At 40.7% G+C, this 487,587-nt stretch overlaps 2 protein-coding genes across 3 annotated transcripts; one reads left to right on the top strand and one right to left on the bottom strand.

Annotated features, from left to right (window-relative positions):
- Positions 1–1,782: 1,782 nt before the first annotated feature.
- SMAP1 (small ArfGAP 1) lies at positions 1,783–152,425 on the top strand. Of its 2 annotated transcripts, XM_072142171.1 has the most exons (11): positions 1,783–2,160; positions 45,160–45,293; positions 56,648–56,733; positions 69,080–69,155; positions 87,581–87,658; positions 89,620–89,700; positions 118,811–118,892; positions 138,447–138,574; positions 143,105–143,273; positions 143,589–143,917; positions 150,347–152,425. In XM_072142171.1, exons 1-11 carry the CDS (start codon positions 2,043–2,045, stop codon positions 150,482–150,484), a joined length of 1,419 nt encoding a protein of 472 aa, XP_071998272.1. In that variant the 5' UTR covers positions 1,783–2,042; the 3' UTR covers positions 150,485–152,425. The 2 variants fall into 2 exon arrangements, with proteins under 2 accessions (XP_071998272.1, XP_071998273.1); XM_072142172.1 differs by lacking the exon at positions 87,581–87,658.
- Positions 149,947–270,050, bottom strand: B3GAT2 (beta-1,3-glucuronyltransferase 2). Its single transcript, XM_072142173.1, has 4 exons — positions 268,600–270,050; positions 201,887–202,031; positions 152,437–152,585; positions 149,947–151,743 (listed from the first exon to the last, which is right to left on the bottom strand). The coding sequence occupies exons 1-4, from the start codon at positions 269,263–269,265 to the stop codon at positions 151,657–151,659; spliced, it is 1,047 nt and encodes a 348-aa protein (XP_071998274.1). The 5' UTR covers positions 269,266–270,050; the 3' UTR covers positions 149,947–151,656.
- Positions 270,051–487,587: the final 217,537 nt, after the last annotated feature.

Here is a 487,587-nt window from a genome sequence, read left to right as displayed (position 1 = left end):
ATTTATTGAGACATTGACATTTTTGTGGGTGATATACCTACCACGGTTATTGGCTTTTTGTTTCACTAGATGAGGAAATCACCATTACATGCTTCCACTTAATAGGAACCCGTCATCAGTGAACAAGGCGACACTTGCTAGGAGGATTCACGTACAAGGATTCTGTGCACCGCCCCATGACGCACCCTTGTGTGTGCCAGACAGCTAGCCTTTTACTTTGTTTGTTTTCATAAACAGAGAAGGCGGTTTTTTTAACCCCTTCACGCTCCGTGGCGGATATATCTGCCACGGAGCTGTGAAGGGTGTATGAAGAGGGCTCACGGGCTGAGCCCTCTTCATACAGAGATGGGCTTTGCTGCATATCGCAACAAAGACCCATTGCTAACACCCGCGGTAGGTGCTTGCACAGATCGCGGGTGTTAACCTTTACTTTGCCGCCTGCAATGACGCCGGCGGCATGGGCGCCGCCATCTAACCTACGATCGCCTCTCCCCCAAACGTCATCAGGGGGCGGCGATCGGTTGCCGTGGTAGCCTCGGGTCTTCGTTTGACCCGGGGCTGAATGGCTTCTGCATATCCATTACAATGAGCCTGTGGCTCATTATAATGTATAGTGTGCAGAAATGCCATATCAGACCATCTAGGGTTAATGTACCCTAGATGGTCTAAGAAATAGTGAAAAAAAAAAAGTTTAAAAATGCCAAAAAATAATATACGCCACGCCCCAAAATGCCCGATGTATCAAAATATAAAACCGGTTATTCACGGTGACCTCCAGAACTGCAAATGGCGCCCAAATGTCCGAAATGCGACTTTTACACCTTTTTACATGACATAAAAAATGTAATAAATATTTATCAAAATGTCGCACCGTCCTCAAAATGATAGCAATGAAAACATCGGCTCATTTCACAAAAAAATGACACCTCACACAGCTCCATGCGCCAAAGTATGAAAAAGTTATTAGCGTCAGAAGATGGCAAAAAATTTTTTTCCTTTTCTGTACACATTCGTTTAATTTTTGAAAATGTATTAAAACGCAATAAAACCTTTATAAATTTGGTATCACCGCGATCATACCGAACCAAAGAATAAAGTAGAGGTGTTATTTGGAGCGCAGAGTGAAAGTTGTAAAAACTGAGCCCACAAGAACGTGATGCACACATGTTTTTTTTCAATTTTTCCACATTTGGAATTTTTTTTTACGGCTTCCCACTACATGGCAGGGAATAATAATCACGGGAAAGCAAAATTTGTTACGCACAAAATAAGCCCTCACACAGCTCTGTACATGGAAAAATTAAAAAGTTATGGATTTTTGAAGATGGAGATCGAGAAATTAGCGAAAATACCCTGCGTCCTTAAGGGGTTAAAGAAAAGAATAGCTGCCAGGTTTTTCTATGTGGTACATACTAATGGAACCTGTCATAAATCAGAGCCTGATGACAGGCTCCCTTTATGTACTTTCATGCTGTCGCACACTTTCAGTAATGAGATTTCATGCGGCCCAGGATCTGTGTGACTTGCGTGTGCTGGGGACGGCATACAATCCACAGATATCACACACTTGGTGCCAATTGGATTGGTCCTTATTCCATTCTCCAGTACATTTCTTGTGATCTTCGGAATGCCTGACACGTCACACAGGTGATTCCCGGGACACGCCCCTACACACCTGTTCTTCTCCCGCTCTAGCGCTAGCTGTAAAGAAGCCGGCGGCTGGAGGGGCGGGGTCTTCTCCGGATGGGGCGGGGTTATGCTAGAATTGACTGACGTCAGCACGCCGGACGAGCTTTGATTCGCTGAGTGACGTCAATGTTGACGTGACGGTCTAAGGTTCCCGGAAGTGTCGTGTATGACAGTGAGACAGGAGTGAGCGGAGCCGCCGGACTTCCCTCCTCTCCCTCCACTTCATAGCGCTGCGTACCGGGAGCGGCCGCTTCTGCTGTGCTTTGCGGTGCCGGACTGTGTGCACCGTCACCTGACGTCCCCTGCCGCCCGCCACAGCTGTCACCAGTGTCCCCCATCTGCCGCCCGCAGACATGACCACTCGCTCTGAGAGAGAGAAGGCCCAGAAGCTGAACGAGCAGCACCAGGCTATACTGTCCCGCATGCTGCGGGAGGAGGACAACAAGTACTGCGCTGACTGCGAGGCCAAGGGTAAGGGAGCCTGCCCTGGTTATGTGTGTGTGGGGGGAGCCTGCCCTGGCCACACTACTACCCCTTGTATGTATGTATGTATGAAGGTTGCCCTGGTCACACTACCCTTTATATGTATGTATGTATGGAGGGAGCCTGTCTGCCATGGGATAATCTATGAGATACTGAGCCTGCCCCTTCTATGTGGAGAGGGTATCTACCAGCTGGTGCCCACTGCCAGTTCCTGTGTATAGTGGTTATACTGCCATCCCAGCTCCCATGTAAGGGGAGAAGGTACCTACCAGCTGGAGCCCACTACCAGCTGCTATGTATAGTGGTTATACTGCTATTTCAGCTCAATCTATATATGGGGAGAAGGTACCTACCAACTGGTGCCCACTACCAGATCCTGTGTATAGTGGTTATACTGCTATCCCAGCTCCTTCTATGGATGGATGGAGGGCGGGCATTCACCAGCTGGTGCCCACTACCGGCCTAATGTGTATAGTGGTTTTGCTTCCATCCCAGCTCCATCTATGTATGGGGAGAAGGTACCTACCAGCTGGTGCCCACTGCCAGCTTAGGAGTAAGGGAGCCTACCCTTGTGTATAGTGATACCCTCCATACACATGTAAGGAGCAGCGTATCCTACTGCTGATCCTGAGCTCTATGTAGTTACTCACACGCTGTCATAGATCTGTGATTTCATGCAGCCAAAGAATGTGACATTTTATTAGGAAGTGACTTATAATTACAGGTTCTGATCACATGACTCAGTGCTGATACTTGTACTGCTCACATGATGGCAGATAGAATGACCTTAGGTGACTGGAAACTACAAGTACCTGGCCCAGGTTCTTATGAGGTTCCAGCATTGGTCAGGCCATGGCCTTGCTAATCAAAATACTAATTGTCTGTCTTGCCTGTAAAATTCATGGAAACCGTTCTGTATAGTCTCATCACTACGTGCTGTACTGTTCCTCTGTTATTCATATTAAAGGATATGTAATGAATTGACAGTGAGGTGTTACTATTCCTCCTGTCAAAGAGCTGTGTCCTCCAATTCCCAATCTGGTCACATACATTTACTCCTACATTTCTAGGAGGAATAATGGAGGGACTTGACAATGTAGAGTTAGGAGAAAAAAAGCTCCAATGTTATTATTGTGACTTTATTCTCTTTATGGCCGTTCATGTAGTTTCTGACTTTGGTTGTGGTTACAGAATTTTGTAATGTACCTACAATAGGCATAATGCAAATATTTCCTAAATATGTTTTGTCCATCATGATCGAACTGCTAGGAGAGATTTTAATGGTTGCTAATTGTTAGATCAGTCCCAATGTGAGAGACCTCCTATACAATCATGCTTTGTGGTGCTTTCTGGTACAGGCACATCATAATGAAGCTGTCACTATAGTATCTGTGATGAGGTAATGGCTATACATTATATTTGATGGTCAGGTTGTGTTGTAGATGGTCATGTGGGCTTTGTGCTTATTAAAACAAATGGGTGACTATCCAGCACCTAGTCTCCTGTGTGGGATCATTGTTATCCCCTATCCACCTGACTTGTAAATGTTGTCCTAATAGTTTTGTCTCTCTTAATGCAATATTCCCCTTTACTGTCCCCTTGCTGCTTTCCTCTGCAATGTTAACTTGTGTGTTAATATGTATTTTTTGTTAGCATAACATTTTCCATTTCGTCACCATGACGGCCCCACTGGAGGTTGCTTCCCCTTCCTCTGTAGGGACAGGAAATTGAGAGCATTAAATAGCCTCTCCCTCAACCTCCCACCAGTGTTTTTCCTGCCCCTACAGGGAAAGGTTGAGAGTAAACCTCTCTCTCCTCTCGGGGGGGGGGGGGGGCAGTACCGGCAGCTTTTTACGGCCCTCTCGGGGGTCCGCGGCTGCCGGCACATAAGCGCATGTTCTAGCGCATGTTCTGGCGCATGGTCACTTCCGGGTTACGGAGCACGAACCGGAAGTGACGTCAGAGACCTCAGCGTCTCGGCCTAGGAGACAGGCCATTAAAGATGACGTCAGACGCCGGAAGGTAAGCAAGGAGAAGCTTCTACCAAGTCTGCAGGTCTGCTGAGGTCTATGTGGAGCAGCGAATATCCAGCATGGATGAGGCTGAATTCTGTTCCTTAACCCTGGGCTCTGTAAGTAGAACATTAGCTGAACGCCAATAGGTTTTGGCACTATATGCTGTGGGGAGTCGGCTTCTACTAAGCAATACTCCTTTTTCTTTTTCTAAAAACAACAGGAGAAGGATATCCCTGTAAAAGAAAAAAACCAAAGTGTGTGATAAAGAAAAACCTAAGAAGGCACCATCCAAACGTTGCCACATTTGTAATACAAAATTGGATATTAATTATAAGAAAAGTTTATGCAAAGATTGTTTGGATAAAGTGTTAAAAGAGGAAAAGTCATCATTTTTGGACGAATTGCGTGTTGTTATGCGTGAAGAAATTAGGGCATCAAAGAGCCCACCACATAAAAAAGTCAGGCAGAACCCTGTATGTTTGGATTCAGATGATGAACAGCCCTCTTGTTCTTATGAGCTAGACATGGAAGAACAGGATATGGTGACGCATCAATCAATACCAAATGACCCCAAATATTTATTTCCTAATGAGGATTTGGATGGGCTAATAAAAGCATTAACCCCTTAAGGACGCAGCCATTTTACAGCTTAAGGCTCAGCCCGATTTTTTTGGATTCTGACTTGCTTCGCTTTATATGGTTATAACTTTTGAACACTGTTACTTGTCAAAACGATTCTGAGATTGTTTTTTCCCCACATGTTGTACTTCATTTTAGTGGTAAATTTTGGCTGATAAGTTTTGCGTTTATTTACAAAAAAAAGAAAATATGATAAATTTTTTGAAAAATTTGCCATTTTCGAAATTCTAAATCATTGCGTTTTCAGGCAGATAGATTTACCACCTAAATAAGTTGCTGAATAACATTTCCCATTTGTCTACTTTACATTTTCATAATTTCTGAAATGTCTGGATAATTTATTTTGATGTCACGCGGCTTACAAATAGAATATGGCTTTTCCGGATTTTCAGAATTGACTATTTTGGGGATAAATACAGTTTTGAATGAAATTTTACATATTTAGCATCAAAACCCCCTATATAATCTACCCATTTTCAAATCTGCACCCCTCAAGCTATCAGAAACAGCTTTTACGAAGATTGTTAACCCCTTGAGATCTTCATAGTAATTGAATCAAAATGGAGGTGAAATTTAGAATGGTCATACTGTTCCCTTATACGTTCATTTAGCACTAAAATTTACACATTTCCAAAATATAAAAAGAGAAAACCCACCATACAATTTGTTCTGCAATTTCTCCTGAGTACAAAGACCCCCCACATGTGGCTGTGACTTGTTTTATGGGCGCACAGCGAGACGCAGAAGGGAAGGAGAGCCCTGCAGCTGCCAGGATTTTAGTTTCCTCATTGGCCCCTTTTGAAGGCTATAAAATTTTCGCTTTTTCGTTATTGGGGCCATGTGACGGCATTTTTTTTGCGGGATGAGATGCTTTTTCCATTGTTACCATTTTGGGGTTGGTATCACCTATTGTTGAAAATTTAGGAACTTTTTTTGAGGGCAGGAGTAGAAAAGCATCAATTCTGTACTGGATTTTTGACTTTTTTTTTTTTTGGTGTTCACCGTATAGACTAATAATCATGTTAGCTTTATTCTATGGGTTGATACGATTACGGGGATACCAGACATGAATATATTTTCTTACGTTTTACTAAATTTGTCAAACAAAACCCTAATGTGGGGAAAAATCTATAATTTTTGTATTGCCATCTTCCAAGTGGCATAACTTTGTTACGTTTTTGGCTACGGAGCTGGTTGATGGCTTGTTTTTTGCGGGACATGTTGTACTTTGCACCAGTATCATGTCTGAGTACATATGGTTTTTTGGTCGCATTTTATAGCATTTTTTGTGGGATTGAAAAGGTAAAAATCATAATTTTTGGAGGGTTTATAACAGTTTTTTTTTATGGCGTTTATCGTGGGGGTTCAATAATGATTTACTTTTATTCTACGGGTTGTTACGGACGCGGTGATACTATATATGTGGGGTTTGTGTTATGATTTAGACTTTTTTTTTGAGTTATATGTCTCTTTATATGTTTTGGGGGTTTGGGGCATTTTTAGTGATTTATGACTTTCTTTTTTTATTGAATAACTTTTTTTTTTTACTTTTTTACTTTTATACCATGGGATATGAACAAGCAATCCTCTGATTGCTTGTTCATGATAATATTCTGCAATACTCATGTATTGCAGAGTATTATCAGTGTCAGCCTATGCACTTGCATAGGCTGGCACTTTGCCAGTAAGATGACGTCACAGACGCCATCTTACTGGCAATTCTTGCTAGTAACTCTGGGGTCCAGATCGGACCCCAGAGTTACTATAGCAACGATCGGCGCCCCCCGAAAACGGTTCGGGGGGGCCGATCGTGGGGGAAAGACACCCCAGATGCTTGTTAGATGCCGCGGTCGCGCTGACCGCGGCATCTAAAGGGTTAAGCACCCGCGATCGGAGACAACTCCGATCGCGGGTGTTACACTGGGGTGCCGGCTATTAGTTACAGCCGGCACCCCGTGTTTCCCGATGCCGGTTCGGCTCTGATCCAGAGCCGAGCCGGCATAAGCGCCGTGGCGGATATATCCGCCACTGAGCGCTAAGTCACTGCGCTCCGTGGCGGATATATCCGCCGCGGAGCGTGAAGGGGTTAAGGGATACCTTAAATATTGAAGACACCATAGAAGAAAGGTCGGTAGTAGATGAATTATTTGGTGGATTAAGAAGAAAGAAAGCTAGAGTCTTTCCCATTATTGAAAACTTGAAGGATCTTATCCAGGATGAATGGAAAGAACCGGAGAAGCGTATAACAATGCCTAAGGAATTTAAAAACCGTATGTTATTTGATCCAGAAGAAACAAAAGTCTGGGATAGTGTTCCTAAAGTCGACATCCCTATAGCTATAGTAGTTAAAAAAACCGATCTACCCTTTGAAGATTCCACCCAACTAAAAGATGCCATGGACCGTAAATCAGATTGTTTGCTCAAAAAAGCTTGGGAAGCTTCCATGGCAATCCTAAAAACAAATATTACCACTACCTCCGTATCACGTACTCTGTTTTTTTGGCTAGGACAGCTGGAGGATCATCTTAGAGAAGGCACGTTCAGAGAAGAAATGTTTGACTCCATTCCGTTATTAAGATGAGCAGCAGCCTTTCTGGCAGATGCCTCAGCAGAAACCATCCGGTTTTCAGCAAGAGAAGCTGCATTATCTAATGCGACCAGAAGAGCCCTTTGGTTAAGGCAATGGTCTGGAGACGTGCGCTCAAAAGCAAAACTGTGTAGCCTGCCTTTTTCGGGTGATTTTTTATTTGGACCAGAATTGGATGAAATCCTAGCTAAAGCAGCGGATAAAAAGAAGGGGTTTCCAGAGGCCAAACAACAACCCAAGAAGCAATTTTTTCGGAGCTTTCGCCCCACTAAAGAACAGCCAAGATTCAGGAGCAAGCAGACCTGGAAACAGGGGTACTGGAATACAGCCAAAGGAGGAAAGAACAAATCCTTTCTTTTTGGTGCCCCAAGTAAACAAGAGAAGAAACAATGACGCCAGAGTGGGGGGAAGATTGAAAGATTTTCTCCCCCATTGGAAAAATATAACATCCAACAGGTGGGTACTCTCTATAATAGAAGATGGCTATTTTATAGATTTTGTGTCACCTCCTCCTCACCGGTTTATCCTATCCAGGCAACCATCGAACAGACTAACATGTCACCTTTGGAAGGAAGTTTCCGACCTGCTAAAATTGAATGTCATCTGCCCAGTCCATCCAGAAGAAAGAGGTACGGGTCATTACTCACCTTTGTTTTTGATAAAGAAACCAAATGGGACTTTCAGATTAATTACAAACGTGAAATATTTGAACAAATGGGTAACCTATGTCAAATTCAAAATGGAATTAATCAAATCCACTACGCCTTTGATACCTTACAAAGCTTGTTTATGTACCTTGGATCTCAAGGATGCCTATTATCACGTACCTATCCATACGAAATCACAAAAATACTTACGATTTGCCGTATTATCTCCCTCTGGGGAAGAATTTCATTTTCAATTTACTGCATTACCCTTTGGTCTCTCCTCAGCCCCCCGGGTTTTTACCAAGGTCATGGCAGAAGCAGTAAAATATCTCCGAACGGAAGAAATCAGCGAGATTCCATACTTAGACGACTTCCTAATAATAGGAGATTCAGTAAGTCATTTAGAAAGCCAAAAGGATACAACAATAGAAGTTTTACAATCTCTGGGATGGATCATAAATTTAGACAAATCAGACTTAATTCCGAGTCACATAAAAGAATTTTTAGGAGTGTCTTTAAATTCTCTAACCCAGACCTCGTATGTTCCACAGGAAAAGAGGAAAAATCTTCTTGGGAAAATCAAGAAATTCGAGAAGAGGAAGTCTCAGTAAGGACAGCTATGAGTCTTCTGGGGACCATGACATCATGCATCCAGAGTGTGGCCTGGTGCCAAAATCACTCAAGAACACTACAGTCGAGGATTCTTACAAAATGGGACAAAAATCATCATCATCTTCATTTACCATTGATAATCCCCTCAAAAGTGAAGGAATCACTAAGATGGTGGAAGAATCCCGGGAATCTACGGAAAGGCGTAAATTGGGTCCAATGGCCATTGACCCAGATCCAAACAGACGCCAGCAGCTCCGGATGGGGGGCTCTCCTTCCGGGCAAATATATCCAGGGTTGCTGGGCCCAGGAAATAGCACATACCTCTTCGAATGAGAGAGAGCTAAAAGCGGTCCTGAACACTCTAAAATCCTGTACCAGCGAGCTGAAGGGTCACCATGTGAAAATTATGTCGGACAACACTACCACGGTTGCCTATCTAAGAAGACAAGGAGGTACCAGATCAAAAAGGCTACTGAAAATATCACAACAAATATTTTCCTGGGCAGAAGAAAATATCCAGTCGGCCATCCATCTGAGGGGCTCAGAAAATGTAGTAGCAGATTACCTCAGCCGGTCCCAAATCCTTCCCCACGAATGGAGCTTGAACGAGGAAGTCTTCCAAGAGATTGTTCTAAGATGGGGACTGCCGGACATCGACTTGTTTGCCTCCAGGAAGAATTCCAAAGTGAAAAAGTTCTTCTCCTTGAACCCAAAAGAAGTCCCCTGGGGACTAGACGCTTTTTCACAGACCTGGAACCAGGACCTAGTGTATGCTTTCCCTCCGATTCCATTGATAAGCAAGGTGTTGCAAAAGCTACTAGTCAGTCCAACCAAGCTCATCTTAGTAGCACCCTTTTGGCCAAAGAAAAATTGGTTCCCAAGTCTACAAAAGTTGGCGATGGACCTTCCGTTTATCCTACCCAGGAGGCCGGACCTTCTACATCGGGGACCAGTCCTTCATCAGAACCCAGGGTTCCTAAACCTAGCAGCCTGGATCCTGAAAGCACCTTCTTAAGATCAAAAGTTTTATCATATAAGGTAATAAAAAACTTAAAGAATAGTAGAAAACCTGTAACCCATGCCATATACTTAAAAATATGGAAAAAGTTTTGTTCCTGGTCAAAAGATATGCCTAACCAGGGTTCCCCAAATATCTGTCAGATTCTTGATTTTCTGCAGGAGAGGTTCGAGAAGGGACTACGACCTAGCACCCTGAGAGTCCAGGTCTCAGCCTTGAGCGCCTACTTCGATACAGCGCTGACAGAGCACAGGTGGGTAAAGAGGTTCTTTCAAGCCTGCTCACGCTTACGTCCTACTGTTAAAGATTCATCCCCTCAGTGGGATCTATCTCTAGTTCTAGATGCTTTAACTATGGGGCCCTTCGAGCCGATCGACCCTAGTCATATGCGTTTTTTGACACAAAAAACTGCCTTTTTAATCGCCATTACATCTGCTAGAAGACTGGGCGAGTTACAGGCCTTGTCCATTTGTGAACCCTATTTATCTGTGTCAGAAGATAGGATCACGCTCAGACTTGACAGAAATTTTTTACCAAAAATTGTCTCAAATTTCCATAGGAACCAGGAAATAATCTTACCTACGTTTTGCCATCATCCAAAAAATCCTGTGGAAGAGAAATGGCATCTACTGGATGTAAGACGTACTGTTCTTAAATATCTCGAAGCATCCAATCCTTGAAGAAAAGATTTAAATTTATTTGTTCAATTTGCAGGAAGAAATAAAGGCAAGAAAGCTTCAAAAGCCACTATTGGACGCTGGATTACAGATACCATCAAAGAATGTTATAAAATCAAAGGTGTTCCAATAATACCACCACTTTTTCCAATAACACTACGGATAGGCAATGGAACATAAAAGCATTTATTAATTGCAATACTAAATTCGTAGTGTATTTGGCAGCATGAACAAAGTGTAATCTTCATTATGTGGGTAGCACAATACGCCCTCTAAAAAAACGCATTGCAGAACATATAGCGGATGGTTCTAAAACACGGTTGCCAGATAAAAATATATCTAGTTTGTCCAAACATTTTTTGGACAGACATGATGGAGATCTTACCAATCTTAAGATCACCGGCATAGAAAGGGTTACTGCCCCAAACAGAGGCGGGAATCGTACACATAAACTCCGTAACCGGGAGATGCTATGGATCCTTCAACTAGATACTCGTATACCTAGAGGTCTGAACAGTAAAACTGATACAATGTACCTGTATTAATATTAGTATGTATACCTGTAACCTACTGTTGCAATTTATGTAACATTGTTTCTGTTAGTAAACTATCTGTTTCTATGTTTACACAACAATATGTTTAGCTGCTCTAGTATGGGCATGCGGTAATCAGTATAATCCGATACACCTGTTGTATGCTTTTTTAACATGGGTCTTTGCCAGTAGTCTCCAGACCATGAGTAAGAACTAATACTAATGTTCGAAACGCGTAGGTCTAATGGACTATGCACTATGTTCACCTGTACTGATTTTATGGATTTTTGAATAAAGAAGAAAGTCTTTTAAACTAGCCTGGAGTGCCGATCTCTACCCTTTCCTGTTCTACTAAAGGTGTTCCACTACCTCTCTCCGTCAAAGCCCATTCCACTAGGGCCATGTCTACATCTTGGGCTGAGAGAGGAGGTGCATCCATTGAAGAAATCTGCAAAGCCGCTACGTGGAGTACAAATGTCACATTTGCAAAGCACTATAGGCTAAATGTCTTAGCTGCCAAAGATCTGGCATTTGGCCGAAAAGTGCTTCAGGCTGTAGTCCCTCCCTAAACTGGGCATAAATTTGGTATGTCTCCAGTGGGGCCGTCATGGTGACGAAATGGAAAAAAGGAATTAGTCCTTATGGTTAATTCAATTTCCATAAGTCCACCAAGTATTTTCCTTTTTTGGATCTTTGCCTATGTATGTGAAATTTAACATACTAAATAAAATTATGTTGCAACCTATACTGGTGTAGTTATTTGATAAACACTGGTGGGAGGCTGAGGGAGGGGCTATTTAATGCTCTCAATTTCCTGTCCCTACAGAGGAAGGGGAAGCAACCTCCAGTGGGGCCGTCATGGTGGACTTATGGAAATTGAATTACCGGTAAGGACTAATTCCTTTTATCATAGCATTTTGTAAATGCAAATGTTAACAGTATAATTGGAAAAATCTCCTCTCCTCAGCTGTTGCATTGCGTAAACTCAATGTAAACGCCATGTGTGAACGCAGCCTCAACTTGCTGTGTGAGTGTGACATGCTGAGTTCAGTTCAGCAGTTCCAAGTTTGGTCCGTTAAATCCCACACAACGGCAAACCGTGGCTTTCTGATGACAGAAAGTCACATAATGTCGTGCGGGGGAATACTCGACACTTGCAGTAGGAGCAGTAACCAACAGAATTATAATTATCATCTACTGCAAGGCAGTGTAAGGCCAAATTTATAAAGGAAATCTACCATTAAAATCCATCATGAACACTTGCTTATAGATCCAGGCATCCTGAGGGTTTTACTAGAACACCTCTGTGCTGCGGATTCACAAGCTGTTGCAGCTATTATGTCACGGGTCATGAAAGGGTTAAATAGTTGTAATGAAGTTCCAAAGCTACTCCAGTCCCGTCCTAGCTCTAGCTCATGAGGCTTTTTTTTCCTTCTGTTTTTGCTTTTTAAAGCGGTTGTCCAGTGGGGGGGGACACGTCATAGAGGGACCGAGGAGGTGAGTACATGTGTTTTTTTTTGTTTTTGTTTTTTTTTTATTCATGCAGGCCTCCCTGCCACCTCCACAATTTTTTATTTTTTAGCCTCGGACAACTCCTTTAACCCCTTAAGGACGGAGGGTTTTCCGGCTCATTTCTCGCTCTCCAACTTCAAAAATCCATAACTTTTTCATTTTTACGTGTACAGACCTGTGTGAGGGCTTATTTTGTGCGTAACAAATTTTACTTTCCCGTAATGTTATTTATTTTAACATGCCGTGTACTGCGAAGCTGAAAAAAAATTCCAAATGTGGAAAAATTGAAAAAAAACTGCACGTGCGTCACGTTCTTGTGGGCTCAGTTTTTACGACTTTCACTCTTCGCTCCAAATAACATGCCTACTTTATTCTTTGGTTCGGTGCGATCGCGGTGATACCAAATTTATATAGGTTTTATTGTGTTTTAATACATTTTCAAAAATTAAACGAATGTGTACAAAAAAGAAAAAAAAATTTTTGCCATCTTCTGACGCTAATAACTTTTTCATACTTTGGCGCACGGAAATGTGTGAGGGATCATTTTTTGCGAAATGAGGCGATGTTTTCATTGCTACCATTTTGAGGTCTGTGCGACATTTTGATCATTTTTTATTTCATTTTTTATGTTATGTAAAAAGGTGTAAAAGTCGCATTTCGGACATTTGGGCGCCATTTCCCGCCTCGGAGGTCACCGCCGGCCGTAACCGTTTTTATATTTTGATAGATCGGGCATTTTGGGACGCGGCGATACCTAATATGTCTGTGATTTTTACTGTTTGTTATGTTTTATATCCGTTCTAGGGAAAGGGGGGTGATTTGAACTTTTAATATTTTATTAATTTTTTTTATTTTTTAAACTTTTTTTTTTCTTTTTTTTTTCACTATTTTTTAGACCATCTAGGGTACAATAACCCTAGATGATCAGATCGCTCCTACCATATACTGCAATACTACAGTATTGCAATATATGGCGTTTTTGCAGGTCTTACATTACAATGAGCCACTGGCTCATTGTAACGAACCTGCATAAACCATGTAGCCTCGTGTCAAGAGAAGACCCGAGGCTACCATGGTAACCGATCGCCGCCCCCCGATGACGTTCGGGGGCGTGGCGATCGAAAAAAAGAAGGCGGCGCCCGCGCGCCGCCGTCTTTTAAACGCCGCCCGCGACTTTGCGGGCGGCGTTTAGAGGGTTAATAGCCGCGATCGGTGCAAGCACCGACCGCGGTTATTAGCGGTGGGGGTTTTGTGCAAAATGCAAAAACCCCCACCTCTGTATGAAGAGGACTCAGCCCGTGAGCCCTCTTCATACATCCCTTATACCTCTGCGCCGTAGAGCTACGGCGCAGAGCGTTAAGGGGTTAAAAAGGCATCTACTACCAGGATGAAAGATCCTGGATGTATGCAAATGAGCCTAAGGGGCTCCAGGCTCCATTAATACCTAAGGAGCCTAAAGCCCCTCCTCATTTGCATACAGTCCTTCATCCTGGTGGTAGATGCCATTTGTCACAAAAAATAGCAGAGCAGAATAGCACTGCTGACAGATGTTTTAAAGGGCCAAAGCCACTTCAATACATCTCATGTGCATCGGAGGACAGTCAAAGAAATGTCAAATTGCTTCATGATATTGCCTAATTGATGATAAATGTCCACCATTTAGCAAGTTTTTTGGCCAAAATCGGGGGAAAAAAAGGCACGCTTTGAGTCATATGTATCACTGCAGTTATGTCAGTTTTTTTTTACACAAAATGCCTTGCTGTTGTTGCATTTGCCAATTTGTGACTTTTTGCCAAACCACTATACTTTAGCCAGCTTACTTCAGATCAGTTTTTCTTGAGTATGGCAATACCCCACATGTGGATGTTTATGGGCTCATAACAGCGCAGAAGGGAAGGAGCACCATCATGCTGTTGGAGGGCAAATTTTGCTGTAACGTATTTCAGGTGCTATGTGACGTTTGCTTTGTGACTGAGCATATAACATACCAGAACAAGAGAAACCCCTTATAAAGCGATCCCATTTGAAAACCTAATTCCTCAAGGAGTATAGTAACACTATTTTGGTTGTGGCTATACCTCTTTGATTACATTTTATTACCTTGTTTTTGCATTCTCCACAAAAAATCTATTATGATACTGTCTGATAACAGACAGGAGGAGATCATAGAATGAATTAATAAAGAGAGTTGACATTTCATGCAGTTAGCGTGTGATAGGCTTGCCTAAAGAGATGGGTTTTAAGAGCATGTTGTAAACTTTGGCGGTTGGGTATTAGTCTGATAGTCCGGGGAAGGTCATTCCAGAGAATTGGTGCAGCTCAGGAGAACTCCTGGAGACTCGAGTGAGAGGTTTTAATTAAAGTAGGAACTAATCTAAGATCACTGACAGACTGAAATGAAAGATGAGAGATCGGGAGTTCCTGTATTATGCAGAGCTTTGTGGGTGAGGGTTATTATTTTAAACTGTATTCGGAATGAGATGGATAACCAGTGAAGGAGGCAACCGCGTAGCATCTGCTCTGAAAGTCTAGCCTGTCTGCTGCTTGTAGAATAGATTGGAGAGGAGAGAGTTTAGTGAGTGGAAGACCGATTAGTAGGCAGTTACAGTAGTCTGTTGGAGAATGAATCTGAGCAACATTTGGCATTTGAAAGGTTTCAATTGTAAGAAATACAGGTGGTCCCCTACTTAAGAACACTCGACTTACATACGACCCCTAGTTACAAACGGACATCTGGATATTGTTAATTTATTGTGCTTTAGTCCTAGGCTACAATGATCATGTGTAACAGATATCACAGGTGTCTGTAATGAAGCTTTAGTGTTAATATTGATTCTTATGACAACCCAACATTTTTAAAATCCAATTGTCACAGAGAACGAAAACATTCTGGCTGGGATTACAATGATAAAATATACAGTTCCGACTTGCATACAAACTCAACTTAAGAACAAATCTACAGACCCTATCTTGTATGTAACCTGTATGTAGATGGATTCTGGAAATGTTTTTGAGATGAATGTGGCAAGAGCGGGTAAGAGCTTGAATATGGAGAGTTTGGAGTCCAGCACAACCCAAAGTTAGTGAGCCTTGGGATTACGGTGATCTCAAAGACAGAGATGGAGAGGTCAGTTTTGGGTCTTTTAGTAGACGGTAGTAAGACAAGAAGTTTAGTCTTTAGATTAAATTTCAAAAAGAGAGAACATACTGTTATACAGCAGAGAGACGATCACTAGTGTTGTGCAGTAAGGCAGGGGTGACTTTACGTGCAGAACTACAGTCATGGCCATAAGCTTTGAGAATGATACAAATGTTAATTTTTACAAAGTCTACTGCATCAGGTCTTACAATGGCAATTTGCATATACTCCAGAATGTTATATAGAGTGATCAGCTTAACAGCAATTAATTGCAATGTCAATATTTGCCTAGAAAATGAACTTTTTCCCCCAAAACACATGCAGGCCTGCCTTAAAAGGAGCAACTAACATGGTTTCATAGATTGCTCTATTAACACAGGTGTGGGTCTTGATGAGGACAGGGCTGGAGATCAATCTGTCATGATTAAGTAAGAATCACACCACTGAACACTTTAAAAGGAGGCTGGTGCTTGGCATCATTGTTTCTCTTCTGTTAACCATGGTTATCTCTAAAGAAACACGTGCAGTCATGATTGCACAGCACAAAACTGTCCTAACAGGGAAGAGTATCGCAGCTAGAAAGATTGCACCTCAGTCAATAATCTATCGCATCATCAAGTAAAGAGGTTCCATTGTTGCCAAAATGCTCCAGGGCGCCCAACAAGGACCAGCAGGACCGTCTCTTAAAAGTGTTTCAGCTTCGGGATGGGGCTCCCAGCAGTGCAGAGCTTGCTCAGGAATAGCAGCAGGCAGGTGTGAGTGCATCTGCAGGCACTGTGAGGCGGAGACTCTTGGAGCAAGGCCTTGTGTCAAGGAGGGCAGCAAAGAAGCCACTTCTCTCCAGAAAAACCATCAGGGACAGACTGATATTCTGCAAAAGGTACAGGGAGTGGACTGCTGAGGACTGGGGTAAAGTCATTTTCTCTGATGAATCCCCTTTCCGATTGTTTGGAACATCTGGAAAACAGCTTGTTTGGAGAAGACAAGGTGAGCGATACCACCAGTCTTGTCTCATGCCAACTGTAAAGCATCCTGCAACCATTCATGTGTGGGCGGCTTCTCAGCCAAGGGAATCGCCTCTCTCACAGTCTTGCCTAAAAACACATCCATGAATAAAGAATGGTACCAGAATGTCCTCCAAGAGCAACTTCTCCCAACCGTCCAAGAGCAGTTTGGTGATCAACAATGCCTTTTCCAGCATGATGGAGCACCTTGCGATAAAGCAAAGGTGATAACTAAATGACTCAGGGAACAAAACATAGAGATTTTGGGTCCATGGTCTGGAAACTCCCCAGGTCTTCAGCCCATTGGGAACTTGTGATCAATCATCCAGAGACGGGTGGACAGAGGTCACACTAACTTTTTTTTGGCAGAGTAAAAATACTCCTCTTGGCATTTCTGAGGAGTATTTTTAGTCAAGGAAGAGTATGGAATTTGTAGTAATATGGGGAGTGCACTGGACTCCTATTATAACAGCGGCGTTGCTGTTTGGCTGGCAGACAGGCAGTCCTAGCATCATATTTCTCTGATGCAAGGACTACTGTCCAGTGCACTTTGCTCGTTCTATCCACCTTGCTGCCACTGGAAGTCGCTGTAGATTAGACAATTACTATGCGGCTATTCAGCGGTCAAGCTACCCCATGTGTCTCCTGACCTAGAGCTGCTTTTACATGGGGTGGTAATTTAACGCGAAACACCGGCGGCTCGTTGCCGATCGCAAGCGTTTCCATAGAAACGCCGATGTAATGGGGCCGAGGCCCGCCCCGGTGGGCGCCACTTTGTTTGCGTTTGCAAGCGCAGACAAAGCGCCACGTGTGGCGCCGGCCTTAGGATCCCAGACAGTGAGAGAAGAGAAAGTTCCAGAAAATAAGACTCTGAATCTTTAGGTACTATGGGTCAGTATGACTAATTTTGCAGAATAAAAAAAAGTCTGTAGAGTAACATTTTTTTACATTGCCCTTTTCTAAAGAGGCTTATCATTGTGTTTTTGTTGATTGATCTGTATTAGTTGTTGAGTTGTGTCCAAATTCTTGCCATGTATTTGGCGTGGGTTGTTAGACATGGCCATACCTTATATGTGGGGGTTGTGTTGTGGTGGTTGAGTTTTTATTTTGGCCATACTAGTGTTTTGGATGCATTTAAAATGTGACTAACGCCATGCAGGAAACCGCCTGGTGAACATGTGAACATGTGATGGAGGGTCTGTAGGTCTTTCAGTATTTTTTTTCATCATATTTATTTAATGCTGAGCCTTTCAATAAGCCAATGGCAAATTCCTTTAAAGGGAACCTGTCCCCCATTTTTGCACTCCCCCAGTCCCTACAGCGCATAGTACATGGTACACTGCCAAAGAGCTTTTTTTTTATGAAAAATAGCTTTTACAGAAAAAAAGATGTTGCACCTTTCAATGCCATGGGCTCTATGACTAGGCACTTGTCCCCTGGGAGTGGCTATAGAGGAGCAGTTTCATCCCCATCCTTGGGAGACCGCACCCTTGTGTCCTTATCATATATATGAAAACGCCCATCACTCATCATAGCTACGCCCCCTGCTTCACTATAGCCACTCCCAGGGGACAAGTGCCTAGTCACAAAGCACATGGCATTGAAAGGTACTATATAACATCTTTTTTTTTTTTTTTTTCTGTAAACCTACCGTATTTTTTTTTTTTTTACAAAAACTCTTTGGAAGCATATGAACTAGGCTCTGTGTGGTCTCCTGTTGACAGGTTCCCTTTAAGCTTTATGTACATACATTTCATTGACTGTTCCTGGTCTGTAATATAAACTTCATGTGAAAGGACTGTGTGGGAAGCTTTTTACATTCACATGTTGTTATGCAATGAAGCATTATTATATTACCTGCTATATTATTGCTTCATTTCCTAGGTCATTTTTGCAGGGACCATAGGCCTTCTGGCTTTGTGTATGTGGAAGTGTCTGTTTGCAGGGAGTGGATAATATTCCTAGTCATTGGCAGCTGTAGTCTATTTGTGTCTTGTCTTACTCCTGGAGATGGTTCTGGGATGTAAAAATAGTACTGCAGCTGAACTGCCTGGAAATTAAGGAAATGATATGATGTAACAATGGCCATTGCAGGTTTTCGGTCTGCTTTCCTTTGCCATATGGCTGCAGCTATTGCGTGCATTTCTATGGATGTTATGTTATGTCTGTAGTGGTTAACCTACTCATGCTGCCCAGTACCAAGTGATAGGAGGTCTCCAAGCAACTGGGATTTAACCCATAAAGTTCTTATCTCCATGCAAGCTCTACTAAGGGACCATATCCACCCTCGAAAGGTTACTCCTTTCTAATGCTCCTCTATAACAACTGTCCACAAAGACCCATACGCTGTCTCAAGCCACATCATGTTGCATTTCCAGCAGGCACGTTCATGGAGTGGTGCATGCAGCATTCCTCACTGCAAATGGCCACTTTTTCAGAAGGGTAAGCCCATATCGGCCTGGTCACATACAGCTTTCTGCCCACATGCACACACAATTATGTGAACAAGGTCTAATAAAGTAACTGGATAACCGCTGTATAGCCAGGAAATGATAGCACAGCTGCAGCATCTTTCCACGCCTTCTTTCAACTCCTGATCTGTCCAGACTTTCTGGAATGAGCAGGGAGAAGTAGCCAACACTTATTCTGCAACTCTCTCCCTTTTTCCTAAATTGCTTGTGTTTAGAGCTGTGGGGTAGGTAAATGTTGTGTCCTCAGTTATACTATGCATAAAAGTGTATTTAATTTTTGAATGGGAAATTACTAACCTCTCTTGCTGCACATGTGGTGTTTTGAACATCCATTAGTTGTTGGGTAGCCTGGTTACTAGAAGTCTGCTGAACTGGTTTGTCAAGGTGTCGTCAATACAAAGTAATGGAGAGAGATTTTAGATGCCTGTTGTTAGGTGATGTAGTCATTTGACCACAGTTTCGGTGCTGCCACACGATGCGTTTGTGGACTGTTTTAACCCCTAGGCGCACCAGGATGTTATAGTACGTCTCAGTGGCTAGATGCTTAGCACACCAGGATGCACTATAACGTCCTGCTTCTGGCACCGGCTCACGAATTGAGCCAGCACCAGAAGCAGTGGCTGTCAGCTGTCAATCACAGCTGACACCGAGCTGTAAGACCCTCGATCGTAGCTGACTCCGATCGCGGGTGTTAACCCCTTACACGCTGCGGTCAAGCATGACCGCGGCGTGTAAGGGTGTTTCTGCTATGCATCGGATCCCCTGTGCCGGTTACCGGGGGATCCGATCCACTTCTGGGCAGCCCCGAAGACTGCCTAGTGCTCCGGGGCTGCCCGATCTTCTGAGCAGTCAGACCCCTTCCAGGTCTGACTGTAAAGTGTCTGATCATGCGCATGCAGTTTACTCTGCTATACAATGAAAAAGTATTGTAGAGCAGTGTATTGAACTTGAACCAGCGATCAGGGCATCGCTATTTCAAGTTCAAGTATGGAAAAGTTAAAACATGTAAAAACACTACACATTATAATAAATAAATACCTTATATACTCGATTATAAGCCTAGTTTTTCAGAACAAAAATATGTGCTGAAAACCCAAACTCGGCTTATACTCGAGTAAACAAAATGAAGGTTTTACCAGGTTTTTGTGGTAAAATTAGGGGCCTCGGCTTATACTTGGGGCGGCTTATACTCGAGTATATACGGTACATAAAAATATAAGCCCCTAAAATGTCACTTTCCCATAAAAACACTTAAAAACCCCCACATATTTGGTATTGCCACGTCCGTAACAATCTCTGTAATGAAACAGGTTCGTTACTGGACCCGCACGGTAAACGCCGGAGAGAAAAAAAATGCAAAAAAACTTTCAGATAAAGATAATTTTTAATTATCTTTTAAAAATGCTCTAAAAAGTGATAGTTCAGCACTCTAAAATAAGCCCACTAAAAAGAACTACTCTTCTCGCAAAAAATAAGCCCCTAACCAGATTTGTCAGCCGAAAAATAAAAAAGTTATGCAAATGAAAGATGATGATGCTAAAATGAACAAGATTTTGTCCAAATTAGTTTTTATTCAGTACAATTGAATAAAATGCACAAAACCCCCACATATTTGGTATCGCTGCGTCTGTATCGATCTGCATAATAAAACAGAACAAAAATAAATTTTTTATTAATACCCTATAAAAAAGGCTCTAAAATAAGACCACTAAAAAGATCAATCCTTCTTGCAAAAATTAAGCCCTTAAATAGATTTGTGAGGCGAAAAATAAAAAAGTTATGCATATGAAAGACGGTGATGCTAACATTTTTGCCAAATTACTTCTTATTCAGTAAAAATGGGGGGAAAAAAATAAAAAATCTATATAAATGAGGTATTTTCGTAATCGTGGCGACGCATAGAATTAAAATAGTATACTGTTTTTATGGTATGGTTAACGGCCAAAAAAAAGCATAAAAATTTTCCAAAAATTGATGATTTTCATTTCCTCCACCAACAAAGAGTTAATAAAATCTCACCAATTAGCTATAGTTGCCCCAAAAATACGTACCAGAAAAGTGCATCTCGTGTGGCAAAATAAATAAGCCCTCATAGGTCCACATTAAAAAAAGAAAATTATAGCCTGTACAATGTGACATAGCAAATCTGATCTGGATGGCGCCTCCTTCCCTTTTATGCCCGTCTGTGCGCCCATACAGCAGGTTACCACCACTATAGGGTATCAAACTTTGTGGAGCCTTTTTTCATTTAATCCATTGTAAATGTTTAATTTTCCACCCAAAATCGATAAATAAATTAATCCAAGCACTCCTTTTGATTTTCAGATGCCAGAAAGTGATATTTATTTACAAGAACGTGATCAGTTGGTGACGTTTCGGCCTATCACAGGCCTTTGTCAAACACGATCACAAAGAAGATGCAGGAGAGGGCTGGCTGGTATGGCAGGCGGCTGGTATGGACACTGTGGGGCAGATTTACTTACCTGGTCCGTTCGCGATCCAGCGGCGCGTTCTCTGCGGTGGATTCGGGTCCGGCCGGGATTCACTAAGGTAGTTCCTCCGCTGTCCACCAGGTGGCGCTGCTGCGCTGAGGTTCCCCGGAGGCGCGCAGGAATGCCCTGAAATTCACCGGCCTATACATGGTGAAGGTAAGTGTAATTTTCGCAACACACTTTTTTTCTTAAATGCGGCGGTTTTTCCGAATCCGGCGGGTTTTCGTTCGGCCACGCCCCCCGATTTCCGTTGCGTGCATGCCAGCGCCGTTGCACCACAATCCGATCGCGTGCGCCAAAATCCCGGGGCAATTCAGGTACAATCGGCGCAAATCGGAAATATTCGGGTAACACGTTGGGAAAACGCGAATCCGGCCCTTAGTAAATGACCCCCTGTGTGTCTGTAGGAGAGCGTCACACTCTTTTTCTATACTCTAGTTTTTCTCACTCCTAGGAAAAAAAGGACTAGTCTAAGCCCAAGATTTCTCAATCCCGGAGAGGCAACATGTGTTTAACTAAACTGTCTGCAAACTGTTTTTTTTTTTTATATATATATATATATATACAGGCAGTCCCCGGGTTACATACAAGATAGGGTCTGGAGGTTTGTTCTTAAGTTGAATTTGTATGTAAGTCGAAACTGTATATTTTATAATGGAAGTTCTAGACAATTTTTTTTCTTTTGCCCCAGTGACAATTGGAGTTTCAAAATTTTTGGTGTAATTGGACCAAGAATTATCAATAAAGCTTCATTACAGACATCTTACAGCTGATCATTGCAGTCTGGGACTATAGTAAAGCATCCAGAGAGCTTCACCAGAGGTCACAGTGGGCAGAGGGGTCCGTCTGTAACTATGGGTTGTCTGTAAGTCGGGTGTCCTTAAGTAGGGGACCGCCTGTATATGACTCCTCACTCATGGATGAGCTAAGATCCATGTTTCAGTCTGAAGTAACAAAATACAGTAGCATCCCTCTTTCCGGAAGGTCCTCCTCCAAAAAAAATCCAAATCCCTGAACCCATTCATGCGATATATTCATATCAGGACCATGCCTCTTGTTCCTGTCATTAAGGCAAGTAGGAACAGATCATAGAGAGTCAGGAGAAAAGTCTGAATCTAGATTTCTATTCTCTCTAGAAAGTCTAGACTCGCTACTCAAAGTGGTTAGAGAAACATTGGATACTGAGGATCCAGTGGAAACAAAATCTGTGCAAGATGAACTTTTCGGCTGTCTACGAGCCAAGAAAGAGTTTTTCCCATTCAATGGTGTCTTAGAGGACCTTATTCATGCATAACGGAAGGAGCCAGAAAAGACTCTGTGGCCAGATAATTTAGGATCCGATTAGTCTTTGAAGTCAAAAAATCTGGGACTCTATTCCAAAAGTTGATGTTCAAGTCACCAAGGTAGTCAAAAAGACTGACCTTCCTTTCGAGGATGCGACCCAGCTGAAAAATCCTATGGACCGAAAGTCAGACGGCGTCCTTAAAAAAACATCCTCAATGTTGAATTTGAAAGCGAATGTTGCATCCACTTCCATTGCCAGAACTATGATCTGCTTGCTAAATGGTCTGGAAAGCCAAATCATCAGTGGGGCGCCAAAGGAAAAACTACTAGAGTCTCTTCCTCTCCTGAAGTCGGCTAACACCTTCATTGAGGGTGCCTTGGGTGAGTGTGTCAGATTCACGGCCAAAGAAGGGGCACTTTCCAACGTAGCCTGTAGATATTTGTGGCTAATATAATGGTTAGGAGTTTTTGACCAAGGTCAAATCTGTGTGGTATACCCTTCACAGGTGAATTTATTTTTGGTCCGGAGCTAGACGATATCCTGGAGAAAGCAGCAGATAAAAATGAGTTCCCAGTACTGAAGACTCACAGGAGGCCGTCCTTTCGTGATTCCTGGGATAGATTTACATCCTACCGAGGTAAAACATAAACAATGATGCCTTGACTCATTTCTTCTTCCCAAAGGAATAATTACATAAAAATGGCTGGATTCTAAGAGTGGTAGAAAAAGGTTACAAGATGGAGTTGTACTCTCTAGCCCCTCAATCATATGTGACAACAAAATTCTCATCACCACTTCATCTTATGTGGGAAGAAGTACAATCTCTCCTAATAAAGAACATAATCTCATGATTCAAATCCGGACATTCCAAAGCAGACAAACTTGCTCAAGCAATAAAACTATTAGGGCTTCTCACGTCCTGTATAGCTTGTTCTGTGGTCCCAGAACCACACAAGAGACTTACAGAATTGTAGCCTCACATCCTGGAACAGAGATCTAAAACTGGAGAAGGTAAAGATTCCCTCTTGTGTAAAAAAAATTCCCTGAATTGGTGGAAATCAATGGAAAACCTGTTCAAGGGCTTAAAATGGAACAACTGACCAATAACTATTTTGACAGGTGCAAGCAAAACAGGTTGGGGAGCCGAACTACCCGGGAAGTTGGTCCAAGGACTGTGGTCTCGAACAGACAGCTCCTTGAACTACCAGGAGTTAAAGGCATTCTGGGAGACCTTAAAGTTGTATTCAAACCATCTCCACGGTCAAAACCTCAAGATGCTGTCGGACAACACGACCACTGCGGCCGGTCTCTCCCAACCTCCTCAATCTATCAAAAAAGATCTTCCTAGGGGCAGAGGAAAACTTATTATCCCTGACAGCAATCCACCTCAAAGGGTCCAAGAACAAGGAAGCAGACTTCCTAAACAGACCCACTCTAGAACCTCACGAGTGGTGCCTGAACGAGGTTCTTTCAATTGACTCAAATGGGGAACTCCTCTAGTCCTTTGTTCTCTCTGGCAAACAAAAGTGGACCACTATTTTTCTCTGCAGAAGAACAGTCAGAACTACTTCTTGGATTCCTTCGGTCACAGTTGGGAAGTAAAGCTGGCCTATTCCTTCCCTCCATTCCCATTAATCTCAAGGACTGTTCAAGAGATCAGACAAGAAAACCTAAAGATCATTCTGATTGTGCCCCTCTGGCCAATGGTGCTGGATGATCCGATTTTCCTGTGTCTCTTCTTTGATGTCTCTTTGCCTGAACTTAGGTGGGTAAGAAGATTTTATAAAAGCATCTGCTAGGCTAAGACATAATATCCCCATCAAAACACCTCCCAAGGAGTTATTGGTAGTCTTGAATGGTCTTATGAAAGACCCCTTCGAACCCTTAGAGCCTTCAAGTGTTAAAATTCAAGTACTTTCCATAAATGAGCCCCATTTTAAAAATTTCAGACGAGCGCTTCTCTCTAATGCTTGATCCCAGTTTTCTCCCTAAAGTGGCAACAGACTTTCATCGTAGCCAGGAAATAACTCTACCCTCCTTCTGCCAAAATCCTTAGTCTCCAGGGGAAGCCAGTTGGCAAAGGATGATGGGACTTGAAGTCCCTAGGAGGTGCAGCCATCATTCTAAGCAGAGCTGCATCAGGTACAGCTAAAATATAAAGGCAAGAACAGGGGAGGTTCTTTAATGGTATTACATTTCCAACTCTGAAAAATAACAGACACATTGGGGGTCATTTACTAAGGGCCCGATTCGCGTTTTCCCGACGTGTTACCCGAATATTTCCGATTTGTACCTGAATTGCCCCGGGATTGTGGCGCACGCGATCGGATTGTGGCGCATCGGCGCCGGCATGCGCGCGACGGAAATCGGGGGCGTGGCCGAACGAAAACCCGACGTATTCGGAAAAACCGCCGCATTTAAAAACCGAAAAAGTGTCGCTTGGGGAGCGCTTACCTTCACCTGGTCCGAGGTGGTGCATTCCGGCGCGATGAGATGACTTTCAGCGCAGCAGTGCCACCTGGTGGACGGCGGAAGAACTACATTCATAAATCCCGGCCGAACCCGAATCCAGAGCAGAGAACGCGCCGCTGGATCGCGACTGGACTGGGTAAGTAAATGTGCCCCATTATCTGCTCATTCGCTTCTAGCCCTTGGCTGGTAGAGTGGTAGAAGCTACTTGATAATGACCAGGTCCTAATCAGTGTAAGTGGACTTGTCCATGGTGCTGCTGATTACTGCTGTGTCCAGGGTACAGTGGTATCTGGTCTCACCTGGTGTTCTTTTAAGTGGAAAGAGCCCCATGGTGACTTACTCATAAACCTTACAAATATTTCATTATGATCCTATGTAGATGCCTAGTATAGCTTCACCATTTCCCTTCCCTCTGTTCACATCTGCACCCATAGGTTTACGTTCTGCTCTTCCTTGATGCCTTTATTCCCCATAGGCTTCTATCTACAGAAGGTCACCATCCATCATGCTTTGGCTATTTATAACAGTTACATAACAAATGTTTAATTACTGAAAGATACGGTGATGTCATTATCTCAATATAAGTTCCGAAATAAAAACCAGTTCAGTCCTTTTCTTTGCTAATAAATTAGTTGTTGAGCTTGGAGGCATTTGCTCAGCTTTCTTAAAATACACTCTGGGCTGTGCCATGTGAAGGTGACATTGTAGCCATTGCAGAATACTGATCTTTAACACAAGCAGTATGCAAAGCAAAGGCCACAGGACCAAGAATTTGCAAATGTTACCAGAACCCTTGGGAATTAATTATTTAAGAGCAGTCTGCTGTCTGCCTACTTATCAATTGTCTGCCGTTTCTTCAGACCTCATTAACTGTTGTAGGAAAAACATGGGCACTATGTGATTTGACTTAACCAAGGACACTGTATTTATGTGTTTGGTTTAAAGGGAACCTGTCACCAAGGACCTTTCACTAAAGACAAGTTACAGATTGTCATCACACCAGTGCAAATATGCCTTTTGTCTTCTCTAAGCATTTGCATTACAATATAATTGTGTTATAACCTAACATGCACCCTGACAAAATCCTCTGTTAAGTCTCGGGTTGAATTTGGTTTGAATGCATTTCAAAAAACGCATGACTTGTCTGTGCTGCAGACTGCTGAGCTCTTGGCCCCCACCTGTGTACTCCTGTACAGCTCCTCCTGTTCCCACTGATGTCAGCTCACCAGGGTGTGATATCTGTTAAGTAGCAGTAGGGAGGAGCTGTACAGGAGCACAAAGGTGGGGGTCAAGAGCTAAAGAGTCTGCAGCACAGACAAGTCACATGTTTTTTTGAAATGCAGCCAAACCAAATCCCAACTACTGGGACCACACAGAGGATTCTGTCAGGAAAATGAGGTCCCTGGTGACAAGATCCCTTTAAATCCCCATACACAGCAGTTTTTCATGGTGGGCAAAATGTTTAGAGAGTGTTGGTCTGTAACTGGATTTTCGACTACTTTCGGATGGTCAATATGATTGTGTATGATTACTTTTTATAGAAGAGTTCCATTGTCTTTACCTGAGAAATTTGGCTTTGGCTATAACTTTTGTATGGCCTTTTAACCATTTTTTGGCTATTGAGCATGAAATCACTATGAGCCTCCACAGACGTATGTATACCCAGCCACCAAAAAATCTGCAGCATGTCAAGAAATCTGTGTGTCCCCTGTCTCACTGCATCCAGCCTGAACAACAAAATTGATTCTTCTTTGGTGTAAGATGGATGAAAGTTAAATCTGTATTCCGGGAATATCAACGTCTGACACAAAAACCCATGATGCTATAAATAAATGAATATAACAATGCTCAATGTCATTAGTCACAAAATGGAGCTTAAATACTTTGATTTGGATTTACAAAATGTATGGCCTCTCTAAAGTTATCACGAAGATGGCCTCCACTTGAAACTACAAGTCCCATGATCCTTTAGTTCTCTGTAACTCCTCCCTCTTATGCTCTGCTCCCAGTGATGATATAACAGGTTTTCTTGCTCTGTTACCATAGTAATGATGTGTAACTGCTATCCCTGCACATCACCACAACACTGGCCATACTGGATGCACTTCAAACGTAGTGGTAATCACATGACCTGCCCAGGCAGGTGCAGGACGTGTGATGTGGACATGTGACCAGCGGCCATCTTCTGTCCTGTGTATGCTCTGCAACTGACTGCGCAGAGGAAATTAACAGACTGGTTAAAGGGCCAGTAGCATTTTAATTCTCTATCACAGTGTATGTCTCCAGCATTTTTCTGCTAAGGGGAGCAAAATTTTAAACAACTAATTACATATTAGCTTATATTTTGAGAACCCATTTGTATATGAATTATTCCTGGAATACCGCTTTAAATTTAGAATTGCTTAAAGGAAAACTGCCATCAAAATTCATCATGATAAACCAGGGGCACTTACTCATAGATCCAGGTACCGTGACTTTGGTAATCTTGTTATATTTGTCCTACCATATCCCTTCTGTGATCTCTCTTTATAGGCTGTTACACTGTCCCTCCTTCCTGTCCCTCAGTATTTGTGCAGTAAGTAGGAACCATTTTTTTTTGACTAACAGGTGAAACTGGCTCCCCCAGGTATAGGTGGCATCCTTTTCCTGGATTTTGTCAAGGAGGGACTGCATGCCGCGATTAAGGGAGCGGACAGATCCTGCATCACTTGGGTGTTGGGTGTTCCTTGTTTTCCAGTTCCCCCCTCATTTGGATGCTCAGCATAAGGAGCTCCTTGCGGTGTGTTCTGCAGACAATGTTGTGTGGTCTGTCATGGTCACATGGCTTAGGGCTCAGTGCTCTTTGGACTCTAGTTCTATAGGAGAGTAGGGCAGGTCACCCAGGATCTTAAGTGGCCACAGTCACTAAATATAGATCGGTGCACTCCATGTATATCTTGGGTCACCATGGCATTGAAAAAAAATACCCTTGTGGGGAGTTCCTTTTAGAGACTGACAAGTCAGCTCTGGGCTGTGGGGCTTCCTCCATATCTGGCATGTATTTGGAATCAGAGGATCGTAGTAGTGGAGGGAGGAGTTTAAGTCAAATTGTAGCCTGCCTAGGAGAGGGACGGCAAGCCTGTGGTGTCTGAGCCAGGGAAGAGCAGTCCCACTCAGAGAAGGAAGGAGAGTGGAGCCGTGGCCATCACGTGTGAGGCCACGAATGGATAAAGTGTTGTAGAATGGCAGAGCGTTTCGGGCAGCCGATTGACAAGGAGATGCTCCAAGTCCTTAACCTTCTGTCAGATGGTAGATTGGAGGCCTTGGTGACCCTGTATGTCACAGCTATGACAGGAGACGATGGGAGCTCATGCAATGTACGTCTGGTCTCCTCACGTGCCTAGTATGTAACAAATCTAAGGTGTTTCTGTACACCCTTTGGAATGAGCAGCAGATTTTAATATCTACACTGTCCATTTTCTGCTGCAAGTTCCCCTCAGAGGCACAGGCTCTCTGCATCTGTGTGTTCTTGCCTAAACTAGGCAGAATGTGCAAGAAAACCTCAAATATGCCTTCTTCACATTAACCAGATTTCTTATTTTAACACTTGTATGGAATAGAGATGGAAGTGATTGCAATGGGACCTGGGTTACCAACACTATATATCGATAAGGTGGAAGCATTCACGTCCATTCTTCTGCAGTTTTTTCTGAGACTAATGTGCAATCCAATAGTAAATTGGGCGCCAACATGTGAAGCAGACAAAGATAAGCCACAGACCATCAAAGGAACATAAATCCCCCCCCCCCCCCACAAACACACACTCAGACTAAACTGTTTAATAATGTAACACTTTAAAGCAGCCTTGTCTGTCTTTGCACTGCATAACATTTACACTGTATATTTAAATCTGCACCAATGTTTCCTGCATTGCTCTTAGTTCTGCATGGATTAGATTCGGGAAATGTTCAGGTTCTTATTTCTCAATACTACACTGTGTTGCTTTCCTCAGGTCAGGTCATGGAATCATCAGCAGAACCTGCCAAAATGAGTTTTGGGTGCTGGTATCGGTATCCTCATGACTAAGTGTACTTTATTTTATAGTTCACATCTGCCCTCTTGTGGAACATTGTAGTACTGCCTAAGGTACTCAGCACAAAATCCATAGCTTTTGTAGCCATTCTATACTGAAGACATGCAAGTAGTGGATGACTGATGCGGTCAGTCCTACTGCCTGCACAGTGTTTGGTTTGGGAAATAGAGTTGGCACACAGATTATTCCTTGGATCAAATACAGCCTCAGCTATATACTTGAGATCAAGTTTAGAGAACAATACACAATTTCCTAAATGCCAAGGTCATTGTGTAGACCCTTGCAACCAACAGGTTGTCCAGATTAAGGCCCATGACTCTATCATCCATGGCAAGAGAAGATGGCTCTTTCAAGTCTGTGGTTTCTATAATATGGTATCTTCACAACAGCACAAGCTCATTTTAGTCCCCCAAAAAGGCTGGTCAAAGACTAATGCAAGAGAATTGCTGCAAAGAGACCTCTTTAAACCTGAAATTTGAAAGTGCTCTGCCAGAGAGTGATCTCTTTTAAGAAAGTAGCCAAATTGCATGAGCAGGAGCAGTGAAGCCCAGCATGCCCAGAACAGAGTAACACCTTGCTTTGTACTTTCTTTCCCTATGCTTGGCCCCTCTCCTAGTTTTTAATTGCATTTGAGTTGCATGATGTAATCTCCTGAGTTCTACCTGCTATCTCGTTGGACTGAAAGTGTGTGTGTTGTCCTTCCCTTTGGTAAATAAATGGGTCTACTTTCCTGATTCATTATATACTACCTGGATTTCATATTTTATATTTCTGGTGGTTTTCTCTTTCCTAGTTCCAAAGAACTTTTATATGTAACACCAGTTGCATTCTTCCCATAACGTATCCCACGCAACTATAAGCGTCAGGGGGCCCCCCATACATTGTAAATATAGAGTTCCAGCACCAGGCAAGAATTATAATCCAACAATGTTTAATCTTCAACAGGTTCTATAAAATAAAAGCCGTCCTCAGGTTATGTACTAATAGGTTCTTAAATATAATTTGTGTGCACGTTGGAACTGGTATATTTCGTAGGTGTAATTTCGGATAACATCTGTTAAAATTTGGTTTTTCACAACTTTGATGTCCTGGGATCAAGGATTTACACTAAAGCTTCATTGCAAAGTCCTTTGATAATGCTTACGTTTAAGTACTGCAACCTGAGGCTAAATCTCAGTAAGTTACCATCATCTAGAGGTCCATATGTAACTAGGAGTTATCTGTAAGTTGGGGTCTGTAAAGCACAAGGCATCCAGCAGCAGGATTAAGCCTACCCATTGGAGGCCCGTACTCGGACTGCTTGTTTAAGAAAGTGGGGGGATGCGTGATCCCAAACTGCCTCCCCTCTCATGCTTTGAAGACCATGGGGATGTTTAGAATGTAAGAAATAATTTAGGGCTGGCGCGGGCGGTTAAAAAAAAAACAAAAAAAAACTTTCCTCCCCCCGGCGCTGCTGATGTCTCGACACCATCTCCCAGGATGGGCGTGGCCGGCCACCTTACTGGCCGGGAGCTCCCTGTGCGCAGCTTCAGCAGCGACGGAGGCAAGTACACGTTTATTATTTTTAAAAAGCCGTCCCAGCCCTAAGTTATTTCTTAAATCTGGATAACCCCTTTAAAGGGGTTGGCAGGGAGGGGACTGCTTAAATAAAGATGTACTTGCCTTCCAACGCCCTGCGGATGTCCCGCGCTGCTTTCTCTCTGTTCCGTGCACCATGTAAACAAACATGGCAGCCGGAACAGTGCTGGATTCGGGGGATTTTTTTTTTTTTTTCAAAACTCTTGGACAACCTCTTTAAAGAGAACCCTTCATGCAAATTAAGCCCCTAAACGAAATATATTTTCATAAACTGCCATTAGAAAGCATTGCCTCTATCTCTTCATTGTCCCTCTACATGCCTGTAAACCTAAGCAATGAGGTCCTAAAGCTGTATGCAAATGACCTGTGAAATGTCCAATGAGTCATTAGCATATTCAAGCTGTCAAGCATATTCATGAGTGGTAGGCACAGCCACACCCCCAGTGCATGACTGACAGCCTCTATAATGGTGTAATGGCTCCTCCATGTGCAGCCTGCTGCTGGCGCCCCCTGCAGCCTGTGTATGTATAGGAGAGGTACAACAGCTCAAGGCAGCCATGTTATAGCAGAACATGTCAGGTACTTGTGTAGCTGATGTCTGTGTATCACACATGTGTATAATAGAACATGCCAGGTACGTGTGTAGCTGATGTCTGTGTAAAGGAGGGAGAGCATGTCAGAAGATGCAGCACACACATCAGCAATGCTTTACTATACGTTTCACACAGACATGAGACATGGTCACTGCCTCTGACCATGTGACCAGCCTCATTTACTTAATGAAGATAAGATGATTTTATAATGATTAATGTATGAATTGACTAGATAAATGCTGGGATGGAAACGTGAGCTGCTCCAAAAGGTAGAGGTTACAAAGTGACAGAGACCGGATGACAGGTGTCCTTTAAGCTTTGCATACTGCCTTTACATTGTAACTGTGTGTTTCCTCCACTAGGTGGCAGTCTAGGATTCAGTAATAGCAACTTCTCTTGAGCATTACTTAAAATATTTCTTCAAATTCTTTCCATTTACACTTAAATGTTAGAGCTGAAAACTTTAATATTATTCAGTGTAATTTCTTATGCTCTGGTTTGTATGTAATGGAATTGGGGCGTGAGATGCGTTTATAATACTCTAATAATCTAAACATTATTCTAAATGATAGACATTTTGTTAGAATTTTACATTGCTTTCTTTTACAGCAAACCAGTCAATACAAGTCCATTTGTGACTGAGGACACAAACCCTATTCTTTAGACACGGAAATGAGACTTGCCGCTTTTTTTTTTTTTTTAATAGGTTGTTGAAGATGCAAATAATATAATACTATATGTTTATGTATAACCTTGCAAAGAAATTTTGAAAAGGACGAGGTCCGCACTCACTGTTGCTTGAGTCAAAGGTTTTTCTTTGTTTCATGGAAAATAGCAGTTACAAGTATGGAGGATAAAAAAAAATCTGACGCGTTTCTGACCTTTACGGTCCTTAGTCATAGATACAACTATGACAACAATCTATGACTAAGGTCAGAAACGCATCAGATTTTTTTACCCTCCATACTTTTAACTGCTGTTTTCCATGAAACAATAAAGAAAAACCTTCAACTCAAGCAACAGTGAGTGTGGACCTCGTCCTTTTCAAATTTCTTTTGCATCTGGGAGGAGAAAGGCGTTCCAGGAGGTCAACGCATTGGGAGTAGAGCAAGTCTGTGAATGTGTGATTATGGATCACGATAATATGTATAACCTTGGAAGGCTAAATAAATGTCTTAACGTATTTTCACTTCTTGGAAGAACCAACTTCTCTTGCGATGGCTAGAGTCATGATGGGAGCACCCCTTAGGCCTTCATTGGGACAACCTGTCGCCAGAGGGTTTCAGTTACGTTGGAACGGCACAACATTTTTGTCAGTGAAAACTGGAAAGTTAGGCTGACGGCTAAATAGGGTTTATCAGATATTTAAAGGGGTTATCCAAGATTAGCAACAAATTGGTGATGGCTGGGGCAAGATTTTTTAAAAACTAAACCTATGCTCACCCCCTTCCTCCCTGCGGATGTCCTGCTCTGCGGTCAGTCTCATCCGTACCCCTGTTTGTTTACAAAGAAAACTGTGCATGGGGGAGCTTCTGGCCAGCCCGGCCACTCCCATCCATAACCATATCCCAGCGCCTACAATGCTCAGAGATGGGGATGGACGGGAGTGGCTGGCCAGCTCTGCTGGCCGGAGACTACCCAAGTGCCGCTCCCATGCCCCTGTAAACAACTGGGATGGACAGCCCTGGACATCAGCAGTGGCAGAGGAGTTGAGCACACTTTTATTTGTCTGTATATCTGTCCCAGCCAGACACTAATTTTATTTTATGGCTATTCCCATGAAGAGAAGCTTCTTAAATATACCTCAAGATCAGAGGTCGCACTAACATTTTTCCAGAAGGGTAAAAATACTCCTCTCACCATTTTTGAGGAGTATTTTTACCCGAAGAGGAGTATGAAAATTTTGGTAAAACTCCGCACACAATACACTCCACGCGCACAGCACACGCTACGCTACACGCGCACAGCACACGCTGCGCTACACTCGCACAGCACATTCTACGCTACGCGCGCACAGCACACGGCCTTGCTTTTAAGTCCCGACATAAACGCAGGCAGCTGTGGCCAGGTAGAGACGGAGCAGGACAGGGAGCAGCAGCCACGCTGTCCACAGGTCTCCCGGGGCTTGCGCTCTCGCTCCATAGCGCTGCTGACACTGATCACTGTGTCCAGTGTCCTGCTGAGCGGCCCGTCTATGACGCGTGGTGAGGCGTTAATGTGACCTCTGCTCAGGATAACAAAATAGCATATTCTCTAAACTGTTATTAACAAAAAAAAATAAAGCATTTCAGAGATGTAATTCAAACCTGTCTCTATCAGTCCTGGTGTTTTACAGATAAGGCCTGTATCTGAGAGGGAGGCATATAGTAGACCTTGACTGTGCTTTGTTATATCTGAGTTAGCAGAGCTAATAGTGTCATTGTGTGTTATATCCATCTGCTGGATCTCATCAACTCTGATCTGTCTTCTCTCTTTTTCTCAGCGTCAGATACTAGTAGAATGTCCAGAAGCGAGATCAACCCTGTACCCTGATAATCTAACCACATTGTCTGCACACAGCATCTCTTGGCACTAGAGGGATCATAATGTAAGAGTCCAAGCCCACACTGGAAATTTGTACTGACCATCGGGTTATAGGAGCTAAAACCGCAATCAAACAGAGTAAAATTGTAACGTAAGAGGTTAAAAATCCTGTAAACATCATTAGGGGATTAAAATGTTAACTTTCTTCCGTGGGCAAACCCCTTTAAGGAAATGTGGCGCGAGGTGCCAGACTAACACCAATAGCTTGCAGGTATCTGAAAAAGTTTTCTAGTTTTTTATCAGTGTTCTTTTCCAATAATCTCAATTAGATTTTTATTCTGTGCTTTACTATATATACAATTTATGAAATAAGCTTAAAATACTTCTATTTTTCCCATGTTGGGATATATTCACATAGGGTTTACACAATGTCCGTGATGATTGGGAAATTGTGTGGTGTTCTAGTTTTGAACACCAGTGTTCTAGGTTTAATTAATATTTGTGTTGACTTGTGTAACAATATGCTTATTGGATATAATTATTGTTTGAGCAAATTTTTGCACAAGGCCACTTCAGATGGCAGTAGGTGGCACGTTTTGCGGCATTTTTAATGTTGGAAGCATCAATTTTCAGAAAAAAACACGCAAATGAAAATGCTATAGTGAGTAAAGAAAAAACGTAATCCCTGCCCCCAGGCAAAATACCAAATGTTCCTAAATGGCTCAAAAACAGCCACATAGACGCCTAAAACAGAGGCAAATCTTCCCCATTTCATGTATACCACCTATGTGTAAGTGCATTACTATTTTCTTTTGACTTTTATGTTATTTATCTAGTTAATTTCTGCAGCATGGGCTTTGTGAGGAGAATGATTACGGACAATGCTCAATTCCCACATCAATTAGATAAAGTTCATTCCTAGTCATCAAGATCAAAATGTTACCTGTATTTACATGTTGGTCCTGAAAAATCTGAACAAATTATTTGAGCAGGGCATTTTTTTTTCTTATCTTCACTTTAACATCTGTATTATATTCTGTAACTGAAAAATACAGGTGTCTACTCCAGATACTAAGGAAGGTTATGCTCACATTATGTGTTTGCTTATTGTCTGAAGGATACATTGCCATTATTTCAGGTAGTATTGTACATTAAAACATCCATAAGTACTATTGTGAGAATGGTTTGAAATAAGGATCTTGTTATTTTCTTCTCAGCCTTTTTGTAGGTAAACCTTATCATAGTTTTTAGCAGATATTGGGCTGCTGTGGATTCCTATCATCTCACCATACAGCATAAATCCCCAATTTAGAAAAAAATAATCATATAAAGGCAACAAAATGAATGTTCTCTTTGGACCTCCTTGAAATTATAATTATTAGAATTATGGACCGTGTCTCTTCAAGGTGTATACACCAAATAATTAGAAGGAATACTCATATGTCAGACACCTCATATTTTGAATCCTGGTACCCTGACAGAAGATTTGTATATTGATGTTTTAATGCAGTGATCATTTCTTACAACAAAACTGTATTTAAAAAATGTAATATACACATAACAGATGTCATTTTATGAAACCTTCTGATCCCTAGAATACAGGGCGGAGAGAGACATTGTATAAAAAGCGTATCTAATTGATGAGAGATGGAAGTAGAAGTATAAATGAATCTGCAGCAGCTGTATATCTCATATTAATATGCTACATGTAAAAGATTCCTAGCGATAAGAATGTCTTATCTCCATATAGTCGTCTAATAAAATAAACTTGTGTAATAAGCTCAGTTAATGAGTTAGTCAAGCAAGCAAAAGTAGGATGGTGTATTCATCCCAATCCAAAGAACACTCTAAATTCAGACCAATAAAAACAGAGCGGTTCAAGTGGCTAATAATCCATATTAACACCTCATTCTCTAAAGGTTCGTGGCTGTTCCTTTTTTGAGGAATCGCCCAAAGACTTTTAATTGAAGCCCAGCACGGAGGTGATGTGATGTGAAATGGGACATGCTTGTTCATCTAAAAAGGCGATGATGTCCTTCCTAAATGCTAAGTGTGAATGTGACCTAAGGTTACATGCACAATTGTATGTTTTGACTGCTTTGAGGAGCAGTAAAGAGACTATCACTTTTCCAATAACTTTGTATTAGATGAGGAAGTCTTTTAATATCCATGTGCTGATATTAAAGACTTCCCCTGTTAAGGCTACATTCACACGACCTTATGGGGGACATATATAGGACTGATGGGAGGGTACATGGGACATGTCCTATTTTTCCCCGTTGTATGGCGATGTGCGCCCTATATCGATATGGGGAGGGGCAACACTCACCCCCTCCTCCTCTCCCAGGCACCGACGTTTGGTATGGCGGGCACGTCGTCATGTGAATGTAGCCTAATACTGTATTTTGTCAGTAGACCTGTTTCAGTTGGTTACTGCCTCGTGGAGTGGTCGGACTGACATCTAAACTCCGTAGTTATTTGTCAAGCCCTGGTTTAATAAAATGTTAGGAGAGAGTTATTGACTCTCCCTATTCTAATGTTGTAAACTTGTTATATTTAGCTGAGGAGCGCACTTGGTGCGGTCATGGAATATGCTCAGCGCTTTCCTCTAATGTAGGTTTCCTACTTCCTTATTACTTCTAATGCTAAGAAAAGACAAAATCCAGAAATGGGCAAGAATTGTGGGCCTAAGAATCACTTCTTTTATCCCTATTGATCGGATTGTTTATTGATTGTAAATTGTTTATTATTATTATTATTATTATTATTATTCTGCCTCAATATATTTCTGTGGATTCATTGGGCATGCTCAGAATGTATAGACAAGCTGTGTATATTAAAGACTACAGCGTGAACCTGTTACTCTATAGCAGTGATGGCGAACCTATGGCACGGGTGCCAGAGGTGGCACTCGGGGACCTTTCTGTGGGCACCCAGGCTGTCGCCCCAGGACAAAGTTCGACAGACAGGGCTTAAATCTTCCTGCAGTCCTAGACAATTGAGATGCAGCTCTTGGCACTCTTTTAAAGTGACGTATCTTTGATTGATTGGAACTGAAAGAGGAGTAAGAAGGTGTGAACAGGGCCTAAGTATTTTTTGAGGTCCTACTACTGGCCCCCACGATTGTTCCTGTACAGAGAGACCCTGGAGAGAAGCTACAATGATGTCTGAATCTGCATTCCTGCTTTCAACTGTATTGGTGTCCTCAGGGGGCTGATACGATTAACTGTTGTGATTTATATGTGAAAGAGAGCAATAAATTACTGTTTAAATTGTCAAGTTGGCACTCGATGGTAAATAAGTAGGTTTTGGTTGAAGTTTGGGCACCCGGTCTCTAAAAGGTTTGCCATCACTGCTCTATAGGAATGTGTTCTATAAAGCCATAGTGTTAAGTATTGCAACATCGTCTTATTATGGCTTGTGACATGTCTGCCTTGTCCTATATACAATGTAAAGCTATTTTTTAAACATTGTGGGGGGAGGATGTTGTCCCTATAGAGTGATACTACCCATTACTAGTGGCTGTGCAGTGCCACTAATCTGCAGCATGAAGAGGGGAGGTGTGAGTGGTGCACCTAAGGGGCGGCTTTGCCCAAAAGCAGATTCTCTTCTCTATCTGGGCGATTGATCAATTGTCCTGCAGTATTCGTGTCATGCTACATTCTTGTTTACAGATGTTGCTTTAGTGTTTTTCAATACTGTAGTGCAGGAGAACTTTTGGAGATATTGCAAGACGAGCAGGTTGGAAATTTTTTTTTTTTAATTTTGGTTTTGATTAATTTACTAATTGTTTGTAGTGCTTTACTTTTATGGCCGCAGACATTTGCAGAAATATTAAAGATCTTAAATATTTCCCACTAGTGTCCACCAGAGGGGGCTTCAGCTGTGTACTGTCTCTGTGTATACAAAACACAGCTTTATAGGCTCGGCTCAGCTGTTCCTATTCTTCTATCTCACCCTTCTGACACATAAACCTGTCTGGCAGCGGCCTCCCTCCACGGATAACCTATCCTGCAGCGGCCTCCCTCCACGGGTTATTCCTATGAAGACAAAATTCTAAAATTTATTCAGGATAAGATAGTAACATCCCTAATTCAATGTTATTAACAAAATTACACCATTTCACAGGTTGGGCAGTGGCCTCCCATAAAAATGATAATCTTGCCCTCCGGCTCTCCCCACAGCTCCTCTCATATGTACTGCTCCACGTGGCTCATCCTAGTAGTTCGGACAGAGTCATTGCCCTTTGCCCGCACACACACATAGTGGCAGATTTACTTAACTGGTCCATTCGCGATCCCGCGGCGTGTTCTCTGCGGTGGATTCGGGTCCGGCCAAGATTCACTAAGGTAGTTCCTCTGACGTCCACCAGGTGTCGCTGCTGCACTGAAGAGCATCGAACGCACTGGAGTTCACCGAGCCATCGTGGGTGAAGGTAAGCGCGAGTCGAGCGACACTTTTTTGTTTTTAAATGCGGCGGTTTTTTCTAATCCGTAGGGTTTTCATTCGACCTCGAACCCCCCCCTCCGCCCCCCCCCCCGATTTCCGTTGCGTGCATGCAAGATTTTGGGGAAGTCTAATATAGTTTGACCCTACGCTCATTATTTTCTTGGTAAAGTTGCTCTCATGAGTGATGTTTCTCTGAGAAGGAAGACTTGGGTTGCTGTGTGGCAGCACGTTGCTTTTTTTCTACACCCCACCTAAAACGAGACTCAGATTTGACCATTGCCACCTACAATGGTGTTTATATTTGCAACGTAGATGGTAAAAGCAGACTTCCAGTGTATGCGTGCAGTAGCTAATTGTGCACAGATGGTTGGGTGCTTAAATTGCAATTGTGCTTGCAGTAATTATATTCTACATAATGTACATTTTACAAAGGGAGGTTTTGCTTTTACTGAGTTTCACGTTGAAGCTAGTGGTAGAAGTGAAAACCTCCCCCGTCATCTATATATTGAATGCTTTATGAGAAATTCGAAAGTCTCGAATGTAAATCTCAAGAGCTTCTATTATGTGGTGGAACAGAAAGTCCTAACTCTGTATTGAATATAAGCAAATCATAGCCATCAATCGAACTGTCTCTGTATGTTTTAAAGCCAACAAGACATTTGTTTTGGATCATGACTAAGACACGATGGCGTCGAAGCGTGTAGATCTATTGTGTATCAATCTGTGTTTTACATGTCACTAATAAAGAAGAATTTTAATGGATGTAACCGTGTGGAGGAATCTTAAGTGCTGTTGTACTGTATTCTGAATACATTTTGGAGTCTGAGGATCTGGGAAGCTTGCACACCTTAAACGGCACAAGTATTTGGAGGAGGAGAAGCGTGATTGGGTGAGCGGACAGTTTTTCTCTTTTGTTTCCCATGAACTTAGACATTTGCTTAGTTATAAGGACCATATACTGGGCTTAAAGTGTATTCTCCCTTCCACAATATAAAATGTGTACCTTCTTAAACCTTAGCAGTTTTCATTCCCCTGACTAGGCCCTATTTTTAGAATAAGTGGCTATATCTTTGGAACACTTTAACATAACTTGGTGATTTTGGGATTGTTTTGTCATGGCACATTGTGTTTCATGTTAGTTGAAGAATGTTTAGTTATGAGAAAATGGAAATTTGTTGAAATACTTTTCGGCATAGCCCCTGCCGATAATATACATACTTGCTTAATAAAGTATAGTGCCGTTTATATAGTATTTTACTATTAGCTGAAAATAGATAAGGGCTTTGCACCTTACTAGCAACCTACCAGCGGATCTCCCTTAATAGGTAGATTTATGATGGTAAGTTTCCTATAAAACATAATGGAAATGCAATTTAGAAACTGAACTTTTTTTTTTTTTTTTGGAGAATGCATTCATTTTGGCCCAAAAAGTACACCTTCCCCGTGGATTAAATGACAAAAATCACTGCAAAGTTTGATGAGCAATTTCTCCTGCCACACCAGTACCCCTCTGCTGTATAGGCACATGGCAGGGAGTGTCCTTCATAGCAGATTTATATTGTAACATTTTACGGGTTGAAGCATTTTAAATTTTATTGTGGACATATGAGGGCTCATATTTTGAGTGATGAGATTTTTAATAATTTTTTTTTTAAGGGGTACAACTTTTTTTTTCGGTAGATAGAACATGTATTTGCTTTTATTTAGGCTTTGACTTGAACAAGCCATGCTCTGCACTGCAATACTGACACATGCAAGGGGTTAACACCCACAATGTACGTTTTCTCCATTCGTTGTTAAAGAAGGGTGCTGGCACTGGTTTTGCTTGGGACCCAGAAGCTGAACATAATAGTACTGAAGTTTGCGGGAGTTTACATCCCACAGTGCATTACAAATACTTTCCTTTGCAGGAAAGGGTTAAAGACAACTCTAAAAACTTGTGCGCACAATAAAGGACAGTCATATTCTGGCTGCACCAAATGCAATACTTATTTTATTCTGTTGTATAATGGCTGGACCATTATACAAGCTCTTGTATCTCCCCTTCATACTTCTAGACTGTAAGCTCCTGGTGCAGGGTCCTCACTCCTATTGTTCCATATGACTGTTTATACTCTGTAATACAGGCAGTCCCTGGGTTACTTACAGGATAGGTTCCACAGGTTTGTTCTTAAGTTGAATTTGTATCCAAGGCGAAACTGTATATTTTATATATTGTAGCTCCAGACAATTTTTTTTGCCCAGGTTTCAAAAATGGTTTTTCTATAATGGGACCAAGGATTATCAATAAAACTATAGAGTACATCTGATCATCGCAGTCTGAGAGTCACGAAGAGCTTCACCAGAGGTCACAGTGGGAAGAGGGGTCAGTCTTTAAGAATGAGCCAGAGGGCCAGAAGAAAGAAAAGGACCTGTGGGAGGCGTTGGAAAGGTGAGTAGAGATGCATTTTTATGTTTACTACAAGTGAACAGAAATCTGACCATGATCAAACTAATTCTAACACACAACTCTGATTACGGTCTAATGAGCAGTGCCCCTGTGTGATCATGGTCAGATTTCTGTCAACTGGAAGTAAACATAGAAGCTTTCTATAGAGTGACAGCAAGCAGAGGTCTAGAAAATCATGAGGAATTTATATACTGGTAGAAAGTACTGGCAGCCCCCGACTTAGACGACCCCTAGTTACAAATGGACCTCTGGATATTGGTAATTTACTGTACTTTAGCTTTGTCTGGGGTTACAATTATAAAATATACTGTTACGACTTGCATACAAATTCAACTTAACCCTTTCAGGACCTGGCCCTTTTTTGTTTTTTCATTTTCATTTTTTACTCCCCATGATCAAAAATCCATAACTTTTTTATTTTTCCATGTACAGAGCTGTGTGACGGCTTATTTTCTGCGTAACAAATTGCACTTCATAGAGATGGTATTGAATATTCCATGCCGTGTACTAGGAAGCGGGAAAAAAATTCCAAATGCAGTGAAATTGGTAAAAAAACGCATTTGTGCCGCCTTCTTGTGGGCTTGGATCTTACGGATTTCACTGTGCGCCCCAAATGACATGTCTACTTTATTCTTTGGGTCGGTACGATTACGGGGATACCAAATTTGTATAGGTTTTATAATGTTTTCATACATTTAAAAAAATTAAAACCTCCTGTACAAAAATTTTTTGGGGGATTTTGCCATCTTCTGGCGCTAAAAACTTTTTTATACTTTGGTGTACTGAGCTGTGGGTGGTGTCGTTTTTTTGCGGATTTTGATGACGTTTACAATGTTATCAATTTTAGGACTGTACGACCTTGTGATCACTTTTTATAGAATTTTTTAATTTTTTTAAATGACAAAAAAAGTGCCATTTTCAAATTTGGGCGCGATTTTCCGTTACGGGATTAAACGCAGTAAAAAACCGTTATCATATTTTGATCGGGCATTTTCGGACGCGGCGATACCTAATGTGTTTATGATTTTTACTGTTTATTTATATTTATATCAGTTCTAGGGAAAGGGGGGTGATTTGAGTTTTTAGGGTTTTTTATTATAAATTTTTTTTTTTTAACTTTTTTTTATTTTTATTTTTAGTACTTTTCAGACTCCCTAGGGTACTTTAACCCTAGGGGGTCTGCACGATCCTATCATATACTGCCATACTACAGTATGGCAGTATATGGGGATTTTACTCCTCATACATTACAATGTGCTGATAGCACATTGTAATGCATGGGTTAACCAGAAGTAGCCTCGGGTCTTCGCGAGACCCGAGGTTACCATGGCGACGGATCGCCGCTCCCCGATGATGTCACGGGGAGCGGCGATTCTCGAAAAGATGGCGGCGCCCACGCGCCGCCATGCTTTTGAAGCCGCCGGCAGCATTGCCGGCGGCGATCGAGGTGAAAACACCCGCGATCGGTGCTAGCACCGATCGCGGGTGTTACCGGTAAGCCTTTGCTGCAATATGCAGCAAAGACTTACCGGCTATGGAGAGGGCTCAGCGCGTGAGCCCTCTCCATGCACCCGCGGCCGACCCGTGACGTGCTATTACGTCACGGGTCGTGAAAGGGTTAAGAACAAACCTACAGAATCTTGTACGCAACCCAGGGACTGCTATAATTTATGATACAAACATTAACATTAATTTTCAGAAATGGGAATGCTGGGACTTTTTGTTCTTTGATGTCATATTCCCTTTTAAGGCACTGTTTTCCCATTATCCACCTACACATACTGTAGCTAGAAAAACATCATCATAAGAAACAAGAAAAAAAAAAAGCTTTAGATGTACTTTGTTTTCTTGTTGAACTTGGACACTAGAGTAAAGCTCTGTGTAGATCAATATATATTGAGTGTTTGCATTGAGCTTGCTTTTCTCCATTGCGTTATTGTATAGAATGTTATGCGACTATCAATGGTTATTACCGTGCCCTGACATTTCTAGGCTTCAGAATATACCTGGGTCTAGATTAGAAAATGTACTATTTGTTTTTCTTAAAAGCTGTGTACGAATGTGTAATCCAATTATGCCAGTCTTGAAAATTCATTGGCTTCACTGCTGGTTACAGGCCAGAACTTTGTAATGCACTTGATCTGTAAACGCCTGAACTATAAGGTCCAGCTTGTGCTTCAGGTAACTGAAAAGCTGCTCTGTAGACGAGGCCCTGAGCATTTCCAGCAGAAAGTCTCACTCAGCTTTGCAGCACAGACTTATGGCATATGGATGCCCAGGTGATGGTGTGAAAGGTCACGGTCACTGACATGTGTATCAGAATGGAGGTTAAACAAAAGGGCTTTGCGACACTATAATTTATGATCAATAACTTCACATGGATGTTGAATGGATATTTTGTTATACTTATATTCTAATCCTGTAAATGGCCTTTACAGGATCATCAGATTTAAGATTATACCGTAAGGATCAAAAGAGTCATTCTGTCTATGGACTATTTGTTTTTCCGCCAGGGGTGTAACTAGAATTAATTTGGCAAACTTTTGGTTTGCATGAAGTCATTTTTACTGCAGGCACAGATGCCTAGAGGGCTTAATCTCTGTCCCTGTGCCTGTTTATCGTGGCATGGCAGGTTCCATGGCATCTTTACGGTAGAATATATATAGCAGTGATGGCGAACCTATGGCACGGGTGCCACAGATGGCACTCAGAGCCCTCTCTGTGGGCACCCATCACCACAGGGGCCACGGAGGAAGCGCAAAGAGGCTCCATCGTGAGCATAAGGTAACGAGTGGGACATCACCAAAGAGGACAAAAGGTATCTTCATGGATTCCCAGACAGCCAAGGACTTGCCACACTTAGTGCTATCTTAAGAGTGTTGGCAAGAAGTTGAAAAACTTGGCTGCTTTCTTCCAAACACAGCTCCACACCTGACCATGGTCTGTGTCGGTATTGCAACTCTGCTGGATAGAGATGAATAGAGCGGAGTCCCAATAACGGTACGAACCATAGTCAGGTGTGGTGCTGTTTTTGGAAGAAATCAGTCAAGTTATTCAACCTCTGGACAACCCCTTTAAAGCAACAGCACTGTCTGAGACAACTGGAGGAATTTGAAGGGGTGGGCAGATCTGCATTATCATTGTCGTCCCGGCTCCAGAGATGACAATTCTTAGTGTTCTCATTCTTTCTACTGTATTGATGTCCTCAGGATACTGACCTGATAGAAAGCAATGACAGAGAAGGGAGCAATAAGTTTACTGCTTTAATTGCCATGTAGGCACTTTGCAATAAATAAGTGGGTTTTGGTTGTAGTTTGGGCACTCGGTCTATAAAAAGTTCGCCATCACTGACCTATGTGTACTGCAGAGATCCACAGCTGAGGTGGAAGAATCTGTCCATAGGACAACAATCAGTTGTACACTGCAGATATCTAGCCTTTATGGAAGAGTGGCAAGAAGAAAGACATTTCTCAAAGATATCTGAGTATATGACAGTGGTGGCGAACCTGTGGCACGGGTGCCAGAGGTGGCAATCAGAGCCCTTTCTATGGGCACTCACCACAGAGGAACAAATCCACCAAATTTTCCTGCAGTCCCAGGTAAATTAAGAGATGCTGCTCTCAGTTCTTTTTGACACTTCGTTGGCTGTTTGGAGCTGCGGGAAAAGTGAGAAGGTTTTGACAGAACTGCATTATTTTTGGAGGTCATCATGCTGGACTCGACCATTTTTCCTTTACAGAGAGACCCTGGAAAGAAGCTACAATGATAATCTGAATTTGCCCACCTTCTTTTAATTGGTGGCCTCAGGGGGCCAATACAATTGAAAGATGTGAAAGAACTGGTAGCAATAAGTTACTGCTTAAAATTTCATGTTGGCACTTCACGGTAAATAAGTGGATCTCGGTTGTAGTTTGGGCACTCGGTCTGTAAAAGGTTCGCCATCACTGATATATAGTATATAATATATGTTTCTCTTTAGAAACTTTGGAACCTTTAAAAAGGTGAATTACCTTTTAAGTCACACAGAGCAAAAAAGGATCTGTTCTTGTGACTGGCTTGTTTTAATGGTACTAAATCTCTAGCCCACTTCAACAGCTACGTCTGGAGTGTCCCTTTTTGAGGAACATGTAAAATAATTTCTGTAATTTGCATTTGCTCTCCCATCTGTAGATGTAGATCACTAATTCTCTAATGAACTGTCATTTTTTTTTTTTTTATAGGTCCACGATGGGCTTCCTGGAACTTAGGAGTTTTTATTTGCATCAGATGTGCTGGAATCCATAGAAATCTTGGTGTTCACATATCAAGAGTCAAGTCTGTCAACTTGGATCAATGGACCCCAGAACAAATTCAGGTAACTGGTCTGACATACTACTGCTTCTGTATTGTGACATTGCCTCTGTGTGCGGTTACATTGTGCTCGGTTTTGTTGGTGGAGGTATGTTAACCCTTTCATGACCAATGGTCACTGGGGCCTGAATCTCTAGGTAATGTTTTTGCTGTTCTGTTATGCTCTTCTTTAACCCCTTTCTGACCCAGGCCTTAAAAAGGCTTTAAATAATAATTGTGAAGTTACTTGACAAAACATAGTTTTAGCACAACTGGAGAAAGCTTTATCTGTAAAATCCTCTCCGCACCTCCTGAAGTGGGCTCGACCCCCTGAGGGTGCGTTCACACATGGCGTTCTGACTCTTTAGTTTTAGACGCCTGTGCTTTCATGTTCCTATGTCAGAACGCCAAGTGTGAACACACCCCGAGACCAGCGCGGCCATTCTGTGCACAAACAGCCCAGCCAATCAGGACACAGTATCAGTATTACTCCTTGTACAGAGGTCTAGTGCAGGGAAGACAGAGTGGACAGAACAGAGTATATAGTGTATATGTACTGTATATTTTTTGGCCTCTTTACTTCTCTATTATTTAGGGCACATGGTGACTACCCATTGTCTCTCAGAGTAAAGAACCCAGCATGTGCTTGTATTAAACCGTTTAATTCAGTAGAAACTGTGTAATGTCTCATTTCCCTTGTGGTGGCGCTGCATGGTAACTGAACACTTGCTGCTGGGTTCCTTCATAGATTAAATCTGATTGCTGGGGGTGGATCAGTGAAACCCTGTCCCATCTCTTGTTGACAGATTTAACGAATCCCTTGTAGTTTTTTGGTTTTTTTTCCCTTGAAAATGTTCCCAGATATCCCTCTATAAAAAATTTTTTTATTGCAATGTCATGCTCTTGAAGCTCCGTATGTCAAAACCACACCCCATTTTTCTACATGGCATGGCATTCTGTGCTGTTTTTTATTCTAATGTAAAAATACAAATAACATCAGACATTAATGCAATTTACAGGAAAAAAAGCTTGTCTTTAACCGGTTCGCGACCGCCCGCCGTGTATTCACGGCGGCGGTCGCGTCGCGCTGCATGGAGAGGGCTCACGGGCTGAGCCCTCTCCATACCCGGTAAGTCTTTGCTGCATATTGCAGCAAAGGCTTACCGGTAACATCCGCGATCGGTGCTAGCACCGATCGCGGGTGTTTTTCCAGCGTGGGCTGCCGGCAAAGCTGCCGGCAGCCTCAAACAGCCTCTTACCTGGGATCGCCGCTCCCCGTGACGTCATCGATCCGTCTCCATGGTAGCCTCGGGTCTTCCGAAGACCCGAGGCTATTCCCTTTTAACTCCTTCATTACAATGTGCTAATAGCACATTGTAATGAATGAGGAAGAAAATCCCCATATACTGCCATACTGTAGTATGGCAGTATATGATAGGATCGATCAGACAACCTAGGGTTAAAGTACCCTAGGGAGTCTGGAAAATAGTATAAATAAAAATAAAAAAAAGTTTAAAAAAAAAAAATTATAATAAAAAAACCAAAAATTTCAAATCACCCCCCTTTCCCTAGAACTGATATAAATAAACAGTAAAAATCATAAACACATCAGGTATCGACGCGTCAGAAAATGCCCGATCTATCAAAATATGATAACGGTTTTTCAATGCGTTTAACCCCGTAACGGAAAATAGCGCCCAAAGTCGAAAATGGCACTTTTTTGCCATTTTGAAAAATTTAAAAAATCTATAAAAAGTGATCAAAAGGTCGTACAGTCCTAAAAATGATATCATTGAAAATATTATCAAATTTCGCAAAAAATAACACCACGCACCACTCCGTACACCAAAGTATAAAAAAGTTATTAGCGCCAGAAGTTGGCAAAATCAAAAAAATTATTTTTGTACAGGAGGTTTTAATTTTTGTAAATGTATGAAAACATTATAAAACCTATACAAATTTGGTATCCCCTTAATCGTACCGACCCAAAGAATAAAGTAGACATGTCATTTGGGGCGTTCAGTGAAAGACGTAATATCCAAGCCCACAAGAAAATGGCGCAAATGCGTTTTTTCACCATTTTCATTGCATTTGGAATTTTTTTCCCGCTTCCGATTACATGGCATGGAATATTTAATACCATCATTATGAAGTGCAATTTGTTACACAGAAAACAAGCCGTCACACAGCTCTTTACGTGTAAAAATAAAAAAGTTATAGATTTTTGAAGGTGGGGAGTGAAAAATGGACATGAAAAAACAGGAAAGGGCCCGGTCCTTAACCGGTTAAAATGTCACAGCCCTGTCTGTGTGAATAGGAAGGTTTCATTTATTCTCAATCGACTATTATCTTATGTCCAAACATCCAAAAGACAACAGAATCCATGGCTTAAGGGGTTAATATGTTTTTCTTAACTCATTGTGTGTGTATCTGTAATACATAGCTACTCCACATGAGTTGGGTCAAAAATAATCTGTTTCTCCAGGATTATTTGCCTGCAAATCAGGCAACAAGTAAAACCTTCATTATGTAGCACATTGTGTAAGCTTCCCAGAACTACCTTGCTTGTTTACAGAGATCACATCCTTATGTAAGAGAAACATAGTATATTTTATTCATACATATAAGTTTACCAGTGCACCGGTGGTGTTTCTTTTGTGCAGCGGTTTTCTTCTCTCTATACTTTTTAAGCAGTATGTCCACCATTGTGTAAAGGATATGATATGATATGATGTTCAACACCTCTGTCCATACTCCAGTTAATTCTCAATATCCTCTGCTTTCAGTAGCTGTATTTCTTAATATTTGGGAGATTTATTGTTAGAAATAACAGTGTAGAGATAGTGTCTGTTACAGGATTCCAGGAATACTCCTTTGCAATTGCATATATCACTATAATATTCCAAAACGTTGTGATCATTGGTTCTGAACTCTGGGACCCCCACTGGCCATGAGAATGGATAGCTTTTTTCCATTGCAGATTTATGCTGCCCCATCAACCTGCAGTGAAAAGATCTTCACTGGGGGTTTTGTATTACGATTTACCTTGCCTCGGTACTTCAGTTTTTGTGCCATACGTCTGACCTGAAGTTCCTGGGGGGGGGGGGGGGGGGGAGTTGTGGACGGGCACACTTAACTGGTCGCTGTGCGATCCCCGATCAGGAATGTCCGATGTGGATGAAGTCTGCTGCGATTCACTACGAGCGTGCGTCTGATATCCTGCATGTGTGTCTTCCTCGCTCAGGTCCGCTGGAGTTCACCACCTTATTCCCGGTGCATTTAAGTGCATGGCTTGCAACACAATTTTAAATGTTAAATCCCACGTGCTGTCTGAATTGGTTGGATCGTCCGACTGCCCGCCCTCCGACTTGTCACGTGAAAGCCGGTGTGATTGTGACACAATCCGATTGTGTGTGACACAATCCCCGGCGCGATTCCCAAAAAGTCAGAAAACGCGATGAAAATGCGGCCGCAGGACCCTTATTAAATAAGCCCCAGTAAGTCAAGTCTCCTGGAAGGCGGTGTTGTCCTCATTGGATGGAGTCGGGAAAGTATGTGTGTTTTTTTTTTTTTTTTTTTTTTTTTTTTTCCTTCTTTACTCACTCTGTCCCCCATGGGGGTTTCCATGCATATGGATGGTGATTTAAGAACAGATGCCTCGGATTTTAAAATGTTATGCCGCCCATTTTCAAAATGGGTGAAGCTTTTCAAGACATTGGCTTAAGGGGTTAATGGTGTTACGCATTCTGGTTTTATGTGTGCTCATACACATTCTAGCATTGGTAACAGAGTAGCGAGCACCCTTTTTATATATCTGTGTGAGCTTTTAGTTACTGATGACAATGTTACTTTTCTGTGAAGTGTTGAAGCGGGAGGTCAATGTAAAGGTGGACTATCCCTGCTCAGTCCTTTAGCTTCAATTTCCTAATGTGTTTCATTGTTTCTTCACTGCCAGAGGTCCAGGCTTCTCTATTACGCTTTGTGGATTGGGGCTTTCTGTAACACTATAAATCTTCACAAACGCTTTGCCTGTAGCTTATCTTACTTTTCAGCCACTCATTTCCCAAAAGTTTTCTGTTTGTGCCTTTTTGTGCTTTGCTCTCGTCAGACGTGAGCCACATATTTATGTTGGGTGCTATTAGCAGAACACGTCTAATCTCCTGGCACAGCAGCTGTGAAATGAAATGGCAATGCCTGGAAGGAGAGCACATCATCAATGCGCTCCACAGACCCCATGAGTGGGGTCCTACATCTACCCCAGAGGAGAACTGCTGAAATATCTTCTTCTAGCTTTTAACTAGTTAGAATCCGATTGGGCTGTGTACTATTCTATTCCTCCTTGTATAAATGGCTGTGACATGTGTGGGTGTATTCATAGTTTGTACATTTGTGCTTGTACCACTAATCTAAAGAATCTTAAAGGGATCTAAACATCAGAATAGGCCTTTGATTTGTGGAATGGAAGTAGTCTTGACATTAATATCCTTTCTCTGCCTATATGCATGCATGATTTTAATGAGACCGTAGCATTGTAACTATCAGGCAGTAGCTATTATCAGTTTTTTGTGGCGCAATAGTTGATGACCAAATGTCAGGGGTTTGCTTGTAAAGTAGCTATTCTTCATGAGTAATATACTTTTGGTTTACTCTTGTGATATTTTTCTGGTTGTTAATTTGCTGTGATCTGTCAATGCCAATTTTGAATTGCCTTGGTTTATAGCAATGATGGCGAATCTTTTAGAGACCTGGTGCCCGAACTACAACAAAAAAATCATTGATTTATTGCGAAGTGTCAGCAATAAATTACTTAAATTGTCGTGCTAACTGTTTTACCACAACTTTCAATCATATCGGTCTCTTGAGGGCAACAAAACAGTTGAAAGAAGGGCAAATTTGGACTGATGTAGCATCTCGCTATGGTCCACCTGTACAGGAAGAAACATGGGCCTAGAGGAGCTCTAAAGATCATCTGCCCCTTTACACATGTTCTCCTTCTTGTAGTCCCAAGCAATCAGGAATAGCACTGAGTAGCATTTCTTGAATCGCCTGGGACTGCAGGATGATTCTTTGAATTCTATGTCGAGTGCTATGTTGATGGCTTGGGTGCCCAAAAAGAGGGCTCCGAGTGCCACCTCTGGCACCACTGGTTTATAGTATTTGTAAACCTTTTGACCTGATATACATATACAGTACTGTATTTGTTTTATGTGTGTTTCCTCTCATACTTAACATTGTATCTCAAAGTCTTGTGTTTGAAGAGTTACCTAATGCATTAGGTCACGTTTGTAACAGACGTGCTACAAGTGTAAGTTTGTTAGATTTAAAAGATTGCTGTTTTTGTATATTTTGCATTTCCCTTTAAGGCAGGCAATGTCCTCTGGGATGAGTTGACACTCCGCTGTAATGATCACCGGTGTGAATACCGTATTCTCGCTCATTCCCAGCAGACCAGGCTTCTCCTATCCTGTGCTACCTCTATAAATGTGATCAGATAGTTACAAATTCCCAAAAGAAATAACTTGTGGGGACATCCACAGCATGCAAAATACCGTAGTTTTATCAGAAATAAAAAAGGAAGACTGTGAAAGATTTATTTAAGAGGTTTAATTTTTCTGAACAATTTACTTAAAGGGGTTATTTCTTAAGTAATTATCATGCCAAAAGCTAGAAAAAGGTTGTGGGGGCTCTTTTATAAAATACCAGGCAGTCCCCGGGTTACATACAAGATAGGTTCCATAGGTTTGTTCTTAAGTTGGATTTGTATGTAATTCGAAACTGCATATTTTATAATTGTAGATGCAGACAAAATTTTGTTTGTTTTTTGCCCTGCTGACAGTTTCAAAATTTTTTGCTGTAATTGGACGAGGGATTATCAATAATGCTTCATTAGACTCCTTACAGCTGATCAGTGCAGCCTGGGACTAAAGTAAAGACCTTAAGTAGCGGTCTGCCTGTAATATGTTACTTCTTTGCTGACAATATAGTCACTTTATACCCCCCTTACTGTAGTCCTCTTTCAGTTAGTTCTAGTTCTATTGGTTTCTCAGCAGTGAGCAGTGAATCGCTATGCAGAGACCGGACTGTGGGAAGAGGAGACTCATTAGGTGAGTGTGCGCTATGCTATACACTTGGAATTTCAGATGGCCATGTACGACTGCCAAAACACCCTGTAATTCCTGACCTGATCCATGCCAGTGAGACCTATGTAATGTGGTCAGTGGTGTTCAAGATTTATAAACATCCTGCACTCTTAATTCATTTCTATGTGACCTCCAAACCCCTCATATGCCCTGTTCTCTGCAATCATACCCTATCCTATATACAAGGGCTAAGGAGCTGCTGTATCCTCCTCTGCCCCCATGTTTCCTCCTGCTGCAGAATTACCACTGTGTTACTACCACATCCACTCCGCTATGTGTGCACACGGCCTACAGTACAGTAACCGCTTTGTGGGATTCCACAGGGCAGCATGTTTTTTGTTACTTGTTACTCCCCTCCCTTGTTCGTTTTTTTTTTTTTTTTTTTTTTTTTTTCGGCTTAGTGTCCCTTTAAGCTCTCAAACCCTATACGTTGTGTAATTGGCTGGCTCTGGAGGTTTCCGTGCATGTTTAACAATTTGTGTTGTGTTTTGTATCCATTTCTTGCTAATTAACCCCTTAACGCTCTGCGCCGTAGCTCTACGGCGCAGAGGTATAAGGGATGTATGAAGAGGGCTCACGGGCTGAGTCCTCTTCATACAGAGGTGGGGGTTTTTGCATTTTGCACAAAACCCCCACCGCTAATAACCGCGGTCGGTGCCTGCACCGATCGCGGCTATTAACCCCCTAAACGCCGCCGGCAAAGTCGCCGGCGGCGTTTAAAAGACGGCGGCGCGCGGGCGCCGCCATCTTTTTTTCGATCGCCACGCCCCCGAACGTCATCGGGGGGCGGCGATCGGTTGCCATGGTAGCCTCGTGTCTTCTTTTGACACGAGGCTATCTGGCAGCTGCATATTCGTTACAATGAGCCAGTGGCTCATTGTAATGAATGTGCTGCAAAAATGCCATATATTGCAATACTGTAGTATTGCAGTATATGGTAGCAGCGATCTGACTATCTAGGGTTAATGTACCCTAGATGGTCTAAAAGATAGTGAAAAAAAAAAGAAAAAAAAAAGTTTAAAAAATAAAAAAAATCAATAAAATATTAAAAGTTCAAATCACCCCCCTTTCCCTAGAACGGATATAAAACATAACAAACAGTAAAAATCACAAACATATTAGGTATCGCCGCGTCCCAAAATGCCCGATCTATCAAAATATAAAAACGGTTACGGCCGGCGGTGACCTCCGAGGCGGGAAATGGCGCCCAAATGTCCGAAATGCGACTTTTACACCTTTTTACATAACATAAAAAATGAAATAAAAAATGATCAAAATGTCGCACAGACCTCAAAATGGTAGCAATGAAAACGTCGCCTCATTTCGCAAAAAATGACCCCTCACACATCTCCGTGCGCCAAAGTATGAAAAAGTTATTAGCGTCAGAAGATGGCAAAAAAAAATTTTTCTTTTTTGTACACATTCGTTTAATTTTTGAAAATGTATTAAAACACAATAAAACCTGTATAAATTTGGTATCACCGCGATCGCACCGAACCAAAGAATAAAGTAGGCATGTTATTTGGAGCGAAGAGTGAAAGTCGTAAAAACTGAGCCCACAAGAAATTCCAATTTTTCCACATTTGGAATTTTTTTTCAGCTTCGCAGTACACGGCATGTTAAAATAAATAACATTGCGGGAAAGTAAAATTCGTTACGCACAAAATAAGCCCTCACACAGGTCTGTACACGGAAAAATGAAAAAGTTAGGGATTTTTGAAGTTGGAGAGCGAGAAATGAGGCGAAAAACCCTCCGTCCTTAAGGGGTTAAGCTGAGTCGGCTTTTCCTCTCGAGTCCTCCTTTTCGACCAAGATTGATTAGGTAGCTGATAGCTCTTGGCACTGTTGACTGATTCATCCATCAAGATATTTCTGAAAATATTACACTAATAATTATCTCTTTGTCTAAATAATCATATAGGTTTTTCACTCCTGTCTCTAAAACTTTGAAGAAAAACAAACCGTTTAATCTCTTACAATCTGGATGAGAAAAAAAATATTGTTTAGAATTTGTCATATACTAATTCACATTTTTATTAGATACCTGATAGTTTTTCTTATTAACCTTTTTGTGCATAGTTCTGGATGGACCGCTGTGATCAAAGATGAATTATTAGCGATGTAGCCAAAAAATGATAGAAATAACCAGTTTCATTAAAGGGGTTGTCTTGTTCGTTGTCTAGTGTTTTTTTTTTTTTTTTTTCCTCTAATAGTGATCATGGAATGGGTTTTCAGAGAAAAAGGTGTTGATGACCCCTAACAGATGCCTCCATTAACTGTATAGTGTCCCTACAAGGTTATTGTGGGCACTGTTTGTGATTGTGTCACAGCTATCACTACTATCTCAATTCATTGCTTGAAAACCAATTTTCTGTATTTCCAGTAGTTAGAACAGAGATCGCATTAACCCCTCCACAAGCGTCATAGACGCTTCCAAATGCAGTATTACTCTTTGAAAAGCCCCCCATGCGTCTAAACCCGCACTGACTTTTCCCTGTGACTGGGAAGAATAAGGAGCTGAGCAGCAGCAGTTGTGCTGTGTCCTGACAGCTCTGCCCCCGCACAGCTGCTGCTGTGGAGTTATTGTGGAGGTGCAGGTGACCTGTTCCGTGTGTGACCCCGAGCAGTGCAGCAGCAGGACACAGCCCCTCCCTGACCTGATGCTGTTTCTCTGTAGCCGGGTCACAGTGGGCGGAGCTACCGGAAGCCACGCCCACTCCCATGCCGATGTCTCTGTGTGATAGTTGTGGCAGATATGAAAGGCTGGGGCTGTACCAGAGGACAAGGTGAGAACAGATCAACCAGGGACCTGGGGTCTGACTCTATAGTGAGTAATCACATCAGTGTAACACCTGCAACAGCCTGATGCCCAGGCAGGGTTATATATCATGGGGCATGTATACAATGTGTAAAAGCAGCCTTACATTTTAGGTGATAGTGGCCTTCTACTTTCAGTCAGTTTCTGAGACAATAATGATTTTTGGTGGATATGGCCATGGCCAATCATGGTCACAGCTAGTTGCAAGGAGCTTCAATTTGCCGCATTGTTGTTGGGGTGTTTGGGTGCGGGACTCACGGTAGAACCAGAACGTGGACATCGTCACTGCCCATCTTTAGCGGCCAGCGTTGTCCACAATCAGATCTGCATGACCAGCATCACCACCCATGCGTGGTCAGGGGTGGTCTGGGGCGTCATCCATGGTCTGGAGGGGGTTGCTGGGGGTCATCTATGGTCTGGACAGAAGGAGTCTTGGGCATCAGCCATGGTCTGGATGGGGGTGAGGGGTCTGGGGTGTCAGCCATGGTCTGGACAGGGGTGAGGGAGGTCTACGGTGTGAACCGAGGTCTGGACAGGGGGCTGGGGGGGGGGTCTGGGGTGTCAGCTGAGGTCTAGACATGGGGGATCTGTGGTGTCAGATGAGGTCTGGATAGGGGGGGGGATCTGGGGTGTCGGCCAAGGTCTGGACAGGGGGGCAGGGGGGGTCTGGGGTGTCAGCTGATGTCTAGACATGGGGGATCTGGGGTGTCAGATAAGGTCTGGATAGGGGGGGGGAATCTGGGGAGTCAGCCAAGGTCTGGACAGGGGTGCTGGGGTGTCAGCCGAGGTCTGGAAAAGTGGGTGGGGCTGGGGTGTCAGCCATGGTCTGGATGAGGGGCTGGGGTGTCAGCCATGGTCTGTAAAGGTGGGGGGGGGGGCGGCCATAGTCTGGTCTGTAGGTTGAAATAATTTAAGGAGACAAAAGGAAAGAGCTTTTGCCCCCATTATTTAATGCATGATGTGAAATTAATACACTTGTCTCAATTGGCTATTTAAGCACACAAAACACTGGCTGCAATCATATTCATGCATAAATGAATGATTGCAGGCAGTATTTATTTATATGCATTGCTGAAAATTTCATACTCCTCCTCACCTAAAAATACTCCTCAAAAATGGTGAGAGGAGTATTATTACCCTTATGGAAAAATGTTAGTGCGACCTCTGAGTTAGAACCTTTTTAACTCTGGAAACCAAAACTCTGAAACCAGGGATTTCATTTTGGGGCTTGAAATAATTTCCCCATAATCCTTATGATCCAGCTGATCCAGAAAGGTCATACAGTTTGGCAGCAGATTTGGGTTCCCATTCTGAACCTTGGAGGTGGACAAGTATGCTTGTGAATTATAAGGAAATTTAATTTTATCATCCAAAACCACTTCAGAATTATTGTACACCTACTTATGTGCTTGATAAATCTGGTGGAACTAAAGAATCAAATGGAGGTTTATTCTAAGACTGAGCAATGCTGCAAATGTGAGAGTTGAACCCATGCTCTATTACAATGATATTGTGTCCGGAAGGTAAAGTATTAGTCCTTTTTATATACCTCAATCCTGATGAATCCATGTCTGGCATATAAAGCTAAATCCTTAAACTGCCACAAAGACGGCATGTGGGATTCCAGGCTAACCAATGAATAAAAGTGTTGTATTTCAAGTTATTTGCCTTCTGAACTTGGGTGGATTCGGCCACCCTGAGCATTGTTGTATGGCCTCCATTTCTCTCATGTGTATGTTGGTGTGCATGCTTGTAAAGTGAGGCGTGTGACGTACATGCGGGGGCCATTGAATCATAATTAGATGACGCTGTAGACCATGGCCCCCTCCTTTACACTGTAATTGAAATCTCATTACTGTAGAAAGTGAAGTGGAGACGTCATCTGTGAGAATGACTGATACTGTGTCTATTCTGTGCTGTGCAGTTAATTATTGCTTCTTCCATACAACCTTTTTGGTTCTTTTTCTAGTGATTTTTACATCCAACACTAAACCAAGTGTTCAACGATTGCTTTGAATATCATTGGGTGTGTTTTTTGTATACACCCAATTTTCCATGTCTGATGATGTATCTATATTAGTATGATTGATTCCTTTCAATAGATTTTTACTGTATAGTAGGTAATGTTTGTGAAACAAACTTGTAGTGAAGATAAGAGCTGCACTCTTTATAACGTGCAATAGCCCTTTATTATCGGTGCAAAGTACAGGGAAGTTGCGCGGCCTGGCGACCACCGGTATTCTATAAGAACTGGATAGTGCCCGGCAACCTCTTCATTCGTATAATGTTTGTGAAACGCTTGGTCTTTTATAGTTTTCGGCATTGTATTAAGGCAGAATTTTACATATCACCAGCGTGAGTTTTGATAATTTCCTGTGGATGATCTGCATTTTATGCTGACTTTTATAATTTTTCTTTCAGTGCATGCAGGACATGGGAAACACAAAAGCAAGAATACTATATGAAGCCAATCTTCCTGAAAACTTCAGAAGACCTCAGACAGACCAGTATCTTTTTGTTTCAATAATGATCATCACTTCTATTTCCGCTATGGATTCTAGGTCCGTAGGTTCACACTGAGCCACAAAGGTTCTATACGTAGGTTCTAAAATTCACCACTCACCATTTTAACATAAAAGGCAATCCTATGAATGAGTACTGATGATTTAGTGGTATAAAAGCTGGTGCATATTCCTGTTAAAGAAAATCTACCATCATGATGAATCAGATACTTACTCATAGATCTAGACATTGTGACTGCAGTAATCTTCTTATATTTGGCATCCTTCCTTCTCAAATCAACTTTTAAAATTTACACTTAGTAGCCTCAAGGGTTCTAGGGGTTTATTTTTCCAAAGTCCCTCACTGCTGCAGGTTCACAGACTGTTACAATGAGCAGATTTTCCCTTCCCACTTCATCTCCTGCAAAACCTAGATTACGCAGACAGAGGGAGAGCAGGGGGTTGAAAGAGACATGTTTTTACATCATTTTAAAAGTTTAATTTAGTAATTTTAATTTAGTAATTTTAGCAGAAAGGGGGTCTTAGATAACAAATATAATTACCCGGTATGCTCAAGTATAAGCCAATTTTTTTTAAAATTTTTTTATTAATTTATTTTTTGCAGCACAAAAAATGTGCTGAAAAACACTTACCTCACTAATACTACAGTCTTTAAAAAAAGTGTACTCTCCTTCCGACGCCCCCCCCCCCCTTCCCCTAGCAGGTCCTTTTCTAGCCATCACTGTTCTGGCTCCGTCTCTCTCTCTCTCAGCGTGGTGCCGTCACTCTAGTGCAGCGGGGAGCTGCAGGCTGTGTATACTGGGGGGGCGGGGAGCTGCAGGCTGTGGACACTGGGGGGGGGCGGGGAGCTGCAGGCTGTGGACACTGGGGGGGGGCGGGGAGTTGCAGGCTGTGGACACTGGGGGGGGCGGGGAGTTGCAGGCTGTGGACACTGGGGGGGGGCGGGGAGTTGCAGGCTGTGGACACTGGGGGGGGGCGGGGAGTTGCAGGCTGTGGACACTGGGGGGGGCGGGGAGTTGCAGGCTGTGGACACTGGGGGGGGGCGGGGAGTTGCAGGCTGTGGACACTGGGGGGGGGCGGGGAGTTGCAGGCTGTGGACACTGGGGGGGGCGGGGAGTTGCAGGCTGTGGACACTTGGGGGGGCCGGGAAGCTGCAGGCTGTGGACACTGGGGGGGGGGGGGCAGGAGTTGCAGGCTGTGGACACTGGGGGGGCGGGGAGCTGCAGGCTGTGGACACTGGGGGGCGGGGACTTAAATTTCACCTCTCCCCATTACTTCATAAGTTTCTCAGCATTGGTATTATGATCATTCGGATTCGTATAAATGGATCAGTGGTTGAGCATGTGCACTATTGCTCCTTTAAACTTTGTGGGTCTGGGGTTTAAATTTTTGAAATTTCCCCATAAACTGTATCCGTGTTTTGGTAATATTTTTAATTAAAAACTAGTTGTAGGCTTAAAACCAACCTGTGGATACGTGATTTTGTGCTCAACCGTTTGGAAGTTTGTCTGCCCATTGTCAGATTTCTGTCCACTCAAAGTAAACATAGAAGCTTTCTATAGAACCACAGCAAGCAGAGATTTAGAAAACCTTGAGAAATTGATACAGAAACTATATTGATAAGTTGTATAACTTTTTTAATACATACAACAACATTCATTTGCTCTCCCAACTAAATAGTAATGGATTTTACATGCATACAGTAGAAATGATAAAATGTGCTTGTATTTGTAACCATATTTGCTGCCCTTTTGTATAGAGTCTAAGCTGTAATCATGTTCCTTTCCTTTGTTGCCTTATAGGTCAGGACCTTGCAATTACTTCATTTGTGATTTGTAAAAGGTAGATGATTTGGCCTCTTGAGAATATGACCTTTGTGCCAGCATCACACTTGGTGGTGTTAGGTGTCTGATTGCTTATTATGCCTCCCACGAATATACCAGAGCTGAGCTTGTAGAGCGGTGGACCAATGCCCCACCCCAGATGGCATCCTCTTTAATTGTCAAGATGTAACTGTTAACGGCCCTTAGTGTTCCTATAATAATTTACCCATCTAGTACGTGATAATCTCAGTAACATAAAAGTAATTTCATATGTAGGGATGGAATAGGATAATTTCTCTTGTGGGATGCAGTTAATTATAGTCGGCACATACCATTAAATGACAAATGATAGTTTTATATTAGGCTCTCCATTATTAGGATTTCAGGTCTTATCTCTAAATTTTAATTACTTTAGTTTCCTGAGATCTATTGTGCAGCAGACCTAATCAACAGTTCTGTTCCTTTGAGGTTGTTTGATCTTTTCAAAGTTGCTCTGTTGTCAATGGAAAGTGCCTGCAAATGTAACATTTACTTCACTATGATTTACCTTTCTATGGGGCTAAATGGTAATTTAATTGCCTGCACATGCATTACGTTCAGCCAAAGACAAAATGCATATTTAATCAGTGTTCCTGCTGAATTAAAATGTGTGCCACCTACCCTCTTCATAGGCTTTATGCTAATTTTATTGTTGGGGTGAACAAGAAAATGCTATAGATAACTTTTTTTTAATTTATGCTGTATATCCTTCGCTTCTCCTCTACTTAGTGATGTGTAGAAAACATAACCACGCATCTCCATCTACCAGCACATGGAGAACAATGTATTGAGTCTGCGGGTGGCAAATCCCTGGTTTATTTAAGGTTGATTTGAACATTTAGGTGAACTTTAAAGAGAACCCGTCATGCAAAATAACCCAATAAAACTAAATATATTTTCATAAACTGCCATTAGAAAGCATTGCCTCTATCCCTTCATTGTCCCTCTACATGCCTTTAACCCCTTCCCGCCGCAGCCCTTTTTCCATTTTGCGTTTTCATTTTTCACTCCCCACATTCAAAAATCTGTAACTTTTTTATTTTTCCATGTACAGAGCTGTGTGACGGCTTATTTTCTGCGTAACAAATTACACTTCAAAATGGTGGTATTTAATATTCCATGTCGTGTACTGGGAAGCGGGAAAAAAATTCCAAATGCAGGTAAAAAAACGCATTTGTGCCGTATTCTTGTGGGCTTGGATTTTACGGATTTCACTGTGCACCCCAAATGACATGTCTACTTTATTCTTTGGGCCGGTGCGATTACGGGGATACCAAATTTGTATAGGTTTTATAATGTTTTCATACATTTAAAAAAAATTAAAACCTCCTGTACAAAACTTTTTGGGGGGATTTTGCCATCTTCTGGCGCTAATAACTTTTTCATACTTTGGTGTATGGGGCTTTGGGTGGTGCAGTTTTTTGCGGATTTTGATGACGTTTACAAAGTTATCATTTTTAGGACTGTACTACCTTGTGATCACTTTTTATAGAATTTTAATTTTTTTTTTAAATGGCAAAAAAAAGTGCCACTTTCGACTGGGCGCGATTTTCCGTTACAGGGTTAATCGCAGTGAAAAAACTTATCATATTTTGATAGATCGGGGATTTTCGGACGCGGTGATACCTAATATGTTTATGATTTTTACTGTTTATTTATATTTATATCAGTTCTAGGGAAAGGGGGGTGATTTGAATTTTTAGGTTTTTTATTATAATTTTTTTATTTTAACTTTTTTTTTAATTTTTATTATTTTTCAGACTCCCTAGGGTACTTTAACCCTAGGTTGTCTGATCGATCCTATCATATACTACCATACTACAGTATGGCAGTATATGTGGATTTTACTACTCATACATTACAATGTGCTGACAGCACATTGTAATGAATGGGTTAACCCGAAGTAGCTTCGGGTCTTCGTGAGACCCAAAGGTACCATGGCGACAGATCGCCGCTCCCCGATGACGTCATGGGGAGCAACGATCCACGTCTTTTTTAAGTCATCGGCACCTTTGCCGGCGGCGATCAGCGGTAAAACACCCGCGATATGCAGCAAAAACATACCGGCCCGCGAGCCCTCTCCATGTACCGGGACCCAACATGTGACATACTATTACGTCACATGACGTGAAGGGGTTAAACTTGAGCAATGAGGTCCTAAAGCTGTATGCAAATGACTTGTGAGATGTCCAATGAATCATTCGCATATTCAAGCTGTCCAGCTTATTCATGAGTGGGAGGCACAGCCACAGCCCCCAGTGCTTGTCTGACCACCTGTATAATGGTGTAATGGCTCCTCCATGTACTTCTTGGTGCTGGCGCCCCCTGCAGCCCGTGTTTGTGTATAGGAGAGATACAACAGCTCCAGACAGCCATGGAATCCTTGTGAGCTGCTCCAACAGGTAGTAGTGACAGGACTAGTGACACAGACCTGATGACAGGTGTCCTTTAAGTGTCAGATTAAATTTACCTCACTAAACTACTAGCACTCTTGGGTAGGGTATGAAATGTCCAATCTGGAATTCCCTCTGTTATGTTTAGTCTTGCCAATTTACCTATAAACATGACTTCCAATGTCATGTAAAAACTGAGCTATGAAAAGTTGTATTTTTTCCTCGGATTTCCACGTTTAGAGGCTGAAGGAGGAGCTTTACTCCAGACACCATAAATCTTCAGATTTAAAGTACCTTAAACAAAGATGAGATTCTTTATTTTGGCACCAAAATTATGAAGATTACATCAGAGAGTGGTCTGTGATGTATAGAATTGGATATAAAACTATGGCCCACATTTTATTCCAGCGATCCACCGCAACATATGTTGCAAACGGAGGAGTTCAAAGGAGAAAAGCAGGCGTGTTGGTCTGAATAGCAGTATACTATATTCCTATCAGAGGATTCAGGAATTTGTGCTGGAAGAGTGTGAACTGCTATATTTTGTGAGTGACATATTGGAAGAAAGACTAACAGTAGCAAGAGAATCTGGAGCTCTTTCTATTTTATTAAGGTGCTTGAGTCAGTTTTTTGGCAGACTTTGCACATTCTTTTTAGTGCAAACTGCTTGCACATATATTGAAGTGCCCATGCCAGATATGTGTCGCACGCGACCCTTTTGTCATGGCTGCACTATACTTCATGCAATACAAATTTCTGAAGTGAAGGGGGCTTTCCAGCGCTTTGTCAGACTGTCCATCACATTTATCATGCAAAGCCTGACAGAATTGTGTTGTACAACCGATGTTTTAGGTGTACCAAAAAAAAGTGGTGCACTCTGTCGGAGGAGTGCCGGAAATAATGAATTTGGCGTGGTTTTTGGTAAATGTGGGCCTATGTCTTTAACTGCACATGTCTCAAGTTCTGTAGATCAACCTGATGTCTGAATTGACACTCCTCCTTTAGCCTGTAATAGTGACTTACCTTGCTCAGTATATCAGACTCTTCTCTGCTCATATTCATATGACTTTGAAAGCAATTTTTGTCTTTCACATAAAAGTATCAGTTTACTGGGGTAAAGTCTAGTGACTTTAGCCCTTTTAAGATATCCTGTTTTTTTTTTTGTTTTGTTTTTTTTCAAAACATTCCATAAAATCTGTTATCTAAAACCTTTGCCCATTTCATTTATTTTACTAATCTCTCATATGCCTTGAATATGTATTATGATTTTTATCTTCATCCATACTTTTCTCTTTAAATTTCATATGTATTTGTTGTGAAGGTCATTTTGTAGAATGTAAACAATTGCATTTTGCCAGAAGCGCAGTAATTGGATATTAAGAAGCCATTAGAGATAACGGGAAGGTGATTAAAATCCTAGTCTAGATGACTGTTACCATAAAGGATATAATATTTGGCATCTTGTCATTACTTGTAACTCTTATCTCATGATATTTATGTGAATTTAGGCTATTGGTACATGCTTAATATCCAGTAGATTTTGGCTGGCTATCACTTAAATTGGCAGAGAAAATGGTCAACCCAAAACAATAAAGAGTTGAACCTTTGCTGCCTACAGCAAAATAAGCACCAGCCTTCATAAAAGGAGAATTAAAATTTAGCTTTACATGGGTTTAACATAGTGAAAAAAAATCTGTTGGGCAAAATTGTTAATCTTTCCATAATTTTAACTTTGGGACCCTTATGTTTTTGTGGTTGGATTTCTCAAGTCTGTCACCGTTCATTTGAGTTCTAAATGGTGTTGAGTGATAACCTATTTTTTTGGGGAAAACCCCTTTTAAAGGACATCTACCATCAGGTATAGTGATGGAAGACACCTATAACTCACCACTCGCTGCCTTCTGCACTTTCTTACTTGCTAGAGTATTGTCTGTTGAAATAAATGAGCTGGTGGCACTCAGGCTTATGTCACCTGAGCACCTCCTAGCTCCGATTCACATCCGGCAGTCTGTAAGTTTCACGCACACATGCAGAGACTTTCCTTGAGAGACTGAGTGTGGCTGCGATATTTACAGACTGCTGAGTGACGTCATCGGAAGTCTGAATGATATTGGGGCGGACTCAGCTACAATTAATTTATTCACGCAGTCTCTCACTCTCATGGAAAGTCTCTGCGTGTGCGCGCAACACTTAGAAACTGCCGGGTGACTTCATATATCGGGTTGGGGGACATGGCTACAATTAAAATATACAGGGCATGAATAAATTATCGGCCATCGCAGCTTGGAGGCGCTCAATAGACAATACTCCGTCACGTAATAAAATATGTTTTAGAAAGTGCAGAAGGTGGGGATTGGTGAGTTTATAGGTGTCTACATGACTACACCTGATGAAGAAATCCTTTAAGGTGTTTAAAGATCTTCTGTGAACATCTCCTACATACTAATACTTGTATTTCCACAAAGACAAGATTGTTAAATATATTGAGAATAACAAAATAACACATTCTCTAATTCACTATTAACAAAAATGGTGTACACAATTTCGGTAGTCCCTGGATCCGACTCTCAATCTCCTTCTGAATACGGTCGGACATGGCAGATTCTTCCCATGAATAGTTTCTCTTGTCTGCTCCTTGCAGTGCTCTCTGCAAGGGCCCTCACCCTTGCATTCCTAGAGGAGCTCAGGCGCAGACACTTGCATAAGCATTTTCTGCCGGCAAGCATTATCGTGAGGAGACTAAATATACAATCTAGAGACAGATAACACGTATATAGCAGAGCTGAATGTTATAGTTCAGATCTGTTTTGTATCCATCCAAGGATTTCAACGCTCACCTCTGATCTGTCTAATCTTTGTGTCCGATATTAGTAGAATGTTCAGAAGCTAAATTAAAGTGTAGATAAACCCGTATCCTGAAAATCTTAGCACATTGTCAACACAGAGGGATCATAATGTGTCTGCTTAGAGAGTCCCCGCCAACACTCCTGAATTTTGAGTGATGGGAGCTAAAACAGCAATAAAACTGAGTAAAATTGCCAAGTAAGGGGTTAAAAATATCTTTGTGTAAGCATCACTAGTGGATTAGAATTTTGAGAACTTTTTTTCATGGGAAAACCCCTTTAAGACTATTTCACATATACCTGCCACACATATTATCTATGTTGAGCTAATATCTCATTTCTTCCTCCTTTGCTTAACTTCTGGTTATTATGTTGAAGCATGATCGACACTGGTTATTCTCACAATGTATTTTATTTTGCATAAACCTTTTTCTTTTTATCATTTTATTTCTATTCTTTCACAAATTGCTACATTTGATTCTTGTTGCATCAGTTTTTCTTTTTGCCATCAGATCAAAACGTGGTTTCTTTTTTTCTTTTTCAAAGCCGCCTGACGCTTCTGTTCTAGCTGGGGGATATTTTGTCCTATTTAATATTCTCGTAGTTGAAGTTTTTAGATTTTTTTTTTTTCCCTTTTTGCCCCAAATCATGAATGTTTTATAAGACAATTGCGTTTTTTATGATTAAACCTAAATGCAAAGAATAAATCTAATAATGGCAAAATTCAGTGACTCCCATAATCAGATGGGTTTTAAAAAAAACCTTGATCTGCTCTGTTATAATCTTTACAAGGATGCTTTATGAATTATTGTTGTATTTGTATGCTTGCCATGTTCTGCTCTTGAAGTGTTTATACAGCAGGATAGAAAAAATATTTTTTTCTAAGGGCGTTGCTTTACATTTTCATTGAAGTCTACCACCACAGATGTACTTATTAAGGTAGATCCGGTGATAGGTGCCTCTAATGTATGTAAGGAAATCCCTTATAAGGGCAAATTCTTTAGTCCCCGTTATCTTTTTTTAATCTTTAATTGTGGTAATATGCCAATTTACCAAAGAGGCTACTATGGTGTGGAGAAGCTAGAGCTGCGGCTACTGCACGCCCAAGTAGCTGCCTTGAACCTCCTACCCAGATATCTTCAGTGCGCAGCTGGGCGCCCTCATGCGCAAAGCCAGCGTTCTGTGCATGCACAGTAGCTCCAACTTCGGACCAGAGACCACGCAGCCAGTGGCCTGCATTCTGCACATGTGCAGAACGCTGGCTTCGCGGACGAGGGCGCACAGCTCGTCATAGCTGAAGATATCTGGGTAGGAGGATCGAGGAGGATACAGGGGAGTGGAGTAGCTGCGCTCCTGTAGCCTCATCTCCGGCTACTCCATTCCCCAGTAGCCTCTTTGGTAAATTAGCATATTACCACAATTGATGATTACAGAAGATTGATGTATATAAGGATAGCCCTTTACAAAACTAATCCTACAGTCCCCTTTGAGGCAACTACCACCAGATACACCTTAATAGGTAGATCCATGGTGGTAGGTTTCCTTTCATGCTTATGCAGCATTGGCAATGTACTTGATGGGCAATCCTTTGAAACCTTCAAATTGCACTTATTTTGGATCCAACTGCGTTTACTTTCTCTTGGGTAAAGGGGGGCCTTCAATTTACAGAAATTCGCAGGTGCGGATTTACTATTGAAAATTTTCTAGAATTCAGATGTGGTTCACACCATTTATTGTGTATTTACTTCATTGGAAATTCTATCTGCAGTAGCATGTCTTATCTGATAGGGGAACAGATTACAATGCACAGTGTGCACCAAAACTGTGTTTCTTATTTTGTCATTGACCAAGCCACTTGATAAATCCTATAAACTTTGACTAAACATTCCTACAATTGCCAATATAACTCAGTTTCGCCCACATTTGTCAGTGACTTGTTATTGAACAGTCTGATTTACTTTACAATTTTTAATTTTATGAAAGGGTAAGTCTTCCACAGTGTCTTTGGTACCAAAGAACTATAATTTCATAATGAGATTCACGAACATGTTATGTGATTCCACCCTTTATAGCAAACAGAACACTGCCCACATTGCGCTGCTCACCCTTTTCTTTGACATTTTCAGTTCTGGAGCTAAATGTCAGAAATTTTTCTCAGCAACAGGGAAATGGTGGAGGCTAAACACTTTGTCTTTGCCCTGGAGCGGAGTAAAATTTGTGATGCTCAAAATTTACATGATGCCTTACGTTTTCCCATTTAATCTCATAGGGGAGCATTGAGCATGTAATAAGTATTAGAAACCAGCAGTGAATATTTACATGATGTGTACAATCTGTCCTGTGCGATCACCAAGTGTCCCTTGCTATGTAGAAAGTGTCCATAGATTGCAAGGTGGGAAAAAGTTGCTGCAGTCTATGACATGGTTTGAGGTTCAGAGAAAGTTCTTCAGAAGTGCAAACTGGCATGGAGGGACTGGTAAAGAATAGGAGAGATTGTTCCTCACCAGGCCAATTTCGGCCACTGACCTAGGCGGTAAATGCAAAGTCCTGCTTATTTCTGGGTGGTAGAATTTAGTTGTGTGTATGGAAAAAGATTTGTCCAGTTCTGGTTATTTTATATGTCCCCAGGTGGTGTAAACTAATGAAGTAATCCCTCTGATCACTGCTGGCCTCTGTTCAGATAGACTAAGCAATGTCACCTCAACATTTTGATACCTGCTGCAGCCTGGATTAGGCTGTTGGTGACTTCTAGGGTGTGTCCACAAATTGTAGTTAAAACTGCACTGTGAGCAGTATTCTGGGAATATGAACTTATGATACAAAACCCTATAATGATATAAATAAATGAATACAACAAAACTCAATGCCATTAATTGGTAATAATTTGTAATTGCTATCACTGCACATTGGTCCTCCGAGATGTCTTACCACAACACTGGCCATACTTGATGCAGGGCAACCAACAGACTACAGCTTAACATAGTGATAATCACATGACCTTCCTAGGGAAAGTGCAGGACATGTGAGCAGCGGCCATCTTCTGTCCTGTGTCTCCTCCACAGGGACAAAGTCACAGGACTGATTAAAGGGTTACTAGCGTTTTAATATTCCATTATAGTGTCCAAAATATTTGTCTGCTATGGTGAGCAAAATTTTTAGTGCATATAAGCTTATATTTTAAATAATATGAATTATGCCCATTTCTGTAATACCCCTTTAACACCTTAACGACATGTGATGTAATAGTACGTTCCCGTGGCTCCCCTGTGGTTTCATCAAGGAGTGGCGATCCGTCGCCATGACAGCCTCGGGTCTTTCGAAAGACCTAAGGCTGTCTGTCTAGTTTTAATCCTTTCCTTACAATGTGCAATCAGCCTGAAAAATAGTAAAAATAAAGAAGTAAAAAAAAAAAAATTATAATAAATATAATAAACCTAAAAATTCAAATCGCCCCGCTTTCCCTAGAACTGATATAAATATAAATAGTAAAAATCAAACACATTAGGTATCACTGTGTCTGAACTGTGATATCAAAATATAACAGGTTTTTGCTGCGTTTAACCCAATAATGGAAAATGGCGCCCAAAGTCAAAGATTATAGAATTTGTTTTATATTTATGTTTTAGGAAAACATTATATAAAACCTATACAAATTTGGTATCCCCGTGATCGTACCGACCCAAAGAATAAAGTAGACATGTCATTTGGGGCATACAGTGAAATCCGTAAAATCCAAGCTCTCAAGAAAATGGCGCAAATGCGGTTTTTCACCAATTTCACTGGATTTGGAATTTTCTTGTGTGAAATGCTGTATTTTTGTTAATAACCGTGAAATGTAGAATGTGTGGGTTTTTATTATTTTTTTTTTATTCTGCCATGACCAACTAGAGCAGTTCTGCTCTCAGACACCTCTGATAAATCTCCCCATAAACAGTGATAGTCATTAACCATCGGCTAGAGACAGTCACTAAACGACACATACAGAGAGAGCGAGAGAGGGCGACAATCAGAGAGAGATGCTTATAAAATATTTTTTGTTAACCTATTCTATTTGGTTATCGCCAATCCCAGGCAGCACTGTGAGCTACAGCTGGTATATAATAAAGTTGAAGCACACTATGTTCATAATCAAATGGAGGGGGGGGGGGCTGTTTTTCATTTAAATGAGTTTTCCCATGAAAGAAAATTCTCAAATTTCAATCCTCTAGTGATATTTACAGAATAAAAATCACTTTAACACCTTACTTTACATTTTTAGTTGGTTTTATTGCTATTTTAGCTCCGATCACTCCCTAGGATGTCCAGTACAAAATCCCAGGGTGTGGACATGGACTCTCTGAGCAGACATGTTGGGCTATAGGCACAGAGCAGAGAGAGACAGAAATCTCAGCAGCACGCAGTCACACAGAAATCCAAGATGGTGGCCCACCCCACCAGAAGTCTAGGGGTAACTGTAATTTTAGAGGCAGGTTTGACTTAAATGTGTGAAATGCTGTATTTTTGTTAATAACTGTGAAATGGAGAATGTGTTTATTTTGTTATTCTGAGTGCTTATAATAAACTTGTCTTCATGAGAATACCGCTTTAATGGACAGGCATTGTATATGTTATTGCCTGGGGGGCACTTTTATGAGCTTCACCCTCTTAGGAAAATTACATAGAAACTGCCCTGTACCTTACTTTTCTGTGCAGGACACATCTGCTCAGAGTCAGCTCTCCTGGCAGCTATACACAGACCTCCCCCCTTCTCCCTCCAGAGTAAGCAGGGAGTAGCATACTCTCCCTTATGTAAAATCGGTTCTGTATAGTTTATGTACACAAAGGACAGTGTCTCACAGGGATTATCAACAGATCCAGGGAAGATGGCTACTGATGGAATAGGCTAAACTGAGGAGGACAGCAATTAAAATTCTGGGCATAGGTTATAGTTCTGACTTGAGGAGCCTTTTTGATACTAGGCTGGTGTTTAACACTTGGACCCTGCATTGATGAGCCTCTGATACCACAAGCTAAGAGGTACTGAAACTAGACAAATTCTTCCAATTTGCATTGTTATGATTGTGTAAATTGAAATCCCTTGAATGAATGACATGTTTTTGAAGTATTTAATCCTGTTTAGTAGTGTTTCTGTGGCGTATTATTCACTACCGGTCTATTGCATTAATTTTCCCCCATGTTAATAATTGGTATTGGTTTACACCCAACTGCTGCTTTTCCTTAATGCAATCGCCAGATCAGTGGAGTTCTTCATCAGGGATAAATACGAAAGAAAGAAGTACTATGATAAAAATGCTGCATCCACTATGAATGTAAGTATATTGAAGATAAAATATTGTTTTGGGGTTCTTTTTGTCAATTTCTGCTTGCTTAAACAAGTTTTTCACAGCAGTAGTGACCAGTTATCGTTTGTCTAAAAATATGTAGGGGACCTAGCACAACCTAAACTTTATACAATGTCTATCGGCACATATATAGCAATATATGAACTGGAAAGAAAAAAGAGGAATGTGCCGTATGACAATACAAGAGTAAACCTTTATTCAATACAAAACAAAGCAAATCTCCCAGCATAGGGATGATAGAAGACATAAAAACATTTAAAAATGTACCAAGTACATATCAAACCATATAGTTGGTACTGCCAGGTAAGGCAGTCCAACAAACCATTTCCTCCACCGACAAAAAGGAGGTATAAGAACCACCCTTGATGGTATATAGGTCAAACAAATAATATCTTAGTAGGCACACAATACAAGCTCTAATATAGATAATACAGTAGTAGAAATATCACAATGGTCTTAAAAGCAATGTGCTATCCCTATTGTATCTAAAGGTAAGTCAAGAAGAGCGTATATGTGAAGTGTCCATACATTACAAGTCAGTAAGACAGGTCAGGAGCCCTCCCTTTCCAATCCACCGACCGAACCACCCTGACTGTGGACAGCATGGGACTTTGTCCCACACAGCCTCCTGACCTGTCTTACTGACTTGTAATGTATGGACACTTCACATAAACGCTCTTCTTGAGATACAATAGGGATAGCACATTGCTTTTAAGACCATTGTGATATTTCTACTACTGTATTATCTATATTAGAGCTTGTATTGTGTGCCTACTAAGATATTATTTGTTTGACCTATATACCATCAAGGGTGGTTCTTATACCTCCTTTTTGTCGGTGGAGGAAATGGTTTGTTGGACTGCCTTACCTGGCTGTACCAACTATATGGTTTGAAATGTACTTGGTACATTTTTAAATGTTTTTATGTCTTCTATCATCCCTATGCTGGGAGATTTGCTTTGTTTTGTATTGAATAAAGGTTTACTCTTGTATTGTCATACGGCACATTCCTCTTTTTTCTTTCCAGTTCAGTTATCGTTTGTCATCATATAACCAAACCTTTGTTATATAAATTAAGCTTTCTTCACACTCCTTTTATACTACATCTACAAAGTATACGGGGAAATCTCTCAACATATACACTTGGTCCATTCAGGCAACTAGAAAATCTACTGTCGAAATAAAGTATGTTAAACCAGGGGCACTTAAGAGAACCCGTCATGCAAAATAACCCCCCTAATCTAAATATATTTTCATAAACTGCCATTAGAGAGCATTGCCTCGATCCCTTCATTGTCCCTCCACATGCCTGTAAACCTAAGCAATGAGGTCCTTAAGCTGTATGCAAATGACCTGTGAAATGTCCAATAAGTCATTAGCATATTCAAGCTGTCCAGCTTATTCATGAGTGGGAGGCACAGCCACACCCCCAGTGCTTGACTGACAGCTGCCATATGTAATGGCTGCTCGTTGTGCTTGCTGGTGGCCACGCCCCCTGCTGCCTGTATGTGAAAGATACAACAGCTCCAGGCAGCCATGTTACAGCAGAACATGTCAGGTACTTGTGTAACTGATGTCTGTGGCTCTGTGTATTAGGAGGGAGAGCATGTCAGCAGATGCAGCACAGACTCTGCAATGCTTTACTATACATTACACACAGACTTGAGCAGGGGGAGGAGAGGGGTAACAGGAGTGACATCACTGCCTCTGACCATGTGACCAGCCTCATTTACATAATAAAGAAAAGGTGATTTTACCATGATTAATGTATGAATTGGAAAGAAAAAGGAAAGTTTAGAGCAGCACAGCAACTCCGGTGGGTGCAAGTCCGTAAGTCCCCAGGCAGGGGGACTGCAATGTAAGGTTTAGGAAGAGGCAGCACTCCAAAAGGTAATTTCAAAAAAGTGGGGTGTCTTTATTCCATAAGCGACGTTTCAGCTCCTTACGAGCCTTTTTCAAGCAAAGGCTCGTAAGGAGCTGAAACGTCGCTTATGGAATAAAGACACCCCACTTTTTTGAAATTACCTTTTGGAGTGCTGCCTCTTCCTAAACCCTAATGTATGAATTGACTAGATAAAGGCTGGGATGGGATCCTTGTGAGCTGCTCCAACGGGTAGTAGTGACAGGACAAGTGACACAGACCTGATGACAGGTGTCCCTTTACTCATAGATCCAGGCAATCTAGTTAAATTTGTTTTCCATGGCATCCTTTCTTCTAAAATCAACTTTTTAAATTATGCTAATGACTGCAGTGGTTCTCAGAGTCCCTCTTTGCAGCAGATTCACGGGCTGTTAATGTTGCCACCACACTGTCCCCATGGGGTAACTTGATTCCCAAGGACCAGGGTGGCTGGCTGTGGTTGTGGCCTAGTTCACACCTGTCAGGGCCATCAGGGAGATGCAAGGGCATCTTAGGGGCTGGGTGGTTTGTGTGTTACAGATTCCTGGTGAAGGCGAGGCCCGTGGTGTTAGCAGCAGGTCAGGGATTACACTTGACATTGGGAATCTTTGCAAAACCCATAGTTTTTTTAATGACACTCCCAGTCCACACAGCCGGAGGTAACAAGCTGAAATCGGTCCTTCCTGCTGGAAAACACAAGGTTGGTTGGCTCTGGTGATGGTTCGCTTTTGGAGTAGGAATTTAGGAGTAGCTCAGCCTTGATCCAGTAGTCAGTAAACTGTAATATGGAGCTAGGTTGGCTCTAGGTGCAGATGTGTCTCTCTGGCCAAAATGACCAAAATAACAGACTTTTAAAAAAAAAAAAAAATGGGAAGACTGACTGACCCCTAGGAATGAGCCCCCATTTATAGATTCTTGCAGAGCTCATTCCAAAACATACTGAGATATTAACCACCCCACCATGGGACGGCCGCCAGAGAATAGGTAGTGGTGCTTACATAAGGTACCTTACCTTATAGGTAGGAGTGTTTGTCACCAGGGCCGGTTCTAGACAAAGTGGGGTCCTGGGCAAAACTAAAAGTGGGGCCCTGGGCAAAACTAAAAGTGGGGCTCCAAAATAAAACTATTTTATGGCCAGTCAGTCAGTAAGAGGCTCCCTTTAGTATGGTAAAACAAACTGTAATATGGGAGAATTTTATAGGAGATGGATGATAAACGTTCAGATTATAGGAGATAGATAACTACATGGATAGATGGTAGATATATAGACAGGAGATAGATGATAAGCATCTTCACCCAGGAATTCAACCAAGGGGTATCAACCCTTTCACCGCCCGGCATTTTTGGATATTTTGTCGCATTATTGACCAGAGCAATTTTTACAATTTTGATGTTTAAAAATAAAATCCAAATTAGAGCAAAAAGAGTTAAAGTAAACCCAACAAACCTCATATTTTCTGAAAGCAGACACGCCCCATTTTCAAAATTGCATTAAAGAGTTTAGACATAGGCGCCTTCATGTAATTTTGATTCAAACTGAAAGGCACCATAAACCCTATATCATTTTGAAAGCAGACAACCAGGCGATGCATTTGGCAATTAACATTTAAAATGTCTTATATGTAAAGATCCAGAATACTTCTATAAAGAAAATATACTTTCCTATAACAGCAGGATGTGAGGATATCATACAGACCCCACATGTGTATATTCACCAAAATATGCAGCAAAGGGAACGTTAAATCCACAGGGGACACCAAACAATTTTTGCAGAAAGTTGCACAGATGTATCATTGCATGCTCCCTTGCACAATGGTAACCCAAATAAATAACTATATATCCATAAACCAAGCTAGTGAGATAATAAAAGTCACTTTTTAGATGTGCGCCATTGTATTAGCTGCAAAATAACATATTAATTTGAGTGAGAACATCATAACATAGGTGTAAATAATGGAGGATCTTGTGAAACAAACTTTATTCCGGAACATGTGTGTGTTTTAACTTTATGGACATGTTCTGGGTCACGGTGTTAATATGTAGTCACATTAGGCGAAGAGGATGGAATGTTCATCGTATCAGTCAATTTAGAAAAAAAAAAATCACGAAATAAAAGGCAATTAAAGCGAAAGTGTGTTCTTGGATAGTTCTGCATAAAGAAACATGAATATTAGTTGATACTCACCCTTCTCAAAATGTAGTAACATATAAAGTGAATATTTCCATTATCTGTGAGGTGAAGCAGCTCCTGTGTGCAGCAAATTCTCCCTGTAGCCTGATGGCTAAGAATCTGGAGGGGGCTAAACTTCAGGGGGCGGTAGCTCTGGCTCTGTGACACATAGAACCTCACTTCTTTTTTCCTATGAAAGGAAAGAGTCTCCTCTTTTATATGAATCTAATTTGTGTAAAACTGAGATATTAACTGTTAAACTGCTGTCGGGAGTGATTTTTATATATAAAAATGGCACCTGATATTCTCACTTTAAACCTGAATATCTTTGGCTCCAGGGCACCTAGAAACTAAATTCAAGATTTATTTGAAAGAAGAAATTCTCCCCTTTGCCTACCCATAGCACCTTCTCTTTCTAGTTTGTGTTAGAGAGCCCTCAATCACCTTCCGTTCCCCATTGAAGCTTACAATTTCATCAGAATAGTGGGATAAAGACGCTGTTCTATTTCCTTACAATGTGAACTGAGCCCAATTTATGCCAAATTGATACCCTATATCAGTGATGGCGAACCTTTTGGAGACAGAGCGCCCAAACTACAAACAAAATACACTTATTTACTGTGAAGTGCCAACATGGCATTTTAAGCAGTAACTTATTGCTACCTGTTCTTCCACATCTTTCAATTGTATCGGCCCTCTGAGGCCATCAATACAGTTGAAAGAAGGAGGGCAAATTCAGACTCTCATTGTAGCTTCTCTCCAGGGTCTCTCTGTAGAGGAGGAATGGTGGGTCCAGAATGAGGACCTCAAAAGGTATTGCAGTTCTGTCAACACCTTCTCACTTTCCCCACAGTTCCAAACAGCCAATAAAGTGTCACTTTAAAATAGCGCTGAGTGCAGCATCTCTTGAGTTGCCTGGGACTGCAGGAACTCTGGGGAACTCTGTCCTGGGGTGATGGCCTGAGTGCCCACAGAAATGGCTCTGAGTGCCACTTCTGGCACTAGTGCCATAGGTTCGCCATCACTGCCCTATATAATTGGGTTAAGAAAATATCCATCAGTAACAATCTGGAAAGCAGTCTCATTAAGACACCCTTTTCTTTGTATTTTTAGGTGATATCATCCGGATGTACTGTTACATATGTTATTGTTGTCATGAATACTGTAGCAATATTTTATTATTCCCATGAAACAAGCAGCAGCTATTCTCTGGAGGTTCTGTTATAGTCCTTAGAGTTTTACTGTGTAGCATCTGAAAAGATTGAATACCACGTCATTAGTAGGAATAATGGTGTTGTAGGCCATTATCTCACATCCTGATAGATAGCAGAGACGCATTACAGCTTTCCTGACTACCCAACAACATCTGTATATTGTAAGTTCTAGGGCAAGAAACAAAATGTTGGATTTAGAGGGCACATTATTTAGTATAATTTCTTCAACCTTCGCGTTCAAGATATCAGAGTACAGGCGGTCCCCTACTTAAGAACACTCGACTTACATACGACCCCTAGTTACAAACAGACCTCTGGATATTGGTAATTTATTGTACTTTAGTCCTAGGCTACAATAAACAGCTGTAACAGTTAACACAGGTGTCTGTAATGAAGCTTTAGTGTTAATATTGATTCTTATGACAACCCAACATTTTTAAAATCCAATTGTCACAGAGACCAAAAAAGTTGTGGCTGAGATTACAATGATAAAATATACAGTTCCGACTTACATACAAATTCAACTTAAGAACAAACCTAAAGACCCTATCTTGTATGTAACCCGGGGACTACCTGTATAATATCTAAACAATTCTGACATTGTTTGTTAAAAAAATTGTCTTACAAGATTTTGCATAGATTTCTGGATTACTTGCCTGTTTGGTCTTGTGCACACTAATGTGAAATGGGGTATTGTGCTAGTTAGTTTTTTTATTTACTCTTTTACTTCTATGGGCTCAAACTACGTGCCTCAAACTACGGTTCACTGGAGTAATTTTTGGAACTATAACTGCAGTTTGTGTGCATAAGGCAGCTATTCCTGGTCCAAACGTTCTGGTAATTCTATGTAATTGTTGCAGCTGTGACTTGCCTGTATGTCACATGCATCTATATCATGTTTTTACTATATTTTTTATTTTAAACTACCCTTCAGGGGTTTTCCAGAAAATCTAATACCACTTTAACCCAGCATTCAATATTTATATATAATATATTGAAATACTCAGCTCCCAGATCTCTCTACGTTTTCGTATCCAGCTGTGACATCCCAACACAGGGGATTCTATTACTGAGGCATGGTACAGTACTGCAGTTTCCCTGTAACCAGAATAGTACTGTACCCTTCTAGTTAGATTTGTCCCCAGTGTACTGCATATCTATGAAGTAATATGATTACTGTTCCATATGTACATTAAGTATTCATCTACCATGTTCTACCAGCGTATCAAGGTCATTATGCTTACTTGTCAAGCTGAGTGTCCTATGCTTTTGTATTTTGGCTGTTTACTCTGTGTCATTCACAAGGTTATTAATACATGAAAAGACCTCCTGCTGAACCCCACTGCTGATCGTAGTCCATTGTATGTTCCATTTAGGAGGGGAGACCTTGGGAGTTACTGGAGATGACCATTTTGGCACCTTCCCTTTCTGCTTCCTGCCTAAAGGTCATGCAGTGGATTATAAATCTGTTAATATTTATAGACTGCATATGATCAGCATTTGGTGCCCTCTAATCCTTTCATATGTAACTTCAGAAAAAAATGTGAAACCCTTCCATGTCAAATGTAAGCCATGGGCATGTATTTAAAAATGGCACTAAAAAACCAATTAATTTCCACAAGTTCCACTTTTCTTTCATAATTCCAAATATCAGTTCTCCTCTCTGAGGACAGGTCATCAATATCACCTAGAACAGTGATGGCGAACCTTTTAGCAACCGAGTGCCCAAACTGCAACCCTATACCCTGCTTATTTATCGTGAGGTGCCAACCAGAAATTAAAGCAGTAACTTATTGCTCCCTGTTCAACAACTTTCAATCAGATTGGCCTCCTGAGGACAACAACACAGTAGAAAGATGGAAAATTTTCATCATTTAGCTTCTTTCCAGTTTCCCTCTGTACACAGAGAATTGTGGGGCCAGCAGGAGGTCCTCCAAAAATAATTTGACCCTGTCTAATTCTCCCTCTTCCTAAATTCCCAAGTAGCCAAGTAAGTATCAAAATATGACTGAAAGCAGCAACTTTTAAGTTTCTTGGAACTGCAGGAAGATTCTTTGAGTCCTTTCTGGTGTGCTGAGGCGATGGCCCGGGTGCCCACAGAAAGGCCTCTGAGTGCCACCTCTGGCACCCGTGCCATAGGTTCGCCACCACTGACCTAGAAGATGCCTTTACATTTTTAGTGGGAAACTTGAGTATAGTATCACTCTTTTGGCCCGCTGCATGTGTACTTGAGGCTTTACACTTATATTGCTGCACACTCTTGAGAATGCTGCTTTCAGCCAGAAATGATTTGTGTTGATGAATATGTATAAATCTGACCTGCTTTGAAGTTGCCGAGCATTGTTGACTAAATGAGACAGATACTCCTTTGGGATATGAAGATACATATTTCTCTATCTGTAAAGTATAAAAACGTTTGCCTAGCTCTGCACTAAGCAAAAATAAGTAATTCTCCAATTTACTGTGATTAGCTATCTGCTGGTGTTTAGCTGCTAGCAGAGGTTTTACCTTGCACCCCAAGCTAATCTCCATTTGCCATGCTTTGTGGTTGCCATGGAAAACCATATAGTACAGCTAGAGAGGACAGGAAACTTGTTGATGGTCTGTAGTGATGTCATAAGCATGTGACTCGTCACATGCTTCAGATCGGCCAATTACAAACATGCTCTCCTTTTCTGGCTTCAGTGGGCTGAGCTGATGTGACACCCACATAGAATAGGCTGAATCTGTTATATATACCAGATACATCTCAGGCTAGTAAAAAGACAGCAGCATGATACAGGTATCCGTGCAATTGTTATCAAAGGCTATCTCCAGCTGTGCCAAATCTATTTTTTTGTCTGCAACTTTACTGTTGCGCTTTAAAGGAAATCAAAGCGTGAACACCCGCCCCCCCCCCCACCACACACACACACACACACACACACACACACACACACACACACACACACACACACACACACACACACACACACACACACACACACACACACACACACACACACACACACACACACACACACATTCTCACTGTCGCTAGTCTTGACACGCCTCGATCATCTATAAAGGAAAATTATAGTTAGCAACAGGGAGCGCAGGGACAAGATGTCTGGCGCTTCGGGCTGCTAGTTATGCAAGCCTCCACACCTCCCTCTCCCAACCATGATTTGTATGGGTGATATGGTAGCTGAAATATATACTGTATTTCTACACCTGCTAATGATTGTGAAATATGGTCAAAACGTATACTTCGGTAATTTCCTAGGGTCGCTCGCACAGTAATGAAACCTACAACAAACCTGTATAGAGGTTCAAGAAGTAACACAATTGGAAAGTAAGGCTCTGTTCACATCTTGCTGTACATTTGAGGAATAGAAAACAATGATCGTATCGTGAAAGGCAGATCCGTTGTATGACATACTGTATATGACAGACTCCAACTATAATCTGATACATTCTATGATTCTGTCTTGGTGTTCAGAATTTTACCTAGTAAAATGTTGCAGCATATGAGGCAGATATGTAAGCGGACCAATTAGTCAGTTTTTTATTTAAATTGAGTTTCATATTTTTGCCTTTGCAACCTATCCTTTGTACCCAACTTTGGTATTTGCATGCATCAGGCTGTGTTTATGTTGACTTTTGAAACTTGATTACAAGGATGACATGCGGAGCTTGTAATGATTGCATTGCATTACCATTGCTTTACCATTGGGTTTACATTGCATTTACATGACCTCAATGTTAATGCTTTTAAACGTACTGTTAATGCATTGTGATAAAGTCAGACGCCTTCATGCAGCCTTTGAGTTACGTTTCAAAAAGATTAAAAAGACGTTATGGGGGAGATTTATCAGAATTGTGAGGTAAAACTGTTCACTTATGGCAACCGATCAAAGCTCTGCTTTCATTTTCTAAACAGCTGTGGGAAAATGATAGTTGAGCTCTGATTGGTTGCACCGAGATTAATACGTCTGATAAATCTCCCACGTTGTGTGGACCTGGCCTCAGTATTTCACATTTTTTGTTATTTTTATGTCCAAATTTTTACAGTAGACTCAGGATTACTGGAAAAAACTACTTCTCATTACAATCCAACATTCAATTAACCTGCGTTTTGGGTAAGCTGTCCAGTGATTACAGGGAGTGTACGGTATGCGCTAAACGCTTAGGTTTCTAATGAGACTCCTGAGGTGCGCTCTAATTGTGTGACTGGGTGTTTGTTCTGATTACAAAATGGAGTTATGATTATACCGCTGTGAACCTCTCTTATTCCCAATACCTGGAGCTTGATGTGCACAGAGCAAGTGGAGTCTTGTGGACACATATTCTGTTACTTGGGATGAATGGACTGTTTAGCGTATTTGGGAGGGGGTAGTTATTGGCAATCCTACAAGCCCTGCAGTTAGAACAGTAGGGATACAATTATGTAGTGATTTTAATGAGACTATCTTATAGCACTTTTGTACGTTTTATAAACCTGCTGCTGTACAGAAAAGGCATTTCACAGTTGTATGAATTAATCTAATTGGTTCTGAAACCTGCAAAGCGCAAACGGCGGCCTAAAGCTCAGCAGTGTGTTACATGCCGCGCATTACACTATATGTCTTAAATTGCTTCTAGTATTTCTTTGGCTTTTGCAGGAGCTGACCAAGAAGAATATGACTACGTGGTTCATTTTGTCTTGTTGCCATGGACACTATTTTGCAAAAAAAATAAATGTATATATTTTTTTTTTTTGCAGCAATATAGCAGACAAATTATAAATTCTGCAGAAAAAGTTGCAGCAAATCTGCCTTATGTGTTTTATCCAAACTTTGCATAGCTATGGATGTCCCCCCAACACACACTTATGAAGGGTGAGGCTCAGTGCAATTTTCTGAAAAAAAAATGGTTTGGCCCCCCCTGTGAATTTAATGTTCCCGATCCTGCATATTTTGGTGAATATACACATGTAGCGGGTGTATGAACTCAAAATACATTTTCCTAAAGCCCGGTCAAGTAGTTTGTGTAGTATGTAGTTTTGTGCAAATTTGGAATTTGCATGTAATTTTGGTGGTAGTGTGTATGAAATAAGGTTATGTGGTAGGCGTTGATTTCTGAAAAAAATTTGATTTTGACTTTATAGGAGCATTTAACTTTATATATTTTTGAACACATTTGTGGGTTGCAACCAAATGTATGTTTTGTTTTTTTTAAGCGTTCTTGGAATTTTAAATCCTTGTTGATGTGTATTGTGGTGTATAGAAAACTGCTCACCTTGTATTATTTTTAAATCCATTTTTGTGCATAAACCTCTGCTTTTAATGTGCGTTTTATGTAAATATATATTTTCTTTGCATTTGCAATGTATTTTTTAATTTTTTAGGCTTAAGACAAATGCAACGCCAGGTTGTCTGCTTTCAAAAAAATATAGATTTTTGGGGTGACTTTACTTTTGAATCTGTTTTTATTGCTCTATTTTGCTGGTTGTCACTGTCTTAACATTTCTTACTGAAAAGCAGATTTTTTGTTGTTTTTAGTGATTTTGATTTCTTCCTGTGAACATATGAATGACTGAGGTATCTGTGAAATCTACACTTGTTCATCTATTACATTTAGAAGATGTGAAGCCAAATCTTTTCTATAAACTCTTTAAAGCAATTTTTTTAATTAAGGCAAGTTCTCTTTCAGAAAATATTTGGTTTGTTGGGGTTTTGAATAATTGTTTATGCTGCAATTTCGATTTTATTTTTACTTGTCAAAATTGTAAAAATTGCTCTGGCCAATAACGTGTCAAAATGTCCAGATATGCCTGGCAACGGAAGGGTTAAACTGCACACAACATTTGCAGGTAGTCTGTTCGATGTGCACAGAAAATCCTTTTCGGTTTGGATTTTGTGCATGTGGTTGAGGTAGAGGTGAAGTGTTCTACCTAAAAGTCCAGTGGTAGACTATGCCAAAGAAAAACAGCCCTTCAATATCATGGTTTTTCTAAGTACTTTACAGTATGTGCCTTAGTTAGGACATACAGGCGGTCCCCTACTTAAGAACACTCGACTTACAGACGACCCCTAGTTACAAACAGACCTCTGTACTTTAGCCCCAGTCTACAATAAACAGCTATAACAGTTATCACAGGTGTCTGTAATGAAGCTTTATTGTTAATGCTGGTTCTTATGACAATCCAACATTTTTAAAATCCAATTGTCAGAGACCAAAAAAATGTTGCCCGGGGTTACAATTATAAAGTATACAGTTCCAACTAACATACAAATTCAACTTAAGAACAAACCTTCAGAACCTATCTTGTACGTAACCCAGGGACTGCCTGCACTGTGATCCATAGTCTAGCAGGATTTATACTAAAATAGACATGTCCACACATATGACTAGTCCTTGAAATAGAAATATCCATCGGTATCCATGTTAGATCATTTCTAACCCTGGATGGCAAAGGTTGCCAAAGAAGCAGCTCTGTAAATCCAAGACTGCCTAATCCCCAATGTTCTGGTCACCAAAGGACAGAGGAAAATGCTAGCAAGAGACTTGCCCTTGATGTAAATAATAATAATTCTTTATTTATTTAGTGCACACAGATTACACAGCGCAGCACAGAGTTTACCAAATCAGTCCCTGTTCCCATGGGGCTCACAATCTAATCAACCTACCAGTATGTTTTGGAGTGTGGGAGGAAACAGGGGAACTCTTTCCCTGTACAACCTCCTCATTGGAGAGGCAATAATGGCTCTACATTCTACTACAAAAAATATATTTTTTTTTAAATGGACATGATTTTTCCCCTGGATGTTGAGTTTTTCACAAAGGTAAATTTGTGATAGAAGGAGAAGAACCGGCATCATGTTCTGTACTCAATCATTGTAAACATTACAATAATACATTAAAGGCTCAGGGTCATCCGATTTTACTCCTAAAAAACTACCAGCCCCCCCCCCCCCCCCTCAAGCAGGTGAGAAAATCCCTTTCTACATTTCCCTCTTTTATGTGAAATCTCACCCAACTCATGTGAAAAGAAGAGTCACTTTTGTCTATTTAGCCATTCTTCTTTTTGTTCATTTATCCCTAATAATACTATTGTTCATTGTTTGTACTCTCTGCTGCTGTAATGCTGTGAATTTCCCCACTGTGGGACTAAAAAAGGATTATCTTTATTACCTGAGATGACTAAAGTTTAGAGGCTGTAGGGGGGAACCTAGAAACATGTTTAAGTTTGTTTAATTTTACAGAATCTGAGATGCAGACAGTTGAGGACGTAGTTGGGACCGTGAGATGCAGATAAAGACCCAATTCCCATAAAGAGAACCTGTTATGACGACTTGGGCCCAAAATAATCCTATGACTCCTCACAAATCATTAAAATAGTGTTATCTCGTAGATCTTTTGCAGCATATTTCCAAATCTCCCACAGTAAGGACATCATTGTGAACCAGCCCTGTCCTGAATATTAGGACATTGGCAGTTTGAGGTCAAAAATCCTTACATTTTTTTATGTGTATTATAAATTACATCTTAACCGCTAAAGAACTGGCCATTGTAAATATACATCATAAAGAGGGTGGAGCAATATGGAGAAGGCTCATGGGTTGTTCCCTCTCCATGAAGGCCGGATATCTGCTGTAGTCATGGTAGTTAACCAATCATCTTACATAAACAGCAGCTTCAGATGGGCAGAGCCATATTACTGCCAATCTGCACCCCCCCCCCTAACGATATTATCAGGTGTTATTAATTAGTTGCATAACAGCTGGAAGCCTTTGGGAGGCTCCTATTTCTGCTTCAGAGGTAGACTGTAAAAAATTATGTATTCTCAAATTTTCTTGCAAAACTGTAACTGTATTGCAGCATATTGCATGAACAATCAGACTCCATAGTATATAAACACCCAATGGGACCTAAAAAAAAGTATTAACTTTAAAAATTGGAGAAAAAAAATGTAAAAAAAAAACTTTTTTAAAAAGCAGTAAAAAATCTAAATCGCACCCCTTAACCTAGAATGCATACAAAATAAACCAAAAAAATTCATTAACTTGTTGCGTATCACTGCGTTCTAAATATTCTGATCTTTCAAAATATATAAAGTTATTCCAATAACAAGTATATGTGTATAAAAAGTAATAGAAAAGTCAGTCTCCAGAATGGTAGACACTTCGTACTGCAAAAAATGATACCATGCCGAGATCCGTACTCCGGAGTATGAAAAATAGAATAGGGCAAAAGGAAGACTTTTTTTCTTTAAATAAATACATTCATTTAGTATATAAAAAAAAATAATAAAAATTTGAAATTGCATCTGATTTTGTTTTAACCCCTCTCAAACTATTAAATGGTTAAAGGGGTATTCTCATCTGGGCAATCACATTCAGTTTCACTAATCTTCCATATATAAACATTTCTTCAATTTTATGTTATTAAAAAAAGAATTTCCTGTGTGAAGATAATTTCTCATAAACATAGCCATGTTGTCCCTTAGAAACGAGATGGCTTCCTCGGATACGACCACTTCACATTTTGGCAGCGGTGGCCAGATATGCGATGTTGAGTCCTTCCTGACCTCTTGGATTCAGCGATCATTACCACAGGATGGCTGTGGGACACGCAGTGACTCCCGGACATTTCATATACAAAAACCTTTTGTTTCTTTGTGCAATCACTCCAGCAGAGGTGGTCGTAACGAAGGAAGCTATCTCATTTCTTTTTTTTTTTTTAAACATTTTATTTGATTTTTCAATATACAGGCAGTCCCCGGGTTACATACAAGATAGGGTCTGTAGGTTTGTTCTTTTAGTTGAATTTGTATGTAAGTCGGAACTGTATATTTTATCATTGTAACCCCAGACAGAACTATTTTGGCCTCTGTGACAATTGGATTTTAAAAATGTTGGGTTGTCATAAGAATCAATATTAACACTAAAGCTTCATTACAGACAACTGTAATAACTGTTGTAGCTGTTTATTGTAGCCTAGGACTAAAGTACAATAAATTGTCAATATCCAGAGGTCCGTTTGTAACTAGGGGTTGTATGTAAGTCGAGTGTTCTTAAGTAGGGGACCACCTGTATAACAGAAAAAGAAAAACTTAAACATTAGGTATTTTGCTGGAGGCAGAGTTGACGCACTAATATCGTTGATCATGATACATTCACCGGTATAGCAGGTGGAGAAATCATACAGAATAGTACATGAAATGACTTGAGATAACATGTAAGTAATGACTGACTGACTGACTGACTGACTGACTGACTGACGGACGTTTTTCAGCACGTTTTTTGTGCTGAAAAACTCGGCTTCTACACGAGTATATACGGTACATATGGCAGATTTATCAAACTGAATGTAAGTGCCCAGATGACAATACCCCTTTAAACACACTTTATAAAAGTTGTTTTACATACTTTTCTAAAACTGTTTAATTTACAGGGTTTTGCTATTCAAAGTGACTTGAAAGCTAAGCAGGTATATCAAATATGATTTTTTAAATTTTTTTTTATGAAAATCTAAAAAAAAAAAAAAAAAAAAAAATTGCACCTAAAGCCTCACAAACATCTTACAAAAATGAGAAAACTCATAAAAAAAGCATGTCAACATGAAGCAGACATTTGGTAAATGTTAAAAGTTATTTTGTGTTATAGCACTGTCAGAAAAATAGAAAATTTTGAATTTCTAAAATTGAGAATTGTCCAAAATATTTGCCAAATATAATATTTTTTTCCATAAAACTAAATAAAACATAGGAACCAAATTTTTCAACTAACATGAAGCACAATATGTCATGAGAAAACATTCTCAAAATTACCGGGCTATGATTTGAAAAAATGGGCTGTGTCTGGAAGGTGCAAAATAGCCATCTCATTAAGGGGTTAAAATGCAAAGACCAGACACACACCCTTGCATATATGAACAGCTATTTGAACTAGGTTTATAGACCACAACATTCATGTGCAGCATAATATGTATAGTATCCAGGGTAAATACTTGCCCTTCTAAAAAGTACACATGAATTATAGAGGTCAGTGCTACTGATGCCAGAGCTGGGCATTGTGTGATACACAGGCAACATCCGGCCCACTGTTTATTTTTGAGCTGCATGCAAGACTGTTTGCCACAATTGCATTACTACGACTGTGATTGTGGTGGGCGATCACATGGGGATAGTGGAGCCAGCGGCAGCCAGGTGCCATATAATAGAGGGGGAACTATATATAGGGGACATAAGGAGAGGAGGCATTATATATGGGTAACATAATCAGAGGGGGCCATAATGGAGTGACAAAAGGAGAGTGTGCTTTATAAAAGGGGTTAAAGGGAGCTGGGAGACTACAGATGGGGGTATAATGCAGGGGCATTCGATTTTGGGTAGAATGAAGTATATATGTCTGGCCCTCTAAAACCATTCTTTCTCACAGGCCCCATGGGAAAATGAATTGCCCCTACTGCTCTATGCAAGGATGCTGCTTACTTATATGTGCAGTATTGTATGCGGATGAGTAATAGCTGAGGACATTAGGAGCCTTCCCAGCATTACCATGAATAAACTCCGTAGAATACACTTATCAACCAGCATGACAAACAGCAAAGTGGCTTGAAATGATGTATCTATGGGCTAAGTATTTCTTCAGTGAGCAGCAGCCTGATCATACACATGAGCTTAACATGAACACTTGCTGTAATGATAAATCAATGTAGAAGCCTTTTCCCCTGCAGTGGCAGAGAGCATAACCTCATTTCAGACGTTGTTCTTTGTGAATTACCCAGAGGTATTAGGTGGAATGGTTACGTAGGAAGCAGAACCCATTTACACACAAAAATAGGTTTCATCTAAAAGCATTCTTTCTCTGTGATTTCTGCATGTGCTGTTGATCACTTTAATGGAACCATTATCCCTCCATGCTCCCTTCTCTACTCAAAATGCAACAGAGAAATGTTCTCCCACTGAGCACTAAATCTTCTCGCTAGTAGGCCTGACATCTCCGCGCTACCCTACAATGTCAATAAGCCAACTTTGAAAATGGAAAGCCTAAAGCGCACCACCGAGCTCAGGTTAAGACATATCCTGGTGAAATAAAGGGTTAGTACAGAAAGAAGCAGGGAATAAACACTCTGCCAAGTTTCTTGAAATTTCATTCTTTACAAGTCTGTTAGAAAACTGGACCCAAGTGAAATCAGATATACTGAAATAAAGACGACCTAGAATTCACAAAAAGTTCCTAAGAAATCTGTAACCTACTTCATTTATGTAAGGGGTGATTTGGCACCCTCGTAGTGTACATGCTGACTGTCTGCCTGTGACCACAAGTCATGTTTGGAATAATCCTTTCTGCTTATAATGGATTTTATCTGTTTTTGGCCATAATTATAGCTCTAATATGGAATAACTGATTTTTATTTTGTCACCATATTAGAAGGGCAAAACTATTGAAAGCATAAGACATAAGTAAAAAAAAAAAAAAAAAACTCTCATTACACCCCAACATCCAACACAACATGATGTGCATTATCTTTTTAGTGATTGGCATTTTAATATTGTGGATTTCCTAATCAGTCTACAGTATGGGCCTGAAAGGCTTTTGGAGCATACTGTAAACTGATCCATACATCCCTATTAACCTGAAGAGGATAAGATATCTAGCAGGATTTATACAAAAATAGACATATCTGTAGATGTGTCTTCTTTGAATGGAAATACCCATGGGTATCCATGTTAGGTGTCACCTAGGTCATTTAATATCTGATCAATGAATGTTGATCACTACACAGCTGTTCTTCCAGCTTAATTCCTTGTGTGGATTTTGGCGCCTGAGGGTCTAATTCTTTTTGCATCCAACCAATCAGATATTGATTACCTATCCAGTAAGCTGGAAAACCTCTTTAAGCTTCTCATGCATTTCTGATAACTGCTCGCTTGCTTACTCATTAAGTTGAGGGCTAGTTCTCCTAGCCACACTGAAGCTCAAAATGCCTTACGTTGGGTTCTGTCACACATACGCATATTCGATCACGCCCCCGTGCACTTTGACTCCGTTTCTAAGAAGAGTCAAAGCGTTACCTGTGACCGCGTCCTTCCCCTTGTACGTAGATGGAGAGGGGAGAGGAGGTAAAGGTTGTGTTTGTATCATTGGGACAGAACAGTTGCAATATCTTGCACTTATTTCTTTTTTGTTTTTTTCGATGCACTCCTGGCTTGGGCGTTATATACTGCTTCAAAACCCCCAAAAATTTGTCCTCTTACTTCAGGCCCGTATACGCATGCAATAAAATCGGCCAACCTAATGTTTGACTCAAGTCCTAGTGTTTCTGGAGGCATTTTGCATTGCCCCATTCCTGGTACTTTATTCCCCCTAGGACAGTGGTGGTGAACCTATGGCACAGGTGCCAGAGGTGGCACTCGGCCATATCTGTGGGCACCCAGCGCTCTTTTAAAGCAACACTTCCTGGGTTACCGGAAGAAAAAGGAGGTGTAGACGGGGCTGGATTATCATTGGCGCTCCTTCCCTTTTACTCTTCCTATACAGGGGGACCCTGGAGGGAAACTAAAATAATAATTGTAGTTTCCCCTCCTTCGTTCAACTGTATTGGTGTCTCAAGGCACCAACGTGGTGTCGCCACTTTGTGACTTATGAGTTCGTTTTTGGATATAGTTTGGCCACTCGGCCTCTAAATGGTACACCATCCCTGCCCTAGGAGATAAACTTTTTCCTGAAAAATATGTCCAAAAAAGTAAACTATCTACTACAGAAAGTAGCATCTGTAAGCCCATGTTTGACAGTACAAGTTGCTGTTCTTTTATGCAGTTTGATTAGTCTTTCACTTCTTTTGATCAAAAATATGTATAGCTATATAGTTTTGGAAGTGTAATTTTTTTGTAACTACTTGGCAAACACAAATCAGGTTTCTGTAGGTCTAACTTGCCAAACGATACAGGAAATGTAATGTATTATATATGTGTGACTGTAATAATATGCACAGCGTGGAGTTCTTCATTGCATTTCTTCCAGGTGCTCTAAATGTAATGAGAAAATGAGATCATATGTTGCTTTGCCTGCCTTGCTGTTTACTAATTCTGATCATCTGTCTTGCATCTCTTCTTATGCCTTTCATCTGCTCTGTACAGACGTCCTCTTCTGATGCTTTGCAGCCTTCGGCATCCTCTCCTTCTCTGCAAGCTGCTGCCGACAAAAGCAAATTGGAGGTATCAGTTGTAGTGTGAAATTTCCAACATGTCCATTACCCCCACTCTTTAAATGTGGTTATGTTACGTTAATATCGATCCAACTATATATGTGCATTTGTCATTTTTAAAAAATATATAAATACACACGTATACTGTGTGCTCTGGTGGATGCCTGTACTTGAGGTGGGGGGGGGAGATGAAACCAAATAATTATTTTTAAAGTGGCAATAAATACAGTGTGGTGTAGAAGGAAAAAAAAGTGGAATCCTTTTTGGAATTGTCATATTTTATAGTGATCAGTCAAAATTTGTATAAATTAGCTTGTAACTTGTGCATACCAGAATACTGTACCCAAAATAAACTGTGCTGAAAAATATCTCGAACAGAAAAGTTAAATATTACATTCAAAATTATTGATAGTTTCCATAATGGTGCAGTGGAAGAGGATATATAAATCTTGTCTCCAAGAGGGTTAAATTGTAGCTAAAGCCTGGCAATAAACAGGAGGTTTATTATTTTTCCTGCCATTGGGACTCTCTGGAACTGTAATATTCTTGTCCTTGTTCTGTTTGATTCCCTTGAAGTGCCTGAATTCTCTACTACTCTTGAGCTCCGCAAGAGTGAATTCTCAGTAGGTTTGCGCTGAAAGGCAGCTTCTGTCACTAGTCATCCATGTTGGGAGACTGTATGTGACAAAAGTACTGTGGTTCAGCATCAAATACCTAATCTGGAATATTTACTAGTGCTGTCTGCAGATTGGAGATGGGCTGTGAAAGCTTGCATGTTACAAGAGGAAATTGTGGTGGCCACAACGTTTGTAACAATTCATTGTTATTGAAGGTTTTGTAGGTCAAAAACCTTCCTAAGAATTTGATAATTGGCTGATAATTTACATTATCAAGGAATTGTGCCATCCCTCCGTATGCATATTTACCGAAAGCAAGCGGCCTGTCCAACCAGGATAACTCGGAGTAATGCAGATTTCTGTGTCCTATATATTTAAGTGAAACCGTGACCTTCTGCCTATACAAGTCTTCTGGCTGCATTACCATAAGTGTCTAATGATTTCTCGACCCAGTCATGGCCTTAACTCTCCATTCTGGCTTTTTTTTTGGGGGGGGGAAGCTTTTATTTAACCCCTTTGTGACCGATGGGTCATAAATGCTTGAATGTCCTAGTCAATTTTTGCAGTTCTATTCTGCGCTTCTTTATGAGTATCTCTTTGGAATCGCTTTACATATCCTAACAATTTTTACTTAGTTTTTTTATGACATGTGACTTTTTGAAAATGGAATTGGAGTACAAATAACTAAACATTGTAAAAGAAATATGCTTTTTTGTAATTTTTCTCATTAAAGAAATTTTAGTAAGTGGTATTATTGTAAAAACCTTTAACAAATTATTTTATAAAGATGTGTAGTATCAATCCATTACCATTTCCAGGTTGAGAGGAAGAGGGTGCATTTACTTTTGCAAGTGTATTGTGCAGCCCCTTATGCTTTATGCTTTCAGTTGACAGGCTGGAGGGGGCTCATATCAGAACCATCGCACCTAGAAAGACATTGTGGTGTCCTATTAGAGAGGAGAATATCACTTTTAATTTCAGGATTGTGTTTCTAGGTGAATCTGATCTGAGATATACATAAATGTATAAATGTATAGTTGGAAATTGAGAGTTATTTAAAATTACATTTTTTACTGTGTATTTCCTTTTCTGTTTCACCTAGAAACACCTGCTATTATATTAAAGGGGGTTTTTGCATTGAGCCTGTGCAAATAGGACTTTTATAAGAAAGATGCACCCATAGTCTCTCGCCTATAGGACAGAGCACGTTCATAGATATGTCTATGACAGTTGTAAATCTTATATGTGTTCACTGCTGAAAAAAGTCTAATTATAAAGTTGTCTTGCTTTTTATTGATTTTATTATCCCTGTGTTTGCTTCTTTTTTATTGTGTTTTACCTTTCCTGTTACTAGAAAGAGAAGGAGAAGAAAAGGGAAGAGAAGAAAAAGGAACGAGAAACTGAAAAAACAATGAAACCTATTGCTGTGGAGAAGGTAAGGGAAGGTATTTGGGTAGATTTACTAATCTAGGTAAAAATTACAGTGAAAGTCACTGTTTCACACTATGTGATCAGCATGGCATCACTGACCATGGTCACGGGCTGACATATGTGTATGTATACGTGTGTATAATATATATATATTTATATATTTCTCCTATATCTATACACACTCCACCCATTTCCAGTGAAGCAAGACCCTTTTGTCATATCCGTAAAAGTAGCCCAAGGCACCTTTGTACATGGTTTTGACCGAGTAATATCTATACCTCATATCGTCCCAGGAAGGTTTTGCATATTCTCCAGTAACCATACATATTCTGCAAAGTTCTTTGATTTAGATTGGAATGTATTGCAGTGAAGCTTCTTCTGTAGTGTAATCTCTACATAGTTGCACAGCTAAAGTTATTAATGTCCTCATTCAGCATGAAAGAAAAGCATACTCACTCAATACAGAATGTTCACACATGTGTATGTTGAGTTTACAGGGCAGAGTGGACATTTTTGGTAATTCCTTATGCTTGTTAGGGACTGCCTTTAGATCACCAACTACAGTGACAGGGGTATAGTGAAGACAAGAGACATATAGTGAAGACAATACATCCATTAGGGGTCCCATCTTCATGTTTCATTTTTCATAGTTTTAATACCTTTTGATAATGTATGTACACATTATGCAGTATTTGTTATGGAGTGCATTCCTTACAAGGAGGACCATAGGGAAGACATTGTGCAGGCCATTTGGATAATCTGCCCAACTAAAGGCATTGTCAGAACTCATTATCTTGTAAGATTCACACTGCTATTGCTTCAACTTGTCTTATATTTCTATGTCTTAGTGATAAGCAGTGTGTAGCTCCATTTTTAGTTTGCCAAATGAAATGTATGGGACCATGTAATAGATGGTGTTGTATATAAGCAATATATAATCTCCAGTCTCTATGATGCCCATGTGCCCAATAGAGACTTTGCACCTGGGACATATACATTTTAATGTGTCCAAAATGCCAGCAATTGCATTATTTTATTTTCTTTTCAAAATGTATTGTTTGTAGTCTGTTGCTTAGTATGTATTTGGTGTATGGAACTTTCCTTTAGATACATAGCTTGTCATCACACTTGTTCCAGTGATTTCCTTATTAGGTTTCTGGTCTATTGTGTTCATGTTTGTGATACTTTGACCCTTCTGATGTGTAATACATTTACTGTAGAGGTAAGACTTTTCATGTAATGTTTGTACAGCTTTTGGTATTAGCATTTGCCAAGCTTGCCTACATGTAATGTTTCCTTTACAGCCCACTGACCATTGCTTGCAGCTAGCCAATCTTTTTCCCTCTCCGCAGATTACGCAGCATTATTGAAAGTTGAAATTGAAAAAGTTTTCCAGCTCTTTGCATTATAAATTGCTGAAGTTGAGTGTTCATTTTGTGCTTAATTTAAGCTACAGCCTTGAATTGATAGAATCTTCTTGGATACAGAAGATCCGATTATGGAGCTTATTGATTTGGCTTTGCTTTCATTGGTGCTATCTTTTAATGCATATTTAAAGGTTAAAGGTATTGAGAACAGTCGTTGGTGACATGGTTTAGATTTGATGGCGTTTTCAGCGGCACTGAACTGTGAAAAAGTAAATCAGATTGTGTCTGTAATGCTGTTATAAGGAGAGAGACGGTATCCTATGCATCTCAAGCACTTTTAAAACGTTAGAAAAAGAATGGAAGCTGTCTGCATATCAAGGCTTTATCGGTTGGACCTATTGCAAAACTCCTTAGGTATGAGCGCTATGTAGCTTGTTGTATTCTTTGTAAATTGACTATATATGTGATTTACGTGTTCCCTTCTGGTTCTCCGCTATTAGCATATGACCAACATTTAGACTCATCGCATACAGGCAGTCACCAACTTCAGGAAACTCGACGATCCCTAGTTACAGACGGCCCTCTCTGCCCACTGTGACCTCTGCTGAAGCTCGCTGGATGCTTTACTTTAGTCTCAGTGGTAATGTGTCTGTAATTAAGCTTTATTGATAATATATGTCCCATGACAGCCCAAAATTTTGAAACTCCAATTGTCACAGGTACAGAACAATTTTTTGTCTATAGTTATAAAATCTACCAGTTTCAATTTGCATACATATTCAACTTAAAAACAAAAATAACCAATCTTGTACATAACCCGCGGACTACCTGTACGACTGTCATATGTGTGGACAGGAAGTCGGTTTCTCTCTTCATTCTTATGAGACCCTGAATGCGAATAAATGTCTGTCAATTTCTATCCTGTACCATTCTGTTGGGCTGGAGAATAAAACAGCTTGTGGCAGTATTGTGCAAGGTACTTGCATTGGCATTGAGATGAATAGTCCATAGTGACATATTGGTGTTCATATTTGTATATCTTGTCTATTTTTGTAGTTTTTGATCAAGGGCAAATTCATCATACTTTTTGGAAATGTAATAAACTTGTAGTTTATAACTGCATCATTTATGAGGGAAATCATTTCATTTGTTCTCTTGTTATGTTTTATTTGTTTAACTCGGCAAAGCTGTGAAAGGCTGTTTTTTCTAAATATTTAATTAACTTATAAGGATAAGCAGAATGCAGAGTTCTATCGAAAGATGCTCCAAAATCGGAGCTACATTATGTGACACAAATGTATGCACTAAAGAGATCAGCCCAAGAAAGTACTTGTAGTCAAGCAAATACAACTTTTGCATATGTACAAAGTTTTGGGAATATACCGTATTTTGTTTCTTTTGGGGGTGATCTTTGTATATATTTATATATTCCTCTGTATAATCCGGTGTGTATTTGGTACTGTACCTTTAAGCTATAATGGCAGCCATTTAAATAATAGTCTGAAAATGTAGCGTATACAGCAGATTTTCACGTTCTCTGCAGGTTCCATTGTATAGTGAATTCTATTTCTCTTGTCACTTGAAAGTATCCTGTCCTTTTACAGTTAGAAAGTTTGTGATCTTTTTATTTCTCTCTAGCGTTTCATGATCTTTCCAGTGTGGCTGGATGTCATGGCAGTGTTTTTTTTCCTGTGGAGTTAGACATCTTCTCCCCCCCTTGGAGCTTCCATGGGCACATCTTTCCTTGCAGGCCCCTTTTCACAGTCTCATCATTCGATTCTTTGATATTTGTCTTTTTTTCCCATTGTAGCTGCATGTCAAGGTGAAAATGCATTAAAGGGTCACCTAAGGAGCTTAGAGATGGGCGTTTCAATTTCTAAGCTATCAATATTAGACAGCGACTCCTGGGATGGTCTGAAGAAAGTAATTTTTATTTCCTCCACAGGGAATGATTTCTTTACTCTATGGTCTGTAAGAAAATACATTCTTCCTACAGAGATGGCATTAACGGATTTTTGGGTAGGAAAAAAAATCTGAAATTGACTCTTAGAGGTAGGATGCAATGCTGGAAGTGAAAGAATTAATAGGAGAGTTGATGGAAAGATGTTGCTGCAAATGCGGAGCTTACATGAAATTACTGGTTTGCTTGCTCTGGGTTGTGTTTTACTGGATAGTATGCGGCGCCAAATTATAAAGAGTGAGAAAACAGCACAACATGTGCATGAAAATATCAGGTTTTTTTTCTTTTTAGTCCTGACAGAGCGGCACCATCCAGGGTGATTATGTGATTTTATTATTTGGAGCAGTGGTGGATAGTTTAATGTTTAATGAGATTTCACACTGTGGATGAAATTGGAAAATGAATACTGTACACGATTAGCCGAAATTTGTAACTTGTTAGTCTGTCTAGTTCAGCATCGAAAAGGTTAACATTTTTTGATACACTATTGGACAGCTTTATTAAGTGTCGCACTCTGCATTGACAGAATTTACGCTGACTGCAATTTATCTTTTAAAATGTTGCGCAGTCAATAAATACATGTAACACACCTCTTTTACATATCCATACCAATCTCATTTGAGTTAACTATATACTTTATTGTGTGGGCACCAGAATTTATGCACAAACAACTAATAACTTTGTAGAGATGCGTACACATAGATGTGCCAGTAACTTTGTGGGAAAGTGCGACATGCCACTAAATCCTAGCACATGGTATGCTTAATTACATTGGAGATGGTGTGCTCCAAAAAACAAGTTCAAAGGCTGACGGAAAACTGCCACAGCTGGGTTAATCTGCCCCCAATGCGTGTTTTGTATATGATGTTATGATGAGTGATCTGGTTCAACAATCGCTTTTTGTTACCAAAGCCATTTGTGCTCTGTCACCAAGTCACCTTTTAGACTTTGCCCCTATGTGTTGATGACCTTTTGATTTAAAATTTTTTGTTTTGGAAAATGTCACATTCTCTATCAGAATTGTTTTGAGACCATTGGGGAAGTCCATCAGAGTAAAAAAAAATTGAAATGTTTTGAATTTCCAAAATAATTGTAAATACGGGCTCATAATTTTTTGGAAAAAAAAAAGCAGTGGTGATCTTATGCTCCTCCACTGGCCAGTTCTGGGCTAAGGCAGGTCACTGCTGCTCTAGGAAATATCAGTGGTACCAAAAAATAAAATTTGCATCCAGTATATAGTCTTCTGCATCTCTTTTGATAGAGAGTAGATATAGTAGTCAATTTATGTAATCTATTTTTTCAAAACTTCTATAAAATCTACTCTTTATTCGATATATCTTAGTCTGTTCAAGGTTTATTTGGGGGTTCACCACTCTCACGGTATAGTAAAATATTTTACCAGTGTAATATTTCCATCTTACCTGCCGCCAGTCATTGCTTGCACTCATGTTTTGTTTTTTTGTCTGACCGATTTGTTTATTGCAAAAAAAAATACTAACTTAAAATGCACTTGTTGTTCTTAGGCGATGTTTTGTCCACTGGCTTTAACCCTGAATAAATATATGCATTGATAAGTCGACTTTATTACATTGACCTTGATTATGGTGGAATTAGTGCCCCGTCTGACTTCTCTGTGCTTCACATTACAGAAATTGATTTCAAGACCAGGAGGCAGTTTGGTAGAAAACATCTTTAAATTAGCTTTCAAAACATGATTAGATTTAGAAACGAGAACTGGAGTGGAAAATGTAATACTGTCTGAATAGCATCTGCACTAAAGTGAACACGACTATTCCATTTGCTGCATCTAAATGTACTTTTTCTTAGTCATACAAAGGTCAGTTAACTTACTAAATACCTCCCTGATAGTAAAGAGTCTATTTTATGTTTGTTATAAAATGCATGCTTAACATTTCTTTTGCTTCAGTTTTCTCTTAACACGTAAAATAATCTATATTTATATAGTCATCATGTTACGTAGCACTTTACAAATCATAGAGGATATATGCAACTATAATATTACATTACAGAGTACAAAGAGCCATATGGAACAATAGGAGTGAGGGCCCTGCTTGCAAGAGCTAACAGTCTATGAGGATGAAGGGGGCGATACAAGATGTATGAGAGCTTGTATCATGGTCCAGCCATTCTTTATAAGGAAACAGTATAAAGTAAAGGTGCTGCTGCTTGAACCAGCCATCGGTCGCCATCTTATATACAAGGTCCAAGGTCAATGGGACTGCAGAGAAGCCTGGAGCTTGTTATATATCTAGTGTTTGCTGGATAACAGATGGGAGGAGGACACAGGATGGGTTAGTAAAGAGACCGCTTGTTTTATGCAGTTAGCAAGTATGTTAGGCTTGCATAAAGAAATGGGTTTAAATAGCACAATTGTAACTTTGGAGGTTAGGTATTAGTCTGATAAACCGGAGAAGGACATTCCACAGAATTGGTGCAGCTCAAGAGAAGTCCTGGAGACACAAGTGAAAGACGAGCCTGCCTGCTGCATTAACCCTTACATGTGGTGTAATACTACGTCACATGCCAGGTGTGGGTGCATGGAGAAGGCTCACGGGCTAAGCCCTCTCCATAGCCGGTAAGTCTTTGCTGCATATTGCAGCAAAGGCTTACTGTTAACACCCGCAATCAGTGGCAGCACAGTTTGTGGTTGTTTTCCCGCCGATTCTTCGCTGGCGGCTTCAGAAAGGTGGCGGCGCATCGGCGCTGCCATCTTTCTGAGGATCGTCGCTCCCTGTGACGTCATCAGAGCAGCGATCCATCACCATGGGAGCCTCGGGTCTTTCGAAGACTCGAGGTAACTTCGCACATTGTAATGAATGAGGAGTAAAATCCCCATATACTGCCATACTGTAGTATCGCAGTATGTGATAGGATCGTATAGACAACCTAGGGTTAAAGTACCCTAGGGAGCCTGAAAAATAGTAAAAATAAAGTAAAAAAAATGATTAAAAAAAACCTTAAAACTCAAATCACCCTGCTTTCCTTAGAACTGATATCAATATAAATGAACAGTAAAAATCATAAACAAATTAGGTATCGCCTCGTCTGAAATTGTTCGATCTATCAAAATATAATAACTGTTTTTCACTGTGCTTAACACCGTAATGGAAAATCGCGCCCAAAGTCAAAATGGCACTTTTTTGCCATTTAAAAAAAAAATTCTATAAAAAGTGATCAAAATGTCGTACAGTCCTAAAAATTATAACCTTGTTAACGTCCTCAAAAGCTGCAAAAAACGAGTCCTCCGAAAGCTCCGTACACCAGTGTAAGTATAAAATCCCCCCCCCCCCCCCAAAATTTTTTTTGGTACAGGAGGTTTTAATTTTTGTAAATGTATGAAAACATTATAAAACCTATACAAATCCCCGTAATCATACTGACCCAAAGAATAAAGTAGACATGTCGTTTGGCGCACAGTGAAAGCTGTAAAATCCAAGCCCACAAGAATAAGGCACAAATGAGTTTTTTTTACCAATTTCGCTGCATTTGGAATTTTTTTCCTGCTTCCCAGTACACGGCAGGGAATATTAAATATCACAATTTTGAAGTGTAATATGTTACGCAGAAAATAAGCCGTGACACAGCTCTAACGCGAAAGGAAAAAAAGCTGCAGCGTTAAGGATAGATAGTAGGGAGTTTAGTGAGTCGAAGACCGATTAGTAAGAAGTTACAGAAGTCTAGTCAAGAGGGAATCAGAGCAACAATTAGCATTTTAGTGGTTTCAATTGTAAGAAATGGGTAGATTCTATTTAATTGTTGTTTTATATTTGGTAGAGAGAAATGGTAATATGTTAATAAAGATATTTGTATGCTAGAAATGTAGTACAAATTATGAAATGAAGTATCCCTTTTTGTTAGTGTTTATTGTCCCCTGATGAATTTGGTTTGTTGTATTAGTGTTTTATTTTTATTTAATTCAGACACCTATTAACCAGATATGCCCCAGAAAGTTTATATATGATTTAGCTCTTATTAGACAAAGGGGTGGCAAACTTTTGTTTTCATGCACCCAACCCAAATTGTCAAAAGGATAACCCCCCAATATATAATTTTTAGCCTTTTTTTAATCAAAAGGTATTGTAATATTTTTGTACCGTGTAAAAGCAAAAGTTATGTTGCAAATAAAACAAATTTAAAAAGAATGTTTAGTATTTACATTTTGATGGTATTACGTCAAGAAAAGGGGAAAAAGATGACATTGACATTTAGCCATCCAGGACTGTTGGACCTAGAGATTAAACAGTGAAACGTCTCTCTGTATGTGTATACCCTTTAGCTATAGCACATATTTTTCATGTATGTCATATTTTGATGGCATGCTTTGTGATTGCCAGCAGTTGATGTCTGCCATTGAGCAGTATAATATAGTAATGCTTTGTATACAGTCTTATTCTGGGAATGTCCATATTGCTAAAGCAGTTTCCATATATTATTGTAAGGAGTGGGAGGAGGGGGCTGCCTGAAGCCTGTAGACCAATGTGCATTTTCTAGAATATCAGTTTTTTATGAATTTATCGGCTTTGACAGCATTTACACAGGCCATATGCCTTCTGTATTTTGTGATCGAAGTTCTCCTGGCTTTATTTTATTCATTTATATTCAGTGCTCTACAAATGGCACAGTTGTGCAGCTTAGTAAGCCTAAATAAGTAAGATCAATAATTATTTGCTGGAGGATCTAATGGAGACATGAAAAACAAGACCTAGTGCTCTTTTCAGTCTAGGCGTCTGAGGCTTATTAGAGAGTTGACAGAGCTGTCTCCACAGCGGAGCATTTGCCTTTGACTGACTGGAACATTCGAGAAGACGGGTAAACGTGCCCTAGTTTCTGGAGCTCGTGTTAACACTGTGTGTTCAGATATTTATGTATTTATTAATGAGTTAACCTTTCTTGATTTAATAATATTTGATAAAGCTTAATCTGAAGTCTAATGATTTTTCTGGTAAATGAGCGCAGTCTTTCCATTTGTGTACACAATCCTTTACTCTTAAAACCCTATTCTAATAGAGTAAGTCTGTTCAATCACTGATGGGACAAATGAAACCGAAATTAAATGCCAAATATTATAGCTCCACTTCTACAATGCTGACCTTGCTGTCCTGATTTTGGGGCCTGGTGACAGCTGCAATGAGATAAGTTTCCAGTTGTTGTGCTAGCTTTGTGTACAGCTTTCATGAAATTTTCTGACCCAGTCCCAATCTGAAGGTTCCACCTCCTGCTTTAGTGCAATGAGAAATGTCTGCTTTGCTGATCCCTGGCTGTGAAGGCATTCCCAGACATCTTCCCAGGAGCACATGTCTCATAATGGCCGCATGAGGCGGAGGGGCAGGCAATTGTCAAAACCATGAGTACGGTTGTGCAGCTGTCTCTCATCAGATCAGTGGCTGAAAAAAATTCTCTCCACACACGTGCGTCAACGGTTGGGGACGCCCCTTCTCTCATAAACGTGTGGCTGTATGCTTTCAAAAATTTGGTTAAGATCATTTTCACTCCACCATGTTCATTGTGAAAAAAACTTTATCTTTTGACTTTTTATATGTATTGTATTTTGGATGGACAGATCTGCATACAACAATATATAACTATATGAATAATGTATCTTCTATAAACATTACTAAGTCATTCGAAACTTCAATTAAATCTCTGCATGGTCCATTAAATAGCTATGATTACCATCTCCCAGATTGAAGGAAGATGATCTGTATATGAGAAACTTGTACATAACATGGAGGCTCTGCTGCTTCTGATCTGTGTTTTAAACAAGAAATTATTTTTTTTACTTTCTTGCTTTTTTTTCAATGGGGCAGGTCTCCTTCACAATAACTTTGTTTTTGTTGCATGCCTTATTTGTTTGTTATTATTTGCAGAGATTTATTTGCAGCTACTGAGAGCAAAGCATTATTCCTTCCAGTTATTTCCTGATTAACAAGAAAAAAAATACCTCTTGCATATAAAGAAAATGGCATTTATAGGTAATCTAAGCAAGGCTTGCCAGGATTGATGATGGTCTGTCCTAAATAAACAGCAACACACCATGAAATGGCCAAAATGCATTGCAGAAAATCTAATCAGGTAATTGAACCTGGATGATGGTACTTGTAAGGAAGTAGTCACATCTGCAATCCATGCCCTGGACAACATAATTCAGCCGGCTCCAGTGCTGTGTCTGAAAAAAATGATTAACTCCTTGACCCAAACACAGTACATCTCTATATTGTTGGTGGGCTCATATGATGTAGTTGAGGTTAGTCATATGACCAATATTATGGCAGAATAGGGGTTTACCTAGGATGGCACAGCTATGTATTGCTGCCTTGGACTGATGAAAAGCAGGATAACCTATATCTGGGCACCCTCTGCATTGTTCGTCCAGTCGTTTTTGCTTTCTCTTCTAACACCAGGGACAGACATGCCATGGGCACTGGGCTGTATGAATATTATAGCCCCTACCAGTCTGGAATTCGCTTCCTACATATTGTAATAGAATCCATCTTCTTGGGGAATGGTGGATGCTTCCCTTCTGCCTGCTTTCAATCTGATTTTAGGGACCTTTGAACATACCACCAGTTAGTTCACAATATGGAATCAGCCAAGTAAAATGACTTAATTCCACAAAGCAAAAGTTGCCTTAATATTTGGATTTATTCTGCAGCTTTTACAAGTTCATGAAGAGTTAAAATCCTTCCTACTGCCATGCAAGTCTGCATAATACAGGTGCCAGTTAGACTTCTTGCACTGTCCATGGACATGTATTTGATTTAATGCCTTTTGCAGGATTTTCTTCTGTTTTATGTTAAATGTGGTTTAGAAACTATCCTGGATTTGCGGATAACAAGAAGTTAGTCTCAAGAAAATAGACTAAAATAAAATACCCTGTGAACTTGAAGCCATACAATTGTAATGAAAAGGAACCTGTCAGTTAGAATAACCCACAATAAATAAATATAGTTGAATGGCTTTATAATAGCAGTTTTCAAAGCTATCCATATTTTGTTCCTCCCAGTAGCTGTAAAGTTCCACTTTTTGTTTGTAAAGTTGACTAACCATATATGCAACTGAACATATGAGTCAGAAGAGGATTCCTAAGGGAGAGGTGAATGAGGAGCTGATTTCTCTTCACAGGGTCTCTCAACCCCCTCTTCACCCCTGTCTCAGAAATTTTTTTTCAGTGTCACACTCAACCAATGTCTTTCACATTCCTGAAGGTGAGGGGAGGAATAATTTAGCCGAGTTGGCTGCTGAAGAAAATGCAGGCTCCGAATCTCTGCGCATGGTCTGGTAAGTTTCAAAAGCCCAGTAGCATACACATGTAGGTGGTGTATGTGCCAGCTATTATTGCCTACATCAACAGGTTGGGGCAAATTATAGCTTTATATCTATATCTGTTGTCAGATACATGAGTGGCTCTTGAGGAAATGCTTTGTTCCCCAATCTTGCTCATTAGTTTTTGATTTGGGGTAAGGGGTGGGGGGCAGCTGTATCTTTTATTATATCCCCCTATTAACAAAGAGGGAAGAGGAGTATAAATCTAAATCCAAGGCTCCTCCTTCAAGAAACTGCATCATGTGTAATGCGGAGCTCTCTGACTGATTATAAAAAACCTGTATATAAAGACAATGTTGACAAATTAATGCGAGAGGAGAAAGTACTTTCATGGGCAAATTGAGATCTCTTGTCCAAAATGAAGTTAAAAACATGATTGATTTTTAGGAAAATGTTCCTCCTGATGTAGGAAAACAAAGTATCACTGAGCCTCTTTCCGTTACTGATGATCAAGACGTTGCCTCATGTTTCTATCAAGATAATCTAGATAGAGATCAAGTTCTAGGAAGTCCAGAAAAAAAAAAAAAACTGACCGAGCCCATCTAATGATAAAAGAAAAAAACATATCAAGATCCAAAGGTTGTTAGAGATGCTCTTGACATAAATAGCCCATAGACACCAAGTCCATTCAAGATGAAATGTCCAGGTGTCTAAAATCTCTGGAAAGATCCAGAGAAAAGGGTATCTGTATTAAAAGGATTATGGAAGCGACTACTCTTTAGGAATACTATTCAAAATTTTTGTTTTGTCTTCTGTAAAGTAACGTACAAACAGATTAAAAAACAGATCTACCTTTTTATGACGCAATTCAGTTGAATGGACAAAATCGTTTTAAAAAAGACTTGGGAGTCAGGCATGTTAAACATAAAGGCTACCTCGATAGCTAGGACTGTTATAATAATCTCTAAAATTATCTGAACCCATTTAGCCATTATAAAACTTATTATAAGACTTGCCTCTATTTAAATCAGTGCTTCAGCTGAATGCGTAAGATTTTCAGTGAAAGAGGGAGCTCTATCCAATCTCTGACCCAATGAGATGGGTGATTTTCATTTCAAAACAAGACTTTACGGGATTCCACTTACAGGAGAGTTTCTCTATGGCCCCGACCTGGACCTCAAAAAAGGATTTCCAGAACCCACACAAGACTTCCTCCTTTCGTGCATCCCATAACAAAAATTCTTCATATAGAGCGAAAGGCAATCAAGGATGCTGGAGCTATCCCAAAGGAGCAAAGGGCAGGGGAAATCTTCAGAACCAGAGTAGCTCAAATGCCTGGATCCTGAAAAGTCAACGTTAAAATCTTAAGGACTTTCAAACGATGTAATCGCTGTCATACATGTAAGTAGAAAATCGGTGACCACTATTTACTTAAAACCAGGAAAATATTTAGTTTCCTTAAGTACACCAGTACTTTCTTTCCAATCTTTACGTATTAGTCAACAAATCCTTGCATTCCTACAAGCTGTATTGGTGAAAGTATTAAAAACCGGCACACGAAAAGTCAAGATTTTGTCTCTTGGTGTCCTCTTCGATACCTCTCTAGTAGAATATAGGTGTGTAAGAAGGTTTATTAACCCCTTCCCGACATTTGACGTACTATTACTGCATGGCGGGAGGTGTATTCCCACAATATGCAGTGATAGTACGTCAAACTCCTGGCCCCGGCTCCTGAACTGCTGACTGCGGCATGCTAGGGTCATTTAACTGGATTCGGACCCCCCCCCCCCCCGCGCAGCGCTTACGGGGGGGTCCCGCTGCTCCGATCGCAGCCCCGGGACTGCCAGTGCCCGGGGCTGCGCGATCTCCTTCCAGGTGCCGGGTCCGTGCCTTCAGGCAGGACCCGGCTGTGACACACTGAGCATGCGCAGTAACCTGTAAAAGTAAAGAAAAAAAGTTAAAAACACTAAATAAACACACTTTTTAATAAAAATAATTAATTAAATATAGTTAGTCCCCTAAACGCAAACATTCCCTATACACATCTAATAAAGTAAAATACCTGAAAATCACCAAAACCCCCCACATATTTGGTATTGCCGCATCCGTAACAATCTGTACAATAAGTCAGAAACCTTATTGAACCCGTACGGTGAACACTGTAAAAACAAAACCCGAAAAACTCGCCAAAAATATAAATTTTCATAAAATCTCTTCACAAAAATGTTCTAAAAAGTGATCAAAAAAAGTTATGTGCACCAAAATGGTACCAATTGAAAGGACGAATTTCAAATTTTGTGGAGCGTTTTGGTATTTTATCCACTGAGAATTTGTACATTTTATGAAAAACACATTCATTTAGCCAAAAAAGGGTTTTGTTTGAACCCCTGTAAACCAATTAAAGGGTTAACAAACTTCATAAAAGTTGTTTTACGTACGTTGAGGGGTGTAGTTTCTACAATGGAGTAATTTATGGGGTTTTACTTTATTTAGGCCTTTCAAAGTGACTTGAAACCTGAGCAGGTCCCTCAATAGCAGGATTTTGCGTTTTTTATGAAAATGTGAAAAATTACACCTGACGTTCAAATCCCCATAACATCCTACAAAAATTAGAGTATGTATAAAAAACCATATCCACATAAAGTAGACATTCTGTGAATGTTAGTTAAGTTTTTTGGTGTTATGACTCGTGTGTGGAAAAAGTAGAACATTTTGATTTTTGAAAATTGCTAATTTTTCCAAATTTTCACCAAATATCTGATTTTCTCATAAATAAATGCAAAACATACCACCAATTTTTTTTTAACTAACATGAAGTACAATGTGTCACGAGAAAACAATTTCAAAATCACTTGGATATATTAAAGCGTTCCGAAGTTATAACCATTTATAGTGTCAGAGGGCAGATTTGAAAAAATGGGCCGTGTCAGGAAGGGGAAAAGGTGGCTTCGGCGTTAAGGGGTTAAAGCCTCCACTAGACTTGGACCTAGCCTTCGAGATTACTACCGCCAGAATACTGGGGGAAATTAAAGTCCTATCCATAAATGAACCTTATCTTAAATAATCAGATGACTGCATTTTATTAATGATTGACTCTAATTTTCTACCTAAAAAATTATCTTTCCATCATTCTGTCAAAATCCAAAATCTTCATGGGAGGCTGTGTGGCATTCCTTAGATGTGAGATGCATGGTACTTGGTTATTGTGAAATAATCAAAACTTGGCATATGCAAAGCTACCTCTTGGACCATTTTGACTTTTGCCAAACATTATCACCTTGACTTACAAACAGCAAGAGAATAATTTTTTTGGTAAAAGATATTCAAGGTGGTGGCCACCCTCTCATCCATTCATCTGGTACGTTTATTTTCCAACCCTATAATTCTTCAGTGATGTATACAGGCGGTCCCCTACTTAAGAACACTCGACTTACATACGACCCCTAGTTACAAACGGACCTCTGGATATTGTTAATTTATTGTACTTTAGTCCTAGGCTACAATAAACAGCTGTAACAGTTATTACATGTGTCTGTAATGAAGCTTTAGTGTTAATCCTGGTTCTTATGACAACCCAACATTTTTAAAATCCAATTGTCACAGAGACCAAAAAAGTTTCCCACCCCCCAAACGACTGGTAAGTCCTAGCTGCCGTATTATGGACTGTCTCCATTTTCACATACTTTACCTTGCCCTAACATGATCTACTCAAGTGACTTGATTCCCATCCCTGACTGCCTGATCATCCATTACTCTCATATAATCCATTCTATTTCTCCATTCTTGAAGCTTAGGTGGATCTTTATTTTTCCAATTATACAGAATCTATTTACTTGCCATCAACAACCCTTTCATAGCTTCCCATATTCCTTTTTTTGTACCAATTACACCAATTCTGGTTCCAAGAATACAATTCTTGGCATTATATGGTACTATGCATCCAGTAGATACTCTTTATGCCTTGAAGTATGGATTCCCAGTATCGCACCAGTTTTGGGCATCGCCACATCATGTGTATTAGGTCAGCATCTATCAGTTCACATTTTGGACATTTTTCTTTTATATAGTACACTTTATGAGTCAAGAATATTTAAGATATCCTATATGACTAGTTCTTCTTGTACATTTGATCATACATAATGAGTCATTCCACTCCTCTTCTGACAGTTCAGGTAGATCTTTTTTCCACTTCTCATAACAGTATGGGGCCTTACACTTTAATTTTTCGTTATCCAAACTGTTACACAATTTATAGATCAGACCTTTAGAATCATTGTGAGATCTAAGTATATTAAGGAGGGGGTATCGTACCTCCCTAGAATCCACCCTCATTAGCGACGCACCAAAGGCATACCTGAGCTGAGCATATTGTAACCAATCCCCACTCTCCATCCCAGTTTGTTGGGACAATTCTGCCAAGGTTTTAAATCTATTCCCTTACCTGGTGTAGTTATTTTCACTGGAGAGGCATGCAGAGGAGGGATTTTTAACTTCTTCCTGTCCCTACAGAGGTCATCCTCCATGTGGGGTTGTCGCTGTGAACTAATGGAAACCAAGTTACCTGCGAGTCTAATTCTTCATTTTTAAAGAGTTGAATAACACTAGAAAGTCAGTAATATGTTCCCTGGAATAATAACAAAAAAAATGCATCTCCCTGTAGGAAAAATAAATTGGTTTTCACTTTAACAAATGTAAATGTAATCACTATTATTGCATCTCTACCACAAATGAAGGTCCTCGGTTTCCTTAGTATATTGAAATGACTTGAGCTGTAGCAAGCAGAGGGCTAGTCTATACAGGCAAAAGACAAGTTTATCCTAGTGTCTTTCTCTCCGCATATAAAACAGGGCTTATATATTCTGTGGAAATCCTCTGGTGCTCTGAAAGTACGTTAAACAACTGTACTTACATCCTGGAATCAATAAGTCTGACAACTGTCGGGGTGATTAACCTTTTCTAAATTCCGTTTTCCTCCAGACTTTTTCACTACTTGGTGACTTGTCATCTTAGCGGTAGTAATCCTAGGCATTGAGTTACCTTTATCATAATTCTGCCATGTATCAGTTAAAAAAAAAAAAACAACAAAAAAGCAGTTGACCACCATTCTAGCTGCTATTACATTTAGGTAGGCGTTTCTTCCACAGTATTTCTTTTCCAATAACTTGTAAGAATGTCGTTTTCATGTTTGCGGCCAGCCATACATCACTCAGCTTATTGAGTTTCTAGTGCTCCTTGGTGTTTGTATTCCAGTGCAACATTTCTGTACCAGAAGTTATATTTTTCTGTTCGGTGTCAAAAGCTATGAAGTATCAATTCTATTTTTAATGAGTTTGTTTTCATTTTAATTTAGAATTTTGAAAAAAAAAAAGTCTTGAGACTTCACTGTCTACATTGTATGAGCGCAGCATGCCCTTCTTTCTGTCCCGATAAAAGACAAAGCTCAGATTATATAGTTTTGATCCATGGAGCTACAGATTTTTGGAAATGTGCAACAGTTGTAATTGCTTTATAATACATGCTCATTGTTATAGAGTGTGTTATCTGATAAGGTTATGAGCTGCCAGGAAGAATTCATATCTGCAGGTCTGCTGCAAGCTCATAGCAAATTGCCAACATTATGAGTTTTTTTTTCTTCTCCTCCTTGTGGGATTTCTCAGATGTTTATGCAATCATTTACGGCTTTATTGCAAGCTAGGCAATAAAGAGGGAAAGAATCCAATTACTTTATGCACAATGCTTACAATTCCTATTTAATGAGAGCAAACGAAGACTTTTTTGTTCAGAAGGCATATAGGAATTACAAGCGCTAGTGAGTAAATTGGAAATGACTGTGAGTGGAAAAAGAATAATCAAGTACTCAATAAACCCAACTGTCGGCTACTCTGCTTCAGGGTGCAGCCTTATCGAACTCTTTCACGTGGAGTCCTATGGCAAGAGATTGCCATTAGCGGCCTCTTTATCTCAAGTTTAGATTTGTATGAAAATTAATAAATAATCTAAACAATGTTCTGACAAATCAGCAAGTGCAGCATGGTCTGCATGATTTATTTACTAAAGCGGCTCCTTTGATACCTATGCAGTTAATCCCATTTCATAAGCAATAAATTGATATGCATTTCTCATTACCAAAGTATATACTGGAACACATTCCCCCCAAAACCTAAATGTTTTAGCTGTGAAGACTTATTGATAGTCAGAACAATTCAATCAATTAATAGGCCAGGACTTAGATATTCTGGGCCTAATTGTATTGTTCAGAGCATGAATAAAGTTCACTGTCAAAACAAATAGGTTCTTGTTGGTGCACCAGTCCTATGATACACATGAAGTATCTCATTCACAGACACGCTGCAGGGACCGCCAGCATCAGGAGTGTGACATCATTATACAGGCTGTCAGTCATGTGTATAGGAGTATCTCATACACACAGGCTGCAGGGTTGTGGCCACCAGAACCAGGAAGCACAAAGAGGCAGCTAACAGCAGGAGTGTGACATAATTATACAGGCGGTCAGTCATATGCATAGGAGTATCTCATACAAACCGGCTGCAGGGGTGTGGCCACAGAACCAGGATTGCAGGTTTTTAAATAAAAAATATGGAGGACTGATTAATGTCCACCCACTCTGACTGCAGCGGCGCCATTCTATTGATACTCCCTCTTCATCCTTTCAAGCCTCCAGATTTAACTCTAGCAAAAGTGATTCTTTTCTGTTCATTTGCATTTGACTTTGGATGTGATGTTGGATGGATGTAATGCAGAGGGTGCTGTAAATTTAGTGGTAAAGATGACAGGTTAAGTTCAACCCCTAACCAACATGTGACTTAATAGTACGTCGCATGCCGGGTGTGAATCCATGGAGAGGGCTCACGGGCTGAGCCATTTCCATAGCCGGTAAGTCTTTGCTGCATATTGATCGCTGCTGGCAAAGCTGCCTGAGGCTTGGGGGAAAAAAAGCGCATGGGCTCCACCAATCGTTGCCCCCCCCATGATGTCATGACCTCTCGTTTTAACCATTTCATTACAATGAGGACGAAAATCCCCATATACCACTATACTGTGGTATGGAAGTATATGATCCTAGGGTTAAAGCATTCTAGGGAGTCTGAAAAATTAGTAAAAATAAAAAGTTAAAAAAAAAAATTATAATTAAAAATCCCTAAAAATTCAAATCCCCCCCCCCCCTTTCCCTATAACTGATATAAATAAACAGTAAAAATCATAAACACATTAGGTGTTCGCCACATCCGAAAATGCCCGATCAAAATGTAATAGTTTTTCGCTGCGTTTAACCCGGTCGTGGTAAATGGCGCCCAAAGTCGAAAACGGCACTATAAAAAGTAATGAAAAGGCTGTACAGTCCTAAAAATGGTAGTATTAAAAACGTCAAGTCACAAAAAATGACACCACCCCCAGCTCCATACACCAAAGTATCAAAAAGTCAGAAAATGGCAAAGTTTTTTTTTTTTTTTTGTAAATGTATGAAAACCTATACAAATTTGGTAGCCCCGTAATTATACCCATCCAAAGAATAAAGTAGACATGTCATTTGGGGCGCATAGTGAAATCCGTAAAATCCAAGCCCACAAGAAAATGGTGCAAATGCTTTTTTTTTTTTTTTAACCAATTTCGCTGCATTTGTAATTTTTTTCCCCCACTTTCCAGTGCACGGCATGGAAAATTATTTACCACCATTTTGAAGTGCAATTTGTTATGCAGAAAACAAGCAGTCACACAGCTCTGTACATCAAAAAATAAAAATGTGACATATTTTTGAAGGTGGGAAGTGAAAAATGAAATGTAAAAACATGGGGAGTTAAGAATGTTTAATATTGATAGCTTGGAATACAAGTTTAGGTATCCTTTGTCCAGTCCTTAATTTTAATTTTTTTAATGTAGATTCTTATCTCCTAAATTGTATTACTTTTATGGTTCTCAATCTTGTGCATGTTTTGCTGTCTATCTTGCTTGTTTGTTGTCATTTTCTTCTGATGGATTTGAGCTGAGTTGTAAGATGCACAGTGGAAGTTCTCACTGCACTGTACTTATATACGGTAATACAGCTTTGTGAACACGGCCTTCAGAGCTATGCTTATGAGGACAGCCTGTCAGTAGATGACACTGGAAGCATGGCTTGTCATTCACACTCCCAAAGAGTAAAACGAGTGAATGAAAGATGAGTAGATGATTTTGCTGCATTTGATATCATTCCTCCTTTACCACAAGGAACTGTCTTTTACTGTACAATTTATTCTGACAAACATAAATTTCATATAACGCACCAAAAATAGGCAACAAAAATAAAATGTTGGCTTAATTATGATTAAGATATATACTCCTTTCATATAGGGGTGTGTGTGTGTGTGTATAATATATACATATTATACACACACTCCCCTATATGAAAGCAATATATATATATGTATATATATATGTATATATGTATGTATGTGTATATATATATATATATATATATATATAATATATGTATGTATATATATGTATGTGTGTATATATATATATGTATGTATGTATGTATGTGTCAGATATAGCATGTATATGCATATAGGAAATAAAAAGAAGTTTTAATTTAAAAAGAGGGAAAAAATGTTTGAAAATAAATGCTTATCACCTCCTCTCCTGCACCTTCACATATAGGATAGGTTCCAGCATCTTACATGTTTAGGGGTTGTCCAGCAGTTGAAAAACATGGCTGCTTTCTTCTTTAAATCGTGCCATACCTGACCATGGTTTTGCAGCCCTGCTGTAAAGAAGTGAATGGCACTTAGTTCTGGTAGCGCGCACTACTCATGAAGAAAGCAGCCAGGTTTTTGAACCCCAAACCAATTACCCCAATTACAGCATGCAATTTTTTTTTTACTTGCCTGCACACCAAGCCGATGGATCCACAAAAAATGGACAAACATAGTATTGATATGTCATGACAATTACAGTTTGGTGATGCTTTTAGTGGGGAAGAAGGGATTCCTTGCAACATATATCCCTATGATGCTGGGTGTCTCTTCCACATCACTATGGTCAATCCGTGCTGTTTACTGTTTGTTAATAATAATCATGTTATGTTCCTTTTCTGGGAAAAATGCTGAATTCACACGACTGTATGTTGAATGTATGTACGGCCGCAAGGTTGCAGCCATACATGCGTTCCCCATAGACGGAAATGGCTGCACAGAGCGATGCACACGTGCGGCACCGTACTGCTCCATACACAGGAAAAATATGGGACATGTGCTATATTTCCCCCTGTGTGCACGGCCGTTCGCTGTGCATCTCTGTGGAGAGGAGAGCGGTCACCCCTCCATAGCGCTGGATTTATACCCGCCCGGCTATAGCCTGGCACGCATACAGGGGTGTGAATCCAATCGAAGACTTGTTTGGCAGGTGTCCATTGCGAATTATTTATATAACAGATTTATGCAACCACATTTTCTCTGGGGGAAAAATTCTGTTAAAAAAAAAAACAGAGAAAAAAAAAAAATCTTATGATAAATTGTAAAATACTACTTCTAAGTTTTTGTTCTTCAAATATGTTTTTAGCAAGACTCTCTTCACTGTTATTTCCTGGGGATCAGATCTAGGCAAAGCATAGAAATTAACCTGCTTTGTATAGGGCTTTGTTTCACATAGTCATGTTAAAAGACCAGTTACCCGCAGAGGACATTAATAGAAATATTTTAATGTTTTCTTAGAAGTGCATTCTTTGTGTGGTCATACTGGGTAATGGACGTCTGAGTAAAGACATTACATTTAGAATGTTTTAAAAGAAATGAGGTTAATGTATCCCCAATAACACAGTATGCGGTACAGAATAGAAGCAGTCTCAGAAAGTCTTGAATACTAGATTCTCTGCACTTTTGTTAAATGAAATAAATGCAGAGTCTAGTAGTCTAGTTGTCATTGTGACTGGTTATTTGCCTCCTCTTATTGTAGAAGATGATTCTTTTGTTTTTTGCTTCAGACTAAATCCAAAAATATCTGGGTACCATATTTTATTAGTTCATACGAAAGGTGAGTTCTGGACTGAAAAGGCCAACGCTGGTGACATTCATCCTTCTTTTGATATGTGACAAAACAAATAATTCTTCACGGATGAGTTTTCCTACATACCATGCTGGACTGTGAGGGATAGTGTATTATTTCAACAGCAAAGTGTTAAAGTATTTTGATAAAATCTAATATATATGAAAAGCCTAAGGCTTGTACTAAAGGCACCTTTGACCTGCTGGACGGATTTCCTTGCTGTTAAATGATGAAACATCTTTTCTTTGCCCAGGATTCTGCTGTCTTTGCTAGCACTATAGCTTCAACAGATTAATTTCTTTACTTTTTTCTACTCATCTGTTTTTATATTTTAATGAGAGCCTGATGTATGAAAAATGCATTTTAGTCTACTTGCAGCATATTGTGGTTGAACAGATTGAAATATAGGTGTGTAGGGAAATATTCAGTATAACTGGTCTGCTCTTTCTATGTTGACTTGTCACTAGGGTACAGCTGGCTCCCAGTTGGAGTGGCCATCGTCTGCCAGGCAGCTGATTTCAGATCCTTGACGGGGGAAAATAATCAAATGCAAATGTCTTTAAGTCACACATGCAAGTGATAATGAGAGCAGCACAGGTAGATGTATATCTGCCTTCTCACTCTCCATTTTATGTTGATGTCAAATCTTTGAGAGACTGAATGCCCCAACAACCTCCAAAACTCATGTGTTTATTGCAAGGTGCCAACACGGAAGCAATGTATTGTTAACTGCCTTGCCGAAACTGTATCAGAGTCCTGAGTTTACCAATATGGCTAAAATGTGGAGGGGAAAATTTGTATCATCATTGTAACACCCATTCATGGTCCCACTGAACAGGGCGAATCGCGGGGCCCACAGCAGGAGCTCCAAAAATAATCTGGCCCTCTCCAAACCTACATTTTCAGGGAGCACATTATGTGTCATGTCCTGGGTTGTCCAAAAAAGGAAAGGGTATGCACAGCTAAATGACAAATAATGCTTACACACTCTAGTATGCAATAATCGTATCCAAAAAACGGAAGTGTACCATGTATGAACCAAAAAGATCATAAAAAGAACAATCTTTATTTCTATCAAATGCAGACAAGCACAGATACTGTACATATACGTTCTAAGAGCAATTAAAAAGTACCAACATGCACTCAACACAAATGAAAAACAGACGGTTTCGTAACACCACTGAATCCCCTAGCCCTGGACATAAAACAGTCTGGTAGTTGCTGGCCGTTTGTATGCAAATGAATGACAATAGATAGGCACCCAACTCAGGAAAATATTGTAGAAGATGTACTCCTCCTTGGTATGCAACAAAAAGATCACCTTTTTCGATAAGTAGCCACATGAGCCAGTCTCATGAGAGCTATAACAATGCGGTCAAAAACCAAACCTAACACATAACAGATAAAATTCCTTTAAAAGGTTTAACCTACGCAAATCCCAAGGTACCTGGCCACATAAATACCAAGGACCAAGTGTGAAGCAACAAATACAGACCCTGACTGGGGTGGTAGGCTCCTCATGCGTATAGTCACACAGGCGATTTTTCTCAGGGGTATGAAGCCATTCAAAAATTGAGTTACCTTTTTATATGTCTCTCTCCTTCATCTACCCAGTGACTACAGCTGCAAAATCAAAATGGGTAGTATGAGAATAAACAGGAAATAATACATAGGCAATAGGAACTCATGCATGGCAGTATCATAGGAGCTCCTAGTGATTGGTATACAGAAAAATGGAGCCGGACAGGAAGTGCCATGTAATAAGACATTGGAGCACCAAAAATGGTGTCAAGTCTCTAAAATGGCGGCTGGACTTGCAATAGAAATAAGTAAGCTAACAGATAACTGATGCCAGTGATACATTACAGAACAGGCGCAGCCCTGCCAAGGGTGATGTGGTATAATTACACATACACAAAAAAAGTGCTCACAAAATAATTTTTTTCTTCTTCCTTTTAAACTATAATACATACTAAATAAGTGCAATAAAAGTGCACAGAAACCCCAAATATAGAAGAATGGGTGAAATGAATCTATCCGGTGGGTCCCCCAAATTGTCTCAATGTCAAGAATCTGCTCCAACTTATTAGTTATCATAAGTTCATGCACAAGGCGCAAAACAATTCAAATTAGGAATCTAGAAAAGTGGCCAATAAAGTCAAAAAACTTTTATATAAATGATATATATGTATCTGTAACTCCTGATGGGACAAATTTGAATCCTAATGTAATCGGTATTAAGCATTAATTAATGCATTAACCCATCTCGCAGTGTGGGTAAATGGGCAAGTAAATATAAGTCTTTAATAATTTAATAGAACCGTAAGGTCCTCAGAAGTCCTTTAAAACGGACCAGCCAGATAATCAAATAAGGAGTTAATTAAAGTATATGGTGAAAAATTGTCAAAAAGGCACCACACGATCCCTTGCACTTAACAGGCAGAAGATCTCCTACACTTCCATGATGTTAATCTCCAGGAGAGGAACATAGATAAGCTTGCCATTCTCCACGCTTTTGAGCCATTCAGCTATGAACGACCTGGGTTTCCTGGAACTGCAGGGGGGTGCCTTGAGTCATGTCTTGCAAACTCTTAGTTGGGGCAACCGCCTCAGTGCACACTTAGAGGGATCAGAGTGCCACCTAGGTTTACTACAACTGCTCTAGTGGATCAGTTATGTCCTTCTTTATAGAGAAACAAGTTTCTTGCACTTGAAAAAAAGTGGTGGTTATCAAAGTCTTTTTATATGGCCAAATCTCCTAAATACCGGTGTTTGCCAAAACCCATCCTCTCACTTCTCCTGTTCACACTGGCGCAATTGGTGTGATGACCTCATCAAGCCACCAGCATCCCATACTGGAAGCCACAGAAACTTTGACGTTTGGAGCTGAGATATAAATAAATTACAAGTTATACAGCATCTTATCCTATAATCCTTTACATGAATCTGGTTAGTTTATCCTTCTGTATAAGGTGTGTACTAGCTGCTTTTCACTTACATATGACAGATTTGTTTCCTGAAAGGATGCACGCTGGATACATTCTCATTACTCTGCAACAAATGCTTCATTACTACCGTAATCAAAATCTATAAAATGCATATTTATATTAAAAACTTTATGCAACGCTTTATACAAATTGCATGTTATTTTTGGCAATAACGTGGTATACTTAAAGTGGTAAATGTGCCACTGTCCGTATATGTAGCGCTATTCTGGAAAGCACTTTTTTCCAGACATAAACATATAATATAACACATATTCTGCTGTTACAGTTCTTGTATAATCTAAAAATAAATGTTATGAAATAAGTACTGCTCAATGCTCAGATTTATCTGTTTTGTATCAGTTGATTTTGGAGCTTTATTATAAAGATGACCGCTAATGGAAAAGTAGCTATTGTACGCTGCTTCATGCATCAACCCCCTCATTGGTTCAGTGTAATAAACCGTACAGCTGTACAATCCTATAAAATCATTACCTGGAAATGGAACATTATATGGCTTTTGTGCTGTGTTCAGTTGTAGGCACTCATAATGGTATGAGGGAGAAGATCAGTCTTTTCAGTATAAAAATTCACAACTGTGCAGGTGAGTTGCACTCATAAATAATTCAGTGCAGTCACCGCTTTTTTTATAGCTACACATTTTCCAGCAAAACTGTAGAGAGTCAGGACTTGGCTTCCTATAAAACACATTCGCATAATGAAGTTTTGTGAGTCCTTTGCTTAACAGTCCTTTGCCGCTCATTCACTTTATTTATTCATGATTTAATACAGTAAAACATAAGCTTCCTGGTTGAGAAGATTCAGCTGTTCGTTGTTATCTTCCATTATTTTATACCAAACCTTTCTATTCCATTTTTGTTATGCTAGTCAGGTTTTATTATAAAATTGCAAACACTTGTGTACACATGGCTCTTTTGTTGGGTCAGATAAAACAACTTATAGGCATAGCAGCAGGGAGAGGGCCCACAGTGTCAGGGAGCTCGGCACCACACCAGGCATGCTAAAGAATGGAAGATGTGCACATTGTACAGCATAATATCTATGTAACAGTACTAGAGATGAGCGAGTATACTCGTCCGAGCTTGATGCTCGTTCGCGTATTAGCATACTCGGAACGGCTCGTTGCTCGGACGAGTATTTCCCCTGCTCGAGATCGAGCATTTAATTAAGAAAAGACAGTGAAGAACAGTGAATAATACAATTAAAACAGTCAACACAGGATCATTTAAGTGAAGAACACATTGCAGATGTTCTGAACATCTGCTAACTTAGCCGATGACACAAGTGCCGAACGGTGGAGGAGCAAGGGCTAGAGCGAAACGGAACGGAAATCACTGAGCGGAGGCTGAAGTGGAGTGGAGCAAGGGCTGGAACGGGCATGGAAGAGCAGAGCAGGGGTTGGAACGGGCATGGAGGAGAGAAGCGGGGGCTGAACTGGAGACTGATCACATCACAGCCCGAGCACAGAAAGAACACAGTGAAGAACACATTGCAGATAACACATCTGCTAACTTATCGGAAGACGCGCGCGCCGAACGGTGTTCTTAACAATAGTATGTGAAGAACATTATGTGTGAAGAACACATTGCAGATGTATGGAAACATCTGCAATGTGTTCTTCACACATGTTCTTCACACTACGGTGTTCTTAACAATAGAATGTGAAGAACTTTATGTGTGAAGAACACATTGCAGATGTATGGAAACATCTGCAATGTGTTCTTCACACATATTGTTCTTCACATACTATTGTGACTAACACCGTTCGGCGCACGTGTTTTCCGATAAGTTGGCAGATGTACGGAACATCTGCAATGTGTTCTTCACTGTGTTCTTTCAGTGAAAAATGCTCGAGTCTCCCATTGACTTTAATGGGGTTCGTTATTCAATACGAGCACTCGAGCATCGGGAAAAGTTCGACCCGAGTAACGAGCATTCGAGCATTTTAGTACTCGCTCATCTCTAAACAGTACACATCTTCCACATTAAACAGCAGGCAGCTCAGATAAGAAATGTTGGGGAAGGGGACAGTAGGATGGCCGGACTACAAATCTTTCATCTTCTTCTTGCCGTCTACTTCCCCCATATGGTCAGCAACTTGTGGACCCCGAGATAAGAAGACTGCCAGGCTGTGAGTACATACATTTGTGTGTGGTCTGGCACCAATGCATTTCCCACACTAGACTTGTGCTTGAGTTGATAAGTCGCACACAATTTCTGCAGAAAATCTGGATTTTATGTGTATGCAAATAGGGAAATATTCAGTACACTATGATCTCAGGTTGGTTTAGATAGAATATAATACAACCCAAAGCTTTCCAGTAAAACGTGGTGATGAATCATTGACCTTGACATATTTCCAAGCTTAATAAGCAAATGAAGATTTCCGTAGAATGTGGCAGAAATCAACATATGCATCCGACGCAGAAGTCAATTTTTAGTGGCAACATTGATTAGTGGATCTATCGATTACGGGGTTATGTTGCTGACATTGTACGCAGGACCACATACAGTGGGGATTCGTCAAACATATAAGTCGTAATTTGTGAGGGCAGAAATTGGATTCTGTTAACCGGTGTAGTTGTCAAATTAAAACTGATTTAGTCTTGGTAATAATAGTGCCAGTATCTGCAATCTCCTGGCCATTCCTTTTTGTTTTTATCTCCTACTGTATGGCATTTTCCTATTTTAAAAATCAGAATTTTTTTAATTGTATATTTAATATCTGAATAATTTGGAAACCGGTTGGTCTATGCTGCTAAATTAAAGGCTTAGGTATTTCCTGAGATGCAGCTGCCAAATGTGGAGAGAAAATAAATTTTTGTTCAAATGATTTTATATTTTCAGCTACTGTACTGCAGTTATGAAACGTAAATTGTATTCTGCATTATTGTATAGTCTTGCAGTTGACTGCATTCCTCATTTGTCAGAACATGGCATTTATTATTGTGCTTTGATGGTTTTGATCTTTCATTGGTTTATTTGAGGGTAGATAAGAAAACAGAATTTGGATGTTCTACAATTAGCTGCATCCTTCCACTAATTCAGTGTTTACGTAAGGAAGGAGCATAGACAGAGCCTTAAGAGCATCATGAGACTAAGAGGTCAGGAGCAGTGACAGCAATAATGAAGGCTGGATTTCTTACTTCAGACATTTCAGAACCTTTAATTGCTTAGCTGGGTTAAAGGGCATCTTTCTGCTCTTTCTGTGGCCTTTTACTCCACAGGAGGGTTTTTTTGTTTTCCCCGAGCTTTTTGCTACAAAGCCTTAGTCATAGTTTGACAAGCTCACTGTACCGATCAAGCTCTCCACCTGCCATATCCTCTGAGATGGTGACCTTCAGCTCTTTCATTAACTACCACATAATGCCAAGTTTGTCAAGGTGGATGTGACAAAACCTTGGAGAAAAGAGTTTTGGGCGTCATTGATGTCTGGACGAAATAATAAACCTGATACTTCAGTGCTTGTGTTTACATGAGTAGATGTCTCCATGTACAGAAATGTCAGGTGATACATGCTGCCCTATCTGAGAGCAATATCCACAGATTTCAGAAGCGTGTTTGCAAACAGTGTTTATTCTTTCTTTTGGCTGTGTTTGAACAGTCCACATGGTTATGTTTGAATGTAAGTGATAATGTGTATTTGGACCAAAAAGCAAAAAAAAAAACTAAGCTTGGTTAGTTTGGCTTGGTAAGCCAAGATTTTGATGAAGGTTCAGTTTGTGACACAAGCAGTCCTTTTCTAAAGTCATCGGTATGAACGGACCTTGCACACAGATGACACGGGGGGTCCGTTGTTTGTTGCCAGACATTACACATGTCCATGTGCAGGTAGCCTTTCCTAGCTATATTACAATAATGCCACTAATATTTCATGTGCTTTCCTGTCCCCATTTGGAATTCCATAGATCTTCATTAATGTCTATGGGAGAGTTTCCTAGTTATACTTTGTGACCTGTGCAGAGGTCATTGAGCAGGGAAGGGGAACAGATAAGTTGTGACCATCACCTGGCGCTTCCTATAATAAGAGGTGTTATCTTTCATTCTAATGCTGTCTGTGATAATGAGGCGACTCCTGACAAGTGAACAGAATAAAACATAAGAAAAGCAAGTGTCGGCTATCATTAGGGTTACTGGACCTTGTGCAAACCTATAGGGTTTTATTAGTTAATGAATTAAGTATGCAAACCTCAGTTAAACAGCAAGTAAGATTACATTGCCTTATTCCCTTTAAACATGTTTTTACTATGATGTTTCTAAGCCTCTTTTAAAACAGCAGTTATTTTATTCATGATTGTTAAAATACTACTGTTTAATGTATGCGGCAGGTACTAGTGATATTATAGAATTAGATGGCAAGATTTTTATATATACAGTGATACGCATTTCATGCATTTTCCAACCCTGCATGCAATAATGAACATACCAACTGTGGCATGAAAAGTGATGGTTGTGACAGGATAATTAACACCTGCTTTTATTCAGGTCACTGCTATCAATACCTGCCATCATATTTGGGACACTAGATTTGCATACTTTACATGGTCCACAATAGATGCAGAAACATGGCTCAGTTAATTAATTTTATATACTCTAAGCTTGCTTGATCCTTAGACTGTGTTCTCTCATCTTGTACTGGATTTACATCTGAAATTTTTACACCTGAGGATAATTCTGCAATAATTGTTAGCTTAAAAACACTGCTGATCCATTGAAGAATTGTATTATTCCATTGTGTTCCGTGTATATAGTGCATGCGTTAAAGGTCTTCTCTGGCTTGCCATGCAAAGTTCTGGCACTTAGCAGAATAAATGCATCCAAGCTATGTTTTGTGTGTGCACAGTAGAAGTCTGCATATTTACCTGATGCATGCTAGGAGTAGGATATCTCCCTGCTCTCTTAAATTGGTGGTGTGGAAATCCGTTTAAAGGAACAAAGTGTGATGGCAAGTTTTTATTTGACTGAGACTCTTGCTAGCAGGAACATGCACAATACTATCGTTATGCATTCCCATTCCATCTACAATAGAATGGATCATCTACACTCCAGGTTGCGCATTTTTAAAGATCCAGTCTTCCAACCGATGTTTTAGTATCTTTTGTGCCTAGGTTCACACACATTTAGTTTGTTTTTAGTAGTTTGTCTTTCTATTCTTCATTCTTAGCATATATGCTGCAAGCTTTCCTGGAATATATGTTGAACATGTCCCAAAAACTCGATCTACACACAGCGTAATTGGTTAATGTGGTCCTAGATCCCAACCCACCCCCATGGATTTCTTTGTGTACCATATATGGCATGGTGTGACATATGATAAAGCCATGTACAAGTTTTTCTGGGATATGGAACATGCTTCTAAACAGTCTTACATACTCTACAGGGCCAGAAAGGAAGACGTATGAGGGCGCATTCCTCTATGGACCTTATTATTAATAAACGCTTTGTCTCTCTTTACAGGTTGTGAGAAAAGAACCACAGCTGGAGGTTAAATCCAGCCCAAAGAAAGCCCCAGAAATGACCGTTGATCTCTTAGGACTTGGTAAGTAATAAATAATGAACACTGCCCATTGTTGCATTAAAAAAGGAGCACAGTGAAACCTTTACAGAAGGTGCATCCGGCCTTTATCTTCTATATGCCAAGTGATATTGTTAGCTGTGCTTGAAAGTGGCATGATTAAGTCTGCCGAGAGCCCTCTATTAAAGAAAATGTTTAATAAGGGGGCCTGTATCTGTCAGCAGCGCCGTCTCCACCAAAATACCAGTAATGAGCTCCTTGGGGAACAAAAAGCTATCAAAGTGATCTTCAAAGTCTTGCTGCATAATGACATTTCAACATTTAAATATAAAGTTTTTCAATGTAAAGAGGAAGATGTTAGGAAGCTTTTATTGTATTTCATTCAATGTTGTTCTTGTAAGAAGCAGAGCTACCATCACATTTTTATTGACTCTTAGTTTCTGAAGGCTGTCATCATTTTTAGGAATGCAGAACATATTAAAATAGTTTTTTCATCTAAATCTGTGTTTGATGTGAATACAACCTGCCAGCATTGGAGAGGATCTCCTGATGGTTTTAGTTGTACTGGTTACTGTTTCATATACCAGAAGCCATATTTATATAGGAAGCACTAATGCCATGTAATGCAGCGTGTTAGATAGCGCTCTAGGTTTTGCTAAAGTGCAGGGCTTCTGAGGTGTTAATGGGGTCTAGTCCCTACAAAGTCTAGTACTTTCCAACACTATTTAGACAATGTCAGAGTCCACAGAGAAACCCTAATGAGACCTAGTTCACATCTACGTTAGGACTTCAGTCATTTGCAACCGTTTTTGTGAGCTAAATTTGGGAGTGGTTGAACAAACTTAACATGTGTAAATCTTTTCATTTTGGCTTACTTTTGTAGAGTCAGTGGGAACATTTTGTTTACTGGTTTTGGCTCACAATGACTGATGTGCAACATCCCCCACCGGGGCCTAGCCCTTGAGGTGAGGCCTGGAGTCAGCCGGGGCCCGCGGTACCGGAGTGGCTGGCGGTTGCGGCCTAAGCACGCTATTGTCACGGTGCTTGGTACGGGGGAACCAGAGGGCTGTCCTACAGCCTGGCAGGTCTCCAGCAGGGTGGTGTTGGCAAGAAAAGATGAGGGAGCGGCTGCTATAGCGGATCTCCCTGGGGCAACCCCTTAATGTCCCGAGTGTGAGTCTCTGGGTGATGGACAGGGTGCCGGTGATGAAGGCAGCCGTATGAGCAGGGACCAGACGGAGACAGAAGTTGAAGAAAACAACTTACAGTTCTTTATTTGAACCGCAGGAACCGCAGCAAACGTGCCTTTAACAGGTAGGTAGGGTGCTGAGATGTGAGTTGGAGGGAGCCTCAGGAGATAGTTCACCAGCCTGGATGTGGTACGCAGGCTGGGAGGCAGCTGTGTCCGGGTAGGAAGCTTCAGCTTGTCCTGTAGGGCTTCAGGTATCACCTTTAAAGGTAAGATGATACCCCTTTTCCTCACTACACTAACTCTAATCTATTACTCCACTCTTCAGAGGCAGGGGCTAGGCTCTTCCTGCTCTGGTATGGGCTAGACAGAGATTACTCACGCACTCACTGATCCCTAAGTCTACAAGATCTTCTCCTCTTCTTCTCTCTCCTGAGAGAGACTGCTCTGAGATCTGGGACCCAGAACATTCCTGGCCAGAGGTTTTATTACCTTCCTTTGGTCAGGTGGTGGCTGCTCCTCCAATCACATCTCAGCTTACAGAGCACAGGATGTAACACATATCATTGGACAACAGCATCTTGCATCATACAAAATACTTAACCTCTGCCTGGCCAGGCAGGATTCACCACTGCAATATCCCTATGTCCTATCAGAACCATGTTGTGTAATGGGATTACATGCAGGTGGGACGTATTCGCAAACCCTACCTCGCCATTGCATCGGCGAGGGTGTTGCATACCCCGGGGGCAATTGAAAGAGCCACCCTCGGCTCGACTACAGATGGTTTGGGGCACAGAGGGGGCTAAGGGCACTTCTAGGAAGTGCAGGCTATGTGAGGTGTAGGGACAAACCGCCCATGGTCCTGGAGACAGGCACCTGGGTTGGTGTCGGACTGAGACAAAAACATGTAGCTGTATGACAGTTGGTCGCTGACGCCATTAAACCGAACTGTACAGAAGGAAAGGTGTGGTGTCATGTCCTGTAATCCACTCCTTGCACCAAGGCCTGTATATTTGTTTTATCAACACTTCTTCCCTGGCGGCAATTATATATAAGGTGTCTATCTGCATTGCGTTAGCATATGCGACACAAGTACCTCCTGACTGGCATCCTTACCCATGTATGGGTGGCATCCAGGTGCTAACTGTGTAACACCCCCGGTCCCCTTAGGACCCGTAGTTTACAGACTACCCCCACGTGCAAACCTCAGTTTGAGGGATCAGGTAGCGGTCAGTGTTTTACATAGAAAGACGGTCCGACACAGCCACACTACAACCTGAAAAGCCTATGAAAGGGTTAATGCAGACTACTGGCATATCTTCTGACAGTGTGCAAACAGGTTAAGATCACATTGGCTTAGGAGCCCAATGGGTACACATCTTATAACATAACGTTACATAGGTAGGCTACTCAGGGTAGCACGATAGCAAATGTCTCTTTTCCTGCAAAGAAAAGGCATAAAGAGTGCAAGCAGAATGTCCATACCTAAAAAGGAAGGCATTAAGTGCAATATAGTAGTCAATAGTAATAGCAACTTTTCCCTGGAGTATCTGGCAAAAGTCTCTCAGAAGGTCTCTACTGACAAAGTCCATCTTCTGGGTACAGCCCTTGATGTGGGGGAAAAGTGCAATGAAGAAGCAAAGGGTCTCCTCTATTTGGAGAGGGACAGAGTCCTTTGAAGAAATCTCTGCTGTGGCAGAGGAAGGGTGCTATCATAGCACAAGACAATGTATAATCTCTGGACTGAGATAAATAAGGGTAAGAGTCTCAGGAAAGTCTCTGGCTCTTTGGGGTAAGGACAGAAATATACACAATATGTACATAGTACCTGGAGAGGGCTACAGCCCTTCAGGGGTTAATCTTGCTGCTCAAGAGCAATGACTGCAGGCATGGGAGCAGGAACTGCAGCATGGACATCATCAGCCTGGGTGAAGAAAGCAGTGTTGAGATCTGTCACCTGAAGACATCTGGTGGTAGACACTGGAACTGCTGACATGGAACACCCAGAAGCTGGAGCTGGGACAGCAGGGAGGTCATCTGCGGCGGCAGGCATCTCAGCAAAGGAAGGAGACAGGCACTTCTCTGGCTGACCTTCTGTAGCTGGGGGCGCTGTGGAGCGCATGATGATGACCGCAGGAGCTGTAACTTCTTCACTGCTGACAGCTGAAGGATTGTTGTTCCTGGACTGACCTGTAGCTCTTGGGGGCGCTGTTACGCTGGCGGTGGTAACCTCTGTAGCTGGCAGGGCGTTCTCACTGGACAGCCTGGGCCTCTTAGCAGGTGGTCCTGGATACTCCGCAGGACGATCAGCAGCATTAGATAAGGGGTCAGGCCCCTTTAAGAGAGTCCCTTTTGTAGCCGGGCCTCCTATGGGGAGATGTTGACCCTCTGCAGGGAGGCCGGACTGTACCCCAGCCGGGGCTAAGGGAGATATAGTCACAGTCACTGTGATATAGGCCCTGGGGGCCATGGTACTCACATCCGCGGTGGTCCTCAGGAGGTCCGTCATCGGAGGAGGCAGCCGCTGTGGAGAATCCGCCATTGGAGACTGCTTACGGGAGACAGCAGTAAGCGGTGCAGCAGAGGAAGGTGCCCAAGGCTCGTGAGCAGGCCATGCGACACTTGGTTCCTCATCTCGGAGGCTGTGCGGCATGTCAGCAGGACAGGAGACAGCACGTGGAGAAATCCAAGATGGCCGATTAACCTCTCTGATGCTGGATGGCGGCTGCGCTGACTCTGAGGTACCTTGTGGGCTCTCACTGGGGTTGCAGCGCGGGAGAGTTTCGCGCCAGAGGGCGGAGCTTGAGTCTTTCCCGCCAGGAGTTGTGGCGGGCTGAATTTTCTGCTGCGCCACAGCGCGCTGAGGCAGGATTCGCGCCATCCGCGCAGGGGGCGGAGCTTAGCGATGCCTCTGGGTTTTCCCGCCAGTGAGGGTTTTGGCGGGCTGGAATTACTTGCTGCGCCACAGTTTCTGAGGTAAAATCTTTAGGCGCGGCAGCGCCGGATGTAGCAGAGCTGGTACAGTTCTTGCAGGGATTAACCTCTTGAGTGCTGGAGCGGCGCTAGACAGCACGTGGCAGCAGTATAAAGTTCAATGTAGAAACACACAAATACTTGGGCCTAAACCCGGATGGCAGCAGGGTTAGGCAGCACAGTCTTTTCAATAAAGGAAAGTCTTTAATGCCGTGATAAGGCACAGAAGTATCAATCCTGTTCGTGACGCCACTTGCAACATCCCCCACCGGGGCCTAGCCCTTGAGGTGAGGCCTGGAGTCAGCCGGGGCCCGCGGTACCGGAGTGGCTGGCGGTTGCGGCCTAAGCACGCTATGGTCACGGTGCTTGGTACGGGGGAACCGGAGGGCTGTCCTACAGCCTGGCAGGTCTCCAGCAGGGTGGTGTTGGCAAGAAAAGATGAGGGAGCGGCTGCTATAGCGGATCTCCCTGGGGCAACCCCTTAATGTCCCGAGTGTGAGTCTCTGGGTGATGGACAGGGTGCCGGTGATGAAGGCAGCCGTATGAGCAGGGACCAGACGGAGACAGAAGTTGAAGAAAACAACTTACAGTTCTTTATTTGAACCGCAGGAACCGCAGCAAACGTGCCTTTAACAGGTAGGTAGGGTGCTGAGATGTGAGTTGGAGGGAGCCTCAGGAGATAGTTCACCAGCCTGGATGTGGTACGCAGGCTGGGAGGCAGCTGTGTCCGGGTAGGAAGCTTCAGCTTGTCCTGTAGGGCTTCAGGTATCACCTTTAAAGGTAAGATGATACCCCTTTTCCTCACTACACTAACTCTAATCTATTACTCCACTCTTCAGAGGCAGGGGCTAGGCTCTTCCTGCTCTGGTATGGGCTAGACAGAGATTACTCACGCACTCACTGATCCCTAAGTCTACAAGATCTTCTCCTCTTCTTCTCTCTCCTGAGAGAGACTGCTCTGAGATCTGGGACCCAGAACATTCCTGGCCAGAGGTTTTATTACCTTCCTTTGGTCAGGTGGTGGCTGCTCCTCCAATCACATCTCAGCTTACAGAGCACAGGATGTAACACATATCATTGGACAACAGCATCTTGCATCATACAAAATACTTAACCTCTGCCTGGCCAGGCAGGATTCACCACTGCAATATCCCTATGTCCTATCAGAACCATGTTGTGTAATGGGATTACATGCAGGTGGGACGTATTCGCAAACCCTACCTCGCCATTGCATCGGCGAGGGTGTTGCAGATGCAAATAACTTAAGACCCAGTAGAGGTGCGAAATGGGCTTTACATGGTAATGCTTAGTTGTAATTTCTTTAAAAATTGATTTTAAAAGGAATTCATTTTTACCCACTGTTCCATCAAACTTTACCCATCAGTCCCTCCATCCCAGTCTTTATCTGGAGCTCATGTTACACCCCTAACCCCAAATATTACTCTGCAATTTCTAATTTCACAGTGCAGAGAGGCCATTAATCCTTAGTGCTTACACATAGTAAACATGCTATACGCTTGACGTATTCTCTGGAAAGAATAGGGCAAGGAAAACCATATGGACACTTATTTGTTTTTCATGGGGAGTCAAATATAAAAATGTGGTAAAAATAATTATAACATCGGAGTTGCACTTTAAAGTGTACATAAACTTCCAAAAACTTTTGGCAGATCATGTTAACATGTTACAAGGTGTATGTGAGTCCAATGTATACCACATCTTATATAATTCTGCTTCAATCACTGTATTTATAGTCTGCTCTGGTATCTGTATATATATTGTACTAATATAGTATTTGGTTTCTTGGAGGGCACGTATGCTGTACTGTGGTTTTTGCCACATCTAGGGTTCTGGTTAGTACTGTAGCCACTTGAAGTTGAGCAATATGACGTGGGCCTTGACTCTATAATGGTTGTGTGCCCCTGATATATATGAATAAAAATTGCTATTCTCACATCTGCAGCTGGAGACACCATTTTTATAAAGTTTTGTATCTCTTGGAGTGTGAAGGTTTAAATACTTTCTGCCCAGGATAAAATATATCTAAAGACACCAGCTGTAGGCATTTCAGGCTGTGCAGAAAGAGACCCTCTGGTCTTTATGAAGCTCGGAGATGTAATTTTATATTACTTATTTCATTTTTACTTATTTCCTAGCTGTCATATTGCAAAGCATAACTACAAGCCAGGCTTCATCTCGGCTAGGTCTAGTTAGTTGAGTAGCGATTTTGCAAGATTGGATATACTGACCTTAAAGTGTAATGAAACCTTTTTGAAGTAATTTTTTTAGGAATGAATAGTAACAATGTACTTTAAAGAGGAAGTTTCCACACAAGTGAATAGAGACGTACTGTAGGGACTGCTACACAGATTCAAGGGCTCTTTGAATTTTCTTTCTAGCCCTGATTATTGTGAAGATATCAGTCCCAGTATCTGATCATTATTATCTATGTTTGGTGAGAGAGGGGCTGGAGCTGGAGGCGTATGTTATGCTATTCTTCCCTCATGCTGTCCAATCAGTGGCAGGTAATGTCAGAGAAGCTACTATGAACAATAGTGAGCTGTGTTTTTTTCTATGTTCATCTAGAGGTTGTGTTTACATGCATTCTGTTAATATTCTATGGACATTGCGTTTCCACTGCATTTACATAATCTCTTAAATGGAATGTACACGTAGTGTGAATGCAATTTCGGAACCATCACAAACGAGCTGTGAAAGCAAATGCGATGTTACCACAAATGCATTGTAAATGCAAATTTGATGACATGATGTAAATGTGATGTAAACGCAGATGCAATGTAAAGGACATCTACCACCAGGATGAAGGATTGTAAACCAAACACACTGACATACTGGTGTGTGCCCCCTCTGGCAGAATATTCTCTTGTTTTAGCTGCTCATGACCTAGTTGTTACAAAAAAGACTTTTACAATTATGCAAATAAGCCTTAGGAGCTCTGAGCTCCATAGGTGTTAATGGAGCCTGGAGCCCCTCAGCTTCATTTTATATAATTTTAAAGCCTTTTTTTCTTAAAAACAAGGTCATAGGAAGCTTAAAGAAGAGTGGATCCTGCCTGAAGGGGCACACACCAGGATGTCAGTGTGCTTGGTTTACAATCCTTCATTCTGGTTGTAGATGTCTTTTAAGAAAAAAGCAGGCTTATGTCCATTCTTTCTGTTCCTTCTTTCTCCATTAGCAGGCAGTGTTTCTGGAAGCCATCTGATCTATCAGTAGATAGATGAGAATAGGGGGCTGAATATCTCTTCATACCTAGAAAATATTTCACTTTCACTGCTCCTTAAGGAAAAATGACTGTCTGTCTGTTTATAAAATGGAACCTGATAAAGTTTCTAATGATTTTTCTATAAGTGTGAGTACAGAAGGGAAAGCTGGTTTACACACATTGCTAAAAGCAGGAGGAAAGGAAATGGGGGGGGGGGGGGGGGGTGACACAGGAACATTTTTCGTTAATAAAGTATATTACAAAATTTACTATTGTTATCTACATTATTGATTTCTGCAATTTAGTTAAACGTAACAGGGGTGTTCTCATTTCGGCAAATTAATGTTATTGTCTGCATCATGAAAAAATATACATTTTTCAAATACACTTGCTGTATCAATTCCTCAGTTTTCTAGATCTCTGCTTGCTGTCTTTTATACGAATCTTCTATGTTTACTTCCAGTGGGCAGAAATCTGACCATGGTCACACAGGTGCACGGCTTGTTAGTATCAGAGGGTATCACAGACAGCATTTTCTGTCTGAAGATCTACAGCCACTTCAAAGCCAATTTCCTGTGAATATTATTGAGTTACAATAAAATCTTGCAGATAATGCAAGTAATTGCCTGAATAATGCTACACACATTTATATTGCTCCATTATTGTACCTCAATCCTATAATAGAATTCAACCAATCACTGTGTGAGTCTTAATGTGTTAAGTAGGGGAATTCTCATTTAAGCAAATTAATGTTATTGTTTGCATTATGAAAAATTATACATTTTTCCAATACACTTCCTGTATCAATGCCTCAGTTTTCTATATCTCTGCTTGCTGTCCTTCTATAGAAAGCTTCTATGTTTACTGCCAGTGGACAGAAATCTGACCATGGTCACACAGGTGCAAGGCATTATATCACACAGGGTAATCAGAGCTGTGTGATGTAATGACCTGTGTGACCAGGGTCAGATTTCTGTCCACTGGAAGTAAACACAGAAGCTTTCTATAGATGGCAGCAAGCAGAGATCTAGAAAGCTGTGTAGTGAGAATAGTCTTTTAGTAGAAGCTCATCTACTTTCTACTTTCCACTTCCTCCATTTTTACGAGAAGCCGCCAATTCTCCCAATTTCTCTAAAAGTTCATTTGCACCACCACTCCCTCAGATGGCAGATCAGTCCTGGAAGCCACATACCATGTAAACAATGGATGTTTTTTTAAATAGCCTTAATCACTTTTAGTTACAGGAGAATGGAAAGTCTTAAGCCCCTTCTACACTGGCGTTTTTCACGCGCGAGTTCTGCGCGTGCATTTGACGCGCAGAACTTGCATTGCACTCTGTCCCATTGTATTCAATGGCTCTTTCTCCATTAGCGTTGTTTTTGACGCGCGTGCTTGCGTTCGTTTGCACGTGCGTCAAAATCGCAGCATGCTCTATTTTTGCGAGTCACGCGCAATTTTCACGCCCCATTCAAGTCTATGGAGATGCATCAAGAACGCATTGCACTCGCAATCATTGCAAGTGCAATGCGTTTTAAACGTAAGGGTTGCTAGGTGACCAGAATAACAGTATTTCCCCTGCTCGCGAACGATCATTTAATTAAAAAAACACAGTGAAGAACAGTGAAGAATAGAATAAAACCAGTGAACACAGTGAAAACAGTGACCACAGGATCATTTAAGAGAAAAACACAGTGCAGAATAGATTACAGATGTTCGGCACATCTGCTTACTTGTCGGGAGATACGCGCGGAACGGTGCGGCCAAAATAGCATGTGAAGAACAATATATATGTGTGAAGAACACATTGCAGATGTATTTAAACATCTGCAATGTGTTCTTCACACACATATATATTGTTCTTCACATGCTATTTTGTTCGCACCGTTCCGCGCGTATCTCCCGACAAGTAAGCAGATGTGCCAGACATCTGTAATCTATTCTGCACTGTGTTCTGCACTGTGTTTTTCTCTTAAATGATCCTGTGGTCACTGTTTTCACTGTGTTCACTGGTTTTATTCTATTCTTCACTGTTCTTCACATCTGCTAACTTGTCGGGAGATAATATACACGGGGAACAGTGAAGAATAGATCGCAGATGTTTGCAACTTATCAGAAGGCATTATTTTTTTAATTAAATAACCCATTTTAATCCCAAACCATGGTCCCTTTGAAAAATGCTCGATTCTCCCATTGACTCGCGCGTGAAAAATGCGCCGAAAACGCAAAAAAACCGCTAACAACACGCGCGTGAAAAACGCAAAAACGCTAATTACTCCAAGGAAAAATGGAACAAAAACGCAGCCAAAAACGTCAGTTTTTCACGCATTGCACCCTGACGTGAAACGCAACGCTAGTGTGGAAGAGGCCTTACATTTGTGTTTACATTGCAACTCTGAAGGCAAATGTGTTTTCCTTTGTGCAGCATTGGCGAGGCTAAATGAATAAGCATTGGGTTTGTAGAATAATCAATAGACTATTGATGCTCGAGTATTTGTACAGATCACTCTTGAGAAATGACAGAAGAGTAGTCATTCCTATTATGTGATCTAATACACTGGTCTTGAAGAAAATCAATTTATAAAAAAAATATTTCGGCAACTCATAATATTTGACCAAGTTTAAGTGTTTCTCATGCTGGTAAGCGTCTGGCTTACTTTTGAGAAAACAAATGGTATTTTGTGTTGTACAGTTTGCCCACTTGTATATCTGAACTTATTAACGGACAGTACAAAAGCATTTAAAGTAAAATCGCATACAATGAAGTAATACATTTGCATTTATATAGCATTTTATGTCTGAAGATCTACAGCCACTTCAAAGCCAATTTCCATGTGAATATTATTGAGTTACAATCAAATCTTGCAGATTATGCAAGTAATTGCCTGAATAACACTATACACTATTTGGGGAATATTTACATTTATATTGCTCTGTTATAGTACCTCAATCCTATAATAGAATTCAGCCAATCACTGTGTGAGACTTAATGGGTTAAGTAGGTTAGCATAATTTCTGTCAAAATTAAGCGCGTACTTTACAAAGTTTTGTATAACAGAGAAAGTACATGTATTAAGGAAACACTAGGAAAAGTGAGAATATTTGGCAGCAGTTATCAGGCTGATAAATCTTATGTCCCTGATTCCAAGATGTAACAGGAATTTCTCTCATCTCTAAATAAGGGGTTGTACAAGGGGATACTAGGATCCATCCCCATCATGTCCAAGTTTTGACTTAATTATTTATTGTGGAGGGGTCAGACTTTGCCAAATGTGTTGCATGATAGACACAAATGACAGAATTTGTGACACCACGATGAACTCCTTCACTATAATGGGGTCAAATGTGCATTTTGGCTTTTTAAAAATTCCTAAAAAATTAACAAAACCAGAGAACCTTTAAGATTGTGGCCCAGATTTATTAAAGCCCATGCACTAGTTCTCTGTATTACTTTGTACATTCTTTTTAGTAGAAACTGTGCCATTTTGCACTTTTAGTGTCAGCGCCATTCTGCACATAGAGGGGCGTTTGTGTGCACAGTCGGACCATACAACACATTTATCATGCAGTGTCTAACAGAATTTTGTTTCACGCCCAAAAGGAAGTTGGTGCACTCTGTCTGAGTGCAGGGGGTTGCCAGATTCATGAAGATCTTGCAACACAATTCATGAATCCACATGCGCACTATTTTTGATAAATGTGGGTATAAAATTTTCCCAAAAATTTTGTCAAAGCTTCAGCTAAGTTAATCTTGAAACCTTTTCTCATGTCTGAGTGACCAGTACTTCTGAAAACCCCTGTGTTAAAGGTAACCTGTTTTCAAGAACGGACTCAAAATACCTTAATCACCCCCCTTCCCAGTGGTGCAGACATCCCAGCTTAAATCTGTCTCCTCCCACCAGTAAAACGTTTTATATACTCTTCTATTCAGAAATTTAATCATTTTCTACAATTTTGCATATCAGAAAAATAAATGCAATATAGGTACAGTGCCTCAGTGGCAGGACTTTTAACCCTTTTCTAGTAGGTATTACTGGTATGAGGGGTTAAATTCTGTTGACGGGTCTTCTTTAAAGGACAGCTACGATAAGATATATTGATACATACTGCTAGACTCCCGTAACTTACCTTACTATATGTTTGGTTCTCTTGTTTCCAAAAGTGTTTTTATTACATTCTAGAACGGCTGCATTGTGGGGAAAAAAGTTTTAGCCCTCTGGATTTTGAGAGCTGATGATTTATTCACTCCCATTTTTAAAACAAAATTTAGCCCGGTTTTCTCCCTAGTATCGCTTAGACTGCCGGTGACATCACCTGGAAGCCTGCAAGTCTCGCGCATGCGCTCTGAGACTTTCCTTTCGCAGCCATACTCCTATAGAGCTAGCTGCAAGCAAGGAAAATCTCAGCGCATGATAAGATTTACAGACTGCCAATAAAAATACAAGGGGCATGAATAAATTATTTTATGAGCTCCCGGAAGCCCTCTATGGCTTATTTGTATATTTTTAAAATCTCAATTTTTCAACAATGCAGCTATTCTAGAATGTTCTAAAAACTGCTTTGGAATCAGGAGAACAGAACAAATGGGTAAGTTATAGGAGTCTACCGTCAGTTTATCTGATGGTAGATTTCCTTTTATAAGCAACACACTCCCAATAAAAAATGCACAGTGCAACAGAAAATCTACTTGACCACTATTTATCAAAGCCCCTGTGCCAGCTTTGTGTGACTATGCACATTCTTTTCAGTGCAAACTGCTTGCAAGTGTATTTATAAAGTGGTGTGGCCTCGATATGCCCAACACGACACAAAATTCTGCACTGAAAAGGGCATTCTGGGGCACAGTCGGACCATGCACCACATTTATTATGCATAGTCCGACAGGGCGTGGAACACACTTCTATGTTAACGGTGCACCAGAAAAAGGTTGGTGCACTCTGTCGGAGCAGTGCAGGGGGCACCAGATTAGTGAACGTGTGGCACAATTCATAAATCAAGCGCGTTTCCTGCACACTACACAGGAAAACTCCCCTCCCTCCTCAAAATCTCTCTGCCTTATTCAATTTAATATTTCAACTCCTTCGACAGGGCAGTTTCAGACTGATGTTGTCAATCCTTGAATTGCGGACCGTTCAGTGTACTGTGTCATGCATGGACCACACTGTTTGGTATGAGGCTTACGCTACGATACATGGAATTCCTGCCGGGTCATTAAACCGCAATCACTGATACTATGATTACATTATCACTGCTGTTGTTTACTGAAGAAGGGACTCCTTGTATCATAAATTGCATGGTTTTCTAATCTCATTCAGATGCTTGTTAAAGGGAAGCTGTCAGCAGAAATTGACCTAATAAACTACTACCAGTATGCCATCAAGTAACTGAACACCGTCTAGATCATGTCCATTTCATGGCCCAGCGTGGGGGCATCTTCCAGAAAATCAACTTGCATGCTGCTTTCTTGGGATCCCTAAGCACTCTGTGTTGGACCCCTCGCCAATGTAACTAAACATAAATAAAGGTTAACCTTAACAAACCATTGTACACTACTGACCCCCACATCAGCCTGAAATCTCCTTTCTAGGCTTACAGTAGAACACAATAATGTGTATCCCGGTACTCTTTGAGTTGTTGTGACAGAATTCTAAACTTGTCAATTTTTATGTCAGTCATGCTTCATACACTCTATCTAAAGCAAGATCTCCCTTTGCATGGACTGTCACTTTAAATGTTAATCCCTGGCTTGCATGCAGTTTCTCATCACTGAAATTGCTATAGTGCAGAGCTTGGCTTAACTGATAGCATGTTAAGCGTAAATGTATTTACTTTAAAAGGTGAGCAACACTGGAAATGTTAATATATTCACTGATAGATAGAGAGGAACTCAAGGCAAATGTAGCCATTATACCTGGCATTGAATATGCAAGCAGGAGCATGCAAATAAAATGTCAAGACCTTTACCGAATCAAATCTGCCTCATTCACGCTAACATTCAATTAGTTTCCGAAAATCTTTTTGCTCAATGTACGTCTGGTGATGCAGGTGTTTGTCCTCAGGCTGGATAAGATCCCAGAGGCATTTAATATGGCCCCTGACACAGCCGGTGAATGAAACCAGGCATAGTGGATGTGTTCTGGCCGTGTGACCAGAGTGATCTGAGCAGGTTACATGATGGAAGAGCAGCGAGGAGAACCGGCATCGGACTGTCTCCGGTGACTCTTGGCTAGATTGTTTGTTCGCTCAGTGCTAATAAGTGAGGCAGGACTGCTGTAGCATGAGAGCACTTGTGACTATTCCAGTCATCTTGTTATCAATGCATCATTTAAGCACTGAGGAATAATCGCTTGTAACCAGAACTTTAATGCAATGTTAAGTGGAGCGACTAGGCAAGGACGAACATAACAAAATAATAAGGGCCGAAACCTGCACGTTTATTTAAAAAAAAAAAAAAAAAAAAAAATCCAGTCACCTCTTGGCAGAACAGTTCATGGGTATTTATAGTATGTGGGAGGTATAAAATATGAGATTTATTTATGGCTCTTTGATTCCCTATGCAGATTTCTCAGTTGCTTAGTAATTGTTTGGAATGTAAAGACCATCTAAAAAGGTGTTCAAGCAAAATCGCAGAGAATGTAATAAAATACTGAATAACTTACCATATGTGGTAAATTCTATATTGGTCTATTGGTTTCTGTTGGTCTTAAGGTTACTTACCTTTCAAGCTTTTCATAAATGAGAAAAATACCCTTTCTGGATTATCCCTCAACCAAATGCAAAAACAAAGCCTTTTTGATTATTTGTTTTTAAGATGTTTCATTTTCTGCTATACAGGCAGTTGTTAAGGTTTGTTCTTAAGTTGAATTTGTATGTTTCAGACAAAAAAAAATGTCCCCGTGACAATTCGGTTTTCAACATTTTATATTGTAATGGGAACAAGGATTATCAATTAAAACTACATTACAGACTCCTTACAGCTGATCATTGCAGCCTGGGACTAAAATGAAGCAACCACAGGTCACATTGGGCAGAGAAGTCCATCTTTAAGTTGGGGACTGCCTGTATTCCTTTTTTTCCTTTTTCTTTTTCTTTTTTTTCTTTCTTCCAAACAAGAGGATTCTACACAAAACCAGAAATGGAACAGCACAGATTACTTGAAGATTGCTATATACGGCAAAAACCCTGCACATATATGACTTGTAATGAACATAATCATATAGACATACCTTTTATATTTACCTCTTCATCAACCCAAAACCCTGGTTTCTTTCTCTTTTGGTTCTCTTTGTTGTAACAGTCATAAAAGTTCTAAATAACCCCCATGTTCAGCTCAATACCCCTGCCAGTTAACACCAGTTAACGTCATCGGGAGCAACGACCCTCCCCAAAATTGCATCGAGCAGGTGATTTAAATGACCAGTGTCATTTGAACAGCTAACACTGGCACCGATGAAGGGTGTTACCAGTTGTTGTCCAGGTTCATTAATTGGACTATTTCAATGGGTCTGCTAATTACTATTTATAAGTTAGAAATTAAAAAATCTGTGGCTTATTTGGAGCCATCCCCAAGATGCTTTTGATGGATGCCATTTTCATATCTTGTATTTTCCTATCGGCTGTTTTTTTTTTTTTTTTTTTTTTTTTTTTTTTTTTTTTCATGTACACATTGTAGCAGACCTGATATCACATTCTGCAGGTGGCATCACTGTAAATCAAAGAAAATACATGGAGTGCATTGAACTATAACTTTTTAGAGAACAATGTGTACTGTGTAATTCATGGTTTAGTTATTTTGTACCACCAGGCTCCTCATTGTGGCTTTCTCTTTCCTTAGAGTCTGATTTGATAACCCACAATGACCAGTGAATTTTTTGCCATTCGAAACTTCATCTTTCTGTTTTGTGATCTAGCCATTCAGGCTGTAAAATTCACATTCTGTATCTGAATGGTCTATAGCACTCAGTAAGCATTCATTTGGGAGACTGGAAAATGTTAGTTGCTTGTAAAAGAAATTATGAGCTACAGCTTCTTCTCTATTAATTGCTTTCCATCCCTTTGTGCTGTGTTTTATGGCACGTTATTGGGTAGGTTTTACACAATTACCTGTCTTATGCTGTAGTTCATGCTTGCTTTGCAACTCTGAGCATTTCCGAAATCTTAGACACTTCTCCTGCTGCTCAGCCATCTGGCTCATTGCCCCAGGGTAGCAGAGTTGTCACTCTGTTAGGTGAGATAGTGATACAGAAGACGTGAAAGTTGTGCTCTGCACAAAGATAGTGTTATGTTATTTAATAGTGTGTTAACACTTCTCTGATATCGTGATGGCTCCTAGCCAGGAGAAATAATATGAAGTGATGCTTTGATAACTTTACCAAATTAAATTCCTTCCAAAATGTTATTAATTTGTGTAAAATATGAATTGAGAATTCACTACACGTTAGACCTCCAGGCTTATGATTTTAGTATTAAGGTATTCATCATTTGGGTGTTACCAGTCAGTGGTTTGTTTATAAATATTCTGACACTCCAATCGCCAAAGACAATGTTGCTGTTTAGCAAAATGCCCATAATACAAAGGTTAGGGAGGAATGACAGAATATAGAATTAGAATAAAGAATGGATCATCTTTTCTTATATTTATAGAACATACATGTAGTAATTAAACAGAATAAATTAAAGGATACTAACCTTTTTAACAAAATTAAAAATTTTACATGAATCATCTGTGCTATGTGTAATATACAGGCAGTACCTGACTTAAAGGAAATCTATAAAAAATTAAGCATGGATAAACCAGGAACAATTACTCATAGATCCAGGCACCATGACTCTGGTAATCAACTTATTTTTGTTATATTTGTTCTGGTGGGTGTTTCCAGAGCCCCTCAGTGCTGCAGTGACAAAGGCTGTTTACAATGAGCAGGGCATTGTCTTCTGCTCCTCTCTTCCTCCTCCCTTTTGGTGTATAAAAAGAACCACTGCCAGTGAAATGCAATGTGAAGGCAGATTTATATATTTTGAAAAAATAATCGCAAAAAAAAAAGGTCACACGCCACCTGGTGTATGTGCTACTTTACCCTCCATTCCTTAACTCTATGCTGTGAACTCAACTTCAGATGCACTGATCACTCTAGGAGAAAGAAGAAGCAAAAAAAGATGAGGCTATTTTACTTTTCAATGGCATTATTTGTTTCTGAAATAGCTTCTTAAGTTTAGTTGTGCTTTTTTACTTGCAATATCCTCCCAAGATCTGTCAGTACATGTAGACATGGTACATATCTACTTTACTAACAGTACACGTAGATACATATCATCTGTATTAACAAATGCTAAGACATCCCTACTATGAATATGTACATTGAGTAACTAAAGCTTTAGCACATGCATCTTCATGTCCTAGAGATTACACTGTTACAGATGACCCTTTTCTCATGGCCAATCAATTTATGAAAATGGATAGCCATTCATTACATAGAAATACATTATGTACACCAGCCATATTGCTTCAGGTATATTTTTAGCTCTCAGAGGATTTTAGGTTGGCCTACATGTACTTTAGAATCCATTCTCACAAGAAAAGAGTATAACAATCATTGTCACCAGACAGTCATTCTGAATGAATAGACAATGCTATTAATTGGGTTTACTAGTATTTTAAAAGACCCTGATGTAAAGTGCTGCAGAATTTGTTGGTGCATATTGTATGTATACTTATTCAAGTTTGTATTAAAGGAGCCCTTTTTGTGGCTGCCCCGCACCCCCATAGAGAATAGTGTAAACATCGCCAAAGAGTTTTTATAGAAAAACTTTAAAAATAAAAAAATCTATGTTTACCTTTGATGTAGCCCCATGGGAGTGGCCTTTGAGGAGTGTGAAGCTCTGTACGAAAATACAATTATATATCCATACCGGATATAGCTGGAGGCTCCAGCCTCCATAGGCTGTGTACTGCAGGGGCCGGGCGGGCTGTGTACTGCAGGGGCCGGGCGGGCTGTGTACTGCAGGGGCCGGGCGGGCTGTGTACTGCAGGGGCCGTGACCAATGCATTTCCCACCCTCGACTTATACTCGGGTTGGCTTATACTTGCGTATATATGGTACTTGTATTTAATGGCATTATGGAGACCACTTTACTGATGGCTCTGTTTTATATCTATTCTCTATATAAATTTGGAAATAAACACTTGTCTATTCATTCAAATGTTTCTAGAAAGATGAATAGAGGAATGGCACAGCAGAGTGGTAAAAAAGTAAATATATGCTTGAGAATTCATACATAATGGGAAGTTCATGAATTTGCTTTAAAAGGCATATTTCATATAATGGTACCACTTGATGTGGGTGAAAGTGTGTGCCTCTGTAACTAAATGTGTCTTGAAATAGTAGTACAAGGTCATTCTGACCAAATGAGCATGGAAGCTTTAGTCAGGTCTGAATCCCAGTGGAAAGTCTGGCCCATATTAGAATGTTTTTACATTTAGAAGCGGAGGAATAGGTTCCTATACTGTTACAGTGAAATCTACAACCATTGCAAAGTTTAGATCCTGTTAGAACAGAAAAAAATTAAAAACCATTTTTTGCCCTTATTTGCCCTTATTTATTTATTTATGTTGTATGACTAATAGTATGTATTGGACTTATATGTGTAATATAAACCATAGCCCTCCTTTAAGTGTCACATTTGGTAATCTACTTGACAAATCCTTCAAATGAAGGGCTAAATCATGGTGAAACTATAGATGAACTACACCACAACAAATGCTAGAATAGATAACTGATATTCTCCATTCTCAGCCATACTATACAAGTTGGGTTAAGTATACTCGAGTATACGCTAACCCCAAAATAAGACGAGGTACCGCATATTAATATGAAAACTGGAAAAGTCTATTGAATCTAGTATAAACCTAGGGTGGGAAATGTAGCCAGCCCCCATGCCTCCAGTATGTGTATGTATATGTGTATGTGTAAATGATATTATATAATGTAGCGAGACAGACCCCCTGCCTCCGGTATGTAGCGAGACAGATCCCCTGCCTGAGGTATGCCCAGCTCCATGCGATGCTCCGTGTCCCTGCGCACTGCCTTCGTACACACCATGGCGTCAACAGCTTGCCAAAAACATAGTGTGTGTGCACCACCATCGGCGAGAACACTATTCGCATCAGTCTGGCATTAGTTTTAGGGATCCCCTAAACTATAGTCTGAGTGATCCTTCTTATCCTTATATCCATCTCCCCAGGCAGCTGAAGGTTGTGCAGGTATGAATTCTGGTTGGGTTATGGGAAAGCATCAAGATTGAAAATTGGAAAGTGAAAGGACAACATGTGACTGGTATATTTAATACACATCTGTGTGTTTCATTACTTGTTGCCGCAAAATCAAATTGAAGCTTTTGAAATTGAGAGGTTCACAACCTTGGCTTTCTCTATTGCTATAGCAACATCTATTGTTTCAAGAATATATCTGTGATGCTCATTTGATTTGTAGTCCCCTTTGTGCCTTTGTTTTATGAAGTGTGCTGGTACACTGTAACTACATTATGTAGATGGGCTAGATTGGAAGAGCCTGCTCTGTTTGTACGATAATATATATATAAGCTTTAATCACTGTGTATTCTTTCATCTGAATGTCTCTTATGATATTATATTTATTAAATATCCATTGTTTTTTCTTTGTCTATTAATCTATTGATCTATACATTCGCAAATTCATTAATTCTCTAGAATCGGTTGCAATGTCTCTTTTGGATGATTTTCACTTTTGTTTCCATTTTAAGGTCATGCGACCATATTTGTTCTGTAAATGTTTTACCACGTGATATTGGATGAGCCGATTTACCATATAATGTAAGCTTTATGGTTGTTGGTGGACTGGGTGAAAGGATTTTGTTTAAATTCAAAACTCCACAATCTTTTGATGTGAAAGGAAATAAGCAACTCCCAATAGTGTCTGAACGCAACATATAACCCTAATTTCTACCCCAAGTACCAAGCCAGGACTTAATGTATTTGAAGGAATAGTAGTCTAGACAGAGAAATTACTCATCAAGAGGGAGAGAGTTGCAAAAAAAATTGGGAAACTCCTGCAATAGCATAAATGGAGTCTGATAAACCAAGGGAAGATGCATTTATTTAGAATTTTGATTATTTTGTTCCATTTTTATGTTTTGTTTTTTTTTGTTTTAAATTCAGATACCCCTACTGAAATGCCTGCGACAAATGGTAGTGCATCTGCGGCAAGCACATTAAATGATGACCTGGATATATTTGGTCCAATGATCTCCAATCCCTTGCCTGCATCATCTGCAGCGACAACACAGGTAATAATTTTATTATTATTAACCCATACTTCTCAAACAGCACAGACTGCTGGTTTCTACTATTTATTACATTCTCCATGTGAAAAAAATCTCTCTGGATACAATGCTAAATTAATAAGAAAACACAAGGCATCATTGGAACTGTGTTGGCAGCCTAAACTTGACCCTGCTGGTGAGAGAGAATTCTGACAAGCCGCTTTAGAACAGAAACGGTCATAACTATGAAAAAATAAGGACGAGTAACACAATATAGGCATGGTTCTGTTTGTTTTAACTCGGACCTGCTGACTTAAGATGCGGCAGTTTTATACGGCTACTGTGCTAGCAGGATTGGGTCTACGGTTTCAGACACCTGGAGACCCTAGGGAGAAGGGACATGCAGTTCCTTACTACTTCTTCCTTCTCTGCTCCTCACAGCATCACACTGAATGAGCGCGATGCATAGAGGAGTGGAGCCAGCGTTATAGACTCGAGTTTAGAGTAAAATTAGAAAGAAAAAACAACAAAAGGGAAAATGTCCCCCATGAGGTCATAATAGTAAAAACGCACATGAACACAAAATATTAATACAGTAAATATTCATAAAAAATATATTCACATTTCCCTATATAATAAAAAAAAATCCACCGCTACATTACAAAAAGCAACGCCATAGTCACACTGTTTGCCTGAGACTGTACATATTTTATATCAAACCGACCGAAACAAAATGGGGAATTCATTAATGTTAATTTTACATTAATTTGAAAATTTAAAAAAATGTTCTATCAATTATAAAAACAAAAAAACCTTTCTCCGCGCCTTGGACTGCCCCCTCATGAATTCGCCGGACTGCCTTGAGCGCGCTCCGGCATTTTCATTGTACTCTGCAGTAGTGTTTGGTAGCGTTATCGGAGGGTGCACTGCTGCATCAGAGAGAGTGCTAGGGGGCTGCTTACTTTCGTAAGCATCTCCTAGTGCTTTTGTTATGGTTCACAAGTCCTCTTTAAGATGATAGCAGAATACTTTTGAAAAGTATACAAACTGTATCACATTCTGTATCTCATTATTACTAATTGCCATCTCCAAGAAGTGTTGCATGGCTATTAATAAATGCAAATTTATATTTTTAGATAAAAGCAGGTGACATTTTGTGATGCAGTCTGTGTTCTAGTTTAGCTTGTCCCCCTCCTTCTTACGCCTGGATTATGTATGGCTTTGTATTAAAGTAAAACTGCAGCTTGTTTTGTAAAATTCTGCTCTGTGTGCTGTATAAATCTTTGCAGGGAACACATGTAGTCTCAATTATATCGGTGGAATTTGTGTTACATAAACAATATAAATATAACTAATTAACCACTCTATTAGCAAAAGTTTCTGTGTAACAGATTTTGTTTAATAAGTCATAAGGACAGTAGAGAATATCTAATGAAACTTGCTAAGTGTTGTAGAAATGTTGTGCCTGTTGCTGAACAGGATGATCCCTGTTGTATTATTTGTGTAAATGAATTTTGTAGATTCCAGGGGTTTCCTGTGATCTATGTATATCATGCATATGGAATTATTTTTGTTATTGTAACTTATGAGTACAGACCCCTAGAGCTGTGCCTGCTCATGGCAATGGTCTTACTGGTAATATATTTATATGGATATGCAACTAATTACCTTGAGAGAATACACAAACATTTAGGCCTCATTTACTCCCGGCGTCTAATTGCATTTAGTAACACCGCTCTAGTGCGGTGGGTAGGTGCTTTCCCGATTTGAAGATGTATTTAGACCTAAAAGCTTGTGATTAGGAACATGGAAGATATGATTTTCATTGTTTACCCGCAAAACTTTTATTGTTCATTCCAGATCAAGAGTATTTAGGTCTAAACAAATCTGCTATCAGGAGAAGCTCCTTGAGATTTTTAAAAACTTTATTAACACATGTTGCAGACAGAAGTTTAAGATAGCTTTTCTTTAACAATTTTTTTTTCAATATTCTCTACTGAGAATTCTCTATTCTCTACAGCATATCCAATTGAGACCAGAGTAATAAAAGGTTAGAATTGTCGACCAATAAGAGCTAAGCTTTAATTTTATAAACTGCTGTGGTAAAATGAAAGCTGAGCTCTGATTCTGATAAATCTTCCTATTGTACTACACCAACCTATATAAATGCTGACGTGCCAGTCTGCCGTTGTGCTGCCTGCTGTGCAATTCCTTCAGCGTGGCTATAAATGGAAGAGCATTATTAAATCCCTCTTGATGGAATCGTTACATTACGTTGCTCATAATGGAAGGTATCTATAAAGAGAATTCCTTGGTATGCAGGATTCTAATGGTGACTTGTTTACTGCCGATATAACAATATAATCTTGGATTTTAGCTGATCTGCTACCACATATATAAGGAACTTACTGTTAATGCCTTCACACTGAAAATAAAGAAAAAGTAATGTTTTCTTTGCTTCTATTATATTTGTATGCTGCCTCTGAGCATCCATATTCCTTCTTTCCTGTAAAATAATATGAATTGGATTTTTGCTGATGATGCTGCTCGCTGGTTCCGGCTCTATGTAGCATTGGCCCCGTGTCAGTCTTTCAGTTGCTGTTCTTAATAGCCTCCAATTTTGTTCTACCTCCACTTAAAGCCAGCACAGCTTTTCATTCTGCCCTGTAGCATGTATTACTGTGTAATTACATTTGTTTCAATGTAGCAATGTGCCGCTTCTAGTCACCTATTAAAGTGCAAGCTATCATATAAGCAGTATTGCAGTTTTACATGGCCTTCTCTGTACTCTGTTATCAGGGAGATCATATGTGCCGGGGGGTGTTTTGGATTATCTTTACATTTTTTCACTTTGTGGAGAATTTTTTAAGCTTTTCTAAATCAAGGTTAACGGTGTTGGGTGCCTATAAATTACTTTTATGCGGAGGATATATAAATTCCTGAGATTGCTGCTAATGAGAAGTGGCTAGAGGAAGAAATCCTATGAACCTTAAATATTTGATCAGGTTATAACAATATATAGCAGCAAATGTTCGTTTTCATGTAGGGCATTCCAATTATTTAATATACAGCAGTACTTGCTTCCTTTTGTACTGCTGCCACATCATGTATGTGTACATCATCTGAGGCAGAACAATTTAGATCAAGGGTTGACCCTGTCTGGGATAGGCTTTTTGTGGTTGTCCAAACAAGGAGACCTCTAAAGTCTAAATGTTTGGCATTGGGTTTGTTGTATTTCAAAGGTAACATAATATTTTTTTTATAATTTCATCATTATAAGAATAAAACAAAACCTAGGTGCGCTTTTATTTCCAGGAAAATAAAAAAAAAAAGGCCATGCTTGGTCTATGCAAGACGTGCAATTAGTGATTCATTGTGATTTGGCTTCTGAAGGTTATGCTCAGCAGGCAGGTCCACAGGGAACTGGGGGAAGTGTAGCCGGAGAGCTGGCTAGTTAGACAATATCCATTTTCATGTGCGGAGGCGTGGGAAGTCAAAGGTTTCTAAAGGAGATTGGCAACAGTGTATAGTTGTAAATTGGATGTATCTGGAAAAGCACAAATTTGGGTTCACTTGAGATTGGTGATTTGTTTCAAGGGAAAGAGCAGGCAAGCTGAAATAGTTATGTCTGTCTGAACTAAATAAGCTGTGTAATTGTTACACCCCTATTGGTGTGTTAGCATGCAAGTGAAATAGCTGAGCAATTGCCTATTTCCACACCATACCTAAAAATATCCTAATGATATCAAATGCTTATTTTTTATTTATTTTTTTTAGTTAAGTAAAATAACAAATACTATATAAATGTGGTAGGTTGAAATTTACTTACCTTTAGATAAATGTTTGTATCAAGCAACATGTCTACTTGAGGAGACAATTTTGACCATTTTAAGCAGTATCACAGTTTCTCAGCTACCTCAGTGCTGTTGGAAGGAGACTAGCTGCCATAATGGCTCCCACACTCTGTATGGAGAAACTATGGGAGAATCTATAGAGCTAACTGTAACAGGATTACTTCTGGGATCCCTGTCTCTGCGTATAGACTGGCACTTTTTGGCACATCACAGAAATGGTCCACTCCAGCAAATTATGGTGCAACTGGCCACAACCAGTTTTATTTGCTTCTTTGAGGCTGGAAAAAATGACAAAATAAGATTATACAAAAACAAAGACTAAAATAGACTCCATTCAACATTTTTACCCTGGTCCTGTTACAAAATGCACTATATGGTGCACACCTTGCATCATATATTACTAAGGTGTTTGGAGTCTCTTCCTAGGAACACAAGATTTGTCAACCTTATTAGCTCTGTCTGTCCCCTGGCCAGCATGAAGTCTATAGCCCAGAATTGCCTTGTGCCCAATCACAGGGGGCTCCCACTTTTTAATGTACACCACAATACTTATTCTCATCTACTACTCCAGGTTGGTTATATGAAAAAACTGACCATGGTGGAAGTACAGCTCCATTATGTGTAGTGGCCATCCCTGGGAACTACATCTGAGCTTCTATGGACTTATTTTGAATCAATATTTTCTGTTTTTTCTGTTAAGGTAACAACAACAGCCCCAACAACTTCCAGTATACCTTCATCTTCTGGAGACTTGGATTTATTCACTGAGCCATCTACAAAACCTGAAGACACTCCTAAAAAGCCTCTATCAAAAGACTCTATCTTGTCACTTTATGGTACATCAAACATGCAGCAGCCAAATACGACAGGTAGGTATTGGGCACCTAAGTAGACTGAACACACAAAACAAATACTGTAGAAATGATTTATTATTGCTTTTCAGTATTTTGGTCATGAGAGGACAGGTTGATTCTTTTGGTTAAGCTGTATATGTGACCAGCAGCTCAAATGGTTAACAGTTAAAAATAGACTCCTGTCCTGTAAATCTAATACGTAGGTTCCCAAGCTGAATAAAAGTTTTTAGTTGCCAAATATCTAGTGTACACTAATCAAAATGTATCCAAAATGTTTCCAAGCCCAACTGTTTCTTGCTTTTCAATTCATTACTTTTTTCCTAAATCTAGGTATGTTCATGACTTCCTCTGCAATGCCATACTCCACCCAACCAACAACCAACTTCCAGTCCTTTCCTCCAATGGGTGTAGCTGTTCCTGCACCTACAGGAATGATGGGTAACATGATGGCTCAACCTATGCCGGCCATGGGACAAAATGCTGGAATGATGGTTGGCATGGGAATTCCTAATGGATTTGTAGGAAATAGCCCAGCTGGTGTTATGGGACTTCCTCCTAATATGATGGGACCACAAGCTGGAATGGTTACAAATATGGCAACACCTCAAAATAAATTTGGCATGCAGCAAAATCAGCCTGCTACTTGGAATATTTCTCAGGTAATAACATAATCTGCTAAACCTTGTGTGAAAAAAAAGTTTGTTATTAGAGTCTATTGGGTCACTGAAGTACATGTAAGGCAAAGTATTATAAATAATTATGTTTACAGAAAGTATATCTCCCCATCTAAAAAAATAGCAATGTGGATGGTCTGTTAATACTGGAAAATATGCTGGCCAGATTTCAGGGACTGAACACAGTGCACAGGACAGAACACTAAGCATCATAATGATGGATGATGCAAGGAGTCCCTTCTTCCTCCTGAAACAACGCTGGGATGCGATCAGGATGACTGTTCAGCACGGCAGTCCTGTCCTCTGCACTGTGGTCTGTCCTTGAAATCCAGCCAGTATGCGGTCTGTGCTTCAGGGATCAACCACAGTCGCGTGCTTTTAGTCTTATGGTACATTCCAGGGCATACCGCTGTGTGCTGGAGAGGAGCTTGTGACCCCTCCCTCTCCATAGAATACAGCACCGCGCATCCGCACACACTGGTAAAGATAGAGCATGCTCTAACTTTTCCCCGCGTACGACGCGGATCGCAGCCAGACGTGTGGACTGCACCGCCGCCGGGTCGCCATTGCCATCTATGGGGAAGTATATGTGGATGCATATACATCCCCACAGACTGCTGTGTGAATGAGGCTTAATTGGACAGAAAAAAAACTGCGGTGCTTCTTTATAGGGGGAGGTGATGTTACTATTTCTTTATTCTAACATATACTTGACTAAACATATTATTCTTTATTTTTATCTGCTGTTTATCACACATTTTTTGTCAATATAGTAACAAATAGAATCATCATTCAGTGCAAGGTAGTGAATTGTAAACTACTTAAAGGGGTTGACCACTTTCCCTCGTTTTTTGTAATGTGTGTGTGTGGGGGGGGGGGGGCAGGATATTTGGTAATTTACCAATATACATCTATTAACAACTCAAGGATGCAGCCATTTTGTAGCTTTAAGACTTTTGAACACTGTTACTTATCAAAGTGATTCTGAGATTTTTTTTTTTTTTTTTTCCCCACATGTTGTACTTCATTTTAGTGGTAAATGTTGCATGATAAGTTTTGTGTTTATTTACAAAAAAAGGAAAGAAAAAAATTATGAAATTTTTTTTAAAAATTGCCATTTTTGAAATTCGAAATCACGCAGATAGATTTACCTCCTAAATAAGTTGCTGCATAACATTTCCCATATGTCTACTTTACATTTTTCATAATTTTTACAAATTGAATATTGCTTTTCCGTATTTTTAGAATTTACTATTTTGGGGATAATTTCTGATTTTAATGAAATTTTAAATATTTAACATTAAAACCCCCTATATAACCCATTTTAATCTGCACCCCTCAAACTATCAGAAACAACTTTTAGGAAGATTGTTAGCCCCTTGAGATCTAAATAGTAATTAAATCAAAATGAAATTTGAAATGGTTCACGATTATGGGGATACCACACTTGAATATTTTTTTCTTATGTTTTACTAAATTTGCCAAATAAAACCTTAATTGGATATTGTTTTTTTTTTAATTAGTTCCACCATGGGACATGAACAAGTAATCATCTGATTGCTTGTTCATGATAATACTCTGCAATACTGATGTATGCATAGGCTGACACTGTGCCTTTAAGATGATGTCATATACTGCCTGCACTTCCTACCATAGGAAAGATCGGCGCCCCCGAAGATGTCGCGGGGAGGGAGGCGATCATGGGCGAAAGACCCCCCCTAAGGCAGTTTAAATGCAGTGGTCGTAATGACTGCGGCATTTAACGGGTTAAACACCCGCCATTGGAGCCCACTCCGACCGTGGGTGTTACATTGGGATGTCAACTACTGGCTACAACTGACATCCAATGCATTCTGGTGCTGCCCCGGCTCAGATCTCGAGATATCGTACGCTGAGCGTTAAGTCTCTGCACTCTGCGTCCAATATATCGGATACAGAGTGCCAAGAGGTTACTTGTTCTGCGCCGCTTTCATGATATGTGAAGTGAAGCCTCCTGTCTTTTACCTCATCAGTCAGACATTCCTGTCTATAATATGGCTGTAGATGGAGGGTCATCTGATCTCTATCTGTCCAAGAGCAATCGCCAGTTACAGGTCACATGACCCTCCATCTGTGGCCATTTTATGGACAGGAATGTCTGGCGGAGGAGGCTTCACTTTACTTCTCAAGAAAGCCGAGCAGAACTATTAATGTATATTGGTAAATTAATTTATATCCTGCCCCCCAAACTTACACACATTATAGAAAACATGAGGTAGAGTGGCCAACCCCTTTAAGTTTGTTTCTGAACTTTGTAAGATTTGTGCAGCGGTCAAAGGCCTTCTGCTTAATCTGTGTTCACGTCTCCTTGTGAAGGCAATTCATGCAAAACGGCAAATTGTGGGTGAAATGTGATAGTCCTGGGTAGCATCGCTGTCATTTTTTTTTCTTACTAAGACACAAATGTGAAGACTAATTAGCAGCGAGCAGCTGGTGATGGCAAACTTTTTAATTAGTTTTAATGCTGCCCACATGCAAATGTTCACACGCCTAGCTCTGAGCTTTTATCACTCCAGATTCTTAACTGCCATTATCTCATGCACAGCTTATAGCTGCACAACCAGGGGGAATGGCTTAAAGCCGCAGCACAAATTGTTTCCTTTTTGTTGTTTTACCTACCTGGGTAATTACTGCAGTCTAACCTACAGTGATTTACATTGGTAGCATAGTGGCTGCCAACTGCAGATTCTAATAGCAAAATGCAACATTTGTGAAATTTGGCTTAAAGGACATCTGATGGTAGATATCACCTCCCCGTCCCATCTAGAACAGCAATAACCTTCTTTTTAAATTTTTTTTTTATAATGACAGAGTTTCCTAGAAAGAGTTTTATTAACTATGCAAATGAGACCGCTGAGCACCTCCATGGCTCCACCGATAATTAGTTTATGCACTCCTCCTGGCTGATTGATACACCGACACAATGCTGAAGTCACGTGACATTCTGATATTCTTGAGCTATGCACGATCAAAGCTGAATGTAGCGAGTAAATGTGGTTGCGTTTAGTGCGAGAATAGCAGATGGGAGGCCAGTGACATCACCGGCTCTTGGCACTGTGTCAGCTTCCAATAGGCATGGGGAAGTGCATAAATTATCAGCAGAGCACCTCGGGCTCATTTGCATAGTTAATAAAGCCCTTTTTCTATGAAACCCAACCATTCTAAAGCATGAAAAAAGGTATTGTCGTTCGGGATGGGACTTGGTAGGGGAGTATAAACATCTAACTTAAGGTTATCTGATGGTAGAAGTCTTTTAAAGGGAACCTGTCACCAGGATACCCATTTTTATCACCCCTTCCCCCAGTCCCCAAAGGTTTTACAGAAAAAAGATGTTATATAGTACCTTTCAATACCATGTGCTCTTTGACTACTAGGCACTGTCCCCTGGGAGTGGCTATAAGGAGCATTCACCCCCCTCCTACCCCCTGCATCCTTGGGAAACCGCTCCTCCATGTGTCCTTTTCAAATATATGAATAACTCCCATCACTCGGCATTGGCTATGGAGGAGCAGGGGGCGTTGCTAAGCCAAGTGAAGGACGTATTCATATATTTGAAAAAGACACCTAGAGGAGCGGATTTTCGAGGGTGCGGGGAAACTGCTGGTGACAGGTTCCCTTTAAGGTTGGCTCTTCTACCAATTTATAAATCAAAATTTCACATCAGTGTAACATTCACAAATCTAGGCCGCCTTGTGTCTGTGGGCCTATCTTTGCTGGCCATATTTATTTTATGGTATTTAGCGCTTTTCAGCAGAATAGAAGGGTTTGGTTACTGTGATCATATATGTTTAGCAATTGCAAACCTACACTTCTCCTGAGTTAGTCAGTGATGTCTGTATATTTTTTTTTTAGACATGGATCCATGTAAAGGTTATGACAATGTTTCCCCTTCACCATTCCTTGTATGTACACCAAGTTCAAGAATTGTAAACCAAGCACACGGACATACTGGTATGTGCGCCCTCTTGCAGTATCCATTCTTTTTTTTAGTTTCTCATGCCCTTGTTTTTTTACAAAAAAAAATTAAAAAATTATGCAATTGAGCATTAGGGGCTCCAGGCTCCATTAAAATCTATGCAACCCAGAGCCCCCCTCAGGCTCCTTTTTTTTTTTATAAAAACAAGGGTATACGAATCTAAAGGAAATGAAGATGCTGCCAGAGGGGGCACATACCAGTATATACCCGTGTGTGCTTGGTTTACACTCCTCCATCCTAATTGGTAGATTTCCTTTAAAATCTATTTTTTTTCTAAATCAATCTCACTTCTGTATTATCAATATTAGATCATGAGGATGCACACTCAGACCCTGCATTGATCAGCTGTTTTCCCCCATTAAAACAAAGGGCACAGAGCTGGAAGCGGTAGGTTTAGGGCCCTTTGGCAGTAAATCACCATCCACAACTCCCAGTGAAAACCTGCAGATAGGCCATCATCAGGGATTCCTGGCCAACCCCTTAAAGATGACTCAATGTAAAGAAACGTGTATTCGTTTTTATAAAATTTGGGAGAGAAATGGCAATGCAGACTAAAACTGATGAATAAAATAGAGACCCCCAATATGTTTCAATATAGATGAAATACAAAGGTTAAAATGTGTAGTCTTCTTCAGAAATCCTTTTTATTATAAAGTGAAGTCGTCCTTTTGGCCTAATCCCGTTGCTGTGATTGATGTCACTAGGAAGCACTTGGGATCTTGCCTGACTGAAGCAATGCGGTGACCTTGTGACTGCACAGTTATTATAATGAATGCTTTGCTAATTCCCTTCTGGATAAAGCCTATATTGACACAGGCTTTTATCTGACTTGCCATGTTTTTTCTTATCATTTCACTAAAATTAATTTAGAGAAAGGGAAATATCTGCCCCTTGTGATCTAAATGAAACCGTTCTTGGCTCACATTAACCATGATAAACCACACTTAAAGACTTCTATCACAAAGACTGGAAATTGTATTGTCATTAACCTCTGCATTGTTACAGAAGAAAAAATCATCTGATTTCTACTGAAAAGAAATGGCCCATTTGGAGGACTTATCTGGCAAGTGTGAAATTGCTTAGTCGCACAGCTGACAGTACAGTTTGATTGACTAACCACATCGAATACAATATTCATCTGTTAATAGTGTTTTTAGTCAGTAGGTTTTGTTACTTCCAGCATTACGTCAAGCTATTTAGATTAGTAAAATATCATTGCCACAGTCATTGAACAGTTGCTCTTCTCCAGCTGCAGGTCACTCCATGCTATGATACTCTACTACGGTTTAGGGCAGTGATGGCGAACCTTTTGGAGACAGAGTGCCCAAACTACAAGCAAAATCTACTTTTTTGCCGAGAAGTGCCAGCATGGCTTTTTAAGCAGTAACTTCTAGCTACCTGTTCTTCCACATCTTTCAATCGTATCAGCCCCCTGAGGCCACCAATACAGTTGAAAGAAGGAGGGCAAATTATAGATTCCTCCATGCTCTCTGTAGAGGATGAATGGTGGTTCCAGCAGGATGACCTCCAAAGATATTGCAGTTCTGCCAACACCTTCTCACTTTTCCCGCAGTTCCTAACAGCCAATGAAGTGTCACTTAAGTGTCTCTTAAGTTGCCTGGGACTGCAGGGAAATTTGGTGGATTTGGTCATACTTGGTGAACTTTGCCCTGGGGCAATGATCTGAGTGCCCACAGAAATGGCTCCGAGTGCCACTTCTGGCACCCGTGCCATAGGTTCGCCACCACTGGTTTAGGGAGTGTGGTCATGTGTGCCATTGGTTTGTGTGTATGGTACGGTCATTGCGTAGCAGCACAAGGCATTTCTAGGGCTTAGTCTTTTTTTGTTGCACCAAATGCTGCACTCTGTGATGGATCATGTCACATAGTTTCCAATACACATGTAGAAAAGAAAAGCCTCCATAATAAAATTAGCATCTTTCTCTGCATATGGACCATACACACACTGTGACCATTATAATGTATACCCAGAACGAGGCTGTGCTTACAATAATTTATTTCAGCAAATGAAATGACAGACATGTTTAGGACTAGTGGGAACTCTATGGAACCATTATTGATCTGTGGTTTAGCTTTTTGTTCTGCATTGTATTGGTTTACCCTCTATGAAATTATTACAATTTTTTCCAGTTTGCCCTGAAATCCTGTAATCATTTAAAATATGTTGACGTAACAAAGTCTAGGAAGTAAATTGTTATGACGTGTAGGTTTGATTGTTTCTGCCTCCCACGCTGTCCTTCTAGCTGTAGGTCCAGGATAATGTAAAGTCTCTTTTCAGATGACTGTCCATCAACCTTCATGGTAGGGCATTTCCATACATCCCCATAGCCTCTGCCTGTGCTTATGTAACATGTGGTGTTTTGTTCTTGTGCTTCACAGATGAATCAGCAGATGAGTGGGATGAGCCTGAATGGTGCAAGCAATATGATGGCTTTTGGTCAACCTGCAAATACTGTGGGAGCAGGATGGTCCGGAACTGCCGCTGGTCAGACTCTAAGCACACAACTTTGGAAATAAGAGAAGCCAGCAATGCAATAACGAGGATCCTTCGACATTCCTTGCTTTAATGCACACCATGCCCCTTGTTTTAAACCTGTATATATTCTTCTTTCCTTCCAGATGTCCATACAAAGAGCATAGCTGCTCACCTTGTCAGTTTGATTGGGTTTGATAGTGGTGGAGTAGAAGGTACATTTACATATCAGCAGTTTTCCATCACCCATGATTTTTAACTACTGTTTCTGAACTAATGTGTTTTTGTGCAATGGTTTTAAAGGAAATATATGATAATAAGAGTTGTTATCAAGGGTCCTGGGTGTCATGTTAGTAATTACAAATTTTTGAAGTGTCACCTTAAGCCACCTCCTTCCTTATCCAGTGGTCCTCATATTGAAGTATATTTAATCATGCAAATTGATTGTAAATGTATCATTGAGAACCATTTGTGTATCTCTTTTTGGATGTGCATTTTTCAATAGTTGTGATGTAGTTTATGGTGCACTAAATGGGGAGCACCATAACTGAGAGAAACATAAGCCTGGATAGGACAGAGGATGTTAGTAGGCAATGTAATGTACACAACTGGGTTTTCATGGAAGATTCAGTATGGTATAATGTCACATGCATTATTTCCTCACAGTAGAACAGTTACCAGTGTAAGTTTCTACAGAGGGAGTACATCCAGGTTTATGTCCTACGTGTTTACATTTTAAGGTGCCTAGTATTGAAGAAATGTTTCCTCCATGTATTAATATATAATCTCCAAATTGTTTGTATTTCATGTAGCCAGGGGATCTAAAGTTTTACTTTAATACTGACAAGGAAAATGGCTAAACTGTGTGCTGTACTTCTCCAAGTGGAATATTCTATATAATGTGTTATGGAAGCTTTACTTGTATTTGGTAGGGACAAATCAAGACCTTCCAGGGCTCCCTGTTGGGTTCCCTAGGAGCATTACTGCAATCAGCTATCGAACATGCAGACCATGTACAAAGAAACACACAAGTGGTAAAATGTCCAAAATATTGTCGCTGGTTTGTGTATCCCTGTAGCTTGAAGCTTCTGTGAAAGGTCAACGTATGGTCAGGGTGAGTTGAAGAATGGCAGCTTCTCAATCATCTCTTGAAGTCCATAAGTTTGGATCCATGGGTAATTCATCCATTGGGACCCCAAAGAATGGCATTTGATGATCATACCTCAATTCTTATTGTATCCCGAGGGTGCTTGGGCTCATTTGCTAGGTTGACCTTTTCTGTTCGAGTGTGCCAGACAAGAATCTGTAAAAAAAAAAAAAAAAAAAAAAATTGTTCAAATCAGGTACGTACTTATGATATGCTGCTTTTGCAAAGAAACACAACTTGTGTAAAGCGTTTTCCACGTTGGCAGTCATAACAGAATACACCTAAAACCCTGACGACTTATCACTGCTGAATATATATCTGTTGTAGGCTCCTGTTACAAAGTGCAATGGTTGACAGACCACTCCTGGAACATGTCAAACCACTTTTTTATCCTCCACGACCCTATAAATGCTCAAGACAATAATTTGAGTTTAGTCTAGAGCTACATATTTCTTTTTTACCTCCATAGACTGACCTGGTATAATTTCCTTTACCTCTTGTAAAGATTTTAATTTGACATGTTTTCATTTCTTTTATTTATGTTCTGCGCAGAATCTCTGTGTTAGATACACTTTAGTTTTAATTTTCTTTGGTTTTATCAGGTTAGGCTAAAGTACAGACATTATGGTCATAACAGCGTTTCTCATGAAGCAGTAACTGGTGTATACACAGTATAGCAATGGAATAGTAGCACAGGTTCTCGTCAAAATGACGTGAATAGTTCTGAACTTTTACATGTATTGTCCCTCTGTAAATTTTAGAGGTATGGATTGGATGTAGTATTATATAAACTATGATGAACAAGGTATCTGCAACAATAAAAATTCAATTATAGCAATACTGTTTTACCTTCGTGCAGTTGTTGGCTTTGGGTTCCAGTTCTTGTACTGTGGTTATCTGTTTTAAAAAATCGGATTCTTGCATTCCCGGCTGAGAGCCTCTGCGTTTGAACACCGCTTTAGGGCTTGAAAGGATCACTTGAAGACTCACAGCAAATCCTGGAAGAGAAGACGGATTGGAACATCCCATTATTATTTGATCAAAATAAAGACCTTCAATGTCATAGCAAGAGGTCTGCAGAGAGGAATGCTTTTCTAGGGATATGCAGCACTGTGCTAACTCTTTAAAATTTGGTTGGAGCTACAGTAACTCATTTTCATCTGCTCCAAACTAGAACATATAAATCTAACCTCATGCACTTGACAGTGTATGCAATACAGGCCACAAATAGGGGAAAGTTATTCCCTTGTTTGAAGCTCATTCTGGACAGGTGAACATTGGCCTGCTCTTCCTGACAACACCTGACTGTGCACAAAAGACTTCAATGGGGGGCTGTGAGCTAGCCTCAATTTATGTGTCTAGCTCACAGCCCCCAAATACAGTGAGATGTATAAGGCCTTACTAGAATTACAATTAATGTTGAGTAAATCTTTGTATTCACTAAGAAATGGACTAGACATGAACTCGGAGCAGAGAGGTAAATGTAATGCAGAGACCTGACGGAAAAGCTGTGTGTGGGCCCACCTCCAGTTACCTTGGAGAAGCTACAATTCTTTTATGCAAATTCAATGTTCTGCAACTGCAAAAAAATATGATGTCCAAGTTACCCAGGGTTTCTACCTAACATTGATGATGTATGGTCAAAACTGCTGGAAGACTTCTTTTAAGGCAACATTGCGTACAAACCCACATATTGGATGATACAAAGGATACTATTAGACTCATTGGCCAGCAGATAGGTAAGAAAGGGAAGCTAAACATCAACTCTTTGCATATGAGAATATTTCCCCCTGATAATTCAGCCCTATCAAAAATCATCTCTTAATGGGTATATATGTAAATCTAATTTTTAAGCTATGATACACATGGGAAGAAAAACAGAACACAGCAGTAATATTTTCTCTAACAAAGAATATAACAAAGTTAACAATTACAACCTGCACAATTGATTTACGTAATAAAATAGTTTTTAACGTTTAAATACACATGAAGTTAGGCTGGAGACATTTAAAATGATGGTTGGTTTAATTCCAATACAATTTACTGCAAATTAAACAGGACTTGATGAGTGAATGTGGAGGAGGAAACCTACTAATAATAAAAAAAAAAAAATACCAGAGCAACTGAAAGTTTCTTAAAATTACATAACCCTTATTTATATTTATGAAAGGAAAAAAAAGTACAGTCTTCCTTTAATCATGCCTGTGTTTAATGCTGCGTTATATTATTAAAACGGTACACGGTATAACAACCAGTAGAACCCAAATGTGGTCATTGGCACTGTAGACTAATTCATTTTGTGGGCAGCCCATACAACCCTCTGTCCAGCATTAGGTTACTGTCACAGGAGGTGCCGCTACCCATATCGCAGGTCGCGGGCTCCCCTGTTCCCCTCTTCTCCCCGCTAGTGCGTCACCCGTGCGTCTTACCCCTCCCAGCTCCTGTCTCGACCCCCTCCGTCGAGCGTGCATGTACCCGACTCCTAGGGCGCGTGCTGGCTTCACTAGATTTAAAGGGCCAGCACACTGTTAAGTGGCGCTGGCCACTTTCAGATGGACATAGCCTGCCTCTTCCTTCACACTCTGACGGATCTCCGTGCTATTGCCGAAGTGAAAGCTGTTCCCTGAGCCTTGTTCGTGTGTTTCGATTTCCTGTTGTGACCCCGGATCTGTTCTGGACTTCGCTCCTCTGTTTCCGTCTCTGACCTTGCATCATTGCCGCCTGCCTTGACCATCTGCCTGTCCCGAACTATTGGATTGCCTGCTGATTCTGTACCTCAACCTTGGCTGCCACCGCGGACGAGTCGCGCCTGTTTAATGACCTAGTGGTACCGTGCCGCAGCAAGACCAACCTGCTTTGCGCCGGGCTCTGTTGAAAACCGGGTGCCATTTAGATTCCGGTTGCAGGAGTCGACTTGTGTCATTGTCCATTGTGGTCCAGGGGGTTCACTAACCCAAAGCCTTGATGGTGACTACATTGAGAAAGTAAAGATTAAAACTAGACCATGGAGCAATGGGCAAAATTGGCCTGGTGCCTATGAAATAACATTTTCTTTTACATCCTATGGATGATCAGGTGCAAGTGTGGCATACCTGGGGCAAAGATGGCAGCAGGTAGCATAATGGAGGAAATATAGCCAGTGGGCAGTGTAATGTCCTAGGCAAAGTTCTGCTGGAACTGTACATTAATCTGCCCCACTTGGTATAGTAATATTCACAACCATTTTTGACTTTAGAGTTAGGAAAGGCCAACAATCTAGGAATATCTGCTTACACAGGCTCTATACTTCTCAATTTCTTCATGCACCTCAGTTTTTTTTTAAGTATTGGGATAATTTCAAAGTGATTTTCAAAACCTTTTACTCTCTAGGAGCTGAATCTATATACTTAGGCACTTTTCTAAACCTTCTATCTATAAGATACTCTTAGCAATAATGTTTGAGCTGCAAAGTGTCATACTACCCCCATAACTCTGCATAGTAGTTTCTACTGTCCCTCGGGTTCTGTGTGCTGATCGGGCAACATGTGACCACTGCAGTCGATCATTGTCTGCAGCAGACACATAGCGCATCACTGGAGCCGTGATGCCACTAATCTGTCATGTGACCCCTGTGGCAGCTGCTTGGCTGCAGTGGTACATTGCTGAGTTGGGCACACCAAAACCAGGGAGGCTCAATCCATGGATCAAGATGTATAATTTTTTTGTTCTTTTACAAATGCAAATCTTTGTTTTTAGATTTTAACTATACAATTTCTTGAATAATTTCCTATATTGCTTTATAACCTCAAAAAAAGGAGTTATGTATTTTTTGAAGTGCTTATGGCTTCACAGAGCAGGTAACCCTTGTAATCCAATATCTAAGGCCATGTACGCATAAAAAGGTTTTCTGTAAATGTCTTCAGCGTGTGGCTTCAAAAGGAAATGGTTCATGCATTCTTCTGCCTTTATCCTGCGTGGATTCTAATGTGGTCCATTGTGTGAGAAAACTTGTACTCATTTGCAATTCTTTATAAGCGAGAGAAAAACAAGGCTGTGATGTGCAGCTATTTGAAAGGATATAATGTGGATACTCAGGCAATGTATCTTTGTAGGATTTTGCTATTCTCATTTAATTGTGAGGCTCCACTACCTGTCAAGTGTGGAAAAAAACTGCTCATTGTGACAATTATATATACAACTATAGAAAAGGCGCATATGAAAAGAACAGGACATAGACCTTTTGTATAATATCAAGAGCATATCCATGAGAATACAAGGACGCTGGACATGATTGTGGACATTTTTGTACATTAAGCCCACACATGTCCAGACTGCTGATCAGAGAAGCTTCATTTATTACAGCATTTTGGACATCTGATGACTCCGAAGCATCTACATAATAAGCTCAGTTGTTTATCATCAGTCTGTTCCGTGCTGATCACCTGAAGTGAAACTTCAGTTCTGTTCTACCAAACATCACCTGATGTCATAGACCTCTGAGGGCCGTGATCACAGACCCCAGTATTTGTGAGTGTGGGCCCTTAGGAAAAGGATATGACAAACGCTGGATGTCTTTTATACAGTACTGTGTGCAGGGAGATGTACCTGGAAAGAAAGGTCCAGTAATGACAACACATCCAGATATCACCAAATGCCATAAATAGGGTTTCCACAACCCTGATAAAATGCTTTGGAAAATTACCACACATATTTGCCAGCAGCACAGCACAAAAAAAACTGTTGAAATGGACGTCATCTATTTTGGATGAAAACATCAAGAATTATCCCCACTGGATTCAGAAAAGTCACTGTTCAGGTGACAGATATGGGTCTGTTGCTTATAATAAAACTGAGTAAAACCTTGAATTTCAGTAATGAAAAAAAATGTGTTTTTTAATGTAAATTTACTTACTGCTTGTGAAATGCAATACTTTTGCATTTTTGTCTGCTTGGATAATTATATCTGCTGTTGTATCAACAGGAGAACCTCTATGTTCTCCTGTTGATGAAAACATTTGTGATTCTCTGTCTGAATTTTTAAAGAGTTGGAGCTCTGTTTCAATTTTGTCAAAATAATCTCAATCCTTTTTGATTTGAAAAGTGTTCTTGGCACCTTTTTAAAGGTCTTGTATATCATCAAAAACCAGTACAGTATTACTAATGTAAGAGTAACTACAATGTTTATAGATATGGATAAATGCATGGTAGCTATGCAGGAGAGAGAGGCAAATGGCATGCAGAAGGTGGATAAGCACTGACTAACCACAAGCCTCCATGTGAACCGTCGCCTATGTTGCGCAAACCATTAACGTAGTGGGGTGTGAAAAACTTGCTGTCCCTGGCTGTAATAACTGCTTTATGTGCGGACAGCGGCATGCATCTTTCCAGGTTGTGACCATGCAAAGAAGCACTTAATGCACCTTAAAGCAAACTGCACACAATCAGGATTGTCAGTCGGAAAATACTTGATACTTTGTGTTGTACAATGTATTTTCATGTTGAAGACAAAACTACATTTAAGTTTGTGACTGCAACATTTCAACATTATAAAAAGTTTGTGGGGTTCATTTGCAGCCCACTTTAACTGGCTGGCATCTGCTTCAGGTACAGTATAAAGTGGCTATGGAAAGTATTGAGACCGCCTTAAATTATTTCACTTTGCTTCATTGCAGCCAATTGGTAAGATCAATTGATTAATGTACACCCTGCATCCCATCTTAACAGAAAAAAAATGAAATTTTGTTAATTTATTAAACAAAAAAATATCACTTGGTCCTAAGTTTTCAGACCCTTTGTTCATTATTGAGTAGCAGCACCTTTTGAGCGAGCACAGCCATGAGTTGTCTTGGGAAGATGCAACAAGTTTTTCACACCTGGATTTGGGGATCCTCTGCCATTCTTTCTTGCAGATCTTCTCCAGTTTCCTCAGATTGGATGGTTAATTCTGGTGGACAGCCATTTTCAAGTCTCCAGAGATGCTCAATTTTGTTTAGGTCAGGGCTCTGACTGGGTCAGTCAAGAATGGTCACAGAGTTGTTCTGAAGCCTCTGGTTTGTAATTTTAGCTGTGGTCATTGTCTTTTTGGGAGATGAACATCCGGCCCAGTCTGAGATCCAGAGCTCTGGAAGAGGTTTTAATCCAGATTATCCAGTTATTCGGTCCCTGCAGCCGAAAAACTCCCCTATAGCATGATGCTGCCACCACCATGTGTCTCTGTTGGGATTGTATTTGGCAAGTAATGAGCAGTGCCTGGATTTCTCCACACATTCCACTTAATTAAAACCAAAAAGTTTAATCTTCGTCTCATCAGACCGGAGAAAAGTAGTGTAGATTTGTACCGTGTTGGCCATAGAAAGCAGAAGAAGAGTGAAGAAATCTGGCAATTTTTTTTTCAGTGTATATTTAATGGTGAGATATCGAGAATACTAGCTCACTTTTATAATATTGCACCGACTGTAAATTTTTCCTTTTTTGTGTCTTGTTAATTTTTATTACTAACCAAAGGAGCAAATGTTAATTACTGTAACAACTGTCCAGGAAATTATGTGCTTGCTCGAGCCTGACACCCCAGGAGGTTCCTTTATGACTAAAAATTAGGAGGAAGCATTTTCTGTAGCAAGTGTAAGTATTCACACCTCTGTTAGCTCTTCTCTGGGGATGGAGATGATCAAATGGATAGTAGACAAAGGGGTAGTAGTTGGGACAAAGACAAAGGAATATCATAGCTGTCCATAACTGGGGCATATTTCATAACTGTGGGCCCCCAGTTACAGGGGAGAGTTATAGAATCTAGATACATTCATGGCCCGAGGATTAAAAGCTGCAGGGGCACCCCATCAATTTCAGAACACCCCTAATGTTAGGCCTAGACACCCCAAGTTTGGTAAGGGGTAAAAGGTAGCGAGGTTCCCTGGTGATTGGAAGCCCTTCTGAAGGGATGACGATATGAAAAACTTCCCCTCAGTTACATCACAGCCAACTGTGGGGGTCAAAAACCCAGTGAGTTTAAATTAGTGAAACTACGACAAGCCCTTGTTCAGTTCTGAGGACTCTATTCATTAGAAGGCTGGTCTGATGTCTATGCTGTGTCCTCCAGGCAATTTGCCACTCGCTATCTGATAGTAAGGGTATTTTGTTTCCCTTTTCTCATAACTGTGTGTAGGTATTGTATGTATATTGTTTTTAATTCCTTTTTTTTATTTTAATCTGATGAGTTCGTTTTGTGTACTGTATTTTATGTATATGAAAGTGTTAACTTTATTAAGCCTCTGCTTGTAACCTTAAAGAATCTAAATTTCCGAAGGGATCATGTTACCAGGTCCTATAGCATAGTATAGGTAATGATAGATGTTCTGTGTGAATCATCAGTGTGAATTGTCTGTGTGGTTGAGGTGCCTATGGCCGCCTTTTATAAGTAACTTGTGGGGGGGGGGGGCAGTGACTGGATCTGGGTGCCGCGTGTGTGGAGTACATTTAGCATAAGGACACCATTTTGTGTAAGTGGGCGGAGCTTAAGGCTAAATTCTGGCACTCCATAGAGTAGGTGCACTCGTGTTTGGACTCCGGTGTGCGGGCTTCGTGGAACTCACCAGCAAATATCATTGTATATAAGGCTGGAAATAGACGCAAGTCCATAAAGTCCAACCTTTGAGAATTAAACAAATTATTTTTCCCAATGACCTGTGATATTCTTGCTTTCCAGAAAATCATCCAAGCCTCTCTTGAACATGTACATAGAGTCCGCCATAACAACTTCCTGCGGCAGAGAGTTCCATAGTCTCACTGCTCTTACAGTAAAGAACCTTTGTCTATGTTGATGGTAAAATCACCTCTCCTCTAGGCGCAGAGGATGCCCCCTTGTCCTGGTTACAGGCCTAGGTATAAAAAGATCTTTGGAGAGATCCTTGTATTGCCTGTTCAAGTATTTGTACATTGTAATGAGGTCACCCCTCCGATGTCTTTTTTTTCTAAATTGAATAATCTCAAATTTTGTAATCTGTCATTGTATTCTAGTCCCCCCATTCCACTAATAATTTTGGTTGCTCTCCTCTGCACTTATTCCAGTACTACTATGTCCTTTTTATACACTGGTGCCCAAAATTCTATGTGTGGCTGTACCAGTGATTTGTAAGGGTAAAACTATGTTCTTATCATGAGAATTTATTCCTCTTGATACACACAATAATTTTATTTGCTTTGGCAGCAGCTGCCTGACGCTGGTCACTAAAATTAAGTTTACCATCCACCAATATCCCCAAGTCTCTTTCAGTTCCAGTTTTACCAAGAAATTTAGAACATTCTTGTACTTTGTTTTCATGGTCCAAGTGCATAACTTTACATTTATCTACATTTAACCTCATAAACCAAGCTTCCACAAATCCCTCTGTAATGCTAAACTATTGACCTCAGTATTTATTACTTTACACAACTTAGTATCATCTGCAAATATTGAAACTTGACTATGTAAGCCCACTAAAAGGTCATCAGTAAAACCTTTTATGCAGCACTGTGTCAAATACCTTTGAAAAGTCAGATAAAAAAAAAAAAATCACAGATCCAGTCTAGAACTAACCTCTTCATAGAAGCCAATCAGATTAGTCTAACAGGACTGATCCCTCATAAACCCATGCTGATGCTGGGTTATAAGGTTTCGTACAGTGAGATACTCCAAGATAGCATCTCTAACCAACCCCTCAAATATTTTACCCACAATGGAAGTTAGACTCTCAGGTCTGTAGTTTCCAGGATCGCCTTTTGATCCCTTTTTTAGTTAAATTTAGTAGCCTCACAAAGGCATCGCCTGATTTCTTCACTCCTCTACAGACCAGAGAATCTTATTTCTCATGGGCTGGGAACCTTTTGTGGTTTTTGTTTTTTTTGCTAACTGCATGCAGGCTTTCAAATGCCTTGCACTGAGGAGAGGCTTCCGTCCGCACACTCTGCCATAAAGCACCGACTGATGAAGGGCGTCGGTTGACTTTGTGAAACTTTTTCCCATCTCCATACTGTATCTCTGGAGCTCAGCCACAGTGATCTTGGGGTTCTTCTTTACTTCTTTCACCAAGGCTCTTCTCCCACGATTGCTTAATTTGGCTGGATGGCCAGGTCAAGGAAAAGTTGTGGTCATTCCATGCAACTTCTTCTATTTAAGGATTATAGAGGCCACCGTCCTCTTAGGAACCTTGAATTCTGCATACATTCTTTTCTATTCTTGGCTAGATTTGTTTCTTGCCACAATTCAGTCTCTGAGATCCTTGGGCAGTTCCTTAGACCTCATGATTCTATTGTGCTCCAACTGATCTGTGAGGCCTTATATAGACAGGTGTGAGCCTTTCCTAATCAAGTCCATATCAGTTTAATAAAACGCAGCTGGACTCCAATGAAAATGTAGAACCATCTCAGGGAGGATCAGAAGGAATGGACAGTATCTGAGTTAAATATGAGTGTTACAGCAAAGAGTCTGAATACTTATGACTGTAATATATTAGTTTCGCTTGTTTCATAAATTAGCATATCTACATTTCTTTTTTTTTTCTGTCAAGATGGGGTGCAGAGTGGTATATTAATGAGCAAAAAAAACTTTTTGATCTTTCTAATTGAGTGCAATGAAACCAAAAGTGAAAAATGTCTCATTACTTTCCGTACCCACTGTTTATTAATGTTAGCAGACTATAGAAAAGTGTTTTTAAAATGGAATTTGTCTAAAGACTAAAAGATTAAAATTTAAACTACAGTGTATATATATAAGGTCATGTGAGTATAACCCAGTATGAGAATTATATATACGGAATTGGTTACCTGATCAATTATTCAGAAGACCTCTTTAATATATTTTGTAAGGATTTCATCTCGTTCATATTTAATCATCATTGATTTCTTCACTGTAACTATAAAATTCTTTTCAGTGTTGGTGTTAAAAAGCTATTCTTGTAGTTTTCTAGATTAACTTTAAATGAGATGCTCACTGAAACATTTTTAATAGTTTTTTTCTTACTTTATAATAAGATGAATAGGGAATAGGAAAGGGTACATGAGATCCCTGCTGCATTTCTAAAACCTAATTAATTCATGCCAATTGAACTTGTCATGGGCATGATCACAGTTTTCAATATTAAAACCTTAGTAGCCATGCATAAAGTTGCAATCTAAGCACTAAAAGTTCTAAAAACTTGTTAAATTATTAGTTCATTAATCATAGCATCCTGGCCTTCAAGTAAACCACTGATAAATTCCACTCAGCCTGGCTCACCTGGACCTTGTTCAGACAGGCTGATGCCTACAGATCTCTACTGACACATGGAAATTGACATAGTACATGCTGTTTTCCTGTTCTGCTCTGGTGGACTCCATAGGCAGTGTCTACCTCCCAGGGATGAGAAGGGGGTCTAATTTCCCCTCTCACCCGACTCCTCCCCCCTTTTTTATATATATATATATGTATTTTTTCCTTCCACTCCTTCTCACTCTTCCACTTGCTTCATTCTACTTCTTTTACCTTCTTATTTTAATTGCCTTTCTTAAAATTACTTTGTGCTTTTTTTCAATCCGTTTCCCACATTTTGGGATGTTTTGTATACATATTTTCGCATTGCATTGATTGGATCTTGGAAAAAGTTAAAAACATAGTAATAATAAAAAGTAAACTACTGATCGACTGGCATAAAAAGCTTTGAGATAAAGGGTCTGAGCAGAAGGTTGTACGATTTATTCCCATTGTGACCTTGCCAACAGAAATTACTTCATTTTCAGGTTTTTGCATTGAATATTCGGGATGGAGGTGAACTGAGAAGAACTTGTTTGTTCACTTTTTGCATTGAATACCTCCTTTATATTACTCTGTTACCTGTAATAACAGGAACTAAATACCTACAATACCAAAAAACACTCTTCTGTATAATTTTAGATTTGGTTCAATACATAAAGCAGATAATGGTCCTTAGTCTGTACAGATCCCATACAGATACACTGTATTACACCAAATCTCTCTTCCCACCTCGTTTAAATATGACTGGCTTTATATGTAAATTGCCAAGATTTCACATAAAAGCGGGAATGCTTGAAAGTACATTTCGTCAGGATGCTAGTACTTTGATAAGGTAAAATCTGGTCACAGAGTCCCTTTAAGGTCTCTGGTTTCTTTAATGTGAACTAGAAAAATCCATAATAAATGTACTAGTGGAAGACAAGTGCAATGTTTCAGGATAAAGCTGTGAAAAGCTTTTTCTTGCTAATAGGAGATGTGATACATTAAGTTCTTTAAGGTAAAATAGTCATAGACCTATATCTGTAAGGTGGATTTTATCAAATCTGCACTAGCACCCCTAATTCTGTTGACAGCTTTAAGGGAGATGTCCACTTTCAACAAATAAATGATAGGGTTTGTGTAAGGAAACGTTGTACAATTTTCCAATATACTTTCTGTATCAATTCCTCACGGTTTCCAAGATCTCTGCTTGCTGCCCTTCTATAGAAAGCTTCCATGTTTACTTCCAGTGGGTAGAAATCTGTCCATGCTGTGTGATGGACATGCAGGTGCACAATCCATTATACACAAGACTTGCTGTGATAATAACGAATTATGCACATGCGTGTCTATCACAGACCATGCACAGATTTCTATCCACTTGGAGTAAACACAGAAACTTTCTAGAGAAGGACAGCAAACAGAGATCGTGATATAGAAAGTATATTGCAAAATTCTAGAACTTTTCCGTACACAAACCATATCAATTATTTGCTGAAAGTGGACAACACCTTAAAACATTTTTGAAGGCTGAAGAATGTCACCTTTAGAACCATTACCCCTTAACTGCACCAAAATGTCTTATCCATCAATCGGGATTGGCCACTATTGTACATCAAAGATCCACTCTCTTTGGAATGCATCGCACTACTAATAAATTAATTGCTGTATGTATCAGGACAGAAGTTTAGTTGTTATATGTTGTCTTTAGAGATGAGCGAACATACTCGTCCGAGCTTGATGCTCGTTCGAGCATTAGCGTACTCGAAACTGCTCGTTGCTCGGACGAATACTTCGCCCGCTCGAGAAAATGGCAGCTCCCGCCGTTTTGCTTTTTGGCGGCCAGAAACAGAGCCAATCACAAGCCAGGAGACTCTGCACTCCACCCAGCATGACGTGGTACCCTTACACGTCGATAGCAGTGGTTGGCTGGCCAGATCAGGTGACCCTGGGATAGACTAGCCGCTGCCCGCGCTGCTCGGATCATTCTGTGTCTGGATGCCGCTAGGGAGAGAGCTGCTGCTGGTCAGGGAAAGCGTTAGGGTGTTCTATTAGAATAGTGTTAGGCAGGAGTGATTCAACAAGAACCCAACAGCCCTTCTTAGGGCTACAATAACGTTATACTTTTTTTTTTTTTTTTTGTTTGCTTGTGGCTGGGCTTGCTGGCACTAGTAGTGCAGCTAGTACCATATTGTGAGGAATTTGCAGGGGGACTTGCTACCGTTGTGTTTAGCTCTTAGTGACACACATATCCACCTCAAACAGCAAAGTGGGAAAATTTATTAGGGGTTTGATTTCAATTAGGCACAGTCTGGCAGTTTCTTTTTATTTTACGTTTATTTTTTCACAACTCAGCGTCATCTCATCAGTGTGCTTCATACTTGGCTAGAAAATAGCCAAAGGAGAATCCAAACGGCTTACTTACGCCTACAATAGCGTTATATATATTTTATTTCTGGTTGATCTGCTGGTGGCTGTCCTTGCTGCAGTGCATCTACTAGCCAATTGTCAGGAATTTGTAGTGAGACTTGCGACCGCTGTGTTTAGCGCTTAGTGACGCACATATCCATCGCAAAGACCGAAGTGGGAAAATTTATTAGGGGTTGGATTTCAATTAGGCACAGTCTGGCAGTTTCTTTTTATTTTACGTTTATTTTTTCATAACTCAGCGTCATCTCATCAGTGTGCTTTCATACTTGGCTAGAAAATAGCCAAAGGAGAATCCAAACGGCTTACTTACGCCTACAATAGCGTTATATATATTTTATTTCTGGTTGATCTGCTGGTGGCTGTCCTTGCTGCAGTGCATCTACTAGCCAATTGTCAGGAATTTGTAGTGAGACTTGCGACCGCTGTGTTTAGCGCTTAGTGACACACATATCCATCGCAAAGACCGAAGTGGGAAAATTTATTAGGGGTTGGATTTCAATTAGGCACAGTCTGGCAGTTTCTTTTTATTTTACGTTTATTTTTTCATAACTCAGCGTCATCTCATCAGTGTGCTTTCATACTTGGCTAGAAAATAGCCATAGCAATAGGATAGCATTGTTTGGTTTTAAAAACTAAAAAACACAAAAAAAAACTAAACACAAAAAAAAGTTAAAAAAAACTTAGTTATAACTTTCATTTTCAAAATGTTTAACCCGAGGGCAAGGGGTAGAGGACGAGGGCGGGGACGTGGGCGTCCAACTACTGCAGGGGTCAGAGGCCGTGGTCCTGGGCGGGGTGAGACACCACCTGCTGATGAGGGAGCAGGGGAACGCCGCAGAGCTACACTCCCTAGGTTCATGTCTCAAGTTACTGGGACTCGTGGTAGAGCACTGTTGAGGCCAGAACAGTGCGAACAGGTGATGTCGTGGATTGCCGACAATGCTTCGAGCAATTTGTCCACCAGTCAGTCTTCCACGCAGTCCACCCATGTCACCGAAATCGGCACTCCTCCAGCTCCTGCACCTCAGCCTCCTCCCCCCCAGTCTGCCCCCTCCCAGGAAAATTTGGCATTTGAACTGGCATACTCTGAGGAACTGTTTTCTGGACCCTTCCCACAGTCACAAACCACTTGTCCGGTTGCTGCTGAGCAATTTTCCGATGCCCAGGTTTTCCACCAGTCGCAGTCTGTGGGTGATGATGACCTTCTTGACGTAGTGGAAGAAGTGTGTAAAGAGGTGTCCGACGATGAGGAGACACGGTTGTCAGACAGTGGTGAAGTTGTTGTCAGGGCAGGAAGTCCGAGAGGGGAGCAGACTGAGGGATCGGAGGATGATGAGGTGACAGACCCAAGCTGGGTTGAGAGGCCGGGTGAATACAGTGCTTCTGAGACGGAGGAGAGTCCTCGACCAGAACAGGTTGGAAGAGGCAGTGGTGGGGCCAGACGGAGAGGCAGGGCCAGAGCAGGTGCATCAGCGCCAAATGTGTCACGTAGTGAAGCTCCCGTGGCGAGGGCTCCGGCGGCGAGGGCTAGATTTTCAGAAGTCTGGAGGTTCTTTAAGGAAACACCGGATGACCGACGGACTGTGGTGTGCAACCTTTGCCAAACCAGGATCAGCAGGGGTTCCACCACTACTAGCTTAACTACCACCAGTATGCGCAGGCATATGAATGCTAAACACCCCACTCAGTGGCACCAAGCCCGTTCACCTCCGGCCGTGCACACCACTGCTCCTTCCCCTGTTTCAGCTGATAGTCAGCCCCCTGCCCAGGACCCTGGCACAAAACCCCATCGTCGCCTCCACGATCCTCCACAGCATCCACCAGCGTTCAGCTCTCCATACCCCAGACGCTGGAGCGGAAACGGAAATATAGTGCAACCCACCCGCACGCCCAAGCCCTTAATGTCCACATCTCCAGATTGCTTAGCCTGGAGATGCTGCCCTTTAGGCTAGTAGAGACCGAGGCCTTTCGCAACCTCATGGCGGCGGCCACCCCTCGGTATTCGGTCCCCAGCCGCCACTACTTTTCCCGATGTGCCGTCCCAGCCCTGCACCAGCACGTGTTAGACAACATCATCCGTGCCCTGACCAACGCCGTTTCTGACAAGGTCCACCTGACCACGGACACGTGGACGAGTGCTGCCGGGCAGGGCCACTATATATCGCTGACGGCACATTGGGTTAACTTGGTGGAGGCTGGGACCGAGTCTGACCCTGCGGCTGGTCATATACTGCCGACGCCGAGGATTGCGGGGCCTACCTCGGTCCAGGTCTTTCAGGCCTACTATGCCTCCTCCTCCTCCCACCCCTCCTCCACCTCCTCCTCCGAACAACCATCCGTGGGCATGCCGCCATCAGTCGGTAGCTCTAGGCACAGCAGCAGTGCCGTCGCTAAGTGACAGCAGGCGGTGCTCAAACTGCTGAGCCTAGGCGATAAAAGGCACACCGCCCAAGAGCTATTACAGGGCATCACGGCGCAGACTGATCTGTGGCTGGCACCGCTGAACCTGAAGCCAGGCATGGTTGTGTGTGACAACGGCCGTAACCTGGTGGCGGCTCTGCAACTCGGCAGACTGACACATGTGCCATGCCTGGCCCATGTGTTAAATCTCATAGTTCAGCGTTTCCTCAAGACATACCCCAATCTGTCTGATTTGCTCACGAAGGTGCGCCGCATCTGTGCGCATTTCAGGAAGTCCAGCACAGATGCTGCCACTCTCAGGGCAGCGCAGCGCCGCCTCCAACTGCCCGCTCACCGACTGTTGTGCGACATGCCCACGAGGTGGAATTCAACATTAACCATGTTATCCAGAGTTTACCAGCAGCGCAGAGCGATTGTAGACTGCCAGATGTCAACTTCCACCAGAACTGGTAGTCAGGTCACTCAGCTTCCTCAAGTCTACAATGAGGAGTGGACGTGGATGTCTGATATCTGTCAGGTGCTGAGTAACTTTGAGGAGTCAACACAGATGGTCAGTGGCGATGCCGCCATCATCAGCCTCACCATCCCGCTGCTTGGCCTGTTGAAAAACTCTCTGGTCAGCATGAAGTCGGAAGCTTTGCGCTCGTCACAAGAGACGGGGGAAGAAGATTCCCTTGTTGATAGCCAAAGCACCCTTAGGTCTGTTTCTCAGCGCATATCGGAGGAGGTGGAGGTGGAGGTGGAGGAGGATGAGGAGGAAGAGGAGGAGAATGTTGGCGAGACACAAGAGGGGACCATTGTTGAGTCCTTCACTGTTCAGCGTGTATGGGCAGAAGAAGAGGAGTTGGAGGAGGAGGAAATGGACAGTCAGGCCAGTGAGGGGAGTGAATTCTTACGCGTTGGTACTCTGGCGCATATGGCAGATTTCATGCTAGGCTGCCTATCCCGTGACCCTCGCGTTCAAAGAATTTATTCCAGCACCGATTACTGGGTATTCACTCTCCTGGACCCACGGTACAAGCAAAATCTTTCCACTCTCATCCCTGGAGAGGAAAGGAGTGTGAGAATGCATGAATACCAGCAGGCCCTGGTGCACAAGCTGAAACACTATTTCCCTTCTGACAGCGCTAGCGGCAGAGTGCGTAGTTCTGCGGGACAAGTAGCGAGGGAGAGTAGGCGAGCAGGCAGCTTGTCCAGCACTGGCAAGGGTACGCTTTACAAGGCTTTTGCCAGCTTTATGTCACCCCAGCAAGACACTGTCACCTGTCCCCAGTCTCGGCAGAGTAGGGCTGATCTTTACAGAAAGATGGTGAGGGAGTACGTAGCTGACCATACCATCGTCCTAAATGATCACACAGCTCCCTACAACTACTGGGTTTCAAAGCTGGACATGTGGCACGAACTGGCGCTGTACGCCTTGGAGGTTCTTGCCTGCCCTGTCGCTAGCGTGTTGTCCGAGCGGGTTTTCAGTGCAGCTGGTGGCATCATCACCGATAAGCGTACACGCCTGTCGACTGACAGGCTGACGCTTATTAAGATGAATAAAGCCTGGATTTCTCATAATTTCCAATCTCCACCAGGTGAAGGAAGCTCAACCTGAATAATTTATGCACTCCTCCTCCTCCTCATTTTCCTCCTTCTCCTCCTCATTTTCCTCCTTCTCCTCCTCTTTGTACACTAAAGCAGAGGAAACTGGCTATTTGACAGGGCCCACTGGCTCTAGCTATAGTACTTTATGCATTTAATTTTTCTGGAGGGCCACCTACCTGCTCCTCTGGTTTGAAAACTTTTTTGGACTGCCACATACAGGCACTATCCAAATTAAATTGTCTCCATAGCAGCCTCCACACGTTGTCTCCATTGCTGCCTCCATACATCGTCCCCTTATCAAACGAGGTGTGTCAGGCAGAAATTTGGGTTGTTTTCATGGATTCCACATCAAAGTTGTTAACTTTGTCGCCACCCTGCTGTGTAATCCACAAAATATACTGGCAAACTTTTATCATTTACCAATATTATTTCAGCGCTTCTTGCGCATCTGTTTACATTCCCCTCACCCGCCATATCCTAAACTTATAAGAACGCTACTACACTTGATCTTATACAAAAGGTTCTTAGAAGTGCTGTTTGGGGAGTAGCCTAGAGACAGGGGCTTGGATTGGCGAAAGCTCGCCTGGCAGCGGAGCGCCAGCTCCATGCCAAGATCCAACTAACATAGTTTTAACTGCAGCACCTTTAATCTACTACTAGTTCACTGCCTCCATACATGGTCCCCTTATCAAACGAGCTGTGTCAGGCAGAATTTTGGGTTGTTTTCATGGCTTCCATGTTAACTTTGTCGCCACCCTGCTGTGTAATCCACAAAATATACTGGCAAACTTTTATCATGTACCGATATTATTTGAGCGCTTCTTGCTCACCTCCTTTGGTTCCTCTCTGCCACCCATTGGTTTGAAGCCTGAGTCCATTTAGGGTATGTCGCCATGCCACTCTCTAGCCTGCCGCTGCTGCCGCTGCCTCTGCATGCCGTCCCCTATAGTGTCAGGGTCAATTATTGGATGTTTTAGATGCTATCTAGCTTCATTCTGTCACTCTGTCATGGCCATGCTGTTGCCCATAATTTTGGCATAATGGTGCGATTAAGCAGCCTCAGAGGCATCCATGCATGCTGCCCCTGCTGTTTCCTGTCCATTTCCGTGGTGTTTCCATCCTTTTCTGAGGTTCCCAGGTGTTTGGCCAAGCTTCCCTGTGCAGAGCTTTGGTCCCCTTGAAAAATGCTCGAGTCTCCCATTGACTTCAATGGGGCTCGTTATTCGAGACGAGCACTCGAGCATCGGGAAAAGTTCGTCTCGAATAACGAGTACCCGAGCATTTTAGTGCTCGCTCATCTCTAGTTGTCTTGTATATTACTAATTAAAGGAAATCTACCATCAAAATGATAAACCATGGGCACTTACTCATCGATCCAGGTACCCTGACTGTGGTAATCTTGATATCCATAACAACCTTCTAAAATTAACTTTTGAAACTATACTAATGAGCCGAGGGGGTTCCCTATCCCCCTTGGATCTGGCTTTTACAGGCTGTTAAACTGTCTCGCCCTCTCCACTGCTTCCTCAGCACGTGTACAGCAGTTCCTGCAGTTCTCCCATTTACTTTTCTCTCCAATGCCATTTATCAATTGGCATTTTCTCCAGTGTACCCCACCTACAAACAAATGTATTTGTATAAAAAAATCGGTAATTTTCAGTTTACTCCTCACTCTCTCCTTATCTTATAATCCGTTGTTTCATACAATCCTTCTTTCAAAATTAGTGCCCATTGAAGTTGCTCTTTGAAAAAATTTTTTTTACCAGGGACGTGACATATCCAAATATTTATTTCTAGAACCCAGGTTAGTAAGATGTAGAAAACCACATATGAAACATAGTTACAGTTACATATGTGGAGGTAGTTTGAAGGTTATATACATTTTCCATATAATTCCACCTGTGTCTATCTGTCCTGGTGTACACAATTTCGGTTGCCCCTGGAGCTGACCCTGAATATACTAACTTTAGGGTCTGGAGGACAGATAGTGCATCAACAGACAGGAGAACAAAGCTTCTCTCTGCAGTGGCCAGGGACAGACGGGCCACTGTGCCCACTGGGAATTTTCCCGGTGGGCCGATTGGTCCTGGGAATTTTCCCGGTGGGCCGATTGGTCCTGGGCCGGTCTGGGGCCCGTCCGGAGCTGGTCCGGGCCGGTCCGCACTGCCTCTGTATAGCTTTTGATATAATCTGTAGTACCTGCATCGTACTTTTGATTAGTACACAGACGCAGCACAGCACCACTGCTTCTGCGTCTGTGTTACTGTATGCAGCTACACAGGTCACACAACTGACATCATTGCGCAACCTGTGTAGCGTGGAGGAGTGCGGACATGTAGAGTGTCAACTGTCAGCTCTCCCGGCCACCTGCTGCTCCGCGACTTGCTGGGTATAAGAGGTGCAGGATAGTGACGTCACTATCCTGCGCCTCTACACCAAGCTACCGAAGACCGGGGACAGGAAGAAACCTCCTCTGAAGAACAAGAGGTGAGCATTATGATTTTTTTTTAAATTATAGACTGGAGTTATTCATTGTATAAATGGTGAAGTGATTATATAAACAAGACAGGCTGGGGACATTATTTCTATATCTGGGGCAGGCTTGGGGCATACACTTTATGGCTGTGGGCATTCATTTTATTGTTAGGGCGCGCTGGGGCTATTAATTGTATGTCTGGGGCAGGCTGGGGCTATTATTTGTATGTCCGGGCGGGCTGGGGCTATTAATTGCATGTCCGGGGTGGCCTGGGGCTATTAATTGCACGTCCGGGGTGGGCTGGGGCTATTAATTGCATGTTCGGGGCGGGCTGGGGCTATTAATTGTATGTCTGGGGCGAGCTGGGGCTATTAATTGTATATCCGGGGCAGGCTGGGGCTATTAATTGTATATCCGGGGCAGGCTGGGGCTATTAATTGTATATCCGGGTCAAGCTGGGGCTATTAAATGATTTTTTTCATGTTCGCTTCTGTGTATATATGTAGTATTACAGTAGTAATACTACATATTCCTGTACATAGGGGGCAGGATTATAGTAGTTATATTCCTGTACATAGGGGGCAGGATTATAGTAGTTATATTCCTGTACATAGGGGGCAGTATTATAGTAGCTATACTCTTGTACATAGGGGCAGTATTATAGTAGTTATACTCTTGTACATAGGGGGCAGTATTATAGTACTTATATTCTTGGACATAGGAGGCAGTATTATAGTAGTTATATTCCTGTACATAGGGGGCAGTATTATAGTAGTTATATTCTTGTACATAGGAGGAATATAGTATATATATTTCTGTAGGGGGCAGGATTATAGAAGTTAGCTTGTATATGGGAGAAAGTATTTTAGTAGTTGTATTTTGTATATAGAAGGCAGGATTAAATTAGTTATTCCTTATGTACCAACAATTTGTAGGTTATAACTCCACCCACATTGTCCGACCACACCCACTTGTCTTGACTCAGCCCATAAAATAGGGCCGCTTTTACAGTTTTTTTCCAGGGCCATTTTAAAGTCCCAGTCCGCCCCTGGCAGTGGCCCACACCCTTGCAGTAAAGCTACAAGCTACAGAAAGATGAGGTCTTTATCCAGGAGAGGGAAAAGGAATGCATATAGCGGAGCTATGTGTATGTTCTGGCAGGGCTGAGAATGTCATGTGTAACATGGATCTCGTCTGTTTCTGTCTCATCTTTCTATGTGTCAGATACTAGTAGAATGTTTAGAGGCTAAATGAAAGTGTGTATATATACCTGTACCCTGATACTCTAACACCACGTCAGGACACAGCATCTCAATGCACTAGAGCAGTGAAGGCAAACCTTTTAGACACAGAGTGCCCAAAGTACAACCAAAACTCGCATATTTTTAGCAAGGTGCCGATGCGACAACTTAAGCAGTAACTTATGACTCCCTGCTGTGTCACAGGTTTAAATTGTATAGGCACCTGAGGACACCAATACAGTAGAAAGAAGTTTGGATTATCATTATACCTGCCTTCTAGGGTCCTGGGCTGTCTGGGACTACAAGAGGCCTTGAGTCCGGTCTGGCGAACTCTGTGCTGGGGTGATGTCGAGGGTGCCCATAGAGAGGGCTCTGAGTGCCACCTCTGGCACTAGTGCCATAGGTTCGCCATCACTGCACTAGAGGGATCATAATGTGTGATAATGTGCTCTGGAATTTTACACTGACCATCACCGAGTGATAGAAGCTAGAACATCAAAACTGAGTAAAATTGTAAAGTCCACATTAGTGGATTGAAATTTGAGAATTTTCTTTCATTAGCAAACCCCTTTAACCCCTTATTTTACAATTTTACTCACTCGTATATGGTCAGTTCAAGAATCCACTGAAGTGTCTAAGCAGACACTTCATGATTCATCTATGTTATGAGATGCTGTGTGCTGACATTGTTCATGGTTTAGGGTTATCTACACTTTTATTTAGCTTCTGAGCATTCTAGCATGTGACACAGAAAAAGAGATATGTGAGATGATGAGATCCATGAGATGGGTGAAAAACACAATGACTCTCTCGGCCCTGCTAACTCACCTATTACACACACAGTCAGCTCTGCTATATGCCTCCCTCCCAGATAGACATATTTTGTCTGTAGCTTGTCTCTGCATGCTACTTCTTGCTGACAGGAAGTGCCCATGTCTGAGCTAGTCTTGTAATGCTGGGTGGAGGAGGCAGAGCGCACTGCAGGGTGCGGACAGGATAAACTAATCATGAGAAGAATCTGCCATGCCTGACCATACTCAGAAGATTTATGGTTATATCCAGGGGCAACCAAAACTGTGTACACCAGGACTGATAGAGGCAGGTTGTAATTATATCCATTAAAATCCTGTATTTTTGTTAATAACAATGAATTCGAGAATGTGTGTGATGTTTTGTTATCCTGAGTATATTTAAGAATCTTGTCTTGTGGGTCTTTAACCCCTTAACGACATGTGACGTAATACTACGTCACATGCCGGGTGCGGGTGCATGGAGAAGGCTCACGGGCTGAGCCCTCTCCATAGCCGGTAAGTCTTTGCTGCATATTGCAGCAAAGGCTAACCGGTAACACCTGCGATCAGTGCCAGCGCCGCCGTCATATTTCGGAGGATCGTCGCTCCCCGTGACGTCATTGTACAGATAACCTAGGGTTAAAGTACCCTAGGGAGGCTGCAAAATAGTAAAAATAAAAAGTTAAAAAACCCTAAAAACTCAAATTGCCCCCCTTTCCCTAGAACTGATATAAATATATAAATAAACCGTAAAAATCATAAGCACATTAGGCATCGCTGCGTCTAAAAATGCCTGATCTATCAAAATATAATAACGTTTTTTCACTGCGTTTAACCCAGGAAAATCTGGCCCAAAGTTGAAAATGGCACTCAAAAGGTCGCACAGTCCTAAAAATTTTTTGTATAGGAGGTTTAATTTTTATAAATGTATGAAAACATTATAAAACCTATAGAAATTTGGTTTCCCCGTAATCTTACCGACCAAAAGTATAAAATATAAATCCAAGCCCACAAGAATACGTCACAAATGTTTGTTTTTTTTTAACCAATTTCACTGCATTTGGATTATTTTCTCCGCTTTCTAGTACACGGCATGGAATATTAAATACCACCATTTTGAAGTGTAATTTGTTACGCAGAGAATAAGCCATAACACAGCTCTACATGGAAAAATAAAAAAAAGGTATAGATTTTTGAAGGTGGGGAGTGAAAAATGAAAACGCAAAAACGATGAAGGGCTGCGACGAAGGGGTTAAGACTTACTCTGGGTGGGTAGGGATAATCATAGACTATGGAATAAAAAGTAGTTGAAATTCCCATAGCAGCCAAATTACTACTATTCTGAATAAAGGCTGTAATTTTATTGATGTTTGTATTGAAATGTTTCCAGTCTGTAAGCACGTTCATGTTTTATTATGTAAAGAATAGAAAATAGATGGAAAGCTCTCAATATGATACTGATAATGTAATAAAGACCTCCTCGGTCCGGAAGCAGCCCTGTGTTAACAATAAAATGGATAAGGAGCCATCAATACCCACAGTGGCTCAACTGGGGACTACCTATTTTACTCAGTTGTAAGAAAAACTGTTGTGAAAAAATCTAAAAATCTGCCTTGAATGGTAGACACTGTGAGCCAATATGGATTTTTTTCCAAATATATCATGTGTCAACCATACAGGCCCTGGAGGCCAGATCAAACAGATGGTATTGCTTTCATGCTTGGTATATCGTGTTGTGTTGGGAATGATACAACTATTGGAAGCAGTTTTAATGGAATAGACATACTCTTTGATCACATTTGAAACACACAGATTATTCACAATGTATAAAACTGTAACATTTGCATGTTGTATACAGAGTTGTATCATATATACATATATGTACAACACATTTTTTTTTTTTTTTTACAAGAAGCATTTATTTTTTTTAACCCCTTAAGGACGCAGCTATTATGTAGTTTTATTGTATCTGACATGCAATGTTTTATGTTATAACTTTTCAACACTTTAATTTACCAAAGTGATTTGTTTTTATGTATGGTGATGTATGGTTATTAGAGATGAGCGAGCACTAAAATGCTCGGGTACTCGTTATTCGAGACGAACTTTTCCCGATGCTCGAGTGCTCGTTTCGAGTAACGAGCCCCATTGAAGTCAATGGGAGACTCGAGCATTTTTCAAGGGGACCAAGGCTCTGCACAGGGAAGCTTGGCCAAACACCTGGGAACCTCAGAAAAGGATGGAAACACCACGGAAATGGACAGGAAACAGCAGGGGCAGCATGCATGGATGCCTCTGAGGCTGCTTAATCGCACCATTATGCCAAAATTATGGGCAACAGCATGGCCATGACAGAGTGACAGAATGAAGCTAGATAGCATCTAAAACATCCAATAATTGACCCTGACACTATAGGGGACGGCATGCAGAGGCAGTGGCAGCAGCGGAAGGCTAGAGAGTGGCATGGCGACATACCCTAAATGGACTCAGGCTTCAAACCAATGGGTAGCAGAGAGGAACCAAAGAAGGTGAGCAAGAAGCGCTCAAATAATATTGGTACATGTTAAAAGTTTGCCAGTATATTTTGTGGATTACACAGCAGGGTGGCGACAAAGTTAACATGGAAGCCATGAAAACAATCCAAAATTCTGCCTGACACAGCTCGTTTGATAAGGGGACGATGTATGGAGGCAGTGAACTAGTAGTAGATTAAAGGTACTGCAGTTAAAACTATGTTAGTTGGTTCTTGGCATGGAGCTGGCGCTCCGCTGCCAGGCGAGCTTTCGCCAATCCAAGCCCCTGTCTCTAGGCTACTCCCCAAACAGCACTTCTAAGAACCTTTCGGATAAGATCAAGTGTAGTAGCGTTCTTATAAGTTTGGGATATGGCGGGTGAGGGGAATGTAAACATCTGCGCAAGAAGCGCTGAAATAATATCCGTAAATGAAAAAAGTTTTCCAGTATATTTTGTGGCTTACACAGCAGGGTGGCGACAAAGTTAACAAGTTTGATGTGGAATGCCCTGCAATAGCTCTTGGGCGGTGTGCCTTTTATCACCTAGGCTCAGCAGTTTGAGCACCGCCTGCTGTCGCTTAGCAACGGCACTGCTGCTGTGCCTAGAGCTACCGACTGATGGCGCCATGCCCACGGATGGTAATTCGGAGGAGGAGGAGGTGGAGGAGGGGTGGGAGGATTTGGAGGTATAGTAGGCCTTTGAGACCTGGACCGAGGTAGGCCCCGCAATCCTCTGCGTCGGCAGTATATGACCAGCCCCAGGGTCAGACTCGGTCCCAGCCTGCACCAAGTTAAGTGTAGTAGCGTTCTTATAAGTTTGGGATATGGCGGGTGAGGGGAATGTAAACAGATGCGCAAGAAGCGCATGATGCGCATGGAGCTGGCGCTCCGCTGCTAGGCGAGCTTTCGCCAATCCAAGCCCCTGTCTCTAGGCTACTCCCCAAACAGCACTTCTAAGAACCTTTTGTATAAGATCAAGTGTAGTAGCGTTCTTATAAGTTTAGGATATGGCGGGTGAGGGGAATGTAAACAGATGCGCAAGAAGCGCTGAAATAATATCCGTAAATGGTAAAAGTTTGCCAGTGTATTTTGTGGATAACACAGCAGGGTGGCGACAAAGTTAACAACTTTGATGTGGAATCCATGAAAACAACCCAAATTTCGGCCTGACAAACCTCGTTTGATAAAGGGACGATGTATGGAGGCAGCTATATGGACGACTTTTGGAGGTAGCAATGGAGACAGCGTGTGGAGGCTGCTATGGAGACAATTCAATTTGGATAGTGCCTGTATGTGGCAGTCCAAAAAAGTTTTCAAACCAGAGGAGCAGGTAGGTGGCCCTCCAGAAAAATGGAATAGATTGAGTGCCTGTATGTGGCAGTCCCAAAAATTGTTTAAAACAGAGGACCGTGTCGGTGGCCCTCCAGAAAAATTAAATGCATAAAGTACTATACCTAGAGCCAGTGGGCCCTGTCAAAAAACAGCCAGTTTCCTCTGCTTTACTGTAGAAAGAGGAGGAGAAGGAGGAAAATGAGGAGGAGGAGGAGTGGATAAATTATTCAGGTTGAGCTTCCTTCACCTGCTGGAGATTTGAAATTAGGAGAAATCCATGCTTTATTCATCTTGATAAGCGTCAGCCTGTCAGCGCTGTCAGTCGACAGGCGTGTACGCTTATCGGTGATGATGCCACCAGCTGCACTGAAAACCCGCTCTGACAAGACGCTAGCGGCAGGGCAGGCAAGAACCTCCAAGGCGTAGAGCGCCAGTTCGTGCCACATGTCCAGCTTTGAAACCCAGTAGTTGTAGGGAGCTGTGTGATCATTTAGGACGATGGTATGGTCAGCTACGTACTCCCTCACCATCTTTCTGTAAAGATCAGCCCTACTCTGCCGAGACTGGGGACAGGTGACAGTGTCTTGCTGGGGTGACATAAAGCTGGCAAAAGCCTTGTAAAGCGTACCCTTGCCAGTGCTGGACAAGCTGCCTGCTCGCCTACTCTCCCTCGCTACTTGTCCCGCAGAACTACGCACTCTGCCGCTAGCGCTGTCAGAAGGGAAATACTGTTTCAGCTTGTGCACCAGGGCCTGCTGGTATTCATGCATTCTCACACTCCTTTCCTCTCCAGGGATGAGAGTGGAAAGATTTTGCTTGTACCGTGGGTCCAGGAGAGTGAACACCCAGTAATCGGTGCTGGAATAAATTCTTTGAACGCGAGGGTCACGGGATAGGCAGCCTAGCATGAAATCTGCCATATGCGCCAGAGTACCAACGCGTAAGAATTCACTCCCCTCACTGGCCTGACTGTCCATTTCCTCCTCCTCCAACTCCTCCAACTCCTCTTCTTCTGCCCATACACGCTCAACAGTGTAGGACTCAACAATGGTCCCCTCTTGTGTCTCGCCAACATTCTCCTCCTCTTCCTCCTCATCCTCCTCCACCTCCACCTCCTCCGATATGCGCTGAGAAACAGACCTAAGGGTGCTTTGGCTATCAACAAGGGAATCTTCTTCCCCCGTCTCTTGTGAGGAGCGCAAAGCTTCCGACTTCATGCTGACCAGAGAGTTTTTCAACAGGCCAAGCAGCGGGATGGTGAGGCTGATGATGGCGGCATCGCCACTGACCATCTGTGTTGACTCCTCAAAGTTACTCAGCACCTGACAGATATCAGACATCCACGTCCACTCCTCATTGTAGACTTGAGGAAGCTGACTGACCTGACTACCAGTTCTGGTGGAAGTTGATATCTGGCAGTCTACAATCGCTCGGCGCTGCTGGTAAACTCTGGATAACATGGTCAGTGTTGAATTCCACCTCGTGGGCACGTCGCACAACAGTCGGTGAGCGGGCAGTTGGAGGCGGCGCTGCGCTGCCCTGAGAGTGGAAGCATCTGTGCTGGACTTCCTGAAATGCGCACAGATGCGGCGCACCTTCGTGAGCAAATCAGACAGATTGGGGTATGTCTTGAGGAAACGCTGAACTATCAGATTTAACACATGGGCCAGGCATGGCACATGTGTCAGTCTGCCGAGTTGCAGAGCCGCCACCAGGTTACGGCCGTTGTCACACACAACCATGCCTGGCTTCAGGTTCAGCGGTGCCAGCCACAGATCAGTCTGCGCCGTGATGCCCTGTAATAGTTCTTGGGCGGTGTGCCTTTTATCGCCTAGGCTCAGCAGTTTGAGCACCGCCTGCTGTCGCTTAGCGACAGCACTGCTGCTGTGCCTAGAGCTACCGACTGATGGCGCCATGCCCACGGATGGTCGTTCGGAGGAGGGGTGGGAGGAGGAGGAGGCATAGAAGGCCTCAAACACCTGGACCGAGGTAGGCCCCGCAATCCTCGGCGTCGGCAGTATATGACCAGCCGCAGGGTCACACTCGGTCCCAGCCTCCACCAAGTTAACCCAATGTGCCGTCAGAGATATATAGTGGCCCTGCCCGGCAGCACTCGTCCACGTGTCCGTGGTCAGGTGGACCTTGTCAGAAACGGCGTTGGTCAGGGCACGGATTATGTTGTCTGACACGTGCTGGTGCAGGGCTGGGACGGCACATCGGGAAAAGTAGTGGCGGCTGGGGACCGAATACCGAGGGGCGGCCGCCGCCATGAGGCTGCGAAAGGCCTCAGTCTCTACTAGCCTATAGGGCAGCATCTCCAGGCTTAGCAATCTGGAGATGTGCACATTAAGGGCTTGGGCGTGCGGGTGGGTTGCACTATATTTCCGTTTCCGCTCCAGCGTCTGGGGTATGGAGAGCTGAACGCTGGTGGATGCTGTGGAGGATCGTGGAGGTGACGATGGGGTTTTTGTGGCAGGGTCCTGGGCAGGGGGCTGACTATCAGCTGACACAGGGGAAGGAGCAGTGGTGTGCACGGCCGGAGGTGAACGCGCTTGTTGCCACTGACTGGGGTGTTTAGCATTCATATGCCTGCGCATACTGGTGGTAGTTAAGCTAGTAGTGGTGGAACCCCTGCTGATCCTGCTTTGGCAAATGTGGCACACCACAGTCCGTCGGTCATCCAGTGTTTCCTTAAAGAACCTCCAGACTTCTGAAAATCTAGCCCTCGCCGCAGGAGCCCTCGCCACGGGAGCTTCACTAGTTGACACATTTGGCGCTGATGCACCAGCTCTGGCCCTGCCTCTCCGTCTGGCCCCACCACTGCCTCTTCCAACCTGTTCTGGTCGAGGACTCTCCTCCGTCTCAGAAGCACTGTGTTCACCCGGCCTCTCAACCCAGCTTGGGTCTGTCACCTCATCATCCTCCGATCCCTCAGTCTGCTCCCCCCTCGGACTTCCTGCCCTGACAACAACTTCCCCACTGTCTGACAACCGTGTCTCCTCATCGTCGGACACCTCTTTACACACTTCTTCCACTACGTCAACAAGGTCATCATCACCCACAGACTGCGACTGGTGGAAAACCTGGGCATCGGAAAATTGCTCAGCAGCAACCGGACAAGTGGTTTGTGACTGTGGGAAGGGTCCAGAAAACAGTTCCTCAGAGTATGCCGGTTCAAATGGCAAATTTTGCTGGGAGGGGGCAGACTGGGGGGGAGGAGGCTGAGGTGCAGGAGCTGGAGGAGTGCCGATTTCGGTGACATGGGTGGACTGCGTGGAAGACTGACTGGTGGACAAATTGCTCGAAGCATTGTCGGCAATCCACGACATCACCTGTTCGCACTGTTCTGGCCTCAACAGTGCTCTACCACGATTCCCAGTAACTTCAGACATGAACCTAGGGAGTGTAGCTCTGCGGCGTTCCCCTGCTCCCTCATAAGCAGGTGGTGTCTCACCCCGCCCAGGACCACGGCCTCTGACCCCTGCAGTAGTTGGACGCCCACGTCCCCGCCCTCGTCCTCTACCCCTAGCCCTCGGGTTAAACATTTTGAAAATGAGAGTTATAACTTGTATTTTTTTTTTAACTTTTTTTTTTTTTTTTTTTTTTTTTGTGTTTTTTAGTTTTTAAAACCAAACGATGCTATCCTATTGCTATGGCTATTTTCTAGCCAAGTATTACAGCACACTACTATGCCAGATGAGATGACGCTGAGTTATGAAAAAAATAAACGTAAAATAAAAAAGGAAATGGCAGACTGTGCCTAATTGAAATACAACCCCGGGCCCTAATAAATTTTCCCACTTCGGTCTTTGCGATGGATATGTGCGTCACTAAAACACAGTGGTCGCAAGTCTGACTCCAAATTGCTCCCAATTTGATAGTAGATGCACTGCAGCAAGTACAGCCACCAGCAGATCAACCAGAAATCAAATATATATAACGCTACTGTAGGCGTAATTAAGACGTTTGTATTCTCCTATGGCTATTTTCTAGCCAAGTATTACAGCACACTACTATGCCAGATGAGATGACGCTGAGTTATGAAAAAAATAAACGTAAAATAAAAAGAAACTGGCAGACTGTGCCTAATTGAAATACAACCCCGGGCCCTAATAAATTTTCCCACTTCGGTCTTTGCGATGGATATGTGCGTCACTAAAGCACAGTGGTCGCAAGTCTGACTCCAAATTGCTCCCAATTTGATAGTAGATACACTGCAGCAAGTACAGCCACCAGCAGATCAACCAGAAATCAAATATATATAACGCTACTGTAGGCGTAATTAAGACGTTTGTATTCTCCTATGGCTATTTTCTAGCCAAGTATTACAGCACACTACTATGCCAGATGAGATGACGCTGAGTTATGAAAAAAATAAACGTAAAATAAAAAGAAACTGGCAGACTGTGCCTAATTCTACTCAAACCCCTAATAAATTTTCCCACTTTGGTGTTTGAGGTGGATATGTGTGTCACTAAGAGCTAAACACAACGGTAGCAAGTCCCCCTGCTAATTCCTCACAATATGGTACTAGCTGCAAATAAAAAAAAAAAATATATATAACGTTATTGTAGCCCTAAGAAGGGCTGTTGGGTTCTTTTAGAATCACTCCTGCCTAACAGTAAGCTAATAGAACACCCTAACGCTTTCCCTGAGCAGCAGCAGCTCTCTCCCTAGCGGCATCCAGACAGAGAATGATCCGAGCAGCGCGGGCAGCGGCTAGTCTATCCCAGGGTCACCTGATCTGGCCAGCCAACCACTGCTATCGACGTGTAAGGGTACCACGTCATGCTGGGTGGAGTGCAGAGTCTCCTGGCTTGTGATTGGCTCTGTTTCTGGCTGCCAAAAAGCAAAACGGCGGGAGCTGCCATTTTCTCGAGCGGGCGAAATACTCGTCCGAGCAACGAGCAGTTACGAGTACGCTAATGCTCGATCGAGCATCAAGCTCGGACGAGTATGTTCGCTCATCTCTAATGGTTATGTATATTCACACGGTTTACAAATCAAACCTTGGTTTTCTTCCAAATACTTATACTCCCAACATGTGGACGTTACTTGTTGTATGGGGGTGCAGCCGGGTAGGAGGGTCACACAGCAGACAGTTTCTGTAATAATAGATTTTTTTTTTTTTTTTGCGGGTTAACGTATATCCTAAGGTATATGTTTTTATTTTGAGTCATAGAACTTTGGCATCACCATAATTGTACTATTTTTTTTCTTATGTTTCACTAGTTTTGTAGAATACAACCTAATGTGGGGTGAAATCCTTTTTTCATCACCATATTCCAAGGGGCATAACACTTTTTTAAAAAATTTTTTTGGTCTATAGAGATAGTTTTTTGAGGATGCTTTTTGCTGGATGTTTTTGTACTATACAACAGTACCAGTTTGGAACAGCTACTTTTTTGATAATTTTTATTCTATTATGTAGTAAAAGATAGGTTAAAAAAAAAAATAATAATTTTTGTTTTTTTTTTAAATTGTTACACCATTCATTGTGCAGGTTCAATAATGATTTTGTTTTATTGTACAGGTCATAATGGATACAGCGATACCATATACTTTATGTGGTGGTTTATATGGCAATCTTCGTTTTTTTTTCTTTTTTTTTTAAATCTTACTTGTCACTATGTTTAGGGGCTTCCGGTTGGAAAGTAAGCCTCGCACTCAGCCAACCCAGTTCCCTCTACTGCATTGCTGAGATGCAACCACATCAACACTGTCTACAGTTGGAAATCTATTCCTTTTCAGATAAAATGTATATATGTACCGTATATAATTGTGTATGAGCCAAGTTATACGTGAGTAAAAAAAATAAACTTACATACGGCTCCCCGATGCTCCCGTCCCTGCGGCTCTTCTTCTGTCTTCTCTCTGCTGTATTAGCCGGCAGAGGCAAGGCCAATGCGTTCTGCAGGTCGGCACACACTATGATGCAGCGGTGTTGCCGCTGATTACTGGCAGAATGCATGGTCGGTCGCACCTCATCGGTTTATACAGCAGAGAGAAGAGGAGCTGCGACGATTATTGGGGACTGCCAAAAGGGGTCTGGTTGGCTATATACTACTGGGGGTTGGCTATATAATGGGTGTAGGCTGTGACCAATGCATTTCCAACCCTCCAGCTTGTACTCTAATCAATAGATTTTCCCAGTTTTTGGTGGTAAAATTTGGGTTAAACTCAAGTATATACGGTACATATATACTGGTTTGGTTTTAATCCCGAATCATAGCATTAGGCTTCCTGAAGGTCATGCTTGATACTCAGGTGGCTAAAAGGGGTGTGGTTTTACTTCATTGCTTATTTTTCTATTTCCTATTTTTTTTGTACTTTTTTTATTTGTCCCAATGTAGTACACGAACAAATAAATATTTAATTGCTTGTTTATTATAATACACTACTGATAATACTGATGTACTCCCTGCTCTCAGGTCGCTGCAGGATATGTGATATTTTCAAAACAATTTTATTACCTTCAGGGTTTTTTTTTTTTTTTTTTGCGGACACGGGGACAAAAATCAAAAGATGCACAGCGGAGTCTGAGCAACAATGCCAATGTGAAAGAGACCTAAAGCTTCTCAATCTCTTGTGGATGCAGCTCGATTGTTTGCCCATGTAATAACCAAAAGCTACCCATATGATAAACATATTGCAGGACTAAGGCCCGTTTCACACGTGCATTTTCATGTGCAGAACTTGCATTGCACTCTGACCCATTGTAATCAATGGTTTTTTTCAGACTTGCATTCTTTTTCACGCACACATGCACGTTTTTTTAAACATGCGTTTAAATCTCGGCATGCTCTACTTTTGCAAGTCACGCGCGTGAAAAACGCACCAACAAGTCTAATGGAGATGCATCAAAAACGCATTGCACTCTGAGACGCATGCAAGAGCAATGCATTTTTCATGCATCAATTGCCATAGAAAAGATGGCACTCAGTCCTGAGTCCTTTTCACGCTTGTTATCTGTGCATGAAAAACGCATTAAAATTGCATAGAAAATGCATTGGAAACGTGTGCAAAACCGAGACACTGAACAAACTGCCTGAAAACTGATTGAACGCAAGTGTGAAAGAAGCCTTGCTGAATATTATCAGTCACTGATGAATAAAATTCCAGGACAGAAAATGGCATTCAAACAATTGCCCTAGCTATTCACTGACAGGAGCACTTTATGATCATGGTATTACTGAATGCCATTCACTGGTGTTTGTGTGCGATATTCTATGACAGCACTGGATGGTGCATTTAATGCTAATAATCCTGTCTGGTCTTTGCAAGTATTGCTGTATACTCCTCTATAATCAGTAAGAATATTCAGAATTATTCCAGATTTCCATCTGTCCCTAATAAAAGGAGCCTCTTCTATATACCTCAATGCCCTGGACAAGGCAATTGCTGCTGTTTCACAGGTCCCTACCTAGCTGTTTTTATACTGCAGAATCACATGACCAGCCTGGCCACTCACAGCCATGCCTACAGAAGACATACCTGTGTATGCTAACGGATTCCAATCTGCTTGATTGACTTTTAATCTATATATGCGGAGTAAAAAAAAATAGAAGGAAACCTAAAGAACACATGGAAAATGTACATATCCATACAGACCCTGATGTGCTGATGAAGTCCAGTGTATTACACACATTTACCAGTATCTTATGTTCAATTATATAATATGCATATAAACAAACATACATAGTGTATAAATAAACATATAACTGGTGTATTACTAGTAGCTTCTGCTTATAACTTGTTATTATAGGTATTTTCTATTGATCTATATTACGAACTCATGTCTACTACATAAACAAAACATAGGGTACAGGAAATCAAACTGGTCTAGGCTGGGAACGTGTCCTCCTTGCCCAGTTTTCTTTACTCGGGTTTTCCATGACTTTCCAACTGAAGCTAAATCAATAATGGACTAATAAACATTCACACTGATGGAAAGCAAAGACAAATTCCATTATCAGAGATGGTGCAGACCTGGACTGATAAAACCCAAAGCACAAGAGACATAAAGAAAAGATTACCCACTACAAAGTACACCACTAAATCACGTTAGACTGGTGCAGGCACAGAGTGATGTTACAATGTATCAGATGACTGCTTCCCATTGATTTTTCTTATGGATTTACAGGGACAATTGCTTTTCTTTTCTTTCTCTCAAACTTTGTTTGACAAGTAGCATGTGATGGATTGTAGAGCATTGCCATTGGCTTAGTAATCAAAAATAAGATCCTGTTCAAACTCTTTGTAAGTGTATAACTACAGAGTATGATGTTCTGGAATTGATTCATGAATAAATATGAGTGACAGCAGCCAACGTTTTTAGGTTTAATTGAATATTTAGACAACAGTTATGGTACAAAAAGTAAAGACCAAAATATGTCTACAGCTATCTACAAAAATGTCATGTTATTGGAGGTAACTTGCTTTATGGCAGCAGGCAACATTAAAAATTAACTTGTGCAACATTTTAATTACACAGTACAAATAAATTGGAATATATATAATGTTACATGGTGTTTTTTCTTTTTTTTTTTTTTTTTTTTTTTACTCCCCTGATACCTCTGGTAGTGATCAGATCTTCATGTGAACAAAATGATAACTAAGGTAATCTGTGCTCTTTTCTTTCCCAGAAAGTTGTACGGCCCCATACACATAAGGTAGACAGCCAAACCTACTGATATTGGTGAGTTGGTGTCTCGCGTACATCTAATGTATATGGAATCCATTGTTGATGACAACCATGTCAGATTTATTAAGCAGAACAAAAGCTTAAGGCCCTGTTTGCATAGCAGATTTTGAAAGGGTTTTTATCTACAAGCATATTTCTCAGATCATGTTAGGAAGACGCTTCCCATGCTAGACCTTCTATTTCATCTGGAATATTCCATCAGGAATCTCTTGGACCAACTGAATAGGATGCTTTATATGAAGGAGAAGTTGAAGATGAGGATGATGTGTTAAGAGCTGTAAGAACTACCATGAAGCTAGAAGATGCTGTGGAATTTATGTCTATATAAGATAAGTTGTTTGGTGGCCTCAAATAAACAAAGCGTAGAGTATTCGCATTTCATCAGTTTGATCACAAGGGATGTAAGGATTCAGAGAAGAGATCCTTAATTTTAAAAGGAACAAAATTTTGGGGAACACAATTCTGAAAGTAGATATTCAGATTGCGTGAATTTTAAAGAAAGCATAACTTCCCATTGAGGATGTAGGGTTATTAAAGAAATCTATGGAAAAACATCAGAATCCCTGTTAAGATCCTGGGAAATGACTGGGGATATATTTAGACCTTGTATTGTTGCAACATGTACAGCTAGATGTTTGAGAATGTGGCTTGACCAGCTGGAAGAGTCTTGTTTCAGGAAAGCATAGGGAAGAATTGTTGTCTTCCCTTCCAGTATTGAAGTATCCTTCAATCTATTTGGCAAATTTTTCAGCGTACAATGTAAAATTGTTTGCCAGGGCCGCAAACTTGTCTAACACCTGCCGGAAGATGCCCATGGGTGCCTACTTGGACATGTGATACTGGGTCAAAAAATAAATTGATCTTGTGAAGGAAGAAAGATTGTTTGGAACGGAGTTCCCAGTCTGCAAAGCAATCCACCTAATGATGCTAGCCTGCAGTATTTTAGTCAGGTTGGGGAGATCACTGTCAATCTTCCTTTGCTCTGGGTGCCTGGGCTCCATCCATGAATAGGGCTTCTTCCAATCTACAAAACCTAACAGCAGTCTGGGAAGTCTTAAAGAAAAATATTCACTGTCATGTTTTCATCCAGTAGAGCAAGGTATTGTGGCAGAGAAATCGAGAAGTACTTGCAGATATGAGACTGTACCTCTGGATGTGATTGGCATCAGATGATTTAATGGCAGATTGATACTTGAGTCACATCCAGAGCTGCAGTCATCTGAGATGATATAACGATGGATAGATGATTGCAGCTCTAGATGTGACTGGATTATGAGAAATAGTCTGATGGAAGATAAAAGTGGCTGCTCTGGGTGTGACTGGAGTATCAGAGACAATAGAATGCCAAGGATAATACTGCAGGTCTGGATGTGACTGGAGTATCAGTAAAGATATTTTTAAGACTTTATTTTCATTTTTTAAGAATACAACAGTGTACAAAGGAAAATTGGAAATCCGCCTCAGGGAAGTATGAGGTACAATCTTTGAAATTAGACTATCAGCGTGAAAATATCAACATAACGTAATTGCATCAGCCAAAGAAGAAACAGCAGAGAGATAGTTACCTCATACAGGGAGACCTAGCATATGATGGTGCAGGTCGACCTGAATATACCAGCTCCCCCTACTGACCAAAACCCCTCATGACAATATATTTACAAAATAATGGTATACATCTAGAGTCCAGAGCGGAAAGATCTAAGAATAAGGACAGATAAGTGTAATGATAAATAAAAAGAAAGGTGTACCAAGACCCACCCTGAACCCAACATTCAATAGGTATCTACCTGTAAAGGCATGAGTCATAAGAGGGGAGATGGAGGGAGAGCTGGGGAAGGACCCCACGCTTATCACCACTCAAACTGGCTTCCTCTGGACCCAGTCTGTATGTTTACATTTTTGTCATTTGTTTACATTTTTAGATGTTTTTATTCCTTTTTGCTGTTGTGTTGTATATTGATATTTGAATTAAATTATGAGTCTTGGTCTTATAGCAGATGTCTGAATTTCTTCATATTTAGCTTATTTCATGAGCTTTGACTTAAAATATACTTACCTTGGTTGAGCTAGTCCTAATTTTCTAGTTCTATAATTTACTTAATTGGTTAACGTGGGTTTCCTGTCTTTTTTAATTTAACACATTAAATAGTACTAAAAGATAATACTGGAAAGAAGTATAAAACTTACCTTCTACCTTATTCCATAAAATCTTATTAAAATCAATAATGATCCCCAAAAAAGTCAATTCTGAAATCTCCTTAAAAATATGGAAAGCTGATGTTCGATTTGTATGTTGCCTGACATCTAAATATACAGACATTTTAAAAATGATGAAAACATAAAGGAGACATGTAAAATGTTTTTTAGTAACTAATTTGGGTGGTAAAACTGTCAGAAAACAAGATAATGTTGAATTTTGGAAATGGCCAATTTTTAAAAAAATGCACAATTTTTTAATGTTTCAATACATCAAAACAAATTTGTCACTAAAATTAAGTACAGCATGTGATGAAACAAACAATCTTACATCCGCTTTGATAAGTTAGTGTTCAAAAGTTATAACCGTAAATTTCTGTATTTTTAAGGAAATTTCAGTTTACAAAAAATGGGTCTGAGCCTTAAGCTATAAACTGGTTTAGTCCTAAAGGGGTTAATTCATGATTGCATAGGGACCTACCAGCACCTGTCCAGCAACTGCGCAACCACAACCAGGCTTGGCACTAGCTGTCAGACTAGGTAAGTGGTGGCGAACTCACCCTGCGAGGTCCCCTGCCGGCTAAGGCCCTGCCTAAAGCAGATAAACCGCCCTGATAAGGGCGAACCCACTATCAGGAACCTAACTGATGGTCCCTGAGCGACCCTACAACATGACAGGGGACACTTACTTCGTCTGGCAGCTGCTGAATGGTGGAGCGGACAGGTAACCGGAATACAGATATAGGTCAGTGTTCACACTGGTACACAGAAACCGACAAAGGACTGAGACAGGGACAAACAACAGATACAGACAGACAAGCAGAGTCAAACAAACTGGGTCAAAACCAAGATGGCGGCAAATGTACAGAATCATATAGCAAGTAGAATGGTCAGTAGGCAAAGCAGAAGTCAATACACCGAATAGCAAGAAACGCAATGGATAACGCACTAGATAACTAGATACACAGATTAGACTGCAATAACCAGAAATGAATGAAGGACTGGGCAGAATATAAGGAAGTAATGGACACTACCTCCAGCACTGACTGGCTCAGCTGTCCATCACTCAAACCGCAGCTGCAGGCAAAACGAGTACAAAGACACACCCAGCTTTCCCAGGATGAGAAAAGGAGCTGTCAATCACAGGCAGCTCTGAGTGTGGTTTTCCAGCAAGAAGCCTGAAACCAGATCCCATTAGAATAATTTGCGAGTTCTGACAGTACAGTATACATATATGCATTTGCAGGGCCGGATCATAGGCGGGGCTCCCAGGGCTCGAGCCCCGGGGTCCCCACCATCTTGCCCCCCCTAGGGGCCCCCACCAGATGGCACCCCCCGCACCCCCGGCTGAGATGCACGCTGTCCCCAGACATAGGTGACCGCGTCCTCGCCTATCTGTCGGCATGACAGAGACGCCCCCGTCACAGATGACACCGCCTCCACCTCTCACGCCGCCCCCTCGGCACAGGTGACACTGCCTCTGCCTACCCGCCCACCCCTCCCCGGCACAGGTTACTGCCATCCCGGCCCGCCCATCCCCAGCCATGCATGGCCGAGCAACCAACCCCCGCCGGCCCGCTAGAACAAGAAAACCCGCTCGATCCACCGCCCCCCCGCTCCCGCTGGAACAAGCATCCGCCGCCCCCCCTCCCTGGCCGAACAATCAAGCCAGCCCCCCGGCACATGTGACCGCCTGTTGGCCCGTCCATCCAGCGCCATGCATGGCGGAGACACAAACCCCCCACGCCCGAACAAGCACCCGCCGCTCCACCCTCCCCGGCCAAACAAGCGACACCCCCCCCTCCACCCCCCGCTTGAACAAGCACCGCCGACCCCCTCCCCGGCTGAACAACAACCAAAAGACCCCCCACCGCCCGAACGCCCGAATCGCGATTTCACTACCACCCGTGATGTTTTAAAGAATCTTCAATAAAATTTCAACATTTTAAAAGGATGTGCCGCGTCTTCCCACCTTTTTGAAGTCCAAGAATTTCGTCCGCAGTCCAAGCGGCAGAACGCGATTGCACTCCCACACGTGCCAGCTATACGTGTTTGAATGTAACCTCCCGATGTGAATCGTTCCTAAGAAGCGTGACGAGTGGGTGAGCTGCATACAAACTTTTTTACTATTTACATGTATGTATGTATATATGTATGTATTTATCTGTGTGTATATATGTATATACTGTGTATATACAGGGTCTATGTGTATATATGTATGTAAAGTGTATATATGCATATACTGTGTAATTACTGTTTATTTACTTGTATATACTGTGTATAGGCGTATATATGCATCTACTGTGTATATGTGTATATACTGTGTATATATGCATCTACAGTGTATATGTGTATATACTGTTTATGTGTACATATGCATCTACTGTGTATATGTGTATATACTGTTTATGTGTATATACTGTTTATGTGTACATATGCATCTACTGTGTATATGTGTATATACTGTTTATTTATGTGTATATACTGTGTACATATGCATCTACTGTGTATATGTGTATATACCGTTTATTTATGTGTATATACTGTGTACATGTGCATCTACTGTGTATATGTGTATATACTGTTTATTTATGTGTATATACTGTTTATTTATGTGTATATACTGTGTATATGTGTATATACTGTTTATTTATGTGTATATACTGTGTATATATGCATCTACTGTGTATATACTGTTTATTTATGTGTATATACTGTGTATATATACATCTACTGTGTATATAATGTTTATTTATGTGTATATACTGTGTATATATGCATCTACTGTGTATATACTGTTTACTTATGTGTATATACTGTGTATAGGTGCGTATATGCATCTACTGTGCATATATGTATATACTTTGTATATGTGTGCATCTACTGTGTATAGATGCATAAGATGCATATACTGTATTTATACATGCATATATTTATATAAGCATATGTGTGTACGTTTAAATATATATAATTATATATTATGCTGGGTATATGGTATGTATGTATGTATATGCTCTATATACTGAATGTGTGTGTATTTCCCGTATCTGTGTGTATATGCGTATATACTGAATGTGTGTGTATTTGCTGTATGTGTGTATATACTTTTTGAGTTTGTATATACTCTGTGTATTAGTATATAAATGTATATGAGTGCATAAATGTGTGTGTATAGGTGTATACTTGTGTGTGTATATATGGGTGCAGGTATATGTGTGTAGAACTTTATCTGTGTGTATATAAGTATATAGGCGTGTATGTATCAGTGTATAAATGTGTGTAATTGTATAAACATGTCTATATAAGGGTACATTCACAAGAACGTATGGGGGATGTATATCTGGCCCCAGTATGCAGCTTTGTTACTGGGGGCGAAGCGGCTGTATGTAGCGGTGTTACTGGGGATGAGGCGGCTGTATGTAGCGGTGTTACTGGGGATGAGGTGGCTGTATGTAGATGTGTTACTGGGGGCGAGGCGGCTGTATGTAGCTGTGTTACTGGGGGTGAGGCGGCTTTATGTAGCTGTGTTACTGGGGATGAGGCGACTGTATGCAGCTGTGTTACTGGGGGCGAGGCAGCTGTATGTAGCTGTGTTACTGGGGATGAGGCGGCTGTATGTAGCTGTGTTACTGGGGATGAGGCGGCTGTATGTAGCTGTGTTATTGGGGATGAGGCGGCTGTATGTAGCTGTGTTATTGGGGATGAGGCGGCTGTATGTAGCTGTGTTACTGGGGATGAGGCGGCTGTATGTAGCTGTGTTACTGGGGATGAGGCGGCTGTATGTAGCTGTGTTACTGGGGGTGAGGTGGCTGTATGTAGCTGTGTTACTGGGGATGAGGTGGCTGTATGTAGCTGTGTTACTGGGGATGAGGTGGCTGTATGTAGCTGTGTTACTGGGGGTGAGGTGGCTGTATGTAGCTGTGTTACTGGGGATGAGGCGGCTGTATTTAGCTGTGTTACTGGGGATGAGGTGGCTGTATGTAGCTGTGTTACTCAGGGCTAGGCGGCTGTATGTAGCGGTGTTACTCAGGGCTAGGCGGCTGTATGTAGCGGTGTTACTGGGGGAGAGGCGGCTGTATGTAGCTGTGTTACTGGGGATGAGGCGGCTGTATGTAGCTGTGTTACTGGGGATGAGGCGGCTGTATGTAGCTGTGTTACTGGGGATGAGGCGGCTGTATGTAGCTGTGTTACTGGGGATGAGGCGGCTGTATGTAGCTGTGTTACTGGGGATGAGGCGGCTGTATGTAGCTGTGTTACTGGGGATGAGGCGGCTGTATGTAGCTGTGTTACTGGGGATGAGGCGGCTGTATGTAGCTGTGTTACTGGGAGCGAGGCGGCTGTATGTTGCTGTGTTACTGGGGGCGAGGCGGCTGTATGTAGCTGTGTTACTGGGGGCGAGGTGGCTGAATGTAGCTGTGTTACTAGGGATGAGGCGGCTGTATGTAGCTGTGTTACTGGGGGCGAGGTGGCTGTATGCAGCTGTGTTACTGGGGATGAGGTGGCTGTATGTAGCTGTGTTACTCAGGGCTAGGCGGCTGTATGTAGCGGTGTTACTGGGGGCGAGGCGGCTGTATGTAGCGGTGTTACTGGGGGCGAGGCGGCTGTATGTAGCTGTGTTACTGGGGGCGAGGCGGCTGTATGTAGCTGTGTTACTGGGGGCGAGGCGGCTGTATGTAGCTGTGTTACTGGGGGCGAGGCGGCTGTATGTAGCTGTGTTACTGGGGGCGAGGCGGCTGTATGTAGCTGTGTTACTGGGGATGAGGCGGCTGTATGTAGCTGTGTTACTGGGGATGAGGCGGCTGTATGTAGCTGTGTTACTGGGGATGAGGCGGCTGTGTTACTGGGGTGAGGCGGCTGTATGTAGCTGTGTTACTGGGGATGAGGCGGCTGTATGTAGCTGTGTTACTGGGGATGAGGCGGCTGTATGTAGCTGTGTTACTGGGGATGAGGTGGCTGTATGTGGCTGTGTTATTGGGGATGAGGCGGCTGTATGTAGCTGTGTTACTGGGGATAAGGCGGCTGTATGCAGCTGTGTTACTGGGGATGAGGCGGCTGTATGTAGCTGTGTTACTGGGGATGAGGCGGCTGTATGTAGCTGTGTTACTGGGGGTGAGGTGGCAATATGTAGCTGTGTTACTGGGGATGAGGCGGCTGTATGTAGCTGTGTTACTGGGGATGAGGAGGCTGTATGTAGCTGTGTTACTGGGGATGAGGAGGCTGTATGTAGCTGTGTTACTCAGGGCTAGGCGGCTGTATGTAGTGGTGTTACTGGGGGCGAGGCGGCTGTATTTAGCTGTGTTACTGGGGATGAGGCGGCTGTATGTAGCTGTGTTACTGGGGGTGAGGCGGCTGTATGCAGGTGTGTTACTGGGGGTGAGGCGGCTGTATGTAGCGGTGTTACTGGGGGTGAGGCGGCTGTATGTAGCGGTGTTACTGGGGGCGAGGCGGCTGTATGCAGGTGTGTTACTGGGGGTGAGGCGGCTGTATGCAGGTGTGTTACTGGGGGTGAGGCGGCTGTATGTAGCGGTGTTACAGGGGGTGATGCGGCTGTATGTAGCGGTGTTACTGGGGGTGAGGCGGCTGTATGTAGCTGTGTTACTGGGGATGAGGCGGCTGTATGTAGCTGTGTTACTGGGGATGAGGTGGCTGTATGTAGCTGTGTTACTGGGGATGAGGCGGCTGTGTTACTGGGGATGAGGCGGCTGTGTTACTGGGGATGAGGCGGCTGTATGCAGCTGTGTTACTGGGGATGAGGCGGCTGTATGTAGCTGTGTTACTGGGGATGAGGCGGCTGTATGTAGCTGTGTTACTGGGGATGAGGCGGCTGTATGTAGCTGTGTTACTGGGGATGAGGCGGCTGTATGTAGCTGTGTTACTGGGGATGAGGCGGCTGTATGTAGCTGTGTTACTGGGGGTGAGGCGGCTGTATGTAGCTGTGTTACTGGGGATGAGGCGGCTGTATGTAGCTGTGTTACTGGGGATGAGGCGGCTGTATGTAGCTGTGTTACTGGGGGTGAGGCGGCTGTATGTAGCTGTGTTACTGGGGTGAGGCGGCTGTATGTAGCTGTGTTACTGGGGATGAGGCGGCTGTATGTAGCTGTGTTACTGGGGGTGAGGCGGCTGTATGTAGCTGTGTTACTGGGGATGAGGCGGCTGTGTTACTGGGGTGAGGCGGCTGTATGTAGCTGTGTTACTGGGGATGAGGCGGCTGTATTACTGGGGGTGAGGCGGCTGTATGTAGCTGTGTTACTGGGGGTGAGAAGGCTGTATGTAGCTGTGTTACTGGGGATGAGGCGGCTGTGTTACTGGGGGTGAGGCGGCTGTATGTAGCTGTGTTACTGGGGGTGAGGCGGCTGTGTGTAGCTGTGTTACTGCTGAGATAGTGGAAAGGAAGCAGGAGGACGTGTATGTGCGCTACACTCAGTCGGGGCCACCACCAGATTTTGCGCCCAGGGGCCCCCACCAACCTTAATCCGGCCCTGTGCATTCGTTGACATGACCTTTACATCTCCACTATGTTTTAATACTAGTATCTATCATGGCCATAAATATCTATACAGTCCATATTATGTCCTCAACATGTTAGACTGTAAGCTCTTGCGAGCTCCTAATGTTTCACGTGACCATTGTTACTCTGTAGTGACATATTCTATTTGTATATGGTCCCCCAGAATCTGTAAAGTGCTATGGAATTTGATGGCGCTATATGAATAAAGATTATTATTATTATATGTATTGTTATAGGTTTTACCAAAATCTGTGCCTAAATAACCATTTTGGGATGGACCAAGAGATGTCAATCTGCTTCCCTTATGGCTTTGTTTGAATGAGTGGAAGGGTTGACTTATGTCATTGGCTTCATAGCAATAAAAAAACAACTCTGCTGTATACATAATTGATGTGAAGGCTGTCTGGAGTCTTGTTTTCACTATTTTATGAGCATTCCCTGAATTACTCTTTGATACTAACACTAGGTCACTGACCGTGGACCTCTCTGGGTTTTATAAAGTAATAAATGGATGTACCCCAGATAGTATAACATCATCCATTGTACTCTAGCATCGTGGGAATTCCTAAAGAGGAATTCATTTTCTTATTACCAGGTGAATACCGCAAACACTTTCAGGTTTTTTTTACTTTATAGTTTACACAATCAGCTGGGTGTTTCACAGCTATAAATAGGCTATAAATAACTGTATATTTTACATCCAGTCATGTGTCCTCTATATGTTGTCTATTATTTTCCACCAAATGACCTCAGAACACTGAAGACTTCAGAGACCTGTAGTATCGGAGAGTCTCGGACACAATGAGAAAATAATTAATTTTTCCCAGGGGCTGCAGGTTAGTGACATTAAATGGTATTAATCAAAATAGTACACGGTCTGTCCAGTTTTATTTTACTGAAGGCATTAGGTTAGATAAATCATAGTCATAAGGAAGAGTCCAAAAGTAATGTGTCTTCAGAAAATTAACTATTGTTTGAGAAAGGTTTTAATTTAACTTAGCTACCTGTAAGTTTACCTTCATTTTCAATGGCATGTTCTCCATTTAAAATGCAATAAATCCTGCATTTCTCCTGTGTTTACTTTTTAAACTATATTGTTCACTTTTGGCTAATCTCATTATCATCACAGAAAAAAATTACAATGAGAAATAATACTCTTAATATAATATCCATCATTCACAGGTGATAGTCACATCGTCTACTCCCTTAACAAGCTGAAGACTTCTGCAAAGGACATGGAACGGCTCTGGGACACTTTCTTATAGGCATAAATAATGTCTAGATTATTTCTGCCTTTTGTCAGTGTGGCTGCTGTAAAGGATATCCCTAAATGCCGTTACCAGTATTTCTGAAAAGATGACAGCCCCCATAATAATGTACAGAAAATACAATATGGAATTCTACAATCAGAAGATAAAAACAGTTTGGAAAATATAGGGACACGTAACTGGCAATAAGTTTTATGTTCAGTTATTATTTTTTAGTAATCATCTTCTATTTCTCAATATAGTAAGTTGTTGCACAAATATAAAAGCTTACTATGTGATACTGTGTCCTTGCATTAAAGGAAATATACCAAAGCGTACTGCAAAGAAAACGGCCGTGAGTAATGAAGATACAGTGCGCATGCGCCATTGCTCTCGAGAACTCAGTGAGGACACCGGCTCTCAGGAGCGACAGAGGGAGGGTGGTGGGAGAACTTACAAGCGCGTAAGGAACATGCATTGTTATGCAAGTGACCAAGTGCCCAGGAGCACTAAATGGGTTAATTTGGCTAGTGTATAAATTGATTTTTGGACAAAACTAAGGATTTCTGTGCCATATCAAGACCACCTCCAGCATCAGCTAATCTAAATTTAAATACAGGCGGTCCCCTACTTAAGAACACCTGACTTACAAATGACCCCTAGTTACAAACGGACCTCTGGTAATTGGTAATTTACTGTACTTTAGCCCTAGGCTACAATAAACAGCTGTAACAGTTATCACAGGTGTCTGTAATGAAGCTTTATTGTTAATCCTGGACAACCCAACATTTTTAAAATTCAATTGTCACAGAGACCAAAAACATTTTGACTGGGGTTACAATAATAAAGTATATGGTTCCGTCTTGCATACAAACTCAACTTAAGAAAAAAACCTACTACCTATGTTGTATGTAACCCGGGGACTGCCTGTACAGGTATGTTTGGGTAGATTTCCTTTCAAGGAATATACACAACCTAGATTGAAAAAATGACAGTATTTATTAAAATATAATACACCATCATTTGTATTTTCATTTTATCAATATTGGCATTTTTATCAGTATAAGTTGTGTATATTTCTTTTAATGTAAGGACAGTGTATCACATGGTGAGATCTTATATCTGTGCCACAGCTCACTATATCTAGTTTTTATTTTTATCTTTATGCTTGAGGTGCCCAAGCAGTGTTGATGAGCACAATAATAGGAAACACCTGTGGTTTGCTATATCACTTACCCTTATATGTGAGGTCCACAATATTTTCTATTTCTTGCCATATGAAATCCACAGGAAAACATACAATGGGTATTATTGTAGAAATATGTTTGTTATATTCCATTTATTAATGGAGAGGGGAACCATTAACAGACTTTGTCAGTTTGGGTCTCACCTCCTGGGATTTTCCATGTCACTTCTGTGATCAAGGTGGCCTGGCTGGGGATTCTGACATTTTAAGAGGCATAAATTCATTCTTAGTCAAAGTGTTTTCAGATAAATGACACTTTTTAGCCTTTACCCTGTGCACAGATACAATGATTATTTTCTACACACAGTTTTGAGGCACGGTAAGTCTTGCCCAGATCCAATGATTTTAAGGTCTTGCAATTTCTAGAAACATCACATTGTTCAGACCTAATATTCCTGTATACTTCAAATGAACCTCTTCTATTCTCCTCATCAATCATCCCTTCCCACCGGAAGTCTAACAATAGGAGATTCAGCTAGTCTCGAATACTGTTGTGTCTAATTCACTGGTTACCGGAGCTTTATTCATTATTTTCATTAGGTGGTTTTTTTCTTATAAATGGATGACATAGAATGATTTATCAGAAATCACTCTGAATCTGAAACCAAAATGATTTCCAGCTAGAGTGTCGGTGCCTGCAATGCCGCAAGTGGATAAAATGCCTGTTTTTCTGCTATTGTTTCATAAGAATATATCTCTTGGCTAGTCTTCAGTAACTTTATTCATTATTTTCATTAGCTGTTTAGTATTTCATTTATAAACCTCAAGCATGAAATGACTTTTCTTAAAGACTCCTATGAGACAAGGAGAGAAAGCGAAAAATAAAAATATGGACTCTCAGGTGCTCGCAGGAAAATCTTGTTTTACATTAATATTTCTACTAAAATCTCATGTAACATAATGTCAGCTGAGAACACAATAGTATACATATGGTTATTACAATTCTATCAGTCATCATTCAAAGATTTTCAGGCCATTAACAGGGAACCTGTCACCTCGGCAATGCCTCCCAAATGCCAAATAGTACCTTGTTCTTTACTGTAATAGTTTCTAATTTATGCTTATCTTATTTTTCTATGTTGCACCACTTTTCCAGAAATCAGTTTTATTCTGACTCCTCCTACCATAAAATAAAGGCAAGGCAACCTTGCTTTGTATTATATGACATATGTATGATATATATATATATATGCTGTATGCATGTGTATCTGTGATGTGTATATGGGGTATGGTGTGTATATACTGTATGTGTGTGTATATATGCTGTATGACTGTATTCTTGCATATGCTTGGTGCAGCTGTGATTTCGGTGATAACCCTGCTCATCTTTGACTTGCATCGGCTTCACTGCAGAGCCACCTAAATTGCAGATGCATGAGAATACAAAAGAGGGACAGAGCAATGAGAGAAAAGTAAATAATGCTAACAATAGGTTAACTAAATGTGGCCATACTCCCTAAATAACAGTAATACAAACACCAGATCGGCCAAAAGCCAAATATCCCAAGTCCTCATATGATGCAAGCCAATTGGGCAAATGTTTTGAATAAGGAGGGAATAAAGCAATACCACATACATATGGAAGCAACTTTTCTCCACTGAGCATAAATAGATTTGGCATGTTAAATTTTGCATTCCCAATCTTTTCCCCCCAACATAATCTGTCATGGTGAGCCACCTCTTCTGAAGTTGTTGGTTCTGCTCAAAGTTAGGCCTCATGCATACGGCCGTGTGTTGAAACTTTCCTCTTGCAGCCCATTTCACCTGGGTGGAGATCTCCACTGTGACCTTGCATAATAGAAGACAATGGCATCTAGAACACTGTGAGGAATTTATACAAAATATATTTTGGAAAATCTCAAATCTTTTCATCAAGCTCAAAAGAATAATTTATTGTTGAAACTGGAAAGGTATAAATGTAAATTGCACAAAGGCTTCATAGTTCAGGTTAATATAAGCCTCAATGCACAAAAGAAGGTGATTTACACACATTAAGAATATCTGTCTTTAGGTTTTTTTTTGTGCCTGTAATCATAATGGGGCACATTTACTTACCCGTCCCGTCCCTATCCCTGCAATGCGTTGTCCGACGGGGATTTGGGTCTGCCATGATTCACTAAGATCGTGCATCCAATTTCCTGCATCTGACGCTTCCCCTGCTGAGGTCCGCCGGAGTTCACCTTCTTCTTCCCTGTGCATGTGAGTGCTGATCTTGCAACGCAATTTGCTTTTTAAATTCCACGGTTGTCCCATGTCCATTCCCCTCCGATTTGTGTCGCATGCAAGCTGGCGCCGATGCAACACATTCCAATCGAATGCGTGAAAAATCCGGGGCAATTCAGCGCAAAACGGAAAAAATAGTGAAAACCGATGAAAATGTGGCGTTCAAACCCTTAGTAAATGTGCCCCATTGAGTCATATTTACTATTAGTGAGGCAAACTGCAGTGTGCCTCCCTATTGTGCAGTGGACAACACCTTAATGAAGACAGGAGCTCGGTGTGGTAACCAGTGTGAATACGCACCGGAAGGCCCCTTGCTATGCACAGGATTGTTTTGCGGCGTGGAACAGAATTGCCCTATGATGAGCTTACAGTATGCAGCAGAACAACTGTGTGTGTAATTGTAATAAAACTGGAATTGTAATTTCAACGCACATCAGTATGAAAATGTAGTTGACTTACAATACAATATACTATATAATGCATGAATCGAGACCTGTAGGTGAAGCTTAAATTCAGAATTCTGAGCACTGGAGTATTTCGAACATGTATACATAAGATCAGCCAGCCATGGTCTTCTGACAGCCAGAGAGAGAAAGAGAGCTTAACTTTACACTTTGAGATTGATGAGATCAATTTTGAAGCTTTTCTGCCTTCATCTACCAAAGATGTATGTCAGTGACTTTCCCCTTAAGCCAAGCGTTTAAAGCTCCATCCGTCTGTTGCGTCACATTATATAACCTCAGGATACATTCCTGCTCCCTGTTCTCATCCATTTCTCATGCATTAGTCAGAGTATATTTATGTACTATTGTAATATAAAATACCATTTTAACACTTTACGTATAAAAGCTATAAACTAAAAATATCAGACGAAAGATTTAGGAAAGAGGGATAGGTTTCATATAGCAAAACTCTTCAGGACCATGGTCAGTTCCTATTGAAGCCTTGCAGGTAATCAAAGTAAAATGCTTGTGGTTTTTAAGTTGTAAGATTGACTCTTAGTAATGGATCCAGTTATAGCTGATACTTTCCATATTGTATAATGTTAATTAAATGCATCTACCACCAGGATGAAGGACTGTATGCAAATGAGCCTGAGGGGCTCTAGGCTCCATAGGTGTTAATGTAGGCTGGAGCTCCTCGGGCTCATTTACATACAGTCTTTCATCCTGGTGGTAGATGTCCTTTAAATGTAGTACCCACATGCCCAGTATAGGTCACTTGAGACCCAGTCCCAATTTAATTTTTCTAGTGTAGGATACAATTATTTCATGGGAAATAATTTCATTAAATACAATGTTATATTTGTATGTGCTGTTGCATTGTAAAGGATTGTGTCAAATCTATATGGTTATATTTGACTTTGAAACTGATGCCATATTATTAGGATAAGCCATAAATATTAGACTGATGGAAGCAAAATTCTCATTGCATTTATTTCATCGTGTGTGTAGAGTATAGGAGGTACCACAGATACAGGGCAAACATACAAACTCCATATAGCCCAGAACCCTAGTGCTCCAAGGCACAGCGTTAGCCACTACTTTTATTCACTACTAGGATTTATCATTATACTACAGTTATGAGTTTAATAGTTGTAGGTACAATTCAAATGAATTATCAAAATACACAAAAAGCCAAATGTAACAGCTATCATTAATAGATGTGCTAAATCTTTTATTTTACTATCCACTATTGGCAGACAGACCGATTCTAATAATAATATCCATGCATATTCTAATGTTTAAGAGAGGAATCCTCTATCTTTTTGCTTCAAGGCTTCTATGTTACTTAAGTAATGGAAACATGTAGAGGTCTTTATTGGCAAATCACTTGTCTCACAGCATTATTTCTGAGTAAAAGGTGTATTACACTACACTGTAGGAATTACAATACTGCATGACAATTTAACAATTTCAAACTGACTCCACAGAGTGAACTTCCCTTTATAAGAAATCTATCATCAAATTAACTCATACAGTAGATCCAGGCTCTGGGACTGTGGTAATCTTCTTATATTTGTTATCAATGGCCTCCTTCCTTCTGAAATTAACTTTATAAATTATGCTAATGATCCAGAAGTTTTCCAGGGATGTTAAGAGAGCCCCTCCATTCTGCAGCTTCACAGGCTATTATACTGTTTCATCCTCCACTCCCTTCCTCTGCCCAATATAATCTCATTGCAGCAGAGGAAATTTTAGCACACATAATTTTAAAGGTTTATTATAAGAAAGAAGGAGGACATGTGTAATAAATATTAGAAGATTAAAATGGTCGCAGTGCCTGGATGAATGAGGACGTGTCTCTGGTTTATCATGTTTGATTTTGATGGCAAGTTTCCAAGGGCACATGTCATCACATTTTCACGAATACAGCTAGTGACAGATTCTCATAGAGTCCTATTAACTAAATTCCACCCTTCTTTTAACTAAAAATTGTTAAGTAAACAATCTTTATATATCTGTATATGTCTGTAGTTAAATATTGGCAGACAGTCCCTAAACACAAGTTCCATACAGCAGCATGTCCTACTAGTAAGACTTGTCAATCAGAAAAAATTAGGCAGAGCAGTGCCCAAGATTTGAAGAGACACAGAGCTGCCAGTCAAAATAAGGAGGAGTGGTTCACTGGCAGCATGGGATAAAACAAGAGTCATATCTTGAAGAGTCAAGTATGCTAATTTACATATATCAGAAAATGGCTGTAATAAAGGTGCAGTGCCTCACTGACAACTAATATTCGGTGATATGGGGGGTACTTGTATCCCTGTGCCAGCAGGCATTATTGGATTGTTCTTCCAGTGAAAGTGGTACAATTAGTCAGGACAGCATGTGTGTTCTGACCATGTTACAAATTTGATACAAGGAATCAAAGAGCCACATATATTCCAAAATGCTACAAATCGAGTCCTCACAGAAGTGTTGTTTAGTATTGTTTTGTGTTTGTATTGACATAATAATTAAAGTTAGCAATTATTCCACGGGATTTTTTGTACTCACATTGACACATAACACGTAATTTTGACTTGACCTTGACCTTTCCAATGGCTTTTGTTTTGTTCTGTAATATATATCATCCTTTTTTTAAAGTCAAGTTAACCTTTGCTCAATGTATTGGAGTATGCACTATATTCTATATTGTTTGCCAAATGTAACTTACCTGCCATGTCAATGGCAAAAGGTCTATCTGCTCGCCATCCTGTGTACCAACCCACAACCTTTCCGTTTTCTACTATTGGACGTTCATACCGTCGCCCTCCAACAAGGCCCACTGGCCATACTGACACTTTCTGAGTTGTGCGCATCTGTAAAGAAACAATATGAAGGTTATTAGTAAACATTTTACTCTTAAAAAGAACATGATATATAAATGATATCGGTTCATCATACTTTTTGTCGTACACAGAGGGGCTTCTTTACTGAGGGTCCCCTGATCGCATTTCCGACTGGTTTTCCAACATTTTCGGGGATCGCGCCACTGGGGGGATTGTGTCGCACATGATCGGATTTTGGCGCATCGCCAAATATACTCTGACTAATGCGGGGGGCAGGCCATTGGACGATCTACTTAAAAATTGTGTCGCAAGCCATGCACTTACATGCACCTGGAGGAAGATGGTGAACTCCTGCAGACCTGAGCAGGGAAGCGGCACATGCAGGATATCTTGAATCGCGGCACAGTGCATTGTTGCAGGATTTCCACCAGAGCGGGTAAGTAAATGTGCTCTATCATGTTTATGTGGTGCATATCATGTCCAAACTCATGTGACCACATGATTGATTATAACACTGTGGGGCACATTTACTAAGGGTCACGGTTTTCCGTCGGGTTTTCCGAATTTTACCGCAGGTTTTTGGAGCACGGAATCAGATTGTGTCGGCGCCGGCTTGCATGCATCGAAAAACGGGGGGCGTGGCCGTCTGAAAATCCGACGGGTTCGGAAAAATTGTGCTTTTTTTTAAAAAAAGTGTCGCTTGACACGCACTCACATACACCAGGAATAGGATGGTGAACTCCGGTGGACCTCAGCGCAGCAGCGACACCTGGTGGACATCGGGCGCACGACCTTAGTGAATCGCCGGAAGACCCGAATCCTCGTCGGAGAGTGCGCCGCTGGATCGCGCTGGATCTGTATGTTTGTTGTATATACATCATGGTTTATTATGTGTATGCCTATTCATTTTTTCAGTAAATACTGGGGGACGCATTTTGACCATAAAATATACTGTGTAGCACGTGAATTTGTGAAAATGCTTATTTTATTGTCAAATTTAATCATTTTTATAATTGATTCAAGTAGCACATGTGCAAAGGGGTAACCACTTGTTACACATGGTAAATTTTAATTTTTCACCATTTTAATTAAGGGAAATAACTGTAATTTTCCATTGGAAATTGAATTTGTCATAATGAGATTTTGTAAGAAGATTGTATGGTTTTGTAATATAGACTTGTGCCTATGTAGCATTAGCCTTAGCTTTGCACAGCACTTTCAATGTACATTGTGAGTTTTTTCACTTATTTCCCAATGTTAACAAGAATAAAAAAAAATCAAAACCCTTTTCATCATCCAGAATTTCAATAGGAATAAAACCTCTCAGTTCTAAATTTGAAAGCTGACATAAAAGAAAACAAATAAGAGACATGTGCCTCCCATTTCTTAAACCATTTCAGCCTAAAATGCATCTTGGAGTGTTTATTCATCTTTCATTGATAGAATTTCCAGGAACATTTGATGGTCTTCTTTGAACGTACATTTATGTGTTTGGCCTTAGAGAAAAATGTTGAGAGGTGGATCGATTAAAAGCGATCAATATAGGTACAAGTAAATACTATACACAATAAAACCATAGAACAGTTGATTAGGTTATATTGCTATGTGGCTTTTCACATATTTTATCATGTTGTACCCAGGGAAGTGACACTTATAGATGCTGGTAAATTAAGATGCTAAAAAAGTAATATAATACATATTATTCAAATAATAAAAGGTTATCCATTATACAATGAACACATTACTGTAATTGGAAATTAAAACTCACCAAATTTACATGGGTTTTCAGGCCCCAAACTATAAATAGGGGATCGGGAAGGGTGCCTTTGCTACAGACTCAGCAGGTAGACAGCACTATATGTGGTTTAGCTGTTGCCTTGGCTCACTACAGGTCCATTGAAGTGGGTCTACCCTATGAAAAGAGCAGTCTGCCTCCAGCTCTGCCCGGAGTAATATACAGCCGATATGTGGGGTGGTTTAGTGTCTTCCTCTATATGTTGCCTTATGATCATTTTCAGCCACTGTCAGATTCACAATTCACAGCAACAATCAACTAATATTACTATTGTAGTCTTTTTAAATTCAATTTATTAAAGGATTTATCCAGGAAGCTAAATTAACCTTCTTCTGACATAGACCTTTCATTTCCTTTCATGCCCCTTTCTCTTACTGACATCCTTGCAGGGAGCTGGCTTCCAATGTACAATAGTTTAGTTCTCTATCGTGCCATTCTTCATCTCTTCTTAGTATAAGTACAACAGGTTGTGGAATTAGCTATTATACATAGACAGCCACCCACCTACAAGGATATGAGAGAGAGAAGTGGGGAGATGAAGGTAACAGTCCTCAAGGTTTGTTGTCCTTGCCATGAGAACTATAAAAATGTGTCCTTCGTTACCATTACTTTTTGTTCAAGACATTCTACCATGATCAGAAATGATAAAAGAAATGTGCTTTACCTTATTGGGCTTCATGAATGACAACACTTTTTTTAAAATCTGATTATCTCAGGAAATTTTTCTTGGTGTATCTTAGGGCAAAAGGAAAGGTAAAGAAGAGAACACATCTATGCAATAAACTAGTTTAGTAGAGATAGACCGTGTTATACAAGACCTCTGCTAAATTATTAGATGACTGCGGCATCTAACAGCATTGCATGTGGCTGCCGTCATCCTAAATGCCCATTTGAGGCCCTGTGATGTCAGACATATTTTTTTTCCATCTTCGCAGTACATACCATGGTACTTCTAGGTAATACAATTAGTTCCAATATAGTACTAATAGCACTAGGTGCTCATGTAGGTTTGTTAAGGGAAAAATAAAAAAAGATCTAACTTGTCAAAGGAGTAGAGTGGAGAATGGAAACACAAAAAAAAAACAAACCCTGGCCCTGAAGTGGTTAAGCTATTTTGTTATAAGCTTACAGTTGTGCTTGGAATCATTGCCTCAATTGCCTCCAAATTTATGTCATACATTAGAGTAAGAATAGTCCAGCCTTATGCTGTGCCAGATTTATCACTGCAGGGAATTTGTTAACTCTGTGGTAGGGCACAACTATGGTATTTCCGGCTAATAGATTCATGTGGCGCATAGACATAATATATTTGGTGCACGGCAGAACTAGTGCCAATAAAATAAAATTATTATTTTTGGCACATGGCGATAACAAATAAAGTGGAAGTTCCGGATTGTCATTGAGTATGTCAGAACCAGGTTGGTAAGCCATCTGAAATTCCCCCACTGTGTCTGATGCTGGGTGATATATCTTCTGTAGTTTAAGACTGTTGAGTTGTACTTTGCATCATATATTAGTTGTTGTAGTTCAGTTTTCAAAATTAACAACATTTTTGTTGAACCTACTCAATGTTTTGGCACACAGTTGTTTTGGTGCTAAGCCCATTCCCATTTTTGTAGTAGAAGGAAAAGGAACTAAAAATGGACATATACTCATAATAAATGTGGCACATGATTAATAAATTAAGGGCATGTGAACAGCAGCAATTGGTGGCTACTTCCCCTATATATAAGGGATCCCTACATTTTTTACATAAAAATCTTTTTTTTTGGTTGAATTTTACTGAATATTAAGACCTTCTAAGGATCAGTTCTTATTTTTTCATGCCCTGATAAGTAAAATCATAACATTTCTTTTATATTTATATTTTCTTATTCAGGCACAAGCTGTCTATACAGAGCTCTACTATCTTGGATAAGCTTCTGTAATACCGATTACTGTGCCGTGCATGGTATAAGGCTTATTCTCATGTTGACTTCTATGTATGGATGGGATTTTACACCAAGTATTGATATCTGTCATGCTGCAGTTACATGTACTTCAAACAACAGCTGCACAGAGAGGAGATCAGAAAATATGTTTTAGTTGCTTGTCACATGGTTTCCATACCAACCAAAAAGTTAAACAGACATTTAATGCAAAGATGATAACATGCAGTGAAAATGTTCAAGAAAAATAGCTTACTGTAAATCCTCCTACATTCTCTTACCCAATTTAGGTTCATAAAGATGATTACCTTCCCCTCCCCCACCATTGGTTCTCTTTACGGGAAACAAGCGTAGGGACTTGAATCCATCTGTCATATACTGGATTTATTAAATACAGTAAATTCTTTATATGGGGTGGCACTTACTCATCATCAGTCCAGCTATTATGAGATGACAAAAACATTAGATAAATAAGTAAAATTGATTAAATATATTACCAAACAGCCTATATATTGTGCATACTGCTAGTGATGGAGGCTTTTAATGAAATTACTTGCTTTGCAGTTTTATAAACTATTTTCATATAACTGACCTTTTGCATATGTTTGCCCTGGATATACTGTACAGTGTTAATATTCCTGCTTGACAATGCTTCAATAAAACTATTACTTATATGGTTGGATATTGCACAATTTTTGTACAATTTGTGGCAGTGATCCCAATATTTTGGATGACAATGCGCAGTTGATACCCAATTACTCAACATAGAAGATTATTATTAAAAAAAAGGTTGGGCTTTCAGTAGGTGCCCAAGATGAAAAATTATCTTCCTTCTCTCAACTCACGAGTTTTTAGTACCTTCAATATCTATCTAATTTTAGATATTTTTAATTAGGCCCTTCATCCAACACACATTTACAAAAACATAATGGCCTTTGCTAAAAACAGTGATATCTATACTGTGTGCAGTTTGCCTGTGTAGTGTGCAGGGGTCTCAGATTCAAGAATTGTGGCTCATTTCCCTCATGAATCAGGTGCTCCCTGCACTTTTTTTGGTGCACCTTTAACACAGGGCGTGCGTCACACTTTGGTCGGACTCTGCATGATAAATGTGTCCGACTGTGCACCTGAACCCCCTTTCAGTGCAGAAATTTGTGTCGCTTCACAAATGAGTTGTTTGCTACACATATGTGCGGGGACACTTCGTAAATACATGTGCAAGCAGTTTGCACATAAAAGAACATGCATACATATCTGTTCTTATTTCATGTTATACTTTGGTATGCAATTCTGTTGCATTATCATTCAGAATGATCTGTGCAATTTTTCTGTGCAAATGTAATTTATCTAGCTTGTGCACAAAAAATTAAAAAAAAAATGCAAAAAATCTCAACTGCTTCATGCAAATATTAATGTTGAAAATAGAATTCTATTTGATTCCTATGTACAAAAAAGAAAGCATATTGGGAAGCTACTATTAAAGTAGATGGCAACTAATTCTAAATTTTATTAGGGTAAGTACAAAACCATAGCAGGGTCACCTATATTGTACTTAATCCAGTAAAGTTTGTCTGTGGTCTGCAGGAACCATGGTCATTGGACCTTCCAGCAGCAGTAATTGGGACTTCCTGTGACATCCTGTATTTTTATGACTTCCGGCACATGAAGAGGGGCCACACAGTCGTAATTGTATGTACTCCCTTTCTGTAGTTGGAGGTGCTTGCGGATCTCTCCAATCCACTGATCCACTGTGGGAGAGGTGATCATGAAGGCATCGTGCATACAGTAATAGTGTCACAGGTAGTGATGGAGGGGGCCTGCATACAGTAATGAAGAACACAGGTTCTGGACCCCACCAGTGACACCTGGAAGCTAAATTAACCTTCTTCTGACATAGACCTTTCATTTCCTTTCATGCCCCTTTCTCTTACTGACATCCTTGCAGGGAGCTGGCTTCCAATGTACAATAGTTTAGTTCTCTATCGTGCCATTCTTCATCTCTTCTTAGTATAAGTACAACAGGTTGTGGAATTAGCTATTATACATAGACAGCCACCCACCTACAAGGATATGAGAGAGAGAAGTGGGGAGATGAAGGTAACAGTCCTCAAGGTTTGTTGTCCTTGCCATGAGAACTATAAAAATGTGTCCTTCGTTACCATTACTTTTTGTTCAAGACATTCTACCATGATCAGAAATGATAAAAGAAATGTGCTTTACCTTATTGGGCTTCATGAATGACAACACTTTTTTTAAAATCTGATTATCTCAGGAAATTTTTCTTGGTGTATCTTAGGGCAAAAGGAAAGGTAAAGAAGAGAACACATCTATGCAATAAACTAGTTTAGTAGAGATAGACCGTGTTATACAAGACCTCTGCTAAATTATTAGATGACTGCGGCATCTAACAGCATTGCATGTGGCTGCCGTCATCCTAAATGCCCATTTGAGGCCCTGTGATGTCAGACATATTTTTTTTCCATCTTCGCAGTACATACCATGGTACTTCTAGGTAATACAATTAGTTCCAATATAGTACTAATAGCACTAGGTGCTCACGTAGGTTTGTTAAGGGAAAAATAAAAAAAGATCTAACTTGTCAAAGGAGTAGAGTGGAGAATGGAAACACAAAAAAAAAACAAACCCTGGCCCTGAAGTGGTTAAGCTATTTTGTTATAAGCTTACAGTTGTGCTTGGAATCATTGCCTCAATTGCCTCCAAATTTATGTCATACATTAGAGTAAGAATAGTCCAGCCTTATGCTGTGCCAGATTTATCACTGCAGGGAATTTGTTAACTCTGTGGTAGGGCACAACTATGGTATTTCCGGCTAATAGATTCATGTGGCGCATAGACATAATATATTTGGTGCACGGCAGAACTAGTGCCAATAAAATAAAATTATTATTTTTGGCACATGGCGATAACAAATAAAGTGGAAGTTCCGGATTGTCATTGAGTATGTCAGAACCAGGTTGGTAAGCCATCTGAAATTCCCCCACTGTGTCTGATGCTGGGTGATATATCTTCTGTAGTTTAAGACTGTTGAGTTGTACTTTGCATCATATATTAGTTGTTGTAGTTCAGTTTTCAAAATTAACAACATTTTTGTTGAACCTACTCAATGTTTTGGCACACAGTTGTTTTGGTGCTAAGCCCATTCCCATTTTTGTAGTAGAAGGAAAAGGAACTAAAAATGGACATATACTCATAATAAATGTGGCACATGATTAATAAATTAAGGGCATGTGAACAGCAGCAATTGGTGGCTACTTCCCCTATATATAAGGGATCCCTACATTTTTTACATAAAAATCTTTTTTTTTGGTTGAATTTTACTGAATATTAAGACCTTCTAAGGATCAGTTCTTATTTTTTCATGCCCTGATAAGTAAAATCATAACATTTCTTTTATATTTATATTTTCTTATTCAGGCACAAGCTGTCTATACAGAGCTCTACTATCTTGGATAAGCTTCTGTAATACCGATTACTGTGCCGTGCATGGTATAAGGCTTATTCTCATGTTGACTTCTATGTATGGATGGGATTTTACACCAAGTATTGATATCTGTCATGCTGCAGTTACATGTACTTCAAACAACAGCTGCACAGAGAGGAGATCAGAAAATATGTTTTAGTTGCTTGTCACATGGTTTCCATACCAACCAAAAAGTTAAACAGACATTTAATGCAAAGATGATAACATGCAGTGAAAATGTTCAAGAAAAATAGCTTACTGTAAATCCTCCTACATTCTCTTACCCAATTTAGGTTCATAAAGATGATTACCTTCCCCTCCCCCACCATTGGTTCTCTTTACGGGAAACAAGCGTAGGGACTTGAATCCATCTGTCATATACTGGATTTATTAAATACAGTAAATTCTTTATATGGGGTGGCACTTACTCATCATCAGTCCAGCTATTATGAGATGACAAAAACATTAGATAAATAAGTAAAATTGATTAAATATATTACCAAACAGCCTATATATTGTGCATACTGCTAGTGATGGAGGCTTTTAATGAAATTACTTGCTTTGCAGTTTTATAAACTATTTTCATATAACTGACCTTTTGCATATGTTTGCCCTGGATATACTGTACAGTGTTAATATTCCTGCTTGACAATGCTTCAATAAAACTATTACTTATATGGTTGGATATTGCACAATTTTTGTACAATTTGTGGCAGTGATCCCAATATTTTGGATGACAATGCGCAGTTGATACCCAATTACTCAACATAGAAGATTATTATTAAAAAAAAGGTTGGGCTTTCAGTAGGTGCCCAAGATGAAAAATTATCTTCCTTCTCTCAACTCACGAGTTTTTAGTACCTTCAATATCTATCTAATTTTAGATATTTTTAATTAGGCCCTTCATCCAACACACATTTACAAAAACATAATGGCCTTTGCTAAAAACAGTGATATCTATACTGTGTGCAGTTTGCCTGTGTAGTGTGCAGGGGTCTCAGATTCAAGAATTGTGGCTCATTTCCCTCATGAATCAGGTGCTCCCTGCACTTTTTTTGGTGCACCTTTAACACAGGGCGTGCGTCACACTTTGGTCGGACTCTGCATGATAAATGTGTCCGACTGTGCACCTGAACCCCCTTTCAGTGCAGAAATTTGTGTCGCTTCACAAATGAGTTGTTTGCTACACATATGTGCGGGGACACTTCGTAAATACATGTGCAAGCAGTTTGCACATAAAAGAACATGCATACATATCTGTTCTTATTTCATGTTATACTTTGGTATGCAATTCTGTTGCATTATCATTCAGAATGATCTGTGCAATTTTTCTGTGCAAATGTAATTTATCTAGCTTGTGCACAAAAAATTTAAAAAAAAATGCAAAAAATCTCAACTGCTTCATGCAAATATTAATGTTGAAAATAGAATTCTATTTGATTCCTATGTACAAAAAAGAAAGCATATTGGGAAGCTACTATTAAAGTAGATGGCAACTAATTCTAAATTTTATTAGGGTAAGTACAAAACCATAGCAGGGTCACCTATATTGTACTTAATCCAGTAAAGTTTGTCTGTGGTCTGCAGGAACCATGGTCATTGGACCTTCCAGCAGCAGTAATTGGGACTTCCTGTGACATCCTGTATTTTTATGACTTCCGGCACATGAAGAGGGGCCACACAGTCGTAATTGTATGTACTCCCTTTCTGTAGTTGGAGGTGCTTGCGGATCTCTCCAATCCACTGATCCACTGTGGGAGAGGTGATCATGAAGGCATCGTGCATACAGTAATAGTGTCACAGGTAGTGATGGAGGGGGCCTGCATACAGTAATGAAGAACACAGGTTCTGGACCCCACCAGTGACACCTGCCATCTGTGCTAACTATTTAAATGTAAACTCTTTAAATGTCGTACTCGCTGCCATTTTGGGGGAGGATTAGCACTCCCGATGAAGTCATTGGGGTGTGTCGATCCTCCCAAAAATGGCAGTGCTCTATCCCGCCAGCATGCTAGTGCCGGTGTGCTCGGTTTATCCATATAAAGGCCACTGACAACTTTGACAATGGGATTTGAAGAGTTAATGCCACCAATTGTGCTGGAACTGAACTCAAACTTTTTGGTTTGGGTTCGCTCATTACTTAGTGACAGGAAGTTCTGAGTTCTGGTGCCAGAAATTCTTGAAATAAATGTCAAAATTAACCTATTGTTTTTCAAATGTACAAATGTTGGAAACAAATGGTAAGACAACAAAGTACTAACTTGAAGAAGTTTCAACAATTTTGAGCACAGCTTGTCAGTTATAGCAGCACTGCAGTACCAGGCTGGTAGATTTGTGCATTTGTGTACTGATATCCGCATGGGGCGTTGCCATTTAAGATATTATCTGAAACTGTGTCTTACAATATCTACAGTCAATTTACACAGCCAAATTAAGCTGTAAGTTGGAGGGAGCGTGTCCTGCTTTGCCGAGTCCAGGGGCTCCACACCAAATCCCATGCCTCTTTCTCACCCCACACTTCATGTCATGTGACTAGGGTGATCTGCTAACATGAAATCACAGCATGGACTTATACTCCTTCCCATGCCTCTGCTGTTATTTAATGTGACCAGATTTATACAATTTTTCAATGTTAATGGGGAAAGGACCTTAGTTGACATTACCCTGCTCAAAGTGCAAAAAGGTAAAAAGGAGACATGGGGAGGAGCCTCTGGACTTGACCCAGCTCTAACTTGCTGCTCAATCAAGCTGTATTCTAGCTAAGATAACAAAGTTGATTGTATGGGGATGTGAGGGAAACAACTTTTGGATAAAAAAGGTGTCAGTTAGTTAATAGGTCTCTCTGGAGACCTGCCTGGTGACAGGTTCCCTTTTATAATTTAATATGTATCCATTTTTATTATGTGCACAGGTTTCTGTTCATTAAAAAAAAATACTTTAGCAGAGGTGTGATATTCTGCAATAACAATTGTTTAACAAAAACAATACCGATAAAATAAATAATGAAAGTCAGTAGGTTAAAGATATAAGAACTTCTGTGAAAATGAAGTTGGTTATTTTCGAATCAAGAAAAAACACTAAATGAAGAGAATATACCAAAATTTAACTTTTAGCTCTGTTTATACAGATCTGGTGTGGGTGGTGCCAGTGCTGTTGAAATCCTGTATTATACTACACTGGCTAAATGCAGGTATGATTCCAGCTCAATAAAATTTGTGAAAGCCTCCTGGATCAGATGAAACTACACCCCAGAGTTCTTCAAGACCTCAGTTCTGTTATTGCTATAACCCTGCTTATAATTTCTAGAGATTTACTATTGACTGGGATTACTAATTACTAAGGATAGAAGTTGCTAGACGTACCTGATCTGCTTCTATGAAGAGGTGAGCAGATGTCTGGATATAGGAACTGCTGTGGATATTGTGTTCATGGAGTTTACAAAGACAAATCAACACTGTCCCTCATAGACGCCTGATGGGTAAAATAAAGTCTATTGGTTTGGCAGGAACAGTCTAAAATTTGATTTAAAACTATCCAAAGTGTCATATCCAGACAGTTGTGGTCAACTATTCCTACTCAGAATGGTCACCAGTTTTAATAATTATTATTATAAGATTTAATAGGAACTTTTGCAACAATGATATACAGAAGATGGGATTGAGAGCAGTGTGTCTATTTTTTGCAGAAAACACCAAGCTGTGTAGTATAGTAGTCTATAAAGGATATTTGTAGGCTGTAAGCGGACCGAGCTGTACGTGCAGATCTTAGATTAAATAACAGCATGCACTATCATTCAGCTGCTTCAAAAGCCAGCAAGATCTTGTCATGTATAAAAAGAGGTATGGACTTTTCAGGTAGGGATGTAATATAACCACTGTAAACAGCATTAGCTAGACCACAGCTGGAACATGCGCTTCAGTTCTGGGAAAAAGTTGATAAAAAGGAAGCCACAAAATAATATTGGGCAAGGAGGATCTCAATTATAAGGAACAAAATAATTATATTATTTAATCTACAAAAGAGAAGATGTGATTAATAAATGTAGAAAATATAGAGCAAAAAGCCTTGAAAGGTCCTTGGAGCCTTCTAGCAGCAAAATAACATTGATGGTTATATCATAATATAGAATTGTCATCCCTTTCCCTCAGCCATGTACCTTGCATTTCTTTGTTCACCTTCATAGACAAATGTATTTTTACCATTGTACTGTCTTACTATATTGGTCACAAAAAATGTCTCAATTAATAGATGTAATGTCAAGCATTAAGAGGGCTGCCCACTTTCAGCAAATAATAGCTAATGTTTGTGTAAAGAAAAGTTATACAATTTCCAACATACTTTCTGTACCAATTTCAGTGGCCTCTTGATGTATCTGACAGGACTAGGTAGGGCCTGGCATATAAATAAACGCAGCCAGTGAATTTTTATGTATGTAAAGTCGCTGGCTGCAGCCAGTGAGCAAGTGCATGGACAGGAACACCATGTGCCTTGCCCAACCCCCTGCTGGCCACACCCTTCCATGCCCACCAAATATTTCGGATTTGCGCTGATTTCCCCTGAAATGCCCCGGGTTTCTGGCGCACGCGATCGGATTGTGGAGCATCGGCGCTGGCATGCACGTGACGGAAATCGGGGGGCGTGGCTGAACGAAAACCCTACGGATTCGGAAAAAACGTTGCATTTAAAAAAAATAAATGTGTCGCAAAACTTGGCATTCCAGCGGGGCTCGGGGAAATTCAGCGCAGCAGCGACATCTGGTGGACAGCGGAGGAACTACCTTAGTGAATCCCGGCCGGACCCAAATCCACCACAGTATATACTGTTTGTAGAAGTGTGTAAATTTGTATATGAGTACATATCTGTGTGTGTATAAATGTTTGTGTATGAGTGTAGAAGTATACGTGTGAATGTAAGTATATACATTAAATGTGTACAAGTATCTCTATAATGTTTTAAGGGGAAGGGGGCCATGCAGAAATCTGCCATGTAGCCCTGCCTCTCCTAGTTTTGCCTCTGGTCTTGAGATGTCATACAGGTGCATGGCTCATTATATCACACAGCTCTGATTACTCTCAGTGATACTAACAAGCAGTGCACCCGTGTGATATCACATGACCATGGACACATGAAATAAACATACATATAGTGTTGATGGAAGGTTATATGGCAAAGCTTTAAGGAGCTTTCCAGGCTCAATATGATCTAGAAGACCGAATAGCTAATAACATTTACATAAATCTGAACAAGTTCATTCTACATAAGCTAGTAATGAAGAAAATGATGGATGTTGTACCTTATACTTTATTCAAGGGCTTGATATTTTATGCCTTTGATCACAAATGTGTGCTCACTAAAACAGAATCTTTAAGAAAGGGCAAATTGTTTGAAAGTTTCTTTTTACACTCAAAAGAAGAAGACATTTTCTTAATGTGTATTATTCCATGTGAGCTGCATAAAGCACACTTTTTACAATGAGACTCAACTTATGATTCTCTCCAATGCTGTTCCTGTACATGTACTCAAGCAGCTGAGTACAATAAAATATTACTATGGGAATTAGACTGATGGAGGCTGCTAGATGCACTATTAAATAATTCATATTTATATGTGGTGGTAAATCCCTACTAATACTAAGTGCAATATGGCCCCATAATGTGCGTCATCCTATAATGATATCAGCTAGGCAATGCTAACAGCTTGTCTTGTCTTCTCCAATATACATTATACTGTAGCATGTGCAAGAATGCCTAAGTTTCCATAATATTTTCATGTTTTCTAGCAGTCACCATGAACATTATTTAAAATTGTAAAAATATTATTCATTTTTTACTAGTAGTTAAAATAGAAATGTAACAAAAAATATAAGCATATCTATAAATATTTTTAACATACAGTATGTTTGTTGTCCTTCTTTATTAAAACTACCTACGTTCTCAGGAAAAAAAGCTGTTCCTTACTTTTTATAGTGTATTACATATGGTAACCAAATATTTTCTATTATTTCCGAACAGACTGTAAAATATACAAAGTGTTTCAAAGTGTGGAAACCAATACTTTCTTACATGTATTCCATTGTAGGGGCCCTTTTTAATGGACAGATAAAATACTCATTCTCGAGTCATGGTCCAAGGAAACGGGGAACCACTAAGCCATTACAGTTCACATTGGGCAATGAGAAAGCCCTGTAAACAAGCACCAGCTCACTTGTTGTAGAAGTTATTAGCTTAAAAACTGTGTTTGTAACAGGATCATTGGATATATCTAATGTAAATGTCTATTCTGGCAGAAAGATAATATATTTAACCCTATCACAAACACAAATAAAATATTTCAAAAAAATATCATCAGAGTAACAGACTCTGAGGGGGACCTTTACCTTTAGTCCGGACAATTGCGTGTGTGTGTGTTTATTGTTGCTTTTTCTGGGTTTTAGGCTAGTTTTATTTATGTTAGAGGGTGATATATCAATTCTTGTGGAAGCAACTTCTAATTAAAACCTATTATTTACAAAATACAAGGTACATAAGGCTAAAGCAAGGACAGACACAAGGAAAAAAATCCCAAAGGGGCAACATTTTAGCGTTTCCAAAGGGCAGCCCTTTCTTTTAACAACAACTGTTGATAATGGCGTTACAGTCAGTGGAGGTGATATATCATTGGTTTAGCATTGTTTTGGTGGAGGTTGTGGTAGTAAAGGCTGACTTTCCATTATGCCAAATGAACACCTTCTCACTTTGTCATAGACCCTGCTTGTGCCAAATTCATTATTTATAGACTAGTTTTCACAATAGGACTGAATTCATGTTTTTTTGCGGCTTTTCATTCTACTGTCGCATACAACCCACATAAACACAAAAGACACTGCCAGCATATTTATAAGGACCAAAGCCACTTTAATGAACTCCAAAGACAGTTGTAAGGAGTAATGATAAATGACCATTATTGTGTAAGTGACATTTAGACCATTTCCTGGTCTTAGCAGCCACTTTGGGCCATAAAGGTTTAATGCAATGTATACATTTGAATAGCTTATATCATTTACATAATCTGAACAATGTGAGGGCTGATTATGTTGATAGCATGGGTGTAACTATCACTGTAGCAGATATAGCAATTGCTGTGGATGTGTCATGAGGCCTAGAAGCCCAGACTAGTGACCACACAATTGTTAGGAGTGAAGGATATGCAGCATTGCTGTATATATTATTTACCCACAGTCCTTTTATTCCAGCAACTGTGGTCAGGAGAAAATATTGTAGACACCCTTCAACAAAATTCAGTGCGTTTACATAATGCTTCCTTGGAGGTAAATGTATGTGAATAACCACAAGTTTCCATCCTGCACACATACTTATCCTTGTTTATATAGCAGGTACAGCCTATCAATAAGTGGTAATAAACATATGTACATACAGTGCATTTTAGCTCGTGATGTTCATTACTGTGTAGAGGGAGTCCAAACACAATTTTGCTATGGACCCCAGCCTCTCCTAGTAATCCCACTGGTTGGGAATGAATTGATACAATGGGGAGTGGTGATGATTGTGGCACCAGTGAACTGTAAATCCCTTTTAAAAGATGTATGCTTCTTTAGCCCATGATGGCTATCATATCTCAGTGGTTGTGGATTCAATCAGTCCCCAAGTTTATGGTATTACGACTATAGACGGCCTCCATTGTGATAAGATATTGAGAGCATCATTTCACCGACACAGAAATTGCAATATTGAGTAAGATGCTAGTGGCCATGGAGAACCTAATTGTTTTCTTGGCATTGTATAAAGTTAGAGCAGAATCCAGAGTAAATACTAGCAGGAAGATAAGAGTCACTTTGCCTGGGTGTTATCAGTAGGATGGCGTTATTTATTTTATCCTCCGTCTTTGGATTCCCAACAATATTCGCTTTTTTGATTTTTTACTCTTTTCTAAAGTTACTTTTTTGTTGTATTCCTTATTTACCACAAATGAGAAATTTCAATTAAAAGGTCACTTTGGATTTAAAATGTGCATTCATTATCTGTGAACGACATAACAGCAATAGCTCAGGGATTTGCAGCGGCTTCTGAAAACGTTATGGAGTAATCCAAGGCTTCTTTTATTTCTTAGTAGAGTCTCTTGTGTTTTACATTTGGCAAAATAATTGTTTTTATTATGTAGATGCTAAAACTCGCTGTGTTCTTGGTTGTAGGAGATTTCAAATTATCTTCTTTGTTTTGGGAGCTGGAGTTCTTGCCACCTTTTTCTTTTTAAGTACCAATTTGTAGCTTTGCTGAATTTAGATTTCTGTTCTCTTGTATTCCTCCATCAGGCACATTATCTCTTACTTGTTGTTCAGTCAATGCATGCCCAGCCTCATCCTTCCCCTATTATCTGCTCAGTATCTCTAGCTTCAAAATGCTTCTCCAGGAGACGCCTGGGGCTGCTCTCTCGGAAAAATGATCAGTTCAGTTCTTTGTATATACAAAATGAAGACCAGGGGATGGCTCCTTTACATTTTATGTTTTGTGTTAAATGTGCAGGATTATAATAATACTGCCTGTGCTTGCCATCCTGATATTACTTAAATGGGATGTTAACATGATTACAGTATTTTTGCACAAAATCTTTTATGCACTACTTAGTGGAAATATATATACTGATATTCTCAGTAATGAACAACAGAGGTCAGTCCTAAAGATGAAAAAGACTGCAGTGAAAAATCTGGGGTAAAAATGCAAATACAGTAGTAATAATCTTAAACAGGTTTTCAGAGAATCTCAGACTTGCCTTGCTTCAGCAGCAGGTTTCATATTAACTTTATCAGGATACCTTGATGTCCTTGACCACTGATATTAGGAGCCCAGATGAAAATCCCTCATGGGCAGCTGGTTGGACTAGGCATAGTTTTGCTGGTTGGACTAGGCATAGTTTTGCCCACAGTACAAAGGCACGGAGCAAAAAACGGAGCAAAAACATAGCCACAAATATAATCACAATTTCTTGCAGTGTGCAATAAATGGTAATTCTTTCATTTATTTTATTATGACAATCCCTGGTCAGACCATACATGGAGTATTGTGTACAGCTTTGGGCACCAGTGTATAAAAGGAACATTGAATCAAAACAGTTGCTGAGGAGAGCAACCAAGATTATTAAAGCAATGAGCCAGACTATAATACTTAATTTGGGGTTATTCAGTTTAGAAAAAAGACCTCATCACAATGTACAAATCTCTCCAAAGATTTTTTTTAAACCTAGGCCTGTTACCAGGACAAGGAGGTATCCTCTACATCTAGAGAGGTGGCTCTTTCATCGCAACACACAGGGATTCTTTACTGTAAGAGCAGTACAGAACTCTTTTTACAACTTTCTACATTTAAAAGCAGTAAAACAGTTTGGAACTCTTTGCCGCAGGAGTTTGTTATGATGGGTATTTTGTACATGTACAAGAGAGGCCTGGATGCCTTTCTTGAGAACAAAAATATCACAGGATATGGAATAAAAACATTAGTTTCTTATAGGTTAGACTTGAACCTTATATGCTATGATACCATGATGATACAAACAAATCTACAGTACATGCAGGGGCTGATTAAGGGTATCATAGGTCTTAGTCTCTGTGAAAGGTATGGGCCCCTTATACCCCAGAATTTTATGAAAATGTTTGCTTCAGTGGTCATCAATACCTTTCTGGCTTAGAAACCATTGGCAAGTCAAGATTTGCATTGTTTTCTACCCCATTTGCCTCAAAATTGAGTTTTTCGGCACCCTCCCAAAATTACTAACTTTTACGCCACTTTTCTAATGTGAAAGTGCCCTACAATTGATTACGGCCCCTTAGTGGAGGACGACTCAGTTTAGGTGCTGTACTTACAGCTTCCTCCTTTCTTTTCACACTGAGCCTGTGTTTGACTGCTATACAGCTATACAAGCCGCAGCCCTTCTCCTGTATGCTGCTGTTAGGATACAGCAGAAGCAGATTTTTAATTAAATTAATATTTTGACGGCCATGGGCCCTCCAGGGGCTTCTGGCCCTAGTTGGCCGCACAAAACAGCCTATAAGCATCCGCCCTTATACATGTACTCACTTTTTTTTATGTATGTAACAGTTTATGCATGTATATACTTACATAAACATTTTTTACATTGTACATTTTATACTTCACAGTTGTTATTTTCACAATTACTGGAAACAAAAACAGTGCTAAAAAATCACAACAAAGGGCAGCTAATGAGTCCCCCATTCTGCTGTACACGGGAGTCCCTAGAGTAAGACCCCCTGAGGATAAAAAAATCCCATATTTTGTGCATAGAGGATAAATCTATATATTTTTTAATGAGAAATCCACTTTGATTATGCTCATCAAGAAACAGGCAAATATATATTATATACAGCTATATTATATTCATAGGGTGGCCAAATTCACTACTATAATTGACTGTATGACTTTATGCCTGATTGGATTAGTATACAAGGAGAAGACGCTAATTTACTGTTTAATAAATAATACAGTTACCTTCCATCATCTCCAGCCATAAATATTCATATAGAAGACACAAAATCCAAAAATGAAAATCATATTGATGAAGATACAAATAACACTCTCTCAAAATTACTCATAACCGGGGCCAGAAAGCTTTTCTACTGTACATGAATAATACAATAAGTATCCTTGGCCTTTGTAAAACTTACTTTATTGCTGAATATTTTATTCCCTGGCAATGTTTTGTTATTCGTATGACTTCAGTTAGTTATTATGTATACAGGTAGCCCTTAGTGTCTTACATGTTTTTATTATTAAATTTGGAATGTGATAGTTTGGTTATATAAGAAAAGCTACAGTGCATTCCAGGAGTTAAGTTTTTCTAGCATCCGTCAGGTAATAACCTCTGCTATGTTATGGCTGCAGCAAGTAAATTTCTCATTTTTTCTTTGTGGAGATCTACAGATACGCAAATGTTTGCATTGCTTAATGTTCAGCTTATAAACTAGTCACTACTAGTAGTTGTCTGTGACTTACTTCTATCTCTATTGTGCAAGCATTATCTGTGGCTATGAGGATTGTCATTACAGGTTATGGTAATTCAGTTATTTCTTCTCCTTATCGTCGCTGTATACTTACCCAGTGCGATCCAGCGATGCCCCAGCCCCGCCTCTGTGTCTGCCCCCATGATGACATCTATAGACATCCTCCAATGACCTGTTCTCAGCCCTCGGTTATGCGGCGGTTATTTCAGTTTTGCGGCTTGGTTGCCAACTACATCACTTCTGGTAGGAGCTGAAAGGCATACTCTTGGCATGCGTTCCAAATAAATTCACAGGTACATTATCTTTGTATTAACTACTGTGATTGGTCCACTTACCCTACTTTACATATACTCTGGAGTTACCACCTATGGCGGACTGTATGTAAGCAATTGTGCATGTCAATTTCCCCTGATGAAGAATGATGCCATTTGCTCATTTGGAAATGGATTGGGACTTACTGCCAGGGCAGGTAATGACCAGGGATACCTAGTCACTCTACAGGGTGTTTGGTACTGCCCTTGTTAGGTTGGAAGTCTTTGAGGTTTGTGGGGAATCAGATCGACAGATTGAGCGTTTCGGGTATAACAGGGATACTACCCTTTTTGTACACATCTGGATCCTCCCACTTGTGGCTCCTGTCCGTCCTTTACTGCATTCACACCAAGACGGGTATGATCCAGCCATTGCTATGAAAAGGTAATTTTGGGTCACTACCTGCATAGAATGCATTATTGATTTTTTGAAGAGAAAGTCTGTAGTAGATGTCCAGTGCATAAACTTCACAGAGATCTGATAGAGCTGATATTCTTCTTTATTCAATAGAGGACAACATGTAGCATGCACATATTGATAATTGATTATTACTGTGATAATTGATAAACTGTATGTGCATGCTGCATGTTGTCCTCTATTGAATAAAGAAGAATATCAGATCTCTGTGAAGATTATGCCCTCTACTATAGACTTTCTCCTTGCATTGTTTGTCCTTGGACTCGAGACGTTGTTACATGTGCTGCTCTATGGATCTGGCTGACGGAAGTGCCGACACCAAAAGGAGGATGAGCTGGCATTTCTACCTATTCTTTTTTCTCCATTTTTAATTTTTGTTTCACTTTTTATTACATGTTTACGGAAAATTATGTTATGACTATATTCAGTACATACCTACACCTTTTTTTCTAATTTGATCTACAGACCAGTATCAATGTGCAGAAAGCATTTGGGGCTGAAACCAAAAACTTACTATTAGCCCCAGAAGTGGATTTGTCTGAATTTGAGACTATTTTTCTCCTGTCTCATTCATGAGAGAACAGGTTAGAACGGGTAGGTGGGGAGATAAATAGAGGAGGAAATATTTTCATCTGATAAGACGTGTTCCTTTTATTCCAATGATGGTCTACATTTTCTCCCGAGGTTATAAAATTAGTGCCTGTTGAAGAACACCTTGCCTAACTTACCTCTATATTATACATAGAAATAGTTAAATTGATAACACAAGGTGAACATCTACACCTTTTTCTTTTTTACACTCTTTCCCTTTCCCTTACTAGTTTCCATTTCATCATCTTTTAACTTTGTTCACTTTGACATAAATATGCAATACACTTTCTTCTGTATTGTCTGATCATTATTTCAGGTATTACTTAAAGAACCACTCCTAAAAGCATAAATGCCTAAAAATACAGATATTCTAATCACAATCCTTTAACATTACAGGCAGTCCCCGGGTTACGCACAAGATAGGGTCTGGAGGTTTGTTCTTAAGTTGAATTTGTATGTAAGTCGAAACTGTATACTTTATAATTGTAGATCCAGACAAAAAAAAAATTGGCCCCAGTGAAAATTGGAGTTTAAACATTTTTTGCTGTAATGGAACAAGGATTATCAATAAATCTTCATTACAGAAACTCTACAGCTGATTATTGCAGTCTGGGACTATAGTAAAGCATTCAGAAAGCTTCACCAGAGGTCAGAGGGGTCTGTCTGTAACTATGGGTTGTCTTTAAGTCGGGTGTCCTTAAGTAGGGGACCGCCTGTACACTGTAAAAGTCCACTTCATACAACTTCTTACATTTAAAAGGAGGATCCGTATGCAGACATGCCCTAAGCAAATATTAAGGAATATATCTCCTCTCTGCAGTGCTTTGATCCAATGCTCCTTTTTTATCTGAAAAGCTGTACATGAGAATACATCTCCACAAGGTGATATGTAAGGGTTCTAATATTCCAGAAAGTTAATAAAGCAAAAGAATTCTAGAATTGAATTCAAGAACTGTTTAGAACAACTGATATTAAGTACATTTTTATTAAAACATTTAGTACATTTTTATTAAAATAAAAACAGATGAGGCATAACATGGATTTAGATAACAAATACAGGCAGTCCCTGACTTAAGGACACCCAACTTACAGACAACCTCTAGTTAGCCTCTCTGCCTAGTGTGACCTCTGGTGAAACTTTCTAGATGCTTATGACGTACTGTAGGAAATTTACTTTAGTCCAAGTCTGCAATGTTCAGGTGTTTGCAATGTTAATCCCTGTTCCCATGTCAGCCCAAAATGTTTAAATTCCAATTGTCACAAGTACCAAAAATTAATTAGCCTGGAGATGCACTTAAATAATACACTGTACCTGTAACTACTTAAATACAACTTCAACTTTAGAACAAATCTACAGAAACTTGTACGTAACCCGGGACTGCCTGTACATGAAATACTTCTGTTTGCATATGATGAAAGCACATTGGGGAGATTTAGTTATTGGATATATGCACTCAGACCCCTTCTATTACATTAGATTATCATGCTTCTTTCATATGCAAATTTTATTTGTTGTGTTTTATGATTTACCATACCTCCTTAATGATGTCTTTAAAATGGTTTTCCCATTTCAGTAAATAAAGGTTATTGATTGTATGATGAAAAGTTATACAATTTTCAAACATACTTTCTGTATCAAATCCTCATGGTATTCTGAGGTATTGGGAGCATCATTGTTTACCAGTGGATAGAAACCTGTGCATGGTCATGTGAGGCCACACGGCTCTGATTACTCACTGTAATACTAAAGAACCATGCACCTTAGTGACATCACATGACTATGGACAGGTTTCTATCCACAGGTAAACAATGACACTTCTTGTAGCATGACAGCAAGAGATCTAGAAAACGTTGAGGAATTGATACAGAAAGTATTTAGAAAAATGGTATAACTTTTTATTCTACAAAGAATAACATTTATTTTCTGAAATGGGACAACCCCTTTAAACACACATAATAAACAATATTAATAATAATAAACATACTCATAAAATAGGAAAGCAAGAGTCAGCGATATTTATCTGTCTCTTTTAAGCCTTTATATTTGCATATACTTGGAGACACAGTCAGGCACATTTCTAATACACTTTATTTGGTTTGGTTTCTTGAGACTTTAATAATCTCTCCTTTATTTGTTCTGACTTAAATGTTGCTACGTTTTAAAGAAAGCAGTAAAGGTCCAAACTACTTTTTCGTAGCTCATTAGTAAGGTGCTCCCTGCTGCTGCAGCACAGTCCTGTGTGTATTAAATGTTACAATGTGACCATAGGTTCACATCCACTTTCATGATAATGTATCAGTAGTTTTTATATGTTCCATGATAAGAGCTTATATGAATGCTAATGAGTGTTACTCATTTCTCACTTCATCATACTCTCTCAGGAGCAAAAGGTTTATTTAACTAATGAGGGCACTGCAGAGATGAGCACATGAGAAAATCAGATTCTGTTAAGTCATTTGTATTTAGTTTACTTTTCCTTTTTACTGCACATCTATCTGCTGAGCATAAGGGCTACTCATAAATCAATCGTGGAAAAGTAACATCAATCTCCTTAAAAGTGAACCTTACAATTTGTAGTGAGCGGATAGCTCTACGTTACTGATAGAAGAGGTTGCAGGTTATCCATTACAAGTGATTATGATCTATGGTTAAAATTTATTACCAGGGATACACAGTATCTGCTTTGGATAGCCTCAAATTGTAAAAGGAACTCCTAGTGATAACCTTCCAACAATTGTTCAATATCCTTTCACTGCCCCACAGGGAACATTAAGTATTACATACTATTTATTTAAACCATGTACATGGGTTAAACATGTACACATGGTTGTACTTTTTTTGGACACCTATTTAAAGTGTATTAATCAATTTGGGTTTATCAAACACATTTTTCATTGATGACCCTATCTTTGGTTGTCAGTTCTCCCTGAGCAAGTGCGTGAAGACTGGCTACAATAATGTTTCTTATCCGCTGCACAGGATATTCTTACTATTTTTACTCAATCAGAGGTAGCAGCACAGAGGACATTATACTTCAGAACTATGCAATGTAATTGTGAATTTAGTACTGTGATAAGTTGTGGCAAGAAAATAGCAATATCTCAAAATTGGGATATCAGGATGCTTGGGCAAGAAAAATAGTATTCCCCAGAACCAGACCCTATCATAAAATTAATGGAACTTGGGAATTTTGGATTGCTACTTAGATAGAATTTTGCTGATAGAAAATTGTCATTCTGTGGGGATCCTAGCGGATAAATTGATCATATATTTCTGCTTCCCCAGGCATCAGACTTATATGTCATGCAATATATATTGTAATTGTATTGTATTGTATTGTATTGTAAGTTCCTTTTATTTTATCAATTAGTTTATTTTTGTATTGTATGCTTATGTCTGTTTATTTTGTTACCTTTTGTATGATACCCTCTGTTAACCTTTTGTAAGCAGTGCCCCCTTTTATATAAAACTTTAATTCAATAAGAACATTCTTGTGTTGTAACAATTCAATTGACTCGGAAGAGACATTGCCAAAGTTATTTGCTTTATTAGTCAGTGTAACATTGTGTTTGGGCATAGTCTGTGCAAGGTGTCTTATCAGCCTTATATATGATGAGAGGTGGCTGGAGGGCGGAGAGCTGTCAGAGGACTGCCCAGCATGACCCAACAGGCTCCCTTCTTGAACCTAAATCTGTGATCTTGTCATGAGTAAACACTTAACTCGAAAGTGCCTTTGCTTCTTTATATGCTTTCGGCCTGTGTCTCAATTGAGCAACTTGATCCTACTGCCTCATTTTCAAAGACTTGTATAGGCTGAAGCATGTAACCTGGTCCCACTGTACACAGACTTTTGAAGAGGGATTTTATCACTAATAGTGATCAGTGTAGGAAGCAGGAAACAATGACTTTATATTTACTGCTTAACTATTTTCTATACCATTGATTATTAAGAAAAAAAATAATTAAAGATATGTATTGAGAGTACTTGATGATCAATTTTAAATTAGACACCATACGTGTGTCAATTCTTTATTTTGGCATGTGCCATGTGCAAGATATACTGTGTAATAATCCTTCTGTGTATAATCAGACAATTAACTGGGATGTACTTGCTAATATATATTTTTCAGCATTTTGTTTGACATAAAGATATCCCTATTGAGATTTATTTTCCTAACATGGGTGCAAAATTATAGTTGTTAGTGTATACAGGCAGTCCCGGGTTACGTACAAGATCTGTAGGTTTGTTTTTAAGTTGAATTTGTATGTAAGTCGGAACTGTATATTTTATTATTGTAACCCCAGTGAAACTTGTTAAAATAAAGGTTTTGCTGGCTTAGTTTTGTGCCTATTTTGCTGTAATTCAGCTAATTTGCACCATAAAATCTAACACAGTCTACAATCATTGAAAAAGGAACAAATACAGAGAAAAGAAACAATAACAACTATGATAAATGTTAACCTGTGAGTCCCATTAGTATAAAAGAAAGCGGTATAAGGCCTTCCTCTTACATAGCAGCACTACTGATTCACTCTTTGATGTATCTGCAGAAGATATGATATTTGTAATATAGCAGTACAAATGCTGAATTTGCATTGTTCTTAATATTAATGACAATAAGATAGATGTGTATCATGAGAAGAAAAGGGAGGGATAAAAAGTAAGAAATTAAAGGGGTTGTACTATGAAAGCAATTTTTCATGAATGTTTCTTCTCAATAACTTAATTGTTATACTAACCGGAAATGTTGCAAAGAACATCTGCTTTATATACGATTGTACTCTGCACTGGGTCTCATTATCTTTTTTCTGCATTTTTAAAATATTTTTTTCCCATTTTTTTAAGCACTCCTTGGTGACCCATCACAACACTATTTTACTAATAAACCCTGCTGAGATATATTTCTTCCATTATTTTCTGACCAATGGTCCATGATCAGTCTTCTATCACAGAAATCACTGCCAGGTCTCTACTGTGTAACAACAGAGACCAACCAGCTATATCATCCACTCAGCTCCTAAGCCATGGTCATTCTTGAAGGGCCAACAACCACCATACATATACAAACAGTTTTGTCTTAAAGTATAAATGTATATAATGAATCAATCCCTCATTGGGTAATTGAAGAAGAGTATATTAGAAATATGTTGGGAATATGCATCTTTACATTCCTGCTTTATAATTTGTGTAAATGCTTGTTTAATCACTGCAAGGCCAGCAGCACACAAATACCTAGTCCATGAAGACGGACCGGTATGCTGGTCAGATCCCACGGACTGAGCACAATGCTGTGGATGGGAGTTGTGAATAGTTGTTATAGTGTTGGTGCTGTTTTTTGACTAACAGATAGGGAATCCTTTCATAATATTTCTCTATGATGCATCCAATGCACAGTGCTCAATCTGTGGGTTCTGACCATTACCGGCGTCTGTTTCCATGGGTCAAACACATTCGTGTGTGGCCAAAGTACTTTTAGTGAGTGGATGGGTTCTTCTTGGTGTTGAGCTGTAAAGTTTTGTGGAGTGCTTTGACCACTTCATCATTTCCATTTGCTGCAAACCATTATGTGTTTAGTCTACCAACATGTGGATTCATAAAATATGCTGTTTATGGATTTTTTTTTTCCTCTGGCTTTCTTTCAATTTTTCGCAGTGTTCTGTCTCTTTATCCTCAATTAGGACACATTATAAACTCTTCTTCATCATTCCTCTCAAAAGGTTTTTTCCCCTAATAGTTACCCCGTTGTGCTGTACATTTAATATGATGTACATTACCTGCTTAACATAATTAGACTATAATTAAGTCTTAGACAACTTGTATAATTTATCAGGCTGGAGGGCACATTTAGAATCTCAGTACACAGGTCTTATGCAGCCATTTATCAATGAAGAAGTAGGCTGAAAGCTGCATAATCTCCTCTGGGTGACTGTCCAGAACTTGCCCAATCTTAAAATACCGATAATAATATTATTTCTTGGTCCAGAGAATGAAAGAATCTAATAGAAGAGGTAATTATTTTAGCAGTGATTAGTTTTGTCTTTGAGTTAATGTTCACATAGATACATAGAATCGCTTGTGTTCAGCCTTTTGTACTATGATCCCTTGGTATGAGGTCAGGCTCTAAAACTCACAATATAATATCTGACATAATAAAATGCTTTTGAGAATCATTTCTATCTGCGCTGAGCTAATGTACATTTTCACATTAGACGGCTGTACAACTAATGGAAATGAAACATATAATTATTTTTTTGAGACATCTCTTTAAGAGACAGGAGAAGCATATGCATTTCCAAATGCCTAAACATCTTTCATTTATAAATTGGCCTGAAATCAGCAGTAACACATTTCTAATTTGTATTCTGTCTACAGAATATCCTGAGGGAAAACATTTCCATTTTCATTGAATTTATGTCCAAATAAATACATCTATCTTTCTCTTCCTTGTTGAGGTATTTCATAATACATGGTCCTAGGGAAGAATTTGCAGAGCAGTACAATTCTGCAGATGTATGCAGATGAAGGAAGATGCTGTTCTTCATATTCATTCAGTCTGCAGTCCTATATTGCCCATTACTACATGCAATATGTTATTTTAGAGAAGAGCCCTTATCTGATGTGATTCTTCTTGCAGTCACCCAATGGCTTGGCCAGAGTAGTTGTATTCACTAACAGGTAAACAGGATTACTATCAAGGCAGTGCAGGTTTACAAACTATTGGGCATCCAGAGTCAAAGTCCATAAAAGGGACCTTTAGTTGCTTGTCAAGCATTTCTTCATGGGATGAACATGTTTCCATTTGATTTAAAAGACATGAGACCCATTTGTATCATACACCACATCACCTCCACTCACATGCCTGCAGAAGCCAGAGAGGGGACGTACAGACAAAATGTGATAGTAGGATACATAGCGTGCCACACACAAGTACTCCAAATGTTGTTAGGAGTAAGATCTCAAAATTGCATTTGTAGAAATTTTCAAAGTGTAACAACAGGTGAATAAATTCACAGGAAATACAGATAGAGATTTATACCTAAAATACAAATAGAAGGAACATGGCCTGTTTAGACAGATGCAGATATTGTGACCATAAATTTCTTTGTGTAACTGTTTAAATGAAGCGCTGTAAGTTCCACAGTAAGTATATTGTGATGGAGGCTGTCAAAGGCACAGCAGCCATGACTGTTAATATTTACAGCTACTGGTACTTTCTTATAATTTATTTACCTTATTACCTTCTGCCCAAGGTATCTATGATACTAATCCCCAAGAAAATAGAAAGAAGAACACAGGCGGCGGCCCTAGTGCAATAGGTTATTTGTAGAGTTTAAGTTGAGATTGTAATGTCTGCTCACCTTGGGACACCTTGTGTCTATTGCGTTGGAGCAGATATCGGAGATTCAGTGAAGCGGGTATGCTGCGTCTAACCAGATTCCGGTACTGGGTAGTGCCGGATAGAGTAATTGTAGAGGTATGGTAGTAAAATATCCGGGTTAGTGTAAGACGCGCTTCCCAAAGTTAAGATGATCCAACATATAATGCTTGGGTTTGAAAAGGTTTTATTCGGGTAATTTGGGAATTTTATTACCCGAATAAAACCTTTTCAAACCCAAGCATTATATGTTGGATCATCTTAACTTTGGGAAGCGCGTCTTACACTAACCTGGATATTTTACTACCATACCTCTACAACTAATCACCAAGGACTTTCTGTTTTATGCAATGTGTGGTTAGAAGTTACGATATGAGCACCTGAATTATATCATATTTAAGTGTGTGCTACTGTTTCTTTGGATAAACCATTTAAGAATATCAAATGTGCTGTATAGAAATAGAATATATTTTTGGGGCTCATGAGGATAAGCAAAGGTTTTGTACACTCACCGGCCACTTTATTAGGTACACCATGCTAGTAACGGGTTGGACCCCCTTTTGCCTTCAGAACTGCCTCAATTCTTCGTGGCATAGATTCAACAAGGTGCTGGAAGTATTCCTCAGAGATTTTGGTCCATATTGACATGATGGCATCACACAGTTGCCGCAGATTTGTCGGCTGCACATCCATGATGCGAATCTCCCGTTCCCCCACATCCCAAAGATGCTCTATTAGATTGAGATCTGGTGACTGTGAAGGCCATTTGAGTACAGTGAACTCATTGTCATGTTCAAGAAACCAGTCTGAGATGATTCCAGCTTTATGACATGGCGCATTATCCTGCTGAAAGTAGCCATCAGATGTTGGGTACATTGTGGTCATAAAGGGATGGACATGGTCAGCAACAATACTCAGGTAGGCTGTGGCGTTGCAACGATGCTCAATTGTTACCAAGGGGCCCAAAGAGTGCCAAGAAAATATTCCCCACACCATGACACCACCACCACCAGCCTGAACCGTTGATACAAGGCAGGATGGATCCATGCTTTCATGTTGTTGACGCCAAATTCTGACCCTACCATCCGAATGTCGCAGCAGAAATCGAGACTCGATGAGCTTGTGCAAATTGTAGCCTCAGTTTCCTGTTCTTAGCTGAAAGGATTGGCACCCAGTGTGGTCTTCTGCTGCTGTAGCCCATCTGCCTCAAAGTTCGACATACTGTGCGTTCAGAGATGCTCTTCTGCCTACCTTGGTTGTAACGGGTGGTGATTTGAGTCACTGTTGCCTTTCTATCAGCACGAACCAGTCTGCCCATTCTCCTCTGACCTCTGGCATCAACAAGGCATTTCCGCCCACAGAACTGCCGCTCACTGGATGTTTTTTCTTTTTCGGACCATTCTCTGTAAACCCTAGAGATGGTTGTGCGTGAAAATCCCAGTAGATCAGCAGTTTCTGAAATACTCAGACCAGCCCTTCTGGCACCAACAACCATGCCACGTTCAAAGGCACTCAAATCACCTTTCTTCCCCATACTGATGCTCGGTTTGAACTGCAGGAGATTGTCTTGACCATGTCTACATGCCTAAAAGCACTGAGTTGCCGCCATGTGATTGGCTGATTAGAAATTAAGTGTTAACGAGCAGTTGGACAGGTGTACCTAATAAAGTGGCCGGTGAGTCTATGTGTTCAAATAAAAACCAATGCGAACCATAGTCTATTGATGCTTAAGAGTCATAGTACTAATGCATAGAAACACACACATATACAATGTGACTTTTATTATAATGATTTTAGTGTCTTAAACAAAAACCATCCAGTATATTCTGGAGTGAAACATAACATTAGCATTAACTAGCAAATGTTGCTGAGAAGAACCCCATCACAGCAAGTAAAGTTCTAGTGTCAGAATGATGGATGTTACCATCAAAGCAGTAAACTCACACAACCATTTTTATTGCTACAATAACTTCATTTTAACTGACATTGATGAATCTAGATACAGGGGATGCATTTAAGTTGACTATAGCTTGGTGACATTTGAAGGAAAGTTTCCTTGTATCCTATCCATTTTCTTAACATTTTGTAAATCTGTTCCCACTTAATATACTGTTTAGTAATAAACTCTTTCTTTTCTGTATGCAGGGTTCTGGTAGAACAAAGTTCTTTTCATTGAAAATATAATGTTTCAATATTGAATTTAAAATAAGAATTATAACAAAAACTGTAATTGTATGTAAACAGATATGGGCTTTCTATCATGTTAAATATTGGTTTTAAATTCAAATTTTGTGCTTTAGGCAGTTGTGTTTTAGGTTATAACTTTGATACATATACTTACATTATGAAGTCTACACAGAATTCCACATTATAGATTTGTGTCCTGCAGATGCTCATCCTGGTCAGTTTTAAACATAGAAGGATAGAGCTGTAATTACTCAGTCTTACATCATATTTCTATTACCTATCATCATTCACATATTCTTGTAGTAAATAATGTAACCCTTCTCACCATTGTGTTATGTGTATGATACTAACCTATCTACCTAAAAGGAAAAGACATTAAAAAGGTTGGCCACTTATTAAAAAGGTTGTACCGCACACAGATTACACAGCACTGCACAGAGTTTGCTAAACCAGTCCCTGTCCCCAGTGGGGCTCACAATCTAATCAGTATGTTTTGGAGTGTGGGAGGAAACCGAACCCACGCAAACATGAAGAGAACATACAAACTCTCTATTAGGTAATTTACCAATTTGCATCTATTAATAGTTCTTCACCACTTTCTTGATATGTAAAGTAAAGCCTCCTGTCTTTTCCCTAATCTGCCAGACATTCCTGTCGATAAAATGGCTGCATGATGCTCCCTTTGCGGCCATTTTATAGACAGGAATGTCTGGCGGAAGAGGTAAAAGACAGGAGGCTTCACTTTATATATCAAGAAAGCAGAGCAGAACTTTTAATAGGTGTATATTGGTAATAAGTCTAACACCCCCCCCCCCCCAAACTTACAAAAAATGTGAGGTAAAGTGGCCAACCCCTTTAATGAATTGTAGATAAAGTCACAAAATATTGTTTAGATACCAGTTATAAATTATAAACCAGGAAATTATATGCCAAATAAATTGTCCTATGGGAGTACTGTAACCACCTTGAAGCTGAATGTTTCTCCACAGCCCTACTTACTTGACTATATACTAAGCTACTGCTAATTTTGATATTAATAATTTCCTGAAAGTGTAACACACTGCCATGTGCAAACATCAAGGTTAAGGATTTATTATAGTTAGACTGGCTAAAAAAGTCTGTGTTTCCAGAGAAACTTCTGGGTGCTCCCCAGAAGTTTGGTCTAAGCTACAACTAATATTATATTCACAGAAACTGCTGCCAGGTCTCTACTGTGTAATATCACAGACCAACCAGCTTTATGTAGTCACAAATATTGGTTATATGCCTCCTTTCATTCCTGCTTCATAATTTGTATAAAATCTTGTTTCATTACTGTAATGCCAGCTGCACACGATTGTGCTCAGCCCTCGGAGACTGACCTGTATGCTCGTCAGATCCCATGGACTGGGATCTTTGAATCATATTTCTTTATGATGCTAGGACTCTCATCCACTGCACAGTGGTGCTCAATCTGTGTTGCCGAGACAGATGTTTTATATCTTTGGCAGGGAGTCTTGTTAATTCACTTAGGGGGTGTTTTACTCCTCATCAAGAATGGGTGATGCCCAAGAATGGGTGTTGTTAACAGAAAAAAAAACACTGTGCATAACACTTTTACTACGTACAGTGTGAAATGCCCTACATGCAGTTTGCCTGTGTAGTGTGTGGAGGGCCCCAGATTCAGGGTTTTGGGTGCACTTTCTTCATAAATCTGGCACCCTCTGCACAGCTCAACTTTTTTTTGGTGCATCTTTAACATGTAGCATGCAACACACTTCTGAACTTTGCATGTTAAATATGGTGCACGGTCCGACTGAGCACCGGAATGCCCACTTTAGTGCTGAAATTTGTGTCTCATGAAGCTTAGCGCAGGGAGAAAGGGCAAAATCTGACAAAAAATGGCGATTAGTCCTTGGTAAATGTGCCCCTCTATCTTTTAAATGAGAAAAAAGTTTTGTAATATGTCACAAACATTAATATATATTACAAAAGTCATTAAAATGATTGTTGTATCTGCATGACTAAATCAAGGTTTTGATTAACGTTATAATTAGATGTCAAGACCTACACCATTAATAAAAATATTAAATAAGGTCCTACATATGTTTATTTTCATTTACCTGAGGAGTGCCACTGCCAACATTTGTCTTTAGTAGTCATCAGACCGAAGTGATTCTTGATGAATAAGATTTAATGCATAATAACATATTACACTTTACATGATCCTCATAGCTCAGAATGTTTTGACAGACGTAACAGAGTTTAATTTAATGTAAAAATGAATTTTTTGTGCACAGTTGGTTTATGTGTAGTACTATGAACTGTGCTACAAGGGGAAGATCAATAATAAACTGATTTAAGCGATAAGCGTTACTGAGTAACCAATAATTTTTTTAGATTTGTACCATACTGTTTTACTATAGGTGATGCTCCAATTTTCTTTCTAACATGTTTATAATGTAAAATTATACTTAACCCATAATAGTTATATACACAGATTTACAGCATCTGATATTTAAGCAGTTTCAACATACGCCAGTGTATGAAGTGTTATATGAAGGTGTATGATAAATTTCCCCCTTTGACCTTAATGCTAGTATCAGAATAACCAAATGTGTTCATAACCTTTCTCTAGTGTTTATGTGACTAAACCAGTGCACTCATCCATTATTGTAATCAAGTAAAAATTTCGTAGAACGCAGCTCTCACTAAATAACCGAATCCTTGATGGTGAGCAGAACTCAAGTTTTGCTAAAAAATAACATTGATGTGCATGAACAAAGCATATGGACAATGATTATTCTGGCAGGACTTCCCTGTTATACAGCAACAAGTCTCCTTCATAAAAATATGCAGAAAACAATTGACTTCCAACGTACAGAAAAAAGAAATGAAACATCACTGTGTTTTGTTATAGAATAGACATTCACAGTTTCCTGCATAACAGCCTTTGAAATGTACTCTATGAAGCATAACAAATGTGTTATAGGAAAACCTACTCTGACTTTTAAATATATGGGTTTAGGCTAAGGACTGCACCAGTTGTAAGGAAATATTTCAAAAGCCTAAATTGCTACTTTGAGAGGATATGAAGTAGTTCGGGCATTTTGTAATGCATGGCACATGGGGATAAGTACTTCATTATGTATAACATTGAAGATCACATGAACCCTATTGACTGAAGGATCATTGTTTATTTGAGAAAATGGACAAATCATATATTTTCTATAGTGAGTTTAAATGTAGTAGTTATTTTTCCTATCCCATAACAGTGGAATTGACACATCTTCAGCATCATCCATCATAGTGATCAGAACGATAATACAGAAATACTGTAGTCAAAGGTCATTTGGAGACATTTGTCAACCAATCTAAGAGGAAGTAGTCACACTATTCTGATATTAGAATATGGCTTCTTGAGTATTAATCTTGCATCAATATGGTTCGGACCTCAATATATTACTCTTTGGATGAGATACATCTACTGTCTCGAGAGTTCATTCTCTGCATCTTTCATTTCTGAGAATTTGACTTCTATTATTGGGAAGCTGACAGACATTTAGGTGTGTTATTATGTTAAAGCCACTGAGAAGTGATATGAATGACATTGATTACCTAAAGCAGATGGCACCTGTCAAGGAATCGAAGATATCAGACAGCAAATGAAGTCAGAGTCACTTCTTTTGAAGTCCATGGGTAGGAAGCAACAGGCAAGAATAAAGATCTGAGCAACTTCGACAAAATTGGGTGCCTAGGTGATTATTTTCCAAATGACAGGTCTAGTGGGATGCAGCTGGGATGCAGTATTAAGTGCCACTTGTTAATACATCTGTTCCATTCTAAATGTCTCTGCATGTAATACTACCTGTGCCTTTATCTCCTTTCCCTGTTCACCATGCTGCCCAGAACCTGTTTCTCTCGCTTTCAGACCATCCTAATGGCATCACCCACTGTACCTCTTTCTCTCACAGTCTGTCTCACTGACAGACATAGGGAGAGGGCAGGGGCCTCTTTACCTCAATCCCAGCACTGGTCTTCTTTAAGTGTGACATGCCGGGATCGCTGAAAAAAAAAATTAGAAAAAGCAGCCCGGAGCGTGGGGATGATTTGTTAATTACACAATGCTGGAGAAGGAGGTGATGAAGGTCACACAAGAGGTGTGAATTTATGTCTCCTGTGTGATATTTACCTCCCTCTTCCATTGTGAAGACCGAGGGGGCATCATGAAGGAGGCTTGAATAATTAACAGCCTGAAGCTATGGACATCAGGTCCCCAGGATCCGGGCTACTTTTTCTAATTTTTCTTTTCAACAATCCCGGTGTGTTAAGCTTGAAGAAGACCAGTGCTGGGATTTAGGTGAAGAGGATGATAGGTGAGTATGTTCAGTTTTGTTTGAATTTATTTTAGTGGTAGATTTCCTTTAAGGGTTATTATTCAGTCAGTAAAGGCACATGGGCAACTTTTGTAAAAGAGCAGACAACCCTTTTAAGCTACTTCATTAGCCGTCTATAGTACATTAATATTCCTCAAATTGCTATTTTGTTATTGTAAAAATAGCAGTTCTTGGCTCAGGTTCAATTATTTTTTGCATCACAGAGTATGATGGCACATTGCTAGGTTATGCCATCCTACAACTGTAACTCTGCATCCCATTGTCCAGGGTTCTCAAGAGTAAATCCTCTGCAGTCAGTCATATCCTAATCAGCTGCAATAATGTTCTGTGATTGGAAAACCCCTTATATTCTTGTAGATGTTGTGCAGATATAGCCATCTTTAACTGAAATCTGTGATATCACACAACATGCAATGGAAATCAATGGAGGGAAGTCAAAGATGGCTAAAGCTGTTTGCGTAACACATTAGCTGTCATGGTAAGCTTGGCTATACCCCTATACCTAATTTTCATCTGTGGATAATATTTATTGTATACATAGTCCTACTTTTTAGATTATTGTTTGCACAGCACTAGAATTTACATTGTATTAATAGAGTGCAATCTGGAAAACCCTTTAGGGTAAACCCATGCAAGTTTCATTTCTGCAAGTGGTTAAGGCTGTACAAAATTCTTTCTTATTTACAGTGAATTTATTGTTGAAGACACTTCATTGCAATTGTGACAGTCGGAACACTGCTCATGTTCATCTCCATAAGTTTTTCCAGTTTCATCAAAACATGCCGCCGGCAAGTAAGTGAAGGACAGGATGTCATTACTTATGATCTACATCTCATCAAACAGGCAGATGGGAAAGATAAATTCAATAATAGATGTGTGTCACACAGTATGGGATCCACGTGTATGTCACATTTTCACAGCACTCACTTTACTTTACATACATATTGTTTTTTTCTGAAAGTGTAACTTACCTGTTAAGGTGGCAATATACAGTATAGTGGCAAACAAACGTAACAAAGTGAGCATAAAATATCTAGGTCACTGTCATAGGTAGAAAACAACAAGCCACTTACAGTAGTTAAAATCTAAGGAAAAAGTGAAATGAGAATTTGTAAAATAATGCTACTGAATCCATGAATAGAGTACTACGTGCATTTGTAATGTTGTCAGAGCTGTCACTTTGGATCTATTGCATGGAAATATCCCAGCGGTTACATTTGGCTCACCTGGAGAATGATCACTCCCTGGAGAGACCCTGTTTGCGGCTGACAGACGGGTTTAAAAAGTGTAATGAGACAGAAAGGGAAGGATTGGGGTATAATATTTTATAAAATAAAGAATAAGACTCAAAACAGAGAAAAGGCACATAAGACTTCACAAGGCTAAAATTAGTGCAAAATATATATTTATAAAATAGACTGATGAACACCCACACTATTGGGTTTGGCTATTGCTTTAATTGTGTCAGGGACAGCAGTACAGGTGGTCCCCTACTTAAGAACACCCGATTTATAGACAACCCCTAGTTACAAACTGATCTTTGGATATTGGTAATTTACTGTATTTAGCCTCGGGCTACAAAAATTAGCTATAGCAGTTATCAAAGGTGTCTGCCATTAAGCTTTATTGTTCAATCCAACATTTTTAAAATCCAATTGTCATAGAGATCAAAAAAAATTTGGTTGGTGTTACAATGATAAAATATATAGTTCCGACTTACATAAAAATTCAACTTAAGAACAAACCTTCAGAACATATCTTGTAAGTAACTCAGGGACTACCTGTAGTGCCCATTCAAGTAAACACAAGTTCATGGATGAGTGATGTGGTTTATGAGAGAATTGAGTCGGAGCCTTAGAATTCCAGATTTATTTTGTCCCTGTTTTCTTCTTACTGGTAGACATACTTCCTTTAACTTCAGCATAGACAATCATCATGTAAATAGTTTGGGTCTATCCTAGGTTTTGACCCATCAAAATCTACCAGAAAACTCCATCATGATAAACCAGGGGCGCTTACTTATAGACCCAGGCACTGTGTCTGTGTGAATCTTTTTATATTTGTTATCGATGGCCTCCTTCCTTCTAAAATCAACTTTTAAAATTATGTTTATTAGCCCAAAGGGCTCCTGGGGTGTTTAAGAGGCTATCTGTGCTGTAGCTTCAAAGGCTGTTAGTTTGTCTCACCCTCCCTTTCCCTAAAGTAATCTCACTATAGTAGTTTCAACACACAGCGGGAAGGGGGAGTTGCTCTTTCCCCTGTTCCCTCGGCACTTTCCCAATCTGTGCTCCTGCACAGTGTAACAGTGTGTGAACTACAGTGTGGTGGAGCTCTGCTAATGCTCCCCAGAACCCTTTTGGCTCATAAGCATAATTTTAAAATTTGATTTTAGAAGGATGGAGGCTACAGATAACAAATATAAGACAATTACCACAGTCATAGTGCTTGCATGTACCTAGTTTATCTATGCTTGACTTTGATGGCAGATTTCTTTAATTGATATTTTATAATTTGTGCATTAATTTCATATAAAGCAGTGACTTGGTGAAGAATATTTAACATTGTGCTGATTACAGAATAACAAAGCTGAGAGGCTAAGTTTTAGCTGATCTGCTTTGCTGTAGACCAAATTCTTAAATCATTCATAACATAGCCATTATAAAATTTGAAGCCCATTGAAAACTATTATACATTAATAAAATATGTTTAGATTTTACATAATGAACAATATGCTAAATTACCATGTACCAGATTCATGATTACATTTCTGTGCACTATAGTAATATATATATATATATATATATATATATATATAAAACAAAGATATGGTAGCAGCACTCTTAGGGCACGTCCAAGAACCTGGACTAATAGTCCCTCCAAAATAACAAAAGAATGGCAGCACTCCGAGGTAACTTATGAAAAAAAGTACTAGTTTATTCCAACATGTGCCAAGCTACGTTTTGGCTCTATGGCTTGAGGAAGGCCATGTTGGAATGAACCAGTACTTTTTTCACAAGTTACCTTTGGGTGCTGCCATTCTTTTGTTATTATATATATATAATATATTTATATATAAAATGCTTTGAGGTATAAAGGAGGACTAAGCAGATGTTAGAAAGTTGGATTGATTCTAGCACAAAGATTGGGATGATATATGCAGGTAGTAGAAAGCCAAAACAAACATGAGATTTTACAAATTCCCCGCTGCATGGGTAGAGAGTGGGAAGGGAGTCTGCTGTAAATACACATTCATAAAGCTCGCTCTGCTCCAGCAGGCTTTGAATAACTGTCGTTTTATGTCTCGCTGCAATCCATCTTGTTGTTTGAAGTGAAATAAAAGTTACCAGTCGCACACATGCACTTACATAGTAGATTTAGCATAATTGCTTTGGATGTAATTTTGAAGCTTTCAGTTGCCAAAGCACTTTGCATAACAATATTCCTAAAACAAATTGTGTTCTGCTAGATTAAGCACGTTTGAAGATGTATGGATTTTTCAAAAAGTACTAGACATTGTGATGTACAATATTATTTAAAAAAGTAAAATAATTTATCGATACAGTATCTATAAACATGAGGTTATTAAGATATAGTTCATCACATTTTTTTCTCGTTATTTCTTTAAGCCAAGTCTGCAGTGACACTTGGACCCCAATCATTTATTTATGGACATAATGGCATAATTTACATATTTTATTAGTTGCCAGCTGAATTTATAGTGCTCTTTATTACTAAATACATTGAATATAATGAGATGGTTTAACAGATGTAAGTGTTGTCACCAGTCCAATACTGGTTTTAATATTGCGTGACTGTTGGGTTTACTACACAATTCAGTTAGCCTATAATGAGCTCAGTAGATTTGTGCGTGACTTTTAGATCTGCAATTCAATGAGGAATACTATAGGGAAAATGATTCAGAGAGGACATAGCTTAGATCTTCTCAGTACATATACTTAACCTTTTATTGAAGCACTCTGTTACAAACAGATTGATTACGGTGTTGGATACCAAATTTCCGGTATGAGTAAACAAAGCCGATATGAGTTTATTACGGCAATGCATTGTAAAAAGATTTGCCAACTTGACATTAAAGTTAACAAGTTATATGAACAGATGTAGCAAACCTTAGATTTTTCAATGACTTTTAATAGTTTTTGTTATGAAAAGCACACATTCATCAGCTCAATAGGGCACCCATCAACAGTGGAATGTATAAGGCATAAAGTGCACAAAGAGTTCTTAAAGGTGATATGCTGGAGGCAGGAAAGTAAGCAAGCATAAGGATTTAAGTGTTTTTTTTAACAAAACCCAATACCTGATGCCCACTAGATCAGAGCATCTCTGAAATGGTACATCTATTCGAACCTCTCGCTTTTCTAGAGACGCACCCATTCTATGGAATGCTCTGCCCTGGACTATCAGACTAACACCCAACTTTCAAAGTTTCAAACTTGCTCTTAAAACCCATCTTTTAGGTAAGCCTGTAACACTCGTTTACTGCATGAAGTTTTAACTTTCTTCACTAACCCATCCTGTGTCCTCCGCCTGTCTGTTATCCAGCAACCACCAGACACCAAGCTCCAGGCTTCTCTGCAGTCCCTTTCACCTTTGACTTTGTTTATAAGATGAGAGCTAATGACTGGGTCAAGCAGCAGCACCTCTATTTATTATATTATATTTTGTTCTATTCCCTTATGAAGAATGGCTGGACCTTTATATAAGCTTTCTACCTCTTGTGTTGCCCTATTCTTCCTCATAGACTGTAAGCACTTGCTAGCAGGGACCTCATTCCTATTGTTCCATATGAGTGTTTGTGCTCTGTCATGTTTTTCCCCTATGATTTGTAGAGCACTGCTGAATATGATGGCACTATGTAAATAAAGATTATTATTATCTATTGGGGTTTTTCCAGCATGCTGTGGCTAGTACCTCAGCACCTATCAATACAAAGCATGTGAATTAGTAGAACCCCCATTGGTGCCCAAAGGTCACTGATACATGAGGGGAGTTATGGCTAGCCTGTCTGGCCCAAAGTATTTACAATGGACAGAACAGTAAAATGGAAATAACCACTACGATTTCAATAGAGCCTTAGGCATGATTATTGGTTAAAATCAAATAAGATCTATAAAATCTGTGACCATCAAGTAAACTCACTACAAAATATAAAATATAAAAAGGCATACAACGGCTAGCATACTATACAATATTTATAGTATCTGCCACTCCGTGAGCCCATTTAGGACACACTAAAAGATGCAGCACCTTTTGCATTTTGACAAAGTAATTATGGTATCTTCTTTTAAATAAGAAAATAATATAAATGCTAATTATCCTTCACAAGATTAAATGAAACATGTCAGAATAGGATTACATTGTAAAAATTAAACATCAGGAATTCTACGTTAGCCTATAGCCAAATGTCAAGAATCTCACATTCATTTTTTACAGAGCAATGGTACAAATATTCTAGGGTAGCAATTGTTGATGGATACAAGAGCCTAATGGAATGCTATAAAAGGCTTGGTTGGTTGGGATGGCATACAACTTTATATAATTAAAGGGGTATTCCCACAAAGACATATTATTCAATGTACTAAGGATAACATCATAACACAATCTGTAATTCACTGTTATTAACAAAAACAGATATAATTCCAACCTGTCTCTATCATTCCTGGTGTACACAACTTTGGTTGCCACTAGACCCGATCCTGGATCTTCTGAGTTTAGGGACAGGAGGACATACTGTTCTCCTGTCTGACGCTGCACTGAGCTGAGCTCCTCTCTGCCTCTAGCCCCCACCCTTACATTCCAGGACTAGCTCACACAGAGAACAATCGTTCCACTAAGAATTTATAGAAAGAAACAGATGGATATACAGTAGCTATTACTTAAAAAAAAAAGACTTGATGGTTACAATGTTTTAAGAAAAGCCAACAAGCATGATGGTTACAAGTCTTATATGAAGCAATGGGTTAATTAAACTTGTTGACTTGTGTCTTGAGAAGGTAATGGCCCTCTTTGATGGTCATATGTCCCATAGTGTCTTGACCAATGTGGTCCCTGTTGTGAACCCTGTGGGTTACCTTTTCTAATGCACCCCAACTCATGCTCTGGTTTCTTTAGCACTGCACTTTAGGTTAAAGGCCCACAAATGTGGTCAGTCCATGAGTAGTGGACCATTCTCTAGTGGATTTCACACTGCCGAGTATGTGACTCAAATGCATATACAGGCTGTCCCCTACTTAAGGACACCCGACTTACAGACAACCCATAGTTACAGACAGACCCCTCTGATCTCTGGTGAAGCTTTCTAAATGTTTTACCATAGTCCCAGTTTGCAATAATCAGCTGTAAGGTGTCTGTAATGAAGCTTTATTGATAATCCTTGGTACCATTACAGCAAATATTGTTTAAACTCCAATTATCACTGGGGACAACTTTTTTTTGTCTGGATCTACGATTATAAAATATGCAGTTTTGACTTACATACAAATTCAACTTAAGAACAAACCTCCGGACCCTATCTTGTACGTAACCTGGGGACTGCCTGTACATATATGATTCAAGGAGTCCCTGATTCACTGTTAAAGAGGAACGCTGAACTGTAATTATGACTATGTGTCTACAGTCACATCTTGCAGGTGGTCAAGACTATGATTTCTGGTTTGTGTGCACTTCACATTGAGGCAGAAGCCTCTATGATCCCCTTTACTGTTGTCCTCTACTCATCTCAGTAAAAGTCCTAACTGCAGTAACTCTTGTGTTTTTCTGTGCTGCCTAAATATATGATCTTTACTGGAGGAAAAAATTTATTTTTAGCAGATTTCTCTAGGGAGCACAAGATGGTAGCATTGTCTAAAATGGTGCATAGCACCACCAAAGGGAATTCAATTCATTCATCAATTGCTATACAGGCAGTCCCCGGGTGTGCTTGGTCTGTGCCATTATGGTATGTATTTAAGTAAAAAAAAAAAGAGCTGGAATGTTTAAAAAAAAAATTTTGTGTTTAGAAAAATTATATTACTCAAGACTGCAAGTCTGCAGTTCCCCAAACTTATACCAAATATATCAGAAAGATCTAGATGACCTTAGCATCTATACCAAGTATTGATTTCATCTGCATTTACGAGAGCCTCAAATAACAACCAGCTACACTTTGGCTATTAAAACATGAGATGCATGAAAGCTTTCAACTTTCTTGCCTTCTTAAAAAGGATCATGTATTAAAGTGGAAAATCTGCTACTTTTATACTCTAAAATGCTCTGCATGAGTACAATATTAACTTCCCTTTACATTGTACTTTGATAAACTGTTGGCATACACATTGGGCTACATCTATCAAAACTAATGCAGTCTGTACTATGTGCAGTTTGGCCTTTGGAGTGTGCAGGGCACCAGATTAATCAGAGCTGGTTGCACGTTCTTCATTAATCTGGTGCTCCCTGCACTGCTCAGGAAGTGTCCACCTTTTTTTAGGTGCACGTTGTTTATGCAGCAGAATTGTGGTGCAGACAGAATTGTGGGGCACGTCAGTAATATATGTGGAGCAAACTCACTATGCAGTAACACACCCCGTCAGGTGGACATTTTTTCTGTTGGATGTAGTGCAGCCGCAACACAAAACTGGCGCTGACACTTTATAAATACATGTGCAAGCAGTTTGCACATTCCTTTCAATGCAAAGTCAGACAGAAAACTGGGTGCAAACACTTTAATTAATGTCAGCCATTCTCTTAGTTAAAGTGCACCTGTCATTTGGTAAAAAAAAATACTAATCTTATTACTTGATAGTTACTTTGACTGTCGCTGACATTTTTCTTGTTTTTTCTTTTTCAAATAAATTACTTTTGTTTCTCAAATTTCCTTAAGATACAAATGACTTCTCGTGGTTGACATGTAAAACGTTCATAGAGACTAAATACACACTTTCACAGCAATGGTATTCTGTGAAGAAGTGGTCTCTTTCATCAAATTTCACAGACTACAAAAAGCGTTCAGTAAAATTTTGAGTAACATAACAAATTGTTTAAGGCCCCCTGGATGGGAACATGCTAAGTCCGTAGAAACTGACTTGCTGGTCGTATCCCAGTGATCAAGCACAGTGCAGTGGATGGGAATCCTTGTATCATAGTAAAAAAATGTTTTGGTAGCACAAGGTTAATCCACACAATATTGGGCAGTTGGTTTCAATATTGATGTTTTCTATGTACTGTATACATGGTATTACAGTAAAATAAAAAGGAATATGGGCCTTTATAAGTTGCTATTGTTGTTGTGATATTTGCAGATATTTCTACCAGTTATACCACATTATAGTACAGAATACAGTGGTTTAATCTTTTGTGTATTATTTACACATTGGGGGAGTTTTCTGGCAAAGAAGGCATGCAAATCTCTCCATCCCCACAACTATCTGTGTTTTTCTGCCCTACGCTCCACTTTAGGCATGTAGGGAAGGGCAGCAGGACAGGCAGAAAACTGGAGGAGACTGTAGTTGAAATCTCTGTTAGGTAAGACCTGGTCAAAACAGTTTTGACCTGACGGAGACTACGGCTTAGTAGATCTGGGATGCCGGGGGGAATTTTAAGACTGGTGTTTAAAATGCCAGTATTAATACATTCCCCCAACCTGTGTTTAGTTCCTGAATGGTTGCTTGATTCTTCTGCTATTTCCTCTAAATATATGGGAATTTTCCAACACAAAACATAAGTGGCTGAACAGCTATAGAATAATCTTCCATCTTCTGTGTACCAGATAGTTTAATTTACTCCTAACTCTGGAATATTATTAATAAATGATTGACTTTCTCAATTGAATAATTAATTCATCTTCTTAATTATTTCACCAATTAATAATTAATGACTCCCTTAATTTTTCTATCAAAGTGTTTGCTGCATTGCACTTGAGTTTGATGAATCCCATTAAAAAAGAATGCAAAACACAAAAGAGCGTGGATTATACTAGTTTGTTTTATGAGTATTATTTGCATGTCCTCTGATGATCTTGAGGAGCATATGTAACACGTGTGAAGCTTTGGTTTATGCAGGGTACAGGTTGCTTGCTATAGAAATATATGACTCATACGCTAATGCTAGGTACACCAGCATATGATGTAATCCCCGCTACTCTGTCGTGGCAGATATATCATGAGGCTCTGACCTGGAGTAGACTTGCAGGTGCTGACCCACTCTACCGCCAAGCATGCCCCCCTTCACTCCCCTCCATGTCCCTCTATGGAATGATGTAAGGGGGAAATAATCACAATTACTTGCAGTTCACTAGGAATTCGTTTTCTTCAGTTTTCTGTCAGATTTTACACGCATGACTTTAACGTGTTTTTCACAAACTGATGAAGGTAGTCTATTTTTATATAGCAATAACTAAAGCGGGAACATGCTTTTTATCCAAATCAATGATATAATAAAGCAATTTTTTTTCCATAAGAAATCATCGAAAACCAGATGATTCGCTCCATGCCCCAAAAATACTTAGTCATGTGTAGTACAAAATGTAACCCCTTTAGTTCTTCTACTTATTCAATATTGTACAGTATTGAACAATATGGTACAGAAGGGGAAGTACAGAAACAGTTCAGAAGGTGAGGGCTCAAAAAATGCTTGTATTATGAAATTTTGCTTGTGAACCAAGTTGGAATTTTTTAAAAATAATAATCCAAGAATCTATGTACAGTACAGACCAAAAAACACACCTTCTCATTAAAAGAGTTTTCTGTATTTTCATGACTATAAAAATTGTAGTGGAATTATAGACACTTGAGTATAAGCCGACCCAAGTATAAGCCGAGGCCCCTAATTTTACCACAAAACCTGGGAAAACCTATTGACTCGAGTATAAGCCGAGGGTGGGAAATGCATTGGTCACAGCCTCCCCAGTATATAGTATGCCAGACCCTGCCCCATAGTATATAGCCAGCACCTGCCCCCCAGTATATAGCCTGCCAGCCCATATCCCCCAATATATAGCCAGCCCCCTGCCCCAGTATATAGCCAGCAGTGGGGGAAGCCAGAAAGGTGAGTTTTGATATATTTTTTTTTACTCGCGTATGAGCCAAGTTTGGGTTTTCAGCACATTTTTTTGTGCTGAAAAACTAGGCTTATACTCAAGTATATATAGTACTTAAAAAAAGTGTGAAACAACTGAAAATATGTGTTATATTCTAGGTTCTTCAAAGAAGCCACCTTTTGCTTTGATAACTAGTTTGATATTAGGTATCTCTGCATCCCAAAATGCTCAGAATTCAAAAATAAAAAAAATTATGTCATGAATTCTTTATCGGAAAAATGCCTCAATGACCAAATTGATACCTTTTTGCCTTTAATTATCTGCCTACCATAAAAATGTTAATAAAAAGTGATTAAAGGGATTAAATTGTCCAAATTGTATTAATAGAACCGTCATCTAAGCCAGCTAAAATAAGAACCTTATCCTGCTCTGTATATTAAAGTATGATATATGTATGGGTTTCAGAGGCAAGACTTTTAAATGCAAAGTTATTGAATTTTTTAAGGTTTTAAGACAAAACCAAACTATCTAAGGTGCATTTCCCATGAACCTATCCTCTCACGCATACAACACTCAGTCGCTGGACACATCTCCCCTCTCCATAGCGAGGCAAGGTGCCTGGCCATACATAGGGCAAAATACAGAGCTTTATCTTTTTCATGTGGATAGTACGTGGGTGGTTACCATACTGTGGCCGGGCACCATAGGCATCTATGGTGACAGATGTCCATTTGTGTGCAAATTTGGTATCTTTGTGATCATACTGAGGCAAAGAATAAAGGTGCTATATGAATAAAGGAATTTTTATTACAGGCAGTCAGTTACATACAGTACAGTTACATACAAGATAAGTTCTATTGGTTTGTTCTTAAATTTAATTTGTATGTAAGTCAAAACTGTATATTTTATAATTGTAGACAATTAAACAAAAAAAAATTTTGCCCCAGTGACAATTAATTTTTTTTTTTTTCTGTAAGGGGAACAAGGATTAACAATAAATCTTCATTACAGACACTATACAGCTGATCATTGCAGCCTGGGAGTATAGTAAAGCATCCAGAGAGTTTCACCAGAGGTCAAAGTGGGCAGAGGGGACGGATTTAACCAGGGATCATCTGTAAGTTGGGGACTGCCTGTATTATAAAGGGGATCCATCAGTAAAAGCTGTAACAAACAAAGTCCTTTAAGATGGTGCAACAGGGTTCTTTGCTCATTTCACCTAATTTTACCAAAAATCTTCACATACAGCTATCATTTGATGAATGAAAATGCCTAATCTTATTAATGACTATTTGCAGTGGCCATTAATAAGCCATTTCTCATGCTTGTTTTGTGCAGGGAAATAAACACATTAACATAATTTAGAGTGTGTATATATAAATATATACATATATGATATTACCAGTATTTAGAGTATTTATTTACAGTATATATATTGTAAGTCACTGCAAGTTCTGGAGAATGATTTGAAATATTTTTCTGACATGGGTTTTATAAATCACTATTGATTTCAACAATTGCCTGTTCTCCCAAATAACCAGGATTTCATGAGTAAAGTCCACTAGGCTTATATATTCATTTATCCATCCCTAGTGGAGTCATGCTGAGCCACTGAGTACAAGCCCTTCTTTTGCTCCCTTGGCCCTGTCCTGCCACATTGATAGATGAAGATTACTGGCCTAAATCAAAAAGAGAAAATATTGACTTCCTAGTGAAAATGACAAACTGCATGAAACTGTTGCTGACCAAACACTTCTTTTTTAAGCTCCATCACCCTCGAGTGCAATTCTTTTAAAATCCTAGTTACAGTACATGATCCCCCATGTGGTTATCTGTCTCTTAACATAGGAATTATACAAGTAACAAAACACATGTAATTAGCTTATTGGCAGCTGGTATTGAAAAGAGCAGGGCTATAAGAAGACCATTTAAAATTCTTCCATCTGAGTGTGAATAATCTGTCCACATGTTCTGTCAAACAACATGAAGGGATCTTTATATTGATTTGCCCTTGCTTAATTATATGCAACTTAAGTCGTTGCAAGGATTTTTAGGCTTAGTCGTTCGCCGTCTCCCTGTGTTTGTCGTTATTAATTCATTTTAGATCAGAAACAATTAACTGATGGTCTTTTTCTACGTCTGTGTGTAGCAGAATACACAAAGCTATTTTTTGTATGGTTCATGAAATATCATCGAGAAAATATTTTGATAATTTCTGCAGGTAATCTGTTTGATAAATCAATATAATAATCTATCTATAACATAATGGTTCATCTGCAAAAGCTTGTACAATGCCTGCTTGTAGGAGTTAGCGCAGATTCTCACTGTTGTGTGTGCGGCGTGTCCATTACCTGTTGTTTCTGTTTCGTCTGTGTTTCACTTTTGGTTGGTGTCCGCGAAAAAAAAAACCTGAAGGTTTAACATTGGTTACAAAACACAACACCTGGTTTCCTAGCCTGATCAGTGAAAAAAATTAACCTGTCATGATTTTTCTGTAGACCCACTTCTATTGCCTTCCATGATTCGCATCCTTGAAAAAAATAGGACAGGTTTAAAAAATTTTTTTCACAGACAGCGGATCAGTGGAAAACTGAAATGTGAAAAAACACCCTAAGAAAACAATGGCTCAGTAAGGCCCCTTCCACACTAGCGAGTGTGATGCGATGAACTCGCATCACACTCGCAACGCAAGCTGCCGGGAACGCACGGCCCGAACCCTGCACCGCGGGAGTGAACTGACATGCTGAGTTCACTCCCGCGGTGCAGCGTTCGGGCCGTGCCTTCCCGGCAGCTTGCGTTGCGAGTGTGATGCGAGTTCATCGCATCACACTCGCTAGTGTGGAAGGGGCCTAAGGCATCCATGAAATTCAATGAATCATGGACGTAAAAAACAATGTCACTGTGAAAAAGCCGTGAAAAGATTCATAATTTTGCATTGTCACATGTTATAGTCCTCAGTAAAATTCAGTTTTCATTTGTTTTGTATGTGTTGAATATGCTTTTTTCCCTTAAAGGGAACCTACCACCACAAATCTACCTATAAAGGTAGATTGGGTGGTAGGTGGATCAATGGGACGTGAGGATAGCCCTTTTAAGGGCTAATCCTCACGTCCCTGCACTTTTTTAATAACTTTAATTTGGTGTTTATTCAAATTTACTTATGTGGCTACCGGGGCGTGGAGTAGCCGCATATGAGATTACAGGAGGCGGCTACTCCACGCCCCGGTAGCCATTTTACCACTCCTACTCACCCATCTTCGGCGCGCAGCTCCGTGTAGCTGCGCGCCCTCGTCCGGCGATCCTGCCGTCTGCGCATGCGCAGAAGAGCAGGCCCGCGCCTGTTTCGGAGTTGTGACCGCGCAGGCGCGGGCCTGCTCTTCTGCGCATGCGCAGACGGCAGGATCGCCGGACGAGGGCGCGCAGCTACACGGAGCTGCGCGCCGAAGATGGGTGAGTAGGAGTGGTAAAATGGCTACCGGGGCGTGGAGTAGCCGCCTCCTGTAATCTCATATGCGGCTACTCCACGCCCCGGTAGCCGCATAAGTAAATTTGAATAAACACCAAATTAAAGTTATTAAAAAAGTGCAGGGACGTGAGGATTAGCCCTTAAAAGGGCTATCCTCACGTCCCATTAATCCACCTACCACCCAATCTACCTTTATAGGTAGATTTGTGGTGGTAGGTGCCCTTTAAGTTTATGCTAGCTCATCTAAAAATGGGGCACCTAAAGAACATACACATTGCACAATAAATGGCGTTTTCTATATGGCATCTGAAAATCATCTAGGTTTGTTTAGACACTAAACCTGTACAATTTTGTTTTTCTGTTCTAATTACTTGATGTACAGTACAGTTTTCCAATCCCCACCTAATAAAGAATATATAGGGGCAGATTTATTAACAGTGTCCAAAAGTTAAACCATACAAAGTTATGATGGACAATCTTAACTAGTGCAAAATTTATTTAACCCCATTGCTGCCAATGGACTTTTTCTATTTTACGTTTGTGTTTTTTACTTTTTCACCTTTTTATTTTTTGATGTATAGAGCTGTATAAGGGTTTATTTTTTGCAAATTGTACTTCCTAGCGGTGGTATTTTATATTTCATGCCTTGCACTGGGAAACTGGAAAAAATGCAAAAAATTCCAAATTTGTGCCCTTTTTCTTTTCAGGTCTGCTTTTACGGAATGAGCTGACATTTTCATTTTGGATTGTATGATTTTTCCCTTAATCAAATTAATATGTGGCGATTTGGTTATTTTGGCATTTTTTTCATTGCAAGGTTCACTTCCAGAAGTAACTGTTTTTATATTTTGATAGAGCTTGACTTTTGGGATGTTTTATGTTTTTTTAAAAATGTATTATTTTTATTTGCATTCTGGGGACAAAGGGGTGATTTAAACAGTTTTAATCCCCCCCTTTTTTGTATATGTAGATCCCTAGGGTTCAAGGGTCTAATCACTCATACAATATTCTTCAATACTACTGCATTGCAATACATCGTAAAATTACTGGATTTTTAAAATATCCTACTATGATAGCCATCACTCCCTTGGTTAGGGTACAAGCTGCCATAGCAAGTGGCCGGCTCCCTTCTATGACACCATGTGAGTGCAGGCCAGATCATAGATGCCGGTGCTCATGCAGCGAAATCATTTATGTGCCACCATTGCGTTTAATGATGGCACTTAAAGGTTTAATGACCACTATGGTGCTAACACTGATTGGAACTTTCAGCCATGGATGTTAGCTGCACAATGCAGCTAACACCCGCTATTTATGAAGTGGGCTTAGCCTGTGAGCCCGCCCAATACAGACTTAAGCGACATTTGACGTATAGCAAAAAATAAAATAATCTGCCACAGAGGTACTGTACCTTAATTACAGCCATTTGTCTGATATGAAAATGAGTAGAAAAGAGTCAACTTCTGAAAAGAAGAGTCAGGTCTTCTCCCAGGCTGCCTGATTTTTTTTGACTAACAGCACTTTGTCTCTTCAAATCTAAACCTGTGCCGACAGGAATACCTCTCCCTTTCCTTACCAAAATTCAGCCCCTTTCACTTGCATGGAAAATTTAGCAGTGAGCACTGTATTTTTCTGCCTTTCGTTTAAGGAAACCTGTAATGAGGATTAAGGCACAGAAGCTGTTACTAATCTGTTATTCTGGAAAGTGACATAATCACAATATTCTTGGAGGTTCAACAAAAGACAGAAAAATACATTTCAACATTGTATACTGGTGATCCAAGGAGTCACGGGGGTGGTGAAGAGTCACTTTGGCCTGAACTATCCAGGCTTCACTAATATCGCATTGGACAAGGACATCATCTTCAGAAACTGCCCCAAAGACTTGTTATGATGTACCTGGACTCTAGAACAGCAGTAAATACACAAGAAGACAATCATAGTTTGACTCTTCTCCACCTCCATGACTCCTTACTGGTCTTTTGAGTATAGCTTTAAAAGATCTATTGCTGCGCAGTGATGAATCTTCCATAATGTAGAAGGATGTGGTAGTGATCCTGCCGCTATCATGAGTACTAGGTTGGAGGGCCTAAATCCTAATGAGGGAAAAATAAACAATAACAATTGAAGTAACTCATAGACCTAGTGCCACTCTCCAAATCCCAGCAATGAATAATTCTTCCACACTAATACCATCTATCTTTACTAAACCAGTGTTCAACTCATAAAGGCTTTATGATATTCGTGGTTCAGTGTCCAGAATGACACCTCAAGGAATAAGATTATTTGTCCAGTAAGTTTATACACTGTGTTTGTGATTATAAATATATAAACATATGTCTTGAAAATTACAGTGAAACATAAATTGTTTTTTTTTTTTAATTATTCATGCTCTAGGACTAGAACACTTATTCTAATAAACAACTTCAACAATTGGTAATACAATACTGTAATGTTGTGCAAAATATATTCAGATTGACAATGATCGAGTTGGATGTGGAGAATGATTGGTATTCATGGCTGTAGCTTTGTTTGTGAAGGTTTCGATGTGAACATTGCCTTGCTTCATTGTTATATGTTTCACTTTGTATTAATGAGCACAGGACACAGAATGTAATTTACATTGATTCCTGTGCCTCACGTCAATATAATTTTACAACACAATGGTAGTATTTTGGAAATGTCGTTCCATGTTGTTAAGCATTGCGAGTCATATAGTTTTGTGTTGAGTTTGATATATAACGTTCCTCTCATTTATGGCAATTATTGTTAGTGCTTTTGTTTAAAGGGGTTGTCCAGTAAAATTCAATTATAGGGGAAGGGGCTCTAGATTGGCAATTGAAATAATGTGTTGCTAACTGCTCCCCTGCAATTTCATTCTCAATGGCAAGGGAGGGGTTTTATGCAGCTATTAATTATTTTATTGGGGTTGTCGCCTTGTCTTACCCCCTATCAAAGGTTAGGAGATAAGTTACAGATCATAAGAACAGGACCCCCAGATCTCCAGAGATAAGGGATCCCGTTCTCACTAGTGGGTGGAGTGACAGGATGAGCATGCACCCTGCTGCCTCTTTCTGTTGTATGGGAATGATGGAAATAGACGAGCCTATCATTCAGCAATGGCCAATAGAGCCTCAAGCTCATCCTATCACAGCATCCATTAGGGAGAATGGGATTCCCATTATCTGGAGACCAGAGGTCCCATTCTTTTAATTGTAGAAATCCCACCAACCCATAGCCTTTCTGGTTCATTAGCATAATTTTAAAAGTTGATTTTAGAAGGAAGAAGGCCATGGATAGCAAATATAAGAAGATTACCACAGTCACAGCGTCTGGATCTATAAGAAAGTGTCCCTGGTTTATTATGCTTGATTTTGTTTACTTCCTGTGTATAGAAATCTGTCCATGGTGATGTGATGGACAGCCAGGTGCACAAAACGTAATTATCACAGAAAGTAATCGGGGCCATATGATAGTAACGGCTTGTGGACCTGCATATCCACCACATGACCATGGAGACATTTCTATCCACTGGAAGTAAACATAGAATATTTGTATAGCAGGACAGCAAGCAGAGATATAGAACCCATGAGAAATTGATACAAAATGTATACTGGAAAGTTGTATAACTATTCCTTACACAAGCCATATCAATTATTTGCTAAAAGTGGACAACCCCTTTAAAGATGGATCAGAGAATGCCAATGACAATTAGTAGCTAAGTCACATTCTGCACAGAGCCACAGTAACTTCTTCAGTGTAGCTATTGGTGGTACAGTAAGGTAAACCAGGTATGCAAACAATGAAAAGGCTAAAGAACTGATTGGAGCACCGTGGCCCACTTAATTAGTTAATGATGGTGGTTTCAAGGGTCTATTTATTAAGATAGATTATCATTATAAAGTCCCAGTAAACCTTGTTAAAGTGTTCTTTATCAAAGTGATATTTTCTTTACATCAGAAAACCTCCTAAAGTTGTTATAGATTTATTTTCTGATGTAATCAATATTACCCCTATTTATGAATGTATCAGTCTGTCTACATCGTCTTATCATGCAGAACCTGAAATGATGAAATTACAATGCATCACTCTTCGACAATTGGACAATACAGGCAGTCCCCGGGTTACATACAAGATAGGGTCTATAGGTTTGTTCTTAAGTTGAATTTGTATGCAAGTCGGAACTGTATATTTTATCATTGTAACCCCCAGCCAAATTTTTTTTGGTCTTGGTGACAATTGGATTTTAAAAATGTTGGATTCTCATAAGAACCAGGAATAACAATAAAGCTTCATTACAGACACCTGTGATAACTGTTACAGCTGTTTATTGTAGCCTAAGGATAAAGTACAGTAAATTACCAACATCCAGAGGTCCGTTTGTAACTATGGGTCGTATGTAAGTCAGGTGTTCTTAAGTAGGGGACCGCCTGTACAGTTAATTCTAAGGTTAAATATTTCCGGACAGCACAGCACCAGCAGAGACCAAGACCAAGTCACCCAACAGTACCCCTACTGACAGACTGAGCCCAGATGGCTATGGCCCCAGCACCCCAACAGGGGGTGCCATACAGTACAGCTTTATTTCAACAGTTATTGAATTTATACCATAAATTATATGTTTGCAGTCCTTATTCTAGGTCCTGACTGTGACTCAGTTTTACTGAGACACTTATAATAAAACTACCCCAGTATGTCTTGGAAAACAGAAGACCCAGCTACAATGAGAATGCAACACTAGTCTGATTCATTTGCCTCATGGCTGTTGTCTAGGAAAAAAATGTTTGCAAACCAATTTTAAATGATCACATACAATAATAAAATGATGGAGGCTGACTCACAGAAAGCATGATGAAGGTTCCAGTCATCAGATCCCAAGTGATAACAATTCATTGCCTATTCTGTGGAAAGGTTGTAAATGCTTTTCATTTGCTCTTTAAGCAAATTTGCTAATTTGTGGCCAGAATACAATATAATTGTGTATATACATTGCTTAAGTAGATTTATGTGTCTTCAGAATTATAGGATACAAACCTTATATCTTTGTGCCTTTGTGGACCAAATAAAATATATATGAATAAAAAAAAACACTTTTTCTAATTTTATAAAAGCCCTTTAAAAGTGATATATAAAACTAGAGAAACCTGGTTTCTCATATTTCAGAAATAACTTCAATAATGTTCATGGGTCGTGTTTGGTAATACAACTCAGAACCTTGCATTTCTGCAGAATATCACTACTGAAAGAAAATGACGGATCAGAGTGATAACATTCTTGAAAGACAGCAGCAATGCACTTAATGGCTCATGTAATGGACCCTTCACTGCCACTCCTGACTCGATAGTTAGACCCTAAACCCATGTCTCCATAAGGGACTTTTTAGAATGTCTAAAAATGTCTAATAAAAATGAATTTTTACTCCCTTCCCTGTCTTGATATTAGTTATTAGTTAGAAAAAAATGCAAACATGGTATAAAAAATGTCTGAACAAAATATATCTTATTAATATTCTACTGTTTTTAAGGATTCATAGATTTAAAGATTTAGTTAGTAAAAAGAAATCCTACACGAATCCTGCAAGAATATGGGGTAAATGTATCAATTTGCTGTTATTTGCACATAAAACAACTGTTTAAATTACCCTGACTGTCTAATCTAGGATCAGGGTGTCTTATTTTAGACACTTTTAGTAAATTTGTCACATTATATACAACATTTCAGGGCATTATATAAAAAAGTAACAATCCAAAACTGTTCAGTGAAAAGCTGCTATTCCGAGTGCCCAATTGCTGTGTTCAGATGAGTCCCATTGATTTTAGTTTGGTGCTCAGGGCCTAGGATCCCTGGACCGCAGCCATAAAACGCAACAGCATAAAACAGAAAAGATAGGTCCCACCTCCGCAGTTAAAAATGATAACTTCCTTCATTCGAACATCTTAAAATGCAAAGACATGACTATCTGTACTTAACAGCTGACAACAGACCAGGGGCATGTAATACTCCTTTTGCCCAAAATGTGTCAGCTGTTAAGTACAGATAGTCATGTCTTTGCATTTTAAGATTTTCAAATAAATTTTGAAACATTTTTCAAATTTTTAACTGCAGAGCTGGGACCTATATTTTCTAGTTTTGCTGTAGAAAAAGGTAGTAACCAGTGGTTTGGGTCTTTTATACTCCATTTGCGTGAGTGCAGTTTTTTCCCGGCTGCCAGGAGTCATGACCCCTACTGGAGTAAATTGTGGAGAGTCCTGTACAAGGCCTGGAAATCATCATGCTTTACGCTACACAGGGAGTAAGGGGGTATCAATAGAATTGGCCGCCATTCTCGTGATTGTGTAACAATACAGATATTAGAATATGAATTCACAATGTGGTCTCAGCTTAGGATCAATAGTTTATGTGGTTCACTGTACAAATAAAAAACTCTACTAGTGTATATGGATTTACTTCCGTTATCCATTCCAGTAGTATATAACATTATTGGCAGTTTGGTAGAGGGGCTTAATGGGGGTAATTTATCGGTCCATTGCCTTTGTCTTTGCCAGCGGCTTCAAAAAGATGACGGCGCCGCCATCTTGGTGAAGATTGTCACTCCACTTGATGTCATCAGGGGGCGGTGATTGGTTGCCATGACAGCCTTTGGCCTTCTGAAGACCTGAGGCTATCTCATTTTAACCTATTCATTACAATGTGTGATTTGCACCTTGTAATGAATGAGGAGGAAATCCCCATATGCTGCCATACTGTAGTATGGCAGTAAATGGTAGGATCAATCGGACAACCTGGGGTTAAAGTACCCTATTGGGTCTGAAAAATAGTAAAAAAAATAACTTACAAAAGTTAAAAAAATTATATTAAAAAACCCCCAAAAATTTAAATCTATCGATATATCAAAATATAATAACAGTTTTTCACTGCATTTAACCCGTAACGGAAAACAGTGAAAATGGCATTTTTTTGCCAGTTTGAAAAATATTAAAAATTCAATAAAAAGTGATCAAAAGGCCAGATAGTGCTAACAATAGAAGCAATGAAAACCTCATCAAAAGTCTCAAAAAACGACACCAAAATTTTTTTTTTATGTGCGGAGGTTTTAATTTTTGTAAATGTATGAAAACATTATAACACCTACATAAATTTGGTATTCCCGTGATCACATCAACCCAAGGAATAAAGTAGACATATCATTTGGGGCACACAGTGAAAGACGCAAAATCCAGGACAACAATAAAACGCTGCAAATGCGTTTTTTCACCAATTTTAATGCAAACACGAAAAAGGGCCATGGGGTTTTGTTGTGCACCTTATACCATTGCATTTCAAGACTTCAGGAAGCATGGTCAGGACTGGTGTGTTATTGGGCAATTATTTGTGCCCATATAGGCGCAAATCAATGTTAAATAGGCACAAACAGTAATGTCTTTGAGTAATACAAAGGCAAAGTAGGCGCAAACCAGGATTATTGCTACATGGCGAACTGTGGCAAACTGCTGGAAAAAGGCGCAAAAAATTGCAACCAAAAAAGGCGGATTTTACTAAGAGAAATCTGCTTCAATATGTTTTCATCAATTAACAAGTTTGCATAATGAAAATATTTCTTTGGTCAACAGACAGAGGAGGAATGCAACATGAAATGTAAATGAAATAAATGGGTGAACAGATTTTCTTGTGTGTTAACAAGAATGCAAAACAAGTATGCAATTCTCTAATAGCCTGTAAGGCGTACCGTAGTTAGCTAGGCACATACATCAGTTTAACATCCACTGCCTCAGGGCTTAATTTGACCTGAGAGTCCACTTAGAAAAGGTGTAATGCCTCACAGGCTACCATCTGCAATATCTCTCGACCTATGTATGCCCATTCATGCTCAGCCTTGACAGGAGTGAAAATTCAGGAGCAAAGCATAAGAGAAAATGTTTCATAAAAATATCTTACTTTTTTTAACAAATTAAACTTTAATCAGGAACCTACAACCTTACCTCAATTAACATTTCATGACAGATCTGGGAAAATAATAGCTTGCATAGTGCTGTGAAAATCCTACCTCACTTCCTATATATGTTAAAATATTGATAAAACGCTACATGTATTCCATGCATTCCCCAAATGTGGATCAAAATATGTCAAGATGGAAATGTTGCGGCATCTGATATGTGCATATATATTTTGTAAAATAAATGGCAAGTGACAAAAGCAGCCTGTTGAGGTTATAGGCACAGGAAGAATTTCCTCCAAGGTCAAATGTATACATGCAAAGAGATTGATTGAACAGCTGAAAGCCAGAACCTTTCTTGTTCTGGATAACTAGGTTTTAACACCTAAATCCAATTTCTTATTTCTGTCTTTCTTCATCAGCTCAGCTCCTCAGGTCTCTGTTCTATTAGGGATCAATTGAGTTGTGATAAGACAGCAAGCAGACAGAATCTAAAACAGACTCCTGTCAAGCTTGTATATAGAAGCCTTAAGAATGCTGATTTTATTGGAAAAATACCATATTTCTATCTGCTCCATTAACACAATTATCTCATTATGACACATTTTGATTTCCAATGTAAGCTTCTCAAGATCAATCAAATTGCATTTTAAGTGATTACCCTACAGAGTAACTTTTTGTGCCTGAAGGGACAATATAACTCTTCATGTTACTAGGATTAACTCTCCATACTGAATTCCTCTGGAGACCTTGGTAGGTAAGGTTGAAAACCATTGCATGCCTGCATAATTCAAGAAATTATCTCTAATACATATATACTTGTGATTTCAATAAGATCAAAGCCATGCAGCCTGTCGAGAGTGTGCAGAAATTGGAATTCCAAATGTCCTTATGCAGTTTTTTTTTAATACAATTGTTTGGATTTGCATATCTGTCCACCTGTAATCATGCAAACTATATGCTATGCACGTAGATGAGTGGCATTTGTGGTAGCATTCTCACATTTAGATGCTTTTAATGTTTAGTGGGTACAGTATTGTGCTACTTTTCTGGCAATATATCAATACTTGTTTAGATTTTCTGTGTTTTCTCCACAAGGGAAGACTTCCCTATATCCTACAATTGAGAGCTAAAATCTTGAAAAAAGTCCATCAGTTAGAATATAATCCATACATTTTCTGTTAAAGGTTAAAATAACCCTTTGAAACTTTTTGATATATTTCTTCCACTTTCCCGTGTCACTTCATTTCTATAAAATGGTCACCAGAGCCTGTGAGTTTTCTGTGCAAACTGTGCTTTGATAATTTGAGACACTTCTCCACGGAGAGACCCAGAGTACCAAAGCACAGTGCGGGAATTGTAAAAAGCTAATACCCATACTAGGAATCAAAGAGTTGCTCCATTTTATGAAGTATAAACATTCACGCCATAACACTCATTATCAAAAATTAAGTAAGGGCTTGAAAAACTATTAGGAATCATCCTATATCTAAAGTACAGGGTTATTTATTGGTAAGTGAGAATGTCAAAAACATATGAAGTTGGTAATAAATGTTATACCTTTTTTTAACAGGCAATCTCAATGCTGATAACCTAATTGGGGCAGTTGCTGAAAAATATTCAAATGGATCTTCCCAGACATATTTCCTGTCCTATCTTCTGTGCCCTCCTGATAAGCAAACCGTTTAGAAGGTCATTTATCTCCTTCTACTCTATTTGGTGAATGTCCATGTTAGTGAGATACGTGGGATTGCAACCTAAGTATACATTATTAGGGCAATTTTAGCTTATAATATATAGTATAATATGGAGAAAATATAACAGTACTCCCAAAGACATGTCTATCCCCTGGCTCATTCAAATGCTACATCATGTTAATTGTAGGGAGATTCATCTCTTAGCAGTGGTTGTATATGCGCATTATCTATTCCTTTTATGGTCCACAATGGTTTCGTGTGACCAGGAATCAGACTTTCCAACTGATGCAGCGTCTTAAAGGGGGGTTGTTCAATTTCAGCAAATAATTGATATTGTTTGTGTTATGAAAAGTTACAAATTTTCCTAAACTTTGTGTATCAATTCCTCACTGATTTCTAGATCTCTGCTTGCTGTCACTCAACAGAAAGTTTCATTGTTTACTTCCTGTGGATAAAAAACGTCCATGGTCATGTGATATCACACAGGTGCACGGCTTGTTAGCATCAGAGTAATCAGAGCTGTGTGATATAACGAGCCGTGCACCTGTGTAACATCACATGACCATGAACGTTTTTTATCCACAGGAAGTTATCAATGGTATTGGAAAATTTGATAACTTCTCATTACACACAAATTTTAATTGTTTAAATGACACAGTAAAGAACAAGTACAGTACAATCTGATAGTACACATACTTTATACAGTCATTGCTGTAAGGTTACAATTTAATTTACACTTATGCAGCTTTTCACATGGATGTATAAAACATTTGATCATTTTAGATTATTTGCTGATACAAATTGTTTATTGAAGTCTATGGCCCATTATTAAAATGGAGATACTGGCAGATGTATCAATCGCTTTATGTCACCCACTAGTGCATAGCTGGGGAATCTTTTTATTCTGGTAAGAATGGGAGAAATCTGTTGTCAAGATATCTTGCAAATGATTCTTTTGACTTTTTGAGTTTAACTTTTACTTAAGGTAATGGTATTAAATGTAGTATGTAAATTAAGCAACTTATTGGGGTTTCTTCTTCCTAGGAGCAAATAATCAAGTGTAATAAACGAATACGCAGCCAAAGTTTTCAGCATGGTTCGCAGATGCTGTTCTTTATCTCGGACGGAGCCAGTGCATAGTAGTAAGATTTAAAGCGGTAGTATGAATAATGTATATGTGACTTGGGGGGGGGGGCTATTAAAATAATGAAGAAGATATCCTTTGCTCTCTCCCAGTCTCGTTCAACTGCGGCGCTATCCACCAATGACAGGTCTCTGTTTGTATATAGAGGCCAACAGTGGCATCCTGAACATAGCTGAATGCCTGCAACAGCCTCAAACTAAGGCTGCATTCACACTGACTTATGTCAGCCACGATGGAGAGGAGGAGAGATGACCCCTCCCCTCTTCATTGCAATGCATTACGTCCAGCCTCTAACACAGGGAAATATAGGACATGTCCTATCTTTTTCCAATGTACGTGCGGCACTGTATCGCTCTGTGCCACCATTGCCAGTCAAGTGGAACATATGTATGGCCTTAAGTTTGTGGCCGTACATACGTCCCTCTATGGTCGTCTGCTGTAGCAGACGCACAGTTGTGGTCAGGATGGCACCACTGGTCTCTGTAAACAAACAGACCTGGCATTGTTTGACGGTTTATACCTTGCAATATCTCTTCCTACTAGAATATACATTTTTCTATTATGTCAAACAAGCTTACATTCTAAAACATGACATATTAGGTATTCATTAAAAAATATAAAGAATACACAGAGTTAAAGCCAATAAACACATGTGACTTGGGAGACAAATTCTAATTAACGCTCCTACTGGAAGGGCATCTAAGTGTTATATTACAAATACATCATCAGAGGCATTAAAAGTAACCAAAAATAGCTGAAATTATTAACTTACAGCTAATATTTGTTCCCTTAATCCACATAGTGTTCAAAGAGTCACAAATATTTAATCCGATTACCTTACAAAGGGATTTGCTTGTACAGATCTAAAACATTTCTATTCATGTGCTTAGTGGTCTTCACTGAATACTAAAACCATCCTGTAATCCCCAAACGAAGCCACACAGGTGTCTATAAAATAATATACAAAATTTTCCGGTTGCCTGTGCTTATAATCATTTTTCCATTCTATTCACTCAGACTTTAAATAAAAAATAAATCTTTTTTAGATTATATTTAGACTTTATTTAATGCATCCTCCCTCCCCTATGTTTACCAATGTCACCTGATACTTATTTTGGAGATTTTATACCTCTTTCATATACAATATGGATTTATGACCTGCTTTATGGAAATTGTGGTGGCTTGGCTAATGGATTCGTCTCTTTCTTGCCTTATAGAAATATGTTCCCTCTGTTTGGCCTTTGATCTAATACTTTAGGGTTGTAATAAAAAATAATAATTAGCTGACAGGCCAGCAAACAGGTTACATAAAATGAAGTTTGAATCATGACATTAACTTGACAATGGTCAGGGAACATGGCCGCTGTATCTAAGATGGCGGACAGTAGTCAAGATGGCGTCCGAAACCAGTGCGACCTCCTTAACACTAGTCTCTGTTGAAATGATGCCCTTATTTCTAATGGTTTTTTTCTTACATGTGTACTGTATAGTTTACTGTATGGTGGTTGTAGAATGGTTATTCATTAGGAGTCTTTCTCAGTCAATTTCCTTTTAATTAAAAAATCACAGCATTTTTTTGGCAATTGGGAGAAATTTCTTACTGTCTTGTAGACTTTTCCAAAGTGGTCAGAACCCTACCACACCTTTTTTATGTTTGGCACAATATGTAAACATACACAAACTAGCCCCCTTAGGGGGATTAGATCTACTTGACCCTTTGAGTATAGGCACAAGGTGGATACGGACATGCACAACAATTAATTTTCCAATAGTAGCCCGGCTAGCGACCAAAAATCCTTTTTGTCCACTAAGGCAAAAAGAAATACTAAAATACAACTTTTATTAGATTTTAGTTAAGAACAGTGCAATTTGTGTGGTAAAAATGCAAGCAGTGTGCAAACTCATAAGTATGCGATCATGTTCAGGGATATAGGGGATACTATCCTTTCAGGCATAGGAATAATATGATCTAGGGGGGTGGATCAGTCTCCCCTTATTTAACAAACGTACATGTTAGCAAAAGACTTGCGGATAGAAGCAATCCCTATTTGTCCCTGTAAGTATGCAACATATTTAAGGCTCAATTTCCCTATAACAGTTCCTAGAGTATTGATTCTCACATAGTCCCTAGGTTTTTAAGAGTTACAGATCACTGTCTAATGCTTGTTAAAATTTTTTGCACAATTCAGCTGCGCCCACCCGACATATTTAGCTGAACTGGCGTAATCAGGTGTATGGGGCTGACTATGGGTATGGGGACACAGGTGGGTGCAGCTGAATTGTGCAAAAAATTTTAATGAGCGGTAGATAGCGATCTATAACTCTTAAAAACCTAGGGACAATGTAAAAATCAATACTCTAGGAACTGTTAGAAGGAAATCGAGCCTTAAATACGTTGCATACTTACAGGGACAAATAGGGATTGCTTCTATCCGCAAGTCTTTTGCTAACATGTACGTTTGTTAAATAGGGGGGGGGGGGCTGATCCACCCTCCTAGATCATATTATTCCCATGCCTTAAAGGATAGTATCCCCTATATCCCTGAACATGAACGCATGTTTATGTGTTTGGACACTGCCTGCTTGCATCTTTAACACACAAATTGCACTGTTCTTAACTAAAATCTAATAAAAGTTATATTTTTGTATTTTTGGTCGCTAGCCGGGCGACTATTGGAAAATTAATCAAAATGTAAACTTGCCACAGGCCCTTTAAATATCATAACACTTTTATTTAGATTACATACTAAATGTATATATCTTATTTTAAACTATTAGGTACTGCAAGTATATCTCTGATATTTGAAAAAGAGTTTTTAAAATTTGTGAAAGTGGTAAGAGTATTCAGCCATTGTTCAGGTTACTTCAATGTGGATCTAAACTAAATTCTCAGGTATAAGGTTCTCTAATTTTAGTTTTCTTTTCATTTATTCACAGAAGAAATCGAAGACTTACCCACAGCACATAGTCACCAGCTGCTAGTTACAGCTATTTCACCTAGGTGAGAATATTACTTAGCTGCACAATCTGCAGAGTAATTGCATAGTAAAAATCTGGCATGCGTGTGCTGTGGATCAGACTTGGCTACAATAATCAGGCAGGAGGTAGAGTTGCTAAAAGAAAACTGTTTTCATTTATTACTGTTATTAAGGAACCAGTAGTATTTACTATAGATGTGTGTGCCCAACCCCCAGCCAACTGTTTAGAGGTTAAGAACATAGACTTGAATCAGTTGCATGGATACACAATTATTTGTTAATAAATAAGGGTTAATTCATACATGCAGTATAAGACAACCATTACATATGGTCTATGATTTTGATTCAGTATACAATAGTAACAGCAGATGGCTATAATGCTGTCATAAATAGTCATGTAAGTGCTATGCTATTGACTTGTTTGCTTTCCCAACAATATTACAGAACTCTTATTTCTTAAGGTTATCGTAATGTCAGAAATAGCACTTTGCTGGGAATAAATACAAACATCTGCATTTGCACTTTTTACACTAGATTTTAACAAAAAAAGACATTATTAAATAAAACAAGTCATGCTTAAGAACAGAGAAACACAGCTAAGTGGAACATTTTAATGGCTATGGACAAGGAAAAGACTTGTATTCTGTTGATAGCATGCCATGCTTATTCAAAAAAATGAAAGGTAAGTATTAGATTCTGAATAATTTCTCCTGAAATAAGTCTCGGGTTCCTCAGCTTTATTTCACCCGGTATTGCGAATAAATGGAGATAAATTTCCATGTATTTGGTAGCCCTCTCTGTTTATTTTTATGGGGTTTATAGAAATGGCGGAATTCATGGTTACCTCTACATTTATTATCCACTTGCATGCAGACATCTCACCTGCAGGAATAGGAATTGAGGAATTGGGTTCTTGAGATATGAGCAGGTCTTAGTTATGGAATCTGCAGTTACCTGACATACACAGTATATGACATATCCTTTGAAGTTTTAAAAATGTATGTTTTTTTTACATGATGATGCGCTTCAGACCTACATAGCTAGGTAGAAATGTTCATAATATGAATTGATGAAGGAAAGAATGGAGTTTGGCTCACTCCAACACTTCAGAGGACACCATAGAGGGTCTAACAAGTCTAGGATAGGTTACTTGGATTACATTTGTGAAGTCACTTGCCTTAAAATGCTATGTGATCCTTAGACTTCCTCAATACCATGACTAGATACCTCCACAGTGTCCTTTAAAGTTTTGGTCTGTGCCAAACCCCATTCTCTCCTTCACCATTACTGATCATTGGAAGCAGTGTGGCTGTTACGTCTTGACAATCTCATACTGCGGCAGCACCCAACAACAACCTCACATTTAAACTTGAGATGTGCCTAATATTTCAACAACCAAACTCAGCAAGCTTTTAATCTCCATGACCTTCCAATAATCCACAGCGGCAAAAACATTAACTTGTAGGTGCTTTTCTCTTTCTCTCCCACTTTTCTACCTATATGATGTTAACTTGTAAGAGCTATATTTTTCTATCTGAACTAACCACAAAGATCTTGGTCAATGGGGGAAAACAAATAATTATAGCAGAGTTGAAACTGTATTTAATTTTTGTCTTGTACTGATTTTTTTAGGTTTGTCAATTATATTGAAAAAATAGGGGTTTATATATGAGTTTTGAAGCATACAGTACTAGAGCAAAGTTCTATTGTTGTAGCAAACAAATAAATACTGTATGTACTGTACATATAATGTAGAGTGATAGGTTAAAAACATTATTGGATTCGTAATATTGACAAGAATGCAGCAGAAAACATAAGATGTGCCTTTAATTCTTCAGCAACATGATCTGTCAAGAACAAACGTTTTTAAGAGCCACAGAAAGAGATCCATAGCTATATTTATGGCCACCATATTTCAAGCCCCTTTCACCAGACAGAGTGATAACAGTTTCAAGAGAAAGATCAATCCTTTCCATTACAAGATATGTCAAGCTTGAAATGATCCATTCGAATTAGAAAGTTTCCTTTGTTTTGTTGGTTTTATAGATGAGGCTATTCAGACTGTAATGGGAGCAGTAACATACAGTGATTTATGATAAATTTGTGAACAAATTACCGCTGCATAGTTCACTTATGATGAAACTATAGGAGAAGCATGTGGTTACAAGTGATAACATACAAAACAAAATACCATAGAAACATGAAAAAAGGCTCTACATGAAAACGGGCCAAAGACACTGTGGAGCTGGACAGAAATTCAGATTTTAAAAAAGTGAGGAAAAAGATGAATATTGCAGTTGTATGAAGAAAGCTTTTTAGGAGACATTTTATTAATGTATTTACTGTAAAACTGTACAAAATATGGACCTAGAAGTGATAAAATATCTGTCTGAAGATTTACATACTATTACTTGTTCTATTTTTAGATATGTAAGAAAAAATGGAAGGTTAAAGGCTTCCTATTGTGTTTCATTGCTTCAAGATCTTCTCCCCAAATATCCATTAACTTAATGTTTTCCTTCTGGGTTTCTCCTCTCATGAAAAACTGATTGGCGTGTCTTATTTCAATCTATAGGCAACATGTTACAAAGCAGGGAAGGTGAGAGGTTTGATATGTAGCTTTCAGGGAACACATTTATAATAATTATGTATTTATTATTAATATTTATTAATGTATATATATATTAATTCTTTGTATGTTGAAAAGCAATTGTCTAGTCATGGGGTTAATCTTGTTAGTCAAATCAGTGACTGACATCTATCTCTGTATGTACATTCATCTAGTCATGGAGGCAGTCCTATCAGTGACTGACAGCTATCTCTGTATGTACAGTCATCTAGTCATGGAGGCAGTCCTATCAGTGATTGATAGCTATCTCTGTATGTACAGTCATTTAGTCATGGAGGCAGTGCTATCAGTGACTGACATCTATCTCTGTATGTACATTCATCTAGTCATGGAGGCAGTCCTATCAGTGACTGACAGCTATCTCTGTATGTACAGTCATCTAGTCATGGAGGCAGTCATATCAGTGATTGACATCTATCTCTGTATATACAGTCATCTAGCCATGGTGGCAGTCCTATCAGTGACTGACAGCTACCTCTGTATGTACAGTCATTTAGTCATGGAGGCAGTCCTATCAGTGACTGACAGCTATCACCGTATGTACAGTCATCTAGTCATGGAGGCAGTCCTATCAGTGACTGACTTCGATCTCTGTATGTACGGTCATCTAGTCATGGAGGCAGTCCTATCAGCGACTGACATTATCTCTGTATGTACAGTCATCTAGTCATGGAGGCAGTCCTATCAGTGATTGACAGCTACCTCTGTATGTACAGTCATCTAGTCATGGAGGTAGTCCTATCAGTGACTGACATCTATGTCTGTATGTACAGTCATCTAGTCATGGAGGCAGTCCTATCAGTGATTGACAGCTATCTCTGTATGTACAGTCATCTAGTCATGGAGGCAGTCCTATCAGTGACTGACAGCTATCTCTGTATGTACAGTCATCTAGTCATGGAGGCAGTCCTATCAGTGACTGACAGCTATCTCTGTGTGTACAGTCATCTAGTCATGGAGGCAGTCCTATCAGTGATTGACATCTATCTCTGTATGTACAGTCATCTAGTCATGGAGGCAGTTCTATCAGTGATTGACAGCTATCTCTGTATGTACAGTCATCTAGTCATGGAGGCAGTCATATCAGTGACTGACAGCTATCTCAGTGTGTACAGTCATCTAGTCATGGAGGCAGTCCTATCAGTGACTGACATCTATCTCTGTATGTACAGTCATTTAGTCATGGAGGCAGTGCTATCAGTGACTGACATCTATCTCTGTATGTACAGTCATCTAGTCATGGAGGCAGTCCTATCAGTGATTGACAGCTATCTCTGTATGTACAGTTATCTAGTCATGGAGGCAGTCCTATCAGTGATTGACAGCTACCTCTGTATGTACAGTCATCTAGTCATAGAGGCAGTCATATAAGTGACTGACAGCTATCTCTGTGTGTACAGTCATCTAGTCATGGAGGCAGTCATATCAGTGATTGACAGCTATCTCTGTATGTACAGTCATCTAGTCATGGAGGCAGTCCTATCAGTGACTGACAGCTATCTCTGTATGTACAGTCATCTAGTCATGGAGGCAGTCCTATCAGTGACTGACAGCTATCTCTGTGTGTACAGTCATCTAGTCATGGAGGCAGTCATATCAGTGATTGACAGCTATCTCTGTATGTACAGTCATCTAGTCATGGAGGCAGTCCTATCAGTGACTGACAGCTATCTCTGTATGTACAGTCATCTAGTCATGGAGGCAGTCCTATCAGTGATTGACATTTATCTCTGTATGTACAATCATCTAGTCATGGAGGTAGTCCTATCAGTGATTTACATTTATCTCTGTATGTACAATCATTTAGTCATGGAGGTAGTCCTATCAGTGATTTACATTTATCTCTGTATGTACCGTCATTGAGTCATGGAGGCAGTTCTATCAGTAATTGACTTCTATCTCTGAATCTTTTCCACTATACTATACAAACTAAATATGAATCTGCCCCGCACATCCTGCTCTATAACATAATGCCTGCAAAGCTGCATTGCATTTTGATTATAACAGGTCATATTTAAACACTAAAGATCTTGCCTTTTGGCTTGTGACGCCTAGTATAGACTGATACAATGTATAATAGACACTAAAATCATCTCCTACAGAGCAAAAACCTTACCATACATATTGGATGTGTTGCCTAAAGCCATACATTATCAAAGCTTTTTTGACACTTGTTGGGAAATAATTGTATTTACAGATTTGCAATTTGTTAATACAATTATTGCAATCAATTCCCTGGGTGGGATCCATGCAACAAAGTTTTCAGGGCAAGTTCTCGAAAGTTCAGTTTAAGTAGCTGAAGTTTTCTACTCTGCTATTATAAAGTTATTCACTAAATGCACAAACACACATATCAAACATATTATACACATCGATTAGTGTACCCCAAAGGGGATTTACTTAGGCACAGCAGATAACACAGTGAAACGATGCAACCTTCATTATGTAGATATTAAAGGAAACCTTTAATCCTGCTGTAAATGTAAGAGGCTCCCCATATTAGAGCACATTCATGCATATCTAATGCTTTACCCAGCTTACTATGCAAGAGAGAGCACAAAGAACTGATTTTTAGAAGGTGGCGCAGTGACTCCCTCTACAGACTGTTTTGTTTCACTGGATACTGGAAAAAACAATCCTGCATACAAAACATTGTGGATTCTGTAGTTTTTCTCCAATTGATGTATGCTACTTGTTCAATCAGTCCCGCACCCCAAAGAAACCCCCTGGGCTCTTATCATTGACACCTCTGGACACAGTCAAATTAAGTATTGTGTTTCACTACCCCAATACATAATACACATTCTGCTTGTATTATATTACAACTCCATTGTGCAATTGGTAAATTAATAAAGAAATGTCATTTAAAGCTTAGAACAGATTATTGCACTAAGATACACAAAATACACATTATCTTGCTTTTTATTCCACTCATACTAGCAAAAAAGCTGTGAGGAGGGGAACAGCAAGTTGTTTGGGGCACCAGAAAGTTTTCTGAGGGTAACAGCATTACAGGGCCAACTATGCTGGGAACTGTCCAGCAGCTCCAGTGCTGAAATTGGCAGACAGGTACTCTAACGTCTATCTAGAGCACAGTTCCTTAAACTTGAATGGTTTGTGAAAGATGCATAATATTCCATGTAACAAGTACACATATAGATTATTTGTATTGTGAAATTATATACACACATGTTGGTAATTGTAATGACATGAATATCAAACAATTGACACATATATAGACAATACCTCCTGGAATAGTTCCAGACTGTAAGTGTTATCATCATCTGCAAAGAAGACAACGCCTGCTGGCTGCTCCTGCTGTACAGGTGCTTTGACTCCTGGGCGCTGAGGATGATGATGGACCTTAGGTTGGTACTGTTGCCTAAGCCAGGCCAATCCTGCATTCCTCTGTTCTGTAGCTCGTGGTAAGCCAGATCGTTTATATCTCCTTGGTGTGGGCACATGCAAGTGAGTTGCTCTTACACCTGCCCCTGCCAAAAAATGGCTCACTAAATCTGTGGGATGTGATGAGTCCTCAACTATTATCCAATGTAAACGTGGGACCTGGCGGAATGTATTGGCGAGGCGAGTAAGTTCTGCCTTCTGCACTGGTCGACTGTAAGTAGGGGTGATGGCATATATAATTGGCATAGTATTGTTCTTTGTCCATTGGTTATCATTGCTAGTCACCTGTTCTTGATTAGGGGTCCATGAAGCCATACTAGTGTCACTGGGATGAGGTCTCATCAAAGATGCCCTACCAATCCTGTGCTTCCAGTATGGAGAATATTGGCGGGCAGGGGGAACTCTGTTGGAATTAGAAGGTCTCCTGGTATCAATATCAATAATGATAACTACAATCAATACCCAAGGAAGAAGAATGAAGAAACGACTGTAGAAAACAGATTTCATCTTGCTGATAGTAAAGTAAGTCCAGAAGAAAGAAACTTTGGCAGCCTTAATATTCTTCCAATGTTAAACCTAGTTAAGGGGAATCCAAAACCCCCCAACTTAATAAGCCAGTATGACAATTCCAATACAATTGCTTCCAGACACCCCCTTGAATTAGTATTATAACAATAGGAAATGTTAAATTGTCTACACAAACAGCACAAAGCTTACTAGTACAAAGAAGACTCTTCAATTGCAGTAAATCCACCACTGCCTATTTCTTGTTTCTATGGGTGCTTGAGAATCATTATAGAGCCCCTGCTGTGTGACACCGACTGTCTTCTCCAAGACACATAAAATCCAAATCAAGTCATGTCATTAGCTCCTCTGAAATCAGGTCCAGGGATCTCCTGAGGACTGCTTCATTGAGAAAGTCAGTACCCAGGACAGCACTGAGAGCAGAGCAGGCAGCTATCCCTCAGTACACAATACTCGCACATCTAGTAGATGATATTCTTCTCCCTGAAACTTCTTGCATTTTCAGCATCCATGTGCTCAGCATTCTCAATGAAGCAAAATAATACATTTCCAAGTAGGTCGTGTTTGTCAACACTACATGGGCAGGAAGGAGGTCACAGGGCTTGTTGGCTGCTTTTGCTTGCTCTTGCTGGCGCTGCCTGGAAAGCTGTGTAGAGTTGGGCTGTGATTCCGTAATAAGAGCTTCAGTGATGCACTGGATGTGGCAGAGTTGGATTGCTGCTCCCTGCATCACTCTGTTTCTCCCACCCCCTCTCCTCTTTGTTTCTCTTTCTTTGCAGTCCGATGAGCGACTGGGTGGGGAGAGGGAGGAGAAGAATACAGGGACCCCCTGTGGCTGGCAATGAGAAATGAGATTGAAAAGCTCTACTAGCAATACTGATTTTAGCAGTACATAGATTGATTCTCTTAGTTCAAGCCTCATATTGTTTCATTTGTAGCTTTTTCAATTTCTCTCTTATTATCTTCCAATACTTGGACTAGTTCACCCTGAACAACAGATCTGACATTTGTTCATCATGTACTTGACAAATCAAGTGGAGGGAGAGAAGATGGATGTGTAAAAGAAGTACTCGATCCAAGGCTACATAGAATGTTACCATACAAGGACATTTAAAACAGGTTGCAGTGAAAAAATCTATGTAGCCAAAAATTGTAGCTTAAACTCCTTATGTACTCTAAGAGAGAAAAATTCAACATCTCCCTAACCTTAATTGTAAATATAAAAATTTTGTGCTCAGCTATATTTGAAAATTCTACAGGTAATTAGGAGAAAATAGAAAGCAGGTATGGTCAGGTGTCATTATAACCATGCCACACTCTTCTTTCTGTCTACACGCATATGAACACTGTGTGTGTGGTGCACCAGCCTTAATAATCAGTGCACCTGACGTGCAACATGTGGAAATACAAGGAGGCTCATGCCTGTTAGTATAGTCCCGTGTATCACTTATGCACCATAGTTGAGATTTACACCAGGTCCTGCAGGTGCAGAATTCAGCAATAACCGAAGCCAGTTTTAAAGCCTGCCTTGTTCTTCACCTTGCTGCACCCACAAAGGGCATGATACATTGGTCCATATGATTTTTCCTTATTGTCCCTTAACTATGGTACACTGCTCAAAAAACACAATATAACTCCAAGTAAATCAAACTTCTGTTAAATCAAACTGTCCACTTAGGAAGCAACACTGATTGACAATTTCACAGGCAATTAGCAAGACTCACTCAATAAAGGAGTGGTTCAGCAGGTGGGGATCACAGACCGTTTCTCAGTACCTTTGCTTTCTAGCTGATGTTTTTGTCAGTTTGAGATGGACTCTACAACCCACACAAGTGGCTCAGGTAGTGCAACTCATGCAGGATGGCACATCAATTCGGGCTGTGGCAAGGACATATGCTGTGTCTGTTTGGTAGTGTCCAGAGGCTGGAAGCACAACCAGGAGACAAGCCAGTATTGGAGGGGGCCTTAGGAGGGCAACAACCCAGCAGCAGGACTACTATCCCTGCCTGCATCAAAATAGGGACAGGAGGAGCACTGCCAGAGCCCTGCAAATGTCCTCCACAGCCACAAATGTGCATGTGTCTGTACAAATGGTTAAAAAACTGACTCCATGAGGATAGTATGAGGGCCCGAAGTCCACAGATGGGGGTTGTGCTTAAAGACCAACACATGCAGGACTCTTGCCATTTGCCAGAGAACACCAGGATTGGCAAATTCGCCACTGGCGCCCTGTGCTCTTCACAGATAAAAACAGGTGCACGCTGAGCACATGTGAAAGACTCTGGAGACATCGTGTGAGCAATCTAACACTTGCAACATCCTTCAGCATAACCGGTTTGGCAGTGGGTCAGTAATGGTGTGGGTTGGGATTTCATTGGAGGGCCGCACAGCCCTTCATGTGCTCGCCAGAGGTAGCCTGAATGCATTAGGTACTGAAATTAGATCCTCAGACCGCTTGTGAAACCATATGCTGTGATGGTTGGCCCTGGGTTCCTCCTAATGTAGGACAATGCTGGACCTCATGTGGCTGGAGTGTGTCAGCAGTTCTTGCAAGATAAAGGCATTCTGGGACATCATGTCTTGCTTCATCTAGCAACGTCACGTTTCACCACAGACTGTCCAGGGTGTGGGAGGAAATCCCTCAGGAGACCATCCACAACCTCATCAGGAGCATGTAGGGAGGTCATACAGGCACGTGAAGGCCATACACAATACTGAGCCTCATTTGACTTGTTTTAAGGACATTACATCAAAGTTGGATCCGCCTGTAGTGTGTTTTTCCACTTTTATCTTGTGGATGACTCCAAATCTAGGCCTCCACTGGTTAATAAATTTGATTTCCAATGATGATTTTTTGTAAGTTTTTTGTCAGCACATTCAACTTAATACAAAATAAATTATTACATGAAAATATTTCATTCAATCAGAGCAGTTTATTTCTGTAGCAATACAGTCAGCACCTGTCCAGCAAATGCGCAACCACAACCAGGCTTGGCCCTAGCTGTCAGACTACGCAAGTGGTGGCGAACTCACCCGGCGACGTCCTTGCGGGCTAAGGCCCTGCCTAAAGCAGATAAACCACCCTGATAAGGGTGAACCCACTATCAGGAACCTAACTGATGGTCCCTGAGTGGGGGACAGGGGACACTTACTTCGTCTGGCAACTGCTGGATGGTGGAGCGGACAGGTAACGGAAATACAGGTATAGACCAGTGTTCACACTGGCGCACAGAAACCAACACAAGATTGAACAGGTAACCGAAATACAGGAATAGACCAGTATTCACACTGGTGCACAGAATACAAACACTAGCAGACGAACAGAGACAGGTAAAACTGAACTAGATACACAGGTAAGACAAGACTCAAATAAACCAGCAAGCCTGATGGATACAGGTACAGGCGGGATGTACACAGGTCAGGTCAGGTCAAGATCAAGATCAAGATCAAGCTAGTATACACAGGTCAGACTCAAAATAACCAGCAAGGTATGATGGGAATGGGCAGGTATTTGAAACCGATCCCGCACACGCCCCCAGTAGCACATTGGAGGAACGGTCCATCAGGCTAGTAACCCTTGCTAGGCAAGAGAGAGTTAATCCAAACACAAGAATTAAGCCACAGTTCACACACAAATAAACGCCTCTATGCCGCAAACTGCGGATAGAGCGCCGTTCAGGCACGGACGTTACAAATACTTTAATTGTACTTTTTTAAGGATGCTAGAACTGTCCGTAGCTCACACCAAAAAGCCACATGGGAATTTTATTCTTGCACATAATATTTTATTTAGTGTATTTGTTAAATAAATACATAATCACCTTATGGTAGCATTTTCTGTTATACACTGTACCACTTATTTGCCTAAATTGCGTGATGTGGATCATGCAACTGCTGCACGGGGAATTTAAAATACTTGACCAACCGTAACCATGTACAGTATTTGTCTGCTGGTCACTCTTTTACAGAATACTGGCATGTGGGCTATATTGATAGCACGCTTGGAGTCTTTAGACCTTAAAAGTAATTAGACAAAGTCACATCTTCAGATAAGAATTATTTTTAATACCTACATAATGGGTGTAGTAGCTGGCTGTTTGTAGGTCACCCTCCCTTCAGTTTTATATCCAGTAAGTGAAAAGCATACTTTGTTTGGATGAAGTTATGTGCCCAAATCAACCTGGACTCAACTTAAGACCAAATAGAGAATACACAATGGTTCCTTAATCTCTGACAAAATCATGATGAAGAAGACCACAGTAGACCACAAAACCGATTAATTTTCCACTTGAGTCTGTAAAAATGTAAGGGCAATGGAACAAATGGCTATTACATTGTGTAGATGGTCAGGTGTTTGCATCAACTACCAGGGAAAGAGAATAACTATGGAAGATAGTAAGCTGACTTTTTTCTAGGTAAATTTCTACTGTAAAACCTTTTATCCTGGCATTCACATGTTACTTTAAAATATATTTCCTACCTAAACATTGTTACCAAACAAGTAAAGATCTTTAGAGGAATTCTGTTTGCTGATAGCAATGACCTCATCTATCAGGAAAATGAGTCCTGTCCTGCCACAGTTTAAAAATACTTCAAGAACATGACAAAGAGTTCAATGTTTTGACTAGATCTCAATCAGATCATTTATTTGTGGGACAGAAAAAAACAAGTCTGATCCTTTCAGAACTTAACAGTCAAAACCTACAATATGTAGATCAATACCATGGACTGGTACTGAATCGTGTTAATCACATATTCATTGTATATCACATTTATACTCTATTATGTAGAGTTTTTGTATATGGTAAAATTAGGGAACTCATCTCATCTATAGGAACCATAATCTAAACTATGGATGTGCACATTTTTGCCTATTTGCTGGTAACTGATGTATTTGAGACTCACTTTAGAATTTAGAAGAAATATTTAGAAGAAAAATTTAGGAATCACTTATCCAAATGTATGTGGTGGACCATTTACCTCTAATCACTTGTCTTGTCTATGAAGTTGTTTGAAGATGGTATGTGCACTAAATTAAAATATAAATGTAAATGATGTAAAAAATGCATCCTTCATATTTCATGAATATTATATACCGCATTTTTTGTGTTTTTCTAGAACTTTAGATTTTGTGGAATTTATTCACCTTGCCAGCACAGCCCTTTGAGTCATGTGGGCGTCTCTATTCTTTATCTGACTCATTAAGTTGTTGAATGAATGTCTTTCACAGTTCCCTTCTGACCAAAACATTTTTTTCAAGCAATTCCTGTGCTTGCGTAGTCCCCAACTCTACTTCTGATACGTGCAGTGTTCAATAAAGAGGAATTGTATTTCCACAGTTTTACTGAACATGCGCGGCTTCTCTGAAATCAATGGCGTTTTCAAAAGGGAAACAGTGGGAGCCATTTATTCAGGGACTCGATGACTCGGATGAAAAGGAGTGATGCTCAAATGATTTGAGGGTCCATGCTGGCAAGAACAATGGAAACAATGGATGTGACTGTGTAAGAAAGGTGCTGTGGCTATAAAGACAGTAAACTTTTGTCTGAAAAGTCTAGGACAAATCATAAATAAATTAAAAGAAATGTTATTATTATATTTTATAAAAAGTTTGCTAAAAATAAAATTAACCCCTTAGTGACTGAGCCTGATTTTTTAAATCTGCCCTGTGACATTATAAGAGTTTAACGCTTTAACATATCCAAGGCATTTTGAGATTATTTTCTTATCACACATTGTACTTCAAATTAATAGAAACATTTGATGATAGCGTTTGTGTTTAACTATGAAAAAAATTGAATTTTCTAAAAGTTATTCATTTTCAAAGTTCTAAATTTTTAGCTTTTAAGTCAGATAGTCATAGCACCCAAATAACTTTATAACTAACATTACCCAAATGTCTGTTTATATTAGCATAGCTTTTTATGCATCCTGGTTGTTAGGAGATTCAGAATTTTGGGTGCAATTTTTTTCTATGAAAATCTCCAAAACCTATATTTAGAGGCACCTGCTCATCTTTAAGTGACTTTGAGAGGTCAAAATAATAGTGAAACCCCGTAAATGATGCAATTTTAGAACCTACACCCCTCAATATATGAAAAATCAACTTTAAGAAGAGTGTTAACCCTTTCGATGTTTCACAGCGGTTAAAACAATATGGATATGTAATTTATGAATGTAATTTTTTTTTGGAGGATGACTGGGTCTAGAGGACCCAACAGTGCATTGGTACAGAAGTACCACACTCTCTCTAGGGACTTATTCAGTCGATAAGGGCACATAGTGTTTCATTAAAAAGTGCAATATTTGATAACCTGTTTTGTTTTTGTTTTGTGTGCAGTCATTCTTTCCCTCCAAGTTTGGAATGTTCTGCCCATGTACTGGAGAGAGAAGGGCCATTCCATTATGTAGATTATGTAGTGTAAAGAAGAATTTAGAAAAGCTTCAATTTGGGTGGTTCCGTCTGTGGATGGGAATTGCTAGGTATGGTTTTCGTAAAATTTTTCACACCAGGCGGTGGCTATTATTGCTGTGGACTGCACCTATTAGAGTAGGAAAGAATGTAGGTCGGGCTGGATTGGGTTTAAGCATTACGCAGTGTCATAGGTGTCAACACAGTTTTCATAGTAGGTGTTTGCCAAGAAGTTAGTTGTGGCTGAGCAGGCAAGGACTTGGTCAGATGAGGATCCTTCATGAGGATGGGCCAATGTTTAGTTAGTAAACATTTGTCATAATAAAATTAAGACAGCTATTTTTCTCTGTATCCAATTTCTTTTTTTGGGCCAGAAAGTCCTTCTGACTGAGAGCTTTGGTTCTGTTGAAGCCATCCTTCAGGATCATCTTACAATAACCTTTTTTAGGAAACATTCCCGTAGATTCTTTTGTGCAATTTTTCCGAATGCTTATATTGACTATTAGACACATTTATAAGCCACTTCTTGTAGTGGGCACTGGCAAATTCCAGGAAGCTATTCACGTCTACTGACACTTGAGTTTTCATTTCAAATTTACAGTGAAGCTGATACCTATTGTTGATAGTTTTAATAGATTTGTTCACTGCTGTTCACTGCCTTCCCAGATCAGAAAAAGGTCATGTATGTAACTCTTACACATTTTGATTTAGTGGGTTTAGTTGAGATTGTTAGTGTTGAAGATGGTTTCTGATTCACCCATAAAGATGTTTGCAAAACTGTGAAACATGTACCTATTGCTGGTCCCTTCTTTGTTGAACTAAATTGGTCTGGAATGTAAAAACATTGGGGCTTATTAACTTAGGGTCCCATGGACGCATTTTCTTCGGGTTTTCCAACGTTTTCGGGGATCGCGGACAGAGATTTAGAAGGGGATTGTGGTGCACATGATCCGATTTTGGTGCATCGGCGCCGGCTTTCATGCTACAGAAATCGGGGAGCAAGCCTTCGGACGATCCGACAGATTTGGACAGAGCAAGGGATTTAACTTAAAAATTGTGTGGCAAAGCCATGTACTTACATACACCAGGATGAATATGGTGAACTCTGGTGAACCTGAACGGGGAAGCGACACCTGCAGGATATCGGGCGCATGATCTTCTTGAATCGCGGCGCAGTGCATTGTCATCGGACAATGCACTTTCGGGATCTTCTCCGGGCCGGGTAAGTAAATGTGCCCCATTGTGTTAAAGAATATAGTCTGAATCAGGAAATCAGCTTGTTGAGAGGGTAAAGGGAGTGGCTTTTTGTGAGGGATCCTTTCTCAGAGTATTAGTAATTGCATTATTACCCAGTTTTTGCAAGATATTTGTGTAGAGGGCTATAACGTCCATAGTCAGTAGATTCAATATAGGTTTCAGCTGAAATTCTACTAACATGTAGAAAGTCTAGTTACATGTAATAAGAAATAATTGGGTGGCATTAGGCTAATGTGATTCATTTGAGCTGAATCCCTCAAACTGCATATTTATCTCATTAAAGCAGCTTTCCAGACTAGCAATATTGATAACATATCCACAGAATAGGTCCTTAACATTAAATTTATAGGTACCCACAAGCAAATCTTGATCAAATAGAGAATGGAACAGAAAGCAGACTGTAGTGATTGAAGCAAGTCCATGTACATGAAAAGTAGTAGATTTGCAGTAACCTTGTGTGACATTTGTCTTCTTCTTGTTCCATTCTCTTTGTATCAGCTGCTGAGAACAGCTTACCCATAGGGGCACTGGATGTTGGGCACTGACCAATGTCATATTAAGGACCTGCTTTGTAGATGTCAATATATCATCAATATGCCAATATATCAATATTCTTAGCCTGGAAAAGTCTACTGGTCACCACATTACATACTGTAACTACCATATGCATGTCTATAAATTCCATGTTTTCTAGTACATTTGGCCTAGACTTGCAATACATTAGTAATCTAGAGTCCCCATGATGGTCGATGTTGCAATGATTTTCTGTCATGATCAGTCATGTGAGATCTAAGTGTATCTGATTCTAATTGTTCAAGATGACCACTTTAGAGGTCATACAACTTTCAATATTAGGGTAAAATGGGCTAATGTGATAGAACATGAATGACTTGTACAAAAGTCCAATTTGATAAATTTGTTTTCTTGCTTAGAACAAAAACACAGCACAGTTCATTGATTTTTTAACAAAAGCTGGAAATTTCAATATATGAATACCATAGCTGTGAATTTCACCTAATATTTTTATTTAGATTTAGTTCACATTTTTGCACAAGTTTCATTTGTTATCTTCTGACTTTTATCCAGAAAATTAACACACATGACCTGTAAGATGAATTGATAAGAGGATGATCTTAAATGATTTCCTTTTTGTCACATTCTGGTGAGGTTACAAAAAGCGTAATTGTTTTCCAGGGTACGTTATGGGGGAGGAAGATGGAAATAGAAAATACACACAGCTACAACTATGCTGTGTCTTAATTTATGCATTGGATGAGCTTCCTCCCATATTACTTCCATCATGTTGCACAGCAATACGTGTCTACCCACTACAAATTGAGGCCAAGTTTAATATAATAGCAATCAAGTTTACCCTGCAGGCATTATGATTGTTTTAAGCATCATCTACCTGAAGATGGTCTTGCTTTATTGAGATGTTTTTTTTACCTGAGGAAGTATTTTAAATACTGCAAGACATTAGAGGCAAATTCAATTTCTTATTTAAAGTCCAGTGCTATTTTCCTTAACAAGCAGATGTAAGTAATGGGTTTACACAGAAACCCATCATAGCTGTTGGGGGTGCATTTAGGTGTCTAGAAGTAAACTAGTATTGTGACATGAGGAGCCACTCACAAAATCGGTATCTACTACAGAAAGAGACACTGCACATTTAAAAAAAAAACATGACACCAAGAAATGCAGTGCAGACTGCAGGCAATATGTTACAAACAATTAGAATAAGAAGTGATAAATATTTTTGAGATGAGATTCAGAATAAGTTGTATTTTCTACTTAAAACCTTTTAATGATGCGAGTCGTACATGTACAAAGCATGGTTGTTAACCCCTGCAGCAATCGTATTGTAATATTTTGTATGAGAAATCAGAACCTTACAGTTCCAAGCACCCTTGTGTGCTTAAAACAGTTCCCAATATGATATTGATAAAAATGGCAGCCTGTGCTGCAAAAAAATAACATCATGCACTACTTTGTAAACTGAAAAAAAAATATGAATGGTGTCAGAAAATGATGATACAGAGAAATGTAAGAGATTAGAATTTCTAAAAGTTTTGTTAAATTTTGTTAAATTTACTGTTAACGTTATTAAAAGTAAAAAAAAAAGCATAGAAACTAAAAAGTAAAAGGCATGTGTCATTTGGACGCACACAGTAAAAGCCGTAAAAAGATATTTAAAAAAATTTTTGTATTTGCCATTTTTTCCAGTTTCTCAGTAAACTGCATGGAATATTAATTGGAAGCTCTAGGATGTATAATTTGTTTTGCAGATGACATGTCCTCATGGGAGGTCGACATCCAACAATTTTGATAGGCTGTTTTTAAATATCCAGATGGATATTTATATATTTGGATATCCAGATGGATATGTATGTCTTTGGATGCATCAAAAGCCTTTGACAGGATGGAGTGGTCGTTCTTATGGGCCATAATGGACAGGTTCCGTTTTGGGAAGGAATTTATGTCTTGGGTGAAATTATTATATAGTGAACCTATAGCAAGAGCTGATGTCAATTCTGATCATGATGTATCAAATCACAGATACATATCCCATATATTCAGTATTCAATAACACATGGCATAAGATACACTTATTTATAGCCTAAGATTTATCCCTTCTGAATTATGAAAGTCAGTTATTTGCAATGTATTAATTTCTGCATGTTACTAGATGCAGATCTCTGTAAGCCAAGGATGCTTCAGCAGTGAAATGGTTAATAGAAAAATCATTTGTATTGTAGAGTACATTATCTTCTAGCACCACAACATTCTCTTTCACAGATGTGAGCATTGTTTGGAACAAAAGCCATCATAATGTTATCCGATGCTCTCAAATGAATTATAACCATCACAATGTGGAGGAGATGTGTTAATTCTTTGGGCTTGTCTCCTGAAAGGCAGAGACTAATGCTAAAGGCAATGGAAAAACTAGTGAGAAGAGTGACAAATGGCCATATATTGAACAGGGAAATGAGGAAACATCTGTGCAATCGGATGATAATTAGAGCTGTAAAGGAAAAGAGAAGCCATGGAATGTGATTAATGAAATAATGTGGAGTTGCCGCCAGTATAAATAGTGCTATCTCTTCCTCATAGACCGTATTACAAACAGAATTACTGCTGACATTTTTCTTCTCTAGTTTAAGTTAAAAGACCTCTGGCACATTTGAATATTGTGGATAACACCATAGTAAAGGTGTAATTCTCAAAATAATGAACCACCTGTACCCTGGCATATCAACAGTTGTATTAGCTCGATTAGAGGAGCAAAAATATAATTTCGCCTTTTCTAATTCACACACCTACTGAAGAAATAAATGCTCTTATCTCTGACATTCACTTCTGTTCAGCTGTATGCACAGACATGACTAGAAGTGATAAAATCCATTGGCAGGAATGTATATAGTTACATACAGTTTCTCCCTTGGCTTTGTGCTTCCATAATTGAATCCATAGGCACAATGCAATTTCCGTACTGCAACTGTTTAAATGTACAGGACGTCTTTATGTGTACATGTGCTGAAATAAGAGATGGAAACCGGTGATATGAGGACTGTAAAGATGCAAATAACATTGCAGTAATGCACAGCTCAAACCTTTCAATATTGTGTCATGTATATCTTTCTCAGAAATACCCACAATGCTATATCGCAAAAAGCATTAATAAGTGTGAAATAAATTCAGGCTATCAAACAGAGGAATAACTGAATAATTTCCACTTGCCTTATATACTCGACTATAAGCAGCAACACAATTTTTGTGCTGAAAAAAGCTCCACTTGGCTTATACAGTACTGGAGTATGTAAATAAATATCAACTTATATACATAGCCTCCGGCGCTCCCCTTGGCCTCACATGTAACATAGCTGGCAGAGACGTATCCATCTGCTCTGTTAACGCACACTCTATGACATCTTCAGTGGTGACACCACCATGTCATAGTGTGTGCGCTGGCAGAGCACGGGGAGGTTGGAGGGCATTTCATTACACCGGAAGGCTGCTGGGCATTCCATTACCAGGAAAGGTTGCAGGGAATTTCATTACTCTGGACATTGTATTAATAGCAGAGGCTGTTTGGGCATTTTATGACTAGGGGAGGCTGCATGGGTATTGTATTACTAGGGGAGGCTGCATGGGCTTTGTATTACTTGGGGAGGCTGCATGGGCATTGTATTACTAGGGGAGGCTGCATGGGCTCTGTATTACTAGGGGAGGCTGCAGCATACCTCTATGGAGTTCTCCTCCTCCCCATACCTCCATGGAGGCATGCTGTGATTTCCTGTGAGATACACACTTGGGGTAAATGTTGCTAATGTAACAGGATGTTATATGACATCACCAGGTCACAAGGTTCCCAATGATGCAACAGAACTCTCTCTCATTTGTTGACTGATTACTCCAGTTCCATTGAGATAAAAAGCAACAGTTTGATCACCTACGTTGGTATATTCACATTACATTCATGATGCAGCTTTGTGTAGTAGTTTTTGAAGACACTGACAGAACTGGATAAGAAAAGGAGGGAATTTATATAGGAAAAGATCTTAATTTCTTCTGAATTTAGTCCACAATTGGTAAATGCCACTGTTTCCCTGAAAATAAGACAGTTTCTTATATTTATTTTTGCTCTAGGTTCTATTTTCAGGTAACATGTTATTGTTCCATGGATTTACAATATTGTTAAAGGGGTATTCCCATCTGGGCATTTACATTTAATTAAATTCATTTGCCATATGTAAACATTTCTTCAATTGGATGTTATAAAAAAATGTTCCTGTGTGAAGATAATTTCTCATAAATGTAGTTATTCTGTCCCTTAGAAACGAGATGGCTTCCTCGGATACAACCACGTCACACTCTGGCTGCAGTGGCCAGACTTGCGCTATAGAGTCCTGCCGGACCACCAGGATTCAGCGATCATTACCACAGGACGGCTGTGCGACATGTAGTAACTCCCAGACATTTTATATACAATAACCTTTTGTTTCTTTGTGCACTCAATCTATCAGACGTGGCCGTATCCGAGGAAGCTATCTCGTTTCTAAGGGACAACATGGTTACATTTATGAGAAATTATCTTCACACAGGAACATTTTTTTTAATAACATCCAATTGAAGAAATGTTTATATATGGCAGATTAATGAAACTGAATGTAAGTGCCCAGATGAGAATACCCCTTTAATCAAGGAAATTCAACATTAATTATTATACTTTAGTCAAGTCATCACTTACACCAGAATAACCAGTCAGACCCTGATTTCCATCAAGAATTTCTTTTGACTCTATTTCCATGTACAACAATCTATGGTACATTTACCGATCCAGGTATTTGTGTACAAAAAGCAAAATTTTTCATTTACATAATATCAACAATTTCAGTAACCTCCTTTTAATTGTCCAAACTCTGAATTCCTTCAAGAATTTATGAACAAAAGCAACATTTATTCAAATAAGTCATATCTTCATCTTATGAAACATCATCATAACTCTCCAAATCCTGAATTTCATGTGACTCTTTTAAAATCTTTGGCCCCAATTTCTCATGCTTAGGCACTTTCCTTAAGTAAGCAGTTGTAGTGCAGGTAGCCTGCTCTTAGTGCATTTGCAACACAACTGTCAGTGATTTTATTACTTGAGTGATCTACTAATGCTAATGTATGGTATGGGGGAGCTGTAGCAATGACTGTGCTAGGTTTTATTTTCAGGGGATGCCTTATATTTCTAAACTTGAAAAAAATTGCACTAGGTCTTATTTTTTTGGGAGGGTGTCTTATTTTCAGAGAAACAGGCTAGTACCACTCAACAATAGAATTAGGCCCACAAATCTTTCTTTTTCATCATGAGGAATATAAAGCCACAGAAAATATACTTGTATCGTGTTAAAAGAATGCTAATAATCTGTTGCCTTGTTTAGTATTCCAAACAACAGCAGTTGTCAAGATGTATGATATAGTATGTGATGACACTGTAGACATTTTTATGGAATCAGTGAAGATTGCGGAACACCATGACTTGCATCTGTTTAAAATCAGACCAATATTAAGTCTCATTTTCCCACATCATTAAAATGGATTGATTTATGTCAACACTCCAGGGCAAACTTTCGCACGCATAGATTGCTTTCAGCTATTATTAATAAAAGCATTTAAGATACAGTAAGACAGAGGACACCTGCAATGACACGGCATATGCATCTATAGAGCAGAACTGAAAGTGTCATTTAGCTGTTCCATCTCAAAAAAGCCTATGGAAAATATTAGATCACACATCATTATACAGTGTTTTTATTGGTTATATCAAATACAATTAGCACCTCTACATCTGCATTATTTAATAAGAATGTTCTTCTAAATGTCATTAATACTGCACAAACTTGAATCGTCTCACTCTTTATATGAATGGTATCAGTTAATTCTGCCATGAGAAATGCATCTGCAGTAGATAATAAAAAAATGCTATACACATTGTATTTCCAGTGGATGTAAGAAACTATTACACATTATTTTCTGAGACACGTGGTTTACAGGCTGAATGTTAGCACAATGGGGCACATTTACTTACCCGGCCCATTCGTGATCCAGCGGCGCATTCTCTGCACAGGATTCGGGTCCGGCCGGGATTTATGAAGGTAGTTCCTCCGCCGTCCACCAGGTGGCGTTGCTGCGCTGAAATTCATCTCAACGCGCCGGAATGCACCACCTCGGACCAGGTGAAGGTAAGCGCTTCCCGAGCGACACTTTTTTGGTTTTTAAATGCGGCGGTTTTTCCGAATCCGTTGGGTTTTTGTTCGGCCACGCCCCCCGATTTCCGTCGCGCGCATGCCGGCGCCGATGCGCCACAATCCGATCGTGTGCGCCAAAATCCCGGGGCAATTCAGGTACAATCTGCGCAAATCGGAAATATTCAGGTAACATGTCGGGAAAACGCGAATCGGGCCCTTAGTAAATGACCCCCAATGTCTATAGTGGTTGTATGCATTCCTCTAAATAGTCATGATGTCATGCAAATATCAATTATTTATCAAACAGCTGTTTTCTTTTAGTCTCCTGCATGGGAAATTGCTCAAAAAGAAGTAACAATTTCTCTTCGCTCCCTCAAATACCCCTAATGACTTGCTTTCATTTGCAAACCAGCTAAAAGTTTTTTTTACTCGCTTTTGGAGAAGATCAATAATTGTCATTTCATTTATGAATCACAGTTGAATATTGCAGTTTCTTCTAGTAACTTGACTGTTGCAATCAATAAGTCTCAGAGAGGTTTCAAACATAGCTAAACTCTCAATGGAGTTCTTCGACACCAGGGAATTAAATTGGTTTTGACTCTTATTTAATAATCAACTGCTGTTAGATTTGTCAAAATAAAAACGTTTAAAAAAAAAAGTTTTATTTAGTATATCTAACAAAATGCAGTTGTGAAGCTTAATTACATAATTCCTAAATGTTGTTTAAGACTATGTTATGAATTCAGTGATTTCTTGATTCACCAAGGGTACAACTCCTGAACCCTCTAATAGTGGGGTCCAATATCTCTTTTCACTGTAGACTAAATATTTTATAACATTGGGTTTTATAAATGATGGATTATGCAATATGTAGAGAGGCTAAACCAATGGGAGGGTAAATGCTGTTTACCCCCATTTACCTTATAAACTCAACTGACATATTACACATAATGGGGCAGATTTACTTACCCGGTCCTGTCGCGATCCCGCGGTGCGTTGTCCGACGCAATTCACTAAGATCGTGCGCCCGAGTTCCGTTGCTTTGGCACCGAGGTCCGCCGGAGTTCATCTTCTTCTTCCCGGTACTTGTAAGTGCGGTTTGTCCAAATCCGTCGCCAGTGCCGATGTGCCAAAATCCGATTGCATGTGCCAAAATCCCGGGGCAATTCGGCGCTAAATGAAAATCGCCGGAAAATGCGCTCCGCTGACCCTTAGTAAATAATCCCCACTAAGTCGTAATGGTTATGACATTTTCTTGAGTGGCTTCTTATCTTACAGAATAATAAATATACATTTACAATAACATTTATAAATGGTAGAGAAACTTCTACGCCTGGATGCAGTGGCTATTTATTGTTGTGGAAGGAGACATAACCCATCCCCTAATACCGCTTTACCAAGATTACAATAACAATGTGGTCATATAGTGGTACATACCTTTTCTTTCCAGTGCTCATAAGACCCTTTACATGAATATACAGTAAAGTTTATATGAAGGTGGGGAATTCTTGAAATATACTTTTATACCTGACATCACGGTGCTGATATAGTAGTAGGTAAAAATTGCAGACAACTGGTTCCCATCTTAAATAAATACCTACCTTTTGTTCCCAGAATGAATCATATCAAATAAGATTCCAGTGTGCTAACAACTAATTTGAAAGTTATAAAGACCAATCAGCTGGTATGATTCATTTGTGTATATACTTCAGATTGTTCCCCTTATGCTAAGCAATTTTCTCTTGCCACATTTTCATTTTAATCTGCAGCTACAGACTGACACAATCCTCAAACATGAGCAGATTTAGAAGAATAGAACAGAGTACTGGGAATTCAGTAAATATTCGTAGGTAGAGAAGCTTGAAGACTATTAGTTTTTTCCTCAGGATACTGCTCTGTTACATTAGGCCATTACATAGTCCAGATCTGCTTCTCACAGGTAAAATTACCACATTGTTTTGGAAAAAAAAATTCTTAAATTACTACCTAATGTTACGTTATAATTTACTTCCATAGTTTCTTAAAGGAAAACTACAACTTGTGTGGTAGTAAATTAAACTAAATATACTTGTCTGCGTCTTCTTTCAGATCCTGGCACATATTGTCATGAGTCTTGACACACCTAGATTAAAAAGTCAACTAATAATTATGCATGCTGCCTCCGTGACATGACCAGAAGAGGTAAATATTAGACACAGAGCGCCCATGGCTAATTAAAATATGTTTTAAAGTTTTTTTTTGCAGGTACCCTAGAGTGTCAAGACTATTGAAGATATGGAAGATAATGCAGACAGTTAAGTATATTTAGTTAATCTTACTGTCATGTATATATTAGATTTCCTTATACAGACAATGCCCGGGATAAAATAGGGTCCATAGGTTTGTTCTTAAGTTGAATTTCTATGTCAAAACTGTATATTTTATTATTGTAGTTCTAGACAAATTTTTTTTTGCCCCACTGGCAATTGCAGTTTCAAATTTTTTTGCTGTAATGGGACCAAGGATTATAAAAAAACCTTCCACCAGTCAGTCTTCCTTGTAGTCCACCCATGTCACCGAAATCAGCACTCCTCCAGCTCCTCCACCTCAGCCTCCTTCCCCCCAGTCTGCCCCCTCCCAGGAAAATTTGGCATTTGAACCGGCATACTCTGAGGAACTGTTTTCTGGACCCTTCTCAGAGTCACAAACCACTTGTCCTCTTTTCCGATGCCCAGGTTTTCCACCGGTTGCAGTCTGTGGGTGATGATGACATTGTTGACGTAGTGGAAGAAGTGTGTAAAGAGGTGTCGGATGATGAGGAGACACAGTTGTCAGACAGTGGTGAAGTTGTTATCAGAGCAGGAAGTCCGAGGGGGGCTGCAGACTGAGGGATGATGAGGTGACAGACCAAAGCTGGGTTGATAGGCCGGGTGAACACAGTGCTTCTGAGACGGAGGTGAGTCCTCGACGAGAACAGGTTGGAAGAGGCAGTGGTGGGGACAGATGGAGAGGCAGGGCCAGTGCTGGTGCCTCAGTGCCAAATGTTTCACGTTGTGAAGCTCCCGTGGCGAGGGCGAGATTTTCGGAAGTCTGGAGGTTCTTTAAAGAAACACCGGATGACCGACGGACTGTGGTGTGCAACCTGTGCCACACCAGGATCAGCAGGGGTTCCACCACTACCAGCTTAACCACCACCAGTATGCGCAGGCATATGAATGCTAAACACCCCACTCAATGGAACCAAGGCTGTTCACCTCCGGCTGGGCACACCACTGCTCCTTCCCCTGTGTCACCTGCTGCCTCTGCTAGTCAGCCCCCTGCCCAGGACCCTGGCCCAAACACCTCCCGTGCGAAAACCACACCTTCGCCTCCACGATCCTCCACAGCATCCACCAATGTCTCCATGCGCAGCGTTCAGCTCTCCATACCCCAGACGCTGGAGTGCAAGAGGAATTACAGTGCAACCCACCCACACGCCCAAGCCCTCAAAGTCCACATCTCCAAACTACTAAGCCTGGAGATGCTGCCCTATAGGCTGGTAGAGACCGAGGCCTTTCGCAACCTCATGGAGGCGGCCGCCCCTCGGCATTCGGTCCCCAGCCGCCACTACTTTTCCCGATGTGCCGTCCCTGCCCTGCACCAGCACGTGTCAGACAATATCATCCGTGCCCTGACCAACGCCGTTTCTGACAAGGTCCACCTGACCACGGACACGTGGACGAGTGCTGCCGGGCAGGGCCACTATATATCGCTGATGGCGCATTGGGTTAACTTGGTGGAGGCTGGGACCGAGTCTGACCCTGGGGCTGGTCATATACTGCCAACGCCGAGGATTGCGGGGCCTACCTCGGTCCAGGTCTCTCAGGCCTACTATGCCTCCTCCTCCTCCCACCCCTCCTCCACCTCCTCCTCCGAATGGCATGGCGCCATCAGTCAGTAGCTCTAGGCACAGCAGCAGTGCCGTCACTAAGCGACAGCAGGCGGTGCTCAAACTGCTGAGCCTAGGCGATAAAAGGCACACCGCCCAATAGCTACTACAGGGCATCACGGCGCAGACTGATCTGTGGCTGGCACCGCTGAACCTGAAGCCAGGCATGGTTGTGTGTGACCACGGCCGTAACCTGGTGGCGGCTTTGCAACTCGGCAGACTGACACATGTGCCATGCCTGGCCCATGTGATAAATCTCAGTTCAGTGGTTCCTCAAGACATACCCCAATCTTTCTGATTTGCTCACGAAGGTGCGCCGCATCTGTGCGCATTTCAGGAAGTCCAGCACAGATGCTGCCACTCTCAGGGCAGCGCAGCGCCACCTCCTACTGCCCGCTCACCGACTGTTGTGCGACGTGCCCACGAGGTGGAATTCAACATTAACCATGTTATCCAGAGTTTAACAGCAGCGCAGAGCAATTGTAGACTGCCAGATGTCAACTTCCACCAGAACTGGTAGTCAGGTCAGTCAGCTTCCTCAAGTTTACAATGAGGAGTGGATGTGGATGTATGATATCTGTCAGGTGCTGAGTAACTTTGAGGAGTCAACACAGATGGTCAGTGGCGATGCCGCCATCATCAGCCTCAACATCCTGCTGCTTGGCCTGTTGAAAAACTCTCTGGTCAGAATGAAGTCAGAAGCTTTGCGCTCATCACAAGAGACGGGGGAAGAAGATTCCCTTGTTGATAGCCAAAGCACCCTCAGGTCTGTTTCTCAGCGCATATCGGAGGAGGTGGAGGAGGATGAGGAGGAGAATGTTGGCGAGACAGAAGAGGGGAGCATTGCTCAGTCCTTCACTGTTTAGCGTGTATGGGCAGAAGAAGAGGAGTTGGAGGAGGAGGAAATGGACAGTCAGGCCAGTGAGGGGAGTGAATTCTTGCGCATTGGGACTCTGGCGCATATGGCAGATTTCATGCTAGGCTGCCTATCCCGTGACCCTTGTGTTCAAAGAATTTATTCCAGCACCAATTACTGGGTATTCACTCTCCTGGACCCAAGGTACAAGCAAAATCTTTCCACTCTCATCCCTGGAGAGGAAAGGAGTGTGAGAATGCATGAATACCAGCAGGCCCTGATGGATAATCTGAAACAGTATTTCCCTTCTGACAGTGCTAGCGGCAGAGGGCGTACTTCTGCGGGACAAGTAGCGAGGGAGAGTAGGCGAGCAGGCAGCTTGTCCAACACTGGCAGGGGTACGCTTTACAAGGCCCAGCAAGACACTGTCACCTGTCCCCAGTCTCGGCAGAGTAGGGCTGATCTTTACAGAAAGATGGTGAGGGAGTACGTATCTGACCATACTATCTTCCTAAATGATCACACATCTCCCTACAACTACTGGGTTTCAAAGCTGAACATGTGGCATGAACTGGCGCTGTACGCCTTGGAGGTTCTTGCCTGCCCTGCCGCTAGCGTGTTATCTGAGCGGGTTTTCAGTGCAGCTGGTGGCATCATCACCGACTGACAACACTGACAAGCTGACGCTTATCAAGATGAATAAAGCCTGGACTTCTCAGGATTTCCATTCTCCACCAGGTGAAAGAAGCTCAACCTGAATAATGTATGCACTCCTCCTCCTCATTTTCCTCCTTCTTCTCCTTTTTGTACACTAAAGCAGAGGAAACTGGCTATTTTTTGCCAGGGCCAACTGGCTCTAGGTATAGTACTCTATGTATTTAATTTTTCTGGAGGGCCACCCACCTGGTCCTCTGGTTTGAAAACTTTTTTGGACTGCCACATACAGGCACTATCCAAATTTAATTGTCTCCATAGCTGCCTCCACACGTTGTCTCCATTGTTACCTCCACACATTATCTCCATAGCTGCCTCCAAAAGTCGTCCATATAGCTGCCTCCATACATCATCCCCTTAGCAAACGAGCATTGTCAGGAAGAATTTTGGGTTGTTTTCATGGCTTCCACATCAAACTTGTTAACTCTGTCGCCACCCTGCTGTGTTATCCACAAAATATACTGCCAAACTTTTATCATTTACCGATATCATTTCAGCGCTTCTTGCGCATCTGTTTACATTCCCCTCACCCGCCATAACCAAAACTTATAAGAACAGTACACTTGATCTTATCTAAAAGGTTCTTAGCAGTGCTGTTTGTAGCCCCTGCCTACTTTGAAAATTATAATTTTTTCAAAGTAAACGTTTCTGGCTCCCAGGCCCATTTTGGGTGGGGAGGAGCCGAGAGACAGGGGCGAAAGCTCGCCTGGCAGCGGACCGCCAGCTCCATCCCAAGATTAGGCAGCCTCAGAGGCATCCATGCATACTGCCCCTGCTGTTTCCTGTCCATTTTTCCTCCACGATTCTCCACAGCGTCCAACAATGTCTCCATGCGCAATTTTCAACTGTCTATACCCCAGACGCTGGAGCGCAAGAGGATATACAGCACATCATCCCCTTATCAAACAAGCTGTGTCAGGCAGAATTTTCAGGTGTTTCACCAGATACATAATGGAACTCGGCGCATCTGTCGCCGCCGTGCTGGAGACCTGAAGTTTCAATCATAGCAACGCAATATGGATGCCCCATACTGTCACTCTTAATCATGGAAGTCGTCTCCATGGCTGCCTCCACATGTCGCCCCCTTATCAAACGAGCTGTGTCAGGCTCATTTTTCGGGTGTTTCACCAGATACGTTATGGAACTTGGTCACTATGTCTCTACCATGCTGTGTTATCGACTAAATATACCGTCAACCTTTTGTTCACATAGGAAATCATTTCAGCGCTTCTTGCTCACCTCCTTTGGTTCCTCTCTGCCACCCATTGGTTTGAAGCCTGAGTCCATTTGGGGTATGTCGCCATGCCACTCTCTAGCCTGCTGCCGCTGCCTCTGCATGCCGTCTTCTATAGTGTCAGGGTCAATTATTGGATGTTTTAGATGCTATCTAGCCTCATTCGGTCAGTCTGTCATCGCCATGCTGTTGCCCATAATTTTGGCATAATGGTGCGATTAAGCAGCCTCAGAGGCATCCATGCATGCTGCCCCTGCTATTTCCTGTCCATTTCCGTGGTGTTTCCATCATTTTCTGAGGTTTCAAGGTGTTTGGCCAAGCTTCCCTGTGCAGACCCTTGGTCCCCTTGAAAAATGCTCAAGTCTCCCATTGACTTCAATGGGGTTTGTTATTCGAGACGAGCACTCGAGCATCGGGAAAAGTTTGTCTCGAATAACGAGCACCCGAGCATTTTAGTGCTCGCTCATCTCTAGGCAGTAACATTGGGATAAAATGGAAGTGAGAAGTAAGGAGGCAGTAATTTCTAAACAGGACACTTGAGTGGAGAAAAAGAAATCCAAAAATACTAATGGGGAAAGGCGAATCCTAACCTGATGAGGCATAAGTGGCAGATAAGTGTCCATTTAGCATAAAAGGTTGGAGGGCACTAAAGCAATAAGAGGGCAGAGCATGTATTGAATGTATGCAGCATGGGTAAACTAACATGGCATTATTATGCTGTAGGTGACCTGTTAAACTATCATGATGGATAATAACATCTGTTCTGCACAAGAAGTCTGGAAGATCTGACTGAAAAGGAGAAAGACTCCATCAAGACATCACTGGTAAATCAATGGATTTAGTTGTATTCTCTGTGCTGAGCTGCTTTCATGTTAACGTATTGTGGTATATTGGTCTTTTGATACACTGCTGGTATATTTGTTTTTGCTGATATCAAGTCATTTTATAGAAACACTCATGGTTTTGCGATATTATTTGGGCCTTATACGGCCTTATCATTGGTAATATTGCAATTTGAATGGTCAATACCCGTTATATTATTCTATAGAGGTGAAATTAATCACTTTACTAAAATAATATTTGTATATACCGTATATACTCGAGTATAAGCCGACCCAAGTATAAGCCGAGGGCCCTAATTTTACCACAAAAACCTGGTAAAACCTATATTTTTTTTACTCGAGTATAAGCCGAGTTTGGGTTTTCAGCACTTTTTTTGGGCTGAAAAACTAGGCTTATACTCAAGTATATATGGGTATATGATTTTAGCTTCTTATCATATTGACAGTAGTTTTTTTTCGGGGGGGAGGGGGTATTAGAATTTTTGTCCCAGGGCCTAAAGAACTTTAGTTATGCCACTGGGGAACACATTAAAAAAAGAGAGGGATTTCATTATGACTACATTTTAAATATTTCCACAATAGAGATCTTTGAGGATTTCGATTGGAGAGGAGGTGGCCATTTTGAAACAATTCTACCAAAAGGGCTTAATGCTGAAATTGAATATTTGGACTCCTCCAATCGTGGCAGCTTTTGCAATTTTGGCAATTTGGTCCCAGGTCTTGGGGGATAAAGTCACATTCATGAATCATTTAAGAAGATGAATATGTGTCTATTTTGTCAGGAGAAACAGTGTCTACCGCTTTCATTTCACATTGCAAGAATCCACGCCAGGTTTTAGCGTGGACATTTTAGATTTAAAAACGACTGCTAAACTTTGGAAAAAATTTGAAAATAGGATATAGATCCAATTTTAAAATTTTCTCCAAAGTTTGGCAGTCGTTTTTAAATCTAAAATTTAAATAAAATTACACAATTTACCACCTGATTGCCTAAATAGAATCACTTTACAGGACATCCACCGCTAGATTCTCTGATGGTAGATGATTATTACTAACCTCCCCATGCTGTCCCCCTTTGCAGTAATCTGACTTCAGTATAGATGGGAACAGCCACATTTAAAATATTCAAATGAGCTTGAGGTGCTTCTCAGAGCCCCTCTGCAGGCCGGACAGGGAGTGGGGCTTTTGAAGTCTAGAAGGGGATTTGAATGTTTCACCTTCCTAGACTGTATGTATGCAATTCTGACCTGAAGAGGGCTCATGTACTTTCATGCGACACAAATCAGGCGGCGTGGCCGTCGGACAACCCGACTGATTCGGACTAAGCGCTGGATTTAAAATTCAAATTGTGTCGCAAGAAGAAGAAGGTGAACTCCGGCGGACCTGAGCGGGGAAGCGACACATGCAGGATATTGGGCCCACAATCTTAGTAAATCACGCAGGACTTCATCCTTGACGGACAACGCACCTCGGGGATTGCGAAAGGACCGGGTAAGTAAATGTGCCCCGTTGTGTGCGAATATTAACCCGTTAACGCTCAGCGTCCGATATATCGGACGCTGAGCTCAATGACTTAGCGCTCAGCGTCCGATATATCGGACGCTGAGCCCATGCTGGTTCAGCTCAAGATCTGAGCCAAACCGGCATCGGGAAACACGGGGTGCCGGCTGTGACTGATAGCCGGCACCCCAGTGTAACAACCGCGATCGAAGTTGTTTCCGATCGCGGGTGCTTAACCCGTTAAATGCCGCGGTCAGCGCGACCGCGGCATCTAACATGCCTCTGGGGGTTCTTTCCCCCACGATCGGCCCCCCCGAACCGTTTTCGGGGGTGCCGATCGTTGCCATAGCAACTCTGGGGTCCGATCTGGACCCCAGAGTTACCTGCAAGAATTGCCGGTAAGATGGCGTCTGTGACGTCATCTTACTGGCACAGTGCCAGCCTATGCAAGTGTATAGGCTGACACTGATAATACTCTGCAATACATGAGTATTGCAGAATATTATCATGAACAAGCAATCAGAGGATTTCTTGTTCATGTCCCATGGTATAAAAGTGAAAAAGTAAAAAAAAAAATGTTATTCAATAAAAAAATAAAGTAATAAATCACTAAAAATGCCCAAAACCCCCAAAACATATAAAGAGACATATAACTAAAAAAAAAGTCTAAATCATAACACAAACCCCACATATATAGTATCACCGCGTCCGTAACAACCCGTAGAATAAAAGTAAATCATTATTGAACCCCCACGATAAACGCCGTAAAAAAAAACTGCTATAAACCTTCCAAAAATTATGATTTTTAGCTATTCAATCCCACAAAAAATGCTATAAAATGCGATCAAAAAACCATGTGTACTCCGACATGATACTGGTGCAAAGCACAACATGTCCCGCAAAAAATAAGCCATCAACCAGCTCCGTAGCCAAAAAACAGTGTTATGCCACTTGGAAGACGGCAATACATAAATGATAGATTTTTCCCCACATTAGGGTTTTGTTTGACAAATTTAGTAAAACGTAAGAAAATATATTCAAGTCTGGTATCCCCGTAATCGTATCGACCCATAGAATGAAGATAATATGATTATTAGGCTATACGGTGAACACCAAAAAAAAAAGAGTAAAAAAACCAGTACAGAATTGATGCTTTTCTACTCCTGCCCTCAAAAAAAGTTCCTAAATTTTCAACAATAGGTGGTACCAACCCCAAAATGGTAACAATGGAAAAAGCATCTCATCGCGCAAAAAAAATGGCATCACATTGCCCCAATAGCGCAAAAGCGAAAATTTTATAGCCTTCAAAAGGGGCCAATGAGGAAACTAAAATCCTGGCAGCTGCAGGGCGCTCCTTCCCTTCTGCGTCTCGCTGTGCGCCCATAAAACAAGTAACGGCCACATGTGGGGGGTCTTTGTACTCAGGAGAAATTGCAGAACAAATTGTATGGTGAGTTTTCTCTTTTTATATTTTGGAAATGTGTAAATTTTAGTGCTAAATGAACGTATAAGGGAACAATTTGACCATTCTAAATTTCACCTCCATATTGATTCAATTACTATGAAGATCTCAAGGGGTTAACAATCTTTGTAAAAGCGGTTTCTGATAGCTTGAGGGGTGCAGATTTGAAAATGGGTTGGTTATATAGGGGTTTTGATGCTAAATATGTAAAATTTCATTCAAAACTGTATTTATCCCCAAAATAGTCAATTCTGAAAATCCGGAAAAGCAATATTCTTTTTGTAAGCCGCGTGACATCAAAATAAATTATCCAGACATTTCAGAAATTATGAAAATGTAAAGTAGACAAATGGGAAATGTTATTCAGCAACTTATTTAGGTGGTAAATCTATCTGCCTGGAAACGCAATGATTTTGAATTTCGAAAATGGCAAATTTTTCAAAAAATGTATCATATTTTCTTTTTTTTTGTAAATAAACGCAAAACATATCAGCCAAAATTTACCACTAAAATGAAGTACAACATGTGGGGAAAAAACAATCTCAGAATCGTTTTGATAAGTAACAGTGTTCAAAAGTTATAACCATATAAAGCGACGCAGGTCAGAATCCAAAAAATCGGGCTGAGCCTTAACCTGCAAAATGGCTGCGTCCTTAAGGGGTTAAACAAAGTAGTTACATGAACTGTAGCAGCACCTTCCCTATCACCAACTGTATTTGCTTCATACATTTATTGGTGCTCTTGGTGTTTGGAGGTATCTACAGGAATAGCTTCCTACAATGTGGTTTAAAATGCACCAAACTTTGCTGTATTTTTTTATTTCAAATGTTATGTTAGGGTAGGATTTAATATATCCTCTTTATAGTGCGTCAATTGTTGTGTTTCAAATCAGTTTTAAATGCATTTGTGCACGATCACAAGAAAAAGAGTCAGACAACTGGTAATGTAAGTCTCGCTAATGCTATCACCCTGGGCAAAAATCAGCACTGCGCAAGCTTTATTTCAGTCTATATAGAAAAATAGGAAAAAAGGAGGAAAGGAGGAGCGTATAAAGCATAACAATATCAGACATAGTCTCCGGATTGGAGAGATTCCCTCCTGTCGCACAGTGACGTCACATTCACATTCCTTAGCCTCAATGTGCTTAAGGTGCGGTCTAAGATCTCGGCGCCATCTTGAATTCATTGTTTCTATTACCATATATTTTAGAAAAATAAGCAAGTCGATATTACAGGATTTGACATTTAGTTAAATTCCATTTTTCCTAATACTCATCCATGGGGGCATGGCATAAACGGAAACATAGGCTGCTGGAAAGGAGGTATTGGTTATAACTTTTAAAAAAAAAATTGTTCAGACAGGTAGTCCATAAAACACATTTATCATATACCCTGCACCTTTGTGATAAATATGATGTGTTTTTGATACGTGATTATACCATTTAAGAATTAGTAAATATATGCCATCTAGTTCCTATCTAAAACAATAACAAAAATGTATTTTACATAAAAGAAAAGAAAAAAAAATCATGCAGAGGAAACATTTTGCTTTAGTCATGGGAGCGTTCTGCACTGTAATTTTCATCAAGCTATTTTCAAGTTAAAAAAAATTATTTCATTTGACTAGTAAGGTGTGGAGATGGGTTTAATAAGAGGGATATTGATTGAAGTGCCATTTTGGATTTTCTTTCCTAATTACTTAAAATATTCGTCCAGATTACTGGTTCATAATGTGACGCCTGATTCTTTTTTCCTTGCAATTTAGTGTCTGTGACCTGATCAGTTTAATGAAAGATTTAATAGGAAAAACATTATGTAAATCAGAAATTATGCAGAAAAACCAGAACTGCAAAATGTGGAAATTTGTCTATTTAGTAAAGATATATAGAACTGCTAATGTAATCTCTCAATGCATTGTTTTTTATGCAGTTTTTTCTTTTCTTTTGTGTTGGTGGTCATGAAGCTGAACTTGCTAATTAGCACTTATATAACAATGATGAATAAAAGTGTCAGACAGGCATTACACAGTGCTGAGCAATTTTTCATAATTTGTTTATTCATCGAAGTGTTGCTTGAATAGCAATGTGTTTCCTTATATCCTCTACCAAATTCTTTGCCGGTGAATACTGTATATTACATGATGGAAAATCTCAGCCTACTTTTGCAATTTAAACTTCTGTCACGATGACAGATAAGAGTCATGTGTTGCTTGAGATGAGTACTAGCAATGTCTAGAACTATCTAGAGGGATAAAGATTATGAAAAAGTGTTTTGCAGGGCAAGAACTCCATCTTTGGGTAAATTAGGAAATTACTGTATATTAAAACAAAAATGGAGTGAGCAAACCAGTCAAATAGATGGAAGGGGACCTTGAAGTACAGTATAGTTTCATAAAGCAACTGTGAAGGTAAAGAATGTGCAACGCCGGGTCTGGGCAAAGATTAAGACACAGAGACAGTGAGCCCTAAGACTAGACCCCTTCCAGTGGTGGTTAGACAACTAAGAGGATAGCAGAAACATCTTGATTATGTTCACCGAAGCAGGGAGAGAAAGATACAGGGACACATTTATTTACTCTCTGCCACGATTCACTGAGATTGTGTGCTCAATATCCTGCATGTGTCGCTTCCCCACTCAGGTCTGCCGTAGTTCACCTTCTTCTTCCTAGTGCATGTAAGTGCTTGATATTGTGACACAATTTTAAAGTTAAATCCCGCTGCCAATGCCCACCCCTGATTTTCGTCACATGAAAGCTATCATCTAAACTTGACCCTGAGGGAAGATATATTTTTTCATATGGAAAATTATATGGGGTGGTGTGTATCATGGCATTTCTCTCCATTCTTCCACCTTTTTCTCTGGAGGTCCTGAAAATGTTATTATCATTTGTCGAACAAAAAAACATTTGCCTGATTTGGGCCTTTGGAGACTACAATTATGTTATTAATCCATCATTAGATAGGATTACTAGGGCCAATGGTAGAGTTTTGATGTAAAGATATAACACTCCTCTTTCTTAATTCTGAAACTGTGTTTTTTGATGTGTGGAGAGTGAAGAATGGGGAAAGAAAGGCATTCTCATGATTCTCAAATTCAACTGGGTCCATTTCTCGGATAGACATCATATTGGCCACAGAGGGGCTTACTTACTAAGTTTTTATTTAAAAGTTTTCTTTAGAGGACAAAGATTCTTTTGTGAGTCTGGCAAACCTGGGAAACTCCTTGCTGCTCTGCAGCAACAACAGGGATATCATAGAGTTTAAGGTATACAAAGTAAGGAAGGAGTCTTGGTGGAAACCACTGATGATATTTTATGGGTTTTTCCTCCACCCCATTTACAACTCAGCACAGAGTTTCTAAGGATGAGCTGACTAATTATGTACCTCATATTCCATTGGCTGGGCTCTTTGACTCACAGAGGGAGATACTGGAGAAACTCTTGACATTGGAGGAGGTTGTGAGGGCAGTTAAATCCTTCTCTGGGAACACTAGTCCGGACATGGATGGGTTGCCGTTTGAAATATACTTTAGATTTGGTAATGTTTTATTGCTGATGTTGCTGTTCAACAGTGGTCTACAGACGGGGACTTTAAGTAGCTCGATGAGGTAGGCCCTGATAGTTTTGATCCCTAAAAAAGGGAAGAATCCTTGTGAGAGAGAATCATATAGGCCTATATCACTGTTGAACACCAACATCAATGTTTTGGCTATGGTGTTATCGCTAAGACTCTAGGGAGTAGTCATCCGGATCAGAGTGGTTTTGTCCCGGGTAGATTACTCTCAACTAACTTAGATCGACTCTTTATGAGCCTCCAACATGACTGAGGGATTGGGGGCCACTCCATCCTGTCACTGGACGCTGCAAACGCCTTTGACAGGGGGGAGTGGCCCATTCTATGGGCTGTCATGAACCGGATGGGCTTTGGGGACAACTATATCTCCTTGGTTAAGCTGCTTTATAGCAGTCCTACCGTAAGATGGTAAATGGAATGGTCTCAGAATGTTTCCAATTTTGCGTCAGTCTTTCTCTTCTGTGACGTGCATGTGGATTTTAAAGCTCCAATAAAGACTTACCTTTAAGCAGAGAATCAGAGTGCCGGAGGATATTTTGAATTTGTCACTGGTGATTTGAGCTGGCTTTGGAGTAGTATACTCTACTTGTGTTTTCCAATTAACTAGGGGCAACCGTCAAGGATGTCCCCTATCTCCTCTTTTATTCGATTTATTCATCGAACCTTTGTCATGTCTAATAAGGGCAGACCCTGAGATAGTAGGCTGTGGCTGTGAAGGAAGGGGATGCGGATAAGAATCTATTAAATGTGGATTCTATTATGTTTAGGGGAAACTAATAAATCTATCCTTAGGGCTATGAAGATCATTCAGGATTTTGGGATTATATCTGGCCTAGAAATCAACTGGGGTAAAGCCATTTTACTTCCACTAGATGGGCCCATGGTTGATGAGCGAATTGGTCTTTCAGTATTGGAACCACAGCAGAGTATGAATTACCTTGGGTTACACATATGATATATATTGAAAAATTTATTGAGCTTAATCTAATCCCCATTATCGTTAAAATGAGATCTAAAATTTCCATTTGGATAAAACCTCTCTCAAAAATGGATAGAATTGGGTTGCTAAAGATGGTTATTCTACCCCAATTATTATATGTTTTGTGTGCCTCCCCCTTTGGATAGAGGATAAGCTTTTCCGATTAATAGAGAGATTGGTGAATGAACTAATATGGGGTAGGAAACAAGTACGAATTAAGATTAAATATCTATACAAAGGAACCAAGAAGGGGGTTTGGCAATACCTAAATTGAAACTATATTTACTCTCGGCTTTTTGTGCTTTTTATAAATAAATGGAGGGAATCGGTTGTAATGTGCAAAAATATCACAGAAGTATATAAAATGTCCCTATTTGAGATAGTTGAAGCGGGGCAATTTGGGACCAGCCGTTTTAAAAGTTCGCCAATCTATCACTTATTAAATGAGAGCTGGAAATCCATTAGGAAAATTAGTGCACTATCAGGTGCATTAATATGTACACCTATTTGGCACAATTTTAACTTAGAGGAATTCTCCAAAATGATAGATACACATATCTGGGAGACACTGGGTATCGCGAAAGTTGGACACTTATTTAATAATGTGGTATTGATTCCCCTTCAGGAACTACAATGTAGGTATCCTATGGGGAATAGGTTTGTTTTTCACTATATGCAAATTTGGTATGCTTATATAAAATCGAAAGATAAATGGTTTATTGTTAATCATAACACTATATTTGATGAATTTTTTTTTATTGTAAAGGTGAACTCACTATTTCTAATATACTAAATGTTGAAAACTCACGGAATATAGTATTTAACACAGAGGAACAATGGGAATGGGATATTTCACATAATATTGTTATTCACTGGTTAGAAGTATATTGAAATATTGTATATCCCTCTCTAAATATGAATCATAGGTTGATACAGTTCAATTTTGTCCATAGACTTTGCAAGATGGGACATAGTTCTGCTTGCCCTAGATGTAATGAAAGGCAAGCCGATTTTAAGCACATAAGCTGGGGGTGTCCAGCCCTTGAAGTTTTTATGTCTGAGGTAGCCTCGATAGCTGGTCTGAGGTAGCCTCAATAGTTTGTCTGAGGTAGCCTCGATAGCTAATATTCTGGGCGTGGCACTGCCTTGTGCTACTGAGGTGCTAATTTTAAAATTTTAAATTACTTTAGGAATGAGGAGAGATAGCGGATATCAAACTCTCAAAAGACAACAATTTGTAAGCTAGCACTGGTTGCAAAAATACTAACTGCAAGGGCAGGTTTTTTTTTTTCTCCTCCCTTGGCAGGGTGGGTATGGGTTGGGCTCTGAACATGAAGGCGCTTAAGGCACATACAAAAGAGAGAAAATTTAACCGATCTTCGTTTATGAGAACCCGTTGGCGAACAAAAAAGACACAAAATGGGAAAAGTTATTGGGAACATTTCATTTTGGATAGGATGCTTCTTATGTTAAAATATAATCGAATATATGTACTTGAGATGTCTATCTAAATATGGTCCTTTAATGTATATGCAGCCATAAGCACAATGTTTTTAAATATGTATTTACTGTTTGTATACTTTGATGGAAAATAAAAACAATTAAAATAATAATAATAAATTCACAGACTGGGATGGAGGAACTGATAGGGTACCTTGTACCTCACTATTCTGTGCAGGATACATCTGTTTCCACAGTCCTGAACACATCCAGCTCTGTTACATACACACAAAGAGTACTGTCACATGACCTCCTTTTCTGTGAGCAGGGAGTAGCAGCCCCTCCCCTCTTGTGAGACCGTAGAGTTGTAGATTTGTTTATCAGGACTTCAGGGCTGCTGGATATAGGTACCAAAGATAAAATGCAAATTTGCTCTACATCCCAACAGCTATTGATTTGTGGAAAACAAAAAAACTTTACAGTTGTTCTTTAATGTTGATTAATCAGTTACCTTACTATTCTCAACAAATGACCTTAGTGGGGTTCTAGAAAGGGTTTTGCTGCATTATTCAGAAAGTGGGAATATTAGTGAATGCTGGGTACTATTATCCCTGTAAAAGTGACAAATCTGAATGCTGAGCCCCCAAGGGGCTGTAAAGTCATTGAGATTGTCACATCTACTATATCATTGTCACCCGTAAAAATGATGCTAATGCCTTTAATCATATCACACTTGCATGGTTTGGTATGATGAGATTTGTAAAAATAAATGAATATATAAAATGGCAATGACATGAGTATCTCAGTGAAGTAAATACAAGATTTTAAGTAAATCAAATAAATAGAGTATTATTTTTGTCATCTTGTGCCCTCCCCTAGGTACTTACTATGCCACTGTTAAGTATCCTCTAATGACACCATACATTACATTTTACTTTTGGAAAAGATTACTTCAATAATATAATATATACATATATATAATTGAATAAACCATTACAGCATACAGAAGAAACTGACCTGAAAGAAACTCCCTAAGCTCTGTTATAGGGCATACAGTAGTATGAAATGAAGCCATTACTTTCAGTCATGACCATGAAACCTTAGAAGAATTTGAGTTTGTGGAGTTAAACCTTCATGTGAGAAATTAATTGGGTTTGAAATACTCTGCGTGTAGTGCTGTACATGTCAAGCATTGTGCCTTTATGTACTGTATTGGTGTTATTAATATGAATAGAAGTTGAACGTTGCTTTTTATGTTTATTTATCCAAGACAGAACATTAATGTTTTAATACATTTCTAAAAAGACAGACGTTCATTGCCTTCTTTTATATATCCAGGAGCCTTTATGCAATTATGTTTTCCCATTTTAATAATACAAATTATACCAGCAGAATAACACTTCAAAACGAATTTTGCAAGAATTGTGAAAGAAATGTTATGCCAAATATGAGGTTTATTGTTTTATTTGTGGAAGCTGATGCCAAGCAATATGAATCAGAACCCTAAATAAATGCAGCACTTAACAAATATTATGCTATAAATTATGACTACGTAATTCAAGGATTATTTTGTACTTCGACTTTTTGTTCTCTTCTTCTCTGCATTGGATACAAAGGACAGGACATACTACCCAAATAATAGATACAGGTAAAAAATGTATAGGTTATACAAAATTCAAAAAATGAAGCTGTCACTACTGCATTAAATGGGTAAACATTTATACTTTATTGTTATTCTACATACGGTAAGTATTTAGACCCCTTTACATTCTTCATTCTTTGTTTCATTACAGCTCATTCAAAGATCAAAAAATAATGTTTTTGCTCATTAATGTACAATCTGTACCTCATCTTGACATAAAAAAATCACAAATGAAATATCATAACATGGTCATTAGTATTCAGACTCTTTGCTTCAACAGTCATATTTAACTCAATGAAACAAAAAAAGGGCAATCAAATGGAATCATATTAATTCTAATTGTTTTTACTATGTTTTTGTTTGTTTTTTGTCACTTTCTTTGTGGGGTGTTTTTTGTTTAAATGTTGGCGTGTTTTCTACATGCAGCATTTGTTCGATGTTTTTGCAGCCTAAACAACCATACTCAGATCAACTTTTGAAACCAATACGAATTTGATGCAATGCTACCTACAAACAACAGAAATAATAAAATCCAATACATATAAGGCTCATCATAATTTGTAGTTGAATAAAATGTTTTTACACATACCTAAAATGAGTATGACACTTCACTTAAAGGTTAATAAAATTGTAGGCTGGGTTCTAGTATTGTATCTATGTAGTAAGCCTGGTTCCATAGTGAATCATTTGGCAGCTTATTTCTGGTACTGTATCCATAAAGTTAATTTCTTTCTGATACCATTTTTTTGCATTAAGCTTGGTGAAAGTACTGTATTTAGGTGCTAAGTACATTTTGAGTACAATATGCAAATAGTAAGCTTTGTTTTGATTCTGTATTTAGTAAGTTTAGCTCTGGTCCTTTTGTATGTTGTAAGCTTTGTTTTATTGCAATATCTATAATATCTAAGTAAGTTTTGTACTGAAACCTTATATGTTGTAGGCTTACTTCTATTTCAGTAATGTGCTTGGCTCTGGCACTATAGCCATCTAGAAAGCATAGTTCTGGAACTGTATCTATGTAGTAACTAGTAAGCCTGGTTCTGATGTTGTATGTATTTAGGAAGCTTTGTTCTTGTGTTGTATTTATATATTAACTAGTAAGCTTAGTTCTGGTGCTGTGTTTACACAGTAAGCTTTGTATTACTCCTGTATTAGTTGTGCAAGAAAGATCTTGGTAAGATCTTTACTAAGGGTCCGTCGGTCGCATTTTCGTTGGGTTTCCCGCTGATTTCCGTTTTGCGCCGAATTGCCCCGGGATTTTGGTGCACAAGATTGGATTTCGCCGCATCGCCAGCGCCTTGTATGCGACAGAAATCGGGGGTCAGGCCGTTTGACAACCCGCCGGATTCAGACACACTGCAGAATTTAAAGAAGGATTTGTGTTGCAAGATCAAGCACTCACATGCACCAGGAAGAAGAAGGTGAACTCAGGCGGACCTCAGCGAGAAAGTGATGGATGCAGGAACACGGGCGCGCAAGGTTGGTAACCTTCATACGGTCCAGGGCCCAGCTTGGCCTTAATCTCCTGAACTGATGACTAATACATTACAACTGTATTTCAGTCTATTAGGAACATAGTAGAATATTATTATTTTTGTTATTATTTGTTTATAGAGCACCATTAATTCCATGGTGCTGTACAATAAGTAAGGGGTTCACATTCATCACATAAAGACAAGGACAAATGAAAGAAAAAAAACTACAGTGATCAGGAGACAAGTGTCAGGAAAACCCTGCCTGAGAGGGCTCACATCTAAATGGGAGGGAAGATGTAGACATGAGGTGAGAGAGCAGAGCAGTCCAGTTATTGTGCATTGTAGGTGATCCTGAACAGGTGGGTTTAAAACCAGTGGATAAACTGGATAGAGAGAAGAGGCAGATGAGAGACAAGGAGACAGATGGATTCGCCGGGCAGCAGAGATTAAGATAGATTAAGATAGATAAAGATAGATTGAAAGGGCGCTGGAGAGTTAACTGGGAAGAATGTTGCAGAAAACTAAGCGGGAGATGATAAGGGTAAAGACTAGTAATTTTGTAGACTCTGGATTTAGAATAGAAAATGTAAGTTAGCTGACCCCTTGTGATTTTTCTGGTGCAAGGTATCCATCTGGATTGAGGAACGTCGGTATTGGTGGCAGTTCAAGAAAATAATCCAGCATTTCACTTTTAATTATTACTGAACATAAAGAGATGGCTTTGTCACCATAATAGAAATCATCAGGTGACAGAAAATTGGTGCTTATAGTACAGGAAGAGTACAGCACAAAGAGTTACTATAATAAATACATACATTTTTTGTTAGTACAGGCAGTGCCCAGGTTCCCCACAAGATAGGTTCTCTAGATTTGTTCCTTAGTTGAATTTGTATGTAGGTCAAAACAAGTAAGTTTTGTAACTATAACTCAAGTCAAAAAATTTTTTGTCCCTGTGTAAATTGGATTTTTGGAAACAAGGATTAAAAATAAATCTTCATTGCAAATTCTTATAGTACTGTATATCATTGCAGCCTGGGGCTAAAGTTCAGTAGACTATCAGCATCTAGATGTCCTTCTGTAACTAAGAGATAAATCTATGTCTGGTGTTATTAAGTCAGGGGCTGTCTGTATAGGGTAAAAAAGGATTTTAGACATAGTTATGTGATTATGGTATACACCAATATGAAACAATGGGGCAGATTTACTTACCCGGTCCATTCGCGATCCAGCGGCGCGTTCTCTGCGCTGGATTCGGGTCCGGCCGGGATTCATTAAGGTAGTTCCTCCGCCGTCCACCAGGTGGTGCTGCTGTGCTGATAAGCATCGGAACCCGCTGGAGTTCACCGAGCCGGGCTGAGTGAAGGTAAGTGCAAGCTCCGCAACAGATTTTTTGTTTTAAATGCGGCGGTTTTTCAGAATCCGTCGGGTTTTCGTTCAGCCGCGCCCCCCGATTTCCTTTGCGTGCATGCCAGTGCCGATGCGCCACAATCCGATCGCGTGCGCCAAAATCCCAGGGAAATCAGCGCAAATTGGAAATATTCGGGTAACACGTCGGGAAAACACGAATCGGGCCCTTAGTTAATGACCCCCAATATATTAAGTAAGGGCTATCAGAAATAGATTAGAAAGGGAATTAAATATAGTTCATAACTGTAAGGGAGAAGGTGAATTAAGGTGGTTGACCAGGGATCAAAAGATGTGATGTATGGGTTGGGTTGGGGGCTGGGTTGTGTTTAAAAAATTAACAAACTACTTATACTCATCTCCTCCAGTTCTCCAATTCTCCCATGGCTCTGCTTGTCACTACTTACCTCTGTTTGCTTACAAAGGTTGTAGAAGGCAGTGGTGGGGATGGCACTGCCGGCCTTCATAAGCAAACAAAGGCCTGTAGTGATGAACGGATGCACCGGAGAAGGTGAATATAAGAAGTTTATTGTTTTTTGACAGCCATATATCAATTAGTTTGATCCCCAAACAACTCTTTTAAGTGATAGTACCTTATATTAAATTCCAGTGTGTATTTAAGAATATCAATAAAGTTTATTATCATGTTTATCATTCAGCTTTGCTTAGAAGCTGATCGATTGGTTTCCATGTCTCAGCTTTTAACTCCAATAAGCTGTTTGAAGAGCATTATTTCTAAATGTTTTGTTAAACATTGCACTATATAGAGTTATATGTTCTTTGAATGTAAAATACTTAAAATATTTGGTGACAAGTGACTTGGCTGAATTATCTTAAACCTATATACAGAATAAAAAACTCACTGTGGGACTAACTAGAGCTGGAAGATTTACATGTTCTTGTTATTGGGTGACCTTTTATAAATCCCTTGTGGTATTACTCCAGTGATCCCTCAGTCTAGAGTTAACAAGCCATCAATAATGTGCAGATAATGAACTTATCTCATGTTAAGCAAATAACCTTTCAGTTCACAAAGATATTAGGGCCATTGTAATGCAACATGGTTCACATGATACAATGTATCATTCAGTGATCGCTGCAGCATGAGATATATTTATTTGGGAATAAATGTTTATTTCTATTAGATATTTTGAATCAGTCTTATAAAATATATATGATGTTGCTGTAAATTATGGATTGTGCTGCATGCCTGCTTCCTTCCAATTAGTGCTGTACTCAGCAATGTAAGAAGTGGGCTGGCCCATTAGAAGACACCATAATTATATCATGAATATTTCATACTGACTTCAAGTAAAGCTAGCAACTAGATTAAGCTTTGGATGACATATAATTAAGAAAAAAATCACTACTGAGCATCCTGCTAGATGAAATAAATATTGTATGACCTAAATCATACACACAAAAACACAAATTTACTATTTATTTCTCTGTATACTTCCATACATATACTGTATGTATTTTGTGTATAAATTGTATCATATCTATCTATTTAAATGCAATCTGCCATATATATATCAGATTAAAAGTAAATGAGAAAATGATATAAAAGCAACATACCGGGAAAAGGTAACACAGCAAGGACATATTAACTGAGGAACATAAATTAATATATGTTATTGGTTTACTTGGAAGCAGACTGAATAATAGGTAAGACATTCCATATTTCTATGCCACAACCAGTAGATTGAAAGAATATCCAATGTATGTCCTTATTACAAATGATATTTCACAAGTGTATCAAAATTATTGCATCAGTATTAAAGAAAACCAGCCATTTAAATTAACCCATCCAAAGAATACCCCATTAAAAACTATTATTAGAAAGCATTGCCTCTATCCCTATTTGGTTCCTTTCTATGGCAGCAATTTTAAAAAATCGACTTATAATCAACTCACATGATGTGAGTCCAATCACACACAAAGCACACTAAGTGAGTCCTGCATTTAATTTTACTAACTGCTAGGACAATATGCTGTGAAGAAAATTGAGAGAGAGCTCTATTAAATCATTGGGCACTTCATGTCGTGTGACCAGGGGTTGTCATCCAAGGTCCTTTACCCAATTACATTTGTAATGTCTACCCCATGTATGTATCTGATCACATGAAATAAAAGCCTGCCTCCATGGAAGCATGGTGAGGAGTAGAAGTCCATGGAGGCATGCTGTGATTTCATGTGATCGGATACTGTATTTACATGGGATAGACGTTGCAAATGTAACTGGGTGAAGAACCTTAGAAGAAATCATCCTGGTCACATGACATTATGTGCTGAATGCTGTGAAGAGGCATGGGAAATGGGGAGTAGTAAATGGGAGAAGCTGTCCAAGCAGGGCACACCCCCAATGATGCCAGGTTATATAACATAAAGTTGATTTATGGGGATGTAAGGGGAACAATTTTCGGTTACAAGAAGAGTGTCAGTTAGTTAATAAGGCTCTATGGAAACCTGTCACTAGTTATATTTCTAAAAATGTGGTGACAGGTTCCGTTTAACTGGTTAGGACTCCTTGCTGTATGTATATGGTAATGGTGCAGGTCACATGTCATAGTCATTTACAAGAAAGAAATATGGCTACCTCTAGGGTTACCTTAAGTAAGGCAGCTCCTTTTAGATAAATGCCAAGCCAAGACTTGGGATAATGATTTGGGCTATCTGCAATAGAGAATATGTAATTGGAAAAATGCATGTGAATCCGCATCAAAAATGTATTAACAACAACAGAGATCTGCATGAAAATCTCACGTAGTGTAGAAACTGTGCACGTTTAATGCAGATTTTTTGCGGATCCGCAATGTGTGCTGAGCCTAATAATCCCTTCCTGACTCATGTTTCTGACCTATCCAAATCATTAAGATAATTTGATCATGCTTTGCATGTCAGTTTAAAGAAATTCTGCCCCTCTGGCACCGCCAAACACAATAGAAAGTTCTGACCTTCTGATGTATCTAGCGGCCGGGCTGCTCTGGTGTACAAATTTATTCAACATGAATATACCCATTTGGGGATTGCAAAGCTTTGTGTTATTTCAGGGCTTGTGTGCTCTGATAAATGTCCCCCACTATCTTTCAAGGAGGGGTGTTGGCATTTGGATGGCTTTTCAATCTGTATGGCTGTTACCCTAAATCAGTGATGGCGAACCTTTTAGCGGCCGAGTGTCCAAACTGCAATCCAAAACCCCCTATTTTTAGCGAGGTGCCAACCAAAAATGAAAGCAGTAACTCATTGCTCCCCGTTTTTCAACAACTTTCGATCATATTGGCCTCCTGAGAAAAGATGGAAAAATTGCATCATTTTATTTTCTTTCCAGTGTCTCTCTGTACACAGAGAATCGTGGGGCAGCAGAAGGTCCTCCAAACATAATTTGGCCCTGATTACTCATTCTCCCTCTTCCTACAGTCCCAAGTAGCGAAGTAAGTATCAAAATATGACTGAAAGCAGCATCTTTTAAGTTGCTTGGAACAGCAGGAAGATTCTTTGAGTCCTGTCTGGTGTGCTGGAGTGATGGCTGGGTGCCCACAGAAAGAGCTGAGTGCCACCTCTGGCACCCGTGCCATAGGTTCGCCACCACTGCCCTAAGTGATTCGAAAAGACGGATCTTACTTAGTGCACACCAAACACAATTTAAACATTTGATTGAAAGTAAGCTATAATGTGCAAAAATGGATAAAAAGATTTGTTAACAAGTTCAAGTCCAAGTTAATTTGCTGCTTCTAGAACAAACACAATGATGGTGTTGTATGTTTTTTTAGTCTATATTTGGCGTTGTTTTGGCGGAGTTGTGGTGAAAATGCTGTTTTGCGACTTTCCATTGTGACAAATGAATATATGATGATGCAAAATGACTTTGCATAGACCCTGCTTGCACCAAATCCATGAATTTAGTATAGCCAAGTTTTAGGAATAGGACTGAATTAAAGTACTGTGACTTTCCTTTTAGGCGCAAGTTTTGGCACAAAAATTTACTCCAGTCCCCACCCTGGTCTACGTAGTGTACCTTTTGATGTTTTTTTGCGACTGCCGCAAACAGCCCACATAGTATAAGACACGGACAGCAGATTTATCTATGGAAAAAATGCAGAATGAATCTGATGGCAGCAGAACTCCAAAGATAGAGATAGAGAACGGCCACAAGGAGCCGGCCTAATGATACATTAAGTTATTTTTGGCACTTTTTGTTAAGAAATACAGGATTCTTATTTAGTTTTTTTAGGGTCTGAAAGTTTACTTTAAACAAAAATTTATGCATATGCATTTTTGGATATATTTTTTATGTTTTTTTTTTTTTTTTTCTTTTCTCATTTTCTTTTTCTTTTACTTTTCGCCCCTCAAGGTCATAAAAACTTTTGCCTAACTCTGGATTAAACAAAAATAAGTAATTCTCTAATTTACTCTAATTAGCTATCTGCAAGTGTTTAGCTGCTAGTAGAAGTTTTACCTTGTCTCCCCCCCCCCCCTCCCAGGCTACTCTCCTTTTGTTATGTTTTCTGGTAACCATGAGAAACCATATAGATATGGTAGAGTAGACAGGAGGCTTGTTAAGAAGTGGCTGTAGGAGAGTAGTGCAAGAAACTAGGAGTGGAGTAACTCTTCACATGCTTCAGGTCGTCCAATTACAAACATGCTGTCCTGATTCATGTGAAAGGCCTTAGGACCTGAAGTGATGTCACAAGCATATGACTCATCACATGCTTCAGGTCGTCCAATTATAAACATGCTGCCCTAATTAATATGAATGCCTTGAGTGCTCTGGCCTCACTGCTCTTAGCTGATGTCACAACCAGGAAGTGCCATTTTCTTCACAAATTTGAGGATGTTGAGTGTAATAAACAAACACCCATGGTGTGCACCACCAATATGAATGACCGAACTTGTAGGTAAGGAGGGAAAGTGGTGAGTGTATACATATTAAAACTTGACTTTTATTTATTGTTTATTTAAAAAGTACACTTATTTATGTTTTTACAAATAAATTAATAAATGACACCAGTATTATTTCTTCTGGGTCACTTAAAATACCACAAAGTGCAATGACTGATTAGATCATAGGGTTAGTTGAGAGGGAGGTCCCCCAATTATATAGTATAAATCCCCCAGAATTAGAACAACCCCACACTATTTATGAGAGTACTTCCTGGGGTTATTAAGGGTGGTAGACTGAGTCCCTGGTTCTAGGGAGGGAAATACCCCAGTCCAGGGCGCCCACACTGTTGTGTGCAAGGTAAGATCTTGTTCTGAATAGCTAACTAAGCCAACTATTCTCAGCTAAATAGTTGGCTGAATATGCATGATTCTCCTATATCAGATCCGATCTATCTGGGTCCACACTTTCATGCAGAAACAGCTGACAGAATAAGGAGCAGCGTGTTATACCACAGCGTGTTACACCACAATATTCAGCCTACGATCACCCTCATAATTATACTATCCCTGCCCTGCTATGTCCTGACACGTTTTTTGCCGGGTCTCCCCGACTTCTTCTAGGGGGCTTTACTTTACAAATCTTTACTTTACATTTCACAAAAGGTATGCAGAGGTTTTAAAGGATGCATCTTGCTAAAATACTTAATATCCTGTCCCTACACTTACACATCCATGAGCTAAAGTGGTCAACCCCTTTAGGATAATATATTCGGCTTTAATTTTTTACATTGTAGGTTTTTCTCCATCTTAAGATTTTTAACACATACAAGGCACAATGAGCATTGTCCAAAGAGTAATAACATCATTTGGTCCTGACACCCTTGTAATAAATCATGTGATTGTTGAAATGGGGTTAATTAGAAGCTGCTGAGTGCAAAATGACCAATGTTTCCAGTAAAGAAAAATACTTCAAGGCTGGCCATAAGTCAGGTAGACCATAAAAATAAAAGTAAATGAAAATGAAAATAAAATGAAAATAAAGTTTCACAAATATAAAAAAAAATGTTTACATTCATTATACCAGAATTTGCAATAGATAATTATGAACACAATTAGGCTACATTCACACTACTATTCAAACCACCATTCCTTACCTCTGTTTAAAAAAATAATGAACAAAGTTTTATTAAAAAATCCCATTGACATATACATTTTATGTCATCCGATATGTTCAGTTAGGCAAGTATACATTATGCATCCATTTTTAGAAGTAAAAAATGAAGGTGGCTGCAGTACTTTAAATAAAATTCATTTAACTGAAATACAAAACCGATAGATCCGGAGGAACTTTTACACCAATGGCCATAAGACTTGAGAATAAGTTATCACAGTTGTAAGTTGGATGTTAAACCATTGTGTATGTAGACGTATTGGTGTAGACACACTGGTGATACTGTGCAGAATTACATGGGGGACACTTGTCTGTAGTATCTGCAACATTCTGCAAACTTCACAGCTCTTGCTCTGAGCTCAGGATTTTGCAGAATGTTTTGTAAATAGAAGGTGATGAACTGTAAATAGAGTGCAGCTCCTGTCTGTAGTGTATGTTATGTCTGTATTATATGTACTAGTGTCTGGCTGAGCTATGCTGCTAGAAATGAATTGTTCTGCAAAGGGGCTAAGTGCTACTTCTCAGTTTACGCCACCTTCTGGCTGGAGTGTTTTTGCGCCCGTTTTTGCGCCTAAATGAAATAGTTGCAAGCAAAACATCTGGATTGGTAAGATAGATGAATGAAAGCTGGTTATTTTTACTGCGCGACTAGTTTAGTGTTAAATCGCAAAAATGGCGCAAAAGCAGTGCGCCAGTATGAAAAGGCGCAAAAATAACAGAAAAAACGTGTTAAGGTGTTTAGCAGGAAAAGAAAATTAGAGAACCACATGCCAAGAGGTTTGAGCCAATGAATACAGCATATAATACAATAAAATTATAATAAAAACCATAGAAAAAGGTTATGGTAAATGTATTAAATTGTGGTAAAAGTATTCTGATGTTTAACTTCTATGACAAACCCGTCAAAAACCCCAGGCATCCAAAATACAAATTCATGTCATGATAACTTAACTGAATTAGCTCACCAGTTTTTATTTACCATGGAAAGCATTATTATTCCCATCAGTATGTCTACAACAGTAACATGTTGGGCTACTGTAGCCAGTTCTCTGTGTGAACCATTAATGAACGGCTGTAAAATAGATAAGAATAGTATTTTTACACATTTAAAGGGGTTGTCCGAGTTTAAAAAAAAAAAAAATATGTGGCCGGGAGCGGGGTTACTAAAACAATAAAGATGTACTTACCTCCCGGTGCCCTCCCGTATCCAGCGCTGCTGTCGCTCCGGTCCGGGGGCCATGTAAACAAACATGGCCGCCGGAGCAGCGCTTGATTCAGCTTCCGGCCGGCCGTGGCCGGGTACGCCTATCCGTCCCTATACACAGCATTGTGTATGGGGACCGGAAGGTTGTCGCATCCGGCCGGAAGCTGAATGCAGCGCTGCTCCGGCGGCCATGTTTGTTTACATGGCCCCCGGACCGGAGCGACAGCAGCGCTGGATACGGGAGGGCACCGGGAGGTAAGTACAGCTTTATTGTTTTAGTAACCCCGCTCCCGGCCACATATATTTTTTTTTTTAAACTCGGACAACCCCTTTAATGTAATAATCATGGCTATGCGATAATCGTACCAACAGTGAAATGAAATGACAGGATTGCTTGCATTTAAGCATGCCAGTCACATTCAGTTATTTTTGCAGGATTGGTTTAGGCTTTTTAGTTTCCAGTTGCATTCTCCTTTATGTTCTGCTGGTAATCTAATGATAATGTAATTTTAAAAGGAGCACTGTATCTGTATGTAAGCAATTACAAATAGATATGCAATTCAGAGCCCAGGGGCTTACAAAGGAACACACAAGATAAAGGGAGGATAGACAAGGAAATCTCACAAAGCAGTGAAATAGATGTTTTCAAAAGAACTAAAGGAATGATGGCAAAAGAATAAAAAAAACCCTTAGACATCAGGTGTATTATTTACTCTTTTCTATCAAATGATCTGTTCCTTCTCTTTCTGTGTTTCACAATCATCTTCACAATATTGAATATGTCATAGGGTTTTCTGAACGTCAGGCATTAGTTTAAAGGGAGCTACCCTTTTTAATTCTCCTCTTTGGCATCTCATCTAGCCATATCAATTCTCCTCTTATGTTAAACAATGATACCAAAATAGCACTGTTTATTGTTGGGTGTCTTTCTTTAGTATTGCTATAATCCCTATTCATGTCACAAGGCTTTCTGAAAGTCCAAAATGGTGTATAGGTAGCTGCCTTTTTTAAGGTAGTACTAGAGGAATAGTTTTTCTTTTCTCAACCTGGGAAACATATTTGAAGTCACCATAAACAAAATCCTCAGTGGTCTTTAAAACCTCATATACCTGCAAAGGCAAACTACATAAGAAGTTATTTCTTTTTGTAGCTCCCATATGTGGTTTCTTATTTGTAAAAAAACAGTTCCCTACAGTGTACTGTTAAGGAAAAATAATTCCGAAAGTTAGGTTTCTTCTTTTGGAAGATACTTGCCAGTTGGACTATTGTTGCAAGTCATGTCACGAGGTTTTCTAAAAGTTGAACATTTATATAAAGAGAGATTCCTTATTTAAGTTATTAACAAAGAACTTACCCATAATCCTACTTGGTGTTTGCATGGTCTTTAACACTCCATATGCTTGTAACGGTGGCCTGCAAAAACAATCTCTATAAAAGCCTCAAATGTAAATAAAATCAAAAGTGCAGATAATAATGGTAAACTTTATAATATACTTTATAAATTAAAGACATTTATTTTTGTGTCTTGCCTTTCTTTCTTTTTTTTTACCAGTTTGTGTAAATTAGCTTTCTGTCCATATAACACTGACAACAAGAGAGATAAATGAGCCTGACAAATTGTCCAATGACTTACTTTACGGAAATTTACTAGATGGTTTAATCACCTTAGCTAGTTGAATCATGAAATATTCTAAAGGTATGGAATTAGTTAATCTTTAGCTTTATCTCCTTATCTCTATGACCCACATTTATGAAAGTGTCTGTGGCAGTTGTGTGTTTGACAAGACAGAAAAATGGGCACCTAAAGAGGCGTGTTGGTGCTTAGTCAGAGTTTGCACCACATTTATTACTGAGACACGCAACGATTCGGCAGCATGAAGAATGTGCACAAAAAAATGGTGCACATTTCCAGAGCAGTGCAGGGGGAACCAGATTAATGAAGACTGTGCACCAGCTCTGATTAATCTAATGCACACTCTACAGGCAAACTGCACATAGTACAGACTATTTTTGATAAATGTTGGCCCTATCTTGTTTATATGACTTTAGATATTCACTAAAAGATATACTGAAGGAAAAAGAAGGAGCAGACAAAGGCAAAGAGAGCTTTTTTTACATAAAGAATTACATAAGAAAGTTTGGTCTTTGGTCTTCTTTCTGCTCCATTAGCCGGCAGAGATGCTTCCATGAGCGGCATTTCTTTCCACTCATTTCATATTCTATAGGTTGCTCTATTATCGGCGCATAATTATATATAGTTATCATTTACTTTCTCCCTTGGGTAATCCATTTAGCATGCATGCTAATACTCTGTTTTTCTATTGGAGAGGGTGCCTTCCGATTTTACTCGCCGATTTACCTTATGTCTTGTATTAGAATGGACATAGCTGTATTGCCAGCACAAGCATATGCGCATTGGCATATTTCGTCTGGACATGGTATTTCTCTCCGATCATGTGATTCTCTGCATGGCCAGATTGTGCAGTCTTGTTCTTGATCATGTTACCTCGTCACATGACCCGGAATTTCCTGTACAAGCACCACTGTATCCAGTACACGCCGGATAGCATCTCTCGCTTGGTGCAGGTAATCACTACTTTTACCTGATTTGTTGAAGGATGAAGCACAAAGCATTCAGCTTTGTTTTTGGGTAAGGATTCAGACCAGATCAATGCACATCAGCTTGCACTCAATGAGCGATAAGCAGCAGTTGGAGATGGGCGAATCGATTCTAACACAATGGAATTCATTTAGAATTTCAGAAAAACTTCAGATCTGCATGAATCCAAAGTTTATGCTGATTTGTGGGAACAAATCCCCCCCCCTTTATTAACAAAATGGCTGCAAGCACACTGGGGCAGATTTATCAACTGTCTGAAAGTCAGAATATTTTTAGTTGCCCATGGCAACCAATCACAGCTCAGTTTTCATTTTACCAGTTCTCATGAATATTTTAAAGGGGAGCTGTGATTGATTGCTATGGGCAACTAGAAATATTCGGACTTTCAGACACTTGATAAATCTGCCCCAATGTGTTACATGGGGCAGAGAACTCTGGGAAGCAGAAAAGAACACCCTCGATCACATGTGCAGACATATCAAGAAATCACTTATCAAGAAATGCATATGCATCACATATCAAGAAATCCGTGTCAAATTCAGATAGTTGCTGTAGTGATTTTTACTCAAAGTCCAGGGTGTCAGATTTTGGGGTTCTGTATTCCTCAAATTTAAATTCTTTTTTGTTGCTAAAGTTGATATCAAGAAATCTGTGCCAAATCCACACAGTTGGTGGAGTGATTTTTGCTCGAAGTCCAGGTCGTCAGTTTTTGGGGTTCTGTATTCCCCAAATTTCAATTTTTTTTGTTGCTAAAGTAGATATCAAGAAATCCGTGTCAAATCAGCATAGTTAATTAACCAATATGTTCGACAGAGAGGTGGCAGGTGGAGCATGCACAGGTCGCAGCACAATAAGGGGGCGTCGCAGGAAACATATCAAGACATATCAAGAAATCACATATCAAGAAATGCATATGCATCACATATCAAGAAATCCGTGTCAAATTCAGATAGTTGCTGTGGTGATTTTTACTCAAAGTCCAGGGTGTCAGATTTTGGGGTTCTGTATTCCTCAAATTTAAATTCTTTTTTGTTGCTAAAGTAGATATCAAGAAATCCGTGTCAAATCAGCATAGTTAATTAACCAATATGTTCGACAGAGAGGTGGCAGGTGGAGCAGGCACAGGTCGCAGCACAGTAAGGGGGCGTCGCAGGAAACATATCAAGACATATCAAGAAATCACATATCAAGAAATGCATATGCATCACATATCAAGCAATCCGTGTCAAATTCAGATAGTTGCTGTGGTGATTTTTACTCAAAGTCCAGGGTGTCAGATTTTGGGGTTCTGTATTCCTCAAATTTAAATTATTTTTTTTCTTGCTAAAGTTGATATCAAGAAATCTGTGTCAAATCCACACAGTTGGTGGAGTGATTTTTGCTCGAAGTCCAGGTTGTCAGTTTTTGGGGTTCTGTATTCCCCAAATTTAAATTTTTTTTTGGTTGCTAAAGTAGATATCAAGAAATCTGTGTCAAATCAGCATAGTTGATTAACCAATATGTTAGTATGTTAGACAGAGAGGTGGTAGGTGGAGCAGGCACAGGTCGCAGCACAATAAGGGGGCGTCGCAGCAGGGGTGACTCTGTGCGGCCAGAACTGCCAGTGTCATCTAGCAGCAGTGTGTTGATGAACAACCCAAAGGTTCTCGATTGGTTGACTAGGTCATCCACTTCCTCCCAAATGACATCTGACAACCCCATCCAAGAGTCCGTGGGTTTGCCAGATACAACCCTTAGTTGGCATGGCCCAGGAGCAGGTCAGCGGCCCTCGCCTGTCCTCAACCAACCTCTGTCCTGCTCATTTCCCTCAGCCAGAGATATACTAGGTGGTCTGGACTCAGCACCACTACACAGCGAGGATGAAGTCTTACAGGACAGTGAGCAGCTGCTTGGCATTGAAAAGGTGCGGCAGACATCCGCTGCTTCGTGGAGTAGACAGGAAAATAGAGATGTGGAGAGTGGCACGGGAGGTTATGTTGCACTTGCAAGTAGTCAGGCTGTGCATACTGAGATGGTTGAGGAGAATAGCAGTGACAGGGAAACAAAAATCGATAATGATGTAGCCAATCGCACTTGGGAGCCGGGTGAAGTAAGGGCTTCATCATCATCATCCGGAGAAGAGGGTGTCAGCAAGTCGCTACTGTGGCCATGAGTCAGCAGGGTGGCAGAAGTATGAGGACGGGAGGCAAACAGCTGCGGGGTACAAAACCCGCTTCGCAGGTCCAAGTAAGCAATGGCACAGGGGCTCAGCAAGGCGTTAGCATTAGTAGCCACTCAGTGCAGATTGTTGGCGGTAAAATCACCAACTCGGTGGTGTGGCAGTTTTTTATTAAGACACCAGAGCAGCTGAGCGTGTGTATATGTAGAATCTGCGGGAAGAAAGTGAAGTGCGGCCAGGGAACTAACGTTGGCACCATTGCACTATGTCAACACTTGCGGCGTCACCATCCAATGGTCTGGGAGAAACGTGTGGTGGTCTATCCTGCCGCCGCACCAACAGCAGCAGCACCTAGTGGCACACATGCCATTCCAGCCAGTCAAGGCTCCAGCAGTTTGTCTTTGACATCATCTCCCAGTCCAGATGCTTCTGCTCCTCTCTATGCATGGCACCATCAGTCGTTGAATGAGGCAATTGTATGCGTCCAGCCATCCTAAGGTGTAGAAGCTGACCTTGCTCCTGTCCATGTTGTTGGTACTGCAGTCCCTCCCTTTCCAAGTCGTTAACTCTGAACCCTTTAGAGAACTAATGGCTTGTGCCGAACCGAGGTGGAGAGTTCCAAGCCGAAATGTATTTTCCAAAAAGGTAATACCAGCCCATCACAAATATGTAGAACCCAAGATGGGCCAGTCCTTGAGCTTATCGGTTTCTTCCAAAGTGCACGGCAGTGCGGACATGTGGAGCTGTAACTAAGGTTCAGGGCCAGTACATGTCCTTTATGGCCCACTGGGTGAATGTGCTTCCTGCCCAGCCACACCAATAACTTGAACATCTCCTCCACAATGTCAAACTGCTGCTCCTGCGCCAATGTCTGCCTCCTCCTCCTTCTTCACCATCATCTCAGCCTCCACAAGTGTATGTGCTGCTCCATCATACCACATGCGCAGGGAACAGTGGTGTCACACAGTTCTACACCTGGTTTGCCTGGGCAAACGAAGTCACACAGGGAGGAACTGCTCCGTGTCATGCAAGAAGAAATCAATGTGTGGCTTTCTCCACGACAACTGCAAATCGGAAGCTTGGTGACAGACAATGGGAGGAACATGGTGTCTGGGCTGCACGGAGGAGGGATGGTCCATGCGCCCTTCATGGCGCACATGTTCAATCTGGTTGTCAAAAGGTTCCTGACGTCTTCTACCCATCTGCAAGACATTCTAAAAAGGGCCAGGAAACTGTGCATGCACTTCAGCCATTCTTACAAAGCCAAGCACACTCTCCTCAAGTTGCAGTGGCTTAATGGCCTCTCCCAACATAGGCTTATATGCAATGTTTCCATCCGTTGGAATTCCAGCTTCCATATGTTAGACCGGCTGTATGGACACAGAAAAGGCATTAATGTTTTTTTGATGATGCAATTGGACAGGAGTACTTCCCTGTATAACTTTGATGTCAGACCCATTGAGGAGGCCACATTATTTGTCAGTCACCAGGACTATGGAATGAATAACGTCATTCCACTGATGCTGCAAAATCTGTCTGGTGAAGGCACTGGAGAAGTGGTGACTACATCTCATGGCCACATGAGTCCAGTGGGGGCTGAACTGGAGGAGGAGGAGGAGGACATCTTTACCAGGGACTGGAATTGTCAACCACCTCCGCCACCTCCAGAATTTGTCATTGTGCCACTCTCTGGCATCATGCTGATGCTGCCGCCCACCTTCACACACTGTGATTGTGCCACTCTCTGATCTCCTGCTGCTTCTGCTGCTGCCACCTACACACTCTGTCATTGTGCCCCTCTGTGGCCTACCATGTTGCTGCCACCTCCAGAATTTGTCATTTTGCCACTCTCTGACCTCATGAAGCTGCTGCCGCCACCTTCTTGCTCTGTCATTGTGCCACTCTGCGGCCTACTCATGCTGCTGCCAACTGACCGCTGTCTCCCTGGAACACCCTGTGATTTCCATAATGCTGTTTTCACTCTTCCCCACTCTATGACGTTGCCACTATGTTTGGTTTTCCCCTTCATTTCATCTGTCAGAAGGACTGAAAAGCCTCAGGATTGATAGCACAAAGCAGAAGTGGATACAGAGCACAGGGGACATGTAAATATCCCATTTATTGGTCAACTCTGTTTTGGATCCACTCCTGTTTGTTGTTGGCTTTAGCAATACTGATGGATTATTGACCGATTAAAAGCAGACACTGATGGATGAAAAAAAGAGCAAAATGATCAGTGATGTCAATGTAAAATTACTGCCGACACCCTCTCCACTCTTTTGGGAGGGGGGGGTGTTCTACATGTATCAGAACATGTTTAACAGAACAGGTTCTGTCATAATCTATGGAATCCTCTGATGTCAGTGTAAAAGAGTGCATTCTTTGATGTTATAGTGGGATCCTGGCCCTCAGCTCTGTCCTTTTGAGTTGGCACAGACGTTACTTTGTCAGGCTGCATTCCCGCTTCACTTATTTGGTCAAGTAGGCCCATGGAATTGAAGAGCGAAGTGATTCTAAGACCGGTTGCTGTCATATGTATGTCATACTAAAACACATAATTGTTTGAAGACCAAACCAAGCTCCCTATGCATATCTGAGCATGGCACAACGTTCTAAAACACCCTACAGGCTCTCTGAAGCCAGGAAATACCTGTCTTTTAATGTGATTCACCATGATTCAATTCGGGTCGAAACGAATTTTGTTGGAAAATTTGTCGAACTGGGCGAATTCACAGTTACTACACAGAGAATGGAACTGTCTACTTAGAACAACTTATCTGGTGTGATGCTGAGTGTTGAACTTCTAATTATCTGAAAACCTATGTTTAGAATATTTGTTATCAATATTTTTATTCTGGAATTCTTTACACAATTATTGTGCTGTTTTAAAATGTTGTCTCCTGCTCTTATTTACCAACATACCAACTTAAAGGAAATGTACCATCAAAATCAAGCATGATTAACCATGGACACATATTCATAGATCCAGGTCCTGTCACTGTGGTAATACTTGTTATAAAAGTTGTTCTTAGAAGGAAGGAGACCATGGATTACAGATATAAGACAATTGCCCCACTCATGGTGCCTCGATCTATGATTGAGTTTCCCTATATCCTTTCAATTTGCTTAGAAAATGTAATTGTATTCTTCACTGTCCTTCACTGTGTTTCCTTAAGTGAAAGCTCGTTCTCGAGCAGGCGAAATACTCGTCCGAGCAACGAGCCGTTTTGAGTACGCTAATACTCGAACGAGCATCAAACTCGGACGAGTATGCTTGCTTATCTCAAGTCATGACCATTTAAATATCTTTTTAACAATAATGAAATAAATTTGTTTTTTAATCAACTAATTTTTTTTTAAAAGGATTTTAGCTATGTGCTCGACTATAACTTTATATCTTCATGTGTGGTGACTCTGTGCACTGGCAAAGTGGGACAGCTGGAAGGTGAGCTCATGAATCTTTTCTATTTTTTCACATAAAATACAGTAATACATATTTGACTATCCTAGTGACTTTACCTTTAAATCTTGCTTAGATCTATTGTTGCACAGCACTTATTCACAGTGTTTTACATCTCATCATGAATTCCACAATCAGTCTTTCAATGTTCAAGTTTAATTTGTCTCTGCCTAAGGCTCTAAAATCCATTTTTCCTCTCATCCTTTTTCCTTTCTAATAAAAAATCACTCTATTTTGTATCCGGCTCCATTTAGCTGGTTCAGCAAAGAAAAAAAAATTTTTTTTTTGCAGTGCACAAACTTACAGTAAGTACAATAAGACCACTTTAGAGGAGACGGTTAAAGTTAGAAAATTGAAATAGGAAATACAAGTTTAAGCTAGACACTTTTAATTAAAACCAGGGTACATTCACTAAAATGAGCTAACCAAGCAATCTCTACAGGGTAGTTACCCTTCAGTCTATCAGTCTATGAAGTACAGTCACAATTAATTTCTCTTTAAGGTTGAAATCACATATCCAGTTTATGTAAATTGTTATCATTTTTTAAAGTGGTATTCCCACAAAGACAAGTTTCTTAAATGTAGTCAAAATAACAAATTCTCTAATTCACTGTTATTAACAAAAATACAGCATTTCACAGATATAAGTCCAACCTGTCTCTATCAGTCCTGGTGTACACAATTTCAGTTTCCCTTAGACACGACCCTGTAACTTCAGACTTAGGGTCGGAGGCGGCATCTTGGATTTCTGTGTGATGGCCGTGGAGCTGAGTTTCTCTCTCTCTGCTCCCTGCACTCTATCCCTGCCCCCCTGGAGTCCAAGATGGAGCTCAAACACTGATACAAAGACACTGAGTTCCTGAAGGCAGTAGCATGAGGACAACGAAAAGTTTACAGACAGGTAGGTTCTTTATTGGGGGAGAAAGGCACAGCAGATCTAGTGTGTTGTGGAATAGCAGAGATGTAGGAGAGCTGACTGTCATTGTATGCAATATGCATCTCATGGATCTCATCATCTGATCTGTCTCATCACTCTTTCCTTATTGCATCTTGAGAAGCCAGAAAAAGTGTATATAAACATGTACCCTGATAATCTAACCATATTTCCAGCTCACAGCACTACAGGGATCATAATGTGTCTTCTTAGAGAGTCCCTGCCCACAACCTGGAATTTTACACTGACCATCACTGAGTGATAGGAGCTAAAACAGCAATAAAAATTGTAATGTAAATGGTTAAAAATTATCTTTATTGTGTTGACATCACTATGGGATTGAAATTAGAAAATTTTCTTTCATGGGAAAACCCCTTTAACTCAAAACGTGGGATTGAATATTCAAATTATATTTCATTCTAATCTAACATTTTCCTTTATGCTTTATGTATCCTTACTTTTGGATTTTGGAAAAAAATAAAAAATTCTTCTCCAAAACAGACTCTCGGGCTCCTCCTTTTCTGACTGGCCAAAGTGTTCATTAGGCACTTGCTCCTAACACTTTAATCACAGACACACAGTCTCCTCTGTCCCTTCAAAGTTTCTTCCTATTAATCAGTAAAAATTAAGGGAATTGTGTACAGAAGTAGATAAATGTAATAATAAATGTATTGAATATAACCTTAAAGGCATTGTGCACATCCTGATCTGTACACATGTGATCTGTAGATTTTAAAATCTGTATTTAACATTTGTGACATTTGTGTCAGTGTTATCCTCTGTCTGTGAAGTGCAGTTGAGGATACACTGAATGGGGCAGATTTATCCTTAGGTAGGCTCTTTGCAATAGTTTTATGACTGCCTTTGGAGTTCCGCTGCTTTTCCAATTTATTAAAGTGGCACTGGCCCTGTAATAAATCTTTCAGGGATTGCAAAAATTATGAATTATGGTGATCGAGAAGAATACCAAAATAGATATGGAGGTATGAGGACAATTCTGGTTCCCCCAATAAATATATATAATCCCCATCCAGACCGGAGGAGGAAAGAATTGATTGAGGATTACAGGATAGAAACTGGAAATACATTTGCTCCCCTATGACACTTTAATCCCACTAATGATTCAAATAACTTCTCATACCAACAGAAAGGGAATGGACAAAATGTGAGATTAGAAAGAATACAAGAAAGAGAAATAGGGGGGGAGACAGGAACACAAATCCACTCCAACAAAAAGAAAGTTAGAAAAACTAGAAAAGAAGGTAAGAAAGATAGAAGTGAACATGGCCCCCAAAAAACAGAAAGAGTAATAGATTCAGTAGAAAAAGGAATTTTTTAATTTAAGTAAAAAAAACCCTGTGCACATAACATATCAGCTTATTATCCAAAAGTTTAACATTTATCCCAGATAGGAAGATGAACAAATTTGATGTATTTATAGATCTACAGAAGTTCATTATATTAGATTAAATAAATTTGAAGAAATATTTTATGATGCATCCATACGCAACAGAAAAAAAAAGTAGTAAGTACATACACAGCGGTTTAAAAGACAAGTCCACTTTCATTACCACCTTGTCCAATAACGGCTGTGTGAATACCTTTAAATGGATAGTAATGGAGGACTGGGGAAAAAATTCTCTACGAGATCTTAAGAAAGATTCTTCAATATTAGTTAAACCTGCTTACAAGGGGAAAGGGGGGTTGTCATTATTGACAGAGATTATTATTTGGGAAACCAAGTCAGACCAAGTCACTTATCAGAGATTGAAAGGTAACCCAACTGAGAGTATAAAGTGAGCAATTGTCCATTCTTCATGAGGCTAAAAGAAAGGGCATTATTAGTGAGTTTTTTTACCGAAATTACACACACACACAAAAAAAGCCAGGAAGCCCTATAGTGGCAGGGATTGATTCTGTACCTAGTAGATTATCTCAATACATTGATAAATTTGTTCAGCCTCTTGTGTTTGATACCCCGGAATATTTGAACGACTCAGGAGCTTTACTGGATATTATTAAGAACTCTATTGTGGATGAGAATACTATTTTATGTACAAGTGATGTTTAATCGTTATGCACGTGCATACCATCAGCTTGGAAAGCGGTAGAGGAATTTTTAAGAAATGATCCACAGGTCCCAGTATAACAAAAAATAACTCATGATAGATCTCATATAACCTTTGGATTGGAAAATAATTACTTTGGGTTTGAAGGGACCTTTTTCCTTCAAATAGCGGGCACGGTGATGGGGGCAAAATTTGCCTTCTGCCATGCCAATTTGTATATGACAAGTTGGGAAAATAAGTTTATTTTTAATAATAATTAGAGATGAGCGAGCACTAAAATGCTCGGGTACTCGTTATTCGAGACGAACTTTTCCCGATGCTCGAGTGCTCGTCTCGAATAACGAGCCCCATTGAAGTCAATGGGAGACTCGAGCATTTTTCAAGGGGACCAAGGCTCTGCACAGGGAAGCTTGGCCAAACACCTGGGAACCTCAGAAAAGGATGGAAACACCACGGAAATGGACAGGAAACAGCAGGGGCAGCATGCATGGATGCCTCTGAGGCTGCTTAATCGCACCATTATGCCAAAATTATGGGCAACAGCATGGCCATGACAGAGTGACAGAATGAAGCTAGATATCATCTAAAACATCCAATAATTGACCCTGACACTATAGGGGACTTCATGCAGAGGCAGCGGCAGCAGCGGCAGGCTAGAGAGTGGCATGGCGACATACCCTAAATGGACTCAGGCTTCAAACCAATGGGTGGCAGAGAGGAACCAAAGGAGGTGAGCAAGAAGCGCTCAAATAATATCGGTACATGATAAAAGTTTGCCAGTATATTTTGTGGATTACACAGCAGGGTGGCGACAAAGTTAACATGGAAGCCATGAAAACAACCCAAAATTCTGCCTGACACAGCTCGTTTGATAAGGGGACCATGTATGGAGGCAGTGAACTAGTAGTAGATTAAAGGTGCTGCAGTTAAAACTATGTTAGTTGGATCTTGGCATGGAGCTGGCGCTCCGCTGCCAGGCGAGCTTTCGCCAATCCAAGCCCCTGTCTCTAGGCTACTCCCCAAACAGCACTTCTAAGAACCTTTTGTATAAGATCAAGTGTAATAGCGTTCTTATAAGTTTAGGATATGGCGGGTGAGGGGAATGGAAACAGATGCGCAAGAAGCGCTGAAATAATATTGGTAAATGATAAAAGTTTGCCAGTATATTTTGTGGATTACACAGCAGGGTGGTGACAAAGTTAACAAGTTTGTTGTGGAAGCCATGAAAACAACCCAAAATTCTGCCTGACACACCTCGTTTGATAAAGGGACGATGAATGGAGGCAGCTATATGGACGACTTTTGGAGGAAGCAATGGAGACAACGTGTGGAGGCTGCTATGGAGACAATTTAATTTGGATAGTGCCTGTATGTGGCAGTCCAAAAAAGTTTTCAAACCAGAGGAGCAGGTAGGTGGCCCTCCAGAAAAATGGAATAGATTGAGTGCCTGTATGTGGCAGTCTAAAAAAGTTTTCAAACCAGAGGAGCAGGTAGGTGGCCCTCCAGAAAAATGCAATAGATTGAGTGCCTGTATGTGGCAGTCCAAAAAAGTTTTCAAACCAGAGGAGCAGGTAGGTGGCCCTCCAGAAAAATGGAATAGATTGAGTGCCTGTATGTGGCAGTCCAAAAAAGTTTTCAAACCAGAGGAGCAGGTAGGTGGCCCTCCAGAAAAATGGAATAGATTGAGTGCCTGTATGTGGCAGTCCAAAAAAGTTTTCAAACCAGAGGAGCAGGTAGGTGGCCCTCCAGAAAAATGGAATAGATTGAGTGCCTGTATGTGGCAGTCCAAAAAAGTTTTCAAACCAGAGGAGCAGGTAGGTGGCCCTCCAGAAAAATGGAATAGATTGAGTGCCTGTATGTGGCAGTCCAAAAAAGTTTTCAAACCAGAGGAGCAGGTAGGTGGCCCTCCAGAAAAATGGAATAGATTGAGTGCCTGTATGTGGCAGTCCAAAAAAGTTTTCAAACCAGAGGAGCAGGTAGGTGGCCCTCCAGAAAAATTGAATAGATTGAGTGCCTGTATGTGGCACTCCCAAAAATTGTTTAAAACAGAGGACCGGGTCGGTGGCCCTCCAGAAAAATTAAATGCATAAAGTACTATAGGTAGAGCCAGTGGGCCCTGTCAAAAAATAGCCAGTTTCCTCTGCTTTACTGTACAAAGAGCAGGAGAAGGAGGAAAATGAGGAGGAGGAGGAGGAGTGGATAAATTATTCAGGTTGAGCTTCCTTCACCTCCTGGAGATTGGAAATTAGGAGAAATCCATGCTTTATTCATCTTGATAAGCGTCAGCCTGTCAGCGCTGTCAGTCGACAGGCGTGTACGCTTATCGGTGATGATGCCACCAGCTGCACTGAAAACCCGCTCGGACAAGACGCTAGCGGCAGGGCAGGCAAGAACCTCCAAGGCGTACAGCGCCAGTTCGTGCCACATGTCCAGCTTTGAAACCCAGTAGTTGTAGGGAGCTGTGTGATCATTTAGGACGATGGTATGGTCAGCTACGTACTCCCTCACCATCTTTCTGTAAAGATCAGCCCTACTCTGCCGAGACTGGGGACAGGTGACAGTGTCTTGCTGGGGTGACATAAAGCTGGCAAAAGCCTTGTAAAGCGTACCCTTGCCAGTGCTGGACAAGCTGCCTGCTCGCCTACTCTCCCTCGCTACTTGTCCCGTAGAACTACGCACTCTGCCGCTAGCGCTGTCAGAAGGGAAATACTGTTTCAGCTTGTGCACCAAGGCCTGCTGGTATTCATGCATTCTCACACTCCTTTCCTCTCCAGGGATGAGAGTGGAAAGATTTTGCTTGTACCGTGGGTCCAGGAGAGTGAACACCCAGTAATCGGTGCTGGAATAAATTCTTTGAACGCGAGGGTCACGGGATAGGCAGCCTAGCATGAAATCTGCCATATGCGCCAGAGTACCAACGCGTAAGAATTCACTCCCCTCACTGGCCTGACTGTCCATTTCCTCCTCCTCCAACTCCTCCAATTCCTCTTCTTCTGCCCATACACGCTCAACAGTGAAGGACTCAACAATGGTCCCCTCTTGTGTCTCGCCAACATTCTCCTCCTCTTCCTCCTCCACCTCCACCTCCTCCGATATGCGCTGAGAAACAGACCTAAGGGTGCTTTGGCTATCAACAAGGGAATCTTCTTCCCCCGTCTCTTGTGAGGAGCGCAAAGCTTCCGACTTCATGCTGACCAGAGAGTTTTTCAACAGGCCAAGCAGCGGGATGGTGAGGCTGATGATGGCGGCATCGCCACTGACCATCTGTGTTGACTCCTCAAAGTTACTCAGCACCTGACAGATATCAGACATCCACGTCCACTCCTCATTGTAGACTTGAGGAAGCTGACTGACCTGACTACCAGTTCTGGTGGAAGTTGACATCTGGCAGTCTACAATCGCTCGGCGCTGCTGGTAAACTCTGGATAACATGGTCAGTGTTGAATTCCACCTCGTGGGCACGTCGCACAACAGTCGGTGAGCGGGCAGTTGGAGGCTGCGCTGCGCTGCCCTGAGAGTGGCAGCATCTGTGCTGGACTTCCTGAAATGCGCACAGATGCGGCGCACCTTCGTGAGCAAATCAGACAGAATGGGGTATGTCTTGAGGAAACGCTGAACTATCAGATTTAACACATGGGCCAGGCATGGCACATGTGTCAGTCTGCCGAGTTGCAGAGCCGCCACCAGGTTACGGCCGTTGTCACACACAACCATGCCTGGCTTCAGGTTCAGCGGTGCCAGCCACAGATCAGTCTGCGCCGTGATGCCCTGTAATAGTTCTTGGGCGGTGTGCCTTTTATCGCCTAGGCTCAGCAGTTTGAGCACCGCCTGCTGTCGCTTAGCGACGGCACTGCTGCTGTGCCTAGAGCTACCGACTGATGGGGCCATGCCCACGGATGGTCGTTCGGAGGAGGAGGTGGAGGAGGGGTGGGAGGAGGAGGAGGCATAGTAGGCCTCAAACACCTGGACCGAGGTAGGCCCCGCAATCCTCGGCGTCGGCAGTATATGACCAGCCGCAGGGTCACACTCGGTCCCAGCCTCCACCAAGTTAACCCAATGTGCCGTCAGAGATATATAGTGGCCCTGCCCGGCAGCACTCGTCCACGTGTCCGTGGTCAGGTGGACCTTGTCAGAAACGGCGTTGGTCAGGGCACGGATTATGTTGTCTGACACGTGCTGGTGCAGGGCTGGGACGGCACATCGGGAAAAGTAGTGGCGGCTGGGGACCGAATACCGAGGGGCGGCCGCCGCCATGAGGCTGCGAAAGGCCTCGGTCTCTACTAGCCTATAGGGCAGCATCTCCAGGCTTAGCAATCTGGAGATGTGCACATTAAGGGCTTGGGCGTGCGGGTGGGTTGCACTATATTTGCGTTTCCGCTCCAGCGTCTGGGGTATGGAGAGCTGAACGCTGGTGGATGCTGTGGAGGATCGTGGAGGCGACGATGGGGTTTTTGTGGCAGGGTCCTGGGCAGGGGGCTGACTATCAGCTGACACAGGGGAAGGAGCAGTGGTGTGCACGGCCGGAGGTGACCGCGCTTGTTGCCACTGAGTGGGGTGTTTAGCATTCATATGCCTGCGCATACTGGTGGTAGTTAAGTTAGTAGTGGTGGAACCCCTGCTGATCCTGGTTTGGCAAATGTGGCACACCACAGTCCGTCGGTCATCCGGTGTTTCCTTAAAGAACCTCCAGACTTCTGAAAATCTAGCCCTCGCCGCAGGAGCCCTCGCCACGGGAGCTTCACTAGTTGACACATTTGGCGCTGATGCACCAGCTCTGGCCCTGCCTCTCCGTCTGGCCCCACCACTGCCTCTTCCAACCTGTTCTGGTCGAGGACTCTCCTCCGTCTCAGAAGCACTGTGTTCACCCGGCCTCTCAACCCAGCTTGGGTCTGTCACCTCATCATCCTCCGATCCCTCAGTCTGCTCCCCCCTCGGACTTCCTGCCCTGACAACAACTTCCCCACTGTCTGACAACCGTGTCTCCTCATCGTCGGACACCTCTTTACACACTTCTTCCAGTACGTCAACAAGGTCATCATCACCCACAGACTGCGACTGGTGGAAAACCTGGGCATCGGAAAATTGCTCATCAGCAACCGGACAAGTGGTTTGTGACTGTGGGAAGGGTCCAGAAAACAGTTCCTCAGAGTATGCCGGTTAAAAATGGCAAATTTTGCTGGGAGGGGGCAGACTGGGGGGGAGGAGGCTGAGGTGCAGGAGCTGGAGGAGTGCCGATTTCGGTGACATGGGTGGACTGCGTGGAAGACTGACTGGTGGACAAATTGCTCGAAGCATTGTCGGCAATCCACGACATCACCTGTTCGCACTGTTCTGGCCTCAACAGTGCTCTACCACGAGTCCCAGTAACTTCAGACATAAACCTAGGGAGTGTAGCTCTGCGGCGTTCCCCTGCTCCCTCATAAGCAGGTGGTGTCTCACCCCGCCCAGGACCACGGCCTCTGACCCCTGCAGTAGTTGGACGCCCACGTCCCCGCCCTCGTCCTCTACCCCTAGCCCTCGGGTTAAACATTTTGAAAATGAGAGTGATAACTTGAATTTTTTTTTTAACTTTTTTTTTTTTTTTTTTTTTTTTTTGTGTTTTTTAGTTTTTAAAACCAAACGATGCTATCCTATTGCTATGGCTATTTTATAGCCAAGTAGGAAAGCACACTGCTATGCCAGATGAGATGACGCTGAGTTATGAAAAAAATAAACGTAAAATAAAAAAGGAAATGGCAGACTGTGCCTAATTGAAATACAACCCCGGGCCCTAATAAATTTTCCCACTTCGGTCTTTGCGATGGATATGTGCGTCACTAAAACACAGTGGTCGCAAGTCTGACTCCAAATTGCTCACAATTTACTAGTAGATGCACTGCAACAACTACAGCCACCAGCAGATCAACCAGAAATCAAATATATATAACGCTACTGTAGGCGTAAATAAGCCGTTTGTATTCTCCTATGGCTATTTTCTAGCCAAGTATTACAGCACACTACTATGCCAGATGAGATGACGCTGAGTTATGAAAAAAATAAACGTAAAATAAAAAAGGAAATGGCAGACTGTGCCTAATTGAAATACAACCCTGGGCCCTAATAAATTTTCCCACTTCGGTCTTTGCGATGGATATGTGCGTCACTAAGCACAAAACACAGTGGTCGCAAGTCTGACTCCAAATTGCTCACAATTTGCTAGTAGATGCACTGCAACAACTACAGCCACCAGCAGATCAACCAGAAATCAAATATATATAACGCTACTGTAGGCGTAATTAAGCCGTTTGTATTCTCCTATGGCTATTTTCTAGCCAAGTATTACAGCACACTACTATGCCAGATGAGATGACGCTGAGTTATGAAAAAAATAAACGTAAAATAAAAAAGGAAATGGCAGACTGTGCCTAATTGAAATACAACCCCGGGCCCTAATAAATTTTCCCACTTCGGTCTTTGCGATGGATATGTGCGTCACTAAAACACAGTGGTCGCAAGTCTGACTCCAAATTGCTCACAATTTACTAGTAGATGCACTGCAACAACTACAGCCACCAGCAGATCAACCAGAAATCAAATATATATAACGCTACTGTAGGCGTAATTAAGCCGTTTGTATTCTCCTATGGCTATTTTCTAGCCAAGTATTACAGCACACTACTATGCCAGATGAGATGACGCTGAGTTATGAAAAAAATAAACGTAAAATAAAAAAGGAAATGGCAGACTGTGCCTAATTGAAATACAACCCCGGGCCCTAATAAATTTTCCCACTTCGGTCTTTGCGATGGATATGTGCGTCACTAAAACACAGTGGTCGCAAGTCTGACTCCAAATTGCTCACAATTTACTAGTAGATGCACTGCAACAACTACAGCCACCAGCAGATCAACCAGAAATCAAATATATATAACGCTACTGTAGGCGTAATTAAGCCGTTTGTATTCTCCTATGGCTATTTTCTAGCCAAGTATTACAGCACACTACTATGCCAGATGAGATGACGCTGAGTTATGAAAAAAATAAACGTAAAATAAAAAAGGAAATGGCAGACTGTGCCTAATTGAAATACAACCCCGGGCCCTAATAAATTTTCCCACTTCGGTCTTTGCGATGGATATGTGCGTCACTAAAACACAGTGGTCGCAAGTCTGACTCCAAATTGCTCACAATTTACTAGTAGATGCACTGCAACAACTACAGCCACCAGCAGATCAACCAGAAATCAAATATATATAACGCTACTGTAGGCGTAATTAAGCCGTTTGTATTCTCCTATGGCTATTTTCTAGCCAAGTATTACAGCACACTACTATGCCAGATGAGATGACGCTGAGTTATGAAAAAAATAAACGTAAAATAAAAAAGGAAATGGCAGACTGTGCCTAATTGAAATACAACCCCGGGCCCTAATAAATTTTCCCACTTCGGTCTTTGCGATGGATATGTGCGTCACTAAAACACAGTGGTCGCAAGTCTGACTCCAAATTGCTCACAATTTACTAGTAGATGCACTGCAACAACTACAGCCACCAGCAGATCAACCAGAAATCAAATATATATAACGCTACTGTAGGCGTAATTAAGCCGTTTGTATTCTCCTATGGCTATTTTCTAGCCAAGTATTACAGCACACTACTATGCCAGATGAGATGACGCTGAGTTATGAAAAAAATAAACGTAAAATAAAAAAGGAAATGGCAGACTGTGCCTAATTGAAATACAACCCCGGGCCCTAATAAATTTTCCCACTTCGGTCTTTGCGATGGATTTGTGCGTCACTAAAACACAGTGGTCGCAAGTCTGACTCCAAATTGCTCACAATTTACTAGTAGATGCACTGCAACAACTACAGCCACCAGCAGATCAACCAGAAATCAAATATATATAACGCTACTGTAGGCATAATTAAGCCGTTTGTATTCTCCTATGGCTATTTTCTAGCCAAGTATTACAGCACACTACTATGCCAGATGAGATGACGCTGAGTTATGAAAAAAATAAACGTAAAATAAAAAAGGAAATGGCAGACTGTGCCTAATTGAAATACAACCCCGGGCCCTAATAAATTTTCCCACTTCGGTCTTTGCGATGGATATGTGCGTCACTAAAACACAGTGGTCGCAAGTCTGACTCCAAATTGCTCACAATTTACTAGTAGATGCACTGCAACAACTACAGCCACCAGCAGATCAACCAGAAATCAAATATATATAACGCTACTGTAGGCGTAATTAAGCCGTTTGTATTCTCCTATGGCTATTTTCTAGCCAAGTATTACAGCACACTACTATGCCAGATGAGATGACGCTGAGTTATGAAAAAAATAAACGTAAAATAAAAAAGGAAATGGCAGACTGTGCCTAATTGAAATACAACCCTGGGCCCTAATAAATTTTCCCACTTCGGTCTTTGCGATGGATATGTGCGTCACTAAGCACAAAACACAGTGGTCGCAAGTCTGACTCCAAATTGCTCACAATTTGCTAGTAGATGCACTGCAACAACTACAGCCACCAGCAGATCAACCAGAAATCAAATATATATAACGCTACTGTAGGCGTAATTAAGCCGTTTGTATTCTCCTATGGCTATTTTCTAGCCAAGTATTACAGCACACTATTATGCCAGATGAGATGACGCTGAGTTATGAAAAAAATAAACGTAAAATAAAAAAGGAAATGGCAGACTGTGCCTAATTGAAATACAACCCTGGGCCCTAATAAATTTTCCCACTTCGGTCTTTGCGATGGATATGTGCGTCACTAAGCACAAAACACAGTGGTCGCAAGTCTGACTCCAAATTGCTCACAATTTGCTAGTAGATGCACTGCAACAACTACAGCCACCAGCAGATCAACCAGAAATCAAATATATATAACGCTACTGTAGGCGTAATTAAGCCGTTTGTATTCTCCTATGGCTATTTTCTAGCCAAGTATTACAGCACACTACTATGCCAGATGAGATGACGCTGAGTTATGAAAAAAATAAACGTAAAATAAAAAAGGAAATGGCAGACTGTGCCTAATTGAAATACAACCCCGGGCCCTAATAGATTTTCCCACTTCGGTCTTTGCGATGGATATGTGCGTCACTAAAACACAGTGGTCGCAAGTCTGACTCCAAATTGCTCACAATTTACTAGTAGATGCACTGCAACAACTACAGCCACCAGCAGATCAACCAGAAATCAAATATATATAACGCTACTGTAGGCGTAATTAAGCCGTTTGTATTCTCCTATGGCTATTTTCTAGCCAAGTATTACAGCACATTACTATGCCAGATGAGATGACGCTGAGTTATGAAAAAAATAAACGTAAAATAAAAAAGGAAATGGCAGACTGTGCCTAATTGAAATACAACCCCGGGCCCTAATAAATTTTCCCACTTCGGTCTTTGCGATGGATATGTGCGTCACTAAAACACAGTGGTCGCAAGTCTGACTCCAAATTGCTCACAATTTACTAGTAGATGCACTGCAACAACTACAGCCACCAGCAGATCAACCAGAAATCAAATATATATAACGCTACTGTAGGCGTAATTAAGCCGTTTGTATTCTCCTATGGCTATTTTCTAGCCAAGTATTACAGCACATTACTATGCCAGATGAGATGACGCTGAGTTATGAAAAAAATAAACGTAAAATAAAAAAGGAAATGGCAGACTGTGCCTAATTGAAATACAACCCCGGGCCCTAATAAATTTTCCCACTTCGGTCTTTGCGATGGATATGTGCGTCACTAAAACACAGTGGTCGCAAGTCTGACTCCAAATTGCTCACAATTTACTAGTAGATGCACTGCAACAACTACAGCCACCAGCAGATCAACCAGAAATCAAATATATATAACGCTACTGTAGGCGTAATTAAGCCGTTTGTATTCTCCTATGGCTATTTTCTAGCCAAGTATTTCAGCACACTACTATGCCAGATGAGATGACGCTGAGTTATGAAAAAAATAAACGTAAAATAAAAAAGGAAATGGCAGACTGTGCCTAATTGAAATACAACCCCGGGCCCTAATAAATTTTCCCACTTCGGTCTTTGCGATGGATTTGTGCGTCACTAAAACACAGTGGTCGCAAGTCTGACTCCAAATTGCTCACAATTTACTAGTAGATGCACTGCAACAACTACAGCCACCAGCAGATCAACCAGAAATCAAATATATATAACGCTACTGTAGGCGTAATTAAGCCGTTTGTATTCTCCTATGGCTATTTTCTAGCCAAGTATTACAGCACACTACTATGCCAGATGAGATGACGCTGAGTTATGAAAAAAATAAACGTAAAATAAAAAAGGAAATGGCAGACTGTGCCTAATTGAAATACAACCCCGGGCCCTAATAAATTTTCCCACTTCGGTCTTTGCGATGGATATGTGCGTCACTAAAACACAGTGGTCGCAAGTCTGACTCCAAATTGCTCACAATTTACTAGTAGATGCACTGCAACAACTACAGCCACCAGCAGATCAACCAGAAATCAAATATATATAACGCTACTGTAGGCGTAATTAAGCCGTTTGTATTCTCCTATGGCTATTTTCTAGCCAAGTATTACAGCACACTACTATGCCAGATGAGATGACGCTGAGTTATGAAAAAAATAAACGTAAAATAAAAAAGGAAATGGCAGACTGTGCCTAATTGAAATACAACCCCGGGCCCTAATAAATTTTCCCACTTCGGTCTTTGCGATGGATATGTGCGTCACTAAAACACAGTGGTCGCAAGTCTGACTCCAAATTGCTCACAATTTACTAGTAGATGCACTGCGACAACTACAGCCACCAGCAGATCAACCAGAAATCAAATATATATAACGCTACTGTAGGCATAATTAAGCTGTTTGTATTCTCCTATGGCTATTTTCTAGCCAAGTATTACAGCACACTACTATGCCAGATGAGATGACGCTGAGTTATGAAAAAAATAAACGTAAAATAAAAAAGGAAATGGCAGACTGTGCCTAATTGAAATACAACCCCGGGCCCTAATAAATTTTCCCACTTCGGTCTTTGCGATGGATATGTGCGTCACTAAAACACAGTGGTCGCAAGTCTGACTCCAAATTGCTCACAATTTACTAGTAGATGCACTGCAACAACAACAGCCACCAGCAGATCAACCAGAAATCAAATATATATAACGCTACTGTAGGCGTAATTAAGCCGTTTGTATTCTCCTATGGCTATTTTCTAGCCAAGTATTACAGCACACTACTATGCCAGATGAGATGACACTGAGTTATTAAAACAATAAACGTAAAATAAAAAGAAACTGGCAGACTGTGCCTAATTCTACTCAAACCCCTAATAAATTTTCCCACTTTGGTGTTTGAGGTGGATATGTGTGTCACTAAGAGCTAAACACAACGGTAGCAAGTCCCCCTGCAAATTCCTCACAATATGGTACTAGCTGCAAATAAAAAAAAAAAAAAATTATAACGTTATTGTAGCCCTAAGAAGGGCTGTTGGGTTCTTTTAGAATCACTCCTGCCTAACAGTAAGCTAATAGAACACCCTAACGCTTTCCCTGACCAGCAGCAGCTCTCTCCCTAGCGGCATCCAGACAGAGAATGATCCGAGCAGCGCGGGCAGCGGCTAGTCTATCCCAGGGTCACCTGATCTGGCCAGCCAACCACTGCTATCTACGTGTAAGGGTACCACGTCATGCTGGGTGGAGTGCAGAGTCTCCTGGCTTGTGATTGGCTCTGTTTCTGGCCGCCAAAAAGCAAAACGGCGGGAGCTGCCATTTTCTCGAGCGGGCGAAATACTCGTCCGAGCAACGAGCAGTTACGAGTACGCTAATGCTCGATCGAGCATCAAGCTCGGACGAGTATGTTCGCTCATCTCTAATAATAATCCATTTATTGAATATTTAAAATTGTATAATCGATATATAGATGATGTGTTGTTACTGTGGCAGGGCACTTTTAATTCAAGCAAAATAAATACTCATTTTCTAGATTTAGAAAAAATTAAAGAAGGGAATAAATTGTATACTAAAACCTTTTTCAAAGAAACAGACTGTAGTAGCTTTATTGAATATGGGAGCTGTCATTTCACCCCTTGGTGGAAAAACATCCCAAAAGAGGAGTTCAAAAGGATTAAAAGGAATTGCACAAAAGAGGAGGATTACAACAAACAAGCACTATTAGTAAAAGATAGGTTTTTAGAAAGGTATTATGGGAAAGATCATAACACAAATGCAGAGAGGGAAATAAGAGAAATAGATTTAGGGACAATTGGTGGAAAAGTAGCAGAGGATAAAGAAAGCACTATAATTCCATTCATCACAGAGTTCACAAAGGATTTATATTTAGTGAGGAGGATTATTAAAAAAAACACTTGAACATTTTGCAGCACGATCCAGTGATAGGAGACACACTAACAGTGCAACCGAAAATTGTTCACAGAAGTATTAAAAGTATAACTAGCACGTTAGATAAAATAGATACACTACACTAAGGTTTTTAGTTGTTCACATTGTGAAGCATGTAAGAGTGCAAAAGGGTCTTTTTCAAAAAATGTTTTACATTTTTCTTCATCCAATGGACAAAAATGATTTGATATTAAATATTTTGTATTTTGTTACTTGCAATACTAATAAAGTAATATACACGATCAAATGCCCATGAGGTCTTAAATACATTGGTAGAAAGATGAGAAAATTAAAAACTTGTATTAATGAACACTTTTGCAATACAAGAAAAGTTGAATTAGATCACTCTTTATCCGCTCACTACGCAAAATCCCACCAAAAAAAGTACTAAAGGTACACATTTCTTTAGTATAGAACAGGTTTCACCGCATTGGAGAGGTGAAGACCTGATTTTAAAAAATAAGCCAGCGGGAATTCTACTGGATTTTTCATCTTAAAACACTCATTCCATTAAGGCTCAATGCAGACTTTGAGATAAAATGTTTCCTGTGAAATAAATATTTACTGTGTGAAAAATTTGTTTTCCTCTCTTTTTTACAGTATTCCCTCGCTCAGTCTTTCATCTTTCTGTATGTATTTTTTACTTTTTGTATGTATTTTACTTTTCATGTTGAACAAATGTTAATTAACCTTTGGATGTCAGTATAATAGGAGGAAGAAGCCAATTAGGCGAATCTCTCTCGGGCAGGGACCTAGTGTGGTTTTTAAATAGTTTTAAGGCTGTTTTAACTTGAACTGTTTTTGAGTATATTAAATGAAAATAACTTCTTTGGTTTTGGAAAACTCTATTGCACTACTGTTTTTTCCATTTTTTTTTCTGAAGTTTATAATTTGACCTCAACAGCAGGTGAAACTTAGGCCCCTTCTACACCCGCAAGTGTGATGCGATGAACTCGCATGCACAGCCCGAACGCTGCAAACCGGAACTGAACTCAGCATGTCAGTTCAGTTCCGGTTTGCAACGTTTGGGCCGTGCGATCCGAGCAGCACGCGTTGCGAGTGTCATGCGAGTTCATCGCATCACACTTGCGAGTGTAGAAGGGGCCTTAGAGGGGAAAATTGTGGTTACTGAGCTGGAACATCTCCTCATCCACACCCAGATTACCTTGCATGGTGGATGAGCATGGTCATTTAGTTAGAACACTATTCAGCCATTGCAAGTATATCTCTACTCCTAAAGATTTGAATCGAATACCTACAGGTACTGTTCCCTTTTCTTTCATTTTGTGCAAAACATGTGAGGAACCTAGAAGTGGAGGGCAGTATATTTTCTATTTTGTACTCGGCTGTCCATATTGTATGGTGATTAAGGGTTAATTGTTCATCTATCTTTTATTAGAGTAAAATAATAAAAATGTTTTACACTTTGGCTTAAGAAGGGTCGTACCTTCCAGATTAAGGTTTACAAGGCAATCAAGCAGGGGCAGCTGAGAAGCAGGTTTAAATTTTAAAAAAGTGCAATTAAAACATTTGGCTTTCATAACACTTTAAGTGCTTGATATAGTCTCTTTAATTTAAGCCACAAAGAGTCTCTGCAAATCATTGATGCTTACAGAAAAGGCTAATGTCTAAAGAACATTGGATAAAAATTAAAAATATTTAAGAAAAATTAAATGTAACTAAAAAAATCTAGACTAAAATATGTATTGATGTAAAAAGAAGAAAAATCCCAAAGGAAGAAGAGAAGAAGCAAATTATTAATAAGAACATGGCGCTATCACATAATGGGTATTTGCAATCCTGAGCTAAATGAGTAGTAGAGAAAATGTGTGCAAAATGATAAACGGCTAAAAATAAAAAGCAATTGTAGTTCTTTGCCGATGGCTATTCAAACAATCTTGTATGAATAGCTGAATGTCTATCAAATTTGTCCATGCATTTGGGATTGTAAGAGCTGTATACGCTGTTCAAAAATGCTTCACAGCAAATGTAAGAATGAATGAAGCATCAAAGATTTGTATTTAAGAATCTGAATCACTTGTCACTGGAGAGCATTGACACTGCACAACATATCAAATAGACAACATTGCACATTCATAAAATTGTTGGCACATAAAGTGGAAGTTTAATAAAAGATACAGCACTGATGACAATCTAACAGTCTAGTGTAATGCTAATAAACAGGATGGAAAGCGCTTGTCCACTTTAAGCACATTTCAGCAAATAATTGATATTGTTTACTTGTATACTTTCTTTATCAATTCTTCTCGGTCTCCAAGATCTCAGCTTGTTGTCTGCTTGCTGTCATTCAACAGGAAGCTTCATTGTTTACTTTCCTGTACACTGGTCCATAATCATGTGATGTCACACAGGTGCACGGCTCATTATACGACACAGTGTAATCAAAGTTTTGTGATTCTAACCAGCCATACACCACACATGTGACATGCCACGTTGCATACTTAGTACAAATAATACCACATATGCAAAACAGGCGAAAATAATAGAAAAGTGCTTTTTGGAAAAAGAATATCCGAAAGAAATTGTCACAAATGCAAAACATAAAGCAAACAAATATACGCAACGAGAGTGTTTACAGTCCATGAAGAATACATCGACAGGTGATAAAAAAGAGAACAATCAGATTAGGTTCATTACCACATATACAAATGATTTTAAGAAAATTGAAAATATCATTAAAAAACATTGGTACATCTTACTAAATGACCCTTACTTAGAAAAGATCATCCCCAAGAACCCATTGTTCACATACAGAAGGGCAAAAACATTAAAACAGAGACTGGCTCCAAGTGTACCTAAGCAACATAAAAAACAAAAAGCAACAGGCATGGATAATACCAACTCAAAAGTGTTCAAATGTAACAAAAAAAGCTGTCTATGCTGTAATTTCATCAAACGTAATCAGAGCTCCTTTCACTTCTACCAGACAAAAGAATCATTTAGTATTAAGACAAATATGTCCTGCCAATCACGGTTTGTCATCTACCTCATAGATTGTCAATGCGGACTACAATATGTAGGACGCACTACACAACCACTTCACTGTAGATTAACCCCTTAACGCTCTGCGCCGTAGCTCTACGGCGCAGAGGTATAAGGGATGTATGAAGAGGGCTCACGGGCTGAGTCCTCTTCATACAGAGGTGGGGGTTTTTGCATTTTGCACAAAACCCCCACCGCTAATAACCGCGGTCGGTGCTTGCACCGATCGCGGCTATTAACCCTCTAAACGCCGCCCGCAAAGTCGCGGGCGGCGTTTAAAAGACGGCGGCGCGTGGGCGCCGCCATCTTTTTTTCGATCGCCACGCCCCCGAACGTCATCGGGGGGCGGCGATCGGTTACCATGGTAGCCTCGGGTCTTCTCTTGACATGAGGCTACATGGTTTATGCAGGTTCGTTACAATGAGCCAGTGGCTCATTGTAATGTAAGACCTGCAAAAACGCCATATATTGCAATACTGTAGTATTGCAGTATATGGTAGGAGCGATCTGATCATCTAGGGTTAATGTACCCTAGATGGTCTAAAAAATAGTGAAAAAAAAAAGAAAAAAAAAAGTTTAAAAAATAAAAAAAATTAATAAAATATTAAAAGTTCAAATCACCCCCCTTTCCCTAGAACGGATATAAAACATAACAAACAGTAAAAATCACAGACATATTAGGTATCGCCGCGTCCCAAAATGCCCGATCTATCAAAATATAAAAACGGTTACGGCCGGCGGTGACCTCCGAGGCGGGAAATGGCGCCCAAATGTCCAAAATGCGACTTTTACACCTTTTTACATAACATAAAAAATGAAATTAAAAATGATCAAAATGTCGCACAGACCTCAAAATGGTAGCAATGAAAACGTCGCCTCATTTCACAAAAAATGACTCCTCACACATTTCCGTGCGCCAAAGTATGAAAAAGTTATTAGCGTCAGAAGATGGCAAAAATTTTTTTTTCTTTTTTGTACACATTCGTTTAATTTTTGAAAATGTATTAAAACACAATAAAACCTATATAAATTTGGTATCACCGCGATCGCACCGAACCAAAGAATAAAGTAGGCGTGTTATTTGGAGCGAAGAGTGAAAGTCGTAAAAACTGAGCCTACAAGAACGTGACGCATGTGCCGTTTTTTTTCAATTTTTCCACATTTGGAATTTTTTTTCAGCTTTGCAGTACACGGCATGTTAAAATAAATAACATTACGGGAAAGTAAAATTTGTTACGCACAAAATAAGCCCTCACACAGGTCTGTACACGTAAAAATGAAAAAGTTATGGATTTTTGAAGTTGGAGAGCGAGAAATTAGCCGAAAAACCCTCCGTCCTTAAGGGGTTAAATCAACGCAGGTTCAATATAAGTCATGGTAATAAGAATCATAGTCTTTCCAGACATATGGAATTAAAACATAAAGATGACTTTAAATATAATATTATACCCATAGACCTTGTGAACGAGGGGATTTCAAATAGATTTGAGATCTTGAAAAGAAAAGAGATCTTCTGGATGTACAAACTTAAAACACTCAAACCGCAAGGTCTTAATGGAGCCACAGAGACGATATTAATATAAGGATATATTTACTACCACCCCTTGAAATATATCCCACGATTGTGACCTGGACCGATATAGCATCGGTATCAAGTCATAACGGAATGCCTATTCACCTCCTCCAAACTCGGCATCTTTTTTTAACCTTATAAGCATCCGTAGCCAGACATCCCATCCATTCAACGCCCTCATGACCCCTGCCAGCATCCGTAGTTAAAGTCGTGAGCGGCAATGACAGCCATCTTTGTAGTTTTTCTCCAATCCACCGCTAGGCACTACAGACGAGGATTTCTCCACATACCGTCCAGCTATTACACTACAAATTAATTACATTCAGGACACAATATAAAGGTACCATTATAAATAGGTCATATATATAAGTTATGTATTTTATGATTTATTGATTCATTGTATCTGTGTAAATATTTTAAATTTTATCGATTATCTCTGCTATCCATTAATTGGTCTGCCCGGTCTCCATAACCGGTGATCATACCGCGCCAAACCGCTTCTTTAAAAGCCACATGTATGTCAACAGATTTATGCAACTGATGAAGGATCTGCTCCGGGTCGGAAATGCGTTTTGCTTTTATTGTTTTATATACTAAATAAATCCTTTTATGTACTGCGCCGGGTCCTACTTCAGTTGTACCCACGGGAGAGTGTCATCATCACCTTTCCAGAAACTCCAGGAAAAGTGCATCTATCTAGTATTTTTGTTCGGGGTATACACCGAAGAATACACTCCCTAGAGGCAGCGCTACAACGTATATTCTTTCATGCATATATGAGTTGTGCCATCAGCACAACTCCACAAGGTGAGCATAATAGCCCACCCTCCTTATATTTAAACAACTGTAAAAAGCTAATCTGCACATAGAGCGCCCCTTGGCTCTCTCTCGTTCTTCTTCTCTCTTTTACTGCTTGCTGTCATGCAACAGGAAGCTTCATTGTTTACTTTCCTGTACACTGGTCCATAATCATGTGATGTCACACAGGTGCACGGCTCATTATAAGACACAGTGTAATAAAAGCTTTGTGATACTAACCAGCCATACACCACACATGTGACATGCCACATGCATTGAGCCGCACTATCTACCACGTTGCATACTCAATTCGTAGCCACATCTTAGCCACCAATTCCTTATTTTCTTTTTCATCCAATTTGCCCTCCAGCAGTCCATTTTCTGAGGAAGATAATGAATTGAACGAAACGTTAAAAATTAAGTGGATTGCATATATTTGGTTGGCATGAAATATTTTTCGAATTTGTTCAACATATCAACATATGAGTGACAGGTTACTTCTTCTGAATTGAAACGGGTGGTACCCAACATGTGCACCTGTTTCCCAAGTGGAGTGACATGTATATGGATATTCTGCTAAAAAATAGGCCCATCTTAGGGGGCTCAGAGTTTTGGACCACTATAAATCTGGTATTAAGAACTTCATTTTTTTATGTTTTTTTAGTATATTTTGTCCATACACTAAAAATGGAGCTACACTATGGAGTCTTGTCATCTGATTTGTTATAGATATAGTACATGTATTACAATTACATAGGTAAAGCTTTTGTTTCCAGATCAATGATTTCTGCAATAAAAATGGCTATGTTGAGTACTTTAACCCCTTAGGCCAGGGCCGGTGCCAGCACTGGCCTTACCTAGGCAAGTGCGAGGGCCCAGAGCTGCTGGGGAGGCCCACATAAGGCTTTACTTGTATAAAATAACTGTTTGGGATAATAAACTAGGGAACATTTTAGGGAACAGGAGACTGTTCTTTAATGTCGCCACGTCAGTTCACTGCAAAGGGGCCCACTGAAACCTGGAGCCGACCCTGCCTTAGGCCTTTAAGTTGCTCAGTGGTAGAACTTTTTGGTAAAGAAACAGAAGAAGCTGACAGCACATAATTACAGCTCTAATTACAACACCAGAACAATTAAATAAAAAAAACAAAAGAATAAAAATAAATCCATGTTCTGGTTTCTGGTTACAATTTTATGAAATCTACACTAATGGAAATGTAGGGAAATTGTAATAAAATACTTCATTCCACCACACATAAGGGCAGATGATTATTGCTGGTGGCAGGTACTAAACTGTTCATTCCCTGAACACCTTTCTTGAAGACAGTTCTGCTACATTACTCTGATGTTATTATTAAAACCTAATCTGTTAAAAGACCTATATAGCACATTCTGTTTGTTCAGTATTCCCCTAGTGTAAATGTTCAAGAGTTCAACATTGAGGCAATCCAACCACTGTGCACTAATGCTATTTCATGATTAATTGGATAATAAACTGGTTGGTATAATCATTCCTACTAGTTTATACAAAAAAAAATATAAGAATGACTTAAAGGCAGAGATAGTATAAATTCTGTTTACAGTTGTTTTCAATTACTAGTGATTCTCATTATCAAGTTATAATTATAATTCTTATTTTTAGATGAGAACAACTTCATCTTTGTAGACTAATTCCCCTCCTTGACAACTATTAGAAAAATGTCCTTTTCAGACAATAACTAAAACTGGAGTCCTAGCTTTAAGAATACCCAGTTAATAAGGCTGCTCACTTTCTAGTCATACAATGAGCTTTTAAGCAGCATCATAGATATAATAATAGATAAAAGGACTCAGGAATTTATGAAAAACCTCCATATATAAATTATAAATAAATTAAAAATTTAAAATCTCATAACAATAGTATAATGCTTGGAATCAGTTAACCAGTTATCGAAACATTTAAAAAAGTATTCTAAAGGAGCTTAATTTAGGCAAGATCACTTCAATTTTTTTCCAATATAGTATAAATAATAACAGCAGGGAGATCCAGAACTCTGAAGTCTTTAAAATTCCTTCTTTTATTATAGTTGAATATAAAATCCAGACTTCGTACTAGTACACAATGGAATATCCCCTGAACAACACATTTTGATTATTAAGTCTTTGTCAAGGACTGATTTCTCTTTAATTAACGCTCAATTTAAAGCTGGTGCATAAGAGGTCGGGTGGATAATCGATCACATGACCCTCTCATTCTCTTAAGAACAATATAATATAAAACATAGATGATGGCGTTATATAAATAAAGATTATTATTACTATTATTATATGCTATGAACATTGTAAACAGACATAAATATATAGCTGCTCTCTACACTAGTGTGGGTGGGACGAGGCGGGAGGAAAGAAGAGAGCAGTGAATAAATTAAAAGACGGACAAGCCAAGAGGTGCTCTGTAGAGCACCTCAGACTCATTTGAATAATTTAAAAACCTTTCATTCTACCAAATTGCGGACACTCCTGCTAAGGGGGATGGTAGTAAGTAGTAACATCAGGATGGAATTTTAAAGACTTTAGAGTGCTGGATCTCTCTGCTGTTTTCCCCTGTCGTTTATGGCCTTCAAACTTGGTTCCGTACACAGGAAATCATCCTTAGGTTTTTGGTGAGAGGAGCCACTTTGTTTGCTGTAACTTTGTTTATTGTACTGATCAAAAATATCCTTCCATTCTGTATATACTGATCATAAGAAGATGTATGTGTATATAGTGGTACAAAAACAGATAGAAGAAAAAAAAGACCCATCATCATTTTGGTTCCTATAAAACTCATTCATGTTTCAGAAGCAGATAAAAAATATCCACTTGTAGTTTGCTTATGAGATTCTAACAAGGCAGTCTTTGGAATAGCATTCCATTAGTAAGTGCGGTGTTTGGATGATTTTAGTAAATCATTTTTCTTGGCTGAACAAAAGGTTATAATATTCTTCCTTCTAAAAAATATCCTTACACTATAGGCATAAGAAGTCATCTTACAATCAGCATTCACATTTTTTTTTCTTTTGCACTTGACCTATTAAAATTATGCCTAACATTATTGCAGAGATAAAGGTCAATTCAATAATCTACAAATTGTACAATTGTGTAATATTCTTATTTTAAATCACTTTTATCTAGATAAAAGTTTAAATAATAATTTCTAGGTTGACATGTATTTATATTAATTATATATTATGATGGACCGTGTGCTAAAATTGTGGCAATAATTTATTAGAGACTACTTTTCTTTCTATGCTTTAGGCTTTGTTTATACCTGGAAAAAGGGTCTGAGTTGCTGAAATTGGAAAAAGAAGGGCAGGCCCTATGGCATCTAGAAAGTCCTAATTAGCCACATGTGTGATTACCCCATGAAAAAGACTGCACCTCAGTTAATTTAGGCTGTAACAATGTAGATATATATCAAGTTATTTGGACTTAAATGTGTTGCCGGATAGAAGAACTCTAGATGCATATGATTTTATATTGCTTGTTTATGTTGTTTTTTATGTTATCCTTATAAAGACAAAAAGCTTTTGACTCTGTCATAAATATCCAAAATCCCTGTGTTATGAGCAGAATGGTCAAAACAGGGTTCACCAAAACAAGATCCAAAAGGTGATTTTTTTTTAAATAAAACATAATGTTAATTGGGATGATGGGGATCCTTTTAAAGGAAAAGTATAGGACTGGACAGAATCTTATGGATAGATTGGGTATTGCCTCTGTAAGGGTGGGAGCTAATTGGGTACTGTTTCAGAGTGACTTTCTGTGTAGGGCATAATAGGGTGACTTACCCACTATATTTATCTGCCTACTGCAGTTCTTTCAGTACATATCCAGACTCTCACCACTGGGCTTGGTATAATCCTACCAATGTATCATCAATCTGCCAGAACCTATTAAAGAAAGCTTCTTTGTCAAGCAACATGCCATACAATTTGTTGTTAGCCATGATCCAATTTAATTTGGACTTTAAATTGTATCAATAGGGCTAGTAGCCCTTTTCCAAAGATGTTGCAATATCGTTTTTGGCTGCTATAAGATACAGTTGAGAAACTGTGATCTCTGGGCGGGATCCAATTAGTAAGGCATCGACAGGAGATAAGTAGCACTATTTTTTGTAAGTGATTTAATCCTGTTACATTCATATTAACCTCTTAAGTATGTAGTAGTGTATAAAGGGTCTCCTTTTATTCCAATATGCCTGTATTCACCAAAAAAATACTACACGTGCAGATTTTTTCAAAATCACTTTTTATGATCATATCAACATGAACATAGCAGCACTTTTAGCCAAATAATCCATGCAGCATTATAATCTCTATATTGTGTAGAAAAAACATGCAAGACCCACTAGGCAGAGGTTCAATAGCTGCAGGTGTTACATTTCGGGGGTCCCCCCTTTTTATTAGACATTGCTGTTTCCCTCTCTGCACATTGAAAATTAATGTTTTGCTTTTTTCAATGTTGGTTGCTTAGTTCAGTTCCACACAAATTTTTATACAATATTTTCCCAATCCACTTTATTTTTGTCATTACATTTACTTTTTGGGTGACCACCCATTTTTTTCCCATTGTTATTCATTTTTTCCATTGAATTGTCATACATTTGTTATTTGTGACTACCAATTGCATTTGTAGCACTACACCAGTTTTAAATTTTTCAAGTATTTTCTTGTTTATTTATTAGTTTTACTCTATTTATCATTTTGTTATAAATTCTTAATTTTTATACATATTTAATTGATATTTGTGCTATAATATTCACTCTTTGTGACCTGCGATTGTTCCGGTATTAATTAATTCCCCATTTGTAGATTACATAACCCTAAGCTATAAATGTCTCTTCCTGATCATTATTTGTCAATACATATGTACCATTTCATGTTCCAGCACATTGCCCTTCAGCACCAGCGTATTTTTCCATAAATTAAGATGGTTCTATGCCAACTCTTGTGGGCCCTGATGCTGCTGTCCCCTTTTAGAAGGGGGCCTGCCATTTTTTAACCCCTCCAAAGAATAGGATTTGTGAAACTCTTCAAAATACGCTTCTGTCTCCGTGATCACTTCCTCATTTGAGCATAATCTTTTCCCTCGAGACATTTCTTCATGTTAGGGAACAAGAAAAAGTCGCAGGGAGCCAGATCGGGTGAATACGGGGGCTGCGGCAGCAATTCATGCAGTTTGGCCGTAACAACTCTGGATGAATGTGCTGGTGCGTTATTGTGGTGAAACAGCACCTTCTTTTTCGCCAAATTCGTCTGTGTCTCAATTTTTTGTTGATGCAGTCCAATAACTCACTGTAGTATTGTCCTGTGATCGTTCTTCCTTTTTCTAAAAAATCCATGAGAATGACGCCGTTTGCATTCCCAAAAGATCGTTGCCATGACCTTTCCGGCCGATGGGACCGTCTTTGCCTTCTTTGTAGCAGATTCAGCAGGAAATCCAGTTGATTTGATTTGATTGTTGCTTAGTTTCTGGTGTGTAATGATGAATCCAGGTTTCATCAACTGTGAAAAATCGATGCAAACCTCCTACGGTTGCTTAAATTGCTCCAAACACTGCTTCGAACAGTCACATCCACTTGTTGTGAGCAATCACGGCACCCATCTGGCCGACAATTTTTTCATTGCCAACTTATCATGTAAAATATTAATTGCCATTCCAGTTGACACACCTACGGCTCTGCTACTTCGTGCACTTTCATTCGTCATTCAGCGAGTATCATGTCCTGGACTTTTTAAATGTTTTCCTCAATAACCACGTCTGCTGGGCGTCATGATCGATCCTCATCAAAAACGGATGTTAAATTCATATAACCAATATCTAACTGTGGTCATAGATGGCGAAGTGTCCCCATAAACGGCATCCAAATTTGCTTTTATCTCATCACATTTTTTTCCATCCAAAAACAAAAAATTACCGAACGATACTGCTCTTTTTCCATCTTAGCGAAAATCACGAAAAACGTCTTACTCAAATGGCTGCCAAATTCAAACTAACCTATCAATCAGTCTGCAATTTGTTTTGTTTGATAGATGGCAGCACATGATGAAAACGCCCTCAGTCATCAAACACGGGTACTTATTGAACCGCCCTCGTATATATAACCCCGGAAACTCTATACCAGCACCACCACTCGACAAAAGTTAAGTAACAAAAACATATTCAGGGTGGATATTTTTATAATTGGAGCCATTTATGTGGTATGCACTGACTATGTACTATTGTTATTTTACAGCCCAGCATCCTTTTGTGTGTATCTTTGGATTTTATGTATTTAAATGCTTTTAATGTATATCAAATAAAATTATTGTGTTTCACATAAATCCCATATGGTGTTTTCTCTCAAATTAGCTTTTTATATGCAAGAAAAGCCACGTTGGACTCAAGAAAGGCAAGACAGTGAACTGTTTCAGTTCTTATCACTCAGCGATGGTTAGTGTAAGATTTCAGGGTGTGGGGGGGGGGGGGACTCTCTAGGCAGACACTTTCTGTTCCATCTTATTCTGTAAGCTGAAAATGTGGTTATAGTTATCAGGGTACAAGGTTTATATACATTTTCTTTTAGCCTCTGAACATGCACTAGTATCTGACAACATAGAAAGAGAGATGAGAGATGATGAGATCCATGAGACGACTATTACATACAATGGTCTGTTTTGACTGGGTTGGCTGAGTGAGAGGCTTTTTATTAGGGTCAAGCATGACTTAGACTTATGACATGATGCCAAACCAATTCCCTATGCTGTACTGAGGAGACCCAATCAGGAAAAAACAGTGCTGTCTACAGTTGGGATTCTGTTCCTTATGCAATGGACATAATGGTTTGGTTTTAATCCCATATCATGTCATAAGGCCTATTTTAGGTCATGCTTGAAGTCAAGGGAGCTATCTTACAAGGTAGCTAAAAGAGGCATGGTTTTCCTTATCCCATCCTGGAAAATATTGCATATTTTCCCAGAATTCCCCTAGTGGAGTATCCATGGCTATAAGACTCCACACGCCTAAACGGTGGTCTTAATTAGCAGTCTCCTTAAGGAGAATTCTTATTTCATATAATGTGAGCTCTCTTACATCTCCGCTTTTCAACAACACACTATATCTGCTGTGCCTTCCTCTCCTCCCCCAGATAAATAACTTCTCTGTCTGTAGCTTGTAAATCTCCTCATGTTCTCAGGAAGTGAGTGTCTGTGTATCAGTGTGAGCTCCGTCCTGGAATGCAGGGGGAGGGACTAGAAGCAGAGAACAACAGAGAGCAGCTCAGCTCATGCACAGTCAGAAAGAAAATCAAAACGGCTTCCCCGACCCTAGGTGAGAAGTTACAGGGTCATGTCTAGGGGCAACTGAAATTGTGTACACTAGGACGGATAGAGACAGGTCAGAATTAGATCTGTGAAATGCTGTATTTTTGTTAATAACAATGAATTCGATAATGCGCTATTTTGTTATCCTGAGTACATTTAAGAAACTTGTCTTCATAGGAATACCCCTACAATCAAGTAGGGAACTGGTTGCTGCATCATCCTCCTTCACTTCTGCATGCTGCTGTGCAACCATACAACAAGTAACGTCCACATGTGGGGTGTCTCCATACTGAAATCATAAGATGGGTTTTGTGAATGTGTAAATTTTATGGCAAAATGAATGCATTATCAATAAAATTAGGCCATTTAATTACTCAAAGGGTTCAAAATAGAGATGGGCGAATTTGTTGAAATTCGGTTCAACACGATTTGCCAAATTTTTCGAAAAAAATTGATTTGACCCGAATCGAATCATGACAAATCATGTTAAAAAACATGTATTTTCTGGGTGCAGAGAGCCTGTAGGGTGTTTTATAATGTTGTGCCATGCTGAAATATCCATACGGAGCTTAGTTTGGTCTTCAAACAATGCTGTGTTTTAGTATGACATGCACATGACAGCCGCCACTCTTAGAATCACTTCACTCTTCAATTCCATGGGCACTTACTTAGGCCAACTTCACCAAATAAGTGAACACAGCCTGACAAGGTAACATCTGTGCCAGCCCGAAAGGACTGAGCTGAGGGCCAAGATCCTACTATAACATCAAAGAATGCACTCTTTTACACTTACATCAGATGATTCAATAGATTACGACAGAACCTGTTCTGTTCAACGCTGATACATGTAGAAACCCCCAAAAGAGTGGAGAGGGTGTCGGCAGTAATTTTGCATTGACATCACTGATCATTTTGCCCTTCATTTCATCTGTCATTGTCCGCTTTCAATCGGTCAATAATCCATCAGTCTAAAGCCAAAAACAAACAGGATTTGATCCAAAACAGAGATGACCAGTAAATGGGATATTTGCATGTCCTCTGTGTTCTGTATCCACTCCTGCTTTAGGTTATCAATTCTGAGGCTTTTCATTCCTTTCTGATGAAATGAAGGGGAAAACCAAACATAGTGGCAACATCATAGAGTAGCATTATGGAAATCACCGGGTGTTCCAGGGAGACAGCGGTCAGTTGGCAGCACCATGAGTAGGCTGCAGAGTGGCACAATGACAAATTATGGAGGTGGCAGCAACCTGGTAGCCCACAGACTGGCACAATGACAAAGTGTGGAGGTGGCAGCAACATGGGAGGCTACAGAGTGGCACAATGACAAAGTATAGAGATGGCAGCAGCAGCATGAGGTCAGAGAGTGGCATGATGACAAATTCTTTAGGTGGCAGCAATATGGTAGGCCACAGAGTGGCACAATGATTAGAGTGTAGAGGTGGCAGTAACAGCAGCTGTATCCCACAAAGTGTCAAAATGACGAAGTATGGAGGTGGCAGCAACATGGTAAGCCACAAAGTGGCGCTATGGTAGAGTGTGGAGGTGGCATCAACAGCAGGAAGTTAAAGAGTGGCACATTGACAAATTCTCAAGGTGGCAACGACATGCTAGGCTACAGTATGGCACAATGACAGAGTTTGAAGTTTGAAATGAATTTGAAGTTTGAAATGAATTTGAAGTTTGAAATGAATTTGAAGTTTGAAATTAATTCAAAGTTTGAAATTTTTAATTTAAATTTGAATTTAAAGATTAGAGAAGCCACATGCATCATTCATTATAATTTTACTGAAAATTTTACTTTGCCAAAAAAGAACTGAAATTTGGGGTATACAGTTCCCCCAAAATGGACACCCATCATTCCAGAAACTACATGGATTTGACACGTATTTCTTGCTACCAACTTTAGCAACAAAAAATATTGAAATTTGCGGTATACAGATAACCCAAAACGGACACCCTGGGATTGGAGCAGAAATTACTACAGAAACTATGTGGATTTTACACAGATTTCTTCATATTCACTTCAGCAACAAAAAAAACCTGCTATTTGTGGTATACAGATCCCCCAAAACAGACACCCTGGGATTGGAGCAGAAATCACTAATGAAACAATGTAGATTTTACACAGATTTCTTCCTATTCACTTCAACAACAAAAAAGTGCTATTTGGACCCCCTTGGAGCAAAAATCACTACAGCACAGTACAGTACAAGCAGCTGGACACTAGAAATAGCAGATACAGTGTGAAATGCCGCGATTGAAAATGGCTGCCTATTTTTATAGGGCTGTGTGACATCACCTAAGCCTGCCGGTCATTGATTGGCTTACAGTTCTGCAGATGTGATCGAGGGTGTGCCTTTCTCCTTCCCAGAGTTCTCTGCCTCATGTAACACGTTGTGCTCGCGCCCATTTTGGTTATAAAGGAGAAAAAAAAGACGTTGTTCGGGTTCGTGACTGATCGAATTTTCCCTGAAATTCGGAAGGAATTCCACTTCGTTACAATCGATTTGCCAATCTCTAGTTCACAATCTTCTTTAAAGCTGATTTTAATAGTTTGAGGGGTGTAGATTTGGAAATGTGGTGATGCATTGAGGTTTCTAACATTATATATTTTAAAGCTCATTTAAAACAAAAATGATTCCCAAATAAGTCAATTCAGTAATCTCCCTAAAAATTAAAAAACTGATTTGTAAGCTATGTGGCATTCAAATAAAATATCAAGACTTAAACATGATGAAAACATAAAGTAGACACATGAGAAATGTTGGTAATTAATAGAGATGAGCGAGCACTAAAATGCTCGGGTGCTCGTTATTCGAGACGAACTTTTCCCGATGCTCGAGTGCTCGTCTCGAATAACGAGCCCTATTGAAGTCAATGGGAGACTCGAGCATTTTTCAAGGGGACCAAGGGTCTGCACAGGGAAGCTTGGCCAAACACCTGTGAAACCTCAGAAAATGATGGAAACACCACGAAAATGGACAGGAAACAGCAGGGGCAGCATGCATGGATGCCTCTGAGGCTGCTTAATTGCACCATTATGCCAAAATTATGGGCAACAGCATGGCGATGACAGAGTGACCGAATGAGGCTAGATAGCATCTAAAACATCCAATAATTGACCCTGACACTATAGAAGACGGCATGCAGAGGCAGCGGCAGCAGAGGCAGGCTAGAGAGTGTCATGGCGACATACCCTAAATGGACTCAGGCTTCAAACCAATGGGTGGCAGAGAGGAACCAAAGGAGGTGAGCAAGAAGCGCTGAAATGATTTCCTATGTCAACAAAAGGTTGACGGTATATTTAGTCGATAACACAGCATGGTGGCGACATAGTGACAAAGTTCCATAACGTATCTGGTGAAACACCCGAAAAATGAGCCTGACACAGCTCGTTTGATAAGGGGACGACATGTGGAGGCAGCCATGGAGACGACTTCCATGATTAAGAGTGACAGTATGGGGCATCCATATTGCTTCTATGATTGAAACTTCAGGTTTCCAGCATGGCGGCGACAGATGGACTGTGAAGGACTGAGCAATGCTCACCTCTTCTGTCTCGCCAACATTCTCCTCCTCTTCCTCCTCATCCTCCTCTACCTCCTCCGATATGCGCTGAGAAACAGACCTGAGGATGCTTTGGCTATCAACAAGGGAATCTTCTTCCCCCGTCTCTTGTGACGAGCGCAAAGCTTCCGACTTCATGCTGACCAGAGAGTTTTTCAACAGGCCAAGCAGCGGGATGGTGCGGCTGATGATGGCGGCATCACCACTGACCATCTGTGTTGACTCCTCAAAGTTACTCAGCACCTGACAGATATCAGACATCCTCGTCCACTCCTCATTGTAGACTTGAGGAAGCTGACTGACCTGACTACCAGTTCTGGTGGAAGTTGACATCTGGCAGTCTACAATCGCTCTGCGCTGCTGGTAAACTCTGGATAACATGGTTAATGTTGAATTCCACCTCATGGGCACGTCCCACAACAGTCGGTGAGCGGGCAGTTGGAGGCGGCGCTGCGCTGCCCTGAGAGTGGCAGCATCTGTGCTGGACTTCCTGAAATGCGCAAAGATGCGGCGCACCTTCGTGAGAAAATCAGACAGATTGGGGTATGTCTTGAGGAACCGCTGAACTATGAGATTTAACACATGGGCCAGGCATGGCACATGTGTCAGTCTGCCGAGTTGCAGAGCCGCCACCAAGTTACGGCCGTTGTCACACACAACTATGCCTGGCTTCAGGTTCAGCAGTGCCAGCCACAGATCAGTCTGCGCCGTGATGCCCTGTAATAGCTCTTGGGCGGTGTGCCTTTTATCGCCTAGGCTCAGCAGTTTGAACACCGCCTGCTGTCGCTAAGCGACGGCACTGCTGCTGTGACTAGAGCTACCGACTGATGGCGCCATGCCCACGGATGGTAATTTGGAGGAGGAGGCGGCATAGTAGGCCTGAGAGACCTGGACCGAGGTAGGCCCCGCAATCCTCGGAGTCGGCAGTATATGACCAGCCGCAGGGTCAGACTCGGTCCCAGCCTCCACCAAGTTAACCGAATGTGCCATCAGCGATATATAGTGGCCCTGCCTGGCAGCACTTGTCCACGTGTCTGTGGTCAGATGGATCTTGTCAGAAACGGCGTTGGTCAGGGCACGGATGATGTTGTCTGACACGTGCTGGTGCAGGGCTGGGACGGCACATCTGGAAAAATAGTGGCGGCTGGGGACGGAATACCGGGGGCGGCCGCCGCCATGAGGTTGCGAAAGGCCTCGGTCTCTACCAGCCTATAGGGCTGCATCTGCAGGCTAAGTAGTTTGGAGATGTGGACGTTGAGGGCTTGGGCGTGTGGGTGGATTGCAATGTACTTCCTCAGGCGCTCCAGCGTCTGGGGTATGGAGAGCTGAACGCTGTGCATGGAGACATTGGTGGATGCTGTGGAGGATCGTGGAGGCGAAGGTGTGGTTTTCGGGCCGGGGTCCTGGGCAGGGGGCTCACTAGCAGAGGCAGCAGATGACACAGGGGAAGGAGCAGTGGTGTGCCCGGCCGGAGGTGAACGGCCTTGGTTCCATTGAGTGGGGTGTTTAGCATTCATAGCATTCATATACTGGTGGTGGTTAAGCTGGTAGTGGTGGAACCCCTGCTGATCCTGGTGTGGCACAGGTTGCACACCACAGTCCGTCGGTCATCCGGTGTTTCTTTGAAGAACCTCCAGACTTCTGAAAATCTAGCCCTCGCCACGGGAGCTTCACTACGTGAAACATTTGGCGCTGATGCACCAGCTCTGGCCCTGCCTCTCCGTCTGGCCCCACCACTGCCTCTTCCAACCTGTTCTCGTCGAGGACTCGCCTCCATCTCCGAAGCACTGTGGTCACCCGGCCTATCAACCCAGCTTGGGTCTGTCACCTCATCATCCTCCGATCCCTCAGTCTGCTCCCCCCTCGGACTTCCTGCCCTGACAACAACTTCACCACTGTCTGACAACCGTGTCTCCTCATCGTCCGACACCTCTTTACACACTTCTTCCACTACGTCAATAATGTCATCATCACCCACAGACTGCGACCGGTCAAAAACCTGGGCATCGGAAAAGAGCTCAGCAGCAACCGGACAAGTGGTTTGTGACTCTAGGAAGGGTCCAGAAAACAGTTCCTCAGAGTATGCCGGTTCAAATGCCAAATTTTCCTGGGAGGGGGCAGACTGGGGGGAAGGAGGCTGAGGTGGAGGAGGCTAGAAGCATTGTCCGCAATCCCTGACATCACCTGTTCGCATTGTTCTGGCCTCAACAGTGCTCTACTACGAGTCCCAGTACTTGAGACATGAACCTAGGGAGTGTAGCTCTGCGGCGTTCCCCTGCTCCCTCATCAGCAGGTAGTGTCTCACCCCGCCCAGGACCACGGCCTCTGACCCCTGCAGTAGTTGGACGCCCACGTCCACGCCCTCGTCCTCTACCCCTAGTCCTCGGGTTCAATAAAATGTAAACTGTAAATTTTTTTGGATTTTTTTTTTTATTTGTGTTTTTTGTTGTTTTTTTTTACAAAACGATGCTATCCTATTGCTATGGCTAGTTTCTAACCTACACTGACAGCACACAATTGGATTTTGTGCTATGCCTGATGACTTTGAGTTATAAAAAAAAATAAAAGTAAAATAAAACATCAGCAGACTGTGCCTAATTCAATCAAACCCCTAATAAATTGTCCCACTTAGGTGTTTGAGATGTGTGTGTCTCTAAGAGCTAAATAGAACGTTCCCAAGTCTCTCTGCAAATTCCTCACAATATGGTACTAGCTGCACTACTAGTGCCAGCAAGGCCAGCCACATGCTAATCAACAAAATATATATATATAACGCTATTGTAGGCCTAAGAAAGTCGGTTGGGTTCTTGTATGCCTAGTTTCTAACAGGAAATATTTACAAAACTGCCTTTGGGCAGTCAAGATTAACCCATATCTGGACAAATGAAAAAATAAAGTAAAACATCACTTTTATTAGGGATTCTTAAAAAAGATTGCACTATATTACAAGCTGTTGTGGCACAAACCACTAGATGCACAGGACAAACAGTGGATTAAAAGCACAGTGTGATATCCCCTATCCCTATCTATCCCTATTGCAACTGATGGTATTATAATTATTGCCACTGCCTGCCTAAGATTCTGCCACACTGCTGATTAAAATTTTCCAAACATTAGCCCCCCGACATGTTTCACCAGTAGAACTGGCTTCATCAGGGGTTTGGGCTAAATGCTAAGCGCGGGGCTGTCACGCCGAGTATATAACAATGAAGCCCCTCCCCGTGGGACTAAGTTGAACCTATGAAAGTGGGTCCTTCACAAAGAGGCACATCCCATTTAAAACATCAGTGATGGGCACCATGATACACCAATGAAGTGTCCAGGAGGAGGCAATGACTCCTCCCAATAGGAAATGATGGGGGTGTAGCCCGTACTATTCTCCAATAGTGGCTAAATATGTCATCAAACCCCCTGAAAACACGCGCATGACATTGGACTTAGTGCAAATATCGGCACCAAGCCCTGTCAAGATGCGCATGACTGTGGACTTAGTGCAAGGTACATCATTAGCCTTGGGAAATGATGGTCTACATGACAGTACGTATGACAGCAGACTTGATGCAAGCTACGCCACTGATTTAGGATGTGACGATCAGCATAGTATTTGGTAAGTATCTTTAGAAAGTGAAATATCCTCAGTATGTATTAAGCATAGCTTGCTAGATTTGATACCTTATAGGCTTGATGGTATATGTACAAATTACATTGGATAGACATTGTGCACCACAATGGATGCATGATGAATCGTTGCAGGTAACCCCAGTGGTATGTTGGACCGGACAGTCCATGAGTCAGCTGATCAGGCGGTTTGATGACATATTTAGCCGCTATTGGAGAATAGTACGGGCTACACCCCCATCATTTCCTACTGGGAGGAGTCATTGCCTCCTCCTGGACACTTCATTGGTGTATCATGGTGCCCATCACTGATGTTTTAAATGGGATGCGCCTCTTTGTGAAGGACCCACTTTCATAGGTTCAACTTGGTCCCACGGGGAGGGGCTTCATTGTTATATACTCGGCGTGACAGCCCCGCGCTTAGCATTTAGCCCAAACCCCTGATGAAGCCAGTTCTACTGGTGAAACATGTCGGGGGGCTAATGTTTGGAAAATTTTAATCAGCAGTGGGGCAGAATCTTAGGCAGGCAGTGGCAATAATTATAATACCATCAGTTGCAATAGGGATAGATAGTATCAGACCTAGATCACACCTAGACCACTCAGTCCACTATATCTCTAACGATAGGACTAGGATCTCCATACAGTATTTATAACAATACAGCCTGCTACCACAGCGGCCCCTGCTGGGGCAGTACAGGCAACACTATTATTCATCTCACATTTCATACCACTGACCACCTGCAAACTGCCCATAACCCAGTTCACACTGTGCTTTTAATCCACTGTTTGTCCTGTGCATCTAGTGGTTTGTGCCACAACAGCTTGTAATATAGTGCAATCTTTTATAAGAATCCCTAATAAAAGTGATGTTTTACTTTATTTTTTCATTTGTCCGGATATGGGTTAATCTTGACTGCCCAAAGGCAGTTTTGTAAAATATTTCCTCTGAGTCTAATCCCTGCCGTGACAATAAGGTCCATTGTTTGTTGTATAGTTTCTAACAGCACACAACAACTGGATTTTAAGTCACTTTAAGTTTTGAAGTAAAAAAAAATCGTCAGACTGTGCCTAATTCAATCAAACCCCTAATAAATTGTCCCACTTAGGTGTTTGAGATGTGTGTATCACTAAGAGCTAAATAGAACGTTCCCAAGTCTCTCTGCAAATTCCTCACAATATGGTCCTAGCTGCACTACTAGTGCCAGCAAGCCCAGCCACAAGCAAACAAAAAACAAATAAAATATTACGCTATTCTAGCCCTAACAAAGGCTGTTGGGTACTCACTCCTGCCTAACAGTAAGCTAATCAGTAAGCTAATATAACAACCTAACGCTATCCCTGCAGCAGCAGCAGCTCTCTCCCTAACGGCATCCAGACACAGAATGATGGGAGCAGCGCGGGCAGGGGCTAGTCTATTCCAGGGTCACCTGATCAGGCCAGCCAACCACTGCTATCGACGTGTAAGGGTACCACGTCATGTTGGGTGGAGTGCAGAGTCTCCTGGCTTGTGATTGGCTCTGTTTCTGGCCGTCAAAAATCAAAACGGCGGGAGATGCCATTTTCTTGAGCTGGCGAAGTATTTGTCTGAGCATCAAGCAGTTACGAGTACGCTAATGCTCGAACGAGCTTCAAGCTCGGACAAGTGTGTTCGCTCATCTCTAGTAATTAACTAATTGTCTGATAAAACTATCCATCTGAAAAGGAGATCATTTAGAATTTTGAAAACTAATTCTTCAAAATTTTCATCAGATTTAAAATAAATAAATAAATGCACCAAAATATAGCACTAACATGAAGTATAACATGTGATGAAAAAACAGTCATAAAATCACTTTGGTAAGTTATAACTATGTAAAGAAACACTTGTCAGATTATATATAATAAGGCTGAAGCTTATGCTGCAAAAAAGCTGTATCCATATGGGGTTAAAATACTGCTATTTTACAGATGATAACTCGGGCTAGCTCACTGTTTAAATGGCAATAAATATTTTAGAAGATCTTTTAAAAAAAAGCAAGGTATGTCTCAGTAGGGAGAGGATTAGACTACTTCACTGGGGTTGAACCATTTCCCCTACTTTACATCCAGTACCTTTCCACTTTTTTCAGTTTGTCCAGCTGTGGACACATTTGTCAAAATTGTATCAACAGAATTTGCAGGGATCTCTGTTTTTTTTTCTTCTGAAGGAAAACTTAAGTAACAAAGAAAGGGTTAGTCTCACCGAACTGAAAGCAATGAAAGAGGCTTTATTTAAACTAGCTGATAATAGCGTTAGTGTCATATGTTGGATGACCAATATATACAAAAGGGAAGTGTATAGACAGTTCGCCACTTATAGCCTGTTAGAAATCAGTAGTAAATTTACAATATACACAACAATACAGTTGTATTGATGTTTTTCTTTCTTTTCTATGCAATATCAATTTATTTACACAAATACAAAATACAGTAGGTATAAGGAAATTATATCTAAATTATAAGGACACGACAACCGATTGGGTATTAGTCAAGACAACAGAAACAAGTAAATTCAAAACAGCAGGGTGGTGTGTAAAAAATGGTCCATGCCGTAAATGCATTCCAAAATAATCTGAAGTTTATTGAATTAACACCAATAAAAACACTTAAAAAATGCACGTGTAAGAATACGTGCCACAACAGGGAAATTGGTTATGATGCAACCAGTGATTTTCCCCTCCACACTATCCCCTATATCAGTGATGGCAAACCTTTTAGAGGCCGAGTGCCCAAACTACAACAAAGACCCGCTTATTTATCGCAAAGTGCCAACACAGAAATTCTATTTGTGATTTATACTTCCTTCTCTGTCACAGTTTTCATTGATACCAGCACCTGAGGACACCAATAAAGCAGAAAATAGTCCCAGGTAGAGCTGTCACTTTAAAATACCTCTGTGCACAGCAAGTCCTGGGCTGTCTGGGACTGCAGGAAGATACCTGGAGTCATCTCTGGTGATGGCCTGAGTGCCCACAGAAAGGGCTCTGAGTGCCACCTCTGGCACCAGTGCCATAGGTTCGCCATCACTGCCCTATATGAATATGTGCAAGTACATCATAAGTACATACAATCTTAAAGGTACAAACTGGCTCACAGAAACAAAATGTCACAATCAACAATGCATGAAAGCTAAAATAGCCTCTATGTATCCATATACAATAGCCAGAAAGGTGCAATATTACCTAATTCAGACTTGCATAGGGGAGTAGTGTGGGCTAGTGCCCCACGCGTATCACCACCTCCGTGGCTTCCTCAGGGGTAACTTGGTGTTAGTAGATCAGCAGTATATGTACAAGTTTTTCAAGCCCGTTGACCAATGGGATGTCCCATGCATTACCTGCACCTGTGATTGATGATGCCTCAGCCGCGAACCTCCCAAATACAAAATACAGTAGGTATAAGGAAATTATATCTAAATTATAAGGACACGACAACCGATTGGGTATTAGTTAAGACAACAGAAACAAGAACATTGTTTAAAGGTAGTAAATTCAGGTAGAAAAGTGGATTCAGTTGTTGAAGAAGTACAGCTTTTGTCTTTCACAGGTATGTCCACAAGGTCCAATAAGCAAAATCTTAGCATTTCAAAAATAATAATAAAAATGTTTACTGCAATTGGCAAACAGCAACATTTTAGTTAGACATTAGTAAGTCATTCATGCACTTTCTTAGTAGAAGCTATACGTGAATTCAGGAGGAATAACACTTTCTTTCTAATTCACTTCTAGCTTTGGCTACAAAAAAGGCATAAAACATGAAAAAAACCACTGCATGCCTTATATTAATGACAAGAGACAAGCACATTTTACAAGAAATCCCAAGGACATTTTACAAGAAATCCCAAGTTCCCAAAGAAATCCCAAGGACTTGTATCACAGATGGAAAATGACATTTTTTCTAGGTTTGTCCAGAAGATAAGGTCAGGCTATAGTCACAGAAATTAAATAGAGTAATAAACAAAGATCAGAAACACAGAAGGCAATCAACTAATAGAAACCATTGTATCTATCTATGCCAGAACTACTGTAGCCTGAATTATACTATAGTCTTATACTTATATAAAGGGCCACAACTAGGAGTTTGTGGGCCTGTGACAGGAAAATTTTGTTCCCCCCTCCCCTTACACATTATATTCCCATCTTATACAGTCATGGCCAAAAGTTTTGAGAATGACACAAATATTATATTTTCACATGATCTGTTGCCCTCTGGTTTTTATGTGTGTTTGTCAGTTTTTATCACATACAGAAATACAAGTGCAATCATATTATGGGTAACAAAAGCTTTTATTGACAGTTAGAATGAGTTAATGCAGCAAGTCAATATTTGCAGTGTTGACCCTTCTTCTTCAGGACCTCTGCAATTCTCCCTGGCAGCTCTCAATCAACTTCTGGACCAAATCCTGAATGATAGCCGTCCATTCTTGCACAATCAATGCTTGCATTTTGTCACAATTTGTTGGTTTTTGTTTGTCCACCCGTCTCTTGATTATTGACCACAAGTTCTCAATGGGATTAAGATCTGGGGAGTTTCCAGGCCATGGACCCAAAATCTCTATGTTTTGTTCCCTGAGCCAATTAGTTATCACCTTTGCTTTATGGCAAGATGCTCCATCATGCTGGAAAAGGCATTGTTGATCAACAAACTGCTCTTGGACGGTTGGGAGAAGTTGCTCTTGGAGGACATTCTGGTACCATTCTTTATTCATGGATGTGTTTTTAGGCAAGACTGTGAGAGAGACAATTCCCTTGGCTGGGAAGCAACCCCCCACATGAATGGTTGCAGGATGCTTTACAGTTGGCATGAGACAAGACTGGTGGTATCGCTCACCTTGTCTTCTCCAAACAAGCTGTTTTCCAGATGTTCCAAACAATCGGAAAGGGGATTTATCAGAGAAAATGACTTTACTCCAGTCCTCAGCAGTCCACTCCCGGTACCTTTTGTAGAATATCTGTCTGTCCCTGATGTTTTTTCTGGAGAGAAGTGGCTTCTTTGCCAACCTCCTTGACACCAGGCCTTGCTCCAAGAGTCTCCGCCTCACAGTGCGTGCAGATGCACTCACACGTGCCTGCTGCCATTCCTGAGCAAGATCTGCACTGCTGGTAGCCCGTTCCCAAAGCTGAAATACTTTTAAGAGATGGTGCTGGCGCTTGCTGGTCCTTCTTGGGCGCCCTGGAGCCTTTTTGGCAACAATGGAATCTCTTTCATTGAATTCCTTGATGATGCAATAGATTGTTGACTGAGGTGCAATCTTTCTAGCTCCAATACTCTTCCCTGTTAGGCCAGTTTTGTGCAGTGCAATGATGACTGCACGTGTTTCTTTAGAGATAACCACGGTGTGGAAATACATAATTGTGCTCCAGGTGTCCCTGGGAATTGTTCCTAAAAGTATTTTGCCTCTCGGTCCTCATTTAGTACCACTTGCTATGCTAGCCCATAGCAACCATGGTTTCCAGCTCTCAAAGAAACTACAATCAGCAAGATGGAGGTGGCGGGACTTCCTCCTGTCACCTCATCACAAGAGCCTGCTGCTGACCAATGACACCGTATCCATCCATCTCATATCTATCTATCTATCTATCTGTCTATCTGTCTGTCTGTCTGTCTATCTATCTACTCATATCTATCCTCTACTCATATCTATCCTCTATCTAATATCTTTCTATCTCCTAGCCATCTATGCATATCCTTTCTATATCATATCTATCTATCTATGTATGTGTCTATATCTATCTATCTCCTATCCATATATCTATCTATCTCATATCTATCTATGTATCTATATCTATCTATCTATTATCTATGTATCTATCATCTATCTATCTAGCTATCTATCTATCTAAGTAACAATCCAGTACAGAACATGAGGGCACAGCACGTGAGGGCACAGCACATGAGGGCAGAGCTTGCAGACTTGGAGATTGTGTCCTGCCACTTCCTTGTGTGAGGTGATGGTGGGAGGGGAGGCTGCAGTTTGTGTCTGTGTGGATTATTTGTCTATACACAAGTGTAGGGAAAGCCGAGGAGAGATAAGTGTAGGTGTTTGGTTATTACATTAGTCAGGGCTTCTCCCTGCACATGACTGAGTGCTGGGGCAGTGATATATGAGGTGATCAGCTGATTGGTGGAAGAGGGATGGGGGTGTGTCTCTCCCTCTGTAGTCTCAGCTTCTTTATGAAAACGGAATGAGCTTAGCAACAGACATATGTGAGATTGCTGACATCTAGGGGAAGTCTGCGGAATACAAGAGAAAGGAGCCAGATTTGGGTAACTAATCCAATTGCAAAAGGGCTTAAAATTACCTGCCCTACAACATATCAAAAGTTTTTTGAAATGACGGTTACACTTTAATCATGACAGATTTATCTCCAGCCCTCTCCTCATCAACACCCATACCTGTAGGCCTGCAATGAAGTTGAAATGTGTTTTGGGGGAAAAAGTTCATTTTCTAATAAATATTGACTTTGCAATTAATTGCTGTTAAGCTGATCACTCTTTATAACATTCTGGAGTATATGCAAAGTGCCATTATAAAACCTGATGCAGTAGACTTTGTAAAAATGAACATTTGTATCATTCTCAAAACTTTTGGCCATGACTGTACTACTTCATGAGAAGAAACTATAATATAGTTAAAAGTATTACATGAGAACAGTACTAATACCAAGCTACTTTATAGAAACATTAACAGAACCACGATTAACACATAGCTATAGTACCAGAACCAAAGATTACTACATAGATATCTTACCAAAACAAAAACTACTGCAAAAATATTATACCAGAACCAGGATTACTACATAGATACATTACCATAACCCAGCTTACTACATGGATATATTACCACAAACCATTACTAAATATATACTGTACATTAACAGAAACAATCCTACTTTATAAATAAAGAACCAGAACCAAGCTTGCTGCGTAGAATCAGGGCCAGAAACAAAGAAGAGTGGGACAGACACTCATATTTTTCAGTGTTTTTCCCTGACAATTGTATTCTTTCTATCTGCACTGCACATCAGTATATTAAATCTTTAAAACTAAATATGTTTCTACTTGTAGCCTTAAGTTCCTGAAGGAATAATGTTACTGGTATTATTGTTAAGTAATCTCATGGCTAATTGAGTTATCTGTATTTTATTTTTCTAGATTGCTGATAGATTAATGTAGACAGGCACCTATTTGCCTTCCTAACATCAGTTATTAAGTAAAGTATAGGTGGTTGCAGTGAAAGGTTGGGTCTGAAGTGTTAGGAGAGTAAAATGTAGTGTAAAGGTGCCATCTTATGTAGGTGTGCAGGGTTTTATGTAATAAATTTTGAGGCTCTCTAGCATAAGTGTACCCTGTGATGTGACCTGAGACCTCAGTTGTCTAAATATACAAAAGGGGTTTGGCAAGGTTTTCAGTAACCCTATTGACGGATTAATTGAAAAGTTTAAAAATATATATGCAGCATTTTATACTGTAGATACCAGTTGAAGTAACTGCAATTTTGTGCTTAGGGTGGTATATAAATGCCTTTTAGGAAAAGTAAAAAATCCCCAAGGTCACAGAAGAATTATGATTCAAGTATTCAGAAGGTCTTGCTTCCAAAGACTCAGTTTCAGTGATATGTAACCTCACGCAGTGATTCACAGCCCAGCATTGTGTGTAGTGATCTGAAGGGGAATTGGTTCACATGATAATGTGTTATCCCTGCTGACAAACTTCTGTATCAATCTCATGCTCACTGGATTTCCTGTCTTTTTAAGTGCTTAGTGATGCCACCTCCAAAGAGTCAGTATGCCTCACATATTATTACTTTGATTAGACCTGTCTTTTTCTCAAAGGAGATCCATTTAGCATTTTATTTTATATCAGTAGGTACTGAATTTTTGCTGTGCTATTGCAATGCTTACCAGAAAAATGCATTAGTCATACTAAGTGTCAAAATCCCCCAAACCTTTCCAGTTAAAGAATAAAGGGTCATTTCTGGATGGACTTCATAAGACACACATTTGCATAAATTTTTTCAACTCTACAGCACCTGAATAACAGAATAGAATACCTTTTATAATGACTAAAAAGTAACTGGACATTGGTTTACTTTATTTTTATAAATATTTTCTATTTTACTTTAATTAAGATAGCAAGCAACATTAACAGGTGTGTTTACATATAGGATCTCACAAAAGTGAGAGCACCCCTCACATTTTTGATACACACTCTTTTTGTGCCACCTTGATACAATGTCATGAAGTCAGTGTACATCTTTTAGAACAGTTTAAATTTGATATGCCCTCAAAATAACTGATCACACAGCCACTAAAGTCAAATCCTTGCAACAAAGGTGATCACACCTCTAAGTCAAATTGTGCCCAAATTCTCAATATTTTGTGTGGCCATCATTATTTTTCAGCACTGATTTAGCTCTCTTGGGACTTTACTAGAACTTCTAAGTTTCTGGCAGATGTTAGAAATCTTGTGCACTTCTTTGGCCCAGATTTTGACAAGAAAACAAACCCCATTGAAGTCAAAGGGGACCAGGATTTTACACCCAAAAATGGCTGTAAAATAGGATTAGTAAGGGTTAGGGAGCTGAAAATGGCAGGAATAACAGGGTAGTTGCCTGCCCACAACAGGCAAGGGAAAGTACGTAAAATAATAACATAACTTAAAAAAAGATTAAAAAATCAAGTTCCTGCAATAGAGAACTGTACAAATTATCTTCTGAAGATATTTAGCACCAAAAAAGATTTTCCTAGCATTTAAGGTCTCAAATAGTGGGTTATTAATATTTGCCTTAAATTTTATAAAAACCTTCTCTCGGATACACTTGAAAATTTTCAAACTTGGCTGGACAGTGCAGTTAGCAAACCATTGGTCCGGGATCCCACCCTTATGTGTGGTCTGGCCTGGCATCTGTCCCTCATCTTCTTCCTTATTTGCCACCATTACATTCTCCGTCATATCCTGAAGAGCTTTTTCAAGGTTTTTAAAAATGAGGATGGTAAAGCTGACTTTGGTGTCTTCGGCAATGGCCATATTTGTGGCATATTGGAAGCAGTGCAGCACTGAAAAAATGTCCCTCATAAAGGCCCAGTTGTGGTCCGTAAAGTGCTGCTGCTCGCTACTTCAACTCACCTGGGCATTCCACAATTGCTTGCTGCTGTTCACAAAGCCTTTCCAGTATATGTAAAATGGAATTCCACTTAGATGTCATATCATATATGGGGTCTTGGGTAGGCAAATCAAAGTTCCTCTACAATGCAAGCAGCAGGGTCTGAATACCAAAAATGTGTCTATGTTTAGTTGGCCAGGAATCTTAGCACCACCAAGATTTGGCCATTGTTGCTCTCTGCCTTGCAAAGCTTGAGGTTAAGGGGCAGCTACTCATCTGTCTATTTCTTGACCCCGGTCCACTGCTCCCAGTGTGTGGTGTTTCGCCCAGAGAGATTCGTTTTAGCACAGCCTGCTTCTGTTTCTCCATGGCTTGCTAAAGGAGTTGGTGTGAGCACTGTGCTGACTGGATGAAAAAGCAGGAGAGGAGAAAGTTAAGTAGGAGGAGGTGGCAACTGGAAACTTAAGCACCTCCTGCCTAAGAACCAGCGACCACTACATTAATCAAGTGGGCAGGAAAGGAGATTTAACGTCCATGCCTGTGCTTACTGGTCCATGTGTCAGTTGTGAAGTGTACCTCGGGACTAAAAGCATTTTAGGTGGATTTAAAGGTGGATTTTCTCAGCAGCCTGAATAGGAGCATTTCAAAAGCCAGTAATTTGGAAATGCTCCTATCTATGATGTGAGCTTGTGCATGCACTGGGCCAAACTTACACTTTCTCTCCATTGGGGGATGGAGAGCTGAACAGATGGTGTGGACACGCTTAGTGATGTTGATGGTAGTGCTGCTCATGGGGATGGAACAGGCTGGGACAACTGAAGCAGCAGGGGGAGCTGTAGCTGTTTCGAGGCGGTTTTGGTTTCTCAACTAATGTTGACTCCTCTTCAGGTGCTTGGTTATACAGTACATGAGGTGCATAGATCTATGGACTGGTGGCACAGCATACAAATGAAACATGTTCTGTCTTCTGCATTCTGTGAGAAAAAAATTCAATGCTGCAGACAACCTGTGAGAAGGCCTTTGTTTTCTGGGTTCTTGGGTGTGGGTGATAGCAGGTTAGTGCATGGCTATGAACTGACCAAATGAGCCTTGGCCCCCTTCTACTTGGTCATCCGGCTGCTGGGGCTTCCTTGACCACCACCTCTTTGTCAGAAGTATCAGTGCCTTCCATGTCAGGTCTAGGACCTCATCATTATCCCTCACTTTTTCTACCACTGAGCCCTCACTGCTACCCTACTTCACAATCTGCAAATCTGAAAATATCCACATTGGCAGTTGTGTTTTCTCATCATCATAGGTCTCCTTCCCTCCTCCCTGTTCCATAGGGATGGTGGATGGGCCACATAATCCCAGTTAGGAGAGTATTTGCACCTAATGATGTGGATAAAATGGCTTTGCATCTTTGAAGGGGGGTGAGGTAGAGGACTAGGCACTTCTAGCTCATGATAAGTGTGGTGAAGATAATGCAATCAGGCAAAATTTTCCATGTAATTTACCAATGCCTCAACTTTGTGAGGACTTTGTGAGTATGTTGCACAACCTGGTGCCTATTTAATTGCTGCTTTCCATATTTCAAAAGACCTGCAGTACCAAACTATCAAGATATTACTGGATGCTATTCACTGACAGGTGTAACCTTATGATCAAGGTATTAATGGACACTATCTATTGAAACATTTCAATAAAAGTATCACTGGACTCTATTCACTGACAAGAGCAACTGTACAATCAAAGTATTACTGAATGGAATCACTTACAGCTACACCTGTATGCTTTTCACTGACAACAGCACCTCTATGATCAAGTTATTACTGGACACTATTCACTGACAGGAGCAACTTTAACCGGTTCGCGACCGCCCGCCTTGTATTCACGGCGGCGGTCGGGTCGCGCTGCTTGGAGAGGGCAGGGAGGTACGCGCTCGGCGCTTACCATGCGCACGACCGTGCACGCGGCTACATATGAAGTGAAGGAGAGCTGCGCGCATGGTAAGCGCCGAGCGCGTACCTCCCTGTGCCGGCTATAAAGTTTAAAAAGTGTTTTAAACAGCGGTTTAAAACACTAACAAAAATAAGCTCTGGCACCAGCTCACCCTGAGCTGGTGCTCGGTGTTTTCTTCTTAAACCTGCCACTTCAAGTGGTAGGTTTCCTTTAACCACTTAAAATCAAGGTATTACTGAATGGAATTCACTTACAGCTGTACCTGTGTGATGAAGGTATTACAGGCAGTCCCCGGGTTACATACAAGATAGGGTCTGTAGGTTTGTTCTTAAGTTGAGTTTGTATGTAAGTCAGAACTGTATATTTTATCATTGTAATCCCAGCCAGAACCTTTTTGGTCTCTGTGACAACTGGATTTTAAAAATGTTGTGTTGTCATAAGAATCAATATTAACAATAAAGCTTCATTACAGACACCTTTGATAACTGTTACAGCTGATCATTGTAGCCTAGGACTAAAGTACAATAAATTACCAATATCCAGAGGTCCGTTTGTAACTAGGGGTTGTATGTAAGTCGAGTGTTCTTAAGTAGGGGACCGCCTGTACTGGAAACTATTCACAGACAGGAGCACCCTTACAATCAAGTTATTACTACACACTATTCACTGACAGGAGCACCCTTACAATCATGGTATATGATAAACACATCACTGGACACTATTCACAGACATAAGCAACTTTACAATAAAGCTTAAACTGGCCAACATTTACTCACAGCAGCACCTTTATTATGCAGGTATTACTGGATGGAATTTACTGACAAGAGCACCTGTAGATCAAGGTATTACTGGACGCTATTCACTGACAGCAGAACCTTTAAGATTAAGGTATTATGGGATGCTAATAGCTGTCAGGAGCAACTTTACAATCAAAGTATTACTGGACGCTATTCACTGACCACAGCACCTTTATGATCAAAGTATTACTGGACACTATTCACTGACAGCAGCACCTGTATGATCAAAGTATTACTGGACGCTATTCACTGACAGCAGCACCTGTATGATCAAAGTATTACTGGACGCTATTCACTGACAGCAGCACCTGTATGATCAAAGTATTACTGGACTCTATTCACTGACAGCAGCACCTGTATGATCAAAGTATTACTGGACGCTATTCACTGACAGCAGCAACTTTACAATCAAGGTATTACTAGATGAAATTCACTGACAGCAGCACCTATATGATCAAAGTATTACCAGACGCTATTCACTGACAGCAGCACCTGTATGATCAAAGTATTGCTGGACGCTATTCACTGACAGCAGCAACTTTACAATCAAGGTATTACTAGATGGAATTCACTGACAGCAGCACGTGTATGATCAAGGAATTATGGGGCGCTATTCACTGACAACAGCACCTGTATGATCAAAGTATTACTGGACGCTATTCACTGACAGAAGCAACTTTACAATTAAGGTATTACTAGATGAAATTCACTGACAGCAGCACCTATATGATCAAAGTATTACCAGACGCTATTCACTGACAGCAGCACCTGTATGATCAAAGTATTGCTGGACGCTATTCACTGACAGCAGCAACTTTACAATCAAGGTATTACTAGATGGAATTCACTGACAGCAGCACGTGTATGATCAAGGAATTATGGGGCGCTATTCACTGACAACAGCACCTGTATGATCAAAGTATTACTGGACGCTATTCACTGACAGAAGCAACTTTACAATTAAGGTATTACTAGATGGAATTCACTGACAGCAGCACGTGTATGATTAAGAAAATTACGGGGCGCTAATCACTGACAGGAGAAACTTTAGAACCCTGGCTGGGGAGGGGAAGCATGAGGTGGGCATAATTAGATGAAGACTGAGCTAGAAGAGACTCCGGGAAATCAGGTGTGAGCCACTAAGGTTAATTCAGTGATTTTAAACCTTTTTTGAGCCGCGACACACTTTTTATACTTAGAAAATCCTGGGGCACACCACCAACCAAAATAGAACAAAATGACACTAAAACAGTCATATTATACATGTAGTTAATAATATAGATTCTAAATTCATTTTACTCACTCAGTGTGAACCCTGGGCCTGTTTCGATAAACACAAAAGGGATATCCTGGCAGGAATGGTGGAAAGACACACACAAAGCTCTTCCTCAACAGTTCTCAGTTTCTCCCTGTTTTTAGTATATGGTGCTGATTATTATGTGGCTCATATACTGCAAAATAAAGGGGTACAATGAGAAGTACTATGGCCATGAGGCTCATATACTCAGCATATGAGCTGGTACTTGTAGTACTGCCAACAGTTCATATACTCAGGCAAAACCTCATATAGTCAGCATTATTGGTGGGCATTACCTTGGCAGTGGGCAAATGCGAGAGTCTCTCCGATCTCAGGATGATGCGCCGGTCTCGGTGACGTCATTTTGTCGCGTGAGGTTCAAAGCTTGCGCATGTGTTATTGCACAGGGGGCACCATAGTTTGGGGAACTTTCCCCGCGGCACACCCGACCATGTGTCGCGGCACACTAGTGTGCCCACGGCACACTGGTTGAAAATCACTGGGTTAATTAATGCTTTTTGCCCAAACTAGCCAATTAGAAGATAAAGGAGGAGAAGATGATATTTCAGGGACACACCAGCATGTAAGTGTGCTTGCTGAACAATACTGCATCAATGTGGTACATTTCCTTTTATCTGCTTGTCTTCATCAAACTGCTTCTGGTCTTTTTTTTTTTTGCATTACCTTTATATTCCTTCTAGAATGACTGATGCAGTGTGCGGTGTATGGTCTGAGAAGTGACAGGCTGACCCTACTCCTATAACCTCTTTAGCAAAGATGGCAGCACTCATACATCTTTTTTTAAAAGACAACCACTGGACAAAATGCTTGCTGAGCATCTGAGTGGAACCTGTTTTGTTAAAATTCTGTGTGTTGAGTTGAGTTATTTTGAGGGCACAACAAATTTACACTGTCATACAAGCTGTTTACTTTGCATTACTTTACATTGTATGAAGGTCTCATATTTTAAGTTTTGTTCCATGAATAGATATAATAAAATACTTAGAAAACTTTAGGGGTGTACTCACTTTTGTGAGATACTCTAACTTTCACAACAGGTTCCCACCTTGAGCTGTGAAAGTCTGTCGCATAGCACAGAGCACGTAATTGGATGTAATAGTATGTCACTTCGGGAGGATACTTCCCGCACCTGGACGTTCTGTTACGTTCCGCTTCGGGCATCGGCTCAATAACGGAGCCGGAACCAGAAGCAGTGGCTGTCAGTGGTATATTACATTATATTACTCCCATCGCGAGTGTTCCCCATGCCACTTACCGGGGTATATGATCCTCTTCTGGACAGCCACAAGGTGTGCCAAATGCTCTGGGGCGGCCTGATGTCTCCCGCAATCAGACCCCTGCAAACTGACTGCACATGTGTGAGCCAGGGGGAAAAAAAAAAAACAATTCTGAAAATAGATAATTTTTAATACCCTTAAAAATATGCTCTAGAAAGTGATTACGAGAAAATAAGACCTCTAAAGAACAACCCTTCTCGCAAAAAAAAAAAAAGCTCTTAACCAGATTTGTCAGCCGATGTGTATTATTCAGTAAAATTGAATAAATACACAAAACCCCCAACATATTTGGTATCACTGCATCCATAACAATCTGTATAATAACACAGAATCATTACTGGACCCGCACAGTGTACTCTGGGACAAAAAAAAAAACAAAACCATTCCGAAAATAGATAATTAATACCCTTAAAAAATGCTCTAAACAGTGATCAAAAAAATTTTACGTACTCCAAATTAAGATCAACTCTACTCACAACAAATAAGCCCTTAACCAGATTTGTCAGTCGAAAAATAAAAAAGTTATGCATTTGAAAAGACGGTGATGCTAAAATGAACAAGATTTTATGAACAAAATTATGTACCAGAAAAGTGCATCTCACGTTGCAAGCACCTAAGCCTATGGGGCTTATTTACTGTGGGTCAGGTTTTCCAACTTTTCCGGGATTGCGCCGCCTGACAGGGATTTAGAATTATTTCAGCTTTACATGCACCAGGGAGAAGAAGGTGAACTCCGGCGGACCTGACTGTGGAAGCGACACATGCAGGATATCGGGCACAGGAACAACGTGGATCGCAGCACAGTGCATCGCGGACAGTACGGATCGGGGATCACGACTCAGAGGGGTAAGTAAATGTGCCCCTATATGTCCACATTAAAAAAGAAAAGAAATTATAGTCTGTACAATGTGACAATACAAATCTGCTCTGAATGGTGCTCCTTTCATTCTATGCCCGACCATGTGCCCATAGAGTAGGTTACCACCACATATGGGGTATCGGTACAATCAGGAAAAATTGGGTAACAAACTTTGTGGAGCCTTTTTCATTTAATCCTTTGAGAATGTTTAATGAATGCATTATCCAAAAATATTACAATTTGTAGATTGTACCTCCATTTGGTTTTAACCCCAATAAATCACCTAAAGGGTTGACAAACCTCTTAAAAGTGTTTTTCGTATGTTATTGCTATTATTTAGGCCTCTCACAGTCAATTAAAAGTTGAGGAGGTTCCTCTTAATACAGGGTTGAAGATTTTCCCAAAAAATTTGAAAAATGTCACCGAAATTCTAAGCCTCATAACAGACACTTTGGAAATGCAAGTTATAAATTAATTTGGGTGCTATGACTATCTACTAGAGATGGGCATTTTTTTTTTTTTATTCAATTCGACTAGGTTCGCCGAATTTTCAGAGAAAATTAGATTCAAACCGAATCGAATCACGACATGTGAAGTAATAGTACAGTACGGGTGCGGGTGAATGGAGTTGGCCCCCATACAGTGAGGGAAGCTACCACCATACAGTGAGGAGGGACATTACCTCCATACAGTGAGGGACACTACCCCCATACAGTGAGGAACACTACCCCTATACAGTGAGGAACAGTATCTTCTCAGAGTTCTCTGCTCACGGCCATTTTGCTAATAAGGGGGGATCATAAACTTCGGATTTGTGACGAATCTAAGTTTTCCTGAAATTCTAAATGAATTCCGATTCGTTAGAATCGATTCTCCCACCTATACTATCTGCTTCAAAAGTAGAGAATATAGAACTTTTAAAATAAATTTTTTTTAATAACTACACACAAAAGATATCCACATTTTTACACTAATTAGAGGTACAATATGTCACGAGAAAACAATATCAAAATCCCCTGGATATCTTATAGCATTCCATATTCAAGGAAAACAGCAGCACTCCAGTTGGTGGATTCAATCAGGGTGATGTTTATTTCAGATGCGACGTTTCGGTGTGTCCACCTTTATCAAGCATACAGCAAAGTGAACAGCATTTCTATATATGGACCAACCTGTTTCCTGATTGGTCAGACATTTGTTTGTGCACAAATTTAATACAGATAAATTTTCAATATACAGTAATGTGATGTCCAATTAATCAGTATATACAAATAAAGTGCGAGTGCTACAGTGAAAAAAAGTGCAGTGCTTATTAAAAACAATTAATAGTTCGCTATTTAGTATCGGACCGCCCCATCGTCATTCATAAAATTGATGCAAATTGGTGTGTCGCTACTATGGAACACATACCTAACCCGGGAAAGAGCGCCTCGAGTATCAACATCCGGTTTGGACCGGAAGTCAGGTAAGTCACCTGATCAGTCCCAAGTCGCGCATGCGCACGACATCTTCTGGGAACTCGTCGGCCATATTGATTAAGGGAAAAAGGTAAGAGAATTAGATGATGTACAAAGTAATATTTAGTAATATTTAGGGGGCCAAACACACACTGTACAGCCTGTGTGAGAATGTGGGACTAGTGGAACAGTGCGGAGCCGCGAATTGGCAGCCCCACATGTATCCACATATCGTCCCTATGGCACCCCATATTGAGAGATAAAGATCGACTATTTAGATAATGTCGCAATGAGAACCGGACACACACTGTGTGAACAGTGTGTTAATCACGGGGACTAATGGAACACTCCAGAACCGCGGATTTAGCAGTTTCTGTATGTGTCACCTTATCGTCCCATCGGTTCTCATTATTTGCAGACACAGATGTGGAAAATAAGAGAAATAGAGAAAGGAGGTCGCTGTGGTTCCGAGAAGGTGTTTCCGATGTAGCTGACATACATGCAATAGTAGAGAATTTTGGAGACGTGTGGGGTCTCTAGGTCCAATTCATAGAGGATCTAAGATAAAACAAACAAAATGCAATGTTAGAAGGGATAAACTGGGAGGGAAAGTAACCCCTACATATGTTTGCTAAATACTTTTCAGAGGAGTCAGATTGGGGGACACCAGAGCATACTTCAGGGCACCAACCTATTGAATTAAGCATATTAGAAAATATTGATCAAGTTGAATTCGATATTTAGCCCCAGGGGTTGTAGTGACTGTAAGCGGTGTATCCACTCCAGTTCCCTTTTTCTAAGTATAAATTCCCTGTTTCCACCTCTTCTGGGGGAAAGAACACGATCGATTAATTGGCATTTCAGTTCAGATTCTTTGTGTCCCTTTTCAGTAAAATGCCTGCTCACTGGTAAGTCAAGTCTCTTTTTTCGGATAGTATATCTGTGTTGTGTCAGTCTGGTTTTTAGGTCAAGAGTGGTTTCACCAATGTAAATAAGGTTGCAGGGGCAAGACAACTTGTAAATTACAAAGTCGCTATTGCAGTCCAGGTAATGTTTAATCCTATATGTGACATTGTTATGTATAAAGGTGTTCCCTTTAGTGATGTAAGAACAATTGACACATGTACGGCAAGGGAAGCTTCCTACCCTTGCTACTCCCGTTAGTGTTTTTTGCGTAGCTCTCCTCAAAGGACCCACATCCGATTTGACCAGGTGGTCCCTGATGTTTCTGGACCGGCGGTATGAAAGTAACGGGGGGGTTTTAAACTCCGGGACATCCGAAGGATCACTGGCCAAGATCCGCCAGTGCTTACGTATTATGTCCGAAACCAGTGTGCTATTGTCACTGAACGTGGATACAAATGGGATTCTAGGGATACCCTTTTTCTTTTGAGTGGATGTCAGCAGTTCATGTCTGTCTCTTTTCTGTGCGGCCATCAGGTTTCTGTCAATGACCCGTCTCGGGTAACCCCTTTGACGGAATTTAGTAATCATTTTACCCATATTCTTCTGGTATTTATCATTATCTGAGGAGATTCTTTTTACCCGTAGGAACTGGCTAAGGGGTAATGAATCTAGCATAGGGCGAGGGTGACCACTCTCGTATCGTAAGAGGGTGTTCCTGTCTGTGGGTTTCGTAAAAAGGTCTGTTTCCAGGCCATGGTCAGTAAGTATAACCTGTACGTCCAGAAACTGAATTGTATTTGTAGACTGGACCAAAGTAAATTTGATGTCCTGGTCAATAGTGTTCAAGAATTGGTGGAACTCAACCAGTTCCTTGAGGGAGGCAGTCCAGAGGAGGAACACATCATCTATGTATCGCCACCACCTCCGGACATGTTGGAAGTGGTGGGACACATAGACCAGGTCCTCCTCCAGAGCGGCCATGACAATGTTGGCGTAGCAAGGGGCCATGCTGGCCCCCATGGCAACCCCCTTCTGTTGAATAAAAAAGTCCTCGCCAAAGAGAAAATAGTTATTATACAACACCAATTTAAGTAATTCCAAAGTGAACATCACTTCCTGTTCATTAAAATGTGAGTGTCGTAAGCATTTTTCGACTACCCTTAGACCCAGTTGGTGGTTAATGGACGTATACAATGATACGACATCAAATGAGGCTAAGATTATGGAGGATGTGTCCTCGATCGGGGTATCCTGTAGTTTACATAGAAAGTCAGATGTATCCTGTATGTATGAGCGGCTGGATACTGCAAAATCCCTAAGGACCCGGTCTAAAAAGATTGTAATATGTGAAAAAATAGAACCATTGCCGGATACGATCGGGCGTCCAGGGGGGTTTTGTAAGCTTTTGTGTATCTTTGGCAAGATATAAATGACCGGGGTTACTGGATCAGAAATCAACAGGTACTTATGCATTTCATCAGTAATAATGCCTGATTGTAAAGCCTGATCAAGGATATGCTTAATCTTACGTGCTAATACAAATTTGGGGTCTTGAGAAACCTGTTTATAGGTGGTTTCATCAGAAAGTTGGCGACGGATCTCAGTGACATACTGGGACTTGTCCATGACGACGACAGCACCACCCTTGTCCGCGGGTTTTATGACGATGTCGTCGTCATGGGCAAGTCCACCAAGAGCCGCCATCTCTGAACTGGTCATGTTGTGATGCAATAAAGTATTTTGCTGTTTCTGTCGTAAACACTGTATGTCGTGTCTGACAGCTGTAGAAAAAGCTTCAATGGCTGGTACATCAGAAGGGGGGGTAAATTTACTCTTATTGTATAAACCCAATCGATTGGGGTTTAAGACTCCCTCAGTCTTACAGTCTACTGTCACCCGATTATGGAACCAGTGTTTAAGCTTGATATTACGTACAAGTTTACAGACATCAATTTCCAATTCAAACCAATTGGTATAAGACCAAGGGCTAAATGACAGACCTTTTTGTAATACATTAATCTCATCACAAGATAAAGTCTTAGAAGAAATATTTACCACTGCCAACTGTGTTATTTCTTCTTGTTGGTCGTGGATCTCTGTGGTTGGGTACGGCCCCTCATGGGTCTGTCTCTTTCGGAATCTGAAATGATGTTTGCCCCCTCTCCTGGTTCGTCTGGAGTGTTGGGGCCAATTCCTAAAAAAGAAGAAGAGGATGGGTTTTCCTGAGGTGTACTGGCTGGATCCCTGTTGTCGCTCTTATTCGGGTTTCTATTGCTAGGACCGCGCTTCTTTTTGCCAATGTCTTTGGTTGAAACATTAGAGGTTTGAGAATAGGAGTTTTGCCATGGGTAAATTTTTCCTGTGCGGTAATCTTCTAGGTCTCGGGTCCATTTCATCCGTTTTGTTTGTTCCAGTTCAGTTTTGCTTTGAGTAGATCTTGATTGGATAGAGTCCATAAATGTTTTGTAGTCATCATCAGTAAGGGTTCCTTTGAGTGTCGAGTCCATGAAGGCCATGGATTCACGTACTTTACCAGTTTCCAGTTGCAGAAACTCTATATTCAACATTAAAAGGTCCAGTGAGTATTTATTGGATATTTGCATGAATTTCATGCAAAAGACTGAGTCCTGTATGAATAGGTTGGGCCGAATACTGGATCGCATCCCTCTCGGGATCCTCTTGGCCTTTAGGTATTCGCCCAAGGTCGCCAGGTGAAGTTCCAGGGAAATGACCCGTTTAGAAAGTGTTTCATACTTGCGCTTTAATTCAGATGTTGATGGTGTGCTTAGGAAGGAGGTGTCTGATTGTAAACTCTGAAGAATCCTCTCCTGATCCTCGTCGGTATAAGCAAAAGAGTGAAATAAATCACCCGCAAGAGACTCCATTTGTAGATAATGCGAAGTGGATATAGAGGTGTGCAAAACTCCTGGTTGCCAGTACGTAGAAAACAAAAAGAAGTCCAAGGCAGCACAACCCCAATGTTCTGGGTGCAAAATCTGGACATCCGTGGCACGGACCAATTTAGTATATTCAAGGAAAACAGCAGCACTCCAGTTGGTGGATTCAATCAGGGTGATATTTATTTCAGATGCGACGTTTCGGTGTGTCCACCTTTATCAAGCATACAGCAAAGTGACCAGCATTTCTATATATGGACCAACCTGTTTCCTGATTGGTCAGACATTTGTTTGTGCACAAATTTAATACAGATAAATTTTCAATATACAGTAATGTGATGTCCAATTAATCAGTATATACAAATAAAGTGCGAGTGCTACAGTGAAAAAAAGTGCAGTGCTTATTAAAAACAATTAATAGTTCGCTATTTAGTATCGGACCGCCCCATCGTCATTCATAAAATTGATGCAAATTGGTGTGTGTCGCTACTATGGAACACATACCTAACCCGGGAAAGAGCGCCTCGAGTATCAACATCCGGTTTGGACCAGAAGTCAGGTAAGTCACCTGATCAGTCCCAAGTCGCGCATGCGCACGACATCTTCTGGGAACTCGTCGGCCATATTGATTAAGGGAAAAAGGTAAGAGAACTAGATGATGTACAAAGTAATATTTAGTAATATTTAGGGGGCCAAACACACACTGTACAGCCTGTGTGAGAATGTGGGACTAGTGGAACAGTGCGGAGCCGCGAATTGGCAGCCCCACATGTATCCACATATCGTCCCTATGGCACCCCATATTGAGAGATAAAGATCGACTATTTAGATAATGTCGCAATGAGAACCGGACACACACTGTGTGAACAGTGTGTTAATCACGGGGACTAATGGAACACTCCAGAACCGCGGATTTAGCAGTTTCTGTATGTGTCACCTTATCGTCCCATCGGTTCTCATTATTTGCAGACACAGATGTGGAAAATAAGAGAAATAGAGAAAGGAGAGGATTCTTCAGAGTTTACAATCAGACACCTCCTTCCTAAGCACACCATCAACATCTGAATTAAAGCGCAAGTATGAAACACTTTCTAAACGGGTCATTTCCCTGGAACTTCACCTGGCGACCTTGGGCGAATACCTAAAGGCCAAGAGGATCCCGAGAGGGATGCGATCCAGTATTCGGCCCAACCTATTCATACAGGACTCAGTCTTTTGCATGAAATTCATGCAAATATCCAATAAATACTCACTGGACCTTTTAATGTTGAATATAGAGTTTCTGCAACTGGAAACTGGTAAAGTACGTGAATCCATGGCCTTCATGGACTCGACACTCAAAGGAACCCTTACTGATGATGACTACAAAACATTTATGGACTCTATCCAATCAAGATCTACTCAAAGCAAAACTGAACTGGAACAAACAAAACGGATGAAATGGACCCGAGACCTAGAAGATTACCGCACAGGAAAAATTTACCCATGGCAAAACTCCTATTCTCAAACCTCTAAAGTTTCAACCAAAGACATTGGCAAAAAGAAGCGCGGTCCTAGCAATAGAAACCCGAATAAGAGCGACAACAGGGATCCAGCCAGTACACCTCAGGAAAACCCATCCTCTTCTTCTTTTTTAGGAATTGGCCCCAACACTCCAGACGAACCAGGAGAGGGGGCAAACATCATTTCAGATTCCGAAAGAGACAGACCCATGAGGGGCCGTACCCAACCACAGAGATCCACGACCAACAAGAAGAAATAACACAGTTGGCAGTGGTAAATATTTCTTCTAAGACTTTATCTTGTGATGAGATTAATGTATTACAAAAAGGTCTGTCATTTAGCCCTTGGTATTATACCAATTGGTTTGAATTGGAAATTGATGTCTGTAAACTTGTACGTAATATCAAGCTTAAACACTGGTTCCATAATCGGGTGACAGTAGACTGTAAGACTGAGGGAGTCTTAAACCCCAATCGATTGGGTTTATACAATAAGAGTAAATTTACCCCCCCTTCTGATGTACCAGCCATTGAAGCTTTTTCTACAGCTGTCAGACACGACATACAGTGTTTACGACAGAAACAGCAAAATACTTTATTGCATCACAACATGACCAGTTCAGAGATGGCGGCTCTTGGTGGACTTGCCCATGACGACGACATCGTCATAAAACCCGCGGACAAGGGTGGTGCTGTCGTCGTCATGGACAAGTCCCAGTATGTCACTGAGATCCGTCGCCAACTTTCTGATGAAACCACCTATAAACAGGTTTCTCAAGACCCCAAATTTGTATTAGCACGTAAGATTAAGCATATCCTTGATCAGGCTTTACAATCAGGCATTATTACTGATGAAATGCATAAGTACCTGTTGATTTCTGATCCAGTAACCCCGGTCATTTATATCTTGCCAAAGATACACAAAAGCTTACAAAACCCCCCTGGACGCCCGATCGTATCCGGCAATGGTTCTATTTTTTCACATATTACAATCTTTTTAGACCGGGTCCTTAGGGATTTTGCAGTATCCAGCCGCTCATACATACAGGATACATCTGACTTTCTATGTAAACTACAGGATACCCCGATCGAGGACACATCCTCCATAATCTTAGCCTCATTTGATGTCGTATCATTGTATACGTCCATTAACCACCAACTGGGTCTAAGGGTAGTCGAAAAATGCTTACGACACTCACATTTTAATGAACAGGAAGTGATGTTCACTTTGGAATTACTTAAATTGGTGTTGTATAATAACTATTTTCTCTTTGGCGAGGACTTTTTTATTCAACAGAAGGGGGTTGCCATGGGGGCCAGCATGGCCCCTTGCTACGCCAACATTGTCATGGCCGCTCTGGAGGAGGACCTGGTCTATGTGTCCCACCACTTCCAACATGTCCGGAGGTGGTGGCGATACATAGATGATGTGTTCCTCCTCTGGACTGCCTCCCTCAAGGAACTGGTTGAGTTCCACCAATTCTTGAACACTATTGACCAGGACATCAAATTTACTTTGGTCCAGTCTACAAATACAATTCAGTTTCTGGACGTACAGGTTATACTTACTGACCATGGCCTGGAAACAGACCTTTTTACGAAACCCACAGACAGGAACACCCTCTTACGATACGAGAGTGGTCACCCTCGCCCTATGCTAGATTCATTACCCCTTAGCCAGTTCCTACGGGTAAAAAGAATCTCCTCAGATAATGATAAATACCAGAAGAATATGGGTAAAATGATTACTAAATTCCGTCAAAGGGGTTACCCGAGACGGGTCATTGACAGAAACCTGATGGCCGCACAGAAAAGAGACAGACATGAACTGCTGACATCCACTCAAAAGAAAAAGGGTATCCCTAGAATCCCATTTGTATCCACGTTCAGTGACAATAGCACACTGGTTTCGGACATAATACGTAAGCACTGGCGGATCTTGGCCAGTGATCCTTCGGATGTCCCGGAGTTTAAAACCCCCCCGTTACTTTCATACCGCCGGTCCAGAAACATCAGGGACCACCTGGTCAAATCGGATGTGGGTCCTTTGAGGAGAGCTACGCAAAAAACACTAACGGGAGTAGCAAGGGTAGGAAGCTTCCCTTGCCGTACATGTGTCAATTGTTCTTACATCACTAAAGGGAACACCTTTATACATAACAATGTCACATATAGGATTAAACATTACCTGGACTGCAATAGCGACTTTGTAATTTACAAGTTGTCTTGCCCCTGCAACCTTATTTACATTGGTGAAACCACTCTTGACCTAAAAACCAGACTGACACAACACAGATATACTATCCGAAAAAAGAGACTTGACTTACCAGTGAGCTGGCATTTTACTGAAAAGGGACACAAAGAATCTGAACTGAAATGCCAATTAATCGATCGTGTTCTTTCCCCCAGAAGAGGTGGAAACAGGGAATTTATACTTAGAAAAAGGGAACTGGAGTGGATACACCGCTTACAGTCACTACAACCCCTGGGGCTAAATATCGAATTCAACTTGATCAATATTTTCTAATATGCTTAATTCAATAGGTTGGTGCCCTGAAGTATGCTCTGGTGTCCCCCAATCTGACTCCTCTGAAAAGTATTTAGCAAACATATGTAGGGGTTACTTTCCCTCCCAGTTTATCCCTTCTAACATTGCATTTTGTTTGTTTTATCTTAGATCCTCTATGAATTGGACCTAGAGACCCCACACGTCTGCAAAATTCTCTACTATTGCATGTATGTCAGCTACATCGGAAACACCTTCTCGGAACCACAGCGACCTCCTTTCTCTATTTCTCTTATTTTCCACATCTGTGTCTGCAAATAATGAGAACCGATGGGACGATAAGGTGACACATACAGAAACTGCTAAATCCGCGGTTCTGGAGTGTTCCATTAGTCCCCGTGATTAACACACTGTTCACACAGTGTGTGTCCGGTTCTCATTGCGACATTATCTAAATAGTCGATCTTTATCTCTCAATATGGGGTGCCATAGGGACGATATGTGGATACATGTGGGGCTGCCAATTCGCGGCTCCGCACTGTTCCACTAGTCCCACATTCTCACACAGGCTGTACAGTGTGTGTTTGGCCCCCTAAATATTACTAAATATTACTTTGTACATCATCTAGTTCTCTTACCTTTTTCCCTTAATCAATATGGCCGACGAGTTCCCAGAAGATGTCGTGCGCATGCGCGACTTGGGACTGATCAGGTGACTTACCTGACTTCCGGTCCAAACCGGATGTTGATACTCGAGGCGCTCTTTCCCGGGTTAGGTATGTGTTCCATAGTAGCGACACACCAATTTGCATCAATTTTATGAATGACGATGGGGCGGTCCGATACTAAATAGCGAACTATTAATTGTTTTTAATAAGCACTGCACTTTTTTTCACTGTAGCACTCGCACTTTATTTGTATATACTGATTAATTGGACATCACATTACTGTATATTGAAAATTTATCTGTATTAAATTTGTGCACAAACAAATGTCTGACCAATCAGGAAACAGGTTGGTCCATATATAGAAATGCTGGTCACTTTGCTGTATGCTTGATAAAGGTGGACACACCGAAACGTCGCATCTGAAATAAACATCACCCTGATTGAATCCACCAACTGGAGTGCTGCTGTTTTCCTTGAATATACTAAATTGGTCCGTGCCACGGATGTCCAGATTTTGCACCCAGAACATTGGGGTTGTGCTGCCTTGGACTTCTTTTTGTTTTATAGCATTCCATAGCTATAACCACTTACAGTGACACAAATCATGAGTCATGATAGGGTTAACATACTTACTGTCATATACAACATTTACCAAACTATAAATACGAAAATGTTGAGTTAAATGTACAGATTAAGAAGGTAGAACACATACAGCACTAGAGACAAGTTAAATACAGCACCAGAGCCCAAAAAAACATTCTCCTAACTAATTTCTATATACTGTATAAATACAGTACAGTTCAGTAAGTAAATGCAACCCCTGAACCAAGCTTAGTACTTAAAAATAGAACCAATCTCAGTGTACAAAATAATGAATATTGAGTGCAGAGTTACGAGCTCTTGTAATGTAATATAATGCCAGCACTTTCTGTAAGGGTACCTTCACACGGCGGTATGCCAGCTGGGCGAGCATACCGCCATGCACTGGAAAGGAGGAGGTGACCCCTCCACAGGAAACAACGGTGCATGGGGCACACACGGATAAAGGTAGAACACATGTGTTGCACCGTACCACTGCCGGGCCGCCATTGCCGTCTATGGGGACGTATATGTATGATATTCATCATCATCTTCTTTTCACAAACTTAATACTGTTCCCCTAGAGATCACTATTATGTTCCCAAAGTAACCAGGATAGTAACATTCTCCACACAGTCACCAATATAGTAACTGTACCCCCACACAGCAGCCAATATAGTCACAGTGCCCACCCACAGTAACTAATCTAGTCACAGTGCCTGAAAATAGAGCAGTACAATCACCTCACACAGTAACCAATAGTCACAGCCATTGACAGGAGCCAGTAGTCACAGCACCAACCCCACAGTAACCAAGAGTCACACTGGCAGCCAATGAAGCCATAAGTCACAATTTCTCTCCAAAGTAAACCATAAGCACAATGCCTCCCCCACAGTCACCAATAGTCTCAGTGCCTCAGTAGCCAGGAGTTCCAGTGCCTGTCTCCAGTAGCCCCATTGCCTGCCCCTAGTAGCCCATAGTCACGGAGTCTACTCCAGTAGCCAGTAGTTACAGAGAGTGCCCCAAGAATCCAGTAGTAACAGTGCTTCCCCCCAGTTGCCAGTAGTCAAGGAGCCTGCACCCAGTAGCCAGCAGTCACAGTGCTTTCCAAAAGTCCTCACAATGATTAACCCCAGTAGCTGCAGTGCCTGTCACAGTCACAGTGCCTGTCACAGTCACAGTGCCTGCCTCCAGTAACCCCAGTGCCTGTCCCAGTAATCAGTAGTCACAGTGATGACCCTGTAGCCAGTAGGCACACTGCCTGCTTCAGTAGCCAATATTAACAGTGCTTGCCCCCAGTTGCCCAGTGTCTGCACCTAGTAGCCAATGTTCACAGTGATTCCCCCAGTAGCCATTAGTAACAATAATGTCCCAGTAGCCATTAGTCATAATAATGTCCCAGTAGCCACTAGTCAAAGTAATGTCCCAAAGTAGCAAATGGTATAAAATAATATGCACGTATAGTATGTAACAAGTATAGTAAAGCATTGCTAGTGTCTGTGCTTTATCTGCTGACATGCCATCCCTGCTAATACACATGTGAGAGACACTGACATCAGCTACACAAGTACCTGACATGTTCTGCTATAACATGGCTGCCTGAAGCTGTTGTATCTCTCCTATACACACACACAGGCTGCAGGGTGCGTGCTGCCAGCACCAGGAAGCACATGGAGGGGCCATTACACTATTATACCTCACATCATTATACAGGCTGTCAATCATGCACTGGGGGTGTAGCTGTGCCTCCCACTCATGAATAAGCTGAACAGCTTGAATATGATAATGACTCATTGGACGTCTCACAGGTTATTTGCATACAGCTTAAGGACTTCATTACTTAAGTTTACAGAGGGACAATGAAGGGATAGTGGCAATGCTTTCTAATGGCAGTTTATGAAAACATATTTAGTTTAGGGGGTTAATTTGCCTGGCAGGTTCTCTTCTCTTTGCACGTACTTCAACTCGATGCCAGAGCTCTGGCTCAGCAGAATGGTGTTGATGCAAGAGCCAAATCTTGGCCCTTCTGTAACTTAAAGACTGAGACCATCTTTAAGAAACGGGGCCCGGAGGCGCCGATGGAACAAGGCAAGATGGCGCCTGCGGCATGTGTAAGGGAGAGCGCCTCCTCCACTTCACCTCAGGCGCAGCATGTGGCGCGATCAACATACAGCGCGGCCCTGCTAGCCACTCACCAGACACTGCCTGCAAGCGTGCCGAACTCCACTGCAGGCACGCTGAACATGCCGGATCGAGATCCCTGGAGCTGCCGGTCTCCACAGGCCGGCCTGCCCCACATTCAAGAGGCAATACCAGGTCAGTGGGCAGATGGGCAACAGGAGAGATCCCCAGCCGTGTCCATATCCCCCCCTACACCAGGCCCGTGCTTTAGCCTGCAGGAGAGGAGCTCACCTTCCCTGTACCCAACTTCTGTGCTACAAGGAGAAATCCCCTCTCTCCCTCCCTCACCTAGCCTGCCTCAAGACCCTACACCCAATACAATACTGGGGAACAGGGAGCAGGAAAACAGACCGGCAGAAAAGACATCATACCACTCAGATGTCTTAGCACATGGCCCCTCTTCCTCTTATGATATGGCTCCTGAAATCCCAGGGAAATTCCCTGTATGCACACCACCAGCAACCCCCTGCTATCCATCTGATTCGGCCTCACAACCATCGCCCCCACTTCATGATCCTCTTTGGCTATATATTCAACGTCTCCCGACGAAACAAGACTTTAGAGAGTTAATTACAGAAGTCAAAGAAGCTTGTAGACAAGAAATTGCAGCAGTACGTAATGATGTAAAGCTGGTAGCACAAAGGGTGGATGTTTTAGAGGATGACCATAATGAGGCCAGAGCAGTGGTGTCGTCTCTGCAAACTCAAGTTGTTTCCCAAGCTTCAACCATCAGAGATCTTCATCGACATATTGAAGACCTGGACAACAGGGGCCGCAGGCATAATATTAGAGTCCGGGGAATTCCGGAGCAGCAGGGGGAGGAGAATGTCCACGGATATCTGCAACAGCTGTTTAATATGGTTCTAGACAGACCACCGGACAACCCAATTAAAATGGACAGAGCACACAGGGCACTAAGACCGAAAACCAGTGGCCCCCCGCGGGATGTAATTTGCCATATTACAGATTTTACAGTTAAAGAAGAGATTATGAAAAGATCTCGGTTACTCAAAACAGTGACTTTCTTAGGATCACGTGTCCAGTTGTTCCAAGACCTGTCGTGGATCACGCTTCAGCAGCGCCGAGCCCTGAAACCACTCCTGGACTTGCTGAGAGATAAGGGGATACCCTATCGTTGGGGATTCCCCTTCAGCCTTACGGCTAGAAGAGAAGGTCATTCGGCCACCCTACGTTTCCCTGAAGAGCTACAAAACTTCTGTGACCAACTTCAGATCACTACGCCAGAGTTACCAGATTGGCTGAAACTACCAACATCAATTGACCTGCCGCAAACGTGGCAACCGGTTCGCCCTTCCAAAAAGAGGCAACGGTCATCTGGTCTGGAACGGAAATCCTCCTCGTCCGGACGATAAGTACTGAGATGTCAATATGTAGAATATACCCATCTCTTTGCTCCCCCCCCCTCTCTCTTTCTGCAGAAATCTAAATGGATCACTTACTGACTGTATAGTTTAAAGTGTATTGTTATGCTTCCTTTAATTCCTTCATTTCCAGGCCCATGTGGGTGACGTGGGATTTGGTACCAGGGCTTGGGGGTGCACCTCCGATTTTTATTACTGTCGGTGCGTTTGCATTACCATGGTATCTTGGTACACAACTCCCCCTATAGTGAATCCCCCAGAGCATGCTCGTTCCATTGGATTGGAGCAGGTGCATGGTATATCCTTAGTACTGGTCCTCAGAGGGATTCACGGCGAGAAAAGTCATCAGATGCTCTCGCTGGTTCAAATTGACGATATCCTGTTGTTTTCTGTTTCTGTTTCATTTGTATTTGTATTTTTGTTACGATTGTTAACCCATGGGTCTTTTCGCAAGGTTGACTCGAGAACTTTAACGGGAATGATAGACGGCTGGGTTCAGTCCGGGAGACCCTGTGGCCGTGTTCCCGTTTGCTTTTTAACTATTCCAAAAAGCCAACACTTAGATTTTAGAGATAATGGTTAAAATCCTATCCCTTAATGTCAAGGGTCTTAATTCGGATGTCAAAAGACGCCTCCTACTGAAGGAGCTACGTCAATCTAAAGCAGACATTGCGTTCATACAAGAGACGCATTTCACGGCCACAGGATCCTTCCAATTTGCAAAGCATTGGTACCCCACAGCTTACCTCTCTAATGCTCCTACCAAAAAGGCAGGAGTAGCTATATTGATCTCCAATAATTGCCCCTTGAAAATATCAGAAGCGGAGGTGGACCCCCATGGTCGGTATTTGATACTTAAGGGCTCTTATATGGGAACTGCCATTACGCTATGTAATTTATATGCCCCTAATGCAGGTCAACTCTCTTTCCTTACTCAGACACTGAATAAGCTCACCTGTGATTATAGGGGTCTGACCTTAATAGGGGGAGACTTTAATGCAGCTTTTTCTGAGACAGTAGACCGTATGTCATTGCCTGCACGTCCCGCCTCTCAAACAACACGAGCGCTTGCGCTAGGCTTTCGCCGGCTGATCCGGAAACACGCCCTATACGATTTGTGGCGAGTCAACTACCCTACAGCGCGGGAATACACTTTTTATTCTCCCCCACATAGAACCCACTCCAGGATCGATTACCTATTCGGCAATGTACCCGCACTGAGATTAACCGCAGGAGCAGAAATAGGGCCCATCACGTGGTCCGATCATGCCCCTATCACGTTGGAACTACAGCTACAGGAATCTATACCCCGAACACCCCACTGGCGCCTAAATGAAACACTTCTAACATCCTTAACTTCCAGAGAGTCTTTAAAAACAGTTCTTACTAATTATTTTAAAGAAAATGAACCTACAGCACCTTCAACACCAATACTCTGGGAAGCCCATAAGGCGGTGTTCAGAGGGGAAGCCATCTCGCTGGCTACCAAACTCAAAAAAGATAGAACCTTACACTACTCTCAATATAAACGGTGCTTACGACAGGCAGAGAGAGAATTAGTCTCTAACCCTTCACCCCAAATCCTGAGGCGGGTCCAAACTCTGCGCTCAAAGATTAGAGAATTAGATTTAATAGATGTTGAGCGTATGATAAGGTACTCTAAGTGCAGATATTACGAACATGGCAACAAGGCCCATACGCTGATGGCTCGTCAACTGAGGCAAAAATTGACAACACACAACCCCTATGCAATAAAAGATAAAAATGGCATATTGCAGTATCACCCGACGGAGGTGGCAAATCTCTTTCACTCTTATTACACAGACTTATACTCCCTCTCATCGGGCTTACCATCCTCCCCTTCTGAACGAGACGCTCAAATAGATCGCTATCTTACCCAATGCTCCCTCCCTCGACTATCCTCAGATGCGTTGTCCCACCTCAACCAGGATATTACCCCAGAGGAAATAGAAGAGGTAGTAAAAGATCTTCCAGGAGGTAAAGCCCCTGGTCCAGACGGCTACTCTTACCTATATTATAAGACTTTTCTCCCTCTCCTCCTCCCACGTATGTGTACATTATTTAATGAGTTCCTCAGGGGAGAGCCAATCCCACAGTCTATGTTAGCTTCTTATATAACTGTCATACCGAAACAGGGTAAAGACCCAGCGGAGTGTTCGAGTTATAGGCCAATCAGCCTTTTGAACGCGGACCTGAAAATATTTACTAAGCTTCTGGCGAATAGACTGGGGGATTGGCTGCCTCAACTGATCCATAAAGATCAGGTGGGGTTTGTTAAATATAGACAAGCTGGAGACAATACTCGTCGTACCATCGACTTGACAGATATTATACTTAAAAGCAAAAAAGAGGCCCTTATCTTAAGCCTCGATGCCGAAAAGGCATTTGACCGCCTTAACTGGCACTTTATGTTCCGTACCTTACTCCATTATGGCCTCAAAGGACCGTTTCTGAAAGCCCTGATAGGCTTATATTCCTCACCCACGGCACAAATAAGACTCCCCCATGCCCATTCAGATTTCCTGACCATTAGAAATGGGACGCGTCAGGGGTGCCCCCTTTCCCCTTTACTCTATATCTTGAGCATTGAACCCTTAGCAGCTCAAATACGAAATAACCCAAATATCAAAGGGATTGAAGTTGGGGAGAAGCAATTCAAAATTTCATTGTTTGCTGATGATGTTTTGCTCACACTTGCCGATCCGCTCTTATCCTTACCTAACCTCCATTTAGAAATCAACACATACAGTAGCCTATCAGGGTATAAGATCAATCACTCTAAATCAGAAGCTTTGCCTATACGACTTAACCCATCATTACTTAGCCGCCTACAAGATAGCTTTCTTTACAGTTGGAATAAGACCTCCTTGAAGTATTTAGGAATCCACCTAACCCATAAAGTATCTGCCCTGTATAAGGCAAACTACCCACCACTAATACAAGACGTAAGGAGACAATTGCAAGGTTGGCGCAACCTACACCTCTCACTCCTAGGGAAGATAGCTGCTATTAAAATGTCGGTTCTCCCTAGGTTCCTCTATCTGTTCGAGACCCTTCCAGTTAAAGTCCCAGTAAAGACACTCAGGCAAATACAGTCGATATTTCTTGATTTCCTATGGAACTCAAAACGACATAGGATCTCGAGAGGAGTGTTGACGGCACCTAAGTCTAGAGGGGGCCTAGGGTTACCCGACATTGCTCTTTACTACTATGCAGCACACCTGCGTCATGTAGTCTCCTGGACCTCTCTACCGGCTTACAATAAGTGGACAGAGATCGAAAAACTTTGGATAGCTCCAGTGCACCCGAGTGTATTGATTTGGGGTCCCCCAGCAGAAATACCCAATACCTCACTATTGGCGCCGATGGTATTCACGAGAGATGTATGGCGCAGTTGCCGTATTAAATTTAATTTAGCCACCCACAAGTCACCCCTTACTCCCTTCCTATATACGCCACACTTACCAGAAAGCCTAACCACTGACTTTGTGGAGTTCTGGAAACAGACTAAAGCTTTTCAAGTAAAGGATCTAGCCCACCCCGTGACCAAACGCCTTATAACCATGACGGACCTACTGGCAGCATCTGAACAGTTTACCCCAATTACTAATACCTACCCCTTAATATATCAGCACTGTCTACGGGTACTAGGGACCACGCAAGTTCCAACTTTAACGGACTTCGAACGCATATGCCTGAGGGGCTCTGCCTCGAAGGGGCTAATATCAGATCTATACAGCCTACTATTGACACAGACATATTCGGACTCAGTTAACCACCCCTATATGCGCCAATGGGAAGAATGGATAGGACGACCGATCCCTTTGTCTACTTGGAAGCTGATATGGGATAAGGCACCCAAGGGTTCTACATCAGCCATGTACAAAGAAAATCAATATAAGATTCTAATGAATTGGTACCACACCCCAGCACTACTGAACAAGCTGAACCCACAAATTCCTGATATATGCTGGCGATGTAATGCCACTGGTGCTTCCCTATTTCATATTTTTTGGGAATGTACATTAATTCAACCTTACTGGTCATTGGTTAAACGGGTCTTAGAGACAGTGTTACAAGTAGACTTAGATATTGATCCCATGACTATCCTTCTGGGACTTCCCCCACAGAACCTTGGGAAATATAGATCCAAACTATTTCTACATCTGGTAGCTGCTGCCAAAACTCTAATTCCTCTGTTCTGGAAACGCTCATCCATTCCGTCACAACATGATCTATACGCCCGTATACAGCATATGAGAACTATGGAATCTATGTCGGCCTCATTACACTCTAGAACTGAACACTTCGATAAAGTATGGTCTCATTGGGATGATGTCAGGGACAGCTTCCAATAATCCCTGTAAGCTATATCCTTTTTTTATTGTAAGAGACAACCTCAATATTGATGTTCTAAATACTTCTCCTTGCTTATGACCCATGGGTTACTAGGTTTTAGTTACCGTTCGTTTGTTGATGCATACGTGTATATGTGATATGTTTTTTTGGACTTTATGTCATGCAGACAACTATACATAAAAGATTTAAGGAAATAAGAGAGCCCCTACATTAGCGATTCAAGGAGATGCTAGAATTGTTACAATTAATATGCATGGACTTTCTATTTGCAAAGAATGTAACTATATTGGATCCGAGCTCTACCTTTTGTATATAACCATGTGAAATTCCTTATGTACACGATGTATACAATTCCATTGACTGCAACGTATGTAATCAATGTTTTTTTTTTATCTTCCTTTTTCTGTTTGTTTACAATAAAATGTAAGTTGGAAAAAAAAAGACTGAGACCAGATACTTTGGGTAATACGTGGGAAAAGGGGAGATAAAAACCCTATCCACTCACCAAGGCATTTCAGGGAATTATGGGATCTTATTGTTTTTTTATGACTATTGTTGCTGAAACAGCAGTATGTCTGACCAACCTAACAAAAGAAACAAAGGGGTCCTGAGAGGCTTCAGGGGATTTTCAGAAGCTTAAAGGGAACCTGTCATCAGATTTGAACTTTTAAGTCTAATGACAGGTTCCAACAGAGTCTTTAGCTTCTTCTATATTGAAAATCGATTATCCTAATCCACCTCACCATCAGATATCCTAGCCCCCACTGGATTATGCAATAAAACTGGAGGTGCTTTGGTAATGATTCCTAAAGCACCGGTGCCTAATTTGAATAGACTTTAATAATTATTTTTAGCATGCCGTATTCTAAAGATAAATTTGCAAGTATGGCTGGCAAAGTTATATTTTCACAAGAAATGTAATTTACTGAGGTGCATGGGGCCCGCATTAAACATTCAACATCTGGATATTTTCAAGCATTTGCAGGTGAGAGATTGGAATAAAAATAAAGTAATCCCTTTCTCCTTTCCTCTGGCTTCAGGCGGTGGTGCTACCGGAAAATTCAGGGTTCCTAACCAGCACATTTTGTGTCCAAAGCACATTAGTTTCCCATCTTATACTACCACATCACATACATAATTTTAAGACCATTATGAGTATCATGGTTAATTTCAGCACTTATTATACATTTGGTGTATCCCAGGTTATTTGTTTGATTAGAAGAGTTCTCTTTCATTTTCTTCTACTATAGCCACTATGTTGGCTTCTTCCAGCCACTACTCATCTGTGCAGATGTAGCAACCCAAACATTTTAGGTTACTCATGTACACATTTAGTTACCAACTTTATCATCATCTCCTCCACTTTAACAAACTTAAAACTGTCCTTTTTCTCCCCTGGAACACATTTATGCCCCGACAGTCTCCACATTAGTAACAGTGGCCCCACTGTAGCCAACATAGTAACAGTTCCCCCTCATTTGTTAGTAAAGTCACAGTGCCTCTACAGTAGCCAATATAAAAACCCTGTCCCGACAGTAGCCAATATTGTCACAGGGCCCCCACTGTAGTCAATATAGTAATAGTAGCCCCATAGTAGCAAACATAGTCACAGTTCTTTCAGCAAGTTTAGTAACAATGCTCCCTAGTAGACCATAGTCAGAGTACCATAGTCTAGGCCGCATATTATCAATTCACATATAGACTGCGCCAGCCATAGTCACAGTCACTCACTTAATATGTTGTATTATTTAATTCGGCAGCGGTTGTCTTGCAATAGTGTGCTCTGATAAGGTTCTGGCCAAGGTGAGCACATGGTGGTGTGAAAGAGGACTAACTGGAGTGGCAATAGGGAGGTGGAAGACGCAGACAGCGGGACCAAAGGGGAGGGACAAGAGGGAAGTATAGTGAGAGGAGTGCCAGGGCAATTGAATAGAAATGAATGGGGAGAATTAAAATAAATGAGAAGAAAGGAAAGAACTGCTGGGGCAGAGAAAATTATGAGTTATAGTGGACAAAAAACTTGCAGCATTTTCCTGTGGCATGAGCTACTATTGGTATAGTTAAACAACTGTGTCAATAAATAGTTTCTGTATATTAACACCTTCAGACAATTTAATTTGTAGTCTTTATGACTAAAGAAATTGAGTGATTAGTAAAATAGTCTTTTCAAGCTCATCATTTATCTTCACAGTACAGCATATTATTATGTCTTTTATTGCTCCTCTGCACTGTATATTGTACTGTGGTATCTATTGTTTGTTGAACAATTGAAATATTATTGCTTTAAAATACGTACGATCTTCTGTATCACCTGTGTAATTTTATAGCAATTACTTTGAATGCAGAATGTTTTTATTCTTTTATTAGAAAGGCATGGTAATAGGTAATCGAGCAGGTTTAGTCATTTTGGATAGAATATTGTTATTTTACAATCAAAGATGAAAGCTTTCCAAAGATAAAGACTCCTAACACTGCTATGCGTTGGTAGACTCTGTCAGGGCTGAGAGAAGACAATTTGGTGCCCTAGGAGGACAAGATCATGATGACCCCCTTTCTCATAAATATTTGTACCATGACAATGCCCGACCTCAGATACAGTATTTCATAAATAATAGGTACAACCAACATACCAAATACCTCATGTATACAAACTGTTGTGGTTTCTATGGCCCATGTAGGAGCATACTTGGGAAGTCCGCCTCTCCTGTCTTTGGCACGTTAGTGGAACTCACGTGATAGTGACACAATGGTTGCAAACAATGGACCACGGAGTTGTTTTCAGCCTGTGATCTGCACAAATTCATGAGCAGGAGGCCTAAAATAGGAAACCAAGCTGAGTGCATAGACTCAGAAACAACAATAAGATATTTCAAAGTAGTATGGACAAAAGTGACTAAAAGATGCAATTTTACCCCCTTACACCACCCCCATGCCAAGTGGATTGAAAGAGGCATTGAGTGGTCTATGCCCATTCCAGATGCAGGTTATTGATCTAGCAGTATGGTCTAGTACCAGATATACTAGAAGGCTGGGGCCTCTTGATATAAAGCCAGCTAAGCAAGGGGGGGGGGGGGGCATCATGCTCCAGTGCTTCATGAATTCCCCCATTAAAAGAAATCTACCAGTGCTCGCATGATGAAATCTGCGGGTATTGTAGGCTCTGTAGGCTATTGAATACTGATTACAGCAAATACTTTGGTTAGGGACATCAACCTTAATTATCCATGCATCCATCTTCTTATGCGCTCTCCTTCTGGTACCAAGAGCCACGATGTCACCTAGCTACTGTTACTGCCACTTCTCACTGCAGCTGCGCAATAGTTTGTCCGTGCGTAAGGGCAATAATTGCCGAGAGCAACGTGACGTCACATGCCTCGGCACCAGAAGGAGGACACATAAGAGGACGGAGGCGTGCATAATTAACATTTGGACGGGAACGAAAGATGTAGGTGACATAGGGGTAGCATCGAAGGCTCATTTGTAAATGTGAGTAAATCGATTTTTTAGCTAAACTAAAGGTTGATGACCCTAACCAAAGTATGTGCCATAATCAGTATAGAATAGCCTACAGGGCGGTGTGCTCACATGATGAAATCATTTGAGCAGAGGTAGATTTCCTTTAAATAAATGTCATGCCTCATAACACTGTTACATGTCTACTTATAAAATACATATATCACTAGACTGGTTGTATTGTAATAGCTATAGGAGATGTATATATGTATCAAATACAAGCAAGCAACCAGAATAACTAAAAACACATCCTGTGACCCCCATGGAATTTCCAGTTTAGGCTGCATTTTTTTGTATTTTTTATGTATAAACACCTTTTTATGGAAGTATAAACACCTATGAGCTCCCTCACTGACAATAAATACACTCCTCCCTCCCCCCAAGACACACCATACTACACCCCCCTATGACAATATCAAAGCTCCTCCTTCCTCACTGACAACATTAAAGTTCCCTGGCCTACCATGCACACAATTTTCAGCCTCACTGAAAACATAGAGGCTACTATTCCCTCACTGTATACATACAAGATCCCCGCTGACAATACACAAACTTTCTCCTCCCTCACTGATAACACACACTTCTACCACCTTCACTGACAACACTTAAAGGGGTATTCTCATCTGGGCATTCACTTTCAGTTTCATTAATCTGCCATATATAAACATTTCTTCAATTAGATGTTATTAAAAAAAATGTTCTTGTGTGAAGATAATTTATCATAAATGTAGTGATATGATCCCTTAGAAACAACACTGTGTCCTGGGTTACGGCCACGTCTGCTGGAGAGATTGCACAAAGAAACAAAAAGTTTCTGAATATTAAATGTCTGGGAGTTATTGCATGTCCTACAGCCGCCCTGTGGTAATGATCGCTGAATCCAGGTGGTCAAGAAGAGCTCATTAGCGCATGTATGGCCACCGCTGCCAGAGTGTGACGTGGTCGTATCCGGGGAAACCATCTCGTTTCTAAGGGACTACATGACTACATTTATGAGAAATTATCTTCACACAGGAACATTTTTTTAAATAACATCCAATTGAAGAAATGTTTGCATATGGCAAATGAATTTAATTAAATGTGAATGCCAAGATGAGAATACCCCTTTAAGTCACTTACATGGTTCTTCTCTTCCATGTAGTTTCTCCTGGGTGAGCAGCCCTTGCTGTGAGGGTGAGGTCTTATGTAGCTGAAGGAGGGATGGCTTCAGCACTGGTGCATGATGCTGCTATATGATGAGTCTGGACAGCGCTGGCAGCATGTAACTCAGCCTGGAGATGTCAGCCCTGCGAATCAAACCTGCAACCCCCCAACTAGTGCAGAGATAACACCTTAGGCTATCTCCTTCCTCTGTCTACCCTTTGTCCTTGCCCTGGACTCTGGCCTTACTGGAAATGTCTGAAGATTTTACCATAGGACAGCATTCAATGCTAACTTTGTAATTAAGAGGGTAAAGACCGTCCCACATAAAAGAAAAAAAATGTTTATAAACCCTTATAAACCAAGCTTAGCCTTGGTGCAGGGCCACCATCTATGGGGCTTCCCTCCCTCAGCCATACAGTCTCTAAGCATTTGGGTGGTATTCCACCACTTCATAGGTGCACATTTGTGTTGGGACCAGGTACCTCTGCATTAAAATTTTAAAAGAAGTGAGTGTGTTATGAGCACTTTTGTACGTTGATTCCCAAATGAGTACCTATCGGTGGTCAATGCGTGTGAAGTCCATGGGGCTCATTTACTAAGGGTTCGAATTGCGCAATTCTGCCCGGTTTCCCGAATTTTTCGGATTTGCTCTGAATTGCCCCTGGGATTTTGGTGCACGTGATCGAATTGTGGCGCATCCGCGCCGGCTTTCACGAAACAGAAATAATTTTTTCCTAGCCTCTAGTCTGGAAGAAACCAAGTATTAATTTTTCTGTATTAATAAATTTTTAATAATTTTCTGTCAAAGCAGGCTGAACATAGTCAATGAGAGTCACCTCTGTTTTGAATAACAGCCACAATACATATCAGAAAATCTGGTTACCATTGTGGCAATATGCCCAGACATGCTCTCTATGTACTTCTACTGGAATCATCTATGGGACTCTCCACACCTCCCTTTCTCCCCAACTCTCCTCTCTCTTTCTCTTTCCCAATGGAGGCTGGAGTTTAGGGCTTACTATCCCATTAGACTTCCTGAAACTTCTTCTTTTCTTATTTTTTTATTACTGTCCAGGGTTATTTACTAATTTTAGGGGATGAATTTATTTGCACATTTGAGGAAATTATTGGTTCTTTTGTAATGGTAATATTTACCACAGGAGCCCACAGGCAATATGAGACAGGAGCCGACCCTGCTTATTACACTGAAGTAGTGAACAGAACCTGTGATTATGAAGAGGGAGGAGCCAGAGACCTGCTCCGCCTAGTGTACGTAGTGCACAGTCCTGTTTTCAAAACTTGCTCTTTGCTTTCAGGAGCACATTATGGGGACATTTCTCTTCCAAAATCATAAAATTATCAAAGTTACTTTAATCAGTAGAAATAAACTAGCTTCAATTTATTGCATTTATACACAGTATACACTGTAGTGTAGGTGTGTAAAAAAAGATTGTATAATATTAATATCACATTAAAAAGTTTATTCTAAAAACTCCTAAAATCAATAGAGTATAATTTTAATAAATATTTGTTTGTGAACATTCCTCTTGAAAAGAATCCTAGCATGAAATCTCATTCTTTGATATATGACCTAGTTTTGTATTTCTCTTCATAAGAACGGCCTTGGTCCATTTTAATAATTTTAAGCTGTCTTAGTTTATTTCTTTTTTTTTCTGACTTTGTCTCAGACAAATTGCAATATGCTTACAGGCTGACAAAAATAAACCCAGTACTCTATTTTCTTCAAAAAGAAAATAGTAAAAATGTAAGTAAAAAAAAAAGTTTTAAATAACACTTAGGGAGAAGAGAATATCCGCTTGTCTAATGATGAGAAGTTACTTGGTGCTATGACTGGTATAAAATAAGCAGCACTGTGTTTTCTCCAGGCACCTTGTCACTTTCATTCCCAAAATGAAATCCTTGAAGAACAGTCTGCTTGGGAATACTACAGACTAAGACTCTCAGAACAAATTCTATTGTGTCCCAAATGTAGCATAGGGAGTAAAACACATGATGAAATGTATATTTTTATCTTTTCCCATTTTTCTTGCAGGGAAGATTTGCATTTTCTTGAAGGTCTTGTTCCATTTTATTCTTTTGATGTTACTACAAAGAAACACACCACAGAAAGTGTCATATTTTCTTCCATGGGATTACTGTCATTTTGATAAATGCTTTTTAAATTGCTATGAAGCTCAGGATGTATCTTTTTAGACTTTAGGCACATGAACATTAATTCAACTGGGTCATATGCTCACCTTAATTAACATTGCAGCAATCTCTGTTATAAGTGATGCCATGGTTTATACAAATCATATTGTAATCGGCATCAAGTATAGTCATATTGCCTTATTTAGACTCAAACGTGTTCCCTATGAAACTGCACAGTACTCTAAGCTGTGTGCTCTGGAAAAAGAATTAGGATACATGCACATGACAAGCTAATTCTTGGCTGTGGAAAAAATAAGACCTCTGGGGCATATTTCTCAGGACTGCGTAACGGGGTACGAAGGGGGTGGGGTGGCTGGGTGAGTGGAGGGAGTGGCCTGGTGCAGGGACAGTAACGCCCTGCGCTGCCGCTGGCAACTTTTCATATGTGCCCTGCCTGATGTAGAATAAACACTATGCATCCGGTTGCCCCACTACATCAAGAGGCTTCCGGAATACATCAAGAGGCTTGATGCATGCCTCTGTGAAAATGCAGTGGCGGCACTATCATTCGCTGGCGCACGAGCAACAGCATATGATAAATATGCCCCTTTTTGACCATTTTAGCAGAGTGGCATGAACCTAGTATCTATAAATGTAACATGAAAAATAGTTGTGGCTAGGACATCTCCAATGGTCACACAGTCCATTAACCCTTTTGTGACAGAGATTCATTAGTACTTGACTACACGGGTGAATTTTTTCAGTTCTGTTATCTTTAGAATAGATTTACTTATTATAACAATTTGTGATAAGTTTTTTTCATAATATGAGAGACTTTCTTTTGATAGGATACTGAATTAAATATTTTTGTTTATAGAATTAGCAGACAAATGACTAAATATTCTTTTTAAAAATTTTCCTATGAAAGATTTAAAAAAAGTACCAAAATATGTAAAAAGAAATATATGGTGCCAATCTGATGGTCTTGCCCATATTCAGCTACAGATGCACAGTGTGCCTCTTCTTCTGCAAAAACTAAATACTGGGGGATATTCATCAGGATCTCTGCGCACCGCCTAGCTTATTGCTAGCTTTTGTGATTATTTGCCCCGATCCGCCACCTTTACGCCAGTGGGGCGTGAAGGGGGGCGTGGTCGGCCGAGAGGAGGGGCGGCCGGACGGGAGTGGGCCGGCGTGGGGCATTACTGTCCCCGCGCCTGCGCACTTGCTGCTGCCGGCAACTTTTCATACGTGCCTCTTGATGTATCAGGCTGCGAATTTGCAGCGGTGGGGCACGAGCGCCAGCGTATGATAAATATCCCCCAATGTTTCCATTCTGCCTTCAATGGACAGACTGGAGACTTCAAACTTATACTTAAAGGAAAACTAGCCTTCAAAGCCATACATGTATAAACCAGCGGCACTTACTCATAGATTCAGGCATAGTGACCATGGTAACTGGCACATAACCAGCAGAGGCAGGGCCCCATGGCAGACCTTTGAATGGGGCCCCCTTCCCCTTAAAAATACACACATATTTATATAGACAGATATACACAATCACAATCCTTTTTACACTCATACACATGTCTACATATTCATAAATTTATACACACATACATTATATACACATCAAATTTACAACATACACACAGATATACAGCATATATACACATGCATCCAGTGTATACAACATATACACACATATGCAGCATATATACACACACATACAGTATATACAGCACATACACAGAGATATACAGCAGATATATGCACACACATCCAGTATATACAACATACACACATCCAGTATATACAACATACACACGCATATGCAGCATAGATATACACACATACAGTATGTAAAACATAAACACACATATACAGCATATATACACGCACACATCTGTTAGGGAAAAATCCCTTATCCCTGATGTGATGTTGGTCCAAATCATTGTATAGTACGAGCTGCTCGGTGAACCACTCAGACCTTCACATGTTGTTTGAGAGGATTCCAATTTATTTAGGTAGCAGACAGTTTTTATAGGTTCTTGGGACAAAGGAACCTACTGAGCATGTCCACATTCCAATAGCCTTCAACAGAATGTATCAGTGTAAAATGATCTGTGTACGCGGGGGATAGTACTAAGCATAGGGGTCTTTGTAAAGATACACATTGTGAGAACACAACAGAAAATGGATTCTATTCCCTCACACGTCCAATATATACAACATAAACACACATATACAGTATATATACACACATCCAATATATACAACATACACACATATGCAGCATATATTCACACACATCCAGTATACACAACATACCCAGAGATATACAGCATACATATGCACACACACTTCCAGTATATACAACATACACACATCCAGTGTATACAGCTTACACACACATATGCAAATCATCTTTATTTTGTAAACATAATCACTCCCCCAGACAAAGGGATTCACGTGAAACACGTTTCGGGGTCAGCACACACTGCCTTTGGTCGGTAACTATTTACTACTCAACTGCTGTACGATATACTTTAGATTATTCAGACTATTAGACAGAGGATACTGGCAAAAGGTGCATAGCACCGTGGGGTTGTTACATTAGTAGCATTGGGGGGCTAGACCTGTAACCTTAAGGGCAGTACTACATAGAAGTGGGTTATAGTAACCTAATGTGGACTGAACAAGATAAACAAACATGGATTACCCCACAGTATAAAATACAGCTGCAGTCTCGTAATCCCATATTCGGTGACTGTACACACTGCCAGTTTCCAATATCTATTCGAAAATGATGTGCATCACTAAATAATCCTGATCACCCTGTCATGGTGAAAGCTGCTGCCCCCTGCACTCTGTAAAATTTTAATACATAATATTGGATGAAGCTATATCCATCTTTTTTAAGTGACCAATGGGATCATGTGTCCCAATTGGACAAATTTTCTTTGGTTTATAATTGACTTAAACCCAGTCACAATGTGGTCTACATAAAAAAATCTTTTCTGGTTATTTTGTACATTATGATAATGGGCACACTGTCAGATTCATGTGTGTTTGGCTTGACTGTTTCAGTGCCAGCATGGGCATCCTCTATAGTTTTTCCCCAGAAGTCTTATGAATGCAGAAGTAACTAAAAAAACTGAAAAGTGCTGAAAATCTAGTCTATGGTTTTGTATAATGCTGGGCGATGTTAGGAAGTATTGCTTAATCTGTTTAAAGGGTCTGTCTGTACTTATTCGTCTCACTGATTGCAATGCACTTTTGTCTTTTGTTTTTTTTCAGGTAAAAAGCAAATGCAGACCGAATGTGATTGTTGCTTCTATGAAAAGGAAGTGATACGACAGTTGTTTTTTATTCAATCCATTTTCAGTGTAATCTGCTGGGGAATATGAAAGAAATCACTGTCTTCATGTAGAAAAAGAGTTTCATTTCAACAGTGTGAAATTTTGCAAATTATGTTACACAGCCTTAAATAACCCCTCTATCCCACTCTTGATTTTGGCTTAATTCCAACATGCTTTAAATGAACAAAGAAAACCCGCCGTTCTCTGAGAACTTGCAAACAAATTTGTTAATAGCATCAGCCTTTAAGTGCAGACTGATGGCATTTTCTCTGGGTCCTTAGAAGGAAATAATTAGATACTCCATTTATCCAAGGCCAAATACCATGTTTATGCCTTGCCTATTCACAATACAAAACATGTTTTGAAATCATTTTGTCACATTACAGGATGAAAGCCAAAAAAAATTTTTTTTAGCATATTATGCAAGACATACAGGAAATGTGAGTCTATTAGAACTTGCCTAAGAGTAGATGTTTAAAAGGGTACTCCAGGAATATGAACCTTTGATACTAAAAAAGACCTTAGTGCTATAAATAAATGAATACAATAACACAAAGGAGATTAAATAGTTTGTATTTATGATTGACAAAATGAAATAAAGGTTTTTCAGTAGAGGGAGTTATCTCCAACATGGCAGCCACAGGATAATACAACTCCCATGAGCCCTCAGTTCTCATCACTCCTCCCTCTCATTCTCTGCTTCCAGTGATCTCTGAGGTGATGTTCTAACAGGCTGTCCTGCTCTGTTACCACAGTAATGGAAACTAATGAACTAGATGCTTCTCTCATCTGTGTCTTTAGCTGCCATCACTGCACATTATCAGAGCCCCATTTATATGTCTTGCAACACCAGCCATGCTGGATGTGTCACTTTTGTTGGCCTCAGTGTGATGCGTCAGTCCAAGCAATTGCTGGAGTGATTAAAAAAATAAATATCCAGTAGCTGAGGGAGAGGGGGCTCTACCTGCATATAAGTCTCATACACCTCATAACCGCTAAAACAGTTCTATCTCTGAGATGTCACAATGTTTCAGAGAAAACGTACATTTTCAACATCTGAGCATGTGGAGAAGAGTCTATGGGCAGATGGAGTCTGAAGCACAACATTCCAAAGGTAGAAAAAACAAATCCTAAGAAATTTGCGGAACAAAATGGGCGAAAGCAGGTTGGACCTCTATATTCTGAAAAAGGAACATTGATCGTTTTATAGACAGTATTGTTTGTATATGGAAAGGAGGCGAACAGTCTTTATTACAATTTTTTTATGAAATTAATAAAAATGAGTTTCATCTACATTTTACCCCAACATACAGTAAAGAATCAGTCAACTTTCTGGATCTTACAATATTCATCAAGGATGGAAAAATCCTCACAAAATCATACAGAAAACCAACTGACAGCAACAGTTACATACCACTTGACAGCTGTCACTACCCTGTTTGGCTACAAAACATTCCCCAAGGCCAATTTACAAGAATACGTCGGAATTGCACAGATATTGAGGACTATTGGAAGGAGGCTGAGGTTCTATCAAAAAAGTTTGAGGAGAAAGGGTATAATGAAAAAGAACTAGAAAAAAAAAAGTATAAAATAGCAGACATTACAAGAGAACATCTACTGAAAGAAAAAACACCAAAAGCGCAGACCGAATCCTCAGAAATTAACATCCCCTTTTTAATTAATCATACGGTACATGGTGGCTTATTTAAGAAGATTATCAAATGACACTGGGATATCCTTAAGGAGGATAAGGTTATAGGGGAGCTAATTCCTGAAAACCCCTCCTTCACTTTTAAAAAAGCAAAACATTTAGGAAGTCTAATAGCCCCCACCATCAAGAATAAAAAGATGTCACCCAAAAATACAAACAAAACTATCTTTGAGATGCAAATGCCAAATGGGTTCTTCCTGTGCAAAAGGTGTTCTATGTGTAAAACCTTGACATTAAAAGATCCAGTCCATGAGGTAAAAATGTGCGGGTCCCATATCTCCTTTCCAATTAAAAATAAAATAAATTGCCACACCAAAGGGGTGATATGTGGACTAAAATGTAAGTGTGAAAAATTATACGTAGGAAGAACAATACACCCCCTCTATAAGAGAATAAATGAACACATACGGAATATAAGGAAAAAGAACAAAGGGCACCCATTGTCCTGACACTTCATGGAAAAACACTCAGGACAAATACCCGGAATTTCCATCTTCGGTATTGAAATCATCCCCCCTGATCAAAGGGGGGGAAACTTCATCAACAAAATGTCGAGAGCTGAAAGTAGATGGATCTACAACCTAAATACCCTTGCCCCGGTGGGACTAAACAGCGAAATAGAAATATTTGCTTTTTAGAGACTTACCACTGATGGGTGCACTCAGTAGCAGCTGTGAGAAGTTCAAAGGTGAGGCCAAGTAGCTATATAAGGATACCTCTGAATGAGTGTAACGATCCCTGACGAAGGAGACCGTTCCTGTCTCTGAAACACATAGGAAATTTGTTCCTCGTTTGTTCCTGTAGCTCCAGTGGTGACATCACCGAAGCAGACACTGGAGAACTTCGAACAGCGTCCACACACATCCGAATGCGCTTACCGGCCGGGGCTGCTCCGGATCCGTGGCAGAAGAAACAGTGCCCCTCTATCCCTCACTTCTCCTCCAGGTTGTTGGACGGGAATAGAACACCGCAGCAAAAGGTAAAAACTATCATTTCATATTGGAGGAGCGCGATATACAAAATCCACATTTGTTTGTATTTCTTTGTTAATACATGATAGGAGGTATTTAGTATATTGCAGCACCAGTTAGACTCAGTTGCGCCAGTAAGCACTTGTCTGTATACGTAATATACTAGACTGGCTAAATTTAGACATGATCCAATCTAAGCTCAGTAAAATAAATGTTCACAGGGCTCCTGGACCAGAGGGGTTACACTCAGCTGTGTCATTGCTGTCCCACAGTCTAAAATCTTCAGAGATTCCCTAACGACTGGTACAGTGCCAAGTGACTGGCGCAAGGCAAATGTGGTGCCAAGATTTAAAAAAAGGCTCTAGAACTTTGCCAGACAACTACAGGCCTGTAAGCTTAACTTCAGATTTGGGGAAACATTGAAAGGGTTACTAAAAGACCACATACAGGAGTATGTAACATTATATGGTATAAAAAGTGAAGAGGTGAGTATATGCCTGGGCGGATGAGCTGCTGTGGATATTCTGTTCTTGGACTTTGCAAAATTATTTGACACTGTCCCACATAGATGCCTGATAGGTAAAATAAGGTCTATTGGTTTGGAAGGAATCATTTACAATCAGATTGAAAATTGGCTGAAGGAACATATCAAGAGAGTTTTGGTCAATGATTCCTACTCAGTATGGTCACCAGTTTCAAGTGGTGTACCCCAGGGTTCTGTGCTTGGACCACGATTATTTTATTCATAGATTCATAGATGTAGGAATTCATAGCACTATGTCTATTTTTGCAGATGACACCAAGTGTAGTGTAATACAGTCTATGGAGGATATTCATAGGCTGCAGGGGGACTTGGACAAACTTAGTGTTTGGTCATCCACTTGGCAAATGAAGCTTAGTGTGGATAAATGTAAGGTTATGCATCAGCTGCCTCTAAAGCCAGCAACATTTTGTCATGTATCAAAATTGGTCTCGGGATAGGGATGTAATATTACCACTGTACAAGGCATTGGTTCGGCTCAACTGGAATATGCCGTCCCGTTCGGGGCACAAGTCCATAAAAAGGATGCCCTGGAGCTGGAGAGGGTGCAACTAAGATCCACAAAAATAAGGGGTATGTTACCAGATTAGAGAATAGCCGGTCCTAGAAGGACTTAGGGCCAATCCTACTCAACTAGTGTCTTGGGAAGAATTTGCATCAGCTTCTATAGAACAGATCTACAGAGCTGCTACCTAGGATAATGCAGACATGTTTTTCCCAACGCTACAAGTTGTACTTGTAGGAGGGGCCATTTTAAAGTGTTCTGGTCTTTGTTTCCTTTCCCTGCGGGTGAGGAAACCCTCCTGGAATGCCACCGAGGAGGCTAGAGGAGAAATCCAAATACCTGTAACTGTAATTTTCATCTTTTTAATGTTTTTTTTGGAGTAATTGCTTCTGCGTGGCAGAGTGGCCTTTCAGTCCATGTCGATACAATACTCATTGCACTGTGGATAATAACACACTCTTAGTAGTTTCAGCCACTGCGACAGACTTCAGGGCCAGCGGCACATGACAGTGGCCGGATTGCACAAACCAAGCACAGAGGATTGGAATCCGTGCATCATAGTGATACGTGATACAAGGAGTTAGTTATTCCCCCGGGTACAGCAGTGGAGAACTGTTATCATTATTGCTTTAGTTAATGTTAATGCTATTTTTAAAGCAAAATGTATATATTCACATAAATTCTTCTAATGTATTCTGATCTCTCTTTCTAGCCTGTAAAAATAAATCGCAATGCTGTATTATAAGAAAGTAAATGAATATATTATTTTAAGAGGCAAATTCTTGTTGTTCATAGTTTCTTAGCAGCAGGTAACAAATTATGCAAACTTCTATATTTATGTAAGCAAGAGTGATACAGCTTAAAGCCATAACACTACATTATGTCAGTGAGAAAAATGTCATATGCACAACTGAAATCAGCAGGATTTTTTCTTCTAATGCTCTGGGAGGCAGATCGCATCACTTCTGCCTGGATAAATATGCCCCTATGACATGATAATACCACTCCTGAGTGTGATAACAGTCTGAATAGCAAATTGCAGAACGCTTCTTTCTTTTATAGTAACAGTGCAGTCCTCGGCTCAGAGAAGTACACAGATGGCTGCGCAGATGGTCAGACGTGAAGAAGATCTTTTGTTGTCTTCAGAACCTCTACAATCTAACACCTTGTAGAATTTTTTTACTACTTCTATAAAGATATAATAATTAACTTTAAGTAACATCTTTAGATGTTGATTCTTCTTGCGCTGTTAATTGCGAGCCATTGAAGCGGCAAAGAAATAATTAGACATTTTAAAAATCTAGTTCAAGTCAAGATATAAGTGCAGAAGATGGGTGTTTGTAACCTGTAGGCATAAACCTTTTGTAACTGAGTTTGTAACCGTCACTAACAATGGAACATGCTTTTGCTAGGATTTTTAATGTTTTTTTTAAATATTTAGCAAGACTTTTTTTTAATTCAAATTTTTGTTAACAAAATGCAACAAAAAAACTGCCTAAATGAACCCATGGTAATTGAACTCTTACTTAATATTCAATGGTTTCTACCTGTACTGAATTCATCACTACTACTGGCAGATTAGATAGAAAGCTACAATTTCCAGTTCCCATCTCATTTATTTCATCAGTTTTTTTCACTAATATACTAAAGGAATAAATAAAAAATAACTTTTTACCGTAAAATAGTAGAGCATGTCTAAGTCTGAACCATTTTTCAAGGACCAGAAGCAAACAACCATTGTTAACCCATGAATCCAAAACTTTGCATCATACTGATTTATGATGCAAAGAGTCCCTTCTTCCCTGCTAAACAGAAGCACTGAACTGTACCCATGATGTTAGCTGTGTTGTGAACTAAAACCAGAGTGGTTGAACAGTCAGAACAAGTGCAAATCTTTCCATCATATCTTACCTTTGTGTGATGCCCACACTGGGTTTTGGTAACATTACCTTTTGGTTCACATTACCTTTACTGTTGCAAAAAAACAGATGCCATTACTGAGAAGGTAACATGCAATGTGCCTACATGCAATATCTGCAAAAAATAGAAAGTAAGATAATTGCTACCATTTTTACCCAAGTGAACTATGTTTGTAGAATTATGGTATGTGTGTGTTTCCACAGAGCAAGAGAAAGAATGAGAGTGATAGACAACAGAAAAATTGTGATTTTGTCTGGACTCCCAAGGGGACATCAGCCACTCGTTCAGATATCTGTTAAAAGATACCATGCATTTATTTGCAGTCATGTACAGTGAACATTGATTTATTAAGTCAGTGGGTGTAGAGGTAATGGAATATAGGAATTGGATGATTAATCCATTTTTGATGGGTTTCAACATGCCCGGGAAGAAATAACTGCAAATAATTCAGCTGTCACGTACTGTAGGTGGAAGTAAATTTAATGACAGTCAACTACTGATTGTTCAGTATGAACTGTAGTTCTACATTCCCACAGAAGAAATGGAAAATGTACACGAGTCATAATTGCCTGAAGGTGGAATAATTTGCTTATTTTAAGTACACTCAATTTAAAATTACTGAATTATTCAATGGCGCTTTGGCACCTTGTGAACTATGATGTCATTTATTAACTCCTGCCTAGAACAAAGCTGAAATATTTATCTGGTCCATTGGAGAAGGGTGAAAGGAGAGCACAATTCTTTACACTCTTCTGAAAAGAGCCCTATTAACCTATTGTACCCAATAATAGTGCATGTCTTAAAAACACTAAAAGGTTTTCAGAGAAAGCCTTGGTGCACCATCTAGTGGGAAGGAAATAGGAGGGAAATAAACTGATTTTTTTTAAACAAATATAGGAAAGAAATTGTAGTCTCAAACAGACATTATACATATGAACATTCAAATGGAAACAATAATAGATTTTTTAATCCATATTATTTATTTGCCTTTGGGGTGAAATTGCTTTAATAGAGAAGCTTTTGCATTTGATTGGTGGAAAATCAGTTAATACCAGCAGAGAACTATTGATTTTCCAACCCATCACAGCTGCAAAGCGCCATCAGCCATAGTGTTAGAAAGTCTCCTGCACTCATCGTGTCTGCTAACGCATAAAGAAGTTGTCGAATGACCATACATAGAATTGATCACATAGAGATCAATGTTTAAAAATAGCAAGTGCTTAGGAAGGAGACTGTCGGAAGTTTCACATGGCCTATTACAAAGCCGTTAACATTCCGATTTGCATATGAGGCTAATATTGATTTGGTAACATTCATTTCATTTATTAGTTGAATTAAAAAAAGAAAACATTTGTAAAACTAGGTATCAGTAAATGGAAAATGTCTGGGAAGAGGCACATTAGTGACATTGCAAGATTGGAGCCATTGGAACTACCTGGTGGTACCATGCCACAGCAAGTCCAACCCGCTTTGCGGCAGGCTCTGGTGAAAACCGGGTGCCACTTAGACTCACGTCATTGTCCGCATTGGTCCAGAGGATTCAATACCTCTGATCCTGACAGTAAGATCCGGCCATGGATCCCGCCGAGGTTCTGCAACCTGACCAGGCTAATCTTACCACTGTCATGGCTCAACAGTCTCAACATATTGCTGTTCAAGGTCGGCAACTTGGACGAGTCACCGCCATGATGCAGCAGTTGTTGTCTACCTACCAAGCAACAGTGTCCAGTACCTGCGATACCTACTGTTACTACGGCTGTGTTGTCAGCTGCTGAACCCAGGCTTCGTCTTTCTATGCCCAGCAATATGCTCCTTGCATATTGAACTGATGCCTTCACAGGTGGCTTTCGTGATCAGCCTTCTTTCATATTCATATGCAAGTCCTCGTCTCCTGCTGGTGCAGGATTCTTCTTTATGGCCAAAAAGGATAGGTCACATGATGGGCGCTCCGTCTAGCCCCCCTCTCTGTGTTGGTAGCTGTCTAGGGTGACTGATTAGCTCACTAGGAGGTCTGTAAAAGTGGGGAACTTTGTAATTGCAGCTGGAACCACTGCCTGGGTGGGCAAGGGCTAACATATCTTTTGTCTGTAACCAAGGATATGCTGTGTTCTTATTGTGAAGCAGATTGAAGAGTGCTGCCTTCTCACTAGGGATGTATATAAACCCCTTGTGGGCAGGAGCAAATGGTCAGAGAGTCCTGCAGAGTCAGTCAGTCTAAGTAGAAGCAGAGGAGAAAGCAGCCCCTGCTTGTGCTGCAGAAGCCAGTATCACACTACCTGGAAGCAGAACTGTCTCAGGCCAGCTGATACCTAGAGACAGTCAGGAGACTAAGCCCCAGAGTAGAGGCCCACTGTCTGGACTTGGCTGCTTTTTTATCAGCCCAGCCTGAAGTTACTCCCAGGCTGTGAGACACCCTTCCTGTGGAACAGCTATCTCCTACCAGCTTTCCAGCCTGCTGAACTTGCTGCTGATATTAGGCCATTGCTGCTGTTGATGTTTCAAATAAAGAAATGTAAGTTGATTTGCACAACATGTCTCCATGTGATCCCTGAATCAGGTTGCTTCACCATCACATGCTCCCCATCCTTCACCACCAAGAGATCTCTATATACACCTCATGGGTTTCCCCAAGGGAAACCCTCTTTCATCACCCTATCCCTCCTCTTATTTTGCACACACCACCTGCTGGAGACCTGCCAGGCTGTAGGCCCGTCCTCCGGTTCTATACCGAGCCCAAGGCCGCATAATGCAGCAACTCCAGTATTCTGGGTCCTGGCTGTCTGAAGTCACCCAAATAAAAGCTCAGCCCCGTTGGGGGAAGTTGCAAATATGTGATGGAAAGAGTCCTTGCTTCCACTCTAAACTATAGCACCGACACTGTAATTGATTTGAGGTAGAGATATGATTAATTGAGAGATTGGTGAAGCTTCTCCCTGACAGATGTCATTGTGTTGTCTGCATTATTCAACAGGAGGATATAGAGAAAAGATTATAGAGGTTGTGAAGCATGAGCAGGTTCCTTTATTTTTTATTATGTGACTGTGTATTTGCTACATCTATTTGTATTAAAATACAAGAGTGGAAAAAGTAGTAAGGAAATTGTTATATTTATTATAATCCTGGGGAGGTACCTGTCATATAAGTAACAATTAATAATTAACACTCTATATATTAAATCTTTTTGTGTTATTTTATGTTGTTTTCATTTTTTATTTAGGAGCACATAGTTGTTATCCAGGGGACAGCATACTATAAGTATTTTCAGGGGTCCAATACAAAACATGAAAAGGTGTCATGCTATTCTGTACCTGTTGATATAGTGCCAACTCCTGTAAGTTGGTAAATGGCCCTTTCTTAATACTTTCCGCAAGGATTTCTGCTTTTCTACAAGGAAAAGGAAGGACAGAAAAGGGAACAGACTTCCCCATATTTCAGAGTCATAGTAAGGACTGCTGTCGAAGAGAGTGGCAGCAGCTATTGCAGAAGTAGAAATGGGAAAATATGCAAATATTTTTTCAAGGATTGGATAAGTAATGTCATGCTTTTTTATCTACCTTGTATGGCAGCTCCCTTGACATCAACTATGAATTACAAGCAGCCTTTTGACATGATGCAGGATTAAAATCAGACCATATATAAATTTATATATTTATTGTCAAAAGTATATTTCATGACATCTCAATATCCTCTAATTACAGTACATGACCCAGCTGTTATTATAGAAATTAGATTATTTACAAAAGAATTCTTGTCTTGCTTTCAATGCTCTGTTGAATTTAAAAGAAGAAATTTTTGCCTGAAAGAGCAGTTTTTTGTGGACAGACACCAAAAATACAGATAACCTCAAATCTTCTTTGAAACCTGGTCTTTTCATGAAAAATACAAGCTCTAGTTCTCAGAATTTGATTCTTATATAAAAAGGTGAGGAAAAAAGACACAGCAGATAATGAAAAAGTGAAGGAACGAGAATTTCTACTTTGCAGCACAATTTGTTCTGTGAGCTTGGATAGTGCCGAAGTGTTAAGTACTCTAGAACATAGATGAAAAAAGTTCAAAGTGAGGAAAACATGAAAAGCTAAAATGTAGAGTAGGTAAAGTAAATACTTTACACATGAAGAAATTCCCTGGATCTTGCTTTCAATTTTAATTCAAATGTACAAGCAAAACCAAATTACATACAGCCTTAAAGGTGTTATATACTTTAAAATCAGTTTACATATATAATCAATAGAGTGTTGATATATTATCAGATACCACTAATGGAAGTTTTTGTTACTTCTTTCAATACTTTGGGGTTATTTATCATATGCCGATACAGCCAGATACATCAAGAGGCTCCGACCTAACTGGCATAGAAATAAATGCAGGAAGTTGACCTCATTAGACATATCTTAGCTGCTGCAGTACATCAAAATACACACCTCAGCTGACACATCAACAAATGTAATCCCTAGCTTATCTGCTGGCCCTTTAAATCTTTGAGAGCCGGGGCGAGCACGCCCTAGTGAGAGGGACGTGCGTGGCCTAGTCAGGCAGCTGGATCGCGGCCTGATCGGGAAGCAGGAGCATTGGAGAGGTAAGTCCGGGCCGGGGGTTGCCGTGCCGCAGGGAAGGGCACTGGTTAACCCGTGATCCGTAGAGAGGATCGCAGGTGCGGCAATGACAGGGGTATTCTGGGAATATGAACATATGAACCCATAATGCTGTAAATAAATGTATACAGCAAAACTCAATGTCATTAATCACAAAAAGGAGTTAACATAGTTTGCTTTTATGATTCACTAAGTTTTACGATCTTTCTAAAGTAAACGGAGTCAACTCCAACATGGCCACCATCTATAACTACTACTCCCATGATCTCTCAGTTCTCAGCTCCTCCCAGTTATGCTCCCAGTGATTTTCTAACAGGCTGTCTTGCTCTGTTACCATAGTAATGGGTGTAACTGTCATCACTGCGATGACATCTCACCACAACTTTGGCCATACTGGATGCACTGCAACTAACCAACTACAGCCAACCATAGTGATAATCACATGACCTGTGCTCTCAGGTGATGTATTTATGTGACCAGCAGCCATCCATGCCCTGTGTCTCCTCTAGAGAAACAAAATCAATGAACTGATTAAAGGGTCAGTAGCATTTTAATCCTTTATTATAGTGTATGTCCACACACATATTTTTGCTAAGGAGAGCTAAATTTTAAATAACAACTAATTACTAGAGATGAGCGAACACTAAAATGCTCGGGTACTCGTTATTCGAGATGAACTTTTCCCGATGCTCGAGTGCTCGTCTCGAATAACGAACCCCATTGAAGTCAATGGGAGACTCGAGCATTTTTCAAGGGGACCAAGGCTCTGCACAGGGAAGCTTGGCCAAACACCTGGGAACCTCAGAAAAGGATGGAAACACCACGGAAATGGACAGGAAACAGCAGGGGCAGCATGCATGGATGCCTCTGAGGCTGCATAATCGCACCATTATGCCAAAATTATGGGCAACAGCATGGCCATGACAGAGTGACAGAATGAAGCTAGATAGCATCTAAAACATCCAATAATTGACCCTGACACTATAGGGGACGGCATGCAGAGGCAGCGGCAGCAGGCTAGAGAGTGTCATGGCGACATACCCTAAATGGACTCAGGCTTCAAACCAATGGGTGGCAGAGAGGAACCAAAGGAGGTGAGCAAGAAGCGCTCAAATAATATCGGTACATGATAAAAGTTTGCCAGTATATTTTGTGGATTACACAGCAGGGTGGCGACAAAGTTAACATGGAAGCCATGAAAACAACCCAAAATTCTGCCTGACACAGCTCGTTTGATAAGGGGACGATGTATGGAGGCAGTGAACTAGTAGTAGATTAAAGGTGCTGCAGTTAAAACTATGTTAGTTGGATCTTGGCATGGAGCTGGCGCTCCGCTGCCAGGCGAGCTTTCGCCAATCCAAGCCCCTGTCTCTAGGCTACTCCCCAAACAGCACTTCTAAGAACCTTTTGTATAAGATCAAGTGTAGTAGCGTTCTTATAAGTTTAGGATATGCCGGGTGAGGGGAATGTAAACAGATGCGCAAGAAGCGCTGAAATAATATCCCTAAATGGTAAAAGTTTGCAAGTATATTTTGGGGATTACACAGCAGGGTGGCGACAAAGTTAACAACTTTGATGTGGAATGCCCTGTAATAGCTCTTGGGCGGTGTGCCTTTTATCGCCTAGGCTCAGCAGTTTCAGCACCGCCTGCTGTCGCTTAGCGACGGCACTGCTGCTGTGCCTAGAGCTACCGACTGATGGCGCCATGCCCACGGATGGTAATTCGGAGGAGGAGGAGGTGGAGGAGGGGTGGGAGGAGGTATAGTAGGCCTTTGAGACCTGGACCGAGGTAGGCCCCGCAATTCTCTGCGTCGGCAGTATATGACCAGCCCCAGGGTCAGACTCGGTCCCAGCCTGCACCAAGTTAAGTGTAGTAGCGTTCTCATAAGTTTGGGATATGGCGGGTGAGGGGAATGTAAACAGATGCGCAAGAAGCGCATGATGCGCATGGAGCTGGCGTTCCGCTGCCAGGCGAGCTTTCGCCAATCCAAGCCCCTGTCTCTAGGCTACTCCCCAAACAGCACTTCTAAGAACCTTTTGTATAAGATCAAGTGTAGTAGCGTTCTTATAAGTTTAGGATATGCCGGGTGAGGGGAATGTAAACAGATGCGCAAGAAGCGCTGAAATAATATCCCTAAATGGTAAAAGTTTGCCAGTATATTTTGTGGATAACACAGCAGGGTGGCGACAAAGTTAACAACTTTGATGTGGAATCCATGAAAACAACCCAAATTTCTGCCTGACACACCTCGTTTGATAAAGGGACGATGTATGGAGGCAGCTATATGGACGACTTTTGGAGGTAGCAATGGAGACAACGTGTGGAGGCTGCTATGGAGACAATTTAATTTGGATAGTGCCTGTATGTGGCAGTCCCAAACATTTTTCAAACCAGAGGAGCAGGTAGGTGGCCCTCCAGTAAAATGGGATAGATTGAGTGCCTGTATGTGGCAGTCCCAAAAATGTTTCAAACCAGAGGAGCAGGTAGGTGGCCCTCCAGTAAAATGGAATAGATTGAGTGCCTGTATGTGGCAGTCCCAAAAATTGTTCAAACCAGAGGAGCAGGTAGGTGGCCCTGCAGTAAAATGGAATAGATTGAGTGCCTGTATGTGGCAGTCCCAAAAATTGTTCAAACCAGAGGAGCAGGTAGGTGGCCCTGCAGTAAAATGGAATAGATTGAGTGCCTGTATGTGGCAGTCCCAAAAATGTTTCAAACCAGAGGAGCAGGTAGGTGGCCCTCCAGTAAAATGGGATAGATTGAGTGCCTGTATGTGGCAGTCCCAAAAATGTTTCAAACCAGAGGAGCAGGTAGGTGGCCCTCCAGTAAAATGGAATAGATTGAGTGCCTGTATGTGGCAGTCCCAAAAATTGTTCAAACCAGAGGAGCAGGTAGGTGGCCCTGCAGTAAAATGGAATAGATTGAGTGCCTGTATGTGGCAGTCCCAAAAATTGTTCAAACCAGAGGAGCAGGTAGGTGGCCCTGCAGTAAAATGGAATAGATTGAGTGCCTGTATGTGGCAGTCCCAAAAATGTTTCAAACCAGAGGAGCAGGTAGGTGGCCCTGCAGTAAAATGGAATAGATTGAGTGCCTGTATGTGGCAGTCCCAAAAATTGTTCAAACCAGAGGAGCAGGTAGGTGGCCCTGCAGTAAAATGGAATAGATTGAGTGCCTGTATGTGGCAGTCCCAAAAATGTTTCAAACCAGAGGAGCAGGTAGGTGGCCCTCCAGTAAAATGGAATAGATTGAGTGCCTGTATGTGGCAGTCCCAAAAATTGTTCAAACCAGAGGAGCAGGTAGGTGGCCCTGCAGTAAAATGGAATAGATTGAGTGCCTGTATGTGGCAGTCCCAAAATTTTTTTAAAACAGAGGACCGGGTAGGTGGCCCTCCAGAAAAATGGAATAGATTGAGTGCCTGTATGTGGCACTCACAAAAATTGTTTCAAACAGAGGACCGGGTAGGTGGCCCTCCAGAAAAATTAAATGCATGAAGTACTATAGCAAGAGCCAGTGGGCCCTGTCAAAAAATAGCCAGTTTCCTCTGCTTTACTGTACAAAGAGGAGGAGAAGGAGGAAAATGAGGAGGAGGAGGAGGAGTGGATCAATTATTCAGGTTGAGCTTCCTTCACCTGGTGGAGATTGGAAATTCTGAGAAATCCAGCCTTTATTCATTTTAATAAGCGTCAGCCTGTCACCGCTGTCAGTCGACAGGCGTGTACGCTTATCGGTGATGATGCCACCAGCTGCACTGAAAACCCGCTCGGACAAGACGCTAGCGGCAGGGCAAGCAAGAACCTCCAAGGCGTACAGCGCCAGTTCGTGCCACATGTCCAGCTTTGAAACCCAGTAGTTGTAGGGAGCTGTGTGATCATTTAGGACGATGGTATGGTCAGCTACGTACTCCCTCACCATCTTTCTGTAAAGATCAGCCCTACTCTGCCGAGACTGGGGACAGGTGACAGTGTCTTGCTGGGGTGACATAAAGCTGGCAAAAGCCTTGTAAAGCGTACCCTTGCCAGTGCTGGACAAGCTGCCTGCTCGCCTACTCTCCCTCGCTACTTGTCCCGCAGAACTACGCACTCTGCCGCTAGCGCTGTCAGAAGGGAAATACTGTTTCAGCTTGTGCACCAGGGCCTGCTGGTATTCATGCATTCTCACACTCCTTTCCTCTCCAGGGATGAGAGTGGGAAGATTTTGCTTGTACCGTGGGTCCAGGAGAGTGAACACCCAGTAATCGGTGCTGGAATAAATTCTTTGAACGCGAGGGTCACGGGATAGGCAGCCTAGCATGAAATCTGCCATATGCGCCAGAGTACCAACGCGTAAGAATTCACTCCCCTCACTGGCCTGACTGTCCATTTCCTCCTCCTCCAACTCCTCCAACTCCTCTTCTTCTGCCCATACACGCTGAACAGTGAAGGACTCAACAATGGTCCCCTCTTGTGTCTCGCCAACATTCTCCTCCTCTTCCTCCTCATCCTCCTCCACCTCCACCTCCTCCGATATGCGCTGAGAAACAGACCTCAGGGTGCTTTGGCTATCAACAAGGGAATATTCTTCCCCCGTCTCTTGTGACGAGCGCAAAGCTTCCGACTTCATGCTGACCAGAGAGTTTTTCAACAGGCCAAGCAGCGGGATGGTGAGGCTGATGATGGCGGCATCGCCACTGACCATCTGTGTTGACTCCTCAAAGTTACTCAGCACCTGACAGATATCAGACATCCACGTCCACTCCTCATTGTAGACTTGAGGAAGCTGACTGACCTGACTACCAGTTCTGGTGGAAGTTGACATCTGGCAGTCTACAATCGCTCTGCGCTGCTGGTAAACTCTGGATAACATGGTCAGTGTTGAATTCCACCTCGTGGGCACGTCGCACAACAGTCGGTGAGCGGGCAGTTGGAGGCGGCGCTGCGCTGCCCTGAGAGTGGCAGCATCTGGGCTGGACTTCCTGAAATGCGCACAGATGCGGCGCACCTTCGTGAGCAAATCAGACAGATTGGGGTATGTCTTGAGGAAACGCTGCACTATCAGATTTAACACATGGGCCAGGCATGGCACATGTGTCAGTCTGCCGAGTTGCAGAGCCGCCACCAGGTTACGGCCGTTGTCACACACAACCATTCCCGGCTTGAGGTTCAGCGGTGCCAGCCACAGATCAGTCTGCGCCGTGATGCCCTGTAATAGCTCTTGGGCGGTGTGCCTTTTGTCGCCTAGGCTCAGCAGTTTGAGCACCGCCTGCTGTCGCTTAGCGACGGCACTGCTGCTGTGCCTAGAGCTACCGACTGATGGCGCCGTGCCCACGGATGGTAGTTCGGAGGAGGAGGTGGAGGAGGGGTGGGAGGAGGAGGAGGCATAGTAGGCCTGAAACACCTGGACCGAGGTAGGCCCCGCAATCCTCGGCGTCGGCAGTATATGAGCAGCCCCAGGGTCAGACTCGGTCCCAGCCTCCACTAAGTTAACCCAATGTGCCGTCAGCGATATATAGTGGCCCTGCCCGGCAGCACTCGTCCACGTGTCCGTGGTCAGGTGGACCTTGTCAGAAACGGCGTTGGTCAGGGCACGGATGATGTTGTCTGACACGTGCTGGTGCAGGGCTGGGACGGCACATCGGGAAAAGTAGTGGCGGCTGGGGACCGAATACCGAGGGGCGGCCGCCGCCATGAGGTTGCGGAAGGCCTCGGTCTCTACTAGCCTATAGGGCAGCATCTCCAGGCTAAGCAATCTGGAGATGTGCACATTAAGGGCTTGGGCGTGCGGGTGGGTTGCACTATATTTGCGTTTCCGCTCCAGCGTCTGGGGTATGGAGAGCTGAACGCTGGTGGATGCTGTGGAGGATCGTGGAGGCGACGATGGGGTTTTTGTGCCAGGGTCCTGGGCAGGGGGCTGACTAGCAGCTGACACAGGGGAAGGAGCAGTGGTGTGCACGGCCGGAGGTGAACGGGCTTGTTGCCACTGAGTGGGGTGCTTAGCATTCATATGCCTGCGCATACTGGTGGTAGTTAAGCTAGTAGTGGTGGAACCCCTGCTGAGCCTGGTTTGGCAAATGTTGCACACCACAGTCCGTCGGTCATCCGGTGTTTCCTTAAAGAACCTCCACACTTCTGAAGATCTAGCCCTCGCCGCAAGAGCCCTCACCACGGGAGCTTCACTAGTTGACAGTGGCGCTGATGCACCAGCTCTGGCCCTGCCTCTCCGTCTGGCCCCACCACTGCCTCTTCCAACCTGTTCAGGTCGAGGACTCTCCTCCGTCTCAGAAGCACTGTGTTCACCCGGCCTCTCAACCCAGCTTGGGTCTGTCACCTCATCATCCTCCGATCCCTCAGTCTGCTCCCCCCTCGGACTTCCTGCCCTGACAACAACTTCCCCACTGTCTGACAACCGTGTCTCCTCATCGTCGGACACCTCTTTACACACTTCCACTACGTCAAGAAGGTCATCATCACCCACAGACTGTGACTGGTGGAAAACCTGGGCATCGGAAAATTGCTCAGCAGCAACCGGACAAGTGGTTTGTGACTGTGGGAAGGGTCCAGAAAACAGTTCCTCAGAGTATGCCGGTTCAAATGCCAAATTTTCCTGGGAGGGGGCAGACTGGGGGGGAGGAGGCTGAGGTGCAGGAGCTGGAGGAGTGGGGATTTCGGTGACATGGGTGGACTGCGTGGAAGACTGACTGGTGGTGGACAAATTGCTCGAAGCATTGTCAGCAATCCACGACATCACCTGTTCGCACTGTTCTGGCCTTAACAGTGCTCTACCACGAGTCCCAGTAACTTCAGACATGAACCTAGGGAGTGTAGCTCTGCGGCGTTCCCCTGCTCCCTCATCAGCAGGTGGTGTCTCACCCCGCCCAGGACCACGGCCTCTGACCCCTGCAGTAGTTGGACGCCCACGTCCCCGCCCTCGTCCTCTACCCCTAGCCCTCGGGTTAAACATTTTTAAAATGAGAGTTATAACTTTTTTTTTTTTTTTACTTCTTTTTGTTTTTTTTGGTGTTTTTTTGTGTTTTTTTTTTTTTTTGTGTTTTTTGTTTTTTTTTGAGTTTTTAAAACCAAACAATCCTATCCTATTGCTATGGCTATTTTCTAGCCAAGTATCAAAGGAAGCACACTACTATGCCAGATGAGATGACACTGAGTTATTGCCTAATAGAAATCCAACCCCTACTGAATTTTGCCACTTCGGCCTTTGCTATGGATATGTGCGCCACTAAGCGCAGAACACAGCGGTCGCAAGTCTCACTACAAATTGCTCAGAATTGGCAAGTACATGCACTGCAGAAACTACAGCCACCAGCAGATCAACCAGAAATCTAATATATAGAACGCTACTGTAGGCTTCAAGAAGCTGTTTGTATTCTCCTATGGCTATTTTCTAGCCAAGTATCAAAGGAAGCACACTACTATGCCAGATGAGATGACACTGAGTTATTGCCTAATAGAAATCCAACCCCTACTGAATTTTGCCACTTCGGCCTTTGCTATGGATATGTGCGCCACTAAGCGCAGAACACAGCGGTCGCAAGTCTCACTACAAATTGCTCAGAATTGGCAAGTACATGCACTGCAGAAACTACAGCCACCAGCAGATCAACCAGAAATCAAATATATAGAACGCTACTGTAGGCTTCAAGAAGCTGTTTGTATTCTCCTATGGCTATTTTCTAGCCAAGTATCAAAGAAAGCACACTACTATGCCAGATGAGATGACACTGAGTTATTGCCTAATAGAAATCCAACCCCTACTGAATTTTGCCACTTCGGCCTTTGCTATGGATATGTGCGCCACTAAGCGCAGAACACAGCGGTCGCAAGTCTCACTACAAATTGCTCAGAATTGGCAAGTACATGCACTGCAGAAACTACAGCCACCAGCAGATCAACCAGAAATCAAATATATAGAACGCTACTGTAGGCTTCAAGAAGCTGTTTGTATTCTCCTATGGCTATTTTCTAGCCAAGTATCAAAGGAAGCACACTACTATGCCAGATGAGATGACACTGAGTTATTGCCTAATAGAAATCCAACCCCTACTGAATTTTGCCACTTCGGCCTTTGCTATGGATATGTGCGCCACTAAGCGCAGAACACAGCGGTCGCAAGTCTCACTACAAATTGCTCAGAATTGGCAAGTACATGCACTGCAGAAACTACAGCCACCAGCAGATCAACCAGAAATCAAATATATAGAACGCTACTGTAGGCTTCAAGAAGCTGTTTGTATTCTCCTATGGCTATTTTCTAGCCAAGTATCAAAGGAAGCACACTACTATGCCAGATGAGATGACACTGAGTTATTGCCTAATAGAAATCCAACCCCTACTGAATTTTGCCACTTCGGCCTTTGCTATGGATATGTGCGCCACTAAGCGCAGAACACAGCGGTCGCAAGTCTCACTACAAATTGCTCAGAATTGGCAAGTACATGCACTGCAGAAACTACAGCCACCAGCAGATCAACCAGAAATCAAATATATAGAACGCTACTGTAGGCTTCAAGAAGCTGTTTGTATTCTCCTATGGCTATTTTCTAGCCAAGTATCAAAGGAAGCACACTACTATGCCAGATGAGATGACACTGAGTTATTGCCTAATAGAAATCCAACCCCTACTGAATTTTCCCACTTCGGTCTTTGCTATGGATATGTGTGCCACTAAGAGCTAAACACAACGGTAGCAAGTCCCCCTGCTAATTCCTCACAAAATGGTAAAAGATGCAAATTAAAATAAAAAAAGTAGAACGTTATTGTAGCCCTAAGAAGGGCTGTTGGGTTCTTTGAGAATCACTCCTGCCTAACAGTAAGCTAATAGAACACCCTAACGCTTTCCCTGAGCAGCAGCAGCTCTCTCCCTAGCGGCATCCAGAGACAGAATGATCCGAGCAGCGCGGCCAGCGGCTAGTCTATCCCAGGGTCACCTGATCTGGCCAGCCAACCACTGCTATCGACGTGTAAGGGTACCACGTCATGCTGGGTGGAGTGCAGAGTCTCCTGGCTTGTGATTGGCTCTGTTTCTGGCCGCCAAAAAGCAAAACGGCGGGAGCTGCCATTTTCTCGAGCGGGCGAAGTATTCGTCCGAGTAACGAGCAGTTTCGAGTACCCTAATGCTCGACCGAGCATCAAGCTCGGACGAGCATGTTCGCTCATCTCTACTAATTACATATTAACTCATATTTTAATGACCGCTTTGATTATGAATTATGCTTATTCGTGAAATATCCCTTTGATGTGCCTGTGGCTGGTTATCTCCGCCTACCTGTGATGGTCCCCGTCTACAGAAAAATTGGACCTGCGTATATCATGGAGCCACTTTTAAATTTTTTCCAGGTCCACTTTAAATTCCTAGTCCACCCCTACTTTGTGACCACAGTAGCCAATCAGCTTCACAATGCATCACATTATAGCACATGTGCAAGCAGGACATAAACATTGCAGCCAAGATAACAAATACTAGCAAGTAACTATTGTAAGAGTGAAAGCAGATAAATGTATATGATAATAATATATCATTATTTGTTATTTTATTACATTCCACCCCATTATGCAGGTTTTCTTTCAAAATGGAATACAAATAATATAAATACAGGCGGTCCCCTACTTAAGGACACCCAACTTACAGACAACCCATAGTTACAGACGGACCCCTCTGCCCACTGTGACCTCTGGTGAAGCTCTCTGGATGCTTTACTATAGTCCCAGACTGCAATGGTCAGCTGTAAGATGCCTGTAATGAAGCTGTATTGATAATTCTTGGTCCAATTACACCAAAAATGTTGAAACTCCAATTGTCACTGGGGCAAAAGAAAAAAAATTGTCTAGAACTTCCATTATAAAATATACAGTTTCGACTTACATACAAATTCAACTTAAGAACAAACCTCCAGACCCTATCTTGTATGTAACCCGGGGACTGCCTGTAATGGTTATAAAAATATATATTAATTCATCAGTTTTATAAATTTACATTTTTACTGAGATAGTCTTTTCTGCAACAGCAGCTTTAGAGCGACTCTACAACAGCAACTCATCAATAGCTGTTTCACATGGAAAAACTTTTAAAACACTATTAATTACTATTAATGAATTAACAAATCATTCCTTGAAGACCTCAATGCTTTTCAATGAATGTAAATATTTTAATAACCATAGTGTCTTCTTATCCAGTAGTGTCTGCCATCACCACACTAAGGCCTTAAACACACCAACATATGGGGGACTGTGATTTGGCAACACAATTTGTGACCCGCATCATGGCCCCCATGGAGGTCATCGACACTTGGTCACGTTGCGGTGATCACACACTGGGACACATTTAATAAGGGCTGTGCGCCAGTTTTCTGGTGGAGTTTGCACATGCTATTCAGTGCAAACTGCTTGCACATGTATTTAAGAAGTTTCCAAGACACATTTGTGGCGCACGGGACACATTTGTGTCGCAGCTCCATTATACTGCACTGAATGGGCATTGCTGTGCTCAGACAGATCTTGCGCCACATTTATCATGCAAAGTCCGACAGAAGTGTGTCGCACAGCCCATATTAAAGGTGCATCAGAAAAAAAAAGTGGTGCACTCTGTCCGAGCAGTGCAGGGAGCACCAAATCCATGAAGAACGTGCGCCAGAAATCTTGAATCTGGTGCCCTCTGCACACTACACATAGTGCAGTTTGCACTATTTTTAGTAAATGTGGGCCACACCATGACCAAGCTGGGCGGCCAACATTACAGTGGTGGCTGCTTGGCTTTTAATGGAAAGGGGAGGGGTGAGGAGTGAACCAGGCTGTATCCTCGTCGGGGTACAGCCTGGGTAAGCATACATTTGTCTCTGTCTCCTGCACCAAAGTACAGATCCCTGTACTTGTATTAATGGGTAAATAGCCAGAGTGAAGCAGAAAAAGCTGATGTCTTTCCCTAATTATTTTTTACTAGGATTTCATTGTATTTTTTGCATTTCTTCATGCTTGCATTTAATGCATTTTCACAGCGTTTTTCACGTGCATGTCTTACAAAACACATTAATTACAATGCATCAGAGTTCAATGCAAGTTCCCAAACGCTTTTGTGAAAAACATTTGTGTGAAAGGGCCCTTAGCAAAATCAGTTTAGTGACACAGTGGGTTCACATTCTCTTCATTATACTATGTATCTATTGCTCTTTTTAATCGCACATATCTTATAAACTGAATCTAATCAAGAAGATATCCATTGAATAATTACATGATTAAAGAATATCTACCATCAAAATGAAGCAAGATAAATCATGGACACTTACTTATAGACCCAGGCATTGTGATTCTGGCATTTGTTATCCATGGCCTCCTTCCTTCTAAAATCACCTTTTAAAAATATGCTAATGAGTCTGACAGGCTCTTAGGGCATTACCAGAACCCCCGGTGCTGCAGATTCACAAGCTGTTACAATGACCAGCAGTATGTAGTATGTAGTATGTAGCAGCAGGAATGGTAGGGGAAAGGGAGACCTGCTCTACTCATTGTAATAGCCTGTAAAGCTACAGCCCTGAAGGGCTCTGCATTACCACAGTCACAGTGCCTGGATCTATGAGTAAGCGTCCCTGAGAAGTTGTGTGTCACAACAAGCCAAAGTATCAAACATCAATTATCTTTATAGTTAAAAAAATTATAAAAGACATGATTTGTACAATAAAAACAATTAAACAGTACAGAAAAGTGGTACTGAAGACCAACACTGGGGGAAAAATATGGTAAGTACCCCTCCTGCTCTATTTAGATCCCACAAACCCGGTGTTCTTATCTCAAATAACAATTGAGGTTGGTTTGATGTAAAAATCAAAATACAAAATGAATGGGAGGCCCAATAAGTGTGATAGAAGAACACTCAATAAACAAAGTATCATACATAAGCACTCTATATTAACCACCAAACTACACCACTGGATCACATAGAGTCAGGACAGAGAAAAAGTGGCTGGGAGGAAGCCCACATGTTAAGACTCACATGGCAGTTTCATCATAGCAAAAAATCCCCACTGTGTTTCGGTGAATATGAGCTCCGTGTTAGCATCAAACTAGTCAAAATGTCACTAGGTCCCCACAATAAGCTGTAACCCATAGACCAGACTAGCATAAACAAATATGCAAATATGAGCAATTAACCCCTCACACAAAGTGCATAGAACCCCAATACAGAGGAGTTAAACAGACCAAACTGCATGTGCAAAAATAAAGACAACATACAGTAGTGGGAAAGCTGTAAAAAAAAAAAAAAATTCCAGAAAGAAAAATATAAATATAAATAAATAAAATAACGATATCCACTTCATCAAAGGTTCAAATACCAAACTAACCGGGCAGGAGAAATTTTTTACACATTAGTAGCCAACTAATAATAATTTTCTCCATGTTATGAATATAATACAAAAGAGCCAGAGTAAAACTCAACCAAGTCGAAAAGACTCCATACGAGCAGCATCGCCGGTGAAACATCAGGTAAGATCTCCTGCCATGAGATTGCAATATAGTATTCCCAGTGTCACGGGCGCTCCCGCGATCCATGTCTCGGATCGCGGGTACACCCGTGCTCCGCTGCCTGCCGGTCCCAGTCCCCCTGCCCTCACTTACCTCTTCTGGCTCCTGTCTGTGCTCCGGGTCCCGGCGTGCAAGCCGCACGCCTCCTGCATCCAGGCCGCTCCTAGGGCGCGCACGCGCTCACTTCCCTGAACTTAAAGGGCCAGCGTCCTTCCCATTGGTGCTGGTCACTTCCGGGTTTCCCATATAACCTGGCAGCTTCCTTCACTCCTGGCCGGATCTGCAAGTCTTCCCTACTGAAGTGAAAGCCTCCTGTGTGTATCCCAAGGTCCTTTTCCTGTGTGTTTCCCGAGGTCCTGTTTCCTGTGCGTTTCCAGACGCGAGGTCCATGTCCGGTGGTCCGTATCCTGTGGTCCGCCCTGTGGTCCTTAACCTGAGGTCCATGTCCGGTGGTCCGTATCCTGTGGTCCGTGCCCTTTGGTCCTTATATTGAGGTCTGTGTCTGGTGGTCTGTGTCCGGGGGTCCGTAGCCTGTGGTCAGTGTCCGGTGGTCCGTATCCTGTGGTCCGTGTCTGGTGGTCCATATCCTGTGATCCGTGTCCGGTGGTCCTTATCCTGTGCTCAGTATCCTGTGGGTGCCAGCCCAGCGGTGACCTCCTGCCTTCCTGTGCTTCTGCCAAGCCTTCCCGGGGTCCCACCCAGCAGTGTCGTCATTCCATACCAGCATTTCCAGTACTCCTCTGCGGTCCTGCTGTCATCTCAAGTTGTGACTATTTCCTGCATCCATTGCCTTGGCTGCCACCGCGGGTCCCATACCAACCCCCACGGTGGTCCAGTGGGTCAACAGACTCTGCCCTCAGAGACTCTTTCCACTTGTTTCCCTACAAGCGTGACACCCTGTAGCACAAAATTAGCGCTGCCAAGCTGTATACCACCAATATATAGTAACAAGGGGGGAGAAAGGGAAAGAAAAGTGGCAGACTAAAACTTAACTTTTAATGTATATAAAAATTCTCAACTAAAATAAGATGAGAAATAACTAGAGATGGGCGAATTGATTCTATCAAAGTGGAACTCGGTCTGAATTTCAGGGAAAATTTGATTCGTCACAAATCCGAAGTTTACGGTGATCTGTGGGAACAAAGTTTTTTTTCTCCCTTATTACCAAAATGTGCGCAAGCACAACGTGTTACATGGGGCAGAGAACTCTGAAGGAGAAAGGAACAAATGTGCAGACCTGTAAACCAATCAGTGACTGGCAGGCTTATGTGATGTCACACAGCCCTATAAAAACAGGCAGCCATTTCCAATCGTGGCATTTCACATATTTTCTGTAGTGATTTATGCTCCAATCCCAGGATGTCCGTTTTGGGGTACCTGTAAACCGCAAATTTCAATATTTTTTTGTTGCTAAAGTTGATAGCAAGAAATCCTGCTGCTGCTACCTCCACCTCCACACTCTATCATTGTGCCACTCTGTGGCTTACCATGGTGCTACCACCTCCACACTCATTGTGTCACTTTGTGTCACTTTGTCATCATGCCACACTCTCTGACCTCATACTGCTGCTGCCATCTCCACACTTTGTCATTGTCCCACTCTGTGGACTACTAGGTAACTGACACCTAAAGAATTTGTCATTGTGCCACTCTTTGACCCCAGCAGGTGGCATTGTGCCACTCTGTGGCCTACCATGTTGCTGTCATCTCCACAATCTGCCATTGTGCCACTCTGCGGCCTCCCAGGTTGCTGCCACCTCCACATTCTGTCATTGTGCCACTGTGTGGCCTACCATGTTTCCGCCACCACCATAATTTGTCATTATGCCACTCTGCGGCCTACTCATGCTGCTGCCAACTGACCACTGTCTCCCTGGAACACCCTGTGATTTCCATAATGCTGTTTTCACACTCCACCACTCTATGACATTGCCAGTATGTTTGATTTTCCCCTTCATTTCATCTGTCAGAAGGAATGAAAAGCCTCAGGATTGATAGCCAAAAGCTGGAGTTAATACAGTACACAGAGGATATGCAAATATCCCATTTACTGGTAATCTCTGATTTGGATCCACTCCTGTTTGTTTTTGGCTTTAGGAATTCTGATAGATTATTGACTGATTGAAAGCGGACACTGACGGATAAAATGAAGGGCAAAATGATCAGTGACATCAATGCAAAATTACTGCCGATACCCTCTCCACTCTACTGGGGGGTTTCTACATGTATCCCACGTTTAACAGAACAGGTTCTGTTGTAATCTATGGAATCATCTGATGTCAGTGTAAAAAGAATGCACTCTTTGATTTTATAGTGGGATCTTGGTCCTCAGCTCGGTCCTTTCGAGCTGGTACAGACATTACCTTGTCAGGCTCCATTCACGCTTCACTTATTTGGCTCGTCATACTAAAACACAGCATTGTTTTTTTTCAAAAAATTTGGCTAATCAGGTTATCATCTTGTTTTTTGTTTTTAGGCAGAAAGTTTTACCACCTAAATGATATTCTGAATAACATTTCCCATATATGGGTCTTAAATTTTCATAATTTTTGAAATGTCTGGATAATTTATTTTGATGTCATTGGCTTACAAATCGAACATCGGTTTTCTGTATTTTCAAAGAGATTTCAGAATTGGCTTTTTTTTGGGAAAATTACTGTTGTAAATGATGTTTTAAATATATAACATTATAAACCCCCCTTTTATATCTGCACCCCTCAAACTATCAGAAACAGCTTCTAGGAAGATTGATAACCCCTTAAGATCTTCACAGTAATTAAATCAAAATGGAGGGGAAATTTAGAATGGTCCAATTTTTTTGGTAATAAAATTTACACATTTTCAAAATATAAAAAGAGAAAACGATGTAAAACAATGCAATTTCTCCTGAGTACAGAGACACCCTGATGTACTGCAGGGTATTAACTTAGTCAGCCTATACACATGCATAGGCTGACACTGTTCCTTTAAGATCCCATCACAGACGGGTTCTTACAGGGACTGCTTGCGGACAGCCATGGGGCCAGACCTCAGGGCTGCCTTTACAGCGATCGGCACCTCCCGAAGACGACGTGGGGAGGGGGGCGATCGTGGGGGATAGATCCCTGACAGAAAAGTTAACTGCTGTGGCATATAACAGGTTAAACACACGTGTTCGTAACTTTCTCCAACAGTGGGTAATACACTGGGGTGTCAGCTGTAAGCTACAACTAACACCCCATGTATACCGATACCAGCTCCGATCTAAGCACTGTAACTTAGTGCTCTGTATCCGATTAACGGGCCCAAAGCATTAAGAGGTTAAATGTGCTTGTAACAAGAAAACTATCTGATTTTAAAACAGTCTTCCTAAAGCAGCTGGCTCTCTGTTATGCTTGCCTAAGCTCAGCTAACAACAGTTATCCAGTGCTACCCACATTACCAGAAGAATGATAGTCAAAGGAGCTGCTGATAATAAAGATAACAGCACAACCACTTTTCTTCCCCATACAAACCCCCTTTACTCCTTGGTAGAAAAAGATCTTCTGCCATAAATTGCAGATTTCCTATCATATTGCTTTAATGTTTGATGGTTTCATATCTTGATGCCTTTATAGTTGATTTTCTTTAAACAAACTATAACAAACCATGTGTCATGCTGTCCATTATTCAAAAAAATATACAAAAAAAAACAAAGTACAAAGCTGTTTTTGTCAATACAGTGGCACGGAGTATCCCTTTTTTTAATGTTAACAAGTAATTTGGACTGTTTGGATGCTTTTGATTGAAATAGCTTTTGGTTTTAGTGAACGTGACCTCCTAATGCTGCAAATTCAACAAAAAAACATGTTCAGTTCTTCACGGCCTATAAAATGTTATGAAACTCTGCTGTGCATAATGATTTGGAACTATGCAATTTGAGTTATTTTAAATGTAGAGGAATATACTGTATACTGAATGTGGATGGTACAATATAAACCAGTAGATTTAGAAAAATTGAAGGGTTAGACAGATTAAATCTTAATTGGTTGTGTTTTCTACTTATATTACAAACTATATTTTCATAAAAATGGTCTTGAAATATTAAGCAGTAAGTGATCTTTATTATATGATAACTCAATAATGATCAGACTTCAGTTTATTATGGACAAAGTAAATGATGTTATTTTACTGTGATTTATTACTTTTGGCAGCATGCCTTAAATCAGCATCATAGTAATAAAAAGCATAACAATGCCCATAAAACCCATATATTCTGTGAAGGAGCAGTTCTGAAATTGTTGATTCATGTAGGAACAACATATTATATAACAGATTTCAATTTCTTGCACTGCTTGAAGTATCGAATTCATGGAGTCTACCAACTTGCCAGAGGCAGCGTTGCTTAAGTGTTTCTTTGATGTGTTCTTTCTTTTTTTTGTGTGTTCAGGAAAATTATAAATACTAATTCATGTGAGGCTTTAAAATAAACAGCCACATCTAGATGTGTCATAAAAGACCTATCAACCTTAGCGTAGTAAAGGAAATTGGGAAATGCCTCTATCTGATTAATCGTGACAACATGTTGGATTTCATTCAGAACTAGACAGGGGGCCCAGCAATCAGATATGTATCTGCTATTGTTGCACCCAAAGAGAGACTCCACCAGAAATATTTTTTCTTAATACACTTCTTCATTGACAAACATGCAGTAATCACTGACAAATATGCTCATCTTTTTGTAGTCTTAAGTCTGCATGCACATAACTGTATGTACTTTGTAATCCAGTTTTCTGTCACCCATATGTAACCTATATGCCACTGTTAATGGCTCTATCCACAAAAAATATGGTGGGCTGGCACCCACATGACCTAGTCTCCTGGGCAACCAACCGCAAAAACATGCTGTACATGGTGACAACACTGTATGTAAGATGTTTTTTTTATACTCCCATAGACTTCTATGAACCACACCACCAAAAATGTAAAAGAATAAGACATATTAAATTTTTTACATAGCGGTCTAGTAGCCAGTTCATGGTGTTGTGAGAAATGTGGTGACCAGATACATAGCCGTATTTCCTATTAAAGTCAATGGGGCAATTTAGACACAAAAATAACTTGCAGTTGCAGTTGTGTGCATTTTGCAGTCCAATTTTTATTGACATTTTACAGTGTGCCACTGTAAATTGGCTGTATCCCTAAAACAAGATGGTGGGCTGACACCCTGATCTTCTGGGCAACCCACCGCAAAAACAGGTCACATACAGTAGACAACACTATATGTAGGCCGTATTTGTTATAGTCCCATAGATTTATATGGAGAGACCTTACCACAGGACATATTTTTACGTTGTGGTCTAGTGGCCAGTTAATGGCGCGGTGAGAAATACGGTCACCAGATAAATAGCTGTGTTTCCTATTAAAGTCAATGCAGCCATTTTTAGATGCAAAAAACCTCCAAAAACTTGCAGTGTTTGTTTTTACGTCTAAAAAAATGGTCCTTACTCTTAGGCCTTACATAGATACAAGGGTCAATGTTCTTCATGCACACATGTCTCTATTACCACTGAAATGTTATGTCACACATTACTTAATATAGATGTTACTAGATCAGTAACACTAATCATCATGGCATAACTTCAATAAATGCATTCCTGGTAATTACTTTTTGTTAGCAAACTGGAATAATTAGACCTAAAAGAAGCGGCCCTACTTATTACATTTAGTTTATGTAATCTGTCAAGATTAAATTTTCTATTTTTACTCTGTTGAATTATCAAGTGTAGGCGTATTCTCCATTAGATATATTAAAAGTGCAATGTCTAACTTCATCCTAGTTCAGATAAGCTGGGAAACAGCTTTCCTCGTTGGGTCACTACTTCCATATTATGCATAGAGTAGTGCAATATATTGTTAAAATACCTTGAAGTGGATCCTAGCTTCACATGGATGTGATTTCCTGTAGATCCATAGTAAATCTATTTTCTTTTCCAAATAACCCTATAATTAAAGGGGTTTTTCCTCGATTTAACTTACTGATTGGTGGGGGTTTCAGTGATGACTCCCCCTTAGATCACAGAAACGAGGGGTCGGATGGGGTCCCAGCAGGGCCAGCGTTATCGGTAGGCAAAATGGGCAATCGCCCAGGGCCCCCCAAAAGAGGAGAATCTCTTCTTTCAAATTAATCTAGAATTGTGTTTCTAGGTGTCATGGATCAGGAGATATTCAGGTTTAAAGTGAGGATTTCAGGTGCGGCTTTTATTTAACAGTTAATATCTCTGTTTTCCTGAAACTTAGAAACAGAAATTCATGTAGAAGAAGAGACTCTTCTCTTTCATAGAAAAAAATAGAAAAAAAGAAGTGAGATTCTAAGTGTCACAAAGCAGGCCTTGCAGGCTACAGGGAGAGTTTGCTGCACACAGGAGCTGCTGTACCTCACAGATGATGGAAATATTCACTTTATATGTTACTACATTTTGATAAGGGATAATATCAACTAATGTTCATGTTTCAATCCTCTTCACCTAATGTAGCTAAATATTAACACCGCGACCCAGAATGTGTCCATAAAGTTAGATGTAACACCAAAAACACACACAATCCTCCACTATTTACACCTATGTTATGGCTTTCTCACTCAAATTCTTATGAATCGCAGAGGGTTCTGTTATTGTGTGGCTAAAACAATGGCGCACATCTAAAAGTGACTTCTCATTCAAGGGGTTTATGGATATAAAGTTATTTATTTGAGTTACCATTGTGTAAGGGAGCATACAATGATACATCTGTGTGAAGCTCAGTGCAATTTTCTACAAAAATAGTCTGGTGCCCCCTGTGGATTTAACGTTTTCTTTGCTGCATATTTTGGTGAATATACACATGTGGGGTATGTATGATCTCATCACATCTTGCTGTTTTGGGAAAGTATATTTTCTTTATAAAAGTGTTATAGATATGGATTTTAGAGGAAATTTTGAATTTTTGCAATTTTTGCATGTTATTGCTATTTGCTGCAAAGTTGCATGAAAGTGGTAGTGTGTATGAATTAACCCCTTAGCGCTCTGCGCCGTAGCTGTACTGCGCTGAATCCCGCGAATAGCGCTCAGCGCAGTACAGCTACTGCGCAGAGACGATGCCGGTTCAGCGCTGCTTAGCAGCCGAACCGGCATAGTTAGCCACGGGATTTCAACGGTAATCTACCGTTGACATCCCGGCTAACACCCGCGGTCGGAGTGGGCTCCGATCACGGGTGTTTAACCCGTTAAATGCCGCGGTCAACGTGACCGCGGCATTTAACATGCCTTCTGGGGGTCTTTACCCCACGATCGGCCCCCCCGCACCGTTTTCGGGGGGACCAATCGCTGTTTTGGCACCTCTGGGGTCCGATCGGGACCCCAGAGAAGCCTGGGGGGATTACCTTTAAGATGGCGTCTGTGACGTCATCTTAAAGGCAAAGTGTCAGCCTATGCATCTGCATAGGCTGGCACTGCTAATACCCTGCAATACATTAGTATTGCAGAGTATTATCAAGAACAAGCAATCAGATGATTGCTTGTTCATATCCCATGGTGGATCATGTAAAAAAATGTAAAAAAAAATGTTTTTCAATAAAAAATTACTTTATAAATCACTAAAAATGCCCATAAGCCCCAAAACATATAAAGAGACATATAACGCTCAAAAAAGTCTAAATCATAACACAAACCCCACATATATAGTATCACCGCGTCCGTAACAATCCATAGAATAAAACTAAATAACTATTGAACCCATATGATGAACGCCGTAAAAAAAAAAATGTTAAAAACCCGCCAAAAATTATGATTTTTACCTATTATATCCCACTAAAAATGCAATAAAAACTGATCAACAAAACATATATACTCCAGAATGATACCTTTGCAAAGAACAACATGTCCCGCAAAAATCAAGCTATCAACCAGCTCTGTAGCCAAAAACGTAACAATGTTATGCCACTTGGAAGACGGCGATGCAAAAATGATAGATTTTTCCCCACATTAGGGTTTTATTTGGCAAATTTAGTAAAACATAAGAAAAAATATTCATGTCTGGTATCCCCGTAATCGTATCGACCCATAGAATAAAGATAACATGATTGTTAGGCTATACGGTGAACACGAAAAAAAAAAAAAGTAAAAAATCCAGTACAGAATTGATGCTTTTCTACTCATGACCTCAAAAAAAGTTCCAAAATTTTCAACAATAGGTGATACCAACCCCAAAATGGTAACACTGGAAAAAGCATCTCGTCCCGCAAAAAAAATGCCGTCACATGGCCCAAATAACGGAAAAGCGAAAATTTTATAGCCTTCAAAAGGGGGCAACGAGAAAACTAAAATCCTGGCAGCTGCAGGGTGCTCCTTCCCTTCTGCGCCTCGCTGTGCCCCCATAGCACAAGTAACGGCCACGTGCGGGGGGTCGCTGCACTCAGGAGAAATTGTAGAACAAATTTTATGGTGAGTTTTTTCTTTTTATCTTTTGGAAATGTGTAAATTTTAGGGCTAAATGAACGTATAACCGACAAAATTTGACCATTCTAAATTTCACCGCCATTTTGATTCAATTACTATGAAGATCTCAAGGGGTTAACAATCTTTGTAAATGCTGTTTCTGATAGTTTGAGGGGTGCAGATTTGAAAATGGGTTGGTTATATAGGGGGTTTTTGTTGCTAAATATGTAAAATTTGATTTCAAACAGTATTTATCCCCAAAATAGTCAATTCTGAAAATACAGAAAATCGATATTCGATTTGTAGGCCGCGTGACGTCAAAATAAATTATCCAAACATTTCAAAAATTATGAAAATGTAAAGTAGATAAATGGGAAATGTTATTCTGCAAGTTATTTAGGTGGTAAATCGATCTGCCTGAAAACGCGGTGATTTTGAATTTCGAAAATGGCAAATTTTTCTAATAATTCATAATTTTTTTCTTTTTTTTGTAAATAAACGCAAAACTTATCAGCCAAAATTTACCACTAAAATGAAGTACAACATGTGGGGAAAAAACAATCTTAGAATCATTTTGATAAGTAAAAGTGTTCAAAAGTTATAACCATATAAAGAGACGCAGGTCAGAATCTAAAAAATGGGACTGAGCCTTAAGCTGTAAAATGGCTGCGTCCTTAAGGGGTTAAAAGGTTATTCTTGTTTACATAGTGATTTCTGGAAAAAAATTGATTTTAACAGAATAGGATCTTTTTATTTTGTGTGTTATATATTTTAAACTCATTTGTGGATAGCAACCAAATATGTCACGGTTTTTGTTTCTGCATTTTTGGGAGTTCTTGATGTTGTGTATTGTGGTGTATATAAATCTGTGCACTTTGTGTTATTATTTTTAAATCCCTTTTTGTGTGTAAACCTCTACTTTGATGTGAGTTTTATGTAAAAACGTACGTTATCAAGGCATTTTCAATGCACTTTTTGTTTAATAATCTGTGTTTGCCACAAAGTTACATGAGGGTGGTCCGGGCTGTCAACTGTTAAGGCAAATGCATCGCCTGGTTATCTGCTTTTAAAAATATATAGGTTTTAGGGGTGCCTTTACTTTTTAATCTGTTTTATTGCTATATTTTGCAGGTTGTGACTGTGTTAAAATTTCTAGCTGAAAAGCAGATATTCAGTTATTATTTAAGTTTTAGTGATATTATTATGATGTGAATACAAAAATATAAGGCATTTGTGAACTCTACACATGTCCATCTATTACATTTAGGAGATGTTAAGATGAATATTTTTCTGTTTGGAACAGAGTCAAAGCAGAGCCATCCAAGTGAAATTTTAAGTATTTTTTTATAAAATGTTTCAGTAAACTCTTTAATGCAATTTTGAAAATGGGGCAGAAAATATGAGGTTTGTTGCAGTTTATTTTAATTCTTTTTGCTGTAATTTCGGTTTTATTTGTAAACGTCAAAATTGTAAAAATTGCTTTGGCCAATAATGCGACAAAATATCCAGAGCTGCCTGGCAGTGAAAGGGTTGATGCTCCTTAGCTGAATTCCCGTGTGAAGATGCTTATCATCTATCTGTCTAGTTATCTGTCTCCTATAATCTGACCATTTCTCACTTTTTCTATGTCTATTTATTAATCAATCTTCTCTCTCTCTCTCCTACTGTATTTATCTCTCATATATATCTACTGTATATATAATCTGCTTTATAGTTCTGCATGTAGAAATCTCTATAATCTTTCATATTTATCTTCTATCATTATAATAATAATAAATAATTCATTTAATTATATAGCACACACAGATTACGCAGCGCTACACAGATTTTTGCAGATCAGTCCCTGTCCCAATGGGGCTCAAAATCTAATCAACCTACCAGTATGTTTTGGAGTGTGCAAGGAAACCGGAGGATCCAGAGGAAACCCACGCAAACATGGAGAGAACATTCAAACTCTTTGCAGATGTTGACCTGGGACTTGGGCTCAAGTCCCCAGCACTGCAAAGCTGTAGTGCTAATCACTGAACCAACGTGCTGCCCATCAATCTCCTATCAATCTCCCTATCATCTATCTATCTCTATAAAATTATCCCATATTACTGTTTGTTTTACCATACAAAAGGGAGCCTCTTGCTGACGGTGAATGGTCATAAAATACTTTTATTTTTGGGCCCCACTTTTAGTTTTGCCCAGGGCCCCACATTGTCTAAAACCGGTTCTGGGTCCCAGTTACCTCAGTTAGACCCCTTGTTGCTCCCGGAGAGTAATGGAGCAGACTGCCACGCATGACCATTCTGCTCCATACTTCTCAATGGAGCAAAAAGAAATTGCCGAGCGTGGTGCTCAACGATCTCTGTCAGCTCCATTGAGATGTATGGACTAGAACGGTCGTGGAGGGCATTTTATGAGGTTAGTTGTCTTCCGGGTCTCCAGTATAGCACATAAACCCCAATGTAGTATCAGAGTGTAATTATCACGCAATCCTGTGTAGTCATTCAAATGTGTATCTGTAAATTTCAACATGCTAAAATATTTATACAGATATTTAGATCAAGGGCTTAATACCAGTCACCTCCTTCCCTTTATATAAATGTAATATATAATATTACTTATGTTATAATAATATAATTAAGCCAATACAGTGTTTTGATTTCATAGTGGCTGCATGTGATGTATCGACTGAAGAGCTGCAACTAGAACTGCTCGGTTAATGTAGACTGTAATAATCAAATTAAAAGAGAAAAACAGATAGTTAGGAGACAAATAAAAGCTTCATAAAGGTATATAAATAATATCACGTGCTTCAGTCCTGTTGTTCATCTCTTAAAACACTGTTCATGGGCATGGAAGTGATGGCTTCTGCTGCATAAATAGCTTCATAAAAATCAATAAAGTGACTACTGTTACCAAAAGCATTTGGGTGATAATATATGCAATATATCAAATTTGTCATAGCAGGAAGAATGGTGATATTATGCAGATGGATCTTCAGCTGGTAATGTGCAGAGACGTTCTTTTATTTTATATTGACTTCCCTCTTGCTTTTAATTATTCACTCTTGATTTTCACCCCATCAATCATTTAAGCACATATAAAAAAAACAATGAAAAACATAAGGCACAAGAAAAAAAAACAATAAAAAAACAAGCAAATTACAATTATGGAACTGCTAATATTTGTCACCTCTCTTGTGGTACATTCTAGAACGCATGTCTACAGGTTGCACTAAGCTTTTATGTTTTCGTATGTTACTATTCCATTATAGATTTACGAATATATTATATATTGTAATTAGAGATGAGCGAGTATACTCGTCAGAGCTTGATGCTCGTTCGAGTATTAAGGTACTCGAAACGGCTCGTTGCTCGGACGAGTATTTCCCCTGCTCGAGATCGAGCATTTAATTAAAAAAACACAGTGTAGAACAATGAAGAATATAATAAAAACAGTGAACACAGTGAACACAGGATCATTTAAGTGAAAAAGACAGTGAAGAACACAGTGAAGAATAGATTACAGATGTTCGGCACATCTGCTTACCTGTCGGAAGATATGCGCGGAACGGCAGCAGGGAGACATCAAGCAGCAGGGAGACATCAAGCAGCAGGGAGATAGACATCAGGCGGCAGCACGGGGGAGACAGACATCGGGCGGCAGCACGGGGGACACAGACATCGGGCGGCAGCACGGGGGACACAGACATCGGGCGGCAGCACGGGGGACACAGACATCGGGCGGCAGCACGGGGGACACAGACATCGGGCGGCAGCACGGGGGAGACAGACATCGGGCGGCAGCACGGGGGAGACAGACATCGGGCGGCAGCACGGGGGAGACAGACATCGGGCGGCAGCACGGGGGACACAGACATCGGGCGGCAGCACGGGGGACACAGACATCGGGCGGCAGCACGGGGGACACAGACATCGGGCGGCAGCACGGGGGACACAGACATCGGGCAGCACGGGGGACACAGACATCGGGCAGCACGGGAGAGACAGACATCGGGCAGCACGGGGGAGACTTCAGTGGAAGAAGAGGAGCGGATCCCGGGACAGCGTATCACCCCGACAAGTAAGCAGATGTGCAGAACATCTGTAATCTATTCTTCACTGTGTTTTTCACTGTGTTTTTCACTTAAATCATCCTGTGTTCACTGTTTTTATTCTATTCTTCACTGTTCTTCACATCTGTTAACTTGTCGGGAGATAATATACGCGCGGAACAGTGAAGAATAGATTGCAGATGTTTGCATACATCTGCTAACTTATCAGAAGACATTCTTTTTCAGTTAATTAACACATTTTATTCCCGAACCATGGTCCCTTTGAAAAATGCTCGGGTCTCCCATTGACTTCAATGGGGCTCGTTATTCGAGACGAGCACTCGAGCATCAGGAAAAGTTTGTCTCGAATAACGAGCACCAGAGCATTTTAGTGCTCGCTCATCTCTAATTGTAATGTATGCATACACAATTGTAAACTTAAAAGCAAAGATTTTGCTGAAGCATAAAAGCCCGGGTCAAAAGTAGGGCCACCCGATCCACCATATCATGGACAATAAAATTCACAGGCACTCACACCACAATCACAGAAATATTGGTGAATAACACCAATGCCACCAACCCACATTCAGAAGGCAGATTTGACTGAATAACAGTACTCATGCTAACAGTTGTCTTACACTTTGGACAATAGTAATTGACTGCAGTACTGATTAGGAGCTGTCAGAAGTGGCATTTAGGAACTCACAGGGGGCGTCTAGTCCAGAACATCATGATGACTTCTCCTGGCTGTGACTTGACATTACAGTATTTACTACTGTATGTCTTTTGCTATGGGCCCCAGAATTTTGTCCCCATCCCCTCCTCCAAAAAAAATCTTGCAACTGACTTTTTTTGCCAGATGAAATGTATTGTTTCGGAAGTACAAATAAATTTATCAGTGTGATCTGCAGCAGGAGACCAGCCTGCTCAATGCTGCATGTTCCTCGAATTGTCATCTCCATTCAGGGCAGTTTAATCGCATTACTGTGTGATCACAAAGAAGTAAGAGAGAGGGAAAATTAAATTCTCACCACAAAACAAACGAATCCCCATATGCTTATTTAAACGAAAAATAACAAAAATGTATTTCTTGTTACTATTGAGCATGGAGACTTGTAGTGATCATTTCATCTAAAAGAGATCCTACAAAGTATTGACTTAGAGGCACACAATTGTACAACATCCTTTTCTGTTTTTTAATTAGCAAAAATTTTAAATTTTAATATAATATATTTCTTATACTTCTAAAATGTGCTCTATCACATAAAATATCAATAAAACACATTTAAAGCTAGTGTTCTCCTGAAGCATGGATGTGCTCTCTCCTCCCATGCTTTCTCCTGCCCATATACTGCCATTGTATACAACTGAGATTTTGTTGATTTTTTATGAGTGGCTTCACTTTATAAATTTATTACATTGTTGAACATGGCCTTAGGTACCACAAACCTTTATCCCAGAGAATTTCTAAACTTTTTATCATGTACGGTAGTATAGGGGACATTTTAACCCCTTGCCACAGATGCCACATTTAACTTTTATCGCATCCCACTTTCAAAATTCAAATTGTACAGAGCTGTATGAGGGCTTGTTTTCTGTATAACAAATTGCACTTCCTAGCGACGGTATTTTATATTTGAGAAAAATATTGATCACATGCGCTCCCCAATGTGAGTGAATACAGTGGATTTGTATTTATTGATATGTCTGCCGCAGGTGAAGAAACTAGGTATCCTTTCCTCAGTACCAGTATAGGAATATTGGGGCTCACTATACAGAAATTTTTTTTTATACACCTGCGCTGACTGGAGGGATGTACAATTATCCAATAAATGGCATTCTATGTCCCATAAGTATAGATAACAAGTTTGCGTTAAAGGATTGCAAAGTGGGTATTGGATATACCTGAAAGGTAACCTGTACGTTTGTATGTAGTGTGCCACTGAGAGTATATATGTCTATATGATGGTATTACCTAGAACACCTGAGCCCCTCTGATGTAAAGGTGTAGATAGTGTTCGCAGTTCAAAAACAGGATATGAACAAAGTGAATGTTCGGGTACCTGTTTGAGAAGATATGACGATCCCAGTTGCTCTTTCTATAGTGGACAAACGGTCCCAGTTGTCTTTCTTTAACAATGCCTTTGCTGGATTACCATATCCCCCGGGTTAAATAGTGAAGCTCTTTTGGGTAGAAGTTTGTCGCTGTAGCTAACCGGAGGGTGCCCTCCTATTGGGAACAGGGACCGATTTGGCAAGCTCTGTGTAGCGCTGCGTAATCTGTGTGCACTATATAAATAAAGAATTATTATTATTATGCTAGCACCCTCAGAACTCGGTGTGGGATCCTTTTTCCCCACACTCAATCACCTTTTCACAAGTTGCTTGATAAATCAAGAAGCCCTAAATCTTGGACCCCTATCAAACTTAAAAAGTGGTACCTGTGTGAATGATACATTATTTCCAATGCATGACTACAACTACACTCACTACAATAGAATAGAAATGAGCAGAGGTCTTGCATGCACACTACACACTAGCTGAATTCACATTGGGGAATCTTTCTTTCCCACAATATTAGTGTTTAGTTTTGCTTTAATTAAATGCTTAGCCCATATCCTGCATTGTAAATCCATTTAAAGATGACACCAAATACCTCCTGTGCAACTTGTGTCTAATGTAATTGTGACCCATCACTGAAGGGCAATTTGTACTGGTGACAAAGTCAGTTTAATATTCTATTACTTCATAGTTTTTATTCCAGAAATGCAAGAACTCTGTCTCTTCGGTATTCGAAAGCCACAGTATATTTATGGGTCACAATGTTTCCACTATATTCTGTTTATGCAAATAAAGCGGAATAAGATTGACTTCTTACCTTACTGACCTTGCTGTCTAAAGAATGGATCTCAGGTTTAACTTGTTTAGACAGAAGCTTATTCCCCATTTTCCGTTACATTTTGGAAGTATGACCTACTGGTAGCATTTGCTTACTTTTTTCTGTCACTGGGGAATCTTGAAGCAAACTTCAGAGAGAAAATAGCCTTGTAAAAGTGACATTACAAGAAGTGTTATATTACATTAGAGCTGCTGAGGTTTCTCAGTACCTTAGTTTGTGCACACGTCAAGCAAAGTTTAAATTCAGTATTTATAGGAACACAGGGTGGCAAATCCCTTCACAATTATAACACATAAGCTAGAGGATAATGTAGATTTACAACCTCAAATAGAGGAAAATAGTTATAACCTGAATTCTAGAAAGGTTCAAATGAATTCAATCGCTGGAATTAATTGAATGTCTTAATTTATTCATGTTTGTTCACATACTTATCCCACATAAAGCACACTGTTGCAAATATATCTTCACTGAATATGTTTGGATCCGAGAGGGAAAGTATAATTAATTATTACATTATTACTTTATAACTTACTATTAATCATCAACCAGTTTTTGCTGTTGCATGTTGTATTTATGAATACTATCATAAGGTCCTGGCAGGAAGATTGCTCATGGACAGTTAGAGGTCACCTCAATCTGAGGTCATTTTATGGACAGGAATGTCTGGCTGAAGAGGTAAAAGACAGTAGAATTTACTTAACATATCACGAAAATGGTGCAAAACTTTTAATAGATGTACATTGGTAAATTACCTAATATCCTGTGTCACCACAATATTGTACCAATACATAAAATAAAAGCTGACAAAGAATATGGAATAAACTAGTAACAGCAACAATATGTAGACATCAATAATGATGATTTCACTTAGAAATCTGGTAAAAAGAAAAAGAAATGGATCACCAAATCCTCTATGCCATGCACAGACAGGACGTTAAAATTCTTTTTTTTACAGGAGACGCATTTTAAAACTGTACATTTCCTGGTGATTAGTGATCGTAACTTCAATGCCTGGTTCCACAGCTCCAATCCTGAATCACTGTCCAAAGGCGTGTCTATTGCTGTCCATCGTTCTCTCCCGCACGTGGACCTGGGCGAGTTGCTAGACGATGCTGCCAGATGTTTTTAGGTACAACTCTTTGACCAGATTAGCAAATCTGTACCTACCCAACTGCGCCCCAGTCTCTGTCTGCAGGGAAATTCTGTGTTCTGGGTTCTCGGAGGGGATGCTGGGCGGGAACTTTAATCTCCCATTAGATGCTAACCTCGATACCTCCTCAGGGAAAAGTCACATCCCCCTGCAGCAGTTGGGCAACCTTAGGAAGGACCTCCACATTAGTAGACATCTGGCGAATCCTACATCCTAATGACAGGGGTTATACATATTACTCCTCAACACACAACTCCTATAGTCGTATTGATTTCTTTCTCCTCCAACACAGGGCTCTTACTTGGAACCCAATCACCACCATTGTACTTTCAGATCACGCCCACGACCATGGACTCTCTCTGTACACAGGAAATTAAGCACACCATTGAGACCTTCCTGCTCTCTCCGGATCTTCCCCCCTGAGGCCCTGCCGATGAAGTGGGAGGCCTTTAAATGTGAATTACGTAGCCGGTTCACTGATGATGGGATCCGACTGAAGAGAGAAAACTCGGCCAAGCTCACCTCTTTACTTCAACAGCTGTATCGACTGGAAAGTAGACACAAATCAAACCAGTCCTCTGGGGACTGAGCAAATCTTGTAATCATTAGGGACGAGATACGAGCCTTGCTAGATCGGAAATCCCCGGGCAAACACTTACAATTTAAAAGTCACCTTTATGAACACTCAAATAAATGCAGACACCCAGTCACATGGATCTTATACCTACAGTCCGGAGCGACACATATCCCCTGAATTAAAACCACTGAGGGTGAGATTTCACACAACCCCGTAAATATCAGTGCAGAATTTGGAGCATACTAAACACAGCTTTATAATATGAAAGGTCAGCTAGCAGACCTGGACCCTACTCTTTTGTCGAATAGAATCACTACACCCCTCCCCATCATTGAAGAGGAGGTTTCCGTGGCAGTCAGATTTCAGCGTCACTGAAGTAAAAGACGCCATCACAAATACCCCCACAGGGAAGAGCCCTGGCCCAGATGGGTTCTCTTCTGCCTTTTACAAGCAGTTTGGGGAAATCCTATCTCCATTCTTAACAAAGGTGTTCAATGCCATATTCCCATCCATGGCCTTTCACCCTCAGTCATTGGAGGCCAACAGCAGTGTCCTATTAAAACCAGATAAATATCCTTTACTCTTGGCTAATTATAGGCCTTCTAAATGTGGACCTGAAGTTGTACTCCAAGATTCTGGTGGATCGCCTGGCCCCTCACCTTCTGAAGGCTATCAACAGTGACCAGGTAGTGCTTGTTAGGGGTAGAGAGGCAAGAGACAACTTAATCAAAACATTCCTCTTAATGAAGCATGCACAGAAAAGGTCAATCCCAGCCTGTCTCCTGCCAATAGATGCGGTGAATGCCTTCGACAGGATACATTGGGGCTGTCTGTTGCCCTCTCTCAGTTAGGCTTGGGCCCTGAATTTCTGGGGAGAGTCCTGGCTCTTTACAATCACCCATGGGCTAGAGTTAGGGCTAATGGCTTTTACTTTAAACCCAATCCCTATAAGAGCTCTCCCGTGGGTGTCCTCTCAGCATGTAGAGATTGAGCCCCAGACACTATTCCTTGCCCAGAGCCTGCAGCTCTGGAGGTCCCATTAATCCACAACCCGGACTTCCGACCAGCCTTTTCCAGGACTATGTTTTTGGGTCGCTCGAGCTTTGAGGACCTCCGGGTGCATGACAATCCCCTCCTTTACTGTACTTTTAGGTCTATCTACTTCATCCAACCTCTCTTGGCTAGAAATGAATCAGTTGGGAGCATACCTGAAACAACCAGGGTCCGCAGCCGCCTTCAATTCCCCTCTGACCCCCTTTGAGCGCCTGCTCCACCTAGCATTCCCTCCAGAACATATCAGAACACATATTGTGTATCTCACAAATATATGGTCTTCTTGTCTGACACTATGCCCCCGCCCTTCCTCGATAAATGGACCAGAGATTTGAATATCTCCCTATCTCCCGGAGACTGGGATAAAGCATTTTTGTTTACGCATAAACTCTGAGTGGCCTGCTCTCCCCAAGAGAGAAACTTCTCTCTAAATGGCACAGGGTCCTATTTCTGCTACATTTGATCTATCCCTCGATACAGGACGCGTGCTGGAGTTGCAGGGCAGATGGAGGTGATATGCTGTACATCTGACGGTCATGCCCTAAGATCTCTCCTTTTTGGGACAAAGTATTTGAAGTAACTTCTGAAATTACAAACTCAGTGACTCCTATATCTCCAGAAGTGGCTTTTCTCTCCATCCTCCCCGGCTCCATCCAGAAACAAAAGAATAGTCTCCTGAGATTCTCCTTGATTGGGGCACGCATGGTCATCCCCTGTAGATGACGCTCTGCTACGCCCTCTTCCACTTCCGATTGGGCCCAGGAGCTGCTGCATATCTATAGAATGGAGGAATTAATGGCTGATACCTTGGGTACCTCAGAAAAGATATTCAAATTATGGCAACCCTGGATGGTTTTCAGTGAGTCCAAGGGCTTAAGAGATAGCTTGGGCTCACACCCTGATAACCCAACTGTAACCGCCCCATAGCCACATTCACATGCACCGACAACCAACCTTTTCCTTTAATTTCATAGTATCATAGTTTATTCGGTTGAAAAAAGACACTTGTCCATCAAGGAAGGGTAGGGATTGCATGAGGAAGGGATTTAGGGGAAACAATTCTATATAAAATGACCATAAATGTTATTTAGGTGTAAAAAGGCATTTAGACCCTTCTTGAAGCTCTCTGCTGTCCCTGCTGTCGCCTCTGGTGATTAAACCTTGATTTCTCCAGACGGAGACAGTGCCCCCTTATCTTTTGATTTGGTTTAATCTGAAACAACTTACCACCATATTTTTTGTATGGACCATTCATATATTTATATAAATGAATCATGTCCTCTCGTAGTCGTCTCTTTTCCAAAATAAATAAAACTAGTTGTTTTAATCTTTCATCATAACATTTTTGTGGCTCTACGTTGAACCCTCTCCAGCTCAAGGGCATCCTTTTTATGGACCGGTGCCCAGAACTGGACAGCATATTCCAGGTGAGGCTGAAACCAATGCTTTGTACAGTGGTAATATTACATCCCTGTCACGAGAGTCAATACCACTTTTGATACATGACAAGATCCTACTGGCTTTAGAGGCAGCTGATTGACATTGCATGCTGTTATTCAATTTATGCTCTACTAGTACCCCCAGGCCCTTCTCAACAAGGGAATTTGAGGTGCATAACCTTACATTTATCCACATTGAACCTCATTTGGATGACCAAACATTCAGTTTGTCCAAGTCACCCTGCAGCCTATGAACATCCTCCATAGACTGTATTACACTACACAGCTTGGTGTCATCTGCAAAAATATATTTACTCAATTTGCATTTCTGCAAGCAAAGGTGTTTAGACCAAATTAGGAAAATATATAAAATTTAACTTTTATTGTATTCATTTTTTTAAAAAAAACAGAGTAAAGTCTGTGGCTATCACTTCACTGGGGTATATATGCTAAACCGAACAATCTTAAAAGTTTTTGTGGTTCGGTTGTTCGGTTTAGCATATATACCCCAGTGAAGTGATAGCCACAGACTTTACTCTGTTTTTTTAAAAAAAATGAATACAATAAAAGTTAAATTTTATATATTTTCCTAATTTGGTCTAAAGACCTTTGCTAGCAGAAATGCAAATTGAGTAAATATATTGAACTTTAACAGGTCTTGACCATAATTTCAAATCTCTGATCTTTTCTGTCAGGAATTGGTTTTTATCTGCAAAAATAGACACATTGCTATTAATTCCTACCTCTGAATCATAAATAAATATATTAAATAGTAGTGGGCCAAGCACAGAACCCTGCGGTACACCACTCATAACTGGTGACCATTCCGAGTAGGAATCATTGACCACAACTCTCTGGACACGATCCTTTAGCCAGTTCTCAATCCAATTGCAAATGATTTCTGACAAACCAATAGACCTTATTTTACCCATCAGGCATCTATGAGGGACCGTGTCAAACGCCTTTGCAAAGTCCAAGAACACAGAATCCACAGCAGATCCTGAATCCAGGCATCTGCTCACCTCTTCATAGAAGCAGATCAGGTTAGTCTGACAACTTCTATTCTTAGTAAACCCATGCTGGCTGTCACTTATTATACTATTTTCAGAATAAAGGGGTCCAACCTCTATTCCCCTCGTTCCTTGATTTCCTCTCCCTACCCGATACTCATCTTATACTTTCTTCCTTTCCCCTCCCTTCTACTCTCTCATTGCTTCTTCTTCTTACTGCCTCATATCCATTTGAGTGTCTGTTTAAATCTGCTTGTTGAACCAACAGCCCCTTCTTCCTCCCCCAACGGGTTCAGGATCCCCACTGTTAGGTTCCTCTGTTTTTCTGCCGCTGTTAGAACAGAAGGATTGAGAACCAAGATCCAGGCATTAGTGCAACTCACATAGTACCCTGTGTAGGTGCAAGAGGCCTGGGGAGCCCTACACATGAACCATGTTGGGGTGACTGGAATATATTGCTTGTCAATCCTATGTATCCTATGCCAAACTTATCTCTGATGCTGTACAGCAACAAGTTGGACTCTGAAGCCGCACCACACTGGGTAACAATTTGCCCCTCTAATTGGACACTTGAGGCGGTTCTATAGTGTTTGTATATTCCTTATACTTTTTTTTGCCTTTTGATTGTTAACTTGTTTTCGCTAAAAAAAAGTTAATAAAATGATTATATATAAATAGAACTTTAAGAAGATGAATTGTCCTCCAAAAAATTGAATCTGAAATTTTATTACAAATTTGGAAAATCCAAAGCCACCTGAATCATAATAAAGTAAATTAACATATAAAACTTATATCAGCATAAAGCAGACATATGGTTGATGTTAGTTAACAACCAATTTGGGTGGTTTAACTAAATGTATGATGAGCAAAACATTTAAAAATCAGAAAATCGTTTCTATTTTTTCAAATAAATGAAAAAAATGTGTTGTGTCCTTAAGGGGTCAATATACCATATATACTCAAGTATAAGCTGACCCAAGTATAAGCCGAGACCCCTAATTTTACCACCAAAAACTGGGAAAACCTTTTGACTCGAGTAAAAGCCGACGGTGGGAAATGCATTCGTCACAGCCCCCCAGTAATATAGCCAGCAAGCTCCCAGTAATATATATAGCCAGCCTGCAACCATGTAGTATACAACCAGCCAGCCACCCTGTAGTATACAGCCAGCCTTCCCCCTTCAGTATATAGCCAGTGTGCCCCCTGTAGTATACAGCCAGCCCAGCATGCCCCCTGTAGTATACAGCCATCCCAGCCTGCCCCTGTAGTATACAGCCAGCCCAGCCTGCCCCCTGTAGTATACAGCCAGCCCAGCCTGCCCCCTGTAGTATACAGCCAGCCCAGCCTGCCCCCTGTAGTATACAGCCAGCCCAGCCAGCCCCCTGTAGTATACAGCCAGCACACCCAGCAGTGAAAAAAAAAAAACTTATATACTCCTGCGGCCCCGATGTTCAGCGCAGCTCCTGATGTCCCCAATGCGCTCCTCTTCTATCTATGCTATCTCAAGATCCATCATCAGTGGCCACGGGAAAAACAGAAGAGGAGCTGCGTCGACATCGGGGAGCCCCGCCAACAATGGGGAGCCGCGCCGGGCATCGGGGCCACCGGAGGGTGAGTATATAAGTTTATTATTTTTAATGACTCTTGTATAAGCCGAAGTGAGGTTTTTCAGCACGTTTTTTGTGCTGAAAAACTCAGCTTATGCATGAGTATATACCGTAAATTTATTCTATTCTCACATCATTTTTCATCTTGACACCAAAGGAGCAGTTCTTGCACCCGCTGATTTAACCCATTCAATTTATAGAAAGCACTATCCAAATACTATCTCAACATATACATATATACATGACTGTGCCTATTCAGGGCAGATATCTGCTGTATTATACTGCATGGCTGGCAACATATTGATGCCATTTGGTACCTATGACTGCCAACTGGCACCCTGCCTTTGACAGGCTATTGTCACAGGTGCTCCTGCAGCCCTCCTCTTGGCTCACAGGTGCACCCGTGTGTCTCCCTGTGCCCCCTCAGTGTTGCAGCAGGCTCTCTCACCTGTCCGCAATCCAGCACTGTCCAGCACTGCAATCTAATAAATAGCCAGCAAAAAATACAGCAATAACAGCTATGTACTGCACACCTCTCTCGTGGAGCTACAAACAGTTAAGGGTTCATCCAGTTAACCCAAATTGTAAAACACAGAAAATAAGTTTTGGCTGGAGCTCCCGATTCTCTTGCTTCTGTGTGTCCTTCTTCTTCCAATATGTCACTCTCAAAATAGAGTAGTTCACACTCCTCCAACACAAATTCCTGAATCCTCCGATAAGAATATACCGCTATTCAGACCAACACTCCTGCGTTTCTCCTGTGACCTCCTCCGTTGTTTGCAGTATATGATGCGGTGGATCGCTGGAAGAAATTCCCCCGCAGATAGCGTAGTACAGTTAACACTCAGGATTTATTTAGATTAAAAACATACTCACAAAAGAGCGATAAAAATGCGCATGTAAAACCCCAACATGGGACGCCAGCTATACGTTCTCGCCCCAACCCTGGGTTTTTGCCCTGTATGGCTTCTTCTTTTTGTCAATTCAGGGATGAGTCACAGATACCAGAGATGAGTCAGAAAAGCTAGTTTGCATATCACAAAAACATCTGTAATTAAGGTACAGGGCCCCACTTGCAGCTAATTTTAGGTGATATGGGGAGGACTTGTAACCCTTTATGAGCAGACACTGTCAGTCAGGGTGGTCAAGATCTGGTGACAGGTCCTCTTTAAAAATGGCTTTCAATGACTGCTACAATCAATTGCTATATTAACTGTTTAATGTAAAGTTTTTGCTCTCCATCAGTGGCAAAAACTATAAAAACATATTGAAAACCATAAAGTAAGTTGATGTATTAGGGCAAATAAAAAATGTGATTGGGCTGAATAGTGCTTAGGTGCATTTTAATAAAATGGAGTGCAAAAAGTATAAAATTTTGGTATTCTAACATAATAATAACCGTAACAATATTGTTCTTTCATTTTACTTTTTATGTTTTTTGAATAAATATAACTGAAGAGCTGGTCCTTTAATGTAAGTGATTTGAAATAATCAAACACAATCTAAAATAAATGTACTGAAAAAAGAGCAATAATTGTGTGTGAGCGATTATAATGGTTTTTATTAAATCTGCACTGTCACTGTCACTGTCTTGCTTTGTTCTTTAAATGGAGGGAAATTAAATAATGCTTCATTAAATATAATAGAAAATCTTTTTCAGCATACTGGACAGAATGTTCAATACAAGAAAGCATGACTTGTCACTAATAATAATGTAATAAAAGAAAATGTTTAAACTGTAAAAGAAAGATCTTTTCTGTTATTGTTTCTACTGGTTCAATTTCTCGAGCCTTTGTAATACACTACTATATCTGTGGGGAAGAATAATAATTGAAAAGAAAGCTTAATAGTTTTGTAACAAGAGCCAACCTTTTCTCAAATGTACCCTCCTGTCTCTTCTACATTTACATAATTATCTATGTATGTAGAATTGTTAAAAGAAACATATAATGCTAAGTTCACACTAGTGCTAATGTCTGTTGTGCTGTTTTACTACTGATGACCTATCTACAGGATTGGTGGACCTGTGGCAGCAGACAGGGTCGGATCGGCTCACCAGTTGACAACCTGGTAGTGATGTAAGGAAGCTTCTGCCCACAATTGTAATTGTGGCTGGAAATGGCTACCTGAGTACTACTACTGCAGCTGGAGTGTTATGTGTACAAAAGACATACCAGGCACACCCTGTACTCTGAACCAGGATACGTGGCCACGTAATAACGTCATCACACAGCCGCGCACCCTTTCCTGTCCAGCAACTGTAAGAAGACAGAAGACGAGGGAGCATAGGTGAGTACATGATTTTTTTAAAATATATATACTAGCAGCAGAAGAAAATGGTGGGCGCCCAGAAAACTAAATAATTCACATGGGGGGGGGGGGCAATATATTAGATAATTAATTATGGTGAGGGGGCAGTATATAAAATACATTAGGAAGCCTAGTATATCAAATTTTTCTGCCAGGCCCTGTTTATAAAAATACATGAGGTGGCCAATTATATAAAAATAATTTGAGATCCCAGTATATAAAATAAATGAGGTGGCATATTATATAAAACTTATCGGTGGGCCCACTGTATAAGATGCATGGGGGGAGTCAAATTGAAAAATGCAAGGGACCCAATATTGAATTTTAAGGGAATCCCAGTATGGAAAACGTAAAGAAGGAAGGCAGTATATATACACTCACCAGCCACTTTATTAGGTACACCATGCTTGTAACGGGTTGGACCCCCTTTTGCCTTCAGAACTGCCTCAATTCTTCGTGGCATAGATTCAACAAGGTACTGGAAGCATTCCTCAGAGATTTTGGTCCATATTGACATGATGGCATCACACAGTTGCCGTCTATGATGCGAATCTCCCGTTCCACCACATCCCAAAGATGCTCTATTGGATTGAGATCTGGTGACTGTGGAGGCCATTTGAGTACCGCAAACTCATTGTCATGTTCAAGAAACCAGTCTGAGATGATTCCAGCTTTATGACATGGTGCATTATCCTGCTGAAAGTAGCCATCAGATGTTGGGTACATTGTGGTCATAATCAGTCAACCCTCCCAGTAATCAGTCAACCCGATCCGCAACATGCCGAACCCGAGCACCCGGCAAACAACACACTGTTCGGTATGCACGGTCTTTGTGACAGATTGCCCTGTGTGTTCCCCTAATAATCGAATCTCCCACTACCAGCACCTGTCTGACCTTGCCTGTGCTTCCATTACCCTTCTTACTGGAGCAGACATTCCCCTGGTTGCTAGCGGCCACGTCTTTCTGCAGCATTGCTACCCCAGAGCTGATATCCCCCTCATCCGCCAGCCTGGCAAACTTATTGGGGAGCACCAGATCAGGACTAGACTCCCTACAACTCTTCCCTCTACCCCGCCTTCTACATGTTACCCAACTAGCTGCCCCCTCACTCTGCACCTCCATACTTCCCTCCCCACACCCATCTTCCCCAGAGAGTTTGTGCTCCAGGAGCAGCAAACTTCGTTCCATATTATCAATTGCCCGCAGCCTTGAAACTTGCTCATTTAGATCCAGAATCTGGGCTTCCAGATGAGCAATTTTCACACACCCCACACAGCAGTATTCCCCCTCGAACGGCTGTTCAAGGAAAGCATACATGGCACAGGATGTACACCGTGTAGCAATGCCACTTATGGAGTCCATTATTCTAATGGGGATTACAGAAGAATCTACAGTCAAAGTAACACAAAATACAGCAGTTACCTGTTAAAGCCCCTCAAACTTAAGTCCCTTAAACCTAAGTCACACTTAAGACACTGCACACACTTGGGATCAATGCACACTCGTCGCCAAGCTCACACACTCGCTTTTGTGATGCTTCTTTTAAAGGTTATCTGCCACAAAAATCTGCAGAGCTCACTGCAACAAGATCTGGCTGCAAACCACCAAACAAACTGACCACAGAAGTGTTCAAGAAACACATGTTCAAGAAACCAGTCTGAGATGATTCCAGCTTTATGACATGGCGCATTATCCTGCTGAAAGTAGCCATCAGATGTTGGGTACATTGTGGTCATAAAGGGATGGACATGGTCAGCAACAATACTCAGGTAGGCTGTGGCGTTGCAACGATGCTCAATTGGTACCAAGGGGCCCAAAGAGTGCCAAGAAAATCTTCTCCACACCATGACACCACCACCACCAGCCTGAACCATTGATACAAGGCAGGATGGATCCATGCTTTCATGTTGTTGACGCCAAATTCTGACCCTACCATCCGAATGTCGCAGCAGAAATCAAGACTCATCAGACCAGGCAACGTTTTTCCAATCTTCTACTGTCCAATTTCGATGAGCTTGTGCAAATTGTAGCCTCAGTTTCCTGTTCTTAGCTGAAAGGAGTGGCACCAGTGTGGTCTTCTGCTGCTGTAGCCCATCTGCCTCAAAGTTCGATGTACTGTGCGTTCAGAGATGCTCTTCTGCCTACCTTGGTTGTAACGGGTGGCGATTTGAGTCACTGTTGCCTTTCTATCAGCTCGAACCAGTCTGCCCATTCTCCTCTGACCTCTGGCATCAACAAGGCATTTCCGCACACAGAACTGCCGCTCACTGGATGTTTTTTCTTTTTTGGACCATTCTCTGTAAACCCTAGAGATGGTTGTGCGTGAAAATCCCAGTAGATCAGCAGTTTCTGAAATACTCAGACCAGCCCTTCTGGCACCAACAACCATGCCACGTTCAAAGGCACTCAAATCACCTTTCTTCCCCATACTGATGCTCGGTGTGAACTGCAGGAGATTGTCTTGACCATGTCTACATGCCTAAATGCACTGAGTTGCCGCCATGTGATTGGCTGATTAGAAATGAAGTGTTAACGAGCAGTAGGACAGGTGTACCTAATAAAGTGGCCGGGGAGTGTAGTCCAGACATTGGCATGGTTTGAAATAATTTTTTTGTCATTTTAAATAACAATTTTCTCCTTCAAACTAAACTTTCATCAAACAATGCTCCCTTTGGTTCAATTACAGCATCACAGACCTTTGGCATGCTAGCTGTTAATTTGCTAAGGTAATTTGGAGGAATTACACCCCATGCTTCCAGAAGCCCCTCCTACAAGTAGGATTGGATTCATGGGAACTTTTTGTGTACCATACAGTCAAGCTGCTCCCATAACAGCTCAATGGGGTTGAGATCTGGTGACTAGGCAGGCCACTCCTAGAATAACAGCTTCCTTTTCCCTGAATAGTTCCTGCATAATTTGGAGGTGTGTCTTAGGTTGCCACCAATCAAGCGCTGTCCACAGGGTATGGCATGACAATGGAGTGCTAGCCTTTCTTATTCAGAAGAAAGGAAAATTCATTGAAAGGAAATGTGCTTTTCTTTCAAAAATAAGGAAATTTCGAAGTGACCCCAAACTTTAGAGTGGTAGTATATATATAGACACACACACACATATATATATGTATACATATATACACCCTGCCATACACACCTACCTGCCCAGTAATACATATACAGCCCCACATAAAACAATAAAATTCTACTCACCTTCCCTAATTCCCCCTCAGCGCACTGACCTTCTCTTCTCTAGGGATGTCAGCATAATGGCGCAGACGGTGCAGGTGCAACGTCACTGCACTGCCTGCATCAAGACAGAAGTCTACATGCTAAGAACTGGGTAGTAAGCCAGACCCAAACATATGATCGGCAAATCACTCACACTTGCTAGGGCCTCTGGGGCACATGCCCTGGGAGCCCAACAGATAATATGGCCCTATTAGAGAAAGCCTGCCCTACAATAAGCCCAACTGGACTAAAATACTTGGTGTTAGCCTTGCAAGGCATTACTAGACTAACCATTTTATTGTGTGTAGTATAAGTTCGTACATCTCATGACTCATGTGTCTTTGCAATTCCCCGATAGTGTTATGCCAAGGGTTGATCAGGAGACAAAGATTGCAGTTAAAGGACCAAACACTCTATCTGGTTAACAGTGTGATGATTTTTATAGTCCTAAACTACAGTAAAAACTGAATTGTTGCTCCAGAACTCAGGTGGTGGTCTCTGGAGGTGCAGAGTAGCAAGCTTTAGACTGCAGTAAGCGAAGTGCCATTTTACATATGGCTATTGAATAATACTAAGGTGATCTGTACAACATTGCTAAAAAGTTGCTGAGGTGTGCCATATATGCAATATAGCTGAACTCATCCAGGCCTCAAAATTAGTAGACATGAGTAGACATGCAGAACATGAGGGGTAAGTGAAAATGTGTAATAATATAGTAATTTATTATTTGCATGGCCAGATTAACCCATAAAGCAATTGCTTGGGCCCAGAGCTCAGGTGGCTCCACAGTTTAAAGTTACGGGAGAGCAGCGAAAACAACCCCAAAATTCTTCTGTTATCATCAGGGAGAACATGAACGAGAGGCCGACAACTCCATTCAAGGAATGTTCAGACCAGGTTACTGCAGATCAGCTTATAGCTAGCTTAGTTGCAGAGACTTGGTACAAAAACTACACTATGAACATATTACTTTACCTCTTATTCCATTCCCAATGTATTTGTTGCTGAAGATAGCTGATTTATGCTGTTATTAATATTTTATCTTCAGATAGGACTGCTAATTCTGATAATAGGGATAATAGGGTTCTGATAAAAGGGTTCACACAAAGGGCTATAATTCAGCTGTATACTATGGACTGCTTATAGGACAGAAAAACTAAAAAAAAGTCTATACAAGATGGCCACATTTTGGCTGTCTGAATAAGCACTTAAAGGTTTATTTTTGCTAAGACATTTATAGTATAATATCTAGGAAAGAAAAGTGTGTGACAATATCTAATGAATAAATCAAAGTAAAACAAGACAATACAAAACACGTAAAAGTGCACACATTGCAAATATCACATGGGTCCAGCACCGACGTCCAGATAAAAGATCCCAACCCACTCCTGCAACCCTGTAAAGATGTTTATATGCTCCTATTAGATACATGTGTGACTGTAAGTGCACTGTCAAATAAGGTATAAAAAAGTAGCGTATAGTACCAGGACTGGATTATCATTAGCACATTATTCTGCACTCCTAGCCAAAGCACATCATTGGTTGACTGCAAGATGGACATTTTTGATTAGATACATAAAGCAGTAGATATACAGTAAGAGAGAGGGAGATAGACAGTTTTTTTGGCACAAACCTCTAATCAGCAAGTGTTTCAATAGGAACTGAGGTAAAGGTTTATTTCAAGAGTGGCAATGTCTCAGTGATATACAAGGAATATATCACTGAAATGTCCCCACATTTGGAGTTCTGCTGCTTCTCTACACTTGCTAGATAGATGCTTTGTAATCCAACATTGTAACATGGGAGGAGAAGCTTGAGGCACAAAACAATGGAATTATTATTGCAACAGAGCTGAAGACTGATTAAATGATTCAGTACAGAAGAACTAGAATACAGGAAGTTGAATGTTGGGCTTGTTAAATGTGCAGCGATTCTGTATAAATAAGGCTGTCACAATCTGTACATACAGCCTGGAATACAACAATTACTATTTTCTAGAGAAGTAGAAGTCAAACAATATGATTTTCATGGCACTTAACACTATGTTCACCATTTGTATGGTGGGTTATAAAATTGCTTAGACTAGTAGATGGTAAACAAGCTGCAAAGATAAAAAAATACATGAATGTCTTGGCGGCAGGTTTATCCATCTTCTGCCAGGAGAAAGAATCTGTGTAAATGGCTCATTTCTGCCATCTAGTGTATGCATTTCTTACATAGTTATATAACTGGGCTGAAATTCACCGACTAAGTTACAGTCACAGATTGAAGCTTAGCTAAAACTAGTGTTAATTACACCAATGTCATTATTTTTTCACGTTTGTGCTTATAATACTTTGCACACTTTAGACTGGTAACATATGAATGAAGTAGTTGCTATTAAATTTTGTAATTTCTTGACAAAACTTTTGTTTCTACAGTTCCTATGCAGATTTTGATGCCCTATTTATCTATACAGATGGTTTGAATTATTCATAATAAAGATAAAAAAGATCATGATAACAAAATGGAATAGTAATCAACAGTGCAAATGTACTTTAAATGGTCACAACATACACCATTTAACAATATTTAGCAAACAAATGTAAACATTTTTAGAAAATATGCCATCATAGGAAACATGTGCAACATCCCCCACCGGGGCCTAGCCCTTGAGTTGAGGCCTGGTGACAGCCGGGGCCCGCGGTACCGGAGTGGCTGGCGGTTGCGGCCTAAGCACGCTATTGTCACGGTGCTTGGTACGGGGGAACCGGAGGGCTGTCCTACAGCCTGGCAGGTCTCCAGCAGGGTGGTGTTGGCAAGAAAAGATGAGGGAGAGGCTGCTATAGCGGATCTCCCTGGGGCAACCCCTTAATGTCCCGAGTGTGAGTCTCTGGGTGATGGACAGGGTGCCGGTGATGTAGGCAGGGGTAGTAGCAGGGACCAGACGGAGGCAGAGGTTGAACAGAAACACTTACAGTTCTTTATTGGAACCGACAGGAACATCAGCAACGTGCCTTTAACAAGATGGTGGAGTACTGGAGAGGTATTTGGAGGGAGCCACAGGATGTAGTTCACCAGCCTGGATGAATAGGGCAGGCTGGGAGGCAGCTGGGTCCTTAGAGGAGGCTTCAGCTCGGTCCTGGATCTCTTCAGGTATCACCCTTGAAGGTAGGATGATACCCCTTTCCTCACTACACTAGCTCTAGTCTGATGCTCCACTTCAGGCAGGGGCTAGGCTCTTCCTGCACTGGTCTGGCTTGCTAGAGACTCTGAGCTGCTGCTCAGCTAACTACTCTCTGCATGCGTCCTGCAGACCCAGAGGGCCTGACTAGGACCGGTCTCTTCTCCCTTCTGGGAGAGACTGCTCTCCTCTCTCTCCTGAGAGAGACTTCTCTCTAAATCCCCTAGAACATTCCTGGCCAGGGGGTTTTATTACCTCCCTTTGGTCAGGTGGTGGCTGCTCCTCCAATTACCTCTCAGTACACAGAGACAGGATGTAACACAGATCATTGGATACTGGACTTTTACATCATATACAGATTTAACTTCTGCCTTGCCAGGCAGGATTAACCACTGCAATGTCCCCTGTGTGATGTGGTGACATGTTATGGGGCTTATTCGCAAGCACCCACTCGCCATTGCATCGGCGAGGTTGTTGCACATGCTTGGACAGAAGATCACAGAGCTATCCAATCAGATTAGTGTCTATGAAGAGGGGAGCAGGAGTAGTTAACAGGAGCAGTGTATGAGAGATGAGAGCTAAACAATAAAGTTCTCTCTCAACCAACATGCTTCATTCACTTAATCTGATTCTTTGGAAAGGCCTCTATGATTCTGTTATTTTTTTTTCAGAGATAGATATGGAGAAATTATCTCTACAATCTCTCCGCTGTGTATTACAATAAGTAGTCTCCCCCTCCCAGCTCTGAGACAACTGAAAATGACAGATACAGACCAGAAATAACATTGTTGCTCAAGTACATAAAATACACTATTGATTAATGCAAAGTTTGCTGAAAATTTTGGTATGCTTTAAAGTATTCGTAAACATTTGCAATCATACAATCATACTGCATACAGTTGAAAAAAAAATTTTATTTAACAAATTAAACTTTTAAATATAAATATAAACTGTAATAAAACTGCTGTAGAAGTTCTACTAGCTTGCCTGTCATATCTGGGTTCCAAAACTGTGGATACTTTAAATAATAATTTACAATACTATTGAAAATGAATGACGGTTACATTTATGCATATATGTTCTTCCAAAAAAGTTGTTCTTTAACAAAGTTTATTATCATAGTAGCACTGAACAATAAAAATGAAAATCTAAAACCAGACTAACAATTACAAAACAAACAAACACGTAGTGTTCTATATTCCCTGAAAGAGTTGTCTGCCTGCCAATCCTTTGCTCCAAATATCTCTGGCCATCTGCTTATCAAAATGAGGGCAAAGCATTCATTTGGAAATTAGTAAAAAGGTCATCAACTTTATATGAGCAAAGCATACAACAATGACTTATTAAAGTATGACATTAAACTATTGTGACTTACATATGTACAATAATTAAAAAGCATTGTTACATTGATGTTGTTTATTGCATTCATTTGTGCATAGTTTCATAAAGCGTTTTAAACATGGGAAGATAAAATAGGAAACAGTAGGAATGTATTTTTACTAAATTGGAGAAAAGATTTAATAGACACTCTCGAATTTGACCATTTTTTTATTTTATTAGGTAAAATTGCAGATTAATTGGCTTGAATTTACCCCGCAGTGGAAAATGAACTTTCCACTGATTTGCATATGGGATCCAGCAGGTTGCTGTGCAGGTGCCTGTGATTGTCTGGCGTAGAGTTGTGCCTTATCTTGCACCTGCTCAGCCAGCCGTGCCCCTTTCACACCCCTTGGTGTTGAGCTTGTGTAAAGGGGGAAGTAATAGCAGTTACTGGATTTGAACCAGAAGATAATATCTCTGATAAACACCCACCCCTAAAACTAGATATAACGTCCGTGCCTGAACGTCGCTCTATCCGCAATTGGCAGAATAGATGGCATTTATTTGTGTGTGAACTGTGGCTTAGTGTTTGTGTTTGGATTAACTGAGCCAAACCCTGCTCCTTGTATGTGAGTCCTACCCAGCAAGGGATTACTAGCCTGATGAACAGTTTCCGCAGTGTGCTGCTGGAGGCGTGTCTGGGAATGGCCTTATATACCTGCCTATTCCCATCATACCTTTCTTGTTATTTCAAGTCTTACCGTGTATCTAGTGCTCTTGCTATCTTGTTTGGTATTCTGTGTTTTGTATCAGATTCTATACCTTTGCAGCCATCTTGGTTTTGATCTGGTTTGTTTGTCTCCGCTTGTCTGCCTGTATCTGGACCTGACCTGTATATAACCCACTTGATCTTGACCTGACCTGTATATAACCCGCTTGATCTTGCGATCGTGCGCACGCAGCGCCGAAGCTGTTTATGCTATAAAGTTTAAAAAGTGTTAAAACCGCAATACCGCGGTTTTAACACTAACGAAACTAAGCACCGGCACCAGCTCACCCTGAGCTGGTGCTCGGTGTTTACAGCTTAAACCTACCATTTGAAATGGTAGGTTTCCTTTAATCCTGCAAAAGAATAAGCCCTCACATAGCAACATTAACGGAAAAACTAATATTTTATAGCTAACAAAAATGTACTGAACTAAAACCACAAAATTGTGTAAGGCAAAACTGTCTGGCCCTCTTTCCCTTCAGTGCCTCGTTCTGCGCCCATACATAATATCCACATGTGGGGTATCACCCTACTCAGAATTTATTAGGCAATTTCTTCTAAGATTCAAAATTTAACTCCATTTTGTTTTAATTACTTAAATGAAGATCTCAAACAACAATCTGCCTGTTTCTAATAGTTCTAATAGTTTGAGGGATGCAGATTTCAAAATGGAGCAATATACACTCACCGGCCACTTTATTAGGTACACCTTTCCAATTGCTCGTTAACACTTAATTTCTAATCAGCCAATCACATGGCGGCAACTCCGTGCATTTAGGCATGTAGACAATCTCCTGCAGTTCAAACCGAGCATCAGTATGGGGAAGAAAGGTGATTTGAGTGCCTTTGAACGTAGCATGGTTGTTGGTGCCAGAAGGGCTGGTCTGAGTATTTCAGAAACTGCTGATCTACTGGGATTTTCACGCACAACCATCTCTAGGGTTTACAGAGAATGGTCCGAAAAAGAAAAAACATCCAGTGAGCGGCAGTTCTGTGGGCGGAAATGCCTTGTTGATGCCAGAGGTCAGAGGAGAATGGGCAGACTGGTTCGAGCTGATAGAAAGGCAACAGTGACTCAAATCGCTACCCGTTACAACCAAAGTCGGCAGAAGAGCATCTCTGAACGCACAGTATGTCGAACTTTGAGGCAGATGGGCTACAGCAGCAGAAGACCACACCGGGTGCCACTCCTTTCAGCTAAGAACAGGAAACTGAGGCTACAAATTTGCACAAGCTCATCGAAATTGGACAGTAGAAGATTGGAAAAACGTTGCCTGGTCTGATGAGTCTCGATTTCTGCTGCGACATTCGGATGGTAGGGTCAGAGTTTGGCGTCAACAACATGAAAGCATGGATCCATCCTGCCTTGTATCAACGGTTCAGGCTGGTGGTGGTGGTGTCATGGTGTGGGGAATATTTTCTTGGCACTCTTTGGGTCCCTTGGTACCAATTGAGCATCGTTGCAACGCCACAGCCTACCTGAGTATTGTTCCTGACCATGTCCATCCCTTTATGACCACAATGTACCCAACATCTGATGGCTACTTTCAGCAGGATAATGTGCCATGTCATAAAGCTGGAATCATATCAGACTGGTTTCTTGAACATGACAATAAGTTCACTGTACTCAAATGGCCTCCACAGTCACCAGATCTCAATCCAATAGAACATCTTTGGGATGTGGTGGAACGGGAGATTCGCATCATGGATGTGTAGTCGACAAATCTGCGGCAACTGTGTGATGCCATCATGTCAATATGGACCAAAATCTCTGAGGAATGCTTCCATCACCTTGTTGAATCTATGCCACGAAGAATTGAGTCAGTTCTGAAGGCAAAAAGGGGTCCAACCCGTTACTACCACGGTGTACCTAATAAAGTGGCCAGTGAGTGTATATAGGACAGTTCTAATATTATATATTTTAAAGCTCATTAAAAACAAAAATGATTCCCAAAAAAGCCAATTCTGAAATCTCCTTAAAAAAAAGAAAATCAATGTTCAATTTGTAAGCCATGTGATGTCAAAATAAAATATAAAGACATTCTAAAAAATAATTAAAACATAGAGCAGATATATAGGAAATGTTAGTAACTGATTTGGGTGTTAAAACTATCTGTATAAAAAGAAGAGAATCTTTCTAAAATTTTTGTAGTTTTTTAAAATGAAAGTTACCATGGAGTAAAAATTTTAAATTGGCATGGAATTGCATCAAATCTAATACTGTAGCTGACATGCCCATAGAAAATTGTGGCATAATTATCAATAGTGTCTCAAAGGAAGTGCAAAGTTAGATGGACAGTCTTACACTGCGCCAGATTTATATAAATGTCTAATGCTGAATCTGGCAAAGTTGAAGACTGTCTAGTTTCTTCTACTAGAAGAGGGGGATGCACATACGCCCCCTACAGATGGCAATGGCCCCACAGAGCAATACATGTCCTATCTTTCCCCTTTTTACAGCCTGTACGCCAAGTATTGCTTTGGAGAGGTCACCACCTCCTCCTCTCCATGGCACCGAACATATCCCCACTGAACCATTCGTATGCCTTAGTTGGTCCAGAGAAACACGCCAGATTTTGGTGCACTGTTTTTGTTGCAACTAACCCCTTTACTGAGACCATTAGTTGAGGACACACCGTTTTTGGCAAACCAGTCACAAAACTCTTGTAAAGGTTTATGTTGGTCAAAGGTGTTTTAGACACATTTTTGGTGCAAATCATCACATAATTCTAGCTCTATCTATTACCATACATTTTTTTAAGGCTGGCTGCAAATGAGCTTGTTCAGCCCATGGAAATTGACCCATACATTGGCACAATCCCACAAACTGAACACATTGCACAAGATGGGAGTCCTTTGAAATATGATGTAAGAATTCCCTATCTGCTTGTCGAACTGCAGCACCAGCATTTAACAGTTTCTACAATTGTGTTTGCATTTATCAGGGTGGTTTATACGCTACAGACACGGACCTAGTCCACAGAGTCATTGCAGAGTATGATTAACATCACTTTGCTAGACTGGCAAAAAGCACCAAGTCTGGTAGTGGATGTGCTGGACAGGATCTGACAGTATTATTACAATTTTTTCCTCATTTATTGTGTTTGTGCATCTCATTCAAAGCAATATGGCATACAATTTGCAGTACGGCCATATTTCCTAAGTAATAAAATGTGGCTTTAGAGACAATGACAAAAAGGCTACACACAACTTACTATGTATGTATTAACCTACATTGGATATAGGCTTTGCATGATAAACCATGATAGTGGTATCTCTACCACTGGGAAACCAGTTCACACAAGAATCTACAAAACTACACCTTTGATCCTTGTCTGTAAAGTGCTCATGCAGGGTGGAACATGCTATAACCATGCATCTGGAGCAGAACTGCTGGCACTCACACTATGTGGCATCTCAGTGACATCAATGACACCTTAGAACCAGGGCTAGTTTACAACATATATATGCAGTAATTAGTTCACTTGTGTTCCCCACTATGTCTTGATGCAGATGTTTCTACTTTTAACCCTCTCAAAATAACACTTTTATTTATGTGTTGCTTAGAAGTGTCAGTTTGTTAACAGCAGGCAAGAATAAACACTTGTCAGAAACGGCAGACAAGCAAAATGATGTTCCCAGAGGCGGTAGTCACTTGACTTGTGCTGTCATGTAATATTAATAACTCTGGTTGCTTGCTATGACCTAGAAGGCTTGACAGAAAATAAGAAGATTTTGTTTTCTTTCAGCCTGAATATATCCGACAGGCGCTCTTTATTGTAGATGACAAATGTTTCATTTTCTTAGTGATTTCCTGAAATGTTACTCCTTCATACGGTGACCTGTGCTTACAAAGATAACTTGTTTTTGTTCTATCACTTTTTCAGGCCATCATTCATGCTGCCACTCTATACACATAAAAGGAGGAGCAAAACAAGGCCAGATGTACAGAATTTAGGAAAAGTGAGAATAAATGAGATTGGAATCAAATCAAGTCATTGCTCATTTAAAGGCACTTAAACTAGTTTTAGAAATATTGGCATAAGGCCAGGAAAATATGGTACCGTGATGTTTCCTATGAACCATATGTTTTTCTGCGGTGTACAATTTGACTCATTATGTGGTTCAATCATTAAACGGGAAACGTCTATTGTAAATCCATTATGTTTCCATAGTAAAGGAGCAATTATCTCGTCATTCCTGTGCTGTACTGTGTGCCAAATCTGCTGAAATGACTAACCTGTTTTATGTACAAATTGTGGCATATCAGTGAGTGAATTGTGTAATTTGTTGAGATAATCATATTCTGTCAAATATGTTCAGCCAGGTAAAAACTTTGTTGAAGTTTGATTCTTTACAATAAAAATCACAAGTTGCCTACCATAATAATAGAGAAGAAAACTACTGCCTCTATTGAAATTGTAAAAGTCAGAAGAAGGTATCTTGAAGTTTATACCTGCTCTTATGCCTTCTAATTTTTTGCCCAAGCAGCGACTTCTCTGATCTCTGCATACAGCGAGGAACTTGAATAGTGTTGGTGTAGAAATTGTCCAGGTAGAGGTGTAGAGCCCTGTTCCAGTAGTGGGTGCACAAAATCCCAAAAAACGCTAACACATTGCACTGAAAAGTGTGTTTGGGTTCAGAAGAGATAGACAGAAGATGGGAAAAACGGAGGACAAGTGTGATCACCCAAGGTGATCACACAGGGAATATACAGGACGCAGGAGGGCAGAGATATTGACCAGATACAGATCAGACAGTGTAATAGTGATTTTGGTGTAATAGTAATGCTCAACTCTACTCTTCAGCGATACCAAACCAGAATGGTGCCGCTGGAGGAAGGAGCTAAAACCACGTTTTTCAGTTGCAAGAACGCTGAAATTTGGCAGTCAAACTTAAACTGACCAATCGCAGCCATCGGCGGGCGCGACCAATCCGATTGGCTGGGTGACGTTGACAGGAGGTTCTTCTGCCTCTGTCACTCGAGTTCCATTGTGATATCACCATGACATGTGACATGGTGACACACGATGCACCGGGTGCACTGCTGCCGTACTAGTATGGCACTGAGTGCAAATCTCGGGAGCCAAGGGGTTAATGTTGTGTTCAGGCTATACATATTATTGCCCTCCATATAGTATGCTCAATATAGGGTTACGTGTGACACATATGTTCCACTTACGCTTCTTAAATACCCGTGCAAGCAGTTTGCACTGAAAAGAACGTTCAAAGTCTGACAGAAACTGGTGCAAGCACCTTAGTAAATGTAGGCCTAGGTGTATTTAAGTTATTTTTTTCTGATTTAATTTCCAATTAGATCCAGTAGAATGGTCAATGCCTGGGCAATCATCTGGCAGGGATCTATTCTGTGTGATGGTAAGGATTTGCCTGTTATAATCTATACAGATGCATTTAAAGTTACATTTTATTAATTAAAATGTAGCCTAAATTCTGGCCAAGCAATATTGAAATTGAGATGTTATTTGTCCAGTATTTGCTAGATTTTAAATCATAACCCTGATGTTATGATTTTTTTGAAAATATCATATGAGATTCCCCATTTAACAATGCCCTTAAAGTGTTGATCACCCTTTTCATTCCAAAGTTATTGTATTTTTCTGTTCTGCAGCTGCTTGTCAAATGGATGACCATTTGTTCCATAATGAGACACAACTCTGATCACTTACCATTGACTCTTAAAACAACGTGATCTCTTGAGAAATTCATGCAATTTGAAAGTAGTGGACAATTCCATCATGTGGGAATTGAGGGATCCGGTCCATGATTCGGTAATACCTATTGCAGTCTGCCTATGGCAGGCTTCAATAAATAGGGTGTAAAAATCCCATATCCTGAAATAAAGTAGTATACAGTTTTATAGTACAAGGTATAAGAGTCCATGTTCAAGGCCCTTTAGGAGGTGGTTAAGAAAACTGGTAAAGATTAAAAGAAAAATGTAAAAAAATATTTAATCTAGTGAATTCTGTAAAAAAAAAAAAAAAAAAAAGGAAAAATGGCCCAATCATTAATGTAAACTTTGATTAATGTAAACATTCGGTCTTGTAAGAAATTCACTTTTTGCTCAGTCCTGTACATAGAAGTTTGATAAAGTTACAGGTGTCAAAATAGAAGGTGTCATTTGAACTGCACAGGAAATGCTATACAAAGCCATAAGAAAATGACAAACTACACGTTTTTTGCCAATTCCATGGCATTTGGATTTTTTTCCCAAATGATCAGAGTATTAGATTGATCAGAATATCAGATCTTCTGCTATATGTTCTTATATGGCTGTGTGAAATACCTTAGAATCATAAATAAAACAGGGGAAACAAATCATACACATTTCTTTCTTTCACATTTGTAAGGGACTGCATGGGTTGTTGAATACACTTGTTAAGATATATGGTGAAGTTTGGCCTTTGCCCTCCCAAAAGCCTGGGCCTGTCAGGTTGTTCTCAGTAAACTACAGGCCTGGCAGGTCCACAAACAAATTCATGATAACAAGCATATGTAAGGATCTGTCCAATAATAACAATAGTCTTTATTTATACAGCGTCATTATAGTCCGCAGCGCTTTACAAATCATAGGGGACATATATAAATATAATATTCCATTACAGAGTACAAAAAGTCATATGGAACCATAGTAGTGAGGGCCCTGCTCACAAGACCTCACAGTCAATAAGGATGAACGGGGGACACAAGTGGTATAAGAGCTTATATAATGGTCAAGCCATTATACATCTTCTGGCGCTATTTACTTTTTTTATACTTTCGTATACAGAGCTTTAGGAGGTGTCATTTTTTGCGACTTTTGATAATGTTTTCAATGTTATCATTTTTAGGACTGTAAGACCTTTTGAATTTTTATAGCATTTTTTATATTTTTGGGCACTATTTTCCATTACGGGGTTGAACGCAGTGAAAAAACCTTACCATATTTTGATAGAATGGGCATTTTTAGATGCGTTGATATCTATTGTGTTTATGATTTTTACTGTTTATTTATATTAAAATTATATCAGTTCTAGGGAAAGGGGGTGATTTGAATTTTTATGTTTTTTTAATATAATTTTTTTAAACTTTTTTTATTTTTACTATTTTTCAGACTCCCTAGGGTACTTTAACCCTAGGATGTCTGATTGATCCTACCATATACTGCCAAACTACAGTATGGTAGTATATGGGGATTTTCCTCCTCATGCATTACAATGTGCTGATAGCACATTGTAATGAAAGGGTTAACACAAAGCAGCCTCGGGTCTTCAGAAGAGCCGAGGCTGTCATGAGGACGGTCCTCAGCAAGATGGTGGCGCCCATGCGACACCATTTTTTTTAAGCCGCTGGCAGCAAATATTTGCGGGCTGTGGACAGGGCTCAGCCCGTGAGCCCTCTCCATGCACCCGCACCCGGCATGTGACGTCACATGTTGATAAGGGGTTGAGAGCACATTTGAAACTTTGGATTTTTTCATTTAGCTAAAAAGATGCCAATGAAATCAGTGCTGCACAAAAATGCCATATTGGAAGTACTCTGTAGCAGTCATAAAAAATGGCAATATTGCTACTCCAAGTGAATATATATGGGGAGATCTCTGCAATCAACTTAGTGGAAAGATAACACCAAAAGCCCTTTACACTTTTGTCAAACTAAACAGACACAATGCATGGGCTGCTCCGGAATACAGTAAAGAAAAGAGCACGTCTGAAACAGACAGCAGTGACAATGACAATTCTTTTTATCCAAGTTGTTCTCCTTTACAAAGCAAAAACTGCAAGGCTTTTGATGTAGACCACCCATTCGAACAATGGAAACATATAATTCCAGAGTAGGTGATATACAAAAAGAACATCTTCAAAAAAAGGGAATACACTATTTTAAAGCCATGGACTCACATAGTAAACCAGGGAATCTGGAATGCAGTTAAAACTTCTTGCACATTTACATTTAAACGAGCCAGGGTGTTCATAATTTATGAACAGAAACCTACAAGTGTGTAATGGCAAACACAGACGAATCCCTACACACTGGCTGTTCTAAAAGAGCCATGTCTGGAAGTTTACGGGTGCAAAATAATTTTGTGAAGGCAGACTGCAGCCCCATGTGTGGACAGCAGAAAAGCAGATGGACTTTGGTGATCCAGAGCCAAGCCATCTACCAAATTTGGCAAACCCTGCGCAAACCTAAGCAAGAACACAATCAATTAAAAATGGCTCATAAAGACCTAATACTATCCCTCCACTCATTGAAATACAGTTCTCCTCATAGTAGTAGCATTGGAGACATTGGATTAGACAAATTCATCTGTCACTATTGGAGTCCAACTCAAATGCTCATGTACAAGACAGAGAAGCACCCCATAGTTGCATTTGATGCAACTGGCTCAGTTGTAAAAAAGTTTTGCAGGCCTAATGGTTTGTCTGGAAATATTTTCCTATAATAAATTTTTCTTTAGCTTTGCTTGGTGCTTTAATGAAGGCTTTTACACATCATTCTGATTTAAGGAGCTAAATTAATGAGTGCTTTGATGTTATTCTTCATAATGAGTCCTGCAAACTACCACCTTGTTTCATCATACTGGATGTGGGACACCTCATCAAAATGATTTGCCAGTGGGACTGGTTGAGAAAAAAACCTCATTGTGTAAAAGAGTTCTATGTGTGATCGATGGCATAACTCGTCAAGTCGCAATCTTTGGAGGAAGCAAAGCTAATATGCAGCATTTCAACTGTGGCATTAAGTGAGAAAGAAGGCAACGACAGTTTTGGAAACCCCATCAAGTCAGAAGTGTGCAAATCTAACCTGAAAAGAAAAATTGCAGATGAGGCTATGTCTATGAATTTAAAATGGATACATGCACACAATTGAACAAAGAGCTGAGGAAGTGGGTGAAATATATTTGTGAGGACAGCAGGCACAATGCTCAAGTTAATGGTGATAACATGCACTAATTACCTGAGCTTGTTCCAAACCTAATAACTTTGGGAGGTTACCCACCACTCTGGACTGGAGTAATGTTTCCCCTGTTTCACAGCAAAAAGCTCACTGCAACTTCAGCTATTGTAGAGGCAGAGTTCAAGAAAATTAAACATGGCCTGTTCAAGCATGAAAATCTTCCTATATGAGTTGATAAATTCATTGCACGTCATCTTGGTTTCATTGAAGGCAACATGCGGATCTGTTCTGCCAAACAAGTACAAAAAAAAAGAAGACATTTCCAGACAAGGAAGGAGCAAGAAATGGATGACAACTACTCTCAATAGCCCCAAATTAACATAGACATGGACACAGAAGAAACAGCAACCATGGAAAACTGGAAAGGCCTTGCAGTCCCTCCAATGAAACAGAAATAGAGCTCATACCTCTACCCTTCTCCTGAATGGCAACTTTTAGATGCAGCTGTAAAGGGGAAAAAAAGTAAAGCTAGGGTTATTAACCCCATAGCGCAATAAGACGTACCCTTACGTCTTGCTGCGCATGGGGGAGTATGAAGAGGGCTCACAGGCTGAGCCCTCTTCATACTCACCGGGCATTTGCTTCATAATGAAGCAAACGCCCGTCGCTAACACCCGCGATCGGTGCTTGCACCGATTGCGGGTGTTAACCCTTTGATTGCCGCCGGCAAAGCTGCCGGCGGCATTAAAGAGCCGGCGGCGCGTGGGCGCCGCCATCTTGGCTCCGATCGTCACTCCCCGTGATGTCACCGGGGAGCGGCGATCCGTTGCCATGACAGCCTGGGATCACACAAAGATCCCAGGCTGTCATGATCGAGGCTATCTATTATAATGTGCGATCTGCACATTATAATAGATGGTATGCAAAATCCCCATATACTGCCACACTGTAGTATGGCAGTATATGGTAGGATCAATCAGACAACCTAGGGTTAAAGTACCCTAGGGAGTCTGTAAAATAGTAAAAAAAAAAAATAAAAAAAAGTAAAAAAAAAAAAATTATATTAAAAAAACATAAAAATTCAAATCACCCCCCTTTCCCTAGAACTGATATAAATATAAATAAACAGTAAAAATCATAAACACAATAGGTATCGCCGTGTCCGAAAATGCCCGATCTATCAAAATATAATAACCGTTTTTCACTGCGTTAAACCCCGTAGCGGAAAATAGCGCCCGAAGTCGCAAATGGCATTTTTTTGCCATTTTGAAAAATAGAAAAAATTCTATAAAAAGTGATCAAAATGTCGAACAGTCCTAAAAATAGAAGCATTGAAAACGTCATCAGAAGTCGCAAAAAATGACACCACCCACAGCTCCATACACCAAAGTATGAAAAAGTTATTAGCGCAAGAACACGGCAAAATGAAGAATTTTTTTTCTGTACAGGAGGTTTTAATTTTTGTAAATGTATGAAAACATTATAAAACCTATACACATTTGGTATCCCCGTGATCGTATTGACTCAATGAATGAAATAGACATGTCATTTGGGGTGCACAGTGAAAGCTGTAAAAACCAAGCCCACAAGAAATCGCGCAAATGTGTTTTTTCATCATTTTCACTGCATTTAGAATTTTTTTCCCGCTTCCCAGTGCACGGCATGGAATATTTAATACCATCACTACGAAGTGCAATTTGTTACGCAGAAAATAAGCCATCACACAGCTCTGTACATGGAAAAATAAAAAAGTCATGGATTTTTGAAGGTGGGGAGTGAAAAATAAAAACGCAAAAACGAAAAAGGGCCTGGTCCTTAAGGGGTTAAAAAATGGAAACAATGAAAAGCCAATCAAACTTGGCAAAAGACGACACTGTGTCATGAAATCCATTGCTTCAAAAGGTGTCACACAACATACCTATTCTTTGAGGCCAGAGATTCTGGGTTCAATATTCTGCCCTGGTCAGCTGAAGACTGGTGTTCACCAGGTTGATGCACAGTGCCATGTGTCCCTAGTAATTCAAAAAACTATGATAGAAAATCCAAGTGTTCACTTCACAAGGCAATGTTCCTCCCAGCATTGCAAACTTTACACACCAACCACAGGGCAAATTCCTTATGTCTCCATTGACTTGTCAGTTCTCTCAGCGTATGGCATAAATCACCTACAGTCTGTTGTTGAACAAGGGCTCAACTTTGCAGCATCTACATGCCTAAGACCAATCCAACTCCCTATTCAATGTCCAACAGTATTTAAAACAGATGCATCTAGAAAGACGGTCTGTGCAGGAATTGTTTGTCACAGTTACTCTACAGAAACTCTTCCGCACTGTATCCAAAGTCCAAAACTGTTGTATCTGAGTGAATTTCCCTCTACCCTGCTCCTTCAAGGAGAGAAATTCACATTGAAAGCAGTAATCACATTTCAGGAGGGCATGACACCAGACACACTTGGGCATTACATGGCATTCTGTAAAAGGACCCTATGTACCTGGGAGATGTATGATGACCTGCAAAAGGATGTAACCATAGCATCTGAAAACACCAGGATATGTCCTCATTTTGTGCTTTACACAAAGGAGTAATGACAAAATTTCATGAAAGAAAGTAATTTTATTTTTATTTTCTAAGTTAGATTATGGAACTTGCTTTTAGTGAGTTATTGTATTAAACTTGAGAGGTTCGAACAGTTCACTGTATTAACTTTTTGTCACTGAAAACCAGCCTTCAATGTTCAGAAGCCATGTTCAACATTCTATTTCGTTTTTTGTAAATTGTGTTATCATAGCAAAGTGTTCCATAGTAGTTTGTCTCACAATACTTGACAATAAACTATATATGCCATGTTTTGGTGAGACAAAATACTAATATTCAGTTCAAATGCTGGTGTAGGAATCATCAGTTTACAGGGCAAATCATCACCATTGTCCTGCTCAAGGAAATAACATTTACAGACAACTCTGCTGACCTCTGGAAAAAAAATGATCAATACCTTAAAAATGATAGCAGCACAAACGATAATTTCTGCAGCACAAACTAGCACAAATGTAGCACAAATGTTTGACACCAATTTTGTTTGATTCGGTTAATGTGGAGGGGGGTTGGCTGAACTTTTGAGCTTTAAATTTTCATTAATATCTTAAAAACTCAAAACAAAAGAAGCACAAACAAAAATTTGAGCAGTTCAAACCAGCACAAACGTAGCATCAGTGGCACCAGTCTTGCTTGATTTGGGTAATATGGGGGGGGGGCTGGTTGCCCTCTGATGACCTCGGGAAACTTTTATTAATCTCTTCAAAACAAAAGCAGCCAGAACAAAAATTTGAGCAGCATAAACCAGCACAAACGTAGCAGTAACGTTTGACACTACTTTTGTTTGAGTCAGTTAATGTAGGGGGGGGGCTGGCTGAACTTTTGACCTTTAAATTTTCATTAATATCTGCAAAACAAAAGCAGCACAAACAAAAATTTGAGCAGCACAAACGTAGCACAATTTATTGGCCCCAGTCTTTTTTGATTTGGGTAATGTGAGGGGGCTGGTTGACCTCTGATGCATAATCCAGCACTAACATAGCACAAACGTTTGACACCAATTTTGTCTGATTTGAACAAGGTGGGGAGGGCCAACTTCACACAGGTCAAACACAGGGAGCAGTGAACAGCAGGGTTAGTATATAAGAAAAACGCTCCGGTATTTGTAAACAGAGTGTGGACACTGGTCTAGTAAACCAAGCCTCTCATGCTTGGGGTATATGCAAACTTATAGGAAAAGACACTTAGACCATATATAGTAGGAAATAACTCTTTAGTTTAAGTATTGACATAAGGCATAGGTATATCACCATTTTTCGGCTAGCATGCCGTAGCCCATTGTAGCAAGTCCACGCTCAAACTTCAGCTGACTGGCTTTACTGGCGAACCGAATGACTGGACTGTCCAGTCGTTCGGTGTCTTTTCCTATAAACAGCAGGGTTAGTTAAGGAGAGCAGTAATTGGTGGTGTACATCACTACAAATGAACAGCGCCATGTACTGGCCAAAACGTCAACCAATAGTGTAATTACCTTTAACTTTTTTGTTTTTTCATATCTATTTTTCACTCCCCACAATCATAAATCTATAACTTTTTTTATTTTTACACTTAAAGAGCTCTGTGATGGCTTGTTTTCTGCATAACAAATTGCACGCCATAGTGACATTATTTAATATTCCATGCCATGCACTGGACTTTTTAGGACTGTACAACCTTTTGATCACTTTTTATTGATTTTTTAAATATTTTTCAAAATGGCAAAAAAGTGCAATTTTTGACTTTGGGCGCTATTTTCCGTTACAGGATTAAACACAGGGAAAATCCGTAATTATATTTTGATAGATTGGGCATTTTGTCTTTATGCAACAAAGACTTACTGGCTATGGAGAGGGCTCAGCCCGTGAGCCCTCTCCATGCAGCGGGACCCGACGCATGCCATACTATTACGGCACACATCAGTAAGGGGTTAAAGGAGTACTTTGGCTTCACTTACTATATGATGTTAAAGATGGCAGAGACAATCACTAGTGTTCTGCAGTAAGGCAGGGGTGATGTTACATGCAGAAGTATATAGTTGGGTGTCATCAGCAGAAAGAGGATACTGGAAACCAAATTCATTAAACTTCAGGTATGACTTCTTATTTCACACAATCATCTCCCCTAGGCTCAATTTAATTTTATTATAAATGCAGCATCAACATAATTTACAGTTGTACAATTTATTTTCAGAATGAATCAGTATTCACAGTATTCATTTCCATTTATATCAGTAAATAACGTAACCATCTCATGATTAATCCTGAAAAAAAAGGATACAGAAAATCCTGGTGCTCATAATGCTGCGTTGGCCATCCATTCCCAGGTTTTCTCTGATCAGCTAAGTAGATGGATTATATTTATGTGCAGAATATCAAAGTCTGTAAAGGTCATAATGGTAATGCACCTTTCCTGTGTAAGCGATTGGTTTAGATAAATTGCTATTTCTATGCTGTCTCAAAAGTTTACGTACCTTTTACAGCAATGCTAAAAGCTTTGTTGGAACAAGTAATTATTTGGGGCTACTTTCTTTTACTGTCGTATTATTCATGGATCTCTAAAAGCTCAGCACAAAATGTGATACCTTATAAAGTGTTGCCTTTTGTCTGATAGTGTACTCAAATCAACAACTGCAAATACCAATGTATTTGTAAGGGCAAGATCTTCAAAGGCTAAATATCACTCACTATGACTGCTATCTAAATGTCAACAGAAATATATACACTGATAAAGGTAACATAGAAACTCCTCGGGAGCAGTGCTGGTAGTAAGTAGGTAATGAAAAATAATACTTTCCCAAGCTCTTTTCATATTTGTCTATTGATATGTTTAGCTCTATATAAACATTGAATTATATACATAAATTAAGGCATAACTTAAAGCATAACTATAAAGTATAAAAACTTTTGCTTAGTTCTGCACTAAGCAAAAATATGCAATTCTATAATTTACACTCATTAGCTATCTGCACCCATTTGTCAGCTAGAAGGCAGGAAGCTAGTAGTACCTTATCTCTATGACTGTTTTTGTGTGGATTAGTTGCCATGTGATTCTGTAGCTAGAAGGAGCAGAGGAGAGGAGGCTAGGGGGAGGGGTTATACATATCCTTCACACACAGCACAGTGTAGGATATGGAACCTCTTTGAGCAGATCTATGTGTACATGAACGAGGTGGTCTGCAGATAGGTGGCAGTTTCCACAGAGTGTAATGGCAAAAAAATTGAAAACAAAAAAAAATGTAATTAAAAAAACAGTCTTTAAGGGAGGGTGTCCTCTCAGAGAGGTGGTCTTATATATATATATATATATATATATATATATATATATATATATATATTTATATATATATTCATCTTTTTATTCCTAGTGTAAGTTGACATGCTTTAGGATGCATTCACATGTGGCAGTATCGCATGCATTTTCAAATGCATCAGCTAAGAAGAGGAGATTTGCCATTAACATTGCGTTAAAGAAAGCATGCAATAGCGCAATGTTAACATATATTAACATGTGTTACCACTATGCTAACGCATGCCCATACAAAATAAGAATACATCCCTAGACAACATGTGCACCAACAGTAATGAGGGGTATGCCAACTGGGAGAAATGAAAGTTGCTTATACAACCGCCCATAGCTGTTTACTAATAAAAGTTATAAATTAAAAGTTAGGTTATAATAATGAGCATATTGGTTTAGTGTTACCTTAGGGTAACTTTGTTGAAACTAACCCAGTCACAAATGTAGGTCCATTTTTCTGTAGGAGGGAGGCTGATTCAAACGCCAGTGCAGAGGCATCAATGTTTTTGTAGTCAGCAGAATGAAAGGAAATCCACCATCAAATTCAAGTATGTGAAAACAATTTGTTATTTATGGTCTCCTTCTAGAATTATTTTTTATTAAAAATAGCTAATTATGATAATACATAATTTTATTAAATTATGCTAATGAGTCTGAATGGCCCCTGGGGGTTTTACCAGAGCCCCTCCATGCTGCAGATTCAAAGAACCTAGACTGTCTCCCCCTACGCCTCTGTTCCTGCTCAGCAGTTTCTCCCTCCCTCTCACTGCAGTACAAGAAGTTTCAGCAAACAGCGGAAGTGCTCCTTGCACACTGTAAAAGTCTGCAGCACGCAGGTGCTCTGGTAACACCTTCAGCCTCATCATCCTAATTTACATAGTTGACATAGGAAGGAGACCATGGATAACAAATATAAGAAGATTCTCACAGTCACAGTGCATGGATCTATGAATCTATTTATCGTGCTTGATTTAGATGGTAGATGATCTTCAAAAGCACTGCTCTGGACTACATTTGTATGGGGCTTTCATTGAAATAACAGAATGTAAAATGACAGGCATAAATGCAGCCCAAAAATTCCCATATGTTACAATGAAGGCCATTGAGAATCAATTTCGTTGTCCTTCACTTTGGCGCCCAAAAATCCTGCATACAGGACTTATTCAACCATGTATTTTGATACGGATGCAGGCTTAGCTTTAGAGGTCTTTAGGACTCCAACCCAACCCTTTGGCATTTTTGAAATGGTATTCATTTAGTACATCAAAAGAGGGTAAAAAAAACTTTTGATTGGACTCAACCCAATAGTAAACATACTCTTAAAGCAAATCCATTTGAAAAAAACTCTAGAAATACTCACCTCTGTTCCTCTTGATGTTAATCTCGGTGCTGTCCTCCACTAGTCTTGACACGCCAGCATCACCTAGGAAAGAAACTTAATCAAACTTAATAATTAGCAGCCTGGAGGATGGGGACAAGATGTCCGGTGTTTTGGGCTGCTAATTATGCATGGACATCTTGTCCCCATGCTGCTGGCTGCTAATTATACGTTTTTTTCCTAGGTGATACTGGCGTGTCAAGACTAGCGGAGGACAGCGCCAGATCAACATCAAGAGGAGTGAGTATTTATAGGTTGTTTTTGCTTTTTTCAAGTGGTTGATTTGCTTTAAAGGACAAGAGTTGTTTTAAATTTATAGAGCTCCTAGAATGCTCACAGAACACTGTTTTGCTGGAACAACCCTGATGTCGCCTGGAACATCCATATATTACATTTTATACATATAATATTTTTCAATAGGAAATTGCCATTTAATAAAGTATTATATTTCTCTCCAGGAATTACACTGTATTTGTTTTTAACCTTTCTAGTACCTGCCATGCCTGCTAAGAGAAATTTGTAGACAACGTTTTTGACAATTATAATAATTTCCTCTGACTATAAAGGATGATTGTTCTTAATGTTATAAGAGTTTAAGAGTTAGCAATTTTAAATTGTGCACTACTGGCCTTGCTGTTCACAAGAAAAATGTATTTTCCTTATTAAATTCTATTGCCTACTGTTGTGATGATTTAATTGGGCTTCTTGTCATAAGGCATTGTTTTGGGGGGATTTGTACGCCATAGGACATCTCTAATTATATTCACTGTGATTTTTCTTGTAAATGACAGTGAAATGCAGGGCTTTCGAATCTCTCTATAGTAGTTATTGTAGAAAACAATGTTTGCATTTCAGATCAATCATTAATTGTTTATTACAAAGGTTTTTCACTACACTTCTTAAATACTATATTATAATTGTTTGAAATTATTTTGTTTCCTTTCATACATACGTAAAATCGGATCTGTATACAAATAGCTTTTACCTTGAAATGGATGTAAAGAAATTCAAAGAAAAGACCTTTACCAATTTTTGTGAAGAAAATCTTCTCTGCATGTTATTGATTCCTTGAAAATACATTTAAGTAATAATACTGTAGTCAAAAAAATAATAATACTGTAATCAAAGAAATAGTTTTATCAAAATGTATTGTTAATATATGTATATATGCTTGAATAAAACCTAGCAGTAAGGCCTCATGCATACGACTGTGTGCTCACCCCGCCCATAACCCAAGCGTCGCACATGGCCTGATGGAGAAGGGAGGAGGAGTAAGCAATCTCCTCACCCCTACACCCCTACGCTCTCCACTGGCCTTACCATAAAAATTGCTAAATATAGGACATGTCCTATATTTTGCCGCATGGCCATCTGGCTTGATTACTATGTTGTTGCTCACCACACTCTGACCGTGTGCCATAGACCTCTATGGGGGCCATGATTCAGCCACAAATTGTGCAGCCATGTCACTGGCCCTCATAGAGTCATGTGCATGGGCCCTTACTATGAATCCAACAGTACATGTTCTAAAACATATTTCAGGATCCTCAATTAATGATCAGAACAGCTGATATGATTGGGTAATATGTGTTCAACACCCAAATATCTCATATTGATGACCCACCCAAGAATAGTATAGTTATGGTACCAGGATCTATGAGTAAGTGCCCCTGGTTTAAACATTTTTTGCCAAAATTAATTTCAGGACAAATAAAGTCTTTTTTAAATAGAATGGGAATCTAACTCAAATATGAAAACAGGCAGTATTCCCAGGTTTCAGTGAAAATTCAGGTGACAAATGTATTTCAAGATGGCTTGACAGTTGACAGTTGATAGCTTTGATACTTGGCTACTAATGGGGTCTCACATATTAAGGACATTGCAGATTTTTTATGTAACTTACTAGACATCAACTTAGACTTACTAGACATCAACTATCTAAATGTAAGACTTGCTTAGTTTAATGTGGTGTCCTTGTACACCAATATTGATCATACACAGAGACAAGTGTTTCATCAGGTCTAGTACAATACACAGTTAAATTAATAGTACATTTTAAATAAATGGATGAGATTAATAGAGTAGATCGATACACAGATAAACATATGAGCTTAAAACTAATATGATATGTACATATACTCATGTAATCCACTGGATGGCCTATGTTCACTATGGGCCAGGAGGGGGAGTTATTGAACAGTGGGGTACATAAATGATGTGGATGTGTAAAAAGTGTCTAATATGTAAAAGTGTCTATAAATACATACATAGATAAATACATAAATAGATAGATAGATAGATAATTTTAGTTGGTTTATTCGTATCACAAAATGATGATTTAGGGAAAACATATGAACATGAAGCAAATAAATAAATATATACATAAATGAATGAGTATGTAAATGCATGATCAATTCATGAAAACATCCCAGCATCAACAACCAAGCAAACAAATACCTACCATTAACACCACCACAGATCCCCACATCCGCCAAAGGGTTATGAGATAGAATTCCCCAAACCGGATCCCAACAAGCCCAACCATCAACAACAGTCCCCTTCCTACCCCACTAACCATGGAGAGAAAAGAAAGGGATGTCCTTTTTTCACATAAAGCCAAATAAGGGCTGACATTAGAAGCCTATCAAACCCAAATTCCCATCCTGAAACCTCTAACAAGATTAGGAGCCAATTGAATACTGTAAACTCCCTGGTCAAAAGGTCCTCTCCAATGACCACACCCACAAACAATGTATCACACTGTAAACACCTCTTCCATCAATACTTTACTAGATCTCCCTCTACACCCTTATTCCCAACCTACTTCTACACAAGAACCTCCTAACACAGAAACCCAAATTGTAAACATAAATGACCGCAATTCCAAACAAAGGGGTTTGTAAACAGATCATGAGGACCAGGAACATAGAGTCTTTTTTTCAACCTGTGAATCAAAAGAAAAGTACCAAACAAGGAAAAAGAGGAGGCTGTAAATGAAGGCAACAGAATCGGAACCATACCAAAACTGAGACCACCCAACAAGATACCACATTAAAAGTTTTCAACCTGACAAACTACTCTCTAACCAAGAACTCCTATCGAAGGTCTCTCTTACAGTCCAAATAGCCTTCCGAAAGAGTTTGATCACTTTCTGGACATTTATCAATTCATAAGGAAACTCAACCTAAAACGTTATTACTTCTTGCAATAAAACCAAAACAAGCACTTCAAGAGAAAACATCACATAGCTTCAGACCACGACACGAACAGTGAGGAACCTACAAAGGATATTTACATCTGCCCCACAAAAATCAAAAACAAATCCAAATTTTATCCTCTACAGGATTTTAAGGAACTGACCACAACAACAGCCCCAAAGAATCCCAGAATCCACAGAGGAAACCTACGACCAACACAACGCAAAGCGTTAAAAGATCTTAAAGAAAACCGGGACCTGGTTTCAACTTTTGGATATAGCCCTCAAACAAAAGACCATCACTAAAGAAGAATAAATTTCTTTTCATACCCTTTCCTACTACACCCTACTTCTATTTTCCACCCAAACCCCCCAAAAATGACAAAAACCCACCTGGTAGACCCATTATATCGGGCATAGGTTCCCCAACTAGCAACATCTTACACTTTTTTGACCTGCACTTACAAGACTACGTTGTACAACTATGAAGCTACCTAAAAGATTCAGACCATCTCATTAGAGAGCTAGAAACCATGGAAAGATTTCACTTTCCTAACAATAGATGTCAGTGCCCTTTATTCCAACATCAACCATGAGAAAGGAATCAAATGCACATCATACTTTCCAAATAAGGATCCCAAACTCCCTATAGAGTTCAAAAAGCTTCTGATATCCCTTCTGACGATTATACTGGAAAACAACTTCTTTTGATATGGCTCCACAACGGTGGCTGGGTCCTATGCAAATCTCTTTATGGGAATTTTGGCAGATCAGTTTATCCTATCACAACACCCATTCCCCCACCATACATTTTCCAATCGCAGATACATCGACGACCTGTTCTTTATTTGGACAGTTTCACACAATGACTATGTGACTAAATATGTGACTAAAGGAGGTTTTGTTTGTATCTACTTATAGTGATAATGATTATAGTGTTTTTGTTGCATTTTGATATAATAATAAAAAATAATAAGCAATAAATAATAACAATAAAAAATTAAAAAATAACATATGCTACATCAATTGTATAGAATAGGTTCCGTCTCGGTTTATGGGAGGTTCATTCAGATTGTTCTATATGCCCTGTTAAAAGGTGCTATAATCGTTAATGCACAGGGAAGTTCTACTATGTCAATTCACAAGCACTGTGTGAATTGGTCTCTAAAAATGGTTCACATCTGTTTTTTATGTTCGGTTATTTGTATGAAGTGGCTTGTTCTGTGGTTCGTATATTCTGCAACTTGTATAGTATGTCCCAATGTACTTGAATTTTTTGTTTTGTTTTGTTTAATTTTGTATGTTTAATATATGTTGTATATTCACCATGTTGCTGGTGTCTCCAGGAGGCATTACCAGGAAGGGCGTGTTTCCTCCTGTGACATCATCAACACAGGTGGTTTTAAATAAATCAGCCGAACTTGTGTTATTAGATCAAGACGCACTGCGTTGAAACGCGTTGATCGTATGCACTAAAGCTGTTATGTTTCTGAAACTGAAATAAAGAGAAACTACATTTTATTTATCCTGGTGGCTTCTTCCGAGTGCCGAACTTTTTGCTTATCTTTTGCATTGCGTGGATCCTATGGCGTGGATGTGGTAATGTGCACCGAGGCTGAGACTAGGGAAGCTGGGATTTTCTCCTTTTGGGTGTTCTTCTTATGTTCGATAGTTATGTCCAGTGAGCCAGAACCAGGCGCATGCACAGTTTAAACTTGGTCGAGACACAGCAGCCACACTACGATCCCTGCACACAAGACTAGGTAAGTCAAACAACCACCATAAGATCTCTGGGCACAATACATTCACTGAGCACCCTGAATCGTTAGTGCATCTTGCTTCAAACCATTATTACACCTTGGGGAAACAGGCACCTTTCTAAACGAGTACCTAACCAAACCCCCCATTATCCATCAGGCATCTATTTTATTTCTAGTGTATATGAGAGCATAAATTACATATGAATTGATCATGCATTTACATACTCATTCATGTACTTCTATATTTATTTATGAATTGCTTATGAATTGATCATGCATTTAAATTCTCATTCATTTATGTATATAGTTAATTATTTTCTTCATGTGCATATGTTTTCCCTAAATCATCATTTTGTGATACGAATAAACCAACAAAAATTATCTATCTATGTATCTACACTCACCGGCCACTTTATTAGGTACACCTGTCCAACTGCTCGTTAACACTTAATTTCTAATCAGCCAATCACATGGCGGCAACTCAGTGCATCAGTATGGGGAAGAAAGGTGATCTGAGTGCCTTTGAACGTGGCATGGTTGTTGGTGCCAGAAGGGCTGGTCTGAGTATTTCAGAAACTGCTGATCTACTGGGATTTTCACGCACAACCATCTCTAGGGTTTACAGAGAATGGTCCGAAAAATAAAAAACATCCAGTGAGCGGCAGTTCTGTGGGCGGAAATGCCTTGTTGATGCCAGAGGTCAGAGGAGAATGGGCAGACTGGTTCGAGCTGATAGAAAGGCAACAGTGACTCACCACCCGTTACAACCAAGGTAGGCAGAAGAGCATCTCTGAATGCACAGTACGTCGAACTTTGAGGCAGATGGGCTACAGCAGCAGAAGACCACACCGGGTGCCACTCCTTTCAGCTAAGAACAGGAAACTGAGGCTACAATTTGCACAAGCTCATCGAAATTGGACAGTAGAAGATTGGAAAAACGTTGCCTGGTCTGATGAGTCTCGATTTCTGCTGCGACATTCGGATGGTAGGGTCAGAATTTGGCGTCAACAACATGAAAACATGGATCCATCCTGCCTTGTATCAACAGTTCAGGCTGGTGGTGGTGGTGTCATGGTGTGGGGAATATTTTCTTGGCACTCTTTTGACCCCTTGGTACCAATTGAGCATCATTGCAACGCCACAGCCTACCTGAGTATTGTTGCTGACCATGTCCATCCCTTTATGACCACAATGGACCAAAATCTCTGAGGAATGCTTCCAGCACCTTTTTGAATCTATGCCACGAAGAATTGAGGCAGTTCTGAAGGCAAAAGGGGGTCCAACCCGTTACTAGCATGGTGTACCTAATAAAGTGGCCGGTGAGTGTATTTATTTATGTATTTGTCTATGTATGTTTTTATTGATTTTTAGACACTTTTACATATTAGACACTTTGTACATATCCACATCATTTATGTAGCCCCACATTATAACTCCCCCTCATGACACATAGTGCACATACGCCATCCAGCAGGTTACATGAGTTTATGTACATATCATATTAGTTTTAAGCTCATATGTTTATCTGTGTATCGATCCACTATATTTTATCTCATCCATTTATTTTAAATTTACTATTAATTTAATTGTGTATTGTACTAGACTCGAGTACCAGCGCCATCCATACGTCTCTTTTTCCTACATAGGGAGCTACAACCAGTGACCTATCCTCCAGTCCATTTGCTACATGCCCTTGTTACCCAACCCTTGTGTGAGGGTGGAGACGCAGCAGCGGGTACTCATCACACATGCCTAAACCAGTGCTGTGCCTGTCTTCGCAAAAAAGGTGAGTACATTTCTCGCCCAAGATCACCTCCAACCAACCAAGGATAATCACGCACTAGGTAGCGCTTTTTCTCTCTGTTCCTCTCCCTTTTTTTTCCACACATCCACAATGATACACAGGGACTCGATGCAGTGCAACACACATTAGAAGATTCATCCTATCTCCCAAGAGAACAACAGTATCACTTGGATTGTTAACAATTGTGTTGCACAATAACTATTTTCTTTTTTTTTGTACAACAAAAGGGAGTGGCTTTTAGAAGCCAAATTTGGCAGAAATCTTTTACATGCATTTTGAGACCCCTAGTGGTACAAAATCACAAAGTAAACCTAATTTTTGAACACACACCCTTTAGAAAATTTAGCAAGGTGTAATATGTGTACCGTATTTTTCGGCCTATAAGGCGCACCAGACTATAAGGCGCACCTCTAATAAATGCCTGCTAAGACATCTAGGTACACATATAAGGAGCACTGGAGTATAAGGCGCAGGATCAAATGCAGTACCTAAAATGACCAGCAGGTGGCAGACCTGTGCACAGTTCAAGCCAGATACATTTCCCGGGAAACTTGTCTTCAGCGTGTCAGAGAGCTCCGATCTCAGAGGCAGGGGCGGACTGGCCATTAACTCCACCGGGAGATATCCCGGTGGGCCGACCTGTCTGGGTGATCTGGGGCCGGTCCGTGCAGGAGAATGTGACATTGTGCAGGCTGACATTCTATCAGCACAGAGAGCAGCCTCACCTACACTACGTGCACTGTCCTAGGGTCAGCAGCAGACAGTCGGATGGAAGCTGCTGCCACTGTGTGTCAGCTGATTAGAAGCTACACAGAGCTCTGCAGGCTCCAGGACAGCACTGAGGTCAGGCACAGGGCACTGCTCCGGCCCCTCCTCCCACAACCAGGAAGCAGAAGGCTGCTAGACGGGACGGAGAGGCTGGGGAGGACTACAAGCCATGTGTATGGAGATCTCAGCCCTGCCTGACAGCTGCAGCTGCTTCCCTGCACATTGATTCTCCCCACAAAGAACTTTGTTACTCTCATAAATAGTAAGTGCAATGTGTAAAGTATTTTCCTACATTTTGACATATTTATGTGAGATATATATATATGTAATGTCTGGGTATGTACTAGTAATTCTGCTGCCATTGTATGGAGAAAGCTTGTAAGCTGAGCTCTCAAAACAGAGCAGGTGTCAGCCCAGGTGGTATACAGCCTGCCAGCCCCTATAGTATACAGCCCGCCAGCCCCTATAGTGTACAGCCCGCCAGCCCCTATAGTGTACAGCCCGCCAGCCCCTGTAGTGTACAGCCTGCCAGCCCCTGTGATATATAGCCCGCCAGCCCCTGTGATATACAGCCCGCCAGCCCCTGTAGTATACAGCCCGCCAGCCCCTGTAATATACAGCCTGCCAGCCCCTGTGATAAACAGCCCGCCAGCCCCTGTAGTGTACAGCCCGCCAGCCCCCTGTAGAATATAGCCTGCCAGCCCCCTGTAGTATACAGCCTGCCCAGCCCCCTGTAGTATACAGCCCGCCAGCAACTGTAGTATACAGCCCGCCAGCCCCTGTAGTGTACAGCCCGCCAGCCCCCTGTAGAATATAGCCCGCCAGCCCCCTGTAGAATATAGCCTGCCAGCCCCCTGTAGTATACAGCCTGCCAAGCCCCCTGTAGTATACAGCCCGCCGGCCCCTGTAGTATACAGCCCGCCAGCCCCTGTAGTATACAGCCCGCCAGCCCCTGTAATATACAGCCTGCCAGCCCCTGTGATATACAGCCCGCCAGCCCCTGTAGTGTACAGCCTGCCAGCCCCCTGTAGAATATAGCCTGCCAGCCCCCTGTAGTATACAGCCTGCCCAGCCCCCTGTAGTATACAGCCCGCCAGCCCCTGTAGTATACAGCCTGCCAGCCCCTGTGATATACAGCCCGCCAGCCCCTGTAGTGTACAGCGCGCCAGCCCCCTGTAGAATATAGCCCGCCAGCCCCCTGTAGAATATAGCCTGCCAGCCCCCTGTAGTATACAGCCTGCCAGGCCCCCTGTAGTATACAGCCCGCCAGCCCCTGTAGTATACAGCCCGCCAGCCCCTGTAGTATACAGCCCGCCAGCCCCTGTAGTATACAGCCCGCAAGCCCCTGTAGTATATAGCCTGCTAGCCCCTGTGATATACAGCCCGCCAGCCCCTGTAGTGTACAGCCCACCAGCCCCTGTAGTATACAGCCCGCCAGCCCCTGTGGTATACAGCCCGCCAGCCCCTGTGATATACAGCCCGCCAGCCCCTGTGATATACAGCCCGCCAGCCCCTGTAGTGTACAGCCTGCCAGCCCCTGTAGTGTACAGCCTGCCAGCCCCCTGTAGAATATAGCCTGCCAGCCCCCTGTCGAATACAGCCCGCCAGCCCCTGTAGTATACAGCCCGCCGGCCCCTGTAGTATACAGCCTGCCAGCCCCCTGTAGAATATAGCCTGCCAGCCCCTGTAGTATATAGCCTGCCAGCTCCTGTGATATATAGCCCACCAGCCCTGTAGTATACAGCCTGCCAGCCCCTGTAGTATACAGCCCGCCAGCCCCTGTAGTATACAGCCCGCCAGCCCCTGTAGTATATAGCCTGCTGCCCCTGCTCCCCCCAGTATATAGGCTGCAGCCCCTGCTCACCCAGTATATAGCCTGCAGCCACTGCATGCCTGTAGGAAAAAAACAAAGTGTACTCACCTTCCGATGCCCCCCCCCCCCCGGGCAGTTTACCTACCTGCCATCGATGCTCCGGCAGGTCCTTTTCTATCCATTGATGGTCCAGCATCGGCTCTGTGTCCTCGGCAGTCCGTCGCAGGCACTATGATGTCAGCCGTGCACTGCTGACCGCGCAGGGTCATGGAGCAGATGCCGGAGCATCGATGGATAGAAGAGGAACTGCCTGGGGACATTGGGCATTTAGTATAAGCCGAGTTAGGGTTTTTCAGCAAATTTTTTGTAGTGAAAAACTTGGCTTATACTCGAATGTATATGGTATATACATGGAAAAATTTTTAAGTTATAGGGTTGAGTGTTGTGTATCTAAACGGGTTTGTGTACTGCTCCTCTGCACACCACTGTAGATTAATATTTTCCATGGAAATATCTTCTATAGGAGGCAATATTATAGTAGTTATATTCTTGTACATAGGAGGCAGTATTATAGTAGTTATATTCTTGTACATAGGGGGCTGTATTATAGTAGTTATATTCCTGTACATAGGGGGCAGTATTATAGTAGTTATATTCTTGTACATAGGGGGCTGTATTATAGTAGTTATATTCTTGTACATAGGGGGCAGTATTATAGTAGTTATATTCCTGTACATATGGGACAGTATTATAGTAGTTATATTCTTGTACATAGGGGGCAGTATTATAGTAGTTATATTCCTGTACATAGAGGGCAGTATTATAGTAGTTATATTCTTGTACATAGGGGACAGTATAATAGTAGTTATATTCCTGTACATAGGGGGCAGTATTATAGTAGTTATATTCTTGTACATAGGAGGCAGTATTATAGTGGTTATATTCTTGTACATAGGGGGCAGTATTATAGTAGTTATATTCTTGTACATAGGGGGCAGTATTATAGTAGTTATATTCTTGTACATAGGGGGCAGTATTATAGTAGTTATATTCTTGTACATAGGGGGCAGTATTATAATAGTTATATTCTTGTACATAGGGGGCAGTATTATAGTAGTTATATTCCTGTACATAGGGGTCAGTATTATAGTAGTTATAGTCTTGTACCTAGGAGCAGTATTATAGTAGTTATATTCTTGCACATAGGGGGCAGTATTATAGTAGTTATATTCCTGTACATAGGGGGCAGTATTATAGTAGTTATATTCTTGTACATAGGGGGCAGTATTATAGTAGTTATATTCCTGTACATAGGGGTCAGTATTATAGTAGTTATAGTCTTGTACATAGGGACAGTATTATAGTAGTTATATTCTTGTACATAGGGGGCAGTATTATAGTAGTTATATTCTTGTACATAGGGGGCAGTATTATAGTAGTTATATTCTTGTACATAGGGGTCAGTATTATAGTAGTTATATTCTTGTACATAGGGGGCAGTATTATAGTAGTTATATTCTTGTACATGGGGGGCGGTATTATAGTAGTTATATACTTGTACATAGGGGGCAGTATTATAGTAGTTATATACTTGTACATAGGGGGCGGTATTATAGCAGTTATATTCTTGTACATAGTGGGCAGTATTATAGTAGTTATATTCTTGTACATAAGGACATACGACTGCACAGGTAACCAAGGATGCTTACCCACAAGCTCTATAGCATTTCTCTCTTGTAGCGCAGGCAGTGGTTTCATCACTGCATCCACCAGCAAGCCGATGGGATGCGCAATCTTGGGTATCCCATGGCGCATGCATGATCTTAAAAGTAAAGCATCCTTGGAAACCCACGATTGATTGTAGGAGGATATAGTGCTGAAGCCGCTGCCTGCGCTACAATAAAGAAAAGCTACAAGATTTACCCGGCTTATTAGCAAAACATTGTTTGAATTAAGTCAATCCACTAACAATGTGACTTGTAACATTTTGCAAATTCCACCCACATCACATGACCCCGCCTACTTCATTGGACTCCACCCACAACATAGGGCCACTCTTAGAATTTTTTCCAGGGCCTCTTTAATTTCCCAGTCCGCCCCTGCTCAGAGGTATGGGCTTCTGGGGGTTAATGCAGGGTGATGCAGCAGGGATTAAGCGGTCTCCCTCTGCCCCTTCTCCTTCCCTCCTCAGCCAGGGTGTTATTTCTGTGAGGTTCCCTGTGGCTCCTTCTCTTTCCCCTGTTACAGGGCTGTCAGGTATGGGGGATTGTTTACTAATGATGATGATTGCCTTGTGGTCGGCACTATGGCAGCTCCGGTCTCTCCGTGCTAGGGGAGGGCAGGATAGGCACAATGTTAGTTGTGGTGCCAGGGCACTTCAGGAGCTAGCATACCTCCCAACCGTCCTGCTTTCAGCGTGACAGTCCCGTTTTTTTGGCTCTGTCACGCTGCCACGGAAGGTGGAGAGAATGTCCCGGGCCCCGCCCCCCACTTTCCCCGCTTTGTCCCGCCTCCTCCAGCCCCTGTAGTTTAGAGCTGCAGAGCAGCTAAGGTATGGGGGCCGGGAGGAGGCGGGACCAGCCCCTGCTACCTCCTCACATGATGTCTGCACCAATCATGTGAGGAGCGAGCTCCGCCCCCGGCTGGCCATGCCCCCTCCGCGAGTCAGTCGGACTCCAGGGGAGAAGATAGAATGACAGCAGGTAAGAACCTGAGGGGACAGGGGGGGCTGGAGGCTACTGGAGGAGGAAAGGGGGGTCTGGGGCACAGGAAGAGGACAGGGGGGTGCTGGGGGCTACAGGAGGAGGACATGGGGGGCTGGAGGCTACAGGAGGAGGACAGGGGGCTGGAGGCTACTGGAGGAGGAAACGGGGGGCTGGAGGCTGCAGGAGGAGGACAGGGGGGCTGGGGCACAGGAAGAGGACAGGGGAAGTGCTGGAGGCTATAGGAGGAGGACAGGGGGGCTGGAGGCTACTGGAGGAGGAAGGGGGGGCTGGGGCACAGGAGGAGGACAGGGGGTGCTGGAAGCTACAGGAGGACAGGGGGGCTGGAGGATACAGGAGGACAGGGGGGGCTGGGGCACAGGAGCAGGACAGTGGGGGGTGCTGGAGGCTACAGGGGGGGCTGGAGGCTACTGGAGGAGGAAAAGGGGGCTGGGGCACAGGAAGAGGACAGGGGGGGCTGGAGGCTACTGGAGGAGGAAAGGGGGTCTGGGGCACAGGAAGAGGAGAGGGGGGTAGCTGGAGACTACAGGGGGGGCTGGAGGCTACTGGAGGAAGAAAGGGGGGCTGGGGCACAGGAAGAGGACAGGGTGGGTGCTGGAGGCTACAGTTGGGGACTAGGGCACAGGAGGAGGACAGGGGGTGCTGGGAGCTACAGGAGGACAGGGGGGGCTGGAGGTTACAGGAGGACAGGGGGGCTGGGGCACAGGAGCAGGACAGGGGGGCTGGAGTAGGCTGGAGGACAGAAGGAGGCTGGAGGGCAGGAGGAGGAGGCTGGGGGACAGTTGGAGGCTGCTGGGGGACAGGTGGAGGCTGGATGACAGAAGGAGGAGGGAGGAGGCTGCAGGAGGAGGAGGCTGCAGGAGGACAGGAGGAGGAGGCTACAGGAGGAGGAGGCTGGGGACAGGAGGAGGCTGGGGACAGGAGGAGGCTGGGGACAGGAGGAGGAGGCTGGGGGACAGGAGGAGGATGCTGGAGGACAGGAGGAGGAGGCTGAAGGACAGGTGGAGGCTGGAGGACAGGAGGATGCTTGAGGAGGCTGGAGGACAGGAGGATGCTTGAGGAGGCTGGAGGACAGGTGGATGCTTGAGGAGGCTGGGGGACAGGAGGACAGGTGGAGGCTGCTGGGGGACAGATGTAGGCTGGGGGACAGGAGGAGGAGGCTGGGGGACAGGAGGAGGAGGCTGGGGGACAGGAGGCTACAGGAGGATGCTGGAGGACAGGGGGCTACAGGAGGAGACTGAAGGACAGGAGGAGGAGCCTGGAGGACAGGAGGATGCTTGAGGGGGAGGTCGGAGGACAGAAGGATTCTGGAGGGGACTGTGGGACTGGAGGACAGGTGGAGGATGCTGAAGGAGAAGGCTGGAGGACAGGAGGCTACAGGAGGAGGCTGGGGGACAGGAGGACAGGTGGAGACTGCTGGGGGACAGATGAAGGCTGGAGGGCAGGAGGAGAAGGCTGGGGGACAGGAGGAGGAGGCTGGGGGACAGGAGGCTACAGGAGGAGGCTGGAGGACAGGGGGCTACAGGAGGAGGCTGGGGAACAGGAGGAGGAGGCTGAAGGACAGGAGGAGGAGGTTGAAGGACAGGAGGATGCTTGAGGTAGAGGTCAGAGGACAGGAGGATTCTGGAGGAGACTGTGGGACTAGAGGACAGGTGGAGGATGCTGAAGGAGGAGGCTGGAGGACAGGAGGCTACAGGAGGAGGCTGGAGGACAGGAGGCTACAGGAGGAGGCTGAAGGACAGGAGCTACAGGAGGAGGCTGGAGGACAGTGGGATACATTATGAGGAGGATAGAGAACAGGGACCACACCATATGAGGAGGGGTGGGGGTAGGGGTACAGATAATATTATGTGTAAGTTTGGGGAGATAAATAAAAGTGGAAAACGAAATGTAAAAGAAGGATAAAAATAAAAGAGGGGGTTTTATATGTTGCAGATTTGCTTTAGGGGATATTATACGGGTGCATAGGGGTGGCCAAAGTAAGGGGCACTGTACTATGTGGGGACCGTCAATGTTGATATTATACTATGCTTGTGGGTGGGACAATGGGCGTGGTTTAGAAAAAGAGGGAGGGGCTTCTGTCCCTCTTTCTCTTGTCCAAAAGTTGGGAGGTATGAGCTAGGGACCCTGTATACTGTGTGGGAAGGTGCAGGAAATTTCTGGGGATGGAGCTATTAAACACTGGTAAATGTACAGTACATCTTGTCTGTAGTACATTTCTGTATAAGTTCATATATAAAGCACACTGGCCTATAAGGGACACCTTTGATTTCTGAGAAAATGAAAAGATTTTTGGTGCGCCTTATAGGCCGAAAAATACGATATTTGCCCCTACAAGTGTATGATCCAATTATGATCAAGCCAAGTTTGACAGAAACCCTTCACATGTGTCAGGATTCATTTGGAAAGCCCTAGTGGTATAAAACAGAGGAAAACCCGAAAATTGACCCTAATTGTTGAATGCACACCCCTTAGAGAATTAAGCAATGTATAATATGCGGTGCAGTGTAATACAAGTGGTGAAATGTGCATTTTGAACATACATGTGATTTCCAAATATGATGTGCAATGGAGTCCAAGATGGAAATTGCAATTATTTCTGGAAAGTTCATTGCCCATTATTTGACGCCCAGTATGTGATGCCCTGTTTATAAAGAACTTGGACAATTACAAAGGATCTGAATGTGTTGCGTATAAGGTGGTAGAATACACCAACTAAAATGTCACTCTGGAGTTCTTGCAGGTCTCATATAGTGTCCTTCCTAACATCCCTTTTGGACCAGACTCTTTTCTGAGACCTTTCTTAAGAATCAGCGAAATTCACTGGGAAAATGTTGTCCTGGCAAAACAGGGAAACATCTAATCCAGAGGTACTGGGACCCTGTCCTTCTTGTCCAACTATTAGTGTCCTAATCACTGCCTATTGAAAATGGGGAAATGACACTGGAACAGCACATGAGAGTTGTATAGCACAGCCAGCGTTTCGTGTCTTCATTTTCCGTAGGGTGCTGTGTTTACACCCTTGTATTTATTGGAAGCCAGGATGCATTGTGGCTTTAAGGCAGCTGTGGTGGTACTTTGTACAGGGGTGAGGGCACTGGAGTCCTCATTAATTGTGGTCAGAACAAGGACATCCTTTTGTCCTTATACTTGATCAACACCATGTTCTAATTGACTTCATGCTTTCTAAGTGGCTGCCTAACAAGGGTTCCAGGGGACCTCTATGGATTTTGCATAGATTGCTGCACCCTAGAGAACCTCTGGAACAGAGGGATTGGAATAGCGAAACGCTGGTATAAACGTTATCCACATACAAGTGGTAACCCTTATCCAGCAGTGGGTGCACAGATCATTGCTCCCATTAACCCCAGTGATGCCAACTTTTTTTGATCACTTTTTAGAACATTTTTTGTTGATGAAAAATTTATTTTTGGCAAGTTTTCCATGTTTTTTTTTCCTGCCAGGCAGGGTCGGCTTCTTAGGAAATTGTGCAGCCCTGGGGGAAAATCGTGCAGCCCCACGGAATCTTCAGTCTATTAGTCAATATGTGACAGTCTATATGTAAGAAGTCTATTCCTGGTAGACTTTTAATCCATAGCTTTGGATTATATTTATATATATGGAAGCCTTGGGTATTCTACCCAGACTACTAATTTTTTCTCGCATGATAAACACTAATGCAAGTGATAAAATATTGTGAAACAACATACTTGCAATTTGTTCTTATCACCACTAGATGGTGTATTGCATATAAATATTCATTAAATGAAACCCAAGGTGTGGAGATGCAATAGTGAAATGTTAGAGACCTGTTTCAACAGTGTAATGTCAGTACAATTGTTTTGTCTTATTTTATTTGTTTTATCTTTTTTCGTTCAAGATACAAAACACAAGTAATTACCCACAGGGCCAATTTAACCTTTTTTATATTTAAGTCTTAAACTGTTACCATCATTCTGAGAAAAAAAAAAACATATTTCTGCTCCAGGTGTCCACGGCAATCATTCCTCATAGTATTTTGCCTCTCACCTTTTTTGGTCCAAAACAACCATGTTCTCTAGCTGTAAAACAACCTACAATCAGCAAAATTGAGGAGCGGAGCCTGTCTCCTGTGACATCATCGCAAGCACGTGCTGCTGACCAATAAGACCATAGCTTGTGCATCTTAGACACGGCCACACAGGAAAAGGTTTATTCAAT

The sequence above is a fragment of the Engystomops pustulosus genome, chromosome 3 (genome assembly GCF_040894005.1).
Source record: "Engystomops pustulosus chromosome 3, aEngPut4.maternal, whole genome shotgun sequence".
Lineage (NCBI taxonomy): Eukaryota > Metazoa > Chordata > Amphibia > Anura > Leptodactylidae > Engystomops > Engystomops pustulosus.
This window is presented reverse-complemented; position numbering and strand designations above follow the sequence as displayed.

Bases quoted from the DNA above. Each gene is read 5' to 3' on its own strand.
- SMAP1 (XM_072142171.1), top strand. From the start codon at position 2,043: ATGACCACTCGCTCTGAGAGAGAGAAGGCCCAGAAGCTGAACGAGCAG. The intron at 87,659-89,619 runs GTATCAGTTGTA...TCCTGTTACTAG, and splicing joins CCGACAAAAGCAAATTGGAG to AAAGAGAAGGAGAAGAAAAG. The intron at 138,575-143,104 runs GTAATAATTTTA...TTTTCTGTTAAG, and splicing joins CATCTGCAGCGACAACACAG to GTAACAACAACAGCCCCAAC.
- B3GAT2 (XM_072142173.1), bottom strand. From the start codon at position 269,265: ATGAAATCTGTTTTCTACAGTCGTTTCTTCATTCTTCTTCCTTGGGTA. The intron at 202,032-268,599 runs GTATTGTCTATA...GTTTCTTTACAG, and splicing joins GTCTGGAACTATTCCAGGAG to ATGCGCACAACTCAGAAAGT. The intron at 151,744-152,436 runs GTAAAACAGTAT...TTTTTTTTACAG, and splicing joins AAGCCAACAACTGCACGAAG to ATTCTTGTCTGGCACACTCG.